Source organism: Schistocerca cancellata, chromosome 4 (assembly GCF_023864275.1).
Source record: "Schistocerca cancellata isolate TAMUIC-IGC-003103 chromosome 4, iqSchCanc2.1, whole genome shotgun sequence".
NCBI lineage: Eukaryota > Metazoa > Arthropoda > Insecta > Orthoptera > Acrididae > Schistocerca > Schistocerca cancellata.
This window is the reverse complement of record NC_064629.1, coordinates 594,418,861-594,995,576: the sequence shown is the minus strand read 5'-3', so window position 1 is coordinate 594,995,576 and position 576,716 is coordinate 594,418,861. Positions and strand designations below refer to the sequence as shown.

Genomic DNA, 576,716 nt, shown 5'->3' with positions numbered 1-576,716 from the left:
ATCAGCCAAAAATCCTTCTGTAAACTTCGTTCTTTTTCTTGGAGGTCATGGCTAATAAGATGAACCGCTGCTTCCCTAGAAATCCGCCATTGATGACATTGCTTCATCCATCACTGCCATGGCACTATTATTTTCTTCATCTGATGCCTCTTCATTTATTAAAAGTGTAGTAACCTCTGCTATTACAGCATACTCTTCTGTCAACTCTTGCTTTATCTGCTCATAAGTAACACGCTCTTCTCCTGTAGGTACGCCAAAGTGGTCTACCAACAGTTTCACAATTAATACCTGTCTCACTGTGCAGGGTGAAACACTTACTACCTCTGTATACCGACTTCCACGCCACAACGACAATCTGGTCTACATTAACGGCAAACACAAACCCATCTTATGTATTGTGACTTCTGCGCTGCTTGCAGAGCCATACATAAATGGAGGGCTTTAGTAGAGAGGGGAAACCAATTACCGCCCCACCTATTCCTCCATTTCCTGTTAATACCGCTGCAGCAAATCAAAAACTTTACAAAGAGTGTTTATTTCTCTTCAGTAACAAAACAAAAAGTAGTTTTGTTCTATTCCCCGTGACAACTACTGTGACCTTCCATTGTCAGACAGGCTCACTCGTATTTCGCAGGAGCCTCTGTCATCCAGCATACAGTTATGTCACGTCTTACAAGACTTTCCTAGGACAACCTAACTCTTATTGGATTAAGCTTTTCCACTGCGGATGCTCTAGCACTCATGAGTGAGTGGTAAATATAAATATCGAAAATTGCAGCATGACGCTTCTTCAAATATATTATGTCGATAAAATAGTTTCTTCAGACGGGGTTGTATCTCTTTTCGTTCGTGATGTTAGGTACTGGCTGCGACTGGCATATACCACATCAGAGCTCTGTCCTAGATATCCTAGTTCCAGTATTCGACGTTTACATCCCCCCTCTCCCCCTTCTCTCCGTCCCTCCCGCCCCCCTCTCCCCCTCCCCCCTCCCCCTCCCCCCTCTCCCCCTTCTCTATCCCCCCTCTCACCCCTTCTCTACCCCCCCTCTCCCCCTCTCCCCCCCTCGCCCCCCTCTCACCCCTTTAAGAGTTTTCACATAAAAAAATCGTCCTCGTAGATAGTGGTTTGAATTTAAGGCTTGTGGTTTAACATTAAGTTTGTTAAGATCTCCCATGCCATCCCATAGGTAGAAGCGATGTGCACGTTAAGGAACGCCGCGCAGCCGGGAGAGCCAGACAGCAATCGCCCATCAATACGCTCAGCGGGCCGGGGAGACTAAATCAATTACAAAAGGCCGCGCATTACCCATACACTGAGGTTGGAATGCAGCCAGCAAATGCATTTAAGGGAACTGTCAACCCGGCTGGACAACAGCAAATACATGATGTAAAAAGAGGAACAGCCTCACTTGCAAGCACAACACTTACACTATTCTCCAAAGTACTAAAAAAAGGACGCGACCGATAAGAAACTGCCGTATTACTTCATTTAGACAACGATTAGTTTCCATAGTGTTATCTTCTGATCGATGTAATTAAGTGATATAGGTTTGTAAAGATGAGATATAATCATCGTGCCGGCCGGTGTGACCGTGCGGCTCTAGGCGCTTCAGTATGGAACCGCGAGATCGCTACGGTCGCAGGTTCGAATCCTACCTCGGGCATGGATGTGTGTGATGTCCTTAGGTTAGTTAGGTTTAAGTAGTTCTAAGTTCTAGGGGACTGATGACCTCAGATGTTAAGTCCCGTAGTGCTCAGAGCCATTTGAACCATTTTTTTTTTTATAATCATCGTGCAGGGGTTGGACAAAAATATGAAAACACAGCGAGAAATGTGTGTTTGAACAGAAATGAAAATGCTTCCCAAGCCTGCAGGTTGCGCTGCTGTATTTGACCACGAACGGCACCCGTACAATGTCCTCAATACGTTGCAAGTGTCAGTGGTGATCAGAGCATACGGGGAAAGCGGAAACAAATCATCCGCTGAGTCACAATGCGGACGATAGTGTGTGTTGATTGAGGAATGTCACGAAAAATAAGAAGAGGACAACTGAAAAAGTCGTTGTTCAATTGAATGTCGCACTCGCCCCTGTTTACACAGCTCGAATCGTTCGGGATTGGTTTTGTGGCCACGAGGGTGAAGTGTCGCATCTTCATTGATCACTAGAGTCACCAGATCTCAATATTATGGAGCCTCTGTGCTGTATTTTGGATAAAAGGGTGTGTGATCGTTATCCACCTACATCATCGGTACATGATCTTGCCGCTATTTTGCATGGTGAACTGTATCTGATTCCTTTGAGAACCGTACATGACCTGTATTTATCGATTCCGAGAAGACCGGAGGCTGTTTTGAGTGCCAGCAGTTTTCCTACACCGTATTAGGCATGTTCATGTATTGTGTTCTTTACAACTACACGATTGATCACAAATTGCTGGAAACAGTATCTGTCGTAAAATATTTAGGAGTAACTATCAAGAGCGACTTTAAGTGGAATGAGCACATACAACAAGCAGTAGGAAAAGGAGATGCCAGACTGGGATTCATAGGAAGAATCTTAAGGTCCACGAAGCTCGTGGCTTAGAGGACGCTTGTTCGACGGATTCTTGAGCACTGTTCATCTATCTGGGATCCCCATCAGGTAGGACTGATAGAGGAGATAGAGAGGATCCAACGAAGGACGGCGCGTTTCGTCACGGGATCGCGCCAGAGCGTTACAGGTTTGCTCAACAAACTCCAGTGGCAGACATTACAAGAGAGGCGTTGCCGATCACGAAGAGGTTTTATATTGAAATTTCGAGAGAGCACTTTCCGGGAAGAGTGGGGCTACGTATTGCTTCCTCCTACATACATCTCGCGAAATGACCACGACAAGGAAATTAGAAAAAACTGGAGCTAGTACAGAGAATTACCAAAGCGCCATTCGTGAGTGAACTGGGTAACGTGGGAAGGTGGGAATTACCCTCCGCCACTCACGATTAGGTGGCTTGCGGAGTAGATGTAGATGAAGACAGCTGTTGTCGTATAGGATGAGGGGAGCGTCCACAGCATACTCGCCACGAAAATGTAGAAGAAAAGACAACACTTGGTCACCGATACTACTGAAACAAACATCCTGTTTCACGTTCACGTTAATCTGTGTCCGTGGGAGGGAAGGCGACGGACACCTTGCACACAAAATAGCGCAATTCGGCTAGGAGTTTACATTGGGACTGCACGAACAATCAAATTTAGAATGTATGACCGGAAGATTACGTGACCGGAAGTGCCGCACATCGTGGATATTTAGAGTAAAAAAGGATGTATTACAGCCGCAACCGGTCAGTCTTCCGTGGTAGTTGAAAGTGTCAATATGGATTCATCCAAAGTGCATAACATGCCTCAGCTATTAGTAAGGAGAACGAGATCAACTGACGAACGCTTTGATTTATGGTTACTGCTGGAGGACCTGGACAATCTTGTTTGACATTTGCAACATAAATTACACCGAAAATGGTACGCTCCTTAGTAATAAATAAATGTGCTTACTCCTATTACAGAATCGTTTGCGATAACATTGTAGTAGTTAAAATCTATGATCAAGGGAACTATCAGGAGCGGTTAGAGAAGGGACGATCTGTAATGTTAAAGAAGGAGATGTGTGACTCATTTAACTATTATTTACTACTAAATTCTCCAAGTTCGTCACTGCAAGACATGGTGTCAAGGTGAAGCTACCACTTCTCCTACATGGAAGCGACAGTGTGACAGCATGACGAATGTTGGATAAAATCGGCAAGGAAACACTGGAAACCATTTCGAAGAAATTTAAAAATCCTGTGGCTATACCGTATAAAGTGGAATTAGCCGACGTTAAATAGGATGTTCTAATGGAGGAGTTGCCTGGAATATTACAGCAGTTACTTGTAGACGATTATTACCTTTCGGATTTAGACATAACGTAAGACTCTGAAGGAATTTTTAATAAAATGGAGATGTGCGACTACCTAATATCAAACTACGACTTCTGCATGGAAGGAGACCATCACGGAAGCAGCAATGTGATTGTGGACAACTATTAGACAGCTGGAATAGACTGTTTAACATGGATGAGCTCCAATTATAAAGATATATAACAAATATGTCAAATCACAAGTCCAGGAGTAAACAAAGTTATCGGTAACCATCTTATAGATTTTATAAAGTGTCTAGACACGTGACTATGGGAAACTTTCACGTCCTCTTTGGCTAAGGAGCATGGCATTACCAGGCTGGAGGCAACGATATACAACTACAGAACGGATCGTGTGTTCGACCCAGTGGAAAGCTGTTTAAGTTCAAAAATGGTTCAAATGGCTCTGAGCACTATGGGACTCAACTTCTGAGGTCGTCAGTTCCCTAGAACTTAGAACTACTTAAACCTAACTAACCTAAGGACACCACAAACATCCATGATCGAGGCAGGATTCGTACCTGCGGCCGTAGCGGACGCGCGGTACCAGACTGTAGCGCCTAGAACCGCTTGGCCACTCGCTCGGCCGGCGCTGTTTAAGTGTATTAGACACCAACAAGCAGTGTTTACAATGTGCTCCACTTTACTCTGTGCCAGTTGCGTCCATGTGGTGTCTGCTAACTAATAATTTACAGAACAGTTGCTGTGTGGTGTTTAACAACGTTCTGCAATTTGTCTACTAGGGTAATAAGAACGCCTGAACATTGACTGGTGTGCAAGTAAGTTTGCAGGATTCTCAAGACCGAGAAAAGCTTATAAGTTATGCTCAGTCTGCATACAGTTTTAATTATCTATCTGTAAACGTCGTCGAGGTTCTTAACTCTGACTCCAACAAAGATAATGAGTATTACGCAAAAGTGTTATGTTAAAGCAGAAAAAACTTATTTTCTCAGTCTAGAACACTGTTCTCCACAATACCGTCCCATATATATATCGCCGAGCCGAGCTGGGACTGGTTCCCACAAATAATGTTATATCCCAGATCTTAAGAAAAAGGACCAATTTATCAGACTTAAAGAAATTACTCCTTTAAACGCAGTTAATATATTAAGAGTACGGAAACGGAAACGGAAACGGAAACGAAAACTGGAAATTGAGGACCTCGAAGTAAAGAAAAGGAAACTGGAATATATTGACAAGACCACTGCCATAAAGGAAGAACGAGCTGCAATTGGAAAAGGAAGAAGCTATTGCGGATCTACAGGCCAGGTTTACATGCGGATTTAAACACACTGTATGGAAAATCGGCTACGTGGGGTTTCCTATCGTGGGGGTTTCCTACAGGGGTGCAGCAGGTAGCGAAGCTGTCCCGAGCAACCGGTTCTCTAACGAATGCCGGACATTTGCCACGCCGGACATTTGCCACACTTGCCCCTTCGCCAGGTAGCGATCCCTCAGGTAAGGGACGCCCTTCCTCGTACCTCTTCTGTCCGCTTTCAAACCGCCGTCTCCACATCTTACTCGATACGACCACTACGTAAGGGACCTTCTTCGACATCTTGACCAAATACAGAGCTTCCTTTCCGAAATCGAAATATTTATAACTTTTGGGAAACGAAAGCAATACCGACGATTATGTCAGTATGTAATTAGTTCGGCCAAGTATAAATATAGATTCCTCTGTCTGTACGGTAGCTTCCTTTCACGCTTACTGATTGCGATAGAAACAGTCCATCGGCAGAGGAGCAACAAGAAAGGAACGATGTAACGAGAATGCGAATGTACGCTAATCATTTCTTTTTTATCACTGCATTTGTGCCTACTTTAATTACTACAACTGCGTACCCAAAAGACAATGGGGAAAGAATAAATGGGTATGCGAATGTTTGAAAAGAAGAACGACATACTCCATATTAATTTACTCTCTAAAAACATTGGTTAATAAAAGTGTAGCAGGAAAATGTTCAAAACATAACTGAAAACACGTTCCCTAAATAGAGATAAGAACATCTATGTTTGACATGTCATCTAAAGTCGACTTACAGTTTTAAAATGTTAGAAATAAGGAAATGAAGTTATACAGAATGCTACGCTTGTAACGTACGTTGTTGTTCTACATTGTTAAGCTCTGGTATTTACAGGATCACAGAGAAAGCATCTTAGGTTCTGGAGGGAAAAGTCGTAATTGTAATTACCTGCACTACAACAGAAACAAGAAGGACAACTTAAGGAAAAATAATGTAAGCTCACAATCGACTTTGAAGCAGGTAGTTCCTGTGACTTAGTATGGGAAGAGGTTATATTCGACAACCGGAATAAATTAATAACTGGCTCCTTTTACCGACCCCCTGTCTCAGATGAAACAGTTGCTGAACAGTTCAAAGAAAACTTGAGTCTCATCGCAAATAGGTACCCAACCCATACAATTATAGTTGGCAGTGACTTGAATCTACCTTCTGTATGTTGACAAAATACATTTTCATACCCTATTGTAAATAGAAGACAACTTCCGTAATTGTTCTAAATGCTTTTTTAAAATTATTTTTAACAATTAGTTGACGAGGCCATTCAAATTGTAAATGGTTATGAAAACACACTTTACCTCTTAGCCACAAATAATCCAGAGCATCACGACGGGTACAGGGATTAGTGAACGCGCAGTCGTAGCGAGGCTCAATTCTGTAACAAATAAATTCACCAAAACTAAACGCGAAATATATCTATTTATAAAAGCAGCTAAAAATTCGGGTGACGTCTTTCTAACAGATAGTCTCCAAACCTTCCAAACTATGTAAATGAAGACCATATGTGGCTTAAGTTCAAAGAAATAGTATCAACTGCACTCGAGATATACCAAATAAATTAATAAGAGACGGAACTGATTCCGCATGGTACACAAAACACGACAGAAAGCTGTTGCAGGAGCACCGCAAAAGGCACGTATAGTTTAGACGAACGCAAAATCTCCAAGATTGGTGAAGTTTTACTAAGGCTCGAAATTTGGTGCGGATTTCAATGCGAGATACATTTAATAGTTTCCACAACGAAACTCGCTCTAGAAATGTGGCGGAAAATCCAAAGAGATTCTGCTCCCATGTTAAGTAAACCAGCGGAAAGGCTCAGTAAGTACCTTTACTGAGCGACAGCGACGCTAATGTTACTGATGACAGTGCCACTAAAGTGGGGTTAGTAAAAGCATTTTCCGAAATTCCTTCACCAAAGAAGACGAAGTAAATATTCCAGAATTCGCAATGAGAACAGCCGCAAACATAATTTAGAAGTAGATATCCCTGGTGTTGCAAAGCAACTGAAATTACACTGTCAGTAACAGAGGAAATGATAAAATATATTTTCAAAAAGTGTTTAATGTATAAGAAAAGTAGATCTAATACATTTGTTTCTGACGTTCTTTAGTAACAATTAATTTTCAATAGTAAGCTCCTTGCTGTTACTGACCTGTTTAAAGATAATCAACAACTTAGTAAGAAATTTTAATTTTTAAAGGACTATATCTAAATGTACTTAAGTAGATTTACATCTACTATAAATGTTTGCAGATAAACTTAAATAAAAAATATTTGAGGTACCAAAATTGTCAACCTTAGGATCAGATCAGTTTTGGCATGTCAATTTTAGGTGCAATTCAAAGGTTCAGTTCCCATTTTCTTTTACAAAAACGTATACTATCAGTTTAACAAACCATGATATTTTAGGTGATTGTTGCGATTCTGAAGCTTCAGAAAATTATTTTAGAACTCACGATTATTTAATAGTATGGCCATAATATTGGAAGGGAGAAAAAAGTTATCTTAACGTGACAACAGTAGGGATACTTTCGTGAGGCTTGAAACACTTTTTAATTTTTACATTAAAGACTGATTCGCATCACACTTTGCACAGTCTTTGGACCGTGAAAATGATAAATGACCACCTACCATTCTGGCGTGTGTAAAATCAGCGTAAACACGCTGAACTAATGTACACTCTATTTACAATTACAACTTAATATTAGCTCCGATAACGCTGCTTCATTGTTTTAATCATTTTTATCTCCGTAATCTGCGAGGACTCAGTGGCCTTCATAGTTCTTAAAAATAGTGTATTAACGTATTTTAGTCCAGTTTCTGAATATGGGCAATGGCTTTCAAGCAAGGCCTAATGTTGCCAGTCTCTTCATAATTCTTTACGATTCTCTCTATCCTGTCGTCCAGATCCAAGTACTTCTTCTTCCTCTTCTTACCTTCAAGATTAGTTTCCAATTTCGTGTACATGCAGTTTGTGAGCTCTGCTTCCTTTTTCAAGCACTCCACCAAATAGTTGATTCTAGGGTGAAGTTTTCCAATAATACTATTTATTTTGTTGTGCCACCCTTCAACAGCATTGGTCGTTCGATGCCTTTCTCCGTAACAGTCCCACATTTCTATTGCGATATCCTCATTTTCTAGCAAGTTATCCACAAAGTAGTCAAAAAATTGAGAGAACCTTCCGTTATCAGGAGCTTCTGCATGAATCTCAATCCATCCATTGCTTACGTCCTCCGGTTTTACAACTGCCAGCGCTGCACACATGCTGACGCGAAGTCTTAAATCCTCGTTCGAGCGGTACTCTTCAGTTAGACCGAGAACTCGAATTCTTCTCCATAAACTCTCCTTCATATGGAAGTAGAATCTATTTATTTCAGTTGTGGGTAAAAGTGACGAATGGCCGATATCGCAGCTGCCTCAAAGTCCACTTTTACTTATTTAGGACGCCACTCAGAGACTGCCTGTTATCAGACGAAACAGACGAACATATGTCTTTCTTCTTATTAGGGAGCAGTGCAAATACAGTGGGAGGAATGTTTGTTTCTTTAGTCGGGGCTCCTAAGTCTACGTGCATGGTGTAGATCTGTGCAAACTGCTTGCTGCATCTCTTAAATGTTCCATCCATAAAAAAATGGGAACGTGTTATTAACCTTTTTTCTCTTTGCTTCCACTAAAAATCATTATTCTCACCTCTAATCTATCGTCTTCCAGAAGCAAACTACTGCCATCTACCATTTTTAATAGATCTTCATGAAGATCAATTTCATAAGAGTTCTTAGGCTCTTGTTGGTTCCCCCACTCTTGACTCCATCGACGACGCATGGTTCTCTTCATAGATTCTGAATTAGGCATCACTGTAACAAAGTCATAAATTTTATTATGTAGATTTCCCATTTCATCCGCGTATGTCTCCAATAACTGTAGTTTCTTCTCGAGAACTTCTCTTCGCTCTTTCCACTTGCTTTCTCACTTTCAGAGCCGCATCGTCAGGTGGTCCACAGAGATGTTCTAATACGGTCAACACTTCTCCGTTCCTCGAAAGCAGCTTTCCCTTGCAATGGTCCGCTTTTCAGCGTAAGCACATCCATGTAACAACACCTTCTTTAGATTCCCTCTGTTTAAGATACGCGTAATCTTTCTAATGAGCAGGAGGCCTGCCCTTGTTCGTTGTAATAACTTCCATACTAATGGTCACGTTAGGAACTTCGAAATCAAACTGGGCAGGCGGGTGAGGAGGAGGAGGGTGGGGGAAGAGAAGGGACCCAACCCCTCGGAGCAGGTAAAACAGTGGCAAATGTCCGGCGTGGCAAATGTCCGGACACCTCCCTAACGAGGTGATTTCGAACTGAGCCTCCCTCACTGCTTGTCTACCCCAGTAGCTCACCCTCAGTGCAGGTGTTGTCACCGTTTCTCAGACAGTATCATCGTCGATAGCTTTCGTTCCGTGCGTTTTCCTATACGACTTCTGTTCTATGTAGTGTACACGATGAAAGTGATAAAAACAACGAAAGGGAAGCCGTGTCTTATCAAGGATGGTCATTGCTACCGTATTTATAAGAAAAATGAAGAATATACGAACTGGATGTGCCTCAATTATGAACGGAGTAGGTGCAAATTCCGTTTAAAAATTGCAAACGCTGAAATCGTTGCTCAACAGCAACATTCTTGTCCACCTGACAAAACAGATGTGGAGATATAGAAAATACTACATAATTGCAGAAAAAGAGTTCGTGAAGAAGAGACAGTGCCTGTAGCCCAAATTTTTAAGCAGGAATTTCAAGGTTTGAAAGATAAAGGATTAGAATTCGTGACATATATTCCGAATTATGACAGCTCCAAGACTCAGTTGTGTAAGGCGAGAAGAGGAGCTATTGTGACAACCCAGAACCCTGGTTCTAGATCGGAAATTCACCTTAGCGAAGACCATGTCGACATCGGAAGTACAGAAGAGGCAACTAAGATATTTCCTGTTTTATTTGCTTTGCTGCCAGACAAAAGTAAAAATTCATATGAAAGACTTTTTCTGGATTGAAATCTAAGATGCCTGGGTGGTTACCAAAAACTGCAGTGCTAGATTTTGAAATGGCTACAATTACAGCAATGAATTCAGTGTTCCCTGAAACACAACTTCCGGTTGTAATTTTCACTTTAACCAGTGTCTGTGGAAGAAGATACAGGAACTGGGATTAACGGAAGACTACAGGGATAGGGGAGAAGTCCGATTGTCTTTTCGCATGTGTGCTGCAGTAGCACATCTTCCACTTAACACTGTCGATGTAGCGTGAATTTTAGTAATGGAACAATGGAGAGAAGATCACAGCATTTGCTGACTATATGATTGATCAGTGGATGGAAAATCCTAATATACCTTTTGAAATGTGGAATGTTTTTAACCAACGATACAGAACGACGAATGCTGTCGAAGGTTGGCATAGAAAACTGAACTCAATAAATCAGAAACATCCAAATGTGTACTTTCTGATTCAAAAGCTGAGGGAGGAGGCAGTGAATGCTATTTTTGAAATTAAAAGATTCCATTGGCCTACCTCTTCAAAAAAGAAAGAAAAGGTACATAGATCTTGACAAAAGATTAAAATGGTTCAAATGGCTCTGAGCACTACGGGACTTAACATCTATGGTCATCAGTCCCCTAGAACTTAGAACTACTTAAACCTAACTAACCTAAGGACATCACACACATCCATGCCCAAGGCAGGATTCGAACCTGCGACCGTAGCAGTCGCGCGGCTCCGGACTGAGCGCCTAGAACCGCTAGACCACTGCGGCCGGCGACAAAAGATTAAAAGACAATATGAAAACCAATATGAAAACATATGAAGACTCTGGAGATTTAAAATCTCTAGCCTTTTTACAAAAAATTGAATAAGAAATTACGATTGATAAGAAAAAAAAGGTTATCAATTTGATACTGTAATGTTGAACAACAACAATAACAACAAAAAATAAATAACAAAAATCAATAAAAAGGAAAAAATGAAAAAAATTAAACATGCCTATGTGCTACGTGCATAGCTAGTCTTAATCCTGGATGAAATGTGAAGGGATGTTCTTATTTTCATGTCAGTCGGAAAGTTCACGGTTACGATATTTATTTGTAGTCGGAAACATGAGCGTCACCACGGAGGGGGTCTAGAGATTCGAAAAGTTGTATGATAAAAAAAAAATTTACCGTGATATTCTGTGTGAAAAATTCTGGGATTTGCTATGGGCCTTAAAAATATTGCTGTTTCAAAACGGTATGTGTAAATACAGTACACATTTTACCAGCATCAATAATTTCGCAAAGTTAACTTGCCGATTCTGAAGTTTCGTCATATATATCATACGAAACTAATTATTTGTATTTGGCGGATCTCATTGACAAAAGTACACTTTTAACGGTATTTCTAAAGTTCTAATACAAAATCAGCTATTTATTGCATTTTTAACTCAACAAAACTGAAATTTACTTGGTAAATTTCTTACATAACATGGTCACTCGTCCTGTGAAGCTTCTAGAATTTTTGGTGAGGAAGGCGGAATGAGGACTCAGACAGCTGGTTGCCCACTTTTCTGTCAGAGTCTTTTAAACACGATCATATTTGCCTTAATTGTGCTCCGCCGGCCGGTGTGGCCGAGCGGTTCTAGGCACTCCAGTCTGGAACCGAGAGACCGCTGCTGTCGCAGGTTCGAATCCTGCCTCGGGCACGGATGTGTGTGATGTCCTTAGGTTAGTTAGGTTTAAGTAGTTCTAAGTTCTAGGGGACTGATGACCTCAGAAGTTAAGTCCCATAGTGCTCAGAGCCATTTGAACCATTTTTTTTATTGTGCTCCAACAGGAGCTTCATTTTATAAAGATGAAATTCTAACTAGATGAACTTTGGTGGAGTCATCTATATTAAGCAACGAATTTTATCATCTGTAGACATCAAGAACAACACTCTAGTTATCGAGACTTTATACGCCGCATCTAACCATAGGAAAAAATTCTGTAATTTCTTTCAGATGAACACCCCCATTGTCGCGTATATCTTTATCTAATTACTAACAGCAAACCCGGCGTTGCCCGGATATTTATTCACTCCAGTTTTATGTCAGTTCATCCCCTCTTCCCTCATCTCTCTTGTCCATTTAGTACTATCTCGTCTCTCTATCCACCTCCTCCTTCCGCCCATCCGTCTCTCTTTCCATCTCCTCCATCTGTCCCCCTCTCTCACAACACTTCCGCCTCCTCTCCTTCTCCATCCATCTTCCCGTCTCTGTCCACCTCCTCCTCTGCTTTTTCCTGCTTGTTGCAGGTTCTGAAGAAGACGTTATTAATAACGTTGAAACCTAAGTAAACGATAATGTTAACCTGCAACTGTAGGCTGTATATTCTTATATATTTAAAGGTAGGCCAACCCTCCGCCACCCAGCATACGTTGGCTTGTATAAATGCCTTCACCACGAAAACATACATACATACATGAGCCATCTCCCAAACTGATCAGTCAAACGGTGTGTAATTCTGTTTTAAGGTACCCTCCGCCATACACCGTATGAAATTTCACGTAGACGGTGAGGTCCCCCTTGTTTTGAAGATTAAATGTACAAATTTCATCACGATCGGAGCAACACCGTGGCTTTTGTTGAAATCCGTAAGTAAAGTACCCTCCACCATGCACTGAACGAAGTTTTATGTAGACAGTGACCTTCCTCTTGGTTTGGGAAATAGGGATTCTTTTTTATACACCCCGCTCGCTCTATGCCGACTTAGTTGCGAAACATAAATAATAGATTCGTACAACAGAAATCACGTAATTATTTCTGTCGTATAAGGGGCAACATAGCTATTAAATAATAGCAACGAGATTACGAGAGCAGTCACTTCCAGTGTTACGTAAAATAATGTTATACCTTGTAAATTATCACGACACAAAATGAAGTTGATAAGCAATGTGGGACTTCCTTCCGTTTGCGTTTGAAACTCCCGGAGAACTTCTGTGTGGTGAGGAGGGTGGGAGGGGGCAGCAAGGGGAGCCTCAATTTGTTTTGCCGACCCGGGCCTCTGACAGGTTTAGTGCACCACTGCTCGTAGGAAACCTCACGGTAGGAAACCCCACGACACCGAAGAATCTGACTACGAAGGGGGAATACAAAATATTGACCTTTACAGTAAACAGCAATGAAAACTGGTCACGTGTTGGAGTACTGGCCGAAATCAATGGAATCGAGAACGTTTACTGCATTAAGGGATACACGAAAAATTTCTATTCCCATCTGGATCGGCTTAAAAAGGATGGTTATATTCTATCTAAGTGTGGCGAGCTGGATTTTGTCCACTTAGCAACAGAACAGCCATTTTCCGAGTTTAAAACTGATGGAATAACTACATTTAATAGACACTCGTTTACAAAAGTTGTAAACTTAAAGTTCTGTACAGAAATTCCGCAAGAATGTGGAGCAGAGGAGTTGCCGACATACACACAGGAAGACGTGGAACGCTTTAACAGTAGCGTCATGGAGGAGATACGAGATAAAATTAAAATCTCCGGATGCTCTCACCTAGAAGAACTGCACGAAGGAGCTGAGCTAATAGTTAAAGGCATAAAACAAGTATTTTACAGGAAGAAAATTAGATATGTATTACAATTCGAGACTATACCTTCTATGTATTTGTCAAATTACTGGTTGGAGAAAGAAGTAGATGATTCAGATGTGGATTTAAGCTATAAGTTAAAAATTAAATTGGACATAATTAAAACTACACCTAACAAAAGTAAGGAAAGAGTTGTTTTCTGTGTGTAAATGTACGAGTATACGCAAAAGTTAATAAATATTTTGTACGAGAATATTTACCTGTCTTATTCGCTAATATACAAAAAAAATCCAAGACATTTCCTATATACAACGATCTATGTGCATATATTTCGAATGTGGAAGTGGGCTGTTGGATGACCATGAAAAGTAGTTGAAACTAGGTAGTTGAAAGCGTAGCGCCCCCCTTTTATTACCTATATGATGATGATGATGACGGAGGAGGATGCTACGGTGCTACCGGGTCAGACCAATGGGAACAGCCTGGCTGCGGTGATGGTTACCGATGCTGTTGTTCCTACTGCTGCAGACTCGACCCGGTAACTTGAGGGTTGGTGGTTCGTTGTTCGGCCCACGGACGTTTACTATATTAAGGGATACACGAAAAATGTGTTTAGTAAGACCTATTCTTATTTGGCTCAAATGGTTCAAATGGCTCTGAGCACTATGGGACTCAACATCTTATTCTTATTTGGATCGACTTAAAAAGGATGGTTATATTCTAAGTGCGGCGGCGGCCCCGTGACGGTGGCGGCGGCGGCGGCGGCTTCCCGCGCGGCGACTAGCTGCGCCCTTTTAGGCGATGCGTGCCTTACCGGGCACTGCTTTGGCGAGGAAAATGGTTTGGCCACCACCGGTATGCGCGCCACACTGTGTTGCGGCTGCGGAGACGCGACCGCTGTAGAAAAAGAGATAAAAAAATAATAGTTAAACTCATTGCTTACCGCTGCTGGCGCAGGGAAAGAAAGAATTCTGACGATCACAAGGTTATAAGCAGACTGAGTAATTACTTTTTTCGCTCTGGCTCCAAGACACTAACACTTCATCGGGCGACTCCACCATACCCTCGAAGTTATCATCATCTTCTAACAGATCACAGCGCCTTTCCTCCTCTAATTCAGTGGCCCTTTGTTTGAACCATTCAGGCAACTGGGAATTGGTCTGTCTCGTCTACAACAAACAAGATATATGAGCCGAAAAAAACAAGTTTGAAATACGAATATTTTGAATCACTGTTATACAAGAACAAATTTCAATGAAAATTACACTCACAAGACAATCCTGGCTGTGAACCCATCACAGGAGGCTTGACTTCGAGAGCCTGCCATGATTCAACCCTCTCCCGTCTCTCCTCACACTCCAAGATAAAATCCTGGAGTTGTACTATAACAAGGAGACGGAATTAATTAGGCGAATTTAACATACACACGAAAATTTACACTCTAAATACAAATTATTTACTCACTTGGTAATCCTGCCTACAGAACTCTACGCCTCTTGCCGCTATACTCTGAGTGGTTGCTGCTGCTACCTCTCTTCATCCTGGGGTAAAAAAAAAAAAACACATAGATACAGATGAAAGTGTGCACAACAAGGTGGACAGCAGCGGACTGAGGACAATAGAGGTTGGTTGTGGGTTTACATATAGACCGAGGCGACCAATGAGAGAGCTTCATTTTAATGGACAGCCAATGAGAAGCCTTTATGGAACGTCACTATTTCCTGGAAGGGCTTGATGCGACCATCGTCTCTCTTTCCAAAGAACAAGAATGCTTTTATGATTAACAATGTTTTCGCAAGCAGGCACAGATGTGAGGAAGGCTTTTAGCGGTGAGAACTTTTACCGTTTCTGAGACGTATGTTGAAAGAAGGACTTTACCATTTCCGGGATGGACGGGGTGTCTGGTTAGGACCATCAGGAAGAATGCAATCAGCGTCATTCTGGGCTACTTTCATAAACAGGTCCTGTTAGGACAATAATTACCATGCAAACACCCTGAGACATCACGAAAGCTCCTACAACAAGAAAAGCGACCGTTAACTATTTCTGCGACACTTTACGAATTGCGAGAGGGAGTTGAGTTGTTTGGGGAAGGAGACCAGACAGCGAGGTCATCGGTCTCATCGGATTAGGGAAGGATGGGGAAGGGAGTCGGCCGTGCCCTTTCAAAGGAACCCTCCCGGCATTTGCCTGGAGCGATTTAGGGAAATCACGGAAAACCTAAATCAGGATGGCCGGGCGCGGGATTGAACTGTCGTCCTCTGAGAGGGAGACTTGGCTGTTATTTACAGAGACATGAGACCTCAGTACAACACTGACAACTTTTAGCTGCGCTTGCGGGGGTGAGTGGCTACTCAAACATCTCTCCCTCGGCAATTAGGCCTGCGCTGGACTCGCAGGTACGCACAGTGGCTAGGTAAACATGTATGCGGCCAGAGGTATATCGCATGTGGGACTACCGTGCTCGCGCCACCCGGCGTGCGCGTCTTTGAGCTCTGTTGGGAACAGTTCACCGATACATCGCGGTCGAATTTCTTGACGATAGTTCAAAAGCATATTTAAGTGCAATGAGTTTTTGTGCACTGCATTATTTTCGGCTGTTTAAGCGTTGTGAGCTTGTTTGCATAGCGTTACAGATGCATTATTTTTCGATAATTTTAAGAGTGTGAACAGGTATATAGGCTGTGCAATGCATTATTTCGACAGTTTATATTTAGTGAGCTTATTTGTAGAGGGTTTTATATGCATTATTTAGACAATTTACGAGTTGTTTGCGTGTCTGTAATCAGTGTACTGCATTATTTCGGTGATTTAAAAATAGTTTGCAGGTCTGTAGACGGTGCAATGCATTATTTCGACAGTTTACAATTAGTGAACGTGTTTGCAGAGCGTTTTACATGCATTATTTTGACAATTTATGAGTTGTTTGCGTGTCTGTACATCAGTGTCCTGCATTATTACCGTAATTTACGAGCAGATTGCACGTCTGTAGGCTATGTATTGTGATTCCAAGCACGTCAGGGCCAGTGTTTTGTATCACCGTAATGAATAAGTAAACTACGTGAAATCCATCCCTAAATAAATTATTTCAACTTCCCATCGAAAATAAATAAAGTACACTCCTTCCTCTCCAGCAGCCCAGCACAGACAGCCTTTTTCCCGCCAATTCAAAGGTAAAGCTGGTGGTTGGATGACATATATTAGTGGAGGTAGCCCAAGTGAACTTTTCCCCCCTCCAAAATTTCCTCACCACTTTCTTGGGGAGGAGATCGGCAAGGGGAGGGGGGAGGGGAAGGGGTTAGTTTAGTGAAGGTAGCCCAATTCACCAATTTTCCCGCCGAAATTTGCGCTTCCCACCATGACATCATTGCGACATTGCCACCTCTATTGCCACCATCTTAGATCCACCATCCTAAATAAATTTGGCAACAGTGCAATGTTGCCCCACTACTACCGGTAACTAGGTAACGTGGGACGTGTCCTATTTGCTATAGTGCAAGCCTTTGTACACTTTCTGTTGATTCCTAAGAAAGGCATTGGTTCAGCCACATACAGATACCACGAATCTTATACTAGAACAACATTAAAACAACCGCCGATTGTGGCAGGTCGTATTCCCTCGCTTTGCATTTTCTGCTAACAGCTTTCGCACCTGCCAACGATCGCGCGCATTTCCATTTGTGGAAGATAATCATTCCGGCTCATTTCAGTGTTGCCACCTGCTTTGGCGTCTTCTTTTTGCAAACACGTCAAATGCATGAAACCCAGCGACACTTTACGCGAAACTTTCGCGCTTTGCTAAGTACGCCTTGACGTATATGCTGCCCATGCAGATAATTGTGACCATTTGGAGACTCCATATGCCACCTATACTGAGGCACAGTTATTTGTGAATTCTCCTTGGACTGTAACTGTAAATCAAATGTTTTGGGTTTTTAGTAAACTCCTGATCGGTGTCAACAACTTCCAGTTTTATGGCATGCTTGCCTCACACCTACACACCTGTCTACTCACAAAACGATCTCCATGCGAACTCCACCCTGTAACTGACCGAGCAACAGGGCAATGAGCGCAAATACTCTTGGCTAACTGCTCTAACTACCAGGCTGTTTCACTGAACTCACTACATCCTGTGAATGTCTTATTGCTTGTAGGTCATACTGTTTAACTTTATTGGTATTCTCAGGAATCAAAGTTAAAAAATGGTTCAAATGGCTCTGAGCACTATGGGACTCAACTGCTGAGGTCAGTAGTCCCCTAGAACTTAGAACTACTTAAACCTAACTAACCTAAGGACATCACACACATCCATGCCCGAGGCAGGATTCGAACCTGCGACCGTAGCGGTCTTGAGGTTCCAGACTGCAGCGCCTTTAACCGCACGGCCACTTCGGCCGGCAATCAAAGTTATTTTGCTGTCCCAAACACGTATGCACTGCCCGCTGCAGTGTGTCACACACAACCGCCTGAGATGCCGTTGCTTTACAGGGTGGTGAAAACAGTCTGAAAAGGTTGTAAGAGTGTTGCAGGGTATACTGCGCTAAGAAATAATTTTAAGGAAAAAATTCGATACGTTGCGCCGTTTCTGAATAAATTAACACTGAAGATAGCCAATCAGGAGACTGCTCGGCTTTTGGCTCGGGTTCGATCCTTACTACCGTCCCAGGTCCAATTTTTATATCACTCTTGTTCGGTTTTAGGAAACCACACGTTTAGCAACACCATGTCTGGTGGGCCGCTTGAACTTGCGCTCACAACGGTCTAAGTGGCCAACTTCAATGGTAATTAGCTCGGAACCGGGACAATGTATGGAATTTTTTCTTGACAACCATTTCTCAGCACAGAATACAGCCTCTCCTACAACACCCTTACAAGTTCTGCCGACTGTGTCTGACTATCCTGCATAAGACCAAGTACGCTAAAAATGATTATTTTATTTGTAAGAGATTACTGGCACTCTTCGAAAGAATTTTCGACTACTATTCGTGAATGTCGTCAGTGGAATCCACTGGAACGGCCATAAGTGGACAACTGTAGGGATACGGGATCCGTGGCAGGAAGTGGAGCACGGTACAGATACACAACCCTACGGGTTTGTTCGGAACGAGAAATGAGAGAGTTCTTATGATCCCGCTCCATGCGGATGCGGCTTTAGCCCTTCCTTCAAAAGCTTTGGAGAGAAGCTTTGGTCTGTCTTTATGTGCTTGATCACCCTTCGTCACGTCTGCAATTGGAGGGTAGCCATCCCATCTCGCTTACGTTAGACACCTAAGTGCAGATAGGTGACGTATCTTGCCAGAAGTAGGCCTACAAAAAAGTTATTGTTTTATGAACCAGCGGAACAAAAATGAAGAGTTAAGTTGTGAATAATTCCTTCGGTTCGACTGTGACCTATCATTCTAAACAGAATTTATCATGCTGTGGAATGAGAAGAACATTCTATTACGGTTTAAAGCAAATTCTTGTATGTGTTCAAGTTTTAGGTTCTTGAAAACGAACAGATAAATTTACATACAAGTACTGAAGTTCAAAAAGAGTTTGCGTTAGAGAAGCCATTGTTGTTAGTGTTTACAGATGAAAGCTTAATTTTACGTTCAGGTGGAAAGATACTCCTATTTAGAGTCTTGAACGTCAATTTAAATCATGTAAAAGAGTGCCGAGCTCATTATCGAAAGAAAACATTCAACAGAATTTAATTAAGCCGTAAGATTACATTCGCTAGGTGTTTTATCATTGACAATGTTGCATCCGACAAGGGGACCACTAGACCTGTTAATCACGGATTTCGATGAGTCTTCGATAAGTTGTAAAAGGGGTCTATCTGGGTACCTGACTAGAAGCTTTCCATGCGACAGGCTCCACTTTCCGAGAAAACCGGGGTTGAATTTCCATGCATGTCTCCTATACCCGTAACGTTAGTCAACTTTCGACCTAAAGAGTGTAGCGCAGTGGTTCAGTTTCACGACTACGACGTTGGCGGTACGGATCTGCCAACCCTGTGACGATTACTTTTACAGGCAGGTTAAAATTTTCACGAAAAATTTAAAATGCATTCGACTTGCTGAGGGCGAGCGCTACGAGGAAAGATCTAATAAAAATACGTTCTTTTACTCTGCATAAATTTAGTGCACCTGTTTCCACAGGAATATCAAATATGAAGGGTATGCATCGAAACTGAAGAATAATTTTTCAAATCCAAACGAAGTACGTTTTTCAATATTGCTTCCCAAAAATCCGTGTGCCTGCAAGGTTGTAGCTTTCATTAAATGTGCCTGGTGCTTACGAATTTGTTTTGATTGCTTCTACGACTAATACCATCCGGAATTCCGTTCTAGCACAGCAAGCGATAGCGAATAAAATGATTCTGTAATCTATTCTGTAACAAACGGAAAAGAGTCTGCTGTAATATCGATTTATTAATGAAATTACTAGAGTGAAAAAGAGTATTTTTGAACAATTTTGCAGGACATGTACTGTTCAATGATATTCTGTACAATGAAACTGAAAAAAGTACATAGGTGGGATTTGAACCCAAACCGCTTGCATGGTAGCTGTGAACTTTAACCACAGGACTACGCTAGCTTGTTCCGATAGCAACGAAAATTACAGGCGTATCAGGTATACACGAAAACTTCACATCGATTTTCTCGGAATCTGCGGTTATCACACGGAAAGCCGCGATCCACATACTCAAGAAGGATACCTCTGCAAAATATCTAAGGCTCATCAAAATCCGTCCCCCTGTGAGCCTATCGGCAGCGGCGCACGGGAAAACGTTATGGAGGTCGGTGTGATGCGACCAAATTCGCCAAGTTACGATGAACCCGCGACCCATACTGTACAGAGGAATGACATTTCAGCCAGGTTCACTCGTGTCTTTTGCATGAAATTTACCATGCTGTCACCGTCGGCTGCAGTTAAGATAACTGCCTATGTACCACGGATGTTTCTGTAGGTTGAATCCATAATCCACGGACAAAATTTCGGAGGTAGATCTTAACGCCACAATCCTGACAAGGTTCGTCAGGACCGTACACGTACGCGTTCGCGACAGACCGTACAAAAACCCAATACATTTACAAATCAAGACATACAACTGTAGATTAAAGACCCATTTTTAACGACTGACTCACTGCTGAACTTGTTTTCACTTTACTAGTTTTACTGGGTCGTGCTCAAAAGTAATACCTCTAAAGCTTTTTAAATAAAACAAACGTTATTAACATTCTACATATTTATTCTTCCTGTATACATACTTACTACTCAACATAGTCTCCCTGGCGATGAGCACGTTTCTCCGAACGAGAGACCAGTCTGTTGACATCGTCACTGGAGAATGTCTGTCTTTGTTGAGAGACCCACAACCTGCCTTCTGCGTCCACAACTTCATCACTATCGTAGGTGTTCTTTAAGTTTTGGAAACAGATGAAAATCTGATGGGGACAAGTTGAGACTGTATGGAGGCGATGAGAGTAACTCCAAGACACTGTATTGTTGCAAATGTTGCAGTGCTCGTGAGTGGTCTGGCATTATCGTGCTGAAGGAGGGGATGCTCCACGTATGGCCGAACTCTTCGAATTCGTAACTCGATTATAGTCCACTGTTTCTCACTCAGCAATATAGTTACGTTACACACCGCCATGTTTCATACAACGATTCGGAGCCCTCTGGCGGCAGAGGGTTGCAGATATTTAGAGATGAAGAATAAAGATGTGGAATGTAAATAACGTTTATTTTATTTAAAGAAAGCTTTAAGCGTTTTCACTTAAAAAATTCCGAAGCATTACTTTTCAGCACACCCTAGTATTTCGAAGTTTTCCGTCCAGATTTACCCCTCATTAATAATTCAAAGAGAAGAGAGACCGTAACAGTTAGATTCCTAATATACTGAGGAACAGGAATCTAAATTCGGATGCAATCATTTTGAGAAGATTTGACTTGTTTTCTCTGGATGGCTACAACTATTACATTGAGACAAAATGTGGAACGGCTCATTTTCTTCCTAGGCCAGGTGCAGTGCTACAAAAACGATTGTAATTTCAATTAATTACAAACATCAGCTGTGTACGGGACGTTGATAGAAATCAAAATGCATTCTCCAGAAGGACTCGAACCCGGGATCTCTTGCTTACTAGACAGGCGCTTTTTTTTTTTTAATCTCATTTTGTTCGATATTGATCGTTCTATTTGTTCGGGGCGGACGTCCTATGAAACTTATTGAAGTTCATCGTTGATATACTAACTCAGTTTTTTTTTATTACAGAGGGCAGTTGAACCCTCTGACCGAACACGCTGAGCTACCGTGCCAGCATGCGCTCTAACCGCTCCGCCACGGGGGACACGTCGATAAACGCGGCTGCGTGGACTTATCCCAAGAACCGCCCCCCCCCCCCTCTCAAGCAGACCCACATTCTCAACTTACTCCACACACTACGAAAGTAATGCTCCCTGCTTATTAATCTCAGTTCTCGTGGCAAGACCTATTCCCGCATGAGTTCGAGAGTACGCGTGCATCCGTACTGGAATGATCCTTGGCTTGTGATCGCCGTAATTATATGTGCATGGGGTCTGTTCTTTTGGACATGTCCGAAAGAACAGACACCACACACGTATAAAAACGATTGTGCTTCGATGGTTGGGGTCAAGGTACGAGAGAAACCTCTGTGGACAAAACACATTGTCTGTTCTGTTATTTCCAGCAGGAAATCCTCGATCACTACCCTTCCCAGCAGTTGGTACTAGCCTTATTATTTTTTTTTTTTTTAGGTAGAAAGCACATTAATGTACGGACGTTCAGAAAAATTCATAAAACTTCAGAGCGCCTTAGTCGGCAGCATCTCTTCGGACCAGACAACTCCATTGTGCGACATACAGTACTCCCGGCACTTGCCACCTTCAGTCAGGGTAATATTTTCGTGCTCATTACCTTGATGGAAGGTAGCATATCGACCACGTATAGGCGCCTTTGTTTGCAATTGGTGAGAGTTAACTTCGTTGTGCTCTTGCGGTGAGACAACTCCACAATGCGGTAACCCGTTATTGCAACTATTCCCTTTTCGTACCTCGATCGCTATCTCATGGATTCAGCTTTCTCTGTAAAATGATAAGGTTCTGACAAGAATTTAACCCTCTCCTACACTTTAGTTCCAAGGCCTCGTTAAATTTCTTTTGATAATTATGTATGTTGATTCATGCATTCATTGATTACTGTCTCTGTATGTCAGGACTTTCGCTGGTCAGCCAAGGCTGCCCTCGGCCATACGTTCGTAAATTCGAGAAGAACATATCCTATTGTTTAACATTCATCCGTTTTAATTAGAGTTGCTCCAAGCTCTCCTAGGAACGATGCTGATTGTCTTCCACGGTTAGGACTATGTTAGGTCTCCTTAAAAATTCCTGGCAGTGTACAGATGTCCGCTCAAGAGGCAGAGCCAGCTGCTACGACCTGAGAACTCTGTGACAAGCGGCTTACGCCGGGCCATCCAGCGCTTAAGGACACAGCAGTCGGGAGGTTACAAGGTCAGGGACATTTTCTGCCTAATTTAAGAAACTCGTGGTCTCCAGTGACTCGTTACAGAGTAATAATATAACTATGATGATCTGTAACTCCAGTTACCTTTGGTACCGTGAAAATAGCTTCGCATCAGTGAAAAAGCCTGTAATATGAAATCACTAAAAAGTGCAACACAAGACACAGAGTATCGCAACAACCCTCAGACGAGAGACGTACACTTTCATCATAGCGTGTTCAATCTATTATGCATCTACCGGGAACTTCCCCTATTTAACACGTTTAACACGGACACTAATTACCGTACGAGTACAAAACTTGGTAGCATTAATGTCAAGAACATGGGGAACAGAAATAATGCAGAATCAATTCAATTGAAACACATTTAATGTGTTGCTACGGTACATCATACGATTACATACCGGTACCATTACTGCTACAAAACGGGCTCAATATGGCGTCAATCAGTGTCCAGAAGAGACTGAAAGCGCAGGAATACATTCTGCACAGCAGAAAGAAGCATGTCCGTAGGTATGCTAGCTACCTCTCTTGATATGCTACGCTTAAGATCAGACATACGTGAATGTTCTCTGGTAAACCCTGTCCTTCAGCTAGTCCCACAATCAGAAATCACAGGTAATGGGCTCAGGTGACCGTGCCGATTTGGAAACGATCGGATAATAATTCGATCGTTTCCAGATGTGTTTCGGAGAAGCAGGTGAACTTCACGGCCGGCCGGTGTGTCCATGCGGTTCTAGGCGCTTGAGTCTGGAACCGCGCGACCGCTACGGTCGCAGGTTCAAATCCTGCCTCGGGCATGGATGTGTGTGATGTCCTTAGGTTAGTTAGGTTTAAGTAGTTCTAAGTTCTAGGGGACTGATGACCTCAGATGTTGAGTCCCATAGTGCTCAGAGCCATTTGAACCATTTTGAACTTCACGAGCGACGTGCGATGGGGCCCCATCTTGCATGAAAACTGTTGAGTTCAATAAGTCTCTCTCCTGTAGAGCGGGTATGACATACTGGCAAAGCATATCGCAGTAACGCTGACCACTCACACTGTCACACAGCACGTCTTTGGTCTTGAGCGCCAACCTATTCAAAAAACAATGGGCCAATGACGAATGTAGCCGAGGAGCCACACCGTACGGTGACACGTTCACCATACAGAGGAACTACATGTACAGTGACTGGAGGTGAAGATTCCCACACTCGGCAATTCTGTGTGTTTACCTCACCCGTCAGAGAAAAATGAGCTTCGTCTGTCCACAGGATGGTCCAGGGCCAGCCCTCGTCAATCCTTGCGAGAAAGTGGAGAGCGAAGTCAACACGTCGTTGTGCGTCCTGTGGTGGAAGCTGTTGTACAATATGGATCTTGTACGGATACCATTTGTGAATGGTTCGAAGGACCTTCTGTACAGTGGACCGCGGGATGTTCAACTGTGGTTACACAGCTCGCGCACTGCCAGACGATCGGAAATTCGCACAGCGTTGTCTGCCATAGCAACAGCGATTTCATCAACCACCTGTGGTGCAATCGGTCATCGGCCTCTTCCTGGAACGACGCCCAGTTCTCCAGTTGATTCGAACTACTTCATCATGCTCCGCACAGCAGGTGGAGAAAGAGGACCCTTCTATAGTCCTTTCAGCCGGCTATATTCTCGAAGTGCAGTTGCAGCATTACTGTTGTTTTGATAATAGATCTTCACCGATGATGTCCTGCTCCTTTTTTCCAAGCTCATGTTGACTCATTAACAATTGCACTGCTGCTGCTCAGGTGTGTGAGACTATGAATCACGGTGACTGATCACGGCACCTGGTGGCCATATTTGGAACTGGACGGTGGCGCTGTGACGCAATGAAATCATGCAGCCCATACTCTGGACGTTAATGCTACCAAGTTTGGTACTCGGAAGGTAATTAGTTTCCGTGTTATAACGTGTTAAATAGGGAAAGTTTAATATGTAACACACTGAGGTGACAGAAATCGTGAGATACCTCCTAATATCATGTGGGACCGACTTTTCTGCAGGTACAGTGCAGCAACTCGTTGGAAGCGCCCTGCAGAAATATTGATCCATGCTACCTTTATAGTTGTCCATAATTACGTAAGTGTTGCCGGCGCAAGATTTTGTGCACGAACTGACTTCCTGACTACGTCCCTTAGATGTTCGATGGGATTCGTGTCTGGCGATCTGGGTGGCCAAATCATTCACTCAAACTGCTCAATACGTTCTTCAAACCAATCGCGAACAACTGAGGCCAGGGGACACGGCACATCAAAATTCCATCGTTGCTTGTGAATATGAAGTCAAAGAATGGCTGCAGATGCTCTGCGAGTAGCTGAACATAACCGTTTTCAAACAATGATCCATGTAAACACAGCCCACACCATTATGAAGCCACCAACAACATGCGCAATGCCTTGACAATTTGGGTCCATGGCTTCGTGGGATCCACGTCACACTCGAACCCTTGCATCAGCTCTTACCAACTTAAATCGGGTCCCATCTGACCAGCCTACTGTTTTCGAGTCGTTTAGGGTCGAGCCGGTATGGTCATGAGCCCAGGAGAGGCGCTGCAGGTGACGTCGTGCTGTTAGCAAAGGTACTCGTGTCGGTCGTCTGCTGCCATAGCCCATTAACGCCAAATTTCGCCGGACTGTCCTAACGGATACGTCCGTCGTACGTCCCACAATGATTTTTGTGGTTTTTTTGACGCAGTGTTGCTTGTCTATTAACACTGGCAACTCTATGCAAACACTGGTGCTCTCGGTCATTAAGTGAAGGCCATCGGTCGCTGCATTGTCCGTGGTAAGGGGTAATGCCTGAAATTTGGTATTCTCGGCACGATCTTGACACTGTGTATCTCGGAATATTGAATTGTCTAACGGTTTCCAAAATGGAATGTCCCATGTCTCTAGGTCCAACTAGCATTCCGCGTTTGAAATCTGTTAATTCCCGTCGTACGGTCATAATCACTTCCGACAATCGTTTCACGTGCAAGGACGTAGCCAAAGGGAGGCCCAATGGATCCGGACCACCCCCACCCCCTCCCCTCAATCACCCAAATGAAAGTATACAGAACCTAGTTGCCGTGTTATGAAATTGGAAGATATATAGGACGATCAAAATTTTTCAGTTTGGGGGCATTGCTGCAGCGTATATGAATGTAGCGCGACTCCGATGCGGTTTTATAAAGACTGACATGTATGCAAGGGAAAAGTCTGGCATTCGTCACTTTCCGACGTGCGTGCTGTAAATACAGAAGCGTGAACTATGGCGACGGTATTATCAAATGCGTCCAAACACGACCGGCGCGCTGCTATTCTTTTCATGGTTGCTGAAGGTCAGGTACTGGTAGACAACCATCGGAGAATGAAGAATGTGTGTGGGGCATCACATCTGTCGAAATGCGCCGGCCGGCCGTCGTGGTCGAGCGGTTTTAGGCGCTTCAGTCCGAAACCGCGATGCTGCTACGGTCACAGGTTCGAATCCTGCCTCGGGCATGGATGTGTGTGATGTCCTTAGGTTAGTTATGTTTAAGTAGTTCTAAGTCTAGGGGACTAATGAAAAAATGGTCCAAATGGCTGTGATCACTATGGGACTTAACATCTGAGGTCATCAGTCCCCTAGAACTTAGAACTACATAAACCTAACTAACCTAAGGACATCACACACAACCATGCCTGAGGCAGGATTCGAACCTGCGACCGTAGCCGTCGCGCAGCGGGACTAATGACCTCAGGTGTTAAGTCCCATAGTGCTCAGAGCTATTTGAACCATTTTTGAAATGCACCGTTGTGGAATGATGCGACAACAGGTGCTACCGGTTCGTGATAACGCACGTCCCCATATCGCAGATATCACGAAGAAGTTACGTCAACTCAAGTGGAAGACACTCGAGCATCCGCCCTGTAGTCCTGAGCTCTCTTCATGCGATTATCACGCCTTCGCTTCCTTAAAAAAAGTCTTGAAGGGTCGACGTTTTCTGTCGGACGAAGATGTGCTGCATTTTACCAAACGTTTTTCTTCAACTTGGTGTGTCGGTGGGATGACTGCGTCAGTGCCCACGGCGATTTTACCTGAGTAGCATGCCGATTCTGGACTGCATGGCCATTGAACAGAAACTTCTTGTGCGCCTTTCATATTCTGTTTTTCAATCATACGATGAAAAACGGATACGCTCTATCGATAGACAACAAGCCGACAGCAATACCGCCTTTCGCCTATTACTACTTTAGCCAAGACCAACTATTATACACATCTGGCCTCACTTGAGTTCCGTTTTTGTTTTGTTAATCAGTTTGTTCTTACTTTCAGTTTAATGAAATATAAGTGCTGCCGTTTATTATTTTTGTGCTGTGTACTAATTACAGATAAGTTAGTAAGAAGAAAAACGATTTTGATTCGTCCACTAGCGTTATGATAAGTTAAAAATACAGGGTGTTTGGAAATTCCCCACACAAATATCTAGGACTTGTAGAGGGCAGTGAGTACATAATATTTTGTATAGGAACCCATGTCCGGGAACTTACCGTTTCCTTTCAGCGACGGTTTCAATTCAGATGTGTAACGCGTCCACGTCTGCTGGACTAGAAACTGAAGAGACACCAGGTGGGATGGGTAGTGCGTACCAGATTATGCTTCGCAGGTACAATGTCTGTAACAACGCTGGTGGTCCCGCATCGAGTCGCCGTTGTAATTCATCAGTACTGTTCTGTACGTACAGTATGCTGAGTTCTTTTTTGTTTTGGAATAATGTAAACACGTAATGTTTAAGTGTAAATACAAATAAATGTGCTTAAGTGATAAACAGATGTTTCGTTATGTTTCTTTTCGAATTTTTACCTAATAATTGTCCTGCATCACGCCTAATTCAATTCCTCAAGCAGAAGTGGATGAGTTACTCATTTGAAATGAAACCATCGTAGAACGAAAACCGTACGTTTCCGCACATGGGTTCCTGTTCAAAATATTACCTACTCGCTCCCCTCTACAGGTCCAGGTTTGTGAGAGGAATTTCCTAACAGATTGTATGTATGCACTACAGTGGCCGAACGGTTCTAGGCGCTACAGTCTGGAGCAGCGCGACCGCTACGGTCGCAGGTTCGAATCCTGCCTCGGGCATCGATGTGTGTGATGTCCTTAGGTTAGTTAGGTTTAAGTAGTTCTAAGTTCTAGGTGACTGATGTCCTCAAAAATTAAGTCCCATAGTGCTCAGAGTTTTTGAACCATTTATGCACTACTGTAATAGCTTAATTACCCATCCTTAGCAGTTAAATGTTAGCACTGGAGTCGTTATTTGGAGACTGGTAGAACTTGGGGGTTGAAATATTTTATTATTTCACAAGACAGTAGAGCGGTAAACCTCATTGCAAATAACATTAAACTAAAATCAGTGCATAAAAACAGAGTTTTATTTGACTGTGTCGTTCACGAATCGCGCTGATCAACAAATATATCTCCTAAACGGCTACGGTTGCAGCCCTTTAAAAAATTCCCTCATAATTCCACCATCATTAGCCTAAATCTGGTCAACCTGGCGGTATTCAATAATGAAAACTGATTCGATACAGAACGATGGAGAGAGGTTTGTGGAAAGCGGGAGTATATGACGGCAACACATTCTATAGTTCATTCACTTCTAAATGACTTTTTCAGCGGGCTGCTTGAATTCGTCCGAGCCGTCTGTGGGCTACACATTCCCCCTTTCGTCCCAAATCCATTTACGCTCTTGTAATACCATAATAACTAAAGCCACAAATTTGCTGCACAATTGGATCATGCACTATCAAATGGCAGAACATGCACAAAGGAAAAACATGCAATATCAGAATTCCATATTTTTTGAAACATTTTATTTTATTTCTATTTTTGCATGTACTTCACCGATAGGGGGCGGTGATGAGCTAGCAATCCCTTGATTCGGGAGGTGAAGTTGTCCGAATCCATCCACCGGCAACCGTGGATATCGTTTTCTGAGGTTTCCCATTTGCAATTTAGGCAAATGCCGGGACTGGTCCCTTACTTTAGGCGACAGGCAACTTCTTCCGAATTGCTTTCTTCCCTGACAGAAACTAAGATGCAGCCTCTCTGCTCAAATGAAACAAAGCTGCACCGAAAACGAGCCGAACATCTCTTCGGAGACTACTGAAAGCCATATTTATATTGGAAGGCGGCTAGCGATCGTCATTTTGTTCTGTGTTTATTTGCATAAAGATGGCTCACCTGTGTAACAGCGATATATCGTGCCTTCAGGTTCTATTACTATCTTATTCGTAATATCCTTGAAACAGCGCGTGCAACTGTCAAAACTCTAACATATTTGTAAATAAACGTCATATGAACGACAACGTATGTTGTACATCCTAAGGGAGTTTATTAGCATCAAAAACTATGTAACCATATTACCGTAGATAAATATAAACTCGTTCATGAAGCCAACAGGGGTGGCCGAGCGGTTCTAGGCGCCACATTCTGGAACCGCGCGACGGCTACGGTCGCAGGTTCAAATCCTGCCTCGGGCATGGATGTGTGTGATGTCCCTAGGTTAGTTAGGTTTAAGTAGTTCTAAGTTCTAGGGGACTGATGACCTCAGAAGTTAAGTCCCATAGTGCTCAGAGCCATTTGAACCATTTTTTCGTTCATGAGGTAGAATACATTAGAAGTCGAGTTGAAATGAATGCGCGAATCAATGTTCAGATCCAAAAACTGTTGTTCATAGTAGCTGTGTATTCAGTTTTGTTTTTAAGAAAATTGGTTGCTGTAGTTGACTGTAGAAATAATAATCTCAATAAAGTTCTTGATCACTTAAGTAAACTGAAGAATTTTAGTGAAATGAAAGATACTTAAATAAAATTTGAGACTGGATTGACGAACACGAGACGCTTTAATGTGCTAAAGAGGCTTTGGCTTGGTTTCAGGTAAGTTGCAAATTTAAATTGTAGGAGAAAGATAGCTGTTGTCAAAAATGATGTGAATCCGTTTAACTTTATAAGTCATTCATGCCAATAATAAGATTCTTCTGCTCTCCGATAGTGAACCTTATTTTGAAAGAGTGAGTTGTGCTTTGTTAGCAATGAGGTAATACATTATATTCGAATTTTAAATCGTTAGGCAATAGAGCGAAGTTGCCATATTGCCAAATTATCAATAGCTGTGTTTTTTCCGTGACGGTATTACTTTCATAAAATAAAGAACAATTATCTTCAGTCACAATCGTGATTTTATTTCAATGCACGATGCATTTCGAGCCCTGAGAAACCATCTTCAGGTGCTTTAACAGTCTGCATCAGTTTCTTTTTTTTCTTTTCTGAGTTCGGTTAATTCTGCTTCTGGTAAGATTACAATCGTACCCTGAAGCGCCAAAGAAACGTATAGGCATCCGTATTCATATTCAGTGATATTTATTTTTAACAGGCAGAATACGGTGCTGCGGTCGGTAACGCCTATACAGGGTGGTCCATTGATAGTGACCGGGCCAAATATCTCACAAAATAGGCATCAAACGGAAAAACTTCAAAGAACGAAACTCGTCTAACTAGAAGGGAAAATACCAGATGGCGCTATGGTTGGCCCGCTAGATGGCGCTGCCATAGGTCAAACGGATACCAACTGCGTTTTTTTAAAATAGGAACCCCCATTTTTATTACATATTCGTGTAGTACGTAAAGGAATATGACTGTTTTAGTTGACCACTTTTTTCGCTTTGTGATAGATGGCGCTGTAACAGTCACAAACGTACATAGAAAGAAGGATCCTTTATTGTATGATTATATGATAGCGGAACAAACACTGGTAGCAGTTACTTCTGTAAAATATCTGGGAGTATGCGTGCGGAACTATTTGAAGTGGAATGATCATATAAAATTAATTGTTGGTAAGGCGGGTACCAGGTTGAGATTCATTGGGAGAGTCCTTAGAAAATGTAGTCCATCAACAAAGGAGGTGGCTTACAAAACACTCGTTCGACCTATACTTGAGTATTGCTCATCAGTGTGGGATCCGCACCAGATCGGGTTGACGGAGGAGATAGAGAATATCCAAAGAAGAGCGGCGCGTTTCGTCACAGGGTTATTTGGTAACCGTGATAGCGTTACGGAGATGTTTAACAAACTCAAGTGGCAGACTCTGCAAGAGAGGCGCTCTGCATCGCGGTGTAGCTTGCTGTCCAGGTTTCTAGAGGGTGGGTTTCTGGATGAGGTATCGAATATATTGCTTCCCCTTACTTATACCTCCCGAGGAGATCACGAATGTAAAATTAGTGAGATTAGAGCGCGCACGGAGGCTTTCAGACAGTCGTTCTTCCCGCGAACCATACGCGACTGGAACAGGAAAGGGAGGTAATGACAGTGGCACGTAAAGTGCCCTCCGCCACACACCGGAGTATAAATGTAGATGAAGTAGATGTAGATGTACAAGTACGTGGTATCACGTAACATACCGCCAGTGCGGACGGTATTTGCTTCGTGATACATTACCCGTGTTAAAATGGACCGTTTACCAATTGCGGAAAAGGTCGATATCGTGTTGATGTATGGCTATTGTGATCAAAATGCCCATCGGGCGTGTGCCATGTATGCTACTCGGTATCCTGGACGACATGATCCAAGTGTCCGGACCGTTCGCCGGATAGTTACGTTATTTAAGGAAACAGGAAGTGTTCAGACTCATGTGAAACGTCAACCACGACCTGCAACAAATGATGATGCCCAAGTAGGTGTTTTAGCTGCTGTCGGGGCTAATCCGCACATCGGTAGCATACAAATTGCCCGAGAATCGGGAATCTCAAAAACGTCGGTGTTGAGAATGCTACATCAACATCGATTGCACCCGTACCATATTTCTATCCACCAGGAATTGCATGGCGACGACTTTGAACGTCGTGTACAGTTCTGCCACTGGGCTCAAGAGAAATTACGGGACGATGACAGATTTTTTGCACGCGTTCTGTTTAGCGACGAAGCGTCATTTACCAACAGCGGTAACGTAAACCGGCATAATATGCACGAATGGGCAGCGGGAAATCCACGATGGCTGCGACAAGTGGAACATCAGCGACCTTGGCGGGTTAATGTATGGTACGGCATTATGGGAGGAAGGATATTTGGAACCCATTTTATCCATGGCAATCTAAATAGTGCAATGTATGCTGATTTCCTATGTAATGTTCTACCGATGTTACTACAAGATGTTTCACTGTATGGCAGAATGGCGATGTACTTCCAACAAGATGGATGTCCGGCACATAGCTCGCGTGCGGCTGAAGCGGTATTGAATAGCATATTTCATGACAGGTGGATTGGTCGTCGAAGCACCATACCATGGTCCGCACGTTCACCGGATCTGACGTCCCCGGATTCCTTTCTGTGGGGAAAGTTGGAGGATATTTGCTATCGTGATCCACCGACAACGCCGGACAACATGCGGCAGCACATTGTCAATGCATGTGCGAACATTACGGAAGGCGAACTACTCGCTGTTGAGAGGAATGTCGTTACACGTATTGCCAAATGCATTGAGGTTGACGGGCATCATTTTGAGCATTTATTGCATTAATGTGGTATTTACAGGTAATCACGCTGTAACAGCATGCGTTCTCAGTAATGATAAGTTCACCAAGGTACATGTATCACATTGGAACAACCGAAATAAAATGTTCAAACATACCTACGTTCTGTATTTTAATTTAAAAAACCTACTTGTTACCAACTGTTAGTCTAAAATGTGAGCCATATGTTTGTGACTATTACAGCGCCATCTATCATAAAGCCAAAAAAGTGGTCAACTAAAACATTTATATTTCTTTACGTACTACACAAATATGTAATAAAAATGGGGGTTCCTATTTTAAAAAACGCAGCTGATATCCGTTTGACCTATGGCAGCGCAATCTAGCGGGCCAACCATAGCGCCATCTGGTTTCCCCCTTCAAGCTAGACAAGTTCGTTCTTTGCAGTTTTTTCGTTTGACGCTTATTTCGTGAGGTATTTGGCCTGGTCACGATCAATGGACCACCCTGTATACGACAACAAGTGTCTGGCGCAGTTGTTACATTGGTTATTGCTGCTACAATGGCAGGTTATCAACATTTAAGTGAGTTTAAACGTGGTGTTGCAGTCGGCACACGAGCGATGGGACACAGCATCCCCGAGGTAGCGATGAAATGGGGATTTTCCCGTACGACCATTTCACGAGTGCACCGTGAACATCAGAAATCCGGTAAAACATCAAATTTCCGACATCGCTGCGGGCGGTATAAGATACTGCAAGAACGAGACCAACGACGACTGAAGAGAATCGTTCAACGTGACAGAAGTGCAACTCTTCAGCAAACTGCTGCAGATTTCAATGCTGGGCCATCAACAAGTGTCAGCGTGCGACCAATCAACGAAACATCATCGATATGGGCTTCCGGAGCCGAAGGTTCAGTCGTGCACGCTTGATGATTGCACAACACGCCGGCCTGAGTGGCCGAGCGGTTCTAGGCGCTACAGTCTGGAACCGCGCGACCGCTACGGTCGCTGGTTCAACTCCTGCCTCGGGCATGGATGTGTGTGATGTCCTTAGATTAGTTAAGTTTAAGTAGTTCTAAGTTCTAGAGGACTGATGACCTCAGAAGTTAAGTCCCATAGTGCTCAGAGCCATTTGAACCATTTTGAACTGCACGACACAAACCTTTATGCCTCGCCTGGACCCGACAACACCGACATTGGACTGTTGACAACTGGATAAATGTTGCCTGGTCGGACGACCCTCATTTCAAATTGTATCGAGCGGATGGACGTGTACAGGTATGGAGACAATCTCATGAATCCGTGAACGCTGCATGTCAGCAGGGGATGTTCAAGTTGGTGGAGGCTCTGTAATGGTGGGGGACGTGCGCAGTTGGAGTGATATGGGACCTCTGATACGTCTAGACACGAGTCTGACAGGTGAAACGTATGTAAGCATCCTGTCAGATCACCTGCATCCATTCATGTCCATTGTGCATTCCGACGGACTTGGGAAATTTCAGCAGGACAATGCGACATCCCACACGTCCGTAATTACTAAAGAGTGGTTCCAGAGTCACCCATACTATGCTTCAAAACCATGTACCCACTACTGTAAATAGTAAATTACCTTCCGATTGCCGGCCGGAGTGGCCGAGCGGTTCTAGGAGCTACAGTTTGGAACCGCGCGACCGCTACGGTCGCAGGTTCGAATCCTGCCTTGGGCATGGATGTGTGTGATGTCCTTAGGTTAGTTATGTTTAAGTAGTTCTAAGTTATAGGGGACTGATGACCTCAGAAGTTAAGTCCCATAGTGCTCAGAGCCACTTGAACTCACCTTCCGATTTGTCTTAGTTTTGTAAACTTATATTCACAGTGTGCCACTTTTTAATATACTCTTGTAATATTACCAGGACCACAATTAACCGGAATCTCGGTAAAGAAAAAAAAACTGACACAGCTTGTTAAAGCACCTGTAAATGATCCCCGAGTACTCGAAATGCATTGTCCATTGAAATAAAATCACGACTGTGGATGAAGGTGGTTGTTCCTTATTTTACGAAAGACATATTTAATTACGCAGATGGGTATTCCTTATTATACGTTACACTTTTTGAAGTAAAGCTTTTCCTGCTTAAATTAATGGACCAAGTACTATTTGTATGAAGTTTTCCCAAAAGAAAATTACGTGCTTAAAAATTAATAAATAAATAAATGTGTTTTTAGAACAGAATGAAAACATGAGCGCGCGGCCGCTACGGTCGCAGGTTCGAATCCTGCCTCGGGCATGGATGTGTGTGATGTCCTTAGGTTAGTTAGGTTTAAGTAGTTCTAAGTTCTAGGGGACTGATGACCTTAGAAGTTAAGTCCCATAGTTCTCAGAGCCATTTGAACCATTTTTTTGAAAACATGAGCCTTTTTAAGGTCTTCTTTAACTTGTCGGGCCCCTCTTTAACAAGATCCTGCCTAAGTACTTGTCTACATCTACATCTACATCTACATTTATACTCCGCAAGCCACCCAACGGTGTGTGGCGGAGGGCACTTTACGTGCCACTGTCATTATCTCCCTTTCCTGTTCCAGTCGCGTATGGTTCGCGGGAAGAACGACTGTCTGAAAGCCTCTGTGCGCGCTCTAATCTCTCTAATTTTACATTCGTGATCTCCTCGGGAGGTATAAGTAGGGGGAAGCAATATATTCGATACCTCATCCAGAAACGCACCCTCTCGAAACCTGGCGAGCAAGCTACACCGCGATGCAGAGCGCCTCTCTTGCAGAGTCTGCCACTTGAGTTTGTTAAACATCTCCGTAAAGGTGTCACGTGGATCACCTAAGTACTTGTCACGTGGTACAAATGACAGCTCCGCCAATGCACTGTCATTTTATGCCTTATGTACGCGATGCTACCGACATCTGAATATGCGCATATCGCTTTACCATGACTTTTGTCAACTCATTATACAGTACGTAACAAATTCAGAACGTCTCTCTTACAAGTATTGTTCAAAATATTGGCCACCATAGTCACGTAAAAGTCTTCACTGTCGCAATGTCAACTGTCGTATTCTCTCAAGAATTCAAGGAGTCTGGCGTACTTCTTGAGCCGCTGCGGCAAGCCCCAAAACTATGAAAATCGATTGTAGTTCAAAAAAAAATGTTCAAATGTGTGCGTAATCTTATGGGACTTAACTGCTAAGGTCATCAGTCCCTAAGCTTACACACTACCTAGCCTAAATTATCCTAAGGACAAACACACGCACCCATGCCCGAGGGAGGACACGAACCTCCGCCGGGACCAGCCGCACAGTCCATGACTGCAGCGCCTAAGACCGCTCGGCTAATCCCGCGCGGCTTCGATTGGAGTCTCGTACACTAGGCTCTTCATATGTCTCCAGAAGAAGAAGCCCAGTGGTGTCTATTGACCGAGCTGGCAATGGAACAGGACCACTGCGACCAATCCACTGATGTCATACGCAATGCAAGCGAGCCGCCGGAAACTACTGAACCCTTACACCGAAATACTTCGTAAACATTCCAGAGGAAAGTCCAAAATTTTGTAGGTGAAGATGAGGTTCACCCTGTGTAGGTCATTCTACGGAACTCTTGTGTACACTTCCGACCACCCTAGGCTTTGGTGGGTAACAACTTTCGTCCTCGTGCAGCACGGTACTCACGGTGGCGAACGAAATTCTTGCTATACTGAGTCCCTCAGTAGGTCAGTTTGCCTAGAGTAGTATAGTCAGGAAGCACACTGCTGCTCGATCTCGTAGTGTGAGCTTTCAAAATGACTGGTTCAACCGAAAATCCTGCTAAATTTAAATCCGTCCTGTAGTATGATTTTTAGAAGCAAACATTGTCTCAAACCTTTTGGCATTCATCGTGAAATTTGTGCTGCATACGAATCGATTGTGACTAGTGGAAGCGTTGTGCGTCAATAGAGTAGTCTGTTTAAGAATATGGTGGTGGTGGTGGTTAGTGTTTAACGTCCGGTCGACAACGAGGTCATTAGAGACGGAGCGCAAGCTCGGGTTAGGGAAGGATTGGGAAGGAAATCGGCCGTGCCCTTTCAAAGGAACCATCCCGGCATTTGCCTGAAACGATTTAGAGAAATCATGGAAAACCTAAATTAGGATGGCTGGAGACGGGATTGAACCGTCGTCCTCCCGAATGCGAGTCCAGTGTGTGTTTAAGAATAGAAGAACAAATGTTCACAGTGACGACATAAATGGTCGTTCGTCTCAGTAATATCAGTCACAGAGACTTCATCACTGTGTTGTCATCACAGTGCTATGCACGAACCACATCCTGAGTAAATAGCCTTCATTAGGCTGTACATAAAATACTGGAATAATTAAATCATATTAATTAGAAAACTCTCAAAATTTAATCTTCGTATAATAACCATAAAAACTGAAGCACTCATCGTATGTCTTAACGAGTTGACAAATTCCCTCTGCATAACATTCAGGCGCCTCAGACTGGAGCGGCCTGTGACAGCATCTCCAAGGTCTTCGTAGACGCCACAGCTTTGGGAGCCAAACCACTTACACATGTAGATGAAGAGGTGGAACTCATTTGGAGCCAAGTATGGACTGTGGGGCTGACGTTCGAAAACGCTCAACTTGAAATGACACAATTCTTGTGTTTGTCAGGTGGAATGTGACCGAAGATTGTTGTTCCATTACACTCACCCTCCCTTCCTGTTTCTTGTTTTCGGCTACTAGATGGAGCCATATTCGTTTTCACAAGTGAACCAACTTAATGATAGTGTAAAGAGCATATTCTACGTTTGTTGTTTTTTGTTACGGTTTTGCATTGATGGGCAATTAAACAATGGAAAGAGAATTACGTTATTGTTGAAAGTAATGCGACTTTGGTCTGTGTGTTGTTCCATGTTTTGAATTGAATCATACCAAAAGTCGATCGTCGATGCTACCAGAGTAAAAGAGGCTTAATGCCCTGCATAAATTGTTCATGTAGATTCACTATTTAATGGAAACCCTGAAAAGTCGGACAAATTCACTGCTGGTCATAGTCGGACCAATCGGGTCCGACCGACCGCCGTGTCACCCTCTGCCAACGGCGTCATCAGATGCGGTATGGAGGGGCAAGTAGCCAGCACATCGCTCTGCCGATCGTTGTCTCACCTCTTGATCTTTGAACCGCTACTAATCGGTCGAACAGCTACTTAGTTAGCCTCACGAAGCTGGGTGCTCTCCTTACAAGTCTGTCCACCAATGAAAATTCCTTAGTAACACCGACAATCAAACCTGGGTCCTCTGCATGGTAGCAGCCACGCTGACCGCTCAGCTACGTTGGCGTACGCAAATCCTTAGTATTTCAACGAACCCGTAACAGTGACGACATTTGAATTCCATATATGAGGGAAGATTATGCAGCAAGTTTCTAATCCAGAAGCTACATGTGAATGTTCACTGGAGAAACGTCTATCGACATGTATCAGAATTCGACAGCTGTATGATCATTGTCTATCGAGATTGCGGTTTATTGCTCCTTGATATTTCTGCTCGCTTTGTTCGGATTCAAAGACTGTCAACTATCATCCGGATGTGCACAAGGGTAATACTCAGAGGCACGCAGGATCTCGACGGCCTCATGCTTCTAGCGGCCGAGAGGACAGACGTCTTGTTGGCTCATGCATGTACGATCTTACAGTCACGAACGTACCTTTAGTCAGGAAACGAGCTTTTCTTTGACAAAATACATATCCACGCAGACAGCGCGACGACGTCTGGAGCAGCATGGACTATCACGGCGAACATTGTTGCAGCTTCCCTCGGTACGGCAGCAGAGAGATGAGAAGTGACAGTGGCGCACCCGACGACAACACTGGACACAAGAGCGGCACCACGTCGCCTTTCCAGACGAGTCATGTTCTGCATAAATCTTCACTATGGACGAATCCGTGTGTGGAGAACAAACAATGCGACGTTGCATCCGTCATCGTCATATAGGTCTAGCACACAACACCATCACCTCTGGTTCACACGGCTGTTATTTTGGACGGCAGCTGGTACATTTCTGACGTATTAAGACTAGTGACCGTACCCTGTCTTCTAGATCTCCGTGAAATTATCTTTCAACAAGATAACGCAGAACTGAATGTTCCGCATGCTGTTCTGATATACCTCAAAACAGAATGTGATCGACTGACAACCTGGTCACCACGTTCTCGCCCACTGAAAATATCTGGTCGTGGGTTTACGAGAGACTGTCACGCCACCACATGCCAGTTACTACGATTAATGAACTCTGGCGTAGCGGTGAAACAACATTGGGGCTCACAGGAAATACAGGCCGTGCGACGAACTTGGGACGTCACACTATGAGGGCCGGCCGCTGGGGCCGAGCGGTTCTAGGCGCTTCAGTCCAGAACCGCGCTGCTGCTACGGTCGCAAGTTCGAATCCTGTTCGGGCATGGATGTGTGTGATGTCCTTAGGTTAGTTAGGTTTAAGCAGTTCTAAGTCTAAGGGGCTGATGACCTCAGACGTTAAGGCCCATAGTGCTTAGAGCCATTTTGAACACTATGAAGGGTGTTAGATAAATATTGCAACACTTTTGTTTCTCTCGGCCAATTTTGGTTGAAAATTGCGGAATTTGTTGTGGAACATCGTGGAATATTCCCGCTTCAGCCGCAATAGTTTCGTAACGTTCCGGTAGGTAGCAGCGCTGTACGTAGCCTTCAAAACGACGTCTGTAACATAGGTGGGTTCCAAGCAGACAGCTGCCATCGAGTTTATTTTGGCGGATAACCAGAGCATCGCAGATATTAATGGGTGCTTGCAGAATGCCTATGGAGACCTGGCAGTGAACAAAAGCACGGCGAGTCGTTAGGCGAGGCTTCTGTCATCATCCATGGCAAGAATGTCACGCAAATCTGTCCGATCTCCCGCTTGTCGGACGGCCACATACAGCTGCGACTCCTGTAATGTTGGAGCGTGCGGACACTCTCATTGGAGGTGACCCACGGATCACAATCAAACACCTCGGTACTCAACAGGACGTCTCTGTTGGTAATGGCGACACACTCGTCCTCAAAGGTGTGTGCCCCCTGGGTTCCTCGCTGTCTAACAGAAAACCATAAAAAGCAAATTAAGGACCATTTGTGCTGAATTGCTTGCACGTTACGAGGTTGATCGGGAAAATTTTTTGTCGAACATCGTCATAGGTGATGAAATATGGGTTCATCATTTCGAAGCGGAAAAACAGTAGCAGTCCATGGAGTCCTGGCGCACTGACTCTTTTCGGAAGAAAAGATTCAAGGCTGCACCGTCCGCCAGCAAAGTCGTGGCGGCGGTGTCTTCTGGGACTCTGAAGGGGTTTTCTGTTTGATGTCCTCGCTCATGAGGTAACGATCAACTCTAAAGTGTATCGTGCTACCCTCAGGAACTTGAAGAAACGACATGAGCGTGTTCTTCGCCACAAAAATGCAAACGAAGTTCTCCTTCTCCGCGACAACGTAAGGCCTCGCACAAGTGTTCGCACCGGAGAGTAGCTCACAAAACTTCATTGGACTGTTCTTCCTTACCCACCCTACAGCTCGGATCGCGCACCTGCTGACTTCCATCTGCTTGGTCCAATGAAAGATGATGCATTCCTTGTATGTGGATAATGGGAAGGTTTACTGATGCAGCAAGACGTTGGCTCCGACTTCGACAGTAGAGTGGTATCATGCGGGCATACAGGCCATCCCGGTAAGGTGACGACGTAAGGACGTCGCTTTGAACGGAGATTATGTTGAAAATTAGAGTTTTGTATCCAAAAGAGTAGGGAATAATATGTTGTATTTGAATCTGAATAAAACTAAATTGCTTACAGGGAAAAATGTGTTACATTATTTATTGAAAGCCTCTCGTAGTTGCCTTGCCCGACACATCATTGCGAAAGCTCGACTACGTCCAGGGACAGGCGGGAAACCATCATGTCAATGAAATTGTACCCAATAAATTCCTTAACTTTGTCATATATTATCGAGAGCGTGAGTGCGTTTAAACGTGCGGCAACAAAATATTAAAGTAGTCTGGAGGTGTTGCAACTCGTAAGACTTGTAGTGAGACGTGCTGTGATTTACGCCAGAGAGCCCGTATATCTCATTGGTCCCAAAGCGGCATGGAATGACGGAACTGTGGAGGTCATCGAAGCTCATTTCAGCTCAGTGCCTAGCCGGGTTAGAGCCAATGTTCGTGTCAGCGGTGGCAGTACTGTGTATTAAATTTCACACAGTGTACAACATCCCCAAATCACTTACAAATTCTTCCTGCTACACTCTATGCGCACAATAACTAAATTTTCGTTATTTGCTATCCTTCATGGTACTGAAATTATAATGGCCAAAAGTATATCTCCGTAGTTAAACACACTTTATTTCTTCCCGATTAATAATCCACCAATGCAAGAAATAGCTGGATCAAACGTATAGCCCGCATCTCGTGGTCGAGCGGTAGCGTTCTCGCTTCCCACGCCCGGGTTCCCGGGTTCGATTCCCGGCGGGGTCAGGGATTTTCTCTGCCTCGTGATGGCTGGGTGTTGTGTGCTGTCCTTAGGTTAGTTAGGTTTAAGTAGTTCTAAGTTCTAGGGGACTTATGACCACAGCAGTTGAGTCCCATAGTGCTCAGAGCCATTCAAACGTATAGCTCACGGATTGCTTGTCTTCGCCACAAATGTAATATTTTGTGCCACAGCTGCCCAGAATCTACATCTACATCTACATTTTTACTCCGCAAGCCACCCAACGGTGTGTGGCGGAGGACACTTCACGTGCCACTGTCATTGCCTCCCTTTCCTGTTCCAGTCGCGTATGGTTCGCGGGAAGAACGACTGCCGGAAAGCCTCCGTGCGCGCTCGAATCTCTCTAATTTTACATTCGTGATCTCCTCGAGAGGTATAAGTAGGGGGAAGCAATATATTCGATACCTCATCCAGAAACCCACCCTCTAGAAACCTGGACAGCAAGCTACACCGCGATGCAGAGCGCCTCTCCTGCAGAGTCTGCCACTTGAGTTTGCTAAACATCTCCGTAACGCTATCACGCTTACCAGATAACCCTGTAACGAAACGCGCCGCTCTTCTTTGGATCTTCTCTATCTCCTCTGTCAACCCGATCTGGTACGGATCCCACACTGATGAGCAATACTCAAGTATAGGTCGAACGAGTGTTTTGTAAGTCACCTCCTTTGTTGATGGACTACATTTTCTAAGGACTCTCCCAATGAATCTCAACCTGGCACCCGCCTTACCAACAATTAATTTTATATAATCATTCCACTTCAGATCGTTCCTCACGCATACTCCCAGATATTTTACAGAAGTAACTGCTACCAGTGTTTGTTCCGCTATCATATAATCATACAATAAAGGATCCTTCTTTCTATGTATTTGCAATACATTACATTTGTCTATGTTAAGGATCAATTGCCACTCCCTGAACCAAGTGCCTATGCGCTGCACATCTTCCTGCATTTCACTGCAATTTTCTAATGCTGCAACTTCTCTGTATACTACAGCATCATCCGCGAAAAGCCGCATGGAACTTCCGGCACTATCTACAAGGTCATTTATATATGTATTGTGAAAAGCAACACTCCCCTGTGGCACGCCAGAGGTCACTCTAACGTCTGCAGACGTCTCTCCATTGAGAACAACATGCTGTGTTCTATTTGCTAAAAACTCTTCAATCCAGCCACACAGCTGGTCTGATATTCTGTAGGCTCTTACTTTGTTTATCAGGCGACAGTGCGGAACTGTATCGAACGCCTTCCAAAAGTCAAGGAAAATGGCATCTACCTGGGAGCCTTTACCTAATATTTTCTGGGTCTCATGAACAAATAAAGCGAGTTGGGTCTCACACGATCGCTGTTTCCGGAATCCATGTTGATTCTGGGTTTCCAGAAATGACACGATACGCGAGCAAAAAACATGTTCTAAAATTCTACAACAGGTCGATATCAGAGATATAGGTCTATAGTTTTGCGCATCTGCTCGACGACCCTTATTGAAGACTGGGACTACCTGTGCTCTTTTCCAATCATTTGGAACCTTCCGTTCCTCTAGAGACTTGCGGTATACGGCTGTTAGAAGGGGGGCAAGTTCTTTCGCGTACTCTGTGTAGAATCAAATTGGTATCCCGTCATGTCCAGTGGACTTTCCTCTGTTGAGTGATCTCAGTTGCTTTTCTATTCCGTGGACACTTATTTCGATGTAAGCCATTTTTTCGTTTGTGCGAGTATTTAGAGAAGGAACTGCAGTGCGGTCTTCCTCTGTGAAACAGGTTTGGAAAAAGGTGTTTAGTATTTCAGCTTTAAGCGTGTCATCCTCTGTTTCAATGCTATCATTATCCCAGAGTGTCTGGATATGCTGTTTCGAGCCACTTACTGATTTAACGTAAGACAAGAACTTCCTAGGATTTTCTGTCAAGTCGGTACATAGAATTTTACTTTCTAATTCACTGAACGCTTCACGCATAGCCCTCCTTACGCTAACTTTGACATCGTTTAGCTTCTGTTTGTCTGAGAGGTTTTGGATGCGTTTTAACTTGCAGTGAAGCTCTCTTTGCTTTCGCAGTAGTTTCCTGACTTTGTTCTTGAACCACGGTGGGTTTTTTCCTGTCCCTCACAGTTTTACTCGGCACGTACCTGTCTAAAACGCATTTTACGATTGCCTTGAACTTTTTCCATAAACACTCAACATTGTCAGTGCCGGAACAGAAATTTTAGTTTTGATCTGTTAGGTAGTCTGAAATTTGCCTTTTATTACTCTTGCTAAACAGATAAACCTTCCTCCCTTTTTTTATATTCCTATTTACTTCCATATTCAGGGATGCTGCAACGGCCTTATGATCACTGATTCCCTGTTCTGCGCTTATAGAGTCGAAAATTTCGGGTCTGTTTGTTATCAGTAGGTCCAAGATGTTATCTCCACGAGTCGGTTCTCTGTTTAATTGCCCGACGTAATTTTCGGATAGTGCACTCAGTATAATGTCACTCTATGCTCTGTCCCTACCACCCGTCCTAAACATCTGAGTGTCCCAGTCTATATCTGGTAAATTGAAATCTCCACCTAAGACTATAACATGCTGAGAAAATTTATGTGAAATGTATTCCAGATTTTCTCTCAGCTGTTCTGCCACTAATGCTGCTGAGTCGGATAGATTTATTCACACTGCAACCTTACAGCTAAATCTCTTACATCAGCAAACTCTGCTTTAGACGACATCTTTAAAAATCTGAAGCCATGAAAGATAGGGATAAACAACCACAGGACGACGTGGAGACAGGAAACATAGGCCACACCGCACGTCCTGCTTGTCGTTCAACATAACATTGTTTCCCTGCTGCCAGACCAAACAGCAAGGAGACTACTTTGTCATAGCAGCCAGAGTGAGTCAACAAACGACCAGGCTGAGCTAAGCAGAAAGACCTGTCCTCAATGCCGTTTCCGCTGTAGCCAAAATAACTCACGCGGCGTTTCGAGAATTCATCACGCTTCGAGTGCTTTTACGGCAAATTCGTTCCTCTTGCCCATTCCGCTACATGCCAGAGACAGAAGATAACACTGCATCTGTTGTCCAGTACATGGAAATGGATGTCCATCTCGTAACTGTTTAATTCCTTCTCGGCTCTCAGCTACTGGCAAAATTGCATTTCCACCTCCCAGCATAGACCAGGAAGTCAGATTTTAAGCAAATAAATAGTGGAGTGGCCGCGACTCTAATGCAAGAACGAAAAAAAAAAAATGTTCAAATGTGTGTGAAATCTTGTGAGACTTAACTGCCAAGGTCATCAGTCCCTAACTTTACACACTACTTAAACTAAATTATCCCAAGGACAAACACACACACCCATGTCCGAAGAAGGATTCGAACCTCCGCCGGGATCAGCCGTACAGTTCATGACTGCAGCGCCTAAGACCACTCGGCTAATCCCGCGCGGCTAATGCAAGAACGAACTTGGAGCAACATCTCATAGTTTGATTTCTAATGCTGATAAAAATTTAATATTCCCAGCAACAGCCCAGCTGTCAATAAATCGCAGCATTAAAACGAAGTTAGACTAACAGTGTACAAAGTATCATCGGCGTCAAACATACAAATTAAAGGCGAGGAAATTTTCAAGAGAGTGCAGAGGTAAGGAAGGCTAACAATTAAAATACGTTGACGTCTTTTTTTTTTAATGTTACTGTATGTTGTGTAGTCGTAGGGGACAATGCAGTGCTCTACCCTCGCGACAACCAATTATAGGGTTTGCCATTATAAATGGGGTCTCCTGCTATCTTATGTCCACTCTCCGTTCCGACTAGCTTGTTACTGTGCTTCATCCCCTCCACTATTCTCCCCAGTGCTCTGCCGGTCATTACTCACTGACGACTTTCCGTCTTCATGGGTTTGGTGTCTGTGACTACGAATGTAGGAGGCATCTCCGCGTGATAATATATGTAGCACTACTAACCACCTGAAGGTGCTGCTTAAACGCAACGAAACGGGTCGTGAATAAACAGTTAACAGACAGCAGTCTGCGGTTTTATTCAAGTTCAATTTACTTGAATTCCAACGGATGTGGCTGCCCGTATTAAAAACTTGTATGTGATCTTCTTATATTATTAATATGAATCGGTTGAACTAACTCTTAAAAGCCTAGGACTGGGCCAAAATGACCGTCGCCTCGCAAGTTTGGCTTGTTATTGTGTAGAAATGGCAACTGGACTACAGAACTCACAACTCTGTGGCCAGATGTCACGCTGGGTAGCAGTCCATTCAGTTCAAGAACCACACGGTTTAAGAAGGTCCAAACACCTTATTAACCTTGACATTTCACCATTTTTTCCACTCTTCCAGCGCAGAAATTGACGTTTCTTCTGCATTAAGACCTGCAGATGAAGTATCGGTGGATACACCTACAGCGTACCATGTCCGTGTTCCTCAAATTCCGCTATAATCGATCTACCGTGTAAAACTAACTGCAGTGTCAGCAAGTCTTACGGGTCAAGTATAAACATACAGCCGGCCGATGTGGCAGAGCGGTTCTAGGCACTTCAGTCTGGAACCGCGCAACCGCTACGGTCGCAGGTTCGAATCCTGCCTCGGGCATGGATGTGTGTGATGTCCTTAGGTTACTTAGGTTTAAGTAGTTCTAAGTTCTAGAAGACTGATAACCTCAAATGGTAAGTCCCATAGTGCTCAGAGCCATTTGAACCATAAACATACAGCTGAGACCAAGATTTGCAGCAAGCAAAGAGGCTGTTCGTGTGGGAATTGGAGCGGGTATCGAACAGATGTACAGCAGACGTGTTTGTACTGTATTGGGTGTTGTAACTTCCTCTTTCTATTGTTCGTTAATGGCTGTACAAGTGTGGGACAAAGAAGAGATGGGGTACTATGTTTCGGTAATGTTCTGTAACTGTTCACATCCGCCAAAGTTGCAGAACAACGTCGAAATCGTCGCCTCGACAGGAAAACGGTAGAACTTCCCGTGAACATCTAACAAATTGCGTGCTTGCTGAATATCGTCTCAGTTGTGCGACTGGATTCCTAATTTCCTGTCAGAAAGGTCACAGATCGTAGGAACTGACGGAAAGACATCGAGTGAAATAAAAGTGATATATGGCGTTCCCCGAGGTAGATTTGTGTGCTCTCTGCTGTTTCTAATCTATACAAATGATTTAGTAGACGATCTGAGCAACCATCTTAGATTATTTGCAGATGATGCTATCATTAACCGTCCAATAGAATCGTCAGAAAATCAAAACCAATTCCAAAATGATTTAGACAAGATACCTGTATGGTAAGAGAAGTGGAAATTAACGATAAATAATGAAACCAAATGAGTACTAAGATGCATCCGTTAAATTTCTGTTATACGATAAATCACACAAATCTAAAGGATGTCTGTTCAACTAAATGCCTAGAAATTACAGTTACGAACAGATTAAATTGCAACGATCACATAGATAATGTTGTAGGAAAGGTAAGCCAGGTCTGCTGAAGAGACTGACTACACTGCCCTTGCTCGCCCTCTGCTGAAGTACTGCAGTTCGGTATGCGATCCTTCCACATAGAATTGACGTAGGATATCGAAAAAGTTCAAAAAATGGAAGCTTGTTTTGTATTATCTCGAAATAGGGGAGAATGTCACGAATATGATAAGCGAGCTGGGATGGCAATCATTAAAACAAACGCTCTTTTCGTTGCGGCGAGATCTTTTCACGAATTTTCAATGTCCAACTTTCTCCTCCGAATCCGAAAATATTTTATTGACACCCACCTACAAAGGGAGAAATGATCATCGCAAAAGCAGAGCTCGCACAGAAAAATTTCAGTGTTCGTTTTTCACGCTCATTGGTCTAAAGTGGAGCGGTAGAGAAATAGAGTGAAAGTGGTTCAATGAACCCTCTGCCACGCACTTAAGTGTGAATTGCAGAGTAGTTATGTAGATGTAAACAACCAAACAATCGAGTGTTTTTTAGAGCCACAGTGTTTCCCTTTGCATTCGGCAATGCTAAATCTGCGGTTGGGCAGATACAGAGACAATCATTTTTAAAAATCGTGAGAATTCTGAAGTTCAGAAAAAGTCTACCACAGATTCCAGCAGGGGGCAAGTGCTCCCTCTTGCCGCTCCTTGTGGACGGCTGTGTCGTGTAGCTAGTTTGTACACTTCAGAATATTCTGCACTATTGTATCTTTAAAAACAGCTGACAGTTTCCAATTACAAATTATAATTTATTGTATTTGAAGAAGCCCAGCAGAGTATTTCATATTGTATTCCGTTAAGATGCTTCATCAGGAGGCACGTATAAACACGCCTTCTTCAGGTCGAGTTTTTAAAGGGATTTCACTCGCTAGGTTTAGCGAAGGACTCATAGAATAACATACGCATTTTTGTGGGCGTCGTATTGATGCTATTGTTAAGTTATCACAAAGGTAGAGAGAACAGTTTGTTTTATTCCATACAGCGTTGGGTGTATCCTAATTACTACCAGTGAATTCAGCATCTACGCGCACCTTTAATTTGTACGGCTCCACCTTGACCTTCCCGCTAATTGTGATGGTGGTAGATATAACTCGGATACACAGGGTGCTCTAATCTTCCTCTTACAAACTTCTAGGACTTGTAATATTTTGAACTGGAACCCATGTCCGGAAACGTATCGTTTCCGTGCTACAACCATTTGAAAACCTCTTAGTAACGTGATTACTTTTAGAAGTAATTGATTTGGCGTGACCCAGTACATCACTTGCTTTACCGTTCCACTCATTAATAACCAAAGAAACAAAAAGTTAAATTCAAATCGTCTTTGTCGATTTCAAAGGAGGGGTAGCATTCTGATCCACTACAAGTAAGGTTCGATGTGGCGATTACCAAGTTCGGTGCAAAAATTGTGCCTACGAATGATGTTGCGGTACACACACTCTGATGTCTCTGCACTCCGTCCTGCAGCGATCACAACTCGTGCCACCTGACATTCTTCTGTCTCTGCAGGAGTCTCATAAACCGAACTCTTCTTTCGACTCCAGAGGAGCGACCGATGGCCTCAGCAGTTTGGTCCCTTAGGAATTCACACACATTTGAAAATGTTTGACTCCTGAGGAAAAAGTCCAATAGAGTCAAATCTGGATTCGATTGGACCACCTCGTCCTATCCATCTGTTTCCGAATCGTTGGTACAGATGTTCCTGAACATGAGATATGAAGAGAGCGGATGCGCCGTCATGTTGAAACCACACGTCTTGACGGACGTTGAATGACACAGCACTCAACAAAACGCCCAGTACTTGTTGTAGGCAGTGAGCTTGGGTAGAAGCGTGTACGGTCCAGTTACATGTCCATGTAGAATATCTGCCCACACACTGATACCAAATCTGTGTCGGAATCCCTGGACATGCGTGGCGTGTGTGTTTTCATCTATCCAGACACGGCTGTTTCGAGAATTATGGTGCAAAACCGGCAAGCATTGGTGACTATATCCTTTGGAGGTGGTATGGAAATAGTAGTTGGTCAAGCAGAACATAGGAGCTAGCGCTGAGAGCAACATTCATTGCAAACGTTATTGCTCGTGCACTCGTTGACAAATTCTCTTCAACGTGATTTAGTGCGGCCTCTTCCAATTTGCGGCGTCCTCTTGGAGCACCACAGTCAGACCTGCTAGTGGTGAAGGTACCCCTTTCTCGAAGCCGTTGCGTGATTGTGACGAAAATGGTACGCAATGCGGTTGGACGTTGTGGATAACGATCTTGAAAAGGTGACGAGCAGCTCTTCCGTTATCGTGAGCTTTGCCATAAAAAAGGATTATGTCGGTGTATCCCGCAAACGTGTACTCAGCCATGTTGCTCTAACACTCACAGATACGTGAATGAGGCTCGAACCAGGTCAGAGAGGTAGGACAGACGTCAAATGACATCAGCCGATCCTACGTAAGCACCTACACCTACCACCATGACTACTCTAGTGCGCATACCTATATAGCAAACATGTTTTCAAACGTCTGTAGCACGGATACGGTACGTTTCCTGACATGTGTTCCAGTTCAAAATACTGTCTACTCAGTCCCCTCTATGAGTCCTAGAAGTTTGTAAGGGGAATTTTAAAGTACCTTGTGTTTGGGTTCACTTGTAAAGTGTATATAGTGAAAATTCTATACTGTGCAAAAGAGACTAATTTTTCTGCCTGTCGAACGCTGTTTTTTATTCAAAATCAACGGTAGCTCACTTTCAAATCTGTTAAACAAAAAAAAAAATTACAATTGGGTTCTAATTCTATGTTCACAAACCTCAAAAAAGTTTGTGATTTAATTGTGATACAAAAAGTTTTATAATGTACTATATGTCGTAGTTACAGAGCAACCAGTCATACTGAAACTCTCAGTTCACTGTCCTATATTAAAACCATACAGACATGCTGACGCTTTGTAATAAGATTTTGAACGAAATTTGATTGTTACAAACGTCTGCAGCATTGAAGACTGCCCTCTATCCGTACTAAAGAATTTTAAATACTGTACTGAATATAATTCATATTTTTTAAAAGTTTTGTGAGTAAGGGATCAGGACTCGATTGTAAATTATTTTGTTGTTAAACAGATATGAAGATGAGCGGAATTGCCCGAAACCGGTAATTTTGATATAACAAACAGCGATAGACAGAAAAATAAGCCTATTTGGCATCAATAAGGATCGCGGATAACTCCCGTGTGACTAATGTGTCCAGTTCTGACTTCTGTATTGTTGAAAGAAATACAAGGGACCTCCGGCCGCGGTGGCCGTGCGGTTCTAAGCCCTTCAGTCTGGAGCCGCGTGACTGCTACGGTCGCAGGTTCGAATCCTGCCTCGGGCATGGATGTGTGTGATGTCCTTAGGTTAGTTAGGTTTAAGTAGTTCTAAGTTCTAGGGGACTGATGACCTCAGATGTTGAGTCCCATAGTGCTCAGAGCCATTTGAACCATAGCCAAATACAAGGGAGATAAGATTTACGGAGGTTTTTTCTCACATTCAAAGGCGGTGCACGAGTCGACGCGGAACTAACAAGGGAGTGGCCAAACTTTTCATCTAAAACCTGCAGTGATTTTTTAGCAACGCGTTGTTAACCTCAGTTAAAATCCACATGCTAAATTTCTGCTGCCGACGTGTACTGGAAGTTACCTGAAAAAATTACATTAAAGTGTAATTCCGTGCATGGCGTTTGCAACAAATAAATGGACAAGAGCTGTTGTGGCGAGCGTTGTGCGCGTGGCTGGAAAAGTGCGGATGTAATGTTATCGCCACAACGTTCGTCGAAGAGGATTATTACTTGAAGGTTCTGTTGATAATAGAAGATAATGTGCGTTTATTTGGGGCTCTTTCTTTTAATTTCTGTGAGTGGGAACATATTGACCTAGTTCGAGTTTAAAAAATATTCTACACATTCAGTGCCTCCTCACAAGTGATGGGAAACCCTGTGAATGTTTGGGCAGCTGAAGCCATCAACAGAATACACAGCGCGAAGAAAATCTGATGTGCGAAATGCTATTTAAACTTTTAGATGAACATTTAAATACTGTAGACATATGGTTAGAAACGACTGGGATACTTCATATTGCAGACTGTGGGTCCACAGACGAAAAATTTTAAAACAGTTATTATCACGAAGATTTTTCGAGTGATGGTGCCACATTTAATTCTGTATTATCTCCGAAGAAATTCCAGGAACTAAAATTATCTTATCAGACAAAAGAAAAAGCGGTGGTATATTGGGTGAATGAAAGTGGTAAGAAACGCCTACGTATGATTACTGTTTAAAAGAAATTTCGCTTTGGTTGTTCTGACCGTGAATTGTGTAGATGGAAAGCCGAAATTTCAGAACGACGTAAGAGTTGGTCGGGTGTAATGCCGACGTTAAACACACGTCTTTTCTTCATTTTGCATTCTAAAGCCAGACAAAAGCAAATTTCAGCATAGCATCTTGCACGTATAAACTTCAGACATTGCTAAACATATAGGACGAAAATAACTTACAGCTTCTAATAGTTAGACTAGTCGATTCAAAAAAATTGCGTCATGAAAAATAGCAAAATTTACATCGAGAAACTAGTCGGAAAATAAAGTGATTTCAGCTGACGTGATCTATAATTTTATTATAAGCGCAGAACATAAAATCGTTGTTGCACACAGACCAGTCGAATTTTGAAAAGAAAATTCCGAGCTAAAAGAATGCTTTTACTCCAAACCGAAAAACATGATAGGCAACTGCGTAGGCCAATACTGCGCCCTTACATTCATACACAATAACACCCGCAATCTGTTTGGATGGTTCATTGTTATCTGTTTGTCTTTAGGAATAGACCGAAAATTTTGGACCACGTGTGAAAATGATCAATGTTCTAGACAGAAAATCTTGTGGTAGAGTCATCGAAATCTGGAAACTGGGAAATGAAAAGGTCATGCAATACATGCGTCATGCTCCTCTTTCGGTTTTTTGGGACAAGGCCCTTTCCTTCTAGATTAATGGCCAGGTCACAAAAATTCTAAATCAAATTTTAAGTGTCAATTGACTTTAAATAGTGAACAGTGTGAAATCATCCTCATGAGCACTAAAAAGAATCCGCTAAATTTCAGTTACACGATAAACCACACACATCTAAAAGCTGTGAGTTGTGATGTACCGGTAGATGTAGGTGAACCAATATATTGCTTCCTCCTTCGTACATCTCGCAAAAAGACCAGTGACAGTGACGCACAGAGTACTCTTCGCCACATACCGTATGATGGCTTGGGGAGTATAGAAGTAGATGTAAATGTAGAGCTAAACTGAAGGTGCAACATAAAATTCAAGTACCCACCACAAAAATTTTATCTGAAATTAGATGGATTCTCTGGCGCACGAAATCTCGTTAAGTTTCTCGAGTCTTGCCCTATTTTTGGATTGCCAAATACCACTTTCGTCAACGACCTTGCCGCAGTGGTAACACCGGTTCCCCTCAGATCACCGAAGTTAAGCGATGTCGGATTGGGCTAGCACTTGGATAGGTGACCATCCGGTCTGCCGAGCGCTGTTGGCGAGCGGGGTCCACTCAGCCCTTGTGAGGCAAACTGAGGGGCTACTTGATTGAGAAGTAGCAGCTCCGGTCTCGTAAACTGTCATACGGCCGAGAGAATGGTGTGCTGAGCACATGCCCCTCCATATCCGCATCCAGTGACGCCTGTCGTCTGAGGATGACACGGCGGCCGGTCGGTACCGTTGGGCCTTCCAAGGCCTGTTCGGACGGAGTTTTAGTTAAATACCACTTTGACGTTCTACTGCTACAAATTTCGCATATGGGAAAGAGCGCAAATGCGGACAGTGTGATAAAAGACAGTATCTCCCGAGTGGGCCTTTCCACTCAAACTCAGTTATCTACAAGTATGGCAACTGCGAGCAGGACCGTATTTACGCGTAAGCTAGGTAGGTCCGGGCGTAGGACGCCGGGACGCTTCGATCGGCGCTTGTATATTCACACACTCACACACACACACACACACACACACACAAAACCGCGCGCCCGCGCGCACACACACGGAGAGAGATAGAGAGAGAATTGCTTATAATTTGAAAAAACGTAAGGTTAACCGGCAGTAAGCAGCACTGTCGCAATCGTAGCGTTTGGTTCGTTGTTGAGTTCAATTGAAGGACGACTTTTAATGTCACTGGTCGCAACTGCTGTATAGTTATGTTTTGCATCTATTCGTGCTCAAGTTGACATTGCTTTGGTTGACATTTATCATCTCTGTTTGTGTTATCCATTATTGCTTTCCTTAACGTAATCTGTGCAACACGATGGGCTGCGGGAAGAAGCTAAAAACGAAAAAAGGGAAGGCGCCGTTCAAGCTAAAAGATTTGGCAAATACTTCTGTAAGCTTGAAAACGCAAATTGGAACCACCCGATCTGTAGTAGGTTAAATTTTAACACCACTTAACGAGCGCGTTGACAGTGGTGAAATGTGTGGCGAGAGTGGTGGTCTAGTTTGGAAGGGAAGCGAAGTTGTCGGTGTTGCTGAAGAGGCGTTGAGAAGAGGTCTTTTGATGTTAACATGGAGTTTCCAACATTTGTAAACTAGGGAATAGAGGAAGACAGAGCTAGGGACAAAAAAATTCGCGAAGAGTGTGTGTAAGAAAAAGAACAAATTGCGCATATGGGAAAGAGCGCAAATGTGGACAGTGTGATAAAATTGTATGTTAAAGAAGAGAAAAATGAAAAAGAAACATTCAACGACCCAGAGAATTGGGTCACCAGAAACTCTGTTTTACCGCAAACTAGTAAATGGAGAAGTTGAGACACAGGCTCGTTTTTTCTCTGAAATTGGGATTGATGTTTTGCTGTGCTTGCAGATTCCTTCAAATGGCTCTGGGCACTATGGGACTTAACTTCGAAGGTCATCAGTCCCCTAGAACTTAGAACTACTTAAACCTAACTAACCTAAGGACATCACACACATCCATGCCCGGGTCAGGATTCGAACCTGCGACCGTAGCAGCAGCGCGGTTCCAGACCGAAGCGCCTAGAACCGCTCGGTCATTCCGGCCGGCACTTGCAGATTGTTTGGTAGTGTTACTGATTTTTAAAAATGACGACTATTCAAATAAAACACAGCCTTTTTGAAAACTAAGACGGGGCTGCAGAAAGTAAGTTACACATATAGTCCTGCGTTAAGACCGTTGCGTAACAAGAATGGCGCTTTGTCAGAATAGAGTACATGCTCTGGGTTTCGTAGACAGAATTCTACAGGCCGATTCTTGCTGAGAAGAAAACAGCAAACACCCACTTTCGATAATGCTGTTTATTCACACAAATAGCGGCGTTATTGGTATGGAACCAACAGTTTTATCATCAGGAGGCTATTCACGTTGAGACAGATATTTATTATAAATCATTGAAAGTGGCAGGTTGCATTTTTCATCTCTGCAAGACTCAGCCTGTATTTTGTACACGGCCACTGTCTCAAAATGTCAGTTTCCTATAAAACAGGAGAGCTGTCTGCTATTTCGTAGAAAAGTGTGGGAGTGAAATGGCGTGGCAGTTGGAATGGTATGTCATAGTTGAAATGCAGTTCTTGTTGAAAATAACTTCTAAATTGCGCACAGATCCATCGTGAAATTCTTGCGGAATGTGGATCAAGTGCAATTTCGCGTCTAGCAGTACTGAACTGGTGCCAACAACTGGATCAGGGTCGCACAGACGTGGGTGATGCAGATGGGGGAGGGAGGCCATTGACATCGACCACAGACAACAATGTCTAGGCAGCCGAGGACTGATTCGCAGCACTCGCGGATTTTCCATCGATGATGACGTCCATACAGGGATTCTCGAATGGCTCCGCCGCGACCAAGGAGCGGATTTCTGACTTTGAGGATCTGAGCAACCGTAGGTCTCTAGAAGAGCGTAGCGTTCCAAAGGATTGGAAAAGGGCACAGGTCATCCCTGTTTTCGAGAAGGGACGTCGAACAGATGTGCAGAACTATAGACCTATATCTCTAACGTCGATCAGTTGTAGAATTTTGGAACACGTATTATGTTCGAGTATAATGACTTTTCTGGAGACTAGAAATCTACTCTGTAGGAATCAGCATGGGTTTCGAAAAAGACGGTCGTGCGTGTGAAACCCAGCTCGCGCTATTCGTCCACGAGACTTAGAGAGCCATAGACACGGGTTCACAGGTAGATGCCGTGTTTCTTGACTTCCGCAAGGCGTTCGATACAGTTCCCCACAGTCGTTTAATGAACAAAGTAAGGGCATATGGACTATCAGACCAACCGTGTGATTGGATTGAAGAGTTCCTAGATAACAGAACGCAGCATGTCATTCTCAATGGAGAAAAGTCTTCCAAAGTAAGAGTGATTTCAGGTGTGCCGCAGGGGAGTGTCGTAGGACCGTTGCTATTCACAATATGCATAAATGACCTTGTGGATGACATCGGAAGTTCATTGAGGCTTTTTGCAGATGATGCTGTGGTGTATCGAGAGGTTGTAATAATGGAAAATTGTACTGAAATGCAGGAGGATCTGCAGCGAATTGATGCATGGTGCAGGGAATGGCAATTCAATCTCAATGTAGACAAGTGTAAAGTGCTGCGAATACATAGAAAGAAAGATCCCTTATCATTTAGCTACAAAATAGCAGGTCAGCAACTGGAAGCACTTAATTCCATAAATTATCTGGGAGTAGGCATTAGGAGTGATTTAAAATGGAATGATCATATAAAGTTGATCGTCGGTAAAGCAGATGCCAGACTGAGATTCATTGGAAGAATCCTAAGGAAATGCAATCCGACAACAAAGGAAGTAGGTTACAGTGTGCTTGTTCGCCCACTGCTTGAATACTGCTCAGCAGTGTGAGATCCGTACCAGATAGGGTTGATAGAAGAGGTAGAGAAGATCCAGCGGAGAGCAGCGCGCTTCGTTACAAGATCATTTAGTAATCGCGAAAGCGTTACGGAGATGATAGATAAACTCCAGTGGAAGACTCTGCAGGATAGACGCTCAGTAGCTCGGTACAGGCTTTTGTTAAGGTTTCGAGAACATACCTTCACCGAAGAGTCAAGCAGTATATTGCTCCCTCCTACGTATATCTCGCGAAGAGACCATGAGGATAAAATCAGAGAGATTAGAGCCCACACAGAAGCATACCGACAATCTTTCTTTCCACGAACAATACGAGACTGGAATAGAAGGGAGAGCCGAGAGAGGTACTCAAGGTACCCTCCGCCACACACCGTGAGGTGCCTTGCGGGGTATGGATGTAGATGTAGATGTAGAACGACTGGTACAAGGTTCCGACGATTGTTTACACAGACTTGGCGGCTACGTTGAAAACTGGTGTCATATATCTGAGTCACTCTGAAATGAAGTGCAGCAATCAATGGAAGTCACCTGGCCTGCCACAATAACATATAACTTACTCTCTGAAGTCCGGTAGTATTATCTATTCCAGTTTCTATCGTAATATTGTGATTTTATCTTTCCTTGCCCCACATAATTTTTTAATCTTTTTTGTTTCTTGGTCATTAATAGCGGCAGTATGCTATTTATAAATAACGTAATATCAGCTGTCTAGGTTAATGTTTATATTTATGATTTCCCATTTTAATAAACTTCCTTCTTTTTTTCCTTATGTGAATGAACCATATCGGTCTGATTTGTTTCATTATTATTATTATTACTATTATTATTATTATTATTATTATTACTATTATTGTTCTAAGGTGAAGGTGCAATTTAATTTTCCTCCTGCGCACCTCTTTCCCATCTAAAACACGAAATCACGTAAGTCGAGCTTGTTCCTTCTCTCACCTCAACTGTAACTCTTTTTTCTTTTCACAGTATAGAAAGATAACTGTAAACAGAAAGCTTTCAAGTGCGCAGTCCATGAAGTTGTACTGTGGGGGTCGTGGGTCGTACTTGGATAGCTCTTGTCCGCGAGAAGCAAAGGTCTCAGGTTCGTTTTCTGATCTGGTATACAGTATAATCTACGAAGAAGTTTTAAATCAGAACACACTCCACTACACAGTGAAACTACTACACTGTGAAAATACTGCAGCTATGATTAGCTGCAAACCGGGACAATAACAGGTTGAGTAGCTTGACTGCAAAGTCTGCGATGTGTCGCAGCCTGGACTGGAATTTTTTTGAAGCTTTGAAGTGTTTCACTGCGCGTCTTCAGTAAACATTGAGGAAATGTTTTTAGAGAAAATCTTATGGATGTCTCCTTCTGTTCTGCGTACTGAACATAGCACAAATTAAACTCTCTGCGTCGCTAACGTCGCAACAGATCTGGCCGGCGTAATGTGGCCTGTCCCTGAGTTCGTGCAGTAATGGATTGCGCGACGTCTCTGAATTTTAACAGAAAGTCGCAGCGATCTCCTGAAACTGCCCTATAGGATGTCTGCAACGACGGGTTACTCCGAGAGGAAGCCCCGTGGAAGGTGAAGCACCAGTTTCATCACCCTGTTTTGCAAAATTTGAAGACGACGGAAATTGCTCTCAGCAATATTGTCCCATGCCACAGCTTTGTATCCCAGCAACGGCGAGGTGGTGACCTTTAGTTCTGTCAACGAACGAAAATTAGGGTAAAAGTTTCGTGTAGTCAAAAATTTTTGAACGGTGTCACGAGCGAGTGTCATGAACAACATACGAAAAATTCCGATCTGTTGTGTGTGAGAGTAGGGGAGGGAGCAGCTCCAAAAAGAAAAATATTTCCAATTAAAAAATTAAAATACATTTAATTTCCTACAAGAAACGTTCTATTCTTTTTTGCTTTAGGATTAATACTTTCTATGTTGCAGGGAATGGAAAAATTACAGAGTATTAAAAACAGTGATTTAATGGCATGAAATTAATGGTTAATATTTAAGGATGCGGATTGAGAACAAATATGAGATGTGTGTACCACATTTAAATGCAGTGAAACCCCATCTTGAGAGATAAATGGTGTTCTGGAGGTGTGACGGGGTGGTTGGGGTGGGGGGGGGGGCGGAGAAAGGGATGAAGGGTAGACGTGTGAGGGACATCAGATCACCAGGTTGTGGTCATGCAAGTCCCTCCGTCGTAGATCTGCAAACTGAAGATCGAGCAGGCGAGTTCCCACTCTCTACCCCACTACACCACAAGAAACAACTAAAGCGTGTTTCACAAAGTTATACGATTCTTCCGCAGTTCACCTTACGAGTCACTGGCAACGCAGTACTAGATAACATCGGGGTGTCCTTATTGTCCACAAGTGCGTTAACACTCCAGGGAATACTGACATGAGCTACTAGCAACACCTACACAAGGAACGCATGGGTACCGAACCTAAGTACATCTCTGCACACTGTTCTGCATAGCTAGAGGCGAAATTGTCCGCCCCGATAGCTGAGTGGTCAGCATGACGGATTGCCGTCCTACTGACTCCCGTTCGATTCCCGGCTGGGTCGGGGATTTTCTCCGCTCAGGGACTGAGTGTTGTGTTATTTTCATCATCATTTCATCCCCATCCGGCGCGCAGGTCGCCCAATGTGGCGTCGAAAGTAATAAGACCTGCACCAAGGCGACCGGATCTGCCCCGTAAGGGGCCTCCCGGCCAATGACGCCAAACGCTCAGTTCCATTTCCAGAGGCGAAACTAATTCTTAGTCTTCCTGATACGGCAGCTTAAGCTTACTTCCTGAAAAGACGACTTTCCACACCACAAACGCTGAAAAATGAATGAGCCTTTTTTGTGAGACATTTAGTGTAGTTTAATTTTGTACTTGCAAATATTTTCGCTCGAAGTCGCGGTTTCCGAATTATTCACGAAAAATATATAAAAATGGCCGTTAAATGCCCCAGACGTCCTCTCACCCCCCTCACCTCCCACCCCCACACTCACTCCTCAACGGGCGGGATTCTTAGTATGTTGCTCGTGACACTCTTTCCTACCACCGTACAAAAATTTGCGACAACACGATTTTTTTCGCCTATTTGAGCTTTTTTGGTCTTTGTTGACTTAGCTGTTTATACAGCGTTACACCTAAGCTGTGTGGCAGCGGTAATGTTCTATCAGATACTGAGCAAAGCAGCCTTAAGGCGCCCGGTGCTTTTCCTCTGATTTCTACGATGTGCTGGCATCGCGTTAGGCGTCGGTGTGTCGTGACACCAAGGTATTTGACGCTGGCACTTCGAGGTACAGTACAGGTCTTCCCCGCATCGAGACTGCTGGCACCCCTGGAGGAATGTGCCTCTTCGCCAGACTGATCGCGTGCCTGGCTGTTGTAGTGGTTGTAAGACTCACGACACCCCTAAGCCCATGCATTTAACTCGCCCGCCCGTTGCAGACTGAAGACACCGCTGCAGCATCTGCGTTCCTGCTGCGGCTGTAAACTGCTGTGTCGTCCGCCTTAACAGCTATCAAGCTTTGGGCGCGTGAGTCGGCGATATACAGCGAGTAGAGATTGGGAGCAAAGACCGAGCCTTGTGGTACACCCGAGAATATTCTACTCCTCGCGGAAATTCCACTGTCTGCTTTAACGTGAACCGTCCTGCCTCTCAGATAGTTCTGGAGGAGCCTCACATCCGCACGGGAACTCCCTGCACAAATAATTTGTACAAGAGGCAACCGTGCCACACGGAGCCAATGGAGTGTGACACGTGAGCAAAAGAGCGCCGAAATACTCGTGTTAGTCAGTGGCACCGAAAACCTCTTCATTTATTCGCAGCAGTTGCTGACTGAACTCGCCTAAATCCGAGCTGCTCGTCCGACAAGAAGCCTTCTGCGTTGATATGACGAATCAGGAGCTGCAGATATAACTTCTCTAACACTTTGGAAAATGACAGGAGGAGACTTATTGGTTGATATTTCTTCGCCAAGTATATGTCCTTTCCTGGCATGGGAAGAGCTATTACTTTAGCGTGTTTCCAGCAGGCTTGAGAAACGCCTGGCTGTACTAAATTATTGAAATATGGTAGCAAGCCGGACGGCTGCTGTGTCAGGTAGCTGCTCCAAAGTCAGATTCTCTCAGAATCTGCGCCTCCAGCTTTGCGGTTCTGAAGTTGTCGATGTTGAACTTTAACTTCGTCAGATGCTGTCGTCCTCGTCTCGCACTCCCAAGAAGCGGAAGAGCCGTTTCCTGAGGAGTTGTACGTGGGTGGCGTCCACAGGTTCTCCAACAGAAGTGACGTTTGCAGAGAACACGACCGCTATGGCGCTGGCGTTGGCGTCCGGTTCGCTGGCAAAGGTTGCGGCCACCTGTAGTGGCTAGATTGCTGCGTGTGCAGTGATAGCCCGCAGTGGCGACTATTCAACCCGCGCTTATCTCTCGGTTAGCGTTGCACTCCGCTGCTGGTGCCGGCGCTGCGGCCGACGCCGTAGCAGTTTCACACGCACTGTGCCAGAGCAGGCCCGTATTACTGACGATGAAATCGCCAGTACCACACGCTCAACAGAAAAACTTTTGCGCGCAACACGTCGTTTACCTGTTTGCGCTTTTTGATAGCAAAGTTGTTTGATCCTCGGAATAGTATAATATAGTGTACTGACAAGCCAAAATATTATGACCAACCGCTTAATAGCTTGTTGTTCCGTGTTTGGAACGAAATATATCACCGATTCTGCCTATCATCTAGTCTACAGTTCGTTGGTGGTTTTATGGAAGTACGAGAGGCGTTTGAAAAGTCCGTGCAAAAATAAAAACTACATACGTGTTTGGAGTAAACCTTTTTTATTTTTCGACATAGTCTCCTTTTAGACTCATACACTTCGTCCAACTCTGCTCTAATTTGTTGATCCCTTCCGAATAATAGGAATCAAAAATGATTCAAATGGCTCTGAGCACTATGGGACTTAACTTCTGAGGTCATCAGTCCCCTAGAACTTTTTAACTACTTAAACCTAACTAACCTAAGGACATCACACACATCCATGACCGAGGCAGGATTCGAACCTGCGACCGTAGCGGTCGCGCGGTTCCAGACTGTAGCGCCTAGAACCGCTCGGCCACTTCGGCCGGCTAATAGGAATCGTCCAAGTCTGCAAAATAGCTATTAGTTGCTGCAATCACCTCCTAATTTGAATAAAATCTTTGTTCCGCCAGCTATTTCTTCAAATTGGGGAACAAATAGCAGTCAGAGGGAGCCAAGTCTGGAGAATAGGGGGGAGGGGGGGCTGTGAAACGAGTTGGAATCCTGTTTCCATTAATTTTACGACCACAACTACTGAGATGTGTGCTGGTGCATTGTCGTGATGGAAAAGGACTTTTTTGCGGTCCAATCGCCGGCGTTTATCTTGCAGCTCGGTTTTCAAACGGTCCAATAACGATGAATAATATGCACCTGTAATAGTTTTACCCTTTTCCAGATAGTTGATGTGGATTATCCCTTGCGAATCCCAAGATACAGTCGCCATAACCTTTCTTGCCGAAGGAATGGTCTTCCCTTTTTTGGTGCAGATTCTCCCTTGGTAACCCATTGTTTAGATTGTTCTTTGGTCTCAGGAGTATAGTAATGTATCCATGTTTCATCCACAGTGACGAAACGATGCTTAAAGTCCTGCAGATTCTTCCTGAACAGCTGCAAACCATCCTTGAAATACTTCATACGATTCCGTTTTTGGTCAAGCGTGAGCAATCGCAGAACCCATCTTGCGGATAGCTTTCTCATGCCCAAATGTTTATGCAAAATATTATGTACCCAAGGTTTATAATTTATATAAAAAACAGCTACCAGCCACATGTATGGTTTAGAAAGGTTTATTATCTTCAGACCATGACCGGTTTCGGATTTATCTTTACAAATCCATCTTCAGATGGCAGATTACAAGCGTTCTTAGTTGGACCCAGTTTTGTTTATGTTATTCATTTGCTGCAGAGCTGTGTAGTTCTGCCTGACGAAATATTCGTGCGTTTATGTTTTCGAACGCAAGCTTGATAAACTTTTCAATATGCACTATGTGAGTGCTATTCCAGTCTATGGATGTCACTTTTAACCTCATCATATTAACTGACACGCAGCACACACGAATAACGTTTACAAAACGTGGCCCAGCTTCACATTACAAATGAGAACAATATTTATGTACCCGTTCATTCGAGATGCCCACAGCACTAGCAATCTCGCACGCCTTAACTCTTCTGTCATCCATCACCACATCATGGATTTTATCAATGATTTCTGGAGTCGTAACCTCTACAGGGCGTCCAGAACGTTCAGCATCACTTGTGCCCATATGGCCACTCCGCAAATTTTTAAACCACTTATAAACTGTTCTAATCGAAGGTGCAGAGTGACTGTAATGTTTATCAAGCTCCTCTTTAGACTCCTGAGGCTTTTTGCCTTTCATAAAGTAATGTTTAATCACCACACGAAATTCTTTTTCGTCCATTTTTTTTACGATCACTTCCTTGATTCACACGAATGCCAGACACAAAGAAATAGACCAATATGGCTTAAACTTGGTGTGTGTTCTTTCCAAAGATGATAATAACTAAACATGACTTCGATACGCGCCGGTGGTGCCATCTCTCGGACTTTGCACGGACTTTTCAAACGCCCCTCGTATGCGGCACCAGATGTCCGCTCACAAGTCATGTAATCCAGAATGAGATTTTCACTCTGCAGCGGAGTGTGCGCTGATATGAAACTTCCTGGCAGATTAAAACTGTGTGCCCGACCGAGACACGAACTCGGGACCTTTGCCTTTCGCGGGCAAGTGCTCTACCAACTGAGCTACCGAAGCACGACTCACGCCCGGTACTCACAGCTTTACTTCTGCCAGTACCTCGTCTCCTACCTTCCAAACTTTACAGAAGCTCTCCTGCGAACCTTGCAGAACTAGCACTCCTGAAAGAAAGGATATTGCGGAGACATGGCTTAGCCACAGCCTGGGGGATGTTTCCAGAATGAGATTTTCACTCTGCAGCGGAGTGTGCGCTGATATGAAACTTCCTGGCAGATTAAAACTGTGTGCCCGACCGGTCGGGCACACAGTTTTAATCTGCCAGGAAGTTTCAAGTCATGTAATTTCGGGCCGCTGATCCGAGTACGCTGTGACGGCACCCGATAACGACCAGATGGGTTCAATCGGCTTCATATTACGCGAATTTGGTGGTCGAGACATCAATGTGATTTCACTGTCATGCTCTTCAAACAATGTAGCACGATTCAGGCTTCGAGACGCGGACAATACTGCTGAAAGACGACATCGTCGTCGAAGACGTCAAGCATGAATGGATGCAGGTGGTCCGCAGATGGCATTGTGTATTCCATAAATACCACACGTCACATACAAGCGCAAGAGAAAGTTTGTAACAGCATAATACTGCTCCCATTAGTCTGCGCCCATGGCACGGTGCACGTTCCGGACCGCCGTTAACCTGGATAAAGGCATCTGCGGAGACAATTATCGTCCTGTTGTAGCAAAAAACGTGACTGATTCGACCAGGTGACTCGTTTCCATTCATCCACGCTCCAATTCTGCTGATCCCGTGTCCACTGCAATAACAATTGACGATGTCGTTGGGTCAAAATATGAACACGTATGGGTCATCTGCTGCGGAGCCCAATGTTGAACGATGTACGCATGAACTGTGTGCTCCAAAACACATGTCTGTGCACCAGAATTTTGTGCTCTTTCACCAGAGGTGCTATGGATCGCCATCTATTCTACTTTACAGAGCAGACAAGCCTCCGAAACCCACATCCTGTGAAGATTCGTGGACGTCCAACCATTTAGTGTAGCAGTGAAGTGGTAGCTGCACTGCCCTTCTACCACTTTCCGCCCATGCTCACGACAGTAACACGCGAACATTCGGCAAACTACGCCAGTTTCGAGATACTCATCCACAGGCTGTGCGTAAGAAAAGTCTGCCCTTTGTCAAAGTTGCTTATTCAATGTACACTACTGTCCATTAAAATTGCTACACGAAGAAGAAATGCAGATGATAAACGGGTATTCACTGGACAAATATGTTATACTAGAACGGACATGTTATTACATTTTCACGCAATTTGGGTGCATAGATCCTGAGAAATCAGTACCCATAACAACCACCTCTGGCCGTAATAACGGTCTTGATACGCCTGGGAATTGAGTCAAACAGAGCTTGGATGGTGTGTACAGGTACAACTGCCCATGCAGCTTCAACACGATACCACAGTTCATCAAGAGTAGTGACTTGCGTATGGTGACGAGCCAGTTGCTTTGCCACCATTGACCAGACGTTTTCAATTGGTGAGAGATCTGGGGAATGTGCTGGCCAGGGCAGCAGTCGAACATTTTCTGTATCCAGAAAGGCCCGTACAGGACCTGCAACATGCGGTCGTGCATTATTCTGCTGAAATGTAGGGTTTCCAAGGATCAAATGAAGGGTAAAGCCACGGGTTGTAACACATCTGAAATGTGCCGTCAGTGCGAACAAGAGGTTCAAATGGCTCTGAGCACTATGGGACTTAACATCTATGGTCATCAGTCCCCTAGAACTTAGAACTACTTAAACCTAACTAACCTAAGGACAGCACACAACACCCAGCCATCACGAGGCAGAGAAAATCCCTGGCCCCGCCGGGAATCGAACCCGGGAACCCGGGCGTGGGAAGCGAGAACGCTACCGCACTGCGAACAAGAGGGACCGAGACGTGTAACCAATGGCACCCCATACCATCACGCCGGGTGATACGCCAGTATGGCGATGACGAATACACGCTTCCAATGTGCGTTCACCGCGATGTCGCCAAACACAGATGCGACCATCATAATGTTGTAAACAGAACTTGGATTCATCCGAAAAAAATGATGTTTTGCCATTCGTGCACCCAGGTTCGTCGTTGAGTACACCATCACAGTCGCTCCTGCCTGTGATGCAGCGTCAAGGGTAACCGAAGCCATGGTCTCCGAGCTGATAGTCCATGCTGCTGAAAACATCGTCGAACTGTTCGTGCAGATGGTTGTTGTCTCGCAAACGTCCCCATCTGTTAACTCAGGGATCGAGACGTGGCTGCAGGATCAGTTACAGCCATGCGGGTAAGATGCCTGTGATCTCGACTGCTAGTGATACGAGACCATTGGGATTCAGCACGACGTTCCGCATTACCCTCCTGAACCCACCGATTCCTTATTCTGCTAACAGTCATTGGATCTCGACCAACAGGAGCAACAATTTCGCTATACGATAAACCACAATCGCGATTGGCTACAATCCGACCTTTATCAAAGTGGGAAACTTGATGGTACGCATTTCTCCTCCTTACACGAGGCATCACAACAACGTTTCATCAGGCAATGCCAATCAACTGCTGCTTGTGTATGAGAAATCGGTTGGAAACTTTCCTCATGTCAGCACGTTGTAGGTGTCGCCACCGGCGCCAACCTTGTGTGGATGCTCTGAAAAGCTAATCATTTGCATATCACAGCATCTTCTTCCTGTCGGTTAAATTTCGCGTCTGTAACACGTCATCTTCGTGGTGTAGCAATTTTAGTGGCCAGTTGTGTATTTCCCCATTTGCAGGATGATCCCCCATCCGTCTCTACTTCGCTTACATACTTTTCTTACAGTGTAACGTGCCCGCACCGCCACCATGCGGCATCCACTTCGCGGTGGGTAGCGGTCATAATTTTTCGACTTATCAGTGCATTTTTCTGTACCAGCTCTGGATTTCCCTTATTAGTCTACGAATATTTAGCCCCATGAGACAGTTGTCGGTTTACATCGTACTTTGGGCAGTCGAAGACGATGTGATCTGTGACGCCAAAGTCTTCTCACTCACAAATGCCATTCTGTCTTTGGTAAATATTGTCGGATACGGATGGTGACCCGGGTAAATGATAATTATACCACGACTGAGATGTACATTTTTATTTCTCTGCCGCTGCGCAATGTTGAAGAAAAATGTTGTGCATTGTTTGGTCCGTATCTCTACAATTCCTGTCACACTGCCGTTCTTACAGACACCAGTTCATCAGTTTTCGGTTACGGTTTGAATCCGGTCGATGTCAAGCATCCGCATACAGAGCAATGCGTCGCGTCCCCACTGCCGAGGCGTAGTATCCTGCGGCTTATTTGCCAGATGGAAATGCACACAGTGGTAATATTTCTCATAGTAGCACCAGGAAGTAATGAGTTGTCATAATATACATCGATGTGCAAAACTTAAGGACGCAAGTAGCTTTCGAATGGTGTATCACCGTCAAGTAACACAGTTCGATTAAACTTGGGCCATACACAGAAAGAACGTAACCACGATAGCAGATAAGACGGTGGAATATCATAAAACTTACGAACCTCACAAATAAACCGTGCGATGGCGTTCATAAAAAGCGCGAGCACCGGACACTCATTCAAAAACATAGAAGAAGATCTTAAGATGCGACACCACTTCCCGAAATCGTGTAAAATGGATTTAACGGAGGAGATGGAGATTTTTGTACACCAAAAAAAGCGGGGTTAAAAAATTCGAAATGCTAAACTAGACAGTGGATCAGTTAATTTTTTCAAAGGTTTCTCCAATATATAAAAGATGTAGTAATTACCATAAATATGTTCACTTCTTCATAAAACCTACTCACAATTTGCAACAAGATAGAATATGAAGTATAATCGATAATTAAAAAGTAAGCAATGGTAAAATGAATACATATTTGACAACTTTACGTAAATTATGTAATCCTCAGAAAATATAGCATCTCTGACTGCGTGCAAACTGCTTTGTGAAACCATACTGTCTTAATATATCTGTAACATATTTTTATTTCAAAAACAAAGTGTCAGTAATGGTTTGTTCATCATATTAATACAGGAAGCATTGGATGCAGTAGGCAAAGCATTAGAGGGAATTAACATAGGAATAAAAATGAATATGCTGGCGTTTAAAAGGAAGTAGCGTTAATCGCTGAAAACCTAGATGACTTGAAAATACTGTCAAGGAAGTTATTTCAAAAAGCAAGTTGGATTGGAGGTAAATGACGAAAAAACAAAATTCGTGAAGTAAAAGGAAATTACAACAGAGAAAGTGGGAAACCATGCAGATTGATAACCAAGTGTTTGAAGGAGCAGCAATATTTAAATATCTGGGATTGTACTAACCAGCAGAAATTACAAGAAACAAGGAATAGAAGCGAGGATCAAAGCGGCATCCAGAGCGTCGTGTTCATTCAATAAATCACTGTAATGCAAAATTTGGTCCAGAGGAACCAAAATAAGGATTTATAAAATTATAATCAGACCAGTATTACTATACGGGGCATAAATATGGAGAATACGGAAGTATACAGGGAGAAATACAGTACAACGGTGTTTGGAAATAAAACTCAGTGGAAGTTATTTGGAACAAATTGTGAGGGAGTAGAATGGCGAAGAAGGAAGAACAGGGAGCTCAGGAGATGTATAATGAACCAGTTGATGTTGCGGAAGCCAAGCCAAGGTGACTGAAAGGGCCGGCCAGGTCTATAAAAGAGAGGAAAGATCAGGACTGAGAGAAGTGAGGAGAGGAAACCCGAAGGAGGAAGACCTTTACGCAGACTGAAAATAAGACAGAGAGACCAGGTGGCCAAGGATCTTCAGATACTTGCAGCAAGGGAAGAAGATGCCAAGGACATAATGTTGTGGAGGAGCAACTTCATGAGGCCAAAAACTGCCTGCGGTTTGCACGGCCAGGGAATAAGAGAAAGTATTATTATTATTATTAACAGTAGTAGTAGTAGTAGTAGTAGTAGTAGTAGTGGTAGTAGTAGTGGTCACATGTGTATCCGCAGCTGAGTGGTAAGTGCGTGTGACTCGCACGCGGATCACACGTATTCAATTTCCGGTACAGTCAGAGTTTGTTCCTTGGTGGAACGGGGCGCACTCAGTTTCGCGAGGCCAGTCGAGGAGCTATTTGAATGAGAAGTAGCGGCTGCAAGGTCAGGAAAGTTGGCAACGACTGTGTGCTAACCTGACGCCCCTCCGTACTGCATCCGTATGACGCCATGTAGCAGAGGATGACACTGCGGCCGCTCAGCAGCACGCCGTCTTTCGTGCCTGACGGCGGGGTTGGTTTAGCTTTGTAGAAGTAGTAGCACAGTTGTTGGTTACTAGACGGTACTGTCAGGTAAACATAATACAGGGGTTAGACAGAAGTATGGAAAGACCACGAGAAATTTATGCTTGGACTTAAATTCAGATCCTCGCGACAGGCGGTCACTGGAGATGATTTTGAGGAAAAATAAGAGTACGGGCAGCTGCAAAAGTCACAGCAGAACTGAATGTTGTACTCGTGAACCCTGTCAAGGTACTTTCCATTACTACAAATCTGTCCCGCAACAAGTTGCGCGTCATGTGCGGGCACATGGGCCCAAAATTTGTTGACATGGACACAGTCTGCAACATGTTGCGACGCAAATGCCGGGAACAAAAATGTCCCAAGCGACTACAGGACGCAACATGTGCCGCAACTTATTCCACGAGCAATGGAAATAAAAGTGCAACGTGTGCCCGCATGCGCAGTGCAGTCTGTAATCGCAATCCAGACCCTACGAGTATAATCTGAAATGTGCTCCCTTGTTTACGGTTGTATTATTTCAGTCCTGTGTCGGTGATAGAGTTTGTTTTGTCATGGCGTGGTCCAAATGTAAAGTGGTGAAACTTATTGAACTATACAGGGTGAAAAGTATTTAAGCCGACAAACTCTGGGAGGTTGTAAGGGACATGAAAACAAATATTTTCCCCTAATGTCAGTTTTTCCTATGAGGAGTATTTAAACCGGCAGAGGAAGATTTCTCTGGAGGCAAATTATTTAAACCAACAAACACTTTTCCATTTTTTTATGACCAAGAGACAACACATTAACACAACCCAATTTCTATCACAGTAGATTTTCAGGAATCCCTTCATTGACGTGTAAACAAAGGTTACACCGTCGGATCATGTTCTGGCTGACACGGGAAAAAACCCCAGGAGTATCCTGAATTGTTCCTGCTGCTGCTACTATCCGGGCAACCAGATCCTCTTCTGATGCAACAGGAGTTGCGTAAACAAGGTTGCGCATCTCTCCCCACACAAAAAAGTCCAGAGGGGACATATCTGGGGACCGAGCAGGCCATGGTACAGGACCACCTCTGCTAATCCACGTTTCTGGGAACCGTCGGTCCAGGAATCGACGCACACGACGACTGAAATGTGCCGGCGCCACGTCATATTGGAACCACATGCGTTGTCTTGTAGGGAGCGGGACGTCTTCCAGCAACTCTGGCAATGCTCTGGCGAGAAAATTGTAATAGTGCCTGCCATTTAATGGCCTAGGTAGCAGATACTGCCCAATTAAACAGTCCCCAACAACACCGAGCCACACATTAACGAAGAACCGCACTTGATGAGCGTTAGTAACTGTGGCATGTGGGTTATCCTCACTCCAAACATGCGAATTGTTCATGTTGAAGACTCCATCACGCCGAACGTTGCTTCATCGGTAAACAACACAGAGGATGGAAATGTAGGATGCATTTCACACTGTTCCAGGTACCACGGTGAAAACTGTGCTCTGGGTAGATAATCAACTGCTTCCAGGTTGTGAACACGTTGTAAGTGAAATGGACGTAACAATTGCTCTCGAAGGACTGTTCTTACATTCGTCTGATTCGTCCCCATGTTACGTGCAATTGCACGAGTGATGACTGAAGTGCTGCAAGACAGCTTCCTCAAATTCCAGCGTTCTTACCGTGCGACGGCGTCCCTGTCCAGGTAATCTGCTAAATGACCCGGTCTCACGCAGACGTTGGTACACAGCAGCAAAGGTCGTATGATGCGGGATACGGCGATTAGGATATTGTTGTTGATAAACCCGCAGTGCAGCTCGTCCGTTGTGGTGCGCTACGTAGTACGTAATACGGCCTCCACTAGTTTAAATAATCCTCATAGGAAAAAATGACATTAGGGAAAAATATTTGTTTTGATGTGACCTACAACCTCCCAGAGTTTGTATGTTTAAATACTTTTCACCCTGTATGGACAGGAGTACTGCACAATGTAAAAAATCCAAGCTATAAGAATTCCAACGACAGAAACGGTGCCCTGCAACGTATTCCTGATATTATGAAATACCCTACTGAGGAAGTCGAGAAGAAACTTCACTCACTGAGATTTCAGTACTTGAGGGAAAAAAAGCAAAAGAACAAGACAAGTGGTGCTAAGGATGTTTACACGCCTAAATGGTCGTATTTTAGTTTACTGAGTTTTCTGTCAGCAGCTAGTGAACTTGTTGCACACAGAAGCTCACTAAATATTGTGAATAAATAACAACTTTGAAATTTTTCTTAAGATGTTACTTGTATACATAATTAGACACAAACGAAAATCGTGTTAATTATTCAAGAAGCTTACGTTGAACCACAGTAAATACCGTACAAATTTTTTTCTGACACAAAATTAAAGGTTAAATTAGAGGTTAATTAACGTAAAGCCGTAACAAGTAACTGTAATAGCAAGCATATCAATTCTGGCGCAACAGTTGCTGACTGTGAAAAAAGTGAGCCGGCCGGAGTGGCCAGGCGGTTCTAGGCGCTACAGTCTGGAACCGCGCGACCGCTACGGTCGCAGGTTCGAATGCTGCCTCGGGCATGGATGTGTGTGATGTCCTTAGGTTAGTTAGGTTTAAGTAGTTCTAAGTTCTAGGGGACTGATGACCTCAGAAGTTAAGTCCCACAGTGCTCAGAGCCATTTGAAAAAAGTGAGCAAATTCTTGACGGACAAATGTGCCAGGATTTTCTGCTCTTTGCTTACAGTAGTGAAGCCCAGGAAGCTTCACTCTTTCCCTTCTCCAAGTTCCGTTGATAACATTTCCGTAGTCATTCACCGACTCAAACACATGAGCAGAAAAATAGGTCTCTTCAGAAGAACTGTTCCTTAAAAAGACACGGAGGTAAGCATAGCTTCACGTAACCCATCTTTCTGTTTCGGTTCAAAAATGGCTCTGAGCACTATAGGACTTAACATCTGAGATCAACAGTCCTCTAGAACTTAGAACTACTTAAACCTAACTAACCTAAGGACATCACACACATCCATGCCCGAGGCAGGATTGGAACCTGCGACCGTAGCGGTCGCGCGGTTCCAGACTGTAGTGCCTAGAACCGCTCGGCCACCCAGGCCGGCCTTCTGTTTCGAGTTGCAGTACTATTGATTATCGGGGAACTTTAAATACACTACTCATTATTACGAAAACGTTTTCAGTTACCCTCCTAGCTCTTGAATATCTATAATTAAAAATTCTTCTAATTGAGCATTTGCTATGTTTTCCCACAAATGGTTTCACAATATGCTCTGGGATAGCAGATGCACCGTCAGCAACTATTACAAAGGGCATGTCCACGTCTCTTTCTGGTAAAGATCGTTTAGGTGGTATTTTCAGCGTGTTTTACTCAACAGTAGCATAGAAGTCTGTGTCCAAAAGCACACCTGCATCATACTCAAGTTCTTGCACATCTACATCCACGTACAAAAATTTGTACTCTGTGTCACACAACGCCATGAGCACAATATTGAAAGTTCATTTATCACTGTAGTACAAACTACAGCTGTTTACTGGAGCTTGGAGATCTACGTGCTTTCCATCAAGTGTGCCGATGCATTTCGAATAGTCCCATTTATAATAAAACCCTTAAGCAATATCATCCCATTCTGTTTCGTTCCTAAAAAGTAAGATCTGTCGTAAAATTTCTGTAGAAGAATAAAAAACATACGAAACTATTCATTTTTTAAATCCAGTTTTCACCATGCAATAAAACACTGTAATTGTTAAAAAAAACATAAAAAATATAAACCACCAGGAGAACATAACTCCTAGTTGCTTATATTTCTTACAATGATAGTTGTTAGTTGCTATTATTCCTTTGTTTTTCCTGTCCTTTTTTGGACTTTGCATGACTCACCCCAAACTGGCCTTGACGAGAACGACCCTGACGACCTACCCACAGAGGACATGGGTGATAACAGGAAGAATCCACAGATAGTGTAGTATCAGAACTTGCTGCTGTACCAAATCCATCCACAAACTCAATACAAAATCAGCACCTGTTCACAAGAACAGTAAAAAAAAAAACGTCCTCCACCGGATTCAGAATGTTCTGTCCTTGAAAAAAAAAAATCAGCCATGCACACTATGTAGTCAAATCAACTGTGAATAAAAACAGGGATGAGAATATATGTTTTAGAGAGTACGTAGGTGAGTCATTAAAAAGGATTCAAGATAGGAACACTATGGGTTGGGTTCGCAACAGCATTTCAACCATACTCTATTAGTCTAAATGTGGAGGAACAGGAGGTCTATTTCCTCCATTATTCCATCCTGGATTTATAAGTTATGCTGGTTCACAGCAAACAGTTCAGTATCCTGCTCCTTGTGCGTATAACCAGCCTCATTCCAGCAAATCGTCCAGTACTAACTTGTAGCAAAGTAGTCCACAGATTTCATACCCTTACCCCCAAAGAAACAACAGCGAGCCTCAATATTCCCCCGTGCAAGTGCAAAGACGAGATTTGGAACTTAAATAGTGGCAACTATTTATTCATAACTGATACGAAATAGTTACATGTTTGCACCTGTTATTGTCCTTCAAAGTAGTCACCAGCGTTGTGTAAAACCCGTTGCCGGAGATGTGGAATGGGTAGTATACCGTAAGCAGAGTCTGTACTGTTGATGGTGCGAATGGAGCGATCTACTGCCCGTCGAATCTCTGGAACAGTTCTGAAGCGAATGCCACGAAGTGGTTCATTCATCTTCGGAATCAAATCAAAGTCACAAGGACTTCAGTCCGGGAAGTATGGTGGATGGTACAGTACTTCCCAGTCCTATCGACCGAACAGGCCAGCCACAGCTTGCGCCGTATGCGCCCGCGCATTGTCGTGCAAAATGATGGATGGGTTGCCGCTTCTTTCGCAAAGCTGGTCGCAGGTGATGCTCCAAAAACGAACAGTAATATTGTGCATTGACGATCTGCCGTGGAGGAACGTAATGTGTTAGGATAACACCATCACAGTCGTGCACGAGAATCACCATAACTTTAGACCGTTCCATTCGCACCATCAACAGAACAGGCTCTGCGTATACTACGCCTTTCACATCGCTGGCAACGGGTTCTATACAACGCTGGTGACTACTTTGAAGGACAAAACAGGTGCAAACATGTAACTCTTTTGCATCGGTTGTGAATAAATAGTTGACACTATTTAAGTTCCAACCCTCGTGAATCAAGAAGATTATCACCTGATAAATGTATGTCCTCAAAGTTAACGTCCACCTACTTTTGGTGCTATATGAAACCTCACGTGTTAAAGACAAGTTACCGCTTTATAAAATGTAAAAGTTATATATAAACAATTTTATAAACAAAGTTTCTTGTTAAGTGTTCTTACCTTAATGCAACTGCTCAAAGCTGCATCCCTTATAAATTTTGAAAATATGGTTTTGGAGATTGTGTGCAGATAGAGTAAAGAACTAGCTATCACCTTTCGCTAAGAAACGTAGAGTAGTCGCTAGCATTTCGCCAGGCGATATTGCTTCTCGAAATTTCCTGCTTTTTTTAGTATCTGGTCCAAGAAGGTTTAGTAAAACCTCAGAATCACTTTCTGTCATTCTAACAAAATTCTCATACCCACTTTGGACTCCCGCATAACGAGTTACAGCTCCTTCCTAACGTCTTCTCGCTAGAAAACTTCTACTCTACTATCTTGATAGTTTTCGTCTTTTTTTAGTAGTTCATAGCATGCTCCTGCCATTATCGCAGAAGCTGCATTAGCTGAGATGTCCGTATTCGGTCAAAATCGACAGAAACACTGGAAAACACTGTATCTGATTCACTGTTAAAACAGGTTTGCACTCCATCCCCGTTGCAGAATCTGCAGGTAATTTGGAAACTGTAGACAAAATGATACGCAACATGCGCCCGGTCACTTGTGTCTGGAATTTGTCAGAATAGAAGCGTACCTTCAGCACCACAGCGACACGAAGGGAGTCTCATAAACAGGGAACTGGGAATTCCAAAACTACTCATCAGTCATCCAAATGCCTGCAACAGGGAAACGTGCTCCCTAAGCCATAAAAGCTGAACTACGGAGCAATGGAAGGAAGCCACAATACTATGGGCAGCATGATTACTCTACAAGACCGCACTACTGCCAGGGATTATGTGACGATTTAGGATGATGAAGTCCATCCCACGGTACAATGTTTATTCCCCAATGGTCATGCGCTGTTCCAAGACGACAAGGCAGCTGTTCACATAGCTTACAGGATCCAGGACTAGTTTTGTGAGCCGAAGGATGAATTTTCGCATCTCCCTTGACCATCACAGTACACAGACATGAGTATTATTGAGCGTCTGTGGTCTTCTTTGGAGAGAAGACTGTGTAATCGCTATTCACCACCGTCATCGTTACCTGAACTTGCCACTATTTTGCAGGAAGAAAGGTATACGATTCCCTTGAAAACCACTGGAACCTGTTTTGAGTGCGTGTTTACTATACCGTATTAGTCATGGTGATGTGTTGTGTTTTTGGTATTTCCATATTCTTTGTCGGTCCCCTGTATATGCAAACGTGGTTTCATATCTTTTTCACTTCTATTAATACCGTATTAGCATTATTTATTATTATTATTATTATTTATAATATTATCATTATTTTCATTATTTAAGTAAACTGCGAAGCAAAAAGTTTCCATGTGTAAAACTCTGTTCTGATATGAGAGAGGCTCTGCAAGTCCCTAATCCGCTCAAGGTAAAAATAAGTGAACTTGTCTTCTCCACTTTCAGATCAGCAGTACTTACGCGGAGGTAAAATATGCTAGTGTTCTTGAGCAACTTTTCCTTGCGTCATGGGCGCTTGTTTTCAGGTTTCTATTTCTTTAGAGTCCTCGTTTTTTTGTATTATTCATACACAGATTGAAAAAAATCTCTGCTGCACTCCTCTGCAAACGACCAGGACGCCTCTCTAAGGGTATTTAGGTAGGCGTCCAACAAGAGCGGCACCACTTATTTTGAAGCGACCTCATAGTATACTGACGACAGCACGTAATTTTGTTTTTGAGACAGTTAACTCGAATTCGGATGGAGGAGGTTTCAAGTTATTGTCTGGCCATGCAGATTCATGTTTCGCATGGTTTCCCTAACGAGTAAGCCACTTACGGTGATAAGGAGAACAGTTCCTCTGAAACGGGCATAGGCGTCGTCGTGCACCGTCCTGATGTAGCCCTTACCTGTTGCTCCATTTTTAATGACATCATCAACGTACGAAGGTTAAGCGCTAATGTATATAGTTCTCAAAATTCCCGTTGATACTGCCCAAAATAAACCTCCGGAGGGAATCATCATATGTTGCTCCAGACCTCCAAGAGGAGCCACAGTTGTATCTGGAGCTCCTGTGTCGTAGGTTCCTGGAGAACCGTCAGCAGAAGATACATACAGTGTCCTAAGCCCTTTGGGTCAAAACTGAGTAGATGGTAGATATCCCAAGCTGGTTGCTTTGAAATATGGAACAAATGGTGAGAAATTATTATTTAGTTTTTTTAACTGACATAAAAAATTTATGGAAACAATTTAAGCTCATAGCAAGTGTTCAAAGTAAAGCTCGCGGTCTTAGTGCACAAATCACAGCTCAGTCCATTAACAGAACTCATCTGCTTGGTACAAAAACATTCATCCCATAACTTAGAGCACACGTCTTTATGACTGAGTTCCATTTACTGCTCCACGGTAGGTTCTTCGAAGGGTGCATTTCATGGGCAAGTTTACAGGTGCCTAGTGATGAATTTTTTCCCACATGACCCAAAACCATCCTCTGACACTCTGCTGTCCGAATAGTCTTTGTCGAGAACCTTGCGCTGTGGATCGAATGATCCAGCTCCGCACAAATTTCTATCCATGGCGATAAATTTCTTCCATTAGGATGGTTCCCATAAGAAAAATCTATTCTGTCTTTTCGTTTGGCTTTTCAACATTACATAGTGTTCCATAATGCATTACATGCGTTTCTGCAAGCTTCTGTAACGATAACTAATGATGAGCTGAAACCAATAGGTCACTCAACCAATTACGTATTTTAAGGTAATGCCACCAATAGCGATGCGCCAAGCAGTTGTTTGTGATGAAACAAGCAGTCCACAAACCGTGCCTCACCAAGACCTCGTACCACCTGACATATTTATTTCCGACCATTCGCTCTTATTTCAAAATACCCAGTTCAGGGTCCTCTAACGCATAAGTTTGACCGTAAAGGCACGGCTTACTTTGTTCAGGTGCGTTATTGGATTTCTGTGGTTCCAGCTGCCAGGGGGACAAGTGTTTAACGAGTGCTGTTAATGAACAGTGAATACCCGCCCCGCGGTAGCGAACTTTGTTAGTGGTGAGTAAACACTCGAAGCACGGTGGCATGTAGAAAAGCAGTAACAAAAATAACATACCTAAGCTGGGGCAGCAGCTGTCATTTCTAACTTGCAATGATCTAACACAGCTCACTTTTTGAGGCCGTGAATACGTTCGACGTTTCCAAACCTGTAGATGAAACTGAGCATAGACATGGAAACTCTAAGCAACATGATTATGTTCAGGAATTACTTGATGCAGCCGAATACTAGGTTGAGACAGAATCTTGTGTGCACACACAAGCTTGTAATGACGATACGAATAAATGCACGCTATCCAAAAGCCTACGGACCGCTTAGGAGAAGGACGGCCGGGGATACAAATACCGTTGATATAGCCCTTGACAACATCAGCATTCACCAACTCACGAACGGTGTCTGCTATGAGTAAGGACGTACTCCTCAATGAATACTTAGAGGGGAGAACCCAAAGAAACAGTTGAGGGCATTGTTGTCCCAAGAGGCACTTATAAGCAGATCAAATAAATTGTGAAGCCAAGATAAAAATACGAGAATTGGCATACCCGAAGCCATTTTGACTTTTCAGAAGCCTCAGTCTAGGCGTTGCAGGTAACGCAGAGGTATTCAGTGACGCCTATAACGAGTGTCGTAAGTGAATTCGAGCGCTCCGAACACTGGGAGAAGTCACAGGTTCTCACAGGAGGGCACTTAAACTACCAGAATGGTTAGGTTAGGTTAGGTACACCGGTGTCGAACACTTAAGGACGGAAGTGCCAAGTAACATAGTTCGATGAAACTTGGGCCATACGTAAAAAGAACTCTTGGAGAATAGTACAGAAGGTAACTGAAAGAATTTCACCTCATCTTTGACAATGTTCCTGGCCATTCATCATGTCCAGCACTGTCGAACTCGTTCAGGTGGCCTAGGTGTTATGGTGTGGGGAGACATTATGTTGCATGGGTTTACTCACCTCTGAATCTTTGAACACCATACACTCACCGATCAACGTTGTGGTTACACTGTCGTCCTTCTTCATGTTCGTCTTTTCAGTTATGCATCTCTTACTTCATTTTTTAGGATGGCAATGCGTGACCACATCGAACAGCAAATGTGGAGGGGCTCTTGGAACAGAGGATATTCGGCGACTGGACTGGCCTGCCCGTTCCCCCGACTTAAATCCCATCGAGTATGTGTGGGATGCATCCACACTCACCAACAACCCTCCAACGGTTATCAACCACACTAATGGAGGAATGTAACGCCGAATCACAAGAACTTATTACAAAGCTCATGACTAGCGTGGGAGGGCATTGCAGACAATGCATTGCCGTTTGTGGGGATCACACGTCCTATTAAGAACCTTAAGAGCCTTTTTTAATGTGCAGGTGGCCATCATCAGTCACTGCAGCTTCAGCGTAATTATTGTCTTTGAATAAAAGTGTTATTTCCTTTCGTATCTTTCTTGGATTTCCTACCTCTCGCCATGAGGGTACGTCCGGCATTGTCGAAGATGATCGTTTTGGTGGTCGAGGTGTTATGGGGTGGGAAGGCATGGAGGTCAGAACCGCTACGCCCAGCGTGGAAATCACGCGGTTTTCTTACAGATGGCCGAGGCAAACGTTTCAGACACACCAACGCCCAGAATCGACGAAAAGGCCTCAGGGGGTAAGATAAAGGTCGCCAATGAAACCAATATTTCTCTTGGGGCGTTGGTTCCCACATATTTCGCGGTCGAAGACGACAGTTCGCAGTGTGATGAGCAACAGAACGACGTTCTTGACAGTATTTGACACTGCTGACCCCCCCCCCCCCCCCCCAGACTATTCAATCCTTTTATAAGGACATCGTTGGCCAGCAACCCCATTGAACGTGATCGCGCCGCTTAGGAGTGCTGTGCGGCCGCAGTTTTTGTTCTCACGCAGAAGATGAGACGACAGGGGACCGTTCAAAACCATTCGACGATTTTTGAGCGCGATCCGAAACAGCAGAGGGTGCTTATGTTTTTTCAGCCCTCATGTTTCGCGCTCTTCTGTGACGTGACCAAGGACGGGAGCGACATTGACACATGCGCGAATAAAACGTCAAAGGGTGTCTCTAAGGCACTACCCCTCCACCCCTCCTCGGCGTCATCCGCCAGCCTTTGTTGAGCACTTTAAAAATTTACCATACAGATACAATTTGTGACGACGCCCTGGACCCTTGCAGACAGGTAACCCCTTCGATACCCCTCCAATTCAACAAATAGGTGCAAGAGCAGCAGCGTGGCCAGCATAGAACTTTTGACCGGCAGCACCAGGAGGCTTAGCACCACTGTGCAGGTAGTGCACGGTCAAAGTGCCTGGTGTCCCTCGTTGAACCAAAATTCGATTCCTCCATCTGGTCAATATGTTGTGCTAAGGCTAACCACCAACTGGAGCTGTAGAGAAGTGGCGTCAGGTGTATTCGGCCTGGAATCTCATTTAATGAAGTGAAATTACGCCCGCCGCAGTGACACGTGAAAACGTGTCTGGAAACGCCCCAGAGAGGGGTGGGATACCAACCTGACTCTCGCCCGCCATATGGCCCGGCAACCAGGAGTGATGGTCGCGGATGCCATTCATTACAGCCGGCTGGTGTGGCCGAGCAATTCTAGTTCTAGGCGCTTCAGTCTGGAACCGTGCGACTGCCACGGTCGCAGGTTCGAATCCTGTCTCGGGCATGGATGTGTGTGATGTCGTTAGGTTAGTTAGGTTTAAGTAGTTCTAAGTTCTAGGGGACTGATGACCTCAGATGTTAAGTCCCATAGTGCTCAGAGCCATTTGAGCCCATTCATTACATTTCACAGCAGGACCGCTGTGGTGGTCGACCGCAGCACTCTTACAACACAGCGGCTCGTTGACGATATCCTGCTTCCCGTTTTGTTGCCCTTCACAGCAAGTCATCCTGAGCTTACATTTCGTCAGGATAATGGCCGCCCGCATGCAGTGAGAATTTCTACTGCTTACCTTCGTGCTTGCCAAGTCCTACCTTGGCCAGCAAGGTAGTTGGGTTTCTCCCCAATTGAGAACATTTGGAGCATTATGGGTAGGACCCTCCTACCATCTTGGGATTTTGACAATTGATACGTCAGTTGGACAGAATTTGGCACTATAACCCTCAGGAGAGTATCTAAAATTCTATTAATCAATGCCATGCTGAATAACTGCTTGCGTAATGGCAAGAGATGGAGAGTAGGACGTGGGCAAGTTCAGCGCACTTGGAGATAAATCAGTGAACCAACCCACCGTACTCACAAAAATAATTATAAAAAGAAAAAAATTATTCTCACCTAATGAACTCCAGAGCATGAAATTCACTATCAATATTTTTAAGTTTCTTCATTCCTTTATACCCTAGTTTAATATTAACTTCTTCAAAAAACTGAAAATCCCAACTGGTGATTAATTTGTTATATCTGTTTGGTAAAATAATTTTAAATTTACTATGGAGTTCCATACAAATTTTTCCCCATATCTAATTTTTAAATATTCACAACCCATAATGTAATAAAATTCTTTAACTTGTAGCTCACAAATCTTTTTAAACAAATTGTAATTGCTTGAGTTATTAAGCTTCTTCAGTAGAATATCCATTTATGTAGAATAAAAAATTAATAAGATTAAAAAATTTTCGCTTAAAATTCTATACTGATAATCATTTTTTCGTTAAAAGTGGCAACAAATTTCATTGTAATTTTCTGCGTGGATAACTCATTCAGTCTCTTAGACATATTTATAACACAAACAGGATAATTTTCACTAAAACTGAATGGAGTTACATTGACATCACATTGAGTGACTCTTAAAATTTAGAAAAGCATCATACACTTTCAGATAATTATTTGGTGGACCAAGATTCCAAGTTTCTTGAGGAAAAACTTCGTTTTTTCCATTCTTTATGTAGCTATTTTGTAATTTAACATGATTGAAAAAAGAAGAATCAATTAGTTGATTATTTTTTCGATTTGTTTGAAACATGACAAAAATAAAATAAGGCATATCAGATTCTGCAGAATTATAGTAGTTTGTAATATCAAGTTGAAAGTTTCTTTTTCCATTCAATCCCACAATCTCCATGGTTTGTGGTTCAAAGGAGGATATGGGAACCTTCGTATTTTTTAGTCTTTCTTGCTCTAACTCGAGTGAATATTCTGGTTCATATCTAACTACAGTAACATGAATTTCCATAGTTTCTGGAACAATTTTTTCTTAATTTGGAAGAGTATCTTTTATTTCAACTCCAACTTCATTTTGATCAGCCCATTTAAAAATAGCATCATCTTCAGTACTACGAGACCACATAAAAATTACAGTGAAATCTCCTTCCAAAATTACCGCCTTATAATCTCTGAAAGATTCACCAAACAAATCTGGCAGAAAAAGTACTTTATTTTTCTTACCTTTTATCTTACCATTATTGACGATATGTCCCTCCATGGTTACCTCATGAGCTAGTGTTGAAGTCAGTTGTGTAAGGACAGATGAAGAAATGAAAGGATGTTCCATTCTAGACAAAATATTGTTTCCATTCTTCATGGTGATGACCTCAAACAGCTTTGCCACATAATTATCAATTAATTTTTTATTAGATTATTTATCGTATGTTGGATAATCTGATTCTGATCCTTCAGGGCTATCTATAACAATTATAAAGTTCAAGTATAACTGTGCATGATTAGGATGAACCCAATCATCTCCAATATTTATATTAATCTCTGTGTTCTTGTTGGGGAGATTCAAAGTGTTTTTAGTCTTCTCATTCACAGGTAATTAGTAAAACTGATAACTCTCAATTTTGTTCCTTATTTAATAAGGATAAAATTCATTAATACATTTCTAAAACAACTGTTACAGTGGCACCATTAAAGTCAATTAAATTATCAGTTTCATCAGTTACAATTATTTCTAATTCCTGTATACGATCAAAAATTGGAATATATACAGGATAATGTGGTTCATCAATTATTGGTCCACCAGATTCTGCATTAGCTTGAATGGTTTCTCTGTGAAAATGCTCACCATGTTTCACAAACATTCCATCCACCAGATTAAAATTTATATTAACTAATTCAATTTAAATACATGAAATCTGTAGTGGAATCAAAGAAGAAAGAAGCAAAAATTTTGTTATTGAAAAAGAAAAAGAGGAAAACACAGGAAATAAACTTCCAGTCATTCATAGTCTGATACAGATTTAATTGAGGACAATGCTTCAGATGTGTAATCTGAAGAAGACATTGAATGCATATTCTGCAATGGTCATTTCTCAGAAGACTAACAGAGAAATGGGCACAGTGCGTGGAATGCTGCCATTGGGCTCCTAAAGACTGTTAACTTGAAAAAGAGCCTATGTATCCCCTGACTACACTTCTTTTGCTCAGTAAACACAGAAAATATTGGAGAGGCAGCTACAAAGAGCATATGATTATTTGAAGTATTATTCATTCTTATGTTGGTCTATCTTCTATTAGGACACCATGTCTATTTCTATTCAAACTGACTTGTTTGAGCTATTTTTTCAAATTTACATGTACTGAATGTTAAAGAGCATGAATTCAATTAGTGAAATGTAAAGTACAGTGTTTTCATGTAGTTTTCCAATTAAAAAACATACGGTTGTATCATATGTTGTAATATAAAATGGAGTAATGTGAGATGAGGAAAGTTTTACATCTGGGATGAGGCTAGTGTGAGGTCCACCCACCACATCAGTTACCTGCCTCATCCTATGAGGCACGAAGGCAGTAAGCCTCTCAAAATTGTCAGTGACACTCTCCCATGTATCCTACACTACATCTGGAGACCACTATTGGCCAGTGTAAGTTCATGTGACACTTCATTTTGGTCCCCATATTTTCAATGGGATTCAAGCTATGTGCTTCAACAGGCCAGCCAATTAGCTTGATGTCAGCCAGTTGTGAAAACCATTGCTGAGCAATTCGACACATGAAATGGTGAGTGGTCCTGCTGGAACTAGATCACTTCATTGTGATAGTGCACCAAAAACATCACACTTAACAAGTGCCAGAATACTATATATCATGGCCTGTGCATGCTGAGACATAATTGCAATAAATGACTGTTTCTCATATATATGTCCATGGCGCCGTGTGTTATCATGTTCGGCATACCTCAGCTACGTTTGTGTTATGCTTGTAACACATCAACAAAAGATACAATGTAAAGAACGGTATCAAGGGACACAAACCTTACTTACTTTGATGGAGATCTAGTTTTTCAAATGTTGTCACGTGGCTACCACATAATTACGAGGGCATGCTGAAAATCAATATCACCAATTTTTTAAATTCTGTTCTCCATATCAGTTGAGATATTACATATCATGCATATTACTCAGTCAACTTTCTCACTTTGCTGACACTAGTTGCAACCCTCTTCTGCTAGAGGACCTAAATTGTAGTGAGTAACATAGTGGAGTGTAATGTAACTATGTCAGTGTGTGAGAGACCCTCAAAGAACAGGTATTTGAAGAGTCTGTCCACAAATAGCACACCCTCTCCTTCAGCGTGACAATGCCAGACCACACACAAGTGCAACAATCTGATGCCTTGAGTTACCTGTCACTGATCACCCTCTATACAGTCCAGAACTGGCCACATCAGACTTTCATCTGTTTTCAGAACTTAAAGAACACCTTCAAGGACTTCACTTTGACACTGTTGTTTGGTGCAAGTAGAGGGGAGGTTGTGGCTCTGTCAACAAAGTCAAACATTCTACAGTGATAATATCAACAAACTGACCTCTTGTTGGGAGAAATTTGTTCATCAGCATCATGGTGACTATGTTGAGAAATAAATACATAGACATGAAGGATAAAGATGTAGAACATTAATAAAATTTGTTTCATTTACAAAGCTTTAAGAGTTTTTACATGAAAAATTCAGAGGCATTACTTTCCAGCACATCCTTGTACAAAGTTCCCCTCTTGTATGTATATTCAAGGCAGAAACATCTTGGCATTTAAAACAGATAAAAGTAAATTTTATAGTGTATATATGCTCTAAGACAAAAAAAGAATGATGCAACATGTAGGACTTTTTTCAAATGAGACAGAAAACAATGGCACGTGAACACTTTACAGACTTAGCCATTTTGGAAATACTTCCACCCTTGACCCAAAAGCCAATGATTGTGCCCTTTTGGATGTCAGATAAATGACACCATTTCCATATTATGACAATGACTGCATTGTTTTCCATATCTGCAACACACTTCATATATCCTCCACTATAGTGCTGCCACCTACCATCTGTGAGTGGTTATTGCACATTGAAGTCTAGCACAGGTACTTGTCACATTAATGTGAATGGACCATGTAGAATGATTTTTTTTACATATGTACTGTGTGTGTGTGTGTGTGTGTGTGTGTGTTTGTTGCATATGCTGAGTGGTTATAATTAAACTTTCCCTATTTAATACGTTATAACAGAAACTAGTTACCGCATGTGTACCAAACTTGGTAGAATTAATGTCCAGACTACTGGGTGCATGATTCCCATGTGTCACAGCACCACCATCGAGTTCCACTATGGCTACCAGACGCTGCGATCAGACATACTGATTCATAGTCTCACACACCTGACTGGCCGCAGTCCATTTGTTGATGTGTCATCATGAGCTTGGACAAAAAGAGCAGGGCATTATCAGTGAGGCTCTATTATCAAAACAACAGTAATGCTGCAGCTGCACTATGAGAATATCGCCAGCTGAAAGGATTACGGAATGGTCCTCTTTCTCCATGTGCTGTGCGGGGCATGATGAAGAAGTTCGAATCAAATGGAGAATTGTGCATCACTCCAGAAAGAGGCTGATGACTGATTGCACCACAGGTGGTTGATGAAATCGCTGTTGGTATGCAGACAATGCTTTGCACAATTGCCTATGTCAGGCAGTGTGCGTGCTGTGTTATGACAGTTGAACATCTCATAGTCCACTGTATGGAAGGTGCTTCGAACCATTCTCAAATGGCATCCATACAAGATCCATATCACACAGTTGCTTCACTCCTGAGTCACAACAACATGTTGACTTTGCTCTCCACTTTCTCGCAAGGATTGAAGTTGACAATGGACAGACGAATCTCATTTTTCTCTGACAGGTGAGGTGAACACGCAGAATTGCTGAGTGTGGGGATCTTCACCTGCAGTCACTGTGCACTAAGTTACTCTGTATGGTGAATGTGTCACTGTATGGTGTGGCTTCATGGCTACATTTATCATTGGCCTATTATTTTTTGAACAGGTTGGTGCTCAAGGACCAAAGACATGCAGTGCGACTGGCCAGCATTACTGCGATATGCTTCGCCAGCATGTCATACCCATCTTACAGGATAGAAACACATTGAACTCAACAGTTTTCATGCAAGATGGGGCCCTACCACGCATCGCTCAAGAAGTTCACCAGCTTCTCCAAAACATATTTGGAAATGATTGAATTATCGGCCGATCATTTCCAAATGCTTGGCCAGCACGATCACCTGATCTCACTCCCTTTGATTTCTAGTTCTGGGGCTACCTGAAGGACATGGTTTACCAGGGTAACATTCACATATGTGCTGATCTGAAGTGTATCATATCAACAGAGGTACGGACATGTTTTGTTCTGCTGTGTAGAATGCAGTCCTGTACTTTCAGACTCTTCTAGACACTGATGGGCACCATATTGAGCCCCTTTTGTAGCAGTAAAGGGCCAGAATGTAATGGTATGCGGTACCATAGCAGAAAATGAAATGTGTTTCAATTTAATTGATTCTGCATTATTTATCTTCCCCATGTCCTTGACATTAATGGTACCAAGTTTGGTCCTCATGCGATAATTAGTTTCTGTGTTATAATTTGTTGAATAGGGAAAGTTTAGTTATAACCACATGGTAGTTCTGGTGACAGATGGCTCAGGATTGGTGAACCAGCAACTATAACAGGCAAATTTTGTGACCATAATTACAGTTTCTCTCTCTCTCTCTCTGTGTGTGTGTGTGTGTGTGTGTGTGTGTGTGTGTGTGTGTGTGAATAATAATATGATTATTTAATGTAATGCTTTTTTGTCTTGTAGAACTTTTCAACAAGGTTGTGGCAGTGAGAATAGGTGAAGTGCAGTCCAGCCCTCTCACTGCAAGCATCCAGAGTGTGGCCACTCTGCAGCAGCCTATGACTGAAGTTGACACAACATACTATACACCTGCATCAGCACATCAACATGAGTATATATATATATATATCATCCATCTCTAAGTGTATGTGTATATTTATGCAAGATACTTATATGACACCACCGCTTGTGTTTTTATACAAGTACTTAGGGTTGATCAGATCCGTTGTGTGGGTTCACAAGACTTAACTCAAACTACAGACCATGGGTGGGTAATCAGTGACCCATGGGCTGCATCCAGGCTGTGATTGGTTACATCTGGCCTGAGGAAGGGATTGTGGATGAACACAAAATGAATGTACTCTCAATTATGCATATTTCAAGGCATGAATGTTTAATGTGGCATATCAGAAAAGGTGTACCATTCACATTAGTGTGTTGTCCCATAAACATAATGATTTGTACTTGCTATGCCATGAACATAATGTCACAGATGCTATAGTAGTAGTAGTAGTAGTAGTAGTAGTAGTAGTTTATTCATCCAGAGACAATTTACATTGCATGGATTTCGTCAAAAAAATACATAGTATATATATACACACATATAGGGTGAACAATACTATACAAAATACAGATGTGCATAGTAGACTACATCAGACCACATTGAAATAGCATGTACAACTTTGATTATTTACATTGATGTATGAGAAAGACTTTTTACATGGAATACACAGTTGATATTTAGATATAACACATACAATTCTAGCACTTTTGTACATATTATTTATTTAGAACATAGCAACAGTCAGATAAAAATTACTATTGGCACAGAGTACATAAATATGATTGTTTAGTATGGAGCTATTCCAGGTATTCTTTTACACTATAATAGCAGTTGGTCATTAAAAATTTGAATACTGCTTCTTTAAATGAAGACAATTTTTTTTATTTCTTTTATCTTTACCGGTAGTTTGTTATACAATCTACTTCCTTGTATGTTTGTTTGCTTCTGCGCCAAAGCCTTGTTAACTCTTTTTATATGAACGTCATTGCACTTTCTTGTGTTGTAAGTATGTAGATCCGAGTTGTATTGGAAATTGTTAATATTTTGTTTTATATTAATTACGCTTTTCTGTATATAGAGGCATGGTAGGGGTAGAATATTCAGCTGTTTAAATAATTGCTTTGAAGGAGTTAGCCTTGAACTGTTGGTAATTATTCTAACAGCTCGTTTTTGTAGAGTGAAGATGGTTGTGAGATTTTTCTTACTATGACCCCAGAAGATGAGGCCATAGGTAATAGCAGAATGTATCTAAGCAAAGTAAACAGCTTTGCTACATTCCCTACTACATACAAAGCTAATAACGCGTAAAGCAAAGCAAGCAGAACTTAACTTATGTGAGAGATACAGGATATGGGATTTCCAGTCTAAATTTTCATCTATAATTACACCTAAAAATTTTGTGGTAGCAACTCTCACAATTTCTTTATTTTGTATTCTGAGATCTAGATCAGAGTGTGACTTTGCTTTCCTGTAATGGATATAATTAGTTTTAGATATATTTATGGTTAATTTGTTCACTTCAAACCAATTTTGCAAATATTCTATAACTCTGGTTGCAGATGTTGGCAATACCCGGTTTATGTCAGTTACTACAATGTTTGTGTCATCCACAAACAGGGTTATATGAGTACCATTTACTGGAATCTTGATATCATTTATGTAAAGAAGAAATAGGAGAGGTCCTAGAACACTCCCCTGCGGTACCCCTATTGGCACAGTCTGAATATCCGATCTGTAAACAATACTTTGGTTTTTACTGTTTGTTGTTGCAATTTCTACTACCTGTTGCCTATTATGGAGATATGACTGAAACCACTTTTTAGCTACTCCTCGTATACCGACATATTCTAATTTGTCTAGCAGGATATCATGTTGGACAGTATCGAATGCCTTTGAGAGGTCCAAATTTATTCCTATTGTACTGTTGTTCTTATCTAGCCCCGTTACAATATTTTCAATGAATTGGGTGATGGCTGACTCTGTACTCATTCCTTTGCGGAAGCCGTGTTGGTTTACAGACAATAGATTGAATTTCTCGAGGTAATTTGTAATTCTGTTTTTCATGGCTGTCTCTATAACTTTTGAAAATACCAATAATAAAGCTATTGGTCTATAGTTTCCCACTTCATGTATATTGCCCTTTTTATACAATGGTTTTACTTTTGCAATTTTTAATCGTTGCGGAAAGACGCCTTCCGAAAATGATATGTTTATGATGTGTGAGAGTGGGTCTGATATGACACTAGCACATCTCATCATGACTGAGCAAGGTATCTCGTCAATCCCTGAGGACATTTTATTCTTCATTGTTTTTATTATTTGATTAACTTCCAATTTGTTTGTGGGAGGTAGCAATAATGAATTCACACTTTGTTCTTCTGGGATTGATGTTCTACTAATCTTAGGACAATTTTTATGCAGATTGATTGGACTATTTATGAAGTAGTCATTAACGTAATTTGCTAAAGTACGATTTCTGACTAGCACACCTTGATCATCTTTTAAAACAAAGTCATCTGGATTTCTAACATTTTTGCTTGGGCCTATTTCTTTTTTTACTACATTCCATATAGCTTTTGATTTGTTTGGTGACCCAGCAATTACACTGTCATTGTGCATTGTCTTGGCTTTTTTGATCACCTTCCTGTAAATTTTCTTGTATGTCTTAACATAATCTGTGAAGTGTTCATCTTTGTTATCTTTTTTGAGTTGACTGATATGTTTTAGTGTTTGACTAGATACTCTAATAGCGGGTGTTATCCACTGGCTTGTGTTACTAGGCATGACATTGATCTTTGTGAGCTTTTTTGGGAAACACATCTCAAATAGGGACATGAATGTACTAGAAAAAGCATTGAAAGATTCCTCGGTTGTAATTTGTGCAAAGACATCTTCCCAGGTTTCATTAGCTAACAACTGGATGAAAGTATTTACTTTTTCTGTATAGAAGTGCCTTTTGTATCCCCACTTATATTTTACTGCCTTGGGGATAGAGTAATTTATGTATGTTAATAGTGTATTGTGATCTGAAAGACCTAAGTTTACGTTTAGTGGCTCAGTGATACCATTCTCCATATTTGAGAAAATATTGTCTAAAAGAGAAGATGACAGTTCTGTTATTCTGGTGGCATCTGTAAAGAGTGGTTTCATGTGGAAGCTGCTGAGTATACTCAAAAGCTGTCTTTTTTCTTCACTTTCAATTAACAGGTTAATATTAAAATCTCCACATAAAAATAATTTCACTTCATTACTATAAAAAGTGTTTAATGCTGCTTCTATTTTTTTGAAGAACATGTTTTTGTCACCCAGTGGAGATCTATATACTGTAATGACAACTAGTTTTTCACTCTTCTCCTCAGTTTTTAACTCTATGGCACATGATTCAAAATGTTTTTCTATATTTAGATGGTCCAATTCTGTTTTCACTTTGAACTGCAGTCCTACTCTAGAGTAAATGCATACCCCACCATTTTTAAAAACACTTCGGCGATAATGTGTTGCTAAATTAAATTTGTTTATATTTATGAGACTTAATTCACTAGCCTTGCACCAGAGTTCAGATAAACAAATACAAGAGCCATCAGCAAGATTATTTAAAGCTACTTCTAGATCTAGTACTTTGTTTCTGAGGCACTGAATATTCTGACACATTATCCTGACTGTTTTACAAGTATTTTTTCTTTTGTCATTACCTGGTAATGTGCTGCTTTTTCCATAGTAGTTGTGACTTATCTGCAAATTTTCTTGCTGATTTGTCACAATCTTTTCCATTTCTTTGTCTGAAGCCATAAAAAATCCTTATTTAATGATGTAGATGTACCTTGTCTTTGACTCCTCCTTAGGCAGTGTTGTGTTGCTGCAACTGTTGTTGATGGTTTTGTTGTTGCTGCTGCTACTGTTGTTGTTGGTTCAGTTTCTGCTGCTGTTGTTGTTGCTGGTGCTTCTGTGGCCGGAGGTGGTGGTGGTGGTGGTAATGGTAGTGGATGTGGTGGTGGTGCTGACAGGATTCTTCGTGCTGTTGGTTCAGTAGTAGGTTCCTCTATTGCTATTGTTTTTTGGATGGTCCATTTGCGTGCTGCTCCTGTTTTTGCTGGTGTTTCTGCTATTGGAGATTTATACCAGCCCAGTTCAGTGGCTGTCACTTTGTAATTGCATTTAATTGCTTCCCTTATTAAGTTTCCTAACCTGGCCTTACCATTTCCGTTAAGGTGAAGCCCATGTTTCGTAAAACATTCTCTGTCAAGTGTGCTTGAGTCAATTAATTTCACATTGCTGAATAGCCTACAACTACTTTTAAGTTTCGCATTAATTCTGTGAATTTCCTTATTCACACATGACCATTCAGGTAAATCATGCCTGTGGGTAAAGTTCACCAGTAAAATGTTTTGACTTTATGCACCAGAAGCACTGCTGTCACATCACATACTGAAGAGACCCATGAGCTAAGTAACTATGTGAATCAGGCCTGAAGGTCACTAAAGACTGCCTTTGCCTGCTATAGACAGTTGAACACATAGGTAGTATTAGTAATTCACATAAGGGAGTTTTATATAATACTTATGCATGCATACAATGCTTATAAACATTATTGTTTCTCTAGCAGACTTGGATAATATTATAGAGAAATATCGTAGGATAAATGCTACTAACATTTCCTGATTACAACTCATGACACAAATATCTGAGACTTACCCATCCCAGGCCATATCACCTTCCTCTAGTATGAATCCACAGGGATGGACTCCTATTATTGATGAAAACATACATATGTAATAGTTGATATTTCTCCTTCTACAGTAATAATAATAATTTATGCTTGCACATGTTCATTACTAGGTGTTTTAGGGTCTCATGTCTCAATCAGTAAAACCAAACTTCTACTGGATCACTTTGTTGTCCATCAGTCTATCAGTCTGTCTATTAATACCCATTTTTTCACAGCAGTGGGTAGAGGCACCAGGTTGCAATTTATGCCAAATACTAATGTCGATAGCTCCTTGGAAATGTAAAAAATTTAAGCTTATAAGTCAATGCAATCTAAAGTTATGGCCATTTATTTCATATATCGAAACCTATAGGTTGCTTACTGTCAACCAAGAATCATGAAATTTGGTGAGAAGCAAGGTATCACAAAGCAAGTAAAGAAAAAATTTGCAAATTGTTAATTTATAGTAATATCATTTAAAAACATTTTTTGTCATTTGTTGTCCATCTATAAGTTGATCTGTCCATTTATTAAGACACCTTTTTCTCTGGAACATGTTCATACATTAGTTGCAATTTATGTTAAAAACTAAGATCTACAGTCTCTTGGCAGTGTAAAATATTTAAGCTTCAAATTCAATGAAATCAGAAGATTCTCTAATTTTTGTGATCAGTAGGCATAATTTTCATAGCCTGTCCTTTTTTCTTTCTTCTTCTTTGATATTATCAAACACAACTTTCAAAATGTACCTATTTATGAATAATCTGTTTCTAGTCATGTTATCATTTATCACAGGTATTCTCCATATGTTATCTCAATACATAAAGATAATAGGATATTGAAAGCAGCTCATGATCAGGCATATGCCAATAAACATTTTCAGTCCAGTCAAATCTAAACCTAAAGGCCTTCCATTCACTTTAGTGTGAGTTTTACAGGTTTTCTCAACTATTATTTGCAATATATCATCATCCAGGTACTGTCTAAAATAACAATGTATTTGTAGTTTCTAGTGTCTGCTGGAGTCTGTGTTGGTTGGAAAATTGTTACTGAAGCTAGGTTGAAAGATCTTCTTCGCTAGTGGCACCTTGGTGCAATCGGAAGAGGAACCTACAATTTAAAATAGATTAATTTAATTTATTTGAATACATGTTGATTCTTTGTTATCTGTTCATACATTAGCATTTATTACAGAAAGAGAAAAAGCTTTGCAAATCTTTGCAAAATGTTGGGGCAGTAAAATTATTGTTTAATTCCTGTTCTACAAATATGTTACCTCAGATTCCTCCTCTGATCCTTCGCTGTCAGATTCATTTTCATTTACATTCTGTAGCAGTGGTGGAATTACTACTATGCTGGTATTACCATTTTCTGAAACATCATCACTGTCAGAAATATCTCTTGCAGACTCATCACAGTGGTCTAGCAATTCCTGCAGATATGGTAAAATTTCATAACTTGAAATAAAAGTAATTACCACTATTATACTTACATATTTTAATGTAATGTTCACTATTATGATTATTAACAATATTAGTAACATATTATTAATGAATATACTGTTTCATAAATTAAACAAGCTGTTTTTGCATATGAAACAGGAATGTAAAGTTTTACAAATAAGATCAGTTAAGCTGAGTCCCAAAATAAAGGATACTTAACCTCTTGATTGTGAAGGTCATTGCCTCAAGTAAAACTGTACACAAAATTGTTCTTTTCTTTTTAAAATAATCCTCAGACATTTAGAAATAAGTCTTGGTTTGTTATATGTGTTAAAAGTAAAGCGATAACTTGTAATTCACACTTACCTTGCAGGATGTTTCTTTCACGGTGCAAACTGGTTGCTGCCATTTTCTAAAATGCTGGTTTAGAGAGACACTGTGAACAGAATATCAGGATCAAGTACACAAAATGATTCCTGGACATCAGCAGCAACTGTTGACCAAGGAAAGAAAGACTACTTCATACTGACATCTGGTGGAGAATTTTTTAAGCTTGAAGTACAGTATTCTCTATCAGGGGTCCCAGGAGGTTAATAACCAATGAGTGAGATAGGATTAACTGACTCCTTCTGTTTTTTACAATGGTGAGAGCAGGATTACATGCAGAATTTAAAGAAAAACCTCCATCTCCATTCGTAAGATCATTTGCTAGTTTAATTTCAGCTGTTTGCTAAATAAAACTATCCCAATAGCTGAAACTGCATCCCAGAATGTTGTTATATTGTATAGGATGATCACTGCCAAGGCACTGTTCTGCAGTAACAGATTTCCTCAGCTGTTGTAAGTGTGTGTGTGTGTGTGTGTGTGTGTGTGTGTGTGTGTGTGTGTGTGTGTGTGATACTTGTGATCTTAGATGGTGGTGGAAAAAAATATCTTTTCATGCAATATTTCCAAATACAACCAACCTTGTTGGAAATGCTTCTTGCGTAAGTATGAGGGGCAGTCAAATGGCAGCCGAACATCCACCACTACAGGACCATGGAATGGTTCCATTCAAACATAATCACCACAAAAGTTAAAACAGTTATCCCACTGGGACATGAAATGATCAGTTCCTGGATCTTTAACTTCAAAACTCTCAGATAATCCCCATCCTAATTTGTCTTTCATCCCATTGTTATTTCAAAAGACATGAAAATCATCTACATACAAAGCAACAATTGCAAGACCTGAACTTTTAATGAACACACAATCTTCATTGGTATTTGCAACCTAACCTAAGCCTAAAAGCCCAACTTTGGCCTTTTCATTCCACTGTCTAGCTGACTGTTCTACACCATAAATAGCCTTAGATAATTGATAGACTTTACCTTCATTCCCTTTTGAGACAAATCATGTGGTTGCTTCATGAGAATAGTTTCCTCCAAGTCCCCATACTGGCCAAGCAATCTTAATATCAAAATTATAAATCTTAAGATCAAGATTTACAGCTAAACTAATGAGAGCTCTATGCATACTGCATCTCATAATAGGTGAAAATCTATACCAAACTTTTGTGTAAATCCGTTAGTAACAAGTATAGTATGGTAGAATGTTGTACCATCTGTATTCCTTTTCAGCTTAAATATCCACTTTTTACCTAAAATATTTTTATGCTTTGGTGGGTCCACAAGTTCACAAACACCATTGTTTTGGAAACCCTTCATTTTCTCTTTCATTGTCTTTGTCCAGTCTTCTCTGTGACATGGCATCCTCCAAGTTCATAGAATCTTCTCTCAAACTGGAAAAATCACTTACCAAATAGGTGAACTAATCTGGGTACTCGTTGGGTTTGGGGACATGGACTGACCTTCTGATTGGTGGCTGGTCCTCTTCTGGAGCATCAGGATCTGTCAGCTGCATCTCAGTCTCTCTGTGTCTACCACTGAGTGAGCATCTGGGTTGCAGTGTGGGTCTTGATTGGTGTCAGCCCTGTCACTCCCAGCACTGCTGACTTCCACTTGTTCCTCCATGTCTCTCCATTCAGTATACTGTTTATTCAGCCAGAATATAAAGTATTCTTAATTTTTTACAGCTGGTATCACCTGTCAGTCATGAACTCATTCTCCAGGAAAACAACCATTGTGCCTTTCATGGTTTTCTTTGGGTTCTATTCAGGTTTTGTGGATCAGTTAGTATGTAACATTTGGCCATTTCATTGTAACCTACAAAAATAAGTTATTTAACTTTGGCATCCCACTTTCTTCTATTTTGATCTGGTATATGGAGAATGGCTCGGCAACTGAACACCTTTAAATGGTTCAAATAAGAAACTTTTCCTTCTGAAGCTCCTCTGGAGTCTTACCATGAGCCGGCTGTAGAGGCCGAGCAGTTCTAGGCGCTACAGTCTGGAACCGCGCGACCGCTACGGTCGCAGGTTCGAATCCTACCTCGGGCATGGATGTGTGTGATGTCCTTAGGTTAGTTAGGTTTAAGTAGTTGTAAGTTCTAGGGGACTGATGACCTCAGCAGTTAAGTCCCATAATGCTCAGAGCCATTTGAACCATCTTACCATTAAGTGCTCTGTGAAGAACATGTTTCTTTATGTAAGCAGCTGTAATACATGCCTCTGCCTAATACTGCTTAGGCAAACTAGATTTAAATAACATGCACTATACCATCTCACAAACTGATTCATTAGTCCTGCCCACTACAACAATCTGTTCTGGACTTTAGGGCACACTAATCTGATGCTCTATTCTATTGTCTCTGAGAAATGAATCAAACTTAGAATTCACAAATTCAATGTCATTAACTGATCTAACTGATTTGATCTTTGCAGCAACTCTATTTTCTTCCCAAGTTTTAAATGCAAAGAGAAATTCAAATGTTTGACCTTTACTCTTGACAAAATAACAGAATGTCCTTCTGTAACAATCAGCCACTAGTACATACATAGCTCAGCCATACCATGTGATATTTGCTCCATGGGGCCACATAAATCCACATGCACAAGGCCAAGCAACTCAGCTGCACATTATCCTCCAGTCTTAGGAAATGGGAATTTCGACATCTTACCAAGCTCACAAGGTTAAAACTTGTCAGCTGACTCAGATTCACAATACTCCAACTTTATGCAACCACTCTGTAAACATAACTTCCATTCACTGTCAACTCTAAAATGACCAAGTCTATACTGACATAAGTCTTCAACGTTACCAAAATTTTTAACAGCAAAAGCGTGCTCATCTGACAACACAGTTCAACATTTTTTAGTTTATAAATACCATTGGAGTCTGTCCCAGAACAAAGTAGCTCACCACTTCTGGTCATCTTACATCCATCTTTGTCAAAACCAACATTTATGCCTTTCTCATCAAGAGCAGAAACTGACAACAAATTACTGGCTAAGTCAGAGAAGATATATCTGGTGAGTTGATAATAATATCTCCTTTCCCTTCAATTACTAATTCGACATTATCAGCACACTTAACACAATTTTTTGTTTGCAGTTTTCTGGTGCACAATCCTGAAGCCATTCCTTTCTTGAAGTTACATGTGATGATGCTCCAGAATCAGTGATCCACTCATTCTGGTTGAAATCTGATATCCCAAGTGTAGAAAACCATGATTTGTCTGCTCTCTTTGAATCTTTTTCTTGACAATTCTTGCTTCTGGGGACAGTTTGACTTTGGTGACCATTCTTCCAACAACTGAAATATATTACTTTCTTCTTTTCTTGCTTGTCTCTGGAGAAACTCTACCATGATTTCTAGCAATGCTTTATGTATAAGGCACTATCACAGCACTCTTTGTCCAACTTGTGATATTCTTCCACATTATTATTTAGCATCTTCACTTTGATGTTTCCTAATGTGAAATTTTCATCCATTGCACTGGACTCAATACCCATCCAATAAGGCAGCAAATTTTTGGTAAGCCTCTAAGAATAATGATTGCAATTATTCCATCATCATCTGTTTTGGCATGAACTGTAGTTTGTTGGCTATGTCCAGAATATTAGTAATGTAACACTGAACATTTCCTTTAAATTTGGATAATAAAATATCTGACAGAGTATCTCAGAGATTCATCGATCTAGTTTTATTCTTACAGGCAAACAGGATTTCCAGGGTATCTCAAGCATTCTTTGCCTTTGTTGTGTTTTCCATATGTGTGTACAGAGATTTATCCACAAGCAAAAGAATAAGTATCCAAGCATCTATATTCTTCTCTGAATTCATAGCAGTACTTGTACTATGGCATAATTTGATAATTTTTCATGCATTAGAATGTGTTTTATTTCAGACTTCCACATGTTGTAATCATCCTTGTTTTTCAGTTCATCTACCACTGGAGTAGTGGGTTTGGTCAAACTTACATTTGAAGACATTTTCGGAAACCCTAACTCACAGACACTAAATCATGTAACTGATTTCTTTCAAAATCTAAGAGTTCAGATGCTGAAGATTTTGACAAAACACAAGTAAAAATAAGTATCACTCAAATGTGGTCACATAACCTAAAATGCTTTTTCAGTTATTTATCTTCCTACCCGCACAACATATACTGTTCACTGCACAGATTTACAGTTTTGGGCCTATAACCTGTTAGCAAAGTGAGGCTTGTTTGTGGTGGTAATGATAAATAACAATTACATTGCACATAAAACTTGTATTCACAGAGAACATATTACATGGTACACCCACACACAGGAATTGCAACTCCACACCTCATAGACAGAGGGGGCAAAGAAGAAATAAGGAGCCAGAATACCAAAATGACAACAGAAATCCCTTCCTTGTGGAACTTTGGAGGCATTTCTGCCTTGAAAATGACAGAGCATCCACCCATCAAAATATAGGTGTCAAATATGTCACCTAGCTGTATTCTTGTAAGTTATTTGAACATTTCATATGCCAGGGAAATTCAGTGTTCACATTGTTTACCTTTATGAGGAGGAAATGTATTGTTGCTTGTGGAGTTGCATAAACTTCACAGTACCATTGTAGGGTTAGATTGCAATGTGCATTGTGGTTTTTCGTGAGGCACCCTCATCATAATGCTGTTCCATTTGCCAAATTTGAGCATCATGTCAATTCTCCTGCCACCAATCACATCAATCTGTTGGTTTCATTCCTGTTCATGAGACACTCCATTACACTCACTGACAGTTGGATTTTGTTTGTAAGGAATTATTATGGCTTCATTTATGTATTGCGTCAAAAATTTCATCATCTTCTTGGAACAGGCAGGATAGTGCTTCATGGTCACAGTCTGACTGAAAATTTCATTCTGTACCTGCCCAGTGTTCAGCAAAGTTTGAACATTTCTATGGTTCAGAGTCTAATACTATATCTCAGCATCCTCTGATCAATCTCAGAGAGATAGCTTCTGCTGACACAGCTTCTTCTATGCTAAAGAAAGGTTTTAATTTTGCACCAATGTCCAAGCTTTTTCTATGCATTGACTTTATAACAGGCAGTTTTTAAACTACCTTCTGATGCTGCAGAGGAGGTTAGGAATGAAGCATGTCCTGTGCTGAATGGGACACTTTCACCCAAGAGTAATATAAGAGCAGCTGAGAGGGCTGTCCTTCTGGAGGCACTAACATCCTCTCCAGTCCTAGCATTATGGGATGAGGATGCTGGGACATAACTTCACACCAATGCTAGCTGTTAGGGAACAGGTGCAATTCTTGTACAAATTCAAGAGGGTGCTGAAAAGATGATAGCTTATGCTTTCAGAGTATTCTGCAAATCTGAGGTGAACTATTCTACAACTGAGAAAGAGGGCCATGCACTGTATGGAACAACAAGTTCTGGCCATATTTATTAGGCAAACTATTCACTGTTCTCTATGCTGGATGAATAGCATGAAGAATCTGTTGGGTCAGCTGACAAGATGGACACTGAGGTTTCAGGAGTATGACATCACAACAATACACAAAATCACATACAAATACAACAATGCTAACCGCCTTTTGATTAATCTTTTGGTGGAACACAACAGTGTGGAAGAAATCTCAGTCATCATTGCATTAAATGACATTGCTGCTGAACAGAGGGAAGATCCAGCACTGATAGAAACCATAGAAACCTTGAAGAACAAGGAACTGACCAAAGGTGAATTCCAATTAACAACCAGAATATTGCATAAGAGGATCTATGATCTGATGGGGCAGAAATGGTTGCTTTTCATTCCAACTCATCTATTGTCAGCTAACCTGAAGTTTTTCCGCAATGATGTAACATCTTGTCACCCGATATTCATGGAGGCTCTAGAAAGAATCTGATGCAGGTATCACTTGCCAGTCCTTTACAGATCAATTAGACACTATCTGTGCAGTCACCATTATTGGAAAATTTGACTCATTCCATATTGGAAAATTTGACTCGTTCCACATCATTACGAAATATCGTATTCATGATCCATGGAACTAGTATTAATCTAATCTAATCTAATCTAATCTAATCCAGAACTTCCACAGCTGTAGAGGCTCCAAATAATGCAAGGTTTCTGTATAAAACATCACAGTCTGACTGGGAATTTCATTCTGTAACTGCCCTGCATTCAGAAAAGTTTGAACATTTCTGTGGCTCAGAGTCTAATATTAACAGCCTACCAACCTCAGCCAAGTGACCTCACAGGATGCTTCACTAAGACATTGGCAGATATGCTTTGGAAGTACATTGATGTCAAATTGGAACATCATACAATCCATTCTGACATTTACACGCACCACAGTGAAGCAAAACACTGTAGGATTCGCATAATTCTTTCTGCTCCACAGTCACAAGGCCAAAATGGCAATGGAAACACTGTTCCCATTTCAACTACACATTACTCAGGATGAATATTTGAAACACATTATCACCAGGACTGAAGAAGCAAGACAGCTGGCAGCCTGGAGGCCCAGGAGAAACACCAAGAGTACTATAATGCCAAATACTGGCCAGTGAGAAAGAGCCCAGAAGTCTTGTTTCAAATGTTTACACCTGTGTGGAAACTGAGATGTAACTACTAAAGTGCTGATTTGGACTTTATTATATCCTTTGTTGCTTGCTGGATGTCATGTACAAAGTTGAGTATTATGGTGCTTCATCAAGAAGACAAAATCACAGAGAGATCATTTGTGTCTTCCATGTGAAGCCCTACTACCATATTGAGATGCAGATCAATGATGGGGGCTTCTTGTTCAAGGAAACTGAAGACCCACTCAACAGCTGTAAACCTTTGAGGGGCTATGTTCAATGATCATCATAGTTAGTGTTGCCATACAGAGGACCACTGACAGTATCTCGATCCAATGAGAACTTCTGAAATAGCTGGTTGCTTTTTTCTGTAGGAGGGGCAGCAATGTCATAAATTGTGATGCATGCAATAGGGTGGAGTAGTTAGTATCACAGGCTAGCATGCTCAAGCACCTGCAGTTATCTGTGATTTAGTATTTATTATATCTTGAAGGTTCTCAGAATTTCTTGTTTGAAATGTTTGTATATTTTGAAGTATTCATTGTCTATATAAACAGTGGCGCTCTCCATATGGGAGTTCAGTTCTGTTCTAGCTGTATGTTGGTGTTCGTAATAAGAGTGCTTTAAGTGCTAAGTGTTGCAATTCTGCTTACAGATTTGTACTTAATTGTGGTTACGATGTGACAATTTTTTTTATGCCTATAATAAGTGGCTGGAGATGAGAGCAATGCATGTCACCACATTGTCTTCAGCTACTGTTCATGCAGACTAAGTTGAAACTCAGTACATTGGTTGATGTGAATGAAATGGGAAATTACTTTATGGTGACTCCCATCAGCCATTGTTCCAAGTGTCAACTTATTTTGCACAAATAATATTGCCTCTTCATTTTATATGTCACACTTGTTAGAGATAATAGAACACAGTTTACTTGCAGTATATCCAAGACATTTCTGAATTTGAGAAGACAAAATTTCACAAATACGTAGCACCATATCAGCCAGCAACAATTGGTCAAGTAGAAAGTTAAAGGCAGATAATTAGAGATGCTCTGTGTGCTACACCTACAACACAGGAGCTTAACAAACAAACTTAAATAAATTTTTTCAGCAGTACAGAAAAGCTACAATGGTACAATCACCTATTCAGTTGTTTCTTGGATGCAGTAGGCTATACAGACAAAAATAGACCTAATCCAACCTACTGACATACATATGTATAAAGATGATGGAAAGTCTCAAGCTAATTCACTGATTCATTTCAACAGTTTCAACCTAAGCAAGTAGCCTATTTTCTATTGAAAAATCTGTATAAAAAAATGAATCAAAGGTAGAGTCATCACAAAAGTAGGTGATCTTCATTTGGAGACTGATTATGAAGGTCAGTGATTCAAAAGATGTGCTGACAATTTCTCTAAAGTGAATGAGGAGAAAAGAGTCATAAATCAATTTCAATAGTTAAGTTACCATCTCTATCTCCAGGGTCACCTGCACTTCTAGGCTCATCTGCATATCCAGAATTGACAATGCTGTCTTCTCGACTTACAGGGTCATCCCAGTGGAAAGAGCAAGTAAGCTTGAGGCTCCTTCACCAGCAAGATCTGTGCCACAACAAATCTAGCCATCTCAGATGTTACAACAATCAATGAGACCACATTGTTGTCCCCAATGATATATGTCACACAGTTAACTCTTTTAATCACTCTATTACTTTGTTTGGCCATGGTGGTCTAGTAGGTACAGCACTATACCTTGGCCATGGAGGTCTGTTTCAGTCCCTGATAGAGGTGGGCATTATTCCACAGTCACTTGCAGGATGGCCCCACATCCTCTCTACCTGTTATCACATTAGTACCAGTGATCTTTCCTGGTGTTAATAAATGGCTAGGGTGATGTGCTCCCCCCCCCCCACCCCCCACCCCACTCCATTTCCCCTTTTAGTGCTGTGACAATGAAAGGCTGTCGATTGCCTACAGCCAGTCCAGCAGCCTGGTGATGGGCTGTGTACCCCACACTTTAGAAACTATTATTTTGTAGTTGATCTTCGATCTCATAAGAGGGGAAGAATGTTATTTATCAGACAGAAAAGCTTCTGTTCACAAATCAGCACAGATTCAGAAAGCTTTGCTCATGTGAAAATAAGCTTACCCTTTTCTCATATGATATTCTGCAAACCATAAATGGAAAGTGACGGGCAGATTCCATATTTGCAGATTTCCAGAAATCACTTGACACAGTGCACCACCAAAGACTCTTAATGAAGATCCAAGCATACAGAATAGGTTTCAGACATGTTAGTGGCTTGAAGACTTTTTATGTAATAGAACCTGGTACATTTTCCTTGACAGTGAGCATTCGTCAGAGATGAGGATGTTGTTAGGAGTGCCCTGAGCAAGTTTTCTCTATACACATAAATGATGTGATGAATAGAGTGAATAGCAGTCTGTGATTGTTTTCTGATGATGATATAGTTTACAGGAAAGCATCATCATTCGGCGACTGTAGAAGGATATAGGATGACTTACAATTTCTATTTTGGTTGATAAATCACAGCTTGCTCTAAATGTAGAAAGATGTAAGATAATGCAGATGAGTAGGGAAACATTCCTGTGATATTTGAATACAGTATTAGTGGTGTGCTGCTTGACACAGTCACCTCAATTAAATATCTAGGCATAACACTGCAAAGTGTAATGAAATGGAAGGAGGACGTAAAGATGGTAATAGGGAAGGCAAATATTTGACTTTGGTTTATGAGGGAATTTTAGGAAAGTGTGGCTCATCTGCAAAAGAGACACTAGTGAAACCCATTGTTGAGTACTGATCAAGAGTTTGAGAATGCTACCAGGTGGGATTAAAGGCAGACATTCAACAAATTCAGAGGCATGCTTCTGGGTTTGTTACTCATAGTCTCAATCAACATGCACACACTTTGGAGACATTTCATGAACTCAAATGGGAATCCCTGAAGGGAAAATGACATTCTTTTTGTGAAACACTGTTGAGAAAATTTAGCTGGCATATGCAGATGACTGGAGAATGATTATACTGCTGCCAATGTATATTTTGCTTAATAAATGCAAAGAGAAGATAGAAATTAGAGCTCATATGAAGGCATATAGACAACTGTTTTTCTCTCGCTCTATTTAAAAATGGAACAGGAAAATAAATGGCTATTAATTGCACAAGATACCAAATGATTGCCTGCAGAATATGTATGTAGATGAAGATATGGAACTCAAGGCTTGTTATTCACTCTGTGGCCATTGGGATCCAGCATGGCGTTCTGTATTACACTCCTGAACCCACTAATTCCATATTCTGCTAACAGTCATTGGATCTCAACCAATGCAAACAGAAATGTCACGATACGATAAACCGCAATCGCGATAGGCTACAATCCGACCTTTATTAAAGTCGGAAACATGATGGTACGCATTTCTCCTCCTTACACAAGGCAGGCATCACAACAATCTTGACTTTGTGTTATGCCATATATTTCATTTTGGAGTAAATATGTGTTCCAGATGCAGTAAGTTCTAATACTTTCAAATAAAGCATTGGGTTTATTCTTGCAGGTGTACCCAGAAAACATTAAGTTGTAGCTACATACTATACATTTGTAATTCTTCTAGTGATACTCAAAGTTTTATGCACATGCTTTCATACAATCAGTCACTCATTTACACACAGTTTTTTATAAAATCTGCCTTTAGTGATGTTGAACATCTCTAGTTGTCTCACTGTTGATGGTTGCTAAACTCTGATCTTCCTTCCTTCTTTAACAAATTATGATTATACCAATCTACACATAGTCCTGTGTGAATTACTTCAAATTTACTTGACATGTGTCTGTGTATATCAGGAGACAAATGGCTACTTTGAAAAAACTGTTGCTCATCCTCTTATAATACACAGCAGCTGCTAATATTTCAGACAGACAAAGCATTCATGTAACTTTACACGGACCACTATCGCCTATCTACACTACTGGCCATTAAAATTGCTACACGATGAAGATGACATGCTACAGACGTGAAATTTAACGAACAGGAAGAAGATGCTGTGATATGCAAATGATTATCTTTTCAGAGCGTTCACACAAGGTTGGCGCCGGTGGCAACACCAACAACGTGCTGACATGAGGAAAGTTTCCAACCGATTTCTCACACACAAACAGCAGTTGATCGGCATTGCCTGGTGAAATATTGTTGTGATGCCTGCCTTGTGTAAGGAGGAGAAATGCGTACCATCATGTTTCCGACTTTAATAACGGTCGGATTGTAGCCTATCGCTATTGCAGTTTATCGTATCGCAACATTTCTGTTTGCATTGGTTGAGATCCAATGACTGTTAGCAGAATATGGAATTAGTGGGTTCAGGAGTGTAATACAGAACGCCAGAATCCCAATGGCCTCGTATCATTAGCAGTCGAGATGACAGGCATCTTATCCGCATGGTTTTAACGGATCGTGCAGCCACGTCTCGATCCCTGAGTCAATAAATGGGGACATTTGCAAGACAACAACCATCTGCACGACCAGTTGGAGGACGTTTGCAGCAGCATGGACTATCAGCTCGGAGACCATGGCTGCGGTTACCCTTGACACTGCATCACAGACAGGAGCGCCTGTGATGGTGTACTCAACGATGAACCTGGGTGCACAAATGGCAAAATGTCATGTTTTTGGAAGAATCCAGGTTCCGTTTACAGCATCATGATGGTCGCATACATTTTTGGTGACATCGCGGTGAACGCACATTGGAAGCATGTATTCGTCATCACCATACTTGCGTATCACCCAGCGTGAGGGTATGGGGTGCCATTGGTTACACATCTCGGTCACCTCTTGTTCGCATTGATGGCACTTTGAACGCTGGACGTTAAATTTCAGATGTGTTATGACCCGTGGCTCTACCCTTCATTCGATCCCTGCGAAATACTACATTTCAGCAGAATAATGCACGATCGCATGTTGCAGGTCCTGAATGGGTCTTTCTGGATACAGAAAATGTTCGACTGCTGCCCTGGCCAGAACATTCTCCAGATCTCTCACCTATTGAAAACGTCTGGTCAATGGTGGCTGAACAACTGGCTCATCACAATACGCCAGTCACTACTATTGACGAACTGTGGTATCATGTTGAAGCTGCATGGGCAGCTGTACCTGTACACACCATCAAGCTCTGTTTGACTCAATTCTCATGCGTATCAAGGCCGTTATTACGGCCAGAGGTGGTTGTTCTGGGTACTGATTTCTCAGGATCTATGCACCCAAATTGCGTGAAAATGTAATCACATTTCAGTTCTAATATAATATATTTGTTCAATGAATACCTGTTTATCATCTGCATTTCTTCTTGGTGTAGCAATTTTAATGGCCAGTAGTGTATATATTGGCAAAGATTGATCTATTTAATGTAAAGATTAAAGTTATGCAGAATTTACACCCTTATGTCCACATATTCTAATAACTTGTGGAAGATGTTAAGGAGTTATTCTTTTACTCTGTTTTTAATAGCGGGGATTTTCAATTTCCTCCCACTATCTACTGGCAATATGTTGTGGAGTTTTGAACCAGAATATAAAACTCCATTTTGTACTTTAAATAGTGATGCTTAGTCTATATAGAATTATTTTTACCTCTAGTATTAAGGTTGTGAATTACACAATTCATCCTATTCACTCTTTTTATTAACCACAGATGTCATTAGGAAGTATATGTATTGGTACATAAGTATAAGAATACCTAGCTTCGTGGAGAGGATTCTGCAAGAGGTTTGATTATCAATTTTCCACAATATTCTTACTGTACACTTATTTGATATAAATACCTTTTTATTTTATTTTTTACTTTAGCTGCATTGGCAGAGAAGAATAGTAGAATGAAAGTACGAATACAAAGTATGCTGGAAATTTCATCTGCAAGTCAAATTAATGAGAGTGATTTCTAAGTGTAAAGCAGCCAGAAATGAGCTCTTATGTTTACTTATCAACAAGTTGATGCCACATCAATTTATTATCAATGTGGAAGCCTAGAAAATTCACAGAAAGTCCTTCATACAGTTTGTGCCCATTGATCTCTGCTTCTGGTACTTGTAAGTCATTTGTGTTTGCATGGATTTGTGTAATGTGTGTCTTTGTAAAATTAAGGGATAAGATGTTTGGTGTGAGACATTTGTAATCCTGTTCCATCTTCTTCTGGCTGTTTCTGTTATTGATGGATGTGAGATGATGTTTGGTGTGTGGGGCACTCAACAGCGTGGTTATCAGCGCCCATACAATTACCCAATCTTTGCTCAGTCCAATTGCGCCACTTTCCTGGATGATGATGAAAATGATGAGGACAACACAAACACCCAGTCATCTCGAGGCAGGTGAAAATCCCTGACCCCGCCGGGAATCGAACCCGGGACCCCGTGCTCGGGAAGCGAGAACGCTACCGCGAGACCACGAGCGGCGGACATTGATGGATGTGTTTGGGCCCTTTATTTATTAGCATAATTGTGTTGTCAGCAAACTTTACAGTTTTTGAAGAGCCCTCTAATATCATAGGTAAATCTTTTATGTAGGTCAAGTACACAAGTACAATAATGAGCCAAGTACCACCAAACCCCGTGGGGTGCCACACTTTGTTTTTTCCACCAGAATTTACTCATGTTGAGTTATTTGTGAAGATCTGTTTCCTGTTTAAGAGATAAAGCTGCAACCATGCAAGGACACCATTTTATTTTCCCTGAAGAATTTTATGGTCTACAGAACTGAAAGACTTGGCAAAATCACAGATAATGCCAACAGGGTATGTAATTTTTCTTGTTTAGTTCTAACTGACCTGCATCTGTGAGAATATATATCTCTTTTTCAGTAGAGAAGCCTTTATGGAAGCTTAAGCTGGATTCTATTAAGTGAATGTTGCTGTTGCCTAGTTCAGTCTTACAGGTGATAGTTGTTGTCTCATTAACCAGTTGAAAAGATAATACAATGTAGCTCAAGAATTTAGCACTTTGGTTAAAATATAGTTATTCTCAGATTAGTTGCTGCTTTTCAGTGAACCAATGTTTTTTTGAACCTCGATAACAGATGATTTGGCAAAACTCATGTCTGATGGCGGAGTATGCAGTGTCTAAGTAAACCTAATGGACCTGTTCAAATGGTATATTATTTGTCTCTGCATTTTCAGCTACTATTAAGAAGAATTCATTCAATTTAGTTGCCAATAAATTGCAGTTAATATATCTGCCTCACTGTTACTACCATCAGGGAGTTGAATATCATTTGCTTTATCAAAAATGTATGTTTCATGACTAACAGTGCTGCAAAATGCTTTTGCTCTGTTCTTGGAACTTGGAATTTTTTGTGCATAGTACATCATTTGTGCCTTTTTGAGGACATAGAGGAGAATTTTGCAGCACTGCTTGTAGTGTTATAGTGCCCCTTCAAATCTTGATCAGAGCTAATCTTCTGCATAAAACAAAGCTTTCTTTTTCTGGCACAAGATACTTTGGTCTCTGACATTAGCCACCCTTCCTCTTAGATTCCAGGGTAATTACCTTGATCACTGTAAAGGAAAGCTATTTGAAAGAATAAAATTCCTCTCCCACTGTTTGTCCTTAGCAAACTTCTTCTCATTGTCCATCCTATAAATTATCTCTGAATAATACAAACGAGTCAGAATTTATGGTTCTGTGAAAATGTACATTTCCCTTCATAGTTAAGGCTGGTTTGATCACATGACTAACGAGGAAGTACTGAATAGAATTGAGGAGACAAGAAATTCGTGGCACAACTTGACCAAAAGAAGGGGTCAGTTGACAGGACACATTCTGAGACATCAAGGGATCAGCAATTTAGTATTGGAGGGAAGTGTGGGGAATGAAAATTGTAGAGGGAGACCAAGTGATGAATAGAGCAAGCAGATTCAGGAATATGTTGGTTGCAGTAGTTATTTGGAGATAAAGAGGCTTGCACAGAATAGAGTAGCATGGAGAGCTGCATCAAACCAGTCTTTGGACTGAAGACCACAACAACAGTTAAGACTGAGTGATGGCAATACTTTATTGCTTCTGGTTGAACGTTATGATCAGATAAACAACTTGTCATGGGGCTAACATCTATTTCATTAAATACTGATGGTTTTAGTAATAAAGTATCATTATATGTTGCACTGTCTACATCTATATCCTGTGAACTACTGTGAAGTGCATAGCAGAGGGCAAGTCCCACTGTACAAGTCCTTAGGGCTTTTTCCCATTCCATTCACACATGGAGTATGGGAAGAATGATTGTTTAAGTACCTCTGTGCCAGCTGTAATTAATCTAATCTTGTTCTCTTGATTGCTTTGAAAGCAATATGTAGGGGGTTTTAATATATACCTAGAGTTATCATTTAAAGCCAGTTCTTGAAACTCTGTTAGTAGACTTTCTTGGTATAGTTTGCATCTATTTTCAAGAGTCTGTCAGCTCAGTTCTTTCTTCATTGCTGTGGCACTCTTCCACAGGTTGCACAAACTTGTGACCATTTGTACTGCCCTTCTCCGTATACATTCAATACCCCCTCGCAGTGCTAACAGGTACATGTCCCACACACTTGAGCAATATCCTAGGATGGGTCACACAAGTGATTTTGCCTGATCTTGTTGGCAATGTTACTTAATGTGGGATCAAACCATAGCTGAACATCAGTAACTCTAAGTGCTGTTTACCAGAACAATCTAAGGTGGAATCAATATTTAGATCTCCATATACTTCCCAATTAGTTCCACAAAGTATCATTAGTCATCTAATTTCTTAATGGACTTTAAATATTTTCAGTCAGGATCACTCTCTTGTTTATTTCCTGGATGTTCAATGCAGTACTCATTTAGTTCTATGACCTGGGAGTTTGTCGATTTTATGGTATTGTGCTACAGTAATGTAATACTAACTTGTGTCCATCTATGTGTACATGTTCCATTTCTGTGACACCCAAATGATGCTTCCGTTATGACTAGCACATTTCGACTTTCATGTTTTTCAGCTTCCTGCAGTGATATGAGCAGCTCATTTTTGTTGTTTTAAAAAATTCTTATGTTTTGGTGGAACAGTCCAAACTGCTGTTCTTTTCTCCAATTTTTGTGCAACTGTATATATCTTATTTTGCAGGACTGCTTTTGACAGCAACTAAAATGGTCTGGTGAAAATACAGGAAATCACAGGGATTGGAAAGACAGTGCTTCTGGAAATGAGTTGTGCAAGTAACCTCATACCAGAAACATGTTTGGAGCAACTCATGTGGATCATTTAAATCACTTAATGCTCTGCATTTAAATGTTTGATAGAACACTACATCCAGTACATGTCACTTGTGAGGAGCATTCTCAATAATGTGTCTGATGTCATTCTTTATTATCTAGTTGAGGTTATGGTCCAAACTGTTGCCAGCACTCTCCCCCAATTATCTCTGCATGACCTTCATTACCAAGCTCTCTCTCCAGAGAACCTAAACCACAAGTAACATTGCTTAACCCTATACTTGGCTTCTTATAAATACTATTTATCTGGTATTCACTCTCCAGGATCCAGGGAGTTCAGTACTAATTCAGACCATCCCTCCCCCCCTTCTCCCACCCACAACTACACACTAGCAGAAGCACCATCTAGGTCTTTTCAATGCTCTGAGTAATACTAGTCTTAATTTGTACTTTTCCCTGTCTTGGAAAGGCTAGGAGTCTTGCCAGACATTTGGTATACATCCATCATCACTACATATTACAGACTGAAGCCCCTTAGTGCATTTTTATGTCTGTATGTGAAGGCTAATCTCAGGAACTACTGTAGGAATTGTGGCACACTTTTCACTATTAGACTGATTCATGAGAAAGGTTTGTATATATAATTTATTATTGCTATGCCATCCAGGTCATCCAGCTGTAGGTACTTAATACTACTCATGCTAAGGTGGAGTAGGTTGCTAGTATGTGACTATTTCTACTCTGCTCTGTACCTCCAGGTACCTATTCAGGTCTACACAGTGCATTTGCAGTTTTATGTATTAACATACATCCACCACAGGTAGGTGCTGTCTAAAATATGGAACAAAGATAAAAGAAGGTAAAACTGTCCTCAACCCAGAGTTTGGTTTGAACACCACAGTGCTTTATTATGTGTGCTCCTGTTGTAGGTGTATAGTCTTTCTTTCCTTGGACCTTTGACCTGATGCACCCAACAAGCTTTAAGGTAACCCACAGATTAATGTGAACACTACATAATGGTACATCATAGATACACCACTGGATCATAATTTATAGCTGACTTGTTCCAGTCTGCATTTCAAATTCTTCACAAGGCCTATTATGATATTTGAGTCACATCAAGATAGCATATTCACTGCATCTGGAAAGCTACAGAACAATCTCTGTTTTGCCTCACTCTTTCTATTTGACACCCCACTGCACCACCATCATCACTACCCCCACCACTACCAACAATAACAACAACAACCACCACCTTGATGATATGGCTGTTTCCCTCACTTATCTTTATCTCCCTGTGCTCCTTTTGTAACAGCATAGATCTAAACATCGTGCAACATTAAACTGTAAATTTCCATACGTCATTGTTTCTCTTTAATACCAGATAATTTCTCCCTCCTCGATCTTCAATACAGGTGAAACTTATGGATTATACATGAATATGCACAGGACATTCTTGTTAGAATACCACCCATTCCCTTCCCTACTGCTCTACCATCAACATCTATCAGCCAGTGTGGAAAGCTTTCCCCACTCTAACCAATGACTTGGTAGTGTTCTGGGAAATGGAAACACTGTAAGAAAACCTCCATATGCTTGTTTTTCATATGTCATCAAACTGGCCAGTTTTAGGCAGTCAGTGTGACCAGAGGTATTGGAGAATAGCACAAGGCCTTTGTTTTCGTAGGTACAATTATCATGAACAGATGTACAGGAAAGACTACTCGAGTTCCATAGATGGCTTTAGTGGTTCATGGCTCAATGAACCTCATTTTCTAACTGAGTTGTATGTCTACAGTTTTATGAATTCCATACCAGAGAAGAGCATGCAGTTTTAGCAGCTTGTATATTATCAATGTTCAAGCCATTAATTGTAATTAATTTTAGAAATATCATTGTTCCAGCAATGTTTTGATCTTTCAGAAATTGAGTGTTCAATTTCTGTATAAATTAATGTTCTATAATTCTGTATAATACTTTTTTATCCAAGCAGATCCTTCTTGTGTTGTTCTTCAGTGACTGAATATGCCTTACTGCTATGCTTGGAGACCAAAATACAGCCTTTCAGTCACACAAAAAGGAAATAAGGACTTTCTCAGAGCTGGCATGCCTGTTGTTTTGACTATACTGCATAAGTTTTCCTGGGAAACCTTTACACATCCTCCATGCAGTCCCAATCTCTCCTGATGTGATTTCCACATTTTTGTGGCCCTGAAGAAAGACATTCATGGTCATTGATTGGCTTTGAATGAAGAGATGCATGCATGGGTGCAATCATGGTTCTGTAGGCAACCACCAATATTCTTCCATGAAGGCACTTACCATCTTGTTTCTCAATGGAGTAAATGTGTTAATAGTTATGGTGATTACTTTTGAATTAATGAACAGTTTATTTACTTTTGAATTAATAAACAGTTTACTTGCTTTTTTAATGTCTCCTTTTCATTTACCTGACTCTTATAAATATCTTAACATCGTTACGATTGTAAATTATTCTTTTCTTTGAGAATACTGCCTAAGTCAATATTCTGTTTGTCATGGTTTCTTTTTTTTTTTTTTGGGGGGGGGGGGGGGGAGGGGGGGCGGTGTGGTGACTGTGGAGTCATAGTGAACTTGGGATTAGGAGAGTTTTCCTCCAGTACCAAAACACCATACTATGAGACTCAACTTCTTAAGAATCGACATCTACATACATACTCTGAAAGCCACAGCATGGTACATGGCGGAGGGTACCCTGTACCAATACTAGTCATTTCCTTTCATATTCCACTCACATACATAGATCAAGGAAAAATGACTGTCTATATACCTCCTCAATATGAATCCGAATTTCTTGTATCTTACCTTTGTAGTCCTTAAATGATATGTATGTTTGAGGCATTAGAATTGTCTGCAGTCTGCTACAAGTGCTAGTCCTCTAAATTTTCCAGTAGTGTTCCTCTAAAATAACATCACCTTCCCTCCAGGGATTCCCATTTGAGTTCCCAAAGCACCTCTGTAATTCTTTTGTATTGTTTGAGTCCACCGGTAACAAATGTAGCAGTCCATCTCTGAATTGCTTCAAAGTCTTCCTTTAATCCGATCTGGTATGGCTCTCAAATACTCAAGCAGCACTCAAGAACAGATCATACTAGCATCCTGTATGTGTTCTCCTTTACAGATGAACCACACATTCCCAGAATTCTCCCAATAAACCAAAGTTGACCATTTGCCTTCCCTATCACAATCCTTAAACACTCACACCATTTCATATCGTTTTGCAGTGTTATGCTCAGATATTTGAACAATGCTACTATGTCAGGCAGGACACTATGCTGTATCCTAACATTATGGGTTTGTTCAACACATTACTGTACACAACAGTTTCATCAGCAAATGACTACCAATTGCTACCCACTGTCCACCAGATCATTTATGTATGTACAGGGTGTTTCAAAAATGACCGGTATATTTGAAACGGCAATAAAAACTAAACGAGCAGTGATAGAAATACACCGTTTGTTGCAATATGCTTGGGACAACAGTACATTTTCAGGCAGACAAACTTTCGAAATTACAGTAGTTACAATTTTTAACAACAGATGGCGCTGCAGTCTGGGAAACACTATAGTACGATATTTTCCACATATCCACCATGCGTAGCAATAATATGGCGTAGTCTCTGAATGAAATTACCCGAAACCTTTGACAACGTATCTGGCGGAATGGCTTCACATGCAGATGAGATGTACTGCTTCAGCTGTTCAATTGTTTCTGGATTCCGGCGGTACACCTGGTCTTTCAAGTGTCCCCACAGAAAGAAGTCACAGGGGTTCATGTCTGGCGAATAGGGAGGCCAATCCACGCCGCCTCCTGTATGTTTCGGATAGCCCAAATCAATCACACGATCATCAAAATATTCATTCAGGAAATTAAAGACGTCGGTCGTGCAATGTGGCCACGCACCATCTTGCATAAACCATGAGGTGTTCGCAGTGTCGTCTAAGGCAGTTTGTACCGCCACAAATTCATGAAGAATGTCCAGATATCGTGATGCAGTAATCTTTTCGGATCTGAAAAATGGACCAATGATTCCTTTGGAAGAAATGGCGGCCCAGACCAGTACTTTTTGAGGATGCAGGGACGATGGGACTGCAACATGGGGCTTTTCGGTTCCCCATATGCGCCAGTTCTGTTTATTGACAAAGCCGTCCAGGTAAAAATAGGCTTCGTCAGTAAACCAAATGCTGCCCACATGCATATCGCCGTCATCAATCCTGTGCACTATATCGTTAGCGAATGTCTCTCGTACAGCAATGGTAGCGGCGCTGAGGGGTTGCCACGTTTGAATTTTGTATGGATAGAGGTGTAAACTCTGGCGCATGAGACAATACGTGGACGTTGGCGTCATTTGGACCGCAGCTGCAACACGGTGAACGGAAACCTGAGGCCGCTGTTGGATCACCTGCTGCACTAGCTGCGTGTTGCCCTCTGTGGTTGCTGTACGCAGTCGCCCTACCTTTCCAGCACGTTCATCCGTCACGTTCCCAGTCCGTTGAAATTTTTCAAACAGATCCTTTATTGTATCGCTTTTTGGTCCTTTGGTTACATTAAACCTCCGTTGAAAACTTCGTCTTGTTGCAACAACACTGTGTTCTAGGCGGTGGAATTCCAACACCAGAAAAATCCTCTGTTCTAAGGAATAAACCATGTTGTCTACAGCACACTTGCACTTCGTGAACAGCACACGCTTACAGCAGAAAGACGACGTACAGAATGGCACACCCACAGACTGCGTTGTCTTCTATATCGTTCACATCACTTGCAGCGCCATCTGTTGTTGAAAATTGTAACTACTGTAATTTTGAAAGTTTGTCCGTCTGAAAATGTACTGTTGTCCCAAGCATATTGCAACAAACGGTGTATTTCTATCGCTGCTCATTTAGTTTTTATTGCCGTTTCAAATATACCGGTCATTTTTGAAACACCCTGTAGAAAATAACAGCGACCCTCTCACACTTACCTGGGGCACTGTTGACGATACCCTTCTCTCTGATGAACACTCACCATTGAGGAAAAATTCTGGTTTCTACTTCTTAAGAAGTCTTCAAGCCACTCACATATCTGGGAACCTATTGCATATGCTTGTACCTTTGTTAACAGTCTGCAGTGGGGAGCCATGTCAAATGCTTTCCAGAAATCTGGAATCTGCCTGTTGCCCTTCATCCACAGTTTGCAGTATATCATGTGAGAAAAGTGCAAGCTGAGTTTCACATGATCATTGCTTTCTAAAACCATGCTGATTCATGGACATAAGCTCCTTGATCTCAAGAAAATTTATTGTGTTCAAACTGAGGATATGTTCAAGGATTCAGCAGCAAACTGATGTTAGGGGTATTGGTCTGCAATTTTGCAGTTCCATTCTTTTACCCTTCTTTTATACAGGAATCACCTGCACTTATTTCCAGTCACTTGAGACCTTTTTCTGGGAAATAGATACATGATAAACGTAAGCTAAATAAGGGGGCCAAAGCCTTAGCATACTCTTTGTAAAACCAAACTGGGATTCCATATGGACCTGATGATTACTATGTCATCCAGAGGGGAGTCAGTCTGATGGTCAAATGATGGTATGTTTGTATGATTCTCTTGGATAAATGATGAGTCTGTTTGATGGTCAATTGATGATGTGTTTGTATGATTCTCTTGCATGAAAGATTCTTTAAATGTGAAATTTAAAACTGCAGCTTTCTTTTTGTTATCTTCAACTGCCACGCCTGACTGGTCAATGAGTGACTTGATGAAGCCTTAGAATCACTCAGAAATTTTACATAGGACCTGAATTTTCTTGGTTCTTGGCCATATCAAATGGTTCAAATGGCTCTGAACACTATGCGACTTAACTTCTGAGGTCATCAGTTGCCTAGAACTTAAAACTAATTAAACCTAACTAACCTAAGGACATCACACACATCCATGCCCGAGGCAGGATTTGAACCTGCAACCGTAGCGGTCACGCGGTTCCAGACTGAAGCGCCTTTAACCGCACGGCCACACCGGCCGGCTTGGCCATATCTTTTGCTAGGGTATGATGGTGGTAGTAGTTGTATCCTCTGCACTTAGATCTTTTCAGACACATGAATCTCTACTAACCTTTGCTTGCTGTCATTTGCACATTCTCTTTTAACTGAGAGTGCAGCTGCCTTTACTTCCTCAGCATTTTCTAAATTTTGTTAAACCTCAGTGCTCTTTTCTACCCTTAATCCACTTACCTGGCACATACTTCTCCATAGCACAATTTACAATCCATTGATACACAAATTAGCACACATGATGTGCAGAACAGTAACTCACACTTTGTCTATCCTCAGATCCATAAATAAAGTGGGTGCAATCAGAGTCCTACTTTGAAGCACCTTGAGATCTCTCAAAATATAAATTCCCTTCAAAAGTTAGAGTACTTAGCGGCCATTCACAATGTGGAAACAATCATCTATATGACTAAATTGTGCACGTCACCCTAGACAGGGCTACCGTCTTCCAGAACTCACAACAAAGTCCAGAATATCTCCCTTGAGCTCCTCCCCTGAAAAGACCCATTCTTCATTTGACTCCCATAGTGTTCCACTGCTGGCTGAAGGCTAAAGGCTGTCCCCACCAAAAATACATCATCCTTAAGCTCTACAGATGTGATTTGATTCCACCTGATCACTTCCCAGACTAAACTAGTATATTACAGCAATTTTTAAATAAAGAAATGTTATAAACTGTCTGTCACACTCAGATACTTTACAATTATTATACATAAAGGTTTGTCCATAAATAAATATGCCAGTTTCTTTGCACAAGTGTGATCATCATAAATGACAACAGACTGCCATTATATATTGTTTAAACAATTCCACAGGCCTAATTGACAGAAGTGTCTTTTGGTTCTCTATTCAGTTGTGGTGACCAAAAACACATGCCAATGACCACTTTTAAATTAGTACAGTTTTTAATAGCATTTGCAATGAACATTTACATAAAGTTACTGGCAAAATAGTAAACTGTTCAGTAAATAAATACACAAGTATGGCAAAATATGAAGTATTCATGCTGTATTCATTTGCTGTGTAATTGTGGCAGATACAGTGTTCTGACAAATGTTTGCACAATGAAACAGATATAACAGATGTCATAAATCAATAAATAAAACAGATACAGATATTAATCTTTCAGGAATGATAGTTATAGTACAATGCCATCACCTGAGATAATGTTTGTTGAAATAGCATGAAGTGTTTAAAAGTTGTTAATTCAGAGGTTCATTATGAAAATGTTTATTTACTGTGAAATATTAAGTTCTGTAGTTCTAAGGATACTGAAATATTGTGTCATTTGATGCACCTCATTTCCCTGGGACTGCCAATGTATTTAGATCTGCATTAATATTTGATTGTAAATTATTATAATCTCTCAGAGAGCTGTAAGAAGCCATCTTTCAGTTTGTCTCAAGGCCTGCCATTGCTGTAAGCATAGCCAGCCCCATTAAGCAACTGATGCTTCATCCAAATTTCCCATACTGGGATTTACCCAAATCCGGTCCTTTGTTATCACACATAGTTCGCCTGAAGCGACCATGGCAATACACCCGGTCACATTGTGCTATCAGTCCTGGGGCCATGTGGCCACACATATAAATTCACATTAACTTGTACCAGTTCTACGTGGCCAATTAGCTCACCTATATACATGTAATGTTACAAGGTCTAGCATGTCCCTTCCAGCTGCCACTTCAACTGCTTGCTGCACTACTGGCCATTAAAATTGCTACACCAAGAAGAAATACAGATGATAAACAGGTATTCATTGGACAAATATATTATACTAGAACTGACATGTGATTACATTTTCACGCAATTTGTGTGCATAGATCCTGAGAAATCAGTACCCTGAACAACCACCTCTGGCCGTAGTAACGGCCTTGATATGCCTGGGCATTGAGTCAAACAGAGCTTGGATGGCGTGTACAGGTACAGCTGCCCACACAGTTTCAACACAATACCACAGTTCATCAAGAGTAGTGACGGGCGTATTGTGACGAGCCAGTTGCTCGGGCGCCATTGCCCAGACGTTTTCAATAGGTGAGAGATCTGGAGAATGTTCTGGTCAGGGCAACAGTTGAACATTTTTTGTGTCCAGAAAGGCCCATTCAGGACCTGCAACATGCGGTCGTGCATTATCTTGCTGAAATGTAGGGTTTCACAGGGATCAAATGAAAGGGAGAGCCACGGGTCGTAACACATCTGAAATGTAATGACCACTGTTCAAAGTGCCATCAATGCGAACAAGAGGTGACCAAGACTTGTAACCAATGGCACCCCATACCATCACACCGGATGATACGCCAGTATGGTGATGATGAATACACGCTTCCAGTGTGCGTTCACCACGATGTCACCAAACGCAGATGTGATGCGACCATCATGATGCTGTAAACAGAACCTGGATTCTTCCAAAAAAATGACGTTTTGCCATTTGTGCACCCAGGTTCATCGCTGAGTACACCATCACAGGTGCTCCTGCCTGTGATGCAGCACCAAGGGTAACTGCAGCCATGGTCTCCAAGCTGATAGTCCATGCTGCTGCAAACGTCATCGAACTGTTCATGCAGATGGTTGTTGTCTTGCAAACGTCCCCTTCTGTTGACTCAGGGATCGAGACGTAGCTGCACAATCCATTAGAGCCATGCGGATAAGATGCCTGTCATCTCGACTGCAAGTGATACGAGGCCATTGGAATCCAGCACAGTGTTCCGCATTACCCTCCTGAACCCACCGATTCCATATTCTGCTAACAGTCGTTGGATCTTGACCAATGCAATCATCAATGTCATGATACGATAAACTGCAATCACGACAGGCTACAATCCAACCTTCATCAAAGTCGGAAACATGATGGTATGCATTTCTCCTCCTTACATGAAGCATCACAACAACGTTTCACCAGGCAACACCGTTCAACTGCTGTTTGTGTATGAGAAATCGGGTGGAAACATTCCTCATATCAACACATTGTAGGTGTTGCCACCAGTGCCAAGCTTGTGAAAAGCTAATCATTGCATATCACAGCATCTTCTTCCTGTCGGTTAAATTTCACATCTGTAGCACGTCATCTTCGTGGTGCAACAAACACACACACACTACTTGAGAAAACTGTACACAGTATAAACTGTAGTGGAAGACAGAGCCCGAAATATGGCCATTAAATATTTGAGAAAGTTTGGTGCAAGTGCTACTCTGCGATAAAGAGGTTGGTACAATACAGGAATTTGTGGCACGTCACATGAAACTTGTCATAAGATTGATTAACGAACAGAAGAACATGCATAGTTAGGTTAGCAGATTTATTAGCTGAGAGAATAAGGGGGCCACAATCATGAATGTCAAATTTCCTGTAATTAGTGATGTGTGAGAGGCTCCCTTCTTAGATTAACCTCCTCATAAAGACTGGCAGTACTTATTATTTCCTAAATGAACTAGGATGTGGAAACTTAGTTGATGTACTTTAAATATCTGAACATCATGTATATATAGGAATATAACTGTTGAATCTTGAAGATTTTAAATTAGCACCTTCCTATTGCAATAACAATATGGATCAAGGAGTAGTTTTTGATGAACGTGAAAAATAATCACAAATTTAAAACTACAGACACAAATAGTTTTTGTGCAGGACAACACAGGGAAGCCTTACTGCCTAAAAGCACAATAATAGTTGTTACACACATCATTACTTGGAAATTTTTGGAAGTTCTTGGAAAAATCTTAAGTGTTTGCTGCATTAAGAGACAGAAAAACTTCTAACTTCTTAATATGATGATGGACAATTGTATGTGGAATACAAACACTGCTGTGAGAATATAGAGCCATCCATATCATATAGACAAAGTGACAAGGAGTAGACGCAGTTTAACTTTTTTCTTTCCATAAAATGCACCACTGCCCAATGCCTCTTATATATGAAAAATTGTTGAAATTTCTCACACTACTGTGTTTAGGTTGTTAGCCATTATAATTCTAATAACATTATATATCAAGATGTTATTGCAGTGCACAGGTACACTTAATTGTAAACTATTTGCACATTATTCTCAGGTACAAGCAAAAACATGAAAATGCACATAAATAAATGGCATTCCATTATTATTTAAGCATAGTCAGTGATATTGTCCGAGTTTCTTCACATGACCATTAAAAGCTTTATAAAATCTACATCTACCTGTATGTCTAAACTCTGCAAACCCATGTGAAATGCACAGCACATGGAACAAATAGATTAACCTCATAGTGGCGAAGAAAAATTATTCTAGTTCACAGGTAAGATTATATGGGACTGCTACTTATCTGTCAAAGAAACAATTTACAAAGCTGTAGCCCATCCGAGAACAGATATATGAGAAAAACATGATGACTGAGGAAACAGAAGCAGCTCAAAGAAGACCAGTAAACTGGCAATGAATTTAACTGGTTGGCACAAGTGCATTACTAAGCTAGCTATCCAATCAACTTCAATCTACAAGAAAAATGTGTCTGAGACATGTATTTCTAAACTGCTTATCTTTCACAGAAAACAACCAGCTGCTTCAACAACATCAGTGGTGTTGTCTTGAAGAGTAATACACAATCACAGTGCCAGAAATGTTCAATTCTTACCATTTCTTCCTTATTCCAAAACACTTGTCTAAGACCCTCCAACATCAGTGTAATTCTGACCCTGAAAGTTTGAGGTATCTTGTGTCAGTACACATACAAAATCATTGCTGAGCCAATCATTTTTCTTCTGCAGGATCTGGGAATGTTAACAGTGAGAACAAATAAATCTGGTACATCTTGCACCAGATGGAAACTCATTCATTAGTAATGTAAATGCAGGTCACCATTTTTAAAGATTTAGGATTATGTAATTTAACATTTAGAGTTTATTCCCATGCCTCTAACAACATTAGACTGCTCCTGCAAAATTACTCTTTATGTATCCAAAGAGTTTCATGTAGCCATTTCCACATTTAAATAATACAGTTTGCAGAGTCAATGGAAAGGAAAGTATCAGATCAGCATTCAAAAATATTTATATCTTTATTTCATAACAGATTTAAGTAGTCATACAGGAGCACCATCTTTTCAGCTATATTCCTTTTAGGAACTGGGAATTGAATTCACATCATGAAAATATTTTACATTTTCAATAAATGTGACACTAAAGAGAAAATAATACTCATTACAACAATGATATGTATGGCAGTTAGATGAAGTAAACATTAACAAAATCGAATATTAACAAAGTAACTTAACACTTTACAGTTTTAATTAGAATAAACTACAAAAATAACTTTACAAGAAATTAATTGACTTAATACCTTACAGACACCCAACACTACACACACAAAAACTAGTAAATTCTTATAATTTTGTCTGTTATATGGCAAATATATTTTAATCCTACTTTGGTCTGTTACATAGAATTATTATCGGTACCTGTGAAAATATAGTTTCATTGATTTATTACAGAAGTTACACAGAATACATTAATACAATATGAAACATGTAATAATACAAACCGAAGAAGTACATGAGTAATCTGCACTAACAAACAGCACATTTTCACCAAAAAAAAAAAAAAAAAAAAAAAAAACTGTCAGAAAAACATTTTATTTCCAATTTACGTATGACAGGTTAATGTCACCAAAATAAATCCTGGATTTACAATATGTATAATAATTGTGGGTAACTGCACAAAATAGATCATACAACACACAGAATATGCAGGAGGGATGAGTTTCCATTCTTAGTTTCCCTGTTTATTATAGACATCTAAGAATTTGATTGTGAGCTTACAAACAATTATTCATGCCACTTCTTATCACTCATTATAGAAAATCAGGGATACTTACTTAGTGACTACATCAGTAGGAGAACTCTGATGCTAAAATACTTTTGCTAAGGTTACATGAAATTTACTTGAATATTTTTGCAGCAGTACGTTAGCTTTTGATACATTTGTACTCCAGAATTCTTCAGCTGAGATAAATATTACAAAACATCTCTTAACTTCATTTTAATTTGATTTATTCATTCATGTTCACTTTACATTATTGAGATGGCTCCTACAGTACAACTTTTGAAAGCCGTGAAAATATTTCATTTACATAGAATACTTCTGGAAAGCACTCACCAAAAAAAGTGTACAGCAATTACCCCAACAATAAAACTGCAGCCAGGTGTGTAAAGAAAAGGAGGAGGAGTAAGAGGGTTATTATTATTATTATTATTATTATTATTACTATTATTATTATTATCATCATCATTATCATTATTATTATTATCCTGGCAAGGAGGACAGTCGTAGCACAAACTAATAGCTTAGAAGCATATTCTTATGAAAGACCCATCCTAGAATTCACCTTAAGGGATTCAAGGAAACTACAGAAAACATAAATCAGGTTAGATAAACAATATCAACCCCATTACATCCAAATGTGAGTTTAGTGCCTTACTTCACTCAGCCAGGAATGCAAGTAACTGAGAACTTGTTTAAATGAGATTAATATTAATTTGAAATTTTTCTGTAATAAATTATTCGAAGTGTAATGTTAAGACAGTATACTAATGAAAATGAAATCAGTGTCAGCCACTTGTTTTCCATGATACTTATAAGTGAAACATCTTTTTATATTTTTCTTAGAAAAGAGAGACCCTAGCATCTATTTTACACAAAAATTTCACATTAGAACTATTTCATGAAAATGGTAGTTCAGAGACTTATTTTCCTACAACTACATCTATATTATGCAAGCTTCTGTATGGCATGTGGCATAGGGTGCATTGTATAACTCTTTATTTATGGTCTAACTAGGATGTCATGTTGACTGAAAATACTGAAGTGACAGTATCACTTAATGACAGAGCATCATAATGCACAAAGAACGCTCACAACAAATGCTATAATCCATGAAATTCCAAATACTAGAGCCAATTAAAATTTTAGTTATTGGAAATCATTCTTTTACTTCACAGCATTAACTCCAATTACAATCTGCAGTTTTCCTGGACACTGATCAGTTTTTTATACTTAGTTTTCTGCAATGAATTTCTTGTTCCTCAGTTTTATCACCAACTGCTGACTCTTTGAATTGGTTTAAATCTGTGCACTGAACAGAATGTCACCTATGTTATATTTGCTTCATAACATATAATTAGGGGACTGATGACCATAGATGTTAAGTCCCATAGTGCTCAGAGCCATTTTGCATAGGATTTTCAGTGATGCAGAATCACCTGAATAAACACTTAATGGAGCTATACAGTATTGTAACAACCATAAACTGTTATCTTCCATCAATTAAACAAAAATAATATAGATGCTTCTTGCATGAAAGAAGTCTCACTGTTATTTACTCTCCAGTTATTATCTGAAAATACAGTGATCAGTCAAAACATTATGATCACTACCCATCACAATGTTAGATGCCACCTGCTGGCATTGCAGGCACATGACATGGTAACAAAAGTAGGTATGCAGAGCAGACACAGATGAGGGATCGTCCTAACAAAGATACGGGCTTCAAATGGGGAAATCCAATGAGATAAGTGACTTTGTCAAAGGGCAGATCATTATTACGCACAGCGTCTGAACAAGTATTTCAAAAATGGTGACACTGGTTGAGTGCTCACATGCTACACTTGTGAGCATCTATGGGAAGAGGTAAAAGGACAGTGAAACTATCACCAAGTGCTAAACGGTTTGACATCAAGAATGTGGAGTTTGGAGGCTTGTCTGCTCTGTAAAGTAGGATAGGTGGTGATGTGAGGCATCTCTGATGAAAAAGCACAATGCTGGTGCATGCACAAGTGTTTCAGAGCACACTGTTAATCATACATTGTTGAACATGGAGCTCTGCAGCAGACAACCCCCACATGTTCACACTTGACCCAACATCATCATCAATTATGATTTCAGTGGGCACAGGACCATCAGGATTTGACTGTCAATCAATGGAAACATGTCGGCTCTTTGGATGAATCACATTTTTGCTATAGTATGCCATTGGGCATCTCCACAAACAGTCTCATTTACGTGAATTCTGGCTTGAAATGAGCTGCGTGCCACAGACCCAGGGGGGTGGGAGCAGTATTATGCTATGGAATACATTCTCCTGCACTTGCAAGGGACCTGTAGTAGTGATCAAAGACGTGCTGACAGCTGCAAACCACCTGTACCCTTCATGCTTAATGCCTTCTCTGACAGTGATGGCATCTTTCAGCAGTATAGTAGTAATCCATGCCTTGGAGTCAGAATCATGCTACAGTGGTTTTAGGAGTATTATAGTGAAGTCATGTTGATGTCTTGGTGATCAAATTCACCCGATGTAAATCCTATAGAACACATCTAGGTCATTATGGGTGCCATCACCACATATGCAAATCAGCAGCCCATTATTTACACAAATTACATGACCTGTGTGTAGACATATAACACCACACACCTCCACAAACCTACCAACAATCTGTTGGATCCCTGATACACAGAATCAATGATATATTTCATTCCAAAGATAGACAAACAAGCCATTAAGCAGGTGGCATAATGTTTGGTTCATCAGTGTTATTTCATCTTATCTTACACAATACATATAAATGATGGACAAACACATTTCTCAAAGTTATGTAACTACACTTGTGTGTTAGAATGAAACAGCCTCTCTCTCTCTCTCTCTCTCTCTCACACACACACACACACACACACACACACACACACACACACACACACACACACACACACTTACGCACACTTACGCATTTTGATGTCTGAATGAGACTGCAAACTATCTTGGTGAATTTCAATGCTAAAATCATCTTTATTTATCAACTGAGTTAGACTATATTTTTGAAGCAACATTTCAATAACCGGCGTAACTGTCATATTTACAAAACATACTGAGATAATGTGAGAAATCATCTTTTACAGAGTCCAGATGCCCCTCCTCACCACCTGAGGGAGAATCTGGCCAACTGGTTTTGTGAATTCTGAAGTTAGTGCCCCGACCAGTAAGAGAAGTTTTCATGGGGAATTCAGGCATCAGTTTCCAGCGCTAACAGTCCAAATTATTTTTCGCCTGTACCAGTCTAAGGTATGGGTGTTCTTGCTAAATGTGCAATTGAGAACCTATTTCCAGTAGGCATTGGCATCGCACATCAACTATGTTTATTCAAAGAGCACTGCAAACAGTAGCAGAACTTGAGACATGGTACACCCAGTTGTAACGGGACATCCTCCTCTAGCATTAGTTTTCCTGAACAGTAGTTGTCGATACCAGCATTATGTTTCAAATTTTGGACACGTCAATATTATCTCAGTTGCTTTTCTGAAAACTTGGATATAATTTTATACACAGTATGTCATATTTCAATCAAAAATTTCTGAAAAGGAATTACTTAATAAAATATTTTTCTTTCAATGTTATAATTGATAAGCACTAGTTCTGAACGTACAGTTACATTTATTTTTTTTAGAAACATTTGAAATTATGAATTATTTGCACACTTAAAATTTCTATTATTAATTATGCAATCCTGTACTGTTTACTATGTTTATCTCTGGATTCATTTATGAAATAATAATGGAAATTATTAATGTAATGAAAACTAGTAGGAACTCATTTGTTAAGAAAAATGGTAAAACCTTTGGAATATTTGCCATTTCCACAGAGTGAGAGAGTCGTCAGTTTGTCTCTGATGTGATTGGGTGTATTTTTGTATAATAGGTGCAAAAAAATAATGTAATTTCCACTTTGTTAATGTGAAAAATCAAAATACTGTATGATATACTAAAATGTGAGAAAATCAGTGGAAAATATATTTATGTCCAAAATTCTGCAACAATAATATTCCAACTTATTTAGTTCAAACCAACCATGAGGACCTAATGTTAGATTTTCAGCTTCAAAAAGTCAGAACCTTAGAGAAGAAGAACTGGAGCCATCTCAACATGTAGTAAGCTTGAACATTTATTGTAATCTTTGCTCCTCTCAAATCTTCATAAAAGACTTTGCTTATTAATTACTTGGACTGGGCTTTTTTTAATGTGGATGATAGGTGTAAGAAGGAAGGAGGGGGAAGGTTACACAGTAATATAGCTCCCATCATTAGGTTGGACACTCACATTCAAATATACATAAATGATCCACCTGATGATTCCTCAAGAGAGGACAGATCCCACCTGGACTCAAGAAAACATGACATGCTGGAACTGAGTATTTTGCCTGAATATGATGAACAAGAACCTTGTCAAAACATTGCTACATGATAATGCTATTACTTGGATCATAAAGATGATTTAATCATTTTGATGTCAGATTATCTAAGAATTTAGTAACTGTATACTTACATTATATTTATTTATTTATTTGTGTGCACCCAATTCAGTTTTGCGTAATCAGAGATTAACATCTTAACATTATTCCTTAGGACATAACTGAGTGAAAAGCACTGGCAATTATTCTTATGACAAAGGTAGTTTGGAAGCCACACAATATGTTTTTTTTCTTTCCCTATTTAAGTTTTCATCAAAATGAAAAACTTCAAAACCTTTTAACATTCTACCCTGTCTACTGTCATCAGTAAGGGCAGCAGCCCACAGGAAAGCATTTCTCCCAATACTAAACAGAGTTCTGTCTCCAATGACCTCATTATCAACATGACGTTAAACTACCATATTCCCGTTTTCCCACAAAACTGAATGAACTGCACATTTTCAACAAGCAAAGGAAGCCTGATCGTGCAAAATCAATTGACAGTTTTCATAAAATTGTCAATTATAATCTCCTTTTTTATGTTTATTTACTTGACTTAACAATGATATGTTTGTAATGTTGAAAATTACTTAATTCTGTTTTAAATAAAATAGACAATTCACATATACCAAGAAGAGTAGACCAATGTTCAAATCCCATTGGTTGCCCTCAATAATTTCTTATGAGGCATATGATGCAGCACACTCTACAAAGTAATAGAATCATTCAGGATGGGCATAATTGAAGACAAGTCAAATACTTATTTTAGTTAATATTATCATATTTATGCCCACACAACAAATGTAAGAAACTAATTATATGTCACTCATAAAGTGTTCGCTACATCAGCTTTGTATGCAAAATCACGTTACACAAGATTGTGTTATTGAATTGTGTGTGTGAAAACATTCCTTATAAAATTACTATTAGCTCTCAAAAGGGTAGAGATTTTACAGAAAGAATAATCTTTATTGTCTGCCTTCTAGAGCATAAAACTTGACACAATAACAGCACAATAAATGTGAAATTACAGTTTAAAATAGCATAGTTAAGAGATAATTTTTGGCCAGGTTAACTCTCGGTGTTATAAGAATGCATGAGGGTAGTGTATGTATTTTGAAAACAGTAAGAATCTGGCAATAGCTGGCACTGGTAAGACTATAGCATATTTTTCACTTAGATTCACTTTTCCCATCTCTAATGAGCTTGCTGACAGAATATTAATTCCTAACTTCCTTTGTCCCTCTCCCCTCCACCCTTTGCTTCACTTCTTGCTTCAATTAGAGATATAGAAACAAATGTAACTGACAAATTATATCTTTTCTTGTTGTAAAATAAGTTTAACAGAATATCTCTGGAGCCAAACTTTTTGTAACCACATAAGCTGGAAAGAAACAAGAGAGTGTGATGACTGCAATGTTTATCACATTTCAGGGTAATTGCCGAAGTAATCTGGGGCCAGCTTGGAAATAATAATGAGATAATGCACAGTCCCAGAGGGCAAAATACTGTTACCTCCTTACTAAAGCAATCTGAGTTTCATCCATGTTAGTGTAATCCAATGAGAAGCAAATTAAGAGTTCATGTCAGTGCACACACTGCTGCAGAGTTAAAATTTCATTGTGGAAATTAAGAGTATGTTTCACGGACTACCAGTTCCTTCAAAGTTACTTCATCACACAGAAATTATATTGCAATGTGATAAAATGGATTTGTGCTGGTGAATGTCTTCTGTATGAAAACTTGTGAAGTACAGGTATTTTGACAAAGCACATATAAAAATAAAAGTTTCCATAGGTATTGGATGGCTGTTTTTCCTTATCCACCTGACATCAAATAATGTCCAGTTTAATCATTCTAATGACTCAATTTAGGTGTGTCTGGCATACTTGATGAAACAGTACTTTTGTAATGACTGAAATGGTGGATATTTGCTTTAGATTTCTGTTTCTTATGTTGCTATGTCAGTGCTCAAAACTAGTAGCTGTTATCTTCAACATGCCACTATAACTATTTTCAGAAATAGGCAGGCATTATAATAGTCTAACCAAGGAGTTAGAAATAAAATGTATTATTACATCGCGTCAAGTTTCTTAGACTTACAAGAAGTTGATAGTCATGTCTTTGACAAGCTTAGAATTTTTACACACTCATATTTGCATACATATTCTTTGGTGCAGTTTAAGGAAAGAAATTAGTATTAGAGTGAACTGCAGTGCCTCTAATTATTGCAGTCCTGAGAACTTTACATTTCCCTCCAAAGTGTATTGCCAACTGGCAAAAATATTGCCAATACACAAAACATGACATTGATACATCATATATTCATTTGTGCAGTGAACATAATTATACACATACAGAGAAACAACACCTTAATTTTTTGATGTGATCTACAAACAAATTTCTGAATTTATTGAAACTCCTTCTGTATCTAGTCACATATCAGATACTTGTCACTTGCGGCAACTGTGTCTCTAGGAAGGAAAAATCTAGCTTTAACATCCCACTGACAATGAAGTCCCTATGAGTCAGAAAAACTATGGAAAATCTGACTGTAGGTGAATGGAAGGAGGTTTGAACCCCATTCATCTCAAATACAAGTCCAGTTTCTTAACTACTGTGCCACCTCACATAGTCGGTGTGTGCTGTGACTAACAGCTCGTAAGGTCAATGAGACAGGTCATGCTGACAATTTACATGGTAGTGAGGAAATATGTAAGCATAGTTTTATAAGTATTCATTCCTGGCTTGTTAAAAACCTAAGTAGTTGACAGGTGAGAAGATAAATTAAGTAACAAAACTCACATGATACTTAAGGTACATACCACGCTGCCATCATCAGAAGGCTGGACAAACTGACACCAGGTCACCTGATGATGGCAGCATGGTACACTGCAAAATGTTGTGCAAATTTTGAGGTTTAATCTGGCTGGAAACCTGGAAAGCACTAGGGCTTCTAAGTACTGTTGTTTGAATGTACTTTGCACTTATTTTACTTCACAGCCTATAATAAGAGAGAAAATAAGAAGTGTACATAAAACCTTACAAAACTGTACTTAAGCTATTCAGTTTTATAATCTACTCCTAACAACAACCCATCACTAAATTTGAACCTCTCATGTAGTTCATAAAAGAGAAAAAAAAAAAAAACTTGCAAGAGAATGTCTTATTTAGCTAGAAACACATTTACTTCAAAAATTTATTGATTTTCCATTGTACTTCAATAGGATCAACGGGGTGAACAGGATCAAATATGGAAAAATTGTTACATTTCTATAACAAACAGACTAAGGCCTCCATTTTAATAGAACAAATATCAGTATTGAAATAATTTGATATTACATTTTTAAGTCATCCATCAGGTCAGTAGTAACATTGCAAGAAAGAAGCTGCAGAAAAAATTGTAATGGTACTCAGCTGGTATGACCTCCAAAAAACAATCAAAAGAAGCTATTGTTATTGATTCTGAACTTGTTATTCACTTGTTAATACCAAAGTAAATATGTTTTTGAAATTTATCACTTAATTATTAAGCAAAATAATTATTACTGTACTTTTAATCAAAATTTTGTTTAATTATGTAACTGCCATCTGTAGGAAAGGGGTGAATGGCATCATGATACCATTAGCACCAACATACTTCTTATTTACCTATTTTAGAACTTTTAATACCAGCCAAAGAAATAATTCTCTATGAAGGTGTCTTGTATTGTGATTCTTGAAGTTTCCCAGCATTCTGATATTCTATGAGGTTTCAGGATTCCAGTTGGATCATGCTGACTTCTTGTCACAATATTTTGGCTGGCAACTATGCAGTGATGGCTGGACGATTGCCAGCCAAAATATTGTGGCAAGAAGTCAACATGATCTGGCTGCAATTCTAGAACTTCATAGAATGTGTCTTTTATTGTTAATAATCCCCGACATTTTTGTTTTTCAGATTCACATTGCCACAAAACTATTAGCCTGTCTGCAGAGGAAAGTGTAATGTAAAAAGAAGTCTGGAGGAGTTTGAGGACGCTTTCTTGGGGAGTCAAGGGGAATGAGCATTAGGTAGCTGCAGAAAAAAAAAATTCAATTCCATATACAGTGCTAAATAGACATTTAAAAAAACTTGAAGAAGCATGGAGGACAAGTAGCCTTGACAGATGAGGAAGGAGATGTACTAGTTGACAGAATATCTACCTTCACTGACTGGAGGTATCCTTTTGATAGAACCACAATGAGGCTCCCTGTAAAAGCCTATTTAGATCACAGGTGAAAAGTAGTAAAAGTGTTCAAAAATAACATTCCAGGGCATGATTCACAGTCTACTTTCTCAAGTGTCATAAGGAAAGATTAAGCCTCAGACTTTGTCAAAATATTAAATGAGTTAGGACAATGGTTTCCCACCAAACTATAGCAGAATATTTTGGAGAGCTAGGAAAAGAAACTGACAATATCCCTCCCACCCACATTACCAGTTTCAATGAAACATATTTGGCCAACAACCCTGACCAATCTAAAAGCTATAACAAATGGGGAGACAAAACATCCAGAAAGAGTAATAAACTCACCAAAATCAGCCATGTCCATAATGTTTGTCACCTCGGCTGATGAAATACTTCTTCCACCTTACATTATTTATAGAGCAAAGCATTTATATTCTTCCTGGGTGGAAAATGCTACAAAATGGGCATGATTAAATATGACAATTTCAGGGTTGTTTGACAGTTTGTGTTTTGATGACTGTCTTAAAACTATTACTGTCCCACATTTATGGAGGCTAGATGACAGAAAGATAATCATTGGGTACAATCTTTCATCTGATCTGCCTACTTGGTCCATTAAATTGTGTCAAGGTAACAACATAAAAATGATTTTCCTCCCAAGTAACTTCACACATCTAACACAACTTCAGGGCATTGCTTGCTTCAGACCTATGAAATCTGCTTGGAGAACTATTTTGATGGAGTTGACATTGGACCAATGAAGGAAAGAAGGTATGGTTGCAAAGGACAGATTTCCTAGACTTTTGTGTAAACTCATGAAACAAATAGAACAGAGATCCAGTGAGAACATAAAATCAGGCTTTTGCAGATTTAACCCAAATGAAGCTCTAAAGAAATTGCCAGACAGAAAAGCTGAATCGGATCCAAATTCTGACAACATGGTTTGAAATACTTTTGACCAAAGCCTTTTAGAGCTCCTACAGGAACTCAGGGGCACTGATGCAGATGTTCAATCATGGCAAACAAGAAGGAAGACAACAGTGGATCCAGGGAAAGTATGTCATTAGAGGACAATTCAGGCGAGTCTGAAGAGGAACTGTCTGACACTTCCAGTGAAAATATGGATCAAACACATGTTCTTAGTGATGAGGAAGCAGTACCAACTGAGACAAGTGGTACCAATATCATCAAGCCTTCTGACATTAAAATAAATGACTTTACAATACTGAAATTTCTTACTAACAAGACAGAACAGTGGTTTATCAAATAAGTTCAATATGCTTCCCCACTGCTGTTACAATAAAATGCTTGTGAAAACAGGTAATAAAGAAAAATACATTTTTTCCCACCAGTAGTAGTAGGGGCATTATCAAATAGAAAGGAGTGTTATACAATCCAGAATAATCTGAGGGCAGCACTTCTTTAGTGTAGATTCAACACATTTAGAATAACAGCAGTTGTGTTATGTTTATGATTGCTTTATATTATGTAATTCTACTGTATGATTTTTTCACATTGTATCATACACTGGTTTACCAAAGCTAATTTTGTTAAACATCTTCCTCAGATTACTTTACTTAATTTTCTAAAACAAACTACACTTATTTACTGTAAAATACATTAATTAATGGATAGTTAATGTTTATTAGTTCTAATTTGTAGGTATATTCTTTCTTTCCAACGCCCCTTATTCTTTTCTTTTTTAACTTTAGGTGATCCTATACATCACATGGGTTGTTGATTGGGTTTAGACAGCTAAAAACATGAGCTGATGTTTTTCACCCCAACATTCAGACCAATAGGAACACCAATTTAAAAAAAAAAAAAAATAATAATAATAATAATAATAATAATAACAATAATAATTTACCAAACAGTTGTAATAGGCTAGTTCAAGTATTCAGAATCATCACTGATTCAACAACCAGATTGAGGATTTTGTTCCAGAGCTCTAGGAACATTAAGACAGAAGAAAATTAATTTTGACATTAAAAATTGATCCTATTCACCCCTCCCTCCCCCCTGCTTTTTTTAGGATGCAGGCTGTAGAAATCACTTGAATATTTTCTGTTGCGACTATGTACACCACTGTACCAGTACGTAAACAACTGATCTTATTCTAACACTGTGAGTCCTCTTCCTGTAAGATGGGAAAAGCCATTACTGGTTGATGATGGGCTGCACAGTCTAACTTCCAACATTCCACAGGTTAAATTCCAAAATCACAATTTAAAAAGGAAATCAAGTTTTGTGGAATATATACACAGATGTGCAATGGAAATTATCTAGGAATGTGGATGGAGATATGAGGAAAGTTCATAACATTTTATGTACCTCAGAGAAGTGAGATGCCATTTGTGCTATTCACTGTGTGTCCTGGGGCTGTGTATATGACTATTCATTTTATGGAAAAATAGATACAAAGAATATATAATTTCAAAATACAATTTACTTTACAGACTACCAACACTTATTCTGATAAACAAGCTGACCATAAATTCAAGCCTGTGTAATGCAAACTAACAGAATGAAAAATCTAACATTATATAGAACATTAGCTGTGAACTGTCTTCCTCAATGAAAATTTTTATACATCTTTTTAAATATGTTTATAAGTAACAAAGAAGCCAAACATCTTTTCATAGGGGGAATCTATGAACTTGTAGCATATCTCTCCTTCATCTGTCAGCATCACCCATCAGTCATTTATTATATCTCTTTTATTCTAGTTGTCATTGTGGCATTAGAGCTGTTCCTGTAGCATAATACATAGTATGGAAGAGACGGGTGAGTCAGACATAGACTGAATTCTCACACTGGGAAAATGATATCAGGTCTTGTACAGTGGGTAACCTGAGTGTGTTAGCACTGAGACACAACGAAGCAGGAAAACAATGCTGAAACTGATCTCAGTTTGTAACAATACCACTAAATGTAAGGTGTTTGTGCTGTTGATAAATGGTATTGTGTTTGTCCAACTTTCACTGAACTCGAATATGAACTCATTGAACATATTTTGTAAGGCATAATCACAGAATGGACTTCCTTAGTAATAAAATTCAAGCATTATGTTTGAGAATATGATAATAGGTTAAATTAATGTGGTTGTCTTTTATTTGCAATATTTCAGCTGCTATCTAAAAACGGAGGGGGGGGGGGGGGGGGGGGAGGAGGAAGGAGCATATTTAGATAGGTGTGTTGAATGTTCATTTGAATATTTAAATAGTAGGCATATGGTGTCTTAGCTTAGGTTTGGTCTTTAAATTGTGTCAGTGTATACCTCCACTCAGAAAGAATGTTAAAAGTTATAGAAGTTTCTTGCAAAAAAAAAAAAAAAAAAACCCCACCCACTGTGCTCTATGACACATGGTTCTGAGACTTACCAGTCAGGTGTAAGAGGATTCAGTGTTTAATGTTGACTCCAAACCATGATGCAACTTGGCATGTTTCACACATACATACCATTGCTGAAGGTGAAGGAAGTGATAAGTGAAAGAAGATATCATAGGTTTGACTGAGGATAGAACCTTCAGTCTATGGATTTGTGGTCTGACACTTACCCTTTTAACTGCCAAAACACACTGGAGAGAAAGCAAGAAAATAAACATATTCTTGTCAATAATCCTGAAAAAAGTTATTTTGAATGCACTTACCTCCACCTACCTGGAATGTGTGTAAAAATCTAAGTATACTGAAAATAAATGTTGGGGCTTAACATCTTTCAATACTGATGTCATTAGAGATGGAGCATCAGCTCGGTTGCACCTTAACAAGCATGGCGTGAGTGTGTTTTTAAAGAACCACTCTGACATTCATCTGAAGTGACATAAGAAAACTACAGGAACCCTAAATTGGGAAAGTTGAACATGGATATGAACCTTGCTCTTCCTGAACACAAATGTAGTGTCTTAATCACCGCAGTACCTCACCCAGTATTAAGTACAAGTGGATAGCACTGCATCAACTGAGCCAACAACTTCAGAGTATTCCTTAACCAAGACAGCTGCTTATGAATTATGAAACAAAATCATGGTAACGAGTCACTCTGAGCAACCACTGAAGAACACGAGACATTATTTCTTAAAAATGTCCAAGCTGTTATCCTGTTTTAAAACTCAACATACAGTACACACATGGGTACTGATTGTATTAATAATTCAGTGTCTTCTTAAAATTCCTTCAAATTTTAAGTATGATGTAAAAGATATATTTAAGCTATGGGAAACACTTTGAACAGACAAAGCATATTCATTACTCATGTATCATAAATAATCAGTAATGTGTAAATAATAATAATATAAGGAAAAGATAGATTGCTACTCTCTGTAAAGATGTCAAATTTAGTTGCAGACAGACACAACAAAAAGAGACTTACACATTAGCTATTGGTCAAAGCCTTCCAGCATTCTGACCTGACCCTTTTCTGAAGCTGGCTTTGGCCGAAAGCTAATGTGCAAGTGTCTTTTCATTGTGCCTGTCTGCAACTTGCGTCATCTTTACAGTGAGTAGCAATCTATCCTTTCCTTATATTGCTGATATTCCAACCTGGAGTTTTTAGTAATGTTGCACAATACATTGCTGAACAATTATAGCTTACTTTCTCTTTTAATTCTGAATAGGGTGATTAAGATATTGTCACAGCAGCTTGTAATATCTGTTCCAGTATATTACAGTTTCAACAGACATAGGTAAAACTGACAGATTTATGACTATTCTTAATTATCAGTACCATCTGCTTAAACATATCTAAAGATAAATTATGCTCTTGTATGTAGATTTATGACTATTCTTAAATATCAATACCATCAAGAAGCTGCAACATTTTTTAGCTGTATTATAGTTAATAAAATAGTTTTTATACCCTTGCACAAAACTTGAATTGTTCTGTTGCTAAAACCAGCATTAATCAAGTAATCAAACAACCAGTCTAATCTATTACAGCCAGCCGGTGTGGCCGAGCGGTTCTAGGCACTTCAGCCTGGAACCGCGCGACCGCTACGGTAGCAGGTTCGAATCCTGCCTCGGGCATGGATGTGTGTGATGTCCTTAGGTTAGTTAGGTTTAAGTAGTTCTAAGTTGTAGGGGACTGATGCCCTCAGATGTTAAGTCCCATAGTGCTCAGAGCCATTTGAACCATAATCTATTACAATAATCTTACTCACAGTGCCTTCCGAACTGATCAGACAGACACCCTTGACAAACAGGCTACATTATTATGACCACTCCATACATATGACATTGTAATATTAAAGTGTCTGTGTTTTGCTGTTGTGAGTAGAAAACAGCACCAATTACAAATGTCAGAAGCAGAAACTGTAATACCACACACAACTGATATTAAAATAAAATGTAACCTTCAAATGACAAATTAAAAAGTAGAGATAAAAAATATTCAGATGTACTACCAGGAAATCTAATGTGCATCCGAAATGACAAGCTGGTAAGCCTTGCTGTTTAAGGGACCTTATAGCTCACTTCCACTCTTTGATCTAAAAACTACACAGCTATAAGAACATACCAATACTATAGACAATACAAGTTTCATTTTTACATGTTTCAGGTGTATAAGAATATCTGTCTAGGAGATCCAAATGTACCCAACATCATACAGTTTACTTGTAACATATCTACCCTGGTGAGTTGGTTTTGATAGTTTCTGTTGCTATCACAGAAAATATTTCTGTTCATGCCATTTAGGACATTTACCATTTTCCTGGATACCATGTTTCTTATTTCAAGAGGGCTAGATAAGTCTCCATATACACTGTCCAGTCACAGAAATGTGACCACCACCTACGTTTGAAATCAGCGTGTAATGACTACTCACAGACAGCACAAGGCAGCACTAGAAGTATAGAGTATATAAAGCATGTTGAGGGATGTGGAAAACAATGCAGTTATTGTTGTAATGCAGAAACTGAGCAATTTATCTGATGTTCAAAAGGGCATAATCAATGGCTTTTGGACCAAGGGTGAAAGCATTTCTGAAATAGCTAAGTTTGTAAACAGTGCACATGCTGCTGTGGCATACCGTTGTGGCAAAATGACACTATCCCAAACCTGAACTAAGGGAACTGTGGTGCACCACAGGCCACAGAAGACAGGGGTGAATGATGGCTGCAGAGCAGTGTATGGATAAATAAGCATCCAACAGTAGAGCAACAGACCACCCAGATGAACCAAGGGGCTACCAACAATGACTCTTCAATGGTTGGCTGCTTGGTTGGTTGGTTGTTCGATTTGGGGGAAGGGTTCAAATAGCGAGGTTATCAGTCCCATCAGATTAGGGAAGGATGGGGAAGGAATTCAGCTATGCCCCTTCACAGGAACCAACCCATCATTTACCTGAAGCAATTTAGGTAAATTGCAGAAAAGCTATATCAGGATGGCCGGCCGTGGGTTTGAACCGTCAGCCTCCGAATGCAACTCCAGTGTGCTAACCATTGTATCACCTTGCTCCATCCCTTCAATGGCCGTTCCATGAACTTTGCTGCATATGATTCATCCATCAATGCTTTCTGCTGTTCATCAACGACAAAGATGGAATTTGCAGGCCAATACCACAACTGGATGTCCACTGAGTGGTGACAGGTTGCCGTTCTGGATGAATCACATTTTATACTCTGTCCAACAGATGACAAACACCCTGCAACACTTGTTTGAAGGGTCCAGGCTGGAGAAGTGAGTATTGTGGCCTGGGGAATCTTTTCCTAGTATTGCCTGGGTGATCTTGTCATTCTGGGAGGTACAATGGATCAACACAAATATGCATCTATCCTTGCGGACCTAGTCCATGCCAACATGCTGTGTGTTTTTCCTCAGCATTATGGTTACCACCAGGACGATGCAACGTGTCACACACCTCACAGTGTACGTGTATGATTTGGAGAGCACTAAGTTGAGTTTACCATACTCTCTTGGCCACCAAACTCCTCAGATTTAAACCCAATCGAGAATATGAGAGATGACTTTGATTGGGCTGTTCGCACCATTAATCCTCAACCAAGAAACCTAGCACAGCTGGCCAGGTACTGGAGTCAGCATGGCTCTATATCCCTGTCTGTACCTTCCAGAATCTCATTGATTCTCTTCCTGCATGCCTTGCAATGGTCCGCAGTGCAGAAGGTCGTTATTCAGGCTTTGGACAGGTGGTCACATTAATGTGATTGGACAATATATTATCCTCCTCCACTTTGTATCATTCTTTGTTATTAGTGAATATATGTTGGATAGAGTCTACATCCACTGTTTATAAAGAAATGCTGTAAGAGTACATGATACACAAAATATTGTAGACCTGTAGCTTATATACAATTCCTTCATATCTCAAGTTCCTTACATTCCACTTAAAACGGTCCTTACTTCTTCTTCCACAACTCAAAATGTTTTCAACAATATAAAGGTGTCAACTAGATTCCTTATCTGATTCAGTATATTTTATTACCATGATTTATTCCAGTTGGTATCTTTGGTGGTACAGTGTTTCCCACTTTCACTAGAACAAAGGTTCCTTACTAACGATCAACAAAATCTCTGTTTCACATTACATTCACACCACATTAAGTCTCTCTTTCACCTTGTAGATCTTTGTGGATTCACACCTGCTTTGACATAGTCATACTTTCAATATATCTCTTTGTTAATCAGTGTCTTCACTCTCACACATTTACAAACTGATCCACTACGCCAACATCAAACAGATTGTGGATAGCTGCCAAGGCACTAGAAGCTGGTACATCACCCTGAAATTAAATACCACCTAATATTCTCTGGAACAACTTCCATAGCTCTAATGCAAACATGAAAATGTTTTGACAAATATATGCATTGGGGCCTGAAATACATCTCATTAACAATGTAGTTACCTTGTAATTTTGTCCAATAAAGTTTTCCACCTGTCTTTCATCTCTCCTTAACAGTTCTTACATTACATAAAGGAAGAGTTGGGGAAATTGTCTCGAACATCTTCTAATACATTCTGCTCGAGTCATATTACAGTCATCACACACACTACTAAAAACATCACATTTCAAAACAAAGCATACTTTTACAAAATTAGCAGACACTGCCATTTCATGACCTAAGCAGATCTGGAAACTGGAAGCTTCGGATGTAACAGAGTATTACGCAGCCGAAAAAAAGTTTTGTAGTATGTGTGATTATGATAACTCATAATGATTAATTTCACTAGTCTCCCCCCCCCCCCCCACCCACCCCTTCCTCCCACCAATGACCATACCTTATGACTGAATTGCAGATAGAAACTAAACCACTACTCCAATAATACATGTTGATGAACATTTTTCAGACTTGAAATTTATCACTCAGATCTCCCTTATTTCTTCATTTGCACTAAATAAGTGGGTCAGAAATCATATACGTTTTTTTCATTTTCAGCTATTGATCTGTAGCACTTTATTCTTTTCTTAAGAAACAAGAATGCTTATACTTCATTGTTCCTCATTATTAATGATACTTTTCTTGTAAGGGCTATTCAGTTATAATAATAGTTTACAGTTTCAATTGATGACAAGACAAAACATTAACTCCATTTATTGCTTGTATACTGAATTATCAGAAAATACTTCTCATGGTATCAACCTCAATATTCTAAGTCCAAATGTTTCATGGTTTACTAATAACATTTATATGCATAAATACTATTGATACAATTATTCCATGCTCTCCATCAGCTACTAAATAACACTAATGAAAGGTACTCATAGTTCATTACAGATAAACATTTCTTGAATTATAGTGGGTATATAATTTAACATTTCTGCAAGCACATTAATAATAACAGGAAAATTTCAAGTTTGACGGTCACTAATCTGGTTATTAGAAAAAGAGAATTATTTCAGTCTGGGAAGTTTTATGTCTGAATGTAATAACCTTGTTGTAAACTGAAAATCTCCTCTGTAGGAGTCAATATTAATTTCACCAATGATGATCTTGTGCAGCCCAGCTCACTCCATTTGACTACAAGATTCAGAAGGTAATAGATACTAATTTTCTTCATTTGGCCACAGGGCAGAAGTGTATTCAACATGTTCTGGAAGCCAAGGAACAAGATAACAGCCTTTCCTAATGAAGAAAATCCAAGATTGTGCAATATCAGATTGACACTCTGACTGGATTGAAGAGATCCTACTAAATAGAACACAGCACTTTTTCATAACAAAGAGAAATCTTCAGGTATAATACTAGCTTCTGGTGTGTTATGGAACTATTACTTTTCACAATACAAATAAATGGCTTAATGGGTGATGCTGGGAGTTCCACTAGGTTTTTTGTGGATGATGCTCTTATATATACAGAAGTGACTAGAAAACTCCAGTGAAACACAGGAAGATCAGTAGAGGATCAATGCTTGGTGCAGGGATTGGTGGTTGACCATCAACATACACAAATTATCATGCTGTGCATAAACAGCCATAAAGACTTGCTATTGTGCAATTTCACTACTGCATAGCAATCACTGGATGTCACATCCATTAAATACCAGGGAGTACATGTATGGTGTGGTTTAAAGTGAACAACTGAATAAAAATAATCACAGGAAAGGCAGGTCCATTGGAAGAAATCTCTTGAAGTGTACTCCACACATGGAGGAGGTAGTTTACAAAATCCTTCTCCAACTGGCAGTTACGTCTAGGACCCTTACCAGGTAGTATTGATAGAAAAATATATAAGATATGAAGAAAAGTGGAGCTTTCAGCATGGGTTCTTTTAGTAAAGATCACAGAGATGCTAACCCAACTCCAGCAGCAGACATTATGGGAAAGGCACTGTGCATCACATTGTGGTTTACTGTTAAAATTCCAAGAGCATTAGTTCCCAGAAGAGTGAATTAATGTATTGCTCCCTTCATGAAAGTAAAATTATAACAGATTTGAGCTCATACAAATGCTTACCAATAGTTGTTCTATCCACCTAATTCATGACTGGAACAGGAACATCAGTGATAGTACACATACTACCCTCCAGTGGACAGCATAAAGTGGCTTGCAGAGTATATATAGATGTAGATGTAGGAAGAGAAATAAGTTGAGTTTGGCTTCACTTAAGGAATCGTTGCACGAGCTTTTAACATTCTAGAAAATTACGATTACTAAGTTACAACTACAGATTTACATCACTAATCAGGCCATAATTCTCCTGATTATGACTCACAGCCTGTATGAGCTTACAGTTTTTTTTAAAAAAAGAAAGGTTACACTGCATGTAATGAAGCAACTACATGCAAATCTTATTTTCAATTCAATAGAGGTTTCATAAAAAAAAAAAAAAAATAAAGATGCTCCTAAGAGAATTTTATGAGTAAAATCAGTCAGCTTTCTGTCAGACAGTTACACAATATCACTTCTGCGATAAAAATTCCAGAAAAACATATTTTTATTTTAGTGATGTTGTATTTCCTCAAAAGCCAGTAATCTCTCTTAAGTTAGTTAACACTGTATCATAGAATGACAACATTATTCCTTTATTATATCTTATTTGTAATGTTACCCAAGTTGCAGAGACCATGGAATAAAGAGATGAGATGGCTACAATGTTTTACAGTTAAGGTTATTTTTTAAATATTGTTATGTACTTCCTTTGACTTCTTTATTACATATAATACCAATGCCACCATGCTTGAAATGTAATGATATTTTCTTATAATTCATTTAAGTCATTCCTGTATTCTTACTCCTGAAATTTCAGTCGCATTTGAAGTTATTATCTGTTTTCAGTTCTACAGAACAAACAAAAAAAAAATTGTGCAGCATTTAACCAATAATAGAATCGAAGTATATAACACTGAAAATTCATGAACAGTAAAATCTTATTTCAATAACAAATGGCAATACCAGTGCTCACATTTTGACATCTCACATGCAGAAGGGACACATTAGGTCCCTTGCTGTTGCTACACTTCTGTTGACAAATTTGTTTTATTATAATTCTGAATACTTTTTAACTGTTGAAATGTATTAATTTTTAAAAATAGTGTTTTCTGCAGTTTGTTCAATAGTGAACCCATTTTCTTGCATTCTTTTTCAATCTCTCCATAAACAGCCCACAACCATTGCTTCTGAATGTCCTGAAAAAAACCTCGTTCTTCTCCTTTAATGCCATCCTATCAGTATGTGTTTTAAATTCTGCATGAAGTTGTGATCTTTCAAATTGGTTTTACCTGGGAATAGACCACTGCAAACTTCACAGGTCAAGAAAGTACTCATAATTTTTTCCCTTGGTTAATACCTTTCAGTAATTAAGAAACATCCCTCTATAACAAATGAAGCAGTTGACATCACACACCAAGTAACAGGTGACTTTCATTTTTTCCTGTTTTGGTTATCAGTTAATGCTTCATCATTCATGCGAGCATTAAACAGCACACACTTTTTCACATTTGTTAACAAATGGAGAAGGATGTGGCATCTTTGTTTAAGGTATTCAAGCACAGTTGTGTAAAGTGATTCAAATAATATTACCAAAAATGTAATCAAGGCAGCCTGGTCAATGACCTAACAAAGCTCATCACATTTATGCATTCAGCTGTTCACCCTTTGATGAGCGAATAGTTGTCTGTGTGCTGGATGTCAGATTGTAGTCATTATAGTATATCTGCTGGAGATTATGCATAATTCACCTAACAATAATATATGATATTTATAAATCTACAGTAACAATGCAACATGATACAAGGGATCTCAGGTTATTAGTATGGGAGTAGTTGGGAAAAAGTTGAATTGCTGCCAAGGTTCTTACATAGACTGTATAATTAAACAGCTGTTAGATTACTACACACAGTTTCCATATGGCTGTGAAGAATGAATAAGACATATTAAACAGAGCTGACAGTCTTTTTGCCTACAACTGAGAAATTAAAGTAGGCTTAAAAATTAAAATACGACAGTCTACTTGATTTTTTTTAAAACATAAGGGAATGATCTAAAGTGCATGAAGGAACATAGATGGTATGAAGTGAGGGAGGGGGGGGGGGGGGGGGGGGGCAAAAACTAGTGGTAAAAGTGAAAAAAAATCATGATGGAACAGGAACTTAAAGCCCCAGTCCCTCCTTTGCCATTACGAGAAGTAGTCCTGAGGAGCACTGAAAATGGTAGTAAAGCTTGACAAGACCATCTTTAAGTGGACAGGACAATAGCAAAAGCATGAAGACACTGAAAATTGGATGGGCAAAACAATTGAAATGGATGAGAAGACAAATAGAATAAATGGCCACCGAGAAAACAGCAACATAGGGCAAAGAATAGAACGAAGACTAATAATAGGGAAGGGGGGAATTCATGGAGCTGATCTGTCATCTCACAATATGTTAGACTCAGATTTAGATGCTTACAAAAATATAAGAGAAAATGTAAAACTGTTACCCTCCTATGAATTTCAAATACTACCCCTGTGTCCCCCCCCCCCCCCCCCCCCCCCCCTTTGGTATGATTTTTGTTACCTCCATTGTCCCTTACTTTTCCCTTACTTTACTGCTTAACTTTTGATCCTTATACTATCTACTATGCAAGCCACACTAACCTTCCTTATGCTATACAGTACTGTTTAAATGAAAGTAAGACAATTAGAGAGTAAGAGTCCAATGTGGTTCAACAAAGACTAGGCTGAGACAAGCTCTGGTCTTGTTTAAAGTGAAACTCATATCTTATTATTTATTGCCTACTATTTGTCTCCTTTCACCATCTCTTATATTCATCCCATTTTGAGCTAGATCTATTTGCCCTGTAGCTCTGATACCATCTTCTCTCTCTCTCTCTCTCTCTCTCTCTCTCTCTCTCTCTCTCTCCCTCCCTCTCAATCATAATATTGTTGCAATTTGAGGGATAGTTGGTTAATATGAAAGTTAAAGAAATCATTACTTGATTTCCTGTATCATGTTCATTTCTTACCATTACACCATTATGACAAGTAATAGTACATATTTCTTAACAATAGACAATAAATAAACCTGAATTTTTCATTGTTAATAATACTATATTCTCACAGGCATCCAGGTGTAATATATCAAAAAACCATTGTATATAAAATTGTATGGCAGTGGATGTGGCTGAATTTTAACATGTCTGTAAGCTCACAGGAAAAAGAAATCAGCAGTACATCAACACTGATATGTTTTTAACTAAGCTGAATCACCTATGTGCATTAACAAAAGAAAATAAAATGCTTAATGGAATGACTGACCAAAATAAAGTACACAGCTCTATCATCAGTCATTCCATATTGTAAAAGACAGACCATGCCTGCTTATCATAGCATGCTGCCTACAGGGACACAGTTTCAAGTCCTGGTCCAGCAAATGGTTTTAATATGTAACATACAATACAAATTTCCCTGCTATTTTAATTGTATTTAATTTCACAGCAGAAAGGTCATCTTAAAAACAATAAGCTATTGCTTTTATGTTAAAAATACACAGGTACTTCAACTAGTCAAGCAGTCTATAACATTTTTAGGAGAGACACATATAAAAACATCTTTGTTAAGATACAGTTTCCAAAGAAAAATTAAAAGCAGAGAATATGACACCAAACAAGAAAGTCAAAATAGAAAACTGAAACTTATGCCGAAAGAGGGGAAAAAAGGCAACAGAAATCAGCAGCTGAAACTGTGGTGGGATGGAGTATAAAACTATTGACATCATGCTTCTAGAAGGGATGGTTGTTTTCCTTTTTTTTCTTCTCTTTGTGTCAGAACTGAAAGGGCAAATAAGGAACACTTCTCTTCCTCAACCCTCAATTTTCCCCCCCTTAACGTCTCAATGCAAAAATTCAGTTCTAATGTTGAAAGCTTGTCTCAAACAAGTTTTATTTTCTACTCCTCATGAGACAGTTTCTGATGTTGAGAGCAAGGATAAGCTTTTAGTCTATCTAAATATCTCTAGTGAAATAGAAGAATTAAAAGTGGAGTTACAGAAATGACAAAATCCATGTTCTCTGCATGTGAGTGACTAAAGCATTAAAGTTGAGAATTAATTAAAAATTGAGTTGACTGCACCATCATAGTGCACTATTATATGATTGAAACTGATTTCCAAAACAGAGTGCTGCTCCCTGAAATGAGTAACTTTTAATAAAAGACTATTTTGTCCTCTACTACACTTCACTGCTAATACAGAAAACAGATACAGAGAAAGATGGGGAGGAGTAAACATTGTTGCAGTTAATATTGGATCAAACAAGAATTTTGAGATATTGAGAACAATTCAGTTTTAACAACTGCTGTCCTCAATAATTACTCATAATATGATTATAGGCTGCCATTTCATCTCATGATTTGAGTTCTCTGTCCCTTCTAATGAAAATGATTATTTATTATCCAGTCAATACAATAACTTAATATTCAACACAATTTAAAATGTGATATACAACAACAATAATCTAATTGAAACAGTACACTGCACGTAAAGACACAATTCTGAGAAAGAATCACACCTTAATCAATAATGTTATGTAAATTAGTAAATTAAAAATGACATATTTTGTACTGTTGGAATGTAAATAGGTATATTATTGAAATCCAACATGTAAAACTCTTTAAAAATGGTAGGTTCTGTTCTAAGACATGACATCTTATTGTAAAATTTGCATAGGTAAACAGAAAAGGGAGATAGGAAAGCCATGGTAAATGCAAAAACTTACATCATACCATAAAATAACAACTGCAGTCACAGCACAAACAACAGGCACAAGAACAACAATAAAAGGTGAAGAAAGCTCTCAGCTTTTCATTTATCACCCATAAGGAGCTTGATTACTAACATCTTTCTGTGTAGTTTTACCCACAGAAATATGCCTATTAAGCATAAAATCTGAACATAATCTATAACATTTACATTTAATGTTAGATGTATATTGCACACACATTGATCTAGTTACTGATAGACTAAAGAAGTCCTTAAAACATACTACAATCATACTGTACACAAGAAAATTAAAAGACTGGCAAAACTACCAGTTACACGTGTGCAGTTCTGTGCTGAAAATACAATATTTACCCCTGTTTCAAATAAACTTCAGTTGCTTATTTCTATCTGCAGTCTTATTCTCTTGCTCTCCATTGCCTCTATACAAAAAAAAAAGGTTCTTTATGTCTGCTTATCACCTGCAAATATACACACAATTATAAACAATATTGTTATTCCCAATAAATGATGACAAATAAACAGTTGAGGATAAAGTCTTTTCTTGGAATTTCACCCATAATGGAAGATCTGTCTCTTCTAGAAATTCAAGAAGTCTTCATCCAGAAATGGATCCACTTCCATTTTTAATTTTAAAAGCTTAGACAGGAGTAGTTCACATGAAATCAACCATGCAACATTGGCTAGCTTCGTAATCGATTCATCGTCAAATGCCGAATGTTGGAACAGTTGCTCCAATCTCCCGTAGGGATTGATGTGCGATAATATTTTGTTGATGTCTTGTTGAAAATTGGAAGCAATTCATTTGCCTCATTGGAGAGTGCCTAAAAAGAAGTTCCCTTTATTATTTTTAGTTATGGCAGTCATATAAACAAGAGTAAACTTATCTGTGTTTTCCCTAAAAGTATAAGTGACTGTAAAATCAATAAACAGCTTACATTAAAAAGAGCACAATTTATTTCCTTGTCACAAATCACATGTAGCTGCTGAATTCCAATATATTACACATGTGCACATTAGTCTCCCTTTCCATCAGGTCTGTTAAAAGGAGAATGATCCTAACTCAACATGTACGTAATAAATTGAAATTCTAGAAAGGTGTCGAGAATAAACATGTTTGATGGGGAAAAAGAAAGATTGGGAAAAAATAAAAATTTAAAGTAAAGTAAACTTCACTTACTGTGATGAAGAAAATGTATAATTTGCAATTGAAATATTTAGTAATATAATAATTATATTATTATAATGATTTTAAGTGTCATACCTCTCAGGTAAAGAAACAACAGCTGATTTATTAATAAACAAAATTCTATACATAATTACAGACCATATTGCAAGACAATGACAGGTTTCAATTGTTTTTAAGCAAATATAAAGAACACAGCTGAAGTTCCTTTTAAAATCATTTATTGATGATTTGCTATTAATTTAAATTAGTATCCTTAGTGTGGCAAGTACTACACTCAGTTAAAATCATGTAAAACAATTAAAAAATTAAAAGCAGTTCATGTGTATGTAACAAAAGCATACAAAGCATCCAACCATTTTTTAATGGTCAGGTCCCCATCACAACTACCCAATGGCGATTAGCATACCAACTGAAATTAGTAGTGAAAGCTCAAAAAATCATTTTAAAAGCAAATGGAGTTTTACTCTGAATGCTGTAGTTTTGTAGAAGTTCTGTGCCACAAGGAAAGCAAAATGACCATTTCATATTACATGCTCAGACAGCCTGAAACGAGATTTAAGGCCTATTAGAATATCAAACTACACTATCTGGTCAAAAGTAACTGGAAACCCCTACAAAATGTAGAATTGAGCTCTAGGTGTTACGAGAGGCAAATCTGCCAGTATAAAAAGAGGTGGGGAGTAGGACTGTGTGGTCCATAGAGAAGCACTGACAGAAGAATGGGTCAATTAAGAGAGCTCCTTGACTTCGAATATAGACTAGTCACTGGTGTAATAAATCCATCTGGGTCATTTAAACCATTCTGAAGCTGTTCAAGTCCAGTGTTGGTGATGTGGTTGTGAAGAGGAAATGTGAAGGAATAACTTGTGAGTTCCAAAATGTTACCAGCAGTGCAGCTAGCACTATGGCTGTGTGGAAGGAATTAAGAAAGAATGGTATACAATGGTTGAGCAGCTCCTCATAAGCCACAAATTTCTATAATCAATGCTAAGAAACAATTTAGGTGGAGTAAAGAGTGACACCACTAGAGAGTGTCATGATTAACCTTGCAATACCCTGTGGCAGTCCAATGGAAGGGTTTAGATTTGTGAATGCCTTGAAAACATTACTTGCCATTGTGTGTAGGGCCAATAGTGAAGTACAAAGGAGTTGGTCTTACTGTATGGGGGTGTTTTTTGTGGTTAGAGTATGGTCTCTTTATTGCATTTAAGGAAGCAGTAAATGCAGAAGAATATGAATACATCTCACAATATTGTGTAATGCTTATGGTAGAGGAACAGTTTGGAGATGATGATAGATTGTATTAGTATGACAACGCACCCTGTCATAAAGCAGCATCTGTGAAACAATGGTTTCTGCACAATAACATTCCTCAAACAGACTGGATAGCCCCCAAGACCTGACCTGAATGCAAGGAGACACGTTTGGCACAAGTTGGAATGACAACTTCATTCCAGACCCCAGATTCCAAAATCGCTAGCTTTCTTGGTTTTGGCTCTTGCAGAAGGATTAGTAGGCTGTTGTATCTCAACAGGCATTCAGACACCTCATTAAAAATGTCTCCAGCAGATTTCAAGCCATTCCAAGAGACTTTCTAACCAGATAGTACTTGGGTTTCACTATAGAAGAAGCTAACATAAGCCTCATTCAAAAAAATTACACTTTGTCACTCAGCATGCCAGCCATACTGACCATGTATCAATTTCTCTCCATTGCATTTGCAGTTCCTGGACAACTGAAGCCAAGCCAAATGGTGAATATGCTACTAATCTAGCTTGCTGCAAGCAGCATCAAACCATTGACGAAAACAAGTCCACCACTATTTTAGTTGTCTAGTACTGAGCCAACACCAAGGACTAAGCTGTACAATCCATTATAGTCACACCAACAAGATAGCACTCATTCATTTTCCTTTCATTTGCATTACTGTTCATAGCTATTAAGCTCACCAAACCTGTGACTATTAGGGTGTACTGTTACCCTTCCCTCCTGCTGGCATTTCAAAGGGTAACATATACCTGCCACCTGGGTCCTCCCAAAACACACATAGCAGCAGAAGAACAGTACAATCCTTATATTCCATCATGCCTATCACTTTCATTAAAACACCTTAACAGTGCTATGTGTGAAACATGTGAGGGCCGACATTTGAAACAATGTTCAAATATTATTCTCATTCTTTATAATTGTGGTGTGATATCATTATATGAAGCGTGCGCACGAATAACGCTATATGGCACATTTTGACATTTCGTAGAATTGCGTGGAAATATGCTGTATATGGCAGTCTGCATCGCCTGCTGTTATAATTGACAGATTCACCGTCCGAGGGAAGCACTTAACAGTGACGAGACATGCACAGTTTTCGTGCCTCTGTGCGAACCATGCTGTATGTTACAAGAATGGTGGAGTGCAGCAAGGTGACGCTTACCGCAAGTGGTTTGAAACATAGAAATAATGCATGGAAAAGGAAAATTAACATTGGCAGGATATTAAGAGGAAAAGGCTTTGTGAGGCTGGACTGGAACATAAATCATGAAAAGGAAAGGTAGTTCCTGCGAAACAGCCTCCAACATAGGTGAGTGGAATAATGCTGTACGGGTTTTGTAAAAAGGTGTATGTCTTTAGAGAAGCATATGTGTCCTGTAAAGTGGCGATGTGTCCTGTAGAGTACATGGCTCTAATGACATGTTATGTGTATCTTCTGAAAACATTACAGTAAAAGTATGTAACGTGAATGAAATTAACTACAGTTCTGTAGTTATCATTGGCGAAAAAATAGAGTACTCAGTCTGAGTAAGGCTATATTATTAAAAGAGAATGTGAAATTTGATAATATAGTTAAATATTAGGTAGCAATAGTGATTGTTTTTGTGATTCAGGATCATGTATGCAGTGCAGAAGAGTGCTCAAAAGAAGGATGCAAGGACATAAACCTGGAAATGAAGTTAAAGCTGTACGAAGAATACCATGCCTTAACATATGATGAGCAGTCCATATACTTAATAAAATCCATGGAAATAGGCATGCCAGCCAGGCGCAAGAGAGGTAAGACAGACGATACTTCATGGAAAGAAGCTTCTTTCAAATTCAAAGTTTACTCAAAAGAAGTGTGTCAAAAAACATTGCTTGACATATTCTCCATCACCCAGTGATGAATGCAGGCTCTGCAATGTAAAGTAAAAGGTGAAATAACCACTCCTAAAGACGGTAGAGGAAAACATTGCAATCTAAATCTACATCTACATCTACATCTACATTTATACTCCGCAAGCCACCCAACGGTGTGTGGCGGAGGGCACTTTACGTGCCATTGTCATTACCTCCCTTTCCTGTTCCAGTCGCGTATGGATCGCGGGAAGAACGACTGTCTGAAAGCCTCCGTGCGCGCTCTAATCTCTCTAATTTTACATTCGTGATCTCCTCGGGAGGTATAAGTAGGGGGAAGCAATATATTCGATACCTCATCCAGAAACACACCCTCTCGAAACCTGGCGAGCAAGCTACACCGCGATGCAGAGCGCCTCTCTTGCAGAGTCTGCCACTTGAGTTTGTTAAACATCTCCGTAACGCTATCACGGTTACCAAATAACCCTGTGACAAAACGCGCCGCTCTTCTTTGGATCTTCTCTATCTCCTCTGTCAACCCGATCTGGTACGGATCCCACACTGATGCGCAATACTCAAGTATAGGTCGAACGAGTGTTTTGTAAGCCACCTCTTTTGTTGATGGACTACATTTTCTAAGGACTCTCCCAATGAATCTCAACCTGGTACCCGCCTTACCAACAATTAATTTTATATGATCATTCCACTTCAAATCGTTCCGCACACATACTCCCAGATATTTTACAGAAGTAACTGCTACCAGTGTTTGTTCTGCTATCATATAATCATACAATAAAGGATCCTTCTTTCTATGTATTCGCAATACATTACATTTGTCTATGTTAAGGGTCAGTTGCCACTCCCTGCACCAAGTGCCTATCCGCTGCAGATCTTCCTGCATTTCGCTACAATTTTCTAATGCTGCAACTTCTCTGTATATTACAGCATCATCCGCGAAAAACCGCATGGAACTTCCAACACTATCTACTAGGTCATTTATATATATTGTGAAAAGCAATGGTCCCATAACACTCCCCTGTGGCATGCCAGAAGTTACTTTAATGTCTGTAGACGTCTCTCCATTGATAACAACATGCTGTGTTCTGTTTGCTAAAAACTCTTCAATCCAGCCACACAGCTGGTCTGATATTCCGTAGGCTCTTACTTTGTTTATAAGGCGACAGTGTGGAACTGTATCGAATGCCTTCTGGAAGTCAAGGAAAATAGCATCTACCTGGGAGCCTGTATCTAATATTTTCTGGGTTTCATGAACAAATAAAGCGAGTTGGGTCTCACAGGATCGCTGTTTCCGGAATCCATGTTGATTCCTACATAGTAGATTCTGGGTTTCCAAAAACGACATGATATTCGAGCAAAAAACATGTTCTACAATTCTACAACAGATCGACGTCAGAGATATAGGCCTATAGTTTTGCGCATCTGCTCGACGACCCTTCTTGAAGACTGGGACTACCTGTGCTCTTTTCCAATCATTTGGAACTTTCCGTTCCTCTAGAGACTTGCGGTACATGGCTGTTAGAAGGGGGGCAAGTTCTTTCGCGTACTCTGTGTAGAATCAAATTGGTATCCTGTCAGGCCCAGTGGACTTTCCTCTGTTGAGTGATTCCAGTTGCTTTTCTATTCCTTGGACACTTATTTCGATGTCAGCCATTTTTTCGTCTGTGCGAGGATTTAGAGAAGGAACTGCAGTGTGGTCTTCCTCTGTGAAACAGCTTTGGAAAAAGGTGTTTAGTATTTCAGCTTTACACGTGTCATCCTCTGTTTCAATACCTTCATCATCCCGGAGTGTCTGGATATGCTGTTTCGATCCACTTACTGATTTAACGTAAGACCAGAACTTCCTAGGATTTTCTGTCAAGTCGGTACATAGAATTTTACTTTCGAATTCACTGAACACTTCACGCATAGCCCTCCTTACGCTAACTTTGACATTGTTTAGCTTCTGTTTGTCTCAGAGGTTTTGGCTGCGTTTAAACTTTTGAGTGAAGCTCTCTTTGCTTTCGCAGTAGTTTCCTAACTTTGTTGTTGTACCACGGTGGGTTTTTCCTGTCCCTCACAGTTTTACTCGGCACGTACCTGTCTAAAACGCATTTTACGATTGCCTTGAACTTTTTCCATAAACACTCAACATTGTCAGTGTCAGAACAGAAATGTTCGTTTTGATCTGTTAGGTAGTCTGAAATCTGCCTTCTATTACTCTTGCTAAACAGATAAACCTTCCTCCCTTTTTTTATATTCCTATTTACTTCCATATTCAGGGATGCTGCAACGGCCTTGTGATCACCGATTCCCTGTTCTGCACTTACAGAGTCGAAAAGTTCGGGTCTGTTTGTTATCAGTAGGTCCAAGATGTTATCTCCACGAGTCGGTTCTCTGTTTAATTGCTCGAGGTAATTTTCGGATAGTGCACTCAGTATAATGTCACTCGATGCTCTGTCCCTACCACCCGTCCTAAACATCTGAGTGTCCCAGTTTATATCTGGTAAATTGAAATCTCCATCTAAGACTATAACATGCTGAGAAAATTTATGTGAAATGTATTCCAAATTTTCTCTCAGTTGTTCTGCCACTAATGCTGCTGAGTCAGGAGGTCGGTAAAAGGAGCCAATTATTAACCTAGCTCGGTTGTTGAGTGTAACCTCCACCCATAATAATTCAAGGAACTATCCACTTCTACTTCACTACAGGATAAACTACTACTAACAGCGACGAACACTCCACCACCGGTTGCATGCAATCTATCCTTTCTAAACACCGTCTGTACCTTTGTAAAAATTTCGGCAGAATTTATCTCTGGCTTCAGCCAGCTTTCTGTACCTATAACGATTTCAGCTTCGGTGCTTTCTATCAGCGCTTGAAGTTCCGGTACTTTACCAACGCAGCTTCGGCAGTTTACAATTACAATACCGATTGCTGCAATAGGCCACATGCCATATTAAATGACGACAGGGCTCTTATTTGGCAACACATATCGAGTTTCCCAAAGCAGATGAGCCATTACAGCAGGAATAAATCCTCAAAAGAATGTCTGCACCCCGATCTCAACCTCTGTAGAATGTATCGGTTGTTTACCGAAAAGTTTTCTGATAAGTCAATAAGCAGGTCATACTATCAAAGTATGTTTCAAACAGATTTTATTCTGCATTTTGGAACACCTAGATCAGATACTTGCAGGCTGTGCAATTTGTTGTTTAACAAAATGATTGCAGCTTCAGATGAAATAGAACTGCACAAGATCAAAATTGAGAGTCAGTTGCATCATTCAAGGGCAGACCAAGCATACAAAGTCCTAAAAAACGATATGGAAATGGCTAAGAGGAATAACAATATACATGTTATATGTGTTGACCTAGAACAGGTTTTACTTTGTCCTACATTGATTCATTCCATGGTATTCTACCAGAGACAGCTGTCATCGTATAATTTCACGATTCATGACATTGGTACTGGAAACATCACCGTAAATTTGTGGGATGAATCCACCGCAAGGAGAGGTTCAGCCGAAATAGTTTCCTGTCTGCTTAAATTTGTAACGCACAATTATGATATGCTTGAAAAGGTATGGAATGAAAACTGATTGTTTGGTCTGACCGCTGTGTCAGGCAGAACAACAACTGGAGAGTTTTAGCACTTTATTTCTATCTGATCAGCTGCAAGTATTTTACAGAAATACATCAGAACTTTTATGTTCGAGTCATAGTTTCCTACCTTGTGACAGGGATTTTGCAGTCATCGAGAAAAGAAAGAAAGTGTCAAAAGTTATGGTTCCTTCAGAATGGAAGCACGTCATTGCTGAGGCCTTTGTCGATCCTTCAAAACTGACCATTCACGAGATGATTATGGAAGACTTCAAGGACATAGGATCCCGGCTGCTTTGAAAATTACTGATGTACTTTGGTTGAAGCTGTGTAGTGACGATCCTCTAGGTTTAAGCGTGCGCCGTACCCACAATGTGCTTCGCCCATGGGAAAGACACTGTATTGTAAAGCATGGTTGTGAACATCAAGTAAAAAATTGTCCATTGCCTTCTGAATTCCAGTTGCTCTATAACAGGACACTGAAAGTTCATAAGGAGAAGAAAAGGGATCTATTGGACATGACAAAATATATGGAACCAAAATACAGGCAGTTTTATGAAAAACTGCAATGTGACAACTGACTATAATGTACTAGATTTGAGCCTAAACTTGATAAACTAATGTTGTTTTTAAGATCAAGCAATTCAGTTTACAATAAATATTATTTAGTATCTTGTTTTAAATCTCTTACTTACTATTTTCGATTCTAGACACCTTATAATTACAGCAGAGCACTGGCTGATCTGGAATAACACTGTATATCCATTGCCATACAGCGTTATTCCATTTTAAAACTTACTTATTTTCGAAAAATCTGTGCTTAGTGCAATTTTAAAAACCAGAAATTAGTATTTTCCACAGTCTGTATGCACAAACAATACATATCTGCTATTACATTATTATATCATATTAATTCTCTGGAACTAACAGTTTTTGTCAATTTCCCAACAACTGCAAAATGTGCCATACAGCATTATTCGTGCACATGCTTCATATGTTGACATTTATATATTCATTCTAGGTTGTATGGTTATGTAATATGAAACCAATTACAGCCTGACAATATATTGCAATCTGGACCATAATTTTTAGTAAAATTTCAGATATTATGATGATCATGACAGATCATGAAATTAATGAAACTCCTGTCCAATAATATTCAGAAATGAGCAAAAAATTACAGAATTGTCAAAATCTGATTTGATCCATTATAAATGGTTTTTGAAAGCCTGCAACTGTAGAAACAATAGGTTTGTTTATAAATAACTCTATTATTAGAATTGTCAAAGTTTTCTCAAGACTTATGAATTTAAGTGTGTTTAGTGAATACTGACTTTAGCAACAAAAGAACCAGGAATGTTTCAACTTACACCTGTAGGTGAGCTTAGATGCCATTTAAAATGAAGAATAAACAGTTTTATTAGACGAAGATATTAAAACAGTGATTTTTTTTTTCTTTTTGTGGAATTGCCTCTGCCACCTATCAACATACTTGTTTCTCCACTCTTCTACTAGCTGCTACTACAACAGCAATCAGCTACAGAAGTTCAGAAATTTTAATAACTTTTACACTGGTTTCTCCTATTTCTGTTAAAAGCAAGAAGGTCCTTTTGATCCATAGAACTGTTGTACTTGCACCCAAGATAAAATGAATCTGACATCTTTGTATTCATTGTTGTCACTGAACTCCTTTCCATAAGTACTTTACAAGGTAGTAATATATTCTTACATTTTACCTGTCATAAATATATAAATTTAAATGTTACCCAAACAAAAAACAAACCGTTTCTTTTTTAAATTGTAAATAACAACACTACTGTAGAGGTTTCACTTTAAGCCTGTAAGACTCCCGAGGCATCCACTGATGTGACTCTTGTTGTTGAATGCAACTGAATATACTACAAATTTTCACAAAATCGGATGAAAAGTTATTTACCAAGAACCAACCTTCATTCAATTCATTCATTCATTCAATTGATTTCCAGACAAAGATATCAGTTTGGTTACCTACTTTCAATGGAATATTTTCCATCAACTATCACTAACGAAGATTAGAGGGGAGGATCAATACCTAGCTAATAATGAACCACATGTTGGGAGAAATAAGAATATGACTTTATTTTGGTAGTGAGGAAGAGGGGAATGGGTTAAGTACTTACAGTTAGCATTTTCATTCTATCTATGAATCTGCATGGCATTCTGACTGTAAACTTATCATAATTTCCACATTTGAGTGCAGAACATTTTCAAAAGTGAAAGAATGAAATAACAGTTGAAGAGAATAATATGTGAAATCTATCAAGACCCCAAAAAAGTACAGAAGATAAGACGTGGAAAGACTATGTGGAATACATACATGCATTGTTTACACTAGTCATTGAGGTTCTTTATCAAGTATTCAGTGTTCTTGGAGAGAAAGGAAACTTAATGTGAAAGACAGTTGTGATCTATTGCTAATTGTAAAAAAGCAGCGAGATTTGATGTTGAGGCTTATGGTAAAAATCACTGCTATATAAATGGAAATCAACTTTAAAAGAAACTCTTTATAAACTTGTTATCTGCATTAGTCAGGTTGTTGGACTGCACAAGTGAGCACTCTATCATCGAGATCTGGCTTCAGCTGTACAGAGTCCTTTGCTTGTTTCCATCAGTCTCCCATCCTAGACTCTCTCGTTTCTTACTATTCATGATTTGTAAGAGACTACAGCAAACATCTTTCCATGATTGTGTGTGTCATGGTTAGAATTTTACATAATTCAATATCTGTGCATAGAAATTACTTTTTTTCTTTCAAATTGACCATAAACTTAAAAAGAAAACCCACAGAATAATATATATCAAACCTTCATGTAAATTATAGTGTCTGTTCCATATCCATCACAGGAAAGCAGCATCAAATCCCCATGGAAATACCTCGCATACAGACGAGAAATTGGGAGACCATAACCGTAACCTAGAAAAAGTTCAATTATGACTCAATTTTGATGGTAGAGAGTGACAGAAAATTTAAATTGCTTAATAAATTGCTACTTCACATAAATTTTGAAATTACAGCAGCTACGCTGATTGGTCATTGGCATGAACTTACTGTGAAAATTACATTAATACAGAAGATAAGCTTACAAAGGATCTGTCACTTAAAATTTACTTTGAAGCACTATACAGCTTATAGAAACTACATAGCCTCTCATTTATTATCCACTTGGGGGCAAAAATATCTGTGCAGAACAGTCTCAAAATGGCCATTCATATGCTCATATTATTTCAGTTTTTACTGAACAGGTAGTTATGTCATTTCATGTTTTTAACTTGTCATAAATACAAACCTCTCATTCAGTAGATGGCTCATGGTTCAATTTGGCTGATTGATTGTTAACAGTAAGCACATATTTAGTATTAGATACACCAAAATAACTCGTGTAGAAATGGGAAAGAATTAACTCTCACTATAATAGAGAAACCGAGTGCTGCTTCTTCTTCAGAGCACAATTCATTAGCTGGGGTATCAGGTTCCAAGTCTCATCTGAACATGTCCATTTCACTGAACTTGGTGCTCCACTGTATGCATTACACATACATTATGTTATCATTTAATCTGTCCATCGAACTTTTCAGAGACCAGTCGTGTTCTAAAGTTCCTACATATCTGTCTTGTCACTCATCTCAGTTTCTTTATTTCTTTTTAACATTTTAACCAGCATCCTAGTCAAGCTTCATGCTCATTTGGAAGAAACATCATTTTACATACTTATGCAGTTATCACTCAACTGTCTACAGAGGATATCCACAATGGTCACTTGGAACAGTTTACAATAGCCCCCAAGCTATATATTTTCATATATGATTAATTTCCACTGCATTCAGTGCATCCCACAACACTTCAAAATCACTCACTTTTTTTTCTTTTTTTTCTGCAAGCAATTTGAAGTAGTTAAACACATTAACAGTCTCTTACAGCAGCTCTGCAGTCAAAGAAAGTTCATTTTGATAGACATTATTATGCTCTTCTGTGACTTAAGATTGACACTGTTCAGCATGTAAATCCCCAGTTACTGCATTTCATGAATTCAATATCTTATAGTGGTGAAAACACATCTTCATCTTCCTACACTCCCTTCTTTTTAAGTGACAAGCTGCAAAAAAATGCAATTCTCATAATAAGATAGATCACTTCAGAATTTTTGAGCATTTATTTGCATCATGAGAGAGAAAGAATTAATTTGATCCTCCAGCAAGAAGTATGGTATCCAAAATGGACACAGATTCTGCATTAAAGTGTGGTCTTACAGAAAGGTGTGAACTGCAGGTTCAGAGAGGACCACAGGATTCTCTATCTATTTGTATGTCACACTTCAGTCCTCCTACAGTAGTAGGACTAATGAAAACTGTTAATCTCAGTAGGATGCATCTTCAATATGATGATGAAACTGCTCCCTTAGAAAATGTCTCCTGATTAAGCACGGTCTGAAAAATTGTACAGGAAATTGATCATATTCTTTCTTGATTTCATTGTAGCACCCCCAAGACCAACAAATTAAATGCTATTGTGGTGCTACAGAAGAATGCTGAAGATTAGATGGGTAGATCACGTAACTAATGAGGAAGTATTGAATAGGATTGGGGAGAAGAGAAGTTTGTGGCACAACTTGAGCAGAAGAAGGGATCGATTGGTAGGACATGTTCTGAGGCATCAAGGGATCACCAATTTAGTATTGGAGGGCAGCGTGGAGGGTAAAAATCGTAGGGGGAGACCAAGAGATGAATACATTAAGCAGATTCAGAAGGATGTAGGTTGCAATAGGTACTGGGAGATGAAGAAGCTTGCACAGGATAGAGTAGCATGGAGAGCTGCATCAAACCAGTCTCAGGACTGAAGACCACAACAACAACAACAGCAATACTGTTTGAAACTACTTAAGCCCTTGGCTATAATGCATATGGACAATGTCTTGAAAAGAGGTTATAAGATTAACAACATCAAAAGTATGACAAGGGTAATGGAATGCAGTCAAATTAAATCAGGTGATGCTGATATAATTAGATTACTAAATGAGATACTAAACATAGCCAAGTTTTGTTACTTGGACAGCAAAGGAAAAGATGATGGCCCAGGTAGTGAAGAGGATATAGAATGCATGTCAACAATGGAAAGAAAAGGGCTTCTGAAAAATAGAAATTTGTTAACATCAAATATAAACTTATGAGTTTAAGAGACATTTATGAAGTGATGGTAATGAAATGTGTATGATAAACAGTTAATGAAATACGAGAATACAAGCTTCTGAAATGTGGTATTATAGATGGATGATGAAGATTAGGTAGGTAGATCAGGCAATTAATGAAGAAGCACTGAACTGAATTGAGGATAAAATAAATTTATGACACAACTTGAGTAAAAGAAGAGGTTAGTGAATACAATACATCTTGGGCATCAAAAAATAATGAATTAGGGAATGGTAGGAATTTGAGTGGTAAAAATTGTACCAGGAGGCCATTGTTTGACTACAGGAAACAAGTTCTAATGGATGTAGGTTGCTGTAGTTATGCAGAGATGAAAAGGTTTACACAGAATAGACAGCAAGGAGAGCTGCTCAAAACCAGTGCTCACACTGAAAACAACAGCAACTACCAACAGATCTAAAGATGCACAGAATAATGTTTGTGATTTGTCCACTGGGAGCCTTGCAGTGCAAACCTTCAAAGTGTCCATACTATAGCAAAACATGCAGTTTATTACCATACATTACTTACATATGGTACATATTATCTGAAGTAAATCAGTTCTGTGACTTGCTAATTTTAAAAGTATTTTTGCCTCATACATACTCTTCTGAGTGTGTGGAAAGTGACAGAGCAGCAAATTAAGGAGCTTGAAACAGCACCACCCTTGAAAGAACAGCACTACTGTAGGCAGAGCCACTTCACTAACTGTCAGTTGAGTGAAATCACAGTCACTCACCTACAATAAATGTTTCCTCCAATTCCAGTCTCACTGCTTCATGTCAAGCTCTACTTTGCTACATCCTTCAGTCTCCCTTTCGGCATGAAACACTACCTGTTCCAGCAAATGACTTACTTTTCTTTCCTCTTGAACTGCCTATGTACTCCGTATGAAAAAAATTCAGAAGGATGATATTCCCAGTTACTTCACACCTGTTTTTACCTACATAGTAATCACTTTATCTATAAAATGCCCTTTTTTATCTTACAAATTACAATACACACAAGTTTTATTAAAAAGCACCATTTACAATATCAACACTATACACTGATGAATCAGGCCATTGTTGACCATCTGGTTAATAATGCATTGGTCCACCTTTGGAATGCAATACAGCAGCAATTCTGCATGATGTGGATTTTACGTGCTTGACAGGCTTCCATAGTTACATGGTACAAGATGCCTATGCACAAGTCAGACAGTTTCTGTAAATTAAGGGCCAGTGGTTTGCGGGCATGGACCTGGCCCCCGATAGTGTCCCAGATTTGTTCCATCGGGTTCAGATCAGACAAATTTGGTAGCCAAGGCATTAATGATACTTCACTATCATGCTCCTCAAATCATTGCAGTGTGATTTTGGTCTAGTGAGATGGACAGTTATCCTGTTGGAAGATGCTATCTCCATTGGGGAAACATCAAGCATTGAGGGAGGTAGATGTTTTGCAATAATGCTCACATAGCCCAAAGCTGTCATCATGCCTTTGATTACTATCACATATTATATTTCCAGCAGTTATTCATTTGGATGATGACATATCTTGGCACAGTTGTAACCTGGCATAACAAGAAAAGTGATTCATGTGACCAAGCAACATGTTTCCACCTACAGTCCAATCTCGATGAGCCCGTGCCCACTGCAGTCTTAACTGATGATGTCATTGAGTCAACATGGATACATGTAGGTGTCATCTGCTGCAGATCCTGAAGTTCGAAAACGTGCACTGAATGGTGTGTATTGAAACACTTTTGTTTGAACCAGCACTGTACTTTGTCATCAGACCTGCTACAGAGTGCCACCAACCCTGCTTTATGGAGAGGGCAAGCCTATGATCTCCATGTTCTGTGATGAGGCTTGGATGTCCCAACATCTTGTCACCTGCTCATGCTTTCACCATTATTCAAACACTTTACCAAATGCTCATGACAGTAACACGAGAACAGCGAACCAGTTTTGCTGTTTGCACGATGCTCACTCACAGGGGCCAGGATATAACAATCTCTGTCCCGTGCCAAAGTCACTAATGTCCATGGATTTCTCCATCTGTGGCCTGTATCATCACTACAATGATTCCCAACTCATCTGTGCTCTGCTTATATACCTTCCTTATTGCTTCATGTGCCTGTAACACTACCGAGCATCATTAAATCTTCCGGTGGGCAGCTGCCATAATGTTTTGAATCATCATTGTACAACATAGCACTATATAGTGAAGACAAGTGAGAAACAAAATTCTGGACACTGCATTTTTCTTTTTACATAATACTGTATCAGTACTCACTATTTTACAAAATGCACATCTGATTTTGATGGACTGATGTCCACATTAGATGATTTGTTTTAACACGGAATTTTGAATAATTATACTCTGAAACATAAATAGGGATGTGCAAATGGAATACAACAAAATTTAATATTTTCCCTTCCTTGCACAAATTGTACTTTACCTGCAAGGGGTACAGTGTGAGCATCAGATTTGGGTGGCTGTGGAGCTGTGGAGTACATGTAATGAAACAACTGATCAGTTGCACTTCGGGGAATTCCACCACCTTTGTCTGAAACCTGAAACAGAATTAAAGACTTGGAACAAAAATCACAAATTGAAACCCTAGTAGAACATAGTTTTTTTCTTCACCTTTGAGGGTATGTTTCTGATCTTTTGTCAGTATTCTTAATATCATATTCAATAGTTCTGGAATAGTTTGTGACATTCTTCTTAACAAAGTAGTTTTACAACTCTAAATAATTCTGTGTTGTAGAGAAACAGAAATGTCCATCTTTCAGGAGACAGTTAACGTGTATCTGTGTTTTTGATTGTGCTTCAATAATAAACCTACTTCCAATATTAAGTGATGGATTGAATTGACAGCTCAGTTATAATACCTGGTAAACAAGCCTGATGCCTACATGAATGTATATTCAGCTTATGCCTTCATATAGATATGGTTAATTCTTTTAATTTCTTTTTTATATTTTTTTCAGCAATTCATCTACATGCCAATATTGGTGGCTTTTCATTCTGTACACATGTCAAATGATCCAACAGTGATAGATAACTGGCCACAGTTATATTTCTGCCTTTATAAGCAGTATATGATGATTATGACCAGATAATCTTAAAATACAGTGATCAACACCTAACCATCTGACAAAATAGTATTTGGCATTCAGAGCACATTTTTAGTATCAGAAAAGATTCAAAAACCCAATATACGCGTTGGACAATATGTTGTTTCTAGTTAGACAAAAAAGAATCTGCTTTGTTGTATATTAAAAAAATTGCAGTTCTAGAGAATGTTGACAAAAGTGAAATTTGGTGAAAGTTTGATTGTAATTTTTTTTACCTGACTTCATTGTACAGAGACTTGACGTCAGGATCTTTCAGCTGATCTTGAATGGTTCCAGGGATAAATTACTCATTATGCTAAAAGTTTGAGATGTTAATAAACTCACAAGAAGATTCTCTTATTGATTATGTTGATACTTTATCATTATGATTTTAAAGATTTTATTATTTATTTTTGTAAAGTGGTTGTTGTTTATAAAAGACTTTTTGCAGATAATCAAGAGAATTGTTTACTGAAGCCTATGTTGTAACTAATGGACACAAAATATTTACTAAAGATGCTATACGCATTTTCACTTTTAAAGCTAGCAACTAATCCTTTTCTGGTTCCACCAGTCTTCTGCTCCACTAAATCACATCCTGATTTTATTTCATTTCCTGACGGGATTATATCTTCACACAATGTACAGTAGGCCCTCAATTACCCAGCTCATGACTGTCTGGCATCCATTCTATCAGCCTGCTTAATGCAGTCTACTTAATTAATATCATAATACTTCTCTGTGATAAAATGAGGATTAATTTATTGTATGTACCTTATGGTTTCTCCAGCTGCATATCAGATGTCCAAAGTGCATGCAGTGTTAAACTGTAGTTTTGTGTGGTCATTTATGTTTCAATTTAACTGTTTGAAAATTGTGATAAATGAAAAGAACTTGGAGTGACTATGGATCTGAAACTACATGCCTTTACTGCGACTCGATTCTGGGTTATCAGCCAAAACTATTGCTTTGGAGTCGGATAGGAAAAGTGCAATTGGATACTGGAAGAAAAACTGTACAGAAATTGAAAACTGGTGTGCTCCCCAAGCTAGTGGAAATGGAATAAAAGTAAGGAAGACAATGCTGAAAGATAAGCATAAAGAAGTTGAGGAAGCTTCATTTTTGTGGCATAAAAATTTAAGAGGGCTGATACTGCAGGAAAAAGTGTTGCAATTTCAGAAGCAAATAGAATGAGAATATTCAGCCAGTGATTAATGGCTGGATCAGTGGTAAAAACAATTTGGTATTTGCCAGATTACCATTAATGGAGAGGCTTGATCTGCTGACAAGGAAGCTGGCCCATTGTTTAAAGACACTACTTCACATTTAATTGACAAGGAGGGAATTTCTGGTGAATAGATATACAGTTGCAATGAAAGTGATTTAAGTTACAAGATGATGCGTACAAAAACATTTTCTTCAAAAAAGGAAGCTGCGGCACCCAGATAAAAGAAAAGTAAGGAATGAATTACTATACTGGCTTGCAGTAAAACAACTGGCAACCACAAGCTTAGCCTTCCATTAGTAGGAAAATCACAGAAAACTAGAGCTTTCAAAAGTCTCAAATATCAACTCATCAAAAGAAAGCATGGACGAATTCAGAAACCTTTAAAACCTGGTGCCCAAACGAGTTTTCACCAGCTGTAAAGAAACATCTGAAAGACAACAGTTCACCGATGAAAGCTCTGCTGCTTCTTCGTAATGCACCTTTGCATCCTGGCAGTGATGTAGTCACAGATGGAGTTATCAAAGCTTTACTTTTACTATCAAATGTAGGTGCTCTTTGTCAGCTGATGGAGAAGGGCATCCTTTAAATGCTAAAGAAGATATATCACCACCATCTCCTCAGTTCATTGATATTAGCAATATATATGGCTGAATACAGGAAGGCTGTAGAACTATTCTGAAGAGGACTTACTTGCTAGATGTCATAAGATGGCTGGCCACATCATGGGAAGAGATTCTGAAGATACCACTTGTAAGGTCTAGGAAAATTCTTTTAGGCCATGAAAGTGGACATTTTCACTTCAAATGCATGTGTGACTCAGAAGTAAAATATGTAAACAATGATACTGTTTTGTTGCTCAAAAATGTATTGGGCTGTGAGGACATCGAAGCTGAGGATGTCAGGGAATGCGTTACAAATGATGAAGATAAGTAAATAACTGGCAATGACATTGTGGAAATGGTGATGCAGGGGGGAGCAACCAAAGGGGAGGAGAAATCTCATCCCACATCCAGAAGGGTTCAAGATGACTGAGGCAGTGTTGCAGTACATTAGTGAGCAGGAGGAAGCAACATCAGCTGACATCATCTGCTTGTGTAAGTCGAGGGATTTTGCAGCATGGAAGAGGGTAAAATGATGGAAATTGTCATCTACTCAAAGACTTTTTTAAAACCTCAAACCTATATGTTTCATCTTTTTTGTTGGGCCTGGCTTTTCACATGTGCATAATCATACACTCATACTTTACAATACAGATAGTTTTATGTTTCCTGTAATAATTTTTGATGGCTGCAGTATGCACATAACAAACATTTACAACTACCACATATTAAGTAAGAAATAAAAAAATGAAATCAAAATAATCTATATGTTAGGCTGCATCATATTTCTTCAAAGAACTGATCTTTCAAACTCTCTGGTGGCATCTTCTTCTGGATTTTGTAGTGTCCACTGTAGACTGAACACTGTCAGAGACCAGTATTGCTTTCTCTTATAAAGGGGAGTTTTCCTGTACTTGTGCTGGAGGAGTGGTATTACCGAGTAAAAATCTTGGTCTACTATCGGTGGGCCATTGTCACTGGATATTAAGATAAGTTTTTCTGTGTGCATGTCAGAAGGGGGCTATTGGCTAAACTCCCTGTAGCTACCATTGATGGGCCAAAGTCAATGATTAGAAATGGATTTTTCCTGTACTTATGCTGGAGAAGATTTATTGGTTAAAAATTCCTCCTGCTGCTATTGGTGGGCCCACATCATTGGCTAGAAGGGAAACAGGCAGAGCAGGAGAGGGGGAATATTATTGCCTTTAGAGGTGGCTTCCAGGGTGCTGTTTGTACTGCTCGGATGCTGGGGCAGCACATTCACTTCCTTGATGGCAGGGAGCCATGATACCAGAAGCCTATAGGCACCCTGTCTATTGAAGTTACATGTGTTCTTAGACATTTCAATCACTTCTTGGACTTTTCTTCTATAAATGTTGGTTTCCTGAGCCAGTACATGTACCTTAATGAAATCCACTACTTCCAATTTCATACTTTGTTTCAGCCACATGTGGCATTAGTGTTCCTTAATACATTCTTTAACAATCCTTTCCATTTTGCCTACATACACTCTGCCACAGCCGCACATCATTTCATACACGCCCCTGTGACTGGCAAAACATACACTACCAAAGGGGGAGTCACATGTGAAACGACACACGTCATACACCAGCTGTTATGTAAACACTGTTCAGCCTTTTACATCAGCATGACTACCATGAAATTATCAATTAGGATGAATGGGCATAGGCAGAGGGTATACACTGGCAACACGCAATATCCTGTTGCAGAGAATGTGCTACAACATGACAATCGTGACCTTGGCACCTGTTTCACCACACGTGCCATCTGGATTCTTCCCCCAGACATTAGTTTCTCAAAACTCCACAGGTAGGAACCAATTGCTACAACATGTCCTTGGTTCTCACCACCCACCTGGCCTTAATTTACGTTAATTTCTTCTGTCTCAGCATTTATTCACAGTAACTCCTCTTTTCTTCACTCCATTATAGGTTTCTACATCTTTCATTGACTTGTCCATGTATTTTTTGCCACCCCCTCCCACCTCTGTTATGTACAATGCACTTAGCTTTTCACTCTTATTAACTCATGAATGATGTTTAAGCAGTAATCTCTGTATTCCACCTTTAAGCTCTCACATTTTAAAATCTCATTCAATGCACTCCCCAACAATCAGTCTTTCCTCCTCATCCTGTGTGGTAAGTCTCCCTGACCCACAGTCTACCCAATTTCCTAGACCACTCTGGTTCTTTTCCTTCACTCCTTTTCCTTCCCCTTGAATCCCTCTACCTGAAGAAGGAGCTACTGGCTCTGAAAGCTTGCCTAATTACAACCATCTTTTGTGTATGTGTTCTGCCACCACTAGGTGAGTAGATTTTTTATCTATCCAATTAAATTATTTTGTCAAAAATTGAATATACTGGGTGAGTCATGTAACACATATCACACCTTTTATTTTGTGAAGGGTTTCAGATATCAAAACAAGATTTTGGGTAAATGATATTACACTAAAGGGGATGTACTTTGGTATTTGGCAAAGAGCCTTAATTGTTGTATCGAGATATTGAACTGAGTCTGATTTTTTAAATAGAATGATACATTTTTTTAACAGCCTCCAAAAGTGCTTGAAAAGGTAAGTACAGTGGTATAATGCTTGTTAATGTTGAGGCTGAAGTTCATTGCAAAAGACTCTCAGAAATATTGTAAAATAGAAAGACAAGTCAGCTGGAATTGGCTATTGCATTGTAAACATGCTTGTGCCAGGCTATGTCATTGTATCAAGTCTTAACTGCACTGCAGAAATAATAGGAACAGTATCAACTATTGGCAGGTCATTTCTGCTTAAAAATTCCTTGCATGCAGACATGTACACCAATGGGGAGAAATTAGACATGTTACTTTCATTCTGTGAATAGTTGCACAAAACATATTGCCAAGGAATGTGAGATCAGCCATCAGCTCTCAAAATTTTCGCAATAGAGTTTCACAAGAATTACACCATCTTTCATTCAAGGATTCCCATTTAATTCCTCAAGCATTTATCTTAACTTTTATATGAATTATACCATCCTCTTATGATCCTATTGGTTCATTTCTGAACTTTTTTGATGTCTATTGTCATGTGGATGCTAAATGCTGGAACAGTATTGTAAATTTGGTTGCACTACCATCTTCTAATGCTACTTTCTATACAGATGCACTGCACTGTCCTGAATCTTTCCAATAAATCCAGATCTCCCATTCACTTTCCCCAATACTAATTTTACGTGTTCATTCCCTTCCATATCTTATCCAGTATTACACAATGTGACAAGCTCAAGATTTTCACCATTAATCTTCCAATTTGATACTATCACGTCCTTTTGTTTTGTTATATACATTGTTTTGCATCTATCCACACTGCCATTCATCACACTGACCAAAATTTTGTCAAAATCTTCCTGCATTTCCTTATGATCATTTAGTGATTATATTTTCCTGTAGACAACAGACTCATCAGCAAACCATCTTATTGCACTGCTGATCCTAACTAATAAATCATGTTTGCCTCTGCTCCCTCACCTTTTAAGTTTTTTTTTCTATGGAGTGGATAGCTGAAGTGAGGGTCACATACTGCAGTTCCACATATTGGCTGATCCACAAGAACACCACCAATGTGAGACCTACAAAGGATTGTAAATTCTTAGTCACTTTTGTGACAGTTAGAATGTGCCACCCCCTATCAATGGCAACTGAGTACAAACCATTAACTACACTATAAAATACCATTAATGTCTAAGCAAGCCAACTTCACAAGAACATTATTTTCATTTTTAAATCTAGTCATCAGATTTAATAACATTTTTAGCACCATTATAAAATACACAGTGTACCTACACATCTTTAACTTTGCTTCCAAAACAGAACAGTATAAAACTGTATACACAATACTATTACTTGGTATGTATGCATTTACAAAATTGAAACTTCACCCTAATTGCTAACTTATGTTCCAGTTTCTCAGTTACATCTGACACCTCGAAACTTACACACAATTCAGTCTCTACAGTCAGCAGAGGAAAAACAGGAGATAAATGGTAAGAGACAGGGTCAATATATCAGATTATATCCTGTGGCATTTTTCCATCATCCTATCTGGAGTTACAGTATATCTAACTTTTGAAAAAGATTTATGTCAGAAAATACACTATTCTAAATAACCAAAATGCTCATCTCTTCAGTCATTTATATCTGTCACCTTGTCCATAAAAGCACAGATACACATCAACTTTTCACAAACATTACTTATTTCATATCTGGATCAAAAACTATTGTCTGTCTGTGTCTATTTATATAATTATGTATCTCTACTTATATTGATTAAAGCAATAGAAAAAGAACTGATGATGAATAGTAACCTACTTTGTAGCAGTAAAATAAATTTCATAGTCTATGAAAAATGAAACATTAAAATCAACTAAAAGAAATTTAAAGAAAATTCATTTCCAACACTTGTAGTTCTCCTTTTACACAACGATGAATATATTACCTTCACACACACATCTTCTCTCCCAAGCACAATGTTGACCTCTATGGGTGGATAGTTTTCACTATTTCCATGGAATTCCATGATTGCTCTCATTGAATTCTTGAAGAGCTCAAACAGCATGTGGAAAAGATGTGATGGGACATAGATGATTCTTATGGGAGCATTCATCTCAAGAGCTGTGAAATATATAAACAAATACAAAGTATTAATTATCTGTAACAATATTCAAAACATGCCTTAGGAACTAGTACTCAGGTAGTTGACTTGGTGTGGAGTGTATACAAGGGTCTGATAGCTTAAGAGACCTCAAAGTATTAATTTAAGTTCCAAACTGACACCCTCACAGATGAGACTCATAAAATACGAGTGATTAGCAGCCAAAGAACTCGCAACAAAGTGCTGGAGTTTGAAGCACTACCAAAACACAGTGGAGCTCACATAATAGTACATACAGAAAGTTGGTTAAATCCCAGAAACAATTTCAATGAGATTTTTGTGATAAATATAAGTGTGTATTAAATAGATAGGCTAATGTCAAATGGAGGTGGAGTAATGAACAGTAGACAAGAAACTCAGATCCACTAAATAGAAAGAGAAGCTACATGTGAGATTTTTTTGGTAAGTCTCAGAGTGAAGGGTGGGCATAAACACATAATTTGATTTTTTACTAACCAACAGACTCATGCCAAAAGTAGCCAAAAACCTAAGAGGAAAGTTAAGCTTGCTAGTATGTGTGTTTCCCAATAATATGACAAGCATTCAATAAGTAATGTGACACTTCTGTTTTGGTCAATTTCAGTTGGAAAAAAAAGAGGAATTTGTTATGAGAGAACATAAAATATTCCCATTTCAGCCCCTACAGTATCATGAAGTTCTGATAGGTGGTGGTACCATATGTAGCCTTCAAAATGGTGCCTGTAATGAAGATGTGTTCCAAGCAGAGAGCTGTCATTGAGTTTCTTCTAGCAGAAAATCATAGCATTTCAGATACTTGTAGGTGTTTGCAGAATGTCTATGGGGACCTGGCAATGAACAAAAGCATAATGAGTCATTGGGCAAGGCACCCGTCATCATCACAACAAGGTCATGCAAACCAGTCCGATCTGCCATGTGCCAGCCAGGCACGCCCAGCTGTGACTCCTGCATGTTGGAATGAGTGGCCACTCTCATTCAAGGTGATTAACAGATCACAATCAACCACCTCACTGTGCAATGCGACATCTCTGTCGGTAGTGCTGACACACTCATCCATCATTTGGTGTACTCATAGGAGTGTGCCCACACGGTTCTTCACTGCCTAACAGAAGATCATAAAGAGCAACAAAGGACCATCTGTACAGAACTGCATGCATGTATGTGGATGATGATGAGGTTATTGATGCAGCAATATGTTGGCTCCCAATGGTGACCAGTAACGTAGTACCGTGCAGGCGTAGGCCTTTCCAGTATGGTGATGTAAGTCCATCGCACTGAACAGAGATTATGTTGAAAAATAGATTTTGTAGCGAAAAGAGTGGGGAATAATATGGTGTATTGGAATCCTGAATAAAACTAATCTGCTTTCAGAAAAAATTGTTGCATTACTTATTGAATGCCCTTCGTATCATGAATGGAGGAGACTTTAATAATCCAATACTTGATTGAGATAGTTGTAGTTTTGTAAGTGGTGAACATGACAAGACATCCTGAGAAACAATGCTAAACACTTTCTCTGGGAACCACCTGGAACAGGTAGGTTGGAAGGCCAATCAGGGAACAAAGTATTACATTTAATGGCAACAAATAAAGTTGATCTGTTTGAGGATGTCCGCAACTAAAACCAGTAGCTACAATATTATAAAAATGGTAGCTGCTAGATACTGTCAGACAACAAAAATACTGTCAAACAAAGCTTTCGGCCAAAGAGGCCTTCATCATAACACACACACACACACACACACACACACACACACACACACACACACACACAAAATCGCGCGCGAAACCCAATTCATGTGGTTGTGTGTGTGTGTGTGTGTGTGTGTGTGTGTGTGTGTGTGTGTGTGTGTGTGTGGTCCGCAACCCAGCATCTCCATTACATGATGAGTATCAACTATTCTTTTCATAATATTGTCATTATTCCAGCCTGGATTTTCCATTGCTTTAAAAACAGTAATTAGAGTGATATGTTCAGTAAACTAGATAGAGAGAGAATAGTGTCATATCTCAAGAACAACTCAAAACATTTTTCTCTGGATAGGAATATGGGGAGAAACTTAGGAGAACTTTTGTTTGTTTTGTTTTAGGGTGCAAAAACAACTAGGGTTATATGCCTCCATATCGGAACCATAGAACACAAAGACAGAAAAGGAGTAGAAGTAGCTACATGTAAAGCACAATTGATGGAAGGAAAGACAGCTAAAAACAGGGCCTTCCTCTTGGAGAAAGGTCCATAAAATACACCATACAGACAACAGAGGTCCAGAACTAAAGAGTAAATGTCCTTCACCATATTGCCACAATGTATAAGAAGTAAAATGCAGTCGACAGCACGTATGTTCTTAACTCAGTTGGAAAAAATAAATTAGGATGCAAGTGGTTAAAAAATGGGCATTCCATCAGGAAATGGCAAACTGTCAGAGGTTGACGACAATAAGCACAAAGTGGTGGGGGTTCACCACTTAACATATGGTGATGGCTAAAACGGCAGTGTCCAATGTGCAACCTAGCCAAAATGATCTCTGCATGCTGAGTGGGCCGAGAGGAGGTCAGCCAAGGTGCTGGGAGAGGTGTAATTCCCCAGAGCTTGTTCCCATGAAGGGAAGACCAGTGGTGATGCCAAAGTGACACCACATGCTGACAGACGGCAACACAGAGATAATTGGAGAGAATGGAAGACCTAGTGGACTGAGGTATGAGGACTGCAGCCATGGCGGCAGTGGTAGTCACCTCGTTTCCTGTCAGACCAATGTTACCATGGATCCACATCACAGTGGCTTCATGAAGAGTGAGCAAGAGAAAGCTTTCCTGGACCCATTGTATTAAGAAATGGATGGTGTACAGCAGAAAGAGACTCTGAAGGGCACTGCAAGAGTCAGAGCAAATGACACAATTGAAAAGTCTGTGTCACCAGCTGTACTGTGAGGCCTTATGTAGGGCAAAGAGCTCCACTGAAAAGACTAAGCAGTGTTCCAGAAGCAGATACCAAAAATCATCACTGACAGTGACAAAGGTACACCCAACACCATGGTCAGTCCAAGAGCCATCAATGTACACAAAGCTACTATTGCGAAAGTCTGTGCGATGGTCTTGAAACTTACAGTGATAGATCGAGTCTGGAGTACTGGCCTTAGTGAGTGAATGAAGCCCAAGGGGAACACAGGCCACGACACACAGCCAAGGTGGTGAAGGGTTAACACCCATCGGGAGAGTGGCAAATAGCACAAAGTTAAGCTGCCGGAGCAGTAGCTGAAAGCAAACTCCATCAGGTAACAGAGAAGAGGGACGCACCCCATACTGGCGATCAAAGGAGTCGTCAAAGAAGCAGGCATAGATGGTGGCCAGGCATGGCAGACAAACAACATGTGTATCTGCCAATTAGGACATCTTGTTGGTATGACAGCAGTAGTTTGGCAGCTACTGCAGACAGGCTCTCAACCAGGCTAGTGTAAAAGGCACCAGTGGCCAAATGGAAGCCACGATGGTGGATTGTATTGAGATGGCGCAAGATGGGAGGACATGCAGATGCATAAATGAAATATCCATAGTCTAGTCTGGAATGGACAAGGAATCTCTACAAATGGAGGAGCGTGGTCTGATCCACTCCCGAGGAAGTGCCACTAAGGACACATTGGCCATAGAGGGATTGGGTATAGTGGGCAGCCAGGTAAGACACACGGGAGGACCAAGAAAGTTTCCTATCGAGCATGGGCCCCAATGAGCCCCTGGAATTTTGTGGTTTCAAGGAGTGGAAGAGCGACAGGCCCAAGATGTAAAGATGGTGGAAGAAATCCATTGTGCTGCCAGAAATTCATACAAACAGTTTTGTCAGTGGAACAGTGAAAGCAATTGCTCCATGAGTAAAGACAATTGATACAATGCTGAAGACGTTGCTCAAGGAGACAAGCCCATGAAGAACTGCAACAGATCACAAAATCATCCACAGAAAGGGAGCCAGAGATGTCTGTGGGAGACAGGCCATAATAGGACCAATGGCAACAGCAAAGTGGAGAATGCCCAAGACAGAATCCTGAGGCACACTGTTTTCCTGGATAAAGGTGTCTGACAAGGCAGAACCCACACATACCTTGAAAACTCTGTCTTTTAAAAATTCCTGAAGGAAATGTAGCAGGTGGCCTCAGAAGCCCCATGTGTAGGGAGTATGGATGATACCAGAAATTGTGGGACTCTAGCCACCATACCTGACGGGCATAAATCATACATTCCATCACCTTGCAAACAAAGCTGGTGAGAGAAATGGAGCAGTAGCTAGAAGGAAGGTGTGTGTCCTTCCCGGGCTTAGGTAGGGGTATGATAGTGGCTTCATGCCAGTGTCTGGGAAATGTGTCCTCTGTCCAGACATGATTGTACACATGAAGGACAAAGTTCTTGCCCACAACACCTGAATCTGAACATTGTATGGCCCTGGGGCAGAGGATCAGGATGAAGTGAGAGCACGATCTAGCTCCCTCATAGTGAAAGCAGCATTGTAGCACTCATGATTGTGAGAAGACAAGGGTATCAACTCAGCCCCCTCCAAATGTTTCTGATGGAGGAAGTTAGGGTGATAGTAGGTGGAGCTCGAAATCTCTGCAAAATAGCAATCCAAGGTGTTGGAGATAGCAATAGGGTCCACTACCACAGCATCTGCTGCAGTCAGGCTGGAAATTGAGGAATGGACCCTGGTCTCAGAGAACTGTCAGAGGTTAGCCCACATGACGGGAGAGAGTGGGGCTGTTAAATGAACTACTAAAGGAAATCCAGATAGCTTTTTTGCTATCCCAAAGAATATGACAACATTGCACACACAACTATTTACAACAAATGCAGTTCGCCATCATAGGGTGACAGTTAAAAATGCAGAGAGCACATTTCAACACATGAATTGTGTCATGGCATGCTTCAGTCCACCAAAGGATTTGGACATGGCATGGTAAAAACGATGTGTGAGGAATGTTCTGTGGCAGTAAGGATGATGTTTGTAAGCTATTCTACCTGGTCACCAAAACTGGGGAAAGTTTCTTGTCAAAGGTTGCCAGGTAGGAGTAAAGCCTCCAGTTGGCCTTAGAAAGCTGCCACTCAAGTTTGCACAGGTGGGGTAGGAGTCAGCAAATGGATAGCACACAGAAAATAGTCACTTAAGTACGTGTCAGAGAGAATAGACCACTCAAGGCAACATGAAAGCTGGGCAGGGCAGAAGGAGAGGTGTGAATGGGAATAGATGTGCATGGAGTCAGAAAGGAACATGGGTGCTCCAGTGTTAAGGCAGGTGAGATTTAGTTGATTAAGGTGGTCAACCAAGACGGCACTTCTCAGAAAGGTGCAAATTAAAGTCACCCAGTATGATTCTTACACAGATGCAAAGATGATTAAAAGAGATAGTAGTGTCTACGGTGTTGAAAAACCAGTAACATTGCTAAAACTGAACAAAGCTCTAGGCTCAATGGATTCCATATCAGTAACTATGTATGATTTGCAACTGAGTTAGCCCCTCTTTTGACCATAATATATGATAGATTCCTCAAACAGAAAACTGTTCCCAGTAGTTGAAAGAAAGCACAGGTCACACCTGACTGCAAGAAAGGTAGCAGAAGTGATCCATACAACTACTGTACAATATTTTACAATCTGTTTATTGTAGAATCTTAGAACATATTCTGAGCTCAAGCATAATAAGGTATCTTTAATAAAATAATATGCTCCATGCCAATCAGCTTTGATTCTGAAAACATTGATCATGTAAAACTCATGCACACATATCTCATGTGACATCCTGAAGACCAGGGATTCAGGCAGTCTGATAGGTGCAGCATTTCTTAACTACCAAAAAGCATTCAGTTCAGTACTACACCAATGCGTATTAGCCAAAGAAAGAACATACAGGTTATCAAGCAAAATTTGTGACTGTATTGACACAGTATGTCATCTAGAATGGGGAGATATTCATGGACACAGAAATAACTTCATGCATTCCCCTACAAGTGAATTGGGGCCCTTGCTGTTCATGATGTATATCAATGAGTAAACAACATTAATAATAGCCTCAGACTCTTTGGAGATGATATAGTTATCTATAATATAGGACTGTCTGAAAGAAAGCTCCACAAATTTTCTGTCTGTTCTTAATGTTTGTTGTTGTGGTCTTCAGTCCTGAGACTGGTTTGATGCAGCTCTCCATGCTACTCTATCCTGTGCAAGCTTCTTCATCTCCCATTACCTACTGCAGCCCATATCCTTCTGAATCTGCTTAGTGTATTCATCTCTTGGTCTCCCTCTATGATTTTTACCCTCCACACTGCCCTCCAATACTAAATTGGTGATCCCCCAATGTCTCAGAAGATGTCCTACCAACCGATCCCTTCTTCTAGTCAAGTTGTGCCACAAACATCTCTTCTCCCCAATCCTATTCAATACCTCCTCATTAGTTATGTGATTTACCCATCTAATCTTCAGCATTCTTCTGTAGCACCACATTTCAAAAGCTTCTATTCTCTTCTTGTCTAAACTATTTATCATCCACGTTTCACTTCCATACATGGCTACACTCCATACAAATACTTCCAGAAACGACTTCCTGACATTTAAATCTATACTCGATGTTAACAAATTTCTCTTCTTCAGAAACGCTTTCCTTGCCATTGCCAGTCTACATTTTATATCCTCTCTACTTCAACCATCATCAGTTATTTTGCTCCCCAAATAGCAAAACTCCTTTACTACTTTAAGTGTCTCATTTCCTAATCTAATTCCCTCAGCATCACCTGATTTAATTCGACTACATTCCATTATCCTCGTTTTGCTTTTGTTGATGATCATCTTATACCCTCCTTTCAAGACACTGTCCATTCCATTCAACTGCTCTTCCAAGTCCTTTGCTGTCTCTGACAGAATTACAATGTCATCGGCGAACCTCAAAGTTTTTATTTCTTCTCCATGGATTTTAATACCTACTCAGAATTTTTCTTTTTTTTTTCGTTATTGCTTGCTCAATGTACAGATTGAATAACATCAGGGAGAGGCTACAATCCTGTCTCACTCCCTTCCCAACCACTGCTTCCCTTTCATGTCCCTCAACTCTTATAACTGCCATCTGCTTTCTGTACAAATTGTGAATAGCCTTTAGCTCCCTGTATTTTACCCCTGCCACCATCATAATTTGAAAGAGAGTATTCCAATCAACATTGTCAAAAGCTTTCTCTAAGTCTACAAATGCTAGAAACGTAGGTTTGCCTTTCCTTAATCTTTCTTCTAAGATAAGTCGTAAGGTCAATATTGCCTCACATGTTCCAGTATTTCTATGGAATCCAAACTGATCTTCCCTGAGGTCGGCTTCAATAAGTTTTTCCATTTGTCTGTAAAGAATTCGTGTGACTTATTAAACTGATAGTTCGGTAATTTTCACATCTGTCAACACCTGCTTTCTTTGGGATTGGAATTATTATATTCTTCTTGAAGTCTGAGGGAATTTCGCCTGTCTCATACATCTTGCTCACCAGATAGTAGAGTTTTGTCAGGACTGGCTCTCCCAAGGCTGTCAGTAGTTCTAATGGAATGTTGTCTACTCCGGGGGCCTTGTTTCGTCTCAGGTCTTTCAGTGCCTGTCAAACTCTTCACGCAATATCATATCTCCCATTTCATCTTCATCTACATCCTCTTCCATTTCCATAATATTGTCCTCAAGTACATCACCCTTGTATAAAACCTCTATATACTCCTTCCACCTTTCTGCTTTCCCTTCTTTGCTTAGAACTGGTTTTCCACCTGAGCTCTTGATATTCATGCAACTGGTTCTCCTTTCTCCAAAGGTCTCTTTAATTTTCCTGTACGCAGTATCTATCTTACCTCTAATGAGATAAGCCTCTACATCCTTACATTTGTCCTGTAGTCATCCCTGCTTAGCCATTTTGTACTTCCTGTCGATCTCATTTTTGAGACATTTGTATTCCTTTTTGCCTACTTCATTTACTGAATTTTTATGTTTTCTCCTTTCATCAATTAAATTCGATATTTCTTCTGTTACCCAAGGGTTTCTGCTAGCCCTCATCTTTTTACCTATTTGATCCTCTGCTGCCTTCACTATTTGATCCCTCAAAGCTACCCATTCTTCTTCTACTGTATTTCTTTCCCCCATTCCTGTCAATTGTTCCCTTATGCTCTCCCTGAAACACTGTACAACCTCTAGTTCTTTCAGTTTATCCAGGTCCTATCTCCTTAAATTCCCACCTTTTTGCAGTTTCTTCAGTTTCAATCTGTTCTTAATAAGATTTCAAAATGCTGCAAAGATTGGTAACTTACTTTAAACATAAGAAATGTAAAATTGTTCACTTCACAAAATGCAGAATAGTACAAGGTGCTTTCAAGTTATAATGACTAATTTTATTTATCGCAAACTAATCACATGAAAATTTTGAAACACCACGATTCCATGGCTGCTGAAAACACTTATTTAGGCATCTGCTTTGACCACTGGAAAATCACTGATGCAATAGCAGCATGGCTAGTGCATGTGTAGCCACAGAGAGTACCTTTCATCATTGTAAACAGACAAAAGTCACTAGGAACCAGTTAAGGTGAGAAGGGAACATGAGAAATCACTTCAAAGTTGTCATAAAGAAACCACAGCATTGTGTTCATCCAGTGTGCTGGTCCATTGACTTGGTGCAGTCTTTTCTGACCATTTTTCATGTGATGCCGTAAGGAACTTGTTCTTCAAAACATCTGGATAGGATGCACCTGTCACCATACTGCCATTTGGAACATAACGAGCAAGTATTATGCCATTACTGCCTCAGAATATGGCTACCATCATTTTTTCAGCACTGGTCCTTACCCATTTTTTTTCCTTTTTTTGTGGTGGTTGTGTGTGTAAATGTGTGTTTCCATTAGACGAACAGGCACTCCAATTTCAAGACTGCTGTCTCATCCATTGTCCCAACTGATGAAAAGGAAGCCCCATTCATGCTGTCATCTTGCATCAACATTACCTGGCAACATGCCACATGCACAGCCTTGTGGTCATGTATTGGCACACACCTGGAGGTCACTTCTAGCATTTTACATCTTCATGCAGGACTGTGTGCACAGGCCCCAATGGAAATGTCAACTTTGGAGGTGATGTGATCCATACTCATTCAGCAATCCTCCAAAACAACTTTCTACATTCACTTGACTATATTGTCAGACCAGCAAGCCTGAGATTGTCTTGTTTGCTGCTACATGATTTTCCACATTCTTTGAACTGTTGCACCCATCAGCACCAATAACACACATCCATGACACAATCACCACATGTCTTACTCAGTTGGTGAGGAGTTCAAATCAGTGTCACACCACACAAATGGAGAAAATGAATGATTACACACTGTTCTTGTAGTGAAATGCTGCCACTTTAAATATCAAAACAGTCCTCGCTCTCATTGCTGCCACCAGAGTTCTGTGTACTGTATGCTTCTGCCATCTCTGTCACATATTCCCAATAGGTATATGCATATTTTAAAACTAACCAGCTGTTTCCATCTGTTACCAGTCCTCTGAAAACAACTTGAGGTGTTATACGTTGCATGCACCTAGTAGCATCCTACCACTAAAACTTCGGTGAGTCACAGCTGGAATGCAGACAATTCATACAAATATATGGGTGCAACAATTTCTATGGATATGGAAGGGAATGATCACATAAGCTAGTTGTAAAGCAGGTGGCAAACTTCAATTTGTTGATAGGAAATTGGGAAAATTCAATCACTCTGCCAGGGAAACTGTTTAGAAAACTCCCCTGTGATCTATACTCTGGTATTTCTGAAGTGTAAGGGATCAATATCAAATAGAACTAACACAAGATATTGAATGGCTACAGAGAAGGGCAGCGTGAATGGCCACAGGTTTGATTTACCCACAGGAAGGCTTCACAGAGATTGTGAAAAACCTGAACTGGCACACACTTGATAACATATTACAGAAAACCTACTTACAAAGTTCCAGGAAACAGTTTTATGTGAAGAATCTAGAACATACCATTCCCTACATATCACTCCTATAGGGGGCACAAAAACAAGATTAAATTATTTACAATGTGCTTCATGAGTTTAAGGAATCATTCTTCCCATCCTCTGTATGCAAAAGCAATGGAGAGAAGCCCTAATAAGGGATATTATGCAAAGTACCCTCTGCCATGTATTTCACAGTAGTTTCTGGAGTATAGATGGAGATGCAGACATAGACGCAGATGTAATAGTTTCCTAACAAACTGTGTGCTGGAGGATTAGAGCAATTTTTGTGTATGCCTTGTGTACAGCAGTATGTATCCCACACATGGCAATGCAGAGATGGGCCTGTGTATTGTGTAGTCAGCAACATCAGGATCAAACTATGAATTTAGCAGTGAATGTGCTCATCATAAAAGAATAACAATTCAGTTTGCAGAACAACTTTTACTGCATATTCATTTCGCTAGAAATCAGTCATACAATCACATGAATTTAGTAGAATAAGATAAGTTTGATGATAGTAGAAACAGTGTGCTGAAAAGCAATGTGTTGGGGAGGTGTACAGAGCTAAATATCTTCACTAGCAGTTGGGTGAATTTTTTAACACCTGAAGGTGCAGAAATGATGTAAGTCTCCATTATACAAGCTGCAGCAATGCATCTGTTCAATGTGCAGCATACTCTCAGGAAAAACATCCCTACATTGGGTTTACAGTTTTATTACAAAGGTGTTTTAACAAATAAGTGAAATTGTCCACAAATGAATAATCAACAATTGATTTCACCATGTAACTTTCTCTCTCACCTTCCCCTTCATTTCTCTACATTTAGAGGAAAGTCTGTCATCAAATAATATTAACATATTCCTTATTTTTTGGGGATTAATTCAATTACCACACATTCACACACTTCATATTACAAGTAAGAGGTTCTTTATTTTATCTGTCCTCATACTTGTTTTCAGGCTTTCATTTTTACTTTTTTATGTTTTGGATCAATATTGAGAGTACTAGATAAGAGAATTCACTCTAACATCACCAATTCATCGCTTTTAGCTGTCACCAACTGAAATATTTACATAGTGAGGCTTATATATAAATCATATTTTCCATATAGGTTGTCATTCAGTGTCAAAAATAGGAAATAGAAATTTTGATAACAAAAATACAGGTAGCTGGCAAATGATCTATGTTACTGGTACAGAGAAGTCACCCATAATCAGATCTTAGTCAACTAACCGTTATGTTGATGAATGATAAGCTCAGGTGAAGCAAAATAATATTGGTCACAGAGGAATCGAGCATGTTCATAAGCATCTTGAACCACACTGACTGGATCACACTGTGGGTCAATGCAACCAATATGGCGACTATTCAGTTGACCATCAAGTTGGCCACCAAACAGTAGAGCTGAAACATAAAATATGCAAAGTAACAATAAATACATCTACACATATTCCTGTTTATTGTTTGTCTTTTCCCCTTCAACTGTCATAAATACAAAGCCTATATTATGTTTAGTTCCCCCTCCCCCCCCCTTAAAAAAGCCACCACACAATAGTAACTCATTCAGGCCATACAGAAGATCAGATTAGAGTACTTAGGTGCACATGAAATTCATATTTTGCACAGTAAGTACAACAGTTAAAAATCAGTATCTCACTTCACTAAAGAGCAATCTTTCTTTGTTTAGTTTTCAACATATTATTGAAGATCCATGAATGAAGAACACAACATTGCTATCACAGTTTTACAAAATGTATTTCTGATAAAGATTTACTGTACGTTGAAACATTATGCACAGGCAATTTAGTGAAAAACTGACATTTTGAGACCATGGTTGTGTACAAAATACAGGTTGATTCTTGCTGAGAAGGAAACAGCAACCAGCCACTATTGGTAATGCTATTTACTCACGTAAATAGCACTCTTACCGGTTTTAAGCCAACAGGTTCATCATCAGGTGGCTTGTTCACATTAAGATACATTTTTGTATTGTAGTTTACATTGGTTTTCACATTTTATCCCCCACCCCCCAGGGAACCTGTCCATTTGAAACCAGTAATGGCATTATTTATGTGAACAAATAGCATTATCAAATGCAGTTAGTTGCTGTTTTATTTTATGAAAGAATAAACCTGTATTATGTACAGGATTATAGTCTAGTCTTGAGCATAGGCTGTTAGTCATTGCTCACATAATAGGAAAACATGGAACCACACATCCAGCAGAACAGTCACTGCATTCTACCAGAATTTTGGTGCCAGAAAAACCTCTTCATCAACAAGAAATAAGAGAAATCATATATAAACTGGCAAAGACAAATGTGAGGATTCAACAACTATATCTTGCCAAAAGTTTGAGATATTATAGCCCTCTTCTGTTACCTATCAAATAGCATTAACAGACATACGAGTACGAACAAAGGAATGAGTTAATATTCCTCCGTGAAAGAAGGAGGAGGATGAGATGAGTGTTTAATGTCCTGTTAATAATGAGATCATCAGAGATGGAGTACATGCTCGGAATAGGGAAGGATGGGGTAGGAAATTGGCCGTGCCCTTTCAAAGGAACCATCCTGGCATTTGCCTAAAGTGATTTAGGGAAATTAGGGGAAACCTAAATCAGGATGGCTGGAGGCAGGTTTGAACCATGATGATGACATTACTGCCTATAAAATTGTTGCATTTCAATGTCCTAATCAGGATTCTAATACTATAGTGTCCTACAAAAGACAATGCTGCACTTCTGTGTACAGTCATTCATGATTCTGATTTTGTTGTTGTTGTTGTTGTTGTTATCTACAGTCTGAATTGTTTGTTTTGTTTTACGGTGCAAAAACAACTAGGTCATACGTGCCCATGTTAGAAACATAGAACACAAAGACAAAAAAAAGGAGGTAAAAACAACTACACGTTAAGCCCAATAGACAGAAGGAAAGACAGCTAAAAACAGGGACTTACTTAGAGAAAGATCCATAAAATACACCATAGAGGAACAGAGGTCTTAAACTAAAGATAAAATGTCCTTTACCATACTGGTACAATAGATAAAACCTAAAATGCAGTCGACATACCACATTTAATTCTCCAAAATGGGTGATAACTCAGATGGCAAACACAAATGAGAAAATAAGTGGTTAAGAAAAGGGTATTCGGTCAATAAATGGCAAACCATCAAAGGTTGAAGGCAATGAGCACAAAGTGGTTGGGGATCACCACTTAACAAATGACGATGGCTAAAAAGACACTGCCCAATACGCAAATTAGCCAAAATGATCTCCTCATGCTGAGTGGGCCAAGAGAAGGCCGGCCAAGTCACTGGGATAGGCTCAATTCCCCAGAGCTTGCTCCTGTGAAGGGAGGGCCAGTGGCGATACCAAAGTGACACCACCTGCTGACAGACAGCAACACAAAGATCATCAGAGGGAATGGAAGAATTAGTGAGCTGAGGTACGAGGACTGCAGCCTTGGCTGCAGGCTCAGCAGCCTCGTTTTCCATCAGACTGGCATGACCAGGAACCCATAAACATCACAGTGGCTCCATCAAGAGTGAGCAAGTGACAGCTTTCCTGGACCCACTCCACTAAGGGATGGACGGTGTACAACACACAGGGCTCTGAAGGGTACATAGTGTCAGAGCAGATGACACAATTCAAAAGCCTGTGTCACCTGATGTACTGCATGGCCTGATACAGGACAAAGAGCTCTTCTGTAAATAATAAGTAGTATTCCAGAAGCCGATACTGAAAATCATCACTGACAATGATGAAGGCACACCCGACACCAGTCAGTGAGAGCTATCAATGTACACAGAAGTGAAGTTCTGTGTCAAGGTCTTGAAACTTATGGTGATAGAGTGAGGCTGGAGTAGTGTCCTTAGGAAGTGAATGAAGCCCAAGGTGAACACAGGCCACCAAACAAAGACAAGGTGGTGAAGGGCTCATACCCATCAGGAAAGTGGCAGGTAGTGTGAAGTTAAATTGCTGGAGCAAGAGCTGAAACCAAATTCCAGGAGGTAGCAGAGAAGAGGGACACACCCCATACTGGCAATCATTGACGTCATCAAAGAAGGAGGCATAGGATGGGTTGCCAGGCATAGCAGACAAGTGGCATGCATATCTGCTGAGGAGAAAGTCATGGCGGTATGACAGTGGTAGTTCACAGTTTTTGCATACAGACTCTCAACCAGACTAGTGTAAAAGGCACCAGTGGCCAAACGGATACCACAATATGGTGGATAGTATTGAATCAACCAGTCTAGTGTAAAAGGTGCCAGTGGCCCAACAGGTGACGTGATGGTGGATAGTAGTGGGACAGCATAAGAGGGGCAGACGTCCAGATGCATAAACGAGACTCCCGTAGTCTAGTTTTGAAAGAACAAGGGACCAGTACAAATGGAGGAGGGAGATCCGATTTGCTCCCCGGGAAGTACCGCTGAGGATATGTAGGACATCGAGGGACTGCGTACAGTGGGCAGCCAGGTAAGACAAATGCCAGGACCAAGAAAGTTTCCTATTGAGTAAGAGCCCTAGGAATTTCATAGTTTCAGTGAATGAAAGAGCAACAGGCCCAAGATGTAAAGACAGTGGAAAAAACCAACTGCTCTGCCAGATTTGTCAGTTGAAAAGCTAAAGCCATTTTCAGTACTCCATTAATAAAGACAATTGAGACATCACAGAAGACACCACTCGAGGAGACAAGTCTGTGGAGAACTGCAACGGATCACAAAATCATCAACAAAAAGGGAGCTGGAGATGCCCGGTGGAAGACAAGCCATAATAGGGTTAATGGAAATAGCAAAGAGGATGACACTCAGGACAGAACCCTGAGGCACACTGTTTTCCTGGATAAAGGTGTCCAACAAGGCAGAACCCACACATACCTAGAAAACTCTCTTTTAAAAATTCCTGAAGGAAATGCAGCATGCAGCCACAGAAGCTCCACACATAGACCATATGGAGGATATCAATCCTCCTCTTAGGCTTTCTCCAGTTTGGAGGGGGGGGGGGGGGAATGCCACAGTCTGGTATTTCCACTGAAAACTACTCATGACATTGGTTGACAAAGTGATGAGATGGTCAACTGCAGAATGACATGCTCTAAATCGACATTATGCAGTGGTCAGTAAATTGCAAGACTCAAGCCACCACACCAGCCAGGCATGAATCATACGTTCCACGAACACAGCTGGTAGAGAAATGGGGCAGTAGCTGCAAGGAAGGTGTTTGTCCTTACCAGCCTCAGGTATGGGTATGACAGTGGCTTCATGCCAGTGTCTGGGAAATTTGCCCTCTCCCAGATGTGATAGTACATATGAAGGACAATTTGCTTGCCCTTAAGAGAAATATTTTCCAACATCTGAATGTCAACATCATCTGGCCCTGGAGCAAAGGATCAGGATGAAGTGAGAGCATGATCTAGCTCCCTCTTAGTAAAAGGGGCAGTGTAGCACTCATGATTGTGAGAAGGCAAGGGTATCGCCCAATCCTCCTCAACTCGTTTCCAATAGAGGAAGGCAGGGTGATAGTAGGCACAGCTCAAAATCTCTGCAAAATAGCAGTCCAAGGCGTTGGATATAGCAGTAGGGTCCACTATGATGTCGTCTGCTACTGTCAGGCTGGAAATTGGGAACAAACCTTGGTCCCAGAGAGCCATCAGAGGTTGGCCCACACAATGGAAGAGGGAGAACTTTTAAAAGAACTAGTGACTGAAATCTAGCTAGCTTTTTTGCTATCCCAAAGAACACAACAACACTGTGCACATAAGTGTTTATAATGAATGCAGTTTCTCATCATAGGATGATGGTTAAGAACCCGGAGAGCACGTATGCACACACAAATTGTGTCGTGGGACACCTCAGTCCACCAAGTGACTGGGACATGGTGCGGTAAAGAGGAAGTGTGAGGAATGGAATGTTCTGTGGTGGTTAGGAAAACATTTATGAAATATTCTACCTGGTCATCACAACTCAAGAATGTTGTTCATCGCTAGGGAGGAGTAAGGTCTACAGTCAATCTCAGAAAGTTGTGATTTGGGTTTGCACGTAGCTTGGATGCGAGTCAGTAACGGGATAGCACATGGGAAATGGTCACTCAAGTATGTGTCAGAGAGAATGGACCACTCGAGATGATGGGCAAGCTGGGCAGTGTAGAAGGAGAGGTCCATATAGGAACAGGTGTGCCTGGAGTGTGAAAGGAATGTGGGTGCTCCCATGTTAAGGTAGATGAGGTTAAGTTGACTGAGCAGGTCAGCCAAGAGGGCACCTCTCTGATAGGTTCTGGGAGAACCCCAAAGGGGATGGTGTGCATTAAAGTCAGAAAGGGGTGAGGGAGCTACCCAATAAACTTGAGGAAGTCTGCCCTGGTGACATTGAATGACAGAGGGATGTAAATGGCAGCAAGGGGAAAGGTCAAGTTTGGAAGGAAAATGCGCACTGCAACAGCTTGAAGCTGGGTAGTCAGGGAGATGGGTTGACTATGATCATTATCCTGGATGAGTGGCACGACTCCCCCATGAGATGGAATGCTGTCCTCAGAAGGAGGTCAAGAATGTTCCATTGGAGGAGAGTCTTGACAAGTAAATAGGAGGAGGGAAAAAATGAGCCAGTGTCACCTTGGTGGCTGCCGAGTGACAGCTTTCAAAGACTAACTGCTACAGGGTGCAGAGACTGGAGGATCCTGCTGCATGAGATACACAGTTGTATTCTGCTTCTGTCTGTAAGTGGAATTCAAAAGTGGAAAAATGGCTGGCGGTGTGCACAGGTGACACGAAGGTTGGTCAGGCGAGGGTATCATGTGACAACATTGTCAAAGAGAAGCTCCAAGTCAGTGAAGGAGAAGACATTTTGCCTTTGTTTGACTTCTTGGGGCCTTTCCAGTTGGCAGAAGAAGACACAGATGTTTGTTGGCTGGAGGGATGTAGGAAGTCTTCACGGGAGTATTCTTTCAGTCCTTTCCAGCCTGCCAGCTGTGTGGCAAATGAGTTTGCCAGATGAGGTGGAAGTTTGGTTGCTTATTGCACAGCTGGGGAAGGAGATGAGGATGACAACATGACACTAGGCGATTTTACAACTGCAGTGCTGAATTTGAGGTTTCATGTCTGCGTGACCATGTCCTTTGTGGAGTGAGATGTAGCAAGAACAGTACTGTAAGTGCCAGATAGTAGAATGCAGGGTTTCAAATTAGCCAACAACCTGCGAGCGACCAGGTATGGTACTTTTTCCTTCACCCGGATCTCCTGGACAGCCTGCTCATCAATATACATGGGACAATCTCAGAAGGAGGCGGCATGGTCACCATTGCAGTTGATACAGTGGGCAGAAGGAGTCAAACAATCACCCTTGCGAGCATCCCTACCACAGGTTACACTTTTGGCTGGGTGTTGACAGGACATTCAAGTGTGGCTGTAATGATGACACTAGCAATGCAATGGGTTCAGAATGTATGGTTGTACTGCAATAACTTCGTAACCTGCTTTGATCTTTGACAGAAGCACCACTCTATCAAAAGTGAGTAAAAGAGTGCATGTGGGTGCTACAGATGCATCTACCTTTTTCATCACCCAATGGACTGTAATGACACCCTGATCAGGGAGCTATGTCTGAATTTATACCTCAGTCAGACCATTGAGCAGCTTAGTGTAAATAACACCATGGGAAGAATTCAGCATTCAATGGGCCTTGACACAAACAGGATAGCCATGGAGGAGTGAAGCTGGAAGCAGTTGTTGTGGTTGAGATTCAGAAGTAGTCTCCAAAAGCAAAGTGCCATAGCATAAACAAGAGCAAGATTTCACAGAGTCATCAACTGCTTCAACACCTTTCTGAATAATAAATGGATTTACCATAACAGAGGACTGACTGTCTCCAGTACGTGAAATCACAAAGAACAATGGTGCAGCTGGGAGGGTCTTTGAATTATTAGCCTCATTCTGTTTATGTTTAATAGACATTGACTGTAAAGAATATGATTGGCTCATTGTGAGAAAATTCCCCATGATTGCCAGTGTCTCTGATGGTTCACTCCTTCCAACTCCCCCCCCCCACCCCCCTGCAGAAGGGGGCACACCCACCATAGGTGATGTTCACACCTGACAGAGGGACCAATCAGCAGTTTGGGAAGGTAGCACTCAGGCAATCACCCCTCCCTGTGCCTGAGCTGTACCAGGGGATACGTGCGAACCTATCTGTCAACCTGGGACTGGGAATTACGTATTACCCAGTCACCTGTTAGGCGTCAGACGCATAGGCTGGCCCTCAGGAGTGCACACGGAGGAAGAAGAAAAAGAGGAACCTCAAATGCCGAAGTGGATGAAGGATAAGAGAGGGGAAATGAAGAAAGAAAAAAGGAATGAAAAACAGTGGAGAGACTGTTTCGATATTGGGTACTGAAAATGAAGAACACATTTCCAAAAACATCCCACACATGTTCCCAAAAGGAGGGGAAAAAAGAATAGCAAGAGTTTAGACATGCAGCATGGAAGGAAAAAGATGTTGCAAAGGCTGGGGCCCGGTGGTAGCTAAGCACAAACCCACCAAAGAGCTGTGATGTATGTATGTATGTACGTACATATGTATGTATTCATACCTGCCATAAAGTGAAAAATCCACTGATGACGCTGTAACTGTTGTGAAACATGTTTGGGATAAAAAACAAAATAGTGTTTTGCTAAAGGCGAACCCCATCCAAAAACATATGTATTGTTAAAGCAAACACAGATACAAGAGCTTCAGCCTCAAGGTGATTTTTGACAGGTATATTTTTAACATGTTAAACAAAGCTGCTTGGGTGGCATGGAGCGTGCTGCTCAACTGGGGTGTCTTAGAGGGACCCTTTGACATTTTATTCATGTGCATGACATGTGGCGCACCCCTGCCCCCCCCCCCCCCCCCCCCCCCACTTTCCCCGTCCTTGACAATGTCACAGAAGGTCTCGAAACAGGATAGCTGAAAAGGATAAACATCCTTTGCTGCTTTGGATCATGTTCACATTTCATCAAATAGCTTTGAACTTTTCTTTGTGGTTCTATCCTGTATACCAGAGCAAAAATCACAGTCATACTACACTCCAAATGGATCGGATCACATTCAATGGGGTTGAAGCACCAAGATGTCCTTATAGTAGGGTCAATTCAGAGCAGTGGCATGTCTGAAATGTCTTCCTTAGCTACCCATAATAAAACCGTGATTTCAATGCTAGGTGTCATGGTTCTGACCTCCATCACAGAGGAGGTGGTGAAATTTGGTGCCAATGTGACATCATTAACTCACCTTACACCTCACATTAACCTCTGAAATGTGGATTTTTTTTTCACATATGGTGATGTCACCTTGCTGTTTAGAGCACTGCTGAGTTGGAGGATGATATTGCAGAGCACCACACTATTGCAACATTACAGAGGAAAATTGTAGGCACCTTTGAGCAGAATTTCAAACTTATATGTCACAATGGGAAACAATTACAGTCTTTTGAAGAAGTGATCATTTAATTTTGTTGCACACCGTAGTTTCTCATGTTTGGAAGATAATTATAGCCAAATAAGATTTGTGTATTGACAAAGGATGAAATTTCAAGAATTTCAAAAAATGGCAGAAGATCAGCAAGAAGAAAAACCAAAACAATGATAACAGATGATGGCAAAGAATCCTGTTGTGTAAGATTTGGCAGTGTGCTGAAAAAAAGCATGAGGTTATACATCAACCAACTAATGGTTATACACAAGAACAAAATGGTTCAGCAGAGTGTTTAAACAGAACTGTGATAGAAAAGGCAAGATGTATACTATTTCATGGTAAACTTTATAAAAGGTTTTGGGCTGAAGCAGTTATTACTGCAGTATATTATTAGAATAGGCCAGTAAGCTTAATTTTAGGGAATAAAACAACCTATGAAGTGTGGAGTGGAGAGAAACCAAACATTAGTCCTCTCAGCATAATTGGACACAAGGACATGATGCACATTCACAAAGATATGAGCACAAGATTGGATAAAAAGGCAAAAGAAATTATCTTATTGTGATATAGCGCAACACTGCTGAAGGCTGTAGGCTTATGATACTGAAGCAAATGATGTATTGATAAGCAGAAATGTGACAATAATGGAAAATGTTAATGGTGTAGAAATTGAAATCATGAAGAGAACATGAGTTCAGTGGAGGAAGATTAAGAAAAAGAGACCCTTGATCCTATAGCATGAGAAGATTTACGTGATATTTCAGAAAACTCAGTCTGCCAGAGGAAGAAACTAATAATCACAAGAAGATGAAGTGAAGAAGATTAGAGGATTACAATGGCAGTTCAAGCCAAATAGAATATTTGAGGAAACTTCCTGGCATATTAAAACTGTACACTGGACTGGGACTTCAAACTGGGGTCTTTGTCTTTTGCTACCCAACATGACTCATGACTCTCAGCTTTACTTACACCAGTACATCATCTCCTATCTTCCAAACTTCACAGAAGTTCTCACATGAAACTTCTGAGACCAGCATTCCAGCAAGAAAGGAGATGAGGTACTGGTGGAAGTAAAGCTGTGACGATGGGTCATGAGTAGTGTTCGGGTAGCTCAGCTGGTAGAGTACTTGTCCATGAAAGGCAAAGGTCCTGGGTTTGAGTAATTACCTGGCACACAATTTTAATCTACCATGAAGATTCATATGAGCACTCATTCCACTGAAGAGCAATAAATTCATTCTAAAATATTTAATGATTATTAGACTTATTTCTCTGCTGGAACTTCAGATCAAATAGAGGATACAAAAACTGTGGAGAACACCCTTTCCATACCTGGTGCAGAAGAATGGAAACATGCTATCCACAGTAGTGCTCAAAAGTATTTTATATTTGTGATGTTATGTTGTCAGTACTGTTTGCTGTATGCTGCAGTAATGAATCAAAATTTATGCCAAGGCCATAACTTTAACCCGGGTCTCCTGCTTACTAAGCAAATGTGCTAACCCAGTTTTAATTCATTCCTTCAGCTTCTATCCTTATCGAAGATCAAGTTGAGACTGATATGTGTCCAGGAAAATGTAATGCCATCAGATCAGCTTATAATTGTATGACTCCATGAAGAGCTTCATACCACTGTGGTTACATATCTAGGAGACAAGCAAGATCATACAATAACAATGTAAGTATATATTCCTTTATCTGAAGAGTATTTTTTAATTTGCTTTAGTGGTACGTTATTCATTAACTAATGTCACTTAGGTAATCAGACAGTGTTTGTTTATTAGTAGAGAAAACAAGAAGCAGGCCAAAACGCAAAGGATACTCTGTTGACAGGAAGGCCAGGATAGAGTTTGCAAAGAAACATCAAATTTGGACTGCTACAGATTGGTCTAATGTTTTATGGAGTGATCAAAGGAAATTTAATACATTTTCTTCTGGTGCTGTGGAGTATGTATGTCAACCATAAAAACCCAAGAGATAGCAAAAAGTACTCAGTACCAAGCATTGAGCACAGTGGTGGCAGTGTCATCGTGTGAGAATGTTCTCCTAGATGTGGGGTTGATCCTCTAGTTCAAATAGAAGGCAAAATGGACCATTCCCTGTATGTTGGCATTTTAGAAAAGAATATGGTTCCAAATGGGAGGAGGAATATCCACATAATTGGATATTTCAGTAGGAGAGTGATTCAAAACACACTCCCAGCTAAATAAAATCAAACTTTTGAAGTGGCCGAGCTAAACCCAGATCTAAATCTGGTGTAATACTTCTGGGATCCATTAGATCAACATGTTCGACACAGAAGCTACTCAATCAAGGATCAATTTGCTGCTGCATTATTGGATGAATCATCAAAACTCCCACTTGACTTACTACAAAAGCTTGGAGATTCAATGCCAAATAAAGATGCAGCTGTGATCAAAGCCCATGGGTATGCAATGAAATGCTGATATTTTCCTTCAGATCCAAAACAGCTTTTTTTTCTTATGTACTTACACCCACAAATTACTTTTGAGCCACAAGAATCTTTATTTATTTAAGACAATTTTGTTTAAACTGAAAGTAGTTTTACACTAAATGGATTACAATTACATACTTCTCAACTATTCAGTGACATTTTTTTTCTATTGCTCACTTATCTTTATGTGATTGTAACTGATGCTATCTACACTGCCCTTATAAGTGCTACCATACAAGCTTTTGAAGCCAATGACACTTGGGAAGTGATAAATCTGTCAGAAAATGCTAATGTTGTGCAGTGTAAATGGGTGTTCCACAAAAAAAAGTAAAAGTGCAGTATTGTGCTAGGTTAGTAGCAACCAGATTCAATCATAAACTTGGATTTGGTTATAATCAAACCTTTTCTCCTGTGGTAGGGCATTCTACACATAGACGTCTAATGGCTTTATGTACTGAATGAGATTTAAACATCATGAATCTTGACATAAAACAGCTTTTGAAATGGTATTCTCAAAGAACAACTTTTTCTAAAGCAACTTGAAGGTTTTAATTTTTGTAAAGGTAAAGGAAAAATTCTGAAGTTTGGAAGAGCTATGTACGAGTTAAAACTATAATACAGAATGTGGAATCAAAGAGTAAACGCTGTTTTAAACTGTTTAGGTTATAAAAGGTCTAGACTAGAGCCTTGCTTGTTCTTAAAAAATAAAAATAAAGGCTTAGCTGCTATCACAGCCTTATATTTTGATGATTTCTATATTTTTTCAAATGACATATGAGAGTGAAATCTTGCAAGATGTGCTAAGTATGGAGTTCAAAGTAAAGGATTTAGGAATACCTAAACATTGTTTAACAATGGATATCAAATATGACAAGATTAATGGAGTGTTAGCTTTAAGTCGGGACAAGCACATTGATCAGCACTTTTTTAACTCAAATTTAGTATGTAGTGGTCATTTTGCATTCTAAGCCAGTAACATACTCTATGTAATCAAAATTATCAGGACACCCCCAAAAATATACATTTCATCATTACATTACATATCAGTTGCATTGTGCTGCCACCTACTTCCAGGTACTCCATATCAGCAACCTCAGTAGTCATTAGACATCGTGAGAAAGCAGAATGGGGAGCTCTGCGGAACTCATGCACATCAAACGTGGACAGGTGATTTGGCGTCACTTGCATCATACATATGTATGCAAGATTTCCACACTCCTACACATACCTAGGTCCACTGTTTCTTATGTGATAGTGAAGTGGAAATGTGAAGGGACACGTACTGCATAAACGTGTACAGGCCGACCTTGTCTGTTGACTGACAGACTGCCAACAGTTGAAGTGAGTCGTAATGTGTAACAGGCAGACATCTACCCAGACCATCACACAGGAATTCCAAACTACACCAGGGTCCACTGCAAGTACTATGACAGTTAGGCAGGAGGTGAGAAAACTTTGATTTCATGGCTGAGCAGCTGCTCACACATCACGCCAGTAAATGCCAAACAATGCCTTGCTTGTTGTAAGGAGCGTAAACATTGGACGATTGAACAGTGGAGTGATGAATCATGGTACACAATGTGGCACTCCAATGGTAGGGTGAGAGTATGGTGAATGCCCAGTGAAGGTCATCTGCAAGCATGTGTAGTGCCAACAGTAAAATTCAGACGTGGTAGTGTTATGGTGTGGTTGTGTTTTTCATGTTTGTTGTTTTGAATGGCACTATCACAGAACAGGCTTACATTGATGTTTTAAGCACCTTCTTGCTTCCCACTGTTGAAAAGCCATTTGGGGATGACAATTGCATTTTTCAACACAATCGAGTACTTGTTCATAGAGCACGGCCTATGGTGGAGTGGTTACATGACAATAACATCCCTGTAATGGATGGGCCTGCACAGAGTCCTGACCTGAATCCTATAGAATGCCTTTAGGATGTTCTGGAATGCAGACTTCATGCCAGGTCTCATGGACTGACATCGATACCTCTCCCCAGTGCAGCACACCGTGAAGAGTGGGTTGCCATTCCTCAAGAAACCTTCCAGCACCTGATTGAACATGTGCCTGCTAGAGTGGAAGCTGTCATCAAGGCTAAGGTTGGGCCAACACCATACTGAGTACCAGCATTACCAGTGGAGGGCACACAAACTTGTAAGTCATATTCAGCAAGTTGTCCAGATACTTTTCATCACATAGTGTATATATCAATATAATCAGGGAAGAATTTAATGAAGTAATAAACAGAAGTTCAATTTTTCCCTCTCTCAAAAGTAGGCCTACCCTGTGTCCTAAATGTATTTGTCAGTACTTACAAGACCATATATTTCTTTCTGTGGGAGGTATTTATCCCAGTTTAGTAACTCATATTGTGACAACGAAATGTGCTAAGAGAATTTTGAGGTATTTGAAGGAAGCTAAGATTTATTGTTTAAAGTTTACAAAAGGACGTTTAGATTTAGGCAGTTTCATAGATGCAGATTAGACAAATTGTTCCTTACACAGGAAATAATAGTTTTATTTTTAAATTGTCTGACTGTAGTATCATGGCAAAGTTCTAAGCAGAAAACTGTTGCTCTTTGTAACAAAGAGGCTTAGACTATGGCTCTTTCTGAAGCTTGTCAAGAGGGCATTTATTTAACAAACTTATTGCATGAACTGACAAGTTATAATAAGTGTGTAAGTTTATTTACTGATAGTCAGAGGGCATTAAATTTGTCTGGTGAGCCTTCAGATCAAAAAAAGGTTGAAGCATACTGATGTTCATCATCATTATATAAGGGAAGCTGTACCCAACAAAAATGTAAAAACATTTTACATATATTTGAATGATATACCAGCAAATATAATGACAAAGTAACTAAGAAAAGAGAAAGCATTGTGAATTTATGGACTGTACGGGCCTAAATATTTGTAAGAGGGTCATTTGAATGTTTTGAAGTAGGTGCTTTGAGCTTAATGCAGCATTCAAATCAATATCTGTTGTCTCTGTGAGCCACGACCTTTCCTATATCTTTCTTCTGTATAGCAGTGTCTTTGCTTTGATCATGTCTTCATTTGTTGTGTTATGTCATGTGTGCTTTGTTTGACTTTCTTCAGAACTCAGTGCTACATGATATGAAACAGAGCTTCTTTTAACATGAAGTGGTCTAATGAAGTGTTAAGTAATATGTCTACCAGTGTTCCCAATATAAATCAATAATTGGCGAATCCATATGTGACAGAAAAGACAACAAGTACTTCTCATTGCTTTTCAATCTACCCAAACACCCTTCAGCATTCTCCTATACCACCACATTTGAAAGGTTTCTATTCTCTTCTTGTCTGAACTGTTTATCATCCACTTTTCACTTCTGTACAGGGCTTCATGCCATACAAACACCTTCAGGAACAATTTCTTAACACTTAAATTTATATTCAACATTAACAAATGCCTCTTTTTCAAAAATCCTTTTCTTGCTATTGCTAATCTGCATTTTTTATCCTCTATACTTCGGCTATTGCCAGTTATTTTGCTGACCATATAGGGAAACTCTACTACATTTAGTGTCATATTTCTTAATCTAATTATATCAGTATCATTTGATTTAATTTGAATGAATTTCATTACCCTTGTTTTCCTTTGTTTCGTGTTAATCTTCTGACCTTCTGAGTCCTTTGACATCTCTAACAGAATTACAATGTCATCAGCAAACCTCAAAGTTTTAATTTCTCCTCCCTGAACTTTAATTCCTTTCCAAAATTTGTTCTTGATTTCCTTTAATGCTTTCTCAGCATACAGATTAAATAACACAAATGATCAGCTACAACCCTTTATTACTCCCTTCTCAACCAATGCTCCCCTTTCATGTCCTTCAACTCTGATAACTACAGTCTGATTTCCGTACAAGTTGTAGATAACTTTTGCTCTCCATGTTTTATCCCTGGTACCTTCAAGATTTCGAAGGGTGTGATCCAGTCAATACTATCAAAAACTCTCCCTAAATCTGCAGATGCTATAAATGTAGGTTTGCCTTTCTTCAGTCTACCTTCTGAGATAATCTGCAGGGTCAATGTTGTTTGCTGTGTTCCTACATTTCTCCATAACCCAAACTGATTCTCCCTGAGGTCAGCTTCTACCAGCTATTCCAGTCTCCTGCAAATAATTCTGGTTAATATTTTGCAACAATGACACATTAAACTGGTAATTCAGTAATACACCTTTTAGTACCTGCCTTCTTTATAACAGGAATTATTGCATGCTTCCTGAAATGTGAGAGTACTTTTCCTGTCCCATATATCTAGCATACCAGGTAGAATAGTTTTGTCATAGCTGCCTACCCAGTGATATCAACAGTTCTGAGAGGTTGACATCTACATCAGGGGCCTTATTTAGATTTAGATCTTCCAGTGCTCTGTGTGTTTTCTTTTAATACAGCTTGTATGAACCCTCTATATTTGACATTAGCTATTCATTTTCTGTTGTATCCCTTTCCCCCTTTTCAGTCAACTGTTGCTTGTTCTACCTTCGAAAGTCTCAACAACCACTGGTTCCTTCAGTTTATTCAGGTCCCATCTCCTTAAATTTTCTACCTTTCTGCAAATTCTTCAGCTTTAATCCCTAGTTCATAACCAATAAATTATGATCAGAGTTCACATCTGTCCCTGATAATGCTTTGCAGCTAACAATCTAGTTTTGAAATCTCTGTTTCACATTTATGTTATCCATCTGTCTGAAACCTTCTGGTGTCTCCCAGGTCTCTTCCAGCTGTTCACAGTATATCTTATTGTCCTATTGAGTATTAATTTTTCCTATTATTTTTGTTTGCAGATTTAAATTGTAAGGTAGGCTTACAAGGCCGGTCACATGACAGATGAACTTTGTAATGAGCAACAACAGTTGTGTTGCATGAGATTTAACATCAAAGCTGAGAAAATATTTTTCAAGTTCACCTCCAGGATAACAAGTGTTTAATAGTATTCTGAAAGCTCACAGAGACTCAGAAATTCGCCACAGCACCCTAATTTATTTCCAGCAGAAGAGGCCTGCACACCAAAAAGCTTCAGAAGGCCCCAACAAACATGTGCTGTACCAGATGAGGACATGGCTCTTCAGTGAGCTGGGAAATAGTTCCCACAATAGTGGTAATTTATTCCCTTAGCACTAACAAAAGTCCACAGAATAAACATTGTTCTGCATCAATCTTCTATGCCTCCGTGGATCAATATACTTTCTGCTGAATCAGCAAATATCACTATGGGTGTGTCTCCATTGCTGTCTAAAATTGCAATGATCTATTGCACCTGAAGTGATAATATCTATACGACGTCTATATTAATAATGCCATTATTATGAAATTCTGTAAACCTTTGAGACTTCATGTGTGAAATGTTCAAAATAATTTGCAAACAAAACCTTTCCCCATGACTTCCTACAAAATAAGTCATAATTCAGAATATTACAGTTACAACACAAAGCTGATGTGATGAATGGCTGAAGTGGAAAATTTTCCATGTCATCATTTGTCAGACAGGTACCTATCAGCATCATTTGTCAGACAGGCACCTATCAGAAAGTTGGTGAAATATCACATTGTTATCTATAAATGGTGTTCAATGAAGAAAGCAGATATAAAATGTGCAATATTTCACATAGAAGATCATGTATTTCATATTTACATTGGCACCTAATTGCCACTTTTTATAAGCCCCACATCGGTTTGGAATACAGTCATAAGTAAACGTAAACTGGAGTAGTTCAATGTGTTGCACATCTGGGATGTCATCGAACTTTGTACTAATCATCAGCACAACTGTTGATCATAGGATGGACAAAAGGGAATTATCAGCTTACTGTCCACAGCTATATCTTGGGCATCCAATATACACTGTGTGATCGAAAGCATCCAGACACCCCCAGAACCAAAAGTTTTTCATATTAGGTGCATTCTGCTGCCAACTACTTCCAGGTACTCCATATCAGCGACCTCAGTAGTCATTATACATTGTAAGAGAGCAGAATGGGGTGCTTTGCAGAGCTCGTGGACTTTAAATGTGGTCATGTGATTGGGTGTCACTTGTTATATGTACATACGCAAGATTTCCACATTCCTAAACATCCCTAGGTCCACTGTTTCCAATGTGGTAGTGAAGTGGAAACGTGAAGAGAGACGTACAGCACAAAAGCGTACAGGCCAACCTCGTCAGTTGACTGACAGAGACTGCAGACAGTTGAAGAGGGTCATAAATATGTAACAGGCAGACATCTACCCAGCCCATCACACAGGAATTACAAACTGCATCAGGATCCACTGCAAGTACTATGACAGTTAGGCAAGAGGTGAGAAAACTTGGATTTCATGGTCGAGCAACTGCTCAAAAGCCATACATCCTGCTGGTAAATGCCAAACAATGCCTCACTTGGTGTAAGGAGGGTAAACATTGAATGATTAAAAAGTGTAAAAACGTTGTGTGGAGTGATGAATCACAGTACACAATGTGGCGATCCGATGGCAGGTTGTGCGTATGCCGAATGCCCAGTGAACGTCATCTGCCAGCATGTGTGGTGCCAACAGTAAAATTCAGAGATGGTGGTGTTATGGTGTGGTTGTGGTTTTCATGGAGGGGGCTTGCACCCCTTGTTGTTTTGTGTGGCACTATCACAGCACAGGCTCACATTTATGTTTTAAGCACCTTCTTGCTTCCCATTGTTGAAGACCAATTCAGGGATGGCAACTGCATCTTTTAACACTGTTAAGCACCTGTTCATAATGCACGGCCTGTACCGGAGTGGTTACACAACAATAACATCACTGTAATGGACTGGTTGCACAGTGTCCTGGGCGATTTTTGGCCTAGCTTCGTCGTTGGTCATACCTACTATAATACTCCAAAATTAAAAAATAAATAAATAAACTATCACACACAATTCAAACACTGCGCAGCGAAAAATTTAGTTATTGGGTAATTAACATTTCATTTGCCGACATTTCACACATTGCTGCATATGAAATATGGCTTCACAGCCAATTGAAATTGTTTTTAAAGCTGGGAGGAGAGCTATATTGCTCCATACGTGTAGTAAGTAGAGTTTACAACATCTACGTACACTACGCAACGTTGCGCTCGCAGCTGTGTTACGGTGCCGCAAAAGCTTTACTCGTATGTCTCGTTTCTCTTTACTTCTCACTAAAAATTGTTTTGATTATGTTTCGTAGTCAATCAGATCGACCATCGCAGATCCATTGGCTTATACGGGGTGAGCCACGTAAGACGTAACACCCCTTCCTTATATTTAGCGAGCGGTTACACACATCAAAGCGCGGTTGTCGACAAACGTTAGAGCAGGCTCGTCCAAACTGTGGCCCTGGGGCACTAGCGCCCGCGGTCGCCCGAGGCGAGCGCCCCGGGCCAATTCGTATGTTGTTGCAGTGACCGAACCGTATCGCGTAGCTGACCGTGCGGTTCGCCCGTCGCGCCTCGCCATACCGCTGTACGCGGTGCGGCGGTCAAAAGCATTGATACGACACAAAGCCGTTAGTCACAAAAGAAGCGGCGCGTCCGCACTATTTAAACCCGAGTGGGAAATTAATTTCTTTTGTACTGCTGTCGAAAATCATGCCAAATGTTTCGTATGTCATTGGAACCTCGCGTATTTAAAAAAGTACTCGACTTAACGGCACTTTAATACCTGTCACAAAAATCAGTTCGACAATTTCACGCAAAAGGAAAGCTTGAAGAACTGAAAGAAAATTTCAAGCAGCATTACAGTGAATCAGTGTTTCCTATCGGATGACTATTATTTATAAAGATGATAAATAAAACTATATTTTATAGGGGTTGGTTGGGTTGTTTGGGGGAAGAGACCAAACAGCGGGGTCATCGATCTCATCGGATTAGGGAAGGAAGTCGGCGGTGCCCTGTCAAAGGAACCATTTGCCTGGAGCGATTTAGGGAAATCACAGAAAACCTAAATCAGGATGGCCGGACGCGGGATTGAACCATCGTCCTCCCGAATGCGAATCCAGTGATATTTTATAATCTGATATGTCAGTTAGCAATGTACCAGTTATCGAATATCGGATCGTCTTGCTGACATTTATTTTCGGTAAATTTTTATATTTGGGTTGCATTAAATCACGTCGCACAGATATAAGAAAAAGTCTCAGGTGCGTACTTTCTGAAAAGCCGTCACAAACTCTCTCTCGGACAGCAAAATGTTATTAAGTGTCATTCTTTGTTTTTGTGTATTTGTGTTTTGATGGATGGGAAAACATATTTTGTAACTTGATCTAAGTTTTCAATTAATTAAAACGCAAATATTCCAATAGACAAAAATTTATTTTGCGACCACATTTCGCTGTACTTGCTAGCGTCTGTGGCCGATTTTCAGAGGAACTGGAGGAAAACGAACCTAAAACCAATCTTTTTTGTTAGTTTTTTATTTGGATTTCAATAAATGAAACAATTAATTGTTAAAATGATAAAAGTGTTTTAAAAACAGGATTGTACAAAACTAATTGTAAGGTTTTTTTGCCGTGGCAGGAACAGGAGACAAGTGGGCAAAGTTTGCGTGCAAGTTACAAATGCTCGCTGACAATTGCGAAAGCAGGGAACCCCCTTTGCGGCTGGGAATCTCATCAAGGATTGCCTGGTCGACTCGGCGGCTTGTATTTGTCCAGCAGACCTCTTGGAAAAATTCGAAAAAATAGCTCTGTCGCCTCAAACCTTGCTCGCCGAGTCGAAGATATGGAGCAGCAATTAATGGAGAGAGCAGCAATTAAGACAGTCTGCGTGTTACCGAAGAATTTCTCGACCTCATGCCATTAAAAGACACAACCACGGGTTTGGATATTTTTCTAGTCGTGGAGAACGTGTTCGATTCAATGCCTTTAAAATGGGAACGCCTGACCAGGGTAATAACGGATGAAGTCTCTGCGCTACGAGAGATACGCTCTGCATTCCTGGGTTAGCTCAGGTCAAAAATGGCTGAAGTCGGCTGTTTCTTATTCGCGGCAGTCCATTGTCTTATACACCAAGAGGCACTTTGTGCGAAGATCGTTTACATAAAAAAAATGTAAGGGGCACAGTAGTTCGAACGGTTAATTATCTTCGCTCGCATGGACTCACACATCACCAATTTAAAGAATTTCTGGCTGATATCGAAGCGGAATACCCGGAAATCCCCTAGCACGCCGAAGTAAGATGGCTGAGGTCCTTCATCGGTTTTCTCCTTGAGGGACGAGATCAATACTTTTATGGAAATGAAAAGACGTCCAGAAGAATTACTTCGTGATCCTAAGTGGGTGGCGAATTCGGCTTTTTTGAGTGACCTAGCTGATAGGGTGGCGAATTCGGCTTTTTTGAGTGACCTAGCTGATAATTTAAATACTTTGAACATTACACTCAAGGCGAAAACCACTCTATTGTTGATTTAGTGCAGACGATTCAAGCATTAAAAAAATTAAAAAACTTATTTTGTGGGGAAAACTGTTGCGCGAGAAGAATTGTTGATACTTCCCTGCATTAGACAGCGTTAAAGAATATGTGGATTTTTCAGATTATGTTCAAATCATTTGCGAATTACAAGAAGAGTTTGGAAACATTTTTGGAGATAAGTGAGCTTCAACCAGCCTTAGATATATTTGTTCGCCCGTTTTCCCTTCGGGGAGAGGACGTCTCACAAGTGTTTCAACTAGAGATGATTGAGCTGCAGTGCGATATCCGCCTGAAGGACCGATTTCTTATGTGTAAAACTTTGGATGACTTTTCCACGAGATAAGTATCCTCTCTTGCACAAGCATGCGGCCAAAGTTCTCTCAATGTTTGGTTCCACGTATATTTGTGATCGCTTTTTCTCCCTTTTAAGGCTTGCTAAAGCTAAGCACCGTTCCGTACTTAGCGATAAAAATTTGACTAATTCTTAGAGCAACCTCCCGGAATATTGTACCAAACCTAGACAAAATCATTTCCTCGAAAGAGAAAAATGTGTAAAACGTTAATTGCCTTTTGTAACAGTGTTGACTTTAAGGATTAAATGTCTTTATAACCTTAATTCTATTTTTTAATAAGTTTTCAGACTTGGTCAATTAAAATTATTGCGTACAAAACAGCAAACTAAGGATCCGATGTCTAAACTCTGAAAAGGGATTAAAAAGCTGTAGCACGAAGTACAACAAAAAATATTTACCTGTAACTACTAACAGTAAGAATGAGACTATATATCCCTTACGTAAAATTATTTCTACAATGGAATATTTATGACACTAGTTCATTTAAGAATTTGATATATCTTTCAAAAGACGCCTACTGCACATATGACGAGAGTGCATGTTCAAATGGTTCAAATGGCTCTGAGCACTATGGGACTCAACTACTGTGGTCATAAGTCCCCTAGAACTTAGAACTACTTAAACCTAACTAACCTAAGGACATCACACACATCCATGCCCGAGGCAGGATTCGAACCTGCGACCGTAGCGATCGTGCGGTTCCAGACTGTAGCGCCTTTAACTGCCCGGCCACTCCGGCCGGCAGTGTGCATGTGCAATACTAATAGAATCAACCTGTGGGTCCGAAAACTACTAAGTTGTTCTTCGGTTGTTGCTTTGGGTATTGTTTTCTAAAGCTTTCCGTAGGAATTCTGACACACGTACACTAATTGTTACCTAAACAGTAAATAGTTTGCTTGTTTTACCGCTCATCGACCACTTATACAGAGCTGCACTTCCTCTGTTATTTTGTTTACGTTGAATCTGACCGCGGGACAGTCCAGCGCAGAGCAATGCTGTGCGGTCTCATCCTCTCCGCAGCTGTCTCTCTCGCTCCTATGCCGACACTAGCGACACACAGTCGCGTACAGGGCGATGAACTACACTGCCTTGCGATCGCGCGCGGAGCGTGGCCGCGCCCGCCCGGCGCAATTCTTGGATGAGCCTGCGTTAGAGCGTCGAGGGGCACGTATGTTTTTGTTCAGTTAATGCTTTTAGCTCTGGTATCAACTGAGATATTGAAGTAAGTACGTTTTTTTTAAATGGAACCATGTACTTTTCATAATCGCATTCGATAACTCTTGAAAAGAGAATTGTAGTGTTTGTTAATGTTGACGTTGAAACCTGTCGTAAAAAAACATTCGGGAAATGTCTTAGAATTTGAAAGCACGGTGGCCGGAAACGGCAAACATCGCCAAGCAGAGCTCTCGAGCTACGCTACATCAGAATGTCAACACATTCGCCTGTTTACTTTCTGCACACAGACTGTTCAGAATGCACGGCCTGTGGCGGAGTGGTTACACGACAATAACATCCCTCTAATGGACTGGCCTGCACAGAGTCCAGATCTGAATTCTATAAAACACCTTTGGGATGTTTTGAACGCCGACTTCGTGCCAGGCCTCACCGACCAACATCGATACCTCTCCTCAGTGCAGCACTCCGTGAAGAATGGGCTGCCATTCCCCAAGAAATCTTCCAGCACCTGATTGAATGTACGCCTGCGAGAGTGGAAGCAGTCAATAAGGCTAAGGGAGGGCCAACACTATATTGAATTCCAGCATTACTGATGGAGGGCGCCACGAACTTTTGAGTCATTTTCAGCCAGGTGTCCGGATACTTTTGATCACATAGTGTATATTTCCCAATCTGTAACCATTGCTGAACGCCAGCTCCAAGGTTCTATCTGAAGTGCCTCTGGTTGCATCCTTTCCCATGGCTTCCATTTTTCTCCCAAGTAAGTGTGAGTACGCATTTCTGTGGTCATACCATGCTCATTCCTGATCGATATCCCTTCTTAGATAGCCTGTGCTTGGAGGTTACTGCAGTCTCAGTTTTTCAGAATACTCTTTGCTAAAAAGCTGATGTGGCTGCTCCATATTTTACAACTAAAGACTAACTGCATGCGAAAGTTAAATGCTCTCTGAAGAACTGAACGTGTCAACTGGTCCGGCTGGCTGATGACAAGGAAGTGACAGGATCGCCGGAAAGTGGTCACTGTCACAAAGATCGTCGTGTAGCAAACATTGTTGCAAAACCAAGAGACAGGGGAAAGAGCTCGTGAAGTCGATAGCTGAAAACGTGTCACAGGTGGCACTAAAGTGGAGTAGACATTTCAAGATCGGGAAGTAGCTGGTCAATCGGAAAGCCCCTAACAGATGACGTGGTATTTCCCCATTGAAATCTCCAAGTAGGAAAAAAGGGGGATCACTGTGTCACTGGTGGGGATGGAACAACGTAAATAAATATTAGTTAGAGACCAATAACGTAGCGGTCACGAGAGAAGCCTTCTCCCGAGATTTCGTCTTTCTCTGTTTCACCATTTTCGATGCTCAATAATCTTGTGATGGCTTATCCACTGTTGCAAGAGGAGCAGGCAAGCTCTGGGACACACAGTCTGTGGCCCTTCAGCCACTGGCTGGTGATGGGTTGCTGGTTTGTGGACTTCCAGGGAGAGGGTTCCCAAACAGATGATGGATGGAGAGCACTCAACTGCATGGTCGTCAGCATGTCATTCGCTTGGGGGAACGAAGGCTGTTCGCACAGGCGGAGTTGCTTATAATGCACGAGAATTTACATAGCAATTATAGAAAACCTCCCTCATGATGCGCTAAGCTATTACACTGAAAACAGATTAATAAAAATGCCAAACTGTATGGACGAGCTATCAATTCAGAGCACGCTGACCTCCCCTCCCCAGCTCTTTAGGGATGATACTCGACAGTTCACAAAATTTCAAAACCCATGTTACATTAGTGTCGGCTTCTACGAAGATGGCGAGCAAATCTCCAGCCAAACCAAGGGCTGCCTTAATGTCAGTAAATAACACATACGTAGCCAAAACATTCTGAACAGAATGTTCACTACGAACTTCACAGAGCACTATTTCCTCAAGTTGGAGGAGGAAACTGTGTGTTTGTGAGCAGAGTCCTATGCGCAGTCTGGTGGGCAGCACTTCCTTCTATCAGTGTCGTTGGCATGAGGTCTGCCATGCCTGCATGATCGATTTCAGTGATCGAAATTTGTTGTTCGCCACTTCCAATCATTCTATTTCCCACTGTCGCACGATTCTTCTGTTAGACAATGACAGTGTACAAGAGGATGGAACATCTACGTGCGGCACCACACCTACAAGCTTTTTTGGCCTTTTTGTCGGCTGTGGCATTTCCCTGTATATCGTATACCTGTTTACTATAAGGTGTCAAGGATGATCTGCATCAGGAGGTCTTGAGGATACATTCGGTGGATCGCTTGTGACGCACTGAGCAAGTCAGAGCTGATGAGAAACTTCGTATTGCGATGCCTTGAAATCCACTCCAGTGCTATATTAATGCCGTATAACTCCGCATCATAATTTGTAAAGCGTTCCGAAAGGAGTATTTGGAAAACCTATCACTGAAAACAGCTGAACAACCGCATGCATTCCATATCACTTGGTCAAAGGCCTTTCTTCGATTATGAGGCATAAGTCATTCATTTTCCTCTTTCTGTATATCTTTCACCAATAATTCTAATTAGTCCAGTAGCATCTCTTGTAGCTCTCTCTTTTCTGATACCAAATTGTTCTTCCCCTACATTCTCTTACCAATCTACAATCAGTGATGGCTGCGTGAGAGATTTTACTTATTGTTCTATATTCCGTGCACTTCTTGGTATTCTCTCTCTCTCCCTCTCTCTCTCTCTCTCTCTCTCTCTCTCTCTCCCTCCCTCCCTCTCTCTTTTTCTTTCTTTCTTTCGAGATTGGGACCATCACTGTCTCGAGAAAGTCTTGTGCCTTTGCACCACTTCCATACACTGCATTGCACGAAGCTGTAATTTCTGCTGTGCTTTTGTCCAAAAACTGAAATAATTACATAGGAAGACGACACAATCGAACAGATTTACGTCTCTTCATTTCCTTTCCCGCGAAATACTGTTAATGGTAAATGCATATTTCGATTTTGTATTTTGTAAATTATAACACTGTTAAAGTCATCAGAGTCTGTTACTATAACAGTTCTTAAATTAACTGTACGGTATATTCTTCTCAAATTTTCGGTCGAATGTTTTTCAGATGCTGTATTTCTTAGATGTTATGCTGAAGCGGTGTGTTAAGTAAACTGATGTAAATTATTATTATAATAATATTAGAACATTTTATGTATTTTGTTAGGCAACGGCCTTACCGCAGTGGATACACCGGTTCCCGTGAGATCACCGAAGTTAAGCGCTGTCGGGCGTGGTCGGCACTTGGATGTGTGACCATCTGGCCGCCAAGCGCTGTTGCCATTTTTCGGGGTGCACTCAGCCTCGTGATGCCAATTGAGGAGCTACTCGACCGAATACTAGCGGCACCGGTCACAGAAAACCATCATAACGACCGGGAGAGCGGTGTGCTGACCACACGCCCCTCCTATCCGCACCCTCAACTGAGGATGATACGGCGGTCGGATGGTCCCGATGGGCCACTTGTGGCCTGAAGACGGAGTGCTTTTATGTATTTTGTTATTAGCATTAAAATCGTAGGCATTTTCGGAACGATTAAGTGTGGACATCCACATTTAGGTTTTCCTTGGTTTCCAAAATCGCTTATAGTAAATATACCTGGATGGCATTCATGAACGCAATGGTTTGCATCCCTGTGCAATCCGAGTTTGTATTCCCCTATGATAACGAGACGTTAAGCTGTAACCTATCTTCTTCTTTTAAGTAGCCTGATGATGATTATTCCTGAACTGTATCAGACGCCTCTTGACTCAACGCAACGAAGAATGGAAACGTTACCTAATCTTGAAACGTCGTTACAATACTTGTTATTTATGGCAATAATATTGATGTATTCGTATAAATCTTTAATAGTTTTCGGTATTACTATTTACACCAACAATCATTATCATCTGCATTGTCATGCTGATAACAATCATCATCTCTCCGAGAAGTTCCTCTGCTCCACACAGTACCCATTGTTGCAAAATGTGTGCATATCCTTCCGTGTTCAGTATTTCCTTAAGTGTAATATGGGAACCGCATACTAATCACGAAAAATATCCTCATACCGTAACACTACCACAACACTTCACCAGGCAACTCTGCTATTGGACTGTATCACGGTATATCGCGATTCATCAGTCCAAGTCAGTCGTTTTCAGTCTTACACTGCCCAGTGGCGTCGGTCTTGACACCACCTTAGGCGTAGCTTAGCACTGACTACAGAAACTGCTCGGCCACTGTTCCCTACGAACTGTCATTGTGCAGCCGGACTGCTGGTAGCAGTTGCAACTCACACGTGGTTCCTTCTAGAGATTTCATACGATTTTTTACAAACACCCTCCGGAATGCTCAATGGTCCCATTCCGTCTGTACATAAGGTCTTCCTGGTCTTCGTTTAGCTATGGTTGTTCCTGAGCGTTTTCACGTCACAGTCATATTCATTACTTACCGTCGATCTGGGTAAGTTTACAAGGACTGGAATGTCCCTGATGGATTTGTTACTCAGGTGACCGACCCATTCTATTATTACTACTTTTCTGCTGGCAACACAGTTCTCGCCGCCTTTTTTTTATACCGGCGGATCCGCCTCTCGTGACATCTCGTGGTCAATTCCGCATTACATAGGACTGCCTGGATACTTTTAATCGGGTAGCGTACGATGTGGATCGTCAACTGAGCTATCTAACGTCCTCAGAGATGGTACGAAGAATATGCGGCAGCTACGTATAATCATACAAAAAAACTGTGCTACACTTCTTTCAATCTGTCTTTGGTTTCGGAACTCTTCTAACTTAATTTTCTTGGACACCGCCGTATGCCAAATGCATTTAAGACACTGGAATCGTGTTCTGGCGAATTTGGATTTAAATCTCCTTCTGAGCATCCTAAGATCTTCCGTGATATGCCTAAAGCGTCTCAGGTGAATGTCTGAGCAGTTTTTTTTTAATACAAGTCTTATATCCGTCTCCATCCTCATTCAGCTGGGCTCCACATATGCCCATGAATTTCCATGCCTGTAAGACGCTAAACTTTTATTTTCGACAAAAATCAAGTATTTGATTTATATTGTTTTCTTTAAATATTGCTTAAATGAAGTAGGGGTTTTGTCAGGCAATAATTGTATTGTGTTGCTCCCGAATTTCTCCGTCCTGCTACTGCCATGGATACAGGCGAATACAAGGCAATATGTTCCGAAGTGCTTTGTGGTGTCGGGTATCAGGCACCTACGTAGCCTGGTTAGGGCCACCTCTTTCATCATACAAGCGCGCGACTGCTGTGCTCGTCAATCAGCCGCCTTGACAATATACACTATGATGTTATGAACCAACACATGGGTGCGGCACTAATTCGTGAGCAAACATGTGAGGGGCATTTTGAAGCAGCGGCGTAGCTCGTCAACTTGAAATTGATAGCCACCGACAGAGCATAAGATCGATATGGCGACCGCTGGACATTCATGAACGCTGTGGTTTGCATCTCAGACTACATGTAAAGCGGCAGTCACAGATGCTACACTCCTGGAAATTGAAATAAGAACAACGTGAATTCATTGTCCCAGGAAGGGGAAACTTTATTGACACATTCCTGGGGTCAGATACATCACATGATCACACTGACAGAACCACAGGCACATAGACACAGGCAACAGAGCATGCACAATGTCGGCACTAGTACAGTGTATATCCACCTTTCGCAGCAATGCAGGCTGCTATTCTCCCATGGAGACGATCGTAGAGATGCTGGATGTAGTCCTGTGGAACGGCTTGCCATGCCATTTCCACCTGGCGCCTCAGTTGGACCAGCGTTCGTGCTGGACGTGCAGACCGCGTGAGACGACGCTTCATCCAGTCCCAAACATGCTCAATGGGGGACAGATCCGGAGATCTTGCTGGCCAGGGTAGTTGACTTACACCTTCTAGAGCACGTTGGGTGGCACGGGATACATGCGGACGCGCATTGTCCTGTTGGAACAGCAAGGTCCCTTGCCGGTCTAGGAATGGTAGAACGATGGGTTCGATGACGGTTTGGATGTACCGTGCACTATTCAGTGTCCCCTCGACGATCACCAGTGGTGTACGGCCAGTGTAGGAGATCGCTCCCCACACCATGATGCCGGGTGTTGGCCCTGTGTGCCTCGGTCGTATGCAGTCCTGATTGTGGCGCTCACCTGCACGGCGCCAAACACGCATACGACCATCATTGGCACCAAGGCAGAAGCGACTCTCATCGCTGAAGACGACACGTCTCCATTCGTCCCTCCATTCACGCCTGTCGCGACACCACTGGAGGCGGGCTGCACGATGTTGGGGCGTGAGCGGAAGACGGCCTAACGGTGTGCGGGACCGTAGCCCAGCTTCATGGAGACGGTTGCGAATGGTCCTCGCCGATACCCCAGGAGCAACAGTGCCCCTAATTTGCTGGGAAGTGGCGGTGCGGTCCCCTACGGCACTGCGTAGGATCCTACGGTCTTGGCGTGCATCCGTGCGTCGCTGCGGTCCGGTCCCAGGTCGACGGGCACGTGCACCTTCCGCCGACCACTGGCGACAACATCGATGTACTGTGGAGACCTCACGCCCCACGTGTTGAGCAATTCGGCGGTACGTCCACCCGGCCTCCCGCATGCCCACTATACGCCCTCGCTCAAAGTCCGTCAACTGCACATACGGTTCACGTCCACGCTGTCGCGGCATGCTACCGGTGTTAAAGACTGCGATGGAGCTCCGTATGCCACGGCAAACTGGCTGACACTGACGGCGGCGGTGCACAAATGCTGCGCAGCTAGCGCCATTCGACGGCCAACACCGCGGTTCCTGGTGTGTCCGCTGTGCCGTGCGTGTGATCATTGCTTGTACAGCCCTCTCGCAGTGTCCGGAGCAAGTATGGTGGGTCTGACACACCGGTGTCAATGTGTTCTTTTTTCCATTTCCAGGAGTGTATCTCCGTCTTGACCAAAGCGTGTGTCGCCTCAGCGTCAGCGGCTGGTGGCAGGGGGCGGGTCGGCTGGCGGGGGAATTGACAATCTCTTCGGGAGCATCCTTTACCTAGCGTTCTTTAAGTACAAACACGTCCGAGTCCACAAAATGTCAATGATGCTAATATTCTTTCACTACTGATAATTATTTATTAAAAGATGCATCAAGTAATGGAAAATTACAATTTCAGTTACATTTTGAGGGGGCTAATATTTCTGAATTTAACACGAAACTTCAGAGAAAAGGGATTATTTTCCTAGTTTACTCTTTTGTCTTCTTCGTGGGACATGCAACTCGCCTTAATAAGCTTGTTCAGAATGCATTTCCATATTGTTGAATGCATGCTGCCAGTTGTACTTATGCGTACCAAAACATCAGTTTCATCAGTTATGCACAATTTCGTCGTTCTCGGCATACGCTGATGTGCTGACATCAACACTTCCTTCTCTGTCAGAAAAAAGCCTCGTTTTTGCCTAATAAACCGACGTAACCAAGCAGTCTTATTTCTTCGAAAATGTAGTCAATTAGTAAGTAATTATCTAGATTACTATGCAAGGTGGTGTACTCTTTAGGACACTAGAAGGAAGGACAGAGTTTCGAATCCTCGTGGGACCTTCCTTATTTTAGGTATTCAGTGATTTTCCTAAATATTTCCGGACAGATGACTGAGTCATGCCGGCCGGAATGGCCGAGCGGTTAAAGGCGCTACAGTCTGGAACCGCACGACCGCTACGGTCGCAGGTTCGAATCCTGCCTCCGGCATGGATGTGTGTGATGTCCTTAGGTTAGTTAGGTTTAATTAGTTCTAAGTTCTAGGGGACTTATGACCACAGCAGTTGAGTCCCATAGTGCTCAGAGCCATTTGAACCATTTGACTGAGTCATTCCTTGAACAACGCCATGGCTTAGTCCTTGCCCTATCCACGCAAAATCCGAACCAGGACACTATCTCATGACATATAAATAGTAATCTTAAATCTATTGGCTGAGCCCAGTTTGTATATGACAACGAATTCAATGTAATAAAATTATCTAAAAAATGAAACAAAATAAAACAGAAAATTACGACTTTAGCAGTATTTTTAATGGTTTATGGCTACTTCCTTACTTTTAAATCAACAATCAAATCATCACATACTTGACCGAAAGCGCGATTCTGCAATTTCTATGCTTGTAATGTGTTACACCTTTTTGCCCCTCTTAGTGCCCGCATCTTAGATATTTTCGTCAATATCTGTTGTGGACGTAAGTGTATTAGACTGAGATTTGAGAGGGGCAGATGGCACCATTCTTGTATCTTTTGTAAAACGTTATGCGTGAAATTATATGTTTTGTTTACTTCCTAAAAATCGCGGCAGCAGACACACTGCTTTGTTCTTAAGTAAAGACCGTCCTACACTCCCTATAGAATTCTCACATGTAGCACGCTGGTGCATCAGTTATAGAGAGAGTTACCTTTTTCACAGCACCCACACCTCTGGATACTTGGCTTCTAATAACGTGGTAACTTCATGGGTATCAGATATACGTCAGTCCGTCTCCAAAGCGCTCGTAGTCGGCGGGATATTAAACCCTAATCTTCCCTTTTTAAAGCGAATACATCGAACTAAAAGCAGAAATCTTCTATACGACATTGTAAATATGAATATCTAATGCTATTATGTACCTCACAAATCTGAGTTCTAATTTCCTGTATACCATAGCAGATCTGGATTTTTTTTATCAGCGCATGTTGCCCGTTACATGATCTCTTAATTTGCTTACGATTTTCTGTTATGTTATGATACTAGTGTACGGAACAACTGGTCTCCGTCAATGGGCAAAATAAAGTAGAAACTCACTTTGAGTTTGTGACGCACCAGTGGGGCCACTGGATGCATGACAAATTTGAAGCAATTTTATGATTTTGTATAAAACTATCAAAATTTACTTGCCGCGTTGAATCTAAGTAAAATCTCAAGCTTTCGACGAAATTCTCCGTCATCTGCGTCAGGAAAAACTATCTATCGTGGCCACTTTTGAGGTGACCATTCATAGCCAACAGATTGTTTTTGATTGGTCGGCGTACGTCATCATTACGTCATGTTGCCGGAGAATGTGTCCATACCTACACTGGTGGTGTGAGAGCTCTCGTAAGAACTTAACCAGTTCAGCGGATTTCTCTCTTTTTTTTCTCAACGTCGAGCGCCCACTTTTACGCACTATTAGATTACAACTTCTGTTCCAGATGAAGTTCTTCTGTTCCATTCTGTTCTGTTCCAATTTCTACTTCTTCTTTAATAACAGATTCCTAGTATGCAGGGTTGTCGGGAACAGTCCGAAAAACTTCTAAAGTTGTTGCAGGGCAGGTTGTGCTGAGAAACAATTGTTAAGAACATAATTCGATACGTTGTTCCGTTTCCAAGTTAATTAGCGCTGAAATTAGCCAGTCAGACCGTTCCGCGCGCAAATTCAAGTATTAGCACGCGATAAAATACTGTAATGCACAAACATTTGTGGGTCCATCAGTTACCACTTGTTCAAATGCTCATTATCAGTTAAAATGTGCGTTTTCGCAAGTGATAAACTTAAGTTAGGTGAGCAAAACCTACGTTTGTCCTGTTTGAGGAAACCAAACGAAGAACACGTTTGGCGATACTGTCTCTGGCAGGCTGTTTGAAGTAGTGCGCGCGACGACCTGAGCGGCTAACTTCAGTGCTTAGTACACTCCTGGAAATGAAAAAAAGAACACATTGACACCGGTGTGTCAGACCCACCATACTTGCTCCGGACACTGCGAGAGGGCTGTACAAGCAATGATCACACGCACGGCACAGCGGACACACCAGGAACCGCGGTGTTGGCCGTCGAATGGCGCTAGCTGCGCAGCATTTGTGCACCGCCGCCGTCAGTGTCAGCCAGTTTGCCGTGGCATACGGGGCTCCATCGCAGTCTTTAACACTGGTAGCATGCCGCGACAGCGTGGACGTGAACCGTATGTGCAGTTGACGGACTTTGAGCGAGGGCGTATAGTGGGCATGCGGGAGGCCGGGTGGACGTACCGCCGAATTGCTCAACACGTGGGGCGTGAGGTCTCCACAGTACATCGATGTTGTCGCCAGTGGTCGGCGGAAGGTGCACGTGCCCGTCGACCTGGGACCGGACCGCAGCGACGCACGGATGCACGCCAAGACCGTAGGATCCTACGCAGTGCCGTAGGGGACCGCACCGCCACTTCCCAGCAAATTAGGGACACTGTTGCTCCTGGGGTATCGGCGAGGACCATTCGCAACCGTCTTCCGCTCACGCCCCAACATCGTGCAGCCCGCCTCCAGTGGTGTCGCGACAGGCGTGAATGGAGGGACGAATGGAGACGTGTCGTCTTCAGCGATGAGAGTCGCTTCTGCCTTGGTGCCAATGATGGTCGTATGCGTGTTTGGCGCCGTGCAGGTGAGCGCCACAATCAGGACTGCATACGACCGAGGCACACAGGGCCAACACCCGGCATCATGGTGTGGTGAGCGATCTCCTACACTGGCCGTACACCACTGGTGATCGTCGAGGGGACACTGAATAGTGCACGGTACATCCAAACCGTCATCGAACCCATCGTTCTACCATTCCTAGACCGGCAAGGGAACTTGCTGTTCCAACAGGACAATGCACGTCCGCATGTATCCCGTGCCACCCAACGTGCTCTAGAAGGTTTAAGTCAACTACCCTGGCCAGCAAGATCTCCGGATCTGTCCCCCATTGAGCATGTTTGGGACTGGATGAAGCGTCGTCTCACGCGGTCTGCACGTCCAGCACGAACGCTGGTCCAACTGAGGTGCCAGGTGGAAATGGCATGGCAAGCCGTTCCACAGGACTACATCCAGCATCTCTACGATCGTCTCCATGGGAGAATAGCAGCCTGCATTGCTGCGAAAGGTGGATATACACTGTACTAGTGCCGACATTGTGCATGCTCTGTTGCCTGTGTCTATATGCCTGTGGTTCTGTCAGTGTGATCATGTGATGTATCTGACCCCAGGAATGTGTCAATAAAGTTTCCCCTTCCTGGGACAATGAATTCACGGTGTTCTTATTTCAATTTCCAGGAGTGTAGCTCGGGAACGGCACAACGTACATATTTTTTTCTGAACAATTATTTCTCAGCACAGCCTCCCCCGCAACACCTTCACAAGCTTTCCACACTAGTTCTGACCAGCCTGTATAGAAGTGAGAGATACGATATTACTTTCATCAGACATTATTTTGTGTTTATTTGTGAAAAAAAGGGTTTTAATTAAACTTGAAAAACATGTGACCGTAGGACAATGAAACTTTGTAGAAACATTTGTAGGGACATGCGGAAGAGAAATAATGAACAAACTGATGAAAGAAACAAATTTTAATTTCCTCATGAGAGTGTCACATTTGTTAACTGCCTATCATGTTAAAAATGTTGCTCATTGTGACAACTATCTGCGTCCACAACAGCCTGGAACCTCACTAGAGATACTATTTCACAGTTGTTCGCAGCACTTTTGAAATGGTATAACATGGAATGTTCAACTGTCGTGGCACAGATCGAGCAGTCCTTGAAGATCGCACATTGCTTCCAGCATTCTCAGCTATGGCAACAGTAACTTCAACCATTTGTGGCGCAATTGCTCCCCCAGGAGCAAATTCCAAATCGCCAGTTAATTCCAAGTTACAAATCATGTTCTTCAACCCCGGTAGCGAAAAGAGGACCCACCCGTATTTCTTCAATGCTTTGATTCTCGCGAAGATCAGCAGCACTAGTGCTGTTTTGACGAAACAGCTTTATGAGTAAAGCCGTGCTCACCTTGTCCAGACGTATGCTGACTATATGCAACTGTAATGCACACTAGCGCTTGTGTTGCAACCCTTCGTCGTCGTACGTGTTATCGCGCCTAATGGAAAGTCACGACACTAACACCACTATAAACGCAAATCCTGCAGCGCACAATCTGAATATCGTTCCTATAAAGTTGGGTACTATACGGTAAATAGTTTTCCGTCTACACTGGCTCAAGTAGCGAAGATTTAATTATAAACACTCTGTAGTTACTTTTGCACTCACAACGAATTTTATCGGTTCCATGAACCATAAGACCGAGACTGTCCTTAACTGGGTGCAGCATCTCCTCTGTCTTCTTGGGTGGTCGGTAAATAGGTTTTACGCCACTTCTTCCCAGGATCCCATCTAGTCTACTAGATGTAGCACTGCAGAGGAAGAGGCACAATAGGTAGATCGTCACATGGCTGTTAAATATTTTCGCTTTTTCTTTTCTTCGCGAGCACTAACTCTATATCTCGTAACTATAGCCACTCATTCTTAACAAGCACTGTTGATGATTAATCTCTGAATCTAGGTGGTGCGTGTCACTAACAGTTGTAGCTCCATAGAGGTAGTCCCGGAATGGTCTGTATTCAGGTATATGACAGGAACGATCACTAGAAGCAAAAAAGCCTAGAAACATGGGATCTCATACCTTAAGAGCTAGGAGCATTAATTCATCTTTGATACTGTCAAACAGATCTCTCCCACTGCAAGCTCTGTGCTTTCCATATTGTAAGAGGTGGTAGTATGGACCGAAACAAAAAATTGTCTAGTAAACATGGGCTCTAAATGCATACCTTAAGAGCTAAGAGCACTTTTTCATCTTCTCTACAGGGAAAAACATCTCTTCCAATGAACAAGTGCTCATAGCTCGCATGGAATGCAGTTTATTAGACTTTTTGGCTTCAAATAATCGTTCCTGTGATATCGCTGAATACTGACCAAACCTTCTTAGACGCCCTGTATATCAATGTATTTAAAACAACTCTCTTCTATGCTGCGTGGTGAAAACTCTGTGCGCTAAGATATGCACTCTAAGACACGATAAATTACGCACGCTGAAGGAATTGGCCGAATTGGAAGGAAATAGGTAGATGTGACGTATATGTACACACGAACAAATGATTACAGCTTAAGAAACATTGGTTGATTTATTCAAGAGGGAGGGGGGGGAGAGAGAGAGAGAGAGAGAGAGAGAGAGAGAGAGAGAGAGAGAGAGAGAGAGAGAGAGAGAGAGAGAGAGCTTCACAAATTGAGCAAGTAAATTACACGTTGGTCCACCTCTGGCCCTTATGAAGGCAGGTATTCGGCTTGGCATTGATTGACAAGAGTTGTTGGATGTCCTCATGGGGGATACCGTGCCAAATTCCGTTCACTTGGCGTGTTACAGCGTCAAAATCCCGAGCTGATTGGAGGGCCCTGCCCATAGTTCAAAAATGGTTCAAATGGCTCTAAGCACTATGGGACTCAACATCTGAGGTCATCAGTCTCCTAGAACTTAGAACTACTTAAACCTAATTAACCTAAGGACATGACACACATCCATGCCCGAGGCAGGATTCGAACCTGCGACCGTAGGGGTAGCGCGGTTCCAGACTGAAGCGCCTAGAACCCCTCGGCCACACTGGCCGGCTGTGCCCATAGTGCTCCAAATGTTATCAACTGGGGAGAGATCCGGCAACCTTGCCGGCCAAGGTAGGATTTGGCAAGCACGAAGACAAGCAGTAGGAACTCTTGTCGTGTGCAGGAGGGTATTATCTTGTTGAAATGTAAACCCTGCGTGTCTTGTCACGATGGGCGTAGAATATCGTCGACGTACCTCTATGCTGTAAGGGTGCCGCAGATGACAACCAAAGGGGTCCTCCTATGAACTGAAATGGCACCCCAGACCACCACTCTTGGTTGTTGGGCCATATGGCAAATAACAGTCAGGTTGGTATCCCACCACTTTCCAGGGAATCTCCAGACACGTCTTCGCTTCAGTGATGAGTCACGCTTCGACCTGAGCACCGATGGCCAACGAAAACTTATCTGGAGACGCCCTGGGCAGTAGTGGGTTATCAACCTGACTGACACACGCCATACGACCCGACAACCAAGAGTGATTTTTACCAAAGAAAAATCGCCAAACATACGGCTGTTTGGCGATTTTTCTTTGGTAAGTATCCAACCGCCTGCTGTCTGGTACCCACCAGGAGTGATGGTCTGGGATGCCATTTCTTTTCATAGCAGGACCCCTTTGGTTGTCATCATCAGCACCCCTGTAGCATAGCGGTAAGTCAACGATATTGTACGTCCCGTTTTGTTGCCCTTCACGCCAAACCATCCTGGGTTTACATTTCAGCACGATAATGCTCGCCCGTACACGGCAAGAGTTTCTACTGCTTTGTCTTCGTGCTTGCCAAACCCTATCTTGGCCAGCAAGGTTGCCGGATCTCTCTCCAACTGAGAAATTTTGGAGCATCATGGACAGGGCCCTCCAGTCAGCTCGGGATTTTGACGATCTAAAACGCCAATGTCACGGACTGCGCGGCCACTCTCGCCGGAGGTTCGAGTCCTCCCTTGGGCATGGGTGTGTGCGCGTTGTTCTTAGCATAAGTTAGTTTAAGTAGTTTGTAAGTCTAGGGACCGATGACCTAAGCAGTTTGGTCCCTTAGGATTTCACACACACACACACACACACACACACACACACACACACCAACGCCCACGCCCACGCCCACGCCCGAGGGAGGACTCCAACCTCCGGCGGGAGGGGCCGCGCAATTCGTGACATGGCGCCTCTAAACACACGGCCGTCATATATCAACTCGGAACGGGGAGTGGTGGGTTCACTAAAATGGACTGATTCTGCTTATGGTTAAAACAAGTGGTCATCAAACATTTTTGTTCGAGATCCAATACCGACATTGTGGGGCGGCACCTGGGGACGCATTTTAATCAGTCTCATTATTGATTGGTAACCTACAGAAATTACTATATGTTATGAGCCACCAACAGTAATGGCGCGACAAATTGGTCCCTGGCCTCCAAGTATTGATCGTTAAAAGACAGCACAATTGGGAACACTTGATGTCGACTGTTCTCTGTTCCACACTGCCGCTACCTCAGCGTTGTGACACCGTATTACCTGACGAAATGGTTTTGTGTTACCTGCCTCAACAGACGATTAATTGTTTAATGCTAGTAACTGTACATATTTTAAATGAATTACGCAATATGTTATTTCTCTTCTGCATACTGTCTTTAATTACATAAGCATTAATTTAACTTCAGGTTACTTGCTACAAATATATATCGCATTGAAAGATGACTGTCTCTATAATGCGCATTCACGAATTATGTTATTTCCATTTGAAATTCATATGATAGTAGCTGATCGGTAGAAGACACACACGCCCATTTGTTGCTTGCACTGGAAGGTAACGAGCGGTTCTAGGCGCTACAATCTGAAACCGCGCGACCGCTACGGTCGCAGGTTCGAATCCTGCCTCGGGCATGGATGTGTGTGATGTCCTTAGGCTAGTTAGGTTTAAGTAGTTCTAAGTTCTAGGGGACTGATGACCTCAGTAGTTAAGTCCCATAGTGCTCAGAGCCATTTGAACCAATCCTAAAAATGTTGTGACACGGCAGGAATGTGAGCCGCTGAGTTAATGTTGCAGACGAAACCTTCCTGAAGGGCTCTGTAACGACAGGACCCACCCACTTGATAACGTTCGCCTCACATTTCGAAATTGGGGAGATATACAGTAAAGATTTTCAGGGCTTTTCTCTTTAACTTTCGTTGCGAAAGATCATGGGCGACACACAAAATTATCAACTAACCTTTTATCTCCGTCTTTCGGTAAAGTTTTGAGAGAAAAAACACTGACAACTGCGTAGAAAGCTCAAGGTGTCTCGAAATTGTAGGGACGTTATCAGCTGTACAGTGGGCACAGTTCATGTCGATGACTGGCTTTGAAAGGTGATCACTTCCATCACAAGTAATGATCGTCAGAACACTTCTTTTTGTGCAAAATCGGCATCCATATTTATTTGATATACAGGTTACTGCGAGACGTTCTAGAACTTTGTGGAGTGGAGACATTTATAATTTTTTGGAAGGAAGGAAGGAACGAACGAACGAACTAACGAAGGAGGGAAGATTAGAGTTCCCCGATCCGTTACGGATAGAACACAAGCTATAATTGTGGAAGGATGAAGAAGAAAACCGATCGTAGCCGTTTTAAGGGAACCATCACGGCACTTATTTAAGCAATTTAGAGGAAATACTGGAAACCTAAATCTGGATGAACGGTCAATTGTACCCCCGTTCTACCGAATGCAGATCCAGGTCCTAAATACTACGTTACCTCGCTCCGGATATAATCGGACGGTGTTTATGTGAAGGGCAGGTGCAGGGAATGACAATGATAGAATTTATGACGGGTTTATATCCAAGCAAACCAGTTCCGTAGCCAAGTGGTTAGCGTCACTAACTTCGGTAGCCCGGCAAGGTGCTGATCACATTTTCCACTGTCATAGATAGCTCGTCGTACTGCCTTGCACGCAGCAGGAATAATCCGTGAGCACTGTTTACTTTTCTTTACGTTTGTCTAAGCAACGTTGGCATAGTTAAGTCCATTTTTTCTTGTGGTGCATTTCATTCCTCCACGTGAGAGTGTCACGACCACGATCATGTTTTCTCTCCTCAGTTTATAGTAGTTTTAACTATAAAGAGAGATATTGTTAGAGTTAGAAAGATTAAAACAGCAGCATTAAAACACAAAGATATAGCACTCCTTAACCTGAAAGTTGGTTTGAACATCGCAGTGCTTTGGTTGTATTGGACTTGGTGTGCCCTTGTGTTATTCTGATCTTTGTACTGAATGACCTAGTCAGATATAGGGGGATCTACGGATAAATGTGGATTCCCTCCTACAGTGCAACTACGTTAACGCAACCTTCATACAAACCCCCGAGGCCCTACCGAACAGACGCACAGGTAATTACTTGCAATTCCAATCATTCATATCTCACACACCGATCGGAATAATCTGGATGTTTCATATTAGTCTCATCCTTGCTTCGGGATGACGTTCTCACAAGCGATTACAGGGCAGTATACATTGTAAGCTAGAGCACTCAAAGCACCTTAGTAGAAGTCCGTAAGAAACTCTAAAATCCCAAGACGAAACTAAGTTCTCACACCCAGACAAAACTACACTTCTCCTTACGTTATAGACTACACGCTGCCCACATAACCGGCAATTAGGCGCTGCGTAGTGAATAACGTTGGCGCCGATGTTTTCAGCCTGTGGGAACAGCCTTCCGGTGGGTCAGCCTTGACCGAATGGCGCGTCTGAATGACACAGTACTTATCATTCCAGCGACATACCTCCTATTGTTCCGCTGAATCCGGGGCGTTATTGTCCATTGATTACGGACATGCATATTCAAGTGTTGTCGATCATCTGAGATAACTTCAGCAACTGTTAATTTTCCATGTGGTGCGGAACACTGCTCGAAACAGCGTACCCAGTTGCGCAATTGTTAACATACAGTTTGTGTTTAAGAGCGTACTCAGTACCATTATACACTCCTGGAAATGGAAAAAAGAACACATTGACACCGGTGTGTCAGACCCACCATACTTGCTCCGGACACTGCGAGAGGGCTGTACAAGCAATGATCACACGCATGGCACAGCGCACACACCAGGAACCGCGGTGTTGGCCGTCGAATGGCGCTAGCTGCGCAGCATTTGTGCACCGCCGCCGTCAGTGTCAGCCAGTTTGCCGTGGCATACGGGGCTCCATCGCAGTCTTTAACACTGGTAGCATGCCGCGACAGCGTGGACGTGAACCGTATGTGCAGTTGACGGACTTTGAGCGAGGGCGTATAGTGGGCATGCGGGAGGCCGGGTGGACGTACCGCCGAATTGCTCAACACGTGGGGCGTGAGGTCTCCACAGTACATCGATGTTGTCGCCAGTGGTCGGCGGAAGGTGCACGTGCCCGTCGACCTGGGACCGGACCGCAGCGACGCACGGATGCACGCCAAGACCGTAGGATCCTACGCAGTGCCGTAGGGGACCGCACCGCCACTTCCCAGCAAATTAGGGACACTGTTGCTCCTGGGGTATCGGCGAGGACCATTCGCAACCGTCTCCATGAAGCTGGGCTACGGTCCCGCACACCGTTAGGCCGTCTTCCGCTCACGCCCCAACATCGTGCAGCCCGCCTCCAGTGGTGTCGCGACAGGCGTGAATGGAAGGACGAATGGAGACGTGTCGTCTTCAGCGATGGGAGTCACTTCTGCCTTGGTGCCAATGATGGTCGTATGCGTGTTTGGCGCCGTGCAGGTGAGCGCCACAATCAGGACTGCATACGACCGAGGCACACAGGGCCAACACCCGGCATCATGGTGTGGGGAGCGATCTCCTACACTGTCCGTACACCACTGGTGATCGTCGAGGGGACACTGAATAGTGCACGGTACATCCAAACCGTCATCGAACCCATCGTTCTACCATTCCTAGACCGGCAAGGGAACTTGCTGTTCCAACAGGACAATGCACGTCCGCATGTATCCCGTGCCACCCAACGTGCTCTAGAAGGTGTAAGTCAACTACCCTGGCCAGCAAGATCTCCGGATCTGTCCCCCATTGAGCATGTTTGGGACTGGATGAAGCGTCGTCTCACGCGGTCTGCACGTCCAGCACGAACGCTGGTCCAACTGAGGCGCCAGGTGGAAATGGCATGGCAAGCCGTTCCACAGGACTACATCCAGCATCTCTACGATCGTCTCCATGGGAGAATAGCAGCCTGCATTGCTGCGAAAGGTGGATATACACTGTACTAGTGCCGACATTGTGCATGCTCTGTTGCCTGTGTCTATGTGCCTGTGGTTCTGTCAGTGTGATCATGTGATGTATCTGACCCCAGGAATGTGTGAATAAAGTTTACCCTTCTTGGGACAATGAATTCACGGTGTTCTTATTTCAATTTCCAGGAGTGTATATTGCGCTTTCCTTGGATGATACGATGTGACCTTTGTACTGTAATGGTTGCGGACGCTACAGCAGTCGTCTGCATCAACGTAAGTAAATTGACTGAATCTGCCGCACTGCCTGCCCGTAGTAGGATTAAAATTTTAACAGTACAGCACTCGTTCGAAAATGGCTACGCATTGCAGACTGTGAGGTAGCCGTGACCACAAAATAAGAGCACATTTTGATCAAATTAACGGCAGAAAAAGTGTTTCAGCTGTGGACCCCATCGCTACCAAAATAATGTAAATTAAGTTGGCTATTGCTGCTACATCTTAGCCAAACGAAGTGTGTGTGTGTGTGTGTGTGTGTGTGTGTGTGTGTGTGTGTGTGTGTGAGTGTGGTGGCGAGAGGGGGGGCGTGGGGGGGGGGGGCAGCGTTATTCGAATACTCAGAGAAATCGAGAACTGAAGAAATCAGTATTATTCCCCTTGGCGGCGATGGAATGCAAATGTATAGGTAACAAAAGAGTCTTGGAATTTTGGAATTGCTGGAAAGAAAGTACAAGATAATTATTGACAAAAATAACAAACTAAATGTATACATTGAACTGTCTCATCGTTATAGCTTCACGTCTTCGTTTGCTGTGGGTTCCAGTTGTTGAGCGCAGTAGACTAGTGTGTATACATACACTATTGTCCATTAAAGTTCCTACACCACGAAGATGACGTGCTACAGACCCGAAATTTAACCGACAGGAAGAAGATTCTGTGATATACAAATGATTAGCTTTTCAGTGCATTCACACAAGTTTGGCGCCGGTGGCGACACCTACAACGTGCTGCCATGAGGAAAGTTTCCAACCGATTTCTCATATACAAACAGCAGTTGACCGGCGTTGCCTGGTGAAACGTTGTTATGATGCCTCGTGTAAGGAGAAGAAATGCGTACCATCACGTTTCCGACTTTGATAAAGATCGGACTGTAGCCTATCGCGATTAGGGTTTATCGTATCGCGAAATTGCAGCTCGCGCTGGTCGAGATCCAATGACTGTTAGCAGAATATGGAATCGTTGGGTTCAGGAGGGTAATACGGAACGCCGTGCTGGATCCCAACGGCCTCGTGTCACTAGCAGTCGAGATGACAGGCATCTTATCCGCATGGCTGTAACGGATCGTGCAGCCACGTCTCGATCCCTGAGTCAACAGATGGGGACGTTTGCGAGACAACAACCATCTGCACGAACAGTTCGACGACGTTTGCAGCAGCATGGACTATCAGCTCGGAGACCATGGCTGCGGTTACCCTCGACGCTGCATCACAGACACCAACGCCTGCGATGGTGTACTCAACGACGAACCTGGGTGCCCGAATGGCAAAACGTCATTTTTTTCGGATGAATCCAGGTTCTGTTTACAGCATCATGCCGGTCGCATCCGTGTTTCGCGACATCGCGGTGAACGCACATTGGAAGCGTGTATTCGTCATCGCCATACTGGCGTATCACCCGGCGTGATGGTATGGGGTGCCATTGGTGACACGTCTCGGTCACCTCTTGTTCGCATTGACCGTACTTTGAACAGTGGACGTTACATTTCAGATGTGTTACGACCTGTGACTTTACCCTTCATTCGATCCCTGCGAAACCCTATATTTCAGCTGGATAATGCACGACCGCATGTTGCAGGTCCTGTACGGGCCTTTCTGGATACAGAAGATGTTCGACTGCCAGCACATTCTCCAGATCTCTCACCAATTGAAAACGTCTGGTCAATGGTGGCCGAGCAACTGGCTCGTCACAATACGCCAGTCACTACTCCTGATGGACTGTGGTATCGTGTTGAAGCTGCATGGGCAGCTGTACCTGTACACGCCATCCAAGCTCTGTTTGACACAATGCCCAGGTGTATCAAGGCCGTTATTACTACCAGAGGTGGTTGTTCTGGGTACTGATTTCTCAGGATCTATGCACCCAAATTGCGTGAAATTGTAATCACATGTCAGTTCTAGTATAATATATTTGTCCAGTGAATACCCGTTTGTCATCTGCAATTCTTCTTGGTGTAGCAATTTTAATAGCCAGTTGTGTACATACAATGTGTGTGTGTGTGTGTGTGTGTGTGTGTGTGTGTGTGTGTGTGTGTGTGCGCTTTCGTAATTACTGTCTCACAATTAGATTAAATCATGTCCCACAGTGTAACTATTCGTGGGAGATAGTAATTGAAATCCTCGTGCGGATGCTGTCGTGGATAAAGGAAATGGTAGGCTGCGAATTATTCATAGGTTTTCGGGAAAGTGCAGCTCGCCCATGAAAGATTAAGTTCATAAACCATTTCGAAAATACTGCTCCCTGACACTGGGCGTACCGGTATGCGAATTTGTGCAGCGCGATTAGACACACTTTAGACTCGCGGAAGAGTGTCGCAGAAATGACGAAAACCTTAGACACAGGCAAAAAAGGCCTAATATCTTGCGAAAACCTATTTAGTAAATTCAGAGTCGGTTTTTGGAGAATCCTTAAATCCCCTCCCCCTATCCTGACTGGCCTAGAACGACGCCGAGAAGGCAACTTGAGACAAACTACAGCCCTTACAGAGAGAAATAAGCAAACGTTCTTCCTATACGCTCGAGTGCAACATCACTGCTAGTAATAGTTCAACAAAAATTACACTCCCTAAGGCTGCTTACTGTGATCCGCTAATTATATTCACTGTCAATCGTTCACTTGTGTTAAAAACGCATTATATTTAAACATATACAAGCAGATTTTTATATTGCCTCTAAAGTCTTTGAAACTGTCTTATTCGTGTCCCACTGAAAATTAAAGATTTCAGTCCATGAACAGTTTTTCCGACAAGGGGAACGAGGACTTTTTTATTTTCACAATAATCGCACTCGTTCCTGATTTGACACGTGACAGCCAATTTTTCCCAATATTTTCATGTATGTATTAATATGATCTCCACAAATGGTTTGCGGTAGGCCTCGCCCGCAACTCAACATGCTCATAGCACTCGCACCTTTATCAACGTCTCCAGCCAAGTGTTAGTGATAGCTTTACAGCAATGACGCGATGCCAAACTTCTCGAAACCAAAAGAGGCTTCACACATTCTTACTTGTATGTAGCAGTCTCTTCTATATGCAAATGCTCTTTTATAAATACTCAATCAGGAACATTTTTCACAGGCTCTTCGCTGTTTTATAGAACTTTTAAAAAGTTCTTCCCTTATTTTAGCGTGGCCTGGACCCATAACCTGTTGAGTTTTAGCTGAGGTGCAAAATACAAACTTTAGGTGTATTGGTAATTTCACATTATGTGGACGGTCAAAATTAGTAAACATAAACTTATGAATATTCTTATAATAACGTCAATTCTTTCATCGTCTATTAGATACAGTGCATATCGTGCAGAGCGAGGAAAAACTCACTGTCAACATGCCTCTGTAAGCGGCCTGATCTGTCCCACGGTCCCTACGTGGTACAGTCAATGGAGGCAACAAAACTGTTACCGGCATAATCGAATACCGGTTCTCTAAACATACAGAATAGGGTTTCGCGATTACAGCATCCCATTTTATCAAAGATTAATGGTTGTATATCAAAATCATTTCATTTACGTTTTCGTATGGACTATACCGACCTGTTATGATCCTACCACCACATTTCTGAACTCGTTCGGTGTCTTATGTCGTGCCTATTTGACGATAACTCCAAACGCAGGAGCCCTACTCTATAGTTAATCGCAATAGCGTCTTCTTTCGGGTTTACATCACAAATGAGCGACACTGTCTTAAAAAAAAATAGGGCCTTCCATTTCTCATATTTCCTATTGCATTCACGTGTTCGTCCCATTTGAGGTGACAGACTTCAGAACGTAACCATTACTGATGTAATCGACTCCTATCGAATACTTTTTTTATGGAGAACTATCTTTATCAATCTCTCTCTCTCTCTCTCTCTCTCTCTCTCTCTCTCTCTGTGTGTGTGTGTGTGTGTGTGTGTGTGTGTGTGTGTGTGTGTGTGTGTGTGTGTCAGAAATTCAAGTTGCGAGTGTATGTCATTTGACAATGTTGCAATGAGAATCAATGGGCTACAGTTCAAGTTGTCAAATGTGGATAGAGTTCTCTGTATTGCAGGGGCACGATCTAAGGGTTGGAGTGTGGCGTTGATGTTCTGTCAGGGACGACATCGTAAAGTCAGCAACTGCGCCAAGTCACGAACTCCTCGCTGGGCCACCATGATGCTCTCATTCTTATGCTTTCCTGCCAGAGAACAACTGATGTTATCAGATGTAGTTACTTTAGTCCGAGCGTTTTCCATCGCTATGAGCCTTATTAGTCACGTGTCAATTACACGACTAGATGATGAACTCTTGAAACTTTAAAAATAAAATCTTAAATGGAAAGAAGTAACGCTTGAACTTTGTCTACATGGGAGGTATCATAAACAAAGTGCTTCCTCATTTGAACATGGCTGAGCATGGGAGTAGGTAGTGACCTTATTGAATGAACCATCCAGGCATTCTGATGAGGTAATTTACGCAAGTGATATCGCGTAATTAATCCGAGGAAAGTGCTATGCGTGATTGTTACACTTTTCTAAGGAAACACTGAAACCAGTGGAAAACTGACGTAACGCTTCACACTAGAGTTTCTCGGGTCTAATTTTTTATGTCTTTGAAACGCGACAGAGGGAACTACGACCACTGCTGTAGGATTCGGGGTTATCTTTCAACAGCACGCTAAAATAATTTTGTACAATCTATTTCACACGTAGCGTTGAATTTTTAGTATCATTTTTCCTGTATTTTCATAGTTATAGTTTGATCTTTGGTGGAATATCACAACCGTATTTTTCCTGGGAACTGGAGGGAGGGGGGGAAGGAACTCACCACCACCAGGAAACGTTAGTTCGGTAGAATCTTTGCATTGAACTGAGCTACTTAGTAGATTCAGCATGTTCTTTGGTATTTCTTTTGGTTCTAGTTGGTATTGGCCTGAGAGTATTACACAATAGCGTAAATACACTGCCGGGAAAAAATGCAAAACCCTAAAGGTCAAGGTAATTTTATTGACAAGTGAGGCGACAGATAGGTCATCACTGGAGGAATATTTGATAAATTCAGACCAAATTTAACATACGTCACAGTAAAGAGTGTCCAAGCAGTCGCATCGGTACACAGTATATACACCTCTGGCGGCAATGCAGGAGTTTATTCTCGCATGCAAACAATCATAAGGTACCGAAAGGCATCCTGCGACAGATTGTTACAAGGTTCTTTCATCTTTTGTCGCAATTCTGTAGTAGTTCTTCAGGCCCTGGAGTCCCATGTGTGTCCAACCGGCGAGAGATCTGGCGATCTTGCTGAGCAGGACAGTTGTACGCCACGAAGAGAAAGCGGTCTTTATACGTTAATAAGAATCGCCCTATAGATCTCTCAAATACCGCTCACGTGAGCTACTTCACCTGCATGCCTGCAGCTGTCGTAACTTAGTGCGCCTTCGTTTTACTTACTGTCCGACATTCTTTCCATTATATTTCCGTAGCTGTTTTAAGTAATGTGTGGTTTTCTACGTGTGATTTATTAATGTAACTTTTTATACTCTAAAGAAGGGCACGAGAATTATCTTAGTAATTAACTGTTCGTAACAGGAATAACAGGAACATGAGAAGTGTGAATAAAAATAATTGGATGTCCCACTACAAACAACGCTGTAACCTCAGTTTGTTAAAACATAAATTTAAGCTGACACACAGGTTCCCATCGAATGCTGTCCTTCAGCAAAGTATGCTGAAGCGTCTTTTTTTTCCTGAAAGAGTCGTCCTTTAGCAGTGTAATGGCGCACGGCGGTACCACTGCCAGATATGTGCTCTCTTATCACTCTCAGAACTCACCACGTACATCTGAATAATAATAAACTACTCATTAAGTGGATACACAACGTAAAAACTGAGAGAAGTTGTTTACTTCTCCGCTGAACCACACGGATCAATGTGAACTACCCACGCTTCGAAGCGAAGGAAGGTTAGAAATTACCGTTATTTCGATATCGAGGACATTGGAGGCTGAGCACAAGGAAAGAGATAGCAAAGGGAATCTGCAACGTCTTGAAGAAACCATCCTAGCACTCAGCTGAAGCTCTTTATGGACCACGATAGCTGCCCCGCTTCTCCCCAATATGTACTACTGCACCACCTTGGTTAGACGATAGTTAATCTGAAGGTGATCCTCCCGCGGAAGAGCAGTTTACAGGAGTTACATAGATTTGGATGTATGTGTTGCAGCTTATTTTATGTAAACTGCTCTCACTGAGGCTGCATGGAAGAGACATGCTCCTTGCGCCATTATGCCATCGAGCCCATCTCAGTGCCCGCACGCACAGGCTTCTTATGACAGTCGGTGAAATTCAAATCATTTTGTTTTCTCTGGTCATACACACTGACACAACACGAAACATGAACTGCGTAAAACTGATAATTTTAGTCAAAAAAGCCGTTTGTGGCATCTTGAGGATGAAAAATACACTCGGGATATACACACATCAAAAAAAGTTTTCATCACCCCGGTTCCCAGAACTACTGAAGTTAGACGTTCACTATAGATATGGTATCACAGACACAGTCCCTTTGACTGTTCAGAGATGTCAGCCGGCCACGGTGATCTATCGGTTCTAGGCGCTCAGTCCGGAACCGCGGGACTGCTTCGGTCGCAGGTTCGAATCCTGCCTCGGGCATGGATGTGTGTGATGTCCTTAGGTTAGTTAGGTTTAAGTAGTTCTCAGTTCTAGGGGACTGATGACCACAGATGTTAAGTCCCATAGTGCTCAGAGCCATTTGAACCATTTTTCAGAGATGTCACTAAACCCGCGCAAAGATGTAAACAACCATGCGTGAGCAGCGCCTATTAGACGGAGGGGTCCGACAGCCGATCAGTTCCAGTCATTCCACCAGGAAGGAGGTACACGGCTCGGGTTGTCTGTAGTTCAACCATGCCTAGACGGCCAATAACGGGGTTCGATCGCGTTCGCATAGTTACTTTGTGCCAGGAAGCAATCTCAACAAGGGAAGTGTCCAGGCGTCTCGGAGTGAACCAAAGCGATGTTGTTCGGACATGGAGGAGATACAGAGAGACAGGGACTGTCGATGACACGCCTCGCTCAGGCCGCCCAAGGGCTACTACTGCAGTGGATGACCGCTAGCTACGGATTATGGCTCGGACGAACCGTGACAGCAACGCCACCATGTTGAATAATGTTTTTCGTGCAGCCACAGGACGTCATGTTACGACTCAAACTGCGAGCAGTAAGCTGCATGATGCGCAACTTCACTCCCGACGTCCATGGCGAGGTCCATCTTTGCAACCACGACACCCTGCAGCGCGGTACACATGGGCCCAACAACATGCCGAATGGACCGCTCAGGGTTGGTATCACGTTCTCTTCACCGATGAGTGTCGCATATGCCTTCAACGAGACAATCGTCGGAGACGAGTTTGGAGGCAACCCGGTCAGGCTGAACGCCTTAGACACGCTGTCCAGCGAGTGCAGTAAGGTGGAGGTTCCCTGATGTTTTGGGATGACATTATGTGGGGCCGAAGTACGTCGCTGGTGGTCATGGAAGGCGCGGTAACGGCTGTACGATACGTGAATGCCGTCCTCCGAACGATAGTGCAACCATATCGGCAGCATATTGGCGAGGCATTCGTCTTCATGGACGACAATTCGCGCCCCCATCGTGCACATCTTGTGAATGACTTCCTTCAGGATAACAACATCGCTCGACTAGAGCGTCCAGCATGTTCTCCAGGCATGAACCCTATCGAACATGTCTCGGATAGATTGAAAAGGGCTCTTTATGGACGACGTGATCCACCAACCACTCTGAGGGATCTATGCCGAATCACCGTTGAGGAGTGGGACAATCTGGACCAACAGTGCCTTGGTGAACTTATGGATAGTATGCCATGACAAATACAGGCATGCATCAATGCAAGAGGATGTGCTACTGGGTATTAGAAGTACTGGTGTGTACAGCAATCTGGACCACCACCTCTGAAAGTCTCACTGTATGGTGGTACAACATGCAATTCTTGTTTCATGAGCAATAAAAAGGGCGGAAATGATGTTTATGTTCATCTCTATTCCAATTTTCTGTAAAGGTTCCCGAACTCTCGGAACCGAGGTGATGCAAAACTTTTTTTTTTATGTGTGCAGAACGGAATCTCTGGAATGATGCAAGTTTATTACAAACCACAAATAGACAAAATCTGTATCGGAAGTGTTGGGCGTAAATTATAACCTCAAACAATTTGTTCCAATGAGGAGGATAGTGTACTTTGTGCTTACAGCTACTATAGTGCATCTTTTTAGGTTGTGGTAGGTGGACATTAACTGTTAACAGATTATTATTAATGCTTACTGGTGTTTTTGTGTCACTAGGGTGGCGATTCTGTTACATGAACTGGTTCGCAATGTGGTGTGTAAGTTTTTTCCAGTTTTCAGAGCTTTAGGTGTTCAGAGTATCTTATTCTAAACTTTATGTCTGTCTTCCACAAGCATGCTGGATGACAGTCATTGAAGATTAATTGACCTATGTCCGCACAACTTTAAATAAATTCAGCGAAACAGTGTTGTAATCTTGCTTTTCAAGATCGTTATGAATCATCTCGAACATGTAAGAGAATTTTTCTCCCTTCATCTCACACATTTGTAAAACTTATATCTATGCATATACAAGGTGAATCTGAACTCCATCAATAACATTTCAGAGGTTTTTTGTTCGAGCATTTTGGTATCAGGGAGTTATGGTCTCAGGAAGTTCCTTACAGAGTGACAATGTAATTATGATTTAAACAGTTTTTACTCAAGTTACCCGTGTTTCTGTGAAAATAGCAACACAGTATTAAAGAAGCCTGTATTAGGCTATCATCAAAACGTACAAGACGGCCGGAGTGGCCGAGCGGTTCTAGGCGCTTCAGTCTGGAACCGCGCGACCGCTACGGTCGCAGGTTCGAATCCTGCCTCGGGCATGGGTGTGTGTGATGTCCATGGGTTAGTTAGGTTTAAGTAGTTCTAAGTTCTAGGGGACTGATGACCTCAGGTGTTAAGTCCCATAGTGCTCAGAGCCATTTGAACCATTTTATACTGCTGTGTATCACTTTTAACGTACAACTAACCCTGTCAGAAAAACTAACCCTAAACATAACTGAGCAGTTGTGAATGCAAGTTTGAGGGCGAAAAGTTACACTATGTGATCAAAAGTATCCGGACACCTGACTGAAAATGACCAAGCGAGGCGTCGTTTGGCATATACCGGTGTGATGTGTGGCTTATGAGCAACCGCTCAACCATGAAATCCAAGTTTTCTCACCTCCCGCTTAACTGCCATAATACTTGCAGTGGATCCTGATGCAGTTCCGAATTCTTGTGTGAAGGTCTGGGAATGTGTCTGCCTATTACTCATTACGACCATCTTCAAATGTCGGTGGTCTCTGTCAGCAGACGAGGTCGGCCTGTACGTTTTTGTGCTGTTCCACATCGCTATCGCATCGGAAACAGTGGACCTAGGGATGTTTAGCAGTGTGAAAATCTCGCGTACAGACGTATGACACAAGTGACACCCAATCACCTGACCACGTTCGAAGTCCGTGAGTTTACGAAGTGCCCTCTTCTGTTCTGTCACGATGTCTAATGATTACTGAGGTGGCCGATATTGAGTACCTGGTAGTAGGTGGCATCAAAATGCACCTACTATGAGAAACGGATGTTTTTGGGGGTGTCCGGATACTTTGGATCACATAGTTTATTTCAAAACGAGACAAACTGCGCATTTCGTCAGCATTTGGACTACTGTGTAGATATTTTCAGCGCAATACATATACGAAGATAGATGGGGGTAAGAAATCAAACGGAATGCAAGTACTCGGTAACGATCCACCCGAGACAATAGGTCTCTACACTCTGTAACAATCCACCGGAGACCAGTACATTCACGAACTATCCCTAAATAACATTCTCAATTTAATCGGGGGAGTTCCGGTTCGCAATGTAGGGAAGCTAATATAAAAAAAATGGATCAAATGCGTAAATCGAAAAGAAAACGAATATGTAAATCATTCCGTAAAAGAAAGTAGCGTTGCGACTATCTCTCTGATGAGAAATTTACGAGTATTAACTTTTCAGCGAACTCCTCCAAAGTTTGTGTAGCATTTATTCGCTGGAAGCATGTACCGAAAGCTGGAACAGTAAATGAAATTTCAGAAGAGTCCACGTAACGCGAAACAAAATGTTTGTATTATAATACAGAAAAATTTCAATCTGTAAATGACTTGTTTCAAGACTTCTAATTATCTCACAAAATGAGATGGCGCAGTGTTTAGCACGCTAGACTGCTATTGAGAAGTATCAGGATTCAAATCTGCCGTCCGACCACCCAGATTTAGGTTTTCTGCCATTTCCATAGGTAGTTTACAGTTAGTACCAGTATGTTCCATTTCTCACATACGTAGAGCATGCACTCTGCCAAGAGCCTGGATTCTTAGCTCTAGATAAGGAACGGGACAATAAATAATGAGTGGACTTAGTTTTGTTTACTTTTCGATCACGCGTCTTGTGAGGACGACAACTCTCACGTACACACATACTAAACGAAAGTGATTGACACTGACTGTTAAATATTTAATTTTGTCGCACCTCTTGGCTACTTTCGTGATAATTGCCTCGTTAGCCACTCGCGTATCAAGTACAAGACCAATCCGAAATCGGGTGTTACCAATTTTTGCATTAAAATATCTGACAATCTGCCTCGTGGTATCGGAAGTTAAACATGTCTCCACTTTGAAAACTAAGTAAACAATTTCTCTCTTGTCGTAACAAGATCCTAGCCTTTAATTCTCACATAGTTCCTGCCTAACATTAACTACAATCACTCATCAATCGTTATCCAAAGTTTTCATCTCGTTTTAATCATAGTCTTCCCTCCTTCCCATTTTTGTACTACTCTCTGCAATTTCTTTCATTTCTCTGTTTTCCTTTTGGATTATAGTTGTTATAAGTGGTAGTTCACTCACTTATATTGCTATTAACTGTTACGCAAATCTTTGTAAATGAAAATGTAAATTTTTTAAGGTGTATGGCTCTATGCAAGAGAGATCTTCTTAACCTTCATATGGTAACTAAATGAAAAAATAAATAAGCATAAATAACGAATGAACTATAAAACGTTAGTACCAGTCTCTTGCTTGAGAACTGAAGACAGTTACGTAGAGTGCGGTTTCAGTACACACAAAAGATTTATCTGCAACTGGAGATCAGCAGATGCGTGCAGAATGAAGAGAAAAGACAAGGTATGCTTCAGCACTGGGCACCACGCCACTATGTCAAGTCATACGCGTGCATGCCACAGCGACTTAAGCTTTTAAAACGACTTTATTTTATACGCTGAACCCGCTCCCGTACTATTCATTGCTTTTATTGTTGATTATTCTTTGCTATAGTTGGCTGGTTGGAAAAATAAGGCATCAGAGGTTCACATATAGCTAGGTTTAGAGGGTGACCTTACTCCCATGGCGCGCACACACATGGATACTGAAGTTCTGAGCGTGAGCCTCCGATGCATGCCCTGTCTATTCCCCCACACTCTTGTATGATTCTGTCCTTTCCGTAATATTCCATAAATAATGACGAGGTTTTAATATGTGAACACTTTTGTACGACACAGTTAATTTATTTCACTTTGAATTCATATAACACGCCCCTGCCTTTTCAGATTGCACTCACTACACAATTGTACTCATTAATCAGGAGCTTGTATGTGTTTATCATTGCTGATTCATTACAGTATGATTTCTTTTCCATTATGCAACAATTCCCCAATACGGAATTTAAATATGAGCTTCAAAATTCTCTCCTCGCTCTCACACGTAAGCGCCCTACTCGCGTTTTAATCTTGTGGCTCATAGCGTCCACTACCGTGGACACCTGTTAATGGTCGCTTCTTTGGCGTTTTCAATCACTACACAAGGTGCAAAGTCACACAGTCCACTGCAGTGGGCACTCCGTACTGACGTTGTGCCCTGCATGCATTTTCAGCCTCCTGACTGAAAACGCCAGAGCAGTGACCATTAAAAGCAGTCCACCGCAGTGGAAATCTTGCACACCACAGTGTTAACTCTGGTGCGATTGTCAATACTCTTTCCACAAAATATTCCACTGTTTTACTCTCGGGGTGTGCTCTGCAAGCACGCTTCCGCTCTAGTGACAATATTCCGCAGAACAAAAAACAAATTCACTTTTTTAATCGCGATTCGCCAAGCGCGAACTCCTGGGATCTGCACTGCGGGCTTGCTCAGACTCGACTGAAACTCCTTCGCGTCAAATGATCTCCAAGTGTCAATCTGTACCTTCCAAAATTGCGGGGCATCCCTGTCAGCGAAGGTGCTGCGCTGTAGCGAAGGGTAGATTCGATCCTTCAAGTACAGGGTCGATATCTGTACCATCATAAGCTGTGCATGTAAAAAGAGTGTCAATCCTGACAGCGAAGTATATAAATAGTCACAAATGAGTGATCGACGCAATCGTAGGAAACAGTGGAGTATTTAAAGCTACGCGAAATTTGTCAGATACAACCGAAAGCAGTTCGACCATCGGTTGATTAAAGGACTACTTCTGGCCCCTGTCGAGCCTTTCACATCTGTGAGCGCCCTGTGAAACATGACAAGTTCAATTGTCTTTCAGATATCACGCTAAACTGATCAAAAACAAGCATTTTCTTAAGGTTATTTGCATATTCTGGATCTAGAAAACGCACGCATTTGACTCAAGAGAGTGGCGGAAAAGCACAAATAATGATCACAGTATAAGAAGTGAAAGGGACAGGAAAGTCTGGTTTTCACGTCCCGTCGACGACGAGGTTATCAGAGTCGAAGCTCTACGTCAAAGTGAACAAGGATGGTGAAATAACTCGATCCTACACTTTCCAAAGACATATGCCGGCATGTATGTTAAACGATATAAAGTAGTCGCGGCAGACCATAAACTGGATAAACGGACAGAGAACTGAGTCCCTCACCAACTGTACGAAAATCCAGTGTCTTAACGATTGCAAACACAGTACAGATAAAATATAAAATAGTTCATCTATGCCGCTACACATACTCGTACTACTTCTACGAGCTTCGATAAATGAAACGCCGGCCGGAGTGGCCGTGCGGTTCTAGGCGCTGAAGTCTGGAACCGAGCGACCGCTACGGTCGCAGGTTCGAATCCTGCCTCGGGCATGGATGTGTGTGATGTCCTTGGGTTAGTTAGGTTTAATTAGTTCTAAGTTCTAGGCGACTGATGACCTCAGAAGTTAAGTCGCATAGTGCTCAGAGCCATTTGAACCATTTGATAAATGAAACGCAGTTCATGCTACAGCTGTTTCATCCAGAATCAGCACAATTTTTTTTCCACGACAGACTCGTAATAGTGTTCCAAGCATGCAGTACAATTTGCGAACATTAAAAAAAGAAGATAGGTGTTATTTGCATACAGTTTTTTTCCCATTCAGCACTGATCCTAATATGGCTATAATTAGTATACGCACTCACAAATACCTTTAAAATTCTTTCTAGTGTTAATCAGTTTGTGGAACGAGAGTGTGTGTCAGAAAACAGCACTTAGTGTACGTATAACAGTTCAGAATGACTTTCATAACTGAAGCAGTACAGGTGAACTCGTACTGAAATTCTCAGTTCCCAGTATAAATATAGCACATACTGTTTAGAACTTTATTGAACTTACATGGAAAAGCGTCCTTACTCTTCTTGCACTAGATAAAACACTCAGTCTAAGAATGTGTGCTATATTTTTACAGCTTCTCCCTGAGAACAGTGTTTTATAGCTGCTTTGTGTGTTGTGACATCACCACTCGTCCACGGAATTAAGTGTTGAGATAGTTTGCTGACACACGAAAAAATTTTAATGGAAGTAGCGCTACCAGTAGCCCGTTAGAGAGATTGAGCGTGATGTGGAAACGGTTCCTTTTTCCTGTTTTCATCATAAATCTGAAATAAAAATTTACACATGCTATCCTTTCTATAGTAGTCCCCACACAAAAGTATAATGTGTACAAAGAAAAACCAGCCAAAGATGCCAATTTCACTGTTTTTATTTAATCAATAACTAGTTTCGGACCGGGACCCATTTTCAAATCATCGCAACGGATGGTCATAATGGTATTTCCGAAAATGCAAAAACCATGTCAAAAATATTAGGTATTATGAAGTGCAAATGAACAGTGACTGCGCATACAGATCATCGAGTAAATACAAAAAAGTGAAATTCGCAACTTTGGCTGGTTTTTAGTTGTACTGATTAACAGAAGTTGCTGACCTACAATTATTCCAGGATTCTGGAAGTTCGTAAAAGTATTGCGAATTTATACGTATTCCGTGTTCCACTTAATAGAGACACCCGTAATAGGTAATGAGCTTCTGGAAATATTGAAACTAAGGAAAAATGAAAGTGCGCAAAGCCGGACGAGTTCTCTGTACGTCTCATAATCTAAGCTATCTGTACGCATTTATTGGAGAAACTGTTGCTTTTCTTAATTATGTCAGGAGCATTTCTAAATGGCATTCTACATTTCTTGGAAAAAGAAAAACCGTGTTAATGTTTGTGGTGAAATGTTTGCTCAAAGCAGCCAGATAATGAGTTACATGTGAGGCGCAAGTTGGTCATCATATAGTAGTTTTGCTTTGTTTACGTGGCAATTTATGTAAACTATGCTGTAGCAGGATTCTTCTTTGACTTTATCGCAATATCGCGGGCATTTTTTTGGGAATTATTTCAGTCCACCTATTACCAAGCTTTGTACCACCGTACAGATCTTTTCGAGGGCCACTGAAGCCATTAAAAAGTAGTTTGCCCGTTTTGTTCTATAGTAGATTCAGTATCTCTGTAGATGAAAAAATTGCTAATTATTAATCATCCAACACAGAGTGTCCACAGCCTGAGCTCTGATTAGGGTTACCGTCCTCTTGAAATCCCTCTGAACACGAGTTGTGGCGATTCGTTAATAGTAAGACATTAAGACTGACAACTAGCCCAACAAGTGCTGACACTATCTATCTACTAGTAGACTAGAATAATTTTCCCGGAAAATCTCCATTATATTTCTGTAATGCGAGACACATTGTCATTCGAATCTTCCTGTGAGGTGCAAGACGATCGTATGAAAAAGTGTCAGGGGTGAAGAACACCTGATCAACGAGAAATTTAAAAAATGAACGGAAGCTGACCACATTCAAATCTGCTACGTCTGCGTAGCATGCTTTAGAGGAAACTTTCTACGAAGAGCACAGCACAACTGTGGCAAGGACATGTGAAAACTGGAATCGACCGGTTCTCGAGTGAAATTCCTGTGTGCGAGATTGGATTACGGTAAATAATAGCGTGGGGTTTCATTATAGAGCAGAAAGTGCACGGATGTGTAAGTTCTAAAATGGGCACAAAATAGTGAGCGTGCTACTGAGCAGACTACGCGAAGACTGAAAATGCAAAGATACAACGCATTTCTTATGGCACTAAAGGAGGATCTGATGACGATACGTTTCTAGTTTATGAGGAGATAATCAGAAAATGAATTTAAGGGAAACAACGAATATTAGACGCAGCATTAAGTGTATAGGCAAACATGGTTAGCTTACTGGATAGTAGGATTTAAGGAAAGACACGCGCGTCTTCCGACACGAGTGCTGAAGTGAAACGGAAGACGTCGATGTGAATCCGTCCGGTTACAGCTGCCAGAGAAGAAATGGGCCACACCACAAAAGAAAGGTTTCATGCGAAGACTCACTGTGCTGGTTTATGAGCATTCGGATGCTGATCCTGGACATGTAGAACCTGTCCAAGAAGTACTGGATGCTGTTCTCCGTTGCCTGGTCCACCGCGTGCGACTCCTTCAGCTCAAGGACCCCTTGTGCCATCGTCTGGACCACGTCCGTATGTCTATTTCGAATCTTGATCAGCGCCTGGCAGAACCTACAAAAGAATGCAACCTCCATCTGTAAGTATAACACAAATCCGCCTGCTGAAATCGAGCCACACAAAGTTACTAGGACACTTCTGAGCTACTCTTCCGGCTGTAACATGCGTTGCCCGAGTAGATTCTAAACTATCATTAATAGCAGTTTATACATGAATTAACGTTAGTTTTTCGTCTGCTCACAGCAGTTATCTTTTCGGTAAATATATACGTTTAATGTACTTATTAGTTTACTGAAAAATAAACAAGATGACGCCGACAGGTGACTAGCAAGGAAGGGTGTCCCCAAAACATTCGTCAACCATCCTACAGACGAATTCCGAAATATGTTAATCAGACACTTTTGACAGAAGGCCTAACTCAGCAAGGAACAACTGGTCTAATGGAACACCAACGACTTGAAACTTTGGGACATTCAAAGAACGCATTTCTTTACAACAATTCATAGCATTTTTTGGAGTACATATCTAGACGTTGATGTCCACGAAAATTCCAGAACATCGAATGTAAAGCGAAAGTCTGTTATGGAAATCAACATATGACAAAAAGGAAGAGCGACTGGTATGTAGACTGAAGCCTTTTTCACTTTCCAGTGAGTAATATATCTATCCTTTATGACCTTTGGAAATATCTTACGGTACTGCATGAGAATAACAGAACGCTGATGGAAAATCCATGAATTTAACATGGTCAGAAGCTAGGGTATAATGATATATTAGCATATACGAACAGCTAATCTGTTCTTTCCTGACTTCATGAACACCAAACGGCGAAGGGGTGAACGAGACGGTGGTGTCACAGCAGTGGCTATGAGATATCCAACAGACTGATAAATGCAGTTATCATGCGACCGTATTACGCTAGATGGCAGCGCCGCTGTCTTTGTATACGTCGCTAGAGGCGAGACAAATATAATTATCTACGGTTGCTAGTTTGGCATTTCCTCAGCGTAATTACAGCTCACTTTGGCTGAAGGCTATTTATGAGGATACTGTAGGAAAAACGTGTGTGTGTGTGTGTGTGTGTGTGTGTGTGTGTGTTGATGCAACAATAATACAGGGTTTAGTGACGAGTTCTCTCATTTTTCTTGGTGTAAGAGATAATATCGTTATGATACTGACCTTTTTTTTTTAGTCTGAACGTTCGACATGTAGTTTTGTATTGCGCGTAAAATTCTGAATAGATCGTAAGTTAATGGGAAGCCTGTTTTGTTTGAGTAATTGTGTAGATATTTCGCTTTATTCTTCAAACGTATTGGGAGCAAACTAAGTACAGCTGCATTGCTGAAGTTTATTAAAATTGAAACACTATGCTTCTTGCACAGCAGTTTGATAATAAAACTAATTTTCATATACGCTCGCTGAGACAAATGTGCAGTGTCTTTGATGAAATCTTTTACATTTGGGATATATTACGCACTGCACGTTAAATAAATTCTTTATTATTCACCACGTAGTCGTTAGTGGTGAGACTAATTCTAGAAGTGTGTGCCACAGGTATTTCAGAGTCCTTCTCTTTACCAGTGGAACTGTTCGCAATGCCAGTATGTGCATGACGCACAACATATCGAAAAAAAGTCAGTTATTCGACATTTACATACATTGCCGATTGCTTTCGGTACATAGAATTGGAATTGAAAACGAACTGGTAATTCGACGCTGATTGTTGCGCGTGCCACAAGGGAACTGCAGCCGTTAAGTGATTTATATTTCTTTTGTTGAGCATTGTGTTTCGGGGCTATGTTTAACAGATGCGTTATAGGCATGCGATGCTAATTTTGCTTATCACCACCGTTAGCATGCATCTTACATTTGAACTGAATTACGACAGTAGACAGAAAGCCGTCGTCTACCTCACTTTATTGCGCCCATTTCGCGTACACATTGTAACCACATTTCCGGCTTATTATCAACAAATTGTTTTGTTGATGGTCTTGTCAGCTTAAAAATGTAGTGAACCTGAGAACCTGACAGAGTGAGGTTATATATATATGAAAGAAAGAACGCACTACTGTAGCATTTAGAAAAACGCATCTTTTTCCAAGAAAGCAGAATTTTTATCAGGATTCTCTCTCAATGTATGTCCTCAAAATTCGGGAATTATCCTTTCTTAAACGTCAAAACCATGTATCCGAATAGAACCAGTCTAGTCCCCGAGTTTTCCTTTGACAGCCCGGTATCTCTCCTCGACCTTAGCGCTCTTATCTGAACAACTTGGCAGAAATACCCATTCCCATCAGAACAAAATCTTTTCTGTCCCACTCCATCATTTAGCTACTTTCTCGAAGTCCTTCTCAGTAGCAGGAGCCCCATTCTGAAATAACCTCCCGCATTATGTTAGAGAAATGAATAACATCCACCGGCCGTTGTGACCGAGCGGTTCTAGGCGCTTCAGTCCGGAACCGCGTTGCTGCTACGGTCGCAGGTTAGAATCCTGCCACGGGCATGGGTGTGTGTGATGTCCTTAGGTTAGTTAGGTTTAATTAGTTCTAAGTCGAGGGGACTGATGACCTAAGATGTTAAGTCCCATAGTGCTTAGAGCCATTTGAACCATTTTTGAGTAACATCCCCAGCTTCAGATCTCGGTTAATAACATTTACTAAAGCAACAATAAGGATTATCATTGTCCCTGTACACACTCATTTACCTTTTAGATTCTTCATCCTAAAGACATCTTCCGCTTTTCCCATTATTCTTAAAAATGGTGATCTCTCCTTAACTTTCCTTTCCCCAGAAATCGCTGTATCATAAGACACCTATAAAAAAAATGGTTCAAATGGCTCTGAGCACTATGGGACTTAACTTCTGAGGTCATCAGTCCCATAGAACTTAGATCTACTTAAACCTAACTAACCTAAGGACATCACACACATCCATGTCCGAGGCAGGATTCGAACCTGCGATCGTAGCGGTCGCGCGGTTCCAGACAAAACACCTATCTTTTACACCTATAAATTCTCTTTATATATGCCACAAGCATTGTCATTATCATTATCGTTTCTTTCCTTTCTCAGATGTTATGTCTGGTTAAAAATGGAAAGTGACGCGGACCTTGATCAAACGTGACTTCCTTTTAACTGTACGGTATATGTTACATTGCATTTAGGAACTTTCGGGTAATTGAACATGTATCAATAATTACAGATTTCTGTAGTTGTATATACAAGTTTGGATGTAGCTGTATTGCGTTGATGTACTGGTGGATATTGTGTGGTATGACTCCTGTAGTTGAAAGTATAATTGGTATAATGTCAACTTTATCCTGATGCCACATGTCCTTGACTTCCTCAGCCAGCTGGATGTATTTTTCAATTTTTTCTTCTGTTTTCTTCTGTATATTTGTTGTATTGGCTATGGATATTTCTATTAGTTGTGTTAATTTCTTCTTTTTATTGGTGAGTATGATGTCAGGTTTGTTATGTGGCGTTGTTTTATCTGTTATAATGGTTCTGTTCCAGTATAATTTGTATTCATCATTCTCCAGTACATTTTGTGGTGCATACTTGTATGTGGGAACGTGTTGTTTTATAAGTTTATGTTGTAAGGCAAGCTGTTGATGTATTATTTTTGCTACATTGTCATGTCTTCTGGGGTATTCTGTATTTGCTAGTATTGTACATCCGCTTGTGATGTGATCTACTGTTTCTATTTGTTGTTTGCAAAGTCTGCATTTATCTGTTGTGGTATTTGGATCTTTAATAATATGCTTGCTGTAATATCTGGTGTTTATTGTTTGATCCTGTATTGCAATCATGAATCCTTCCATCTGACTGTATATATTGCCTTTTCTTAGCCATGTGTTGGACGCGTCTTGATCGATGTGTGGCTGTGTTAAATGATACGGGTGCTTGCCATGTAGTGTTTCCATTTTCCAATTTACTTTCTTCGTATCTGTTGATGTTATGTGATCTAAAGGGTTATAGAAGTGGTTATGAAATTGAAATGGTGTAGCCGATGTATTTATATGAGTGATTGCTTTGTGTATTTTGCTAGTTTTTCCTCGTTCTAGGAAGAATTTTCTCAAATTATCTACCTGTCCATAATGTAGGTTTTTTATGTCGATAAATCCCCTTCCTCCTTCCTTTCTGCTTAATGTGAATCTTTCTGTTGCCGAATGTATGTGATGTATTCTGTATTTGTGGCATTGTGATCGTGTACGTGTATTGAGTGCTTCTAGGTCTGTGTTACTCCATTTCACTACTCCAAATGAGTAGGTCAATATTGGTATAGCATAAGTATTTATAGCTTTTGTCTTGTTTCTTGCTGTCAATTCTGTTTTCAGTATTTTTGTTAGTCTTTGTCTATATTTCTCTTTTAGTTCTTCTTTAATATTTGTATTATATATTCCTATTTTTTGTCTTTATCCTAGATATTTATAGGCATCTTTTTTTTCCATCGCTTCTATGCAGTCGCTGTGGTTATCCAATATGTAATCATCTTGTTTAGTGTGTTTTCCCTTGACTATGCTATTTTTCTTACATTTGTCTGTTCCAAAAGCCATTTTTATATCATTGCTGAATACTTCTGTTATCTTTAGTAATTGGTTGAGTTGTTGATTTGTTGCTGCCAGTAGTTTTAGATCATCCATGTATAGCAAATGTGTGATTTTGTGTGGGTATGTTCCAGTAATATTATAGCCATAATTTGTATTATTTAGCATGTTGGATAGTGGGTTCAGAGCAAGGCAGAACCAGAAAGGACTTAATGAGTTTCCTTGGTATATTCCACGCTTAATCTGTATTGGCTGTGATGTGATATTATCTGAATTTGTTTGGATATTAAGTGTGGTTTTCCAATTTTGCATTACTATGTTTAGGAAATGTATTAATTTAGGATCTACTTTGTATATTTCCAATATCTGTAGTAACCATGAGTGGGGTACACTATCAAAAGCTTTTTGGTAATCAATGTATGCGTAGTGCAGCGACCTTTGTTTAGTTTTAGCTTGATATGTCACCTCTGTCTCTATTATCAATTGCTCTTTACATTCTCGTGCTCCTTTGCAGCAGCCTTTTTGTTCTTCATTTATAATTTTGTTGTGTGTTGTATGTATCATTAATTTCTGTGTAATTACTGAAGTTAATATTTTTTATATTGTTGGTAGGCATGTTGTGGGGCGATATTTTGCTGGGTTTGCTGTGTCTGCTTGATCGTTAGGTTTTAGATAAGTTATTCCTTGTGTAAGTGTATCAGGGACTGTGTATGGGTCTGCAATGTAATTGTTAAATAATTTAGTTAGATGTGTGTGTGTGTGTGTGTGTGTGTGTGTGTGTGTGTGTGTGTGTGTTGAGGTGAACTTCATTAGCCAGAAATTTGCTATTTTATCATTTCCAGGGGCTTTCCAATTGTGCGTAGAATTAATTGCTCGGGTGACTTCATGTTGCAAAATTATCACTTCAGGCATTTGTGGTATCATCTTGTATGAGTCTGTTTCTGCTTGTATCCACCGTGCATGTCTGTTATGTTGTACCGGGTTTGACCATATGTTGCTCCAGAAGTGTTCCAGGTCTGTTATGTTTGGTGGATTGTCTATTTTAATGTGTGTGTGTTATCTATTGTCTGGTAAAATTTCTTTTGGTTTGTGTTGAATGTTTGGTTTTGTTTCCTTCTATTTTCACTTTTTTTGTATCTTCTAAGTCGTTTGGTCAAAGCTTTTAATTTCTGCTTCTTTTCATCTAATTGCTCTATTGCTTCTTGTTGTGAGATTTTACCTAACCTTTTTCGTTTTTTGTCTGATATTTCATTTCCTATAAATTGTGTTAGTTGTCCGATGTCTTTTCTCAGTTTTTCTATTCTGATCTGTAGCCTGTGTTGCCATGCTGGGTTTGTGGGTTTCTTCTGTGTTTTGGTTGGTTCTGATCTCTGCTTAGTGTGTATATTTAGTGTAGTGAGTGCTCCTACATAAACCAGTAGTTGTAACTCTTCCATAGTTGTATTTTCATTTATTTTGTTGTGTATGATTGTGTTGATAGTTGTTATAGTTGTTTCGACTTGTGGGTTATTTGGTAGACCACCAAGAATGCAAGAATGGTCTAATGTCTGTATTTGTGTCTTTGTATTCTATATATGTCAACTGAAATTTTTCTTCTGTATCTAACATGTGTGTCACTTCATGTTCTATTTGTGCTTCTTCTGGTGGCTGTCTTAAGATTTCGTTTTCCTCTGATTGTTTAATTGACGCGTTTTGTTCTTTGTTTGTTTGCTCTGGGATGTTTGAGTCCATTACTGTATTTTCTTCTTCTTCTGTTTGCACATTATTTTGTCCCAGTATTTGTTGTACTTTTTGTTTGATGTTTTCTAATTCTGCCTGGGGTATCCTGTTATTTTTTATTATTAGACGAATCTGATCAGGTAGTCGTTGTTCTGTTAAAAATTTTAATTCCGGGTATCTGGTAATAAATGTAGTGTATACTTGTGATCCGTATCCAATTGTGTTTGTTCTAAGTTTGTTGCTTCGTAATAACAGAACATGAGGTGTCGGTTAACTTCATCTGACCATCTCATCCTCTGTCTTTGTTTTCCTTCTAGAATGGTTGCAGGAAGTATATCCTGCAAAACACCTCTATTTGGATTTAAATCATTTGCCGTATGGCTAGCAGTGTCGTTACCATTGTTGACGGGCATAGGGTTCAAGCGTCGTCCCCGACCATGACAGCGCTTGTCCGAGGCTTCATTAGCTCTGTCCTGAACCAACTAATCACTCTAAAAGGGGGGTTAGCCCTATTAGTGGTTTGTTCTTTTCGTCGCCTTTTACGACTGGCAGAACGTACCGGAGGCCTATTCTTTTCCCGGGCCTCCACAGGATTTATTATTATTATTATTATTATTACTATTATTGCTACTATCACTGTTAGTGGCTGCAGCTACAGCAGCATAACTAACTCCGGCATTAACTTTATTCTAACAGACAGTTCTACGGACACACACGGCGATGACGATTTTTATATAGACTCGTTTCTTAAATTTTGTGGCAGGGAAATTAGTCGCAGTATTCTGCGTGAGAGCTGATAATGATGTATTGCATTTGTACTTCATTCGAGGATAGGTCTTCGATGCATTCTGCAAGCACTCACTTCTGCAGAGCAGTTGCTGTTTTCCAGCATAAGCGAACCGAAAAATCTCACTTCTCTGAACACAACAGTTTGTATTACGTTGCCTGACTTTTCTTTTACACCTTCCATCTATCCATTTACATGACATGAACTATCTCAGAGGCGATTCGCTAAATACTATAGTCAAAGATCGCTGGTCCATGCGATCCCCGAGCACACAATGGGCAACGGCACCAAAGTTGATGCTGTGTTGTTTGACTTCAGGAGCGCATTAGATACAGTTCCGCAGTATCGTTCAGTGAACAAAATACGAAATTACTGAATAGCTCACCATATGTAATTGGTATTAAGACTCCTTGCAGATAGAACTCAACACCATAACAGCACTGAAACCGGGGATGACACAGAGAAGGAGGAAATACTAAACGTCTTTTTTCAAAACTATTTCACAGAGGAAGACGGCATTGTAGTATCACCTTTAAATCACCGGACGGACGACAAAATGGTTTATATCGAAATAAGTGACCATGGGATAGAAAATCAACTGAAACCGCTCCACAGAGTAAAGTCCACTGGGCCGGACGGGATACCAATAAAATTATACGTAGAATAGGTGAAAGGACGTGCCTCTCTTCTGGCAGCAGTGCACCGGACGTCTCTGGAGGAGCAAAGTTTTCCTGATGATCGGAAAAAAGCACAGGTTATTACCGTTAGAACTACTGATAGCCTTGGGAGAGAAAACCACGACAAAACTCTTCAATCTGGTTTGCCATATATATGAGACAGGCGAAATACCCTCAGATTTTATGAAGAATATAATAATTCCAGTTCCAAAGAAAGCAGGTGGTGACAGGTGTGAATATTACCTAACTCTCAGTTTAATAAGTCGTGGTTGCAAAATATTAACACGAATTGTTTCAGTTTGGATTCTGGAGAAATGTAGGAACACGCGAGGTAATACTAACCCTACGACTTCTTTTAGGAGATAGGTTAAGTAAAGGCAAACGTACGTTTATAGCATTTCTACAAGATTTTGACAATGTTGACTGGAATACTCTCACTGAAATTCAGAAGTCAGGGGTGGGGGGCAAACTACAGGGAGTGAAGTGAATAGCTGTTTACAACTTGTACAGAAACAAGGTGGTAGTTGTAAGACTCGAGGGGCATGCAAGGGAAGCAGTGGCTGAGAAGGTAGCGAGACAGGTTTGTAGCCTATCGCCTATGTTATTCGATCTGTACATGGCGCACGCAGTACAGGCAGCCAAAGAAAAATTTGGAGTAAGAATTAAAGTCCAGGGAGAAGAAATAAAAAAACGGTTCAAATGGCTCTGAGCACTATGAGACTTAACATCTGAGGTCATCAGTCCCCTAGAACTTAGAACTACTTAAACCTAACTAACTTAAGGACATCACACACAGCCATGACCGAGGCAGGATTCGAACCTGCGACCGTAGGGGTCGCGCGGTTCCAGACTCCTAGAACCGCTCGGCCACACCGGCTGGCAAAAAATAAAAACTTTTAAGTTTGCCTATGACACTGTAATCTCTAAGAGACAACAAAGGACTTGGAAGAGCCATTGAATGGAATGGACAGGGTCTTGAAGTTAGACGATGTACATCAACAAAAGCAAAACAAATTTGGAAATTTGTGGTAAGGGCTATGGGACCATACTTCTGAGGTCATCGGTCCCTAGGCTTACGCACTACTTAATCGAACTTTAACTTACGCTAGGGACAACACACACACCCATGGCCGAGGGAGGACTGGAACCTCTGACGGGGAGAAGCCACGCGATTAGTGACAAGGCGCCTCAGACCTAACGGAAAAGCAAAACGAGGATGACGGAATATAGTCGAATTAGATCAGGTGATGAGTAGTAGATGAGCTTTGCTATTTGGGCAGCAAAATAACTGATGATGACCGAAGTAGAGAGGATATAAAATGTACACTGCCAATAGCCAGAAAAGAGAACTTTGTTAACATCGAATACAGATTTAAGAGCCAGGTAGTCTTTTCTGAAAGTATTTATAAGAAATGTAGCCATGTATGGATGTGAAACATGGACGATAAATAGTTTAAACAAGAAGAAAACAGAAGGTCATGAAAAGCGGTGCTACAGGAGAATGCTGAATATGAGGTGGGTAGATCACGTAACTAGTGAGGACGTACTGAGTAGAATTGGGTAGAAACGAAATTTTTGGCACAACCTGACTAGAAGAAGGGATAGGTTGATCAGACATATTTTGAGGTATCAAGGGATCACCAATTTAGTACTGGAGGGAAGTTTGGTGGGTAGCAACAATTATAGAGGGAAACCAAGAGACGGATACACTAAGTAGATTCAAAAGGATGTAGGTTTCAGTTGTTATTCGCAGATGAAGGGGCTTGCAGAGTATAGAGTCGCATGGAGAGCTGCATTAAACCAATCTTCGGACTGAAGACCACCACAACAACAACATTAATAACGCAGCGGATAGCGGTGGAGGTTCCGTGAAGCTACACTCCTGGAAATTGAAATAAGAACACCGTGAATTCATTGTCCCAGGAAGGGGAAACTTTATTGACACATTCCTGGGGTCAGATACATCACATGATCACACTGACAGAACCACAGGCACATAGACACAGGCAACAGAGCATGCACAATGTCGGCACTAGTACAGTGTATACCCACCTTTCGCAGCAATGCAGGCTGCTATTCTCCCATGGAGGCGGTCGTAGAGATGCTGGATGTAGTCCTGTGGAACGGCTTGCCATGCCATTTCCACCTGGCGCCTCAGTTCGACCAGCGTTCGTGCTGGACGTGCAGACCGCGTGAGACGACGCTTCATCCAGTCCCAAACATGCTCAATGGGGGACAGATCCGGAGATCTTGCTGGCCAGGGTAGTTGACTTACACCTTCTAGAGCACGTTGGGTGGCACGGGATACATGCGGACGTGCATTGTCCTGTTGGAACAGCAAGTTCCCTTGCCGGTCTAGGAATGGTAGAACGATGGGTTCGATGACGGTTTGGATGTACCGTGCACTATTCAGTGTCCCCTCGACGATCACCAGTGGTGTACGGCCAGTGTAGGAAATCGCTCCCCACACCATGATGCCGGGTGTTGGCCCTGTGCGCCTCGGTCGTATGCAGTCCTGATTGTGGCGCTCACCTGCACGGCGCCAAACACGCATACGACCATCATTGGCACCAAGGCAGAAGCGACTCTCATCGCTGAAGACGACACGTCTCCATTCGTCCCTCCATTCACGCCTGTCACGACACCACTGGAGGCGGGCTGCACGATGTTGGGGCGTGAGCGGAAGACGGCCTAACGGTGTGCGGGACCGTAGCCCAGCTTCATGGAGACGGTTGCGAATGGTCCTCGCCGATACCCCAGGAGCAACAGTGTCCCTAATTTGCTGGGAAGTGGCGGTGCGGTCCCCTACGGCACTGCGTAGGATCCTACGGTCTTGGCGTGCATCCGTGCGTCGCTGCGGTCCGGTCCCAGGTCGACGGGCACGTGCACCTTCCGCCGACCACTGGCGACAACATCGATGTACTGTGGAGACCTCACGCCCCACGTGTTGAGCAATTCGGCGGTACGTCCACCCGGCCTCCCGCATGCCCACTATACGCCCTCGCTCAAAGTCCGTCAACTGCACATACGGTTCACGTCCACGCTGTCGCGGCATGCTACCAGTGTTAAAGACTGCGATGGAGCTCCGTATGCCACGGCAAACTGGCTGACACTGACGGCGGCGGTGCACAAATGCTGCGCAGCTAGCTCCATTCGACGGCCAACACCGCGGTTCCTGGTGTGTCCGCTGTGCCGTGCGTGTGATCATTGCTTGTACAGCCCTCTCGCAGTGTCCGGAGCAAGTATGGTGGGTCTGACACACCGGTGTCAATGTGTTCTTTTTTCCATTTCCAGGAGTGTATTTGCAAACGATGCAGTTGTCAGTAGGAAGACTGCAACGCCAGAAGACTGCAGAGAAATGCAGCAACACCTGCAGAGGATCGAGGACTACCGTAAAATACCTAGGAGCAACCATTCGGAGCGACCTAAAGTGGAATAACTACATGAAACAAATTTTAGAAAAGGTAGATAGCAGGCTGGGATTCACTGGGAGACTTTTGAGGAAATCTACTAGTCAAAAGTTTTTGATTACCTATCACAGCTATGAATTTTTGGTCAAAACAGGGATTTCGTTTGGAATATTCTATCATATTCCGGTTATGATAATAAAACAAGTATCAACATATGAAGACTAAGCGCCTCTATTGTGTATTCGACTGGTTGTTCGCAAATTGTGACGCTGATGAGTATCTACAACAACACTGACGTACCTTTTACCTAAGACTTTTCCATTCGAATATGCCTCATTCCTTGAGCTCTCTGTGTAGCATTAGTTTACTGCACACTGTGTGCATCTAGCAGTGTGTTTGTACACCTGATCAGGTCCACACCATATTATCTCACGAAATAAGGAAGCAGGTACTGGAATTGAAAAAGTGCTGTAATTGTAGATCTGCATCAGGACGGCAATTCCAGTACCACTATTGCAACAACAAAGTTGTCGTAGCCCAATCTACAGTGGTGTATGCATTGCAGTGGTTCGAGAAAACTGGTGCCAATGCATGCATTTCGCGATCTGGAAGACCCCGCGTATCCACATAGGGGGAAGATCAGTTTATATGTGTACAGCGCAAACATCAGAGGGCTCATACTGCACCTGAAATTCGCGAGGGAGGAAATAATGTGAGAGAAGCTCCAGTCTCTGGCTCAACAGTACAACGCCGTCTCTGTGGACAAGGTTTAAACGGATGCATAGCTGCCAAAAACCTTTATTACGCAAATCAAATAAGGTGAAAAGTTTGCAGTGGGCACACCAACATAAAAACTGGAGCGTGCAGCAATGGTCCAAGGTATTATACGAAGCGTGCTTTTAAGTAAGTGCCGTTTTGAAATTAAAAAAAGGAGTGCTAAGATATCTCAATAATTTTATTTTTACATGAAAGCCTGTACCTTAATCTACGCACTGACGCCATTACAGTCTGATTCTTCCTTGCTTACGTTGTGTACTGAGCGTTTAAGATGCGTCCGATGATCGTGACTCCCGCCGACTGTGAAGTACGGGCTGTTGCAAGATTTCTTAGTGCTAAAGGCCTGAAAGCGATCGATATTCATCGTGAGATCTATGCAGTTTACGGAGACAACATCATGAGTGATGGAATGGTAAGAAAGTGGATGAGAGCATTTAAAGGTGGCCACACAAATGTGCATGATGAACAACTGAGTGGGCGTCCTTCGGTCGTTAATGAAAGTTCGGTGCAGGAAGTGGACAATAAGGTGAGAAAAAACAGACGCTTTACGATTTCCTCCTTGTGGGATGACTTTCCTACAGTGTTTTGTATGGCATTGTGACCGAGCACTTAAATACCGAAAATCGTGCGCACGTTGGGTACCGAAAGTATTGACGGATGTGCACAGCTGGCCGGAGTGGCCGTGCGGTTCTAGGCGCTCCAGTCTGGAACCGAGCGACCGCTACGGTCGCAGGTTCGAATCCTGCCTCGGGCATGGATGTGTGTGATGTCCTTAGGTTAGTTAGGTTTAATTAGTGCTAAGTTCTAGGAGACTGATGACCTCAGAAGTTAAGTCGCATAGTGCTCAGAGCCATTTGATGTGCACAAAACCAAACGTTTAGACAGTGCATTGACTTTCCTTGAGCGGTACCACAACGACGGTGATGATTTCTTAAGCCAAATTGTTACGGGCGATGAAACATGTGTGGCCTACGTCACACCAGAATCAAAGCAACAGTCCATGGAAGTTGAGCAAGGGCATCGTTTTGATGCAAGACAAAGCCCGTCCGCAAGTGGCGAATCAGACCAAAGATCTCATTACATCATTTCGATGGGAAACTCTAGATCATCCTCCGTACCACCCCGATCTTGCGCCCAGTGACTACCATCTGTTCCTGCACTTGAAGAAACACCTGGGCGGTCAGCGTCTTCAAGACGATGTCAAAACAGTGGTCATGCAATGGTTAACAAGTCATGCGGCAGACTTCTGTGAGGAGGGTATTCAAAAACTGGTACAACGTTCTGACAAGTGCCTCAATATTGACGGAAATCATGTAGAAAAGTAGATTAAGGTACAGGCTTTCGTGTACAAATAAAATTATAAAATTATTGAGACATCTTAGCACGTCTTTTTATAAATATCAAAACGGCACTTACTTAAAAAACACGCCTCGTACATGGAACAATCTAAGTGTGAAGTATTTGGAAGCCATAGTCGAGTGTCTTTTCGTCGACTTCGTGGGGAACGTATGAAGAGGCAGAGTGTGACGCCAATGGTGAAGATGGTGGAGGGTCGCATATGGTGTGGCGATGTTTTGCAGGTCGGTTATCTGGAGTGGATTAATGGAAGATTAAAAAAGGAAAGATATCACGGCATAATTATCAACAATGCTGTTTCATCTGCCATGAGACTTGTTGGTCGTGGGCTTGTTCTGCAGCAAGACAGTGATTCCAAACACGTCTCTAAACTGTGCAGAGGGTACGTCAATAGAAGAGGTAAGTGTGGGGAACTCAAGAATATGATTTGGCCAAGCCAGTCACCTCACTTAAATCTCATTGAACTCTTATAGGATGAACTCGACTGGGGGGGGGGGGGGTGTCACAAAACTAAGGTCATGTAATGTTGAAGGTCTATGGAATAATTTAGGGACATGTTGGAACGAAATACAAAAACACACTATTAAATCTTATCTCACAGAATGCCAAGAGCTTGTGCAGCTGTTCTGAGGGCAAAGAGTGTAACTTTTAAAATCAAAACCAAACTTAATGATGGAGAGAGAAAATATTTATTGCGTTGATCTACTAGTTTGTACGATGTGTATATACACTGAAATAAAGTATATAGCTTTTATCGTGGGTGATCGAAAACTTTTCACCGATAGTGTAATTCTCCACCAAAGGATTGGCTTAGAAAATATTTCTCCGCTCGGTTCTTGAGTACTGCACATCAATCTGGGATCTTTACCAGGTTACAGGTAGGCGCTACAAAAGAGGCGTTGTGCATCACTGAGAGGTTTATTGTAAAAATTCCGAGGACTTACGTTCCAGGAAGAGTCGGGCAACATATTACTTCCTCCCAAGTACGTCTCGCGAAATGGCCACAACGAGAAAATCAGAAATCAGAGACGAAACCACTCATTCTCACGAGACATCTGCTAACGAAACAGGGAAGGGATCGCTCAAATAGCTTGGGGAGAATAGATGTAGATAATTTAATTGATCATCTACATTTGGAGTAAATTGCCAGTGTCACGGCAATTATAGATACAAAATCAATTTCTTCCGATATCTGTTTCTTCATACACCAGACGTTATTTGTTTTGGCTAACAACGTAATCTACTGGGTGGCTGATATAAAGCTAACAATGTAATCTACTGGGTGGCTGATATAAAGCTTGAACGTCAGTACTCCTATCACGTTTCGTGTGGCACATCAGAATTTATCACTTTGATGCCGAATCGACAACCGCCTCCATCATCAGTTCACTCGCAAATCCGAATAGATGTCCCACAAGTCTGTATGCGGCAATGTGCTACTGATGGATATTTTCCAATTAAAAATATCATTTCCTCTTTTCTTTCATCCCTCCTCGTTGCTTTCGTCCGTCATAAAATTGCGCTCCCCTGGAAGCAACGCCCAGGGCACGCGCCATGTCTGCCGTTCCCGCTTTAAGCCTCTGCGGCCTCTATCGGTTTCGGATATCTGCAGCCAAAGCATCTTCGTCAAGGTACACAAATTCAATATTATTACCTGAATGCATATTTTCATTGTATGTGCTGTCACTTTGTGGCAACGGCTCTAACTCCACATACACCAAACAGGCCATTACATTTTTTCTCGATCATTTTGTGACAACACTGCCATTTCCGCTATCTTCGCAAGCCTTCTCCAACAATTTGCTACCGTCCTTTCGATTTTCAGGACCTTAACTTACTAGGCGGGAACCATTCGGCTGGCTTAATAGAACAGTTTCCGGTTTCACGTCCGACTGTCACAACTCCCTTGATTCCAGTCACTAATCTGTCAATTCCTCTAACAATTCAGTCCTTTATAATGACGTGCGATAAACTGACACAGCCCTACAAGTACGTTGTTTTAAATCTACTTCTATGCCATAATATGACTGCAATTTTTATGCTTGAAAATGACACAAAAGGTGAAACTGCAATAAAAGACAGCTGAAAGTGAAAATGACGTCATTTAAGGACGTTAACGGGAACACTTTATGTTCAGTAATTATGCTGGAATAACTGAAGTAACTTCACTTAAATTATGACAAAATATGGATTTTCAACAGCCTTCTGTAAAAGGAACACTTAATATAAACATTTTGGTATCAGTTACATACGTTACTATTCAAGGAGGAAAGAACAGAATAGGAATTATGTTCTTAATTTCTTCGATCATACCATGGCAAAAGCATTTATTACTCAATAGTTACAACAAAACTATGAAAGTTCTAATGTATTTTATGTAATTTATGAGGCATTTTTCAATCTATTAAGTCGTATTTAGGCTACATATGATTGAGACAGAGCAAAATTATGCAATAAAGAGTTCATTCCCGACAGAAATTATATTTTAGAACACACAGTGAAATTAAGCTCGGTAAATCGTATTGTTGTGGAAAACATTTATAAAAGTAGAAGAACTACCCTAAGTTCGAAAATGCTAATTGGGTGTCACATTATTATGTGCTGAACGATACTTTGAACTATATATACATCACATTAATTTTCTAGCTAACCTTTGAATTAGTTTCTCTAAAGAAGTCGCTATATTTGCTAAAAACATAGTATCAAGAAAACTCTATATGATACAAAAGGAATGAAAAAACTGTTGACAGAAAGAAGAAATATATACAAATGAGAAAAATCCTATAGCAGGCAGTAGTACACTATATTAATAACTATTACTAAAAAATTTAAATGCATATTTATTTTACTGAAATTAGTAGTTATGTTAAGGATATTACATCAGTTTCCAATAGTGTACACTGTAGAAGTCGTAAGAAAGTAACAACAGAAGGTGTCTGTGAAAGAGAATATCATAACAATGAAAAGTAATCTACAGACTGTGACGATTTTTAACTTACGTGTTAAGTGGTAGAGAAAAGCATTTGCAAGCAGCTGCAAATGAAAAAAAAAGGCTATATGCATATATAATAATCTTTCACAGTCTCAGTTACATTGAATCTTCTGCAAAAGAATGAAGACGACCAACATTTTAAGAGGAAAGCACCTGATGGGTTCAACATATTAATAATATATTACATGTGTTTTTATTTCGTGTGTGTGTGTGTGTGTGTGTGTGTGTGTGTGTGTGTGTGTGTGGGCGCGCGCACGTCTTTTTGGCAAAAATATGCATAAGTATAATTTTCTTGAGAATAGGTTAACATTTAAGTCTAAATGCTAATTATGTTTATACAGCGTTTAATTGGGACATATAATGATACGTTATTCTGCGTACAAAATATTCCCATTCATTCAAAGTATATGGAAGTACCGGGATAACATTACATTGAAATTCAACAGTGTTAGCCTGGATGATTGTCTTTCATCATCTACTGCATTTTTCTAATGGTTTGGTCACAAAGCAAAGTGGCCTTGGTGTTGTATGTTCTCAATAACTATAGACATATCATGATACTAATGTTGCACACATTCCTGGACAGTGTGGTCAATAGCATGTTGGAATCTCAAAGCCTGGAGCTATGATGCACTGCACTGAGAATGCAGGTTTCTTTTACCTCTGTTATACAAATGGATGATCAAAGGGTATTGATAAAGAAGTCCCGGACTTTTGAAAAAAGTATGGAAGTCATGAAAATTGTAAAGTTTATACATATCATGCATTTCTGAAATCTACAACCAGTATAAGTTAATTACAGCAGTAAAATTTTTCCGGCGAGTAGTCTAATATAATGTCACACACAGTATAATATTTTTAGAAATTAGGCTGATGGGTGTTTTTTCGACGGCTTAAGGTAATTTTTTGTAAGTTTCCTCTCCTTTTCTCAAAATGCATGGATATGAATAAGAGTGTGTACTGTTGTCTAACCTACCGTTTCCCATACTTTAAGTTAATATTTTATTGTTATAATCGATAATTAACTTTATTTTAATGTTCCTTCCAGAAGTTTTCTATTTCTTTCAAGGTTGAAATTATTGATGATTCTACTATTTGACATTGTTCTGCCCAAAATTATACTTTGGCGTATGTTTTCTAAAATGTATATTTTTAATTGTTTTTAAATTCTATCTTTAGACTTTTATTAGCAATTTTGCTGTCAGCTGCGGTTCACTCGTGTCAGTGAGACTTTTCTTTTTTATTTGCAATGTCAGCTTTCAGTTACTTTCGGTTTAGTATCGATTTCTCTAAAATCTTCATTACGATTTCCTTGTATGTCTCATTCTGCTACGAAATGAGTGTACGCTTTATTTTTTTTTTTCTTCTTTCTTTTCCGCTTCTTCAAATATCATTTCAGTCAAAGTTTGAAATATCGTCTTTTGAAACTGTCTTAAAAACTTAACATAGTTCAGTATTATTACAGTGGAAGTGCACATCTAACTAAAGTCAGAACCCTGAATCGAAGTAATGGCCCTATAACCACTCACATGAAACAGCTTGTAACTATTTCCAAATAAATTAGAATTATATTGATACATTCAGCTGCTGACGGTGACAGGTGAAAATATGTGCCCTGACCGGGACTCGAACCCGGGATCTCCTGCTTACATGGCAGACCCTCTATCCATCTTTTTTTTTTATCTCATTTTTGTTCGCTTTTGTTCGTTGCATCTGCTCGGGGCGGACGTCGTAAGACATCTGTTGAAGTTCGTTGTTGATCGATTAACTCAGTATTTTTTATTACAGAGGGCAGCTAACACACTGACCGAACACGCTGAGCTACCGTGCCGGCATCCATCTGAGCCACCCAGGACACAGAGGATAGTGCGACTATAGGGACTACCTCGCGCACGCCTCCCGCCAGACCCACATTCTCACCTTGTATGTCAACACACTACATTCGTAGTGTCCCACACTGATTACTCCTGGAAGACATTTACCAAGTCCCGTAAGAGTTCAGGGAAAGTGTGAGCATCCGCACAGAAGAAAAAGGTCATGGCCGGTATTGCCAGAACTAAATATTTATATGAATATGGTGTCTGTTCTTTCGTACATGTCCGAAAGAACAGACACCATATCCATATAAAGATATATTTCCAAATAGTCTAGTTTGTGCTATCTCCAACACAGTCCATTTAGTATTTATAGCACACGATATTTTAGATTATGTATAATATGAAACTTTTGTACACTTAACATGAATGGTATATTTAATCTAATTCTTACATTTGTTGTAAAAATTTGCAATTTCCTTACAGTTCATAGAATCTTGCCAATTCCAACTGCCATTAGGTGTTATAAAAATAGTAATTGCGTGAGTGTTACGATAACCTCATAAAATACCTGTCTTTTATGTGTTTATGCTGTCAGAATCTTCTTAATTGTATATTAAGATTAAAAGTTGTGAGAAAAATGTTCCTTCTGTTATAAAGTACTGTACAGGATATCACATACTCACTATAGATCAAAGCTGTATAAATTTAACCAGTGTAGAACTCTATGTCCACTACTTGAACCGGCAATAAACCAGAACTATCGAAGCAGTACTGACGAACTGGTCTTAAAATGTTCCCAGTCCTGAAGTAGCTGCCAACAGCTAAGCAAATGATGAAGCACACTATAAGTGAAAATAAACTTGCGACTCTTCCTCTTTCTGAGGAAGTAAAACCCAAATTTGTGGAAGATACTAACGAAAACAATGTATTGCTTGATCTAAATGCTCAATAAAAGTTTTGCTCCAGTTACGTATCACCGGAATCGATTTAAGGTGACTTTGGAATGAAATACGCCTTATTAAATTACACACACAATCCTTAAAAAACACAAAGGAATTATCCGAATGGGACGGAAATCGGTAAATGTAACGTACATTTACAGCCAAACAAATGAGAAAAATTTCAGAAAAATTGGATGATTTATTCAAGAGAAAAAGGTTCACAAACTGAGAAAACCAATAACGCGTTGGTCCACTTCTGGTTCTTATGCAGGCAGTTATTCGATTTGGTATTGTTTGATAGAGCAGTTGGGTATCATCCTGAGGGATATCGTACAAATTTTGTCCCGATATGGTTGATGGGCCCTGCCCGCATTTCTCCGAATGTTCTCAGTGGGGTAGAGATCCGCCAACCTTGCTGGCCAAGGTAGGGTGGATTTGGCAGCCATTAAGACAAGTAGTAGAAACTCTTGCCGTATGAAATGTAAGCCCATAATGGTTTGCCACCAAGGGCAACAAAAGGGGGCGTAAAAAATGGAAATGAGCGTTTGGCGTCATTGGCGGGGAGGCCCCTTACGGGGTAGGTTCGGCCGCCTTGGTGCAGGTCTTACATTCGACGCCACATAGGGCGACCTGCGCGCCGGATGGGGATGAAATGATGATGAACACAACACAACACCCAATCCCTGAGCGGAGAAAATCCCCGACCCAGCGGGGAATCGAACCCGGGCACCTCAGGACGGCAGTCTGTCACGCTGATTTTTTTTTTTTTGGTTCGATATAGTTCGTTGTGTTTGGTCTGGGCGGACGTCACAAGACATCCGCTCAAGTTGATTCCTTGACTCAGTTTTTTTTATTACAGAGAGCATACAGCCCTCTGACCGAACACGCTGAGCTACCGTGCCGGCACCATTCAGCTATTGGGGGCGGACAAGAATAACGTTGACATTCCGCTGTGCTGTAAGGGCGCCGCTGATGGCAATCAAAGGGCTCCTACTATGAAAAGAAATGGCACGTCATTTGGTTGCTGGGCTGTACGGCGAGCAACAGTCACGTTGTTATCCCACCGCTGGTCCGTGGCGTCCCCAGACACGTCTTCGCTAGTCTTCAACGCTCGTTTCGAAGCAGGACTCATCATCGTACACAATTCTACTCCAGTCAGTGATATGCCACGCCGAAGAGGTGTTTGGAGTCGTGCCGGACAGCGGTGGCGAGACAACCCGACTCAATCGTGTGGAAGCGGTTGCGTACTGCCTGCGTCGACAGTCGACCCAGTTGCCTCTTAAAAGGCAGTGCGCTGTTCTGTTGCGTTGTCCCCGGGTTATCTACGAGCCACACTTTGTAGGTAGCCGTTAACAGCTGCTGTTTCTGACCGCAGGCGACCATTACGCCGCCGATCTTCAATATTTTTCGTCCCTCGATAGCGGGTGAATGTTCGAATGACGTCGCTGTGTTATACGCCAATTCGGTGGGCAACTTCTGCTGCTGATAACCTTCCTTACGGTAAATTAGCAATACGTGCAACGTGTACGTGTGAAATGATTCTTCCAGGGATGATGACAGAGTGAACAGTGCTTCTTTCACGACTGGACACAGAGCGAGCTCATCTGAATTGCACTGAAAACGAAGGTTTCTTTTTACCTCCATTATATAGTTGTCTATGCGTAGGGGTCTACAATCAAAAAACATACATTATGTAAGTTATGAAGGACGTGCAAAAGATTTTTTTGAGCAGTTTTTATCAGGGAACAGCTAAAACAGACTCATTATACAGTTCACTTGAAGTGATCTAGGGCCACTATAGAAAATCTTGAGACATGGATACAGTAGTACTAGTAGTAGCACTTTTTGTTGTTTCTTAATATCATAATGAAAGACAATCACTCGCCAACAGGAAAACTAACAGTAACGTCATCTGCTAAGTCCTCACAAATTTCTCGGAAATATAGGTCTCTTCAGTATGAACCTTATTGTATGTCAAAATTCATTAAAAAAACTGTAGCATGTTGTAATGGAACAGGGAGCGGATAGACTAAGGTATTTAATTGGAACATGGAGCGCAGGCACGGAGTTTTAATACAGAACAGCAAAGAAAAGAAAAGATGTGATTGATCTCACCTTTCTAGCACTGCAGGACTCACGTCGGCTTTTTCAAAATGCAAAATTTCCTCGAAGCTCATCAGGTACCAGTTATTTACGAGATTTACTGAAGGCGTCTTCAGCAATTTGTCCGGCAGAAGGTGAATTTCCTTCATTATATTTGCCAGCCTCACTGGCAGTTCCTTCCTCAAAAAGATAAAGCTTTTCTCTTGGCAAGCACTCAGTCCTGTAAGCACAAAATAGACGAAATTATTTAACAATATAATTTGACTGTTATTCAATTTACCCTATTTATCAGTATGAAAGTCACGGTTAGTTTGTACAGTTTTACTTTCCTAGAAAAGAAATTGATTTTTAAAACGCACAGCGCATAAGGAAATATGACGAAGCAACCAAACAATATGATACTGCGTGATCGATTCTCTGAATCTGATCCTGAAAAATGATAACTCTTATAGCTCCTATTCAAGTCCAAAGTCAGTTTTTCTATCTCCTGGACGAGTGTTACAGTATGCAACAGACGAAATCTCAGACAAGTTCAGTTATCAATATTTTAAAAGAATTGGTAGACCAGAGTCTAAGATTTGAGTATTACTCGCAGTATGGGAACAAGTATTCTTTTAGTGCAATACAAATCCAAAAATGAGCCTACGGTTCTACAATTTCCTTGCTTTAGTGTTCATGAATTGAGAATATTTGCACGTTGGATGGGCAAGAATCTCCCATGATACTCAATGGTCCAATGGCTCGTGTGTAGTGCACTAAAGGCGATCGTTTCATTGCAGTCAAAACTGAAGAAACACTCATCAGAATATGTTTGTTGTGAACGTGCTGTATTGTCGAACCCTTTGTAGCCAGAGAAAATCTGAATCGCTATCAGTCCTATTTCAACACAGGTACACGGTACGCAGTACACAGTGTTGCAGATGCCAGACGTCTGTCAGCAGACGGCAAGATCAGTGCTACAATATTGCGATGCAATGAATTGCTGCTGGCATGCAAATGGCTCTGAGCACTATGGGACTTAACATCTGAGGTCATCAGTTCCCTAGACTTAGAACTACTTAAACCTAACTAACCTAACGACATCAACACATCCATGCCCGAGGCAGGATTCGAACCTGCGACCGTAGCAGCAGCGCGGCTCCGGACTGAAGCGTCTAGAACCGCTCGGCCACAACAGCCTGCATGCTGCTGGCATGCAGAGGAGTTAAGTCACATTTTCTGGGCCACTGCTAGGCTTATAGCTAACCTGATTCCTAACGGACTTGTCACCCACATTTGCACAATAAATTGTAGTTGTGTGATACTAAAAGCACTATATTCAGTTTATCTAGTTCAAACTTCACAACTTGGCCATACGACACATTCTGACGCCGATACGGCCCGTAATGGCAGATGCACGAACAAGAACTTTGTCGTATGCCATCCTTTGGCCTCGGCGAGCCACAATGATCTCTTATACAAAGCTTACAGCTGACAGGCAATGAAAAAGTTTAACGCTTCACTATAGCTCTTTCAAATAAATGGGGAAGAAAAGCTAGGACACACTGACATCACAGCGGTATTCGTTGAATACTAGTGCTACAAAAATGTCAGTAGATATCGTCCTGCGCATAGTTTCCATAAAAGAGGATGTCAAAAATGAATCTGTAATCACCTGAAAGACAAGTATCTAAAATCAATGCACTGTAATGGTACTGAATGTGGTGGATAGAAAGCTGGCTTAGAATGCTCGATGTTAAGATTTCGATTCTCTGTGTAGTTCTGTCTCTCTCTTTATCTGTTAATTTTACTCGATGAGCGGAGTTGACGTTTAAGTTTTGAGGGAAGCTGTGTAACAGTGGAATTGGGAAGCAATCTGACAGTATACAAGAAAGTATGGAGGAGTACAGTGAGTGGTGACAACGCTTAACCCTCGCAATACAAGGGGGGGGGGGGGGGGGCGGGGGGTTATTTACCCTCACCATTTGAAAATATTGTAATTAGTCAGGTACACTCTATTTTAAAAATTTTAAAAATATATTTATAGTTTTTTATGATGTCATTTATCACGTTCCATAAATGTTTTAAATTCTTCAGTTAAACTCAACCCAAAAGCGTAAGTCTTAGTAGTAGTTGTCACGCTTCACAATGTATGTCGTATTCAATATTTTTAGATTCAGGATCCTACTTACACAACAGTATTTCTTTAAAAAAGAATGTTGTGAATAAAAGTTAACAACAATTAATTTTTTTAATTTTGTTGGGGTATGCATAAAGTACCTACCGTCCCCTCCCTCTCAAACCCGCCCACTCCCTTTGTAATCCACATCATGAAAAATGCGTTGGCATTGCTAGGGTTCAAGGCAAAAGGAATCGCGCTGTGTCATTCGTCAAACGTACAGCTAATTTCTCTTATTCATTCTAAACGACATCGCTTTCGAAAGATAATTAGTAAGACGTTATCTTTAAAAACCGAAAATTTAATATTGTCTCTAACAGTATTTAGAAACCTGCGATGACTGACTCTTCGCCTGCGTCCACGATAGGCCAGGTACTGAACGTGAAGAGTGGGAGCTGCGTCCTGCATCAAAGATGCTCTCCAAATCGATATTGATTATCGGAGAGAAGCTTTCCATTTTTCAATGAATGGAAGGAAGAGACCGACGTCCCTCGATATCTAGGTCACTACACACGAACAATTACCTACATAGGTTGGACAAAAATATGGAAAAACAGCGAGAAATGCATGCTCGAACATAAATGCAGATGTTAGCCAAGAGTGCAGGTTGCAATGTTGTATTTGACCACGAGCGGCCACTGCGCAGTGTCTTCTAAGCATTGCAAGTATCAGTCGTGGTTAGAACAGTGTTCCGTGTAGTTTTGAGTGCATTATGTCGGAGCTAAGTGAATTCGAAAGTGAGCAAATTGTTGGTGTTCGTATGGTGGATGACTACGCAACCAAGGGTACCGAAATGTTTGGTGTTTCAAAAGGCACCGATAGAAGACTTGCGCCACATATAGGGAAAGGCGGAAAAACATTATTCGCTAAGTCACAACGCGGACGAACAGGATTGTGACGGAAAGTAAGTAGAACGACAGCTCTAAGTCACTACAGAACTGAATGTCGCGCTCGCAGACCCTGTCAGAACAAAGCAACACGATCGGAACTCCATAAACAGGGAATTGTAGGTTGAGCTGGAATTCCAAAACCACTCATCAGTGATCCAAATGCCCCTAGTAGAAAAATGTGGTTCCGACGCCAGAAAACTTGGACTATGGAGCAAAGCTGCAAGATCTTAATACAGTACACGTAAAACCACTGACCAAATTAGAAATTGAACTTGTCTGTTTTACGACTCTCTCTGTGTCAAGTCATACAGGTTTACATTCTTCCAGTAATACGATTGCGCATATGCAAAGGAGGAGCTGGTTAACCCTTAATGCCGAGCAGCGCGTATTCGCGACATATCAAAGCGACGCTAATAAATGGAAGATTAATTGTTTTTTTAATGGCAGTGTAGATTCTATACGAAGCTACCGACGCCTCTGACATCTCCTGAATGTTTCAGCTACTGCTAGAGCGACACACTTTTCGCGCATTTGTTCACCAAACACACACACACACACACACACACACACACACACACACACACACACACACACAGGCGCGCGCGCGCGCGCGCGCGCGCGATAAGTTGTTGTTCGGACCATTACAGCTAGGTACGAAGGTAAGATTACTTCTGAAAATTATTTCTTTGTTCTTTAGTATCTGTAACGTGATTCAGATCACGAAACTAGCTGCACGTACAGGTGAATTCGAAAATACTATAATGTAAAATACACATCATTCCGCGTTTGTGTATCTTCGTGGGAGCATGCAGGCGATGAAATCAAGTGAAGTGAAAGTAAATATTTCAGTTTATCTTTAGCACCAGAGTACTTCAATGCCAAATAGTGTCTCATTATTTACTTATACAAAATTTATTGCAAGTTTCCAATTATTTACATGAATATCCGACCTCAACACTGTTTTTGACTGACTGCATTTCTTTTTTATTACGATGTGAAAATTCTAATCAACTTCTAATATTCTGAGGTATTTACTTTATTACCTATGAAACACCGAGGTTTCATGTTTCACGAAATGCTAATGCCGATTTTAAAAGCTCGAGTACCATCTGAAGAGAAGATGACAGTTTCAAACTTCCCGTTATAAACAAAACGATCTAATAGAGTTCAAATCCAGAACAGCAGAGATACTCAACAAGCACGGAGAAGGCATGACAAATAAAAAGAGAAATGGGCCTTCAACCAGTATAGAGGCAGATCAACTATGCAGGAAGCCTCAGGGCCCAACAAAAGAGGTTCCAGAAAAGTCTACCAGAACTGATGTAGCAGGTCATTGGCCTCAGCTTACAGACACAAGGCAAAGATGTAAAAAACCAAATTGTAATGGACAGGCAGTATTCATGTTTAACAAGTGTGGTTTTCATCTGTGTCTAACGAATTTCACGAATAAGGCTATTTTGTGTTATAGATAACTATTTAAAATGTATATCATCAGGCATTTTTCATGTTTAATCATGTAAATCCTGTCAATGTATCGTCAAAATGTTAAATAAGCACCTTTCACTTAATGGAATGTTGTAATTGATCAGTTTCTCAAATGCTTGTTGTCGCAAATAAGCAGCACAACCAATTATACTTGACAGGTATAATGTATTTTGGATTTAACCTTACAAACTCTATAACAATTACTCTAAATGAAACAACAAGTTTACTGTTACCAGTCACCGTTTTATTTATTTCCACGACGCGTTTCAAAGGTTTAAACCTCCATCATCGGGTGGATTTACATAAGCTAGTATGACATTTGTGTGTGTCTTGTGTTACGATTTTGGAGGAACTTGTGGCACTGCCTAGTGGAGAAACAAGACACTATTTCAGAACATGGTTTAGGATTACTTTTGACAAAAACTTAAACTGATATCTAATGGTAAACATAAATCGTAACACAACACACACACAAATGTCAGACTAACTAATGTAAATCCACCCGATGATGGATGTTTAAACCTTTGAAACGCGTCGTGGAAATAAATAAAACGGTGACTGGTAACAATAAACTTGTTGTTTCATTTAATGTCAATAAGTCACGGTAAAGTCTAACCTGAAAATGTTCGCATTTAAACTTAATTACTCATTACAAAATAAGAGTTTCGACTTTTTTCTTTCAAGTAGAAATATATTCCGGTATTAAGGGGTTAACATGCCATTTGTTCAAGCCGCGAGCTCCATACTAATCAGAATCATCACTCATGATGATTGGGAGATGTCAGCCGAGCATCGAAATCAAGTTTTACATAGCAGAATACCAATCGCCAATTCTGTATCTTTGTTAGTGCTTCAAAAAGAAAAAAACTTGATTCATCTTTTCTAAAAATAAATCCTCTTATAACTGCAGTTCTCTTCAGTATGCAGTGGCAGATACTTAAGATAAATTCTAGCCCAGGGCAACACAAAGCTCTTGGCAACTTTTAAGACTTTTGCTCGCCACGGGCGACGTGGCACAACTTCCGCAGCGGTGTTCAGACTTGGAAACGAGCCAAAGAGCCAGCACCCGCCAGCAAAAATCAGACATCTACCTGATACAGAAAAAAATTATGATGACGAGGCCAGTGGAACCATTGTAACCGAAATGGGTCTCTCTCTCTCTCTCTCTCTCTCTCTCTCTAATGAAAACACAAGCTCAACTAAGAAGATATCCTGAGGAATAACGCGGACGTATTCACTTCGATACTTAAAAGCAAGCTGTATCACGTCAAGTATGCTGCTGAGGTCTTATAGTGGTGAGTTGTCTTACCGGAAGTACAGCTCGAGACGAAGTATAGACATCGCTCTTTCGTCTTGTGTCATATTTTATAGGTTAAAAAATATATGTCGCGTCTCAGGTCGATAATCAGCGACAGTTTGTACGCGATTAAGTTTCTTCTAAAGATAAACGATAGAGTCATACAACTGCCATCTTATTGAAAGTGTTTTTTTTAGGAGCAGTATATTTTATCGACATAAATTATAGAAACTGGCTGTGAGGCAGTACTGCTGGCTATAGATCGTGCGAAAAAGGAGAAAGAGACAGAGTTTTAACTGTACCTACATTACAATACCACTAAAACTGGTAATAGGACTAAAGCCAAAAACGCATGCCTATCTTTTTCAGGATTCAGCCATCTCTTTTTAGGTTCAGTACGTAAGTACACAAAAACGACTAAATCAAAGGGACAACTACAGTAAAATTATGCAGATCTAAGAGTCAAAATATGAAATAATAAACTGTTAATTTTTCACGAAGAACTGTACAAAGATCCCAACTTTACTAAGACTATAAGTAATCTTCATCTCCGAATATATTTGATTCATTTAGTTCTAGTGACAAAATTACGTAAACCGTGACGTAATCACACTAAGTCAATGTGATCTCTTAAGCAAGGGCAACACAGTTTTAAAAACGACAGTTGCTTCTTGTACTGTATTCGCTCCGGTGGTAGACAATGTTCAGTTACATTTAGTCGAGATTCGCCAGATAACTGCAATATATTACAAGGGTTTGAAATAAGCCGGAATGACGAACATGTACTTCGAACTTGGCAGACGCCAGCTGCCACATGCCTATGTGAATGATATTGAGTATGCTCCTCAAGTACCCGCGCAGTACTCTGCAGAGGGTATCAGCTCCTATCATAGTACTTTCCTGTTCAAAATGGTTCAAATGGCTCTGAGCGCTATGGGACTTAACTTCTGAGGTCATCAGTCCCCTAGAACTTAGAACTACCTAAACCTAACTAACCTAAGGATATCACACACATCCAAGCCCGAGGCAGGGTTCGAACCTGCGACCGTAGCGGTCGCGCGGTTCCGGACTGTAGCGCCTAGAACCGCTCGGCCACGCCGGCCGGCTACTTTCCTGTCTCAACTAAGAAAAAATGCCATTGTACGCTCTTTAATTTCTATTTTCTGCATTCGATATCAGTGCAGCATTTAGAACGGTATAAAGATGATGTATTTTCGTATCCCGTATTGTCGCGGGCGATGGAACATGGTGTCACCATGTTGAGCGTCAGATAAAACACTGGAATCATATGGATTCACCACCAACGAAAAAATCCAAAGTTTTGCATGACACCTCCAGGAAAGTCACGATGACCTTTTTCTTTAACTGCAAATGTCCGCTACTCGTTTACTTTCTGGAACACGACTCCACAATTAACGCAAGCGGTACGTGGACACACAGCACAAATTAAAGCTGGGCATGAAGTCCAAACGCCCAGGAATGTTGACAGATGGCATCATTCTCTTGCAGAATAATGCCCGGCCACGAGTTGCCAAAGTTCTTTCGACGACTACGCCGCAGAAGATTCGCAGGGAAGCCCTTACACATTTTTCACAGTGTCCCAATCTGTCCCCATGCGATTTCCATATTTTTGGAGGCCTGAAGAAAGACATTCGTGGCAGTAAATTTGTTTCGGACGAAGAGGTGCCCGCCCGAGTACAACCATGGCTCCGTAGGGAAGTGCAAACATTTTTCCATCACGTCATTCACCGTCTCGTCTCACAGTGGAATAAACGTATCAACAGTTATTGAGAAAATTTTTGAAATAATAAACAGTTTACATACTTTCTCCCTCTGTCTCGTTTTCATTAACTGCCCCTTATAATTTAGATGCACATAAGTGCTCGCAGTTCCATGCAAAAATTGATAGCAAAGAACATACTACTCACCGTTGTCACTGGCTTTTTCTTAGAAATTTCAGCCGATAAAAATCTATAGCGACGCTGTAGCGAACTATAGATGATTGCAGTTAGTATGAGCTGCTACAGATTTTTAAATTAACTTGTCAGGTATAAATCTTCTAATTCTTCGATTCGATGCCACCTTGCTTATGAAGGAAGTTTATGGCATCCAGCCACGTCCGCTGAGGAGGATTCAAAACGACAAATTTGTATTTCTACTCACGAAGACTTTCAATGGCAGCACGCAGTGAAGGACGACGGGACTATTTCTAATGCAAAGGCGGTATCGGCAATGCATCACGCCAGCTACACTCGATTGTTTGTTTGCCAACGGAATGCACCCGCAAGGTGCGAAACATAAACATCCCAACAATGCACAACGAATGTCGCCATGGGCACTTAAAGCACGGATCCTTAGAAAGGAAACAGGTGAACCTGTTCATGAACTGCCGCAAATAGAGGCAGAAAGATATGTAATACCTTTCACATGGAGTGTTAATCTGTTTTCCTAAGAAGTAATGCGAAATAATGATTCAAAATGGTTCAAATGGCTCTGAGCACTACGGGACTTAACAGCTGTGGTCATCAGTCCCCTAGAACTTAGAACTACTTAAACCTAACTAACCTAAAGACATCACACACATCCATGCCCGAGGCAGGATTCGAACCTGCGACCGTAGCAGTCGCGCGGTTCCGGACTGCGCGCCTAGAACCGCGAGACCACCGCGGCCGGCTTGCGAAATAATGATGAGGAACCATTACACCCCGTGTACACTGCGAATCAAGAACTTCCAAAATGCACCGTTGCCTTTCCCCAGACACATTTCGATTGATCGAGCTATATTTGTGTAAGGCTACAAAATTTTGCGTCGTTTCAGTAAATCGGACGACAACTGAGCAGAAATTAATTTATTCGTGTAACACTTCTCGATATTTTTATTTAAATGGAAATTAGGATCTCTGTTAGCAGCAGCTTTTATTATGAAGCATTCCACGTTTTGCGGCTGCTATTAACGATTTATACAGACGAAAATTCCCAGTCTAGTGCGGTATCCTAAAAGTTTATATATGCACGTTCGTTTTTGGAGTCGGTTGAACCTCTGATACTGGACGTCGGTTTTGACCCGTGACGTACTCATGATATGAGGCATGACGTTATACGTGAGCAAACAGAGATAGATCAGAAAACTGACAGTATTCATCTTGCCAATATACTTCTCGGGTTTGTCGCGGAATAACACTATGGAATGTTATCCGCTGGCAAACTGCAGAAGTGTATTTGCAATGGACCCGCCGGGAAAGCCCGAAACCGATATTTATCTTGCGTCTATATTAGACATCACCATCCATTTCTGTCATTAAATGAAGTAGCGTCTCCAAGTACAGTTCTCAAGGCTGTCAATTCAACGAAGTACCTGGGTGTTAAAATTACGAACAACTTTAGTTGGAAAGACCACATAGACAATATTGTGGGGAAGGCGAGCCAAAGGTTGCGTTTCATTGGCAGGACCCTTAGAAGATGCAACAAGTACCTAAAGAGACAGCTTACACTACACTCGTTCGTCCTCTGTTAGAATATTGCTGCGCGGTGTGGGATCCTTACCAGGTGGGATTGACGGAGGACATCGAAAGGGTGCAAAAAAGGGCAGCACGTTTTGTATTATCACGTAATAGGGGAGAGAGTGTGGCAGATATGATACGCGAGTTGGGATGGAAGTCATTAAAGCAAAGACGTTTTTCGTCGCGGCGAAATCTATTTACGAAATTTCAGTCACCAACTTTCTCTTCCGAATGCGAAAATATTTTGTTGAGCCCAACCTAAATAGGTAGGAATGATCATCAAAATAAAATAAGAGAAATCAGAGCTCGAAAAGAAAGGTTTAGGTGTTCGTTTTTCCCGCGCGCTGTTCGGGAGTGGAATGGTAGGGAGATAGTATGATTGTGGTTCGATGAACCCTCTGCCAAGCACTTAAATGTGAATTGCAGAGTAATCATGAAGATGTAGATGTACTGAGTCAGGTAGGTCTTCAACTTCTTCCATGAGGAAGAGTCTTGGGCGATATTCAGGCAGTTCACACTAGTTATCTTCCGCAGATCTTCCTCGTGGTCTGTCTGCGTCTCAGATTCCGTTCCAGCACCACATTTGTCTTGAGCTATCTTTCTTTCTACATATTTTTTTAGAATTTAGGTTGTTGTAACACGCTGATCTGTAGCGTAGCTCGAGGTCTAGGTTAGGCTGAGAGGTGAAAATTTGAGTGCGAGTTGCTGATGCGGACGAATATCTGTCATTCTCGTGACGACGCATGTACTATTACAATGGATTTAGAATATTGGTTTTGTGTCCGCCATTGCGATGAAACCATGGGCCAAAGCAGACGGAGGTATCGGTAGGTTAAACATCTCCAATTTTCATTCCCTCTTTAAGTAACTCCTTTTCAAGCACTAATGATTTCAGCAATTAAAACAATGATCTGTGACTGTTTGTGTGTATTTCTGAAACTTTATGCTATAATTGTTTATTTTCATCCCTCCAATCTAAGATGGGTAGAATACATTATTTGTGAGTCTTTCACTTTTAAGAGCCTGTGATTAAGAAAATGCTTCCTTACCTATAGATCATTTTGACATATGTATTTCAAATAGTACAGAAATATTGCAGAAACGTAATACAGAATATTTATAACATACTTTATTTAAAAACTATAGTTACCAGTTTTTCTAAAGCCTCGTGTTGCAGCGTTTTACAGATGTGCTGCCTTAAGATAAACAAGAATTAACTGCTTGATATGTGCAAAAGCAACGAAAGTTTTTAAATGCAAGTTCTAATTAACATTTTTCACGGGAAAAATGAGACAATGAAATGAATGGAAAACTTGGGAATAAAGTCATCCTTAAATTTTTCAGTGGTGTATTTTATTCATCAATGTACATTTCGGAACAGAGCGTCATCTCTCAGACGTTTGTTGGGTACCGTAGACCACATCTTGTGACGTAAAATCGACAGAAATGGGTATCGGTGGGAGGTTATACAGCATTTTTAATTGAAATTCTAAAGTTATGGTAGAAGATACACAAAATTACCATAGCATATATAGATTTTATTCGGCATTTATAAGATATCTGTGAATTTTGCTGCTTTCTGTTGCATATGAGATCGCAATTAATCAAATGCCACGAGAAAGATACACTCTTGCGAAGTTACATACAATAGAATGCAGCAAAACTCAGCGGTGTATTTGAACTAGGAAAGCCGTCGATAACCCCAAAAATTTGTCCTAACCCTACAGATCTTTATTTCATATAGTCTGGATGCACTCGGTATAGTCTTGCCTTTCCCTAACCTATGTACCAGCTCACTCAGCCAATTACGAAGAGTGAAACAGTTTAGCTTGGACTCCGGGGCACGACACTACTAAACTTTTCCATACGTGCAAAACTTTGGCCACGTAAAGGTCACATTAATTGTGCAAAGCAATACCAAATTTGAACACAGACTGAACGAAAACTTTTGGATTGTAGGATTCAACGTGGAATAAAATTAAACACAAGCCACTGCTATAACATAGAAGGTAATTTATCTAATTGTCTATTCTGCCGATTTTTATAGTAAGTCGTGCTGTATTTCAGCAGGTACCTAAAATAATGCTGTTGCCAGAAATACTGTCACCATGACCTTCTTTTTAAGACAATGCCTTGTAATATCAACTACGTATTTTCTACCAGCTCTTCTGAAAATCCAGTGATGCTCTTAATGACGTCTACGAACATATTTTTTCTTGTCTCCTCTTTCTCCCAAAGACCTACCATTTTTAATACACCGTAATACATCCGGACGTGGCGTACACATTTTCCAGTTGCTCAAGTAAAGTTCTCTCTTAATTTATTTACTTTAGCGCTATCCTACTTCTTTCTTTGTCCAATTCAGATATCTCAACATTTTTCTGCTCCCACGAACTGATTCCTTGCCCACTTCCCTACTGTTCAGTACTGACATCCTCATAATAATGTCATACAGGCGATCCTTTCAGGATACAGCCTTTCTTGTTGATGCTGAGGCTGTCATTGTTGCTTCGGAATGTGTCGTTATACTTCAAAAACACTTCACAGGATCGACTTCTCGTAACATTCATTCAGGCGATGATATTGACCATCAAGATCCAACGCAACACCCGGTAGACTCAATACCATTTATCAGCGAGGAAAATTCTTATACAACACAACTTTAAAAAATTTGTCAGAAATGACCTTTATAGCATTAGCCCGGTATCATGAAAGAGTATTTTGAGGGAAGTATGAAAGGTTTAATCAAGATAGACATTCGAAACGCTCTTCACCCGACTAGGATTCTTGTGTTTTAAAGCTGAGCCAAGACAATTCGAAGAAAAAGAAGGAAAAGAAATAAGGCAAACCAGTGGAAAGTCACGTTGTAAATGGACAATTATCGTGAATGGCGGAAGACTACTAGTGGGAAGCGCTCACGGACATGCGTACAAAGAGGATCGTTACAACGGAGACGCTCTTTCTAGCAGGCTGGCTGCGGTGCTCTTCCGACCTCCGTTCTTTACCCGCAGAAGCTTACTGCACTGCATCTACTCCTGGAACTCGACATGGAATCTTCAGAACTTCCTGCCACTCAGTGTACCAATACTTTCTGAAAACGTAACGCGTAATTCCTCTTCGCCGAGAATTATACAACAAAGGAACTATTACGGAGGATAAAAAACTTTTCTTTATTATCATTGGTAAATCGCTACCAGCTAAATTTTTACTATTTACGAACGATTTAAAAGCGCCATAGTCTTCATCCACAGACACAGAGTCTGATAATCGGTATATTCTGCAATTGCAGCTTCATATAGTATTCCTACACGGCTACTTGCCAGAAATTAACTACAAACATCTGCAATGTCCAGAAGCTCTCTCTAGCTAATTGTGTGTGGTGAAGATACACATCCTTCGTCAGTGCATCACTTAAGATCAAGAGCAGTGGTTCCCGACCAGAGGCTAACGACCGCCTGAGGGGTAACATGAACTTTTCTGAGAGATAAAAACAGAAAGGTTCCATTGTGTTTCGGTCGCGAAACTAAATTATTTCAAATGACCATTACTATTATCACTATTTCTTATGGTTATAATACTGATAACGCAAGTTACCAGCCATCACACTTTCTAAAGTATACTAGCATTAATGAGTGACGCACTGTGGTGAAGGTTTCAGCCTATGAAACGAATGTGTGAGCATCTTCTCCTTCACGTAGTATTTTTACCATGCGTATATGAAAGTAAAAACTGATACATATCACATAGGTTTTGCATATCTATTAAAAATGCTTTTCCCGAGTTGTAGGTAGTTCCTGCAATGGACCAGAAATTGCTTCATTATTCGCTTCACAGCAAATGAACGAAGTAATGCAAACCACAAAACAACAGTAACTATATAATGGTTACTGCATTACTGTAGGGCTTGAACAGTTTGGTTTTCCAGACTTCGGTTTTCAACTTGGGTGTTAACTGAACGTTTTTTTCTTATTTCGTGTAATAAAATCAGCCGCATTCACTCTTTTCCCAAAAGTCCCCCATCGACCAATTTCAGTCGGCGTTGCAAATTAGAACAGATGTACAACCTTCCTCAGTGGTTTCGAAACAAGTCCCTTACAGTAACTCTAATATTGCACGATACTACAATAAGAACTCGGGAACTATATTCCACGGAACTATTTATTACACGTCGTTTACGAACAGGATGTATATCCAGCAAAAGTGAGACAACAATAACTCACTCATTAACTTCTCGACAAAATCGAAGCTCCCCTAACGATTAATAAAAGTCCTATACGTAACAGCTTATGTAAATTCTATATAAAACGCGGGCGTTCCTGGGAACTGCGATAGCCTTGCACATTAGTAGCCAGATGCACGAGCCTATCTCGCTCCGGCGATGCACCGTGCCCTGCGTCTATTATCCAGTGACACGTAACATAAATAAAAGCATCTAGAACCGCTCGGTCACACCGGTACCAGTTGACTAATTGACTCAACAGTTCGTGGTTTATAAAATACCTACAAACACAAAAATCACTTATCTTTCAAAAGTTTAAAAATAGGCTTCAAGATGTCCAGTCTCCGGGTGAAAGCAAACTTATCCAGGAGAGTCTGACCAAGAAACTTGTACCTATTAAGTTACCACAACTTTGTTCCTAATTCTTTCATCTTTTTTCTTCAGAGAGAGCAATATTACACATTGCAGGAGTGTATACAACTGTTCTGTTAACTTTCCAGATGTGCAGAAAAGAAGCATATCTTCGCCTCCGAAATACGGCTCTGCACAGAGCTTCTCTCATCTGCAGCTGCACACAGACCGCTTAGTAAGGAAGTAGAACAATGCCTCCCCTCTCCCCGGCGTCATTTCTTGATTACTTGGTGATCTGCCGTACCGAGAGCGTGTAGCCACCTATTAGCGGAACCAAACGATGAAAATTAAAGAGTCTACTGACAAAGACCAGATCTAGACACTTAAAAGGTATCAAAAGTTCCGTGCTTGGTAGTCAATCGACGGTCTGGACGGATTTAGTACAAAACACGATTTACTGGTAGAGAACGAGGAAATGAAATGAAATTATCGTATGGCATTGATGGCCGGGAGGCACCTAGGGAAGTTCGGCCACTTTTCAGTTTACGCCACATTGGGCGACTTGCGTGTCGACGATGATAAAATAATGATCAGGATAACACAACACTCAGACCACGAGCGGAGAAAATCTCCGGCCCGACCGGGAATCGAACCCGGGCCCGCTGTATGGCAGTCAAGACGCGCTGAGGATCTGAAAGATATACATCGACGAAAGATTCGATAATTTATCATAAAGCTGAGTTTTGTTCAAGTTTAAAACGTGATGGAGTAGAGCATACAAGATAGCGTTTGTGGACGCATCCAGCATTCTGCCATGCGCGCGTGGGATTCCGCACAAGAGTGCGCTCAGATCTGGAGGAAAGTGGGAAAGAGTAAGAGGCAGATGTGATGCTCAGGAAGGAGCTCTAGGCTATGCAACAGAGCTACCACGTTAGAAACCTGATACGTTAAAGTTACCGAAGTCACCTCAGTGGATCAGTTGCTGCCTTATTACAAATTCAGAGGTGACTTTTCAGGCTTCACCGACGGATGACATTGCGCATGTCCCACAAAATTGCATCGAAACCACTGTTCGACATCAACAGCTGGTGGTAACCCGTCGTCACTGCTACAAGACGCGACTGGTGATGCCCGCGCTTTAGCGTCGAAATTATTGAACACCATCGACACAGAGGCCTGGGCCAACTTGATAAATGCGCAATGGTAGAGCACTGCCTGAACACGGGACATAGCATGTCTTGTGAGAGGACTGAAGTTCTATCCTTGGCATCACCATCTGGGACTGTACTATAAGGGGGCCATACGTAACCGTAAAGCAGATGATCTTATCATTTAGGATGCGGGATTTCAACTGAGCAATGCCAGGAGTTCAGCATTGGTTGCCACGGTAGAAACAAGAACCTCCGATTTCTGACCCGACGCAGCGCACTGCTGAAGTTAATTCAAGTTTTAACCGCAGCAGCGTCCGGCAGCACCGTCACTGCCCTCTACGCACGCGCGGGTCTCGCTCTTCGGCTCCCGGCTAGGGGGCACTGAACGCCAACTGTGAATGCTTCACCGCGCATGCGTAATTCTCGCTCGTGGCCCCGATAAATTTCGACCCAGACGCGTTGATAGTAGAGATCAAAAATTAGCTCCGTATACTCGCTTTAAACTCGCCAGCGAGTCCTGTGACGTCATCTCCGGACTCGCCGTCTCCGTGCGCCAGTAGACTCGACTCGAGTCTTCGCCGCAGCCAGCTCGTCATCTGAGTGTTGTCGGGTACAAGTGGACTCGCCCGCCTCGCTCAGAAAAGGAGAGCAACTGTAGCCGCGGACTCGCGGCATTCCCCCTATGTATGCAAGCGTTTTGAAACAAATTACTGTCATTACTCTATAAATTACTATTCATTTGTTTCACACAATCATGATTTCGGGTTTATAACCATACTCAAGAGCAAGTTGAAATGACAAAGTATGTCCGACCTGCCTAAATGACAGAAGCATGTTGTATACCTGTATAACTATTGATCGGTTGGCAATGAATACTGTTCTGTTTATACGTACATTTATATAAGTATATGGTTCAAATGGCTCTAAGCACTATGGGACTTAACAGCTGAGGTCATCAGTCCCCTAAACTTAGAACTACTTACAGCTAACCAACCTAAAGACATCACACACATCCATGCCCGAGGCAGGATTCGAACCTGCGCTCGTAGCAGCCGCGTAGTTCCGGACTGAAGCGCCCAGAACCGCTCGGCCACCGCGGCCGGCTATATAAGTAAATAAAACTTTTTCGAAGAATGCTGTAAGCTTATTTTAATGTATGTCTATTCAGAGATTCTAACAATTACGTTGACATACACACACTTTCGAGGCATTACCAAGTCTGTAACGACAGTACCAGATAATATGACCTCAGGATGAAGTGCAATCCGTAAATGATGATTGTTAAAATAAATTGTAGGAATGAATGATAAGCAACACAACTCGCTCTTAGTCTACAAACGCAAGATGGCATGAACAAATAGATACTTTGTGTAACAGTGACGTTGCTCTGTGCCCAGTTTTCTTTTGACGAAGCACATATGTTTTCTCATAGTGGAGGTGGAATCAAGAAGAATACAATCATTTTATTTGCATTGGACGAAATTCGTACTGTTTTCGTCTGATTGGGAGGGGGGGGGGGGGGGGTATTATAGTGTGAAACTTATTCCAGATATCACTCCTCCTCTAACGGAAAACATTTGCAATTGTGTATTTTGTATCAATTAATTTTCGTCTTACACTCTCCACAGCCTCACAAAACGCACGTTCGTTAAAGGCCACCTGATTCCGATAAAATGTTCAAATGTGTGTGATATCTTATGGGATTTAACTGCTAAGGTCATCAGTCCCTAAGCTTAGACACTACTTAACCTAAATTATCCTCAGGACAAACACACACACACACACCCATCCCCGAGGGAGGACTCGAACCTCCGCCGGGACCAGCCGCACAGTCCATGACTGCAGCGCCTAAGACCGCTCGGCTAATCCAGCGCGGCCCTGATTCCGAACTCGGTCATTTCACCCTGTCAGATCTGCTTCAGTAACAGTAAGTCACGACTAGCATTACACTCCTGCACGCTCCAGCAAGAGAGAAAGAGTCGACAAGTAGGAAGCGACCGCAGCGCCACAGTTGCCAGACTCGTCAAACTCGCGGAACTACAGCGCGAACGAAGGAAGCCGGCCAACACTGATGTGACATCGACGCTTACTTTGCAAAGTATGCAACCCGAACATTAGACTCGTACTTGCTTCGTTTCTGATTCTAGTGAGTAGCACCAGTCCTGTCTTGCAGTAGTGACAACAGTAATTCCCACCAACTCATGAAGTCTATCAGCGATTTTGATTAAATACTCTGGGATTTGCACTACATTATCCAGCGGCAAACCTGCGAAATGTACACTCATGTTCAGAAAAAACAGAACACCTGAATGACTAGAAATAGGATGTTCATATTCACAGGATATGTACATTAGTGTGTTCTGCAGGAATAATTAACATCTGAACCATTCCGGCCCGCGGGTTCAAGGTCAACATCGATATCGCGGCGCAACACAACCCACCAATAAAACGTGTCTGCAGCTCTCGTTGTCGCTGTAAACCGAAGGTAATGGACCAGCGTGACTTGAGCAGACGTGCAGGATGCCTCGCAGACGTATGAGCGAACCGTATCGTCAAATCAATGGGTTTGAAAGAGGGCGCATTATTGACATGAGAGAGTGTGATGCATCCATCCGGGAAATTGCTGCTAGTGTGGAACGAAGTGTTTCGGCAGTGCAATGGGTGTGTGCCGAATTGTTCAAGTAAGGCCGTAGAACACGACGAGATGGGTCAGGTCACACCACCCAACCACCCTCCGAGAAGATCGACTTCAGCCGAATGACACTGCAGGACAGATCTGCATCCTCTTTGGCTCTGGCGCAACAGTGGAACACTGTAACATATCAGGGGTGGCAGTCCGTTGTCGTTTATTATGGCATTGGTTACGTGCGCATTGTCCACTTCTCCGCCTACTTTTCACGAATGTGCAGAAACATGCTAGACGACAATGGTGTATGGAACAATGTCACTGGGGACAGGAATGGCATTAGATAGTGTTTTCGGACGTATCCAGGTTCTGTTTGCTTGAAAATGATGGCCCCATTTTGGTTAGACGCAGACAGGGGGAGCGGCATCACAGTGACTGCATTCGCACAAGACATACAGCGCCAACTCAAGGCTTTATGGAGTGGGGTGTTATTGGGTACAACAACATATCACAGTTGGTGCGTTTGCAGAGCAATGTGATCAGTATGACCTACGTGAGTGACATCCTGAGACCCCTAGCCATACCCATTCTGCACAACAACCCAGACGCCAATTTTCAGCAAGACAATGAAACACCATATGTTGCTGCACGAACACGCGCCTTCTTGGTGTCACAGGATATCAGCCTTTTGCCCTGGTCTGCTAGATCACCAGACTTGTTACCAATGAAAATGTGTGGGATACGGTGAAACGACAGGTTCAGCTCTGTGACCCAATGTAAACTACCACAGATGAACTTTGGAACCAGATGAATGCAACATGGGTGGATGTACCACAGGACGCCATTTGTGCCTTATACGCGTTGATGCCATCACACATGAAACAAGTTATCAGGGTCCACAAGGCAACAGGGCACATGCTGACCGAGGTGACTGAAATGCTAATCATTTCTGCAGAACATACTAATGTACATGTCCTGTCAATATGAACGTCCTATCTCTAGTTGCTCAATGTGTTCTGTTTTCTTTTTCCTGAACATGAGTGTACTTGCAACAGATCGAAAGGTTTGGGGTTTAATCTTCAGTTGGTCGTCGGATTTTTTTTTTTTTTTTTTCTGGCACTTATCGCTTCTCTCCCCTCTGGCAGTGGTTTGTGAATGGGGAAAATGTGAAGTTAACCTATTGTTCTGAGCCCATGTTAAACTGTGTGTTTCCTATAACTGCCTGGGTCAGTTAGTTCAAGGGTCTGAAGAATGGCAAGGGTGCACCGACTGCGGAAGAACTGTGTCTTCATAAAGCATTCCGGCGTTCAAAACAAACTCTGGGCTGAGGACAGGATTAGTTTACCAAAGTCAGGTACAGCCGGATTCAAAGCATGTTCTACCTAGCGAGAACGAGGAAGCGCTAAGAAACTCTGTCTATGCCTAGCGATGCGCTGACCTTTCTGGGCTCCTCTATCTTACATCAGGGAGGACGAGGTTGACCTGCAAGTTCTGTCTTACGTGCTCTACCCACAATTTAAAAAAGCAAGTGTCCTTCACTTAAAAGCAACACACCCGTACCTACTTAAATTCGCACCGCGAGAATAGCATTGAAAGTCAAGACGTTGTGTTGGAGTTAATGTTTGGAAATTCCAGCAGGCGGTAATAAGCGGACACTGTTCATTGTATTGGTGGAGCTACCAAAAAAGATAAAAAGAATATTTCTGTGTCCTCCGTTAGTACGCCATTCGAGCAGATAGGTAGCTGCCGAAACCGTAAAAAGATAGTGATAACATGCGCGGAAAGACGAGAGTGGATAAAAACAGCTACTAAAGAAGACACTTCCAACTCAACTGGCAACTGTTGTGCTGTAACACTACACGTGCACAGCGTCTGGCATCCGCTGCATAATAAACAAGAAGTGTGTGCCTACAGATAAGAAAACAAGAGGCAAGTGGATGCGTTTGTGGCACCGCACAACCCAAAATAATTTCAAACAGTGCAGCGAGGGAGGCGACGCAGTGGTTAGCACACTGGACTCACTTTTGGGAGTACGACGGTTCAGATCCCTGTCCGGCCATCCAGATCTAGGTTTTCGTGATTTCGCTAAATCGCTCCAGGCAGATGCCAGGGTGGTTCCTTTGAAAATTGCACGCCCAAATTCCTTCCAGATCCCTCTCCAATCTGCGTTTGTGCTTCGTTTCTAAAGTCCTCGCAGTCGATGGGATGTGAAACTATAATCTTCCTTCCCTCTTCAAACAACGCTTTGAGGGGGTTGTTCGCAACTTACTGTCTCGCCCGCAGATAGTTCAGAAAGCGCACTCAGTTGTGCATTCAGAAAAATGGGCACTCGCTTGAACACCTTACTCAAATAAATATTCCGCCACCAAAACATCCGTCTGAATACAGACAATTATGTGCAGCACGTTGCATCCACCCCTAAAACCCCGAAAGTTGCTAAGACTCTAACTAAAATTGATTTAAATTCACTTGTACACAGTTGCTTTAAATACATCAGCTACGCCGGCCGGAGTGGCCGTTCGGTTCTAGGCGCTACAATCTAGAGCCGAGCGACCGCTACGGTCGCAGGTTCGAATCCTGCCTCGGGCATGAATGTGTGTGATGTCCTCAGGTTAGTTAGGTTTAATTAGTTCTAAGTTCTAGGCGACTGATGACCTCAGAAGTTAAATCGCATAGTGCTCAGAGCCAATCACATCAGCTACACGATTGAAAAACTAACATAACTCGTCGCTGCAGCTCTCTGGAAAATAGCTAAATAAGCTATGTTCATAACTACGCTGAAAGAATATTATTCTCCAGCTATGGAGAAAACACCATTTCAAACACCGCGAATATCTATTTCCGTGTGTATTTGTAAACCACAATATATATACATTTGTGTGTGCACCATGTTTGCTGTACCTTTATAACTATGAATTTTTCTAATGTAGTTTTCCTGATTTGTCTTTTGCGAGTGCCTCCAGATACTCAAGAACCTCTCAAAGACTCAATAATAAATTGTAGTCGTAGTCGTAGTAGTAGTAGTAGTAGTAGTAGTAGTAGTAGTAGTAGTAGTGGTGGTGGTGGTGGTGCAAGGAGGGCGGAGAGGGAGCTAGCTCTCCCGCGGAAAGTTCTGGGCCACTATTGCACCTATATGAATCCGCAGCTGTGAACATATTACATAAATTGAAGGTGGAGGGAGGAGAAAGGATAGGAAAGGAAACGAAAGGAACTATTCATATCGACTGCATCGGGACTTTATGCGGAATCAGCGGCGACGAGTGAAAATGTGTGCGGGACCTGGATTCGAACCCAAGATCTCCTGCTTACCGGACAGTTGCGTTAACCACTGCACCATGCGGAAAGGCAACTCCCACCTAGCACCACCTATCCGCAGTCCCCATCCGTGTCCTCCATGTTTGCTGCTTTGAGATTCCCACAGGAGGTCGAACGTGACTGTGCATCCGCACTGATGGTGGTGGATTCATTGCCCATCGAATTGAATCAGTTATATGAATGTGTGGTGTCTGGTCTTTCAGACCCACCACCTTTAGTGCTGATGCAAAATTACGTCAGACCTCCTGCGGGAATCTCAATGTAGCTAACATGGGAATATGGGTCGGCTACGACGCGTGCCGAGACAGGGTTTATTGCAACTGCGCGGACTATGTCCGGATGGTGGAGTAGTTAACGCAACTACCTAATAAGCAGGAGATCGCTGTCCGGCTCACATTTTCACTCATCGTCGCTGATTCCGCGTAAAGTTCCGATGCAGCTGACATCAACAGTTCCTTTCCTTTCCTTTCTACTACCTCCACCTTCAATTTACATAATAACTATTGCACCTGTTTCCGTACATAACGTCTCCTCTACGAACTAGTGTAGTTCAGTGCGTCTTGACAAGTCGACGGAATTACACATTACTCAGCAAGCACAAATAAATAATTATTAGAGAAGTTGGTTTGTCACTTCACCAGCTGTATTTACTGAAGATACAGAAAACTACACATGTTCTCGTTACAAAATATTTTGGAAATTATCGATGCTTAAGCTGGGCCCGTGTAATAAATAGCGTGCTGTATCATATGTGAAGCTACATATTTAATTCTGATATGAAGCCATCATACAACCGTTATTTAAGCAATTTTGAGGATTTTCAACCCAGTTGCCAATCGTGTGATTATTGACACAACATGTTTCGGTACAACATTATCCCCATTTTCAAGTGCTAAATGCAAGGAAACCAGACAAAACAATCCTCCTCATACCGTCAAACATATAGGGATTACAGACGTCCTGAGTTTATAACCTACCGTAAGTTTTTTATGCCATTAGTTTACGTTTTATGATTTGAGTTGACAATGCACGTGAGCAGCTCGTTTTTAAGTTGACGAGACCTAATGGCAAAAAACATTTTTAAAGGTATGTTATAACTCACGTCGTCTGTAATCCCTGGGTACGAGGAACATTGTTTTATCTGGTTTCCTTGTTTTTAGCAGTTGAAAATGGGATAATGTTGTTCCGAAACGTGCTGTGACAATAATCACACGATTGACAACTGGAATGAATATCCTCAACACGGAGTGGCGGCGCGGTTAGAGGCGGCATGTCACGGATTGCGCGGCCACTCCCGTCAGAGGCTCGAGTCCTCCCTTGAGGATGGGTGTGTGTGTTGTTATTACCATAAGTTAGTTTAGGTTAGTTTAAGTAGTGTGTAAGTCTAGGGATCGATTATCCCAGCAGTTTGGTCCCTTAGGAATTCACACACATTTGAACATTTTTTATCCTCAATATTTAATTCTGACTTAGGAAGGCAGCAAGAGCCTGTCATCTACGATAGGAGCATGCCTAGTAAGGCACAGTTGTGTTCAAAAGAACTGGTTTCCTGCTCAACAATACGGAATTACATGAAAAAAAATGGCTCTGAGCACTATGGGATTAAACTGCTGTGATCATAAGTCCCCTAGAACTTCGAACTACTTAAACCTAACTAACCTAAGGACATCACACACATCCATGCCCGAGGCAGGATTCGAACCTGCGACCGTACCGGTCGTGCGGTTCCAGACTGTAGCGCCTTTAACCGCTCGGCCAGTCCGGCCGGCAATTACATGAAAATAAATATTATAGTACAGTCTTCCTCTGATGAATATATGAACTACGTCACTGTCATGTATTTCCTGCTGAAGACATCTCTGAAATCTAAATTATCGTTTGTGTGTACACTTCGCAGCATCACGAGAGATTCAACACAACAGACGCATACTTAGGTGGAATGCTTATCAGGTCAAGAATGGGAAGGCAGTGGGAACGCGCCATTCCAACCGTAGGTGTGAGAACAAAATACAATTTGTGGTCAGGGACGATCATAAGCCTGCAGACTACAACAGTAGTTCCTCTATTAGGATTGCGGATCTCTCTCTCTCTCTCTCTCTCTCTCTCTCTCTCTCTCTCTTTCCTGGAGCTATTCAAGTGTTTTATGCCTGTACATGACGACACCCGGTCATACAGGAATTTCCGTTATTATACTTCTACGGACGAAAGCTTTACCTCGATCTGGTCTAGCTCAGCTTTCCGTCACGAAACCTAACTACACCAGCAAATCTACAACCCGAATAAAAATAACATCAGAAATCATTTTGGAAAGGTCATTCACCGAAATTGACAGTTGCATAGCTGGTGAATGCCAAGAGCTCGTCTACCAACTACCAGCATCGATCAGATAAAGGGAGTGGTAAACTTTCAGTCAGACTCTGTATGTCGTCTAAGACAGAGAAAAATAGCAACGTATCGTCAGTAAAGCTTAATGTTTCAGAACCTGACCAGATGATTCAGACTGAAAATGATAACTACATTGTTTGGTAGAGAACTGCGAGAGTTTTGCGAAAAAATGCTAGAAGCGGATTCGCCGCGAGATGACCAACATCTCTGTCGTATAGTAATGACGAAACACGCTGCTTATTCATAGCGAAGTTTTACCAAAATGATGGAGAGATTCTGAAACTGTAGTTTCTGAAGACTGGTATCACCTGCTGTGAAGAAGACTTATGTGATGAGACCTCTCGGACCAGAAATGCCTCGCTCTTCATTCCGAAACCGCAGTCGGTGTCGATCACACTGACGATAAATTGTATAACTACATGGGTTAAAATTCTTTCAATGGCAGCCATTCATGCATTAGTGATTAGGTAGATGAGCAGGATACCAAGTGCCGAATCCGAGAAGGAGTTTCATGGCGTCACACTGGACAGTTGCAAACGCACTGGCCTTTCCAACAGCATCAGGGGAACATTTGGTAGTGCAAGTCATAGTTTCTTCAGCGTCCCTGTCATGGCCTATCCCAATAAGACCACATTTAACAACTCCTCGTCGTTTAGTGCAATGTGTACAGCTTCTTTGCAGCCAATTTCTTTAGCAAAACGTCTCAATGACGGAAAACACACGAAGGGATAGCCTTACACCAGCTGATCGATCAAGAACCTGCACGAGTCATTAAGAATAAAATATGTGTCCTGACACGAAGCACTCCAAGAAGGATCTAGAACAGTGGTTCCCAACATGAGGGCAATTACCCTGGGGCATAAAATTAAATTTTCTTAAGCGGTAAAACAAAAAGGTTCAGTTGTATTTCGGGCACAAAGCTAAGTAACTTTTTTTAAAAAAATTCTCTATTTTGTAAGATTGTAATAATAATTACATAAGTTACCAATAATTACATTTTTTATTTCAAATACTAGCACTAATGTGTGAAACAATGTGGTGGATGCTGTAGCTTGCGAAATGAATTACGGACATCTTCCTCGCCTTATTCACCCACTACATACGTACATTGCACTTTCTACCACGCACATGTGACAGTAAAACTGAGGCATATATGTCACATATGCTTAAGTATCTCATGAAAATGCCTTCTCCGGTTTGAAAGTACACCGGTGTCCAAAATTAAAGCAACAAAAGGAAATTTTAAAAGGTTGCGTTATTTTGGAGCAAAATAGTATAAATAGGTGATAGTAAAGTAGAAACAATGTAAAAAAAAGACAGAACGCAAACAACTGCAACATGAATAACTGTAGACAAAAATGTTCTTCGTTTTTTCCAACTTCGGATTTGCACACACATTCCGACAACTGGTTAATGTGCTCAGTATTGGGTGTGACCACCTCTGGCAGTGATACAGGCCTGACAACGACGGAGCATGCTGTGAATGATGTCGTCAGTCTCATGTTGTGGCAGTAACGCCCATTCTTCTTGCAGAGCTGCTCGCAGACTTGGAGAGTGCTTGGTGGATGCTGACATGATGCAACCCGCCTCCCTAGTGCATCCCAGATACGCTCTATGAGTTTCAAATCGGGAGAGCGAGCAGGCGACGCCATGCGTCCAACACCTTACGTTTCCAAGAAAACATCAAACACCTGTGCTCTATGAGGTCGAACATTATCGTCCTTCAATACGTCTGAGCCCACAGCACCTCGCAACAACTGCAAATGAGGTCCCAAGATCACGTCACGATACCTGACCGCAGTTAAACCTTGCCGATTCACCCGTACAATTTCATGAAGAGGGATTAGAATGGTAAAAGAAGTCCTCGCCACACCATTACGGATCCTCCTCGTTCTCGGTCTCTTTCCGCAATTTTTGGGCCCCGAAATCGTGTTCCATGTCCCCTATAGATACGAATCCATCGATACTCACTCTCCAGACTAAAGCGGGACTCATCCGTGAAAAGAACTTTGGCCCACTGTTCGACCGTCCAGGTGGCATATTGATGACTCCACTCTAGACGTGCCCTTCTGTGAAGACGCTAAACATACAGCACGTCTCCGACAATAAAGACAACTCTGACAAAGTCTTGTGCACACCGTTTGCCTCGATACAACACGTCCAGTGGATGCCGCGAGCTCTCATGCCAGTTGCCATGCAGTACTAAGGCGGTAATGTCGTGCTCTTACAGTCAAATAACGGTCCTCTCTTCTGAAGCCACACTTGGTCGGCCCTGCCCTTGTCTTCGGGATACAGTTTTGGTCTCTATGAACTGTCGCCACATCCGAGAAACGACAGAACGATTCACATTAAACCATCAAGCCAAATAAGTTTGCTACTGTTCGCCTTCCTTTCTCTCTGTGGCCCTCCACAGGAGAGTGTCTTGGTAGGCATCTTCTCTGTGCCATACTGGAACGTCTGTGACTATGTACACAGCAATTGTAGATGCGGGGCTACTCAGCAGACACTAGCTCGTTTCATAGGTACCCGGACGTCATGGTTGCCCGTTGACCGGAATGACCTCTTCCACGCAGAAGACGACCGTACGGACATCTGGTTGATAGTTTGTATTATCATGAATTACACACAGAACGGGGAAACAACGGTTTGTTGCTTTAATCTTGAACACCAGTGTAGTACATCAAAAATTGCTTTAGTCTTCATTTCGCAAGAATAAAGATAATAATTGGCCGCAAAACAATAACTATTCAGTGGCTCATACACTGCTGTTAGATCTACACATTATTATTATTATTATTATTATTATTATTATTATTATTAATAGTGGGAACGGTGATACACGAAGCATTGATTGCAGAAGTCTTCCAGTTCCTGCCATTTAAAAAGCAAGAAGTCACGCAATCAAGTGATTTTTAAAAATTAAGTATAGTGCACGCATTTTAACTTGGTTAATTTTAAATGGAGATGCAGGTTGTGAGTGAAGCGAGTGCCGCTAGGAAGAGGAGTGATTCAGAGGAGTATGTTTTGTAACAAGGGGTCTGCTCTCAACGTGGATAGTTGGCTTTCTTTTCTCAAGAGGAGTTGTAGTTAGCACTCGAGATGCACTGGGCACTGCATCTTTCTATAAAAAACGTTTTTTAAAAAGTAAGCAGTATGAATTGTCTCACTGAGTCATTAGTCCGTGTTTTATTAAAACACGTACAGAAACAGAATATCGTGTATCTTTCACCATTTTTAGTCAGGTGCTGATACTGAGGGTGGGGAGAGACAAGGGTGGGGGGGAGGACGGGGAGGAGGGGGGAGGAGGAGGGGGGGGAGAGATACTAGCTAATATCTGATTTCACTCAGGGTAGTGGTGTCAGAAAGGTTGGCAACCACTGTTCTACAACCTCTGTAATTCCACCTTCTAAACCTCGCATAAGGCTTACGAAATAACGGTTTAGTATTTGGTAACACTAATAGAGGTGTCTTGCTCTGAAGCTCCGAAATTTTTAATTTTAACTGCTATATTATTAGTTAGTTGTGATATAAGTTACGTGCTTTTCGAGTGACCATTCAACAATTTTTAAATCAAGAGTGTATAAAATTTTACCTGGAGTACTCCTTTTCTCAAAAATGTATTGCTATAAAACAAGGCGAAGTTTACCTTCTGTAAGAATAATTTCATAACGAATGTGAAAGTTAACTATGGAAAATCTTTCCTCTTCGTTCTTCCCTTCCTGACGTATTGTTGCCTTAGGTCAATGGAATGAAGGAAGGAAAGAAGGTCAGAGTTGAATGACCTATCGACGACGAAGTCAATAGCACACGCCCGGATCGGACATGGACTGAGCCCGCAAATTGGGCGTGTCCTTTTAATAAGTCCGACCCCGTCCTTCACCTTCACCTTAATTAAGTTAGGGAAACCATGGAAAATCAAACTCGGAATGCTAGGTGCATCGAGGGAAGGGGGTGAGAGAGGGAGACTATGCTATTGTTAAGGAGGTGAGCTTGTAACGCCATATTTATGCTGTAAATGCGACTACGCTATTGTTACGGTGAGCTAGCGAAGCCAAGTACACGCTGTAATCTGAACAGAGGAGTCTAGTCCCCAGAGCGACGGCTTGACTAGAGCCAAACAAAGCCCATGCTTGACTGGCTTCTACCACTCAGGCTCCTCCCATCTACTCTACGTGAAGCCGTTCCGTTCAAAAGCGCGTCTCATGGGGAGTCACTAGACTGAAGTGCGGGCTTAAGCCAAATCATTGACATATCTAAAGTCAGTGTCGTCTTCAGAGAGTGTAGAACGACTTTCACGCTACACTCATAAATGCGCCGATTCATCTTCGACTACAGGCTTACTAACATCTGTCCCGGAGCGAATTAAGAAGTCTTCCGACAGCGAAGTAATGACGTATTCTTGTAAGGAGTCAGAAAGCACTACAGACTATTCTAAAAGAAGGATGTCCCAGAAACCTGCTAAAGTGCTAGTACGACATTCATGACCTGTCAGTCACATGGCAGTCTCTCAGTACGCATCTTAAATTCGCGCCTGGAAATTTAGTTTTACCGTACAATAGTTGATTATACTACAAGGAGATAAGATTTAATCCGTATCTCATCGGATACACAAACAGATAACCGTAAACTTGATTTTCCCCACACGTGGAGTGAAGTCTGTGGATCGATGATAAACAGCTTTCTGACAATTAGAATTTGTGACCCCAACCTTCGAACGCGGTTCAATATTCGCTGAAGTAGATGTTCATTGATACGTCACAGAATAATTTATTTATTCAAGGAAGATCTGATGTGCAAGAAACTTTCCACCTGTGTACCTGGGTTAATAAAACAGGTGTACACGTCAATACAGCCACATTGAAAAATCAACAAGTTGTCGTTGTCGTTGTCGTCGTCGTCGTCGTCGTCGTCGTCGTCGTCGTAGATTATAGAGCACCAGTGACTTTAGCATGAAAACACTGACGCTGTTGCAAGACAGAGGCATCTAGTGGTACACTGAGATACTTTTACGAATGCAGTACATTGTATCAGTCAGTTATAGCGTTCAACGCAACATTCGGCGCGGAGCTGGTGCTACGTGATTGTAGGATACAATTGTAGGTAGGATGCTTCGAAGTACTGGGGCAGTATGTAGTTTTGATACAAAATTTATTAAAATTTACGCCCATTCTTTCTTGTAGTTTAGAATTATATTTTTGGTTTAGGCATTATGAGTTCATGGAGGTTTCGAGATGTAGGATTGTGTCCATGAAAAAACTGAATTTGCTTTCAAACGTAACACACGAAATAATGGGAGGTTGAAAAATGTATGTCCTAGTGGTTCCAAAGTGAAACCGCCTCCTTAAAACCACTGACTGTTTAGTTTTTGTCAGTCTTCATGTATTCGTTGCTTACGGTGATAATCTTTTATTTTTGTGACAAATTTTAAATTTGTTTTTTTCATATTGTTGGGACTCAGAGGGTTGAAAGGTAATAAACCATACCTTTTCGTGGCATCTTTTCTACGTAATAGCGATGACTAGAGTAGCAATCGGATAGAACTCTTCATGTTACCATTATTTCGGATCTCAGGCATACAATGGATTAAACGCCTTCATGTACAGAGTTCATAATAAGAGGTGCCATGACAGGAATAGATATTATTCTAGGATAAACAATACGGCTCACTGATAACATAAAAGCTAAAATCAAATTGTAATTATTCTAAACGGATAGAGAGTCTGAACATTTTCAATATAATAGATAATAATCTACTATTTATTTTTTCTTTGGCAATCAAGGAAAGGAGATGCGTCTGTCTTTTGGGAAAAAGATGGAAACTTCACAGAAGCTGCGTAGATATTCTTTTTTTTTTCAATACATATTTCACGTAGCTACAGGATATGATATGCTGATCATCGAAGATCATCGCCACACTCATTTGTATTGGCGAAGATGCACAAACACCACGGGAGCAAGTAGTTCGTAACATGTATTAACTTCCGTCATCAAATCACACCCGTCTGTTAGCCCAATAATGAATACTATATGGGGTGATATATGGGATCCTATAGAATCAAGGAACATGATTCCTCACATAATATCAATAATGGCACGATACTGGTGCACACTGCAAGTGGAGTATTGGTCGCGCAACGAAACTATTATCTACAAGTCCTGGCAAAGTATTTTGCAAAATTCAAGAACACGCTAGATCATTCAAATAGCCTTCAAAACAATGGTACCAAACAACACTATCAGCTACACCACACTACAAATTTACGAGGTGTGAAAGTGAAAATCTGACCATCATCCTGTGTGGGTTTGGGTTTTGCGTAGGTCATGTACGTCAATTATAGATATTCCGTACTCCATTAAAAGTGTCATAATTATATTAGCTGAAATTGACGATTGATTTGAATGCAGTCTGTGTATAGACTATTCATACGCTAAACGTAAAATAGGTACAACCATTCATTATTTAGCGATTGTACAAAATTAATACGTTTAGCAATTCGTCTCGTGCTGCCAGTACAGTAACGATGTCTCTCGCCTACGTAGTCTTCTTCCTTAAAACTCGTCAACGTCCTCGTTCAGATAATAATCGAAAGCTTACCAATGTAGCATGAAGTACTCAGTCAAATACTAGTCTATCACGACTCTAGTACTTGTAATACAACCGACGATAACCGTTCATATCAACAGAGGAACTATAATCACGGAGGCCACCAAAAATAAGCATCTCTACCGACTCTGAATTCGTGTAGGTCTATGGCGTCTTATCCGCGATGCTACTAAAAACTAAAAACAATTATTCTATTAATCCACTGTAGTGTTATTAGCTGAATACACAATAGCTAGTAATTAATGCACAGTTCGTTTCGAAAGAGGCTCACCAGTCACTGAGCACACTCGTTTCAGTGTCAGCCTTTCGCTGCCAGCTATGCGGTAGACAAATTTCAACCAAAAGATATCTGTTCAGAAGGATGTTGACTGAAATCTCTGTCACGTAAACGTCAAAGAGAAATAAAGAACAGTTTATTCGCAACCAAACAGAAACTATTAAATCTCGCAACCTTTCGTAGTAGACAACGTACTGGTTTTTTACTTTATTTTGACGTAATGACAAATATCACGTACTAACTTACTACTAAATCCTAGCGGAGGACACTGCACATCACACTTCACTTCAGCTCGTCGGTCACGATTAACAAGCGCATCGAGTGAGCTCTGACTCATTGAAATGTATAGGATATAAATTAGGGCGTAACTGAATAGTGCTCATATGGTAAAACGAAGTGCAGAACGTAAGCGTGGCTTCCGCGGGCGTTGTCACAGTCAATGAAATTCTTCTGGCTATGTGACCACACTGTCGATGTGTAAAATTCTCCGACGTCGGAGAAGTTTACACATTGACAATGCGGTCACATACCCAGAAGAATTTTATTGAAAGTGCAGAAGGTTCTTTCTTTGTGTGGTCAAATCCAAAGTGCAGCACGTTGCTGCAGCAGCAGCAGCAGCACCAGCAGTAGTAGTAGTAGTAGTAGTAGTAGTGCTGATGGTGGTGGTGGTACGAGTAAGGCAAAGGTCCCGAGCTGGAGTCTCGGTCCGGCACACAATTTTAATCTGCCAGGAAGTTTAAATAGTTTTATTCATCCGTGGATCTCCTTTACAACGATATTGGGAATGGTACAACTTAGGAGCATGAAAAAAATTCATAATTAATTTGTACAGGAATTTATTTAGTTACAGATGTAGCTTGTCGAGAATGGGACAGGGAGTCAGCCGTGGCCTCATAATAGGAACCATTCCGGTTTTTGCTTGAAATAATGTACGGAAACCACAGAAAACCTAAATCAAGATGGCCGGATGGAGACTGGAACTTCGATCCTCCCAAATACAAGACTAGTCTGTTTGAAACAGTGCAAACACATTCGGTTTATCCCTAGAATACAATTCTGTTTTACAAAGAAGCTGTTTAAAAATATAAAGAGCTAGTGCTACACTGTTCGTTTATTCCTCACTACCAATCACTGCACACACTATACACGCCAGCGTGTCTAAGTCCGAAGTTGCCCATTGGACTTTCGGGTGCTTGGAATGTTAAGATATGAGCTCCATCTTCCAGGCCGAACGAGGTGGAGTACTGATTAAGACATTCAGATGGAGCACTGTTCACAGCCAAATTAAGATTTTCCATCGCACCTCTGAATCTATTAAAGTGATTACGATTCCTTTTAAAAGGGCGCTACCATTTTCCTTTATCATCTCTTTCAATTAATGTTTGTACTCTGTCTCCGATGATCTCGCTGCCGACTGGGCGTTAAATCCTAATATTCCTTCCGTTCTTTATGCTACGTCGTTCAACTGATTTGTTCCGTCAACAGTGCTCAAAAAGTCTGTTTTTGTCTTAAGCGCCTGCAGTCTGCTTCTCTTGCGAGTGTAATTTTTAATCGTCCATTCCCTGCTATCGTGACGAGAAAAACAAAAAGGTAACGTAATATGTTTGCAGGAGAGACCGTGCTAGTATGTCTATGTAAGAGACAGTTTCAGACTAAGAAAGAAGGAATCCCCGCTGGCTAGACAGTATGAAGGCCTATTAAGTCTAAAAGACGATACCTGCTCCAGATTAAAGGAACACACACACTCTAGATGAGTTGAGTCTTCCTGCTGAAATTGATGTTAATAACAGGACAGTTAAAACAACACACTAACCCTTGATGTAGCCATAAAACTTCCTTGACGTCAAGGATGTTTATAGAAACGTTCTCTGCACACGCAGTAGGAACGGTGGGTAACTGGACGTGTAATACTACTTCTTTTGATATTTCCTTGCGTATTAACTGTGTGAATAAAGTTGGAAAGCCTTACATCGGTTTTTCTGACTCCATTTCCTTTCATTAACACTGGAAGGTAGCTATCACGCACTAGTGCCTTCCCATAACACTCGAATTACTCAGATGCTTTCAACAGATGACCTTTCTATGCCATTCGACAGTAGCAGCAAATTGAAACTGAAAGCGCCGGTATGATAATTTTACACCAAGTCTCATGTTTTCACAGGGCGGATCGTAAACTGCGTCACCCGGGCCCTGAATGCCAGTCTAAATATACTTTTCGCTCTGTATTCGACAGCGGATTCCAGAAAAAGAGCTCAAACGTAACGTTACAATATACACTTAACAAGGCAAACACATTACGTATATTACGTGAAATCAAATATTTACGTAAAACAAGCTATTTACAGCATTTACCGCGTTGTTATTTATCTAGAGTACAGCCCTTCGCTGCTTTACTTGCAATTGTGCTATCCCTGTGATGGAAGAATCGTTGCACATACGTGTTCGGCATACAACACGGAATATCGAGTGTCATTGAGAATTTGTGTCGGCCTAGGAGGCGTGCTTGGTTAGCCTAAAGAGAAATATAAAATACAGTCCTGGTAAGATTTTTAACTGTCAATCCAGATTAATGGTAAATGAAATCCATACATCGTTTCCTAAAACTGATTTTTAAAGTTAAAAATGATCAGAGCTAATGATGGCCAATATCAGATATTTCACAACGCATCTACATCGGTGACGACGATGATGGATGCCCATCATAGATCTGTAGGTGAACGAAAGAGAAACTGTGTATACTTCTGTAGAATTAGTAAACAACAATCTCGATCGCTCAGTCATTCATTGAAAGTCGGACCGGTTTCGGCCTGTAGTAGTAGGCCATTTTCAGATGATGCACCATCCGGCTAAAATTGATGACGCTTGGTCTGCGGCTTGGGTCAGCACAGCTGTTACAAGTTCGTCATCATCACCCGGATGGTGCATTAAGATGGACTACTACTACTACTACTATTGCTACTACTAGAGGCCGAAACCGGTCATATTTTTAATAAAATGACTGGGCGATAGAGACTGTTTTTTACTAAATTTATTTACCTGACAGATCGCTGTTTCCGAATACTGTTATTTTAAATTATGCGTGTAGTTCTGACCAATATTCGGCTGAAGAAACTGAGAAACCAAGGATACCCCGCGAGGCTACATGGGTGGACCGTCATTTGAATTGCCGTGTTGTCTGTTTCTGGACAAAACGCTTTGTCTTTCCTTTACGACTGATCGCTCTTAGGAAATGATCGGAACAACTCAAACACTGAGGCTGGCAGCTAGCAGCTGCGGGGCCTGCTCGGTGTCGCCCACAGCCGGGCGTCGCGTGGGATGGACTCAAGGCCGTAACAGATAGGTGTCACAACAGTGGCAACAAAGTTCAATGGAGAGCACAACTAGATGGCGCCATTCCCACCCGAAAAATTACGAATAATAATTAATTCTCTCTCTTTATTCGACTGCACTCGTGGAAAAGAGCGCAGGTCAATACTGTACACTTATTTTCCTACTATCTTTACAAACAGAAGTACAGACAAATATCTAGAGGGGAACACAAAAGTGCCATCACCCGATTTCACAGAAACTTCGCTCAGTGGATGATGAGTCAAAATAAGCGAACACTTGTCTCGGCTTATCCGTGGATACTTTACCGCTCCTGAAAAAAAAAAATTGCATTCAACGTTTTCAACGTACTTATGTGTCTTTTAGCGCGCGACATTCACATATGTAATGTGTGGCGCAGTGGTTAGCGTCGTGGTTTCGTAATTTCGCGTCTCGTGTTCGAAACCAGATTATTGCTTTTATTTATTTCATTTTTATTGTTTTCATTCATCTACCAATGTCCGTAGAAGATTACCACATGAATGTTTCTTATCAAATTAGACGATACAAGGGCGTTATATTAATTGTAAAATTACAACTTGATTTCAGAACAAATGTCACACAGCGGACGCGCACGCATGCGCATATATATACAATCTTTTTGAATTCGCACATCAATTTTTATATTAATTCTTGTATTTTATTCATATGTTTAAGCTTCGGGAAGATTTGGCGCGTTCCCTTGGATGTTACGATCATAGGAACATTCGAAACACAGCTATTCCGAACACCACGAGCATCGCGCGAAGGCCGTTAGTCACAGTGATATTTTTTCGCATGAATCTCACTCGGGAAAGAAACGTCGGTAACAATGGTGAAGATTTCGCGCGGTGGCAATAATTTCGCGGCAAACGACGAATAACGGATCACTTTTTCGGAAACTGCCGCTTGCAATCAAGACACAGTACAGGAATTTAACCGAAAACAATTTCAAATTTTTTAAATTCGTACAACTGACATAATTAGTAGAAGAATAAAGACAGCATTAAATCAATACACTCTCGAAAACATTAGTGGAGCTATATTTTACAGGCATGGGTATATAAACGAAAACCAAAAATAAAATTAATAATTGGGTTTCGAACACATGGGGCAAAATTAAAAAGTCGCTTCGCTAACCACTGTGCCACCATTTCATCCGAGGCTATCACGCGGTAAAAAGAACAAAGTGTGTGGAAAAATACCTCGAAAATTTTGACTTTTTTTTTTTTTTAGAAGCGGTCTAGCCGAGCGGATAAGCCGAGAAACGGGTTCGCTCATTTTCACCCTTCTTCAACTGAACGAAGTTTCTGGGAAATTGGGTTACGGCACTTGCAGTGTTCTCGTGAGTATCCAAGCACAACTCACGACCCACGCTCAAAACTGTACCTCGTCTCTTATCTTCCAAACTTCACAGAAGTTCTCCCGTATATCTTGTGTGACTGGCACTCCTGAAATAAAGGGTATTGTGAGGATACGGCATTGGCCCGAAAAAGGCACAGGTCCCAGGTTCGAGTCCCAGTCCGACACACAGTTTTAACCTCCCAGTGAGTGTCAACCAGCGCATGCTCCACTGCAGGGTGAAAATTCATTCTCGATAGTTACTTTCTTTCACACGCACATTACCTTGAAAATCGTAGACGCAAATGTAAAACACACTGTGTTTCCTTGGACTTGTATTACACTGTCGAACGACATCCAAGATATGACCACACGCAGTATGTTTAGAAAAAAGCTGACTGGTTCGCATATTTTTGGTAAGCCACATGAAGTCGTAAGGTTTGAACTACACTGTACATTCATTTTACTTTCTAGCAAACTGAACATTCTCGTCTCCGGGAGAAGCTTGAAATACCCTATGGGTAAATTCTGTTTCAGACTTGAGTAGCCGGCCGAAGTGGCCGTGCGGTTAAAGGCGCTGCAGTCAGGAACCGCAAGACCGCTACGGTCGCAGGTTCGAATCCTGCCTCGGACATGGATGTTTGTGATGTCCTTAGGTTAGTTAGGTTTAACTAGTTCTAAGTTCTAGGGGACTAATGACCTCAGCATTTGAGTCCCATAGTGCTCAGAGCCATTTGAACCATTTTTTAGGCTTGAGTATCCGGAGCGTAAAAGTAACTGAAATACTCGTGGAACTGCTAACTAGAACAGGACACGTTCCCAATGCCGACGGCTGCTTACGCGCCACTGACGTCGGTCGGTGAATATTTTGAGATCTCTCAAAACTGGCCCCGGAAGCTGTGTTAGCACATCTTCTCGACGAACATAGCGGCTAGATTTAAATTCGCTGCTGTATTTGACCCCGTGATAGGTGATATCTTTGCCCCAACCTCAATTCTTATTTCTTGTATAAGAATGATTCACAAAATCAAGGCGTCATCAGCACCAATATTGGTTCTGTATTAGTGCTTTGCTAATTATCCCTGCGGAAGGTAACAGCAATTTGCCAAATTTCAGTTTACTTCTTAATACCCATTAGACCCACGCATATCATAGTAGTACCACGAGAACGGAAAAAGAACACGGTGTTCTTCAGAACATCTTCTCAAGTCTACCAAGACATCTACTGCAGAAACAATGGCACATACTGGTCACAAGGGAAGCTTTAGCAGTTTGTATATTCGAAAGGAAAAAATTTTTCTTTCAGTGACACGTCTCTACAATATCGTGTAACCACCACAATTTGTTGCGTAGAATAGTTGTGTACAGATGAAAAGATCAGCTTTAAACACAAAAAGACGTAGGAAAGAATCAAACCGGTCGGAAGACTTAAGACTTAAAAAATTACATACTCTACCAAAACGTAGTTCTTTAATATTCCAACAAAACTCTACCGCTACGCTGTAACGATTCCATACATAGTATTGTACATTTCTGTTCTTTAGCTCTTTTCCCTTCACACAGAGTCAATGACACACCGTTCCATGCACCACATAGCCTCACCGGTTTAATGTAGACAATTTAAAGCGGAGAATTTAAGTACCCGGTCACCTATCATAGAGGAATTAATATAAAAGCTGTAGAGACTTTCTGGCACGAACGCGCAACCTTTATTGGGGCTTCCATTACATTCTGCAATGACAAACTTTCTCAGATGTAATGTGTATGCAGGAGACAAAAGAATAGGAAACCATTAAGGTTAAAGATGAACACTTCGTCGAAGTCGATAGAGGTGAGTTGTTATTTCCGCAGGGGAAGAATGCTGAAAGGAAGCGTCCGTGGCCAGTTCAGGAATTTTATATCAGTATTAGTCTAAAGCAGCTTAAGAAAATCATGGGTCACTTAAATCAGGACGTCGGACAAGAGTTTCAATGGCTATAACTTATAAGAATCATTGCACCACTCTGTCAGTAGCGGAGACAAAGGCGAAGCTTCTAATTGACTCTTAGCTAATTAGGTTCTCAATGTTCTCAATCAGTAACTACAGTTAGTTGGGATTGATGTTTTCACGAATATATCTTCAATTGTTTGATCCTACCGAAGAGACTTCTGGTAATTATCTTGAACAGATACATTACCGATGAAACAGGTATCCATAGTCGATAATATTGTTTGATTGAAACTTTTCATCTGATAACTGTTTAGACACTGCAGCAAGTTTTATAATATGTAAAACACACACAAACACAAGTACATTATTTATATATACAGGGTGTATCCGGTGTAAGTGTAGATATTTCTGTTGGTGACTCAGGACGGTGTATACATCAGTATTTACTTCATTTGCTTATTATAGTTATTACAACTATTATGTTTTCAGGCTGGTTAGTAACTATAAGTAGATGTGGAAAGAGAAAGCTATTAATGCTTATTTTCCCACGGGCAGCACGTCAGGTATTGATGTGTGGACGCGTGGACACTAACCAGAGAGTCTAGACTGCTGGGTATCGTTGACTTCGCGGCCCAGGTACAACCACGCAGAAAACATCAGGTCGTAAAGTTTGTGACGTGTTTGTGGGAACATTTTTCGATGTAGAAAAAAAAACAACCAACACACTAATGTGTGTACATATTAAGCTACCACATATAAAAATATCCGCACTCATAGCCATTACACTACATACATAAAATGGCAGTCAACAGATTAAATCACATTGCCCTGAAATTTGACTTCTTTACTGGTATATATCAGTATACTATAGTTTATACTTGGGTCCCATACAGGGTACTATGGTTTAGAATCCAGCACAGGCAGCGAGGAGTCCCTACTGGGCGTATTAGAATGGCATGCACTCAGCTTCGTGAGGACAGCTGAGGATCTACTTGGAGTGGCAGTCCCGATTCCGAAAACCGACATTACCAGGAAGGAAAGCTAAATGCTAAGAACGTTTGCCCATTAATACGACCACGCGACGCCGCCTTATGTAAAATATGCAGTGTTTTTAGATCATCTGTGCAGCTTTAATCAGGCGGTACTTCATTATAGAGAACTGAATGACCTGCGATAAGTCTGAAGCTACTATTAATATTGTCTGCAAGGTCATTGATATACAGTACAACATGAACAGCATGGGTCCCAACACACCTCATTGGGGGACACCTGACGTTATTTGTACATCAATCAATGACTCGACATACAAGGTAACGTGCTGTATCCTCTATATCAAGAAATCCTCAACCCACTCACAAATTTCGCTAGATACCCCATATTGTTGTACTTTTGACAATATGCGTAGATTTAGCACTGAATAAAATGTTTTTCGGAAATCAACAAATACTGTATCTTCCTGACTGCCTTGGTCCATGGATTTTAGGATGTCGTGTGAGAAATGTGCAAGTTGGGACAAGTTAGTGGCGCCCTCCATCCGTAATGCTGGAATTAAATGTGTTGGCCCTACCTTAGCCTCGATGACAGCTTCCACTCTCGCAGGTATACATTCAATCAGGTGCTGTAAGGTTTCTTGGGGAATGGCACTTCCTCACGGAGTGCTGCACTGAGGAGTGGTACCGATGTCGGTCGGTGAGGCCTGGCACGAAGTCGGCGTTCCAAAACATCCAACAGGTGCTCTATAGGTTTCAGGTCAAGGCTCTGTGCAGGCCAGTCTATTACAGGGATGGTATTGTCATGTAACCAATCTTGCGTACATACGTATGACGCAAGTGACACCCAGTCACCTGTCCACGTTCGAAGTGCGTGAGTTCCACAGAGCGCTCCACTCTGCTCTCTCACGAAGACTTAAGACTACTGAGGTCGCTAATATGGTTTACCAGGCAGTAGGTGGCAGCATAAGGCACCTAATATGAAAAACGTATGTTTTTGGGGGTGTCCGGATATTTTGATCACATGGGGTATGTACAGTGCCAGTGCCGAGGTGTTGCTTCTGCCTCACAACAGTTTCCAGCAGCAGTTTTTTACTTGCTAACCTACAGGAATAGCCGGAGAACAATATGTCAGATGTGTTTAAGACTTTGAAGCTCCAAAGGTGATTTCAGTGAACGAGTGTTGAAAAAATTCGATTAATAGTTTTCTGATAATGATTATCTAGAGTAAATTTTATTTACAGAAATTTGGATTAAACCTGCTCACAAACAAGAGCAACTAATAGCGTGTACACTCGCACTCTTCTTATAGCTTACGATTTAACTGATGTATGCCGTACATGCTTCTGTTATTTAAACACTTTTGTACAAGTTAATACGCGCAGTCTGTTGAATTCGATTAAATAGCTGTGTCGGTAGGTTGTAATGACATCTCCGTATAGTTGTTTCATTGGTTCTTTGTATTTAGCATACCGGTACATCACAGTTTCTTTTCGAATAACACGTCAGAACACTATTTTAAAATATCACTCACAAAAGTATACGTCACTAAAAGAGGAAACTATGGAATGTGCTGATGGTAAAACCCATGGTTAAATTCAAAATTTTGTTATGTTGTAATTACTTTCAGTATTACAGTTATTTCCCCTGTTTGTGTGACTGATAAGTATTTTCTTGAACTGTCTTATGTGTTTTCCAATCATGTTGATTATTTCATTTGCTGGAAAGTTGATATACAAGGAAGTGAAGCCGAATTACACAAATGTTGCTTTTTTAAGTATGTTTATAGCTTTTATTTTAGGAATTACGTCATCCGCATTGTCTACACTTTTGTAGTTTATTCATAAGTTGAAATTCTGTAAGAATGTGTCCCAGTGCTTTGTTAAAAGAGACTCAGGGCTACCTGCATGGAGAGTAAGTCTCCCTCTGTGGGACTGTGTGCAATAAACACTGCAAGAGCGCCGTTTACATTAAACCAGACAGATGAGTCACGTAACAGAAACTGTGCGATGTTTACAGCGTACTTCCTCCGTCATAATGCATGAAGAGAGCCATTTCTGAGAATTATGCGACCGCAGCATAACGTAACAAAGCGATGGTCACGTAGGCACATGCATATGTTTCCTTGAAAAGCTCTAGCACAGAAGAAACAATTGAAGTGATTGGCTAATGTGATAAAAAATAAATATATAAATAGTAGAGACGGGAAGTTTACAATCACTACGCAGCTCTGCCACGACTAGTATGAAGATTATCAGTTATCATTGTACGCTTGCAACTGCAAACTATCTGTCTGAAGTCAAAATAATCTCATACTCAGGGAAAAAGTTCAGGAGAGCAGAAGCAGGAACACTTCATCGCCGCTTAGGTAAGAAGTTCAAATGGTTCAAATGGCTCTGAGCACTATGGCACTTAACACCCGAGGTCATCAGTCCCCTAGAACTTAGAACTACTTAAACCGAACTAACCTAAGGACATCACACACACCCATGCTCGAGGCAGGATTCGAACCTGCGACCGTAGCGGTCGCGCGGTTCCAGACTGTAGCGCCTTTAACGGCGTGGCCACACCGGCCGGCCGGCAAGAAGTCCTAGTGGAGGTGGTTTGCCATTGCCTTCCTCCGAGATGTTATGAAGTCTCGAGAGTGGATCTGTGTCATGTGGATGACTGCGGTGAGTGCTTGTACAGTCTAGTGTTAGGTTTGTGTTACTATGAAAACTATCTGTGCACATTTTAATACAGCGTAACGTCGTTTAACATATTTGTGCTTCGCAAGCAACTGCACGGTGTATCGTGAACGAAATTTAGTTTACCGCTGCCATTAGTCCGTCTTTCTGTTACTCTGCGGCAAGAACTACTGACTACGAATTTCTCTGGGGGACGATAAACTCTAACCTTGCGAACAAAGCATAGTCTAGATCACGCGTTTTTATTGTAATGGCCAGTTTCGGCCACATTAAGCCTTTCTGTAAATTTGTGCCTCGCCCGATACAAACACATATCAAAGTAAAAATTACAATAAATCTACAAGCTCTGAATAGGAAGCTATAAAAAAGGTCACTATTTTCTCCTCGCGACACAGCGTCGCCCACCTGTACACTCTGACCTCCCTTACGAAATTCTCTAATTTTACCATTAGTAATCATCACGCGATAATGAGGAATAGAGTAATAGGCGGCTGCTGTGGCCAAGCGGTTAAAGGCGCGTCAGTCTCGAACCGCGCGACCGCTACGGTCGCAGGTTCGAATCCTGCCTCGGGCATGGATGTGTGTGATGTCCTTAGGTTAGTTAGGTGTAAGTAGTTCTATGTTCTAGGGGACTGATGCCCTCAGATGTTAAGTCCCATAGTGCTCAGAGCCATTTGAACCATTTTTGAATAGAGTAATAGATTTCTCTTGGGAGCGGGGGCTAGGAATTTCAACAGAAAACGCTTGTATTTGGGATTTCACGCTGCAGTTTGCTGTGATGTATCGAAACTTACTTTTCCCCATCTCTGTTGGACCCAGGTGGCGCGAGGACGCTCCATTAGCTAGAGAAGTGGGTGAGCTTTGGGTACGTGCTGGAAAGGTGCGTAGGCAGTTAGTCTGTGTGGTCGGTTCGTAGTGTCAATGAGTACAAGTCGACCCACTATGGAGCGAATAGAAGCGCTAACAATTTATTTTAGAGTTATCAGACAAATCTTAAGGCTTTCAGCTCAACCAAATAGCTATGAAATGCTATTACGAACAGCTGAAACTGGAACGATCACACAGATAATGTTGTGGGGAAGGCAAATCAAAGACTGCGTTTTACTGGCGGAACACTTATAAGAGCCGTGCGGGATTAGCCGAGCGGTCTCAGGCGCTGCAGTCATGGACTGTGCGGCTGGTCTCGGCGGAGGTCGAGTCCTCCCTCGGGTGTGTGTGTGTGTGTGTGTGTGTGTGTGTGTGTGTGTGTGTGTGTGTGTGTGTGTGTGTGTGTGTGTCCTTGGGATAATTTAGGTGAGTACTGCTGTGTAGTATAGGATCCTTGCCAGATAGGCTTAACGGAGTACAGCGAAAAAGTTCAACAAAGGGCAGCTCGTTTTGCATTATCGCAAAATACGTTTGAGAGTGCAACGGATATTATACGCGAGTTGAGGTGGCAATCAGTAAAAAAAGGACGTTTTTCGTTGAGGCGAGATCTTTTCACGAAATTTCAGTCTCCAGCGTTCTCCTCCGAATGCGAAAATATTTTTCTGACACCCACTTACATGTGGAGAAATGGTCATTGTAACAAAATAAGAGAAATCCCAGCTCTCACGGAAAGATTTAAGAGTTAATTTTTGCCGCGCACTGTTACAGAGTAGAACGGCAGAGAAGTAGCGTGAAAGTGCTTCGACGAACCACTGCCAGTTACTTATGTGTGAACTGCAGAGCAGTCATCAAGGTATGTTTTTGATGTACGTTGTCATCAGTGTGTACCAATGAGCAGCGCAACTCATCCGCCCAACAGACATTTTCCCATGTTCCAAGCGTCCAGTGCCGATGTTGTAAAGCACCTGTAATCTCCGTGCTCTGCTACACGTGTGGGTCAATGGTTACTGTACCCCAAAGCCAGAGAGTTGTTCTGGATACTGTGACTACACACCAGTCGCCATTGCCCATCCCTGATCTCCTGCAATGTAGCGTGCTTATCTGCTTTATTTATCGTCTATAATCAACAGCGTTCCTGTCAGCAATACGTTGTCACCAACGAAATGGCCCTGAATACTATGGGACTTAACTTTTGAGGTCATCAGTCCCCTAGAACTTAGAACTACTTAAACCTAACTAACCTAAGGACATCACACACACCCATGCCCGAGGCAGGATTCGAACCTGCTACCATAGCGGTCGCGCGGTTCCAGACTGTAGCGCCTAGAGCCACTCGGCCACCACGGCCGGCTTGTCACCAACGACGATTGACTGTAGCAACCGTAGCATTCCCCAAACGGTTGTGCACGCGGCACACTCTTGACCATTGCCTCATACCTCGAACTGGTGTGTCCCAAGGCATTGGGGACTCATTATCTGGACATAATCAAATGCGTTGATGCCCGGCTTTCCTATACTGAGCTCGGCTGTTACGCCGACGGCCAGTACAAGGTCTGATGATATCCTGGTTACGCAATACATCTAACTACACCGCTAGCCATTAAAATTGCGACGCCATAGTGGCGGCATGCATCAAACGGTAAATTCGTATGACGTGTACTACAAGAATGGATATGTACACTATTAGCATTTGATCGAACCGTGTAAAGTTGGGTGGATTAACGCCATCTACATTCCGTACACACTGACGGAAAAAATCGCAACACCAAAAAATAGTTAACGTAGAGTAATGAAATTTCCGGAAAAAGTTTGTCTAGGTAACATATTTAAGTGATGGACACTGCAAGATCACAGATTAACGTAAGCGCGAGATTAGCCATTGCAAATGTGAAATGCTGTTACATTAATAACCTGTGTAACCACCATAATGTTGAATGTGAGCATGCAAACGTGCATCCATTGTGTTGTACAGATGCCGGATGTCAGTATTTGGGGCGGAGTTCCATGTCTGTTGCATTTGGCCTGTCAATCCAGGGACGGTTAACGGTGGTTGTGGATGATGCTGGAGTTTTCGTCCGATGGTGTCCCGTATGTGCTCGAAAGGAGACAGGTCTGGTGATCCAGCACGCCAAGGCAACATGTCGACACACTATAGAGCATGTTGTGTTACAACAGCAGAATGTGGGCAAGTGTTATCCTATCGCAGAACACCCCCTGGAATGCTATTCACGAATGGCGGCACAATGGGTCGAATAACCATACTGGCGTACAATTTTGCAGTCAGGGTGCGTGGGATAACTACAAGAGTGCTGCTGCTGGCATATGAAATCACATAACAGAGCGTAACACTAGGCGTAAGACCAGTGTGTCTAGCACGTGGACAGGTTAGTTGCCGGCCCTTAACTGGCTTACTTCTAACCAGCACAGTCATCACTGACATCGAGGCTTGACACCACTGAAGTCGGAAATGGTGGTGGTTGGGGTCAGTGGAATGCGCGCTATAGAGCGTCTGGCTCGGAGCTGTCCTTGAATTAACAGATTTGTAACAATTCGTTGTGTCACTGTGGTGCCAACGACTGCACAAATTGCTGCTACAGATGCAGTATGATGCACCAGAGCCATACGCCAAGCAGGATGGTATTCCCTCTCGGTAGTGCCACGTAGCCGTCCGGAGACCGATCTTCTTGCTATCATACAGTCTCGTGATCGCCGCTGCCAGCAATCATAACCACTAGTTACATTCCTGCCACGTCTTTTTGTAGTATCGCAAAAGGAGCATACAGTTTCTCGTAGCCCTATGACACTACGTCGTTCAAACTCAGTGAGGTGTTGATAACGGCGTCTTTGTCGCCTTACAGGCATTCTTGACTAACAAAAACTCACCACGTCCAATCTCAAAGTCAGCTAACGCTCACGACAGTCACAAATTGATTTTAAAGGAGATATGATTTGCATCCTCACGGTGGCGCCACTAGCACCACTCTTATGCAACTGGCGCGAAATCTGAATGAATATAATCTTTCAGATGTAGAAAACGCATACCACCTATGTCGCGTAAGTCCTTGGTGTTGCGATTTTTTCCGTCAATGTACAAGAACAAATTACGCGGCGGGTTTCTCATTTTGCAATCGCATTTGAGTGCTGATTGTTTGTGAAAAGATAGTGTTATACCTAGTTAAAGAGGATAAACGTACACTAGCAGTTGTCCGAAACAGATAGTGGCAGGAATGTAGCCTATCGAGTCAACAGGTTAGCGTTCCACGATATTACTGCTCTCCTAGGTCCGGATCCCACGGCTGTCAAGCGAATGTAGAATAGATGGGTTCAGGAGGACCATACTCAACGCCGTACAGGATCTCAATGGACCCACGGTCCTAGCGCCAAAGAGGATAAACATATTGTACGCTGAGCGTCAGCCATGTCAGGTCACATAAATTGAGCCAGAAAATTGGCTTTATGTAGCAAGACAAGTATCCAAACGGATAGTGCGGCGACTTCTGTAGAACCACGGGCTATCAGCATGATGAGCATTGTAGCGGCTTCCCTTGACGCGGTAGCAGAGAGGCGCACCGACAGCATTGCGGCCACATAAACAACGGACACACGAGCGGCACCAAGGCGTCTTTTCATTGTTTGTGTACAGCATCAAGACAAGTGTGACGAGACTCCGAGGAGAACTACATTGTCAGAATTCATTCGTCATCGTTATACGGCGCAGCACCCGATGTAATAGTATCGTGTGCCACTGACGAGACAACACGATCACCTCTGGTTCGCATAGCCAACAATTTGTACTCTATCCGTTGCTTTTGTGACGTGATAAGGCAGGTGCTGTGCCCTATCCTCGAAGTCTCCTTGATGTCATCTTTCAACAAGATAACGCAACACCATACGTATGTGTTGGCGCTGGCGATCGCGTTCTTCAGATCTCTAATCCACTGAAAAAAAAAAAGAAAAAGAAAAGAAAACTGGCAATGGTGGGCCGAGGGAGTGGCACGGCACTACTCACCAGCCGCTACGGCTGATGAACTCTGCAATAGATTTGAAGCAGTATGGAGAAAATGTAACTGTATCTGTCATCCAACTCCGGCTCGACTCTGTGCCCAGCCGGATTAAGGTCAATGTTACTGCCAGATGTGGCAGCTGTGGGTACTACATTTCGCCGCTTTTATACCCACTATTCTACAAATTTAATCATGCATTCTTCCTACTGTACAGTACACGTAGCATTAACATTTCATTATTTATTTATCAATGCTAGTGCTGTAGTTTTGATAGCTGTGGCGACAGAAGCGTTCCCTCTCCATCACCGCAGCTAAATCGAATTCAAATGCTCATGAGTTTGTTTATGTGAGTCTGCCGCGTAAAATGGTCCATACAATCACCTCTCGATGCACATCCGTTTACCCTCGAAATGCTCTGGGAGTTTACCCAGAACAAATTCAGAGTGCGAGGAAGAATTCGTTTTCATCTTTCTACGACACAGCAGAAACGAACACTTGCCCTTAAGCAGTGTGCTATAAACGGTCGCCGGTTATGAGCTGCAGTAGCTGTCAAGCTTTTACGGCTCCGAGAGCGCTTGGGTACGCGACGGAAGGTCCGCTGTCAAGATGTAGTTCGTCTCTGCGGCTGCACGTTATCGCAGTATTATTCTCTCTTTACTTCTGAGTCTTGGTGGCATTTCTACCAACTTTCTAAACAAACTTTAGCTGTTCCTGTTTTCTTGCAAGAAATTTGACATTTCTCACGGGTTTAGTTAGACATGGTTTTTGCATTGCTGTATATATCAATGCAATATGGTACAGTGAGAGTGATTTTCGTGTCTAGACTGAAACACACTCGTCATGAGCACCTTACTTGACAGTATTTTTGTCTTCTATGCAGCAGTTTTTTTTTCTTTTTTTAGCCCGAAACAATGAAACGCAGGAGCTTCATTCGCAGAACAGATATACTCAGAATGCAATTGTTTTAATAACACAAACTTGAAACCTCGATTGTCAGAAATATATATTATGTAACGGAAGTAACTATGTGTACATCGACTATAATAGTTGGCTTAGTCGTGGGCTTACTACAGAGTGATACTGAAGGAAGCAACAGGTAATTTTGTAGGATTATGTGAGTGGCTGCGTGTCGCAGAGGAGCCATTACTATACTTCGCTGAATACGCCTGTTTAATGGATTAATAAAGAGGTGATATTATGGTAATATTTTCGACGATTTAGCTTTTACTTCAAAACTTTTTTATAGAACTGTTGTCCAAGCTCACCCTTTTGCAAATGAATCGCTATGATTCATACATACATAAAAAAAGCTACTAAAATATTGCTCAAGCCGCGAAAATCACTCATAGTATATGTATGAAATTCCTATATTTTCAAAATAAAAATGCCTCCGCAGATAAAGGTATAAAAAGTTGTGAAATATGTATCGGTTATAGACAGCAAGTTATTAATTTTTCAGACGTTGGCGTACAAGCGATATTACCTTGATTAATTTTTTGTCAAGTTGTCGAAACATTCACAGCCACTAACTGCCGGCCGGAGTGGCCGAGCGGTTCTAGGTGCTACAGTCTGGAACCGTGCGATCGCTACGGTCGCAGGTTCGAATCCTGCCTCGGGCATGGGTGTTTGTGATGTCCTTAGGTTAGTTAGGTTTAAGTAGTTCTGAGTTCTGGGGGGCTGATGACCTCAGACGTTAAGTTCCATAGTGCTCAGAGCCATTTTTGGGCCACTAAATAGATTTGTAATTAATTTAACTGTCAGTTATTCTACTCGTATGACGCGCTGTTCTACTCTGTGTCAATCGTTTAATTTCCAGACCTGAGAGATTCTAAAATCAATCCCTTCAGCAATACGTGCAACACATTCTCTATTTCCCCCTATAACACCAATCTTTTACCTATTTCTAACTTTTACATTTCTTCAATAGTTGTGGCCGTTATCACGCATCCTAGTAACTTCGCCCCTTTCAACATACGAAAGGAAGCATTTGAAGAAGACACGTAAAGAACATACACTGTAAGTAAAGCAGTATGACAGTAGGTGCCCAGAGAGCACAGGGGGTTGTCTAGTCACCTAATGTAAATTATTTCTGTATTCGTGCACATTCGCATCTCTCCTTCGTTACTTATGAATGTCTGAGGTTAAGTGTAAGTGCTGAGTGTATTTGACTCCGCTAACTGTATATGGCGTGCGCTTTCCGACAGCGAGATGAAGGAACCGTCAGAGAGCCCACGCTTCTCGAATAGTACCACGAAAAACGCCCAGCTTAACGTTCCCCTTAGATGAGGTAGATCATGTCAACAGCGTATTTTGTTCTCCCACGTTTTTTATAACTGCAACTACTTCTTATAAACGTCAGTTACTTTATTTCATGCTACATGAAATATTTTTTTTTTTTGGTGCTTTTTTTATGGTGCTCACCCATCACGGTCGATATTCATTTCTGAACAAGAAATTTTTGTGTATTGTATAATAGTACGTGTATATCTACTGATGCAAAACATTGTGACCACCCGCATAATAGCTTGTGTGTCCGTCTTTGGACTGATACACATAGATGTCTTCGCACAGGTCATGTAATTCGCGTGAATAACGAACCGCTTATTTGCGTACACGGTGATGGCGCCCGATAGCGACCCAGATGGGTTCCACAGGATTTGCATCAGACGAATCTGGTCGCTGAGGCCTCAACGTGAGTTCGCTGTAAGGCTCCTCAAACCATTGTAGCACGGTTCTGGCTCTGAGACACGGGCAGTTATACTCCTGAAAGCTGACATTGCCGTCGGAGACGTCAAGTATGAAGGGATGCAGGTGGTTTGCAGCTGTTAGCGTGTCCTCGATTCCTACCACAGGCCCCATACAAACGCCAGAGAATGTCTCCCATGGCATAATACTGCACCCACTAGCCTGTGTCCGTGACGCGCTGCACGTTTCGACCCGTCGTTCACCTCGATAACGGCGTTTGTAGAGACGACCGTCGATCTAGTGTAACAAAAAATGCGATTCACCCGACGAGCCAACACGTTTACATTGATCGACAGTCGAATCCAGATGGTCCCGTAGCCACTGCAATCGTAACTGATTGCATGTGAACACACAGGGGTGGTCTGCTGCGGAGCTCCACGTTCAACAATGTACGATGAACGGTGTGCTACGAAACACTAGTGTGTGCACCAGCATTGTGTTCTTTCGACAGAGATGCCACAGATCACCACCTATCCTACTTTACAGAACAGACAAGCCTCCGAACCCCACGTTCTGGGAAGAGTCGTGGACATCCAAACATTTCGGGCCTAATGATAGTTTGACTATGTTTCCATCTCTTTGTGTAGATGCTCGCGACAGTAGCACGTGAACATTCGACCAGCTTCGCCGTTTTCGAGATACTCGTTCAAAGGCTCTGCGTAATGATGATCAGCCTTTTGTCAAAGTCGCTTTTCTCAATGGATTTTTCCATTTGCAGCCAATATCTTCACTAGGGTCATTCACCGCTCGTGTCTGCTGGTGTTGGTCTGCTCCGCTTACGTATTTTTGCTACCCCGCCACGTGCCTGCATTTGACGTCGCGGTGGGCAATGGTCATAAAGTTTCTGCTTATCAGTGTGTATAGTATACTCGGAGCTTACTTATAACTGCAAGTGAATTAAGGACATATTTTTCGTGACTTATTCCATTAAAATTAACGGTGTTTTATGTTACGCACGAAGGCACGAAGGAAAATTGAGACTGCAAGTTCTCGTGCGTGATGATGTCACTACAGATGGTGCACAAAGTCTGGTTGGACACTGATCCTTACAGAAACCGATTATTTGCAAAAGGCACCGCCAGCGATTCGCCTTAATAAATTCAGAACAACCACGGACGCACATATCTGCATGAAATTTGAATCCCTCTCCTTCGGAATGCGAGACCAGGTTGCTAACTACTGAGACACTTCGCTCGATATGAAATTATTTTTTACCCACTTAGCATGGATTACACGCAGCGAAGTAAAAAAAATTGGTGTCAGCTCTGACTTCATGTTCATAAGTTTCAATGACTTTATGCCTGGGGACTGGCAAACAGATACAGCTGCTGCTACAAATTCTCTCTCTAGGGAAATTGAAGCCAGAAGAGAAATCTAGTGAACTTGACCATCTGACTCAACACAATGACTTTTTGTTAACAGGCGCTGATACAAAGAGGGAGGGTGGATGTTTCATGAGGGCTATGAGCTACCACTAAAAAGCATAACCATTTATACATTGCCTGAAAAAAAGTTTAGTAAGCAGAAGGGGAGGAGGAAACAAAACTTCACTGGTTGAGGGATTACAAAACTAAAAAAAAAATAATTAACTCTGCCCGAAGAGGCCTTTAAGGCGCGACGGCACCGACCGACCGCCGTGTCATCCTCGGACCACAGGCGTAACTGGATGCGGATATGGACGGGTATGTGGTGAGCACACCGCTCTCCCGGCCGTCGTCAATTTTGGTGATCGGAGCCTGTACTTCCCCATCAGGTAGCTCCCCAATTAGCCTCATAATGACTGAGAGCACTCCGCATGCCAACAGTGCTCAGCAGGCCGGATGGTCACCCATCCAAGTGTCAGCCAACTGCGACAGCACTTATCTTCTGTGATCTAACGGTAACTGATGTTACCATTGCGGCAAGACCGTTGACAGCGATTACAAAATCGAGTCAAATTTACAAAGAACTTCGCAGTATGAGCCTACATTCAGTTTGACGTTGCACTCTCTCTGGCCTGGATGCATGCACTGATTCGGTTGGGACGCGTGTCGAAGGCATTGTATCCTCTCCTAGGCAAGCCAACACACAACTGTTGTAACTGCTCCTTGATATACTGGATACTGGCACTGACACGGAACTGAGTCAGAGCTGTATCGGACACACATCTGGGGATCTTTCTCGCCGTGGGCACACCTTCACATAATAACGACAGTACGTGGAGAAACGTGCCTTGTGTGGACGAGCACTGCTGTGTCGATAAATGGCATTATGGTATTGTTGCGTGACAAGTAACACATGAGGAAGCGGGATATCCTCCGTGACGTTTCGTTAGGCCGCCAGAGCTGAAGTCATACCCGATGGCCCCCCCTCACCATGGCGCCGGGACTAACACCGCTACCGCTGTCTCTCTCCAAACCATTGAAAGAATGGAACCTCTCACCATGCCGCCTCCATAGCGACGACGATGACAATACGGAGTAGTGCAGAACCGCAATGCACCGCTGAACACGTGGTGCCATTCAGCAGCTGTTCATGCTTCTCGGTGACCATTCGATACGCAGTCATTTGTGTTGCGGTGTTGACAGTAGTTATGTATGACTGGTGCTAGTCTCCGACCAATGGTGTGGGATGACAAAGAATGTTGCAGAGTGTCCAGTATTCCTCAGGGAATGTAGTCCATCAATAAAGGAAGTAGCTTACAAAACACACGTTCGAACAATGCTCGAATATTGCTCGTCAGTACAGGATTCGTGCCAGATAGGACTGAAGGCGGAAATAAGAGAAGCTCCAAGTAGAGCAGTGCGTTTCGTTACATGTTCATTTAGCAAGCACGAAAGGGTCACAGAGGTGACTAGCCAACTCCAGTGGCAGCCGCTGCGAGGAAGACGTTATGCATCGTGGTGTGGCTTACTGTTAGAATTCCAAGAGCGCACGTTCCTACAGAAGGCAGTGCTTCGTCCTCCTTGCATCTCGCGAAGCGACTCAACTAAATCAACTGAAGCAAAACAATCCTCTTCAGAAGTGGCAGGAAATACAGAAGCAGCAACATCACCTCAATCTACAGGAGAATCATCACCGTCATCAGTGACAACAACAGAGTCACTGTCACCAGTGCCGACAGGAGCAGCAGTATCAGCATTGCCAGAATCAGGGCCATTATCATCACAAGAGCAAGCAACAAGGGAAAAAGAAACAACAACAGAAGAAACAACAGCAGAAGAAGCATTAGGAGCCACTCATCCCCGCAACAAGCGGAAAATTTCACCACCATGCCATTTTAAGGATTTTTTTAGTAGAAACTGAGATGAAAGAAACGGTAAGATAAGTAACCTACAAAAAGTTGCTTCTGGCCAGTTCAGAACAGATAATTTTCATGACATCACATCGAGAATAGAAAATAACCTCCTTATCATGCATTTAAATATTGGAGGTTTATCAAGTCATCTGATTAGTAAGCTTTATGACTTAGAAATAATTCTAAAGAGAACAAAATGGTCTCCAAAGATTATTTGCTTAAGTGAACATTGGCTTCGAGATGAAAATATAAATTTATTGAGCCAACTTACAGACTATGAAGTAGCAGCTAGCTTCTGTGGAGACAATTGGTATCGTGGCTCATGTGTTCTGGCTCATTCATCAGTAAAATACCAAATTAGGCAAAATTTCAATAATTTAAAAGAACAACGCACATTTGAAAGTTGCTGCATAGAACTTAAGGATTATAAGACACTGATATTCAGCATGCGCTAACGGCCTTGCCGCAGTGATAACACCGGTTCCCTTCAGATCACCGAAGTTAAGCGCTGTCGGGCTAGGCTAGCACTTCGACGGGTGACCATCCGGTCTGCCGAGCGCTGTTGGCAAGCGGGGTGCACTCAGCCTTTGCGAGGCAAACTGAGGAGCTACTTGACTGAGGAGTAGCGGCTCCGGTCCCGTAAACTGACATATGGCAGGGAGAGCGGTGTGCTGACCACGTGCCCCTCCATATCCGCATCCAACGATGCCTGTGGGCTGAGGATGACGCGGCGGCCGGTCTGTGCCGTTGGGCCTTCCAAAGCATGTTCGGACAGAGTTTAGTTAGTTTAGTTTCAGATTCAGCATTATCATACCCCTGGTTACTCAATCTCCAGCAGTTTTCTGGTCAATTTGAAAATCTACTACACCAATTCAAAACTTAAAAGCTACGCAAAAAATTGTTGTTTGTGCTGATTGTAATATAGATGTGAGAAAAAATGACAAATTTACCTTGAAGATGAAGGAACTGATGTTTTCACTCTAAATTTTGTAGAAATTACAAGGCTAACTGCTTCGTCTGCATCCTGCGGAGATAACATTGCTAGTAGCTTACATTACACAGTAACAGAAAATGTTATAGTAAACTTAGGGACCTCAGACCACAGTGCTCTGTTAGTGACATTATCTTGTGTTAGCCCAAAGCACGCAAATAGAAATGTCAGAAATATGAGACGAGCAAATATAGAAATGTTTGTCAATAAAATCAGCTTCATCTCATGACCGTTTGCTGCTCAGTCCTCAGTAAATGAAAATTGCAACAACTTTCTGGAGGCCTTCTTGATGGTGCTCAGTGTTTGCTTTCCTTTTAAAACTATAAAAACTGACGCACCTAAGAAGGGATCATTGATAAAAAGGTTTATTTCATATTTCAAGCATGAGGAAAAGAGAACTTCATATGGAGGCGAAAGTCAATCAAGACCCAGAATTTTTAAATTATGTAAGGCAATATAAAAAGAATTTTGATAAAGTAGTCAGACAAGCCAAATAATTGGCTAATAATAAGTATATCTCAACTGCTAAAAATTTCTAAGGCAATATGGTCCTTTGTAAAGAATGAAATAGATATCAAAAAAGGAAGAATTTAAAATCAGTAGGCTAGGATGAAATTCCTACAAAAATAATAAAGGCAGTCATCCATAGTATTGCACATCGTCTGTCCCTTATCAATCTTTCGAGGAAGTGTGTTTTCCCGATTGACTGAAGTACGCTGAAATACGACACACTTATAAAAAAGGCAGACACGATGAAGTGAGTAATTATCGACCAATCTCACTGTCATCAATATTTTCCAAAATATTTGAAAGAGTAGCATGTAACAAAGTAGTTAACTATAATAATTTGCATAATATTATAGAGAACAATCAGCACGGTTTCCAAAGAGGAAATTCACTGTCCAAACCATCAGTGACCTTACTACAAGAATTAGTAGTAGTTTAGGTAATAAAATGAATGTATTTGGTATCTTTGGTGCCCTAACTAAAGCCTCTAACATAGTAGACAGCAAACTGCTACTTAGTAAGCTACAAGCATATGGTTTTTGTGAAAATTCGCTGAGCTGGATGTCATCTTACCCATTAAACAGGAAAAAAAATAGTAGTAATAGAAGAAATTGGTAAAAGATTTTTCTCAAGTTGGAAAAAGACAGAACAAGGTGTGCCCCAAGGATCTATCCTTAGGCCAATACTGTTCTTGTGTTATACAAATGACACGCCGACTAACATAAATTCGGACACTATTCATTATGCAGATGACTCGACAGCGATAGTCTGTTGCAAGAACAGAAAAAGTAGTTAGCCATCTTCAGCTTGCTGAAATCGAGACTTGGGTGAGAAATAATGCTCCAAAACTAAATTTAACAAAGACACAAATCATTCACTTTACCACAAAACAAGCTGTACAGGATATATTTGAAATATCATATGAGGAATCATCTAGCCACCACAAACTGTACCAAATTTCTAGGTGCAATACTGAACAAGAATTGATCATGTTCAAACCACGTAGATGCCACGTGTCGCTGTCTAAATAGTCTAATAAAAAAGTTTCAAGTAGTTTAATAAAAACGCCAGACAAAAAAGTTGTATATCGCGCATATTTTGTATCTGTGATCAGATATGGTATAATTTTTTGGGGATCTGACAATACAAATTTGCAGAGTGCCTTTAGGCTGCAGAAAGAAATCATTGAGCCACGACAGGTGCAGAAAGAAATCAAATCCTGCGGACCTCAGTTCAAGGCCCTTGTTCTTGTGGCTGTTCCTGGCCTCTATATCTATGAGACAACTAAGTTTTCTAAACAAAACCCGAAACTTTTTGAGAATGGCATGTTTAAGCATGATTATGAAACAAGAAACAAATCTCACTACCAGTTACGAACTCATAGGCTGGAGAAGACGCTTTATTATATGGGTATGAGGCTGGGAAATAAAACCTGTGGAAAATTTAAATATTGTAAACTAGAAGAATTTGGACTTTATTTAAAAAAAAGTACCTAGCAAGTAAATACTATTACAGTGTACAAATAAGTATGCCTGATGTTTAATTTTATTCTATTTCATGCTAAACAAAGTATTTTAAGTACATATTTGTTCTTAATTTTACTTTATTTTCAACATGATTTAATATAATCATTTTGTGGCACTTAAAATTACAAAAAAAAGCTTTAAACTGACGAGTCACCTATGTTTCTATCATTTGATTTTATACGACAGGTTTTGAGACAAATTTTCTATTCTATTCTATTCGACCATGAAGTTAAAATTACATTCGTGCCGACACGGATGCTGACCGGTAATCGTTCTTTCCGCGGACTATTCATGACTGGAATAGGAAAGGGGAAAAGTGACAGTGGAACACAAAGTGGCCCCCGCCGCATACCGTAAGGTGGCTTGCAGAGTATAGATGTAGACAATTAGGCCCCTTTCAAACTGTCAGGTACTGATAACGTTGTCCCACACGAGTACAACGCCTATGTAAGACAGCAAGTGTCCGGCGCAGTGAGCGAACACTACAAATTACGTAAATTGCGACGTTGCATAATTCTGATAATGTTTAGTTTCTCCATGGTCAGAGAGAGCTATTATCCCAGAACTGTGTATTCAATTAATGAAAGGTCGTACCAGTTGCTGATATGTACTTTATTTAAGGGGGTAGTACTATTCAATTTCACTAAATTTCAAAAAATCGATTTTTTTGCTTAAAATGTTATGTAGGATATCTAGTTTATTGTGGTGTTCATCCCAAGTCCGCCAGAAACTCCGTTATTGAGCTTAAAATGTTATATGGGATATCTAGTTTATTGTGGTGTTCAGCCCAAGTCCGCCAGAAACTCCATTATTGAGTTACAAAGCGATTTATGAAAGTGTCTCCGAAAACCAGTGAGAGCGTAACAAACATGGACGACATAGTGGCCAATGTGGCAGCATATAATTTCATCGACGACCTAACAGGCATCATGGACGTCATGAAAGTGCTCGAACTTAGCTCGGGCGGGCCCGTTAACTCTTCTGCACAGTGGCGAACGAATAGCGTATCGAGCGAGCAGAGCAGCGGATGACAGAAGCTGCCACTATGGCTACGTAGAAGACAGAAGAGTACACCTTTTGGGTCTGGAAGGATTCTTATATGGTCCAGGGATCGCTGACTAGATACAAGTTTAACTGAACTACCGGTTCAAAAATGTAACAATGTTTTAAACTCATTTTTTTCGAAATCGTATTTTTCAAACTGGCGGGAAACAAAGCGGTAGAGACGAGTTTGGTCGGAATTTGTTGCTGGCATTCTAAACTAAATTCTCTAGCAACACACTTAGCCGTTTTGCTATAGCTTCAAAAAGTTTATTTTCGGTGCGCGTTTTTCTCTAGAGTGTTTGGGAGAAACAAATTTCAGCACGTCACAAGTTTGTTAGAACTTAATATTTATCAGTTATCCTATGTACGCTGATATAAAATATATTTCAAATGACTTATACATAATATGTTTGTTACAGGTCCAATGCGAGGGCTTCGGGAATTCCTGCCGATGACCAATGTTCCAACTGCAAGGCGTCCTTCCACCTGGTACAGCAGTTACAGGAAGCATCCGATGTGGACACAAAAATTATTTATTAAAGAAAAAAGTGTTAAGGAATAAAAGTATATCATCATGATAAGCTTTACTTTTTATTTTACCCCTAAAATTACGGAAATTACCTATTTTTCATGCATTCAAAGAGGGCTAACCCCTAAAGTCCACGGTTTCGTCCTTCACATCAAGGACATTTTCAAGTGGATAACAGCATCTGTAACGGCCCTTTATTAATTAAAAATTTTGAGGGAGTGCTGATATTGCCACGTGGTAACCAGACTCAACTCCAAATTCGAAAGCAGTGCTCCCAGTAAAATGCAATACTTAACACTGAAAGCACGTTTATTACGAACACCTACGTACAGCCAGAACAGAACTGACTGCAGCTATTTATACGAACATCGATAATGCGGGAATATACTAACGTTACAAACTTAAGACATTTCAAAAACCTTCCAAAAATGATAAATACTTAGTAAAAAATAATTACGCTAACCACTATGCCACCCTTCATGCACCAGAGCTCGTGGCATTGTTATAGGACTTAAATTAATTGCTCGACTTATATACTTCTGAAAATTTCTAACAAACCCTTTTCCAATGCTGTATTTCTGTTATCTGCAATTTCTTGGAAGGCGTGCTCAAGCGATGGGAGGGGGAGATAGTGTTAAAGAAACTGCGTTCCCCTCTCACAAAATCGAGCCCTGGATCCCCGCCTGCTAGTCAGTCTGATATCACGATCCGGTCGAATGAACCAATCTGATCCGGTGGAAGCTCATCACGAAAAAGAGCACGTGACTAAAATATAAAGTGAGAGAAGAATGTGGGAAATGAGACTGGGATGTTACTCTCTCCGCACGTAGAGCACGGCCAGGCGGAATAACCAAAGCAGTTGCGACTAGGGCTCCCTGCCCGAGCGCCGGTCAGCTGCTCTTCGGCCGGCACGCTATTTATGCACCCGATATTTCTGGTGCTAAACGGACCTACACATGCTCTCATATCCCACTTTTTTTTCTTTCTCGATTTTGCGATTGCTCCCGGAAACGTCCAATCCAGACTTTCTGGAAGGCTCTCGCTCATTTCGATTACGAGACTGTTCATTCAAAGCTTTTTACAGAATGAGATGGCACAGTGGCAAGCCACTGGACTAATTCGTGAGGACAGCGATTCAAATCTCCGTCCGGCCAATCAGATTTAGAGTTTTCGTTGTTTCTCTAAATCGCTTAAAGCAAATAATTGGGCAGATCCTTTGAAAAGGACACTGCCGTTTTATTTCTCCATCCTTCCCCACTCCGAACTTGTGCTCCGTTTCTAATATCCTCATCGTCAACATAATCTTCCTTCGTTCAAGACATTTCCAATTTCCAAATCGCCTGCCGTGCGGTCTTGGGCGCCTTGCCACGGTTCGCGCGGTGTGTGTGTGTGTGTGTGTGTGTGTGTGTGTGTGTGTGTGTGTTGTCGTTAGTTTAAGTTAGATTAAATAGTGTGTAAGCCTAGGGACCGATGATAAAATGGTTCAAATGGCTCGGAGCACTATGGGACTTAACATCTGAGGTCATCAGTCCCCTAGACTTAGAACTACTTAAACCTAACTAACCTAAGGACATCACACACATCCATGCCCGAGGCAGGATTCGAACCTGCGACCGTAGCAGCAGCGCGGTTCCGGACTGAAGCGCCTAGAACCGCTCGCCACAACGGCCGGCTAGGGACCGATTACCTCGGCAGTTTGGTCCCATAGCACTTACCACAAATTTTCAAATGATCCAAATTGCCCTTCCTCAGAAAATTACTGAAAGTGGGTCCAAGAACACAGGTTCAGAGTTTTTTTGTACCAGGTTGTTATAATTTAAGTGCAGCTATTCACAGAAGTTTAATGTGGGCTGTAATTACCGTACGGCAGCGAATTTTAATCCATTAATGCGAAATTGACTAACGCTGGAAAAAAATAGTTCCAAGGTTGGTCACTAGGTGCAAACCTGGCGTTGTGCATGCAAGAAGATACGGCGTATAGGAATGTTCAGAAAGCAGACATTCCGATCTCTGTCGCATTTGGGCAAAGAAAGAATCCACTGGCGACAAATAAAAATTTTTACCAAGGCTGGAATTCGAACCTGGGTCTCCTACTTACTAGGCAGATGCACTAACCATCTATGCGACGTCGGTGCAGTGGTTAAACACAACTGCACGGACTACCCAAGCTCGCCTTCCCGCCTGTAAGTCGAATTCCCATTTGCCGCACACTACCAAAGTAGCGTCCCTTAGCCTTTTTTCCTCTTTTTAGCTCGTCGGATCACGCAGAATCCCCCACGAGGCGGGTGAAGAAGGCTCTGCATTGAATGATCGTATTACCCTTCACAACGTATAGAAACCTATATGAGTGACCTCCGGACATGCCCTGAAGAACAGACACCAGATATGAGTGGTGTGTCGTGTAGAAATGTTTCCATATATAATGATTAGGAATGGGAAGTTTGCAGAAAAGGTCAAACATGCGAGGAAGGCATAATCTTGATTTTATTATTAATCACCACTTACACAGTTTGTTCAATATCGGCATCGGAAACGTCGACGAGATTCTGTACAACGCCAAATTTGCACCTGGTGGCCAAAACTGAAATCATTTTTTTCCATCGTAAATCAATTCCTCAACAACGCATCACTGTATCTACGAAGTTTCGCTGCCACACGATAATTGCAGTCTACACTGGACCTTCGTGAGTAGCTGCACTTTAATTGTAACCACCCGATGGACATTACCTATGCAAAATACAAGTTCCATGCGTTGTTGTTGCTGTTGTTGTTGTTGTTGTTGTTGCTGCTGCTGCTGCTGCTACTGCAGAAACCGCAGCTGCTCCTGCCGCTGCTGTTTACTTTGATATACTACGGCGACACAATGGCCTTCCCAGAATTTGGCAATGTTCCCTACTTCACGATGAAGGAGACCAGTTTTGTCCTCCAGACAAACACAGCTCATTTCTCCATCTCACCTCCTACGCCATCCGTTTGAGGTCACGAATTCTTTTCGTTCTAGAGTCCACTTGCGCTTATTTCACAGTGGTGTCCGTCTACTTTTTTTGACAGTCTTTAATTATTGGGAGAAAATTGGAAAAGGTGTCAGATACTTAATTTCCAACTTCGCTTCATTAACGGAAATTAATACTTAAGTACACTTCGAAGATATTATGAGCAACCACTTAATAGTGTATTGGTCGACCTTTTGCGTGCAAAACGGCTGAAATTAATGTAACAAGAATTACGCACGTTCTCTGGACATCATTTAAGGAATATAGAAGCATACTTCACACAATTCCTGCAGATAGCGAGCTTGTGTTTTGGTAATTTTGATTTAGTGTCCAATGAAATAGTGTCATCAACGACTTGTGTGTGATCGTCTGTGCATGCAAAATGTGTTCTGCAAGAAGTATGGGTATAATGATATAAGCATCAGAAGAGGTAACTTAATTAAGGATCTAATTAACCAGACAATATTTCCTTTCTAATGTTGTACGGTCCAGTCACAGTGGACCTAACCACTGGTGAAATAGGAAGGAATGTCGGAGTTCAGCACTCTGCCTGTGACGAAGTACTAGTGAAGTTGGTGAAGGATGGAGGAGGAATAAGACCATATTCTTTTGAAATGAGTGATTTACAGAAACAAGGGAAAATCGAAATCGAAAACTGAATGTCCAAGTGGGAATTAGCAATGACTTAAGTAGTTCATTACGTCCTTCGGTCTGGTAAAATATTAGTAAGGAAGCCGACGAAAATATGGAAGCAGCTGCCGTCTCACTCTGTGGAGTTGTGCTTGACATCCCAATAGCCATCTATCAAACAGACCTGCTATTTTTAACAAGGAGATTAATAATAACAAAATAACGTCCAGCTCCCAGATGTGCTAAAATGTGTAATACTAAAATCTACTATACAGATTTCTTTAAGAAAGTAACAGTATTTACTGTTTTAGTACATCGTAACAGTATTTCAGTATAGCAGTCAATAGGAGATAAAACCACAAGGAGTAGTCGTGTTTGTCTGAATGGGTACACGCACGCTACTGTTAACGTACAAATCGTATAAGCCTCACGGAAAATAAATATTACCTACTTCCAAAGCTGTACCTCTCAGGCGAAACCACAGTTGCGTGAATATATTAAAAAAGGTCCAAGGCAACGCATACTGCCCATCCAGTCACTCAGGCGCCTAATAAAATGACTGATATCACACTCATGTGCCACACCACACTGCACCATTCACCAGGACAACAAGTGCCCGTCTCTCTCTCTCTCTCTCTCTCTCTCTCTCTCTCTCTCTCCCTCTCTCCCTCCTCCTCCTCCTCCTGTGCTCCCCGCACGACATTCTAACTGCATCGGTTTCAGTTGCTAATTTCTGTATACTCATTGCATAAAGTAAATGATAACATTGCTACGCAGCTGACGTATCGGAAACAGGTAGTAGCAGGCTATCAAACTGATATTCGCGAAACTAAACAGAGCGAAACAGGGATTAAAAAAACCCTTTGCTGTCCAGGATGCCGAGTTTATTACGAAGCAAGAACGGCGAAAATAAAAAGAAAATTGCGTTTTTGTTTTTTGAATGAAACTGCTACCGTCTTGGACGTGGTTGCTCAAAAGCATAACTGGTGCTGCCCACTAGGCGTCAAAACAGCTTCGCAAGCATGTGACTTCGCGGAACGAGGTCACGTCCAGGCGCGAACGACCTCCAGCGAAAGCTCTCTCCGCAGCCAAACACTGACCCCAAGTTTGATTAGCTGCTACAGAGTCAACAACATTCTGTATGGTTCACCAGTCATTACGTTCAGTGATTGGAAAAAATAAAATGAACGTTCAGTTAATGTAGTATATCGTCTCATATTGGCATCCGAATTAGCCTCTTTTGACGGCTATTTATTCATATAGAGCCTGAATTGTTGTCAATGGGATTTTGAAAACAAAACCACAATGTACTAGAGCAGTGTTCTTAAACATATAAAAAGCCTTCGACCGTGTCTGGCACGTTAGACTTACAACACTCTCAGACAATACGACTGTCCACTTCATATTGTTAGTGTAATTACCAAGTAGGGGCATTAGCAAGTTTTCCTTCTTTTCCTTGTGCCTATAGGCGACTCAGTGCTTCTGATTTTGGTGTGCGGTCTCCTTTAATCCTAAAGTATTTACATTCTACAACAAATTGCATGGACAGGCGCAAGGAAGAATACCAAAGTAGGGCCCCTAGGCTTAATATTTCAGGCAAACCTTTATAATAATGCCATCCCAAAAGGATATAATACGCGGTTGAAACTTTTACAGATGGTATAGCTTTTTATTTAACCCATTAAAACCTTAGTTGCGTTGCCATTCATCTTCAGAAGCATAGTGAGAATACTACCCAACGGTGTAACTTGTGCAAAATTAATATCAATCACGATAATACACTGCTGCCCGTTTACAACTCTAAGGACCATTCGCACCCGACCTCCTCTAGTGTACTTAGGTCAGATATCTTCATAGTAGCATTCATAGTAGCTGTGTAATAAAGGTTCTGGTAGAATTTATCAACTTTATCCTCTATTGAACGGTGACGGACTGGCCACAAACAAAGACTAAACTCAATTTCCACGACGACGATCCTTCCAGCATTAATCTGGGGCTGTGCCATCCAGGCTGCATCCGCGTTCTGTTATAAGAAAGATACAAATTTTACCAAACAAGACTCTTAGAATAACAACAGTCGCACTCTGGTTCGTCCTTAACAAAAACGTCCACGAGATCGCGAACGTACGACTCAATCATTAGAAAACGAACTCATCCATTGAATCACACTTCTGAAAACCAACCTTCGAGTTCATTAATCACACGGCGTCAAAATTTTCCCTATCGATTACAAATATCCCTAGAGAACAAAAACGTGACACAGAAACTACACATGATCACTACCAGTCATTTCAGACTCACATGGTTGAAACAGGAGGCAGCAGGCTAACTGAACCGGTTCTACAGTTTACATGGTCGTGAGCTCAGTTACGATAACAGCAGGGACTTGAATAGTTGTCACAGGCATTGTCTGTTGCCAGCTCTCTGGTATGGAAGTGCGTCTGTTTCAAGTATTACCATTTATCGGAGGACAGCGTCGACGTGAGTTTTATTAAATGGTTGTTCTGAAATCGCACAATTGATTAATCGAAAAATCAATTATTTTTTTAAATTTTCCAGCGACTTTTCACTTTCGAATTTAAGAGCCACTTTGCTTGATTACACACCCTCAAAAGTATAGCATCTGGCTACGAAATGCATGCTCCCTTAGCACGTGAGGTATGCCGGGGTATAAATATTGACGTCATACCGTGCCTTCGCTGCTGGTCCACCTAGCTTAGAGCAATCTCGACATTCACTCTGGCCCACCTCGTTTTTGTTGAATTGCTGCTAATCGGAAATCGCAGTTTGAATTCTTCATGGGACATTACCATAATGTCTCCCCGACTCACTTCTTTCCTCAGACACTTAGAGACACTGAGAATGAACGTACATACGTTATTTGTACAAAAAACAATGCCAGGATTACTGCACTTCTAAAAATGTTCTTTTTTATCTCATCGCCAAACCTTTTCGCATTGCTGCAGTTCCAGCACTGCGTTGGAATTTTTTGTCGGCTTGAACTAGAATATCTCTGGGCCACCGGCACGTCTGCGGTCTTGTGGTGATTTTCCGTCATGTTTCATCTTGTATGTTTCCGATCAGGACTACTAGTTGGTACACTCTAACAGTTGGATCACCTAGAGTATCTGCACATACTGTATTTAGTCTCACGACAGCATACATAGTTCATAAGACAATGTCTACTGCTAAACCGATATGGAAAGGAAATCTAATCATACCAATCGAGAGAGAGAGAGAGAGAGAGAGAGAGAGAGAGAGAGAGAGAGAGAGAGAGGGAAGAGAGAGAATTGTCTCTGTTAAGAATATAGTGGATATGAAATTCGTTGCTGACCACAATATGCGGTTGAGTCGTATGGCATTTTGAGTCGCCTAACTGGAAAGTCTTCCCTTCCTACCTTCGCGAGTCATTAGTCTTGTTTCTTATTGTGTCTGTCCAGCGTAAAGGATTGTAACGAGAGCGTGTAGAGTTCAATATCACGATTGTGTTTTTTTGTTGTTGTTGTTGTTGTTGTCGTCGTCGATAAGAAAGCCAGTGAAGTCCCCATCCTACGGACTGATCAACACAGTCACATATCCTCACAAGACACAGCGGAGAGGTTTGGAATTTAATCCAAGAAATAGGGAAAACTCTGGTGGTAGCGAAATCTACGTTACCACCTCTCCTCCGCCGAATTATGAGAATGAATATTTCTTCCACCACCGATATTAGAGCCAGCTACTTTCAAAGAACGTCACTACCGAACAAGCGTGAATAACGACTTAGCCAACAGAGGCGAATAATATGCATGTAAAAACGTAGTTTCAACAAATATGGTTCGACAGGGACTGCATAAACTAAACGTTCGCGGTAAACCTAATATTCTTGTAAACTAAATGAGTATAGAGAAGAGACTTTGTTGGTGCAAAGAGCGCAAAATGTAGACTAATGCCAATGCCAACAGACATGGCCCGATTTATATCTTATGCTTTGGTCTCTACTGCATGACATGTTGACGCCTGGGGGACTCTGTGAGAAGCTTACGTTCCGAAGTGCACCGATGACCATCCAGCAGTTGTCCAACCGCACTGGTGGACGAACGGTACGCCCTACCATAAAAACTCCCTTATCAATTTTGATTTTATCCATACTGGATGAGAGGTCGTGGTTGTGAATGTCAATGTTAAAAAATATATCGGCTCAACCACTTGTTTATAGTGTAAAACACTGAGACTGACGCGTTTCGGAAGTCAAGCTTCCATCATCAGAATAATAAAAAGTAAAAGAACCTGTTAAAAATCGCTAAAATGGAACATGCACCGGGTACAATAAAATTCATAATAAAATAAAAACATCGTGGCTACTTCCCTTGGAAGACACGGCTGCAACAAGGGAAGGAGACACGATGTTTTAATTTTATTATCAATTTTATTGTGCCTGGTGCATGTTCCATTTTAACGAGTTTTAACAGGTTCTTTTACTTTTTATTATTATGATGATGGAAGCTTGACTTCCGAAACGCGTCAATCTTTGTGTTTTACACTATACACAAGTGGTTGAGCCGATGTATTTTTTAACATTTCCCTTATCAATCGTTTGGTGAGCATGGGAGGACGTTGCAGAGCATGCATCGTCATCTGTGGTGATCAAACACCCTATTAAGCAACATGTCCCGACTTTTGTAACGTCCAGGGGATCATCATGAACAACAGTGATTTTATACGCTGTAAATGAATTTCACGGAGTACGGAAAAATTACCAAATCAACCAGCGGAGACAACACGTCTGTGCTTTCAGATAATTATCGTTACGGTAACTGCGTAGCTGCTAGTGCGTGCTGAAAAGCTTCTTGCAAAAGGAAGTCGTTTCGAATGTTGGCTTCTTTTGCGGCATACGCCCGTCTTGAGAGAGAGAGAGAGAGAGAGAGAGAGAGAGAGAGAGAGGTGAGGGAGTGGGAGTGGGAAGAGGAAGCGGGGGCGTGAGAGGGTGGTTGGGTGGGGAGGAGAGAAAGGCTGGGGGCGTGGGCGTAGGCAGGAGCATCGCTGCGGTGTAGGGCCGCTAAGCAGGAAGTCCGGCCTGCGCAGCGGCGCGACCCCGCTGACCTACACGTCCGAGTGCAGTTCACCGTAATGCCCTTGTGAAGGTGACGTCGCCAAACACATTCTGGTCCTGACACCGGCGAAAACGGCACATTCGTTACATGTGAGCGGAATTCTTCCGCGAGGGTACCTTCGGCCGCACTTGCATTAGCAGCTCTGTAATGCACACAAGCGGTCGTTAAGAGTGTGAACCCGAACCCAACAGACTGATCACATAGTGTATCTCTGACCAACCTCCGAAATTCAAACGAATCCGGACACGCCCAAAACCGGCCTCTGTTGCCGAGCGGTTCTAGGCGCTTCAGTCTGGAACTGCGCGACCGCTACGTCGCAGGTAGAAACTGCCTCGGGCACGGATGTATGTGATGTCCTTAGATTCATTAGGTTTGAATAGTTCTAAGTTCTAGGGGAATGATTACCTCAGATAATAAGTCCCACAGGGCAATTTGAACCATTTGAACACCCCCCAAAACATACTTTTTTCATACTAGGTGCATTGTACTGCCACCTACTGCCAGATACTCCATATCAGCGATCTCAGTAGTCATTAGACATCGTGAGAGAGCAGAATATGGCGCTCCGCGGAACTCACGCACTTCGAACGTGGTCAGGTGATTTGGTGTCACTTCTGTCATACGTCTGTACGCGAGATTTCCACACTCCTAAACATCCCTAGCGCCACTGTTTTCGGTGTGATACTGATGTGGAAGAGAACCTCCAGTTTGCTGCACTCGCTGGACAGTGTGTGTAAGGCGTTCAGCATGACCGGGTTGCCTCCAAACACGTCTACGGCGATTGTCTCGTTGAAGGAATATGCGACACTCATCGATGAGGAGAATGTGATGCCAATCTTGAGCCGTCCATTCGGCATGTTGTTGGGCCTATCTGTACCGCAATGCATGGTGTCGTGGTTGCAAAGATGGACCTCGCCATGGACGTTGGGAGTGAAGTTGCGCATCACGCAGCCTATTGCGCACAGTTTGAGTCGTAACACTACGTCCTGTGGCTGCACGAAAAGCATTATTCAACATTGCCGCGTTGCTGTCATGGTTCCTTCAAGCCATAATCCGTAGGCGGTCATCCACTGCAGTAGTAGCCCTTGGCCGGCCTGAGCGAGGCATGTCATCGACAGTTCCTGTCTCTCTGTATTCCTCCATGTCCGAACAACGTCGCTTTGGTTCACTCTGAGACGCCTGGACACTTGCTTTGTTGAGAGCCCTTCCAGCCACAAAGTAACAATACCGACGCGATCGAGCCGTGGTATTGATGGTCTAGGCATGGTTGAACTACAGACAACACGAGCCGTGTACCTCCTTCCTGGTGGAATGACTGGAACTGATTGGGCCGGCCGGTGTGGCCGAACGGTTCTAGGCGCTTCAGTCTGGAACCGCGCGGCCGCTACGGTCGCAGGTTCGAATCCTGCCTCGGGCATGGATGTATGTGATGTCCTTAGGTTAGTTAGGTTTAAGTAGTTCTAACTTCTAGGGGACTGATGACCTCAGATGTTAAGTCCCATAGTGCTCAGAGCCATTTTTTGGAACTGATTGGCTGTCGGACACCCTCCGGGTAATAGGCGGTGCTCATGCATGGTTGTTTACATCTTTGGGCGGGTTTAGTGACATCTCTGAACAGTCAATGACACTGTGTCTGTGATAAAATATCCACAGTCAACGTCTACCTTCAGGAGTTCTGGGAACCGAGGTGATGCAAAACTTTTTTTGATGTCTGAATATGTTCACATGAAAATACATACTATGACTAATGGCATAATTACCTAATAGTTAATCCAATCGCCCCCATTATCGATTATAACTTGGAACCTTTTTGGCGTACTTTTCACGAGATTTTCTGCATATTCCCTCAGTAACGATCTACATATCGTCCTGATTTTATATGACAGCTGCTTCAGAGTATATATTCGCTTTCGTTTAAGCTTCATCTTAATGTAGGACCAAACAATACCGTTCGGATTTGCATCCGGAGACATTGCAGGTCAATCCATCGTGGCTACCCCATTGTCTTGTTTCCACGCTGTACAGAGACTGCTGCCATGTTCCGGATCATTATCATCCTGAAGCACCCCATTTGCCTCGTTCGAACCAAATAGCTTCTTAACGGACCTCAGAAGGCATTTTTAAAAATACTGCACATTTTTTCAGCGTTTAAGTTGGCTGCAAGTAAGTGCAAATAGCCAAAACATTCAACTTTCACACTGTTTATCTATACACTATGCAAAAGCGCAGATTCGAGATCACTGCCAGAAATGTCGCTGCGGACGTTACATTTAAAATCACACCGTACAGTTTCTTGTGGAATTGACTGTAAAGGAAATTCATCAGAGGCAAATAACGAAGCAGAAAAAACGTATTTACTAATGATGTAGTTTACTTCAAGGTTCGTATGTTTCTTTCTGTTCTATTAATTGATATAACCGCCATCAGGTGCAGCTGGACTTCGATTTGAACCCTTCTCCTCCTAAATGAGAGTCTTGTCTTGCCTATGGATTCAGTGGAGGTCTGGTTCGTTACCTGCACTCGCAAGATAACCATAATAAGAGGTGAACCTGTGGATGACACGATCAACACCGTTTCGTTTTTCGTCAATGTAAGGACTGTTAGGGTAACTGACGACTTCTGCTCCCACATATGCTCCCTACAGTGTTCAGGATACCATGTTTACATCATCACTAAGAAACTGAAATTTTAATTATTTCGCTAAATCAGTACCTGGATCTTTGCAGTGTCAATTGAGAAAGTGTATACGAAGACACCCAGGTTTCTCGGTTATCAAATCGCGTATCAGTTCCAGATCTCTCCACGGTGTCGCGTCATGTCCGGATGTATGGCTTGGTTGACAGTAATCCATACGGCGGATGGGACCGTTAGTCTCGTCGGTGCCCTTGGTGGTATTAAAGGAAAGGAAAGGAAAGGAAAATTAGGGTTTAAGGTTCAGTCGACGTCGAGGGCGTTAGAGAGTGAACACAATCTCTGAATGCGGTAGGATTGGAGAGAAACATCAGACGCGTCATTTGCAAAGTAACCACCTCGGAAATTGTCTTGAACACTTCAGAGAAGGCGTGGAAAACTTACACCTGTATAGCTGGACGGGAAATAGAACCGCCGTCTATCCAAATACAGGTCTGTTGTCTTCGCACTGTGCCATCTCATTCGGTGCTATTCGAGAGTTACATGTTTCATTTATCTCCCTTCCAATATTTCCAAACTGTCAATAGCAACCCCAAAACGAAAGACTCATCATAGTTATCCACATGTTACAAATACTCACTGAAGACTTAAAAGTTGAGAGATAGACAATGGCGAACAAACTCCACTGCCACCTTGCCCAAAGCAGCATTCTGGGATTCATACGCCGTTTCCGGCGCTCGTGAAAGATTACGGGATTGATTCAGACTATAGCGTATGACTGTACTGGACCTGAAAAAGAGCCCGCAACGGTGATAGCATTTGTTCGTGCAGATCGTTTCCAACGTGGAAGTTTCTCGCTACGACAATCTTGTATCAAACATTCTCCGTTTTCTTGTTGCTTTAAATTTGAATAAAACCTCAAACGTTCGACGAGACTAAAGGTCCCATCCGCCGGATGGAATACTGTCAACCAAGCCATACATCCGGACATGACGCGACACCGTGGAGAGATCTGGAACTGACACACTATTTGATAACCGAGAAACCTGGGTGTCTTCGTATACACTTTCTCAATTGACACTGCAAAGCTCCAGGTACTGAATTAGCGAAATAAGTAAAATTTCAGTTTCTTAGTGATGAAGTAAACATGGTCTTCGTTAAGAGCCATGACTGGCAGCTGATTTACCCTGACTTAAAGCGGCAAGAAAACCGAGAATGTTTCATACACGATGAATGACACAAATTTAAAGGCTGTAAATTCAACCAAACACTTAGACATTACAGTTCCGAATAACGTGAACTGGAGCAATCACATAGATAATGTTGTGGAGAAAGCAAACCAAAAGACTGCGATTTACTGGCAGAACGCTTAGAAAACACAACAGGTCTACTAAAGAAACTGCCCACGCTACGTTTTGCCTCCCTCTTCTGAAGTATTGCTGTGCGATGTGGGATCCGCATTAGATAGGATTAACGGACATCGAAAAATTTCAAAGTAGTGCAGCTCGATTTTTATCATCTCGAAATAGGGTAGAGTGTGCAGCGGATACGATATGCGAATTTGGGTGGCATCATTAAAACAAAAGCGTTTTTCAGTGAGGCAAGATCATCGGTCATCAACTTTCTCCTCAGTGTGTGAAAATATTTTGTTGGCGTCCACCTACATGGGGAGAAATGATCAACATAACAAAATAGCAGAAATCAGAACTCACACGGAAGATTTTAATGTGTTATTATTTATGAGTTCTTCATTACTTCTTGGTAAAACAATTCCATGTTTAAGGTTGAATAACAAGTTCACTGTTTTTGTTCTACTCATTTTTGTTTACTTCAGACTACTTTTCGGCTCGTTACACTATGGTCTTATAAGCCGTAATCTAGTTTGGAATAAACAAAAACCAGTAGAACAAAAAAATGAGTGTTCTTTTATTCCGTGCGCTGTTGGAGAGTAGAACGGTAGAGAAATAGCTTGAAGATGGTTCTACGAAGCCTCTGCCAGACACTTAATTGTGAACTGCAGAGTAATCATGTAGATGAGGATGTAGACAAAAGTTTTGTATCTCGTAGTCTTTTAGTGCCACATACTTTATTAATGACTATAAATCCTCCCACTTCATCCCTATGGTGCACCAACCTTACTGATGTATTTTCGGTAAGAAAAACACTAACAAGGGAACCTCCCCATCGCACCCCCCTCAGATTTATTTATAAGTTGGCACAGTGGATAGGCCTTGAAAAACTGAACACAGATCAATCGAGAAAACAGGAAGAAGTTGTGTGGAACTATGGAAAAAATAAGCAAAATATACAAACTGAGTAGTCCATGCGCAAGATAGGCAACATAAAGGATAATGTGAGATCAGGAGCGCCGTGGTCTCGTGGTTAGCGTGAGCAGCTGCTGAACGAGAGGTCCTTGATTCAAGTCTTCCCTCGAGTGAACAGTTTACTTTCTTTATTTTCGCAAAGTTGTGATCTGTCCGTTCGTACATTGACGTCTCTGTTCACTGTAATAAGTTTAGTGTCTGTGTTTTGCGACCGCACCGCAAAACCGTGCGATTAGTAGACGAAAGGACGTGCCTCTCCAATGGGAACCGAAAACATTTGATCGCAAGGTCATAGGTCAACCGATTCCCCCACAGGAAAACACGTCTGATATATTCTATACGACACTGGTGACGGCATGTGCGTCACATGACAGGAATATGTTGTGATAATCATAAATTAAATTAAATAAATTAAACTTCTCACTCGAGGGAAGACTTGAACCAAGGACCTCTCGTTCGGCAGCTGCTCACGCTAACCACGGAACCACGGCGCTCCTGAGCTCAGACTATCCTTGATGTTGCCTATGTTGCGCATGGACTACTCAGTTTGTATATTTTGCTTACTTTTTTCATAGTTCCACAAACTTCTTCCTGTTTTTTCGATTGATCTGTGTTCAGTTTTTCAAGGCCTATCGACTGTGCCAACTTATAACTAAATCTGAGGGGGGTGCGATGGGGAGGTTCCCTTGTAAGTTACAAGTGACAGCTTTTCGCCTTTTTGAGGCATCTTCAGAAATTGTTTGGAAACTGTAGGTAACGCATTAGTCATAAATAGTCGTAATCTTGGTATGCCCCTCCGGCGAAGGCATGCAGCAATGGTAAGATAGGGCCACACTTATAATCTTGAAAAATACATATTACAAAACAATTTGCAGCAGTGGTGAATACATAACATGCGCCGCTACGTAAGAATGACGTCACAACACATATTGCGATCTACACTGCTTCTCTTACTGTTGTCTAATATAGTTTTTTTCCGTTGCACAGCTTCGTCCCGCGCTGTTCGCACTGCTGAAGTTTATTTTACTCGGGTCAGGGCACTGTAACTTGTGTGGAATTTAGTTGTTATGTACGCTTGACAGCCTTAGCGATTTCGTCCTTTAGATTTGTTTTTGGAGGGGAACTACCTTGATCAAAACACAGATTTCTTGTACTTCCTATACACGTTTCATTGACGCTACAGCGTCATCAGTGGGCTTTTATTTTCTTACTACTAAAAAGAAAAATGCTGTTTACTGTTTGTACAAATATAAACTGAAGTTTTTAAGACAGCGTGTACAAATTTGAAACACAAAGTTTCGTAGGTACAGATCTTGTTACCACATGTTGTGGTTTTACTGGGTTTTTATGTTTTTTATAGTGCTTGTTTTCTTTCACAGTCCGTCTTCTGCAACCATATATATAACTTAATGTAGAGAAGTTATTCAGCTCGAAATTTTGTGAATGGTAATGGACACACACACACACACACACACACACACACACACAAAAGTCCAGCCTAACCACAATATACCCATTCGTAAAATTTCGAAGTGAACAACTTTTCTGCATCAAGTTTTATATATGGCTGCAGATGACAGACTGTGAAAGAAAACAAGCATTACATAAAAAACGTGAAAACCCAGGAAAACCACAAGTTGTAGTAACAAGGTATATATGCAAAACTTTGTCTGTTTCAAATTTGTAAACACTGTCTTAAACACTCCAGTTTATATGTGTACAAATAGTAAAGGGCATTTTTCCTTTTTAATAGTAAAAAAATAAAAGTCCACTTATAATGCTGTAACTTCAGTGAAACTTGAATGAGAAATAAAAGGAAAGACATAATTGTCTTTTGCTCAAGGCGGACCCTATCCAAAAAGAAATCTGTTGGTAAAGGAAACTCGGACAGAAGAGCTTCAACCTCCAAATGATGTCGTCCTTGCTGTCGGCGAGGTGCCTTCTTTACCATACTGCAGCATTGACCGCCAATCGCAAGGTCAAAATCTGCGAGCTGCTGTGGTCATTTTTCAAGAGCTTACAGGCTGTAAACGGATAGCCAGGTTCCCTGTTGAAACCCGCCCCCTCCCAATATAGTCTACGGAACTCCATTAATATCAGCTGAAGTGACTGAGGCGAAAAGCAGTTCAGAATCCCAAGAGAATGAACGTCCCATTCCTGTTTCAATCTTAACCTAAGCACTCTCTGAATATAGGTTTCTGCCAAATGATTACAATGCTTAGTGTAAGCGAAGAGTGGTAGGTGATGCTGCCGTCCCCTGGGCATGCAAAACTTTGTGACATGCAAGTATAGGCTAAATGACATTAATATCTGGCGCTCATTACTCAGCTGGTGCTTCCAGTCACTCCAATGACTTGGGCCAGCAGCTAGAAAGTCAGGAGCCCATCGTTTTGATAAATACATACTAGCAGTGTGTACTATGTACCTGTTTAGTTTTAATTTCCTTTGAGGAATGTCTCAGTTTGCTACTAGTCCATTAATCATTGTCTGGAGAAAAGCTTTTTGGTTGGATCTGAATTTTCTGCAACATTTAGCTTTGATGAGAAACTGAAAGCTATCAATTAAGACAGACTGTTGGCACCAGCTGCTATTGAAATTGTCTTTAGCAAAAAGTCTGCCCACATTAGATCCACATACATACGCAGTGTGCATCCGAAATCAGGTTGAAACAATTTTTCTCGTATGACTGGGAACGTCACCACACTAGACATATTCTGGAGTACCGGCCCAGGTTTAGATTTTCAGTATCTCCAGTTAGGGCCTTCAGTAACACTGTAACTTATTCGATCTCCCGTTCTCGCTTCCCACGCCCGGGTTCCCGGGTTCGATTCCCGGTGGGGTCAGAGATTTTCTCTGCCTCGTGATGACTGGGTGTTGTGTGATGTCCTTAGGTTAGTTAGGTTTAAGTAGTTCTAAGTTCTAGGGGACTGATGACCATAGATGTTAAGTCCCATAGTGCTCAGAGCCATTTTTTTATTCGATATCCATTGTTGACTAGTTCGACATTCTCCAGTATCCAAAAACGTCAAAGTGTTGACGGAACATTAAAGTTCAACCCTTTTTTTTCCATTGTCTTGACGTCTTCATCGTCCCATGTAGCGTGCTTAAAATTTTGTAAATGGCGCTTAAGTTTTCACTAAGGTACTCTGATTTCGTTAAGCAGCCTTTCACAGTACGAATCTTCAATGGTGGAATCATGTGGTCTATGTCAGAAGGCACACTGTCTTCTTTATGAAGGCAGTTCTGTCAATGCTAACGGTGTATTGTAATTTTTTTTTAGTTTATTTTCAGAACCATGTTCCAAAAATGGTTCAAATGGCTCTGAGAACTATGGGACTTAACTGCTGAGGTCATCAGTCCCCTAGACCTTAGAACTACTTAAACCTAACTAACTTAAGGAGGTCACACACATCCATGCCCGAGACAGGATTCGAACCTGCGACCGTAACGGCCGCGCTGTTCCAGGCTGTAGCGCCTAGAACCGCTCGGGCACACCGGCCGGTGGAACCATGTTCCACTTCATTATTCTAGCTATCTATTATTATTACATTTTTCTAAAAAATTAGCTGATCTTGTCCATACTAGGTTGTATGCTTTCCCCAAGATTACCCAAGCGAAGTATGTTGTCGGTTGGTTGCACGTTGTTTTCTGTGTAATACGGGCGTGTTTCATGGACATGTTCGCTGGATAACAGGTGGGCAGGTCAGGTCAAGACCTCATTATAATAATACCTTCCCGGCTGAGTTATGTACAACCCCGACCAAGTACATCTGGCAGAAGTTTCCTGCTGTTGTACCTCAACATTGTTCTACCGTTAAGGCAGGCATTTTCCTGAAACACAGAGCAGTAGCTGCCTCTCAAAGCGTTGGGGCGCCCAGATTCTGGCATCAGTAATAACATTACTAGGTGTGCTGGTGGAAACTTGTGTTTGGTGGCGCAGTGGCTCAGAGGAAGTACTTCTGTAGGAGAGATGCGGGAATTAAAGCCCCATTAGGGTGTTTTGAAGTAAATTTTTTTGGTTTGCCTAACTCACTCGAACCGAATGCTGGGATGGTTTCTTTGCTAATCCACGCACTGCTACTTCACACATCGTTGTCCACCTGACCTAGCGCTCCGTATCCTTTGATTTAAATGCACACGAGACAAACATTCCGTATTACTTCCAGCTAAAAGGAAACAATGTTTAGACGTGACACAGAAACTAACCTATGAGTTTAGGGGTCCAACAGTGTCTCACAATACATTTAAAAACTGAACCGATCTTCGTTAGTACGATGTATTCCTTTGTGAGTGGCCTTAGGTTGAATGCTTCGTATACACACTATGATTACAGTTTTCCGAATATATTGTTTCACGTGAGATCCATATCAGCAACAACAACAATCAAATTCTCTCCTCTCGCCTTCACCGATACAGCTCATTCGTCGTCCATTTTCCACACAAAGGGCTGGTTTCTTGGCACTGTGGGTATAAGACAAAAAAAATACTTTGCAGAGCAATTGCAGTTAGTTTTATTTCTTATCTCCATGTACCTTTGTACCTGGAAATATTTGCAAAACCCACAAACGTAGGCGGTATGCGCTGTATGTGTTGTTCCAATGGCATGACGACGCTATGCTGGTCTGTTCCAGCAGCGAAAGCAAAACACCACAGAGCTTTTGTATCATCTGAAGGTTGCTGCATTACTTTGTTGTTTGCGTTTTCGTGATTGCATGCAAGTAATATTCACTGTTGTGAAGATATTTTCGCAGAAACAGAGGTAATTGGGGTGAAATGCAGAATAATCATTTTATGTTACTATTTATATTAACTAGGTCCGCCGCCATAACTTAGAGGCCAGTACAACTGACTGTCGTTTGGAAGATCCAGGTCGGCCGGTGTGGCCGAGCGGTTCTAGGCGCGTCAGTCTGGAACCGCGCGACCGCTACGGTCGCAGGTTCGAATCCTGCATCGGGCATGGATGTGTGTGATGTCCTTAGGTTAGTTAGGTTTAATTAGTTCTAAGTTCTAGGGGACTGATGACCTCAGATGTTAAGTGCCATAGTGTTCAGAGCCAGTTGAACCATTTGGAAGATCCGGTTTCGATTCCCGGTACTGCCTGAGACTTTTCCCTAGGTTGGAACTGGGTGAACTCAGCCTCGTGATTCCAATTCAGGGGCTACTTGACCGAGTTGGTCACGAAAACCGCAAAAAAATGGTTCAAATGGCTCTGAGCACTATGGGACTTAACATCTGTGGTCATCAGTCCCCTAGAACTGAGAACTACTTAAACCTAACTAACCTAAGGACATCACACACAGCCATGCCCGAGGCAGGATTCGAACCTGCGACCGTAGCAGTCGCGCGGTTCCGGACTGAGCGCCTAGAACCGCTAGACCACAGAGGCCGGCCGAAAACCGCACACCCCTCCACTATCTAATGACGCCGTTGGCAGAGAATAACACGGCGGTCGGTCGGTCGATACCGATGGGACGGCCAGGGCATGTGGATGGAGTTTACGTTATGTTACTCTGTAACCACTGGTCTCTTCCAACAAAATACTGAGAAAATACACTACGTGATCAAAAGCATCCGGACACCTGGATGAAAATGACTTAAACGTTCGTGGCGCCCAGTGGCATACGTTCAGTCAGGTGCTGGATTGTTTCTTGGGGAACTGCAGCCCATTCTTCACGAAGTGCTGCACTGAGGAGAGGTATTGATGTCGGTCGGTGAGACCCGGCATAAAGTCGACGATCCAAAACATCCCAAAGTGTTCTATAGGATTCAGGTCAGTACTCTGTGCAGGCCAGTCCATCACAGGGATGTTATTATCGTGTAACCACTCCGCCACAGGCCGTGCATTATGAACAAGTGCTCGTACGCCAGAAATCACTTCTGTTTTACTCGATGACCATCCGTCAATTACTACGAACTGTGACATCTCTGACAGGAAATGAAAAATCCAGTCACATAACTGAGACGATATTCCATAAGCACGCAATTTCACTACATGCCGCTTGTGTGGTACAGTGTCGAAAGCCTTCCCGAAATCCAGAAATACGGATTTGCTGCAAATGGTCGCCAAGTAGCCGACCATAGACATTTCCTATCAATGAGCTGTTCAGTTGGACCAGAAAACCCAGTCCATTCCATGTAAACACAGCCCACACCATTATGGAGCCACCACCACCAGCTTGCACAATACTTCTTTACAATTTCGGTCCATGGATTCGTGGAATCTGAGCCACATACTAACCGTACCATAAGCTCTTATCAAACCATCGGGACTCATCTGCCGGGGTTACGATTTTCAAGTCGTCTAGGGTCCAACCCATAAAGTCATGAGCCCTGGAGAGGTGCTGCAGTTGATGTCGTGCTGTTAACAAAAACATTAACGCCACATTTCGCCGCACTATCCTGACGGATACGTTCGTCGTACATCCCACATTGATTCCTGCTTTATTTCACGCAGTGTTGCTTGTCTGTTAGCACTGACATCTCTTTGCAAACGACGATGCTGTCGGTCGTTAATTGACGGCCACTGTGTTGTCCGTGGTGAGAGGTATTGCCTGAAATTTTCTATTCTCGGCACACTCTTGACACTGTGGATCTCGTATTACTGAATTGCGGCCGTAATCACGTCGGAAACCTTTTCACATGAATGACGGCTCCGACAATGCACTGCCCTTTTATATCTTCTCTATGCGATACTACCGCCATCTTTGTGTGCGTCTAATACTTTCACAGGGCTTTTGTCGCCTCAGTGTATATTTTCTCCGAAAGTATTTTTTTTTTTTTTTTGCAATTTTGTAGATTACTACATCCACAACGTGTTTCAGGATTTCTAAATATAGTATTTGGCTGTGCTGCATTTCTTATAAATTAAGTGCCTAAAATATTACGGACGCGAACAGTGAAACGTACTCAAACGATTGTTAATCTGATGATGATAAACACAATGACCGAATATACTTGTTCTCCATATGAATTCTATAAAGAAAAACGTTTGGCAACAGTTTTGCCAACGCTGTGGTGAATAGGTCGCTTGTAAAAGTGAGCAATATTTATTGTGCTCTGACAAAGGTCATGCAGTTTCGTGCTGCAATTCAGTTCGACCAGCTGAGCCTGTAGGTCACCAGGCTATAAATCAATGCTGCGGAAAATAGAAATTCCAATAATCCGGAACCCTACTCGAGAGGAAAAATAGTTCCTCACAAATTATCGCAGTTGCACTTTTTATGTCATCAGAATCAGTCATGTAACAGTCCGTTCTTACCCGCCAGCTGACCTTTTCACATCGCGAATATCCGCTCTCGAGCATTTGTTTTATCACATGAAGCTACGTAATTTTAATTACGCTACAGTGGTGCATTCAGTCTATAGAGAAAATCTGTAATATTCACAACGGAAGCAATGAACGTCATCCAGTTAGAAACAAAACTCCCTCCCAGCTCTCTCTTTAATTTCAGTAATTCCTTATGTAAACTTAAATTAGCCAGTCAGTTAGATAGTTCGATGTTCCCTAAATCATTTGAACGTTTCTTTCTACGAAATGGAGTGGAACGAGTCAGATTACTGGATATGTATACATGATTAGCGTTAACATTATTTAACACATTTTAGTCCTACTCATGCAACTACACTTATTATTATTATTATTATTATTATTATTTTTTTTTTTTTTTTTTTACAGGCTACCAGTTTATAAATAGAGATTCGTCCATGGAACAGAAGGTGTCCCGCAGAAATTATTTTAGGTTAAATTTAAAACTTGCTTTGGTCCTTGTCAGACATTTTAGGTTACTGTGCAAATGAAAAAGGAAATTCGTTGCTGCATACTGGACTCCTTTCTCAACCACTGATAGCTTTAATAATGGGCGATATAGGTCATTCTTCCTCCAGTATTGTAGGTATGGACCTCACTATTCTTCTCAAATTGAGATGAGTCATTTATGATGAATCTGATTAGCGAATATATGTATTGTGACCGTGCAGTTAAAACGCCTTACTTCTTGAACAGGTACCTACATGACGACCGCGGGTGGACATCACGTATTATTCTTAGTGCTCGCTTTTATACAATCAGTATTTTCTTTACAAATGGTGAGTTAATGCAGAAAATTATTCCATTAGACATTACGGAGTACAAATACGGAAAATAAAATAGGAGGCTGATCTGCTTGTTTCCAAGAATAGCAATTATACGAAAAGAAAAAGTAGCTGAATTTAATTGAACTTTATCTGTTGTCTGGTGAGTCTCGGCCAAAATAACGCACAGTCGTGAGACCGCCATCTTTTGATCTCGTGTACGAAGGAGATAACAGTTTCTCTGACGTCGTATCATTAAAGAACAGTAGTTCAAAAGGAGAAAGATAGCCGGCTGATGTGGCCGAACGGTTCTAGGCGCTTCAGTCTGGAACCGCGCGACCGCTACGGTCGCAGGTTCGAATCCTGCCTCAGGCATGGGTGTGTGTGATGTTCTAGGGTTAGTTAGGTTTAAGTTAAGTCCCATAGTGCTCAGAACCATTTTTGAGGAGAAAGATGAAAGGAAAAAATTAATAGTATTGTTGAAACTTCCTGGCAGATTAAAACTGTGTGCCCGACCGAGACTCGAACTCGGGACCTTTGCCTTTCGGGGGAAGTGCTCTACCATCTGAGCTACCGAAGCACGACTCACGCCCGGTACTCACAGCTTTACTTCTGCCAGTACCTCGTCTCCTACCTTCCAAACTTTACAGAAGCTCTCCTGCGAACCTTGCAGAACTAGCACTCCTGAAAGAAAGGATATTGCGGAGACATGGCTTAGCCATAGCCTGGGGGATGTTTCCAGAACGAGATTTTCACTCTGCAGCGGAGAGTGCGCTGATATGAAACTTCCTGGCAGATTAAAAGGTAGGAGACGAGGTACTGGCAGAAGTAAAGCTGTGAGTACCGGGCGTGAGTCGTGCTTCGGTAGCTCAGATGGTAGAGCACTTGCCCGCGAAAGGCAAAGGTGCCGAGTTCGAGTCTCGGTCGGGCACACAGTTTTAATCTATCAGGAAGTTTCATATCAGCGCACTCTCCGCTGCGGAGTGAAAATCTCATTCTGGAATAGTATTGTTGATGAGACCATACTGTTATTCTCTTTAAGCGGCTTTTTAGAAGCTACGGAAAATTTGAATTCTGCTTCTTTCCGAATCGGTTCCAATGTTTCAACCACTGTGCCACCTCGTTTGGCACGAGGTGGTGTCAAAGATTTAATTATCACCTCGAAAAATTAAAATTTCGTAATTAATTTTTGTGTGTTTGCCGGTACATGTCTGCAGTCGCGGTAGACATTGAAAGCACGGCGCTACAGCAACACGGAAAGCCGCTACAGGAGCCAAAACAAAATGTTTCGGCAGCTAATCATGCTGCAGTCTCCGTATGAGGTAGACGGTCTTTCATTGTATCTGCACGATGTTTCCTCGAGGCGTATGTAGGTCGAAGCAATACGTTGGTTGACTTATCTCCACTATCAGTTCTACACGTGTCACGTAAAGATTTACGTGGAGATATAATGGGGCACCACACATCTAATTTTGATCCCTGTAAGTTTTCAAATGATTGAGCACCTAATTATCTACTAAATCTCTCGAGCGGCCATTCTTTCTGTCAAGATAGAAGTACATTATAATTTGGTACAAAGAGGTCGTCGTGACTATCACAATGGAGCATGTGGGGTGTTTCTGTCACGGAAAAGGAATATGCAGTAGCGACTAAGACGAGTCACGGCGGGAGGTGGCTAAGTTGCACACAGCTATCAGGGGGCTCAGTTTGCAAGATGTACCGGTAAATCACGGGATGTTACCCCCACTGACCTCAAAATATAAGCTCAGAGGACAAAAAATTAGTCACTCCAGTGCGCACGCACAAATGAATCGTTAACCCTTCATAGATGGCGCAGCGATCGGCTCACGGGCTCTACCGCTCGCACACCGCCTATACGCGAGCATGAGGCAGTAGCGATCAGTGAGACATTTGCGTTTCAAGCGGACATTGTACGTAAACATGGGAAATGTATGGACATGACAGCGTGGCTAAAAGGAGCGATCGTGGTTGGCCGCGCCCACGACCATTCGGTTTAGTGAAGCTGCTGGAGTAGACGTGTTTTGCGACGAGTTTTTCAGCTCGTCTATAAGCAATCGTGTAAAACACGTGGGCCACGAAACATGACGTCAGGACTGTAGTCGGGAAAACATCATGTCCGACAGGGACCGGAGACGCGTTTCACGGCTTGTGACTCAAAATCGCTTCCAAAGCCGAAGGGAATTGCTGCAGGCAGTGAATGAGGATCCATCCCACCTGTTAACGAGAGAACATTGCGACGGGAATTCATGAAATGAACAGTTGGAGGGTGTCAGCTCGCAAGAGGCCGTTGCTCACACCAGCACAAAGACGACAGCAACAAACTTCATCGCGCTGGAAGAATATGTGACCGGTTTTCTGAACGCTACCCCACCCTACTACATCTCAACTGGCCTGCGTAATCAACTGACTCTAACCCCATCAAAAATCTGTGGGACATATTGGAACAGCGAGCAAAACTCCATCAGTATCCCTGCAATTTGGTGGAAATGCGCGATCAAATCCTCAACGAGTTGCTTCACCTAAATGCAACTAACAGCCTTGTGGATCCACTTTCTTGCCGAAACCAGGTGGTTACCAAGTCCAGGGGAGGAATTACACAGTATTAAATTATGATTACAGTGACTTCTCTAGGGCTTATGTTTCACGAGGAGAGTTCATTATTTGAATTACATTAAAATGCACTTGGGTGAATCATTTCTTCCCGTCACAAGGACAAGTTCCACTGAATTTGAACACGACAAATTAAGCAATCGAAAAGAAATTTAAGCGGTGCTAAGTGGGTTTGAAAGGAAAGAAACAAAAGCATTTGAGATGTGGTGGTACAGAAGCACGATAATAATGATGTAAACTGACAGCACAGGAAAGGAGGAGCTTCTCCGAAAAATCGGGGATAAAAAGAATATGTGGAAAATACACTAAAAAAATATCAAAGCACCACTAAGGAGTTACCCGAATGGGACGGAAATCGGTAGATGTGATGTACATGTACAGACAAACAAATGATTACAATTACAGTAAAATTAGGTGATTTATTCAAGAGAAAGAGCTTCACAAATTGAACAAGTCAATAACGCGTTGGTCCAACTCTGGCCCTTATTCAAGCAGTTATTCCGCTTGGCATTGAATGATAGGTTTTGTTGGATGTCCTACTAAGGGATAACAAAAACCACGGAAACCCTTATCGGGACAGTGATGGGGATACAAAGCACACTCTTCCCCAACAGTATATCAATTCTTGTCACTTCGTTAGCTGGCACTACAAGGAACGTGTTTTGGTCAGTGCCCAGACACGCACGTCTGAGTTTCCAGTCCAATCCGAACCGCGCTGTTTACAAGGCGAATGATGAATACCAGCGTGAAAAACGGGGACAGCCAGACAACTCTGTTTAGAAGTGGAACTGCGTTTAATCTCGTCGCTGCCTCCAGCTGCGTGACGTGGGTGCCTTTGTACCAGTTCTAGGAACACGGGATCGGCAGCGCAGCCCGTGTGTTTCCACAGGGAGAGCAATCCCGCGCTGCGCCACAACAATCCCCTGCAGCGGGCCGCACAAACACTTGGAAGCACAGAGGGCTGGTAACCTCACCAGCCTGCTGTGCTAAGGTCAGAATGAGTCACCTTCTTCAAAAAGAAACTGACAAAATATTACAATGGAATACTAGTGAACGATGTCCGTTGTTCGGTGCGCGGGAGCAGTACAAAGTATCATACTTCAACAGTAGCTAAGGATCTACAGCTACATTCTCTAAACCACTATGAAGTGTATGGCCATTCAAGTTTAGAATGGGGAGAATCACTGTCTAACACTTAACTAAATTTGTGGGTAATTTATTACCCCAAGCGCCACTTTTTTGTTTGCAATTACGTTCTACTGCAAAGGTGCCACTCTGCTTGTATGTAATCTTAGTACCGACTGTGCTTTTGTACTGTGCTTGCTCGTGCTAAATCGCGACCATTGTTTTTCCGTAGGTACGTAGCAGTTGGAGTCAAATCTACCCCACAAAATTATTAACGTTAATTTTACCATCTGTCATAACAAACTGCTTTTATTTTCTCTGGCGGAATGGAACGACGTTTGAACGATGATCAAATTTTTGAGCTATCGTCAGGTAGTGAAGACTTGATTTACTGGATACACCAAATTCATTTCAAAATGCAGTCGAAAAAAAATGGTTCAAATGGCTCTGAGCACTATGGGACTTAACATCTATGGTCATCAGTCCCCTAGAACTTAGAACTACTTAAACCTAACTAACCTACGGACATCACACACATCCATGCCGAGGCAGGATTCGAACCTGCGACCGTAGCGGTCACGCGGTTCCAGACTGAAGCGCCTAGAACCGCTCGTCCACCAACGGTCGGCAAAAGCAGTAGAGTTGAGCGACAGTGAAACATAAGTATCTGATCGTGAAAGTGACCGTAAGATAGAGGGCGATGGAAGGCAGAAGAAGAGATTGCTCGCGAGGAAAACCAAGAGACTGAAGGACCATCTGGCTGTTTTTATGCAAAAAAACCGTTACAAATAAGAAAAGCAAGACGGTGCATAAATATTTTATAAAACAACTTGGAATCGCGTTGATCGAAGCAAAAATCGAAGAGAGGAAAACGAATTCCAGAATTTTTTCTAGTATCTGCAGACTGCAATGGACAAAGCTCTTTGCAAAAACTGAAAATGATAGCAAGGTCGACGAATCTGCAGTGCAAGTTCAAGCGGGACAGAGTCATCCAAAAAAGTCAAAGACGTAACGATGCCACATCATGTCCACGTCTTAAAGACATAAAAACTGCCAATACATGTTCCAAATGTCGAAAATACGTGTGCAAAATGCATTACATAGACAAAAAGATATGTTTCGATTGTGATGAACGAACATAAGGCTTAGTTGAATCGACAGTCATTTTTTATTGAAAGCCATTGTCTAATTTTTCTTTGTAGTTTACTTATCTGATCATTATTTGATCTCTGAGCATGCTTCTGAACAATGTTGAGATAGCTTTTCTTTGTTTTTTTTAAGTTAATTCCAAAAACTCTATTTAAGAACCCAATGTTAATGGAAGAGTCTTGGGTATGAATAAACGCTTCAGCTGTATTTAGTCCTTTATTGCTGGATCACTACCGGTTTCGTGGCACTAAAAGCCACATCTTCAGGTGAACATATGATTAAAACATTTGAGAGGAAAAGCTCGGAATCTTTTTACCCAACATTCGTTGTCCGTCAAAACAAAACACGGCTAAAAGACGGTATGTCAAACTAAAAACTACAAACTTTCAATATAATGGATGTAAGCGCTTTAATTGTTGGTAAGATGAGGTATTGTTTTTTAATAGAGACTGAAGTTCAAGAATCAATTAAAGAAAGGCTTCTGTTTATGAAAAATCAGTTTAGAGAAACATAGAAGCAATTAAGTTTCATGCGGTTTTTGTCTTTGTCGTCGAAAAATACACTACGAAGCTACAAACGACTGTCTAGAGAGAGTGTTATAAAGGATTAAATGCCTCTGTGCACGCTGTAATTTGTCTAATCTTGTCCTCGCGATTCCTATGGCAGCGATGCATAAGGAGTTTTAGTGTATTCCTAGGTTCATCATTCAAAGCTGGTTCTTCAAATTTCGTACGTCGGCTTTCTCTGGATAGTTGGCGTCTTTCTTCAACTGTTCGTCAGTCCAGTTTCTTCAGCGTCTCTGTGACACACCCCATGGGTCGAACAAACATGGCATCACTCGTGTTGCCATTTCTTGTATACGTTCAAAACCTCCTCTTACTCTTATTTAGTAGGGGTCCCAAATGCTTGAGTAATATTCTAGGATGGTACGCACGAGTGTTTTGTAAGCCATTTCCTTTGTAGCCAGACTGCATTCTCCTAGTATTCTACCAATAAAACGAAGTCTCCCACCTGCTCTTCCTGCAACTGTGCCTACGTTATCGTTCCAATTCGTGCCCGTACGTAGTGTTGTATCAAGGTATAGTATGAGTTTCCCGATTTCAGTTGTAACTCCTTGATATTGTAGTCATAAGATACTATGTTTTTTCGTTTTGAGAATTGCACAGTTTTACATTTCTCAAAGTAGTGAGTTGACAGTTTTTGCGCCACTTTGAATTCTTATCAAAATCTGACTGAATATTTTTGCAGATTTTTCCAGACAATATTTCATTATAGATAAAAGATTCAATGAAAAACGTCTGAGGTTACTATCAAAAGTTATTAATACAGAACATGAACAGCAAGTGTCCCAACACACTTTCCAGGGGCACACACGAAGTTCTTTTTACATCTGCCGATGAATCTCCGTCCAATACACATGCCGTGTCCTCCCTACTAAGAAATCCTGAATCCAGTCACGAATTTCGCTTAGTGCCCCCATAAGACTGCACTTTTGATGGTAAGCGTAGGTGTAGTACTGAATTAAATGCTTTTCGAAAATTGAGAAATACTTCATCTTCCCTACTGCCGTCATCGATGGCTTTCAGGATGTCACGTGACAAAATATACGTTGGGTTACACGTGATCCATATTTTCGAAATTCATGCTGGTTGGAAGGAGGAGGTCATTCTGTTCGAGATACCTCATTACGTCCGAGCTCAGAATATGTTCTCAGATCCTACAACAAAAGGATGTCAAGGGCATTGGACAATAGCTTTGTGGATCACGTATGCTACTCTGCTACTCTCTTGTAGACGAGTGTGACCTGTGCTTTCTTATAATTACTGGGCAAGTTTTTGAGGGGCTAACTCAGACGCAGGTTCGAAATAGAATGTGATAAGAGTTTCCAGGGGTGCTGGAGATTCCTTCAGTTTTAGCGATTTCAGCTGTTTCTAGACACCACTAACACGAATACTTATATCACACATATTTACAATGGTGCGAGAATTAAATTGGGTAATACTCCTAGCTTTTCATTAGTAAAAACTGATCAGTGTTTCTCATTTTGCTATGCTGCTCTTAATTTTAGTTCTTTTCTGGTTCACGGGCGTCTGGACACTCATTTCTGTACTACTAACACCTTTTACATAGGACCAGAATGTCTCTGGGTTTTCTTAGAGATCCTTCGATTATATTTTTCTATGGTATTACTTCATTTGATAGTTTGCAACGCACCATAAAAGATACAAATTTTAATTCCCTAAAATTCCAGTTTCGCCACTAAGTTCAGCGAAGCAGAGGCTTTACTGGTTTTATATTCACTAGCATTGAGCGTCTGTCAGTCATTCGTCCACATTCTCGTCGTGTTCTCTGTCATCGTCAACATTCCGAATCGATCACATGAAATGATTCAGGAGTTACAAGCCTTACAGGTTTAACCTGCCAGTATCTCTTCGGCTCGGAATATAATTCTAAACTGTCAGGAAGTTTCTTAAGATCGTACGCACCGTCAAGGACTGAAAGAATAATTATGCATTCTAAAGTAACCCACAAGTTTTTATGAAGCGATGAAGAGGTTGCTCCCCCTCTAGCAGCAGTTTATCTTATCGTAGGTGGATGGAGCAATGAAACGTCCGAAGCGACTGAAAAAAAAAATCATGGCTCATTCCCTTCGTTAGGAAGGGGAGGAAGGAAAGTCGCCAGCCGCGGTGGTCTTGCGGTTAAGGCGCTCAGTCCGGCACCGCGCGACTGCTACGGTCGCAGGTTCGAATCCTGCCTCGGGCATGGATGTGTGTGATGTCCTTAGGTTAGTTAGGTTTAAGTAGTTCTAAGTTCTAGGGGACTGATGACCACAGATGTAGAGCCCCATAGTGCTCAGAGCCATTTGAACCTTTTTTTTTTTTTTTGAAGGAAAGTCACAGAGTAACTTCCCATAGACGGCGAGTTCTTAGAGAACAGGACAAACAGGGGAAGGAAACAAGTTTCGTTCTTTTCGAAGGAACGCTCCCAGCATCCACCTTATAAATCTAGGAAAAGCACAGGAAACTAAATCTGAACGGCTGGATTTGAACCTCTCTCCTTCAGAATACGAGTCCACCGTCTTAACCACTGCTTCACTTCGGAAAGTCGTTCTGAAGTAGGAACATAGAATAGATACGAATAAATATAGGCCTAAACACGAGTAGCTTAAATAAGTCTGTTGTAGAAAAATGGAAGGCAAGTTATGCTCGCTTGTAAACGACCTTTTTCGAAACTCTAAAATTATGTAGTAGAAATAAACATCGATTTTACAGCGATCTTGTGAAGCTCTACTGATAGTGCACGAGATTTAGAATACGGCAGAAACCGGTGATCAGGTTGATGCTGCGCTCTCTGACTTCCGAAAAGCTTTCAGTACAGTTCTGCACTTGCGTCTTGTGAAAAAACAAACGAACTTACGGAGTATAGGACCAGGTTGTTTTTACGAGGACTGAAGACTCAGCATGTCACTCTTGACGGGGAGAAATCATTAGCCCCCAAGCGAAACTTACGAAAATCTAGCTGTTGGCGATATACTTAACTAACCTGGTGGATAACATAGTACGCTCCACGATGCTGTTGTATTTAGGGAAATTGTAACGCAAAAAAGTAATCCAAATATTGCCGAAAGAACTAGCAGTTGACACTCAACAAGAGTGCTTTCAGTCGGGTAAGTCACGCCATTCTCAGGTACAGCCTTCCTCTCAAGTGTGGTAGTCCATAGTCTTCATTATATGCGCATTTCAGATTTTCTACTAAAACAATATAACTACCTTCTCCCATGATAAACAACGATGCTGTATTTCATTACGCTTATTTTGCGAAAGGGCACAAACAGTGCAGTCAGTAGCTGTTAATCTGGCTATGATTGTTTATATCAATTAACTGTTTGCGTACAAAAGCACACCTTATGTATGAAGACAGCACGATCATTAGCCCTTCAACTGGAGGCTGTTAAGGTATAGAACCGACGTCACAAGAGGAGCTATGTCCCACAGAAAGTACAAATTTTCCGCCATTGTTTCTATTCTAGAGCGCAGCTGCTCGCTGAAAATCTCGCCGAATGTAGTTGGCACCAGTGAAACTGGCTTTCTCTCTGGACGCACAGAAAAAAAAAGGCCAGTCAGCCTGGCTCATTAAGTACCCTAAGGCCAGTTATCTCGCCGCTGAGGCAAGTGAGCGAAATTTACATAATGGTGCTGAAAACATTTAAATTTGGCAAACCTGGTTTACATCGAGGGACTAGTAGTTTATGGGGGCTTTGTGACATATGTGGTGGATTTTATGGGTACGAAATTCCCAAGTCCGAAGATCATGAGGACGTATCAAATGTGCTGCTTTTTTTGCGAAAAGTTTTCCTTCCGTAGTCTGGGCCGGCCGGAGTGGCCGAGCGGTTCTAGGCACTTCAGTCTGGAACCGCGCGACCGCTGCGGTCGCAGGTTCGAATCCTGCCTCGGGCATGGATGTGTGTGATGTCCTTAGGTTAGTTAGGTTTAAGTAGTTCTAAGTTCTAGGGGACTGATGACCTCAGAAGTTAAGTCCCATAGTGCTCAGAGCCATTTGAACCGTAGTCTGGCACAGAAACTTCTAAAAATAACGCGAAATTATTCGAAAGTTTACACTGTTTCTACGGCAATCTGTTCAGTGCACAGAAACGCCAGGAAAACAATGCGAGACTAACGCAGAGCTTGAAGTATTTACGTTGCATACGAATTGTACGTCTTACCTGTAAACTGTAAAGTCATTCCCGAAAATTTCTGTTTATTCAGTTCACTTGCCCATACAGCTGTGTTCGATAATGTGTTAACTTGCAGGAAATCGATTTCTGGATACTTAAAATTTGTTCTCAGGCACCATCTGCTCTCCGCCAACAATTGAACTCGTAAACGCAGCACGTCTACATCTACATCTACACCTACACTTTCGCTTACATCCATACTCCACGTGCTACCATAATGTGCATGGCGGAGGGTACATTGTACCACTACTAGTCATTCCCTTTCCTGTTGCAAATAGAGCGAGGGAAAAACGACTATCTATATGTCTTCGTACGAGCCCTAATTTCTCTTATCTTCCCGATACTTATGCGAAATGTCCAGTAAGTTGGCGGCAGTAGAATCGTCTGTACTCAGTTGCAAATGACGGTTTCCTAAATTTTCTCAATAGTACTTCGCGGAAAGAAAGTATTATTCCCTTCAGGAATTCCCATTTGAGTTCACAGAGCATTTCCGTAATACTCGCGCATTGATCGAACCTACCAGTAACAATTCTAGCATTACGCCTCTCAACTGCTTCGAGATCTTCCTTTAGTCTGACCTGGTAGGGATCCCAAACGCTCTAGCAGTACTCAAGAACGGGTCGCACTAGTGTTCTATACGGGGTCTCCTTTACAGATGAGCCCCACTTTCCTTTAATTACTGTAATAAACCGAAGTTCACCATTCGTCTTCCCTACTGCTGACCTTAAGTGCTAGCTCCACTGCATATTACTTTGCAGCGTTACGCCTAGACATTTAATCTACGTGACAGTACTAAGCAGAACACTTATAATAACATATTCGAATATTATAGGATCGTTTTTATCCACTCATCTGCATTCACTTACATTTTTCTGTATTTAGGACACGCTGCCATTCATCATACCAAATCGAAATTCTGTAGAAGTTATCTGTAGGTGCCACAGTCACTCAACGACGACATTTTTCCGCACACTATAGTTCCATTCCAGACATACATGAGTGCAAGAGTATGCAGGGGAACGGATTGAGTGGAGAACCGTGCCTCACATCACTTGAATTAAATTCACTAAGATCAAATGAATGGAGCCAATGGTGACGAAATCAATGAGGATGCAATGACATGAAATGATATGCTACTCCCACATAATCTCAGGTTGTAGTATTCGTAGTTGGAAACATCAGTGACCATGAAAGTTTAGGCAGATCTGCCTGGAGGCATGCTCAGATAGCTTAACAGTTTGATCTAAGAGTCTGCACTGTCGGAAGGCAAACTGGCAAGCGAAAGGCTGGACTAAAGAGATGGACAGAGGTTTGTTACAATAAAAGAAACGGCTACCACGACTGCTCGCGAAAAGCAGGGAATCTGGGTTCGAGTTCCAGTATGCAAAAATTTTCAAATGCCACAGAATTTCATTACATTGTACGTTCAGCAGTTTTGAACGATACTGTCTTGTATCATCCTCAAAAATGGTTCAAATGGCTCTGAGCACTATGGGACTCAACATCTGAGGTCATCAGTCCCCTAGAACTAAGAACTACTTAAACCTAACTAACCTAAGGACACCACACAAATCCATGCCCGAGGCAGCATTCGAACCTGCGACCGTAGCGGTCACGCGGTTCCAGACTGAAGCGCCTAGAACCGCTCGGCCACACAGGTCGGCGTTTAGGCGCATTATCTCTGGTGCTAACACCTTTGCAAATAAAAATCTGTCTTCAAATTACAGGAGATTGCTACTAGATGAATATTAGAACAAAAGTTCATGAAGTTGATGACATTTATTGCTGACTAGTGCAAAAGGAACGTTTTCTAGCTTTGTACAGAATTCTATCTAATTCCGAAAATATATTACGAAAAATCTGTGGCATGAGACTTAACGTCTTGTCTTCATTCATAGATTTAAGAGAGAGAGAGAGAGAGAGAGAGAGAGAGAGAGAGAGAGAGAGAGAGAGAGAGAAAGGTGAAACTGCCTTCGTAATCGAGGTCGATAAGGCACGCCAGTGCTGTTCCGCTCGACTCAGAAGTAGGTCGGTTCGAATCCTGGATGTGGTACATTTTCACTGCCAGTATTTGGCCGGTAAAGAGGGAGACGTGTTGGGGTGAAGTTCCTAAACAGTCTTTCCGCCTATGACTCGATTAAATTCCAGATCTCTCTGTAGCGTGTCACGAAGGCAGTGCACGTGACACTGTTGCAGGCAACCGTCTGTCGGATGGAGCTCGGTGACTCCCTTGGGACTCTACGAAGGAAGAAGAGGAAGAAGAAGAAGATTGGATTTAACGTCCCGTCCACATCGAGATCATTACAGACGGAGAACAAGCTCGTATTGTGTCACGGATGGGGAAGGAAATCGGCTCTACCCTTTCAAAGCAAGCATCCCGGCATCTGGACAGATTTAGGGGCATCACGGAAAACCTAAATCTGGACGGCCGGACGCGGGTTTGGAGAGTCATCCTTCAGAATGCGAGTCCAGTGTGCTAACCACTGTGCCACCTCGCTCGGTGGCACTGTTCGAGAGAAATAGGTTATGCTACAGCGTCGGGTTTCGACCGCTCCCTTCCCTTCACCCGCAACGACACCATCGCACCATCACACTGTTGAAGCACTTATTATAGTAATCCACACGATACACACACACACACACACACACACACACACACACACACACACACACACACACACACACACACGTTGCTGGGCGGGGACCCTATGCAGAAATCCGATCGCTCGCCGACATCGCAAGCTTAGCACTTACGCCATGCAGCGGCTCTGCGACTACGGCCAAGGCTGTGTGTGGGGCAATAACCGGCATTTCGAGACATTTCGAAGGCGCTTGGCGGGGAGCGTACGTGGCCTCAGCTGACACAGAGCCTTCCCGGACGGGTACAAACGCCGTCCTCCGGCCACACTGAGGACGTCGACAAAGCTAGCCTTCGGATCGGCGTCCGCTGTGTATTGACTTCCGACTTGAGGTCGCCCAACGTTCTTCCTTCTGCAGATTGCCGCCACCGAGGGTCGAACCGTGGCCCCCCTTGTCACCGATGCACGGGCGCCTGATCGCCTCAGCTGGGAATGACACGGCCGGCCCGCCAACAGCGTAGCAGTAATACCCTGCCGCAGCAGCGGACTTAGCATTGCCAAGGTAGGCCGACAGCGCAAGGCCTTGGCACTAGTGGAGCAGCCTTCTACCGCCGTCCTCGTCTCAGCGTGGGCCGCGAGATCTACGACTGACCACGTCCGTGGAACACGGACGCTGTGGGGCGACGCTGTGCCGCGTTACTGGACGAGAGCGCGCACGTGTAACTGCTACAGCTTATTGGAGTAATAGAGAGTTTACATCAAAACCGCCTGTCTTGCTGCTGCAACTTAACTCCGACGGACTTCCGTAGCCCTTGCCAACCCATCGATCCCACAATGCCCAGATGGTAGAACCATAGGCATACAGGATACGAGAAGAACGGCGGTTTCACCCGTCCGTAGCAGTCATTGCATCCCCCGACCAGTTCCATTTTGGTGCACAACTGGTACATGACATCGACCACCTTGCTATACCCCTACACACATTTCAAAACTAGCAATAGGTCGGTGGAAGGCAACGGCAAACCACCTCCACTAGGATCTTGCAAAGTAAGGCGGTCCAGGGTTCCTGTATCTGCTCTCTACGCTCATTCCTCGAGTATGGGGCCATTTTGAGGAAGGTGCAAAAACTTGGAAGGGCCTATTCGTTGCTTTACGAACTGAACTACAGCTTAATTCGTCTTGACATATTTAGAACTACAGAAACCTCAAGAAGAGATTACTAATTAGGAGTTAGGAACAAAAATACCTCTCATTACGCATCCAGTAATTTGTGGATGCATTACCTAGACTAGTATTTGATTCTTCAAAAGCTTATAACAGATTACATCTTACTATGGTGTAACAAGTACGAAGGTTGACTGAAAAGTAATGTCTCCACCTTCGCAACTCTTCAACAGTTGGCATCACCGGTATGCGACAGGTACTGGCTTGTTCCGTAGCGTCTTCTCTACAGCTCCTGTTGGAGGGGAGGCTTAGCATTGAACGGTTGTGTTGCTACAGTTGAAGTATGGAACCCTGCGCAGACGGTCGGTCAGTGCGATTTAAGCAACGTGCAATCATTGAATTCTTGACAGCAGAAGGTGTCACCCCAAAGGAGATTCATCAGAGAATGAAAGCAGTTTATGGCGATTGTGTTGATGTGAGCACCGTGCGTCGTTGGGCGAGTAATATTAAAGACGTTGAGGCGGGAACATCTGACCTGCGTGACAAGCAGAGTTAGACGTCCTGTGACAGCAACCACCGAGTTTCACTAGCAAAATGTTGACAGATTAATTCAGGGCGATCGTCGTGTCACTCAGAGAGAAATTGCAAGCACAATTGGCATTTCACAAGAACGTGTGGGTTACATTATTGATTATTGCTTTCCTTGGCTATCAGAAGATCTGCGCAAGATGGGTACACCAGATACTGAATCCTGATGAAAGTGCACAGACTTAAAAATTGCCACGAACTCCTCCCGCGTTACGAGAATGAAGGTGACGCCTTTCTCCATTCAACTGTGACAGGAGACGAAACGTGGGTACACCATTACGACCCGAGACGAAACGTCAGTCTACGGAATATAGACATAAAGACTCGCCCCAGAAAAAGAAATTCAAGACGCAGCCCTCAGCTGAAAAAATCATGATCACAGTGTTCTGGGACGCAGATGGTGTTATCCATGTTGATTTCCTTGATCGTGGAACAACAATAAATTCAAAGCGCTACATCACAACGCTGCGAACTCTGAAACGACGGCTAACAAGGGTCCGAAAGGAAAAGGGAAATGTTTTCCTGCAGCATGACAATGCCAAACCACACACTTCACGTGCCATCAAAGCAGAACTTCAGAGACTGAATCTCGCCACCGTACGGCATCCTCCACACAGTCCAGACTTAGCACCGTCCGACTTCCCTCTGTTCCCGATAATGAAAGACGATCTGTGCGGACATCATTATGCTTCTGATGAAGACGTTGAAAGAACTGAGAGACTGTGGTTGCCGAAACAGAGTGTCGACTTTTTCCGTGACGGCTTCAGAAAACTTGTTCATCGTTGGCTGAAATGTAACCAACTGGCTGGTAATTATATGGAAAAGTGAATATTAGTAATTAAAGATCACATTCTAAGGATTATTTCTGCGTTTGCTTTATTAAAATATTCCCCTCCAAACCCAATTAACTAAGGTGGAGGCATTAGTTTTCACTCAACCCTTGTATAATATTTCCGCGCAGAGTATCATGCCGCCTGTGTACCTGGTCTTATGATTAGGCGGCCTTCCGGTTAACGTGTCACGATCTCTGCAAACAGATTATTATTTTATTCGCAGCTGTTATTTTTCAGCAACTGTACTACATATTTCAGAATAAAATTGAGTCGTCAGATACGCAGATATTTTTATTTCGCTTTACTGGTTTCAACAAATTAATTTGTCATCTACAGAAGCAGATATTTTTATTTCGTTTTACCGGTTTCAAAAAATTAATCTTTCATCTACAGGAGCTTAGTATTGGTTTAGCATATGTCAGCATCTTCTTCACAGAAACAAAATGCCACATGTACATACTGTATGTGATTATCGTAAACACAAACTGATAATTTGCAGTAAATGAATCACATCTATGTACATGTCAGGCTGTCATGCCAGCAATAGGACCATACGCACGGTATTATTACAGGTGGTTATCCCTTACCTACCTTTCTTCCGACAACGGACTTACCCAGCGACGACAGTTTAATACACCAAAGCCACAGCGCAACTTGAAAAATTTTCACAAAGATAAACAATTTCCATAGGTGAGGTGTGCGTTAAAGGCCAGAAAAAAAATCTTAGGATAATTCGACGGCCAGAACGTGAAACGTGTTCAATTCATTTCACTATTTGTATGGTATCTTTTTGTAAAGTAGGAGATATAATGGAATAATTTCACTTACATAATGTAACGAGATGATGGGCTAATGTCACGCAAAACATTCGTTTTAGTGAACAAATTTTGAAAGTTGCATCATTCCATCACAATAATTTCGCTCCAAGTGTTCTTATCATTGATGTATGAGGGAAGGAAGGTGATGACATCTCCGCACTTGTGAAGAAGTCTCCACGTTTTTACTAGTCAGATTTCGTAGATGGAACACATTTGAAAAATCTAACAGCTTTACCCGAAATTTTTTTCCTAGTTTCATTTTCAATACGCCTTAGTTCGTTGCGAATTGTGTCTTGGCGATTAAAGTCTCGTCAAAAATTTCCTGTCGTCTGTCGGAGGTAGAACATTGTGACTGTCAGTCAGGTCTGGGGGTATCCACTACAAGCTCTCAACATCGCCCCGGAAAGATTAATGGTAAAGGGGATGGGCCCCTAAGAAAGGACCAACTTTAAGCACCGGCCAGCAGTAATAAAACCACAGTCCAGTGCTCACAGCGGGCGTATCATGCGAAGGCGAAGAACCCATACGGCGCGCGCTGGTGTGTGTGTGTGTGTGTGTGTGTGTGTGTGTGTGTGTGTGTGTGTCCGAGTTGCTGGGGCGTACCAATTTCCCAGCACATAAAACCGCCCCAAAAACAGCATAAATCTGAAGGAAATTACCCACTGGAATTGACAGTGAAAGGGGTGCTGCAAACGAACTGAAACGGAAGAGTGCGAAAGTTACTCGCACACAACCATCACCGGGAATCCAAGAAAATGTTCCTAGCCGATAGCGTCTCTCTCACCCGACGATGAGTATATAAGAAAACAAACCTGTGAAAGCTTGGCATACTGTCAGCTGGAGAAAATCCGCGAGAATTGAACTATCATAACGCCTTTTAATGCAATCTGTCGCCGATTTCGCTATTGATTGAATATCTTCAGATCCGCAGCAGTTGCACAGCACATGGAAAATGCTGGTGGCTCTGTAACCACAATGGATCTGAAAGTGTTCAGTTAAGCACAAAACGTGTGATAGATGTAAACTTCACTCCGGCAATTAACCGCATTAGAAGACATTATTAAGAAAATCTGAACAAAACTTTCTTCCACAGTCTGCCAACTAGAGCTGTGTCGAATGAAATATCGTCCATACATATGCGTGAAACGTTCTTCGTGTGATAGAAAATTTTTAGAGGATTACATATTTTAATATCATAAATGACATTTCGGAAGAACGTTTACTGCTTGCTTGCTCTGTCTCTCTCTCTCTCTCTCTCTCTCTCTCTCTCTCTCTCTCTCTCTCTCTCTCTTATCTGCGTGTGTTGTACGATGAAGACATGTCTTAGGAGAGTACTTCCGTTCTCTCGCATTCGTAACCATGACTGCTACATAGCCGTGAGACTTTGGCCCTCGATTCGAGGTTAGCGAGTTCGAACCCCGGCAGTGTAAAGTGAAGGATAGGTGCCACCTCACGTTCATAGCCATCGGCTAGTGCCTCATGGTTTCTAGACTCTTCTGCAGTGTCTTATGTAGAGAGGCCAGCCATCTTTTGGATGCAGCGCATAGTTTTCTAACATCCGTGAAGTTACTCGAAATAAGGAAGACCTCGTTTCGCCGACGACATGGTCATTAGAGACGAAGCACAACTCATACATGACATATATAGAGGAGGAAATGTCCTGGTAAAGAGACTATTCTGATATTCACGTTAAACGATTCAGAGGAATCGCAGAATAATTTAATCTCAATAGATTTGAACCCCCCTCCTCCTGAATGCGATTCCCTTTGCAGCACGCACTACAGCGATAAGCAACAATTATATGCATTGTGGACTACGTTATTTGGTCTGAAAATTAATTAAAAGGGAAAGCTGTATAATTCTGCATTAGTAAAAGTTTTATTTCATTCACTTCGTGTTTCGGCGGTTAACCGTCGTCATCAGATGGAAGGCAAACTGTTCTTAGGGGTAAGAATGGGCGATTTCGTGCAGCTACATGTGAGATGGTCGAGAGGTTAGGATATTACTTGCGCTGCTAATAATAATATTAATTAGCCGCAGAACTTTTAGATGTGATGCAGCACATGCTTTAAAGATATTAACCGTAAATCTACATCATACTCCGGAAGCCACCTAATGGTGTGTGGCTGAGCGTATTTTCGGTACCACTATCTGATCCCTCCAACTCTGTTCCACTCGCGAATAGTGCATGGGAAGAATGATCATCGGTAAGCCTCTGTATTGACTCTAATTTATCGAATTTTCTCCTCGTGGTCAATACGCGAGATGTATGTGGGGGGACGTAATATGTTGTCTGACTCCTCCTGAAAAGTGTTGTCCTGAAATTTCAATAGTAAATCTCTCCGTGATGCACAACGCCTCTCTTGCATCGGCTGCCAGTGGAGTTTGTTTAGCATCTCCGAAACTCTCCTTCGCCAGCTAGACGATCCCGTGACGAAAGGCACCGCTTTTCGTTGGATCTTCCCTATCTCCTCTATCAGTCCTACTTGATAGGGATACCAGATAAATCAACAATACTCAAGAATCGGGCGAACAAGTGCCTTATAAAGCCCTTCTTTCGTGGATGAGTTACATTTCCTTAAGGTTCTTCCAATGAACCTGAGCCTGATGTCTGCTTTTCCCCACTATCTGTTTTATATGTCATTCCACTAAAGGTCGCTCTGGATAGTTACGCCTAGATATTTTACGGCAGACGCTGTCTCCAACTGTTTGTCATAAATAGTGTAGCTGTTGAGTAGTGTATTTCTTTTCCTATGTATGTACAAATATTTACTGTGCAAAAAGAACAGCACGTGTTTTTCTTTCTGGCGACCAAATCAGCATATAATTCATACTGTACATCATTTACAGAATATTATGTTTATATAACAAAGAAGTTACTTTTTCGCCCATGAGTTCAAAACCAAAGCGTTTACATAATACACTAGTGGGGAAAAAAAGAAAGACCCTCAAGGAGAAGGTCATTTTACTGACAAGTGAGGTGACAGGTAGTTCATTATTATAGGACTATATGATGATAAATTCAGTGCGAATGAAACACACCTCACAGTAAGTGGTGCCCAACCCGTCGCACCATTATACAGTGTACCCTCCTCTGGCGGCAACGAAGGCGTCTATTCAAGCATGCGGATAATCATGAAGGTGCAGAATGGCATCCTGCGATAGATTGTACCAAGCATCTTACGCATTTTAACTGCGATTCGACAATGGTTCTTGCAGGCACTGGAGAATAAGTAAGTTCCCCTCTTCATCGTGTCCCACACGTGTTCAGATGGCAAGATATCTTGTGAGCTTGCTGGCCAGGGCAGTAGGTGTATACCACTAAGTGTACGTTGCGTCCAATAAGGACGTGCATTGCTCTGCTGAAAAAGTGCATCACCTTTCTGTCGAAGAAACGATAGTTACACGAAGATAGCAGCCTGTGCAATGTGGCGGGCACTGGTTACTTTAATCTGCAGAAACATCAGATGTGACCGCGAGTTGTAGCTAAAAAATGTCGTGTGAGTAAGGCCTCCCGTCTGGTAGACCGTTCGCAGGGTGCAAGTATTTCGATTTGACGCCACTTCGGCGACTTGCGCGTCGATGGGGATGAAATGATGATGATACGAACAACACAACACCCAGTCCCTGAGCGGAGTGTATCTCCGACCCGTCCAGGAATCGAACGCGGGCCCTTAGGATTGACATTCTGTCACGCTGACCACTCAGATGCCCGGGGCCGGACGAGTTGTAGCTGATGGCCCTCCACACCAAGAAGCCTAGAATGGGACTTGAGTGTGGTGGACTAATGCACTCTGGAATAGGCAGCTCACCAGGTCTTCATCATACACGTGTTCGTCCATCACTTACTCACAGAGAGAAGCTCACTCGTCACTGAAGACACCACAGCGCCATTCCACTCTCCAGCCAACTCTTTCACGACACCAGAATAACCGTGATTGGCGGAGTCGTTCTATCTGTGGTAGCCTGGCAACATTGCCCCTTGTTATTAGCCCTGCTGCAAGCAGACGTTTCCTAATGGTCCCTGACGACACAACAGGTGTAACATGTGCCCACATTCTTTCTCTGGATGATGTTCGGTCGGCCACCGCTGCTCGCACAATACGTCTGTCTTAACGTACACCTGTACTACGCGCAAGTCCAGAATCTGGTCTACAGGTGTGAGAAAGTTCCACAGAGCACTGCTGAAAGCAGCGATACAGCATCGATCTAATGTGCCCAGCGTGTGCAGCAATCCGTCGATATTTCCATCCAGCTTCCTGCAGGCCCACGATGCGAACCGTTCAAGTGGCTGAAGCTGTCCAACAGGCGTACATGCTCGTCAGCGGGCGATGGTTGTGCCCCAGGAATGAATGTTACAAACACAGTTCACCTCTAAACTCAGCACAGCTACTGCCTGCAGAGTCAAAACAGATGACCGTGACCAATGAATCACCGATACAGCAACCCCTCAGTATGCACGTTTTATACCTTGGTGCCACTGAACAGCCGCCCGTAATGACCGAGAGGTTCTAGGCGCTTCAGTCCGGAACCGCGCAGCTGCTACGGTCGCAGGTTCGAATCATGCCTCGGGCATGGATGTGTGTGATGTCCTTAGGTTAGTTAGGTTTAAGTAGTTCTAAGTCTAGGGGCTGATGACCTCAGATGTTAAGTCCCATAGTGCTTAGAGCCATTTAAACCATTTTTTGCCACTGAACAGTCTTTGAAGGCGTTTATTTTTTTCCGACACTGTCGAATCATAGCCAACAGAAAATTGATTAGGATACATTAGCGCCATATTTCGCGCTGCACGAAAGCACAAGTTGTAGGAAGTAACAGAGCCATTTTTATTGAGTAGCCTACATGGGCCGTCTATTTATCCTAAAGATTTTAACTTGGCGATTATCCTCCGTTTTCATTTTCATTCAAAACTGTTTTGCACTGTAGGGCATCACAGCAATGTAAGCATTCAGTAGCTGACCAACATTTCGTACCGCAAAAGTAATCCCACCGTCTGATGCTGCAAAAAAATGTTCTAAATCAGTAATGGCAAGAAATAATAAAACGTTTTAAAAATACTTGATTAACTTAGTGATCTGTAGTCGTTGTTAAACGTCTTTCACTATTGGATCACTTCAAGTAAATAAGTTCGTACAAACAAAAGGGATGTGCAGGACAGAAATGTTTTCCCACCTGGTCTGCACACGGAGCACAGTTACGACTTTGACTGGCAGCCAGCGCTTTGCGGACGTACAGCTATCGCAGCAGCTGCGCCCACACTAGATCCTGCACACTGTAAAACTCGTCCGATAACTTACTTTTTACCGTGCACTCAGGGACACTAAAACCGATCTACGATTTCTAGCCACGAGCCGATTTCTGCTGACGCGCTGCACGCCCAGCACCTAATTTGGCTTGTTCTGTCGTCCTCTCCATGAGGTGTCAAGAAACCAGCAGGTAACAAGCACCTAGATCCAACAGAAGGCTACTCCAGTGTCACAGGTTTCCAGAAATAAATCCCAAAGCTTATTTTACGTGGCCGAGAATTGGCGCGGAAATGACTGCAAACTATTTGAACTTTCGAAGAGAGATTCATTCGTCATAAACGAAGGGAAAATAACACACATGGAGTTAAAAAAAAAAAAATACGAGCTGAAAGACGCAGCACAACCATACACAAAGTCGTAATCTTATCCCCGTGTTCTACGTTTTGCTACGGCCAGGCCCGGTGGCCCAGGCATTTGATCTGAGCACATGTCATCAATAAAATATATAGACAGTGGAGACAAGAACAGCAGTCGATCGCGAAATCTATCTTTTTATTACAGCAGATCTAGATCTCAATTATTACACATTCTTCTTCAGTGCTTATAACAACAGGTGACGTTAGTCCAAAGCTTCACGTAATAAACGGTACTGGTTATTGTAGAGCATACAGGAGTCTAACATGAGTTGTTGTGTATGCCCTACAGTACCTAATACTGTTTGTTACATTTTGGACAAATGTCACCTGTCGTTATATGCACTGAAGAACACTATGTAATAATTTAAATCTAGATCTGCTGTAATACAGCGATAGATCTCACGATCGACTGCTGTTCTTTTCTTCATTGTCCATACACAACGGTCGCTGCGCGCAAGGGATCATATGGATTCCAATCTTATTAATGAAATACATGTTAAATTACTGGAGGATAAGCCGAAGACCGGTGTTCGAATCCCGGCCTGACAAATTATCATTTGTCACGACAATGCTTTTTATACCGGTGCTTATCATCATTTGCGTAAAAACTGACAATAGTAGTAGAGTCATCGCTTTTTCGCTTTTGTTGTTGTTTTGGGAAGAGCCCCCGCAATGTAAGAAGTGTTGACAGTTGTTGATGAAAGATCAGTTGTTGAGCGTTGAAAGAGTAAAACTTTGTATGGAAAGACACGAGAGAGAGAGAGGGAGAGGGAGTGGGAGAGGGAGAAAAGAATTTTCCAACAGATTAAAACTGCCTTACGGAGAACGTCCTCCCCGACTAAGCCAACAAAGCACGCTCCGACAACTTCCATCCACCAGATTCTCTTCTTTCAAAACTTCACTTCACAGAAGGAACGGGTGAGTTCTGCTCCGCTACACGGTATTAATAGTTTTTTTTTTCGTACGAATTCCTTTAATCCCTTCACAGTGAATGCACATAAGCACGCTCGACATAGTTACTCGGTATCTGCAATTACGTGGCTTTCTGCATGATCATACGGTACAGCCACATAAGCGGTATTTATCAGGGAAATCACTTTGTGTTGTTGACATGCAGAGTCCTCTTTAGATATCGAGTACAACTGTTCCCCACCTCAGATATCAGTACACAGTTGACACACAAACTTCATCCAAGCCACATTATCTACTCTCAGCAGCCTACACATCCTCTTATCTTCAATTATAGCCGTATCTTTTCTCTAAACCGATTATGGTTAACGATCTTTTGCCAAATCTTGTTTTTCGTCCAACCGCTGCGTCATCAGGGTTATCAGGAACGTAAATTGCATATCACAGTCTATGGTCCACAAAAAGCGCCGCGGGTAACGCCTCCTCGGAATTTCCTACGCTATCTATTATCGCACGGAATATTCAAAATCGACGACTAGTGTGTGTGTGTGTGTGTGTGTGTGTGTGTGTGTGTGTGTGTGTGTGTGTGTGTCCAATTTTTTTCCGTCGAAAGAGCCGTTATATGAAGTTTCGGTAATGCAGCATGCTACTGTCGACTTTATGCGAAAATACATCATGTGAAAACAATACAGTTACCTTCAAGGTAATATAGTGACTGTTGTGGAAGGAAGGATGGAAGATTAGTTTTAACGTCCCGTTATTAGAGACGGAGCACAAGCTCGGTTTGCGTCAAGGATAGGGGAGGAAACTGGCGGTGGCCTTTCAAAGGAAGCATCTCGGTATTTGCCCGGAGCGATTTAGGGGAATCACAGAAAATCTAAATCTGGGTGGCCCGACGCGGGTGTGGACTGTCGCCCTCCCGAATGAGAGTCCAATGGGGTAGCTAATGCGCCATCTCGCTCGGTGTGACTCAGTTGTTTGTTTAAATTTTTCATATACAGAATGTTTCGGCTGTGATGTAAGAAACCTTAAGGGGTGACTGAGAAGAGCAAATGTGTCAGTTTGAGATAGGGAACCATGGTCCTAAAATGGCTGAGTTTGAAGCTGTTATGGAAAATATGGTAGTTTCAGATTTAGCGTTTGGCTGCTGACGACCAAGGTTCAAGTGAACACATTTTTGTAATAATATTATTTATCTGCACGCACAAGGTGATTACTGACAACAGTTGTTCAAAGTAGCGGACCTCAATTTCAATGCAGTGACGATGTAGTCTCCCAAAGTTCTGTCGTACAGCGAAAGTTCTTATGAATACGGCTGTTTATCAATCTTGATACAGGGTGTTTCAAAAATGACCGGTATATTTGAAACGGCAATAAAAACTAAACGAGCAGCGATAGAAATACACCGTTTGTTGCAATATGCTTGGGACAACAGTACATTTTCAGGCGGACAAACTTTCGAAATTACAGTAGTTACAATTTTCAATAACAGATGGCGCTGCAAGTGATGTGAAAGATATAGAAGACAACGCAGTCTGTGGGTGCGCCATTCTGTACGTCGTCTTTCTGCTGTAAGCGTGTGCTGTTCACAACGTGCAAGTGTGCTGTGGACAACATAGTTTATTCCTTAGAACAGAGGATTTTTCTGGTGCTGGAATTCCACCGCCTAGAACACAGTGTTGTTGCAACAAGACGAAGTTTTCAACGGAGGTTTAATGTAACCAAAGGACCGAAAAGCGATACAATAAAGGATCTGTTTGAAAAATTTCAACGGACTGGGAACGTGACGGATGAACGTGCTGGAAAGGTAGGGCGACCGCGTACGGCAACCACAGAGGGCAACGCGCAGCTAGTGCAGCAGGTGATCCAACAGCGGCCTCGGGTTTCCGTTCGCCGTGTTGCAGCTGCGGTCCAAATGACGCCAACGTCCACGTATCGTCTCATGCGCCAGAGTTTACACCTCTATCCATACAAAATTCAAACGCGGCAACCCCTCAGCGCCGCTACCATTGCTGCACGAGAGACATTCGCTAACGATATAGTGCACAGGATTGATGACGGCGATATGCATGTGGGCAGCATTTGGTTTACTGACGAAGCTTATTTTTACCTGGACGGCTTCGTCAATAAACAGAACTGGCGCATATGGGGAACCGAAAAGCCCCATGTTGCAGTCCCATCGTCCCTGCATCCTCAAAAAGTACTGGTCTGGGCCGCCATTTCTTCCAAAGGAATCATTGGCCCATTTTTCAGATCCGAAACGATACCTGCATCACGATATCTGGACATTATTCGTGAATTTGTGGCGGTACAAACTGCCTTAGACGACACTGCGAACACCTCGTGGTTTATGCAAGATGGTGCCCGGCCACAAAGCACGGCCGACGTCTTTAATTTCCTGAATGAATATTTCGATGATCGTGTGATTGCTTTGGGCTATCCGAAACATACAGGAGGCGGCGTGGATTGGCCTCCCTATTCGCCAGACATGAACGCCTGTGACTTCTTTCTGTGGGGACACTTGAAAGACCAGGTGTACCGCCAGAATCCAGAAACAATTGAACAGCTGAAGCAGTACATCTCATCTGCATGTGAAGCCATTCCGCCAGACACGTTGTCAAAGGTTTCGGGTAATTTCATTCAGAGACTACGCCATATTATTGCTACGCATGGTGGATATGTGGAAAATATCGTACTATAGAGTTTCCCAGACCGCAGCGCCATCTGTTGTTGACAATTGTAACTACTGTAATTTCGAAAGTTTGTCCGCCTGAAAATGTACTGTTGTCCCAAGCATATTGCAACAAACGGTGTATTTCTAACGCTGCTCGTTTAGTTTGTATTGCCGTTTCAAATATACCGGTCATTTTTGAAACACCCTGTAGGTATCTAGTTTCATGTGACTCCAAATGGAGAAATCAAGTGAGGCCGACAGGTACAAGAGCTAGCTACAAAACAGGACTACTGCTGATGTACTACACTACAGTAGAGTTTTCTTACTCAGCAACATTTGTAACAACGTACGTAATGGATCATAGCGATTCCAAGGTTCTGATATTCCACAAGTATGGTTTCGTTTCTTTCGGTTTCATAATTTCCGCGACAGGCTTCCTCATCCGAAATATTTGTGAACGAAGTATTCTCCATTCGGTCATAAGCCGAAGCTCATTAATCACTAACCATCACTATTTTGCAATTAATAGTGGAACCCGAAAGACTTTGTGCAAAGCTCGTATGTTCTACGGATTTGGAAGGATAAATTACCAGTTTTCTTCAGGTATTAGTATCTCGTACGTAACTCGTCTTGAAATGTCGGACTTAAGAAAATGTATTGTCAGCATAGTTATTAATTCAGATTATAGCACGGACAGTAACGGCTTTACATATGTTGGCTAAGGTGTACTCGAAGTTAATTTCGTGTATGTGGACAGTTCTCCTGATCGAGAAGTCATCAGTAAAATCGGTATTCCATAAGGTGGTATCTTGTTTAGCAAAATCTGGACAACCTTTTTTTTCTACGAATAAACCGCTATTTAGTAACAACCTCACATCATCCTCTAAAGATTATGGAACCTCGCGCTTGAAATCATGTGCAAACAACACGAATATCAGCGCTGCATAGCAACCATATCGAAACGTACGCATTTGTCGCAAACACATATTATCCGACTAGTCGCTTTTTTTTTTTAGTCAGTGGTCGCGGACTTTTATCTGTATTACTAAACCGACTATCCCGGGACCCGGCACAAGTTGTAGGTTGGCTATGTAACAGCTTCCAGGGGAAACAAACATTTATTTTCAATATTTCTCTTAATTATTCTTCTCAGAAAGGTCACAGTTAGTAGTAATAGACAGAAAGTCATCGAGTAAAACAGAAGTAATATCCGGCATTCCCCAAGGAAGTGTTATAGGCCCTCCATTGTTTCTTGGTTCAAATGTATCTGAGCACTATGGGACTTAGCTTCTGAGGTTATCAGTCCCCTAGAACTTAGAACTACTAAAACCTAACTAACCTAAGGACAACACACACATCCATGCCCGAGGCAGGATTCGAATCTGCGACCGCAGCGGTCTCGCGGTTCCGACTGTAGCGCCTAGAACCGCTCGGCCAACCCGGCCGGCTCTATTGTTTCTCATCTATATTAAGGACATAGGGGACAATCTGAGTAAGGTTCAAATGGCTCTGAGCACTATGGGACTCAACTGCTGTGGTCATAAGTCCCATAGAACTTAGAACTACTTAAACCTAACTAACCTAAGGACATCACACACATCCATGCCCGAGGCAGGATTCGAACCTGCGACCGTAGCGGGCACGCGGTTCCAAACTGACGCGCTTAGAACCGCACGGCCACACCGGCCGGCCGGCGAGACAATCTGAGTAGCCCTATTAGATTGTTTGCAGATGATGCTGTCATTTACTGTCTTGTAAAGTCATCAGATGACCAAAACGAATTGCAAAACGATTTAGGTAAGATATCTGTATGGTCCGAAAAGCGGCTGTTGACCCCGAATAAAGAAAAGTGTGAAGTTAGTCACATGAGTACTAAACGAAATCCGCTAACATTCGATTACGCGATGAGTCCCACAAATCTTAAGGCTGTAAATTCATCTAAATACTTAGGGATTACAATTACAAATAACCTAAACTGGAACGATCATATAGATACTGTTGTGGGTACAGCAAACCAAAGACTGCGATTCATTGGCAGAATGCTTAGAAGGTGCAACAGGTCTACTGGAGAGACTACTTACACCACACTTGTCCGCCCTATTCTGGAGTATTGCTGTGCGGTGTGGAATCCGCATCAAGTGGGACTGACGGATGACATCGAAAAAATTCAAAGAAGGGCGGGTCGTTTTGTACTATTGCGAAATAGGGGAGATAGTGCCACAGACGTGATACGTGGAGTGGTAATCATTAAAAAAACAAAGGCGTTTTTCGTTGAGACGGGATCTCATGAAGTTTCAATCACCAGTTTTCTCCTCCGATTCCGAAAACATTCTGTTGGCACTCACCTACATAGGGAGAAATGATTATAACGATAAAATCGGAGGAATCAGGCCTCGCACAGAAAAATTTAAGTGCTCGTTTTTCCCGCGCGCCGTTAGATTCAGTATTTGAGAAAGAGAGCACTTAGAGACTTGCAACAAACGTTACACATAATTTCAAACTTGTATGAAAGTTTTTTTGGCTGACACTCCCCAGAAAACGAGAAAGCAAAAAAGTTTATCACTTTCTACGTTTTTCGCCGTTCACGCAGTCAAGCTTCGGCATCAGGCATGGCGTTTTAATTTATTACTTCTTTACTGCTAACTCTATTCCGAACACACTTTGCTGACATTATATACATATATCACTGAATGTACCAGCAAAATTATACCACTTTCCGACGAACACAGGAGATATGAAGTTATAAACATTGAGATGCCTGAAAAACTAGCTTTTGCTAAAGTAAATCACAAATTACCCAGACTATGTTCAGCCAGTGTTTCATAATGAGAGCACTTGGCGACTTCCAACAACCTTTAAGCATCACTTTCATAAAATGTTTCTTGCTTACATGTTTAAAGTGAAAAATTTAGTACATTAGTTCATTTGTAATCAGATCTTTGATGGTTTTTTTACACGTGGGAGCTCGATTTTTTTTTAAATCGTGGATTTACTGGTAGCTTTTAAATCCAGCAAATCAGTGTGTCTTAGTAACAGCAAAGCAAATCAAACTAACACAGAACATACCAAGAATTTTGGTTTCGTAGTAGACAGGTAACAAGTTCACGTTTCATACAGTATACGCGAATAAATTCATAGCTAACTTTGGGAGAGTGCCAGTGCACAGGTTTTGTGCTAAAGATGTTACCAGATGATCCGTCGAATCTGTTCCGGGAGCTTGGCATTCGCGTCATTCACTGTTGCTACACGCTGTCTATTTGTGTTCACGTGGCACACTTTATCGGAACGGTCTTCGCACGTTCAGACTTCATCCTTTGTGGCAAGAAAAATATACGGAAAATCATGTTGCGTAGTAGTCACAGCGTGTGGTTAAAATTCTTAAAACATGTACTTCAATCACGAGCCGTAAATTTCATTGAAAAAAATGTAGCCAGCCGACGTTCTAAATTTCGTTACACGGCCAAAATTTTTACGTAGGAGGCAACTTGTGTTACTGAAATGGCAATTTCTGAAAATATTCAAACAGTGCACCACCACAGCTGACGCATTGTCGAACTCTCTTGTTACTCCATATTATTACTAAACGAAATTGTGCCTGGTGCGTCAAGTGTCTGTGATGGATGTTTATGTGGCACTCAAGTTGTTGGGTTCTGTATCATCTTCCCCTTCTGTTTCCAGACATATTGTGCCAGTTTACACAAAATTATTTGCAATCATCTTACTGCATTATGAAATTGATATCTAGGCACTGACCTCCAAATCTTATACGTAAAAAGATCCCTCCGCATGGTTTCCTTTGCTGTTATTGTTCAGATTATGGCACGGACAGTAACGGCTTTACATACGTTGGCTAAGGTGTACTCGAAGCTAACTTCGTGTATGTGGACAGTTCTCCTGATCGAGAAGTCATCAGGAAATCCCACAAGAAGGTATCTTGTTTAGCAAAATCTGGACAACCTTTAGAGAGTTTAATAGAAAGGAAAACTCGTATAGGGAATATTAAAAAGACAACATGCAAATTTTAAGTTAAATATATGTATTAAATCGCAGTGACACGATGAAAGGAACAACTAATAGGTCACGACTGGGCGTCTAGTCGATCCCGAAGTCATTATAGACTGCGCACAAGTTTAGTTGAAGGGCGTGAAGAGGCTGAGTTGCCGTGGACTGTTTAAGGAACGATGCCTCGATACAGTGTACCCACGGGAATGATGAGACATTTAAAAGTAAATATAGTTGCTACATCTATCACACTTTGAACAGTAAATTTTGAAAGTGGAACTATATTTGCAAGTGGACATCATAGACGGTATGTCTAAGGTTTGTACTCATTCTTCCTGGTTTTGCTCACCCACGCAGATGTGTTTACCGCTTTGGCTCCGCTCGAAAAGGGGTTTCGCCAGAAGTAGCTTTTCCCGGAAGTTTCCATTGGCAGCAGGAAGCGTGTTCCCGAAATACTGGAGGAATCCCCGTCCAGACATCCAGTTTTACGTTTCTCTAAATGGTTTAAGGGGAATGCCTTAATGATTCCTTTGAAAGGTCACGTCGGATTAATGTCTTCGTCCTCGAACCATCCGGGCTTGTTTTCCATTTCTGATGGCACTGGCCAATGGTAAGCTGCTTTTTACATTTGTTTTCAGCTTGCTGTTGTCTGCCTCCGCCTGGCTCATTTACTTACTTGGTGAAATGTCAAGATACCATGGAACGGGGGCTGACAGCGAGTACGAAGGAAAACACGTCTAATTAAAGGCACGTCGTCTTAGGAAAACCGTGACCAGTGTTGGTGTAATGAGAGAAAACACCATATGGATCATTTACCACATTAATTACTTTGATTAGCGGTTTGTATCTGATGAACAAATTACCTACAGATCTAAAACTGAGGAAATACAAAATTACTAGGTATCAGGTCGGCCTGTTAGGCAAACAATTTTTTGATACAAACTCAAATATATTTAAACATCTTCGCGCCATCGTCAGTGGGTACTCTTTATGCAGTTATGTAAACATGTTTGAGGTAATAATTATTCTATCGAAATTAGGCATAAGGAGCACCCTCTGTACTTTACTGTATATTGGTAGCTTGTCATATGCAATTAAATGATGTTACTGCTAGTCTGGGTGGCGATTTAACAAATCACTGTATCTCCAATCTCTAAACGTAATTCTGTTGTGTGTAAGAGGTTTCTGCATAACCCAATAAAGCAGAAAATTAAGGCAATGACAACAACAGATCAAAACTGTTTTTAGGTAAAATTTAGTTAGAATATTTATTACTTAAACCATGTTTAAATTTTACAGAACTGAATAAACACTACCCAATAACAACGGCACGAAAGTGCTGAAACATGATAATCCAGTAACTGCATCCGTAAACACGTCTCCTTCAAGAAACGCAAAAAACCATATGATAAATGAGGAAATACAATTTTTGATCTCTCTCACTCTTTTTCTCATTTTCAGATCAGAAGATAATACGTTCACCAGATCTAAACAGTCAATCAAAACAATAATAGTGAGTGATCAGGATCGTGTTTTCCTGTATCAGTTTTTATTATGGGAGAGAATATTTTTTGGTGTAAGACTATATGGACTACAATCGGTAGCGAGTTCACAGCTGCTTAATTTCAGGTAACCGAAGAATGTTACTGGAAACGCAAAACGCACTGGTACGCAATAATGGCAAGAGAATATTCGTTATACTCGAAACTACAGGAGATCGGGTTAGCGGTAACGAGGCGTGTTCATGTGGTATGGGCACCGCACAATTGCTCGCGACAAAGACGATTTGCGAGGGGTAAAAAAGTTGTGTGCCAGAAAAAGGTGATGGAAGAAGAATAGGAAACAGGGTTACGAGGACGAATCAACTGGAAACCTTAAATTGAATGAATGTTTCGCTCTGTAGTGGAGTATGCGCTGTTTTGAAACTTTCTGACCACTTAAAAGTGTGTATTTGAATGGGATTCGAACCCGGAAGTTTGCCTTTGGCGGTCAATACCCTTACCACTTTTTTTAATCTCATTTTGTTCGTCACTGTTCTCTGTATTTGTTCGGGGCGGACGTTCTATAAGCCCGTTCAAGTTCATCGTTGATCTATTCACTCTTTTTTTTTAATTTATTACAGAGGGCAACCATCCCTCTGACCGAACACGCTGTATCACTAAGCTATCCACGCACGACTGACGACACTACCTCACAGCTTCAGTCATGTCCGCACCTGTCACTTGTTTTCAGCTTCCCAGATCTAGATACGCGACGTGACACACGAAATAAGCGTGTATGGTGGCACTGACACAATGTCGTTCGAGTCTACTGGTCCTTCCGCTACGCCTGGCAGGACATGTTGGACAGCATTCCTCATAAATTATTACATTATTCAGATTCAAATGATGCGAAGTTGGGCGCTTACCTTTGGGGCAGAAGGGTAAGCAGCGCGGCCATTGCGAGGCTGGAGGATATGTGGGTGGGGGGAGGAGGGAATGTTTTCTTACCTTCCAGGTTGGCTCAAATGGCTCTGAGCACTATGGGACTTAACATCTGTGGTCATCAGTCCCCTAGAACTTAGAACTACTTAAACCTAACTAACCTAAGGACATCACACACATCCATGCCCGAGGCAGGATTCGAACCTGCGACCGTAGCAGTCGCGCGGTTCCGGACTGCGCGCCTAGAACCGCTAGACCACCGCGGCCGGCATTCAAATAGGTACTTTCTTCTTTACGGAGTAATAGTTATTACCTAAGACGCACAATTTAACATTTTTTTGAAAATGAGTTAGATGAAATCTTTATTGTAAGTTCATTTCATAACTTTATTCCTTGGCGTCATATGATGTTTTGCATTTTTAGTTTGCTTTGTCTTTTTCTGCGTGAAGTATAATGGGTAGAATATTTGTTAGGCTTTGGTACAAACATTCACATGATGTGGTTAACACTCCTATCTTTTCATACAGTCCTTTTTACAGAAGTAACTACAAAAATCTGAAAACAGAGTGGGCTACGAGGCGTCAACAGACGACAAAAATTTTAAGGAATATCATGCTGGTGACACTATCATCCCAACTGAGGTATACGCCAATATTAATTCCTTATCTTTCTGTATTTAATACGCAGTCTGTAGATTTAATTTAACAATGTTACATATCCTCACAAAAAGAGTAAACGAGCAGCATGACAGTCAGATACCGCATTCGCTCTCGTAATTACAAGATCGCGAGTAGAATTAAGAAATTTTTGTATGTCCATTCTTTTGGCAGGAGATCTTCGGGACCACGGTCGTTTACTATTGTAAGGAAATAAAACGCCTACAGCCGTCCTTATGATTTTATTTATTTTGTTGCAACCAGTTTCGGCGCTTCAGTGTCTGAAGATGGCGCATTGTAGCATTGAAACTGGTTTCAACAAAATAAATAAAATCAGGACGGCTGTAGGCGTTTTATTTTCTCACAAGAATTAAGAAAAGTCCAGACGAGCCCCTAATCAAGAAACAAAGCCAATTTTCGGAACGTTTGCCAATAATAGTCATTATGGCTGCCGTGAATGTTGCTTAACCCGTTGTATTTTGTTGTTGCGGTTCTGTAGCATACGCTGTGTTCTAGGAGTGCAAAATATTCTATCAGAACTAGTTCCAGATATCTTTGTAGTGAAGTATTCATAATTTATTCACCAGAGATATAAACGTGTAATGCAAGTTTTTTTTCCCTCCGGAGAGTGCAAATTGGTCACATCGTATGATACAAAGACGGGATTGAAAAATCATGGAGCACATACGGTTTTAGTTTATTATGTCTGAATGGACCATTTGTTAAATTATAAATTTTTACGAAATGAAGTTGAATATTTAATAGGGAATGACAGTTCAGTGTAAACTGAAACAACATTTCTCGAAACAGGAGAGGAAGATAATATTACACCCAAGGAACAGAGGGTTCCGTAAACGTGCACCACAGACTGTTGACGCACGATGGACCAGTCAGTCACCTGACAGAACAGAGTAACTCGAAAGGTTCTACAATGTGTCTACTGTGGTGCAGGACTGTTTCGAGTAGACAGACGAATTTAATTGTCTGGTCTTGTAATCGCGAGTTATTTGGCTCGGTTTCTTCCAAGAAAAACTTTTCTTTTCTCTTCTTTGAATTCTACATTTACGAGGGCTATTCGGTAAGTAAGGTCCGATTAGTCGCGAAATGGAAGCCACATTAAAAATAAAAAATGTTTTATTTGCAAAAGTTTGCTACTTCTACCAGCTACTTCTCTACACAGTTGCCGCTCCGACTTAAGGCATCAGTCGTAGCGTTGTACCAACTACCAACACCCTCGTCATACAAGGCAGCCGCCTGTGCTTTCCGCCGATTCTCTACGCTGGTCTTCAGTTCGCTGTCTGTGTCAAAATGTTGTCTTCATAGCCAGCAGTTCATGTGAACAGAGATGAACACCAGAGCCAGTGTGGTGGTTGATCAACCATTTCCCATCGAAATTGCTGCAGGGGCGTTTCTCATTGCCCCTAGAATTGTCATGAAGAAGGAAATGCACGACAGGTGTATTATGTGAGGTTGCACGAAATCAGGCGGAACCTCTCGGCAGACACCCATACTTGGCGGGAGACACTACTGTCCTAAGCATCTTTACGAGCTCACTGTGTGCTCAGAACTCAACAAAACGACGTGACGCGATCGATGGGCTCACCGGAGACACCGCCGAACACCCATCTGTGCAAAGTTTCATCGGGTTTTCCACTGCCGTTTCCATTTCGCGACCTACCGGATCTTATTTTCCGAATATCTCTCGTATTGTCAAATTGAAATTTTAATTAACAAATACTATATCATAAATTTCTAATAAAAATTATGCCTTTATTACTTTTAATTAATAATTGCATGAATGCATAATAAATTAAAATTTGGTGCAAATGTGTGAAACACAAAACAGAAAATGAAAAACTTTTTTATATGATTCTGTCAATAAAACGCAATCTTTGGTTCGCCTTCCACACAACATTTTCTATGTGTTCTTTCCAATTTAAATTGTTCGCAATTTTAATTACTAGTTATTTAGTTCATTTTACGTACTTTCGATTTGAGTAGCTTATCGTGTAACCGAAGTTTAACGGATTCCTTTTAGCTCTCATGTGGATCACCTCACACATTTCATTAATTACGGCGAAGTGCCAATTTTTGTACCACACAGCTATCTAAATCTGTTCTGCAATTTGTTTTGACCTTCTGATGACTTTACTAGATGATAAATGACGGCATCATCTGAAAACAACCTAAGACGGCTGCTCAGATTATCTCCTAAATCGTTTATATGGATAAGGAACAGCAAAGGTCCTGTAACACCACCTCCGCGAACGCCAGAAATCACTTCTGTTTTACTCTATGACTTTCCCTCAGTTGTGTAGTGTGTATCAAATCGGGGACCTAGAAACGACGGAGAGGCTTCGTTCCGCCGTAGCCTTCAGTGACTCAACCCCACAACACGCCACAGCAGTCCACCAACCCCACCGCCGCCCCACACCGAACCCAGAGTTATTGTGCTGTTCGGTCCCTAGCGGACACCCCCTCCCCCCCCCCCTCCGTCCCTGGAACGTCTCATACGGGACGAGTGTAACCCCAAATGTTTGTGTGGTAATGTAATTATGGTGTACACGTACGTGGAGACAGTGTCTGCTTAGCAATTGCCGACGTAGTGTAGCTGAAGCGGAATAAGGAGAACCAGCCCGCATTCGCCGAGGTACATGGAAAACCGCCTTAAAAATCATCCACAGGATGGCCGGCACACCAGAACTCGACACTAAACCGCCGGGCGGATTCGTGCCTGTGACCGGCACGCCTTCCCGCTCTGGAAGCAGAACGTTAGACCGAGCGGCTAACAGGGCGAGCTTCCGTCAATTACTACGAACTGTGATCTCTTTGACAGGAAATCACGAATCCAGTCGCATAACTGAGACGATACTCCATAAGCCCACATTTTCATTACAAGCCGCTTGAAGGCACAATATACAGTTATTTCTGAGTGAAATCCCCGTCCTCACGGTTACACAAATCTATTGAAATAGCTCCGTCGCGGTCTGGTGTTGGAGATGTATCTCTTATCTCTGCTAACGCTTCTTTACCATTTACTACAAAAAAAATCTGTTTTACAGTGTTACTTTTTGACACTCGTCATAGGATACTGGTGATCGAAGCCATAAAAAGCCTAATTAACTTAAACTATGGTTGTATAACGTGCACCGGCGCAGAATGTTAAGCTATAATTGAAGGTAACTGACCATTTGGTGTCGTTACAGCAAAGCTACCTTTTCTGACACGTTAAGAGCGGTAAGACAGCCGAATGTACAGGGTTATTCGTAAGTACTTCCTGATTTTCAGAAGACGATTGTGTGAAAACTACAAGCCACACAGAAAATAGACACATATCAGTAGCTAGAGCGTATCTTCAGGTTTTTATCTCATATCAAACGTGTTCAATACGGCCACCGTTTAGGACGCCGCAAATGTCATTATGCCACTGAAGTCGCTGACACAAATTACGTGAAGGCGAGAGAGCTGACTGGATTGCTTGTCTGCAGGCGCGAACTAATTCGTCGCGTAAACAGGGTGCGGATCTACACATATGCTGTGTTTTTACAAATTGAAACCTGAAGAGATACTCTGTCTACAGACATGTGCCATTTGCTGTGTTTTGTATGTTTCGTGCAGTCAGCTTCTGAAACTTTGGAGGTACTTACGAATAACGCTATACAGGGCAGTTGGTATCTTAGAGGGAGGCTCCGTCAGAATCCACTCACTGAATTAACGATCGATAAGCAGGAAGCTTTGTGTAGTCTCCGCAGACGAGAAAGCCAACCTTGGCCACGCTTCCAAGTTTGGCTGATGTACAGGTTACGCAAACATGTAAAACAAAAAGGAAGTTACGCAAACACTGGCAGGAAGCCTGCACGTCTTCCGTACCTGTACTGTACGAGTACGACGACCACGTTTATTATTATTTTAAGTAAAGACATACTAAGGAACGAAGGTTGAAGTTCAACCTTTTGGTCGACGTCGAGATCATTAGAGACAATTTGCTCAATAGAACAAGATATGAAGTCTGGTCCTTTCGCACACGAATGTAGTGTCTTAAGTGCAGCCACAACTCGCTCAGAGGGAGTACACGAGATGAGACCATTATCACACATACAACAGTACGCACAGTTTCACGTGCGCCACAGCAATTACAACAATTACTCATAAAACAAGTTGAGCAACAAAAAAAGGAAGCTGTTGCAGCTTGTGTAAGCGCTCTGAAATGTGCAGCACACAAGGCACGGGGTTTGCTGAAAAGCAGCCACGCCCAGATTGTAATACAACACTACAATTAATTTCACCAATCACCAGCACTCATCGAGGAGATGGTAAAAAATTTTCAAATGTTTGTGAAATCTTATGGGACTTAACTGCTAAGGTCATCAGTACCTAAGCTCACACACTACTTAACCTAAATTATCCTAAGGACAAACACACACACCCATGCCCGAGGGAGGACTCTAACCGCCGCCGGGACCAGCCGCACAGTCCATGACTGCAGCGCCCTAGACCGCTCGGCTAATCCTGTGCGAGGAGATGGTAGCCATTTTATTGAATCCCATTAACTTCGCGTGGTTCTGTACGAATTTGTACATCTCAAAAAAGCCATACTATCGCCCCTTTTTCGTCAATTCAGGGGTTTTACTGAATTATTCGAGTAATGCCTTTTCTTCCCCAGTGTCGTGTAGATAACTTAGCAGTTGTTTCTCTCTAACAGCGTTAAAGGAGCCGCCGAACTTCAACCAACAGACATCATCATCAACAGATTCGCATGCCTTCACTCCCTATGACACCATGAATGACTTTAAACTTAACGCAGCACAATGGTGTACAGTCTGATGACTTGGAACTGTACCACCTCTCCTCCACTAGCTATTCAAATATTGACGATGACTATTTTTTTCACCACACGAATCTGAACCACTCAAATACTACCACACTAAACCCGTTAGCGATTTCTTTAACGAAAAGGCAGCGCGTATACTCACCATCAACTTCCAAATATTTACTCAGAAGGTAATCAATACTGCACGTCAGAGTGTACATGGAACAGTAACTGGCCGTTCCATTACCCGCTCCAGCAGAGTATGGGTCGAAGTGAAAATGAAGAACAAGAGAAACCTACAAGCATTCAGGGAACAAAAAATAAACTTTTCCGTTTCAAATTCTTCAGTCCGTTAGACTGTTAATATCAGACTCTACTACTACTGATACAAAATTAGTCTATCACCTTACCACATATAACACTTTCAAAAAACTGCATCGTACATCAATCTTTGTCGTCCCAACAATTGTCTTTCTTTTCTGTTTATTTCTGAGTCATCAATATTCCGACTCGTTTAATGCAGCCCACCACAAATTCCTCTCCTGTGCCAACACTTTCATCTAAGAGTAGCACTTGCAAGCTACCTCTTCAATTATTTGCTCGATGTATCCTAATCTCTGCCCTCTTCTAAAGTTTTTACCCTCTACAGCTCCCTCTAGTACCATGGAAGTTATTCCCCGACGTCTTTACATACGTCCTGTCATCTCGTCTCTTCTTCTTGTCAGTGATTCCCATATATTCCTTTCCTCGTCGATTCTGCGGAGAACCACCTCATTCGTTACCTTATCAGTCCACTTAATTTTCAACATTTCTCTGTAGCAGCACACCTCAAATATTTCTATTCTCTTCTGTTCCGGTTTCCCCCAGTCCATGTCTCATTTCCATACAATGCAGTGCTCCACCGTACATTCTACGAAGTTCCTTTCATAAATTAAGACCTGTTCCTTACGTTGGCAAATTAACTAGTACGACACGGCTTATCCCATCTCCGACTAACACATCTCTTCTGCCATTACAACTATGACGCTGATATTTTTCCTCCGCAATTAAAACTATTTTAAATTTTATACAAACATTATGCGAACTAAATGAAGACATTAGCTGTCAATGGGCATTGAAATAGATCAATGAGGAACGTTGAAAATTTGTGCCATACCGAGACTCGAACCCGGTATTTTCCGTCTCTCACAAACGGTCGCCTTGACCACCTCGGCCATCCAGGTACAGTCCGTGACTGACTCAAATGTCCAACCTATCTACACATAATTGACGTAGTGCCCCTGCCCAATCCCTTATTAATCGCAGCATATCGCTGATTCCCGTAAGAGGTCCCACGTTTTGTGCATCCGCACTGAAGGGATCATGGGGCCGCCTCACCCTATATATAACTTTCGGACATGTCTACAACATCACATTTCAGATCCTCCAATTTTTATCATATGCAAGTTTCATCGTAATAAATCGCAGCCGTCCAGGCCCACAATTTGAGATACATCTCTCCTCAATTGTATGCGAACATCTGAGGCGAGTATATTAATTAAGGTAGCACTTTACGCAATGAGAAAGTTTGAATGGCTACTTTGATTATGATATAACGCCTTTATTTTAACGTAATTATCAACGTCATCTGTTTTATCATTTCTGCTATTCCCTGCGCTAGAAAAGTATATCTATTCGTTGCCTTGCACTAGACGTTGCGGCACGAGTCAGAAATGGAAGCCGTTCCATCTCAAGCGGCACTAATGCAACCAAGGAGCTCATCTGCTGGACTGTTAAGCGAAGCCAGATGAGTTTCTGGCGCACCACTTGGGAGCGGGCTGGGCCCAGATGGCCTGTTAGTGACACGAGATGGAATTTCCCGCATCGAGGGCCGGCCGCTAACCTGAATGAGAAACGAGTCACATGCGCTGTCTTTTGCAGTTCCGCGGTTAGCTACCCACCTGCTGCCAACCCCTGCATCGCTTCTAGCTGTAACGTGTTTCGCCAAATACTGTATTGGACAATACGTCAGTAACAATCGAGCCTAGGCGGGCCACCCGCCAATCTTATCTTCCACATTCACCACTCCTTTTTTACCAGTTCACATACTGCTTTCGCAGGAAGAAATGAAACGGTTTATATATCAACAAAATCTCCATTCAACTTGCAAATGGCATCAACACCATTACTAATTTCAGTTACTGCAAGTGTATTTCACAATGACGAAAGTCGTTTCGTATTAAGCTGCTTTCTACACCTGTTTCCGTTTTATGCGAATAACTGTAACGAGCGTGGCAGACATTGTCATCATACAGTATACTAAGGCTTCTTCCTATTTCGTTCTCCGCTGGAGCGTTCGAAGACTGACTACTTTTGTGCCCCTGCGTGTCCTTTAATTGCTGTAATACTATTTTCACGATACCTCTTCGTCTGTAAACGGCATCTTCCATGAAAACCATAACTCTATATTTTACAATTAATAATAATGAAATACTACATAATAATAATAATAATAATAATAATAATAATAATCTTTGGAAGTCTAGTACCTCAGATTTCTTGCGTGTGTTATCTTCAGCCGGAAGTCAACTGAACCCTTGAGCTTTCACGCCGCGCTTCTCTGAGTATGTTCAATGACGCTGTCGTGGTCTCTGATCTGAAGACTAATTTCATGATTCTATCCACGCTGGTCCGTCCGGTGAAATATTTAGCAAAAGCTAAAACGCAGTCTTGATTGCATATATATATTTCAAAATGATGATCGGTTTTAGTATTTTCTAGATCGTCATCAGACAATACTCCAAAGGCGCTAGGGTTCCTGCTTCTGGTCATCGCCTCCGCTTGCCGCCTTTGGAGTACGGTCTGATATGATCTTGAACAGGTTGAAACCGGTCACCATTTCTAAATAAATACGTATATGCGATCAAGAGTTCCTTTTTATTTTTATTAAATATTGTTCGAAGATAGCTGATTTTTCCAATAATTACAAAAATAATCTGTCCACTGCACGCCTCTTCATCTCCAAATAACCATTGAAATCTAAATCCTTTTCAGTCTTTCTACTGTAGCCAACCCATCGTCTCCCTCACTATTTTTAATCCCCCCCCTCCAAAAAAACCTTGTTTTCACTACCAAATTTACGACACCTTGATGGCTCAGAATGTGTCCTACTAATCATTTCCTTTTTTTAGTCAAGCTCCAACATCGATTTAGTAAATCTCATTAGTTATTCGATCTAGTCATCTAAGCTTCAGCGTTCTTCTGTAGTACCACATTTCTTGCACGAACTGTTAATCGCACAAGTTTCTCATCCATACAGAGCTTCACTTCAACTAAATACCTTCAGAAAAAGACTTCCGAACACTGTAATTTATATGCAATGTCAACAAATTTCTCTTTTTTAGAAACGCTTTTCTGGCTATTACCACTCTGCATTATAATATTCTCTCTACTCTGGCCAGCCGGCCGGTGTGGCCGAGCGGTTCTAGGCTCTTCAGTCTGGAAGCGCGCGACCGCAACGGTCGCAGGTCCGAATCCTGCCTCGGGCATGGATGTGTGTGATGTCTTTAGGTTAGTTAGGTTTAAGTAGTTCTAAGTTCTAGGGGACTGATGACCTCAGATGTTGAGTCCCACAGTGCTCCGAGCCATTTGAACCTCTATTTTGGCCATTCTTAGTTATTTTGATACCAAAACAGTAAAACTCATCTACTAGTTTTAGAGCCTCTTAATTCCCGCATCGTCATCCAAATTAATTCGACTGCATTCAATTACCCTTGTTGATACTCGTAACCTCTTTCCAAGCCTATCCATTCCGTTCAACTGAACTTCCAACTCCTCCGTCGTGTCTGACAAAGTGGCTTTTGCAGACCTCAAAGTTCTTATTTCTTCCCTCTAAACTTTAATTCCCTCTCCCGGCTCTTTTGACAAAGTCAAAGCCGATTTCCTTCCCCATTCTTGTTCCACCGAAGTTTTTGCTCCTTTGTTTGCTTCCACGTCGCTCACGAGGCATTAAAGTCTAGTCGCCGACGGGGCATTAAATACTATGAACGTGCTGAAAAGTAATACCTCCGAAATTTTTATATGAAAACTATTACAGCTTTTAAAATAAAACACACGTTATTTAAAGTATACATTTTTATTCTTCACGTCTACATGTTTATTTCTAACCAAAGACACCCTTGCGACGAACACATTTATCCCATCGAGAGATCAGTTCGTTGATACAGTCACTGCAGAAAGTCTGATTTTGCAGACGGAGCCACAACCTCAGCTCTGCTTGCACTGCTTCATCACTATCAAAAGTGAAGTTCTCGAAGGTGTTCCTTAAGTTTTGGAAACAGATGAAAATAGGATGAAGCGAAGTCGGGACGGTATGAAGGATGATCGATGACAGTGAACCTAAGGCGTCGGACTGTTGCCGATATCGCAGCGCTCGTGAGTGGTCTGGCATTGTCGTGCTGAAGGAAGGAGTGGTCCATGTGGGGACAAACTCTTCGAGCTCGAAACTCGATTACAGCACGCTATTTCTTACGTACCGACATAGTTATGTTACACGCCACCATGCTACACGTTGCAATTCGGGCCCTGTAAATATCAAGCTATGAAATAAAAGACGTAGAATGTTAGTATTTGTTTTATATAAAAAGCTTTAAGAGTTTTTATATAAAATATTCCGAAGCATTACTTTTCAGCATGCCCTATTACTATCCTTTCCTATCAACATGAAAAAGTTTTACGTCAATACTTGAAAGACTGGAACTGTGTTTCACTTATTATGGTTGTTGGTTCTACCGACCTTACTTTATTCTTTTACGTTTTCAGCCACAGTTTATCCGTCTGACACATGGTCTTCCACCGACAGTTGATGCTCCGCATGACAGGCCATGGGAGAACGACAACATAATACTATCTTGAGAATATGGCTCTCTGTGGTCACGTTTTAGTATAAATGTTTCACAGATATCTCAACAAAGTATTTGGGAAGAATGGTTTTCTTAACGAGATACTAACTTAAGCATCTCAAAGAAACGAAAACACGGCGATATACTATATGATCAAAAGTACCCGGACACCCCCAAAAACATAAGTTTTTTCATATTAGGTGCATTGTGCTGCCATCTACTGCCAGGTACTCCATATCAGCGACCTCAGTATTCATTAGACATCCTGAGAGAGTAGCATGGAGCGATTCGCGGAATTCACGGACTTCGAACGTGGTCACGTGATTGCGTGTCACTTGTGTAATACATCTGTACGCGAGACTTCCACACTGCTAAACATTCCTAGATCCACTGTTTCCGATGCGATAGTGAAGTGGAAACGCGAACGGACACGTACAGTACAAAAGCATACAAACCGACATCGTCTGTTGACTGACAGCCGGCCGTTGTGGCCGAGCGGTTCTAGGCGCTTCAGTCCGGAACCGCGCTGCTGCAACGGTCGCCGGTTCGAATTCTGCCTCGGGCATGGATGTGTGTGATGTCCTTAGGTTAGCTAGGTTTAAGTAGTTCTAAGTTCTAGGGGACTGATGACCTCAGATGTTAAGTCCCATAGTGCTCAGAGTCCTTTGTTGACTGACAGAGACCGCCGACAGTTGAAGACGGTCGTAATGTGTAATAGGCATGCATCATCCAGACCATCACACAGGAATTACAAACTGCATCAGGATCCAATGCAAGCACAATGACAGTTAGGCGGGAGGTGAGAAAACTTATTTCATGGTCGAGCGGCTTCTCATAAGCCACCCATCACGCCGGTAAAAGGCAAACGACGCCTCGCTGGGTATAATGAGCGTAAACATTGGACGATTGAACAGTGGAAAAACGTTGTATGGCGTGACGAATCACTGCACACAATGTGGCGATCAGATGGCAGGGTGTGGGTATTGCGAATGCGCGGTGAACATCATCTGCCAGCATGTGTGGTGTCAACAGTAAAATTCGGAGGCGCTGGTGTTACGGTGTGGTCGTGTTTTTCATGGAGGGGGCTTGTACCTCCTCATTATTTTGCGTGGCACTATCACAGCACAGGCCCTACATTGAAGGTTTAAGCACCTTCTTGCTTCTCACTGTTTAAGAGAAAATCGGGGATGGCGATTGCATCTTTCAACACAATCGAGCATCTGGTCACAACGCACGTCGTGTCGCGGAGTGGTTACACGACAATAACATCCCTGCAATGGACTGGCCTGCACAGCGTCCTGACCTTAATCCTATATAACACCTTTGGGATGGTTTGGAATGCAGAATTCCTGCCAGGCCATACCGAGTGACATCGATACCACTCCTCAGTGCAGCACTCCGTGGAGAATGGGCTGCCATTCCCCACGAAACCTTCCAACACCTAATTGAACGTGTGCCTGCGAGAGTAGAAGCTGTCATCAAGGCTAAGGGAGGGCCAACACCACACTGAATTCCAGCATTACCGATGGAGGGCGCCACGAACTTCTGAGTCATTTTCAACCAGGTGTCCGGATACTTTTGATCACATAGTGTACTCAGTCATCAAACGAAGATCAGCCTACAGCTATCTTCCTTTCTTCGGGGTTACTACCGTTAAATAAAACACGCCGGGTCCTGGGCAGAGAATATATTCAAGCCATTTTCCGAACAGCCGAGAAAATTGGAGAGATATTGCGTCAACTAAAGTACAGTCTAGTCTCTTGTGTTCTTGGAATTTATGAAATTCCTTGTGACGGCGGTACCAGTGCATTGATCAGTCAGTACGTGCGATTACAGAACTTTTCCAGATTAAATATCGCGATTTCGACAAATCTTGCATTGCCAAATACAGTTTTCTAAACAAACATACGGTTATGTTTACGGAATGGAAAGGCTTAACCATGCATCTGCCTACTGGGTTTCTGCCGTCAAAGAAGTCGAGGTCAGAAAATGCAACAGCAACTTTAACCGGTTCAGCGGCTATATGTTTAGCGGTGCATGAAACGGACGCTTGATGCTGCAAGGCTACAGAGAAATAAGCTGATTTATCCATCATCCGAAGGAATCAGCATCGCTAACAGTTTCTTCCATTACAGACATTGTCATATTCTCTGGTAGCATGTCGAAGTTCAGTGAATTTGTGACATTTCCACGACGTAATTCGACAAATAAATAAAGTACCATACGGCCTACAGTCAACTCCGGACGATGGCGACTGAGGAAGACGTGGAAAGTTTGAGTTTACATACAATACTGGTTCCATTCCCTCATTGTCTGTCTGGTACAGCAAACGGTTATCATATTTTTCTTTCAATAAAGGCAGTCTCGGTTGCAAAATTGTTTTTCTTAATACCAATCGGTATTTTTACAACAGAAACTGCCTTTATTCAAAATGGGTCAAATGGCTCTGAGCACTATGGGACTTAACACCTATGGTCATCAGTCCCCTAGAACTTAGAACTACTTAAACCTAACTAACGTAAGGACATCACACAACACCCAGTCATCACGAGGCAGAGAAAATCACTGACCCCCCCCTGCCTTTATTAAATAAAAAGTTTACATACAAGTCTGACACGGCAAGAAATCCGTGACCATTTATCCCTAGCACTATCTTGTTCAAAGAACCACTCAGGTTTTGTAGTCGCCTTACCTCGCTTATGACGGTGGAGTAGGGGAGGGGGCGGGGATCCTGCGAAAGCTCGATACGGGAAGTCTCGCTGAAACATTTAGTGCACAGCAGAAGCCGGTGGAGCGCAAGATTAGCTGCGGGCCGGTGCCCTGGTAAATGGGACAGCCTAGAGGCGAGGGCAGGGGAGGGGCATTTTCGCTTCCCTACGCGCCGCTGCTCGGATGAGACGATCGATTTCCCGCCGGAGTGTTAACCCATGCAAGTGAATTGCCCAGTAAGCCGCCTCCTGATACAGTAGCCAACGTGTATGTGAACACGCTTTCGGCACGCGTCTGCTCGCCGTTCAGCTGTTCGCTATGTGGCACCAAACTTGTTTTAGAATGTTGTGTGTTTCAAATGTTAACGTCACGGCCGCCAGATCAATGACAGTTATAGGTGTAGGCCGCTTTCCTAGCGCGGTTTGAAATAATTCATTTACCGACATTCCCTTCCTGAACACTCCAAAAAATGCCATGTAATGTACAGTGAAAATTATTTGCCGTCTGGAGTATTTTTTTACTGTTACATGTAAGAAATTATATATATATATAATTTTTGGTGTTACGAAAAGGTACGACCAAACTTTCAGGAAGCATTCCTCACACACAAATAAAGAAAAGATGTTATGTGGACATGTGTCCGCAAACGCTTAATTTCCATGTTAGAGCTCATTTTAGTTTCGTCAGTATGTACTGCACTTCCTCGATTTCACAATCAACATGTGTGGGCTGACGAGAATCCGCACGCAATTGTGCAATCACGTCATCAACACAGATTTTCTGTGAACGTTTGGGCAGACATTGTTGGTGATGTCTTGATTGGGCCCCATGTTCTTCCACCTACGCTCAATGGAGCACGTTATCATGATTCCATACGGGATACTCTACCTGTGCTGCTAGAACATGTGCCTTTACAAGTACGACACAACATGTGGTTCATGCACGATGGAGCTCCTGCACATTTCAGTCGAAGTGTTCGTACGCTTCTCAACAACAGATTCGGTGACCGATGGATTGGTAGAGGCGGACCAATTCCATGGCCTCCACGCTCTCCTGACCTCAACCCTCTTCACTTTCATTTATGGGGGCATTTGAAAGCTCTTGTCTACGCAACCCCGGTACCAAATGTAGAGACTCTTCGTGCTCGTATTGTGGACGGCTGTGATACAATACGCCATTCTCCAGGGCTGTATCAGCGCATCAGGGATTCCATGCGACGGAGCCTGAATGCATATATCCTCGCTAACAGAGGACATTTTGAACATTTCCGGTAACAAAGTGTTTGAAGTCACACTGGTACCTTCTGTTGCTGTGTATTTCCATCCCATGATTAATGTGATTTGCAGAGAAGTAATAAAATGAGTTCTAACATGGAAAGTAAGCGTTTCCGGACACATGTCCACATAACGTATTTTCTTTCTTTGTATGTGAGGAATGTTTCCTGAAAGTTTGGCCATACCTTTTTGTAACACCCTATACACACACACACACACACACACACACACACACACACATATATATATATATATTAGGTAAAATTAAATATCCGCGTAATGCTTTAGTATTGCCTATTGTCATCCGTTGCCAACCACCTCCCCACCTTCCCCTCCCTGCCCACCGTCCACACACGCATTTCCGCCTTTGTTTCTCTTGTCGCAGATTCATGCCTATTAAAAGGGGTTTATTGAAAAAGATGGTGATAATTCTAACCCATAAGCCTTTGACGACAGTAATTCACTTTCGTAGAGCGTATAGCAAACGTCTGTGTGCATGATCAGCACAGTTGTATACGTGGCCTACATTAACTTCTCACAAGAGGTGTTGTGAAACCCAGGTATGCTAGCAGGAAAATAATGCTTGGCACCTGACTCTAAATAGAAGGTACTGTAATGGACATACGTTCATGAATAGCTCATATAGTTTATGTATCATTTAAACACATTATCACGGCAAATCTGTGTGCTGACCTCGACCTAAGACCCTGTCGTTACGGGTCAAAGTGATAAGAGATGTCGTAGCCACGAGAATCCGTACTAATACAGTAAACGAACGGATTTCTGCTCGTTCGAATATATATATATCTCAAACAACCACCTGCAAATTTCTGCGAGTACCCTAAACGTACTAACAAGGGAACCTCCCCATAGCATCCCCCTCAGATTTAGTTATAAGTTGGTACAGTGGACTTCTTCCTGTTTTCTCGATTGATCTGTGTTCAGTTTTTCAAGGCCTATCCACTGCGCCAACTTATAACTAAATCTGAGGGGGGGGTGCGATGGGGAGGTTCACTTGTAAGATCCTTACTTGGTTTTAATGTGAAACAAGTAGAGGGAAATGTAACACGATCTTCGAATCTTATTACATATTTTTTTTCTTTGTTTTGCTCGCTCTTCACAAACGAGGGTAGGCTAGCAGCAGTCCAGTATTTGAGCACCACAATAACTGATGACGGCCGAGGTACGGTGGATGTAAAACGCAGACTGTCAGTAACAACATAAGCGTATCTGAAATTTATGGCACAAACTGACTAAAAGAAGGGATCGGTTTATTGGGCACAGGGAGGAGGGGGGCGGGGATAAAATGCAAGAATGTAGTAAGGAGGTTCAGATGATGTAGGGTGCAGTAGATATGCAGAGATGAAGTTTGTACAGGACTGAATAGTGCGAAAAGCTGCTTTATACCAGTCTTCGGACTGGAAACTGAGACAACAGCAATACAATTTTAAAATGCAAGGATATTGTAATAAACGGAAAGACATTTCGAAGCATTTTAAATTGTTAAAAATACGACTTATATTGATGTTAACACGACTTACAGGTCATTGTTGTCAAGCTCTAAATGGATTATTTTGCCAGAATGTAAAAGAGGCACTAGATTTCACTACACTGAAAGAACCTTCACCAGAAGGATAAATCAGGAAGAGAAAGGATGATTTTGTGTATATGTATATAAATGGTAGTGGAACCGTAGGACAAGGGGAGTTGGAATTGGTGTGTAAGTGTGTAGAATCTATTGGCAGACGATACAGGCCTAGGGGACGTGAAGCAGCGTATTCGAGGATTTGGGGATAGTGAAAAAAAATTTGGCGCAGTTTGAGACGACGTTGGCATAGTGAAGGACAGGTCCGGATGAAGGATTTGGGCAGTCGGATGATGATGATGATGATGATGATGATGATGATGATGATGATTATGATGATGGCACGCAACACCCACGGTCGGAATCTGTTTACAAGGTCGGTCTGAAAAGTAACGCATTCAAATTTTTTTATGTGAAAACCCTTCAAGCTTTTAAATAAAGCAAACGTTATCATCATTCTGCATCTTTATGCTCTATGTATACATATTTATTTTTCAACGTACTCAGCCTGGCGGAGAACACATTTCTCGCAACGGGAAACCAGTTTATAAATGCCGTCACTGTTGGTATTACTTCATCACTGCCAACTACCACAGAAGACTGAATATCTTACGTGATAATAAGTTCGTCAAGAACAAAGAATAGGACTATTACTCGTACACGGCATTGAACGGATTAGACAGCAGGTGCGTACGGCACAGAAGTTGGTAGTCAGGAGAGAAGTTGGGATATTAGCGACCAAATACAGTCACGAATTGCGCAACTCGTCTTTCCTGTTCCTAAGTTCTTCCGATAATTTTCACCTAATAAGAATCCAAAGAACGGGACGAACAGGTATCTTTTAAGCTAGTCGCTTTTTAGGAAAGATATACCTTCCTTTGTAACCTTCGAACGAGCAGAAATCCGTCCGTTTACTGTATTAGTACGAATTCTCGTGGCTACGACATCTCTTATCACTATGACCCGTAACGACAGGGTCTTAGGTCGATGTCCGCACACAGATTTGCCGTGATAATGTATTTAATTGATACATAAACTATATGAGCTATTCATGAACGTATGTCCATTACAGTACCTTCTCTTTAGAGTCAGGTGCCAAGCATTATTTTCCTGCTAACATACCTGGGTTTCACAACACCTCTTGTGAGAAGTTAATGTAGGCCACGTATACAACTGTGCTGATCGTGCACACAGACGTTTGCTATACGCTCTACGAAAGTGAATTACTGTCGTCAAAGGCTTGTGGGTTAGAATTATCACCACCTTTGTCAATAAACCCCTTTTAATAGGCGTGAATCTACGACAAGAGAAACAAAGGCGGAAATGCGTGTGTGGACGGTGGGCAGGGAGGGGAAGGTGGGGAGGTGGTTGGCAACGGATGACAATAGGCAATACTAAAGCATTACGCGGATATTTAATTTTACCTGGTATATATTTTCTGCTTTCTAGGGCTGTTCCGCTTGGCAAAGATGCACGCCATATTTCTGTTCGTTCGAGAATTTAAAAAGTGTTCTTGGCCTTCTCAGGCACTGTAATGCACGATAGGTTGTCATTTACAGGTGAGCAGGAATCAGACAACATGACACTAACCGAAGGACTGCAGGTTCTTGACCACCGCGCACGGACGCGAGTGGGCGCGTGTATTCTCACGTCCGCTGTCTAGCCAAAGCAGTTTGTTGATTCTCCGCGATCATGCCCTGAGATGCGCACATGATTATGTCTTCTGAAGCGCTGAGAAGCACTCACGAGTATCGCGTTGGAAGGCCACATCAGCGATATAAGAAAATAGCCACAGCGAGCTTCATTTCAAGGCTCGCCGCCAGATGGCAGCATACGGAGAAACAGCTGCGGTCTTACTGATTGTTTTTGTGCCGTACACTGGTAACGCTGAACGGTGTAAACAAGCCGAGGAGCTGACGAAAGCAACGTGAATGTGGATCATCATGCGCAAGGACAACTACATGGCACGCTGCAAAATGATATCAACGTGTTGTAAAACCGAGAAACGTTTTCTTTAATGTTCGCAAATGTATTTCGCAAACAGCCATCTTGTGAAATTAAGCTCGATCTGTTCGTCCACGAGATTCAAGAGATAGTAGTAAATGGCGACATCCACGTTGTCATCTTGTTCGTCGATTTCTGGAAGGCGTTCATACAATTACGCAATAACAACTAAACAACTTAATACGCGCTTATGGAATATCGGATTAGCTTTGACAACAGAATTCAGCACGTCGTGCCTAAAGAGGGAGGAATCGCCAGATCTGAATGTAATTTCGGGCGTACCAAAAGTGAGTCTTGTAGGGTAATCACTATTTACGATACTTACATATAATGTACAACAATCTCAGCGGAAGACGTTGAGTATGCGGAAGTCGCAATGCCATAAAATTTAAGCGTAGTGTAGGAAGATTCGCAAAAAAACCAACATAATATTCGGCTAGTAATTTTGGCAAACTGCAAAGAACCGAGATTGGCAAGCACTGGACGCAATTGAAGTCAGTGCCTTCTGACCGATTCCAGTAGAGTACTCCTCTTCACTTCTCCGCGTTGCCTTTGGTGGATTCTCTCAGTTATCGGGGAGGCAAATGTTGAGCTGATCCCTACAGGAGACCAACGTCGATTTCCAACCCCAACCTCTGTGAATTGACGAAGAGCTTCGTCTCTAATAACTAGATGTCGCTTTCAGTACTTCTAAGTTTCTTGTGAGTAATTCTATAAATATCACCTGTAACCAAAAAACACTTTTGAGAGAGCCACGCTCAAGTGATCTAATGCTTACAGTTACACAGCAGATCCCACTTTTCCCATGAGCTGATGACTGTCACATTTCAGCTCCAGTCCTGCCCGAAGTAATGCTAGCTATAGCTAATTAAACGCCACAACATTTTATGTAGTCATACTGCAACTAACAACGAAAATTGCTCAACTTATTTAGATAATAAGGCGAAGGTGACTATGAGCACATCATCAAATAGATGCAGAGTGAATTAGAAGATTTCAGTGACAGCAGCTTCTGAAACCGGCGCCTACGCGGCCAACGGAGCCGCCGCCACCGAGTCTAGGCGCCGCCGAAGTTGTGAGCGCGCACGCCGCCAACAACGTGACCGCAAGCGCACCGGCCCCACAGAGCAGAGTCCGGTTACGCAACGCAGCTGTGGCCGTGAGTCAGCGATAACCGCCCGCAAGGCTGCTCGTGACGTCACGATCCCCCGCCTCTGACCAGCTGACTGACGCTGACGCCCGACTCCCATCTACCGATAATCGAGCTCTCACATCCCTAATCCTTCTTCAGGGAAGAGTGCTGCTAAAGCCGTCCTCACAAAGGACGCGTTTCTCCCGCGAAAAATGCTAGACGTAGTATCCGCCCTGGTTGCTACACGCTCTGAAACAATCTGCCACATCTCATCTTTACTTCCGACCACAGCGCTCTCTGGCGGCAGTTGTTGGTACACTGTGATCAGAAGTATCCGGACACCTGGCTGAAAATGACTTATAAAGTTGGTGGCGCCCTCCATCGGTAATGCTGGAATTCAACATGGTGTTGGCCCACCCTTAGCCTTGATGACAGCTTCCACACTCACTCACAGGCATACGTTCAATAAGGTGCTGGAAGATTTCTTGGGGAATGGCAGCCCATTCTTCACGGAGTGCTGCACTGAGGAGAGGTATCGATGTCGCTCGGTGAGGCCTGGCACGAATTCGGCGTTCCAAAACATCCCACAGGTGTTCTATATGATTCAGGTCAGGACTCTGTGCAGGCCAGTCCATTACAGAGATGTTATTGTCATGTAACTACTCCGCCACAGGCCGTGCATTATGAACAGGTGCTCGATCATGTTGAAAGATGCAATTGCCATCCCCGAATTGCTCTTCAACAGTGGGAAGCAAGAAGGTGCTTAAACCCTCAATGTAAGCCTGTGCTGTGATAGTGCCATTCAAAACAAGTGGTGCAAGCCTCCCTCCATGAAAAACACAACCACACCATAACACTACCGCCTCCGAATTTTACTGTTGGCACTACACATGCTTGTAGATGACGTGCACCGGGCATTTGCCATACCCATACCCCGCCATCGGATCGCCACATTGTGTACAGTGATTCGACACTCCACATAACGTTTTTCCACTGATCAGTCGTCCAACGTTTACGCTCCTTACGCCAAGCGAGGCGTCGTTTGGCATTTACCGGCGAGATGTGTGGCTTATGAGCAGCCGCTCGACTATGAAATAAAAGTTTTCTCAGCTCCCGCCTAACTGTCATAGTACTTGCAGTGAATCCTGATGCAGTTTGTAATTCCTGAATGATGGTCTGGATAATGTCTGCCTATTACACATTACGACCCTCTTCAACTGTCTGCGGTCTCTGTCAGTCAACAGACGAGGTCGGCCTGTAAGCTTTTTGCTGTACGTGTCTTTTCACGTTTCCACTTCACCATCACATTGGAAACAGTAGACCTAGTGAAGTTTAGGTGAGTGGACATCTCGCGTACAGACGTATGACACAAGTGACACCCAATCACCTGACCACATCCGAAGTCTCTGAGTTCCGCAGAGCGTACCATTCTGCTCTCTCACGATGTCTATGATTACTGAGGTCGTTGATATAGAGTACCTGGCAGTAGATGGCAGCACAATGCACCTAATATGAAAACCGTATGATTTGGGGATGTCCGGATACTTTTGATCATATAGTGTAGCATATCGTGCGCAAATCGCTTTGTTTACGACAATGAGCGCGCGTAAAATGACTGCATTAACTCAGTTAAGGATACTGACGTCGCGAGGAAGGTCGTGAACTCGTCGATATCTTGACGGAAGTGACATAAGGATCCCGAAAATTAGCTTAAAATCTAGCATTTTACCAACTGCTGCATTGCAGTATAATCAAAGGATTGATAAATACAAGAACACGTAGATGATTCAGCGGTAATCATAATGCCAATGGGGACATAAAAATTCAAACGACACGCTATTATCCTGGCTTTCAGATCGAACACATAAAACGTGATTCAGTGACATTACACAGTTACATAATCTGAGTGCTTAAAGAATAATGCACTCATTATGATCATATTATTAAACATAATCTGACAGCATATTACTTAATTTTTCTAAAGAGGTCATCTCAGTATAAGGACTGTGTGGACTGGCATTTTAATGCACAGTGGCGTGCAAAACTTAAGGACAGAAGTAGATCGTGTGGCACTGATGCCCGGTAGACCCAACCCGTGGAAGTCCGCCGCCGGATGCAAGTTTTATTGCAGGTGACGCCACACTGGGCGACTTGCATGTCGGTGATGATGACAACACAATATCCAGTGCACGAGTGGAGTATCTGCAATGCGGCCGGGAATCGAACCCGGACCCCCTGCACGGTGGCAAACATGTTACCACTCAGCTAAGCAGGCGGACTAGTACAGTATAGAAGATACACACAACAAAAAAATTTTGCATTACTTCGGTTTCGAGAGTTCCGGAACTAGTACAGAAAATTGGAATCGAGATCATAAACATCATTTCCGCCAACCCAAAACAGCAGGGAACCTCCACCTTGCTGCAATCGCTGGACAGTGTGTCTAAGGCGTTCAGCCTGACCGGGTTGCCTCCAAACACGTCTACGACGATTGCCTGGTTGAAGGCATATGCGACACTTATGGGTGAAGGGAACGTGATGCCAATCCTCAGCGGTCGATTCGGCATGTTGTTGGGCCCATCTGTACCGCCGGCATGGTATCATGGTTGCAAAGATGGACATCGCCATTGGCGTCGGGAGTGAAGCTGCGCATCATGCAGCCAATTGCGCACAGTTTGAATCGAAACATGACGTCCTGTGGCTGCACGAAAAGCATTTTTCAACATGGTAGCGTTGCTGTCAGGGTTCCCCCGAGCCATAATCCGTAGGTAGCAGTCACCCACTGCAGTAGTGGCCCTTGGGCGGCCTGAGCGAGGCATGTCATCGACAGTTCCTGTCTCTATCTCCTCCATGTCCGAATAACATCGCTTTGTTTCGCTCCGAGATACCTGGACACTTCCTCTGTTGAGAGCCCTTCCTGGCCCTAAGTAACAATGCAAACGCGACCTTACCGCGGTATTGACCATCTAGGCATGGTTGAACTACAGACAACACGAGCAGTGTACCTCCTTCCTGGTTGAATGACTGGAACTGATCGCCTGTTGGACCCCATCCGTCTAGTAGGCGCTGCTCATGCATGGTTGTTTACATCTTTGGGCGGGTTTAGTGACATTTCTGAGTAATCAATGGGACTGTATCTGTGACACAATATCCACAGTCAACGTCCAACTTCGGTAGTTTTGGGAACAGGGGTGATGCAAAACTTTTTTTGATACGTGAAAATGAAATACAGAAGAGACGAACACAATTGACTTTTATTCGAAAACAATAATTACACTGAAGTCACCGTGATTCACAATGGTTGAAATGGCTGAGCACTATGGGACTTAACTTCTGAGGTCATCAGTCCCCTAGAGTTAGAACTACTTAAACCTAACTAAGGACACCACACACATCCATGCCCGAGGCAGGATTCGAACCTGCGACCGTAGCAGTCGCCCGGTTCCGGACTGAAGCGCCTAGAACCGCTCGGACACCGCGGCCGGCAATTCACAATGGTCCACTGGACATTACAATAGGCGGTTCACCGCAGTCGGCAATGGATGCTCTGCAACACGCTCCAACTTTGGCCAGACGGTTGGTAAGGAGTTCTTTTGGTGGGGCACTCCATTCCTCCAGCAGCACGGTTGATTACTGCCGGCTGGTAGCTACAAATTGAAGGTGGCGAAAGGAAGAAAGGAAAGGGAGGGTAGGGGATGGGATCACTGCTGTCAGCTGCATCGTGACATTACGCGAAATCAACAGCAACGAGTGAAAATGTGCAACGGATCGAGATTCGAACCCGGGATCTCCTGCTTACTAGGCAGGTGCGTTAACTACTGCGACATCCAGGACACAGCGTAATCGCAACTGCCGGACTATCGGCACGCCTTTCGGTCGATCCGCATTCCCACCGTGCGCCACCTATCAGCAGATCCAGTCCATTTCCTCCATGTTCGCTACTTTGAGATTCCCACAGGAGGTCGGACGTATTTGTGCATCCGCGCTGTAGGTGGATCCATTGCCCAGCTAGCCTTATCAATTATACGAAATTTGTAATGAGAATATGGATCGAGCATGAGGCGTGCTGAGAAAGTCCATGCAGTTGCGATAACGCTGTGTCTTGGATGGCGCTGTGGTTAACTCACCAGCCTATTAAGCAGGAGAGCCCAGGTTCGAATCCCGGCCAGGTATTCATTTTCACTCGTCGCCGCTGATTCCGCGTAATGTCCCGACGCAGCTGACAGCAGTGATCCCCTCCTCTCCCTTTCCTTTGCCTTCTTCCCCTCTCTACCTTTAGTTTATATGTAATGTGTCACACCTGCGGATTCTGCATGGTGTCTGTTCTCTGACATGTATGAAAGAACAGACACCACGAATTCATACGGTGAATGGTAACTGGTACATATGGATTCGCTGCAATACATCTTTGGAACATGTCCCACACATTTTCGACGGGATTTAAGTCGGGGGAACTCACAGGCCAGTCCATTTGCCGAATATCCTCTCTTTCCAAGACCACCTCCATCTGCGGTGTTCAATGCGGTTGCCCATTGTCCTTAATAAAAATGAAGTCAGGGCCCAATGCATCCCTGGAAAGACGCACACGAGGAGTACAGCGTCACAGTAGTGTTAGCCTGTGACTGTACCGTGTTCAGAGATTTAGCGGTCAGTGCGCCCGTGGAACATAGTGTCTCTCCACACCTTAAGATCTGGACCACCAAAACAATCATGGTCGACAGTTTTGGATGTTATCTTCACATGGCGAGAGGGGGGAACACACAACGCACCTAGGAACACTACTGGCTGCATCGAAAGTCAGTAAAATATTAGTGACAACAGAAGTATGGTCGTAGAATTGTCTAGATAACATATAAAGTTCTGGCGTGGCTGGCAACGGAAGCAGACACGAACAGTAGGATTCTGAAGAAGAAGAAAAACAAGTTACGGCGTCAGTTTACGCAACTAGTGCAAATTATTTCGTTTAATTTCCTTTGTAATTAAGACCTATGAGACAAGTGGGACAATTGCACCGTTTACGGCCTCCGGGCTATCCGCTTACAAGCGGACAGAAAGCGGCCAGGGCCGCGAGTAGCCTCGCAAACGATATCAACTGTTTGCCCTTAGCAAAGGCTACGCCACTACACAAATGCAAGGCTGCAGGCGCGCCAGCAAAGCACTCCCAGGAAGCTAGGTCATGCACATCACTCCCAGCTCGCCAGGCTGCAAACAAAGCACCAAAGTTCTGAGAACTCACACGCCAGTCCAACCATGTCTACGGTAAAGAAGAGAACTTCTTGATGTTATGCAACTATTTTATAAATTACAGGGTAATCGTAATTTCCTCTTGTGTTTCAGAAGACTACTCCACGACATACAGAAAATAGTCACATACCAGTCGATAGGGCATCTCTCCCAGTTTTTAATTCACATTAAAGGTGCTACATATGGGAACCCCTTGTGGCGTGGCAAACGCCAATACTTCATTACGTCATTGTACAGTATCTGTGCTGAAAATGCACGTTATACAATGTTCTTTCAGACATGCATGCAGGTCTAAAGGAACAGTCACAGTGTGACGATCCAATGCTGCTCATTAAATATTATGAAATTTGATTTGCAAATTGCGAACCTAAATTGATTTCAGCTGTACAGTTTATCGGTGACATATGAAAATTTGTGTCGGAGCGGGACTCCAACTCGGATTTCCCCCTTAACGCGAGTGGTCATTGCGTTAACCCCTTCGGCTGTCTGTGCACGCCTCCTGAACCGACCCAAACCGCCACATGTCACACGTATCCACATCTCCTAATGCTCGCACACAAACTATGTAATTACAACCGGAGAAAGACCGTCGAGGCATGTATTATGTTATTGTAAAGCGTATGCGTTGACAATTCGCGTTATATTACGTTCCTTCAGACACATTACATGCCTCGACGGGTTAAAACGACGATCACATTCCTGGTGTACAAAGAAAATGGCTTGTCTGTTGTCACAACACAGGTACCATAATTTCTGTCTGCTACAACTCCAATTGGAAATGTACGATAAGCAATAATGTCTGTCATAATAAGACTCAAGGCCAGCAAGGGGTTTCTCATTACCCCTTACTATAGCCAAGGCTATAGCTTTGTGGCGGGAATCATACAGTGTGGTGCGAGCATTAGGAGATAAGGACAAGTGTGACGTATGGAAGTTTGGGTCGGTCCTGGAGCCGTGCTCAGATAGCCGAAGTGGTTAAGGCGACCGCTCGCGTTAAGTTAGAAATTCATGTTCGAGTCCCTGACCGGCACGCATTTTCACGCGTCACCGATCGATAATACAACTCAAATCAATTTAGATTCGCGATTTGCGAATGAAATTTCATAACGTCAGTACGGACGGTTGAGCACCTGCATGCATTTCACTGAAGCGACAACGACAGCAGCCCGCTTTGGAAATCTGTTGACTGGGTTGCTTCTCTGTAGGCGCGAACTAATTCGATACGACAGCACGGAGCCGATAATTTGTGTACGTATTCTCATTTGCTTGTGTGCCCTTGCGCACCTACGTCACGGAGCATATTGCGAATCTAAACTTGGAAAGATGCACTGTCCACTGACATGTATCGTTTTTCTGTACTTCTTGTAGTCTTCGCACAGTCGTGTTCTGAAACCCCAGAGGTACTTTTGAGTAACCCTACATTTATTATCAGAAGTTACGCTATTTCCAGGAAGATCTGTGTATGATCTAAGGTTTGTGTAGAGACTGGACACACTGACAACCATAGACTATGTAATAGTATGCGTCTTGAGCGATCTCAAGAGGGGCGTCCGCATGAAACTACTTGTATCAAAGCAGAAATCAGATTGAGTTTCATTGGGAGAATCCTTTATCTACGTGGCTACTCTGCAAATCACACTAAAGTGACTGGCAGAGGCATCGATCCACCTTCACAGTAGTTCTCTATTGGTCCACTCTCAAACAGCGCGCGGAAAAAAAAAAAACATCTTTCTGTGCGAGCACTGATTTCCCTTATTTTATTATGATGATAGTTTCACTCTATGTACGTCGGCATCAACAAAATATTTTCGCATTTGAGAGAGAAGTTGGGTGATTGAATTTCGTGAGGAGATCCCACCGCAACGAAAAATATCTTTGTTTTATTGATGACCACCCCAAATCCTGTATCATGTCAGTGACACTCTCTCCCCTATTTCTTGATAATACACAACATGCTGTCCTTCCTTGAACTTTCTCGATGTACTCCCCTAACCCTATCTGGCAAGCATCCCACATCGCGCAGAAGTACTCCACAGAGGACAGGCAAGCGTAGTGTTGGCAGTCTCTTTAGTAGATCTGTTGCGTCTTCTAAGTGTTCTGCCAATAAAACGCAGTCTTTGGATCACCTTCTCCACAACATTTTCTGTGTGTTCTTTCCATTTTACGTTGTTCGTAATTGTAATCCCTAGGTATTTAGTTGAATTTACGGCCTTTACATTTGATTGATTTATCCCAAAACCGAAGTTGAACAAATTCCTTTTAGCACTCATGTGGATGACCTCACACTTTCCATTAATTACGGTCAAGTGCCAATTTTTGCACAATACAGCTATCATATCTTAATAGTTTTGCAACTTGTTTTGATTCTCTGATGACTTTACTAGACGATAAACGACGACATCATCTGCAAACAACCTAAGACGGCTGCTCAGATTATCTCCTAAGTCGTTTATATAGATAAGGAACAGCAGAACAATACCTTGGGGGACGCCAGAAATCAATTATTTTTACTCGAAGACTTTCCGTCAGTTACTACGGACTGTGACAGCTGTGACAGGAAATCACGAATCCAGTCACATAAATGAGGCGATCTTCCATAGGCACGCAATTTGATTACAAGCAGCTTATGAAGTGCTGTGTCAAAGGCCTTCTGGAGATCTAGAAATACGGAATCAATAAGAAATCCCTTGTCGATAGCACTCTACACTTCGTGTGAGTAAAGAGCTAGTTGTATTTCACAAGAATGATGTTTTCTATGTCCATGTTGACTAAGTGTCATTACACTGTTGTCTTTGAGGTAATTCATAATGTTCGAACGCAATATATGTTCCAAAAGCCTGCTGCATATCGACGTTAATGATATGGGAACGTAATTTAATGGATAACTCCTTTTACCTTTCTTGAATATTTATGTGACCTGTGCAACTTTCCAGTCTTTGGGTGCGGCTCTTTCGTCGAGCAAGCAGGTTTATATTATGCTTAAGTATGGATCCAATGCATCAGGATACTCTGAAAGGAACCTAATTGGTGTACAATCTGGACAGGAACACTTGCTTTTTTGTAAGTGACTTAAATTGCTTCGCTACTCCAAGGATATATACTTCTACGTTACTTATGTTAGCAGCTGTTCTTGATTCGAATTCTGGAATAGTTACTTCGTCGTCTTTGGTGAAGGAATTTCGGAAGGCTGTGTTTATTAACTCTGCTTTAGCAACACTGTCATCGATAGTATTTCCATTGCTATCGCGCACAGAAGGCATTCATCGTGTCTTGCCGCTAGAATACTTTTCATACGACCAGAATCTTTGCATTTTCTGCCGGGTTTCGAGACAAAGCTTCGTTGTGTAAAGTACTGCAAGCATCTCGTATTGAAGTCTGGGCTAAATTTAGAGTTTCTGTAACGCCGGGCTTGGGGATTTTGCGTTAGTTTAAATTTGGCATGCTTTTTTCGTTGCTTCTGCAATAGTTTTCTAACCTGTTTTGTGAACCATGGCGGATTAGCTCCGTCTTTCGTTAATTTATTTGCTATAAATCTCGCACTTGCTGTCGATAATATTTCTCTGAATTCAGGTCACATTTAGTCTAAGGAAACATTACTCAATCACGAAAGAAACAGTGTACAAAATCCTCGTTGGACCTATTCTTTGGACTGCCCGTCAGTCTGGGACCCTTAAAAGATATAATTAGTAGAGGAGATAAAGAAGATCCAAAGAAGATTAACGCGTTTTACCACTTAAATGCTCTTCAAACTGTGGAGCATGGATACATGTTAAAACGAAGTTCAACACACAAAGGTATTATATAAACAGAAATTACTAAAATTTTACATAGGCTAGTTGTCTTTCTTACAGTTATTTCTGTTTTTATCATAGTCAACGGAAGCTGGATTACCACGTGTAAGCAAGCTGGTAACTTGAAAAAACGAGAATGTATGAATGAACGAAGCGGCACTGTTTCCAGTGAAGCCACGAGAGAATAAACCTTTTCCTTGAAATAATGAACATTTAATTTCGAAAAGAAAAACAAATCTGGTAACTAAAAGGTTAGCTTAACTATTGTATTTATTTGCTAATTAATTTCTAGCTTTTCCAGCCGTGTCAAATTTGAACTTAATTGTATAGAGAGTATTGCACTTTTGTAGAGGAAACTGCAGTTTCATTTTTCCTCTTTGCTAACTATAACATCTTCCAGAAAGAACAATGACAAATATTGTCTATTGGTTACAACGGATCAACTTTAGCTTCTTTCATTCGCAAACAATTCTTTCAAATGATCACAATAACACTCACTATTCCCCCTTACATCAACAATAAATCGATATTCATATTAACTAAGAATTGTCATTTTAACTTCATTTATGTGTATGAAATGAGAAAATAGAAAAGGAGAAGATTAACCTAGCCTTCAAACCGTAGCGATTTCTTTTCATAATTATATAGAATCTATAAATATATAATCATTGGTTTCCGAACTAACGTTGCTTTGGTTACTGTATAACATCTCTAACTGTTCTGCACTCAGTCAGCAGTTGTGATTGTCAGCCCTTCATCTTTGATGGCATTTTAAGTCGACAAACACAAAGTAACCAAGTAAATTGTTTCTAAACGGCCGTCCACATTACACACACACACACACACACACACACACACACACACACACACCCCGATTACCGATAAGTAGAGCACAAATGACATCGCAGATAACGGGCGCTAACAAATTCTAATGACAAAACTAACATGGCGCAAAGAGAGAGAGAGAGAGAGAGAGAGAGAGAGAGAGAGAGAGAGAGAGAGAGAGCTAGCTGTAGTGTTATCTGGGGTCGGGGTTATGTTCAAGAGAGTCAGTGCTTATTTCTGTCCAGCATGCGAATACTAGTACTCTCGCGACACACAACTCGAATCAACTGAGAAGGGATTTTCGCTACAAACGCGGAAGTAGTAAACTGTTTCTTCCTGGTCCTAAGTATAAGGGGCGATCACAAAGCTTCTGTTCGAAAGCCGTACAATTCAGAATCGATATGTCAATCGCTGTCAGCACTGAGCATTAAGGCTATCATCCCACCGACGCACCAGGTTGGATAGTCCCGGTTTGTAAAACGCCGTGTCCTGGCGCGTGCAGAAGTCCGTAACTGCCTGCAGCACATCCTCGTCCGACTCCAACCGTCGACCCTTCGAGGTGTTTTTTAAGGGATCGGAGGCGAGATACTTCCATGAGGAGAGATCAGGACTACTGAGCGGGTGCTCACTTTAGTCTCGCAGTCGAGGTTGGCCTCTCAGATCGACCGGCGTCTTGTGTCGAATCGCGACCTGCAAGGAACTTGACTTTTCGGCAGACATGCTGCCCCATACACATTCTTCATTCTCCGATGGATGTCTTTCGCTATTTGTCCTTCGGCGGCAACGAAAAGAGTAACAGCACGTTGGTGGTGTTTGGACGCATTTAGTAATAACTTCGTCTAAGTTCACGTATCCGCATTTACCGCACGTAAATCAGAGACACACGAATGCCACAGTGATCCCTTGCCTACATCTCGGTCCTTATATACCTGCATAGGAATATCGCTACAGTACATATACGCTGCACCAATGCCGTCAAACGGGCGCTGGCAGCACCCGAATGTGAAGGGACGAACAAAGGAAGAAGGATTAGGTTTTACCGTCCAGTCGACGAGAAAATCATTAAAGTCAGAGCAGAGGCTCGGTTTCGACAATTATTGGGAAGGTAATTGGTCCTACCGTTTTCAAAGAAATCACCTGACATTCGTCTCAAATGCATTGACACTGACATCCGAACACCAGAAGAAGCTAAAATGACCTAACGATCTATATGCAACGTATGAACGCTTTTCGTTGGATGGATCCTTAGTTCAACTCAGTAGGTGTGTAACAAGCAAAACATTGACGACTCTCATGAAAAACATTCCTATAAATCGTTCTACCGAGCTCAGCATTGGCTACAGCAAACTAAATCTTTCACAGTAAAAATGGGGGTGTCTCAATGTTGTATATTGGCTGCAGTACTCTGTGCTTTGCACACCAATTACAGGACTGGCACCACTATTTGCAAAGCCGATTACCTAGCATTTGCTGTAATATATCTTTCATAGAAGACAAAATATCAAAGCCAAGGATCTAGAAACCGAGAATGTTTTTACGAGACGTGGAGATTCTGTTTAAATTCACCTGCGAAAGAAATATGTGTAATTCCACTTGAACAATAGAATAGCAAGTTAACAACTGAAGCTGAGCTTGTGTCAGAAAAGAATATAAAACATATTTTAACCCTGAATATCTTGGTGTAGGTTGAGAGTAAATATTAATTTGCCTCGCACTACAGTTAAATGATCTTCATTTTTTTATTGCAACGTAATCGATTTCGAGGCTACTAACACGATCTTCACATGCACCTGTGACATATCTGAATAAGGGGGCCGGCCGTTGTGGCCGAGCTGTTCTAGGCGCTTCAGTCTGGAACAGCGCGACCGCTACGGTCGCAGGTTCGAATCCTGCCTCGGGCATGGATGTGTGTGATGTCCTTAGGTTGGTTAGGTTGAAGTAGTTCTAAGTTCTAGGGGACTGATGACCTCAGATGTTAAGTCCCATACTGCTCAGAGTTATTTGAACCATTTTGAATAATGGGCTAGTAGCATCGAAGTCGACGGTGTTACGAGAACAAAAAAAGGAGATCACTCAATGGCAGTGTGAAGTAAATCATTATTACTTTCAACTTAAACGAATGCATTCCCGTGATTCCGTCAACGTTGCGAAGTTTAAATATATTTTGTATAACTTTCAACTGCAAATGTGTTTGATAAATATCAATCACAAATTTAAAACGTAGGACGTCATCACAAGGAAACTGGCAAATGCCGCTCCATCTCCGTATTGCAGCTATCACCTTAGCATATAACCCGTCTGTGAATATTGCTCTCCATCCTGATAAAGCAGCCGCTATGCCAACAATGATGTTAATGTATGAGAATTAACACTGAAATAAAATCCTTTATCATCGCGACACACTTACACTAGCATCACACATTCACAGCCCAGATGTGATAACAGAAAAATGTTACATTACTCCAACCACCCACAGGGCTTCTCAATACTCGAGACCCTATCCGGCATTCTTCAAAACTGGCTTCAGTTCTGATCTTAGTACGGCGAGGTATGAAGAATAATTTCAACATCAATGCAAAATGGTGCCAGATATGGAACTCGGCCACAATGAATTATCAAGGTATCAGAGAGCGCTCACTTAAATTAGAGGGGCTTACTTTGAAGAAGGAATATATGGTCTACATTTAACCAACCAACCACGGGCAGGCCACGTGAGGCATAATAGCCTCACAGGCTACTGGGTACTCCCGAAGTCTCCATTCTTATCGACTCAGCGTATCATCCTTATCATATTTTCTTGCGTTTAGTAAATTTTTTCACATAAAAAATAATTAAAATTTAGAGATATCAGAGACAACCTAAATTTGTGTGATCAGATGGAGCTTTCCACACCGCTTATATCGACTGCGAGAATAAGGCGAAAAGTCATCTCTCTTTTTCATCCTCAGTGGTATTAATACAACAAGGTAACCAAGAGAGCTCCTGTGAATTTTACAAACATAGAAGAGAGGTAGTGGTACATTAAACAGTTGAATACGTCCGTGAGTTGCGCCCGTATAGATCAGGAATGATAAAACGTTGTCTGTGAGCAACAAAGAAACGAGTTCACGTTCCGGAACACACGTTTAATCGGCAATAGAGGTTAACTCAACGTAAATTACTCTCTTGAAAGGCAGTTACATTCTGGAAAACTTAGCTCGCCACCAATGTACCTAAGGCGATCCTCTACGCAACAAATAATACGACGTAAATTTATCAGATTCACTAGATTGGTGACTGAACCTGAAGCCTCTAGAATGTGGACGTAGCACATCTGCGGCCAGAACCGTGACCGGCCATTCACTTTTCGTTCAGGATTGTGGAAACGTCAGAAGCTGCGTCACAGTGAGGCTTCAACGTGCTCTCGGAGCGATCAATGTGACGCGGCACACCCTGTCTCCCACTGCCACATCCATTCATTCATAGGCCACTGCCCTTGAGTGACAACTGAAAAAGAGGGGCAAACGGCACATCACAAAGATCTAAAAGACACGTGGTATACGCGATAGGAAGGTAGGCAGCACGCTGATGTAAGTGGAGATCAGAGTGGCCGCAGCGGATGTTGTAATAATTCAACACCTTTGCCGTGAGTCATGTCATGCTGGTTATCTGTTTTGCTTATATTAGCGCTCTGTGTTCGACCAAGGTAGAGCGTCAGTAACACGCTCAACTCGTGATTCGGAGGCGCGTAGCTCGAAAGGCAGAGATTACGTAAACGTCGACTTCGACGTGGTGAAAAAGAAAACTAGCTTGGTTAGGGACTGATGGAGAAAGGAAGCGCCCATGGCCATCACGGCAACCGCCTGCACTGATTTCGGGAAACAGCGTGAAGTTTAAACCAGAAGGGGTGGGAGGCGATTTCAACGCTGCTGACCTCCACAGCGCGTCCGTTGCATCATCTCGCTCGGTAGCGAGGCAGTCACGTCTGTTGTTGGTTCTCCATACTCAGAAACGGTCCTTGTCCAGGAGAACGTAATATTCCTTCGGAAGAGTCTCTCGGCATCTGAATAAGATTGGTTCTGAACGAATGGGACTCCAATCTGATTAGCAACCCAAGTACTCGAGCAGCAGCCATAGTCGCTGTTCCCTGTCCGCTATCTCTTTTTGCATTTGCGGGCGGCGCACTTTCCGGAAGGCTCCCGTTAAATCAGCGTTACATACGCTCTGCCTACTATGTGTGTTCGTTTTACTCTATATCCTTTGAAAGGTTAGACCTTGATTTTCAATTATTTCTTTGGATTCAGGCCATTGAACGCTGTCTATGAATGTCAGAGGCTATTTCCCTCCATTCAATTCCATCAACTGAATTTACCCACGTTTTCTACTGTTCAGCGTAAATTCGAATGTGAGGTTACCACTGACGGAACCCAAGCCCGGACAGGAAAAGGATGGCGAAGCTGGACAAAAATACGGGCACAGTGCGAGAAATGCATGCTTGAAGACAAATGTAGATGCCAGTCAAGCCTGCAGGTTGCTCTGAACACGAACGGCACCTGTGCAGTGCCCTCAATACGTCGCAAGGGTCAATAGTGGTCAGAAAAGTGTTCTGTGTAGTTGTAATTGCATTAAGTAGGAGCTAAGTGAATTCGAACGTGGGCAAAATGTTGGTTCTAGTGTGGTGCGTGCTTCCAAAACCAAGATAGCCGAAGTTTCTGGTGTTTCAAAAGGTGCCGTATCGCAGATTTATGCCACATATAGGGAAAGCGGAAAACATTATCAGCTAACTATATGACGGTAGTATCTGTTTCCGAAAGAGCAGTTACTGTTGATGACCATGCAGCTTTGCTAGAAATTAAATGATAATTAAATGGACACCCTAGCTGCAAACAGACGTTGATATACTTCATTGGGGACATGTTGAAAATGTGTGCCCCGACCAGGACTAGAACCCGGGATCTCCTGCTTACATGGCAAACGCTCTATCCATCTGAGCCACCGAGGGCACAGACGATAGTGTGCGCCTGCAGAGACTTATCCCTTGCACGTTCCCCCTGAGACCCACATTGCCAACATGTCCACACCACTACATTCGTAGTGCGCCTAATAGATGTTTGCCCATCATACTCATTACTCGTGGCAGATTAATCTAGCAAGTCCCGTACGAGTTCAGGCATAGCGTGTGCGTTCGCACAAGATGGTCAATGGCGGGAAGTCATATTTTTTAACTATATATGACGGTAGTATCTGTTCCCGAAAGAGCAGTTACCGTTGATGACCATGCAGCTTTGCTAGAAATTAAATGATAATTTGTAGATTAATCTGCCACGAGTAATGAGTATGATGGCAAACATCTATTAGGCGCACTACGAATATAGTGGTGTGGACATGTTGGGAATGTGGGTCTCACGGGGTGCGTGCAACGGATAAGTCCCTGCAGGCGCACTATCCTCTGTGCCCTCGGTGGCTCAGATGGGTAGAGCGTCTGCCACGTAAGCAGGAGATCCCCGGTTCGAGTCCCGGTCGAGGCTAACATTTTCAACATGTCCCCAATGAAGTATATCAACGCCTGTTTGCAACTAGGGTGTCCATTTAATTATCATTTCATTATCAGCTAAGTCGCAACCCGGACGAAAGAGTGTGTTGAGTGATCGTGGCGGACGGTCATTGAAGAGGACTGTGACGAAAAATAAGATGACGGCAGCTTCAAAAGTCACTGCAGAGCTGAATGTCACACTCCCCAACACTGTCTAAACAAAAACAAAAAACAAAGAGAGCTCCATAAGCAGGTAAGTGCAGGGCGAACTGGAATACCAAAACCACTCATCAGGAAAACGTTGCGCCGATGCCATAAAACCTGGACTATTGAGCAATCGAAGAATGCCATGGGGTCAGGTAAGTCTAGCTTCACACTGTTTCCAACTTCTAGCCGGATTTACGTTCCAAGAGGGATACATGGTGGGGATTTGTTCATGATTTAGGAAGCCATATCGTGGTATTCCATGGACCCCATTGTTGCTCAGCATGGTCGCATTGCTACCAAGGATTATACGAACATTTTGGCTGATCTATCTTATGGTACAATGTTTTTCCCCCAATTGTGATGCTGTGTTCCAAGACGACAGGGCCCCTGTTCACAGCGATCGCATCGTCCAGGACTGGTTTTATGAGGACGAAGATGAATTTTCAGATCTGACCTGGCCACCACATTCACCAGATCTCAATATTACTGAGCCTTTGCAGTCTACTTTGGAGAGAAGGGTGCGTGATCACTACCCACTTCCATCGTCGTTACCTGAAGTTGCCACTATTTTGCAGTAAGAATAGTATAAAATTCTCCTTGAAAACATTATAGGACCAGTATTTATCCATTCAGACACGACTGGAAACTGCTTTGAATTCCAACAGTTTCCCTACACCGTATTAGACATGGAAATGTGTAGTGTTTGTGGTGCTTCCATATTTTTGTCCACTCATGTCAATTGGTTGTGACCTTTTTAAACGAACCATTCCAGAATTAGTGTTAAGCACTCCTAAGAAACCACTGAAAACTACAATCTGGAAGGCCGAACGGAGACGTAACATGCAGCCTCACGAATACGAATCCACTGTGTTAACCATGGCGCAGGCTACCTCGCCCTGACATTCTACGCAAGCTTTTACTCGCTACACTGAAAGCGATTATTGGCTAAGCTGAAACTTCCTGGCAGATTAAAACTCCGCTGAAGAGTAAAAATCTCATTCTGGAAACATTCCCTAGGGCCTAGGCTGTGGCTAAGCCATGTCTCCGCAATATGCTTTCTTTCAGGAGTGCTAGTTCTGCAAGGTTTCGCAGGAGAGCCTCTGTAAAGTTTGGAAGGTAGGAGACGAGATGCTGGCAGAAGTAAAGCTGTGAGGACGGGGCGTGAGTCGTGCTTGGATAGCTCTGATGGTAGAGCACTTGCCTGCGAAAGGCAAAGGTCCCGAGTTCGAGTCTCGGTCCGGCACACAGCTTTAATCTGACAGGAAGTTTCATATCAGCGCACACTCCGCTGCGGAGTGAGAATCTCATTCTGGATTGTGTAAGTTGTCAAATTTATCCATCGCTACGACAATACTACCCTGTGTAGTTTAGAACCACCAACAAAATTCTGTATTGTAAATTAAAAACGCAGTATTATATGTGTTCTACAAGATTAATTTATTTAGTTAACCAGTTTTCGGCTTACAAGGTCATCAGACTTCAACTGACTATTGTAGTCAAAAAAGTTATAATATTTGTAAACAACATTGGATAAGATGTTATTAATCGAGAATGAGGCACGAACAGAGTAAATCTCATCTTTGACAGTGCAGTGGTAACGCAAGTTAAAAAAGGTTAAAAGTTGAACAGTAACTTTTTTTTAATTGCATTACTACTGCATCTTCAAAGGTAACTTATTTGACGACGATAGTCAGTTAAAGTCTGATTATGGAACTGCAAGCCGGACACTGGTTAATTAAATAAATTAAATCTGTAGGGCATACACAATATTACGTTGCTCTACAAAGAAGCAACATAAGAATTAGTTAACGTAGTAAAGTTTTGCTCACACTGCATGAATTCGTACTGAGATTCGGATTACTTATTAAACTGTAGGCCCTTGGTTGAGCTGTTTCTCAGGAGGATGGAAAGAACAGTACCTATAAAAACAACATACCGAAACGAGAGACGGCTGGCGCGTGAACACAGCGCTGCTGTCGATGAGTGAAGAATACAAGGAGCGCGCGCTTAATGTGGCCGCATCCGTTGCGAACGTTCTATTGTGTGGTGTTATACGGCGGTGATCTTAGAATATGATTGTGAAGTTCATTATGCCTGAAAGACCAGTTTTGATTATTAACTTAAACATCAGTGTTTCTAATCACTTTCAACATTCATTCACTGTTTCTGCGCCCATCCAATAGCTATTCTTTTTCTTTTTTCTATTTTCAAGACAATCTTCCTCGGCTTTACGAAAACGCAATTATTGATCTTGATAACGAGCCGTACCATACTCTTCGAGAAGAAAATGTTCCTACATCTACATCTACATCCACACTCCGCAAGCCACCTGACGGTGTGTGGCGGAGGGTACCTTGAGTACCTCTATCGGTTCTCCCTTCTATTCCAGTCTCGTATTGTTCGTGGAAAGAAGGATTGTCGGTATGCCTCTGTGTGGGCTCTAATCTCTCTGATTTTATCCTCATGGTCTCTTCGCGAGATATACGTAGGAGGGAGCAATATACTGCTTGACTCTTCGGTGAAGGTATGTTCTCGAAACTTTGACAAAAGCCCGTACCGAGCTACTGAGCGTCTCTCCTGCAGAGTCTTCCACTGGAGTTTATCTATCATCTCCGTAACGCTTTCGCGACTACTAAATGATCCTGTAACGAAGCGCGCTGCTCTCCGTTGGATCTTCTCTATGTCTTGTATCAACCCTATCTGGTACGGATCCCACACTGCTGAGCAGTATTCAAGCAGTGGGCGAACAAGCGTACTGTAACCTACTTCCTTTGTTTTCGGATTGCATTTCCTTAGGATTCTTCCAATGAATCTCAGTCTGGCATCTGCTTTACCGACGATCAACATTATATGATCATTCCATTTTAAATCACTCCTAATGCGTACTCCCAGATAATTTATGGTATTAACTGCTTCCAGTTGCTGACCTGCTATTTTGTAGCTAAATGTGACTTCCAATAAAACGTTGAAACAACGTACGGGAATGCAGCCGGTCCACATCATCCACAACCGTCGATATACCTGCGATTGTCGACGACGTCACCCGGGTTCCGGCTGTATTCCCGTAAGTTGTTTAAACATTGTATACGCCGGCAGAAACTCAGAATGGCTAAAATCTAAAAATATCGCTTTTGAAGACAGTATGTTGAAAGACGAACTATGAGAAAGCGTTAAAAACAGAAGCACACAACGTGATGACTGGGTGTTGTGTGATGTCCTTAGTTAGATTTAAGTAGTTCTAAGTTCTAGGGGACTGATGACCATAGATGTTAAGTCCCATAGTGCTCAGAGCCATTTGAACCATTTTTTTAGAAGCACACAACGAATATGCAGAAGATGAAATGGCTAAGAATGCAGGGAAAACTATTCTCAGAATTCTTCCGTACCAGTACGAAATAAACGCCATCGAGTTAGTTTGGGTCACAATCAAAGCCTATGTTGCATCATGAAACCGCACACAAAATGTCGGAAGTCAAAAAACTATTAGAACAAGTAGTAAGAACAGTGACTGCAGAGGAGTGGAACAAATGTGTCGGCCTCCATGTGATGGAAAAAGCTGAAACTCAAATGTGGAAATTAGATTGCATTATATAGGAGAGAGAAGAGTTTTGTTATAAACCTGAATGAAAATAGTTCAGGTTCGACAGAATTAACTTAGTTTTATCGTTTCTTTAACAATATTGTAACTGTTACTGTTATTAAAATCGCTTGTGTTTGAATCTCGTATGTCGTCTGCTTTCTGCGCTTTTTTTAATTACATTGCAGCCCAAGATCCTTGTTAAGGTTTCTCGCGAGTGACACACGCATTATTGTGACGTCAGAACGGCGACCAAATTCTAAGTGTGCACCCCTGCTTTCACTGGAACAGGTGGTGGTCGGCCACGTGAAACTGTTTCGTCCCAGCTCTCTGTGAATAGACTGCAAAGTGATGGTCCAACCGACTACAGTATAAGTATCTTTTATATTGCTCCAGCACTCAGCCTACCTAGGAGATACGGTCAGGGTGCGTTCGCGGATCATGCTGGTGTTTATAGAGAGATTTCGTTGGGACAGTTCTTTTGAAAAGAAGCAGGAGTCATATAAAGTTTATGTCGGTGCAGAGGCGTGCCATGACGGTGACCCACGTTTACAAGCAGTAAACTACGGCAATGCGCAGTGCAGCTGTGGAGAGGCGCAGTTGGTATCAGTTACGATGACGTCAGAATGAAGTAACCTGCCATTTCGACCCATGGGTGCTGCCAGAGTAAGATGCACGTACAGCTTATTGTACAAAACCGCTTTTACCAACCTAGCGAAACACCTAGGTTTCCATAAACTGCGGGCTGATTCCTGGTCACATTTCTGCCTCAGACTTTCCATGCAGTGGCACTACTAACAGATTGGATTAATTGATTGATTGATTGATTGAGGGGATTAGGGGACTAAACGGCGAGCTCGTCAGTCCCGCGATTCCAGAGTTATTCGCGGAAGAGAGGGGGTCCGCTAAAAGTGGACGGATCCTTTCATAGGAATCAATCTATAAAACGAGGAAGTTAAACACACACAGTAGAAGGCATAAAAGGGTAGACCATATCTATATCTAACAAACGGAAAACAGAGGGATAAAAGAGGGGTTTTACACGGGGGAGTGGTCATGTGTCCCAGCCCGAGCAAACGTGATGAGAAGCCCGAACTACAGCCACCCTGCCCCTGATCGAGGTGTACAGCAAAACCTTGTATCTGAAAATAAAAACCGCTTTCACAGAGGAAACTGTGGACCAGTCCGTGAATCGTCTGCTAATATTAAAGATAAGGAATCTGGAAGAATATACTTAGTACGAAGGGCCACATTTCTTAACAAGCAACTTTTCTACATAGAAGACAGTGACTGAGAGCAAGCTACCGGCAAAAGCGCCATTACTTCAATACAACGTTTACTGATGAGATTCTTTTCTCACTCGTTCCCCGATCTCAGCTTTCCAGGATAAAAGCGCTCAAATCCATTTAACTGTATAGCAATGATCTTATATGATAAACGCTTGAATCAAGAAGGCCCTTCGCAAAAAAGATGGTTCAAATGGCTCTGAGCACTATGGGACTTAACATCTGAGGTCATCAGTCCGCTAGAACTTAGAACTACTTAAAGCTAACTAACCCAAGGACATCACGCACATCCATGCGCGAGGCAGGATTCGGACCTGCGCCCGTAGCGGACGCACGGTTCCAGACTGTAGCGCCTAGAACCGCTCGGCCACCGTGGCCGGCGAGGATCGGTGCACCGGCCAGCCGGGCCGTGGGTTTTAGACGGTTTGTCACGTCCCGTTAGGTGAGAACCTTCGCTCACTTTCACATTACACGTAGACAGTAGGGGGTACACACAGGGTGGCGAAAGGAAGAACATTTGGCCAAACAAACCATCCATGCTCAATCCGTTAGTTAACAACGCCGGCCCTGCGCCGATGCGGGACAATGGCACAAGAAAAAGAAGATCAATCAACATCAGTACCCCGCAAGCCATCTGACGGGGTGTAGCGGGGGTACTTCTCGTACTACTTGCGAATGGCACAAGGGGGGAATGATTGTCTCTGTATTAGCTCTTTTCATCGAGTTTGCTCGTCGTAGTCGAGAAATGTATGTGGTAGGAAGTAATATGATATCCGAATCTTCCCGGACAGCACTCACTCGAAATTTCAATAGTGATGCACAACGCCTCTCTTGTAACGTCTGACACTGGAGCTTGTTGAGTATCTTTAACATTCTCACGCTGACGAAACGATTCAGTAGTAACGAAATGTGCCGCTCTTCGTTGTATCTCCTCTCTCTCTCTCTCTCTCTCTCTCTCTCTCTCTCTCTCTCTCTCTCTCTCTTCTGTAAGTCCTACCTGGTTAGGATCCCAGATTGGTGAACAATATCTACATCTACATGCATACTCTGCAAATCACATTTTAGTGCCTGGCAGAATGTTCATCGCACCACCTTCACAATTCTCGATTATTCCAATCTCGTATAGCGCGGGGTGAGAATGAACACCTACATCTTTCCGTACGAGCTATGATTTCCCTTATTATATCGTGGTGATCGTTCCGCCCTATGTAGGTTGGTGTCAACAAAATATTTTCGCATTCGGAGGAGAAAGTTGGTGGTTGGAATTTCGTGAGAAGATGCCGTTGCAACGAAAAACGCCTTTCTTTTAATGATGTCGAGCCCAAATCATGTATCATTTCTGTGACACACTCTCCCATATTTCGCGATAATACAAAACGTGCTGCCTTTCTTTGAACTTTTTCGATGTACTCCGTCAGTCCCATCTGCTAAGGATCCCACATCGCGCAGCAGTATTCTAAAATAGGACGGACAAGCGTAGTGTAGGCAGTCTCCTTAGCAGGTCTGTTACATTTTCTAAGTGTCCTGCCAATAAAACGCAGTCTTTGGTTAACCTTCCCCACAACATTTTCTGTGTGTTTCTTCCAAGTTGTTCGTAATTGTAATACCTAGGTATTTAGTTGAATATGAGGCTTTTAGATTAGACTAATTTATCGTGTAACCGAAGTTTAACGAGTTCCTTTTAGCACTCATGTGGATAACCTAGCACTTTTCGTTATTTAGGGTCAACTGCCACTTTTCGCACCATTCCAATATTTCTTCTAAATCGTTTTGCAGTTTGTTTTGATCTTCTGATGACTTTATTAGTCGATAAACGACAGCGTCATCTGCAAACAACCGAAGACGGCTGCTCAGAGTGTCTCCCAAATCGTTTATCTAGATAAGGAACAGATAAATGCCTATAACACTACCTTGGGGAACGCCAGAAATCACTTCTGCTTTAGTCGATGTCTTTCCGTGAGTTGCTGCGAACCGTGACCTCTCTGACACGAAATCACAAATCCAGTCACATAACTGAGACGATATTCCGTAAGCACGCAATTTCACTACGAACCGCTTGTGTGGTACTGTGTCTAAAGCCTTCAGGAAATACAGAAATAAGGAATCGATCTGAAATCCCTTGTCAATAGCACCCAACACTTCATGTGAAGAAAGAGTTAGTTGTGTTTCACAGGAATGATGTTTTCTAATCCCATGTTGACTGTGTATCAATAGAACGTTTCCTTCGAGGTACTCAAGAATACTCAAGAATCGGTCGAACATGCGCCTTGTAAGCCACTTCTTTCGTGGACGGATACCATTTCCTTAAGATTTTTCCCTTGAATCTCAGTCTGGCATCTGCTTTTCCTACTATTTGTTATATGTGGTCATTCCATTTAAGGTCACCGTAAGTGCCGTCTGCAACTGACCGTGTCAATGGTACCTGAGGTAGCAACGCAGTATGACAAAGCTGAACAGAATAAAAGGCGTGACCAATATCATTCTCTAAATGGTTACAGCTACCTGTAAACAACTAGCCGTCGGTCGCTTCGTTATTCTGATCCAGGTATAGTATGTGGCCAATAAGGGTGGAAAGGTATTTGAACATAGATCGTAATCACCGGATTTTGCGCCAGTGTCCTGGGTTGAATTCCAAACTTTTCCGCAATAACACTACCGATGTTGATCCGTCAGTCGGATGGAAAAGTTAATTTCCGGAGCCCCCACGCGGCTATTCGCAAGAAGTAGCATATGTGGCGGCACCTAGTTTCACCCTCTCCATTCTTCCATCCCCTACCTGGCTCCCGTGTAACAGTGCTGTACGACTTTTCTCTTTAAACATTACTCTGCAACAGACGGACTATCGACGTTGTATTTACCGGCAGTTGATAGATTTACTCAGAATTGCTCAAAACGGGAAATCGTATCTTGGCCTACATCCTCCACAAATAGTGTCCTAGGAGTTTAAATACGCGAGAACGCGTTATGGATCAGCGCAGAGCTACTATTTTGCGCAACCTCTCGTCTACGATTGGCACGATAAAAAGGGAAAACAAGTGACGACCGGCAATGGCTTTGTTTCGGAGCACGCCCCGTTACAAAGCGAGAGGTTCGGAAGCCTTTCGCGGTAACTGAAGCGTACTCTAACAGCACAGGTGTTAGATCGCTGCCCGCGACAGAAACATACTGAGGTTCTAGTTCACATCGTTAGCTTGTCTGGCTAGTACACTCAGCTGTCTGACTAGGTAAGTGGCCCAAAGTAGGCCCTAGTGCTCGCAACTGAATTCACGCTATCTACTGCGACGTCACACTGGCCTGCAAATGAGAGGTGTGTAAGACACGAGGAAAACTGGTGTACGAGTTAAATATTTATACGATGTAGCATTACGAAGACGCTGATTATCGACAATATAAGGCAGCCATATTTTATTTTATGTTATTTTTTATTTTTATTTTTATTTATTTATTTATTTTTTTACGTTCAGCCGAGACGAACAATTTCCGCGCAAAGTGACTGCATAATCGACAACCCACTAGTTTCATGCATGAACTCTCAGGACAATATTGTAAGTAGACATTGGCTTCTCATCCAAACAATGTTCACAAGTGAGGATATCTTTTAGATACTCTTTTTTGGTCAGACTTAGGTTTCCCCACGCGATTGAAATGACGGAAGAACTCTTTACAAGATACGCCACGTCACACTAGCCTCTCTAAGAATAACTCCCAGACCCTAAATCAGAGAGGAAAATAAGGCAGTACTGGACACGGATAAAGAGGGAAATGGGAGCGTTTGAAACGAGTTGGTTGGTTGGTTTGGGGAAGGAGACCAGACAGCGTGGTCATCGGTCTCATCGGATTAGGGAAGGATTGGGAAGGAAGTCGGCCGTGCCCTTTCAGAGGAACCATCCCGGCATTTGCCTGGAGTGATTTAGGGAAATCACGGAAAATCTAAATCAGGATGGCCGGACGCGGGATTGAACCGTCGTCCTCCCGAATGCGAGTCCAGTGTCTAACCACTGCGCCACCCCGCTCGGTTGAAACGAGTTAGGGAAACCTATTTCACTATGGTCTGAAGAGCATCTGAACGCAGCTCCTTCTGGAAACAAGTCCAGTGCTATCATCAGTGTGGCATCTCGGTCGATCATATGTAGCATACTGCTCCATGCAACTGAAAAAGCGGGTGTGTTTCACGACAGTTAGGTCATAGGAGTGTAACAATAGAGAACAGCGAAGTTTAGAGAGCAGTTTAATGGGGACTACAGTTCCTGAAGGTTACCTCCTCCTACACAGAACCAGTTCCGCTTTTACACGCAAATATCCCGTATCACAAACACGAATAACATCAAACCCAGACACATGCTTCAAAGTTCTTTAGAATTCTCCGTGATGTATTATACCGAACAATATCAAATTTCTTTGATAACAAGAGAAAACTTATCTACAAATACCTCAGATTTTCAAAGATTACGTAGAAGTGGGACAATGGATGTCACCAACTGTCAGGAGACAGTTCGAAATAACAGCTACCATGAGTGATTTTAAAGCATGAAAAGTTCCACTGAGAATAGAGAAAATTATTTCGAAAATGAAAATGAGGAGCTGTACTGTGAAACTATCTTTGTACAGCGTAGGTGGCTAATGATTGTTATGTGCAACGCTGTCTAGTTATAGGTACGTGTGGGTATCGAAGGACGGGATAGTTTAAATCTTGTGGTGACACGCATGCCACTCGGGTCAAAATGCACCTCATGCGACCGACAGCCACCAAGGAACATTGTCGTCTCCCATTTATTTAGACAATGCAGCCTGATCTTAGCGAGTTTACTGTGCAGAGGATGAACCCGTTCAGACAACATTACATAATCTAATTATGTGTCAGTTAAATTGTACTTACTGAAATTAATGCTCTTATGTTCAGAAGTTGCGATTAAAAATATAAAATAGACGAGGTGTCAGCGATATTCTGAAAAACTTCACGAATGAATAAACAGTATACTGTGCTGGGTTCTTTGATCACTTGCTCGGTGGCAGTCACAAACTTATCTTGTACAAACCTCCACTGCTCCGAAGGTTTAGCGTCAGCCTCATTGCCGTTTCACCAACACAAAAATACTGCATATGCATGTTCTTTACAACCACTCTTTAACTTCTTGACGAAGTGGTAAGCACTTGTTTTGTTGTTTGCGTCTAATAGGTTTGTAAGTGGCTTCCCGCGAGTTCTTTATGATAAGCGAAGCGACCCACGAACCGATAATCACGACAGGAAGACCTGGTGTCCTGGAGAACAGGTTTCAAGTGCTGAGTGCTGCTGACGTAAGTGAACCTAAAATCCACCTTTCCACCGCACACGAAAGCTCTTTAAAGACGTCTGACGGCTGAATACTGCTCAGCTGTGTAGGAATTGCCCAGCAAGCCAGAAATGGACGGCATAAAATAATTCTCAGAGCAAAAACGAAATGAGCTGGGTTTTGCAGTATCCCACGTATTACATATACTGCTTGAGGTAAACAGCGGGATATTGCTTATTTATGACAAATGATCTATTGCCCCCCTGTCAACATCAGTCAGATTCAAGTAAATGTTAAGTCAAAAATGACATGAAATTAAGTCTAGATAAACTGCAGTGGAGACTGCGATACTGGTCTTAGTTTTTATCGACTATGTACGTGTAGAAGGTATCTGATAACGAAGTTGAACCTTCCTGCTAGTGGCCACATCACGTATTTGAAAATTACGTCATCTGCAATCGATTACTGAAATACAGGTGTGGGTCGATGAGCACTTCAATGAGAGCTTTTACGAGACAAAGACTCTGAACTCGTGTACGAATCTGATATTAGAACTGAAAGAGAAGAAGGTTGCGGCCAGCAGTGAGGTCAGAAACCCGCCTGCTGTGTGGTGCGCGCCAGACGTCACGTAGACACGCCGCCTTTCGCTACTTCGCTGAAGCTTTCTCAGCTCGCGAGACGAACAGAAAAAAACAGTACTGGCCGTTGACAACGGAATTGTCCATAACCTACGCGCATCACTGCAACGAAGACCGCTGTTTCTACACCAATATTGGTACTCGGGTAACCAGTACGTTGTGGGATGGTGGATTAGTGAGTTTCACATTACAAATACAAATGTGCGACAATCGATACCAAATCGATACTCAATTTTTTTTTTCAGTGACTAATCGCTTCTTCCACATCTAGTACAAATTTGCTAACGTGAAAATGACAAGTTGCCAAGTGATTCGGAGACCACATTAAACTGTAGGTCCTCTGTAACAATCTGTGTAAGTCAGTTTAGATGTTGGAAAAAAGACAAAGGTATAACAACTACATTGGGACCGTGCCTAGTAAAGCACTGCAGTGTTGAACCTATCCTTCGCGACGATGAAAACTTTACCTTCTTTTTTTATCTTCCATCGTGCAGTGTACTGATGTTGTAACAAGTGGACAGGTACGCCTTCAGTGGTTACCAACCTTTCTGAGACCTTTACCCTGATTGCATCAGACATAAGCTAGTATCCTATTGTTCCCTCTCACCACGTTTAACAACATTAACGCCTAGCTACGCTTCAGAATGAAAAAAAAAAAAAAAAAAAAAAAAACTTCGAGCACATTCATTCTGAAAATTGCGAAAGGTAAATGATTCAGTTTTTGATGGTGTTTTATTAATCGATGAACTAATGAATCAATGAGACAAGCGTATTGCTTCTTTCTAACAACCTTTTGTTTCTTTTGTTTTTAACAGAACGATGGAGCAAGTCTCACTGTTCTCACTAGCGATACTCGCTTCACCCACACGCTCTACACCAATTTAAATCAACCGCCTTAAAATGTGTGCACTATATTTACTGTTTATAAATTACTTGACTGTAGGCCTGCTTACTTCTGAAATGGCAGAAATTGGGAGATTTTAGGCTGCCAATGCTTTGCCCCTGATCGATGCCACTAATAACAATACTTAGTAGGCATTACAGCTGTGTAGTCGCCGTCACACTGTTGTGTCGTGATGTCAATTTGTTTATTGTTGCGAAGTGAATAATGAAGCAATTTCTAGTCTAATGTGGGAACTACCTACAACTCAGAGAAGGCATTTTCAAGAGGTATTTAAGCATTTGTGATGTACACGTCTTCTTTCCCCCTCATAGATGTATGGTACGAAGTACAAAGTATGCGATTCGTGTTATTTTGGATAATTTGTGTAGTCAGTATTACATTCTTTCAAAATAGTGATAAAAATTATTCAGTTTCGTGACTGGAATAACAGCACCCTCTTCGTTTTCACTACTCAAAAGATTTCATTTTACCCCTCAGGGACGTAATTACCCCCAAGATGGGAAAACTGATATAGTTCAACTTGCAATTGGTATGCCGACACAACGGCTGCCTTTACGAGGGGTAGTGGTGAAGTTTTAATTATCACTTCGAAAAAGTACTTAAATTTTCTGTTTCTTTGCAGGTACATGTCTGCGGTAGGGATGGGAAAACCGATCGGTATTTTAATTCTAAGTACCTGGTATTTTTCGGTATTTATTTGGTCTCGGTTGTAATAGGTGTTTTTTTTTTGTTTCTTGTTAAAAACCGATTTAAGAGACCGAAGTATCAATTAGCCACAACGCAGTGCAAAAATAATAAATATAACTGTTTTAAACCTCTGGTCTGATGACGATAATACAGACCGAAACCGGCTCTTTTTTGTTAAAAATAAAAAAGTTAAGTTGTATTCTGGTTCGGAGTCCACGTGAAATTGAAGCTCCCTCTGTAGCTGAATGATTAAGTTAGTTTAAAGATCAGAGGGAAGAAGTAGCTTGCCACCTCCTATACCTAGCAAAGTAATGCAATGTTCATCTCAACGTTAAGCTTAAATTTTAATTAATGTTAGACTGGATATGACGAGAGTTTTGAAAGCTACTGGTATTTTGCACACGTTGCAAATGCGTACTTCGAAGAGCGCTATCTTTTCTGTAGAAAAACGTTGAAGATGACCTAAATGGGATTATGTTGAAAAATAAATGCATTTTTTTTGCCTAAGTGTTTCACTGCAATGGCGAGAAATTCCTTCATAGTGTACTCTAACAGTACTGTGTTGATGTACCTTGTTACTTGTATTACATTGCTTTTCTGACATTGGGAAGGGACCAACTCTGGAACGAACTGCTGATGATTTGCGGCACTGGTCGCATTTCGCAACACTTTTCTACTCATGCGACCTCAATGTCCACAACGACGTCTTTTGCGAACAGCTACAGAGAACCCCCAACGTTTTCTATTAAGTCATTTAGATATATCGCTTCTATTCCACACATTCCACAAGCGGGTCTTCTTCGCCTACTGTAGTAAATAGTTAGGAACACAACCACAACCATGGTTCAGCGTCAATGAATGTTCCATACATTCCACTTAATGCGATCTTCACATCGTACCTACTTTTGACAATGAGTACAAAACTCATTTATAGTAGATTTTTTTACGTTTTCAAGTAACATAGTAAAGCAACGCATGAAAAAAATTCAGTGTATCCTTAAACGTCAAAACAGGCTATCGTACGACAGGCGGTCTTCTCAAATTGATTTCTTTCTGCAAACATCAAGCGCTGGCCAGATTACTCAACGGACAAACAGATAACACACGAAGGTCGTCATGTTTACTGCTGTACACTGGCCGTTATGATCGCCTGAACACTTCTCTCTCGCATCAAAGCAACTGTTCCGCATTTCGCAGGTATGTTCCTTTTGATGAAGTAATCATTGCCAGCACTTTAAGTGGGTATGAAAACTATGCGGCCCTGCATCTGAGCATATCCAACTACAACTTGCAATACAGAAACGTATTTCTCAGAATTATAATCAATTCTGGTTCTCTACTATTCGAAACGTCAGTTGATACTAAGTAGTACAATCTGTAGAAATAAATTACTCATTTCGCCATAATTTCTCCACAAGCTCTCGCCTTATCAGTTGTTACATATCGTCATGGCATCTCACAGCCAACGAAGTCATATGACTTTAAATTTCTTTTGTCTTCATTTACTCCCTAAAGCAAATTATTTGTTGCGAAAAGTAGAAACTTAAATTGTGTTCTTGACACTGTCCGCTTCAGTAAGTGTTGTGTCAGAGTACATCACTGTCACACGGAGGAACAAAATTCAGTCCATGAACAATGGAAGATTTTTTCTTGATGGGAGGACAGACATGGAGTTCACATAACATTTTGAGTAGACTTTGGGAACAACTTGGACGAGGAGTGGCAGTTTCAGTTTCGAAATCCGGTAGTAATGATCCGCAGAGCAAATGGCCTGGAGAACAGTGTGCTGGCCATTACAACTCATGCACTACCGTCCAATAAATTCAGGGCTATGTCCAGCATGTTAATCATGTCGCAGACTTACGAGGGTTGAATGAAAAGTAATGCCTCCACCTTTGTTAATTGGGTTTGGATGGGAATATTTTAACAAACTAAAGGCAGAAATAATCCTTAGAATGTGATCTTTAATTACCAATATTCACTTTTCCACATACACACCAGCCAATTGGAAACATTTCTGCCAACAGTGATAAGTTTTCTGAAGCCGTCACGGAAGAAGTCGACACACTGTTTCCGCAACCACAGTCTCATAGTTCTCTCAACGTCTTCATCAGAAGCATAATGGTGTCCCATGATTGAATGGAGAAAGGCGTCACCTTCATTCTAGTAACGCGAGAGGAGTTCCTGGCAAATTTCAAGACTGTGCACGTTCATTTCAGGAGTCAGCATCTGGGATACCCATCGTGCACAGATCTTCCGATAGCCAAGTAATTAATAATGCGACCTACATGTTCTTGTGAAATGCCGATTGCGCTTGCAATTTCTCTCTGAGTGATACGACGATCATCCTGAATCAATCTGTTAACATTTTGCTTTTGAAACTCGGTAGCTGCTGTCACAGGACGTCCAACTCTTTGTTTGGCGCGTAAGTCAGATGTTCCCGCCTCAACATCTTTAAACTTGCTCGCCGAACGACACACAGTCCTCACATCAACACAGTCACCATTAACTGCTTTTATTCTCTGATGAATCTCCTTTGGTGTGACACCTTCTGCTGTCAAGAATTCAATGACTGCACGTTGCTTAAATCGCACTGACCGACCGTCTGTGCAAGGTTCCATACTTAACACTGTAACAACACAACCGTTCAATGCTAAGACTTCCCGCCAACTGGAGCTGTAGAGAAGAGGCTAACAAGGAAACCACCTCATCGCACCCCCCTCAGATTTAGTTATAAGTTGGCACAGTGGATAAGCCTTGAAAAACTGAACACAGATCAATCGAGAAAACAGTAAGAAGTTGTGTGGACACGGACACTAAACTTATTACAGTTAACAGAGACGTCAATGAACGAACGGACAGACCATAACTTTGCGAAAATAAAGGAAGTAAACTTTTCACTCGAGGGAAGAATTGAACCAAGGATCTCTCGTTTCGCAGCTTCTCACGCTAACCACGGGACCACGGTGCTCCTGAGCTCAGACTGTCCTTGATGTTGCCTATCTTTCGCATGGACTACTCAGTTTGTATATTTTGCTTATTTTTTTCATAGTTCCACACAACTTCTTCCTGTTTTCTCGACTGATCTGTGTTCAGTTTTTCAAGGCCTCTCCACTGTGCCAACTTATAACTAAATCTGAGGGGGGGGGGGGTGCGATGGGGAGGTTCCCTTGTAAGGAACAAGCCAGTACCTGCCGCATACCAATGCTGCGAACTGTTGATGAGTTACGAAGGTGGAGGCATTACTTTTCAGTCGACCCTCATATGATTTCACATTAAACTTTCCAAAATTCTGTTGGCGCTGTACGCAGACTTCTGTAACAGTCCGTAGCCGGCAAATGCTTTAAAAACAGGTTCCCGGAATTAGTTCATTTATTTGTACGTATAATTTTACGAAATACAATAATGTTTTTACAGATATGTGTTCCATTTCCTGCTGTGAAGTGCATGGGAAACTGAAATCCCATACTGCTTCTGTACGTGACGTAGCTTTCTGGAGTCCTTACCCACGCGTCATTATTTTCAGGAAGTAATGTTTAGCGTCGCTGCGTACGGACTCGCGCCAGTTAAATATTTGCCGTTTCGTTTCGATGCCAGCTACCTGCTATCTTTGGATACAAGGAAGATGAAAGTGTTTGGCGCTTGGTTTTGTGGACCATTACCTCTCCGTGCCAGGAGCGCAACGCCAAATGTCGACTGCCGTCACGAGTTGGAATTTTTACAGCGGCAGCTCGCAAATACGTGAACCTAGCGTGCTCATTCACCCGTCAACTTGAGAATCGTGGCGCTGAGAAACGAAGTGTTTTTCAATGAGCTAAAGGAATCGTGGGACACCGAAAGGAGTGTGTTCGGACCGGAACAATTACAATAAATTTACAAACATACCTGTGGGACTCCCAGTTTGGTTTAGATCGACTCAACACAAACGTGACTCGCAGCTACGTGCCAGAACAGCGAATGCAGTTCGTATTTTCATACTTTGTTGCCATAGTGGATTTACACTACATTCGTTTCATCCTTCGTGCTATTCGTCATTAGTAAGTCCTCCCCTTATTTAGAAACACAGCAATGCTATGCAGAGCGAACATGTGAGTGCAAAAACTGGAACACACTGTGTCAAGATTTAAAGCCCGCAAGCCGCCACAACCCATGCTACAGGTCCGAGCGTTTCGCAACATCAACATTGCCTACACACGAAGCATAATTTGCAGCTGACTGGCTTTCACCAGTATAATTAAAGACTTTCATTGTAAAGCTATACTTGAAACGCTCACGTCTTCAGAGACGCCTTAAGCACTCGCACAGCAAACCGTTTATTTGGTCATCAAGGTTTAGTTTCAGTGAATAGGGAACTCACTTTGGACTTTTTCCTTTTTAAAAAAATTAACGGTATGTGGACGGCGAAGTCACTGTGGGCTACGCATTAGCTCGGTTAACCCCGTCCCCCATACAAATCTGCCCGCTTACTTACGCTAATGCGACGGCTTTCCATGTCAGAGTAGCCAAATCAACTCCTGGTGGCGGCAAGAAATTTCGACGCCAATATTTTTTCGGCAAAGGATTGAGACGTGATAGCGCACAGTTGTTTACCATCGGAGACTGTGCGCCAGTTCTCTACATTAAACGCAAAAACCTCTTTGCAGCGTCTCATTGAATGATTATGTCCGACATTGTTGGTGGTGCTTCGCGTGTCGAAAGAGGACGTTAAGTTACCTGACCCCTTGGTGCTACTTGAGAAGGGTCTGCCATGTACGGAATACTGGGTTCGTAGAGCCCCTTCCTTTCATTTTCCATGATCATCCATAGCTACATAACCGAAGTAATATATAGCACAAACACTCATCAGTCACTCGTACGAAATAGATTCACACTTGTTACATTACGCAGACACAGAGAAGAGGTAATGTACCTCAGTAACGCAGTGTGTTCCATCGAACAGATCACTATTTCCGTTAGACAATGATGGTGAGAAGGAATTGGCTCCGGTCTTTTTAGAGAAACGGTATCAAGACCAAGAGGAGTAGACGAAATTCAAAACAATCTTCTCCAGGAAACAAGTCCAGTGCCTCACTACAAGGTCAGCTGTTGCGCTGGTTTCATGTACTGTGGATTTGGTCTGTGGCATCAAGAGTGCTTCCTGGTTAGGTGGCCTCGGTTCTAGCAATCCATTACGAAATACATGCTGGAAATTCTTCCATGACACACTAATCCACTCGCATATTAAGAGCCTACGGACGATGGATAGACATGAATAATTCTCGCAACGTAGAACATCTGAATTATTATAACCTTACGGATATTGTTGACTGTTATTAATACAAAATATCAGCGACACTTGTGTTCTTGCTACACTCCTATTACAGACACGAGGGGACCTATACAGTGGAAGAAATATATTGTACATGATGCGCGCATTCACAATCACCCTTGCGATACAGTGGCCGCACGTTTCTGCGCATGGTAGAATTTGATAGGTTGTCTACGTCTTGTAAGATTCACAACCAGTAAATCAGAAGTGCTGACTCGTATTCTGGAATACTTCAATATTCTTTCTTTGTAACGGATGCTTGTGTATTACAAAAAACTCCAAAGCGTTTCCTTCATCTTCGGATATTCCTAGTGGTAAACATGCAGAGCAGCAGAAGAGAAAATTCTGTTTTCAAGACTAAACAGACGTGTTATCACTTCTTTGTGTATATTGCTGGTCTAGAATAGGATACATTCAACTCAGCAGACTATCTAACAAATTATCTGTGAGGACATTCCCACTGACAGGAAAACAAAAACGAGGTCATCAAACACGTAGCACAAGCTCTGATTGGAAAGGATTGGGAAAGAGATCCGCCTTATCGTTTTTAAGGGAATCATCACGGCATACACCTTAAATTGTTTAGGGAAACCATGGAAAACCTAAACCTGGATGGCCGAAAGGACGCCGCTCTCCCGAATGCGTTTTCATTGTGCCATCTCGGTCAGCGACAAAACACTACAAGGAGGACGAGGAGGAGGAGGAGGAAGGAAGATTAGGGTTTAATGTTAAGTCAATGGAGATGGTTCTCAGCCAGACATCTGGCCTTATGTTGCAGAAGACAAGGTGAATTGAAAAGCTTTAAGAGAGAAGAAAGAAGGCAACGTCTTAGACGTTAATGTCTTGCCAATATGCGGATATCCTAGACGGATCAGAAGCCAGATCTGACGAGGACGAAGGTAGGCAGAAAGAAATATACTGCTGCCGGCGGAACGAAACGCGGTTCGTGTGACTCATTTTGAGGGCAGCACGAGAAAACAGTTTAGATTGCTGTACTGTGCCTCGATCGAAAGTCCTATACTGCAGATCAAAGCCGGACAAATAAATGAACACATGATCAAAGATGAAGCAGCCCATTTGCAACGACAAGCCTCAGAAATTGCGTACCACCGTCGATGTGAGTAAGGAATGTGTGTGTGTGTGTGTGTGTGTGTGTGTGTGTGTGCGTGCGCGCGTGCGCGCTCGGTACGCGGAAACGGCCGGAGTGTGGATGGGTGAGAATGGCCGGTAGCGTGGAGCCACAGCTGGCAGCAATTCTGCCGTCGTCAGACCTGGCAACGCCGGCGGGTACAATGGCCTCCCCTGGCGACGCTCAAAATAACAGCCGCTGTCCCACTCATACCTGTCATCTTTTATTGCCGTTGCGTCACCGTTTGTTTTTCATCATCATCCTCCTCCTCCACTCTTCAGCGCAAAATCAGGCGCCAAATTAGTCTCCTGGGCAACGCAAGTTATGTTGCTACTAATTACCGGGCTTCACTCTAGATCTACCTGGAGCAATTATGCCACGAGTATGACGTAGCCTTCTCTCGGCTCTACTCTTCCACGTCGACTATCAACAAGATGCACAAACGCCTACAGATATTTTGCTTCTGTAAAAAAGACTCATTCATTCAGCCGACATCACTCGATATGGACGTAGCAGTAGGCATCCTGGTGGATAAAGAAATTTTGATATCAGGTGGTAGCGCACAGTTCCTGATCTCCAGACCATGACTCCACTTTCTAGGGTAAAACCCTGCCATTGTGTCCGCGTCTCAAGAAGTGAAGACATGTATGTAGCGCTCTTGATAGCGTTCTGTCGATTGGGTGAGAATATCGAGCTATGCGGCTTCGACTGCCAGCATGTAACTAGCATACTCGCATCAGTGCCACTTGACCAGCATGGTTTCTAATCAAGCTCGAAGATTAACACACTGTCGGCGTTAACAAAGATGGAACACTAGCACTGGCTATACAATTATTGGGCCTTCTCTAAGACACCACCCCTGTAGTCTCCTCAAGTGATTTACGCCAGCCACAGAAAACCTAAATCACGATGGCTGTACAAGGATTTGAACCCCGCATACATCGAATGAGTTCAATGTGTTAACCACCGTGCCATCCCCAGCAGTTCCTAGCTCGAGATAGTGTTAGTTCATATAACACAAGGAGTCAATGTTTTACAGCTGTCTAAATTTTTCGTAATCTGGCGAAAGGAAAAACAATCATTGAGCAGAAATATCATGCGTTGTTTTAGTCGTCCTAGCATTTGTTGTGTGTGGCTTTACCACTGGGTGACCAGTTCCCATCCAGCCAATGGCTCGCCGTCCTACAGATTTAGGTAAATTTATTTATTTATTTATTTATTTATTGTTCTCCTAGACACCATACAATAGGAACAGTAAAATTATTAAGTAAAATTGTAATTTACACTATTAAAATAAACTTAATTAACATAACAGCGTCATAAGATTAAAAACATATTAAATAACGACATTGTGGTGTGGTAATGAAAATGATGTCAACCAAGGTTTTCAGGAGCTCGTATTCCAAAACTAGTCCAGAAAACAACAGCCTGGATAGCCTTGGTCTTTGCAGTAACCACGTCGTCTGAGATTCATTCACGCAACTTACATGACTTAGTTACTGCACACATCGAGGCTATTTCAACAGCTATTTTCTGGACTTATTTTGGAATTTGAACATCTGAAAACTTTGGTGAAGATCTGTTTAGAAGCTGGCTTCATTTTGCTTTTGCCTCTGGACGTCATTCATTCAGTCAACTTCCAAAACATGAGGTTAAGGCACTATACACACTACATACTTAATGTTTCTTAGGATCTTGGCATTGCCAGTTCTGAACACAGTCGTAAGAAATTTCTGCTAAACAAAGGCAGTTTGGATTAGAGATATTTTTATCTGTCACTTATTACCACAGGCAATGTCTGTTAATGTGAAACATACGGTACCATAGCTTGGGTCTCTCGTCAAACTGCAGATACCCGAATAATTGGTTGGCAAAGTCAGTTCAAAGGATGGAGGAAGATGAGGGCATAGTACTTTCAAAAGCACCAAGCCAACCAAAGCACTGCAGAGTTCAAACCAAGCGTCACGTTGATGGCAGATTTACCTTTGAGAGCAATGTTCAAACCACAATAACGTAAAATACTTGATTGGAGCCGATGTTTAATTATAGAAAAATATTGGAATATTAAAGTGAGACATTATTTATTGATGTCAGTATGTACTCATGTTACAGTTCCCACGAAACAGGGTCACTTAAGAAAAAACCTTAAAAATTGAAAAAATGAATTACCCGAAAACGGGAACAGTGTTATTCTACGAAGGTTGGAACTTTAATAGTGGCAAAAACTTTAATAGTGGCTCGTACAAAAAAGATGCGTGTTTCAAAGTTTTACTGACCTTCAAAGTAGTTACCAGCATTGTGTCTTACTCGTTTCCAGCGATGTGGAAGTCGTAGGACACTATTAACAAAAATGGCTCTGAGCACTATGGGACTAAACTTCTGAGGTCATTACTCCCCTAGAACTTAGAACTACTTAAAACTAACTAACCTAAGGACATCACACACATCCATGCCCGAGGCAGGACTCGAACCTGCGACCGTAGCGGTCACGCGGTTCCAGACTGTAGCGCCTAGAACCGCTCGGCCAGCGCGGCCGGCTACTATTAACAGTGCCAGTTGTGTTGACAGTACGAGCGGCGCGGTCTATTGCCCGACGAATTTGTGGCACTTCTGAAGCGAATGCCGTGAAGCGTTTCCTTCAGTTTAGAAATTGAGCTGTACTTACGAGGGTTTAAGGCAGGGGAGTGCAATAGGTGGTGTAGCACTTAACAGCCCAATTAGTCAAACAAATCAGTAACATCTTGCACTGTACTTACTTGAGCCTTGTCCCGCAAAATGATTGTCAGGTCTTGCAGAAAGTGCCATCACTTCTGTCTCTATGCTGTTCATTTTTGGAACACAACCTACGACCAGCTTAGAGACAGAAGTGGTGACAATTTCTGCAGGACCTGACCATCTTTTTGCAGGACAAGGCTCAAGTAAGTACAGCGCAAGCAGTTACTGATTTGTTTGACTGATGGGGCTGCTAAGTGCTATACCACCTAATGCACTCCTTTGACTTAAGCCCTCGTGAGTTCAACTCGTTTTTTAAACTGAAGGAAACACTTCACGGCATTCGCTTCAGACCTGCTACAAATTCGTCGGGCAATAGACCACGCCGCTCGAGCTGTCAACACAACTGGCATTGCTAAGAGTATCCTACGACTTCCACATCGCTGGCAGCGGGCTATACACAATGGTGGTGACTACTTTGAAGGTCAGTAAAGCTTTGAAACACGTATCTATTTTGTACGAGCTGTAAATAAATAGTTGCCACTATTAAAGTTCCAACACTCGTATTTGCAGCTTACGTTGATATGAAGTTAGATTAAGTTCGAAGTGCTTCTTAATTAATTTAGTCTTTTTTCCGTACAATTTTTGGGAGGTACTTTAATGCTACCTTCACCTCCAATTTATCTGACAGAAGTCTAAAAATTACAGCGATCTACTTATGAATGACCCATTTATGGGCGTATATGTTGCTGTTTATATATAGACCGATTTAAATACTGGAAAAAACTGTATATTGTACACAAAACCTTACACGTGAAAGAATATAATACGTACGTTTTAAAATGTAGTAGTACGTTTCAGTGTAAGATTTTGTAAGAGCAACTGAAGTAGGTAAAGTAAACTAGGTAGGAAAGAAGGAAGAGGGAGGTAGAGGGGGAGGGAAGAGAGGATGAAAAATAGAGGAAATTTTCGGATGACCCAGACATATTAATGTGACCACCTGTCAAACGCCTGAATAAGCATCTTTTGCAGCGCGGACCGCCGCGAGACGTGCAGAAAGAGAATCAATGAGGTTCAGGAAGGAACCGACAGGGATGTGGAGCCATGCAGACTACAGTTCCGTGTCTTCTTGGCAAAGCAGTGGAGCGGACGCGACGGCAGCTATGAATTACTTAACATCCGATTTTACGGAAACTATTCGGTGAAAAAATTTGATTCTTCCGCAACCTATCGCTTGATATTCTTAAATCATAAAGGTCAGAATTTATTTTCGTTATTCGTCGTAGTTACTGTGCTGCACGAAATTGAGTACATGGCTGCATGAAATTTTTAAGAATTTGCAGAGGTAAAAATCACATTGTGTAGTCTTTCCGTATAGTTCATTTAAGGTCATACATTATTGCGTATGAAATGTAACCAATATATCTAAATTGTGTTTAAAGTTGAGACCTGAATGATATCTCTTTTCATCCTTGAGATATTGGTTGTTATATCCGCGGACGTGTCGCTCGCGGCGAGTGTGAACCTTTCCTGCGCTTCGGGAATCAAGTGGTCGTGAAAATCGTCGTATCTCATAAAAGGTTCAAGGATCGAAACGACGATTTTTGGAAATGACAGCACGCAGAAAGTGCTATTTTATCATATGGTTAAAACTCGATACTTTTTTGTAAACGCGTGAGCAGAGCGAAAACAAGACTTCCTGTAACTTACACCTTGAGGTTTCGTCCAAATTTTCATAGCCAAACAAAGGTAGAGAAACAGGTAAACGGGGTATGAAAGTGACCAGCATGAGGGCTAGTTTGGCATGAAAATATTTAACTGCTTGAAAGTAATCCGGGTAATGAACGAAAACTTAATAAGCTGAGGAAAAATTGAAATATTTCAAGAAAAGCTGCTGTAAATGAAGTGTCAAAAATTTCATCTGGTCAAGACCTAGCTATTTTACACATAAAAAGATACATTAGTGCGGTATTTAAATGTCAAATAGGCTTCCTTCGAATCAAGTAGGTTAGGAAGGCAAACGACGAGTCAGTAAGATCATGCTTTCTGAATAAAACTTGAAATTCAAAAATGGAAGAAATCAGTCAAATATTTTATGAAATGATTTGTGTAAAAGAAATAAGTAGATCAGAGAAACGTTCTACATGCCTTTGAATGATGCTCCAAATCTTGAATAGAAAATGAGGTGCACCAAACGTTTCCTTAATATTTTTTATTTCATACTTTTAGACAATTCATTACACAAAACGTTTGAATTTCTTTTTAAAAAAATTGGAAACTTTACTTTTACAGACTATTTAGAGTAATTGAAACGCTTGGCCTTAATACTGACTGCTGATGAATTACGTTCGCAACATCAAATATCTGTAAAATTTCATGGTTCATTGTAATTTATGAGGAATTAAATGTGTGAAGATCAAGGTCTTTGGCAATACCATAAAAATATACTTAGCGTTGCAGCGTAAACAGTATACATAAAACTTAGTATACAGAATCGTATCCGGCCATCCTGATTTAGGTTTTCCATGATTTCCCTAAATCGCTCCAGGCAAATGCCAGGATGGTTCCTTTGAAAGGGCACGGCCGACTTCCTTCCCTAAACCTTGCTGTCTGGTCTCCTCCCCCAAAAACAAACAGAATCTTAACAGAGTCAGTAAAAATATAAGAATCGCCTAGAATCAAACCCAGGACTTTTTCCAAACACATGATTACAAACAGGTTGCGTTACCCCTACACCAAAGCCAGCTATAGCTTAGTGGAATCAACCTGTATGCTTATGTTCGTATTTAGCGTCCTTAGTCATGTAATAGTCATTCCTCCGCATTTATTAGCTGTTAAAAGTTGTTGATCATGTAAAAAACATTCGTATTTAATTTGTTGATGAGATAGTCGAATGCTCCTCTGTTCATTCACACTTATCTGGTTATCTTCGTAGTTGACGATGCTTATGAAATTCTCCATGGAGATTCTTCCTTTGTAAATTTCAGGCACAGCATTCCTTTTCGCTTTATTTTCTTAAGTAAAACTAATTCTGTAGCCTTACTCTCCAGCTACAGTATTCTACAGGTTAAGGACGCCATTTTATAGGAACAGCTGGTTGGCTCTAAGTAGCCATCTTGTAGCGCGACACGGTCGCTCGCACGCAGGACACCCAAGATTGTCGCCCAATGCTGCTGCTTGTCGCTGGAGTGTCGCGTATCCAGAAGTCGCTCGCTGTTGCTCGCTTCTGTCGCTCACGTAGGACACGGCCTTATTGGATAAATTCTCGGATAGAGTAACTCAAGAAAAAGATCGCTTAATAGATTCTTGCCAATTCCACTTTTTAAAGTATCGTCTCTCAGCCTAGGTTGCTTAACAAGTAGGATCAACAGGGCCAATACAAAAGTTCCAACGAAGAGCTACAAACTTCGTCAAGGACGCACGTATAATCGACAGTCAAATGAAAACGAGACAGATAGAAAAAATTTAAGTAAACAGTTTATTATTTAGAAAGTCATCTCCTTAACTGTTTATACTACTGGCCATAAAAATTGCTACACCAAGGAGAAATGTTGATGATAAACGGGTATTCATTGGACAAATATATAATACTAGAAGGTTGGTCGGTTGTTTGGGGAAGGAGACCAGACAGCGTGGTCATCGGTCTCATCGGGTTAGGGAAGGATGTCGGCCGTGCCCTTTCAGAGGAACCATCCCGGCATTTGCCTGGAGTGATTTAGGGAAATCACGGAAAACCTAAATCAGGATGGCCGGACGCGGGATTGAACCGTCGTCCTCCCGAATGCGAGATAATACTAGAACTGACATGTGATTACACTTTCACGCAATTTGGATGCCTAGATCCTGAGAAATCAGTACCCAGAACCACCACCTCTGGCCGTAATAACGGCCTTGATACGCCTGGGAATTGAGTCAAACAGAGCTTCGATGGCGTGTATAGGTAGAGCTGCCCATGTAGCTTCAACACGATACCACAGTTCATCAAGAGTAGAGACTGGCGCATTGTGACGAGCCAGTTGCTCGGCCACCATTGACCAGACGTTTTCAATTAGTGAGACATCTGGAGAATGTGCTGGCCAGGGCAGCAGTCGAACATTTTCTGTGTCCAGAAACGCCCGTACAGGACCTGCAACATGCAGTCGTGCATTATCCCGCTGAAATGTAGGGTTTCGCAGGTATCGAATGAAGGGTAGAGCCACGGGTCATAACACATCTGAAATGTAACGTCCTCTGTTCAAATTGCCGTCAATGCGAACAAGAGGTGACCGAGACGTGTAACCAATGGAACCCCATACCATCACGAGGGTGATACGCCAGTACGGCGATGACGAATACACGCTTCCAATGTGCGTTCACCGCGATGTCGCCAAACACGGATGCGACCATCATGATGCTGTAAACAGAACCTGGATTCATCCGAGAAAATAACGTTTTGCCATTCGTGCACCCAGGTTCGTCGTTGAGCGCAGGCACTCCTGTCTGTGATGCAGCATCAAGGGTAACCGCAGCCATGGTCTCCGAGCTGATAGTCCATGCTGCTGCAAACGTCGTCCAACTGTTCGTGCAGATGGTTGTTGTCTTGCAAACGCCCCCATCTGTTGACTCAGGGATCGAGACGTGGCTACACGATCCGTTACAGCCACGCGGATAAGAAGCCTGTCGTCTCGACTGCTAGTGATACGAGGCCGTTGGGATCCAGCACGGCGTTCCGTATTACCATCCTGAACCCACCGATTCCATATTCTGCTAACAGTCATTGGATCTCGACCAGCGCGAGCAGCCATGTCGCGATACGATAAACCGCAATCGCGATAGACTACAATCCGACCTTTATCAAAGTCGGAAACGTGATGGTACGTATTTCTCCTCCTTACACGAGGCATCACAACAACGTTTTACCAGGAAACGCCGGTCAACTGCTGTTCGTGTATGAGAAATTGGTTGGAAACTTTCCTCATGTCAGCGCGCCATCCTTGTGTGAATGCTCTGAAAAGCTAATCATTTGCATATCACAGCATCTTCTTCCTGTCGGTTAAATTTCGCGTCTGTAGCACGTGATCTTCGTGGTGTAGCATTTTTAATGGCCAGTAGTGTATATATCCCACTGAGAGACACGCGACGATATATGCCTTCGTGGTAAATTGTTTGTTTGAACTCAGGCATGTACCTCTTCATACAAAGGAAATCGACGGCCACAAATGGTTTTCTTCATAGCACCAAATATATGGAAATCGGGACTGTATGGAGGGAGTGTAAGGGCTTCCCAGCAAAGCTTCTGCAGCGTAATCCAAACAACCTTAGCTACGCGTGCGACCGCCCACGTGCTGCAGACGTTTCTCTGAGGAGGCCTTACACACACTCCATACAGTCCCGATCTCTCCCAGCGCGATCTCGATATGCTTGGTTCCCTGAAGAAAAACAGTCGCAGTTGACTATTTGTTTCGGTTGAACAGGTGCAAGCTTGGGTATATTCATGGTTCCATAGGCAGCGGCAAACCTTTTTCCACTGAGGCTCCGACCGTCTCGCCTCACAGTCGGATAAATGGCGATTACTTTGAAAAATAATAAGCATTTTACTTACTTTTTCCATCTGACTCCATTTTATTTGACTGTTCCTTATAGTTAGGCCGAGTGTGCCCTACACATGGTGTACTAACACCAGAGGGAGACGTCAACACAAAGGCATTTCGTGTCACGAAAAGGATGCTCTGAAAAATTCCAGGATCGCAGGTTATGAAACGAAGCCTGGTAACATACTATTTCTCACGGGTGTATACCGTGTGAAATACGCGGAAAGCGCAATGTTACTATGGCCTGTAGGCAGCCGTTCCTATAGGCCATAGTGCAAACCCGTTTACGTAATGGAAGGGGACAAATGAAAATTACAAACTTTTCGATACCCATTCAGATGGATTTTAGAATACAGCTGCAGGAGTTTGTTGATAGTTCATTAGATGCATAAGCTACATCTACTAAAATTTTCGACTGCAAAGAAGCGGTATTCAACATGCAGGCGTGCAAGGGCATTTTCGAGACAACAGTTGTCTAAGCCACTCCACGGATTATTTGATACGGAAACAGCGCGTTTATCGATGATACAGCTTAAAGTACATGAGCCGCTTTTATGTCAGCAGAGCTGCCTTAACGTCAGGGACGTCATTTTCCCATCTCAAGTGAAAATAGTACTACTTTCGCATTCAGCGTTCAGTTCATGTTTTAGAATACACGCTACATGCCGAACGACAAGTTTAGCGCGCGCATGCGCGCTGGTGACCGACAGTGAAAGAAAGAGTGGGGGGGGGGGTGTGGGGAAGAGGAGGGGGGAGAGAGAGAGAGGGAGAGAGAGGGGGAGAGAGAGAGAGAGAGAGAGAGAGAGAGAGAGAGAGAGAGAGAGGGGGATGGAGAGAGAGAGAGAGAGAGAGAGAGAGAGAGAGAGAGAGAGGAGGGGGTGGGGGGAGGGGGCGTAAGAGCTTGCGCCTGAGTATGCTTGATGCGCGTAGTCTGTAGCTGATGTTTTAATACACTCGTTTGCTATGTATGGATCCATCAGCTTTGTAGTTGAATAATCGCCTTCATTCTCGGAATGAATTGCGTTTTATCGCATTTCAGAGGCTATCGTCACGTTTTCGAGCACGCGTTACAATACCTGTGTACATGAACACACACACACACACACACACACACACACACACACACACACACACACACAAAATGCGGTACAAGTACCACCTGCTGTAATATACAAGTAGCACGCGAAAGATTGTTTTGATTCAGGTAAGAGTAAATGGGGATAGCTTTTGAGGTTTCTTCCCACTCGTTGCACCATGCCCCTTTAATAATCGAAAGATAAATAGTAATGAATGACGGCCACCGAGCAGCCTTCACAATTGGTAGCAGCATATGTCTATTGAATAAAAACAGAAGGTATACCGTCTGACATGTACGACAATATATTAATCAATCAACAATTCAATACCCTATAAATATCTTCTAAATTACACTACCTGCAAAAAAAAAAAAAGCTCCTAGAAGACATGGGCGCATGTCACTGTAACTTAGTACACGTACACACCCTCGACATGCATATAAATGTTTAGAGTTGCATTTCTCTGTGATAGGTAGAACAGCCACCAGAGTGCATTGGGGTTGTTCGTGTTTAATGCTATTACTAGGCCTGGTAGGGTATTTTAGGGGGGTGAACAGCATCAGACATCCAGCGATCACTGCGAAGGACATGAAGATGGCGCTTAAGAATGTGAGATAACGTTATCAGCAGCCGATAGGACTTGAAAGGGTCCTTCTTGTGTGTTTCCATTTGGCCGTTTGGTCGAATCGCGCAGTATCCAGATCTGTGGGGTATTTGGGTGTGAGAATGGTTTGATGTTGGACTGTACGCGCACGCGAGGGCAGACATATGCGTCGTCACTGTTCCAATCTGAGAGCGACAAGGGAGGCTCGTCGTATGGTGCACCAAGCACATAGTAGCCCATTGACATCTGGGACTGCCATTCCAGAATAAGTGATGGACTCCCTATAACATTCTACGTCACCCCGCATCACTGGTCGGAGACTAGCAGCGACCAGACTAGGGAATTACCGTCGTAAGCGTCGACTGCCGTTAAAACTACCACATAACCAGCTGCCATAGAAGTGGTGCCGTGACCGACAAGTGTGGACCGCTGATGAACGGCGTCGCACTGTGTTCAGCGACGAATTGGAAGGAACACATAGAAAATGTTGTGGGGAAGGCTAACAAAAGATTGCGTTTTATTGGCAGGACAATTAGAAAATGTAACAGACCTACTAAGGAGACTGCCTACGCTACGCTTGTCCCTCATCTTTTAGAATACTGCTGCGCGATGTGGGATCCTTACCAGAAAGGACTGACTGAGTACACCGAAAAAGTTCAAAGAAAGGCAGCACGTTTTGTATATTCGCGCAATGTGGGAGAGAGTGTCACAGAAATGGACATCATTAAGTAAAGGAGTTTTTCGTTGCGACGGAATCTTTTCACGAAATTCCAATCACCAGCTTTCTCCTCCGAATGCGAAAATATTTTGTTGGCACCGACATACATAGGGAGGAACGATCACCACGATAAAATAAGGGAAATCAGAGCTCGTACGGAAAGATATAGATGTTCATTCTCACCGTGCTCTATACGAGATTGGAATAATCGAGAATTGTGCAGGTGGTGCGATGAACCCTCTGCCAGGCACTTAAATGTGATTTGCAGAGTATCCATGTAGATATAGAACCGCGGTTCTGCGCTACCCCCGGCTGATCGTCGACGAGTATGGCACCGAGCTGGGCAGAGGTACTGTCCTTCCAATGATATGGAGAGGCACAGCCGTGTTACTCGTGACGCCTTGGTGTGCGGGAGCCAACGTGTATGACTTTACATCACGGCTGGTGGTGATTGAGGGTACTCTCGGGGCGCAAATGTACGTCACGGACATTCTGCATCATCACGTGTTATTTCTCACGCGACAGTATAGTGGTGCCATTTTTCAACAGGACAACGCTCGTCGTCACATGGTTCGTGTGTGAACTATTTGATGTTGATAGACTCCCGTGGCCAACAAGATTCCCATTTCTATCCCCGACAGAACATCTGTGGGACCAGGTCGGATGTCAACTCTGTCTCAGCGCCAGTATCCGAGTCATCAACGACCAGTTTCAAAAGTTGTGCGCCAGCTTGCCTCAGGAGATGATACAAAGGCTGCATGACAGTTGTAAGTAGGCTGTTTAGGTTTTTATGTTGGTAACGCCACGTAGCGCTCTGTATGAAAATCACTGGCTGTGCTGTGTGCAGTCTGTGGCTGGGTTGCATTGTTGGAACATTGATATTGTAGTGTTGGGCAGTTGGAGGTCAGCCGCCAGCAGTGGTGGATGTGAGGAGAGAAATGGCAGAATTTTGAGAGCGGTTGATCTGGACGTGTATCCATCAGAGAGAGTAAATTTGTAAGATTGGATACCATGAACTGATACATACATGATGACTTTTGAACATTATTAAGGTAAATACATTGTTTGTTCTCCATCAAAATCTTTCATTTGCTAACTATACCTATCAGTAGTTAGTGCCTTCAGTAGTTAGAATCTTTTATTTAGCTGACAGTAGTGGCGCTCGCTGTATTGCAGTAGTTCGAGTAACGAAGATTTTTGTGAGGTAAGTGATTCATGAAAGGTATAGGTTATTGTTAGTCAGGGCCATTCTTTTGTAGGGATTATTGAAAGTCAGATTGCGTTGCGCTAAAAATATTGTGTGTCAGTTTAGTGTTTATCAGAATAGGTAAAGAGCGAAATGTCTGAGTACGTTCAGTTCTGCTCAGCTGTTTGAAAATCAAATAATGTAAGAGGTTTATCAGCACAGTAATTCATTAATTTTTCTAAGGGGACGTTTCACAGTCTTCCCAACCGCATCAGCGCATGCATCCAGGCCAGAGGGGGCGCAAGGTCATAGAGGTAAGTGGGTTCATATAATCAAGTTCTTCGTAAATTTGACGCCATTTTGTTATCACTACACTAGCGTCACATACCCTCTCAACCTGGAAGTTTCATTTTGTTTCCTCCTTCCCTTCTGGGTGCTTCGCTTTTTTCATCGTGCGGTGCATCACATATTTGCCACTTGACGCTGAAGTATTTGTTAGTGTATACAAGGCATTAGTAAACTGCTATTAACACTGATTAACTACAGCAGTGCATAGACTTATGCTGGAATTAGTTATTCTGTATTTCTGATTCCTGTTCCTAGTACTCAGTTCAGTCAAAATATAGAAAATTCTGTTTCCAGTATTCCTCTACAAATTTATCTTACGCTATTCTCTACATTACTTAACTTCTTCTCCGTTTATCACTGTAGGTACAGGTCCTCCTACTGCCACATACTTGAAATGCCAGACATTTGCAGCAAGGTCAATTTCCCTTGTTTCATTTTCTCTATCGCTTCCACGGTGATCGTTTTACAACAACTTTGGGTCATCATCATCCAAGTCGCCCAGTGTGACGTCAACTGAAAAGACTTGCAACCCAGCAGGCCGAACTTTCACAGGTTACTGAGGACTCCCGCCCATCAATGATCATTTTTTTTTGTGGGTAAATTACGATTAATTTTCGTTCAATAGGAAACAACGAATTAACTTATATGAGTAGCCGAAATAACATTAAAAATAATTTTCCAGATAGTATAACTGCCATAAATGAGTACAACGTAGTGAAAAATTCAACTTCTTGTTAGTGCGTTCACCAAATAAAAGAAGTTATACGTCACACTGGGCGACTTGTGTGATGATAATGGTGGTGATGGTGTATGAGCTGTCATCACCATTCACCATCACCACCATTACACATGTTACCCAGTATGACGTCAATTTAAAACAGTTACCCCACCGGGAATCGAGCACGGGTCCGCTGCATGATAGTCCAACGCGCTGTCAACTCCGCTAAAGGAACACATTATTTGTATGCGAACTGGCCACGGTAACTTAGCAATTGCGCTAGGACTGCCCCAAGCGGAGAAAATTGGCACCATTTGTAAGGTATTCATTTGTTTCTGAGAGCTGCCACCGTCAAGCTGCCGCTAGATTCAAAGTATTACGAAAGGCTCGTGTTTACTAGAAAGTAACTTCTATAAGAACTTGCTGAGATGTTTACATTAGAACAAAATCTTACTCAATTTTACTTGTTCTAGTCACTGAGGCGAGTTTATTTCAGGAGCTTTCTGCAAGTTCTTAATGCAGAAGTGCAGATATTATTAAAAGCCAAAGCAGTCTTCACTGTTGTTGCTTTATTATTAATGAATAAAACTCATTATGAAACACAAAAATATAAAATTAGAGGAGTACATATTGATGTTACCAAGAAACACTATTAAATTAAATTAAATCATAGGATTGCACTTACATTAAAAACTTTGAGGATGTCACATGGCCGGCCGGTGTGGCCGAACGGTTCTAGGCGCTTCAGTCTGGAACCGCGCGACCGCTATGGTCGCAGGTTCGAATCCTGCCTCGGGCATGGATGTGTGTGATGTCCTTAGGTTAGTTAGGTTTAAGTAGTTCTAAGTTCTAGGGGACTGATGACCTCAGAAGTTAAGTCCCATTGTGCTCAGAGCCATTTGAACCATTTGATGTCATATGCAAATTTCAAACATCTCTTGTCTATTGTATAATCAAATATTCGATAACGGGAAACAAAAATGCTGTGCGGTATCTAATCAAGAGACTGCCTTCTAATTACTCTACGATTTTTGCAAGCAATATTTACCGCTTTTATCATACATGTAATGCATTTATGTTTACGGTAACATTTAAAAACCACCTAAAATTTAAACACATATATACTGCCATTCTGCTTTCCCTTCCGGTGAAACAAATTGTTTGGTAAACTCATTTCGCACTTCCTTGACTGGTGGTGCCCCAACTATGTGTGTTTAGGGGTTCCAGTGGTACATTTGTTTCGGCCCATCTGTCTTTGTACCATTCTCATTTTCGCCACAAACGTTTCCGCATGAGTACTAAACACACACACGTTCTTTAAGTTGATCAAAAACTTCCTTGAAATGACAAATTCGGCAAGTACTTGCTCCAAGATGCGATAAACTAGAACGAATTTTCACTCTACAGTGGAGTGTGCTCTGATTTGATGCTTCTTGGCAAATTAAAACTGTGTACCAGACCTGGACTCGAACCTGGGAACCCAGTCTGCAGAAAGTTTCAGGCTCTCATGAAGTTTCACCCACACAACTGTTTTCACTAACTTGCGAACTGACGGAAGTTGACGGCACTGTCGCGGGGGGGGGGGGGGGGGTTTCCAGATATGGTGGTTCTTGTATTCCGCAGGAAGTTCGACAAAATGCCTAATAAATATGATTACAAGATTACGGTGTTAGAGTGGTTGCGAGACAGGCAAACTGCTGCGACTCAGTGAGGAGGACGGAACTGTTGCCTAGAAAGGAAAACAAACTAGCCCTGAAAGTGTACGTCGTGGATTAAATCGCTGAGAGCGGAGGCCACAAATAGTCCGTCCACCGCTCAACAACTGCAATTTAAATTCGATAGAATTGGCCTGGATCAAAATATAACGCAATTTCGGGAAGACCAATGTCACTGGTGACATATCGAACGAAGGACAAGGTTACTGCAGGAAGTGCAGTAGCTGGAGCAAGAGTACTAGACACGAAACGGAATGATAGAAATGGTCGTCGATTAAGTTATCATCAATACCACGACCTCAAGCAATGATGATGATCTTGAATCAAACACAAATGACATTTATCTTTAGTGATCATCATTTTGATAGTTAATGACACTTTGTACATATTACTGCTGTGCCGTGTTTAATAAATGAAATGTGCAAACAGATTCTAAATGTCAGTTTTTGACTTTCGATTCATAGTGTCGTAAGTTGTACATGCTTTTACTTTTCATTATTTGCGATAAATAAATAATTCGTAAGTTGTAGCCGAAACTATCGACCATGAATACATCAACGCATTAGGTGAGTCCCGATCCAACGGAAGTGTCACTTAAGCAGGCGATATTTCCTCGAGAGCCGCCTCCTATTTCGTGTTAAGCACAAAACGCCGGTAGATGTTGCTGCAAGCAGCCGACGCTGCCTTCCCCTCGCCGCTCCACCCTTACGGCAAACGTAATGCGGGGGCACGGCCGTTCCCGACAGCCAGCAACTGATCGTGGACAAACAGTACATACACGCTACATACGTGTTTCTCGGCTGCTTTTCCGTACGAACGAAACTGCCCTCGCATCAGGTGAGGGTTGCCTAGTTAGGATCTGATAATGATTTGGACGTCGATGGGACGTTCAGAATTAATCTCCATTTCCTTCCGTACTTACAAGGGGAGGTCGCCAATCGGGACACGCCGATTTCGCCAAAATTGAGAGTGTAGAAGGAGGTGGATCTCCACACCACGTACCTTAAATATTTCTCCTGAGTGGGTCTTAGGAAAGGAGAAAATACTCTTTAACGTTTTTCCGATAGCACTAAGTGTCGATAACGGCGTAGCGTAATGGTCAAGCGCATTGCTTACTAAACTAAGCGAACTGGGATCAATCCCAGGTGCTTCATGAATTTTTTTCTATTTTTTCCCATGTTTATTTTCTTCGTTTCTTCCGATTGTTCAACTATTTACCGTAGAAATCAAACACATTAAAGCAGTATATTTATATAATTAAGCAAAAGTGTTCATGAAAATAAAATTTCCAAAGATTCTTGTGTTTAAGTGCGCTACTTTTTATTCATCATCACAGTAGAAGGTTTGCAATTTTTGTGGTGATATCTATCATAGAAACATGTGAAACCTACATATGTTTCACACCAGGAACATTTTATGAAGGCATTATCTGAGCAGTTATATTTTGCAGAAACATGCGTCATTGGAAAGGACACTTCATTCTAGTTTTGAAACGACGGTTTGTCCACTATCAGTTTGGATGCAAACCAAGCGTACTGGATCATAGGGGTGAACACAGGAGCACTGAAATTGATGCTGCACGATCGAATGTATTTTAACTGCATCTTCTCTTGACGATATTTCTCGCTGTTGTCGGAGCAATTTGGGGGCACTTTGTAGTCTTTTAATTAGAATTTTGACTTGGCGATAGAAATATACATCACACGGTTGAACCAGCGGTGTACATTTTGGTGGCATGACCTTCATTGTACACATTGCCTCGCCTTGCTCATTCGTAAAGCCGGTCGCAGTGGCCATGCGGTTCTGGGCGCTACAGTCTGGCACCGCGCGACCGCTACGGTCGCAGGTTCGAATCCTGCCTCGGGCATGGATGTGTGATATGTCGCCATTTGAACCTTTTTTTCTTTTCATTCGTAAATGTCTCATCATACAGTGTTGAATCTGTTTGGCCGCTCCAAGAATCCACCAACAGAAGAAATTTATTGTCTGCGACGTATGGCTTCAACGTTGTTTCCAAGAATGTTGCATGTCCTGACATGGAACAAGTAACGACAACATTTTCGTACTCGTCTTCTAATTTTTTGACAGTGGCGGCAATCCGAGAACCGAATTTATTCGCAGGCTCTTGCAAACATAAAAACACAGGGGATAAAAGTTTCCCTGAAGCGGTTAAACTGTACTGTGCTGTGTAGGCGTGGGTGGTCTTCGATACATTGAGTTTCTTCAGGGTAACAGTCTTTGCACCTTTGACATGCAGAGACCTGTTGTATGTTGACTCATACTGGCATCCGGTCTGGTCGGTGTTAATTATATAGCCGATGTTGAAATGTGGCATTAAATCAGGCTCTGTGCATAGTATCAGATGCGTATTCATAACGTCGAGAACTGCCTCTGCAATTGATTCACCTATCGATATTATTATAGGACTGAAGGACATTGGAGGATTGTCAGTTATCATCCCTTTTGCTTTATAAATTGAAAAAGCGTAGGGAAGAGCACTGGTGAAGTTTGCTTTGAAATCGTCATCAAACGTTTCGAGATTATCAGTCACTTTTTGTTGGGTTGCCATGCTTCATTATGGCGCGACGATACTCATAGCTCCACGAATCGTTGCGAACTGACAATAGAAGCACAGTCTAATACATACAGTCGCGACACTCACTGGAGAGAAATCCATTACCGTGTGATAGCTGACGCGACGCTTGCGATTCCAGCGGTCAGCTAGGATAACGTCTGTTAGCGTCATATACATAATAATAATAATAATAATATTTTATTTTCTAACCTTTTTGCACGCCATTTACGAAATGATTGTTTTTATTTGATTCGAAAGCTTGAATGTATTTAAATTCTACGGTAAATAGTTGAACAATCTGAAGAAACGAAGTAAAATAACAATGAGAAAAAAAATTAGGAGGCATCCGGGATTGATCCCAGGTCGCCAGCTTCGGTGGCATTGAGTTTAACCATTACGCTACGCCTGCAACGACGAACAACGGGAAATATAAGGATATAGTGTAACGTAAGCCTTTCGAGAGCATTTTCTCCTTTCCTAAGGCCCACTCAGGTGAAATATTTAAGGCACGTCATGTGGCGACCCACCTCCTTCTACACACGCAATTTTGGCTAAATCGGCGTGTCCCGATTGGCGACCTCCCCTTGTTAGATGGAGCTGGGCTCCATTCTCTGACTTGCCATCCAGACTAACATTTTCGTTTCCATGAACTAACCAATATAAATACTGGGCAGTCAGCTTCACCCAAAGCATGGAGAGTTTTTTTTCTTTCTTTCAAAATGGTTCAAATGGCTCTGAGCACTATGGGACTTAACTTCTGAGTCATCAGTCCCCTAGAACTTAGAACTACTTAAACCTAACTAACCCAAGGACATCACACACATCCATGCCCGAGGCAGGATTCGAACCTGCGACGGTAGCGGTCGCGTGGTGGTTTTTTTTTTTTTTCATCGTTCTTTACAAAATGTAGTATTGTTTGTCTTTTATGAGCTCATTATAGATGATTTTGAGAAGAAACATCCTTAATTTATCGTTGAACACATTTCTGTTTGTCAAGCACTCGATAAGTAATTCCTTGATGATACGAAGCAGAAGATTATACAACCTTCCGCTGGAATTCTAATAAATGCCACTATTAACCTGGAAAATATCGTTGACGACTAAGTCCATCAGAATGAATGTACCGCGAGTCTTTTTCAGGCATTTCTCATTGTTCTTGAAGCCCACATATATAATTTCTTTCATTGATGAATATTTTGGGCCTTAATATAGCATGACAACACAACATTACACCCTAGGACATATGTGAATAAAAATTTGTGAACTTTGTGACTATGTACTAAAGTTGCAATTATAATTATTTCTGAACTAAAATTAGCTGAACCCAGTCGTCTCGTAAAAAAATAAATTATTCCACTATTAGTTTCCGTCGATGCAAGGCCCCAAAAGTAGAACAATCTATTTAAAATCCGTCGGTGAAATTAATGAAAAAGGCATATTTAAATCACCATAGGCGTTTAGTTTTACAGATTTAAAACACTGTCAGTTTGCAATGAAACATATATACAATTTTGGTTTATTTTCTAGGTCTATAGCAGCGCTTTACAAAAGATAATAGGTTGTGAATTTTACGTAATAGTCTTCTGGTTTATGATTTGTTTTAATATAATGACTTAATTTTGTGTCTCGGGCAAAGATCTGGAGCGGTTACTATGGCTACTTCGGATTTTAAATACCTTTCACAACAATAAAGCAACTACGGACACTACAACCTCTAAAATTAAGACTTGTTACGTATTCCCAGTCAGCCTCTACTATCATCTGTATGAAACTGCTGAAAATGTAAAATTTAATAATCCATGTAAACGTAATGATTTTACACCAAAGCACACAAACATAAAGATCGAAAACAGTTCGAAGGCAACGAAAGTAGCCACACAAATTGCTCTATATGTTTGGCTGAGATACAGAATCAAACCGTGACCGAAAATTATTCAGTAGAATTCATAGCTCAATCTCTCTCGCAACGAACCAAAATTGTAAGTATCTTTCATTTCAGATCACTGATGTTTTAAAAATCAATAAAACGAAACGCCTATGGTGATATAAATACCCATTTTTTAGTGGTGCGCAGACGGATATTAATCGTCTGTAATAATTGTTAAGCAGCTGAAGACACTATGGCCACAGATATGAAGAATTTAGCACAACATTCTGTTCACTAATTCCTATTGGTTAGCTAGTGTCGCTTTTATTTCTTTTCTTACGAGACAGAAAAACTGTATTTTACAAGCACTGAAAGCAATACAAGGATTGAAAAAAAGAGAAAGAAGGTTGTTAACATTGCTATGCATTGTTTCTCGATCTTCAACTGTGTTCTTAAGAAGTGACTTCAACTCAGCGGCAGCGGAGGAGCAGTTTACAACAGACGAGTCTATACACTCCACGTAAAAGTTTTATGTGTGAGATGACACAGATGAAACGAGGCTGATGCTGCAAATCTGTGTACTTACCAAAAATGTCCACTTAATAGTGGTCGCCTCAGAAGTATGACCCACTTAAACATCTGTAATCTTTCCTTCCACTACTAAGATATTTCAGCAAGTCATCCTCCGTGAGGCTGCGCTAGAGATCCGCCGGTTTCTCCCTCTGATGTATCGCAAGACAACGTCTCTAGAAAACTGCTAGTTCACTGACACTGTATACATCGATTTTAATGAAACGTCTCATACTTTAAGAAGGCAGTTAAGTCGAAATATAATCTTGCGATAATACTCCACGTAAAATGGTTTCTTACTAAATCGAGCAGTGTCAAATGGTTCAAATAGCTCTGAGCGCTATGTGACTTAACTTCTGAGGTCATCAGTCGCCTAGCACTTAGAACTAAATAAACCTAACTAACCTAAGGACATCACACACATCCATGCCCGAGGCAGGATTCGAACCTGCGATCGTAGCGGTCGCTCGGCTGCAGACTGTAGCGCCTAGAACCGCACGGCCACTCCGGCCGGCGAGCAGTGTCTTTGCCAGGCCAAGAAAAACCCTGCAATGATATTTTAACCTGAAGTTATGCAGGACCCTGCCTTCTCCCGATCGTTTAAATTTCTATTTGTGTCAACAACATGAGAGTTTGGTAGCGATACTACGCCACAGTAACAGTGATTCGCCTGCCTCCTTGACCGACAGTACGTCAAAGTGTTAACAGCTCCAGATCTGGCGCTGTTTACAAGAGGGAAACTGCTGAGTGACTGTTGGCACACGCCTCCTATACAGGCGTATAAACAACCAACTGCCTCATTTGTTGCAAGGGCATAACAGAATAGGAAGATACGCCAAATACCAGCACACATTTCAAAGGTTTTGCAAAAATTTCGCTAGAGACGTTTTCTGGGAATTTTTGAAAATATAAGAAAATCCAGATAATCAAAATATGATTTCACAGTACAAAGTTTGTTCTTGTGGAGATGATGTGAAAAGAAAAATGAGAGACAGCAGAATACTTTTTATTTCTCTATAAACTTGTCAAATTATTTGTTTCAATCTCTGTTGTATCAATTTAATAATTTTACTCAACTTGTGACATGTTTCGTATATTATAACGTCTGACAACTTCTTTACTCATGTAGCGCTCTTTAACACTATGTTCACCGAAAAAAAAATGTTCAGACTCAGTAATAGAAGTTGTGCACTGAACATACGGAAGTTATTGAAAACGATGTAACTAAATAGATGCAGTGTGTGTGGCCAACTGAGGTCACTCCAGGAATTTTGACGATCAAGACTTATGCAACAAGTAGAGGAGAGGTGCAGCCAATGGTCACCAGAGTGCGTGTCTCTGTCCTCCGTTCGAGTCCAAAAATCCCATCACTGTGAGCATCAGGCGTTTTTGTAATTTTTCGCCCGCCTCCGCGAGAGGTGGAGCTTGAGGTCCGTGTTGTCTTCATCAGTAATCGGCTCTTCGATATACTCAGCTAAAAGCATAAAAACATTACTTTTATGCGTTCTCACGAAAGTTATCTACAAGTTTTGCCTCCGTAGCTGAGTGTCCAGCTTGTCTGACTGCCGTGAAGAGGTCCTAGGTTTAATTTCCTGGACAGCCAGGGGTTTTTTCCTTGGTGGGAGGACTGGAATGGATGCACTCAGCAGCGTCTTGCCAATTGTGGAACTACTTAAATAATAAGTAGCGACTCCGAAGTCTGGCAAGCAGACAACGGCGTGGTGAGCAATGTGGGGTGTACTCAGCCGCGCCAATTGTGGAGCTACTGGAATAATAAGTAGCGGACCCAAGGTTTGGCAAGGAGACAACGCAGGGGAGAGCAATGTGCTGACCACATACCTTTCCATACCGCATCCGAATGTAGCCACTGGATCAGGATAACACGGCTGCCGGTTAGCGCTGAATGGTCCGACAAGGCCAGAGGGCGCAGCTGTGTACGGTACACATACAGAGTTATAAGAAATGGTTCTGTAAAATCACGCAAGAACTGAACGATGGATAATTAACTGTTGCAGTGAACATTTTGCGAGAAGGAACATACAGCCTGCGAAGAGCTTTAACTTGGTTATTGCCATACTGGAGTGTTTGGCGCGTCAGGCAACACATTCAACTTCTCTTTTTGATCCACCATCCGCAAAGTAGCTCCTCCTGATACATGACAACATGAAACTTCCTGGAAGATTAAAACTGTGTACTGGACTCGGACTGGAAACTGGAACCTTGCCTTTCGCTGACAATGCTCTTACCGGCGGACGTGTGAGGGCAGAACTTTTGTCGTGTCTGGATGGCTCAGTCAGTAAGAGCATTTCTCGCGAAAGACGAAGTTCAAAATGTTCAAATGTGTGTGGAATCTTATGGGACGTAACTGCTAAGGTCATCAGTCCCTAAGCTTACACACTATTTAACCTAAATTATCCTAAGGACAAACACACACACACCCATGCCCGAGGGAGGACTCTAACCTCCGCCGGGGCCCGCCGCACAGTCCAGGACTGCAGCGCCTCAGACCGCTCGGCTAATCCCACGCGACGAAAGGCGTAGTTCTTGATGCAAGTCCTGGTCCAGTATAAATTTTTAATCCGTCGGGAAGTTTCATGACAGTGCACACTTCGCTGCAGAGTGAAAGATTCAACCTGAACATGGTAACAAGCTACGACTTCCGTCAGTCTCCGCCTGTGCGCAGGTGTGCTTCCAGACCGACAAGCACAGCCTCACTTGCTAAGGGGTCTCTGCAACCATCTCAAAGCTACATTACCCAGAACGATAACATGTCCAATTCCCTGGACTGCTATGGCATCAAACTCAGCACTTTCGACTACTCCCAATGAGAATATCACTTTGCGATGAAGTCGTTGTGGTCACGGACATGGAATTGGTTGCTAAGATTGTAGTAGCTCGTGGTGAGATTCGAAACACGACAGGGATGTGCCATAATATCGGTGGTGGTGGTGATGATGTTTGGTTTGTGGGGTGCTCAACTGCGCGGTCATCAGCGCCCGTACGAAGTCCCAATTTTTACACAGTCCAATTTTTTCACAATCCAATCTAGTCACTGTTACAAATGATGACCACGATATGATGAGGACAACACAAACACCGAGTCCCCGCGCAGAGAAAATCCCCAACCTGGCCGGGAATCGAACCTGGGACCCCGTGATCAAGGGGCAGCAACGATAGTCACTAGATCACGAGCTGCGGACCACAATATCGGTAGACGTCATTTCTAGTAGTTTTTGGGAAGTACGAAATTATCCGTTGTTGCCTTGCGATTGTGAATGACATTGCAGTACGTAACATCTGAACATCAGTACGGGAACCTCCAGAAACTTATACCTCCTATTCTTTTTCCCCTCCATCATTCAGTTGGTAATGTAGTAATCATGAATTTGGTGTGCTTCCTCAAATAATCTTCTACAGCTCAGTTCAGTAACAGCGTCCTACATAGACAGATGGGAGCGCTGCGTACATTTAGAAAATGGCTGATATTGACGTACGTATAAGACAGATTCCGTGATCGAATTCCTTACTGCTGAGGGTAAAACGCCAACCCGCATACGTGAAGGACTGCAGAATGTGTATAGAGATTCTCTGTGGGACATCAGCACCGTTGCACGATGGGTTCATCGCAGGAGAAAAGCGGAACGGCACACAGTTGGCCAATGCAACGCGGAACAGACGGCCAGCGATTGGGGTGTGACAGAGTGCATAATAAAATATATCCAATTCGTGAAAACCCTCAAGAAGTTGAAAGCACGACTTCAGCGACTTTGCCCACCAAGAGTCACGGAGGATGTCCTCCTTTCGAACGACACTTCAAAAGCACACACCAATCACTCCACCACTGGTGAAATTGCAAGAAATAGCTTGGAAGTCCTCCTCCACTTACCATACTGCCCTGACCTTGCACCGTCAGACTTCTGTCTGTTCGGTCCACGCAAAGAAGCTCGTGGAGGGCATCACGCTGAAAATGCAGATACTTTGAAACATTTTGTGCACCAGTGGCTGATCAAGCGGGATCACGATTTCTACCACACAGTCTTGTCTCATGGTGAAAAAGAAAACTGTGGATAAAGATGGAGATTATATTGAAAAGTGACAAATTAAACGATATTGTTGCACCTATTATCCTATACTCAGTGTGTCATAGGAAGAATGGTCAATATTTAGGGATATGACAGGAACGATCAATCGAAGCAAAATAGTCAAGTAAACATGGTCTTAAGAGCTGTGAACACTCGTTCAGTAGAAGAGATGTCTTTCACTGTAGCGAATATGAACAATTGCACATAATTATTAAGGTATGCATTTTAGCGCTCATGTTTACTGGACATTTTTTGCTTGTTTTGATCCACAGTACAGATTCTCAAAATAGGGAAAGCAAATAGATTGCAGCAGAAGAGATTTGATTCATAGTATCGCCGATGAAGAACTGCTCATAACTCTTGCGGTATGCATTTTAGAACCCATGTTTACATGACTTTTTTGCTTCGAATGACTATTCCTGTCATATTCCTGAATATTAACTATTCCTCGTGTGACAACCTGTGAATGGCATTTAATTTTCTTCAAAAATAAAAAAAAATAATCGGCTTTACTCCCTGACTGACCGTCGTGCGTAGTGTAATCTTTCGTACATAAAAATAAATAATAAACTCACGTCAGTCGAACTACTAAATGGATGAAATGAAATCAAATTACTTCAGTCCATAATCCCGTCAGACAGGTTATCCTTGAACTGCCTTTGCAGACCTTCATGTTCCCCATATCTAAATGTTTATTACAGCTATCACTACTCTTTTCGCTTTTACGGGCTCTGACGTTAATAAATTTGAGTGCCTGACAGACTCAATAGGGGGCTAGTTCACGAGGCCCATGTGTTAGATGGCATTGTGGGATTTTCATAGCGTTCCTCACATTCACTGGCAAATATGCGTGTCAACGAAAATTCTCGTTGAAACTGTCTTGGCAGTCAAGTGCAACATCCACCCCGCTTGTGCTCCGTCTCTAATGACGTCGCCGTCGACGGGACGATAAAAATTAATCTTCACTTCACTCTCTCTTTTCAAATGAGATGTATTAACAAGGTAGTTCTACACCGGTCCAAGAAATACAGGAATAGACATTAGTTTTGAATTGAAAATCACAGAGTAGAGCGTGGAGCCGACTCTAGTACCTATTATCCCTTCCCCTTTCATGCTAGTAATGATAGAAACAGAGATGGAAGAAAGTGAAGAGAACGTAAGGACTGATTAATCTCAATCCTGAAGTCATTAAAGTTGAAACAAAACTTAGACTGTTAGATGTATAGTATCAACACCCCAAAGACACTCCAACGAGTAGTCCAATGTCCAGTGAATGAAAGGTAATTGAAAGGCAGCTTTTTAGGACAAGCAGGCAGCCGTCCGCACCACATATTCGGAAGCCGGTTGCTAGGGCCGCAAGCAGATCTGACTGGATTATTCCGCCGAGTCGTCAGCCCAGCCACTGCGAGGTACACAAGAGATTACTCTTGTTGTGATGTTTACGTAACGCGTTGCTGGCGCATGCAAGGGCTTTACAGCCTACACGACAAATAGTTACAGTCACCGTTGACGATAAAGCGAAAATACGCTTGGGTTAAGCAGTGGCCGGTAAATTGGCTGGCCGCTCTGGGGATCGATCCTCTGTGCTCCGGAATACAGAGCTGCTGCCACTACCGGTGCTTCGCCACGGCGCAGGTGATAGCCGTCTAGTCAATAACTACAGCAGGCACACCACAATATGCGTCCAAATATCCCGAGCATAGCTACACAATGGCAAAGCACCCGACTTACGTTTGGAAGGAAGGCTCATTCGAATTTAAATATGCCACTATTGTCTCGAATTTATTGCGCCAATTGTTGAGATAGTTCCTCCAACAATGTCTGCCTGTAATGTTATGCTGGCTGGCACTGCGCGTTCTTGGCGTGCTCACCATTGCTGTAGGCGATTCATTTTTATTTAGGCGGAAATTGTGATCCCTAAGGATTCTAAAAGCTGAAACTTATTATCGTTTAATACTAGCTACGTTACCTTTAGCTGGCGCGGAGTCGTGTCAGCAATTACGATTTTAGAAACACTTGCTTCTTTTTTATTGGCTTTCGGGCGGTGCCCATACAGCCATCTCAACAGTGGAATGTCAGTTATGAGGATACGAACGTAAAGACAACACAACACTCAGTCCCCGAGAGGAGAAAATCTCCGACCCGACCGGGACTCTAACACGGATCCCTTCGGTTAGTAATCCGCCGCTAGAACCGCGCAGCGACCGAGAACAGCAATCAGTGATGTTACTTAGTCCAGGTGGGCGCTTTTATTGAGAAGCAGTTTGTTGGGCTGTGGATTCAATAACTAACTGGAGGAGATGTTTGTAGGAGAAGTGGACTTGGAAAGATATGTTAATGAGGAATCAAAACGTCTTGCTCATGTGAAAGTTTAGTGTTTCACTGACTGACTGTCGTATTTCTGAACTCTTATTCCGAAATTACACGAAAGAAGTTAGGTCCAGAGTCTACCAGAGTGCTGCCAGATTGCAAACTACAGAGTGGGCAACATAAATGTGACCGCAAAATATTTACAACGAGACTAACACGGGACTGATGCTTGTTAATAAGAACAGCAAAGAAGATGCTGGATACGGTCACCGTTGGCGTCGATGCAGCGCTGTCCTCGCTCGATTTATCAAACTCAGACACACGACGTAGAAGCTCTACCTATAGACCAGTCAACGAAGGAAAATTAAGGGATTAATCGGGTAGTCGCAAAATTTTATACATTTTATACAGTAGTAGAAGGGAGTGGTATGAACAGCATACTAAAAATCCTTACCGGTGGGATGTGTGCGATCGGTGGAGAGTGGGTGGGGGTTTAGGTGACACTTTTTTATGTTTTTCTTGAATAACTCGAAAACAACGGCTCAAGCGAAAATGTACCCCAGTACAAAATTAAAATAAATTTCGTACATAAAAAGGTCCTATTCGTTTTTGCTCTAGGACTAATAGATTACGCGTGCAAGGACTCAAAAAATCGCAGATTATTAAACATAACGTTTAATGGTATAAAATTAATGCTTAATTTTAATGGAAGTGAGTTAAGAGCAAAAGGAAGGCTTGTCGCCGGATTGTGGTCATGCACTTCCCTCCATTCATAGGTCTGCAAACCGACCAGAGAGCAAGTGATTCCCCCCTCTCTCTCTTCCCAGCTACGTCACAAGAAGCAACTACAGGTTATTTCACAAAGTTGTATCGACCCTTCTGCAACACGTCTTATGAATGAATGGCGATGCAATTTCCAGAGACGCCTGAAGGTGTTCATTTTCAACAAAATGAGGGAACACTACGTGGAATGTGACTTACTAATAATAAGTACTAACGCAAGAAACGTATATCGAAAGAATCTACGTAAATCTCTGGACATATTCCACATTGCTAGAGAGAAAATTTATTGTTAGGCATCCTCTACGACAGCAATAGCGTTCTTCTGGGAAAGGCAACTTCAATCATCACGAAAGCCTCTCGCTTTTCAGTTTACAGGAAGACTATATCTCGCCAGCATTTCCTGTCTAGTTCTCTTATGTTAGTTGACAAAATAAGTTGACTGAGCTCTTTTTCATATAGTGGAGCTATTTTCAGTTTGTTAAATCAGTAGTTATTTGCAGCTTTTGAGTGAGCTATTATACCAGAAAGCTCAACAACTGTAGCTGTCAACTGTCTACCACACTGAAGAGCCTGCCCCCAAGTGTAAGATCCTGTCAGTACGTATTCAACAAAGCCGATTTAATTGTCCCCACTATCAATTACTGGTATATTTTTCGTACCCTGTGGGATATCAAATGCATAACCCCAGCCACAGCTCCCCCAACATCTAAAACAAGCCCAGTGGCTTAAACTGGCTCCCCCTGCAACAGAAGTAGGCCACCTGGGTCGTATGTTGAAATATCTGAAGTTTCATAAGTAAAGCTAAGCATAGCATTACACCACATTAGTGTTTCAGACCTGAACATGACCAGTGTCATTCCATCAGACATATTGACTCCCACCTTGCAAGATGTACTGTCGATGTGCAGTCCACTCTACACGTCCCAGCAGTCCCTAAATGGAAGAGATTTATGTAGACTACCAGTAACACAATGGCCAGAGAAGCGAAGAAACTTTCCGATTGTTCATTAATTCATCACCAACTGACTACAACATGATTACACGGCTTTACAAAAAGCTGTGAACGATAGACGCAGCACTCCAATTCCACTCCCACCAACACTACATAGCTCACTGTCAACATAACACTTACCAATTAAACTCTTCTCAGTCATTGTTTACAGGAACGTATTTTACACAAACACTCATTTGACAACCGCAAATAAGTACTCAGCTGTGTGCAAATAAATTTCCGGTTCAGAGCCATACTAGACTGACGAAGACACTTCGCTTTCTTCTTTATTGTTATTTCAGTGCCTCACAACAGGGGAGGGCTGGCAGCGGATAAAACCGTTCTTCAGCCAAAGGTTCCAAACCTGTATTTAATGTGATAATAAACGTGGATTTGCAAAATACACATAGCTGAAAATACTGATGGTTTCTAAAACGCGTTTGACGATTTTATATTGCAGTTAAAATACCGGCACTCTTTAACGTGAATGATGCCATGGTGTGATGTTGATGCTAGGTGACACACGAAAAAAATTTCATGATGAAGGTGTGATTATGAGTATGACCAAGGAGCCCTGTAGATCCGCAGGTAGCGACTGGAAGTCAGCAATGTGGATGAAGGGTGAAGGAGAAAATTGGAGGATGGTGAGACATGGAGCTTTGTGATTAGGGTTGGAAAGAGGGATATATCTCCGGACGGATTTCATCATTGGGGAGAGGGAGTTCGTTAATATTCCGGCGGGAAATGATGGATAAGTGATGAAGGTACATTGAAAGTGGAACATGGATGTAGTGGAGCAACAGTGTACCTGGATTAGTGATTAGTGGGGGGGGAGAGGGGGGAACTGAGTGCTGGCATTGGGTTTTCCGATTAATTTATCGGATGATCCGAAGGTGCTCTAGGAAGAGAAGAAGGTGTGGGAAGTGGAAGAGTCGGTACAGGTTGCGAGATGGGCAAGATAGGCGGATGTGGAAGCCGAGGCAGAGTGCGTATCTTTCCAGGATTTCACGGGACTTGGCGAATTTAGACGAGGCACAGATCAAGGCAAAGTTAGCGTAGGTTACGATGTGGAGGAAGAGGTATCTATAGGTGAGGATAATGGTAGGACGTAGACCCAGGTGCGGCCTGTTCGTAGTTTTAGTCGGTTTCGGGCTTTGTATTGGGTGGTAAAAGATGTACGTTTCATGTTAGTTTCCTGTCGAGACTTAGTCCTAAATTCGGTTCTGTGCTGATCACAAAGATGGGTTGGTTGTATATGGAGATATGGAAATATGGACGAAGAAAGCGCCACATGGTGTGCTAATTACTGTAAGTTTCCACGTATTACACCGCACACTTCAGGTGGCATTGCAGGGAGGCATGTGAGAGTTGAAGGGTGAGGTGAGCGGCTAGATAGGCGGTGTCGTTAGCGTATTGCAGTACGTACGTTGGGGATGGCGGTCTGGGAACGTCTGCAGTGTACAGCATGTAAAGGAGGGATGAGACGTAGACGCGCTCCGTTCCGCAAAATATAGTGAGCTGCAAGTGTTCTGCGTATGCGTCAAAATCAAGTTGACAGGCGGACCACACTTCCCAACGTCAGTGCCCTCGCTAGTGCAACCGCGGAACTCAGCTGTCCTCTGCATTACCGCTCGCCTTGGCCGTTGGCGCACTATGTCGTCTTCGATAAGAAAAAAATCGTGGAAATGATGGGGTTCCTTGCAGTGTCCAACTTGCAGCAGCTCTCACGGTTCATCAGCTTTCCCGCCAGGCGTATTTCCACGGATTCTTTAATAACGGTGTCCAAAAAAGATGTTGCAGTTGTCAGAATCATAGTTACACGATACTGCATTGAATGTCCTGTAGAAAAACACTGTTTGCCAATAGCGGACTTACTTGGTTGCAAAAGGCGAGTGCAACGCTGATGTTTAGTGCAGCGTTCGTTCACAGTGCATGTGGTCTGTCCTATGTAAGTCAAACCCCATTGACAAAATACCCATGTCTGTCTGTGCACTGTGTCGCCAGTAATTCATAAGGCGACCAGCGAAAAAGTCGTAATAAGTTAGTGAAGCACGCGGTAGTTGCTTCTTGTGACTTAGTGGGGTAGAGAGAGTGGGGACTGGTCTGCTCGCTCTTCAGTTTGCATGAAGGCAAGTGCATGACCACAATCCGACGACCTGCCTTCCCTCACGCGACTCCTGACATTTGCAGTTTTGCCTGTTTCGAAGTGTTGGGTACCGTTGTCTCCTCCTCCTCCTCCCCCACCATTCGGTCCCTGAAATTCCCCAGGAGGGTGTATAAACACTTAAACTCGTCTACCTGCTCCGAAGGGATGACGCCACACCGATCGAAACACAAATCCATATGCTCAATTTGCTTCCGACGTTCCTAGCGTGACGACCAGTGTGGAAGTTATTACAAAGGCCAAGAGCAGGGCAGGCCTTCTGCCGAGAACAGTGGTAAGCGTATCGTGAAGGAATCTGAAGGAGGTGGTGTTATGTGGGTGTACTTACGCCAAAAATCGGATTAGTGCGAGGGAAGGATGAATTCGAATAAATGTTTAACGTATCACTTCATCTCTGTCGACCACCTGTAGATACAACTCTGGACACGAAGAAGAAAGTGGAGAGGGCGAAGAGCAGGAGTTGAGAAGAATCAACGCAGTTATCCCAGATACACGTGGATGAAATGGGAGATCGTCACAATAAGGGTGATGACTGTCACAGTGATGCCTAATTCAGAATCTATGAACAGGACCTCGCTTCGTCAGCAGAGTCAAGTGCGGGGGAACCAACAAGAGCCCAAGAACTGTTATGAAACTAATCTTCATGAAGATCTCCGAAAAATTGGATATGAAACTGTTTTTCTTCTAGAAGACGATGGATTAAAGGAGAGGATAATCCTATTTAGTGGAAACAAAAGAAAGGAAAGCTTAGAAACGTCTTCTCATTGTTTTATGGATGGAACATTTAAGAGTTGCAGCAGGCAGTTTGCACAAATCTGTGCCATACACGCATAGTTAGGAGGCCCTAGTGACGAAACAAACATTCTTCCTGTCGTATTTGCGCTGCTCCCTACCAAGAAGAAAGACACACATGTTCACCAGTTTCGTCTGATTACACAAGCAGTTCCTCGGTGGTGCCCAAGAGAAGTGACGTCGATTTCGAGGCAGCTGTGATAACAGCCCTTCATCAAGTTTTCCCCTCAGGTGAAATAAGTGAGCATCATTTCCAAATCAAGAAGAGTGTATGGAGAAGACCTCAAGAATACAGTCTGAGAGTTACCAACAGGACGTAGATTTAAAACATCACGTCAGCTTGTGTGCAGCACTGGCATTTGTAAAATCTGAGGACGTACATAGGAGACGGATGAATTGATATTCAAGCACAAGCTTCCGATAACGAAAGGCTCTCTCAATTTTTGACTGCTTTGTGGGCAACTTGCTATAGAACGAGGGTATCCCCACAGTAATGTGGAACTGCAACGGGAAAAGGCACCGAAAGCTCTCACCCTAAAATCACCTATTTAGTGGAGTGCTTGAAGAAGGAAGTGGAGCTCACAAACTGCACGTGCCTGAAGTTGGAGATGAATCTTGAAGGGAAGAAGAGGAGGAAGAAATACTTTAAGCTGGACGACAGGGTAGAGAGAACCGTACAAAATTATGAAGAGCCTGGAAACATTTGGTCTGCTTGAAAGCCATTGCACACATTCATAAACTTGACTAAAATACGTTAAAAAGTAATGTATTACAAAGGTGTGAAGACCATTACGTCCTCGCAGATAATTTAATTAGAACTATTAAGTATACTGAAGCACCATTACCGGCGCTAATATTAAGTTATGGTTACAATTTGTAAGTAAAATGTGCTGTAGTTCTTGAAGAAGAAAAAAAGGATGATGAAGTCGATTTGGGCTTATTTTAAAGATGTCGAAATGGTATGATCATTTATCATTTTGAAAGTCCAAAGTCTGTGCATAATCTGATGAGTATCAGCTTATATAAGTTGTAAAAACTAAAGAGTGTTTAAGGTCTCACAACATTATTACTAAATCTTCGTACATCCATAGTTGAAATGGAGGACTGTGGGACGTCAGCTGGTATAAATTTATATTAAAAATGAAGAAATTCCTCCAGCTGTATTTAAGGTGTCGATTTTATTTTGGCAACTAGTTTCAACGTTGTAACAACGCCATCTTCAGGCCCATACTCTTGTTGAGGTCAACTGCGTGCGGCTGATACTAGAAGTCAGTGGTGAGAGCATGTCCATATTCTCACCACTGACTTGTAGTATCAGCCGCACGCAGTTGAGGTAAACAAGTGTATGGGCCTGAAGATGGCGTTGTTACAACGTTGAAACTAGTTGCCAAAATAAAATCGACGCCTTAAATACAGCTGGAGGAATTTCTTCATTTTTAATATTATTACTAAAATAGCTTAATAATACTAGCTGGTCGCAGCACGGCTCACTGGGGTTTAATTATGAGGCAGTGGGGCTTGGCTTAACGAATCCAACGTTAAACATTGCTTAAATGGCCCTCCTGTCACTGGGAATTACAGTCACATCCAACTTTTTTCAACTTTGACTTCCTATTTAGTGATCATATTTTCTTTCTCTGTTTCGAACGTTGTCCCGGGACACGTTATTAATGAAATATTGGCCGCAAGGAATATCGGATTTTAGGGGGTACAATAACGTCGTTCCTTTGAACAATTTACACATCCATTTCTTCTTTCCTGATTGCTTTTTGGACAGTCAGTCACAGTGATTAAAATAGCCACAAACGAAGCGCTCAGAAAGATTAACCAACATTCGCATTCTTTTTGCTTCGTTCCTTTCCTGTTCCTCCCATGGCGATAGGCTGCTCCAAACGTAGTCAGTAAGTGTGGAAATAAGCTACCGTGCAGACAGAGTGGAGGTAGGATGCGGCTATATTTATGACTGGAAGAACTAATTACATACTGGCATAGTCGATGGTATTGCTTTCGTTTTCCAAAAGTTTTAAATATTTCGATTTCCGAATATTGAAAAAAAGCTCTATATTTCGACACAACTGAACGGTAGTTGGAATTATGCTGGTATTACATGCAACTACTGTATCTAAAATCCATCTGTGTAGCGGGGCTCCATCAATAATTATATCACTATCTTTATTTGGCTACGTGATTGCAAGTCAGGATGTCGAAGGAGGAGGGCCCTTACGTACTGGCTGCGTCGGGTAAGATGTGGAGACGGCGGCTTGAAAGCGGTCACCTCGCGCACGAGGAAGGACCGACCAGCCCTTGCCTGAGAAATCGCTTCTCGAACCACATGGCGAAGGGGCTGACTGCAAATATCCGGCAAACCCTGCCGACCACAAACGTCCAGCAAACCCTGTCGACCGCAAATGTCCGCGATGGCAACTCTCCGGCGTAACATGTGACCACACTCCACGCCGTACCCATATCCTGTTCCGTCCCGCGACACAATACGGGTCTACTGCACTTTGATGTTATATAAATATTTAATATTTGTGCTTAAACCACTTCATTTAAAATTAAACATTAATTGTACTCCATCAAAACAATATTTTTTAATTATGTGCGATTTTTACATCCTTTGCAATGCGTGAACTATTAGTCCTAGAGAAATAAATGAATAGGACGTTTCTTGTAGGAAGTTTAGTTCGATTTTGCACTGTGAGACATTTTAGTTAGAAGCCGTGGCTTTCCAGTTATTCAAGAAAAACATAAAAAGTGACCGTTGAACATCAGCCTCCTCCACCCCCCATCTCAAACCTCACACTCCACCGAAGAAGATTTTTACTATGTTGCTCATGGGCCTCCCACCTACCAGTGAATTTTTGCCCCTATTCTTCGTTGACTGGGCTGTTAAGGGATACCAGAAATAGCGTACTGAATGTTTTGTTGTATTTCTCCCAATGTGTGAGGTTATTTCAATGCACCTGACTTCTCAGTTTGTCCCAGAGGTAGGAAACACAGGGGGAGACCGTGCAGTCGGGGTGACCAGAAGACAGCACTGCCTCTGCTTATTTTCGTTTCCGCACAGAACACCTCACGCACTCTTGAAAAGGTTGTCAAGGTGGCGTGTGCTGTTGCTCCGTCTTGTTGAAATTATCCATACAGTCGTTCATTTCCTGTGATTTGATCCGCATACATATTAAGCAATTTCTGGACATACGGTTCAGCATTAACATTTTGGTGAAAGAATCGTGTTACGATCTGGATACTAGACATTGCACATGAAACACCATTTTGAGATTATGTAACGGCTCTTCAAACTACTGACTAGTATCTTCAGATGCATAATGCTCATGTTCTTTGAGTTCTCATACCCTGACAGACTGGACTAGGCGTCATCTGATGCCGGCCGTGTGGCCGAGCGGTTCTAGGCGCTTCAGTCCGGAACCGCGCGACTGCTACGGTCACAGGTTCGAATCCTGCCTCGGGCATGGATGTGTGTGATGTCCTTAGATTAGTTAGGTTTAAGTAATCCTAAGTTCTAGGGGACTGATGACCTCAGATGTTAAGTCCCATAGTGCTCGGAGCCATTTGAACCATTTCGTCATGTGATGAAATGAAAAACTGAGGATCCAAAAGCGCTGATTTCACTCTAGTCAGAAACCTCCGGGAGAACTCAACACGCAAAAGTTCGTCCGAAAGCTTTGGCTCATGGCCAAAGAGTAAATTTTTAAAGACACAGATGCAGGTCCTCCTTTATGTTTCGACGCGGTGATCTTTAAACTCCCACTTGCACAGACAAACATAGTGGAGCTTTCGTCGGCCTTTGTTTCAGGCTTTCCTTCACTCGAGCCATGTTTTTTATTGTCCGAACAGTTTTCAGGTAGATCTGGTTTTTATTTGTTAAAGAGCCCGTTTCGCGCCATTTTGGCACCAAGTTGTGCAACGCAGACTTTGCTAGAGATTTTGTCAAAACGCTTCCACTCAAATTCTCGCGCAAGAAGATTGGCATAAGTTTTCCACAAAATATGCTTCACATAACGCTCGACAGTGAACACGTGCTGCTACATCGCGAACATCATATTGTGTTGCATTTAACTGGTCACTAAACACGTCTGGTCATCTCACTCACTCCAACGTAATGAAACACCGTAGTACTCAGGGCAGAGTCTGCGGGAGGGGCGCATGTGCAGACATGTGACAGCAAATGATTCGATTGGTGCATCTAAATCACGGTTTCCAGAATTTCTGTGATGGGCAGTTCTGTTCATTAACAAGGCTCGATTGCGTGTCAGTCTTATGAATACTTTCCGGAGCAGTTTTATTTATCCACTCTACACTTCACTGGGCACGTTCCAACTGCAATTGGCAGACATTGCCTTTCTCCAACCTTTTAATGGGCTTACCCAAGCAGATACAGGGGGAGGTTTAACGTAGACTCCGAACGACGGTACAACTACGCTTTTTTCACATTATCATTGCTACAGATGAAAGACGAGGTAAGTGACAGAAATATACACAGCAAAGATTGAGGCTTGGACCTTTGGCTCTGTAGTCAGAGTTAACCACTCATGCAAAATTATACTTGTGTACATAAGTAACTCGGGCCTACCGATTAATACGCCATTCACAAACCGCGGTGTGATTACATGGCGCGCGCTCTACGATGACTGGATAGAGTTTCAGTTTCAGACTTCTCGGAACAGGCAAGTTTAAACTAAAGTTTTTTTTTAATCACGCGTTAAAAACAGTGTTTAATACGATTTTTAAATTTAGGTACGGCATTTTTTTCTATGAGATTAGAGGTCAAAATGATACCTACATTTGGCCGGCCGGTGTGGCCTAGCAGTTCTAGGCGCTACAGTCTGGAACCGCGCGACCGCTACGGTCGCAGGTTCGAATCCTACCTCGGGCATGGGTGTGTGTGATGTCCTTAGGTTGGTTAGGTTTAAGTAGTTCTAAGTTATAGGGGACTGATGACCTCAGAAGTTAAGTCCCATAGTGCTCAGAGCCATTTGAACCATTTGATACCTACATTTAAGATGCAGTATAACAAGTATAATTAAATTAAATTCTCTTGAAAGCTGCCAAATCTCAGAAAATCTCATCCTGAATATACACCTTGTTTTATAAACTTAATTCCGACAGCTAAACAGGTACTATCAGTGGTATGAACCAAAGACTTGAACACATCAAATAATTTTAAGTATTTAAAATGTGTAGGGTAAATCTCACGTGAAGAGGAGTTGGCACCACATCTTACCGAATCTCACCAACGGGAAGAATCATAATTAAATAAAAAATAGAAAAAGCAACTCGATTAATGGACGTCCCATACCGTAAATGCATGCATTGGGCATTTGGAGTCGGGTGCTTCGTAAAATGCCTTTGCTCACAGCGCCGCATAAAGCTGCAGGTCTTCACTGGGCGAAGAGTGCATCGACAGTCCAATGAAGCGTTTAAACCGCAGCGAGTGGAAGTAGTATTTCAGGCCGGAGGTGGTTGTGTCACATTTTGGGGATGTTTTACGTATGATACAGTGAACAGAAACCGCGATGTTCATTCGAAGATTCTCGGCGATCAAGTGTCACCCTGTCTTCTGTATATTTATGATAAGCTTGCTGTGAACACTCCATATATAGAACTATTTGGAACATCGGGTGGAACGTATCAAGTCAGGTTGGTATCCCACCATTGTCGAGGGCGTCTGCGGACACGTTTTCGCTGGTCGTCGGGACTCAGTTTGAAGAGCAACCCATCACTATAGACAATTCTACTCCAGTAAAAGTAGAATCCAAGCCGCGGACGTGTCTGGAAACGCCTTGGACAGCAATGGGATAGCAGTCTCACTACCACCTGCTATACGGCCCGACAACCAGGAGTGATGGTCTGGGGTGCCATTTCTTTTCATAGCAAGACCCCTTTGGTTTTCATCCGCAGTATCTTCACAGCATAGCGGTACGTCGACAGTATTCTATGCCCAGTTTAGTTGCCTTTCATGGCACGCCACCCTGGGCTCATATTTCAGCAAGATAATGCCTACATGCACACATCTAGAGTTTCTCCTGTTGTCTTCGTGCTTGCCTTCGCAGGCAAGGTCGCCGGATATCCCCTCAACGCTTGGATCATTATGGGTAGGGCCCTCCAACTATCTCGGGATTTTGGCGATCTAACGCGCCAACTGGACACAATTTGGCACGATATCCTTCGGGAGGACATCCACCAACTACAACTTATCAATCAATCAATGCCGAGCCCAATAACTGCTTACGTAAGGCTCAAAGGTGGACAATGATTTATCGAGTTCCTCAATTTGTGAAACTCTTTCTTTTGAATAAATCATCCAGTTTTTCTAAAACTGTAATCATTTGTTTGTCTGTACATGCACGTCACGTCTACCGATTTCTGGAAATGAAATGGCTCTGAGCGCTATGAGACTTAACATCGGAGGTCATCAGTCCCCTAGACTTAGAACTTCTTAAACCTAACTAACATAAGGACATCAAACACATCCATGCCCGAGGTAGGATTCGAACCTGCGACCGTTTCAGCAGCGCGGTTCCAGACTGAAGCGTCTAGAACCGCTTGGCCACAGCGGCCGGCTACCGATTTCTGTCCCAGTCGGATAATGTCTTTGTGTGCGTGTTTTTTTTTTTTCCTCCTTAGAGCGTGTAATGGCTTGTAAACAGAACTCTGTAAGATCTACTGAGAGAAAAAAAGAAATTCACTTAATAAATCGCCGGAGAGGAATTAAGCATAAGTCCTATCGCTGACATTTTCCTTGCATCTTGTAACGGTCAATAACTCGGTTGAAATGCAGGCAGAGCCTATCTTTGCTGCAGTAAACTATCTAGAAAGGAATACAGGGTGAAGAAAAATTCGGCACTCTGACTTCACAGCACGGTTCCCCACATACTAAGTAATACAAAAATGTCTTTCGCAAAATTTCGTCCTGTGCGTATTTCGGGCAGTAAATGGACGTTAATGACTGGCAACCTACCAACACTGTAATCACATGTACAATAACTACCTCTGTCAGTACATTGAGCAGTGCTGTGCAATTAGTGCAGTTGACAGCGTTTTGGGTTAGCATGCAGGAGGTCGAGGGTTCGATGCTGGGTTGATGTATATTTGTCTTTATTTGCTAAATGTAATCTGCGTGTTACGGTACCTGGCGTCTTAATTGTCATACAGCGATTACAGGGGTCTGCTACGAAAGATACTGCGAACACAAAAATGGAAGTACAATTGTTTCATTGGTCAGCTTTTAAATACGCCATTTGCAGGTTGTTGACGCGAATTGTTTCGCGCCACTGCATCTACTAGATTCCAAACCTGTTTTCTGTGTACCCTTCCCAAAGGTTCCATAGAAATTATTTGTAAAGCACGTCGCTAGCCGTACTGGTGATGTAAGGTCCTAACGAAATATAATGGACCTGAACGTGGCAAGAATAATAATTGGTCCATCAGGGGAGGGTACACACAAAACAAGTTTGGAATCTTAAATTCAGTGGTGCGAAACAATTCGCGTCCACGAAGTACAAAAGGCTTCTTTAAAAACTGAGCAATGAAAACGATTGTAGTTCCACTTCTGTGTTCGTAGTATGTAACTGTAAATGTTTTGTAGAAGATCCACTGTAATCGCTGTATGACGATTAAGACGCCAGATACCATACCAGGCAGACTATATTTAGCAAATAAAAACAAATAAGCCTAGACCCAGAATCGCAACCTCGATCTCCTGCATGCACACCCAAAACGCAATCCACTGCACAGCACTACCGATATATGCTGACAGAGCTAGTTACCGTACATGTGATTACAGTGTTGCCAAATTGTCAATCTTAAGTCTGCCCGAAATATGCGCAGGACGACATTTTGTGAGGGCCTTTTTTATTTTGCTAGTATGTGAGGAATCGCACTGCGAACTCCGAGTGCGCGAATTTTTCTTCATTTTATATATCCGGCTTAAAAAAAAAAAAAAAAAAAAAAAAAAGACTGCACTGAACTGACTAGAAGGCGCTGAATGTTGTTCCCCGAAGTGCCCATCTGTTTCAACAATGATGTGATATTTACCTTTCCAGAGGACAAAAGCTCACCTAGTCATGTGTTCCTGCCACGTGCACTCTCCGACATGCTAAAATTTGCCAAGCGCTGCGGAGTATGACGTTCTGTTTACTTAACAACTGATAAATCTGCTTAGCGACACAACCACCTCGCGCAAGACATACACCAACGGTACGACCTAACTCCGCTTTCAGCGGCTCCATTCTAGGTTTTGCTCAACATGCCACACGAATACCAGAGATTGAGAGTAAGATCACGTCCTTACAATTACAATTTTTTTAAAGTATGGTAGGATTGCTTCACCACAAACAAATACTCCTGCAGAGAATCAGAAAATGGTGTTTCACAGGTAGCTACCTGGCTCTGTAGTGCAAACTAACGAATATGATATTGGACGCGAACGACACGAAACGAGGGACGTGTCCTACTGTCAGTGATGGAGTTCCTCTTTAAGTCTGAACAATTCAGAGAAACAAGTTGACGGTAAAATGTTACCAAAGTACTTACACATTATGATAGATATCAATAATGTGCGTCGATAACTTTAAATGCTCACTGTGTTGTTTTCAGCATCGACGCCTAAGCACAGTAGATTATCCACCATTATAATCGATGACAAAGATAGTTTCACTGATGATCTCATAAAACGGATTTGTCACCACTGTTCACTGAGCACACCGGCATGAGGAAAGAATCTGTGATAACAGTAACAGGATGATGGTGATGCACAAAAATCTGTTCTCTTTTGGTTCCGCGCTTACTGACAAGGAAGGGATGGAAATCCAGAACGAAGTACGTTATGATCTACTAGAAGATTTGACTAGACAGTGTCCGCTATACCTTGGTGGGATAGCTCACGATAAAACGCGACTGTTTCATGGATGGATAACGTTATGTAATTCATGGCCAATGCCGGAGGCGTAGCCGTTACCTCAATGCATTAATGAAATGGCATAATTTTGCAATGAAAAAGGAAGTGGGAGATAAGAATAACAGATTTTCTGAACAGCGAAAAGTTCATAAATACAGAGCAAAATTGCTCGTTCGTTGATATGCAACTGCGCACGCTACGAAACGACAGGGGAGATTCACGGGGGGAGGAAACTCAAAACTGTATTCCAAACAGGTAGCTGTCCAAAAAAAGCCTTTATGTGTTTAGTCTTGCAGCCCTGGTCTACTAGCATCGGAGTTCTATCTGTTTCGACGTATGAAGTCCATTCTGCATAAATTTCCAACAGTCATAGCGATCTACGACAGTGATCGAGATCTAGTAAACGAAGATGTTTGCTTCGTTTTCGTTTCTTAATATTAAATGCCTTTTTCCAATGGTTTTCATGACTGGGTATTTCCTTTATCGAATAATTGTCCAAATATTCTCCATCTGAGCCAGTGATTCGCCTCTGGTTACGAGGCGTCAAACTGAAACCTTCATTCTAACTTTCAGCAGCCTAAAACCACTGAGTAGCACTTCTCTTACGCAGCAACACAAAAAGGTTTTCATTTGATACGGCATCGTACTTGTTTATTGATCTATCTTTGCAAAAATTTCTCATTTATTGAGTAATATTGAATTAGTATAGCTATAATTTAAGTAATTAAAAACTGAACTTGAAAGGTGGCTACACTGAGTCACAGCGCCAGAGATTGCGCCAAAGAGTATCATTCAGCCGCCTCCACTGGCAGTGTTTGTTGAGAAGTCGTAGTGGAGAGTTCTTGTCGAGAAGTCGTAGTGGGCAGTGTTTGTTCAGAAGTGGTGGTGGTTAAGCTGTACCTTTTGAGGCCATGTCGTGTGCCGTTGTTTTGATGGGCTAGACAGAAGATGTTGTTCGAATGGAGATGTTGTAATGATCAGAGTGTACTTTTCGTCAATATATATGAAGGTACAAAATTCCTTTTTTTATTATTTCAATGTCTTAAACAATAATGCCTCTTGGTAACAGGTTCAGTCAACAAAGCATCTGGCTCGTGTTCTTGTATCAGACTGTATTGTGGTTTCTATGTGCAATTATAGTATTTCAGTTTTATTTAATTAATTCAGTGTAAATGGTATTTAAAATATCTGGTCTTATTGAGGAAGAACCGTGCCAGATGTGTACGTTGAATCACACTTCCACACACAGAACAGCTACACTTGTGTTTTGTTGTTTCGTAGGTTTTATAGTTGCTGGGGACTTAATTAATTAATTGTGTTAACAGAAGTTTTCTTTCATTCTTTGTTGTTATTCAATGCAGTCAGATTGCGTACTAATACTGGTCAGGACCAACCGGTTACGAGACTGCGTAACCGGACAGACAGTAAAATTATTTGCACTAAAATTTAATTAAGCCCCCATGCAAACTTACTTGATAACACTGCTCTCAGAGTAGAACTGGGAACATATCATGGGTAATCAAATGAAAACTAGACAGGTGGGAAAATTAAGTAAATAGCGATTAATAAATTTATCCCACTGTGAGACAAGACAGTCAGTGCCTTTATGGAAAAATGTTTGCAGCTAACAACGTGACCATGATTGTATACAGGCAGCACCTCTTCGTCTGAAACAATTCACCGGTCACGAATTTATTTCTTCAGGGCTCCAAAAATATGCAAATCGCATGGGGAAAGATCAGGGCCGTATGGAGGACGTGTAAGGGCATCTAACGACACACTTTTGCAGCGTAACCTTGGCAACATATGGGCCCAGCCGCAAACGTTTTTTCCATGGAGGAATTTACCATATTCTCTCATAGTGGGATAAATGTACTAACAGTAATTGCGATTAGTTTTGAAAAAACAAACAACTTACTTTATTTTCCATGTGTGTCGTTTCGATTTGGTTCAAATGGCTCTAAGCACTATGGGACTTAACATCTGAGGTCACCAGTCCCCTAGACCTAGAACTACTTAAACCTAACTAACCTAAGGACATCACACACATCCATAAAGGGCAGGATTCGAACCTGCGACCGTAGTGGTCACGCGGTTTCAGACTGAAGCGCCTAGTACCGCCCGGAAACAGTGTTTATCGCAAATGCGAGAACTATATTGGTGCGCTCCCCCGGCTGGCCCACACTCCCACCTAGCGCCATCTATCCGAAGTCCTCGTCCATGTCTTCCATTCTCCTAATTTTACATTCTCACTGGAGGTTTAACGTAAATGTGCATCCGCACCGAAGGTTGTGGATTAATTGCACATCGACGTGAATTAATTACATGAATGAGTGGTGTCTGTTCTTCCTTCCAGCGCCAATCTATAACTAGCGGGCATGGAGGACAAGGACGGGGACTGTGGATAGGTGGCCCCAAGTGGGCGTGAGGGTCGGCCGGGGAGCGTACCAAGGTAGTCCGCGCGTTTGCGACGAACACCGTGTACAGATGCAGGCAGCGTGTTCCGGCAGAGGGATAGCTGCCCTCAGTATCAAAAAACTGACTGAATGGATGAACAATGAACTTTAACAAGCGTCACCGGACGTCCGCCCCGAACAAATACAACGACCAATAACGATCAAATGACATTAAAAGCCGGCCGGAGTGGCCGAGCGGTTCTAGGCGCTACAGTCTGGAACCGCGCGTCCGCTACGGTCGCACGTTCGAATCCTGCCTCGGGCATGGATGTGTGTGATGTCCTTAGGTTAGTTAGGTTTAAGTAGGTCTAAGTTCTAGGGGACTGATGACCTCAGAGTTTAAGCCCCATAGTGCTCAGGGTCATTTTGATATTAAAAAAATAAAAATATAAAAAGATGGAGCAGTGTTTAACGCAAATGCCTATTAAGCAGGCGATCCCGCGTTTGAATCCCGATCCAGCAAACATTTTCACTGGTCACAGCTGATCCTGCATACAGTCCCGATGGAGCTAACAGCATTACTTTCTTCTCTGTCCTTTCCTTTCTGCCCCACCACCTTCAATATTACATGATGTGTATCAAAGCTGCGGATCAGTGTGGTGTTTGTTCTTTTGGACACGTCCGAAAGAACAGACACAACGCATTCATATAAAGGTACGATACTTTTCGCAAGGCGGCTTCATTTGAGAAGTGCTCAAAGCTACAAGACTTCCGAATGGAGTACCTGTAAACACTACGGGCGATGTACTGACAGCGTACTACAGTCTGACAGTTTCCGTGCAGCCTGTCGTTTGTACGGGCCACCAGATTCGCCAATATATTGGTTCCCCACTTCGAGCCAGGAGGGCTCCTACAAGGTCGCATCTGTGAGAGAGAAAACATTGTTCGGAGCTGGGGAGCGCAAACACACTGCGGAACCGGCCAAGGCTGCGGCAGCTTCCTGTGGCTGCGCTGTTCGCTGTTACGAATCCAACTTTTAACTTCCCGCCGGTACAAGCATGGAGGTCGACAACAGCCACAGTAGTTCTTGTGTACTCTCTTCCATGTGTTATTGTATGAGGTTGGAAACGTAAACACGGAAGTGTTTAGAGGATTTGAGGGTATTAAATAATTATGATAAAAATTTCAGGCGCTTCCAATAGTATTAGAAACTTGAAATCGTGGTGCCGCGGCTGAGTCACATGCACCAGCAAAAATTATAATCTGTGAACTCTCCAATTAAGTGTCACATTACTTACAGACCTGGATGTTACTTAAAGGACACAATGAGGAAATTACTTACAAGGAAGTACACTCCTGGAAATGGAAAAAAGAACACATTGACACCGGTGTGTCAGACTCACCATACTTGCTCCGGACACTGCGAGAGGGCTGTACAAGCAATGATCACACGCACGGCACAGCGGACACACCAGGAACCGCGGTGTTGGCCGTCGAATGGCGCTAGCTGCGCAGCATTTGTGCACCGCCGCCGTCAGTGTCAGCCAGTTTGCCGTGGCATACGGAGCTCCATCGCAGTCTTTAACACTGGTAGCATGCCGCGACAGCGTGGACGTGAACCGTATGTGCAGTTGACGGACTTTGAGCGAGGGCGTATAGTGGGCATGCGGGAGGCCGGGTGGACGTACCGCCGAATTGCTCAACACGTGGGGCGTGAGGTCTCCACAGTACATCGATGTTGTCGCCAGTGGTCGGCGGAAGGTGCACGTGCCCGTCGACCTGGGACCGGACCGCAGCGACGCACGGATGCACGCCAAGACCGTAGGATCCTACGCAGTGCCGTAGGGGACCGCACCGCCACTTCCCAGCAAATTAGGGACACTGTTGCTCCTGGGGTATCGGCGAGGACCATTCGCAACCGTCTCCATGAAGCTGGGCTACGGTCCCGCACACCGTTAGGCCGTCTTCCGCTCACGCCCCAACATCATGCAGCCCGCCTCCAGTGGTGTCGCGACAGGCGTGAATGGAGGGACGAATGGAGACGTGTCGTCTTCAGCGATGAGAGTCGCTTCTGCCTTGGTGCCAATGATGGTCGTATGCGTGTTTGGCGCCGTGCAGGTGAGCGCCACAATCAGAACTGCATACGACCGAGGCACACAGGGCCAACACCCGGCATCATGGTGTGGGGAGCGATCTCCTACACTGGCCGTACACCACTGGTGATCGTCGAGGGGACACTGAATAGTGCACGGTACATCCAAACAGTCATCGAACCCATCGTTCTACCATTCCTAGACCGGCAAGGGAACTTGCTGTTCCAACAGGACAATGCACGTCCGCATGTATCCCGTGCCACCCAACGTGCTCTAGAAGTTGTAAGTCAACTACCCTGGCCAGCAAGATCTCCGGATCTGTCCCCCATTGAGCATGTTTGGGACTGGATAAAGCGTCGTCTCACGCGGTCTGCACGTCCAGCACGAACGCTGGTCCAACTGAGGCGCCAGGTGGAAATGGCATGGCAAGCCGTTCCACAGGACTACATTCAGCATCTCTACGATCGTCTCCATGGGAGAATAGCAGCCTGCATTGCTGCGAAAGGTGGATATACACTGTACTAGTGCCGACATTGTGCATGCTCTGTTGCCTGTGTCTATGTGCCTGTGGTTCTGTCAGTGTGATCATGTGATGTATCTGACCCCAGGAATGTGTCAATAAAGTTTCCCCTTCCTGGGACAATGAATTCACGGTGTTCTTATTTCAATTTCCAGGAGTGGTGGTGGTGATTAGTGTTTAACGTCCCGTCGACAACGAGGTCATTAGAGACGGAGCGCAAGCTCGGGTTAGGGAAGGATTGGGAAGGAAATCGGCCGTGCCCTTTCAAAGGAACCATCCCGGCATTTGCCTGAAACGATTTAGGGAAATCACGGAAAACCTAAATCAGGATGGCTGGAGACGGGATTGAACCGTCGTCCTCCCGAATGCGAGTCCAGTGTGCTAACCACTGCGCCACCTCGCTCGGTAATTTCCAGGAGTGTATTATCGGATAATGACTGAAGTAAAGTCGAGTCAGGTCTTTAAAATATACGCTGACGGCAAAAAAAGCGCAACACCTACAAGGAGTTGAGTGACACAAACGAAAGTTGGTAAGCGTGTTTCTACATCTGAACGATTATGTCTATTCAAATTTCGCGCCAGTCGCGTAAGAGTGGAGCTGCTAGCGCCACTATGATACTACAAATCAGATTTGCTTTAATCACACGCCATAACGGTCACGAGTGTTAGTTACCTTTGAGACTGGACGTGGTGGGCTGATGTTACTCAAGAAAGCTTTCAAGGCGCAAAAGCGTTATTATCAGTGCCTCACTGAGTTTGAACGAGGTCGTGTAATAGGGCTACGAGAAGACGGATGTTCCTTCTGTCATATTGCAGGAAGATTTGGTGGGAATGTAGCCATTGTACTTCATTGGTAGCAGCAGTGGTCACGAGAATTTACCGCCGCAATAAGACCGGGCTCCGGACGAACACGTGGCACTACCGAGAGGGAAAACCATCGTGTTCGGTGTATGGCTTTGGCGCATCGTACTGCATCTGCAGCAACACATTGGAGCAGCAGTTGACAACACAGTGACACAACGACCTGTTACAAATCGTTACGCCAATGAAAACTTCGAGCCAGACGCCCTGCAGCATGCATTCCATTAAGCCCAAACTTCAGCCATTTGCAACTTCAGTGGTGTCAAGCGAGAGCTCATTGAAGGGCAGGATGGAGGTCTGTTGTGTTTTCTGATGAAAGTAGGTTCTCCCTCGGTGTCAATCATGGCCGTGTGTTGGTTAGGAGGAGACCAGTTGAGGGCCTGCAAGCAAATCTGTTTGTGTGCTAGAAACACTGAACCTACACCTGGAGCTATGCGATTGCGTACGACAGCAGGACCGCTCTCGTGGTTATCTCACGCCCCCTGACTGCAAAATTATACGTCAGTCTGGTGATTCGACCAGTTATGCTGCCATTCATGAACAGCATTCTAGGTGTTTTCCAACAGGATAGCGGTCGCCAACATGCTCTACAGAGGATCGACATGTTTAGCTTGGCCTGCTCGATCACCAGATCTGTTTCCAGTCGAGCACATATGAGACCTCATCGGACGAAAACTCCAGCGTCACCTACACACATCAAAAAATGTTTTGTATCACCCCAGTTCCCAGATCTCCTGACGATAGACGCTGACTGTGGATATTGTATCACAGACACTGTCTTCGACTGCTCAGAGAGGTCACTAAACCCGCCCAGAGATGTAAACAACCATGCATGAGCAGCGCCTATAACACGGAGGGGGTCCGACAGCCGATCAGTTCGTCATGCCACCAGGAAGAAGGTACACGGCTCGTGTTGTCTGTAGTTCAGCCATGCCTAAACGGTCAATACCGCGGTTCGATCGCGTCCGCATTGTTACTTTGTGCCAGGAAGGGCTCTCAACAAGGGAAGTGTCCAGGCGTCTCTGAGTGATGCAAAGCGATGATGTCCGGACATGGAGGAGATACACAGAGTGAGAGACAGGAAATGTCGATGGCATACCTCGTTCAGGCCGTGCAAAGACTACTACTGCAGTACCTACGGATTATAGCTCGGAGGAATCCTGACAGCAACGCCACCATGTTGAATAATGCTTTGCGTGTAGCCATAGGACGACGTGTTACGACTCAAACTGTGCGCAATAGGCTGCATGATGCGCAACTTCACTCCCGACGTCCATGGCGGGGTCCATCTTTGCAACCGCGACACCATGCAGCGCGGTACGGATGGGCCCAACAACATGCCGGAATGGACCGCTCACGATTGGCATCACGTTCTCTTTACCGATGAGTGTCGCATATGCCTTCAACCAGTCAATCGTCGGAGACGTGTTTGGAGGCAACACGATCAGGCTGAACCCCTTAGACACACTGTCCAGCGAGTGCAGCAAGGTGGTTCCCTGCTGTTTTGGGGTGGAATTATGTGGGACCGACGTACGCCGCTGGTGGTCATGAAAGGCGCCGTAACGGCTGAACGATACGTGAATGCCATCCTCCGACCGATAATGTAACCATAACAGCAGCATATTGGCGAGGCGTTCGTCTTCACGGACGACAATTCTCGCCCCCATCGTGCACATCTTGTGAATTATTTCCTTCAGGATACCGACATCGCTCGACTAGAGTGGCCAGCATGTTCTCCAGATATGAACCCTATCGAACATGCCTGGGATAGATTGAAAAGGGCTGTTTATGGACGACGTGACCCACCAACCACTCTGAGGGATATACGCCAAATGGCGTTGAGGAGTGGGACAATCTGGACCAACAGTGCCTTGATGAACTTGTGGATAGTATGCCACGACGAATACAGGCATGCATCAGTGCAAGATGACGTGCTACTGGGTATTAGAGGTACTGGTGTGTACAAAATCGGGACCACCATCTCTGAAGGTTTCGCTGTATTGTGGTACAACATACAATGTGTGATTTTCATGAGCAATAGAAAGGGCGGAAATGATGTTTATGTTGATCTCTATTCCAATTTTCTGTACAGGTTCCGAAACTCTCGGAACCGAGGTGATGCAAAACTTTTTTTAATGTGTGTACAACCTGCATTAACTGTTTCTTTATTGTCCGACCAAGCGCAACAGGCGTGGAACTCCATCCCACAAAACGACATCCAGCCCCTGTACAATACACGTTTGCATGCTTACATTCAAACATTCTGGCTGCTACACCGGTTATTAATGCACCAGCACTTCACGTTAGTTTAATCCCTTTGATCTCCAAACCAACTAACCATTTCATGTTTCCAATGGCTTATCTTACGCGTTCATTAACCTGTGATCTTGCAATGTCAATCGCGTAAACATTTTACCAAGACAAATGTATTCCCGAATTTCATGACTCTACAGTAATCCTTTTTTCGTGTTGTGAATTTTTTCCCCTCTGTGTATTACCACCAAGCAGTCACTGTCAAGTATCTACTGATGCACGGAAATGAAAAGTGGTACAGTCAGTGATTAATGAATCACAGCCGGAATCACTCAAGGCATAAAAATATATGCCTTTCATGTTTGAGGATATAAACTGGAACCATCGCATGGGCTCGGATGCTAGTCAAACACACAGGCTTCAGTTTCGAAGCTAGTGGTAAACTGCGGTTTGTCTATGAAACAGTTTTTTTTCGAAACACTTGTGCGATCTTGGAGAAACCAACAACAAAGCTGCAAAATCTGAACTGACTGATACTTTAAGAAATACGCCTTGTATCCCGTAATTTTGTAGTCATAAAATTCCAAATATCTATTTGCAGAAAGGAATCTACATATATTATTAATCTTTCACTATAGGTTACATGGGGACGAAAGTCCAAATTAGCAAAGACTCGCGCAAACACGTTCATCCTTCTCACAATCCATCCCTGAATGGGACAAGATATCAATACACACCGAAATAAAAAAATACTTTATTCCACGCACTGTAAACTGAATAGGACACTTAGATTTATCGATAACTGTAACGGTTAATGGAATCCGTATCTGGTATAAGAATTCAAATTTGTCCAGGGTACGATTACAAATTTTTCATTACTTCATTTCTAATAAGCAAGAGTAAGTAGAGCCCTTATTGTGACTCAAACACGTAAAATAAATATTGTTCCAGAACAAGATTTTCACTTTGTAACGGACTGTGAATGGGCTCCAAAATAACAGATTAAATTTATGTGCCGGAGCGGAACAGATACCCACATCTTCCTCTTTCGCTGGTGACGCATCTGATGACCAGAGATTCAGGTAAGTATTTCATAGATGTGAGTTTCATCAGGTTTCCTTCAGACCAGAAAAAATTTCCAAGCAATTTTTCGGAAAAAAGGGTCAAGCTGTGGTGTGACAACTTTTGCTTCATGCGGAAACGATATATGATGAAAAAATATTATTATATTGGACAAACGATCAGAACAATCAAAGATCGATGTACAAAATATGAGCACCACACCCGTTTACTGCAACGCAACAAGTCTGCAATAGCAGAACACTGCATTGAAAATGAACATAAAATGAATTATTAGCAAACGAGTTCTACCTACCACTGACAAATTTTGGGACTCCACTTTCAAAGAAGCGATTGAAATCCGTGTAACTGATAATTTAATCAGCAGGAACACGGCTTCCAACTGAGCAAGGCATGGCAGACAACATTTTGAGATGTAAAGTAGCCATTATATTACACTATCATCTGAAGTTCCGATTTTACAGTACTCTGATACCCCTCCAATGAATCGCTGATCTTAAGTTAGTTACCACTGATTCCATTTTTTCCACAATTTTTTTTTTAAGTGTTGAAAATTTTTCTTCGAGGATGTGACAGAACGGAAATCCATGGCGCTATCGTTCTTGTGGGAAGCGTCGCCCAGCAATGCAGGCAGCATTGTAAGGACATGTGCTTCAGTACACCACTCCCTCTCTTCAGTTAATGTCGGCTTTCAAAATCCGACCCACTACTTCTCCTACGAGTAGATTCCGATTAGTTCTCGCGAGATAATGTGGGCACCATCACGTTTCTGCCTGGCAGTATAAGGAATCGAACTTGAATTATTTGCCTGCCAGCTACACAAGATGGCAGCTTTTGCCGCGGAGACGGGTTTCCCAATGAAGTATGATCTTTTATCATTGTAAGTCAAGTAACAATATATACACAAATACATAAATAATTCACTGCAAATGTATAATGAACATTCTACCTATTATGTTGCCAGCATTTAAATGTTATTTTGTTCGAACAACAGCGATTTGTACCAACAAATACAGGTCGCGTGTAGCGTGAACGGTGAATGAGTCTGCGTAGTGGTAGTAACTGTTTACGATTCCTTCAAAATAGATGCCAGTTACGTTCAGAGGCCCTTCTCTAGTGTTTACTGTGGCGGATACCTAGTTGTATGACAGGGTATTATCTACTTCCAACTTTCATTTAAAAATATCATTTTTTGCTGGAACAATGGTAGACATGTGAAATGGTAGTGTCTTCTTGTCATATTTGTTTATTGTTCAATAGCTGGAGGGCAATACGCATAGCCGTTGTCGCGCACTTATCTGCAGAGGAATTTATGCAGGGTCCAATTAGTTGACGCAGAATCCTACCCGATAGCCGAGAGCGTTGAAACACCGAATCCTGTACCTGATCGTATCCACCTCGCCGATTAACGACGACGGCTGGTGAGACAGCCAGGCTGGATGTTGTTTTTTAGGCGGTTTTCCACATCGAACTAGGTAAATACCGGGCTGGCACTCACGTCCTGCCTCGTATACACGCAAGCAAAAATTTAGAAAATGTTCTGACATTTGAACATAGATTTACAGATGTGGTACTTAGATGCCGTCCCAGGGAGGGAGGGAGGGAGGGAGGGAGGGAGGGAGGGAGGGAGGAAATGATGGCATCAGGAAGGGCGTTCCGCCACTAACTACCACTAACATTGCCTCAGTCCATATAACAATACCCAGTCCGCAGAAGAAACGGGAAAAGCAGAAGAACAGAGATCAGATGACGTAAGCACTATGCGACGTCACGTCAGAGAGATCAGATGTTCTGGAAACGATCACGGCTGTCACACATGGGATGTTAGTTAAGCATTGGTTGAAAAGAACAGCGTAAGTACCTTTTATGAATAAACGTATTTTATGCTGGGATAGTTTCGTTTTTAAAAGAGGTAGAGTTATTCTTCCAAATGTGTTAGTTACTGAGACGCACTGTGCAGTTTGTCCGGACAGTAAGAAATGATTTTTTTGTGTTCTCGATGCGCACGGATGAGGCGGGCCGAGAGAACATAGTGGCTCCACGGTCGAGTCGCTCTACGCTTCCAGCCGAGCGGCCGCGCGCTTATCGCACTGCAGCAGGGCTCCCTGCTCCGGCCACACGATCAATTCTTCACTCAAGTGTTAACCAGCTCAACTAACGACTGGACTATGGCACTTCCCTGCTGTTATAGCCTTCCATCGTACGTTGCCAGCTCGGAACTTCTGCAACACCTTGCGTCTTACAGCAGTGGGAAACCACAAAAAAAAAAAAAAAAAAAAGAAAGAAAAGAACCCTCCGTATATACCGAAAGGCAGAGCACGCACGCACGCACTCAAACACTAGCGCCACCATATAGTCAAAGATGACTAACGTCAGAAGTAACCGACAGTGAATATAATTACCATTGGGTGAGGAAGCATAAACTGTGTCCGTCTGTTGTTTGACCGGGGAGATAACAGAGGACAGGGTTAATGGTGCCAAACCAAATGGTAACTAAGACAATTTTTCCATTATTTGCCGCATCTTTCACCTCTGACAATGATCAATGATTAGTAGATCACAAAAATGCAGCGTTTCAGCGGGGTTCGGAGTCCCCGTTATAATGTAGGTGTACCAATAACTGGCTGGGTCAGTCAAATCAAAGGCCTGAGCAACGCCAGAGCATAGTACCTTTAATACAATTATGCCTCTTAAAGCACTGACGTGTCCAAACCAACATTCAGGTTGAGGATAGTTTTGTTTTTAGTTATATATAAAGGAGTATGGTAACAAATGGCTCTGAGCACTATGGGACGTAACATCTGAGGTCATCAGTCCCCTAGAACTTAGAACTACTTAAACCTAACGACCTAAGGACATCACACACATCCATGCCCGAGGCAGGATTCGAACCTGCGACCGTAGCGGTCGCGCGGTTCCAGACTGAAGCGCTTGGAATATAAAGGAGTAAAGACTAGTAATACTTGTGTATGCCATTGGTGCCGGTGGAAATTCCAAAAATCTGGGATAAACGCAAAGCTGGCCCTTTTCGTATATGACAATACTCTGTGCGCGCGAAAGAATCAGGTTGCACTGTAGTCCGGATTCTCCACTGCCTGACACAAAATATGAAAGCACCTAGGAGACGGAATCGGATGTTAATATAACTTCACAGACGTACACGCCATCGGCAGGAGAATAAAAGATTAGCGTTGTAATTTCTGTGACAGATAGAACGTCCACCAGAGTGCAATAGTGTCGTTCGTATTTAGTGTTGATACCAGGTATATAAAAGGCATGAACAGCGTCAGATGTTGAGTGATCAATGTGAAGGACAGGGACAGGCAGCGTATGCGTTTGAGACAGAGTTACCAGCACCCGACAGAGTTTGAAAGGGACTTGATTATGGCTCACCATTTGGCTGACTGGTCGAGTCGTACAATATCTAGATTTTTGAGGCATTCGGGGGTGACCGTGACCTAGTGTTGATCACCGTGGGTACTTGAAGGCAGGCATGGTTCTGGTCGACCCCTTCTGACCATCACAAGGGTAACTGCCGTATTGTAACCCATTTACTTCTGCGCCTGCCTTCCGAGAACGGGTAACGGACTCCCTGTAACATGCTGTGTCATCCAGCGCTCTTGGGGGGGGGGGGGGGGGGGCTAGCAAGAGCTGGGCTAGGGAATTACCGTCCCAGGCATTGGCTGTCGTTAACACCACAAACAGCTGTGTCTGAAGCGGTGCCGTGACCGGGGAGCATGGACTGCAGATGAACGTCGAGTTCAGAGATGAGTCGCGGTTCTGCACTACGACGGATGAACATCGTTGGCGAGTATGGCGGCGACCTTGGGAGAGGTGCCATTCTTTCAACGTTTCGGAGAGGCAGAGCGGTGTTACTCCTGGAGTCATGGTCTGGGGAGCCATCAGGTTAATCTTTCGGTCACGGCCGCAATGACTGAGGAACTCTGATGGGAAAACGGTACGTCGCCGACATCCTGTATCCTCTTATATTACCTCTCTTGCGACAGCATAGATGCGCCAGTTTTCAACAGGACAATACTCGTCTACACATGGCACGTACCTCTATGCATTGTCTATGTGATGTTGAGGTACTCCCGTAGCCAGCAAGATCCCCATATCTGCCCCCGACCCAACATGTGTGGGACCAGCTCGTACGTCAGCTCCATCCCAGTGCCAGTATCCAGGATATCAAAAACCAGTTACGACAGCTGTGGGTCGGCTTGCCTCAGGAGATGATGCAACGGCTGTAAGACATTTTCCCAACCGAATTAATGCATGCATCCCGGCCAGAGGGGATGCAACGCCTTACTGATAAGCGGGCTCATATTGTCAACTTTTTAAAAAATTTAATTCGAATTTGTGATCACTGAAATAAAATCACATACCCTCTCAACCCGTGAAGTTTCATTTCGTTCCCGCCTCCTTTTCTGGGTGAATCACTTTCTTTGTTAGGCAGTGAATATTACGCTGTAGATCTTATAACGGACTGGGTGAGCAGTTTCCTATGAGGGAGGAAAGTTTGGAACTGGTATGTATTACGACCACGCCCAGTAAAGCACTATAGAATAGCAGTATTTTCGTTAGCTTGTAGATTTTTAAATGCCCTGCCAGGAATGAACAACAGACGTCACACCGTGGGAAGCAACTCTCACATGTCATTAATAAACGTGGAAATCAGAGTTGAATTCATACTGAGGCAGGTCAGCAATCACCTCCTCCTAGTTAACAACGGATATCCATTACTCGGCACGTGCTCCTCGTGGTTGCACTAAAGCTTGTGTAGTATCACGAAGATTTACTTTTTCACTATAACTAGGCATTGAAAACGTAATTTCAGTTGTCTGTAAGTTACGTGTCTCTCTTCGTAATGTCAGTTACAGGCTTAGTTGCTGTCCTGGAAACACTTGCTACAAGTTTGCCGTCGGCTTTGACGTGTACATAGTAGCGGCCCTTTCATGGGAGACAGGCGAGGCGCGCAGGAATATGCAAGCAGGAGCTTCAACTTGTCCCCACGCCTTTGAACAGCGGGTCTCGGCGATATGAATTTCAAAGAAGTCGGTGGTTCTGCCCGCTCTGCAAGGCAAACAACTGGACCGACCGCCTCTCGCTTCTCCCCTCTCGCTGCTATATGGGGTGACGGTGTAAAAATACACTGCGCGTGTTACGACATGCAAATAAGAAATTCTTGCATACACAGATACTCAAAATAAGTAATTTCTTTTCCGATATTTCCTATATCTGTCGCGGAATATTTTCCAATGGTAAGAAAGGAAGATGACATTCTTCTAAAGTTCCATCGTGGCTTCACTCGGCAATGTCAATGTGTCTGCACACAATCTGTGATGTTGTATCAGACAAATAGCAAGACTGAAGTTGGGCTGTGCTTTGTATACTATCAGTGGCCTCAGTCACTAAGGACTTCCGTTGTTACCAAAAGTAGTTGCCCTTTTCTCAGCAATGTATTACTATCAGTGTAGATCTTCTTGCCATACTTTCACAGGGGGGCAACTTTCTCGCCAGCATTGTACATTTCCATAGATGAATTAATGGTGAATTTCCGAGAAGCGCGGGAAGGAGTCCTTGTCTGAGTTGGTGTAGCCACCTTGTCCCCAGTTACCACGGGCGTCCACCTCAGGGATCGGGAAAGGACACCTCACTGGCAGCTCAGCACAATATAACAATAAATGAGCTAAACATATCAATCGCTTAGAAACAAACGGCACTGAAAAACCGTATAATAAGTGTAAATCATCATCTAGATATGTTGGCGCTCTTCTCGGGATTTTCGGCTCACCATCTTTCAGTGGTTTTGCTATCGCTCCGCCAGCAGTGCCAAATATTCAACCTCCATTGCTGGTGGAGCAGGAGGGTGAAACGTCAACAGTGCTAGCCCGACGTTAGAAAAACCACTGAACGATCGTCGGCCAAAAATCCCGAGACGAGTGCCAGCACGCAACACAACAAGTGGCCGCGAAAGCCTCAACAGTTTCACATTACAGAGTTGTGAAGTGTGTAAATAGGTACTGCTAAAAGTAAAAAGGTGCGAAATTTCGGTTTTAAGTCAGCCGATGAAAACTATCATTAGAGACGGAGCATTAGTTTTTGTAAAACTGCGGAAAACCTAAATATGGATAGTTGGACAGGTATTTTAAGCGCAGTCCACCCAAATCCGAGTCCATTACTTTAATCACAGAGCCACCTGACTCGGTGATTATCATCCAAGCACACTTCACAGCCCGGCAGTATTCCTCTAACTCTTTCAGATGCTGTAGAACGCCCGTTGCATTTGCGGACGTATAGCAGAAGTGCTGGCAGGGTGACCAATTGAATCGAGCAGTGATGAGTGTTCAGAGGGTTCGGTTGGTACGCGGGTTCCCCACGAACTGCTAACATCTGGGTTTGAGTCCCAGACCGGAACACAGTTTTAATTTGCCACGAAAATTCATTCGTGCGTGCAGGCTAAAAAAAAAAATTGCTCTGGACGCGTATGTATACCGCCGGAAAGAAATTGTGTATCCTTTTAGAGGTTTCCAAATCACTCTAGATTTATTGTTGCAACAGTGGATATGGTGTAGATGAACTGATTAGATTTAGAGATCAATTGCACAAACGGTTCTGAGGTACCATGTATCGACTCATTCTGAAGCACCCATATTACTACGTGGCGTACACTCCACAGGCGGCAATGCAGCCGCTGACTCTAGCATCCAGTCGATCGTACAGATAAAGATTACTGTCCTGCAATATGTTACGCTACTCCTGCTAGACCTCTTCGCCTAGTTCCGCAGTAAGAGTTGTTGGTTGACGAGTCAAAATGGTTCAAATGGCTCTAACCACTGTGGGACTTAACATCTGAGGTCATCAGTCCCCTAGAACTTTGAACTACTTAAACCCAACTAACCTAAGGACATCACACACATCCATGCCCGAGACAGGATTCGAACCTGCGACCGTAGCAGTCGCGCGGTTCCGGACTGAAGCGCCTAGAACCGCTCGGCCACCACGGCCGGCGTTGACGAGCCGCACGAGTCACTTCTCGTCCCAGCATGTTCCACACGTGCTCGATTGGAGGCAAATCTGGGGATCGTACTGTCCAGTGAAGTTGCTGCACGTCTTGCTGAGCACTTTGAGCTTCACGGGCAGTGTGTGGGCGAGCATTATCCTGTTGGAACAACAGATCACCTTCCTTTTGCAAGAACGGAAGAAGAAAAGGTCTAATAAGATACCGGGCATAAGAGAGTTTTAACTTATTGCACCCCAGACCATAAGGCCAGGGGTGATGCTAGTGAGTCTTGGATGAATGCACTCAACGAGACAGCGCTCACCAGGTGTACGTCGTACGAGCAAACGATCATCACTTGCGTGCAGGAAAAATGTGCTTTCATCGCTGAAGAGCACAGCACGCCGTCCCATCTTCCAAGTGATCCTCTGACGGCACTAATCGAGCCGTGTACGTAGTTAGTGCGGCGTGAGTGGAAGAATGGGCTAGAGGTGTGCGTGCCTGTAGTTCTACAGCTAATAACCGGAGCCGGCCGGGGTGGCCTAGCAGTTCTAGGCGTTACAGTCGAACCGAGTGACTGCTACGGTCGCAGGTTCGAATCCTACCTCGGACATGGATGTGTGTGATGTCCTTAGGTTAGTTAGGTTTAAGTGGTTCTAAGTTCTAGGGGACTAATGACCTTAGAAGTTAAGTCCCATAGTGCTCAGAGCCATTTCAACTATTTTTTTTAACATCAGTTCCTATTGACACGTTTGGGCTCACAAACCCTCTTTTCTGTCCTGCCACTCTGAATACCAATTTGACTCCTTTCAAACTGGCTCAGTTGGCTGCAGGAAGTAGGCGTGCATCTCCGTGCCATGGTTGCTTCTTTGCTTGCTTGCTTCACACGTTTGGGCCACACTGAGCCTTCTGGCTGTAAGCATTCCCTATTAAAAGGCAGAGACAAATGGCGCTCAGGTAGCCACGCCACTACGCAATCTGTTGGCGGACAACGTTGAAACCATTATCATTACATTTACTAACCCCCAGGTGGGCTATGCCGTTATCGGATCAAAATCGACGTCGTCTTTCCAAGTCTACTGATTTTCTGTATATCTTGTATGTATATATGTTACATATTTTCTTTATATCTAGTACATTCATCTGACGGGCCACTGTAGCAGTATCTACTGCACAGTTACCTTTAAGAGAATACAATATGAGTAGAAAACATTACAGATATTAAAAGATACAATGCAGACGAGAGAGAGAGAGAGACACATAAATCACATTCCGCACCGACACCAACATCGGGGCCTGAATGTGTAATGTTTCCGTTATCGTACGTTCGTGTTAACAAGAGCGACGTACCAGCCCGGCAAAATAGAAAGGTTTAAGACTCTGTAGTGAGCTAACAAATAATGTCACTGCGGTTTGGAGGTTTAGGAAGACATTGCGGCAAGCTTCCAAAAAGTGTTGGAACAGGCCTTGCGTCTCGACCTCTGCATGGCCGTTCCAAGGGAAAAAAAACATTGGCAGCCTCGAAGCTCGTGCAATGTAAGCACCCGCCAGCTGTCCACAGCACGGCTGATTTCACGCAGCCGTGGCGTCCGCTAGTCGCCCAGAATACCACCAAGTGCACCCAATAGTTGCTACACAGCAACGGAGAAAGCACACGCACAAAATTGTGCGTAATGCAGAGGCGAAGTGATAGAGATCTATGTAGCTTAGAAGCGTACGCAGAAAATGGCTACGCGAAAAGAAAGTAAGCAGCACGGAAGGACAGTAACTGTCTTCCAGTAAAAAGAGACGTGCACGAAAAGAAATGATCAGATATTTTCAACAGTGACAGCTCACAAATACGGATACAAGAAAATGAAACGTATTACAGTTCCTACTTAAGATGTATCCTAACCTTCTGTCAGTCAGGTTGTGCCATAAATTTATTCTCTCCTCGACTCGACTCGACTCATTACCTTTTCCTTCGTTATACGACCTTTACCTCTAACCATCAGCATTATTCTGTAGCACATTATTTCAGAAGCTTCCTATATTTTCTGCACTGTTTATCGTCCACGTTTCGCTTCCATATAATTCTAGATCCAGAATTCAGATGAATACTTCCGGAATGAAATCACTTTGAAGAAGTCTAATGTGACAACTCCGCGACCTAGCTACACCCAACTTTTAAACGTTACACCTCACCACAATTTTTTTCAGTTTATTTCTTTTCATAAATGACCTAATGCTTGATAAGATGAGTTTTTGCTTTTGCTTCCCCTGTACAAACCTAGGAAACCAAAAAAGTCAAATGGTTCAAATGGCTCTGAGCACTATGGGACTTAACTTCTGAGGTCATCAGTCCCCTAGAACTTAGAACTACTTAAACCTAACTAACCTAAGGACATCACACACATCCATGCCCGAGGCAGGATTCGAACCTGCGACCGTTGCGGTCAAGCGGTTCCAAACTGAAACGCTTAGAACCGCACGGCCGGCAAACCAAATAAGTGATCAGCCTCAAGCGACCTCGTGATGACGACCGACAATTCGTTCGTCATCCTCTGATCTTACATCTACACTCAGCAAGCCACATTTGATGTGTGGTGAATACTTTGTGTACCACAGCCACTTCCGTCCTTTCCCACTCCAGTCGCTAAGGGTCCGCGGGAAGAACGATTATTCGTAAGCCTCCGAATGAGCTCACATCTCTCTAATTTTACCTTTATTTTCTTTTCGCGAGATATACGGGCACGCAAGAGGAAGCTATACATTCGTTGACTCTTCTAGGAACGTATGCTTTCGGAACTTCAACAGTAAACCACACCGTGATGGAGAACGCCTCTCTTACAGTGTCTGCAACTGGAGTTGGCTGAGCATCTCCGTAACGCTTTCGCCCTTATTAAATGAATCTACAACTAAACATGCTGCTCTTCTCTGTATCTTCTCTTTTTAATCTTGCAATCATATTTGGTATGGATTCCAGACTGACGAGCAGTATTCAAATATTGGTTTGACTAAGGTTTTAATAATCTACCTTCTCTGTGTGTGAACTACAGTGTCTGAAGATTCTTCCAATGAATCTGTCTGGTATCTACCTCACCTGCGATTAGTTTTATGTCATAGTTCCATTTTAAATCACTCCATACTCGTACTCCCAGGTATTTAATGGATGTGATGGCTTCCAATGATTGTTCTGAGATCGTGTAATCATATTATACACTTAAGACATCATTGGCTGTCCGCGTGAATACTTCTATTGCTGTAAACAAGCCCATTTCATGTCTCAAGGTACACGACGTGCTGTACGACTGCGCACGACCGAATGAACAATATGTCGGTCCTCTCGCGTGTTGCCATTTAGATCACGCATGCAATTGAGTATACCCTTCTGAAATCATTGTTTAGGAATTCGCAGGAGAGTCGTAGGATCCCTGCTGATTTCCCCAAACACGTCGGCCTGCTTCCTTGTCCTTCTACACACGAGCTGTTGTTCAGTTCTTAATGACACATTGAGGTTGGTATCTCGTGAAAACCTCGCCACAAAAATATTTGTTTGACACAACAGGAGTAAAAGAATAGATTTGTTGGTAGCACATACACAGAAGCTTGGAGAACTGTATCAAAGCAGTCACCGGACTGAAGGTCACAGCAACAAACAATACATCCCCAAGTTAAGGGGTCTTGGAGATGCGCGATAAAGTTTGTGTCTGGCGACCCTACGTAGACTACATTGTAAAAGAGACAACATGGAAACTCATGACACACATGCCACGCCAGTGCGATACTGCATACTGTATCTACAGAAGTTCATACGGACCCATATCGAAGGCAGAGAGTTCTGAAAAAGTAAAGGAAGCTCAGGATGTAACAACCCTTCGAAGACGAGGTTCTTACAGAACTGGAAAAGCTCGGATTGGAGAAGGAGAGGAAAAGAAATGGGTTTTAGCCTTTGAAAGGAATGATCCTGGAATTCGCATTAAACGACTTAGTGAAATTGTGACAAACGAAAATATGAAAAGTGTATTGTGCGCATTGCTACACAATACTAGAGTCGTGAAGAAACAGGATGGCTTAGCGTTGCGTAACAACCACTGTACTAACAAGCGCTTAGTTTTTCATACGTATTGCAGCGGCTTCTAGACGAGAGAGGACTGTGTGACGATTTCTAACGCAGTCATTTGATCAGCGAAGAGCAGAAACGCTGACTAACAAAGGTACCGTGAGACATGTGTAGTAAGCTGCCTGTCTACAAGTGAATAGGTAACAAATACCTGCGAACACTATGAAAAATACTATCCTTTTTTGCCCACTATTTATGACTCAAAACACAAAAAACTATCGTGTCCTGCTGAGCGAGGAACTCCGCAACTGCCTGCTGCACATCCTCGACTCACTGAATTGCCGACCCTTCAAGACCTTTTTTAAGGGACCGAACGCATGATAATCGCATGGAGAGAGATCAGGATTATAGGACGGATGCTCGAGTGTCTCCCACTTGTACGTAATTGTTGAGGCTGGCCTCCCTGATCGACCGGCGTCTTGGGTAGAACGGCGACCAGCACGGAACTTAGCGCACCATTCCACAATGGTGGTTTTCGAAATCTGTCCCATCCGAATTCTTAATTTTGCAATGGATGTCTATCGGTGTTCGTCCTTCGGCAGCCAAGGAAGAATACCAGCACGTTGGTCCTGTTTGGATGGATTTCGGAATAAGGTCGCCATAGTTCACTTTTCCGCAGTTACCGCAGGCAGGCCGGAAAAGCACTAATGCCACTCTAATCCCTTGCCTACATGTCGATGCTTACATACCCGCATAGGACTTGCGCTACGTTGCATATCCGCTGCATCAAAGCCCTCAAACGGAAACTTTTTAATCACTTTTTACATATTATACTCTACACAATACCGGACGTAAACCAGTTTTTCATCATTCACCAAAAGTGGCTATTAACGTTTGAAACGTTGAAAAAGAAAAAATAATGGACGCGGTAAGCGGTAATGTGACGAGACGGAGAGAGGTGGGAAGGGGGGGGGAGGGTGAGAAAGAGCAATCTGGCTCAGCGGGGCAGTCAGGAACTGGTGACCGTGTCTGCTACAGACCAAGTACCCGTGTCCAACGGCGGTACTCTTTCTGTTGTGGGCACCAACCTCTCCTTTTAGCTGATTGCGCGCTCCACGTTTCCCACAAAGTCGCCACTTCTTTACGCCCGGCTCCGGTTTCGGATGATATCTATGATGCAACTGTCATAGTACATATCCCAAATTTGCCTGTCACACATCTTTCCAGAGTAAAATATGGCTAGTATTGTTCGTGCCACAGTGTACGGTATTACAGAGGTTCTGTTATAAAACGATCGAAATGAATATGGAGGCACCGTTTATTTTATGCAAGAGAATGGATGATAATAATAATAATAATAATAATAATAATAATAATAATAATAATAACAGTTTCGTGTTGCTTGACAGGCAGTTAAACGAGGATTTAGTTTTTGGCGTCTTCAGCCCTATTTACGATGGGCTGGTGCTGACTGGCACGAAAATGAAACTGATCCGTTTCCAACATAAAAAAAATGGCTCTGAGCACTATGGGACTCAACTGCTGTGGTCATCAGTCCCCTAGAACTTAGAACTACTTAAACCTAACTAACCTTAGGACATCACATACACCCATGCCCGAGGCAGGATTCGAACCTGCGACCGTAGCAACAGCGCGGCTCCGGACTGGAGCGCCTAGATCCGCACGGCCACCGCGGCCGGCGTTTCCAACATAAAAATCTGACACCAATCTATGGAAAATCAGTGAAAAACGTTACTGTCGTTATTTTAACTATATTCAGAGGACTTATAGCTAAAGGACGGCAGTTCTGATGCACCTCTTAACGATAGAGGTTACAATACTATTCAGCTTAGCTGTCTTCCACATGATCCCCTCCGCCCCCGCACTGATAAGACTCAGAAGGTATGACCAGTTGCAGTGGGTGCGCAATTATCGTCTTTGCAACACCGTCTCTATCGCGGTCAAGCCTCCTTGTCGTAGGTTTGGATGCGCTAGAGACAGTCGTCAATTTTACAGCACAGATTAAATAGGCTGATCTGTCTGAATACGACTTTCCACACCCGGCTACGGATCCTACGTTTTCTAAAATTTAGCATTAGTACATAGTGGTCATGCTTACTTTACTTTACACTCCAAGTGTAGCCGAGAACGCATCATTTCGAGGGCAAGTTTCTACGGAATTCACGAGCCAAGGTGATCCTTGCTACCACTGATTTGCGAGCGCAGCAGAATTGGAGTGCTTTCTCTTGAAAGGTGGTCTGCTGGGTTATCTTTTCCAGGTAAGAGCTTCGAATGTTCTGTGTGTCGGTAACAATATTGTAAGCTAAGGTTTCCCGACTTGTCGAGATCTTCATATAATCACCACGAAGAATCCAGCCAAAGAGCTGAATTTGCTTGGGTCTACCAGTATCGTCACAAAGGTAGCAGATCAATTTTGCATTCACAAAGTCCACGGACAGCTTTATTCTTGATACATCAATCTTCTTTACCGGAGATAATCTATTTACGCTGCATGCTAGTTATTCAGATGGTTCAAATGGCTCTGAGCAATATGGGACTCAACATCTGACGTCATCTGACCCCTAGACTTAGAACTACTTAAACCTAACTAACCTAAGGATATCACACACATCCATGCTCGAGGCAGGATTCGAACCTGCGACCGTAGCAGCAGCGCGGTTCCGGACTGAAGCGCCAAGAACCGCTCGGAAACAGCGGCGGCGATGCTAGTTGTACCTTGTCTTCATCCTTACTGATTCACTTAATTGTGACATATGTAACTTCCAAAGGTCTTCTGGAATACATGGACAAAAGAATCTTTGTATGTCTTCACACGGCGTGGGGCACTTCCAGTTTTTATCAAGTGGAACAATGTGATGTGTGCTGTTGCTGTCTAGATTTGGTGACAGAAACGCACATCAGCCAATACTTCCGGAATTCATGTTTAGAAACAGAATTTTCTATTTACGGAAATTGGTGACACGAGGGCAACAGGGTTGGATTGTATAGGACACTAATCTTTTGTAAAAGTTTACCTTCATCGCAGGACAATTTGTTCAGTACATCTTAAGAATCGTTGAGAAATGTGTTGCTTGAGCTTCTGAAGGTATTTCTTGATTCTCAGAATGCCAGATGCCTTGCAACAGCACTGAATTTAAAGTCAATTTTGAGAGTACATGCATAACAGTTCTCGTCACAGAAGTTAATTCATATTTTAAGACTACATGAAGATCTCTTTGTGCTCCTTCGACAAACTGATCAAGCTTTTTGGAAGACATAGTGCTACGGAATTCTTGCTTATGTATAGAAAGCTTTTCAAGACCGCCACTCATTACACGGGACAATTCTCGTATCTTACATATTTTAGACCGGTTTACGAGGGTTGAATGAAAAGTAATGCCTCCACCTTCGTTAATTGAGTTTGGATGGAAATATTTTAATAAATCAAACGCAGAAATAATCCTGAGAGGTGATCTTTAATTACCAATATTCACTTTTGCGCATAATCACCAGCCAGTTGGATATATTTCTGCCAACGATCAAGAAGTTTTCTGAAGCCGTCACGGAAGAAGTCGACACTGTTTCCGCAACCACAGTCTCTCAGTTTTCCCAACGTCTTCATCAGAAGCATAATGACGTCCCCGCATATCGTCTTTCATTATCGGGAACAGATGGAAGTCAGACGGTGCTAAGTCTGGACTGTGTGGAGGATGCCGTACGGTGGTGAGATTCAGTCTCTGAAGTTCTGCTTTGATGGCACGTGAAGTGTGTAGTTTGGCATTGTCATGCTGCAGGAATACATTTCCCTTTCCCTTTCGGACCCTTGTTAGCCGTCGTTGAGTACGCAGCGTTGTGATGTAGCACTCTGAATTTATTGTTGTTCCACGATCAAGGAAATCAACATGGATAACACCATCTGCGTCCCAGAACACTGTGACCATTAGTTTTCCAGCTGATGGCTGCGTCTTGAATTTCTTTTTCTGGGGCGAGTCTTTATGTCTATATTCCGTAGACTGACGTTTCGTCTCGGGTCGTAATGGTGTACCCACGTTTCGTCTCCTGTCACAGTTGAATGTTCATTCTCGTAACGCGAGAGGAGTTCCTGGCAATTTTCAAGTCTGTGCATTTTCATTTCAGGAGTCAGCATCCGGGGTAACCATCGTGCACAGATCTTCCGATAGCCAAGCAAAGCAATAATGTGACCCACACGTTTTTGTGAAATGCAGATTGTGCTTGCAATTTCTCACTGAGTGATACGACGATCGTCCTTAATCAGTCTGTCAACATTCTGCTTGTGAAACTCGGTGGTTGCTGTAACAGGACGTCCAACTCTGCTTGTCACTCAGGTCAGATTTTCCCGCCTCAACATGTTTAAACAGACGCCCAACGACGCACAGTACTCACGTGAACACAATCACCATAAACTGCTTTCATTCTCTGATGAATCTCCTTTGGGGTGACACCTTCTGCTGTCAAGAATTCAATGATTGCACGTTGCTTAAATCGCATTGTCCGACCGTCTGCGCAGGGTTCCATACTTTACACTATAACAACACAACCTTTCAATGCTAAGACTTCCCGCCAACTGGAGCTGTAGAGAAGAGGCTGTGGAAAGTATTAAGAGAATCTTAAATAGGATTAAGACTTAAAAGCTTCCAGTGTACCATTAACAGGTGCAATTGTATACTTAAATAACTTACTTGTTCGGTAGAGCGCTTCTGAACTTCCAGTAGATTCTCCAGCAACGTAGTCGGGACTACACAGAGAGCCACCCGCTATATTACTCGTTCTTCTTCTGACGAGTAAGGGATATTTATAGTTCTGCAAAGATATCTTAGTCGGACATCGCTAAATATCTCGAGCACGTAACCTCCGTACAAATATTTGTGCTTCGATTTAGAGAAGTCTCACCTTTCTGTCACTACCACTACTGAGGGAGCAAGACGCCAACAACCACACACAAAAACGGCAGCGGACCATCTCAGTTTACTTGGAATGCAGTCATCACAATCTGCCCGTTATCGAAGTTCTTGTAATTCAACACGAAAATTCATTCCTACGGTAAAGGGGTGGTCGCATAGCGTTTTGGAAGGCCAGTGGGGGCTTCTCGTACGCGATCTTACGCGTAGTCCCTCGAGCATACCCCAAATACACAGGTTACCCACAAAGTCTCTTTACAATTTAAGTTTTTTTTTTTTTAATAATGCATTTGATTATGCACCTTCATCGGATTTGTACTATGCAGCCACTGGTTATTAAAGTTGTTACCACATTGCGTTTGTGAGTCCCTGGTACCTGGTGTTGATGGATGAGATACTGTGGAACGAAATCCATAGAAAATGGACACTCCTGAACAGAGGGTACCAAAAAATGTTCAAAATGTTCGAATGTGTGTGAAATCTTATGGGACTTAACTGCTACTGTCATCAGTCCCTAAGCTTACACACTACTTAACCTAAATTACCCTAAGGACAAACACACATCCATGCCCGAGGGAGGACTCGAACCTCCGCCGGGACCAGCCGCACAGTCCATGACTGCAGCGCCCTAGACCGCTCGGCTAATCCCGCGCGGCACAGAAGGTACAGTATTAAGTTTTACTGACACAGCAGATGCAGCGAAACTGCAAAAGTATGTAAGAATCCGCGATCACATTCAATTTATGTAGGCACGTACAGCGTTCGATAAAGGGAGAAGTGGTCCACCAAGAACATCTGAGGAAAACATCGATCGTATAAGACAAGTCTTAGCTTGTTATACCAAGATGCCCGTCCGCACTGCTACCAGGCAGTTATCAAGTAGTCGTTCAGCAGTACACGAAGTCCTAAACCAAAATTTGCGATCGTACATTTAAAAATGCAATTATTACAAGCACTGGAGGCAAATCAGACACCAAGTCGAACAGAGTTGGCAGCTAACACGCTGGAACGAATGTCTGCAGATGGACCATTCCTCACCCGAGTTTTAGCGAAGAGGCATCTTACAGGGTAAACTGATAAGAGAAACCTCCCTAACCGTCGATAGAAACAACTGTAACTATGGATTGCACTGACTGTGTTACTCCGAATTACGAAGGAGCAGGCACTGCGGCGACTACAGCCGTTAGGAAGTACATGAAATATATCCGCAGTTGCAAATATGGACAACCATCAGCTGTATAGTGGAATGATGACATTGAAAATTTGTATCGGACCGGGACTTAAACACGGATTTCCCGCTTATCACGAGCGGTCGCCTTACCATTTGACTATTGAAGCACGATCACGGCCAGATCCAAGCTTCCGTCTGTCGTCAACCACGGGCCTACAACCTTTACTCGTACCTCCCTTATGTATATTCTCGTAAGTCAAATGGTAAGGCGACCGCTCGTGATGAGTGGGAAATCCGGGTTCGAGTCCCGGTCCGGCACAAATTTTCATTCTCGTCATTCCATTATACAGCTGATGGTTGTCCATATTCGCAACTGCGAATACGTTTCATGTACAACTGTAACTAGTTACATTTACTGATTTTCCATCTACGAGTTTCGGAGGATATTGCAACCGTCATCAGGGCCGACCGTTTTACACTAATAAAACAAGGATGATTTTTGCACTGTCTGGAAGCAGAAGCCGAAGAACTGTTGTAGTAAATGACTCAAACTTACGTTAATATGTGAACAAATATAAATACATCAAATTGTCACGGGCTGTTTTGGTAGTCGTATATAAATTGCAGACACTTCCTGTAAATTGAAGTAAAGAAATCTTGTGCGTTAGAAGCTAACAAGTGCAAGGAAGTCTTGCTGGCCCCAACCACTTTGGAGACTTTTCCTGGAGTGCTTAAGTCCCTGTGAGCTTCTCCGTGGCAGAAAGTCGATGCCGCTGAACAATGAAGCAGGGTGTACAGCAGCGCAGGCAGCCGAGGTAATTACAGACGACGTAAAGCGCTTAGTTTAATTTGGACGTGCAGGGAGGATCAGATCTGTTCCCAGTATCCGCAGAACTCGAGACACGAGTGCTCGCAGAAAACAAAAGAAAAAGTAAAACTGCAGCAACGATCTCCTCGACAGAACAAAAACAGGCAAACTCGCCGCTCGCCTCGAATCAGATTTTTATCAAAAAATAATTGAGGATGACGGCAAAAAAAAAAAAAAAAAAAAATCAGCCAAGATGACGTCCTTTACTTAAGATATTAGCGAAAACTCACAAGCTAATTATTATTTCATGATTCGTCATCTAGTCGTAGACAAGCTCCGCTACAATCTCGTCGACGGGACGTTAAATTCTCATTTTCCTTTCCTCCTTGATCTGATGATAATTTGTGGAGCACTTCTTCTGAAACACACGGTCCTTAATAGATCTAAAATATACTTAGGTAAATATTCCTAGATTTCCGGAAAGCGTTTGACACGATACCTCACTGCAGACTGTTAAACGAAGGTCTGAGCATCGGGGTTCCCAGATATGTGAGTGGCTCGGAGACTTCTTAAGTAATAGAACCCAGTACGCCGTCCTCGAAGGCGAGTGCTGATCAGATACAAGGGTATCGTGAGGAATGCCCAAAAGAGGTCTGACAGAACCGCTCTTATCCTCTGTATAAGTAAGTGATCTGATGGACGGGGTCAGAAGCAACCTGCGGCTGGTTGCTGATGACACTGTGGTGTAAGGGAAGATGCTGTCGTTGAGCCGTGCACAAAATTTCTCGTTGGTGTGATGAATGGCAGCTTGCTCTAAAGGTAGAAAAATGTAAGTTAATGCAGATGAGTAGGAAAAACAATTCTCTAATGTTCGAATGCAATATGTGTGATGTGCTCCTTGACACAGTTACATCGATTAAGTATCTAAGCGTAACGTTGCGAATCGATCTGAAATGGAAAGAGTACGTAAGGGCAGTAGTAGGGAAGGTGAATGGTAGAATTTGGTTCATTGGGAGAATTGTAGGAAAATGTAGCTCATCTAGAAAAGAAACGCTAGTGCGACCCATTCCTGAGTACCGATCAAATGTTTGGAATCCGCAACAGGTCGGATTACAGAAAGATATCGAAGCAATTCAGAGGCGGACTGCTAGATTTGTTACAGTTAGGTTAGAACAACACACGAATAATACGGAAATGCTTCAGGAACTCAAATGGGAATCCCTGGAGGGAAGGCGACGTTCTTTTCGCGAAACGCTGTTGATAAAATTTAGAGAACCGGCGTTTCAAGCTGTCTGCAGAACTATTCTACTGCTCGCAACGTACGTTTCGCGTAAGGATCGCGAAAACAAGATAAGAGATATTACTACTCTTGAGAAGACATAGAGACAATCGTACTTCCCTCGCTCCATTTGCGAGTGGAGCGAGAAAGGAAATCACTAGTAGTGATGCAAGGTACCCTCCGCCACTCACTATACGGTAGCTTGCGGAGTATGTATGTAGATGCAGATTCAGACACACACTGACGGAAAAACAATCTTAACACAGAGAAGGGGTTGTGCGACATTAAGCGGAAGTTAGTAGGCGTGTTTCTACATCTGAAGGATGATGTCTATTCAAATTTAGCGCTAGTCGCGGCACTAAGTGCATGCAAATAAAATCGGGTTTGTTTAAAATACACGATTTAACGGTCGTGAGCGTTTGTTACCTTTGAAATTTAACGTGGTGAGATGATGTTAGTCGAGAATGTCTTTAAGGCAACAAAGACGCCATTATCAACATCTCACTGAGTTTGAACTGGGTCGTGAAATAGGGCTACGAGAAGATGGATGTTCTTTCTGCAATACCGCAGAAAACATGGCAGTGATGTAGCCACTGAATGTCATTCAGGCAACGGTGGTCACGGGAATGCAAAGTCGCAAGATGACCGGGCTCTGGGCGGCCACGTCGTACTACCGAGAGGGAAGATCATCGTGTTCGACCTATCGCTCTGGCGCATCGTGCAGCATCTGCAACAGCAATCTGAGCAGCAGTTGGCATCACACACAAAGAACTGTTACAAATCGGTTACTTCTAGGACAGCTCCGAGCGAGACGCCCTGTAACGTGCATTCCACTGACCCCAAATCACCGCCATTTGCGACTTCCGTGGTGTCAAGCCAGAGCTCATTGGACGACCGTATAGAGGTCTGTTGTATTTTGTGATGAAAGATGGTTCTGCCTCGATGCCAGAGAACGCCGTGCGTTAGTTAGGAGTAGACCAGCTGAGGGCTTGCAATCAACCTGAAACTTCCTAGCAGATTAAAACTGTGTGCCCGACCGAGACTCGAACTCGGGACTTTTGCCTTTCGCGGGCAAGTGCTCTACCATCTGAGCTACCGAAGCACGACTCACGCCCGGTACTCACAGCTTTACTTCTGCCAGTACCTCGTCTCCTACCTTCCAAACTTTACAGAAGCTCTCCTGCGAACCTTGCAGAACTAGCACTCCTGAAAGAAAGGATATTGCGGAGACATGGCTTAGCCACAGCCTGGGGGATGTTTCCAGAATGAGATTTTCACTCTGCAGCGGAGACGAGGTACTGGCAGAAGTAAAGCTGTGAGTACCGGGCACGAGTCGTGCTTCGGTAGCTCAGATGGTAGAGCACTTGCCCACGAAAGGCAAAGGTCCCGAGTTCGAGTCTCGGTCGGGCACACAGTTTTAATCTGCCAGGAAGTTTCATATCAGCGCACACTCCGCTGCAGAGTGAAAATCTCATTCTGCAACCAACCTATCTGCGTGCTACACACACTGCAGCTACACCTAGAGTTACGGTCTGGGGTGTGATTTCGTACGACAGCATCAGCACTCTCGTGGTTATCCCACGCAACCTGACTGCAAATTTATCCGTAAATCTGGTGATTCGACGTGGACGTGCTGTTCTGTCACTCACGAACAGGGTTCCAGGGGGTGTTTCCCAACAGGAAAGCCGGCCGGGGTGGCTGAGCGGTTCTAGACGCTGCAGTCTGGAACCGCGCGACCGCTACGGTCGCAGGTTCGAATCCTGCCTCGGGCATGGATGTGTGTGATGTCCTTAGGTTAGTTAGGTTTAAGTAGTTCTAAGTTGACCTCAAAAGTTAAGTCCCATAGTGCTCAGAGCCATTTAAACCATCCAGCAGGAAAACGCTCATCCACATACCGCTGTTGTAACTCAACATACTCTACAGAGTGTCGACTTGTTGCCTTGGCCTTCTTAATCACCAGACCTGTCACCAATCGAACACATATGGGACAGCATCGGACAACAACTCCAGCCTCAAAAAAATGCCTAAAATGGCTCTGAGCACTATGGGACTCGACATTTTAGGTCATAAGTCCTCTAGAACTTAGAACTACTTAGTCCTAATAACCTAAGGACATCACACACACCCATGCCCGAGGCAGGATTCGAACCTGCGACCGTAGCAGTCCCGCGGTTCCGGACTGCAGCGCCAGAACCACACGGCCACCGCGGCCGGCCAAAAAAAAAAAAAAAAAGAAAAAAATGGTTCAAATGGCCTTGAGCACTATGAGACTGAACATCTGTGGTCATCAGTCCCCTAGAACTTAGAACTACTTAAACCTAACTAACCTAAGGACATCACACACATCCATGCTCGAGGCAGGATTCGAACCTGCGACAGTAGCGGTCACGCGGTTCCAGACTGAATCACGGAACTCCATCCCACAAAGTGACTCCGGCACCTGTACAACACAATGCATGTACGTTTGCATGCTTGCATTCAACATTCTGACGATTACACCGGTTATTAGCGGTCTACCCGACGGGTGGCCCTCGTCACACGCATAAAAAATAATTAAAAAAACACTAAGGACATCACACACATCCATGCCCGAGGCAGGATTCGAACCTGCGACCGCAGCGGTCGCGCGGTTCCAGACTGAAGCGCCTAGAACCGTTCGGCCACTCCGGTCGGCAAAATGTTAATATATGTTACCTAACAAACGTATTCCCGAAATTTCATTACTATACATTAATTATTTTATCGTTTTGCGCATTTTCTTCCCTCAGTGTAGTTAATAGCATATACTACGTACATACTTAGAAGTCGATATCTGAAAAGCAGTTTGTATTCATTTTGAAAGACGGAACGAAACCAGCATGCTAAAACTACGTGATTCTCTTATTCAACAAAAAAGGGTCGTCCAAGGTGGGAGTTTCTCAACGCAACAGCCATCGAATGCTGTCTCAGAAGGCACAAAGTGTCCTACACTATGCAGACCGGTAACGTATGACCTAATCTAGTGAACGCAGCAATGAATGCCTTGACTTAACGTGCTCGTTTCTGCAGCATTATCACAGGGAGTGCTCTGGCCCATTCGCCTGCAGGAATACTGTGTTCACCAACCCTGCTATCCTGCCTTCTTCCGGGGACGAAAATTCTTTCAAATTCTCGGAACCTGAGATTGGCCCTGACGATGGCACACTGCACACAGGAATTGTGGAAAACCGGCAGTTAGGCTCTGATAATTTATTTCAGAAAAATACGGCTACACACACTAATGGGAAACTAAAAGCAGGATTTCGACCTACTCTGAAACATCAGAAGGTCCACTACATATTTCACTTTCAGAGGGAACGAACTCAAGTTCAAAATGACATTTTCTCTGTATCCCTAAATCATTTTTTCGTATGTAAATACAAAAAACTGCAACCAGTTACTTGTTTGAATAGTTATTTATTATTCCATGAACCAGTTTTCGAACCTTTTCAGGTTATCTTCAGATGGTTTTCTGGAAGTTGGATCACTATTTCTAGCATAATGTTGGGTGCAGGCTTACGACAGCATGGGCGGCTTTTTCTGTTAGTGTCCAGCTGTCTGCTTCCATTTTGATGGCCAGTTGGCACATCACTTCACAACTTTAACAAAATCTGTTTGCATTTACACTGTGGTAGCGAAACTTTTAAAAGCAAACAGATTGGTTCGAAAACCGGTTCATGGAATAATAAATAACTATTCAAAAAAGTGATTGGTTGCAGTTTTTTTGTATTTACGTTCAATTAACAGTCACGGTTGTAAAATATCCGTAATCGATAAGCTCACCTTCTTAGTTGTGTTAATGTTAAACATGTCACATGATACAGGACTACTATACGCGATTTATTTGTTTTCAAACTTCTATATTTGTCGATGTATTAGACGTACAAATATGACTGATGCATAAAAAGAAACTCGCCGAGTTTGCAATGTGCCCAAGCAGCTGGCGCTGGGAGTGCAGTGCCTTGACAAAATGACAATTAAAGGAAATAGTTTTTTGCCTCCAAGCTGATATTCAGCGACGAAGCTACCCTCCTTTTACCTGGAAAGATTAATCGCCATAATGTGAGAGTACAGGGTCCTGAAAATCCACGTGAAAATGTGGCGCATGAACGAGATCCGGCAAAGATTACACTATTGTTCTCTGTGCTGTGTCAGAGACCCTTGATATGTTGCAGCTGTGGTTGTAGTTGTTTCCACGACTGATTCCGTGAATTTCATCTTCCAACAAGACGGGACACCTCCTCATTGGAGCATCGATGTCTGTCGCTATCTAAACGACGAATTTCCGCATTGCTGGATTGGGCGCAGTGGTGAAAATGATGTGGCTCTGTTCCCTCGGCCACCCAGGTCGCCTCATCCAACACCTTCTGACTTTTTCCTTTGGGGGTACATTAATGACCGTGTTTACGGACCCCCACTGCCAAGAACGATAGAACAGCTCAGAGAACGCATCAATGCTGCTGTGATGACCACCGACAGGATTTTGCTACATAAGATATAGAACGAACTTTACTACCGCTTGGACGTGTGTCGTGTGACCAGAGCGGGAACTCATAGAACATTTGCAGAGTGCAAAATGCAAACGTGCTGAGTACGGTTGTATTCACGCATCAATCCTATCTGTACACTTAATACTTTGGAAAATATATAGTTTTGAAAACGAATGAATCGTTTGTAGTAGCCCTTTATTGTGTAGGCGATTTCTTCAGCAGAGAAAAGTAGGCTAGAAGCTCCATTTATAAGAAATCGCTAAAACATATAGCGGCGGCTATGCTCGTATTCCGTAACGAACGGACTAAAATTCGAGCTGAGATTTTCCACTGTTCCACTGAATGTCACACCAACACTAAAATTTTTCCTGCGTTCCATTATATAAAGCAGTGACAGTTCCCTTTGTCATTCTTGATAAACTGAAGTTATGTTCGATCAGTGACAACCTCGCTAGCCATGGGACCAAATAACAAAGCTATCATCTTGCAGAGAATTTACAATAACTGATACTGTATTCACCGTTAAATCATTAGAACAGTGGCCTGTTCGTTGAAACATGACACAGCATGGGATTTTGGAAGGGAGATTCGATTTTAACGCCTCTTCCACACTGAAAACATAAATCAAACATTTACTTCGTTGGCAAAGGTTGAGGATAGGAACCACTCGTCATCTTGTTAGTGAACGAACTTAACTTTCGCCTCAAGTGTTCTACGCGAAATACGAAAATAGGGCGCTATCAGGAAGGGATTTGAGTCTCTCACGTGATGAATAAGAGAGAAACAGGAAGGGCGCTTAGGGTTTTATGTTCCGCCGACGAGTTCATTAGAGGCGAAGCAAGCCCGGACGGAGAAGGATGCAGAAGAAAACTAATGGTTCCCTTTTCAAGGAACCATCTTGTCGTTTACATTAAGCTGTCTACAGAACTCACGGAAAACCTAAATCTGAATGGCAGGACGGGGATTGAACCAACATCCCTCCGGATAAGACTCCAGCATCTTACCACCACACCATCTGTCTCAAATGATATAAACCCAGCCAAAGCATCAACCACTGTGCGACCTTGCCCTATGTGATTTATCAAATCCTTTTCATTATAAATACGATCACGAACATAAACAAAAGCTATTAGCGACATGGCCAAGTGTAACTTCCTTTGTGATGTATTCCACGTCTTTGCTGTTAAACAGACTGATCAGGTTAAATGCGAATCTCTCCCATTAATCGTGAAAACGTATATTCAAGTGTCGGTGAAATTTCCTCGAGTGCCAAAATACCGTCGGATTTGAATCGCTAATAACTACGATTCTAATAATGCGTAAACAATGTTTGAGCTCACGATGGATAGGTCATGTCTTTATGTGTCATCGCGCATTATTTGTTTAGCCTGTGACGTTTCGTACCAGCGTCATTTTTACGAATTATAAATTGGTGTAGAATGGAAACGCGTTTAGCTAGGACATTGATTCGAGTGCCATTGTGAAGGGTTTGCGGAGCACTACCAACAACCAAAGCGAGAAAATAAAAATATCCACCAGAATATAAAATAAGAGCGGTATTAAATTGAAATTTACAAAATAATGAAGGATGTCATCTTATATGACCCGTCGGTATGCTCGGTATTATAGAAATCTCAAGTCATAGGAAAAATGCCACTGAAAGGAATCCAAAAACCTAAAAAGTCCAGTGGCGAGCGACTGCGAGAGTTACGACAGTGTCGAAAAGAAAATGAGAAATCGGCGTAAAGTGATTACGTAGCGGACCCAGCCGGCCATAGAGCGACTATCGACTGTTCAGACTTGTTATTTAAGTATTGTTAACAATTACAATATTCTTTGTAATCATTGTATTAAGTACATGGATAATTAAATTACACATTAATATGAAACACTTATTATGCTTTTATCTCAAAGTTTTCACGAAAAATCTACAGTGCGGACCGGAATTGCGGCACGCAGAAGTTTTTTTATAAGGGAATCAATTATCGAACCGAACGAGGGTGTCATATCCTTGTCTCCCTTCGATCTTTTAACGTATTAAGACAACGTGTATATAGGAATGTACAATTCCATGCAACACAGCAAGAAGATACCTACGATCGTATTTTCAATATCGCTCAGTGTTCCACATGAGGACGTCTTCAAGACCGACCAAAATCCGCGAATCCAACAGTATGTCAGCCTGAGAGTTTCCTATAGCCATCCTACGATCTTTAACAATGAAACTATCAGGATTAAAAAAGCGAGAAAGCATCCTAGCGACTGAAATGGTTCGTAAAACTGATGTGCTCTGAAGACGCACCCCAAGGCGTCTCGATGTAGACAAGACAGCACATGTAGCAAGCGAACTAAATACATGATAAAAGGATCGTACATCATTCTCACGTAACTGCTTAGCTACGTTCATCGTAATTGTGTGTGTGTGTGTGTGTGTGTGTGTGTGTGTGTGTGTGTGTGTGTGTGTGTGTTTTACATTTATTTTAACTGGTGAATCTTACTGAATCACCCATGTTAACGTAATTTAAGTTCACCAAATTAGTTCAGCCCTAACCGTAAATGTTAATTTTGTTTATCATTGATGCTAATCGTATAGGTCTGTGCCTGACTTTTCTACGACGGCGTGCTGAAAAGTGATGCCTCAGAATTTTTTCTGTGAAAACTCTTAAAATTTTTAATTAAAGCAAACTTTAGTAACATTCTACATATTTATTCGTCATATCTACATATTTGTTTCTCAATATAGCCACCCTGACGACAAAAACATTTCTTTCAACGAGAGACCAATTTACTGATATCGTCACTGCAGAATGTTTGACTTTGTCGACGGAGCCACAACCTCACCTCTGCCTGCGTCGCATCATCATTATCAAAGTGAAGTCCTCGCAGATGCCCTTGAAGTTTTGGAAACATGAAAATCGGGTGGAACCAAGTCGGGACTCTACGGAGGATGACCGATGACGGCGAACCCAGGCTGTGAGATTCTTGCAGATGTTGCAACACTCGTGTGCGGTCTTGCACTGTTATGATGAAGGAAAGGGTGCTCCACGTGTGAACGAACTATTCGCATTCGAAACTCGATAACGAGGACATGCTGTTTCTCTCACACCGACACAGTTACGTTACATACCGCTTTGTTACACCCTACAATTCGGACCCTGTAGCGGCAGAGGACTGCATATATTTAGACACGAAGAATAAATTTGTAAAGTGTCAATAATGTTTCATTTAAAAAGCTTTAAGAGTTTTCACATAAAAAATTCGTAGGCATTACTTTTCAGCATGCCCTGAAAAGACGTCATGACAGAATGTTCACGGGAGTTACTATCCGCTGCTACACTATTATTTTGATGGACCTGTGTTTTGTCTTGCAAACTTCCGATCACTTTCAGTTCGCGGAATTGGTGACATTCTTTCGGGGGAACACCTTTATTCCGAAGTCTCTGGGTGAACATTATTTCATAAAATACGTAATATTCGCTGCAGACGCCACAAAACAGTGACATTTCCAAAAACCAGGCACAGACTACCCGAAATGCAAGTATTCACGTTCGAAAAGTGTATTATCTACCCGATTTACTTTAGTGTGACTTCTACATCTACTTCTTCACTACGAAAGGCGCCTTAAGGCACGTGGTGGCAGGTACTTGAGTTATGACTGTCATCATCTTTCTAGTTCCAATCGCGGGAAGGCGAATGCCGGTAACATACAGGGCAAGCTCCAATTTCTCCAATGTTACAGATATTGTCTTTTCGGATGATACACTGTGGAGGAAGTGATATGTTGTTCGACTCTTCTGACAACGTGCGCTTTTGGTGGAGCATGGCATCTCTTTCGTGGGCTTAAATGCCACTGGAGTTGGACGAGCATCACCATGACGAACCCGACACGAAATGCATTGTTGTTCTCTGGGTCTTTCTGTGTCTTGTATTCTTTTTACGTGATAAAGGCCCCAGACTGCCGGATAATACTCAAGTGTTTGGTCGAACGAGGGTTTTGTAAGCTACATCCTTCATAGGCGAATTAGATTCCCTCAACGATTTTTCCACTCAGTCTCAGACTCGCATCTGCCTCATCCTCGATTAATTTTATGTATTCGTTCCATTTTAGGCAGCTTTGCAAGCACTACTATATATTTAACAGTAGTAGTCGTTTCTGGTGACTGGCCGCCAACCTTGGAATCTAAAATTAACATGTATTTCGGCTTTCGCATTTCTTCCGCATTTCGCGCCATATTTGTCTTGCGTTGGGACTCCCTACAGAAAACAGTATCACCCGCGTACGTTATAACGGAGCGTCCGACGTTATAGCGTCCCTACAAATTAAAAATAGCTCACACAACATACGTATGTGCCATTCCCGAGACCTTTCGTCTCTGTATGATTCATGGTAATGACGTTAATTCACAAGGTCTGCATATATGTGACAACTTTACTTCGTCGGCAAGAGAACGTTACTGGGAAGCTCCACGCACACAAATTAGTGACATTATCCTTAAAGGTATTTTTAAATCCGCCAAAGCTGCTGTAAAGACTTTTGTGTAATTTTTTTCAGATTCTGCAGAAGAAAGTAATGAAAGCAGCTTAGGTCACTTTAATTATTTTTAATATACGATGGGCGTTCAACAAGTAATGCAACGCTTTCTTTCTCGGCCAATTTCTGTTGAAAAAATGAAGAATTTGCTGTGGGACATTGTGGAAAATTCCCGCTTCAGCCCCTACAGTTTATGAAGTTCCGATAAGTAGCAGTGCTCTACGTAGCCTTCAAAAAGACATCTGTAACGGAGGTGCGTTCCAAGTAGGGAGCTGTCATTTAGTTTCCTTAGGCGGAAAAACAGAGCATCGCAAATATTCATAGGTTCTTGCAGAATGTCTACGAAGAACTGGCAGTGAAAAAAAGCACGGTCAGTCATTGGGCGAGGCGTCGTTGATCATCGCAACAAGGCCGCGCAAACCTGTCCGAGATCTTGCGTGCCGGCCGGCCGCACAGAGCTGTGCCTCCTGCAATGTTGGTACGTGCGGACACACTCATTCGGGGTGATAGACGGATCACAAACATCTCGCTGCACAACTGGACGTCTCCGTTGGTAGTGCTGACACACTCATCCACAAGTTAGGGTACTCAAAGGTGTGTGCCTGGTTTAAGTTCTTCGCCGCCTAACAGAAGCGTTTTCAGCATGTTCACGCGAACTTCTCTTTCTCCATGACAAGGCAAGAGCTAACAACTCTGTGCACCCGATAGGAGCTCACAGAACTTCACTGGACCATTCTTCCTCATCCATCCTACAGCCCCAGTCTCGCACCTCCCTACTTCTATTTGTCTGGCCCAATTAAGGATGCACTTCGATGGAAACAGTACGTAGATTATGGGGAGGTTATTGATGTAGCACGACGTTGTCTCCGACGTCGACTAGTAGAGTGTTACCGTGCGGGCAACAAGGCCAGTAAGGTGGCGTTAAGGCCGTCACGTTGAATGGACATTATGTTGAAAAAAACAGGGTTTTGTCGCCGAAAGAATGGAAAACAACATGGTATATTGCAATCCCCCAATAGAACCAACCTACTTTCACAAAAAAAGTGTTGCATTACCTATTGAACCTCCCTCACATATAAACTGTGGAGCAAAACATGAAAAAAACTTAGTCATCTGGAGAAGCTACAACACAATTATGACGCATGATGTGACGTAGACACTTTAAAAAATCTAAGAACCTGCCTTCACAGAGGTTTCAAAGAAGATTTATGACCCCTCCCACACTAACAAATAGCGCACATAGGCTGCAGTGATGAAATGAGATATTCAAACTTGTACACGCAGTTTTTCCCAGTGCAGTGGCCGTGAGCTCGATTACGTAAATGGTGGGCGGTGGCGGGAGGGATAAATCCGGTAGTACATAAACTGTTTCGACACTCTTCATGAAGAAATGCAGGACGAAATACTGCTTTACAGTAAGCGATTCTCATGGGTGATCTCTTGGTTATTGAGGTAAATACCAGACTATGGATTAATCATCTTCCGGCAATGGCAATCTGTGATAGTATTGTGTATATCTGTAAACGCCATTAAACTGTACCACTGCTTTAATTTTATGTAGCTCTGTTCAATCCCTCAGCTGGTTGCCTGAACCAACTGCTTTCCTTTTATCTTCTACACGGTAAACGCTATTTTCCTCTCTTGAATATCCAACACACTACACGTGGAATTTAGTTACACTATGTGATCAAACGTATCCGGACACCCCCCCCCCAAAAAAAAACATACATTTTTCATATTAGGTGCATTGTGCCCCCACCTACTGACAGTTACTCCATATCAGCGACCTCTGTGGTCATTAGACATCGTGAGAGAGCAGACCCGCCGGCCGTTGTGGCCGACGGTTCTAGGCGCTTCAGTTCGGTACCGCGCTGCTGCTACGGTCGCAGGTTCGAATCCTGCCTCGGTCATGATGGATGTGTGGGCTGTCCTTAGGCTAGTTAGGTTTAAGTAGTTCTAAGTCTAGGGGACTGATGATCTCAGATGTTAAGTCCCATAGTGCTCAGAGCCATTTAAACCATTTTTAGAGCAGAATGGAGCGCTCCGCGGAACTCAAGACTTCGAACGTGGTCAGGTGATTGTGTGTCACTTGTCACAGATTTCCACATTCCTGAACATCCCTAGGTCCACTATTTCCGAGTGATAGTGAAGTGGAAACGTGAAAGGACACGTACAGCACAAAAGCGTACAGGCCGACGTCGTATGTTGACTGACTCAGACCGGCGACAGTTGAAGAGGGTCGTAATTTGTAATGATGTTGTTGTTGTCTTCAGGCCTGAGACTGGTTTGATGCAGCATTTGTAACAGGCAGACACTTATCCAGACCATCATACAGGAATACCAAACTGCATCAGGATCAACTGCAAGTACTATTACAGTTAGATGGGAGGTGAGAAAACTTGGATTTCATGGTCGAGCGGCTGCTCATAAGCTACACCTCACACCGGTAAATGCCAAACGACGTTTCGCTTGGTGCAAGGAGCGTAAACATTGGACGATCGAACAGTAGAAAAGCGTTGGATGGAGTGGCAAATCACGGTACACAATGTGGCGATCCGAAGGCAGGGTGTAGCTAAGGCGAATGCCCGGTGAACATTATCTGCCAGCATATGTAGTGCCAACAGTAAAATTCGGAGGAGGTGGTGTTATGGTGTGGTCGTGTTTTTCATGAAGGGGGTTACCACCTCTTGTTTTCAATGGCACTATCACAGCACAGGCCTACATTGATGTTTTAAGCACCTTCTTGCTTCCCACTGTTGAACAGCAATTCGGGGATGGCGGTTGCATCTTTCAACACGATCGACCACCTGTTCATAATGCACGGCCTGTGGAGGAGTGGTTACACGACAATAACATCCCTGTAATGGACTGGCCTGCACAGAGTCCAGACCTGAATCCTATAGAGCACCTTTGGGATATTTTGGAACGCCGACTTCGTGCCAGGCCTCACCTACCGATATCGATATATCTCCTCAGTGCAGCACTCCGTGAAGAATGGGCTGCCATTCCCCAAGAAATCTTCCAGCACCTGATTGAATGTATGCCTGCGAGTGTGGAAGCTGTCATCAAGGCTATGGGTGGGAAAACATTTTGAATTCCAGCATTACCGATAGAGGGCGCCACGAACTTATAATTTTCAGCCAGGTGTCCGGATACTTTTGATTACATAGTGTATATGCGGAGTTGATGGGATTAGAAGGTTGGAGGGGGGTTGTGGATTAGGGGGGTACGTGGATAGTGATAGTAAAAATTCGGTTAAGACGTCTTAAGAGTGACACTAACAAAATATACTAAAGTCAAACAGTAATTAAGGTACAATATCTTAATAGTTGTAACGAAAAGTGAAGGCCTAATGTTTCACCATTATAATATTGTTGGATAATACTTTGATAACTTTGAAATATAAAATGAAGAATCACTAATGGTGACTCAGATTTGCTGTGGCACGCTTAGGTATAGCAGTAATGAGAAATATGAGTTTTTAGAAAACAGACTGACTCCATTCGTAATATTATTTCTGCAAGTTCCATTACTGAAGAACATTAGCAGATGACTAGGACTGTTCCTCATTCTATAGGCCGACAGTATTATTTCTGATTCATCTTTAGCAAATCGAGTCTTTGCACACTGTTGTTTCCATCGACCCTAAGGTCGGTTTGATGTACTTCTCAGTTCCTGTCGCTTGCCAGCTGTTTTTCTCTTTTCAGGTGCTGTAAGTCTCAAGAATTCGACATATTAATTGAGAAACTGGATCCTTAAAGTCGTTGCACAAAACTGCGCTAATACAATCGACAATGTATAACACATTTAGGTGCAGTCTAAGTTGTTTAATCTTATGAGTGAGGGGTCAATTAGTTCAAGAATCACAGTATTCGGACACCTATTAGAGGACATTGCATGGGATGTGTCCACCCTTTGCCTTTATGACGGCTTGAACTCTGCCGAGGACACTTTCAGTGAGGCGTCTGAATGTTGGTGGAGAAATGGCAGCTCACGGTTCCTCAAGAGCTAAAAGCAGAGATGTTGGACGCCGGATTTTGGAGCGAAATCGACGTACTAGTTCGTTCCAAAGTTTTTCCATTGGGTTCAGGTTGGGACCTAAGGCAGGCCAGTCCTTTTTAGGAATTTTATCGTCCACAAAGCATTGCTTCACAAATGTTGCAACACTAATGTGTGCATAACACAATGCTGTACAATATGTTCATATTCTTTTGCGTTTAGCATCTTATTAAGTGCAATAAGGGGCCCATACCCTAACCATAATAAGTAACCCAATACCGCAACAGAGCTTCCTCCGTTCTTCACTGTTGACACTACACATGATAGCAGGTAATGTTCTCCAAGCATTCGTCAAACTCAAACCCTTTCATGGAATTATCACTGGGTACAGCCTGATTATTGTACCAAATCATTCGATTCCAGTCATCCACTGTCGAGTAGCATCGCTAAGCGTTGCTTAGCGTTGACTACAGAAATGTGTGGCTTATGAGCTGCTCGACCGTTGTACCACATTGTTTTTTAAACACTCTTCGCACAGTCATTGTGCTAGCTGGACTGTGGTGACTCTTTGGACTTCACGAGTGATTTCTTCCGCTGATTTCATGTGTGGGTGTTTTGCAACTATACTGGATGGTCTCTGTCCGTCAGAACATGAGGTCCACCTGGTCTTTGTGTTCCTTCGAGTTTCCGTTTCGCAATCACATCACCGACAGTTGATTTGGGGAATTATGGAAAAACTGAATTGTCCCTAATGGATTTGTTACTCAGGTGACATCAAATGACTAGTCCATGTTAGAAATCAGTGATCTCTCCTAACCCACCTATTCTGCTGTTACTGTGTCTCTACTAACAACACAATACTCTTCGCCTCCTTCTATACTGACGGATCCGCCTGTCAGTATCTTTAGGTCGATTTCGCATTACACAGAGGTTCGAAATGTACGCAAATGTTAAATATCACTTAGAAAGTGGGATCAAATGCAACATTATAAGTGTAACAGCAGTAATGGTATGATTCCGTAAACTTTCCCTGCATAATAATTGGTTATATTCATGTCGGATCTCCAGCCGGAACATATCGTCATCTGGACACAATATTTCGGCCGTCCATCTGGCCGCCATCTTCAAGTGAGGAGGCCGTCGCACTGAAATCAGTTCCGGCGACGTAGGGTGACGGCGAACTCACCTGAAGATGGCGGCCACGTAAATCGCCGAAATATTGTGTCCAGATACGATATGTTCCGGCTGGAGACCTGACATGAATACAACATTAATGGTAGTTAACAAGAAATTCTACGGTCTCTTTCAGGTTTCAACTCAACGACGTTACCCCTGTTTTTCCTTCCTTATTGAGCGATGCTGCATTGTATTTGATGAGGCAGACGCTTTTGAAAGGAACGGGGTTCAAATTCCCGTGCAGCATCTTTATTTACGTTGTCTTCTTAAACAGCTTCAGGCAAAGTGAGCGATGGCTCCTCGAACAAGAAGCCATCCCCTTCCCAGTCCATGTGTCCAAGTGACCTCTGCGTCAACGGACATCAAACCCGTATTCCTTCTTAAAATGGCTCTAAGCACTATGGAACTTAACATCTGAGGTCATCAGTCCCCTAGACATAGATCTACTTAAACCTAACTAACCTAAGGACTTCATACACATCCATGCCCGAGGCAGGATTCGAACCTGCGACGGCAGCAGCAGCGCGGTTCCGGAATGAAGCGCCGTGAACCCCTCGACCACAGCGGCCAGCTATATTCCTTCTTAAACTGTGGCTTCGGGCGGAAAAGTCAATCTCGTTTTGCTTGCCTAGATTCGATATTTCGGCCCCTATAGGCTTCGCCGTGACTTGATTAGCCCAAGAGATGATATAGTAAAAAAATAACTAGTGGAAATCAATTTGGCGTTAAAGTTTTCGCTATTGTGACAGCGGCTCAGTAGTTGGAGGATATGTCTCTAGTGCTAACAGAAGTTGTCCTCAACACTGTCACATACAGATGGTGCACAGTTTTAGACAGAGCCTCGAGGTATCCGCTCACATAGACGTCCTCCATTGATCCCTCAGAAAAACACAACAGTGTAAGAAGCAGTAACAGATTACAGCTTGTGCCTTGCGAGTAGGTACCGAAATCTTTGCGCCTTTGTGCAACTCAGGTTAACACCATTCTGTAAGATCCGGCCAAAGCAAGGAAACTACATTCTTCTGTCGACATCAAGCTTTTTGACGGAGTAGCACAAAATACCAGCCCTCGAAACGTGGCGGAACGCTAAAAAAATAAATAAATAAATAAAATAAAAACAACCAATTTCGAGGTGTAGAAATGACGGTTTCCTGACAAAGTCACGAAACAATGCAGGTCTTTTAACACAAGAGGTGCTTTCACATCCTAAAAATGTTCCTCTGTCAAGAAGAGAATGGAGGCTGATTCTTCGCTGCAAGCGTGTGATGAAAACTGTGCTCGCTGGGAAGCGCTACGCGGAAGAAGACTCACCAAAAGTCGCAAGAGCATTTGAAGCTGTTTTCCCAAGATCGAGACTTGACTGTCTGTTCATTTGTCGCAATGTTTCATCGTATGAATCACATTAACATCGAGCATTTGACTATAATAGGATCCAAGTTCTACGGCACACGAGTACAATTCTGCTTGTGTCGTATGTGACCTTGAACACTCTGCAGACGGGCGATTTTCTACTGCTGAAGAACGTGCTGCCGTGGGACGACCCGTGTGCCTAGCGGCCAGCGGTAACTTGGAAAAATTATCTTCTGGTAGCTTCAAAAGAACGAGAATTGTTTCAAAAAAGTAAAATTAATTGAAATTTCCTGTTAAGGTAACTTTCGTGTATGTACCGCTTTCAAAAGGAGGACTCGTAACAATGTGTGTTCGAAATATTGCCTTCTGGAGAACAAGTGGTATCTACTTTTTTTTTCTTCTCTCTGTGACAATCAGGCGTATTTCTGATGAAGATATTCAACTTTCCTACAACTCACAAAAAAGCCGTAACCACGTTCGCCTAGTGAATGCAAAAACAAAACAGATAATCTACTAACTTGTTTCGCCAATGTAGGTTTCATTGTGGACGCATTTTAAAAATTACCCAACTACGCAACCCGTTTATCACACATTATTGAGAGGATTCTGGACGTCGCTGCCAAGAGACATGACTGTATTCTTGCGATTTCACGGAACTGTTGTTACAAGCGATATCGACGCATAGCTGAGGTAAGATAACGAAAGTGATTTCTATTGGATCTCAAATTATACTCGTAAATCAGATTTTCTTGTTAATAAATACACGCCGGCCAATGGTCTATCAGAAATAGCGAGTTCAGGCAAGAGGCTAATATCACATCAAGTCCATTCGCCGCTTCTTTCTTCAGCTACCGTCGACACACAACTGTGTTTTTCTTTTTCTCATCGTGGGTTTGTGTCGTTCTGCGATAGTAAATTTTGTCTATGAGGGGCAAGGACAGGACAGGGCCTCGTTCGAGTAACCAAAATACTGCGGAGTGGTCCGCTAATATAACTTTCCTTCTGAGTAGAACAACTCTCATCTTGAAATTTGCACTGGTGTATCAGTACGAATTGGGACCGGGAATCAAACAAGTTTGTCAGCAAGCAAGAAGTCACCGTGCTGAATAACAGAAAGGGTGGCATTCTTCGTCCATAAACGCACGGTTTGATGAGTATGAAGTGCAGATGTAAGGATTCAGTAACTTCTTAGTTATGGAAGTAGAAAAACTAAACACAAGCGATCAAACCAAAATGCTCCTACCACTATTTTATGCTATCTGATGAATTCCATTCTTGAGGTGCATAAGGTCTCAGGAGAATAAACAAGGCACTGATTTCCATGAAACTGAAATGGTTATAAAGAATCATTTTCTTTTTCAGGAACCGTAATGAATTACAAGTACGTCAAAGAAGAAAAACCATTTAATTGGCTAGAAGAAACATTGTTCCATTGTTGTCCTGGTAGACTGATCAGACATTAAATGAAAAAAAAAAAGAATGATTGTTTAGATAATAGAGGACACTGTGTGTGTGTGTGTGTGTGTGTGTGTGTGTGTGTGTGTGTGTGTGTGTGTGTGTGTGTGCGCATTGAAAGACGTGAAGAAGGTAACTCGTTCCAAGCCTATACAAATATAAGAGTACTGTACGTTCGATATAATTGAACGTGCTCGTGCATTTGTTATGACATTGGCCTCAGATGCGTGAGGGCGGATGCTCATTTGTGTCCTGCCACTCTGATTTAGGTTTCCGTGAATCGCTTCGGGCAAATGCTGAGATGGTCCCTACAACAAGGCCACCTGTTCTGTACTTACCTCTTTCTGTATTTGGATGTCTCTACAGATGACGTGTTTTCCCTGTATTAAATTGATAGATCCTATATCATTGTAAAACGTTCCATGGATGAATAAATTACTAAGTTATTTGTCATACTAACTGTCAACTAACCTGGTGATAAAACGTACAGTAAGCAACAGATAACAAAAGGCTGCCTCAGTAAAATCAGAAGATGCTGTCTTTAATAGTGGGGTCAACAGTGAAAGAGGAAGGACTCACATTAGCTAGTGTGTGAGACAAATGCAGTGGATGTAAGCTAACTGTCTCATAATCCAAGGAAAGTATACTTTATGTACAATTGCAGCAAGACATCTTCATACGTCAGTACATACGCTTCATCATCCTATTCCAACAATGGGCACTTAATTGTTGGGTGACAGGAAGGGTTACTAGACAGAATATATACAAAAAGCAAACAGAAATAAATTCTTCGCGAAGAGTAGAATAACTGGCTCTGTATCCATCAGTATGTGACCACAGAATACAGTAGGATAATTTTTGTTTTAATTTCATAATTACAGCCCGTAAATAGAAATAAAAACGAAAATTCTTGGCAAATTGATGCATCATTCACTACCTGTAACGTTATCAGAAAGCTGGCGTGAAAAACATGTAGTGGTAACGTATGATATAGGATAAACTCGAATAAATAAATTCCCGGTAGGATCCTAAACCAAATAAATAAAAAATTAAAAATACAGACATCTAGCCATTGGCAATTGGTGCGATAAACAGCAGCACACTGAAAATTTTATGACAGTTCTCCCCCGAAACTATCGCTAATGTCATTTCTTTATTTGCACTTCATATCAAACTCTATGGCAAATTAAGTTACTGCCAGAGAAGCATATTTCATGTTAGCTATACTCCAAGAACATAAAAACAAACCTGAAGACTTTATATCATAAAAATTCTCCATTTTATCACTGAAAACGCAAATATATGCAAAATGCAAAGCAGCGAAGCTATAAGTTCACTTGATGCATTCTGGCACAGTAAATTCTACAAGTATATCATTTATAAGCAAGCGTACTGTCCTACTATCGCTCAGGAAGGCTGTCCATTTATTATGTTAAGAAGTTTCATTGAACTTTTATGCTGCGAGCCCTGTGAAGCTCGCATAGCAAAACAGTACTTCATTCAGTTTAGGTGAAGAACATTTGGATGCATACACAAAAAGAAACGACACAGAAATGACAGTAAGCGTGTAAATAAAAAGAATGCGGTGTAAACGTAATCTCAATACACGAAGTACACATGATTATATTTAAGAATTACTTACCGAAGTCAATGAACTGTTTAATTGAAAGCGGCGACGGGTTGAACTGTGAATAGTAGTCAAGCATACTAGCTATGCTACTCATATTTTTAAACACTCTTCTTGTCAATCTCATTTTTGTTATTCAAAGTGAATGAAAAATTAAATAGTTGTGACAGGCGACTAGTATGAATTAACACCGCTAAGCGGCAGTATATATTGCATTAAAATAAATTTTACTAGAAGATCTCGCAAATTATTGAAGTTCTCATTACAGCAACAACTACACAGCCTCCACTCTCGTCTGATGAACGCATCACAGCACAGCAACGACGACAAGTGCGTCTGCCTTGCAGCACGACACAACACAAGTTTAAAATCCACAAACAATCTTTGGACACGAAGAGACTCCTACGATGGATACAAAGAGTTTCCTCAGAAAGACGAAAGTCTGTACGGTTGTTTAGGCCGGGCCACACGCAACGATGTCTGCGCATATACCTGCGCAGATATCTGAGCCGGGAATAAAGCGCCGCCTGGCGCGTCGACGCGACACAGAATCAATCTACAGCTGGCCTGCCATCTGTCGGTCTAGGAAAGAACTTCCAGCTTCAAGCGGCTACTCTCGGATACTCGTAATGTACGAAATTCTCTCGTGACCCATGTTCGCAACTAGCCATAATAAATTGCAACAAAGTGTGCGAGGCAGAAAGAACGATCTAAATGGTAAAAATAGTGGCTCATTAAGCGACGGCAGTTTTCACATATCAATTTACTCCGCGAGTTATACAGCGAATCCGAGGTTTGGCGAAATTATTTGCGAATGGACTTGCAGACATAGCGACACTGCGATTCCTGCCTGGCACCATGAATAAGTTACAAGGATTTAGAAATTTCGACACTAATGTCCAAGCAAGCATTGGAAGAAATCATAATACAGTGCGAAGGTATATCCACTGTCCTGAAGGAGGACTTCATTAATACCAGAAAGTATCTCAGTTATGTACGATACCAATTATCACAATTACAGGTAATATGTTTACATTTTTAGACGTGTTTGGTACTCCATGCATTTATAGAAACCGTAGAAGAGACCAATGAGGTTTCTTTACATTTGCTTCTGAGCATCTGGTGATTTTCAATTCTCTGCCTGAATTCTACCAACAACCTGCAATAAATTTTTGGATCAGAATATAAAACTCTGCTCAGAACTCAAGACCGGGATTCACAGTCTATATGAAAAGTTTTACTCTTAATATTGTGGTAGTGAATTCTACGGTTTATCTTCAATTTACTCTTAATATGAACAACATATTCCATTAGGGAGTAAATGTACTGACACACAAGAGTAAGAATCCCTGTACCCCTGAGAACATTGCTGCAAAACTTTTCGTTATTCTGACTGTGCTCCTCTGTAGAATAAATACTTTTTTTTATTTTAGCTACATTGTCACGAAATATCATGGTATAGGACAGCGTTGGGTGGAAGGGTGCGAGCAATCCCTTATGCTAGTCACAAGATGGACAGCTTTCTAAGCAGCAGCAGGCAGAACTGAGCATTTTGGTTCAGTCTGCAATTTTTTTTAAAAATTACGGTATACTTTCTGTATTTGCTATAGGAGCAATTGCTCTTATTTTCTCTATTAAAGAATTATAAGCAAACTGCAAAGAAAGCAAAGCTCCACCTCTGTGGCCTCAGATGGGTCAATCGGGCCCAACTGACTGCCTTATCATCCTCAGTCAACAGCGTCATGCTTTAAGGTGGGGCATGGGGTCAGCACTCTACCGGGCGTTCGTGGCTTTGTAGACTTGGAAGCAGCTACTTTTCGTTCAAATAGCTCCTCAGTTGGTATCATGAGACTGAATGGAACCTGTCAGTCCTCCTATCAGCCTCGTGATGACTGGGTGTTGCGTGCTGTCCTTAGGTTAGTTCTAAATTCTAGGGGACTGATGACCATAGATGTTAAGTCCCATAGTGCTCAGAGCCATTTGAACCATTTTTTCCTCCTATCAAGGAAAAAAGAAAGTAGCAGTACTGAGAGTTGAAAATAGGTCCTCCACATGACAGTCCGCCACACTGACCACTCAGATTCAGGGCGGACAAAAAAACTATAGGCAGCTGTTTACTTATTTCGATCGCTGTATTCTTTGGTCCTAAATTTCCACAAATGCACATGCCTCCTATACAGGGCGAATCACCTAAAGCCTGCACCGCACATATTGTGGAAATGCAAAGTGCTAATGATGTGCAGTTTTCATAGAATATATTGGTAGTCAGGGTCTCGTATTGTTAGCCAATAAACAGATTGTAATAGTACTTAGAAGGTGTATTTTTTGTATAAACGTACATCTTTTAAATGGAACAATGCCTGTTGACATTAACAAACTAAAAGTAGGGTAAATTAGAATTTCAGGGGTGTTTGTTGCGAGTCGTTTACAAGATTCGTATTTTTAAATGTTTTCACACCAATACTTGTACAATACCTGCGGTAACACACATTAAAGAACAACACAAGTGCATGTATTGGTTTGCGGATTCTGACCAGTAACGGGACTATCACAGTTTGTGTTCAAAATGACCACCGGCAGCGGCAATACACGTTTCCAGTCTGGTATGGAACTGTTGCTTCACACGTGCTAACATTTCAGTGGAGATGTCCGAGCAAAGTGCAGTGAGACATCGGTTCATATCATCAGGTATAGCTGATATGTCCTTGTAGACGGCGTCTTTCAGCTTTCCCCATAGAAAAAGTCTACATGTGTCAAATCTGGGGAATGGGCCAGCCAAGGTACAGGTCCTGTGCGTCCAATTAAACGATTTGGAAACAATTCGTGAAGACGTGCTGTAGTACTTCGTACATTATGGGCTGCACAGCCATCATGTTTGTACCACAGGTTCCTCCTACTCTGCAGAGAAAGGTCTTCTAGCATCCGGGGAAGGCGGTCTGTTACGAGGCTGCGATACTTGCGTGCCTTCAGTGGACAGTCTGAGAAACGGACCTATGAGCTGACGGTTCAGTATCCCACACCACACGTTTACACTCCATGGACGCTGACGTTCCACCTGAAGAAGCCAAAGTGGATTGGGACAGACCAATATTGCATGTTTCGGCGTTACTGCACATCAATAGCACTTTCCATTTTCACAATATTTGTGGTGCAAATTTTAGGCGATACACCCTCCATATTTCAATAAACTGAGCAATAAACTCTCTAAGGATCTGACACGTTTCAACCATTTTAGGATTCATCGCGCACGCAAGGACGAGAAACAGACACACGCAAGGACGAGAAACAGAAATAGCTGACTGAAACGCGTTTAGAGTTCCTGATTTCCGGCGATCTCTTGTCCACACGCTCAGATTTGTCTGTGAAAGTGTGATTTGCACCCACACATTTGAGTAATTACGCTCAAACCTCCAAATTTGGCTTCCAGGTTTGCACACATCTCAGATCTAGTACCTTGTCTATACACTGCGACGCGTCTGCGCATACGAGATGTGTGCACAGACATATTCGCGGATAGATCTTTGCGCGTGGACAAGCGTTTTCACCTGTTTCTTTCTGTGATACAATTACGTCACCACGCCGCAAATACCCCGACGCTACACGAATTTCGGCGAGCCATGCAAAGCTTGCCAAACAAGGGCGTTTCCACAGATAACGGAAACCTGCACATACATTCTCTCGCCATCGTTCTTGGTGACAATTGCAGGTGTTTCCATGGGCACTGTCTGGATGTTCTACTGCCATTAAATTCAAGATGGCTTCAACAGAAATACGTTGTGCTTGCGGAAATGTAACTGTACAGATTTTAGCTCAGGAGCTCACAGAAACGCTGACGAAAAGAACACAGTCTCATAAATGTGGAACATGAAAACGAAATTCTGGTAGAAATCATTTGGGGGTGTCAAACATGCAAATAAAAGTATTGTTAAAAGAGGACGTAGTGTTATTCTAAAGTAAACGAACGAGCAAAACTACACTCCTGGAAATTGAAATAAGAACACCGTGAATTCATTGTCCCAGGAAGGGGAAACTTTATTGACACATTCCTGGGGTCAGATACATCACATGATCACACTGACAGAACAACAGGCACATAGACACAGGCAACAGAGCATGCACAATGTCGGCACTAGTACAGTGTATATCCACCTTTCGCAGCAATGCAGGCTGCTATTCTCCCATGGAGACGATCGTAGAGATGCTGGATGTAGTCCTGTGGAACGGCTTGCCATGCCATTTCCACCTGGCGCCTCAGTTGGACCAGCGTTCGTGCTGGACGTGCAGACCGCGTGAGACGACGCTTCATCCAGTCCCAAACATGCTCAATGGGGGACAGATCCGGAGATCTTGCTGGCCAGGGTAGTTGACTTACACCTTCTAGAGCACGTTGGGTGGCACGGGATACATGCGGACGTGCATTGTCCTGTTGGAACAGCAAGTTCCCTTGCCGGTCTAGGAATGGTAGAACGATGGGTTCGATGACGGTTTGGATGTACCGTGCACTATTCAGTGTCCCCTCGACGATCACCAGTGGTGTACGGCCAGTGTAGGAGATCGCTCCCCACACCATGATGCCGGGTGTTGGCCCTGTGTGCCTCGGTCGTATGCAGTCCTGATTGTGGCGCTCACCTGCACGGCGCCAAACACGCATACGACCATCATTGGCACCAAGGCAGAAGCGACTCTCATCGCTGAAGACGACACGTCTCCATTCATCCCTCCATTCACGCCTGTCGCGACACCACTGGAGGCAGACTGCACGATGTTGGGGCGTGAGCGGAAGACGGCCTAACGGTGTGCGGGACCGTAGCCCAGCTTCATGGAGATGGTTGCGAATGGTCCTCGCCGATACCCCAGGAGCAACAGTGTCCCTAATTTGCTGGGAAGTGGCGGTGCGGTCCCCTACGGCACTGCGTAGGATCCTACGGTCTTGGCGTGCATCCGTGCGTCGCTGCGGTCCGGTCCCAGGTCGACGGGCACGTGCACCTTCCGCCGACCACTGGCGACAACATCGATGTACTGTGGAGACCTCACGCCCCACGTGTTGAGCAATTCGGCGGTACGTCCACCCGGTCTCCCGCATGCCCACTATACGCCCTCGCTCAAAGTCCGTCAACTGCACATACGGTTCACGTCCACGCTGTCGCGGCATGCTACCAGTGTTAAAGACTGCGATGGAGCTCCGTATGCCACGGCAAACTGGCTGACACTGACGGCGGCGGTGCACAAATGCTGCGCAGCTAGCGCCATTCGACGGCCAACACCACAGTTCCTGGTGTGTCCGCTGTGCCGTGCGTGTGATCATTGCTTGTACAGCCCTCTCGCAGTGTCCGGAGCAAGTATGGTGGGTCTGACCAGCGGTGTCAATGTGTTCTTTTTTCCATTTCCAGGAGTGTATATTTGAATTCATTTTCAGCTATATTTCTTTGTCTATACGAAAGTAAGATAAATGTATAAGAGCTACCATGGCAGCCTGCATTAAGTTACAGGTAATAATGAGATACTTGACAACTGGAGACCACTTTATTATCACTATAGTATGCTTACTACATTTCTAAAAGCACACTTTTAAAATTTTTATGATAAATTCTGTCTTCTATTTGAAATACCCTGAAGGAGCATCGGAAAGTAAGATTTTACGTAGACAATTCTGCAAAACAAACAACAAATAGTGGAACTTAACTATCAAGAGGGAACCAATATGCATATTTACCACTCAGAGGAAGAGAATGTTAAGTATAGTGTACCCTAAAGTTCTATTCTAGGTCAAATCTTGTTCCTCTTGTTTATTAATGACTTAAAATCAGCAGCCACATACCAAATATGAATTCAATTTGCAAATGACACCGACATTCTGATAAGAGCGAAAACGGTAATTGAACTGGAGAATGAAATCAAACCCTCTATGTCACTCATCACTGATTGGTTCTTCAGAAACAGCGTTACAATAAATGCAGAAGACGGTAGTTGTACATTTATGTACTGCAAAAAGGATACATCCATTAAGCCCTACCATCATGCTATCAGGTAAACAATTAGACACGGTGAACAGCACTAAATTTGTTGGAATATGCATCTAAGAAAAACTGCAGTTGGGCAAGCATGTAAGTTTCGTCAATAAAATGTTAACTATTATTTTTTCTACTCCATGAACATTCTTACTGTCTGCATGAAATAACAAACTATTTATAAAAAAATTTCATCACATGCGAGCGGAATCAGTGTTGAGGTACAGCAGAATTTGTTTTTTGGGCGACTTACCTGCCAGCGGAATTTACTTTATTGCCCAAAATAAAATTGTAATAATCATAGAAACTATAATCAAGCAAGCCACTGGTAAGAACTTACAAATTCTGCTACTACCTTGTTTATACATTCTGGAATTTATATGTTTCATTAAGAAAATATTGGGTTCAGAAGTCCAACTACTGTATACAAATGAAACACTTCATAAATATAATATGCGACAGAAAGTGGCACTGTATAGTGAATATGCAAAAACAAAACTGAGACAAGATTGGTCTCTTCTATCAGGAAATAAACCTTCAGCAAGTTACCACACTGCATTAAAACACAAAAAAATGTAAGGGATTTTAAACTGGCTCTAAAAAGTGTCTTTAAAAAAAAACGGTGCTACATACAGGGTGAACTACATTAGACCTAACACCCCTTTTATTTCGTGAACGGTTACACCTATCGAAATGCAGTTTTCGGCAAATGTTAGAGCGTCGAGAGGCACGCATCTTTTTGTTTGGTTGATGTTTTTAGCGCTGGTGTCAACTGAGATATTGACGTACGTACGTTTTTTTAATTGGAACTGTACACTTTTTATAACTGCTTTCGATAGCTCTTGAGAAGACAATTACAGTGATATAGCGTTTTTTAATGTTGACGTTGAAACATGTCGTAATTAACTTCGAGAAAACTCCTAGGATTCCAGAGCATGGTGGCCGGAAACGGCATTTTCGGTGCAAACACTGCCAAGCAGGCGTCTCGGACCAGGCTGCGATGTTGTATACCGTAAGTTAGGCCTGCACTACGAGAATAAAGCTTCAGTTCTCATTGAACCAATTTACGACCTAGATATAGGTTCAGCTACGAATTTGGAAATACGGCTAGAATCTTTCGTATCACAAACGGCTTAGAAAAACCATTTCACATTTGTGTATCCTTCCAGATTTACGGGAGCTGAAACACAAAAATCAATTGTTCATTCTTCCAAAATGAAGAGGTTTTATACGCTGCAAAAAGCCACTGCTGTATTAAATATATAAATGTTAGGATGGAGATTTGACCTATCTGTTTCTATACGTGGCTGTGTGCTTCTTAGAAATAAAATACATGCTATCAGACAACTGTCTGTATCTACACTGCCCTAAATTATATCACATGGGATACACTCGTTGAACTAAACATTGAACGTAAGGGCGTAACGATAGTGTTATCAGCTACGTGAAATACACACTGTCGACTTATTTGACATTGCAGCGTAATTTCGTACACACATAAATGAAATAAACAATTTACTAACAATGATTTGGCAACCACCGAAACGACGCTCCACGGCCGTCCACGCTGCACTTGACGAAGCCAGTGTGGATGTTCGGCTGCCCAGTAGCCAATGTTAAGCAAATTTACGTTAGCGTGGTTAGTAAACGTTGCTTCATCAGTAAACAGCACACGTTGGAAAAACGTAGGGTCGGCTCTCAGTTACCGAAGGGCAAACCGACAAAATTCTGTACGGCGTTAGAAATAACAATCATCGAATGCCCGATGTAGTGACAGATGAAGGGACAGAATTTGTATCGGTGCAGGATGCGAATGACACTCGTCTGGCTGTTTCCACATTCCTTGGCAATATGTCTTGTCCCACTGCGCAGATTCATAAGCGTTGTAGCCAGAAGAGCTTCTTCGTGTCCTCTGCCAGTTGTAGTCTTCTTTCTTGACCCCTATTTAACGTTCAAGCAGCCTGTCCGCACTAGCGTCTTACACAGGCCATATTGCCTAGCGCCTTGGACATTAGCGATCCGGATGGACAACCCTATATCGGTGTACTGTTCCTACGGCATTTCTTTTACATTCACCATATAAAAATAGTGTATACAACTTCTCCTCATTGGTCTACATGTCTGCACGCTAGGAATGTTGAAGTGGAAATGAGTGGCCCGCAGTGCAGACAAATAAACAGGCAAATGTGTTGACATTCTGACACAGCGTAGCACTGGGCAAGGCTCAAGTTTCACACGGAATTTGCAGTCTCCCCTCCACAACGGCCAAAGGCCGGTCACGTGATTCCACCTCCACGAGGAGGGGTGTACAGACAGCGCTCCTGGTTTTACTTGGGTGTACTATGTTGAGTACACCATCGCAGGTGTTCCTGTCTGTGATGCAGCGTCAAGGGTAACGTCGTCGAACTGTTCGTGCATATGGTTGTACTAACTTGTATTGGCGTTTACTAAACTTCGAAAATGTATTGTTGAAGGGCAGTGGCAAGAATTGGTGCTTCAAAGTCCACATTCTTTTGGGCTTGTTAATTTGTTAAATGTAATCCGTCCAGAAGAAATTAGTTATTAAAGCGCATTTCCGTAATTCGCTATTTGATTTTCACGTAGTGTCTACCAATATTTTTCATTTCTTTAGATAAATATAAGTGTGCTAGAAACATACTTCTGTGCAATGTTATTCAAAAGAACAAGTTTCCGAAACTAATAACACACACATATTTTGGATATGCAATAGATACATAAGGTAATTCATAATAAAGGCAACAGAGTTTGTCACAGCAGCAAATATATGTGGTTATTGTACAATGCTGTAAAACCATTCAGCAGTTTGCTGAGAACGACTGTGTGGAAAATATTGACAGTTTAATAATTATTGTATCCTATTTGAGCAGCAAATGGACAAAATGTCGGAAACTTATTCTTCAGCCGACTGTAAATGTATTGCCAAACTATGCAATAAATGTTATATCAGCCTAAGACATGAACATAATGCTTGAAGTATGAGGAATAAAATCTCACAAGAACACCAGCAGACAGCAACTTTAATAAAGAAACGAAACGAACAATGAACTGTTTGCATCTGCTAAATGTTTATGTACAAAGAAATAGCCAACTCTTTACAGCACGTTAAAGTGGAAATTTCACGAAGTTAAGCCTTTTTAATTGCCGTACACGAAATTAAAGCCGACTCCTTCGGCAATTTTGTCACAGACATTTTATTTTGAACAATAAAAACATCACAGTAGAAACTCATGTTCGCTACACACGAAAGTTAATAAGAAAAATATTTATTTTGAGAAACAAAACGGAAAAAGAGTGCAAACTTTTGTTAAGTCACTTAATCTTCTACGCTCTTTTTGGGCTGTACGTTTTTAAACAACTCGTGGTAAAAACCTGAAAAGAATCTGTGCAATCTGGCTGTAGTGCACTTTGCTGGTTTTGCTTACAGACACAAAGCAGGTAATAGTGTCTGTTTTCTGGCGGGAAAGGCAACATAGTACACTCAAGTAAAACCAGGAGCGCTGGCAGTCACGCCCCGCCTCGTGGAGGTGGAATCACGTGACCGGCCTGTGGCCGTTGTGGAGGGGAGACTGCAAATTCCGTGTGAAACTTGAGACTTGCGTAGCACTGGAGCTGTGTTTGGGATTGTTTGTACCGCTAATGCCGATTCCGGCCACCGTGCTCTCAAGTTGTAAGACATTTATCGAATTTTTTTACGACTGATTTGAACGTCAACATTAAGAAACGCTGCATCACTGTAATTGTTTTCTCAAGAGCAATCGAATACAGTTCTAAAAAGTATACGGTCCATTTCAGAATAAAAGTACTTTCTTCAATATCTCTGTTGATACCAGCGTCAAAAACATTAAGCAAACAAAAAAATACTTTCCCCTCGACTCTTTAACCGCCGAAAACCGTGTTTCCATATGTGTAATCGTTCACGAAATAAAAGGGGTGTTACGTCTTATGTGACTCACCCTGTCTACTATCCTAAAATGTATAACAGCTAGTGAAGTTAGTTCCTTCTATACGCTGGATGAGTTCCTCCAAAATTCCTGACTCAATAACATAATCAGTATCATTAATATGTATAAACCACATAACCTGGGGGAGTTGCTAGTCTCCTACCAGGCGCCTCCCCAGGTGGCGGATAGGGGAATGCTCACCAGATATGGTGGGTACCGGGGAAATAAAATACCCGGGGTGGACCAAAACTAGCAAACTAGGGCACGACGGTTCCACATGTCAGTGGCGGTTTCCCGACAGCGTCTGTTCCATATGTTAGCGGCGGCTGATTTGTGTTTCAAGGCTCCACAACCTTGATCCTACCAACTGGCACATGTCAGACCAAAATACAATTACAAGTAAAATCATGTAATAACAAAAGTACCCCAGGTGGTGAAATCCACCCACCTAGCAGAAAGGTGGCAACCGGTCTATCGGATTCTGGGGAGACCGGACCTACACGACTTGTGAGTGGATCGGAGCACTCTGGAAAACTTCCCAAAAATGAAGATTACATTGGAACAGTAAACATACGGACACTAATACAAACGGTAAAATTATACACATTAACAGAAGAATTAAAGAAGCTGAAAATCCAAATCCTAGCAGTACAAGAGACCAGATTTCCTGATAATCAAATCACTGACTACAATGGCTTCAGAATTTTCAAAAGTGGAACGGACAGAAAAATTGGTAAAGGGGCAAACATGCTTGGTATGGCCTTTATGGTCGAAAAATCCTCAGTTAAATTTGTAAAATCTGTAAAAACTATTAGCAATAGACTAATGTTTCTTAGGTTGAAACACAAGAATAAATATTACACCCTAATTAATGTTCACGCACCCTGCAACGTTGACAATAGAAAGGACCTAGACAATGTGGATAAATTTTGGGAACGATTAGAACTTGAAATGTCAAAGATACCGAGGAATGATGTCAAAATACTTCTTGGAGATTTCAATGCACAGATTGGCAGAGAAAAGAAATACAGGAAGACGGTTGGGCTATACCCAGCACACAAATTGACCAACAAAAATGGCATGCAACTAATCCAACTTTGTCAACAATTCAACATGAAAATCAGCTCAACGTCGTTCAATAAGAAACCAAGAAAACAGAAGACCTGGAGATCCCCTATAAGCCAATTGGGAGAATTTCAAATTGACCATGTGGCCATCTCATATAACTTCCAAAAAGAGATCAGAGATATCCAGGTTAGGAGAGGTGCAAATATTGACTCAGATCATTATCTCACAAGAGTTCGGGTCCAATTCACCCCAAGAAGGAAAACACCAAGAATTCCACCAGCAATCCCAAAATTTGACCTACAAAAACTAACAGAATCAGAAACAATTAAAAAATGGGAAAATTCTCCCGCAAACAACTGGGAAACATTCAAGGAAAAAATCACAAAAATAGCGAAGGAGCAAATACCATTGAAGAAGAAGCACAAACATCCATGGTGGAATATGGAATGCGAAAAGGCAATTCAAGTTCGTACAGAAGCCTTTGCGAAGTACAGTTCAAAGAAAAATGAGAAAACTCTTCAAAACTTTTTAGAAACACGGAAACTTTCAAATAAACTTATTAGACAAGAGAAGAGAAAGTATGTAACTCAGCAACTGGAATCAATAGAAGCAGATTTTAAAAATTATAATACGCATGGATTCTACAAAACTTTTGCAAACCAAATTAAAGGGTATATCCCTCAAAATGTCTGTTTTCGGAAATCAGATAGGAATCTGGCACTAAGCGACGAAGAAAACTGTGAAGAATTAGCCAAATATTTTGAAACGCTACTAAACAGTCCAGAACCAACAGAAGCTCTTCCAATATCCAGCACTAAAGCCCCGCAACAGCAAGACTCTGTACCGCCAACTGAAGAAGAAATTATCAAACACATAAACAAACTCAAAAATAACAAAGCATCAGGAGAAGATGGAATTGTAGCCGAATTTCTCAAAAGTCTAGGGTCTAACTCAAGAAATGAGCTAGTTAAAATTATTCAAAACATATGGGTTACTGAAGAAATACCAGAAGATTGGAAATGTGCCCTAATACATCCGTTACATAAAAAAGGGGATAAATCGGATGTGAACAACTATAGAGGAATCTCCTTACTTGCCGTCACATACAAGATATTATCAGCTTGTCTTCTTGAAAGAACACAAAAACTGCTAGAACCCAAAATCTCAGATTTCCAAGCTGGTTTCAGACCAAACAGATCATGTCCAGAACAAATTTTAAACTTGAAATTGATTACAAGGATGAGACAAATGCGAAGGAAGCCTACAGTATATGTCTTTGTCGACTTTAAAAAGGCATATGATTCAATTCACAGACCCACACTATTTAAAATTCTTGAAGAACAAGGACTGGATAAGAAGACACGGAACATCATAGAGCAGACATTAACAAATACAAATGCAAAGTGAAATTCATGGGAAAACTTTCAAAATCATTTGAGATAAAAACTGGGGTTAGACAAGGTGATGGATTATCACCTCTGTTATTTAACTTAGTTCTGGATAGAGTCATGGCAGAATGGGAAAAAGAACTCAAAAAAGAAAAGTACTGGAAACCAATATCACTGGGAACCAAAAAAGATGACCTACAAATCCCCTACTTAGCCTACGCAGACGATCTTGCAATAATGGCAGATTCTAGTGAAATGGCAGTCAAACAGATAGAAACCTTAAAAGAGTGTGCAGGAAAAGTTGGCCTACAAATATCTTTTGAGAAAACGGTGTTTACAACAACAAATCTAGAAATTTCTAAGTTACAAACCAAATATGGAGAAATTAAGAGGGTACCATACTTTAAATATTTAGGAGAGATAATTTCTGAAAAATACTCACAACAGGAAAGAATATTAAAAGCTCGTAGGGGTCTAGGGCTGGTCCAAAACATTTACAATAAAAAATGTCTATCTATAAATACAAAAATTAAACATTATAAGTCGGCAATTAAACCAATAATGCTATATGCCAGCGAAACCTTGACACTTAAAAGAAAAACAGATATGGAAAACCTGAAGAAAGAGGAAAGGAAAATCATTAGGAAAATTCTGGGACCAAGATGGACCAAAGAGGGGTATAGATTACAGAAAAAGTCTAAAATTGAAGAATATTCTAACATAGAGATAGACATGAGGAAGAGGCGTCTAAAATTCTATGGCCACATAATGAGACTTCCCGATCACAGACTTACAAAAAGAATAGTAAGATACGTAGCATCCCTTGTTAATGGAGGAGAATGGATCAAAAATGTAAAGAAAGATCTGGAATTAGCCAACATTACTACTGAAGACATGAACAAAAGAAACAATTTCAAACTTAAAGTTGACAAATGGGAGGTCAAACCAGAGACAAAAGCGCCGAGAACTGGAACAAAATGGAGCGAAGAAAGAAAAGCTGAATTCTCGCAAAGAATGAAGACCTGGTGGGCAAACAAGAAGAATAAGAAGCCCCAGAAGTGAACCATCTTTACTTAGCGTCTTCCATGTTGGGAGCTTTACGACTAATAATAATAATAATAATAAACCACATAAGCACATGGAAATCCTGCAGCTAATACCATTGGCTCTTATCATGTATACATAACAGACACTTAGTTGTAATTAGGCTGTTTGTTCAAGATTTAATATGCTGTACAGTAAACATAAAAGTTACTGGGCCAAATAAAATACAATACGTAAATTAGGCTGAGAGTGACTTTAGAACTCTGAAGCCAGAAATAAATTTTCTGTTTCTACTTCATCATCATACTTTTACTCAATGACTGAAGTAAACTATTATTACTACCATAGTAAAATTAAAACACTTCTACAATATTGCCATATGCTGTGCCGTATGCAGCGTGGCGTAGTGGTTTAACATGGCTGTCTGGCATGCTGTGTGTTATCGTTGCTGGAAGATTCTTCAGATAATTTATATTTGCAAGTTTGTATATTCAGTAATATTCGATGTCTGCATAAACAGCTGCACTCTTCATCCAGGAAATCAGTTCTGTTCTGGCTCTACGCTGGTGTTTGTAACAAACGTGCTTACTGAGGTAAGTGTTCTATTTCCTCGACGACCCTTCGCACAGATTTGGATCTGAGTGTGGTTATGACGTGACATCGTTTGGTGGAGTGTAGGGGGTTGGCGACATGAAAGGCATCTGGGCATCTGGTAACCCCTTAATATTAACCATGCCGAATCCGTTAATAACCATGCTGACCCTGCGCCGATGAGTGACAAATGCACAAAAAAAGAAGTGGGGAAGCTTATGAAAAATGAAATTATTGAACCATGAGATAGTCAGTCCTCTCCTGTGGTCCTTGTGAAGACGAAGGATGGCAGATGGCGTTTCTGCGTCAACTACTGACGAATGAACAAAATCACAAAGGAAAGTGTCTATTCACTGCCACACTCTGGTGACACCTTAGACTGCTTGAAAGGCAGAAAGTGTTTCTCAACTATGGCCATGGAGTCACGCTACTGGAAAATCGAGGTTAAAGCGGTTGACTAGTAAAGGACTGCCTTCATAGGTTCTGACTGTATTTATGAGTTTAAAATCACGAAGTTTGGACAGTACAATGCTCCACCCACTTACCTGCTTACGAACTTATGATGGGTGTCATGTTTCGACACCTTAAATAGGTACTGGATGACACTGTCGTTTTTCGAAGACATTTTAAGAACATCTAAGTCACCTAAAACTATGTTAAAGTCGGATCAGGCTGCAGGCCTCCACCCGTATCCGAAAAACTGACTGTTTCTCACCCAAGAAATAAAAATCTTGGGGCATCTAGTGAATGGCGTAGGAGTCCATTCCGATCCAGAGAAGGCAAGGGCAGGTACAGATTTTCAGACTCGGTACATTCGTAAAGTGAGAAGTTTTCTCGGAATGTGCTAGTACTCTCGACGAGTGATTAAGGACTTCTGCACCAAGGTTCGTCCCTTGCAAGTATTACGCCATGCAAATGCCAACTTTTTCTGGAATGAGGTCTAAGAAAGATCTTTCCTACCCTTACGGAGGCGCTAACATCTTATCGAGTCGTAGCATCATATTACGAGAATACCGAGACGGAACTGCAAACAAACGCTAGCGTTTATGGGATGCACGAAGTTTTGGTACAAGTTCAGGAAGTGCTGAAAAGGTGATAACTTACTTGTGTGGCGGCAGAGTAGTCTCGAAGTCTGAGATGAATTACTCTACAACAGTGAAAAGTGCCTTGCAGTTATTTGGGTCATCAACAAGAGCTAGTCGTAATTATTTGGCAAACCCTTCATCGTTGTGATGGAATACTACTGTCTCTGCTGGATGACTATCCAGAAGGATCGGTTTGGTCAACTGCTGCGATGGACACTAAGGTTTCACGTGTATGACACCACAATGGTATGTAAAAGGAGACACAAACACAAGGACGCCGACTACCTTTCAAGGAATCTTTTGGAAGAACACAGCGGTGTGGATGAAATTTTAGTCCTTGCTGCATTAAATGACATTGCTGCTGAACAGAACAAGACACAGCACTCCTGGAAACCATAGAAGCCTTGAAGAAGGAGGAACCGACCAAAAGATAATTCTAATTAATAAATGGAGTATTATTTGAGGAGAACTATGATCCAATGAGGCTACAGCCAGTTATACTGAAGTATTTCCACGATGATCCAACATCTGGTCACATGGAATTCGTGATGGATCTAGACAGTATCAGATGCATGCAGGTATCACTGCCCAAACCCCAACCAATTCATTAGACACTATGTGAGGAATGCCAATAACAGAATGCCAACAATGGAAGCATGTGCCGTAATCACCTTTCAGGATATCTAGTACCAATCCTGCTGGGAGCAGCCTCAATCCACCGAACTGGAATCGACAATTCGTGGAGGTACTCAGAGTTGACAATCAGGAATCGATTGATAATTATTTGCACTGACTACCTCACCCACTATGATGTCACCAAAGCTGTGCTGCCTGCTGATGCTCTTGAAATTGCAAGGTTTCTTGTAGAAGGGATGCATGGAACACCCCGAGTGATGATCTCTGACCTTGGAAAAGTTATTATACTGAGATTAGCATCAAAGCTAATTTGACGTTGTGACATCACCCACAGGACACAACTATCTATCAGAGTCTGGGACTCAGTACTGTCAGTCATGACATTCATGTACAACACAGCGAAGCAAGACACTACAGGCTTCAAACAGTTCTTTTGCTCCGCGATCGTGAGGCCGAAATGAAAATGGATACACTGTTTCTGATTCAACCAGATCGCACTCATCATCAGAACTGAAGAAGCAGGACACCTGGCCTGCATACTCACCCTGGACGCCCATAAGAAAGACCAAGAACAATACAACGCCATACACCGACAAGTGAGATGCAGCATGGGGCATTTAGTATGGAGTTTCACACCCGTGTGGAAGTGGGACTATCTGAAAAGTTACTAAAGCGCTTCTTTGGTCGCTATTGTATCTGTCGTCACTCGTCAGACATCACATAAGGATTACGACCATTCATCAAGAAGACAAAAGATCAGAGACGTCGTCCAAAACCTCTGCATGAAGCCCAGCTACGTTTCAGAGGAACAGATCGACGATAAGAGGTTCAAGTTAACTGCAGTCCCACTCGACGATGGCAAAGTTTCGACGAGAGGGGCTTCTTCGACGCTCATATACAGCGATATGTAATGAATGCAAGGATTCGCAAGCGCTACGATTAAGACTACCATTGACAAGATCTAGATGTAGAGTGCTGCAGTCAGCTCCAATGAGAACGTCTTTTCAGTGTGTCACTGTTTTGCCAGGACAGGGATCAGTGCCATGAACTGCAGTGCACGCAATATGGTGTAGTGATTAGCGTTGCTGGCTGATGTAGTGCAGGTCGTTGGTTCAAACCTATCCCTCAGTATTTATTTGTTGTTTAACATTTCTGGAAAGTTCTTGAAATAACTTAGGTTTGTAGTATTTTTATATTCTGGAATATCTGATGTCTGAACAAAGAGCAGAATTCTAGAACATACGATGTTTGTGTAAATAGCTACACCCGCGTTTCAGGAGGTCAGTTCTGTCCTGGCTGCACATTGGCGTTCGAAATAAACTAGCTTTCAGCGCTAAGCGTTGTACTCCATTGACGACACTGCTTTCTGATTTGGACATACATCGGATCAAAAATAATTCCAACCTGTTTGTCCCGGAAGGGAACATCCAATGATACCATACTCGACTGCCGACCCCACGCCGTGTGTGGGTGGTGGAGATCGATTTTGAAATCTTCAATGGGAACTCCTGTTTTTAATTCTGATTAGGATTCTACGACGAAATCTACTTACGTTTCATCTGAAGCATTTTCTTCGATAGCACTGTAATCGGACGAATAGAAATGGGTACACAAACATAATTTACGACATGCTACTTAATGGGCCTTGAATATCCAATTCACGTGGGAGCTCACCTTCATGCTGTGAGGGTAGGACAGACCAGTACTTCATAACATCTAATTGAAAACAAATGGTTCAAATAGCTCTGAGCACTATGGGACTAAACTTCTGAGGTCATCAGTCCCCTAGAACTTAGAACTACTTCAACCTAACTACCCTAAAGACATCACACACATCCAAGCCCAATGCAGGATTCGAACCTGCGACCGCAGTGGTCGCGCGGTTCCAGACTGAAGCGCCTATAACAGCTCGGCCACTGCGGCCGGCTAATTGGAAACCTCATTCTCAATGTTGTATTCCTCCGATATATCGAACAGGGGAGTACTCGATGCGCCACTGTGGACGTGGCTCGAGGCGAACACTACTCTACTTTTCCAATTAGAGTAAGTGTTCAAATGTAGTACCGCCAATTGCAACACACTTAGTGCTCCGCTTTTCAAACGACCGTACACAGGACAGAAGCATATCTGCGGGAATGTCAGCACATGCGTTTCTGTGGGGAAACGAAGAAAATGCTTGAGACAAAACGTATATAGATTTTGTCGTAGAATTGTAATCTGTAAAAAAAAAACGGGAGTTCCCATTGAAGATTTTAAAGTTTCCTCCCACCAGCCACATACGGGGTGGGGTGGCAGGTAGAACGTGGAATCGTTGGATGTCCCCCGCCGAGACAAACAAATTGGAATTATGATTATTTTTGATCCGAAGTGTAGTTTTTGATATATTTCAATGTCTTCAGTTAAAATGAACGCCCTATGTATACATACATGTATGTTAGCTGAGTACCTGGCGTTGTCCTCGTACGTATTTATTCTAGTCTTCTATTAGTCCATCTCCTTCTTCAATCCCTCTCTGTTCGTCTCCTCCATCCCCTCTCTCTGTCCATCTCCTCTTCCCCACCTCTCAGTCTATCTTCTCCTCCCCCTCAATCTGCTCTTTCCTTTCTGCGTTCATCTCCTCCCTTCCCTCTCTCTGCTCATTTCCTCTTCTTCCCTTTCCCTGTACATTTCCTCCTCCTCCTTTGTCTATTTCTCTTCTCCTCCCTCCTCTTTCTGCCTATCTCTGCCTCTCCCTGTCTCTGTCCATCTCTTCCTCTTTCCTTTCTCTGTCCATCTCTTCCTTCACCTCCCCCTGTCCACCTCCTCCATCCCCTCTCTCTGTCCACCTCCTCCACACTCCACTCTCTGTCCATCTCCCCTACCTCCATTTTCTGTCCATTCTCTCTTGCTCTTCTTTCTGGCCGTCTTCTCCACTCCCCTCTGTCTGTCAATCTGCTCCTTCCCCTATGTTCATCTCCTCCTTCCTCCTCTTTCCATCTCCTCCTCCCTCTCTCTCTGTCCATCTCCTCCTCTCTCTATCCATCCATTCCTCCCACCTGACCCTGTTCATCTTCTCCTCTTTTCTATCCTTGTCCATGTCCTCCTCAGCTTCCTTTCTCCACGTTATCACCCTCACCTCAAGAGGAGGCTGGTGAGTCTTACCCCCACAATATTGCTTTCTGGATTGTAACTAACACGTGCACCGAATTTGGTTGAAGTCGTTCCAGGGTTTAGTATGAGCTTTTTACCCACGGCTTTGCCCACGTAAGCACGTGTCGAATATATTTCACACATATTTAACATATTTAATCCACTACTGGCCATTAAAATTACTACACCAGGAAGAAATGCAGATGATAAATGGGTATTCATTGGACAAATATATTATACTAGAACTGACATGTGATTACATTTTCACGCAATTTGGGTGCATAGATCCTGAGAAATCAGTACCAGTACAACCACCTCTGGCCGTAATAACGGCCTTGATACGCCTGAGCTTGGATGGCGTGTACAGGTACAGCTGCCCATGCAGCTTCAACACGATACCACAGTTCATCAAGAGTAGTGACTGGCGTATTGTCACGAGCCAGTTGCTCAGTCACCATTGACCAGACGTTTTCAATTGGTGAGAGATCTGGAGAATGTGCTGGCTAGGGCAGCAGTCGAACATTTTGTGTATTCAGAAAAGCCCGTACAGGACCTGCAACATGCGGTCGTGTATTATCCTGCTGAAATGTAGGGTTTCACAGGGATCGAATGAAGGGTAGAGCCACGGGTCGTAACACATCTGAAATGTACGTCCACTGTTCAAAGTTCCGTCAATGCGAACAAGAGGTGACCGAGACGACTAACCAATGGCATCCCATACCATCACGCCGGGTGATACGCCAGTATGGCAATGACGAATACTCACTTCCAATGTGCGTTCACCATGATGTCGCCAAACACGGATGTGATCATCATGATGCTGTAAACAGAACCTGGATTCATCCGAAAAAGTGACGTTTTGCCATTCGTGCACCCAGGTTCGTCGCCGAGTAGTCCATCGCAGGTGCTCCTGTCTGTGATGCAGCGTCAAGGGTAACCGCAGCCACGGTCTCTGAGCCGATAGTCCATGCTGCTGCAAACGTCGTCGAACTGTTCGTGCAGGTGGCTGTTGTTTCGCAAACGTCCCCATCTGCTGACTCAGGGATCAGGACGTGGCTGCACGACCCATTACAGCTATGCAGATAAGATGCCTGTCACCTCGACTGTTAGTGATACGAGGCCGTTGGGATCCAGCACGGCGTTCCGTATTACCCTCCTGAACCCACCGATTCCATGTTCTGCTTACAGTCATTTGATCTCGACCAACGCGAGCAGCAATGTCGCGATAAGTTAAACCGCAATCGCGATAGGCTACATTTCGACCTTTATCAAAGTCGGAAACGTGATGGTACGCATTTCTCCTCCTTAGACGAGGCACCACAACAACGTTTCACCTGGCAACGCCGGTCAACTGCTGTTTGTGTATGAGAAAGCGGTTAGAAACTTTCGTCATGTCAGCACGTCTTGCTGTCGCCACCGGCGGCAACCTTGTGTGAATGCTCTGAAAAGCTGCATATCACAGCATCTTCTTCCTGCCGGTTAAATTTCGCGTCTGTAGCACGTGATCTTCGTGGTGTAGCAATTTTAATGGCCAGTAGTGTACAAATTTGTACACATATTTCACCTGTATCGTTTGAATTTCGCCCTACAGTTTCATTCTCACGCAGTTCAATGTTTATGACGTCGTATTTCCTGAGCTACTCGCTGTACATTGATGCAGTTTTGCAGGTACGTCTAGCGGAATATGACGCTACTGTCTGCGAAATGCGTTTTGAACAGCGTGAGTAGTAAAGGAGTAAAAAATTAAAACGTCATGCATGATGCAGCAGTTTTTCACGCATCTCAGTGTTTATGACGTACCTCCTGAACTATGTCGTATAATGATATATTTTTCAAGGTACATTAAGTGACATATGTGGACACTGTATGCGAAATATCTTGTAAATGGAATCAGTAGTAAAGACGTAATAAATTAAAAGGTCATGCCTGAAGTGGCAGTTTTACTACATGATAAGCGAAAATGTAGGAAGTGATAAACTTTTCGTTTTCATCATTTTGTGGAGGTCGTCAGCCAGAAAAATTTCATAATGGTTTCAAATTACGTGTGAAGTTTGTTGCGAGTCCTAAGTGCTCTCATTCTCAAATACTGGTGACTAAACTAGGGGTATTCACGCATTATGAACTACACGTTTTTTTTCACCAATATCCCCACCTCTGATATGTAAGTGGTTGTTAGCCTCGCGGGAATCAGGTATTTCGAGTGCGGGATTCACGAGTTAGTGTGGCTACATCGGTGGCCAGTAACCAGCTAAGAATTTGGGGCGGCAGTGAAGCGTACACTGATGGCCGAGGCGGAAAAATCGATCGCTCGCGTAAACCATGAAATTCGGGTTCGAGTTCCAGTCTGGCATAAATTTTCACCTGTTAACACTGATACATTTCAACGCGCAAATGCAGCTAACATCATTAAAACTTTTGAAGGATTTTGACTTGAGTGTGACTGTGACTTGACAATATTAATCGCTCTGCAGTAATATGAATCTGAGTAAGTCCATTTACTCAGTTACAGTACTTTTGGAATACGTTGTGCCACTTCTAGTGATACTGTGTTACTTTATTGCAAATAAGTGATTATAAGCAATTGCTTTTAGTCTAGAATGGAATTCCTATCTCAAGGTTTAAGAATATTTTGCCACTTTACAAAGCATTTTTCTATTTAATTGAAGACAAAGTCCAATTTTTGTCATGAAGGTAACTACTCACGTACACAAACAATTAATTCAAAACCTATGATGTCGAACAAATGAAGGGTAATGAGAGCAGGCTGACCTACTGCCAGCTACTGACGCTCTTTGACAGTAGTAGAGGAAGTTGCATGTGAGGGTTTTCAACTTTTCTGACTGGCAGGTCTGCTGTAATAACAGTGAGCCGCTAGGACATTGCTCGTCAAATTATTCCCCACGGGCCACGTACGGCCCAAATCTAGTTTCCGTGTGGCCCGTGTTTCCCAGTTATATTTTACGAGGGTCACTCCAAAAGAAATCCACACTATTTTTGTAAAAATAAAGTTTTGATTCTGCATGTGTGAAAGTTTTACAGTGTGTAGATACATCCTTCCCGCTTGTTTTCAAACTTAGTTCAACCTGTTCCCGTGAGTGGCGCCGTCACAGCATGTCTTCAAGATGGCTGCTACACTTGACGTTCATCAGAAGCTACGTGCTGTCATAGAATTCCTGTGCTGTGAAAACGAGACAGTGGGAAATATCCACAAGAGGCTGAAAAAGGTGTATGGAGATGCCGCTTTCGATCGCAGTACAGATAGTCTGTGGGCAATCAGGTTACGTGATGAAAGCAGGGACGGCAATATTGAGGATTGTCCTCGCAGTGGCAGGTCTCGTACTGCACACACTCCAGACAATGTGCAGAGAGTTAACCAATTGGTGACTATTGACAGATGCACCACAGTGAATGAATTGTCATGCTACGTTGGCCTAGGGGAAGGAAGTGTTTGCAGAATACTGAAAGTGTTGGCGTTAAAAAAGGTTTGTGCCAGGTGGGTTCCCAGGATGTTGACAGTGTCTCATAAAGAAACAAGAAAAATGGTATGCAGTGAACTTTTGGAACAGTATGAGAATGGTGGAGATGAATATCTTGGAAGAACTGTGACAGGTGATGAAACATGGCTCCATCACTTTTCACCAGAGACGAAGAGGCAATCAATGGAGTGGCATCATGCAAATTCACCCAAGAAAAAAAAAATCGAAACCACACCTTCTGCTGGAAAAGTTATGGCTACAGTGTTTTTCGATTCCGAAGGACTCTTGCTTGTGGACATCATAACAAGTAGAACCACCATCAATTCTTATGCATATGTGACGACACTGGAGAAACTTCAAGCTCGACTGAGTCGTGTTCGACCACATCGGTAAAAACAGGATGTTTTGCTGTTGCACGATAATGCACGGCCACATGTCAGTCAAAAAACGATGGAAGCGATCAATAAACTCGGATGGACAACACTGAAACACCCGCCTTACAGTCCTAACCTGGTTCCATGTGACTATCATCTCTTTGGGAAACTGAAAGACTCTCTTCGTGGAACAAGGTTTGAAGATGATGACTTCCTTGTGCACGCTGCCAAACAGTGGCTCCAACAGGTTGGTCCAGAATTTTACCGTATGGGTATACAGGCGCTGGTTCCAAGATGGCGTAAGGCAGTTGAGAGGGATGGAAATTATATGGAGAAATGAAAATATTGTTCCTAACGGATGTATCTACACACTGTAAAACTTTCAAATATGTAGAACAAAAGATGGATTTAAAAAAATAGTGTGCATTTCTTTTGGAATGACCCTCGTATAGTAGGCCGGCCGGGGTGGCCGAACGGTTCTAAGCGCTACGGTCGCAGGTTCGAATCCTGCCTCGGGCATGGATGTGTGTGATGTCCTTAGGTTAGTTAGGTTTAAGTAGTTCTAAGTTCTAGGGGACTGATGAGCTCAGAAGTTTAGTCCCATAGTGCTCAGAGCCATTTGAACCATTTTTGAACCTCGTATAATACGTAGTATGCATGTAGCAACTAACAGCCGAACACAAAACGTTAACTAAATTTAAGAGAGTCTCTTAAGTGTGCAGTTTTCCTGTTCAGTAACAAACAAAAATATTTATGGTTCAAAAAAGTGGTTCAAATGGCTCTGAGCACTATGGGACTTAACAGCCGAGGTCATCAGTCCCCTAGAACTTAGAACTACTTAAACCTAACTAACCTAAGGACATCACACACATCCACGACCGAGGCAGGATTCGAACCTGCGACCGCAGCGGTCGCGCGGTTCCAGACTGAAGCGCTTAGAACCGCTCAGCTACCACGTTCGGCAAAATATTTATATAGACAATATTATTTTAAGATATGCTTAATTATAATTGATATTGGTGAATTCCCCTGTGAGCTAAACTGACCCTCTATCTCAGAGTCAGAGGGGTAAATAGTGTGGTCAGTCTGGGCTGTTATCTACATCGACATCATACTCCGCGAGCCACCTAATGGTGTGGGGTGGAAGGTACGTCTGGTTCCACTAACTGATCCCCCTTACCCTGCTCCACTTGCGAATGGCGCGTGAAAAGAATGATTGTCGCTAAGCCTCTGTATTGGCTTTCATATCTTGAATTTTCACTTAAGAGAGCCTCTTAGGTGTGCAGTTTTCCTGTTCAGTAACAAAAAAAAAAAAAAAAAATGTTTCAAATAGCTCTGAGTATTATGGGACTTAACAGCCGAGGTCATCAGTCCACTAGAACTTAGAACTACTTAAACCTAACTAACCTAAGGACCATCTGGGTCAGGAGACGTGTGTGGAAGGAAGTAATACGTTGTACGATTCTTCCCAGAAAGACCCTATCGAAATTTCAGTAGCCACCTCTCCGTGATGAACAACGCCTGTCTTGTTATGTCGGCCAATGGAGTTTGTTGAGCATCTTGGTGACGCTGTCGAGCTCACTAAACGATCCTGTGACGAAATGCGCCGCTCTTCTTCGGGTCTTTTCTATTTATTCTATCAATCCTAGCTGGTAATGATCCAAGACTGATGAACAATACTCAAAAATCAGACTGACAAGCGCTATGTAATCCACTTCCTTCTTGGTTGAGTTACATTTCCTTGAAATTCTTCCTATGCATCTCAGCCTGGCATCTGCTTTTCCTTCTATTTGTTGTATATGGTCATTCCACTTAATGTCGCTCTGAATAGTTACTCATAGATTTTTACGGTAGATACTGTTTCCAGCAGTGTGTTATCAGTAGTGTAGTAGTAGAGTAGTAGCTTTCTTTCCCAGTGTATGCATAATATCTATTTACGTCCAGAGCCAACTGTCAGAGCCTGTGCCATTCATCAATCCTCTGCATGTCACTCCGCAAATCGACACTGTCTTCTGGCGTTGACACTTTGTGTAGAACAACCGCATCATCTGCGAAAAGTCTTAAAGAGCATCCGATATTTTCTGCTAGATCATGTATATACACTGTAACAAGTAAGTGCCCTGTCACACTTCGTTGGGGCACTCCGGAATTTACCTTTACATCTGTCGATTTTGTTCCGTTAAGAGCGACTTGTTCACTTCTATCTGCAAGAAGTCTTGAATCCAGCCGCAAATCTGGTCGGATACTTGATAAGCTCGTATCTTTTCACTAAATGGCAATGCAGGACAGTGTTAAATGTCTTCCTAGAGTCAAGGAACTCAGCATCAACCTGAGCACCGTTTTCTACAGCGCTATGGATCTCATTGAGGAAAAGAGCGAGCACAGTGTCGCAAGATCTCTGTTTGCGGAATCAAGGTTAATTTTAATAGAGGAGATTTTCGTTCACCCAAAACGTAATAATTCTTGAGCGCGAAATATGTTCCTTAATTCTACAACAGATTGATGTCAATGATATGTAACAGTATGCATCTGTCTTTAGGTCCTTCTTGAAAACGGGACTGACTTGCGCTTTGTTCCAGTCGGTAGGTACCCTACGTTGCTCCAGCGATCTACGATAAATTGCTGCTAGAAGGGGAGCAAGTTCTTTCGTATAATCTTTGTAGAATCTTATCGGTATCTCAGCTGCTCCCGGTGCTTTTCTACTTCTAAGCGATTAGTTTTCTTTCCATTCCGCGATCGCTTATCTCAGTATCTGCTATTTCGACGTTCGTATTATGACTGGAAAGAGGGACTGTATTACGATCCCCTGCGGCGAAACAATTTCGGAAAACTGAATTCAGTATTTCGGCCTTCTCTCTGTTATCTTCCGTTTCGGTGCCAGTATGGTCACTGAGTGAATGAATAGATGATTTCAAAAATGTTCAAATGTGTGTGGATTCCTAAGGGACCAAACTGCTTATATTGTCAGTCCCTAGACTTACACACTACTTAAACTAACTCGTACTAAGAACAACACACACACCCATGCCCAAGGGAGGACTCGAACCTCCGGCAGGAGGGGCCGCGCAGTCCGTGACATGACGCCCTAAACCGCGCGGCCACTCCGCGCGGCAATAGATGATTTCGAACCACTTACTTATATAAGTCCAAAACTTCTTAGTGTTTTTAATCAGATCGGTTGAGAAAATTTCACTTTTAATCATTAAGTGCTTCTCTCGCTGCTCTTCTCACGTTCATTTTCGCTTCGTTCAGCTTTTGTTTGTAAGCTGTTTCCTAACATGGCTGTTAAACGACTGTGGGTCTTCGCCACCCCTTAAAACCTTGCTCGGAACACACTTGCACAAGGCATATTGAACGATACTTTTCAGGTTCTTCTATTTGTGTTCCACGTCTTTGGCCTTATCACTGTATGTTTGATGCTGAATACTCATATACTCTTCAATTTGTATCCTGTCGCTCTTTCTTATCTAAAATATCTTCCTTCTTTCCTTAACATTCCTTGCAAAATACTTAGTCATAGTTGCTATCACAGCCTTACAACCACTGGTACCTTCCTTTACGTTAATTGATTCAATAAGTTCAGGCCTGTTTGTGACTAGAAGGCCTAAGACGTTACCTTCAAGAGTTGGTTCACTATCTATCTGCTGAAGATAATTTTCGGACAAGACATTCAGAATAATGTCACACGAATCCCTGTCTCTAGCACCAGTTCTGACAGCGTGACTCTCCCAATCTGTATCTGGCAAGCTGAAGTCACCCCCGCTACAGCAGCATGATCAGGAAAATTACTAACGATTTTCTTTAAGTTCTCTGAAGCGCTCTATCACTGCAGCTCTTGGCCCAGATGGCCTATAAAAAAACATCCGATTACCATTTTTGACCGACCTTTGATGCTTAACTTCTCCCAGATTAACTGACGTTCGGGGCCCGTGATAACGTCGTTAGATATTATGGAGTTATTTACTGCAATAAATTCGCCGCCACCAGCGGCGACTAACCTATCCTTACGATAAATAATCCAATTTACTTAGGATTTCGTTGGTATTCACCTCAGGTTTCAACCAGCTTGCTATTTCTAATACAATCTGGGCATTATAATCTTCAATAAGCGATACTATTTCTTGGACTTCTCCTTGCGTGCCTCTGCAGTTTACTAATATCGTGTTAATCTTTTCTATATCCGACCTGCGAGGACAAGCATTCTCTGAGAACATTATGGCTGATGTAACCGATTTTGGCAGGCAGTTCGTCTCTGATCCCAACGTGGTATTGGGGGGGAAGGGAGGGGAGGAGGGGAAAAGCCTGTAAGATCCCCCTCGCTTCTAAACTGATACTGTTATTACTCAGCTTGCCGTGAGTCCGTAGAGGGCGGTATATATGACGTACAGTATAACTGGTCAGCATTTCCATCCGGAATTTGCGAGTGTAAGTTGGACCTTCCTTGATCCGCCTTGGTGGGTCGTGTCGTCGGATTTCCTCCTACCTGTGCGCGGCGCAGATTCTTCGTTGGCGCATTGGATGTCTCTGTCAGTGGAAGCTAATTATCTGAAATTGCTGTCGATCAACTTTGGGGTATCTATTTAATCGAAATTAACATTCAGAATACCGTAATATCACTTTTATTCCTATTAGATCAATGATGAAACACTCATGTCACAAACTACTCGTAACAGAGAGCATGGCTACCATCGAACAAGACAGGAAGAGCTCTTAACGCCGACTGCCGACTTGGCGCGCAGTCCGTATCTCTTACTAGTTTTGTCACAGTTCGTGGATTTCCGGTCAATTTCGTACTTACTAAGATATGCATTTCTTAATGAACGGGTGTGACTTTTAACGTGGCAAAATTATGATAAATAGTTTCAAACATCCAGAGGCTCCTCCTAATATTCATGTTGTCATAAATGACTTTTGTAAGTAGGCTGTTCATATTTTCTTATTGGCAACGTTACGTAGCGCTCGGTATGAAAATCACTGGCTGTGCTGTGTGCAGCCTGTGGCTAGTATGCATTGTTGTCTGCCATTGTAGTGTTGGGCAGCGGCAGCTGGATGTGAACAGCGCGTAGCGTTGCGCAGTTGGAGGTGAGCCGCCAGCAGTGGTGGATGTAGGGAGAGAGATGGCGGAGTTTTGAAATTTGTTATTCTGGATGTCATGAACTGCTATATATATTATGACTATTAAGGTAAATACATTGTTTGTTCTCTATTAAAATCTTTCATTTGCTAACTATCCCTATCAGTAGTTAGTGCCTTCCGTAGTTTGAATCTTTTATTTAGCTGGCAGTAGTGGCGCTCGCTGTATTGCAGTAGTTCGAGTAATGAAGATTTTTGTGAGGTAAGTGATTTCTGAAAGGTATAGTTTAATGTTATTCAGGACCATTCTTTTGCAGGGATCTTCGATAGTCAGATTGCGTTGCGCTAAAAACATTCTGTGTCAGTTTAAGCACAGTCTTGTATAATTGTTGAAAGGGGACGTTTCATATGTCGACCCTTAGCCTAGGATACCTCACTGGAATCTTCTGATTTTTTCTTGTAGTTTGTGTATTTAGTGTAGCTTTTGTTTATTGCTAGCGCGTAATTATAGAGAGAATTTCCTTGGTAGTTGTGGTTTTTCATTGTTGCACAGTAAAACAGTTGTGGCATGCATGTAGATTTGCACCAAGTATTTCGCAGCTGCAATTAACTAGATATTATTTTCAGTGCTATGTTAATGTGTTCTCTTATTTTTGCTCTTCAAATTGTGTTTTTCTGTGTTATCGTGTGAAATATTGTCATAATAATGGCGTGTGAAAAACGTAACACTAGGCTCCAAAGTAAACTGAGAAATAATAGTGACGACGAGCGTAGCTTACCAGCACCACTGTGTAGTGAATTAACAGCCGTTCCAAGTAGTAATTTGGTAATTGTGCATAGGGAAATGGAGCGGACGCAAATAATGGTGTAGACAGTGAAACAGGTTGTGAACAGGGAAGCATTATCGATCGATCGGTCGACAACAGCTCGCCTCAGGAATCCGAAATGACAGGACACAATTTTACAAATACTGTAGATTCAGGTTTTGCGTCCTCACCGTTTACTCAAATAAGTCAAGACACATTTTCAGCTTGTCAAAATGTGAATGTTGCCGGTGCAAATGCACTGCCGAAAAGCGTAGAGGAACAGATTCCAGACACTAATGCATTGTTATTACAACTAATGCAACAAATGGAACAAAATCAGAGACAAACACAGCAACAGTTAGACACAATGGAACAAAATCTTCAAAAGTTAGACACAATGGAACAACACCAGAGACAAACACAGCAACAGTTAGACACAATGGAACAAAATCTTCAAAAGTTAGACACAATGGAACAACACCAGAGACAAACACAGCAACAGTTAGACGCAATGGAACAAAATCTTCAAAAGTTAGACACCACGCTTGAACAAACACGTGAAGATTTAACTACTGAGTTACATAACATCGAATCGAAATGTCAAAAAGTCTGTAATGACGTAAAAACACAAATTTGTGAGCATTTCCAACCTATTTTTTCGCGTCATGAAAATGCATTACAGAATCACGAAGCAGCCATAAAAGAACTGCAAACTATTGTTCATGAAAATCATGAGACCTTGCAAGCTAAAATGGACTCAGTTGCATCTACCGATTCGGTTACGCAACTTGCAAAAACTAAGGAAAACTTAAAGGACACAGTAGATACTCTGAAAATTGGTTCAGAAAGACACATGGAGGAAATTAGTTCATTATCAGAGAAAATAGCCGAACTTTCAGATCAGGTCACTAACTTATCTACGAAGGTAGATGATAATCTGAATGCCACAAAACCGGTAGTCTTTAATGACGCAGAAGAGTGCGAACAAATTAGGAAACTGAAACAAAATCTGAATCAAATTAATACGCAACACCAAAGAGAAATCCGGGAAGTACAAGATCAGCTGACACAGGTAACACAAGAATTACGTATTTCAGAGGACACTCGCGCTCCAATACGGGAAGAGGGACATAGAAATACGGAACAGCCACAAAATAATAACACAGGGCATTTCGGAAGTTATGAAAGAAATTGGCAATGTGCACCGAATTTTGAGATCGAACCGCCGACACGACGTAACAATGACCGACATGCTACTCGCCGACACGATGATTTTGACTATAAGCTGTTCATTACTACACGTAAATTCAAAACGTTTAAGAATTCTGCCAACGACATTCATCCACAAGCGTGGCTCCATCAATTCTCTCATTGTTTTCCTCCCAACTGGTCATTGGAGCACAGGTTAGAATTTATGTGTGGCTACTTGGAGAATGAACCAGCTGTAAGAATGCGATCGGTCATTCACGATTGTCACAGTGAAGGAGAATTTTACCATGCATTCCTCTCAGCATATTGGTCACAAGCTACACAAGACCGAGTAAAACATAGCATCATGATGATGAAACACTTCGAACAATCTGAATTTTCCAGTCTTGTCAAATATTTTGAAGACATGTTGCACAAGAATCAGTACCTGTCAAACCCATACAGCCCCTCAGAACTCATCCGCATTTGCTTAATCAAATTACCTGAACATTTACGGCATATTATTTTGGCAGGACGTTGCAAAGACGACATTGAAGCTTTTCAGGGACTCTTACAAGAATTAGAAATTGACACAGACAGTCGCGGGATGCGAAAACAGGAAAACAATCACTACAGGTCACATCCGTCACAATTCCGTGACGATAGAAACAATAAATGGCCACGACAAGCCTATTCTTACAATGTAAATCGTGACCAAAACAGACACCACCCGTATGACAACCACTGGCAGAGTAATAGTTACAGAGAAAGATCGCATTTCCGTAGTAATGAATATGACAGAGACAATCATAGAAACAGACAATTTGGCAACCAGAACTATTATTATCACGGGAGACAGAATAACTTCAGACGCAACGGTCCAGCACGCAGTTACGATTCAGGGAGAAATTCTCCACCACTTAACCGACAAGAAAGAAACTACAGGAACTACCGACATGACGACAGACGATATGATCGTAACGACAGACCTGAACTGCATCAGAACTGGCGGGATTTAAACAGAGCAGCGCACTCTCGTCACGGTGAATTTGTAGAAGTTAGGTCTCCAAATCCCAGTAACGATGCGCGCTAACAAAGGAACAGACAATGACACGCACCGCAGTCTGCAGCATGCGCCGGCTGGCTGAGAGAAAAATAACATAGACGCTAACCTTGAGAAAAATTTTAGCACTCCTCACCGACGTATACCACATGATAATTGCGTTAAAGTTGAAACTCTGCGTACTAGGAAGAGTAAAGGTTTACACCACATTTCACATGTAAAACCGTTTATTGAAAGATAATCTGCTTTTTAACTTTGTCTTTGCCATAAAACGTTTGACTTCACGTTACTAGTATGCTTTAGAAACTGTTACCATGCAACAATGTTTGAAGTTAAATATCCAGTCAAGAACCAAGAGAACTTATTCAAACAGAAATTACGAATGCATTGTTATTGCGAACAGACGACACAGTGTTATTGTGTATGTACATTCTTGCTTGTTAGTAGCACGATTATGTAACGACTATAAGGCTCACATACTTAGAACATTTACCAGTACTGCTAATGAGATTCTAATGTAACATTTTGGTTTACTTGAAAATACATTCCGGGTTTAAAGTACTTTCTGAGAGATACCAGATGACACAGTGGTTAGTTTATGTGACAGCTACACGATTATATCATGACGTTACTAATGTGTGACAATTTACAATGTTGCTTTTGCGGTGTATCTGTTTTATATCTGCACAGTTTTTCTGAATTCTTCTGGAAAGTAAAACATGTTTAATAGTAACTTTTGTGGTATAGCTACAATGAGACAGCCTCTTTCGTAGCACAACAATACGTTACAGCACAGTACTTTCTTCATCACAACAATAAGCGTAATAACTAAGATATCTATACGCAAAGCATTTCACTTTTGTTTATTATGAGGTAAGTACATTGACTTCTGCAGAACTTAGCTTTCGGAGGACAATAACTACGACACTTCCACAGAATTATCTTACAGCAAGATGCACATTTAGCACTACAGGACATGCATTTGAGTGCTTAATTTTGTACTTAAACCATTTATTTTTAAAGATTTTTGAATTACAAAGAAAGTTTTCCGTGATACATTTCATTCCATTGCTGTAATCTGTAACAGCTGAGGGTATAATTACAATAATCCTCAGGGGGGTACACGCCTGCTTTGTGTACCATGTGTTTGGCAAGCACAAGGAGCCCTAGCTAATATGGTATTTGCTTATACAACTTTACACATTGGTACCATACTTCTCTAACACAAATTACACAGCTATCTGATCATTTAACTGAGAGAGACAAACTTTTTTATTACGTCAGTGACAGATGTTTACGTGATTACACCGCTGGATAACTTCACACTTACGAAATTGTATTTTGTCTGTACTTTGTGAACTGTTCATATTTTTTCGGAACCATTGTGATACTATGAGAGCTTTGAATGATGTATTTGGGATGGCATCATGATTTTTAAAGTACGTTTGAGGTAGATGACACTATTGAAATGAGCAGAGAATTTTCTTTAGGTTTTGAAATTATTGCAGAAAGCTACGACGTTTTTGAGATTTGACTGAGGTGTTTGATGTTATTATTACGATGACGATGTGTATTATGCTGTTGAGGAATGTTCATTATGATATGTATTTATTATGATGAAGTGTTGAAGACGTGTTGATGAATATGTATATGTGTAATAAGGTAAGGAATAAGGAGTAGTGGTTAGGGACTCTGATTTATGAAAAGGATGTTGGAAACCAAGAATCGTACTTTAAGAGTTATGAAATGTGTGTAAATGCGTGAATGTATCACAATGCCGGCGAAAATTTTTTGGACACTGTTATATCCATAAGATTTTGTTTCTACACATTTGTAACACAAATTCTCAACCTGTGAAATTTTTTATATGAGACTGTCACTGTAGCGGAAACTGCTGTCGTAAATATTTCGTTAAGAAAGGTAAGTGATCTTGACGTAATGCGTTTTTGGCACCCAGCTGAGAGGTAGTCGTCTGACAAAAGAAAGCCATTAGGTGGAGAAAAAAAGAGGCCTATACCCACACTAATGACATTCCTTTGTAGAAAGCATCGCAAAAACGACATGGTCGAACTTGAAAACATATGATTACACTGTGGAGCTCATAATTTATGATATTTATTGACATGCCTAAGGAAATGACGAGAAATATTTTTATGTCTATACACCTGATTATGACTACTGTCTCTCTAGTTGAGAGATTTTTCTACTAACTTATGAAATGCCTCATGACTACTGAATGATGTTCTTATGCTTTACTTTGTACATAGTTGCTTATTTCATTTGATATCTGGTTTCCAGCTGTGTTGCAGCATTGCTTTTATAAAATAAAATTCATTTGCTAATGTGAACACTTTCTGTCAACAGATCTATTAAATAATAATTTTGTAATCCACATTCTTTAAAAAAGGAGCACTTGGAAAGGAAAGAACAATAAGAAGGGACTAGTAACAGTAACTGGACACATAATATTCTTTTCAAGTACATGGTAATATTTCTTTTTACAATAAGTTGTTGTGGTGCACCACTTTAATTACATAGACATTAAGATGTGAATAGACATTTCCCTTATCTGCATTGTTGTCTTTAGTGTACTATTTTTTCTGCTTGAGCTATGTCATGTTCAGGTATAAATTGCTGCTGTTTGCCGGGCATAGTGTTACTGAATTTGACTTTGTATTATTCTGTTAAGCCAGTTTTACTAATGATTTATTTTTATTGTTTGCTGCACATTGCCTTATATTAGTTGTATTATTGCAATTGCTTTGCCAATTTGCATTTTTTTCATTGCTGTTTGTATTAATTGTTTTATGCTGCTGCATTGCCTCGTCCCTTAGTTTAGCATCTGAGCTCAGTAGATTTAAGTTAGCTTAAGAAGGGTAGACTATATAAGAAACTGACTATGGACAGTAGGGAAAGAATGCATTGAGAAGTTATATGAAAAAGATTTGGGCCAAAATGAGTATTGTACAATCAGAAATACTTATTTTGAAAGAGATATGAATAGAATACAGGAAGGAGGTATAGATAGGACTTTTTGGGAATAATGATGAATGAAGGGAGATCTCCAAGAAGCAAAGAAAGTTTTGTTTGCCAAATACTGCAGTAAAACAAACCCTGTCCTTTCCTTGTGTTATCCCACTATGTGTTTGTGTACCCTTGTGTATTTGTTTTCTTCTTGTCTCTGTGTAGTTTCATAGAATTTTTTCTTCTAATACTAAGCTTTATTCACTATGATGAGGAATACTGTTATCCTCAAATATAATTGGCATTAATAATATGTTATTTACCTTATAAATATGCTTAGACATTATTTATTCTGTTTTGTTTTAATGCTCATGTGTGAAGTTGATGTTTTGCAACTTATTCTGATCTTTTATGTATGTACTCATGTCATAATTCCTGTAACACTGATGTATATGTTTATTTCTATTCTGTTGTAAAGCCTGTACTACAAATGTTATCTGTATTGTTATGTTTTTAATGATGTATTTTGTACCTTTGTAATTGTATTCTCATGTTATAATATTGTAATTGACACCAGTTAATCAAATTAAGTAACTTGTAAGCATTCATTTCACTGCACACATTTCTGTTGGTCACAGTAATGCACAAAATGTGAGAAGTTGTGACTGTTAGTGTTTGCACGTGTGTTAATAATTCAGCAAGGGACTGGATAACAGCATTGCTGGTTCTAAGGACAATTCCAAAAACTTTGTGAGTGCACAAGTGGTGGTTATGGACTTGCTCTATTATCCGCAAGACTCTTCAATGGTGATTGTGCACCTGCACAGTTGCAACAGATGGCTGCTGGTCGTCTCTACAAGGACTACAGTGGGTCTGCATCTTTGATGGCCCACCAATACCATTATTTCTACAAGGAGTACAGTGAGTCTACACCTTTGCTGACTCACCAATACCATTATTTCTACAAGGACTACAGTGGGTCTGCATCTCTGATGGCCAACCAATACCACAATCTCTACCAGGACTACAGTGGGCCTGTCCACTATTTCTACAAGGACTGCAGTGGGTCTGCCCCTCTGGTGGCCCACCAATACCACAGTGTCTACCAGGACTACAGTGGGTCTACTCTGTGATGACCTACCTACCAATCTTCTTCAAAACGTCGAATGACTCTGCTGTGGGTTTGCTCTGTTGTGGCCCATTACCTGTCAGCATGTCAAGAGTCAGCACTGTCTTTCCGTTGGAAGGACAATACTACTTCTTCAAGACTGCATGGAAATCCACTACTTCCGTGTGCATTTTCTTTTACTGCTCAGACGTTGAGAAAAACACTGAAATTTTACTGTGATGAACAATCTGGACTGTCTTTATGGACTGTGAGAAAATTTTAGCTTTTGACCAACATTGTATCGATAGGTGTGTGCATTTGATTTCTTTGTTATTGTAATTGTGAAAAATTTTATCAAATCATTATTGGCCAGTGCCCAAAAAAATTTGTAAAATTTTTTGTGGGGAGCATGGGGGCTATGTAAGTAGGCTGTTTATATTTTCTTATTGGCAACGTTACGTAGCGCTCTGTATGAAAATCACTGGCTGTACTGTGTGCAGTCTGTGGCTAGTTTGCATTGTTGTCTGCCATTGTAGTGTTGGGCAGCGGCAGCTGGATGTGAACAGCACGTAGCATTGCGCAGTTGGAGGTGAGCCGCCAGCAGTGGTGGATGTGGGGAGAGAGATGGCGGAGTTTTGTAATTTGTCATGAACTGCTATACATATTATGACTATTAAGGTAAATACATTGTTTGTTCTCTATTAATATCTTTCATTTGCTAACTATCCCTATTAGTAGTTAGTGCCTTCCGTAGTTTGAATCTTTTATTTAGCTGGCAGTAGTGGCGCTCGCTGTATTGCAGTAGTTCGAGTAATGAAGATTTTTGTGAGGTAAGTGATTTCTGAAAGGTATAGTTTAATGTTACTCAGGGCCATTCTTTTGCAGGGATCTTTGATAGTCAGATTGCGTTGCGCTAAAAACATTGTGTGTCAGTTTAAGCACAGTCTTGTATAATTGTTCAAAGGGGACGTTTCACTTTAATTATTAAATATAAATAAACAATATCGGTGACTTTGGGGCCAAGATGGCGGTCCTTTCCATCATGTATATTTCCCAGGCTGACGCTTGTTGCTACGGTCCAGCGCCGAGCCACACCCCACTAGGCACGACATATGGTCGCTTCGTCATCTAGCCAGCCAGCGTGGGAAATGTTCTCCGACTCATGGCCGGCTACGGACTACAGCACTTCCTAACTCTCGTGAATACATCAATAAGAGACAATAATTGATTAAAACTGGTAAAAATGTCTTCCTCACGTAAGAGGCACCTTACAAGCCCCACGTGTATGCCACATGCTACCCAAGCAGCCTGTCCCGTGTCCGGCCATCCTGATTTGGGTTTTCCGTGATTTACCTAAATCACTGCAGGCAAATGCCGAGATGGTTCCTTTGAAAGGGCATGGCCGATTTCCTTCCCCATCCTTCCCTAAACCGATGACACCGATGATCTCGCTGTTTGGTCTCTTCCCCCAAACAATCCAGTCCAATCCAAGCAGCCTGCTCCTGCTTGTAGTGCACACCTGACCTGTTAAGGGGAAACCCACAAATCTCCACCCACTAGCAAAGATCGAGAAATTCACATCCGATACCATCGCAGAGTCGTCAGAACCTTTGGTTTAGACCTTCCACTCTGCTCCAAACTAGAGGACCGCGATCGACCCTCGGTACGATCCTACAAATAGACAGCTTAGCCTGCACCCTGCGTGCGGTGCTAATTACCTTCAGCAAATCAGCCACCCGGCTACAGCAGCCGAGGATGGTCTTAGAACCCAAGCGACTGGCATTACTCGTGCCTACATGTGCCATTATTTGCAACCAGTCGCACCCAATGCGCTCGATAGCCGTCTGCAGGGCCTCCTCCTCGATGTCACGGACACCAACCCCCACCTCACCCCGGCCCTCCTCCCCCTTCCCTCCCCCCCCCCCCCCCCCCCGGGGCAAACAAACGTACCAAGTGCACACTCACGTTGTTTTCCGCCGCGCATGCTATTTCCCTGAGGGGCTACATCACCCGCCTAACGTTGGAGCTCCCAATGACTAGTATACCCGCTCTCTGCACTTGTCTAGACTGGACAGAAAAATCCGCTGCTAGCCCAGAAGGAGAGGCACCCTGCGCTTGCTCAGAAGTATTATCAGCACTGGGTAGAACCTCTTACCTGTTGCTAAGGCGTAAGGAGACAGCTGCGCGGCCTGTTCCCATTTCTGACTTCCGCCTAGTGACACGCGAAGCACTGTTGCCATTCACTCTCGCGTTAGGACCGACCAGTGAGATGCTTATCGGAAGACGCAGCGACAACCAGGTCACCAGGGGATTTCAACGGCACGAAAAGTGTCGCAGAGTTCGTCACCGGCGCCATGATGTCGCCGCCGCTTTGAGCAGAAGCCAGAAGCCTGTCGACTGCGCTCAAAGCAGGTTCCAGCTGTTCACGGACAGCAGACAGTTCTCTCTGTGTCCGCTCGTAATAAGCATAGTCCGTGTCCATATCGTACTGTGTAAAAAAACTGATATAAAATCTCAACAAAATACGAACAAAGCAGTCAAGATTACCTTAGAAAGTATTAGCAAGCCCCACAAACGAGAAAATAACTGACTGTGGCGCTACTGGGATTAGAGTGTACGCAAAATATAACGAGTAGAATAAACAAGCACTAGAATTTGCTTTACAGCACTTTCACTATAGCCTGGCACCGCAAGATTCGAAAGTTCTTAAGACATATAAATTTTTCTACTGAAAATTGATGTATCAAGAGTCCGGCTACTTTTTATTAGAAACTCTGATTACCCAAAAGTTACTGTAGGAAATTAATATGCAATCTCCGATAGAGGATGTGAGAGGGGGAATGTTTTATTGTTTGTCTTCCAGTTCCGACAACTCAAGTGCTTGCGCGACTCATACCGCTCGGTTGATGTGATATAAATTTTGGTATGGAAGTAACATGGATTCGTGAATGCGCATTATGAGACGGTCATCTTCAAATATGGTACTTATTTGTAGCAAGAAATATTAAATTAATTAATGCTATTGTAATACAATGCAGCGGGTAGAAGAAAAACTGACTTTCAAACCAATTTATCGAACTTTCGTGATGCTGTCTCATATTCAGTAGCGCATTTAAGTCTAAGTACAAGTCAACGTCATTCGCGCTGTAAAACCAACAACACATCATCACGCAATTATAGTGTTACAAGTGTTAGATCACTGAGGTTGGGAGCAATTTGAAACAGACCACAATCAACAGGAAATGTTCTGAATGGCCCGACATGTAGCGATTAGTACTTTGGGACCCCTAACTGCTCGTATGTATGCTATGGAATAATACTATCAATAACAAAAGTGATAAATAATCATAGAAGCAGAGTTTGCGAGAGCTCTTCATCTTATAGAAAGAAAGACCTGTGAGGTTGAGGTTTTATTTCAAATTTTCTTGCTGTATTTACCAACATGTAAATGGTGTAGCACAGACAGAGAAGTTTACCCAAGTGTTGTAGATGATTATTGTAAGCACAGTATGATTACTCCAAAGCCGGCCATGTGGCCGAGCGGTTCTAGGCGCTTCAGCCTGGAACCGCGCGACCGCTACGGTCGCAGGTTCGAATCCTGCCCCGGGCATGGATGTGTGTGATGTCCTTAGGTTAGTTAGGTTTAAGTAGTTCTAAGTTGTAGGGGACTGATGACCTCAGATGTTAAGTCCCATAGTGCTCAGAGCCATTTAAACCATTACTGCAAGCCGTAGCTTATTTTGATCGTAAATATATGTCTGTGTGATTTTAAATGTTATTATTTTTGCATAAAGAAAGGTATTGCCTTCTCAGTACCCTTCAAACCGTGAGCTACATCCTTAATTATATATCAATTAATGAATTCGCTCATGGTACTTTTGTTATCTATGCCTGCAGTCACTTCCAGAACTTAAATAAATAATCAGATTAATTAATTTAATAAGACTGAACCTTAAATTGCTGGTGTACCACAATAAAATAAAAACAGTGAATAGTGACAAGTTTTGTTAATCCTCTTATAACTACAATGAGATGATAAATCTTACACAAAAGTTGACAAACACGAATCAGAAAGAGATAATGTTTGACAAAGCATTCATTGGGGCGGAAGCTATACAAATTTTCCCCTGAACTAATCCCTTTTACAACGCAATCTGCCTTTGTTTCCTCAGTGAAGCCCAACTCTATTCAAATGGAACCAACTACGAGCAAGTAAACCACGAACTATGATTCACCTGAGAACAAGGAACTGTGAGTATTATTTAACAGCCCCACGCTGGTGCAGCAGTAGTTTACCCTTTCACGCCGGCCGATGTGGCCGAGCGGTTCTTGGCGCTTCAGTCTGGAACCGCGCGAGCGCTTCGGTCGCAGGTTCGAATCCTGCCTCGGGCATGGATGTGTGTGATGTCCTTAGGTTAGTTAGGTTTAAGTAGTTCTAAGTTCTAGGGGACTGATGACCTCAGATGTTGTCCCATAGTGCTCAGAGCCATTTGAACCATTTACCCTTTCACCTTGATTCAAGCGACAGCAGAAAACGGCGCGCTGTGGGTGAGGAGAAGCTGTAATGTTTTGACGTGTCCACGAAAATTTTTAAACTATGCGATCTGGTGTTCCAGTTATCAGAATGCGGGAAACTTCCTTAACAGAGCTCTGAAATACTGTCAGACTTCAGTGTGAGGTGCACCCGTTTGCTGGTCTGGCCAAACCAATTTGACTCACAGGCACGACGGTGCGTGTCAAACGTTAGGCGACCAACTCAGGACGAATAAGCTCAACCTCATGGCACATGAAATGTCTGAGATGATATGCGGTTCCACTGTCGATACAGTTGAGAATCTGCGACAATATACAGACCACAAGACTCACCCATTATGGAAAGACATGAAGTTCTTCATCAGGGGAGGACCAGAAGATGAAGAAAACAAAGAATCGCAATCACTTTCCACTAAGCCTCGGTATAGGAGCCGAGTTATCAAAAACGAAACCATCCCCACATTGCACAAACCAGTCGAACTATCCTGTACTCATTGAATCTCTCCTCTTTAATGTTCTATTGGCCTGGTAGCCAATCCAGAAATAGCACCAGGGTTCCCACGCTGGAGGAGCAAGCCTCCATTCTGCATATCCTGAGAGGAGCCAATCAGCGACTCCAAATCTCTCTTCTCTGAAAAAAGAAGATTTTACACTAGGGATGCATCGTTCTCACGGTAAACATGGCTATGTTTCGGCAAAAAAACATCTACCTAGACGGAACTGCAGTCCCTCATATATGGAGAGATCTAATCTTTCCAGGCCGACAATTTCCAGTTTCTGAAAGAAGACTGTTAAGCTTCCCCGACAGTTGTGCGCATGAAATATATGTTCTTGCCTCTCGTTAAAAGAACCTGGCGGCTTTCTGGCATCAGGGAGCTACAGTCTTGCCTCCACTAAACACGTGCACTAGCTGCTTTGTCTGTATCATCCCAGCTTCTAACTTGAGAATGCATGGAGTTTTATGACCTTCCCTTCGTCTGCACAAAGGCTCAGCTTACAGTAGTCTCTCTTAAATGGCTTCCTCCATCCACTTTCCACTAACTGGCCAACTTTGCGACAGACTGCCACCTTGTCCAGGTAAAATGTTTTGTGAACGTGTGCCCTCCCGTCTGACCATAAACAAAAGGCGGGAAGTGTTATTGCCAGAACTCCCTCTGCAGGTATGATCCACTGAGTGCTGCTTTGCAGAATGGCTCATACAGCCTGGTCGCTGCACTCAGAATTCATCACCCCCAATTCATCTCTCTCCATGTTCTACATCGCGTCGGGTACAAGTTCTCTAAAGCTTACACATGCAGTTTTAAGAACATTCTGCTCACAATTTCCTTACGTAAAAAAGTCATAAATCACACATACTAAATGTATTACTGGGGAAGACCGAGATCATGGCCTAAAATATGAATATTAATCTGACTGACAATGTTGCTGAAGTGAGAGAGTGGCGTGCCATCTCCCATTACAGTTATTCTGCACTTTACAGCTAAGCAAACATATTGATTGGTGTCTGACTAGGCCAATCATACGAATATCTTGCAGTCAGGTATATGAACTCTGCATAGCTGCTGTTTGCCCAGCATGCAGAGCCTGCCTTTCACTGCCGGGCCATGTAGAAGACATTTAAAATATATGTTTGAGGGAGTAATTAACAATGTAAAAATATGCAATTATTGTTGTCTTCCATGTGAATCCAGTACAGATATGGCTTCAGTAACTCAATTTTAGTTATTTGTTCGTTAGTACTCAAATGATGGAATAGTAGAAAAAGACTCCTTAACAATTATAAACGTGAGCGGTCACACAAAAGGATGTGACTTTATAGGGGCAATTAAAGATTTTGCAGATAAAAGCTTACCTACGAGCAATTTAATATCAATGTGTACATACTTTTGTCTGTCAACGATCAGTGTAAACAGTGGTTTAATAGTATCGATATCCACATACATATTCCGCACGCCACAATATAGTGCATGCCGAAAGGTACGTTTTACTAGTGTTAGCGAGGTTCCGGCTCCATTCCCAAATGGAGCAAGGGGAAAACGACTGTCTCTGTTCCTCCGTACAAACCCTAATTTCTCACCTTGCCTTCCCAGTCCTCACGTAAAATGTATGGTGGCGGCAGTAGAATCGTTCTGCAGTGAGCTGCACATGCCGCTTCTCTAAATTTTCTCAACAGCGTTTCACGAAAAGAACGTCTTCCATCCAGGGATTCTCATTTGAGTTCCTAAAGCATCTCCAAGTTACATTCTTGTTGATCGAACCTGCTGATAACAAATCTAGGAGCGCACCTCTGAATTGATTCAATATCTTTCTTTAATCCTAAATACTTGAGCAGCTCTCGAAATGGGTCGCACTGCTGTCCTATATGCGGTCTCCTTTATACGTAGATGAGCTACAGTTTCCTAAAATTCTCCAAATAACCCGAAGTCGACCGTTCGCCTTCCCTACTAACGTCCTTATGTGGAAGTTCCATTTCATATCCCTGTGCTAACACTGTATTCGAGCGTTAAAGGATTGATTTTCCTGCTCATCTGCATTAACTGACATTTTTCTACATTTATAGCAAGCTACACCAAATAGAAATTCTGTGTCATCTTCTATCAACCTATAGTCATTCAACGGTGATACTTTCTCGTATACTACCAGTGTCAGCAGCAAACATCTCAGATTGCTGCTCACCCTATCTGGCAGATCTTTTATATATACAGGAAGTAGAGCGGTCCTGTTACACTCCTCTGTGGCACTCCTGGCGATATTCTCGTATCTGATGATTAGGAGGGAGTAAGCCTGACCAAATTTTTCTCCATTTACTGTTTACTGCTTCAAGAAAGTTTAGTATATCAAATTTTAAATAACAACTTGAAGGATGCTATGAAAATCGCCATAAGAGAGATATATTACTTTTTGTACGCGAACGTAATCAACAAAAAGTTAAAAGAACTACGTGTGGAACTGCAAGCTTGTTACGACATGTTGTCTACACACTGCTGTCAGATGTCTAAGCAAAGGAAAAGTGTTGGAATGGCTTTTCAGTCTGAAATCTGAAACTTTTGGTATTCTTACAGCAAACAGGTAAAAGTTATGCTGAACTTAATAATGATGAATGATGTGCATTGACAGCCTTTTTGCCTGATATTATTAAAAAAGTCAAGAAACTTAATTTGGAGCTGCAAGGAATAGACAAGGTAATTGGGCAAATGACTAATAAAATATTTGTATTTGATACCAAAGTACAACTGTATGTAGATAAACTTGAAGAAAAAGAACTGTCTACTTTTCAACTGTTGTTATGCTCTAATCAGACTTAACCATCACCGAAAGCATTTATGAAGACATGGGTCCTATTTGATAGAAAATTTGGAAGAAATAAAAAACAGTTCTGCAGATGTTGGAAATATCTGAGGCTGTTTCGTTCTCGTAGAGAGCCCTTATCACTTTGCGCATGATGTTCTCAAATGGTCCTGGTTTTATAGTGCGTTTCGTAAGACTCATTTGATAAATGGATCAGCACGACACGCAGCTTAAAGTTCAAATTGTATAACATCGTGAAAAGTAGTAGTACATTTAATTTTGGAGATGTATGCCTAGAAATTATAATAATATACGAGACTGTACACAGTTTATTTTAACACCATTTCAGTTACTCAAAATTGAACTACTTGAAAAATAAATACCGTAATCGGTTGTCCAATCATTCAAAAGACGCATTAAGAACTGTATGCAGTCCAAGCGATGCAAATGTAGCCGACATAGCCTAAAAACCACACATAAAGTCCCATTAATTAATATGTCTATTTTGTACCAAAGACCGTCTTTCAATTAAAAGGAATGAAAATAAAACCATAGCTTTTTTTTGGCATGTGAAGGGTATTGTGAATGAAGGAGCTCATCAGCTTTTCACTGTTTTGAAAGTTTGAGATTAATTCCAGCAGGACAATGTGACACCCCACACGTCCAGAACTGCTGCAGAGTGGCTCCAGAAACACTCTTCTGAGTTTAAATGCTTGCGCTGGCCGCCATACTCCCCAGACATGAACATTATTGACCAACTATGCGATGCCTTGCAACGTGCTGTTCAAAAGTGATCTCCACCCCTCGTACTGTTACGAATTTACGGTCAGCCCTGCAGGATTGATGGTGTCAGTTCCCTCGAGCACTACTTCAGATATTAGTTGAGTCCGTGCCACGTCGTACTGCGGCACTTTTGCGTGCTCGCTGAGGCCCTACATGATATTAGGCAGGTGTACCAGTTTCTTTGGCTCTTCAGTGTATGTGTGCATGCTATTTTCAGGAATTATAAGCTTTTTAAACTGTCAAATTCTTATATTTCATTGTTATATCAATTCTTATATTACTTCTTATATTTTATTCTTATGTTTATTCTGCAGGAAGATTAGGTGGATATCCTCGGATAAGACCAATCACAGAAACATTGAAGTGTAGGAATTCTGAACATCATAGAGATCGCGCAAAGGTCGGTTTGTAACAGTCACATTTCTTCGTATGAATCACACTCCAGAAATAAACGTCTTTAACATTGATAAAGATTTCACATGTTGGCAATCATAAAAAATAATGGATCATTTTTACGAATACTGGCACTTGCAGTTGATTATGAATCAGTAGATGGATTTTATTGCGTTACGTCTAGTTTTGATATCTCTTCGCTTTGTAATGAGGGTAGAGCCATTCTTCAGGTTTTGGACGAAGTGTTCGATTTGCCGGTAAAAGTGTACTTCACAGGGCTGACAGAACGGCATATACTCATATACTTCAGAGGAATTGTCTTCAACGAACAGGTTGGCACTCCATCTTCGCCCATGAATTTCTCGTCGTATAACAAAGGGTCGCTCTGTCCATTCCATGAGTCAATAATGAACAAGAATGGTTCCGTTTTTAACATAGAGCTGCATAACTGTATTCATGAAATAATTGTATGTTTCTGCTATCAGCTTCCTGGATTTTGTAGCAGTTAGGTACACGTCCGGATGTTGTCCCATTAGTTGGTTCACATCCTGTTGCACTCTAGAACCGAACTGTCCACTAACTTCCTGAAAACAGATGGAGGCTTTTGGCACAAGTTTTCTGAGCAGTGTTATACCATACTGGGTGGTACGGAATGTGTCAAGTGGTGTAGTTGGTTGACAGCAAGCTCCGTAATATTTTCACTTCAGTGCGACAATGTTCGTTTACCGATGTGTGATATTCGCGTTCGGTTTGATACGTATTGATCACAAAATCAGGGTCAAACTGCTGAGTTATAGCATACGTTTGACGCGAAAAGTCTCTGCTGCTTGCAATAATCCTCCGAACTTATGTTATTCCTTTGTGCTGACATATTTGATAACATGTCGAAACCAAATCCTATGCTTTGCCTTTAAGGTATCACATCACGTTTTAGAAGCTTAAATTCAAAATCTGTGGATTGCAGTGAAGCCGCTGCCGCCATCTCCCATTGCCACAACATTCGGGTTGTAGCCAGATTTCCGTTCTTTCTGGTTTCTTCAAAACGATGGTAGACCCCCCAAAATCGATCATTTTTTCATTGTTTTTCTCACATTTCTTCACATGGTCCTTCCATGACCATAGCTACTAATTATCCTTTAGTTTGTGTATGCTTTCTGACGTGATCGATTTCAATGTCTATTTTGGATGAAGTTCGGGAGGTCTTACTGCAATTATCTGTAATCAAAAATGAAAGATTGTTATTTTATCTTATGCACTTCCTGCCCAAAATTTTAGCATTACTCGAAAGTCTCGTGAATACATTTATAAAAATATAAATTTCAATCTACTTTCAAGTCTAGTGGAACTGGGTCGATTTCTGACTCATCTTCACTTTTTCCTGGTGATCTGGAAGGTTTGCCTTTGACAATTGCATGAGTGGTATGCCCTTCACATGCTTTTTGTACGGTTTCCTTTGCAGTCAAGAATTCTGTTTCATCAGCAAACACCCCATCGTTCATAAGATCGATGATTTTTCTGCCATTTCTTTTCCCAAGATTTTAGACTGGTTGGATGTTGTTGTTTGCGTTTTATTAGTTACGAATACATCCAATTTCTCTAACAATCACTGCACCATTTACATCTTCTCTTGTTTAACGCTTGCAGTGTCGCACTTGTTTAGAATATCAACAGATTCACCTTTTATAGACTCATCCTGAAGATCGGTTTGTGAGGTTCCTGATACAGGCTCATTTTCGTTACCTTTTCATTTTAATTTTGCAGGAGGTCCCACTGCTGTCTGTTCACTTTGAGAACTACTGTAACTCGCAAATGATGTGCTTCCTTTCCTGATTTACTCAAGGGGGAAAAAGCAGCAGTTAAAGACAAGACCCTTCTTGCAGGCTGCTGGAATATATGGGTATACTTGCTGGTTGACTGAACCCCACTTCTCGGAAACAAGAATGCAACACCTCAAATGTTACTAGCACGAAACACTGCAGGAATTTCACTGAAAAAATGTCAAATAATTTCCTCATTCATTTATCGTTTAATTCATTCATGTAGCGGGCTTTTACAGACATGACTAGATAAATGGTCGTATGTGAAGTATGTTAGCGGCAAGAAACAATCAATGCCTTCTCGGTGCGATAGAAATGGAGATACTATCGAAGACAGTGCTGCCAAAGCAGAGTTACTAAACACAGCCTTCCGAAATGCCTTCACAAAGGAAGACGAAGTAAATATTACAGAATTCGAATCGAGAACAGCTGCCAACATGAGTAACATAGAAGTAAATATCCTCGGAATAGTGAAGCAACTTAAATCACTTATTAAACGCAAGTCTTCTGGTCCAGACTGTATACTAATTAGGTTCCTTCCGGAGTGTGCTGATACATTAACTCCATACTTAACAATCATATACAACCGTTCGCTCGACGAAAGATCCGTACCCAAAGACTGGAAAGTTGCACAGGTCACACCAATATTCAAGAAAAGGTAGTAGGAGTAATCCACTAAATTACAGGTCCATATCGTTAACGTCGATATGCAGCAGGATTTTAGAACATATATCGTGTTCGAACGTAATTAATTACCTCGAAAAAAACGGTCTATTGACACACAATCAACATGGGTTTAGAAAACATCGTTCTTGTGAAACACTACTAGCTCTTTATTCACATGAAGTGCGGAGTGCTACTGAGAAGGGGTTTCAGATCGATTCCGAATTTCTGGATTTCCGGAAGGCTTTTGACACTGTAGCACACATGCTTCTCGTAGTGAAATTGCGTGCTTATGGAATGTCGTCTCAGTTATGTGACTGGAGCTGTGATTTTCTGTCAGAGAGGTCACAGTTCGTTGTAATTGACGGAAAGTCATCGAGTAAAACAGAAGTGATTTCTGGCGTTCGCCAAGGTAGTGTTATAGGCCCTTTGCTGTTCCTTATCTATATAAACGATTTGGAAGACAATCTGAGCAGCCGTCTTCGGTTGTTTGCAGGTGACGCTGTCGTTTATCGACTAATAAAGTCATCAGACGATTTAGAAAAAATATCGAAATGGTGCGAAAAGTGGCAGTTGACTTTAAATAACGAAAAGTGTGAGGTCATCCACATGATTGTTAAAAAGAACGCGTTAAACTTCGGTTATACGATAAATCAGTCTAATCTAAAAGCCGTAAATTCAACTAAATACCTAGGAATTACAATTACGAGCAATTGAAATTGGAAGGAACATATAGAAAATGTTTTGGGGAAGGCTAACCAAAGACTGCGCTTCATTTGCAGGACACTTAGAAAATGTAACAGACCTACTAAGGAGACTGCCTACACTACGCTTGTCCGTCCTCTTTTAGAATACTGTTACGCGGTGTGGGATCTGACTGAGTACATCGAAAAAGTTCATAAAAAGGCAGCATGTTTTGTATTATCGTGAAATATGGGAGAGAGTGTCACAGAAATGATACAGGATTTGGGATGGACATCATTAAAAGAAAGGCGTTTTTCGTTGCGACGGTATCTTCTCACGAAATTCCAATCACCAACTTTCTCCTCCGAACGCGAAAATATTTTGTTGACACCGACTTCCGTAGGGAGGAACGATCACAAAGATAAAATAAAGGAAATCAGAGCTCGTACGAAAAGATACAGGTGTTCATTCTTCCCGCGCGCTATACGAGATTGCAATAATAGAGAATTGTGAAGGTGGTTCGATGAACCCTCTGCCAGGCACTTAAATGTGATTTGTAGAGTATCCATGTAGATGTAGTGTAGAACTGGAAAAAATAAAAAATAAATATAAACAATAATCAGGTTTCGAACATTGGGCACAAAAGCCTGCAGCTGCGATGCTAGCAGCTGTACCATCACTTTGGTTGAACCTAGCACGTGCTAAAATGCAGATACAGTACAGGGTGTTGATAATTTAAAATTCCAGTTTCAAAACGCTGTAGAAAGAGAAACACTGGTCAGAATGACGTCAAATTTGAAAAGTATATTATTGATACAGAGTGAAACGTCACAGAACAAAACAAAATTTAACGAAAATTTTACCAATTATGGCGCTGTAAGCGTTAGAATATGCGCGCGCCCATGTAGGGCACATGGCTGTTCCTGAGTTTGTGTACGAGACAGCAGACATGGTTGTCTCTGCGAAGAATCGTGTGCTGCTGGTAAAGCTCGTTTACAAGAATGTTGACTGTGTGCCTGTAGTCCAAAAGTACTGAATACTGAAGATCATGAAAAAAGACATTACTCCGATGTCTGCTAAGGGTCTAGAGGAAATGTTTACAAAAATTGAAAATGCAAATTCGCTTAAGGTGCCATTGGCAGAAGGAGGGAAACAGTTGATCCAATATCTGTCGAAGGTGTGGTCACAGCACTGCAGGAGGGGTCGAGTAGTGGTGTGCTAAAGTGCAGTGCATGGCGAATTGCCTGAACGTTGGACATGCCTGTGAGTATGGTGCATAAAATCCTACGAAACATCCAGCATTGCTATCCATACAAAATCACCTATGTCCATGAGGTGCTTCCTGCTGACCTGTCAGCAAGACAAACGTTCGCTCTGGAGTTCCTTGCTCGCTTCGAAGTGGACAATGAATGGCTGTGGAACATTCTGTTGACAGATGAAGCCCCTTTCCATCTCCAAGGACATTTCAATACTCAGCATTGCAGTACATGGGCAACAGAAAATTCGCACGCATATCAACGCTACTATTTCCTTCTGCAGAGGTAACTATGTGGTGTGTGTTGGCGACATCATAAATCGTAGGATCGTATTTTTTCGAGGAGGTGAGTACTGCAGATCCTATTATCTGAACGTCACTGGTAAATGTCTTTCGCACTCCAACGTCATTCCAAACAATCAATAGCGTGGATGTGTGGGTAGGACGTTTTTATGCAAAATGGCGCTCCTCTGAACGTTGCTCAGCCAGTGAAGCGGCTGCTGCAGAGACATTTCGGAAGTGCTAGAATTATGAGCTGTAGTTTCCCCACCGCTTGGTTGTCCAGAGCACATGATCTTAATTCACGTGACTTCTAGATGCGGGTTATCAAGAAAGATTTTGTGTTCAGTGCTCCAATTACAAACGTAGCTGAATTGAAGGCACGCATTGTGGAACGCGTTCTGTGAACATGACCCCCAAAACTCTCTGATCTCTTTTGGAATATGCTGTTTCTCGATTTCAATTCGTGGCAGTAAAAAATGGATAGAATATTGAACGTGTCTTGCGCTAGTCTCATGACAATTAGAAACCCATGACATTTTGCTTTTTATTCGATTGTTGGCCTCATGACAATTAAAAACCTATTTTTCCATCCGATGTGGTGCAACCTTACTGTGCAGATCCTATTATCTGAACGTCACTGGTAAATGTCTTTCGCACTCCAACGTCATTCCAAACAATCAATAGCGTGGATGTGTGGGTAGGACGTTTTTATGCAAAATGGCGCTCCTCTGAACGTTGCTCAGCCATGTTTATATCAAATTCTGTGGCTCATCAATAAATGCTTCATTCTTTCAATGAGAGCCTTTCAGTGTCTGTAGTATCATTTCACACATGTTAGCTCATGTAATACTTGGGCAACACAAGGGATTAAAAAATCAGCAATCATCCTTAGAAACCTAAGCAAACATGCTAAAATAAATACAACAATAAAACCATACTATAGGAAATATAGAAGGGTCTATAGGAAAGTTTTACAGGCAGCAAAAAGGCTAAGCAATGATTCATACATTAACAAGGGAAGCAATAAATCAAAATCGGTTTGGATGGCTATAAACAATAGCATAGGAAAATGTAAAACCAAGGCAGACAATTTCTAAATTAAAAGTGAGGGTAAAGTGATCGAAGATGCTCAGCAGATAGGCAATATATTCAAAGAACATTATGTGAACATAACACTGAACCTAATTAAAAGTCTGTGCAATTCAAAGAACAAAAACATAAAAGTACCAACTTGTGAAAATACAATGTTTCTGTAGCCAGTAACAGAATGTGAAGTTAGAAATGCTATTAATAAACTAAAAAATAAAATGTCTTGTGGTATTGACGGAATTCCAGACAAGGTAATCAAACATAGTCCTACCAGTATAGATACTTACCTAACTGACATTATTAATACTTCTTTCAGGACAGGAGTGTTCCTATCAAAACTAAAACTCTCCATAATAAAACCACTTCACAAAAAGTACAGTATAGCTAACATAAACAATTATAGGCCAGTGTCATTATTGTCAGGTTTTTCTAAGTAATCGAAAGAGTAATGCATGAAAGCCTAGTTGACTTCCTGAATAAAAATAAAATACTGAATAATGCTCAAAATGGGTTTAAAAAAACAGATCCACAGAAATGGCAGTATTCCAATTCATGGAAATGGTCCTAAATGTCTTGGACAAGAATGAATTAAGCTGTGAGATATTCTTTGATTTAGCTTAAGTGTTTGATCTAATCAGCCATGACTTATTGCTTATGAAACTAGAATTTTATGGGGCCTGGGGACTTGCCTACAAATATTTCAAGTATTATCTCTCCGACAGACAACAGAAAGTACAAATATAACATGAAAGCAAACAATATCTTTCAGATTTAAAAAAAAACTAGCTATGGAGTGCCCCAGGGTTCCATGTTAGGCCCTCTGTTGTTCTTGGTGTATATAAACGATTTGCCAAATCATCTTACAGTTGCAGAAATTGTGATGTTCGCTAATGACACTAGTATTCTCATAAAAGGATATGCCGAGGATAATCTACAACAGAGTGTCTCTAGAACAATAAATGAGACAGGAAAATGGTTTAGCGATAATGCTTTGATCATAAATAAGGATAAAACGGTATTGACGAATTTCAGTAAATTGTGTGTACTTTTTGGCATAGAATCTGAATGTTCAGAAAAATGGGCGCCTCTCATTTGAAAAAATACAGTTGACCTTGCCCATATTGGGAGGGGTGGCCAGTTGTAGCACTGATCGATATCCCTCCCACTAATATTAATTTTTCACACAGAACATTTCTTTTTCTTATAATGTGTAGTTTTTGGGATATTTAGTTCTCTCAAGCAAAAACAAACACCATGTATGTAAAATTTAATCACCACTTACACAACATGTTTACCAACATATAACATTGTAGTATGCAAACTGCGGCCTCTGATCATGATGCCAAGACGGCACACTTCACCTGAGATCGGTTACTCATGATCAATATCTTGTTATTGTGCCTGCAAATATCGGAAATAGGGAACATATCCTTGATGTTCTGCAAGTATTATTTAGATGAAAATGTCACAAGCTTCGTGAGGCTTCTACCAGATGTAGCTATTATCTGTTGGAGCATGCTACACCAGAAGACTAACAAAATGCTGTAGCAAGGGGTCAGTTTGTTACAATTTTGCTGTAACATGGAGAGCAATTTCTTATAATATCCCTGTAAAATGGAGGACAATTTGTTGCAGTTTCGCTGAAACATGGATGGCAGTTTGTTACAGTTTTACTGTATCATGGAGCAATTGTTCACAGTTCTATTGTAACATGCATCACTTTGTCACAGTTTTGCATTAACATGCAGCTAAATTCGATACTGTTCGCTATAACATGGAGAGCAAGTTGTTGTAGTTTTGCTACAACACAGGACAGCTTGTTACAATTTTGCTGTAACTGCTAGTGATGTGAAATGGGAACACGAAGAAACAACCACTGGTAAACCAGAACTAGGCAGACCTCATGTACTGATGGACAGGGTCTGTCCAGCACTGCAGGTGGGGTAGTTGTAAAGAATTGCATGAAATCAGAATCACCAATCTCTCTTGAGTTAAAAAGTACTAACAGCAGTCCAGCTAACACAATGATTGTGGATAGGGAGTTAAAAAGAATGGACTACAGTGGTCACGCAGCCCCCCATAAGCCACACATTTCGGTAGTGAATGCTAATGAGGAGAACATAGCAAGTGCGATAACCCCATTTTCCAGAAACAACACTGAGTGGAAGAGGGTGAAAATACGCTAATATGTGTCTCATCTTACCCGTATATGTTCAACTGCTTCTTAGAAAAAGACAGTCAAAGTTTTTGATGTACAAGTTGTCTATAATTAAAGTTCCAGTTTCAAAACGCTGAAGAAAGAGAAACACTGGTCAGAATAACGTCATATTTGAACAGCGTATTATTGATGCCGAAGGAAACGTCATGGAAAAAAAAAATCTTACCAATAGATAGCGCTGTAAGGCTATTAATATAAATAGGATCGGCTACAAATGACAAATGAATCGCATTACGACGGCTATTGTTTGGACTGCACACATCATGCCATGCATACTGTTGAATGTGCATGACTGCACATGTTCGGCAGTCAAAGGTTGTGGCACTTTTAGTCAGGTAAGCACATCCACCACTGAATAATTTTGAAATAGGAGCAGAAAACATAAGTTACTTTTAAATATGGTGGGCTATACACACTGTTTTGCTGTGTCGCTTTAATGAATGCAAAACATTTTACTGCCACTGACATCTTGCATTTCTAGGTGATCAGCTGTTTCAGTTTTTAATAGAGGCTAAGAAATGAAAAAATTTCCAGCAGCCTCCTCTTGCATTTTTAAGTGCTCTGATTGCCTGTTTCATTTTTAATAGACACTCAACAATTCTTAAAAAATACCTGCCAATGACATCTCACAATCTTAAAATGTCCCACAAGCGTCATTTTGCATTTTTTAAACTTCCTGTCAATGTCATCTTGCATTTCTTAAATTTCCAGCTGACTGTCATCTGACATATTTTCTGAAACAAATTCCCACCACTGACATCTTGGATTTTTAATTTCTCATCTAAAGCCATCTTGATGACATTCAAGGTCATTGATGATGTCATGTGTGCACATGATGGACCCATGATAACCTTCAACAGACCCTTGAAGGTCAAAGTGGGACAAAGTCAGAATAACATTCCTACAGGTAGGAGAAACTGCAAGTGGGAAGGTATACATTAGATGATGGCACTATGTAACCTCATCTCAGAGAAGATTGACAGAGAATTTACTAAGGCTGACTCGAAAGAAATCTTACAACAAGAAGAGGATGCAAAATTAATAGGCACTTCCAGAACAGAAGAAATGAAAATGATGCAGAAATATTATAAAAATGTATTGTTATTCAAATACTGCTTAAAAATTGTTCAGAAAACAACACTATATATTAATTACAAGAAGATAAATAAGAAATCTCTAACTGATATACTCTTGCTTAGAGACAAATTAAACTGTGCCATGTACTTTGTGAGTCTTTCCAAAAAGAAAAATTGAGCAAATATAAAAATGATGTTTATCTAGCAGCAACAATTAGTATTCCCTACTGTAAACCAATATCCTAAGGGATAGAACATGAACAATAACTTCATAATTCGTTTATATTGATTTCTGAGAGTCCTAACGTTTTTACATGGATGCAAAACTTTAAAATATAGAAAAGATGACGAAGACTTTTTAACATTTGAAAGGAAAATCTTAAGAAAAATTTTTCTGCTTTTAGCTGGTAAAGTAATAAAAAAATGAAGACAGGAAATCAAGATATACATGAGTCTTTTATGCACAGCAGCATTGTCAAAGTGCAAAAAAGGGAAGGTTGACCAGGACTGGTCATATAATAACAGTCTTGGCAATCATAATCTACCAGTCTCTGGAAAACAATATACCACCCTCTGGAAAAATAAATGGAACTTCAAGGAAGAGGAAGTACTCGAAGTAGATGGCAGGAAAATATCTGTATGATGTAGGGAAAATGCATACTAGCTACTAATAAAACAATGTTACGTTAGATAGACAGAAATAGTTGAGTCTTGTTGGGTAGGTGTATTGTCCACAAAGCCGTTTCCAGATACAACAAAATGAAAAGAATAAGAAGCTGTTTTAAATGCAATTTTTACTCATATTTGCAGAGGTTGAAGAAAACAATACGAAACTCATCAAATATGGTTAAAACCCTTCTTTGGAATCCTTAACAATCTGTGTCTTCCTGGTAGTCAGTGTTTATCAATTTAGAATGACAGTCATTCAATGGGATTTTATATGATTTCTAGCATATAGATGGTTCCAGTTCCTGGTGAGATTCTGTGTGCAAGTTATACAGTAAATAACACACTGGATACATAGCACTTAAATGCAGAGAATATGATTGCCATAGAAGGTATTTTATTGCATACCTTGGCATAGGAAACATATATGGGCATTTCCATATACGAAATAATTCAGTGCTGGAAACAATTCGTGTACTGTGGAATGAAAATCGTCACCTAGGATGGTTTCCAACTTATTACCTACTAGGTTTAGTTTCAGTGTGCTCATAGGATCCACTGGAAAACAAGATACAACCATCCACCCTAATCATTACATAGCTTTCTCCATGCTTCACACTTGGAAGGAAAGGTACCAATCGTCCAGAGGTTTCCTGTGGGATGGGAATGTCCCACACTACAAAAGAAAGCACAAATATCATCATTTGATTGCATTACATGTTTGCATTGATTAGCAGTATAGGTTTTATACTCCATATGTCACACAAACCTTGTCTTTCACTTTACATGTTTCGTAACAAATTCAGTAAAATGTCTTTACCTATTGCCTGTCACTCATTTTTCATTTGTACTGTGTTTCAGATGATTGATTAGCTCAGCAATCTCTTAATACAGTCTTCCTCTGGTTGAAATAATTTTTAATTGTATTTAGCAGACAGTTTTCTCATTTGAGTTCAGTACGTTCTCAGGATCCATATAAATTTGTTAGAATGTTCCATTTATAATGTTGTTGTTGTTGTTGTTGTGGTCTTCAGTCCTGAGACTGGTTTGATGCAGCTCTCCATGCTACCCTATCCTGTGCAAGTTTCTTCATCTCCCAGTACCTACTGCAACCTACATCCTTCTGAATCTGCTTAGTGTATTCATCTCTTGGTCTCCCTCTACGATTTTACCCTCCACACTGCCCTCCAGTGCTAAATTTGTGATCTCTTGATGCCTCAGAACATGTCCTACCAACCGGTCCCTTCTTCTCGTCAAGTTGTGCCACAAACTCCTCTTCTCCCCAATTCTATTCAACACCTCCTCATTAGTTATGTGATCTACCCATCTAATCTTCAGTATTCTTCTGTAGCACCACATTTCGAAAGCTTCAATTCTCTTCTTGTCCAAACTATTTATCGTCCACGTTCAACTTCCATACATGGCTACACTCCATACAAATAATTTCAGAAACGACTTCCTGACACTTAAATCTACACTCGATGTTAACAAATTTCTCTTCTTCAGAAACGCTTTCCTTGCCATTGCCAGTCTACATTTTATATCCTCTCTACTTCGACCATCATCAGTTATTTTGCTCCCCAAATAGCAAAACTCCTTTACTACTTTAAATGTCTCATTTCCTAATCTAATTCCCTCAGCATCACCCGACTTAATTCGACTACATTCCATTATCCTCGTTTTGCTTTTGTTGATGTTCATCTTATATCCTCCATTCAAGACAGTGTCTATTCCTTTCTACTGCTCTTCCAAGTCCTTTGCTGTCTCTGACAGAATTACAATGTCATCGGCGAACCTCAAAGTATTTATTTTTCTCCATGGATTTTAATACCTACTCCGAATTTTTCTTTTGTTTCCTTTACTGCTTGTTCAATATACAGATTGAATAACATTGGGGAGAGGCTACAACCCTGTCTCACTCCTTTCCCAACCACTGCTTCCCTTTCATGCCCCTCAATTCTTATAACTGCCATCTGGTTTCTGTACAAATTGTAAATAGCCTTTTGCTCCCTGTATTTTACCCCTGCCACCCTTAGAATTTGAAAGAGAGTATTTATAATATTTATTTACATTATATTATATTTATATTGTATTATATTTATATTATATTTATAATATATATAATATAATAATATAATATAAAATAATATTTATAATATAATATATTTATATTATATTATATTATATTTATTATTATTTATTATTTATTATATTATATTTATATTTATATTTATAATATTTATAATATTTAACAGAATAGTATAGACTGATATTTTTCTTCTAGACACATTCAACATGCTTGAAAGATAGGAATTTTAGTCAGATGAACAAGTACGATTTCAGAGTTATTATTGTATTAAACCCCATCACTACTATGCGTATTCAAGTTTCTTTTTCAAAAATTACATTCTCTCTTTATAATTTCAAAACCTTCAAAGTTCAACTCAGAGATCAAAATTAACGATTCACTCGTATTTCAATGGTCATTTATAATCAGTTTTCTTTTCTATTTTGAATATTTTAAAATACAAACATTATATTAGCTATATTGTAAATGAGTATGCAATAAAATTATAAGGATGTTGTCTGTCCCACACAGAAAATACATAAAACTAGTATAAATGATTTGATTACTTCTGGGATACAGATTTCAAATAAATAGTTTACTATGCAGTGTGTCAAAACAGATTTTTGTGCTTGTTTTAAAACCCATAAGAAGTTGTTCAACAGAGTTGTCAGACAAGACTAAAGGCCTAAGGAGGTTTATATAAAATCCCCTCCAATAACATGAAACCCTTGATGAATATTGTAAGAACGTGAATAGCAGCAGAACAGACAGAATTCTACAGCATTAACTACCTACTGGAGTACTCAGCTGCAACATTTTAACCCAAAAATTACAAAAACAATTAATTTCTATTTGCACACAGATATCAGAAAATCTCATCAACCAAAAAAAAAAAAAAAAAAAAAAGAAGAAAAGAAAAAGAAACTGTCTACTGCCATGGCTTTGCCTGGAAGCTGCATAATAATTAAATATATTCTTCTGTACACTGTGACAGTAAGAAAATGCCAGACACAATATTCTTTGTTTTTTCAAAACAGTAAAAAAAGGTTTATCAAATTACGTCTCAGTCTCAATGCCATATGGGTCCTCCAGAATAATGACAATAATGTGTATGAGAATCGATTAAGTCCATAGCAAAATTAATTGCTTCTCATGCTGCATCCATTTCTTAAATCTAAAGTTACAGAAATTACCATATTTGCGCCCTTAAATGAAGCTTTAACTGTAATAGACCACAAAGATCACATTTCAACATTTCTAAACTTCTCAAAGACATTTAACATCAACAGGCACATCTTGCTTATGAAACAGCAATGCATCCATATTAAGAAACTGGCCTATGAGAAGGAGAAATAATACCTAGAGAACAAAGAACAACTAGTTGAGTTTTCACGCTAGGAAGGAAATCACATTAAGTTCTACTGTAATGAATTCTTTCTTTGCTTTTTGTAAATGACCTAGAAATAGCCAGTCCATTCCACAAATCCATATTTGCAGGTGATACAAACGTGTTAACAAGAGCTTCAGTGTGAAATTGAGAAGTGTACAACATCCCTTACAGATTGGTTTTCTCGAAATAGGCTAGCAATAAATACACAAAAGACAGTCACAATGTGTTTGCACAGTATACAAAATAAACACAAATTTAGATCATCCATGAAATTATGCACCAGATATCTTGAGAACATAGGTTCTACCAAATTTCTTGAGCATGTGATCTAAGATGAGCTCAGTGGGCACAATGTGTAAGCAATAAGCTGAATACAATATTTTACACCATCAAAATTCACTCTAGATGAACATCAAAAAAGACAATCAGAAAGGTATATTTTGCCCAGGAGGTACTGTGATGTAGTGTAAGCTTTCATGGAACCCACCTGCAAGTAAAATCTCTTTTATATCTCAAAAGAGAACTGAAAGAGACACTGAAGTTGCATACTAGAAAAGCCCATAGAAGCCTTTATTCAAGATATTCTGTGTCCTTCCATTATCATGATTTTACATTTTACAAGCAACAGACCGTAAAGGTAATACCAAAGCGAATAGCACTCACCTTTTATCTACAAACCAGAATATTTGTTTTGGATAAAATAGTTTTGGGTATTGGGCAACGTCATTGCAAACTACTAAAAAAAGTAACTGCCTACGTTTCGATCTAATTGCTGAAAATATCTTCAGGGTGCCCTGAAGACGGAGTTTTAGCCACGGAAAGTTGTTTATAATTGCATAATGGACGATCACATTTCGTTAAATCATCTGATTCTCTGCTACTTTCTTCGCAACATGATAGAGTAATAGTATCACAGTCCGGTTCATATGCAGGGTTAGTGTCAGAGTTTTATTGCTCTATCTGATGGAAGATCTTCAAAACGAAGATTTCTAACGTCATTGTGAGTGACTACGACACCTCCTAGCTACACCAGATTAAAGTTGTATCCCAGCTGCTCTGTGGTTAGCACCGCTAACCTAGAATAAAGTAACAAAAATATGAAATAAATAAACATGTTTGTCGTGACTATTGCGCTGAAGCTCATCATTGTTGGTTGTTGCGATCTTCAGTCCTGAGAGTGGTTTGATGCAGGGCTCCATGCTACTCTATCCTGTGCAAGCTTCAGCATCTCCCAGTACTTACTGCAACCTACATCCTTCTGACTCTGCTTAGTGTATTAATCTCTTGGTATCCCTCTACGATTTTTACCCTCCACGCTGCCCTCCAGTACTAAATTAGTGATCCCTTGATGCCTTAGAACATATCCTACCAACCAATCCCTTCTTCTAGTCAAGCTGTGCCACAAACTCCTCTTCTCCCCAATTCTATTCGATACCTCCTCATTAGTTATGTGATCTACCCATCTAATCTTCAGCATTCTTCTGTAGCACCACATTTTGAAAGCTTCTATTCTCTTCTTGTCCAAACTATTTATCGTCTACGTTCCACTTCCATACATGGCTACACTCCATACAAATAATTTCAGAAACGACTTCCTGACACTTAAATCTACACTCGATGTTAACAAATTTCTCTTCTTCAGAAACGCTTTCCTTGCCATTGCCAGTCTACATTTTATATCCTCTCTACTTCGACCATCATCAGTTATTTTGCTCCCCAAATAGCAAAACTCCTTTACTACTTTAAGTGTCTCATTTCCTAATTTAATTCCCTCAGCATCACCCGACTTGATTTAACCACATTTCATTATACTCATTCTGCTTTTGTTGTTGTTCATCTTATATACTCCTTTCAAGACACTGTCCATTCCGTTCAACTGCTCTTCCAAGTCCTTTGGCTGTCTCTGACAGAATTACAATGTCATCAGCGAACATCAAAGATTTTATTTCTTCTCCATGGATTTTAATACCTACTTGTTCAATATACAGATTGAATAACATTGGGGAGAGGCTACAAACCTTGTTCACTCCCTTCCCAACCACTGCTTCCCTTTCATGTCCCTCGACTCTTATAACTGCCATTTGGTTTCTGTAAAAATTATAAATAGCCTCTCCCTTCCTGTATTTTACCCCTGCCACCTTCAGAATTTGAAAGCGAGTATTCCAGTCAGCCTTGTCAAAAGCTTTCTCGAAGTCTACAAATGCTAGAAACGTAGGTTTGCCTTTCCTTAATCTTTCTTCTAAGATAAGTCGTAGGGTCAGTATTGCCTCACGTGTTCCAGTATTTCTACGGAATCCAAACTGATCTTCCCCGATGTCGGCTTCTACCAGTTTTTCCATTCGTCTGTAAAGAATTCGCGTTAGTATTTTGCAGCTGTGACTTATTAAACTGATAGTTCGGTAATTTTCACATCTATCAACACCTGCTTCCTTTGGGATTGGAATTATTATATTCTTCTTGAAGTCTGAGGGTATTTCGCCTGTCTCATACATCTTGCTCACTACGTGGTAGAGTTTTGTCAGGACTGGCTCTCCCAAGGCTGTCAGTAGTTCTAATGGAATGTTGTCTACTCCCAGGGCCTTGTTTCGACTCAGGTCTTTCAGTGGTCTGTCAGACTCTTCACGCAGTATCATATCTCCCATTTCATCTTCATTTACATCCTCTTCCATTTCCATAATATTGTCCTCAAGTACATCGCCCTTGTATAGACCCTCTATATACTCCTTCCACCTTTCTGCTTTCCCTTTTTTGCTTAGGACTGGGTTTCCATTGGAGCTCTTACTATTCATACAAGTGGTTCTCTTTTCTCCAAAGGTCTCTTTAATTTTCCTGTAGGCAGTATCTATCTTACCCCTAGTGAGATAAGCCTCTACATCCTTACATTTGTCCTCTAGGCGTCCGTGATTAGCCATTTTGCACTTCCTGTCGATCTCGCTTTTGAGACATTTGTATTCCTTTTTGTCAGCTTCATTCACTGCATTTTTATATTTTCTCCTTTCATCAATCAAATTCAATATTTCTTCTGTTACCCAAGGATTTCTACTAGTCCTCGTCTTTTTACCTACTTGATCCTGTGCTGCCTTCACTATTTCATCCCTCAAAGCTACCCATTCTTCTTCTACTGTATTTATTTCCCCCCTTCCTGTCGATTGTTCCCATATTCTCTCCCTGAAACTCTGTACAACGTCCGGTTTAGTCACTTTATCCAGGTCCCATCTCCTTAAATTCCCACCTTTTTGCAGTTTCTTCAGTTTTAATCTACAGTTCATAACCAACAGATTGCGGTCAGAGTCCACATCTGTCTCGGGAAATGTCTTAGAATTTAAAACCTCTACATCTACATCTACATCTGCATCTACATGATTACTCTGCAATTCACATTTAAGTGCTTGGCAGAGGGTTAATCGAACCACAATCATACTATCTCCCTACCATTCCACTCCCGAACAGCGCGCGGGAAAAACGAACACCTAAACCTTTCTGTTCGAGCTCTGATTTCTCTTATTTTATTTTCATGATCATTCCTACCTATGTAGGTTGGGCTCAACAAAATATTTCCGCATTCGGAAGAGAAAGTTGGTGACTCAAATTTCGTAAATAGATCTCTCCGCGACGAAAAATTTCTTAGCTTTAATAACTTATATCCCAACTCGCGTATCGTATCTGCCACACACTCTCCCCTGTTACGTGATAATACAAAACGAGCTGCCCTTTTTTGCACCCTGTCGATGTCCTCCGTCAGTCCCATCTGGTAAGGATCCCACACCGCGCAACAATATTCTAACAGAGGACGAACGAGTGTAGTGTAAGCTGTCTCTTTAATGGACTTGTTGCATCTTCTAAGCGTCCTGCCAATGAAACACAACCTTTGGCTCGCCTTTCCTACAATATTATCTATGTGGTCTTTCCAACTGAAGTTGTTAGTAATTTTTACACCCAGGTACTTAGTTGAATTGACAGCCTTGAGAATTGTACTATTTGTCGAGTAATCGAATTCCAACGGATTTCTTTTGGAACTCATGTGGATCACCTCACACTTTTTGTTATTTAGCGTCAACTGCCACCAACTACACCATACTGCAATCTTTTCTAAATCGCTTTGCAACTGATACTGGTCTTCGGATGACCTTACTAGACGGTAAATTACAGTATCATCTGCGGACAACCTAAGAGAACTGCTCAGATTGTCATCCAGGTCATTTATAAAAATCAGGAACAGCAGAGGTCCCAGGATGCTTCCCTGGGGAACACCTGATATCACTTCAGTTTTACTCGATGATTTGCTGTCTATTACTACGAACTGCGACCTTCCTGACAGGAAATCAGGAATCCAGTCGCACAACTGAGACGATACCCCATAGGCCGCAGCTTGATTAGAAGTCGCTTGTGAGGAACGGTGTGAAAAGCTTTCCGGAAATCTAGAAATACGGAATCAACTTGAGATCCCCTGTCGATAGCGGCCATTACTTCGTGCGAATAAAGAGCTAGCTGCGTTGCACGAGAACGATGTTTTCTGAAACCATGCTGATTACGTATCAATACATCGTTCCCTTCTAGGTGATCCATAATGTTTGAAATCAGTATATGCTCCAAAACCCTACTGCAAACCGACATCAATGATATAGGTCTGTAGTTCGATGGATTACTCCTACTAACCTTCCTAAACACTGCTGCGACCTGCGCAATTTTCCAATCTGTAGGTACAGATCTATCGGTGAGCGAGCGGTTGTATATGATTGATAAGTAGGGAGCTATTGTATCAGCGTAATCTGAAAGGAACCTAATCGGTATACATTCTGGACCTGAAGACTTGCCCGTATCAAGCGATTTGAGTTGCTTCGCAACCCCTAAGGTTGCTGCAGCCTGATGTATTAAGTAGAGCTCGAAAACCCACCAACCCATGGCGTAAGTCGAGGAATCTGTAGCCTATAAGATTACAGAACCGTATGAGCTTCTGATTCATATCCCCCACTCGGCACTGTACCAAAGATCCGCAGCTGATTCTACCCACTACTTCTACCCACTACTTCTAAGAAACTCATGCTAGCAGCTGTTCGTGTTTCAAATTCTGGAATATTCCATTCGTCTTCCCTGGTGAAGGAATTTCGGAAAACTGCGTTCAATAACTCCGCTTTAGCGGCACAGTCGTCGGTTCCTAAATCTCTGTCTTACCATTATATAATATATCTGATACCTGTCAGTATCTCCAGGCTTCTTCCATGTATACAACCTTCTTTTATAATTCTTGAACCAAGTGTTAGCTATGTTTAAGTTATGCTCTCTGCAAAATTCTACCAGGCGGCTTCCTCTTTCATTTCTTGCTCCCAATCCATATTCACCTACTACGTTTCCTTCTCTCCCTTTTCCTACTATTGAATTCCAGTCACCCATGGCTATTAAATTTTCGTCTCGCTTCACTGTCTGAATAATTTCTTTTATCTCATCATACATTTCATCAATTTCTTCGTCATCTGCAGAGCTAGTTGGCATATCAACTTGTACTACTGTAGTAGGCGTGGGCTTCGTGTCTATCTTGGCCACAATAATGCGTTCACTATCCTCTTTGTAGTAGCTTACCTGTACTCCTATTTTTTATTCATTATTAAACCTACTCCTGCATTACCCCTATTTGATTTTGTATTTATAACCTTGTATTTATTTACCTGACCAAAAGTCTTGTTTCTCCTGCCACCGAACTTCACTATTCCCACTACATCTAAGTTTAACCTATCCATTCCCCTTTTTAAATTTTCTAACCTACCTGCCCGATTAAGGGATCTGACATTCCACGCTCCGATCCGTAGAACGCCAGTTTTCTTTCTCCTGATAACGACATCCTCTTGAGTAGTCCCCGCCCGGAGATCCGAATGGGGGACTATTTTACCTCCGGAATATTTTACCCAAGAGGACGCCATCATCCCTGAATCATACAGTAAAGCTGCATGCCCTCGGGAAAAATTACGTCTGTAGTTTCCCCTTGCTTTCAGCCGTTCGCAGTACCAGCACAGCAAGGCCGTTTTGGTTAGTGTTACAAGGACAGATCAGTCAATCGTCCAGACTGTTCCCCCTGCAATTACTGAAAAGGCTGCTGTCGCTCTTCAGGAACCACACGTTTGTCTGGCCTCTCTACAGGTACCCCTCCATTGTGGTTGCACCAACGGTACGGCTATCTGTATTGCTGAGACACGCAAGCCTCCCCACCAACGGCAAGGTCCATGGTTCATGCTCATCAGCATGAATTAAATTTAGATATGAAAATACTTACTTGAAAATTAAAGTACCGGTAGTACATTCATGCCAGATTTGATCTTCAAAACGTATACCAACTAAACTGCACAAAATTGCCCCAAGCCAACAAATAAATTGTAATGTACCGACGGTAGGAAAGCGACATATGTGACATCCAGTGTCATGCCATATAGGGAGAACTTCTTCAACTGTGTCACTGGCAACGGGAACTGCTGCCCATTTTGGCCACCAGAAGTCGTAAAATAAGTGTGTAACATCAATAACCACTGCCCTTGAAAGAGTAAACTACTGCATCAATACCGATATTCAAGCATGTTTTCTTTCTTTCTTTTTTCTAAAAGTGGAATGCTATATTTTCTTAAATGGTATTCGAAAGCTCTCTAAAAGGCGGGTACAGTGACATAACGCTTATTAATATTACCTGTATTGTGGGGTGGAGAATTGCAGCACTTTCCTTGAAGAATCAGAGGTACACTACAAGCAGGAAGCAGCTACCATACTCGGGTAGCAAAGTACTGATGAAGTGCACATGTGGGTGTTTAATCTGGGCAATACTTTGAGGTCCTCTGATGAACGCTCTCTTGTCGATAACCAGAGAGCGAAATCAGATAGCGTACAAAGCAATGACACTTTGAATATCAAAATTTTAACAGTAAATTGTCTAAGCATTCATAACAAAGTTAGTGAATTTACCGCCCTCCAGGAAAGTTGTCGTGCTCAAACTATTCACGGTGTAAGTGTATTGTCATATTGCTGGCTCAGTTGTGGAGTATCTTTGCGGACAGCCGCGTCTGTCGAGTCGAGCATGGGACACGGAACTGTTACGTTGTGTAGTGTGTAGATCTGCATGTGAGAGGCATAGCTAGTATCGGAGTTGAAGTGTTGCTACAAGTGCTATTACAGTAAAGCGATAAAATAAGTAAACGATTCAGAGGAAAGTGCGTCAAGAAGTAATTCAAAAATGAGCAGTGCTGCTGATAACGTATTTGTGTACCCTCTCGTTGTGTGTCGTACCTTACTGTATCAATCATCCGCGCCGTGTTCGGTCTCCCAGAATGAACTGATGTGAATCAGTGGAAATTAGTTACCATAAAAGAGTGCACTCAAGTGCCAGTGTCTTGTAGCGAGCGTGAGGACGTGCGTTCGATCATCGCGTTTCCTCATTATCAACAATCAGCCGCGCCGCGCCGCGACGGTTACGCGCTCGCTCGTACAATTGGGAACTGAGAACTGAATAATTAACTCTACACTCAGTGCTATATCATTACTAGTGTCATCGAGGACTGGTACCAAAAGAAGTCTGTGTATGCGTGACGAGCGTAAGAACTTTCGTGCGATCATTCGGCTTCCACATCATCAACAATCACCCGCGTCGTGTCGGTTACGCGTACGCTCGTCTGAGTGATATTGTGGACTGGTAATCATCCGTTAATTGGGATAAACACTTATGAATTAGAATGCAAACAGCGCAACCTGCGATTTTCTTTAATCGTCTCAAAATATAGTTGTTCATAGCAGACGTCGAACAGTGTTGTGTTTTAACGTTGAGTGGCTCCCCTAAACCCGCTTGCATATTTCGATAGATAATTTCAGGCAAGCCAGCAGCAGTGTGGAGCAGAACAATACGACCGCCGCGGGATTATCAGGTACGTGATGTGGGATAGGGCGCACGGTCGAAACGACAAACAGTTAAAGGTATCCCCACCCATCTGTACCTGGACGTGTTACATGGCGACCGTGATAGGACCTACAATTTCGGAGAAGAAGTGACGTATAATTAACTTGGAGTGTCAAGTATTTGTGTATAAACAGTGAGTGTTTGTTTCTATTGTTGAGTGACGTCACGCGAGCTCTGGGATGTGTACGTCAAAGAACTTGTGACACAGTGTATATACTCGTCCGATCCGTGACAGTACAAAGAGCTAGTGCTACGAAGTAAACATACTCCACGGTGGAGCGCTTTTGACGACGCTAGCGGCATCTATGTGCGAAGGGGAACAGTTATCTGCAGCGATTACGGAAGAGGACGCTAGTGGCACCTATGGGCAAAAGTGAAAACTTTTTTGCAGCCATAAACGTATACGACGTGAGCGGCGCCTAGGAGCGACGCTGCGAATATTGCAGAGAGAGGGTGCAGTGCTGACAGCTGGACGGCGTCAACTGAGTCGGCGCTACGCAACAGCCGCGACTACGGAGCCAGCAGACAACGCAATTCGCGCATCACAGCGTTACCTCACGCAACTGGAGCAACGAGAGTAATTAACTGGCAGTGCAGATTGCGTTGTATAATTATGTAATTAGAGACAGTAAAAGTTGAAATACTTTTGTTCATAAAATTACGAGGCATAATTACTTTGCCGATCGTACAGTAAATGTCTGTCAGACCCTGCTTATTTAGTAGTCTAATTTTTAACAACAGTTAATACAATTGCAGAACTATATTTACGTTAACTTATATTTCATTCATTTTTTCCGTTACTTGGTCTTGTACGATATGTGTGCTTCTGAGCACCAATTACAGCGTTGAATGCATATGGCGTTGTGGTTTGGTTGTAGTTATTATCATCCAATGTGTACTATGAGCGTTGTTGTGATTTGTTTACTTATTGCTTGAGTGACTTTACGGTGGTTCAATATGGCAAGTAATGAGCTTGGTGCAACTGCAGTAGACAGGGAGGTGGAAGCAGTCTCTCTAGGTGAAAGTAATCAGGTGGAGACGAAAACAGAAGCAAGGAGTAGTGAAATGTCGAACTATTCCAGTATAGGTGACAGTAGTTTATCAACAGAGATGAGAAGTCCAAATGCGGTGTCGTCACCAATCATGGAGACGCCCAAACGAGATGACTGTAAACTTAGGTCTGACCTGTCCATCGTTGACATGCTCAGAACATTATTGCATAATAATAAAGAAGACATTAGGCGATCAGTAGAGCATAACAACAAACAGTTAAAGGAAGATATTTGGCAATCGGTAGAGCAGATAAGCGAACGACTCAGTAAAAAGATCGATGAGACTAATGAGGCTCTAAGGAAGCTGGCTGAGTCAAGTCATCAAAGGATAGATGAACTTACAGTTTGGTTTGAGGAGAACGTTGCAGGCAATACTTAACGCTTTGAAAAGGTAGAATCAGGTGTCAAAGAAGTGAAGGAAGAGCTTACTAAAAAGGTTGAGGTTTACGACGAGCATTTCGAACAACTAGATGAGGTTCAAATGGTTCAAATGGCTCTGAGCACTATGGGACTTAACTTCTGAGGTCATCAGTCCCCTAGAACTTAGAACTTAAATCTAACTAACCTAAGGACATCACACACATCCATGCCCCAGGCAGGATTCAAACCTGCGACCGTAGCGGTCACGCGGTTCCAGATTGTAGCGCCTAGAACCGCTCGACCACCCCGGCCGCCACTATATGAGGATTGAAACACTGTAGACACAGGATATCAGCTGTTGCACTAAAAACCAGGATGCTTATGCATGGCGAATAGAAGAGGTGTACAGTGAGGTAGGAAAGACTAAGAGGAGCAGGTCAGTCAGCAGGTGGAGAACCAGGTGAAATCACTACTACGTAAAGGAAACAGTGAGGTAGCTTAATTGGTATACAAAATTATGAGGTCTTCCTTAGCATAGGGAATTTTAAGAACTTCGAACCAAATGGAAGGTGGCATCCCAGAGATTTCCTAGATCAATTTAAGGGCGTGTTACCTGAATTATGGGACAAGCAGAGAAAGGTATGCTTTGTTGCAGCAAGATTGGAAGGTAAAGCTGGTACCTGGGGCATGAGAATAGAACACAAGTGTACAACCTTTGCTGAATTTGAAAAAGAATTTTTGCAACAGCATTGGTCGCGACGGAAGCAAAATGAAGTACGTAACAGTCTATACCAAGGTAGAAGGTTTGCGAGAGGGCATCACCAGAACTTATAGAAGTTTTTCCAAGATTATTATGGGAGGAACTTGTATTTAGATGAACCGATGACGACAGAAGCAATAGTGTCCCTGATCATACGTAAACAGCCGACAGGAGTTCAGGATAAGTTGCTAGCAATCCCTAGAGATGACGTAGAGGCAATGAAGTCAGCCTTAGGACAATTAGACACGTTGTATGATTCACGAGGAACAGGAGGAGGAGAAGCTGATAGTAGAGTATCAGGGAACAACGAATACAATACAGATACCCATGTAAACCATAACAATAGACACGATGGACAATATTGGAATAATAATGGCAGGAGACATGGCGGTAATTTCTGTGGACATGGTATTCACAGAGGACACCGTGGTGGCTACGGATATCGGAACCCAGGGCACTATGTATCACATGACCAGGTGCGAGACTCAAATCATAGCCCAGACAGGCAGCGTAGGGAAGGAACACCGGAAAACTAGAGGAGGTTACTGGTGTGGCCCAATCAGGAACGGAGGATGGAGGGCCCATTATTATGTCTATTTGCAAGGTGGATAATGTGACAGAGATTGTGGAAGACTTATTGCAAGAAGTTGGTGAAGTCCGTGAGGAAGCTATACAGCCTATAACTGAAGCAGAAATCTTTGGTACTTGTAACGATGTTTTAGTGGATTCTGGTAGCCAGGTCAATGCAGTATGTCAGAAGCTCTATACAAAGTGGTCGGAACAAGGAAGGAGGATACCCAGTTTTCCTGTTCATGGAATATGCATCACAGGTGCCGTTGGTGCAAGGAGCAAGATTATTAAGGAACAGATCTTAGTGACAATGAAGCTTGGCGATGAAGATTATGATGTGTCAGCACTAGTCATGCCCGGGTTGGCGTTGCCCATAATCTTAGGGCTGGCTAAGTGAACAAAAGGCTCAATTAAACTTTGGAAAAGGATGTGTGGAAGTGTAGAAAGGAGGAACGGAAATTGTTATTGCCTTTAAAGAGAGGATCAATGTCAAAGAAGTACTTGGAACGACTAAGATATGCTGTGATACCAATCTGCAACTAACACCACAAGGCGCTATGAAAAGAGATTCGGGTGCTCTGAGCAAGAAGCAGTGGAGATGGGAAGGCAAGATCAGCACGGAAGACATTGAACCTGTTGTCAAACGGAAACTCCAGTTATTAGAGCATCAAGACCATGAGACCAAAGAAGAATTGATGAGGGTCCTGTGAAGGTACAGGCAAGTTTTTTCATGTGAACCTGGTATAATCAAGACAGCTGAGTGAAAATTACAACTGAAGGAGCATGAACCATTTTTTGTATGGCCTTATGCGATACTTCAATCGAAACGTAAAGCAGTGGAAGAAGAGCTCCAGAGAATGTTGCGAATGGGAATAATAGAAAGGTCAACTAGCCAATATAACAACCCATTGTTCGTTGTGCAAAAGAAGAATGGCGATGTCAGAGTAGTATTGGATGCACGCCCGGTGAATAAAATTATTATTCCAGAAAGAGACAGACCTGAGAATTTGGAAGAGTTACTTCAAAAGTTTCATGGGGCAAGAGTACTGATCTCAGATAGGGGTACGGGCAGGTCCCTCTACATAAGGATTCAAGACCCTTCACTGCATTCCTGTATGGAGGAGGAAGCTACCAGTATCGTGTACTATCATTTGGCCTTAATATTTCCACATCTGCCTTTGTTAAAGCGTTGGATAAGGTACTGGGCGAGCAGTTGAGTAAGAAGGTCACTGTGTACGTTGATGACATCTTGATAGCAATTGCAACCTGGGAAGAGCATGTTAAAACACTAGAAAAAGTACTCATGGCCTTTGAGGAAGCAGGAGTGACAACGAATTTGGAGAAATCGGATTTTGGAAGGAGTGAGGTTAAGTTTCTTGGCCACATCGTTAATGCACAGGGGATCAAACTGGATAAGGACAAACTATAAGCGGTCAAGGATTTTCCTGCAGCACGCTGTAAGAAGCAATTAAGAGGTTTCCTTGGTTTATGTGGATGGTATAGGAAGTTTATAAGTGGTCAGTCACTTAGTAACCCACATTTGTTGAATCTGCTGAAGAACAAGGTGCTGTGGGACTGGACAGATGAATGCCAAGGTGCTTCCCATGAAATAAAGCAACAGCTGTGGTATCCTAAGCTGCTTTTGCACCCAGACTTTAGCAAGAAATTTTACTTGGCTTGTGACAGCTCAGACTATGGATTAGGAGTGTACTTATACCAACTGGATGAAATGGACTCGGATAATGTTAATACAATCGCATTTGCAAGCAGGACTCTGCCTAAATGGGAACGGCAATATACAGTCACAGAGAGAGAGCCACTTGCTGTCCTGTGGGGTTTCAAAAAATTTAGATATTACCTGGCTGGCAGAACCACCAAGGTAGTCACAGACCATAAGGCATTGACCTTTCTACTTGGTGGCAAATTATATCACAGACGTCTCACCAGGTGGGAGTTTGCCTTACAAGAATATCAGTTTAGTGTTGTCTACCGACCTGGGAACCTAAACATCATACCTGATGCACTTTCGAGGATGCGACCTGGCGTTGATGATATAAATGTTAATGGACCACAAGGGCAGGAATTAAGCATTAATTTGATCAAGGGCGCTCAATATGAGTCATTTGTTACCAAATTACTTAAGAATATCTGTCGTGAGCAAAATGAAGATCCTGCTTTCAAGAGTGTGAAGGTGAGATATGGGTGTGATGGAGGAGATAAATTGAGAAAATATTACTTAATTCATCACAACATTCTATACCGTCGCGTGGATGAATCATCACAGGACTGGAAGTTGAGCAATCTCGAATATGCTGTTGAGAAGCTGGTGTGGTACACGCATTTCAGTAATGCACACTTTGGCGCAACCAAACGTCTGGGAAAACTAAGGAAGGAGTGTATTTTCTTTGGCATGAGCAAAAAGATTAGGAAGATATTACAGACCTGTGATGTGTGCCAGAAGACTAAGACAATTACTGTCAGCCATCAGGGACCTATGCACCACATAATTCCTGATGGAATCAAAGACATAGAGGCCGTTGATTTGCTTGGTCCACTGCCTAAGCCCCATGACAATTTCACACAGCTCATACTGGTGTTAGAAGTGTGTTGAAAATATGTAAAGTTCTACCCCCTAAGGAAAGCAACTGGTAAGGCAATATCAGCGAGAATGGAAAATGACTACTTTACGCAGGTGTGCAAACCAAGGCAAGCGCTATCAGACAATGGTCCACAATTTGTATCAAAGGAGTGGAAGGAAATGTTGCAGAGAAATGGTGTGGAACAAGTTTTGATAGCCAAGTATAGACCCACCTCAAATCCAGCTGAGGGTCATGAAAGAGGTGAACCGCACGTGCAGGACATATTGTAGTCGGAAATATAGCAAATGGAAAGAGTATATAACAGATTTTCAGGGTGTAATCAATAGCCTACCTCATGCCATGACAGGTTTTGCACCATGTGAAGTCCTGCTGAACTAACCTCCTGAAAGTATATTCTCCAATATCTTGAATGATTCTTCCGCTGTGGATCAATCGTGGGACAGAAAAATTGAATTGGCCATGGAACATTTACGTGATGAGGCTCAACAGCGGAAAGAAAGATGTGATATGATCGTGCGACCGATTAAGTATGAAGATGGTGACCTTGTGTTAATCAAAACCCACACACGTTCTAACAAACTGGACGAAGAAATTAAGAAGTTCCATCATGAATACCAAGGACCATATCGTATTGTTGATATCAAATGTCCTAATACTGTTGAACTGGTTCGTGTGAAGTCAGGTAGGCACGAGGGAAAACACCATGTGGAAAACATTAAACCATACCATAGTGAGCAAGATTAATGACTGATTGTTCTATGTGGCATGTGGGAACTGCACACATCTCAGCTGCTATTGTCCTTAAGTACAGACATTAATTTCTGATTATTAAGAGGTTTCATGAAGACACACTAATCGAGTGAGATTTAACTAGGATATGTTACTGCCATATGCAATTTTTTTCTTTCTTTTCACTTTCTATCTGTTTAACCTAGATTATATGTATTACATTTCTTCTTGGCCACACAGTGATATGGTTTGAGTGATTACTAGTGCCTACTGTATATAGGTTGTGCTATCCAAAAGTTTTTCTTACTAGTCCTGCTTAATGATTGGTATTATTTTTTGTACCATTCACTTAGTAAGTAAATTTAACTTAGTGGACATCCATATATTTTTCTTCTTAATAGCTTATGTGTTTATTATGTCATATAGAACATCGTAATGTCTACTGTAGTAGTAACAGACTAAGACTAATAGGCATTGCTAGGGCAACACGGAGAGCACCATTAACCTGTTTGATGTACACCAATGGACGGGTTACCGCGAGGCGAGAGTGGCGAGCTGACGACTATACTGCACATCTGCCAGTCGGCGCAGCATCGATGCTACAGTCACTCCCCACCCCTTTCAACGCAAAGAACGCTCCCTTGTGATTTTGCCTAATAGTGCCACCAGTGATATTGTCTACTGGAGTAGCAGTGAACACGTGTGTTTTTCTACTATTTTTTTTAATCTCCTTCTTTCAGGCAGCTTTGTATCACGTCTAACCATTCGTATTTGTAAACTTTTCTATTTCAGTGACTTAATATTTTTGTGTCTTATTGTATGAACTCTTTGTTTATGCACTGTATTGTAACTGTGGTTTGCTATACAGGTTGCACTGTAGGCTCGCACAGACTGTGTGAAGTGCTTTCGTGAGAAGCCCACAGCACTCCGTTCGACGTCGCGCGGAGTCTCTGCAATTGCATCGTTTTATTGTTCAACAAATACCAAATGTTCATTTAATGTTCCATCCGTAGAAGCTGCAGATCGTTCATCAACTTCAAATTAACGATCTGTTAACGCGTAGGCAGTATGCTAAACGCATTTTGGTAAAAGTGCACGACGACAACAATTTCATTAACAACCTGTGGATGTCGGACGAAGCTGTCTTCCACCTCCGTAGCTTTTTCAATAGATAGAATTTTCGCTACTAGTCGCAGCAAAATCACGTCTGCTACACAAACGTTCATTGCACAGCAGCAAGGTTACTGACATGTCATCGAGTGGCATTATAGGCCCCTACTTTTTTGAGGATGATGATGGGTGCACAACGACTGTAACGTCTGTTCGGTATGTTACCATGGTGGAAAGTTTTGTTGTGCATGAACTGCCCCGTTTTCCTGACAACAGTCGGCTTCAACATGACGCAGCAACGGGACATACAGCACGGATATCGATGGGAGCTGTGCGACTAATATTTGGTAACCGTGCCATTTCAAGGCACAGGGACATTGTGTGGCCCCTAGGATCACCTGACCTTACTATATGCGAATTTTTCTCGTGGAGCCACCTTCATAGCGTGGTTTTTCGTACTCGACTTGCCACCGACGAAGAACTTAAAGCAAAAAAATGGTTCAAATGGCTCTAAGCACTATGGGACTTAACATCTGAGGTCATCAGTCACTTAAAGCAAGAATACGAGAGGGGATCTCCAGCATTCCTACTGAAATGTTAGGTGGAACCATGCATAACGTTCCTATCAGGGTGCAGAAATGTGTGCGCCAAGAGGGAGCCGATCTTTCGGATGTGGTACTCGAGAAATAAAAATGTTTGTGACATTCAGTAATGGCATATTCTGTACTACACAGTGATATAAATAAATACGTGTAAAGCAATTGTGCTCATCTATTAATCAACATTTCAAAATTTCTCCTTCTTTTGAGCCACCCTGTATAAATTTAACTGTTTAAATATTTTTAAATTGTATAATTAATAGTTCAATACAGCAAGGAATAAAAAAAAATGAAAAAAATGATGAGAGCAGCAG

General features: G+C 42.1%; 1 protein-coding gene and 2 pseudogenes across 1 annotated transcript; 2 read left to right on the top strand and 1 right to left on the bottom strand.

Annotated features, from left to right (window-relative positions):
• Window positions 1-141,928: 141,928 nt before the first annotated feature.
• On the bottom strand, window positions 141,929-503,893 carry LOC126183183 (pyruvate dehydrogenase (acetyl-transferring) kinase, mitochondrial). The gene is made up of 8 exons (XM_049924914.1): window positions 503,543-503,893; window positions 254,270-254,477; window positions 232,999-233,183; window positions 176,786-176,956; window positions 165,368-165,543; window positions 158,391-158,505; window positions 153,568-153,677; window positions 141,929-143,652 (listed from the first exon to the last, which is right to left on the bottom strand). Exons 1-8 carry the CDS (start codon window positions 503,652-503,654, stop codon window positions 143,512-143,514), a joined length of 1,218 nt encoding a protein of 405 aa, XP_049780871.1. The 5' UTR covers window positions 503,655-503,893; the 3' UTR covers window positions 141,929-143,511.
• Window positions 201,572-201,688, top strand: LOC126186021 (5S ribosomal RNA; annotated as a pseudogene).
• Window positions 306,151-306,268, top strand: LOC126185662 (5S ribosomal RNA; annotated as a pseudogene).
• Window positions 503,894-576,716: the final 72,823 nt, after the last annotated feature.

Bases quoted from the DNA above. Each gene is read 5' to 3' on its own strand.
- LOC126183183 (XM_049924914.1), bottom strand. From the start codon at position 503,654: ATGAGATTGACAAGAAGAGTGTTTAAAAATATGAGTAGCATAGCTAGT. The intron at 165,544-176,785 runs GTTAGTTGACTA...TATATTTCACAG, and splicing joins TATCATTCATCAACATAACG to CTCTTGAGATGAATGCTCCC. The intron at 153,678-158,390 runs GTAAAGTACAAT...AACTTTTTCTAG, and splicing joins TCACACTGTACCCCTTGCAG to GTTACGGTTATGGTCTCCCA.